Source organism: Pleurodeles waltl, chromosome 3_1 (assembly GCF_031143425.1).
Source record: "Pleurodeles waltl isolate 20211129_DDA chromosome 3_1, aPleWal1.hap1.20221129, whole genome shotgun sequence".
Taxonomy (NCBI): domain Eukaryota; kingdom Metazoa; phylum Chordata; class Amphibia; order Caudata; family Salamandridae; genus Pleurodeles; species Pleurodeles waltl.
Window position 1 is genome coordinate 553181431 of NC_090440.1, and position 561145 is coordinate 553742575.

General features: G+C 46.0%; 1 protein-coding gene across 1 annotated transcript; it reads left to right on the forward strand.

Annotated features, from left to right (window-relative positions):
• The first annotated feature begins 174524 nt into the window (after positions 1–174524).
• On the forward strand, positions 174525–421149 carry NOX5 (NADPH oxidase 5). The gene is made up of 15 exons (XM_069221267.1): positions 174525–174650; positions 224373–224523; positions 246490–246700; positions 255150–255384; positions 271075–271228; positions 282291–282466; positions 322691–322873; positions 323729–323861; positions 346243–346385; positions 411373–411417; positions 413833–413957; positions 414054–414138; positions 416365–416464; positions 418771–418937; positions 421018–421149. The coding sequence occupies exons 1-15, from the start codon at positions 174531–174533 to the stop codon at positions 421147–421149; spliced, it is 2160 nt and encodes a 719-aa protein (XP_069077368.1). The 5' UTR covers positions 174525–174530.
• The last annotated feature ends 139996 nt before the right edge of the window (positions 421150–561145 follow it).

Genomic DNA, 561145 nt, shown 5'->3' on the forward strand with positions numbered 1-561145 from the left:
GCATACCAGTGAAAAACATAACCACTCATTCTAATAGCATATGCATCAGGAGAGTCAATAGGCAAAAAAAAGAAAACTCATATACATATATCTTACCTAGTGGTGGTCGCCTATATCTTTGGCACAGGTTGATAAATCTTCAAAAAATATTCCCAAAAAAGTTGACGGTCACTTGAGCTGCTGTCTGGAAAGTTTCGGGGTGATCCGTCAAGCAGGGGCCGAGAAAATAGGGGGGGGGAATAAAAAAAGGTGTGTTTCCAATGTTAATTCCCAGAGGGATTTTAAACAGATCTACAACCTGAACCACTGGACAGAATTACACCAAATTTGGCAGAAAGGTAGCTTTCGGTCCAGAAAGTAACCTTTTTGTTATTTGGGGTAAATCCTATCAGTAGTTTTCGAATTGTTAAAGAAAAAACAAATTTGTATATATGGGGATACAAATGCTCAGCAAACCCCTCTGATTTCGTGATGAGATCTGATTTGTTGCCAACACTTCAGCAAGTGTTGGTAGCCATGGTGGGCCAGGTCCTGGGGCACTATAATTTTGAATGCGTGGGGCCGCCTGGCCCCCCTGCAACCTTGGGGCCGCCACCTCCCTGGGGCACAACTAAAGAGAATGCAGGGGTGAACCAGCCACCCCCCCCCACAGCCCTGTGGACTGCCACCTCCCCATGGCTTCAAGTAAATGTAATGAGGAGGGGGGACTCAGCCCACCACAGCCCTGGGAAACACCACCCCCCTGGGGCTGAAACTGAAGAAAAAGCAGGGGAGGGCCTTCTGCCTCCCTCCCGCAACCCCAGGGACCACCACCTCACTGGGGCTATCCGTTGGAGTGAGGGCTGCATGTTCTGCCTCGAGGAACCACTGATTGCCCTGGGGATCACCACCCCCCCGGGCCGGCTCCTGTTATGTTCCAGGTTGCCCACCCCCGTGGACATAGCTGTTTGCTGTGACTTGGCGGGAGCTTTGACAGCTCCCACCATGTCACAGTAAACACTCTGCTTGCAGTGAGGGAGAGCTGTCCCTCACTTCAAGTGGAGGTTTCCTCTTTCCCTGCCCATGAGATGCAGGCAGGGAAACAGAGGAAAATGCTCTCACAGAGAGGGAGCTGCTCAGATCCCCCCCCCCCCCCCCACAAAAAAATGTTTTTGAAGTCCGGGCCCTGGGTAATGGGGTCACCTGGGCAATATTGACTGGGTGAGGAGGGGCCAAGCTGATCTGCGGCCAACTTCTGTTATGCATGGCCAAAGGCCGTGCGCAGTGTGGGGTTGGGTGGTTAGGGGTTTTGGCCGCAGGCCAGGTCCTGCTGCCAACCCAACTGTGCATGGCCTTTAACCATGCGTGGTGCAAGGTTGGGTGGTGATAGGGTCTTGGCAGCAGGGTCCGGCCTTTGACTTGGACCTTCAGCCAACTCCTGCTTGCGTGGGGTTGACTGGTTACAGGAGTTGGCCGTGTGCAACGCGGGGTAGGGTTGTTATAGGGGATGGCCTAAGGCCATGCACAGTGGTGGTTGGATTAACGTATAGTAATGAAAATGACTTTACATTAAAAAAAAGTAGCAATTCCCTGAAAAAACAAAAGGTTACAGGGACGTTCTAGTTAGGCTCACATTTTAAACGTTAAAAAAACCCATAGAAATTCAGGTCATAGTTAGAATTATCCCAAGTAACTCTAGCTTGTGCCCTAAGGTAACTATAACTTGTGCCCTCGCCATGCACTGCTGATTACCCCACAAATTACAGCACTCATGACATCTTTGATAACATTGTGGATGACATCACTGTAATATTTGCAATAAAAAAAATTACGCAAAAACTGATGGTTCGACCCTGAGGCCTGCCAACGGAGCAACCCAGTCACCAGCATGTATGTATGTAAAAAAGACCCTTTGTGTCCTGTGATCTCCAGCTTCTCACCAACTCCCCCTATTCCCAAAAGAGGGCTGACACTCTAAAGATAGTCTGAGATTCTGACCACCTTCTGACTTCATGTGGTGCTCTGTATCTGCTTCTAAGTTAGGAACAGAGAGCTGACATACATGGGCGTTTTCCCTGAGTAGAAGTAGGATATGGACTAAAGCATGCTGAGGCTAAACCATAGTCTGCCATGAGGACTTGCTTTCATGAGAAAACACTGAGGGAACACTTTTTCTGCGGAGGAAAGATGAGGAAGCATTATCAAGTGCTTAAGACCTATACCAGACTTAGGGGGTCATTCTGACCATGGCGGTAATTACCGCCATGGCGGAGGTCGGCAGTAGCACCACCAACAGGCTGGCGGTGCACCGCTGGGCATTCTGACCGCGGCGGTTCAGCCGCGGCCAGAAACGGAAAGTCGGCGGTGTACCGCCGACTTTCCGCTGCCCGTCTGAATCCTCCATGGCGGCGGAGCGCGCTCCGCCGCCATGGGGATTCTGACACCCCCTACCGCCATCCTGTTCATGGCGGCTCTCCCGCCATGAACAGAATGGCGGTAGGGGGTGCCGCGGGGCCCCTGGGGGCCCCTGCCGTGCCCATGCACGAGGGCCCCAAAAAGTATTTCAGTGTCTGCCCAGCAGACACTGAAATACGCGACGGGTGCAACTGCACCCGTCGCACCTTCCCACTCCGCCGGCTCAATTCTGAGCCGGCATCCTAGTGGGAAGGTTGATTTGCCCTGTGCTGGCGGGCGGTCTTTTGGCGGCCGCCCGCCAGCACAGGGCAAATGTCAGAATCACCGCCGCGGTCTTTCGACCGCGGTGCGGTGTTCTGACGGCGGTCAGAATGACCCCCTTAATGTATCCTTAAGTAGAAGGAGAGGTGAGCATTGTGGGTACCCAAGCCCTGTAGTGTGTGGTATTGCTTTTTAAAGTGTATTAAAGTACTTTCTTTTTATAAAACAGAAGCACTGGGCTGGACAATCACTTATTATACTGTTGAATATTTGTTGAGTGCTGAGCTGCTTGTACCCCCACACTAACCACTGAGAGTCAAGTGCTAAAGGCATTTTGCCAGGTTTGCAGAATAGTAGTAGGATTATCTTGAACACATCAGAGACAAACCACAGCCCTCATGTCTGAGGCCCAGTAGCCCCTACTTACCCAATGCCTGCCCTTCCTGAATGGGGTCTGACAATGTAGTCACAGTAACTGAAATCTTAAGACATGTGTTGTGTCACATGTAGTTGGCCATATGAATACACAAAAATAAAAACATAAAGCAACACACAAAATAACACTACTAAACACATACGCAGAAAACAGAAATGCTGCAGAAAACTAACATTCATAAATACTTAAACACCATGACTAATCCAGAATTTGCAGGAGCAGGGGAGACCTTGCCAAAGCCTGCAATTCATTTCCCAGACTACCCTGCGGCTGGACTCACGCTGCGAGGGCCACGAGGATTATGTGCCAGGAGGCGCATGATAATAAGAGGCAGTGGGGCCCTGCTCATGGGACAAGTTTGCAGGAGTGGAGGAGGCCTTGACAAAGGATCCACTTCATTTCCCAGGCTAGCCTGCGGCTGGACGCACGCCGCGAGGGCCATGAGGACCACGCGCCAGGAGGCAAATAATAATAATGGGCAGTCGGTAGAGGCTGGACCACCCCTCCATAGTTTTTTAACACCAACAGCTTCCTGGTATATACAGTAAATGGAGTTTTGCAAGTCGGCTGTCTTGCTGCCCCTAGTTGATGATGGGAAGCCGCGCCACCTAGTGGAGACTATGATCTGTTCTGTTGTTTCCAGTGTTACCCTGATAAAAGATGGGCAAACAGAAATTAGCTGTAGCACATGATAATTACAAGGGAAACAGCACACTGGATGGGTTCCTACAGAAGGCGGTTGGAGTTTTAGAAAGGGAGATAGAGTCGGGCAAATGATGGCTGTCCAATGTAGCACCCTTGGTCGCCCACTTATCGTCTCCTTTGACTTCGCCAATGCCCTAACTCAATCTGAGGTCCAGCCAGCAGGGGGCTGTGCTGGGTGACTGCCAGGAGAGGCCGGCTACCAGCCTCATAGACTTTCTTACAGCTGACCCTCCGTTGCCTAAAATTGGTCCTGTACATCTGGGAACTCGGCCTCCAAAGGAAAATGGAAACGTAGAGAAAAACCCTAAGGAGTAAGCGTGCATGTACTGTAGGACTTACAAACCGTGGAACAGAAAGTAGGAGGGTTGAAGGGGCTCAGTGGGGTCCAGCTGGCTTAGTTGGTTTTCCATTGGAGCAGTATGTGGAGGCGATAGTTAAGAGACTGCGCCCAATTGAAAACCACTTAACAGCCAATAAAGAGAACTTGAGGAAAGTTGTACAATTGCTCACTAATGACTTTTTGCCTAAAATTCATCTCCTCCAGCTGCAGTTCTTTAATAGTTCAATAACGACTGGGGTCCCCCCCTTCAAATGGGCCCCCAGCAAGTCCGGAGCCCCAACACAGAACTGATCACAATATTATTATACCCGGACCCACCGCGAAGGTGCATGAGGTAGCACCCTCTGGGCTAGACCCGGAGCAGTGCCAACTGAACAAAGTAGCCCCCAATAAGATGGGTGGTAATGGGGCAAATTTAGGGAATAGAGGTGGGTGGGAGGCCATCAACTGTCAGGAAGTAAAGAATAGCAAGGAGGTAGGTGGCAGTGAAAGGTGGCTTAGGGTTATTCATCTTCCACCTGAGGCTAGTCCACTGGTGGCAGTCATTACTAATGTTCCTAGCCTTCAGTTAAATAGCTTGGAATCCTTCACTGAGCTGAAAAATAAGGTTTTACAATGGCTACATGTTAAGGATAATTTTTCATACTCCCTAGCATCTTCAGTATATTAATAGTGAGAAGGGCGGCATGTGTGGGCTCGCTGCACAAGTATTGCGAGGGGGATTGTATTGTGATACATTTTAATTCTCCCTCGATTGTCAACCAGTTTTTTTTTAATTACTGCAAGATTGGTCTTATGCACAGGAGTCTCTCTCTGTGTAGACTTGTAGCTTTCTATCCTCGTCCAGGTTCTTTTCTTCCCAAGGGACTTCAGTCTGGCCGAGGAGAATCTACAAGTACCTGCGGCCAAGACAGTGGTCTATTCCCCCACATGAATGTTCACTGGTGGGCTCGATCCCCATTGTCTGATGTGGACTGACTTAAAGGTCTGGACAACCCCCCGGACTTGACAAAATACCGGGTGATCTTTATAAGTCTAATCCTGACATTTGGGTACCTTACATCAACAGGGTCTGTGATGCAGTTGCTGGTGGAGCGCCTATTCCCCAAACTTGGAAGGAGCAGAAATAGTCCAGCTTTTTAAGAGGGAAAATCCTAGCAACCCAGCCAATTTCTGGCCTATAAGTTTGATTGATAACCTCCAAAAGATTTTAGCTAAACAGATTTTGGAGTGCCTGGATGAGTAGTTTGAGGAGAGCGGGGCAATTTCAAGTTTGCAGGCTGGATTTAGACCAGCGGTTCGCACAGTAGATCAAGTTTTGAGGTTCATGGCAATCAGATGGAAGACTGTGGATATCAGTGGAGGGAATTTATAAGTTGCCTTCATCGACCTCTGTGCAGCTTTTGACCTGGTCCCAAGGGGCAAGTTGAACAATGGGTTCAATTGGGAATGGGCATCCCAATTGAACTTTTAAACTTGATTATCTGCCTACATGAAGGCGCATACGCCCGAATTAGATGCGGCAGCAATGGTGTAGTGTCAGACCCAGTTATACCTAAGAGGGGGGGTGGCAAGGTTGTGTTCTGACCCCCACCCTCTTTCTTATATATATCAACAAATGTATTGAGTATTTAACCAATTGTCTGAATTATTCTCCCTGCCTGGCTGATAGGAAAATACCGGGTTTGTTTTATGTGGATGATACTCTCATCCTGGCAAAATCGCCCAGGGGCCTCCAGAATCTAGTTGATAATTTTTGTTTGTTCTGCAAAGACTATGGGCTTGGGGTTAATGCCGGGAAAACAAAACTGATGGTCTTTAGCCATGGGAAGAAAAATGTGAATGTCAGAATATTGATGAATTCTGTTAATTTAGAAAGAGTTACTGAGATAGACTACCTGGGGGTAAGATTAATGGATTCTGGAAGATGGGATGCACATATTAGTAAAAGTTCACATACAATATGTCATGGGGGGAGCCTTAGGCCGAAAGGTCAAGGTCAGTGAAAGTCCTCTGTTAAAATTTGTAATGGGAATATATAAGGCCCAGGTTAAGGGAGCTGCCTTGTACAGTGCAGAAGTGTGGGGTTTTAGTAACCGGAATATCCTTTTAGTTAAAGAAAATAACTTCTTAAGAAACATCACGGGGATGGGGAAGGGCACCCCACTGGTGCCTTTAAGGCTAGACCTTGGGCTGCACATTGTTTCAGATTACGCAGCCCTGAATCCCCCACTTTATTGGATCCGCCTCTGGAAGACGGCATAATTGGAACCCTATAGAGAGGGTATTAGAGATACATTATGATGCTCACATTGTTTGGGCAAGGTTAGCTGGTTGCGGTAAATGAAATCAGCTTGGGAAGAACTAGGGGCCATATGTACGAACGCATTTTCCCATTGACACAGAATGGGAAAAACCCTTTGCTACATTTGGCCCTAGGTTTGCCCCACTTCTGGGATAATCCTGAAGCGATTCCAGCCAATACATCTCCACTTGTTAAGCAGAAATTCTGGGAGAAGGTCAATACTGAGTTTCTCAGACGAGTACAACGGGCTGTTTTGACAAGCTTGTTAAGAAGAAACCACTTGCTGGATCCTTCATAGATTTGAATCTACCTGCTCGTTCTTTGTTCCTACAGTTTAGGTATGGCACTCTACCTGTGGATGTCTACACCACCCGGTGGCTGCCGAACGGTCTTGGTGATAGTAAATGCGAGGAAACAATTGAACACCTTCTCTTCTTAGCTTCAAGGAGAAAATTGATTGTGCCCCTATGCTAAAACCTTTCACTTTACAACTGTGTCAATGCCTTCAGGCTTTGAAAAAGGGTAAAAGGGTTCCAACATTGGTGATAGTAACTTCCATTTCTAAATAAATTTCGGCTGCCTGGCTTATCTGCCGCAGAGCACTTAAGGCTCTTGGTAGCGATGACCCTAAGTGGTCGACCACTACAGTGCTATTTACATATGGCTAATGGTTTAGTCAGGAGCCTGAAAGTCCCCTATTCATGCTGCTGTAGTTTTAGACCTCCTCTATTTATTGATTGATGATTTTATTGAATTTTAGATATATTTCAATGAGATGATCTGTATCATTTTGGGTTTAATTGCTGTTGACTCCTCGACTTGCCTGCATTACAAACTATAGGAACTATTGAACGGTTTTAATGATTGTTTTCATTTATTAAACTTAAAATGTATAGTTTTGTATTATTTTAATTTTTAACTGTTTTGCTGATCATTTTTATGCTTGACGATGAGATTATATATTTCAGTATGTCAATAAAATTTGAATTTGACTAATCCAGAGAAGCTCTGCATCAATTCATCCCAGTTACTATTTATCAACCAGCCACACAAAGGTCAGCACTATATTCCAGCCACAGATAAACAACTTTACTACGATTTCGGTTTTAGTGTTTTTTGCATTGTTGCTGAGCCTAAAACACAACTACCTGAAGATGATATTCAGACAGAGGATCACTCTCTTTGCTATGTCTGAGGAAGATGAATTGGAGTAATAGCACTTCTGTAGAGATACTGAAATGGTTACAGAATAGAAGCCGACCATATTACTTTTATCAATCACCCATTTCCATGACATCAGTGACCATGTAAAAGGACTAGCTACATTGCATTTGAGGGATATCATTTTAGATGATCAGCAAGGTCATGGCTGACATCTCGCAAACAGCACGCCAATCTTGATTTTGTTCCAGTTATTGAGCTTCATTCCAATTTGAGTAGATCAGTATATCACCATGCTGAAGTCGCTGCAGACATTACAGTGCTGTTGGTCATTTCCTCTGGGTACTTGGAGCTGGCCTCATGTGTCACTTCTGTAACATTACAGATTACACATCATTAACACAATCAGCACAGCTGTGACTCTATCAGTGAAAGGCACATTGTTTGAATACTGGGGATTATGGAGACATGGCTGCTTGTTGAGTACAGCAAACACACAGTATTTTCATTGGTCACTTGGGGCATAAAATTAGGGTGATTGGCACACATCACTAACATGTTCCCTGTGTAGCCTCATGAGCCTGGATATATATTTTGAAGGCAAGCTTTAAGGAGTGGATCCACGCACTTCATATTGGCGATGAGCGGAAATCAGCTGAGCATCCACCGACTCATGGAACATCCTTTAGGAGCATTGGGTCCCGTGTACTTAAGAGTAACATTTAGGCGCATGCGGTGTTCCAGAGGAGATCATAGCCTGGCATGAGTAGTTCCCGTGTGATTTGGTTTGCCACGGAGACCACAACGAGTGTCTAGAACTTGGCATGAACATTTAGGAAATACAGCTGTGTTTATGCATGTTCAGAGCTGTACGCACACCCTTGCTCTTCTCCTTCCTGTGTCGGCATCCGTGAGCCTGGCCTGCGTCACAGAGCACTCCGCATCTGGGAGAGTGCACTGCAGCTTAGGAGGTGCACTGCATTATAAGAAGCGCGCCATGTCATCACACTGGTGACACCTCAGCGGCCATCAATCAGGGATGGTGATGGTAAATAGGTTCTGTTGAAGGAAGCAGTGAAAAGGTTACAGAAGCATTATTCCAATGGTCCCAGCGTTATGCTCGAGAAGCACAATTTTTTTAAGAGAATGCAGCACATGGAGTAGAGCATGGAGGAGTATGTTTCAGCATTAAGGATATTCACAGCCATGTGCAAATTTGGAGCAAACATTGATACATACGTCTGTGAACAATTTGTATTTAACTATTATTCACAAATGATTCAGTAGAGGTTGTTGAGATGTAGGAACCCAAACCTCAATTAAGTCATTGATTTAGTGAAGGGAATAGAGCGGTCTATGATTTCTTCAAACATTTTGAGTACTGATGTCCCTGTAAACCTATTAAGTACCAATAATGATGACACTGAAGAGTGTTGGGACACTATGGCCCTCATTCTGACCTTGGCGGTCTTTTCGCGAGACCGCCGAGTTACCGCCGCGGTGAAGACCGCCGACCGCGGCGGTATGCCGCTGTGCGCATTCCGACCGCTGGGAGCGTTCCGCCGGGAAACCGCCAGCAGCCACACTGGCGGTCGGCGGGAAAGTGGAGACTGGTCAACCTCCACCGCCACGCCAGCAGAACACCGCCCACAGAATTACGACCCACATATCTGTGTGGCGGTCTTCTGTTGGCGGTGTTCTGTTGGCGGTCACCTCCTCATGGCTCCCGTCGCCTCCCGGAGGACCAACGCACAAGGTAAGTTGACCGTCCGTGAGGGGAGGGGAGGGGGGGTGTTGTGTGATGAGGGCGTGCATGGGGGTGTGCGTGTGAGTGTGTAGAGGGGGTGTGTGAGTGCGTGTATGCGGGCGGGGGTGCTGCTGTGTCTATGGGTAATGTGTGCTGTTCGGCAGGTGCGCATGTCTGCATGTATGTGTGCGGGTATGTGTCCCCGTTGTGTATGTGTGTGTAGGGGGTGTGTATATGTGCATGTTGGGGGTGTGTGCATGTCGGGGTGCATGTATGTGCATGTCGGGGTGGGGGTGGGGAGGGGGTTCGTACCACCTCTGGGGGGTGGCAGGGGGGTGGAGGGTGTGGGGGGAGGACTCGGGTGGGTAGTGGGGGGTGGGGGAGACCCCTATCAGTGCCAGGGAAGGAATTCCCTGGCCCCGATAGTGCTTACCGCCATGGTTCGCATGGCGGTTCCCGACCGCCAGAAACCGCGGCGGTAGGCAGGGTCATGATACCGTTGGCGGTCTTGGGACGACCGCCGGGCCGGAGTGCGCAAACTCCAGCCCGGCGGTCATGACCGCCGTGGCGGTCGGAGTGGGGAAGTGGCGGTCGATCGCGGCGGTGACCGCCACGGTCAGAATGCCATTTTTCTGACCGCCGGTCTGTTCGCGGTCCGACCGCCGCCTCTCCGCCGACCGCCAAGGTCAGAATGAGGGCCTTTATGTGTAGTCAGTATGCGTAGGAGGGAAGAGACAAATATTTGCAAAGAAACAAAATGTTCACTGTTATGGGTGTAGTTCTAAAACTCATATTGGAGACACTCCAATTTGTCCTGCAATTGGAGACATTGCATGTCTTGTAAAGAAGTTGGTCACATCCAGGCAGAGTGCAGATGTAGCGAAGCACCAATAAAAAAAGTTATGTAGATTTTGTGGACAATGCAATTATGGAGAGACTAAGCAATGTAATTTCAACAATCAAATGCAATTCTAATAAGGTTTGAGAGTCGGTGAAAGGTCCTTCGGTAGAGGCTAATATTGGGGGTACTCTCCTGCGAGTTATGGCAGACTCAGGGTTTTCCATAACAATCTTGAAGGATTGTATTTTATATGATGTGTGGAGTAATTAAATAAGTCTTGCTCCAACAGATGTGAACCATAAGGCCTTCGGAGAGAAGGATATTGAAATAATTGGCTATTTTAAAACCAAAGTGAAGTGCTTAGGAAGGGTTACATTCTCTAAGGTTTATGTTGCTGTCAAAGGAAAGAACATCATTGGGTGGGAAGACTTAGCCAGGATGGGTTTGGATTTGGTACCTGGTGCAGAAAATCCTGTAAGAATAGGTGAATTGCTCAGGTGTTACGTAGTTGAGACCACTGACAAGCAACTACAGGTAACTTGCGTTAAAGTAGAGTCTCAAGATATCAAATACATTTTTCAGATGTTTGAAGATGTGTGTTTCAGGGGAAGGTTGGTGTGGTCAAAGGTTTCGAGCACCACATAAGCTTAAACCAGATTCTTGTCTTGTGGTCCAAAAGGTATGCAAAGTGCTCCTTAGCATATAGGGGGATTTGAAGAAAATGTTAAAAGAGCTGGGTTCACAAGGCATCATCGAGTCCAATGAATCCTCTCAATAGGTTTCTCCCATAGTTGTAGCTAGGACACAATCGGGGGAGTTGTGATTATGTGCTGACTTGCGCACATTAAACAGAAATATAATGACTGTTTGCCACCCCATACCTAAAATTCAGGATTTACTAGCTATTTGAGTGAGGCTAAAACTTTCTCGTCAATCAACCTACTGCATGTTACCAAATTGCACTGACGCCAGCTTCACAGGAGCTCATAAGGTTAGTTACATTGCTTGGATTATATACCTATCATAGGCTTCCATTGAGGTTGGCGTCGGCGGAAAACATTTTTCAAAAATTAATGGATACGCTGTTTGGTGATATGCAGGGTGTGCAACCTGATCAGGGTGTTATCCTGATATTTGCTGAAGATAGGCAGATTCACAGTCATATTTTAGGCAATTTGTTAAGAGTGTTGTCTGAAACTGGCATGACAAACAGATGTAACAAATGTCAATTTGGTGTTCAGAGGTTAGAGTATTTAGGTCACAACATATCATCATCAGGTATAACATCGAAATTTTACTCTAGTAAAAGCTATTGACAAAGCAAAGGCACCTAAATATAGGGATAGCAACAAGTCATGTCTTGGTCTGCCAGACTCACGGTGGCGCTCGGACCGCCGCCGAAAGGGGCGGTCTGACCACCCTATTATGACCATGGCATGGCCATCACGGTCAGACCGCCGGTACTGTCAGGTTGCCGCCAGCCTGGCAGTGCAGACGGTCTCTATCCACCAGGGCAGTGATGCAAGCAGCGATGCCCTCCAGATTACTAGTCACTTTTCCGCCAGCTTTTGTATGGCGGTCCCACCGCCATGCAAAGGCTGGCAGAAAGTGGGTACCGGGGGCCCCCTCCACTGCCCATACAGTTTGCATAGGCAGTGGAGGGGTCCCCATGGACAGCTCTGTTGAGCTTTTCACTGCCTGATTTAGGGGCAGTGAAAAGCGTGACAGGTGCTGTCGCACCCAATGCACTTCAATATTGCCTCCGGCTCGATTACGATGTTGTGGCGATGTTTCTGCCCGCTGGCCCAGAGGAAACTCGTAATAGATACCGTGAAGGAACAGCCGCATATGTGGTAACCTGATGCAGGACTGTGGCGGGCGGCCTCTGCCTGAGTGTGTAGTGGCAATTTTGGATGCTTTTAACGAGTGTGGAAGCACAACATCAGAGGAAACGTGGTTGGAAAGTCAGTCTGATGCAAACTTAGGAAAAATAATGCAGTTTATTGTGCAGGGTTGGCTTGAAACCAGTTGTGTATCTCGTGGTCTCAAAACATTTGCTAAAATTTGAAGGGAGTTATCAAAATTCAATGGAATGAATATGCGTGAAGTGTTTGTACCACCTGAAGGTTTGAGACATGAACTGATTCGGTTAACTCATCAAGAAAATAGTCAGTAGGGATTTCCAAGACATGTAAAAGGCTAAAACAATTTCATTGGGGCTATCTTTAGATAGCAATGTAATATATATGATTGATAAATGCCCTGATTGTTTAATTTCAGATAAACATTGGAGGACAAAGGAGCGCCTTTGGAACCAGTGCCATTTCCTGCTGCTGCATGGGCAAAGTGAGTATGAATTTTTCAGGTCCATTTTCCTTGCTTCCTACTGACATGAGTGCTAAATAAGTGAGATTTATGACACTGACCACTTTTATTTCCAGAGTTAGGTTAGGATACAAGTAACTAGTAACGTTTGTCTTTTTCTTTTCTCCTTCGAGTTGTTGGGAAGTCGGGCCCACCAGACTGAAATACTCCCCTCAGAGGAATGAGAATGGTCACAGTTAAGTGTTTTTTTGGTAAGATCCTTGGTTACAGGGATTGTGATTTCTTTTAAATCATATGCATCCCCTTTTAGTCATTCAAGAAGTCTCAGTCTTGGTGGCATTTTTGATGCTAAAATCAACCCAGGGTTTCTTAGGGTGGTTATATGTTATGGGGGTGCATGGAAGTCGTTTGGCTATTGGATCTCAGCTACAGTGGGGTCAGCAGGGGAGGACGCTTAATGCCCTGTCCCATCCCTCTTCTTCTCCCACCTCCCGTATTTACCCAGGAATCGACCTGTACCTGAGAAACCTGTAGACACGTGGCGCAGCGCTGCATGCAAAGACCACGCACAGACCCTTTCGTGTTGCAGCCACACTCGGAACTGCGTCACCGCAGTTCCTTCTTTATTTATAGACTTGTATTGCGTGCCCCTCCTAGACACGGCGAGCACGTTATTTTAAGCACGGAGAGCCCGCCTGGCTCTACGCTCAACCTCTACATCCCCCCCATGTTTTACTCCACATGGATAGGGGTTAACAAAATGAACTTAAACAATCAATGAAAACCTGACCACACGAAAAGTTTCAAAACAAGATTGAAAGAAATATCAAAAACGAATAACTGAAAGAACACTCCAAACTTGTTTCTTAAACCCCTGAATCCTCGTGTCGCTCACAGAGTCCGCTGCAGACGGCTGGAGGTCATTTCCACACTGTCCACACCGTTCTTCCCACAGTGTGCTTGCAATAACAGATGACACCGACACTTACTTTTCTGAGCACTCTATTCGACAAACAAAGTCTTTCAGCTGACTGCTCGGTACCGGATTCGGGCGTAGATCATATCAGGCACTTCTAGTTCTCCCACTTCCATGTTCAAGAACGCAACTAGGGCGGGTTTGCTCGATCGTTGTTGGCTCAGCAACACCCTTCCTTTCCTCAGCTAATAGTGGGGAACCACAGGTTATGTCTTCTCCACAGGTTATGTCTTCTATTTCCCCTTCTTCACTGGTCGACTCACTTAGACCAGCCCTTCTAAAATGTGATACATTTCGTGTCACTCTTTGCCTCCCTTTTGCAGCAGTTATCATGGATCCCTTGATGCCAATTATTTCCCATACATCAGGCTCAAACGGCGTTCTAAACTTTCCTCCTCCTCGCCGACATCTCACAACCACCCGATCTCCTTCTTGAAACCCTCGATACTTAGCTCGCCGTTGGACACTCGCCCGCTGATTGGTAGCTTCTCGCCTGTTTTGAGTGGCTTTTACGTCCAATACAGGAGGTTTCCATCTAGGACCTGAGGGAATACAGTCACGTGGAGATACTTTGAACATCAGAGAGGAGGGAGCACAACCAGTGGTGCTGTGAGGTGTTTGACGGTAAGCACTCAAAAATTGATATAGACATCGTTCACTGTTTTCCTTTTGTTCCGACACAGAGCCGCTCATAAACAGAGCGCTCTGCTAGGAGAGCACGCGCGTGCACCTCAGCGCGTCAATTTCAGCTGCTCCGATAGCAGCGAGGACACGCCCGACGGCAGGGCGCTTCACGGAGCGATCCGCTCTCCGTGTTAATCCTCGTCTGGGGGCGGGGCAGGGCTCACCGTCTTGGGCTTCCCCGATCGGGAAGCTAAACCGCACCACCTTCGCCGACGTAGGACTCCACACAAGGCGATCGGGCACCACCAGCGGCCTTCGCCTCTTCCCAGCGGCCGACACCGCACCACGTGGTCTTCTTTGTTTTTCAGGGGCCGACACCACACGACGTTTCAGGTATGTCGTTACACCTCAACCACCTTATGATATTCGCTTAAATGTAACGCAATGTCTCAGATCCCACTCGTCGCCATTGTAGACACGTGGCGCAGCGCTGCATGCAAAGACCACGCACAGACCCTTTCGTGTTGCAGCCACACTCGGAACTGCGTCACCGCAGTTCCTTCTTTATTTATAGACTTGTATTGCGTGCCCCTCCTAGACACGGTGAGCACGTTATTTTAAGCACGGAGAGCCCGCCTGGCTCTCCGCTCAACCTCTACAAAACCCACATTCCTCTAGGAGTGTGGCCTGGCGCTTCACATTGCCAGTGGAATCCTGGCTTCTCTGCGGCATCTTTCTTCAATGTGAACAGCCTTCTCTGGACTGTCACCCGCGTGGGTGTCCAAAACTCCCAAGCTCACGCTGGAGGTTCTGCTCCTGTCTTATCCTGGTTTGCTTTGCATCTGGAATGCCTCCCCTGTCTCCTGCCTGCACGCTGTCTTGACTCGTCTCACTTTCAAATTTAAAGGGACATCGTCTCTTATACTGGGTGTCAACCTCCTCCCAGTTCCAATCATATGCAGTGTTAGTCCCTTCTCGTGTCCGGGTAAAAAGTGGAATGGAGGGACTTCCTGATGTCCCTTGCGTTGTTGCCTGACCTTTCTTAGAGGGCTGTGAATAAAGATAAGGAGGGTGAGTAATGGAGCCGTGGACTCCTATAACACGCCATGGGGGTTCGTCTGTTATCTATTCGTAGGTACGGTCGGAATCACTGTCTTCTTGACAATGAGGTATTTCATTGTTGTGATAGATTATTATTCGAAATTGATTTATTTTTCATCTATTGAGTCCCGACTACTAACTTTGCCATAATGCTTTTAGGGAATGTTTCCAAGTTAGAAGGGTCACTAAAGTAAATTATTACTGATAACGACACTCATCTTGTTTCTGAGAACATATGTTCATTTTTCAAAGGTCATGACATAAAACATCACAAAGTTGCCTTATTTTCCCCTACTTCCAACGGCTTAATAGAGAGGGCCTACATGATTATGAAAGAGGGAATACTAACTGCGGTAGCTTCATGGCAAGAGGTAGTTACGTTTCTGAAAAACAAAATATGGAATTATAACATCACTATTGTTGGAGTGTGACTTTTATAATCAATATTAACATGAAAAGCTTGCAATGTAATGTCTAATGAAACCACATAAAATGTGTTAATGTAATACTAATGCACGCGTTTGAAATGTGCCCACGGGGAGTGGCCACCAATGTATACGATGAATAATGAAACTGACTAATAATGAATCAATAATGCACTCATGTATAGTTTGTATTAACGTATCCTAATTAGAGTTATGTATTATTGTTATGCTAAATTACTCACTAGGCCTTAGTTAGCAAGGGTCTGGGCCTTGCTGCCTGGTCTCATATTAACTGTGTTTTCTAACGTGCAATGTGCTGCTTTTCCTGAAGGACACAAAGCTGTACTTTTGCAGAAACTAGAGATATGTGTGTAACCGTAGTAAATTCTTTCTCATGGGACCCGACTTTCTTAAGGAGACATTCTTGCCAAGGGCAACAGTGTAATTCGCAACAGGTGCAAGGTCGCCTATATTAGGAGAAGACAATGGAACTACTGACTGGAGGGACAAGTGTAACTTTTCTTACCTGACATTCTACCCGTTGAAGACGTCAATCACAGGAGCCAATAATCTGCATGAGAACTGTTTTAGGTGAAAATACTAGTAAGGTGTGTGACAGATTATTGGACAGAGATAACGATGCACCAAATATTGCCCAATGGGAAATTAGAGACTTGTTCGACAACTTCAATATAACGGCGTGACACAAGGAGAAATCAGCCATTATGGAGCCATTCTTCGTGAAGCCAATACCTGCCGTCCCTTTGCCATGCTGAGAGACTTTGGGGGTCATTCCGACCCTGGCGGTCCAAGACCGCCAGGGCCGGGGACCACGGAAGCACCGCCAACAGGCTGGCGGTGCTTCCCAGCCCATTCTGACCGCGGCGGTAAAGCCGCGGTCAGAAAAGGGAATCCGCCGGATTTCCCCTGCATGGGCTGAATCTCCATGGCGGTGCTGCAAGCAGCGCTGCCATGGAGATTCCGACCCCCTTCCCGCCACCCTGTTCTGGCGGTTTTTACCGCCAGGAACAGGATGGCGGGAACGGGCGTCGTGGGGCCCCTGGGGGCCCCTGCACTGCCCATGCCACTGGCATGGGCCGTGCAGGGGCCCCCTAACAGGGCCCCATAAAGATTTTCACTGTCTGCATTGCAGACAGTGAAAATTGCGACGGGTGCAACTGCACCCGTCGCACCCCTGCAACTCCGCCGCCTCCATTCGGAGCCGGCTTCATTGTTGCAGGGCCTTTCCCGCTGGGCCGGCGGGTGCTCCTTTGGTGGGCGCCAGCCGGCCCAGCGGGAAAGCCAGAATGGCCGCCGCGGTCTTTCGGCGGCCTGATTTCAGAATGAGGGCCTTTGTCTTTAGCTGTCTGATACTCTAAACATCCTCGCCTTACCCCTTGCCTGATATGCACTTCTCCTCCTTATGAGGGAAGAGTTTCTTGCTATGCCCTGCTGACACTTACATGTTTTATCCTGGCTGATGGCGAACCGACTGATGTCCAGAGAACGAAGACTGACACTGTATGCTGCCCTATTTGGATGGGTAACTATCTGATGATATGTTGTAATTGACTGTTTGCCTTTTCTTTCTAGGTACCAACTGCTCTTTTGATAGAGGCCATAGTTAGATGTTTTCCAAATTCATGTTGCTAAATCGTTTTGCATGAAGCCCAACATGCAGATGCTAATTAGAGGTTAGTTAAGGAGTTCACTAATATTGGGTGCAAATAGACCAATGACTGAATCTTTGCTTTGTTGAATAATGTACTAATGCTACTCTGCTAAAGTTGATTCATGTTGACGTCGTGTTTTGTTCTAATGTTCATGACCTTTGATAAAGTCTTATTCGAGTTGCCAAATTATAGTAGTATTGATGTGCTTATTGATGTTCCGACTAATGAATATGATACTAGAGTGTAACTAATAGGGAATAAATATCCTCACTCTTATTAGATTTGTGTGGTTATTCATGGATGAAAGGTCATGGTATGTTTTCATTAGTGAATGTTATTGATTAGTTTGATTGATTAGTTATGGTGAATATTGATTAGGTTATTGATCTATTGATTAACATGTTAGACAGATATCTCTTTCTGGGAAGTCCCCAAACCTGGTCAAAAGATTCATTGGCCTAAAACGAGTCCCCTTGTAAGTAAATTATTAAGGTTTGGACGCTTTATCAGTTCTGGTAGCAGAGGACGGTTTCGGCCCTTTGGGGCCCTAGGACGAGGCACCATTGTTTGGAAATTGTTTGAGATAATGCAAATGGGAGAGATGATGTGCCCCTAAGTCCCAAATGACTTTCCTGGAATCTCGGACCTTGCCGAAGTGAATTGGGTATGTTCTCGGCATTCTAGTGATAGTGTGAGTAATGTAGGGTTTGCGCTTGCACAGCTTATGCATACCGCAGGTGAATTGTGAGGTTTTTGAGACTTTTAGGGCAGGTAATGTTTTAGTAGGTGTGTGCGTACTCCGCAGTATGAGAGTAGGGAAGTGGGCGAACTTCATGTGAGTGTGGCGCTTTGTGCTCAAAAATTGTCCACGTGGTTGATGGTGATGTACGGACCCTGCGTGGTCTAAGACTCCAGAGTATATTGATGGTTTATGTTGTAATTTGTGCGGTTTAATCATCAATCGGGCGTGGTTGACGAGTCGAGTTTGAGTCAAAGTGAGTGTATGAAAACTTCGATGGAGATTTGGTGAGTTCTAAAGTGCACTAGGACAAACCATTGACAATTCGAGAGTAAAATTTGTCGGTCAAATTTTGGTTGCGAGTGCGGGATCTGAGAAGTAGAGAGAAGCGGCCGAGGCTAAAAGCAAAATCTCTGTAAAGTTCTGAAGCGATTGTGTTACCCTTCCTGTAGTAAACTGGCAAATATGAGTTTTTGTTATTGCTCGCAATATATTGCATTAGTTTTTGTGTGTGAATCGAGAGTGAGGAAGACAAGCCGCAAGACTTTGTCAGCCGCAGTGTGTGAGTGTGACGTCATTGGGGCCGCGCTGGGATAGGTCGGTTAGTGAGAAGGGTCGCGCACGGATAGGCAGCAGTCTGTGAGAGGCAATTGGTTGAGAAGGCATGTGAAGAGAGTTCTGGGAATTAAAGTCACTTCCTGATTCGATTGTAAACAAAATAAAAGACGTAAAAGATGAAGTTCTTCAAGGCTCTAAAGAGCGCTGTGAAAATTACCGCAAGTGTGGGGGAGCCTACACCGCCAGAGGACACTCCGGCTTATGCCGTTATGGAGGAGAGGGTAGTCGCGCCATGTCTTTGGCTAAAGCGATGGTGCAAAATAACAGAGGAAGACGGGTGTCTGGCGTTTCCGGAGCACGGATCGTTCAATATAATGATTTTGGAAAATTTGCGGAAGGCGTTAAATGAACAAAAGCCACCTCCAAGGCCGGCACGGTTTGAGGAGAATGAGGAAAGCAGAAAAGACACTAGCGGAGGCTAGGTGGGATAGTGAACACAGGATGTGGAGAAGGGAGATACTAGATGGAGTTAGGATGTTTCCGGCAATAACTCAAGAAGCCGGAACGCAAGGAAGAAAGGCCACTTGTAAAACGGATAAGGGATCTTTTAAAGAAAAGGAGACTAAAAAGTCCTGGGCAGAGGCAGACGGCTCAGATGATGGTGAGTTCCTTAATCAGTTGCTACATGATCGACCACCGCCATATGCCCTAGATGATAATAGACCAAGTACTAATGCAGGTCCTGTAAATTCAATGCAGAACCAGGGAACAACAAATACAGCACAGGTGAATACTGTTGCAACACCAGCTCTGGTACAGAATAGTGTCAGTGTGTCTACTGCCCTAGAGATGCAGACACGGTTACAGCCGCCACCAGTTCAGAGGCTCTACCCTGATGTTCCAATATTAGAGACAACTACGAGCTTGATGGTGCCGTCTGATCCGGCATATATAAGACCAAAGTTAGTGCAGATTGAGCCAACTCCACTTTTACTGCCTCAGGCACAGCAACAGATGGTTCCAAACTATACCTCAGTCACGGACCGCAGTTAGCTACCGCACCGATAATGAATCAGAATATGGGGGCTAATGCTCCACAGGGTTTGGGAAGCAGGCAATTGCCAGCCGCCATTGTATGCACAGGTGAAGTCTAGTGTATGCGTTCAGGGAGTAATGACCCAAGAGGTGACAAGAGGAGGGTTCACAGGAAGCCCTCAAGGGGTGACTCCAGTGGAACAGTCAATAGACAGATCCTTCAGTCCATTAGGGGTTCCTCCAGATACCATGAGACACTGAGGTTTGGGACAGCTGACTCCGCAGATCTCAAGTGCGAATGTACAGCAAACACCAATGATGCAGGCTGGAAATATCTCGTTGCAGGGTTTAACAGCGCAACAACAGAATGAATGGTTGGACAAGTTAAATTCACCACAGACCACTCCTGCGACAGCAGAGCGGTCGGAAAGAGAGGAATATCTGAATTTTGTGAGGTTGGGCATGGAAGCAGCTGAGTTAGTTGAAGGGAGTATGGGAGTGAACAGACTTGAATCATATACGGAAGCAGAGTTGAGATATCTGTGCCCGAAGATAACTAAAGAAGTGAGCAAAGTGCACCAGAGGTTGGTGAATTTAGCAGATAAATACGGTATAGACCTAGACAATACTAAACATTTGAAGAGGAGTTACCGGTTAGAATTTGAGCCTAAGGATTTTGATCACATGAGGTCTACTGGGATGAAGGCACACCTTAAAGAAATACTGCAGAGTGCACACGTTTGGGGAGCTTTAGAGAAGTGGGAAGGCAGATGGGCAAAGAAAAGAGATAAAAGGAAAAGTGACTGCTCGGAGCAGCAGCAGGCGAAATCAGCGCCTGATACCGGTACAATAAAAATGCTACCCCTGAGAGAGACAGCTGGAGGGGTTCTTGTCCATGTACCATGGTCCAGAGGTGACATTCTGTCATTCACAAATGGCTTTCCCAGGCTGAAGGAAAAGCCAATAGAGTGGTATCAGCAGACGGACAGGTTTGTGAAGCTTGCGAAGTGTCTTTGGGAAGACCTGAATACCCTGTTTGAGATTATAGTTCCAGCTGATTTGTGGATTGAATGCAAGAGAAGTGTTGATTGGCCAACAGCGGAACCGGCAAGGGACAGAGCTACAGAAGCACTGTCTCCTGATGTAATCAGGTACTACTATAAAGTGATTGAGTTTTTGAAGCAGAAGGTATCGCCGCAAAATATTGATTGGCAAAAGATTGATCGAACGGCACAGGAAGCCAAAGAGTCGATACATGCCTACTATGAGAGGTTGTTGAAAGCGTTTAAGCACTACATTGGTACAGAGGTCATAGAGGCTAAGGACATGAATCACCTTGTCTTCAGGTTTGTTGAAGGACTGAGGCCAGAGATTAGTCAGATGATTAAGAATCATTTGATCTGTTGGCAAGCGAAGCCGATTGATGAGGTATTGCAGTACGTGAAATACTGTAGTGACGAAATTGAGTTGAAGCAGAGAAAGTTGAAGGAGAAGGTGATGGTGATGCAAATTAAGGCAGCACAAGCAGGGATGCAGGGAAATGGTTTACAGCAGATGGTGCAACAGCCGCAAGGAAACAGGATGTTTCAGACGCAAGTGAGAGGCAGAGGTCGAGGAGGTTTTGTGAACCGTGGTCCAGATATGAATACCGTAGTGGTTTAAAATGATGTGCAGGGGATAAAGAAGGTGTTACCTTGTCATGTTTGCGGAGGCGTTGGACACTGGAAGCGGGAGTGCCCAGGAGGTGCAGGAGGGTGTTGTTCAACAAAGCAATGATGTCAATGCATTCCAAAATGTTAAAGGACCAAGAATGAGGGGTCCAAATCCGAACTTCCAGAATAATATGGTTCAGATGCAGGGTCTTCAACCCATGCAACAAGTGCAGATGCCACGTGTACAACCAGTGCAGATGCAGCAAGTGCAACAGCAGATTCCTGTGGTACCTAGACAGCAAATGCAGTTGCCCTTAGCACCAATGGGACAGCAACAGGTTATGCTTCCTTAACAGGTCGCAGGTCAAGGAATGAGCCAAAATAACGATTTGGAGTTGATCAGTATAGGGAAAGGTGCGGAAGACATTGTGACGCGAAGGGTTAATTAGCTTGAGCAGTGTAGATGAGTGTGATGCCTGCTGAAACCCCTGAACAACGTGGAAAAGTTCATGATGTTATTTTCAAGCTTGTTTGTGTAGGAAACTCCGTCTCAACCTTGAGAACGAGAGTGCAGGGAGAAGATGGAATGAAAAGAAAGGCTGGGGAAGGGCTGAGCAGCCAAGAGACAAGTGCTGATAACATAGCTAGAAAATGCCAGAAAGAGATAGAATCCAAGCTTCGAGTTATTTAAGCACTGAAGTGCGGGTGAGGGATATGAAGCTCGCAGATGGGGTTGTGAAAGCTGCCATGGCCCAGCGCTGCCTCCCTGTTTTGCTGTTCAGAGACCGTGACGCTTGAGGGGGAGAGAGGTCCAAGCAAGCGGTAGAGGGCTTCCCAGCATTTTGTGGACTAAATTAAGCTCCACACAGGGATTAAAGGCCTTTGTTCCTCTGCTCTATTATTATGATTGATTATTATGCTTGCACTGTGTTTATAATCTGAAGTATTCAGCTTGTTTATATTTTGCTTTCTGAACATCATTGTGTGAGCTTGCTGCAGTAATTGAAACATGCATTTTGGTATGCAGTTAATCAAAGCTAATCTGAAGTATTCAGCTCGTTTATATTTTGCTTTCTGAACATCGTAGTGTGATGCATTTTGGTATACAGTTAATCAGGGCTTATATCTGTCAATGGACTCTTTGCTTATATATATATATATATATATATATATATATATATATATATATATATATATACATAGATGCTCTTTGTAGTGTACTCATATATAAATAGATGCTTTTCATTGCTATTCTTATTCTACCATTGTTGACGTGCTAAATGCATACATTTACCAGAAATTCTAGTAAAGCTAAATTGTATTCATAATTGGCGTGTGGTCCTTCATTGAGCGTCCTTATTGACTTATACCGAACAGGTGTCAACCAGTCACCTGGATAAGACAGGAGTCATTGGAATTGCCTTTTCAATCGACTCTAGTGCAGTACATTGACGATTTGTTGATTGCATCCAAAACAAGAGATGATTGCAAATACAATACTATTGCCTTACTGAACCACTTGGGAAAGAATGGGCATAAGGTGTCCCCAAAGAAGCTGCAGTATTGTCAGAAAGAAGTGAAGTATTTAGGTCATCTGATTGAGAAAGGGTCGAGGAAAATATCCCAGGAAAGAGTGACCGCCATATTGCAGATGAGTCCCACAACGACACAGAGAGACATTAGGATGTTTCTGGGAATGGTGGGCTACTGTCGCCAGTGGATCCCGAACTTCTCAGTCATCTCCAAGCCATTGGTAAGACTGACGGTTAAGGAGGTTAAGGATGGGCCAGATGTCATAACTTTGTCCGAGAAGGAAGTGAAGGCATTTATCAAGCTGAGGGAGTGTATGTGCAGGGCTCCAGCTTTAAGTATGTCTGATTACACTAAGCCTTTTGTCCTGTTTTGTCATGAACGAGATGCATGTTCTTTGTCTGTCCTGGCACAGGTCCATGGCAGTGCAAACCAACCTGTAGCATATTTTTCAGCTACTTTGGACCCAGTTGCAGCAGCCTTACCAGGTTGTCTGCGTGCAGTAGCAGCAGTTGGTCTAAGCCTCACAGTGTGAAGGCATAGTGATGGGACATCCTTTAACAGTTATGGTCCCACACTCAGTTGAGATTTTGTTAACCCGTACCAAAACGCAGCACATGACAAATGCGAGATTGGCGAAATATGAAACAATTATATTGAGGTCACCAAACGTAACTTTGAAAAGATGTACAGTGCTGAACCCGGCAACTTTGCTTCCCAATGAAAATACAGAGGTTGAAGATGCTGATGATGTAGAACATGATTGTCTTGAGGTAACAGAAATGTGCACCAAACCGAGGCCTGATATTAAAGATACCCAATTGGAAGAAAATGACCACATTATCTTTGTTGATGGCTCATGCTTGATAGACTCAGTAGGAGTGCTGAGAGCCGGATACACTGTGTGTACAATCACTGGTATCCTGGAATCTTCCTGGCTTGAAAGAGTGTATTCTGGTCAAGTGGCTGAGCTGGTTGCTCTTACTAGAGCATGCCATGCTGCTGCCGAATTGAAAGTAACTATCTATACTGATAGCAGATACGGATTTGGAATTGTTCATGATTTTGGCCAACTATGGTCATAGAGGGATTTCCTGAACTCTTCTGGTTCTCCAGTGAAAAATGGTGAAAGAATTAAGGAGCTGTTGCACGCGATTCAGTTACCTCATGAAATTGCCGTGGTAAAATGCAGCGCTCCTTTGAAATCACAAGACTTTGTTCCAATGGGAAATGGATATGCGGATCAAGTCGCAAGGTTTTGCGCATTGAACTGTATATGGTTCAAGGATCAGTGGGAATTGTTACCTGAGACAGAAAATAAGACATGCACAGGTTACGCTTTAAGGGTGGTTGACACATTGGAGGAATTGAAATTGTTGCAGGGTCGTGCTAGCAGAGATGAGAAACTCACCTGGCTTAAGATGCAATGTGTACAAAGACCAGATGATTTGTGGGTTTCAGATGAGGGGAAAATGGTTTTGCCGAACAGTCTTCTGTCACAGTTTGCAAGGTTTTACCATGGGCAAGCACATATTGGGAGAGATGCCATGATCAGGATGCTCAAAATTGACTGGTTTAAGCCAAAGTTCAGACAAGCCGCTGAAGTGATTTGTCACAGGTGCATCATCTGTCAGCAGATGAATGCGGGGAAAGGTACAGTGGTGAATTTGAGCCACATTGGGAGAGCAGGAGGTCCATTTAGCAGAATGCAATTGGATTTTATTGAGATGCATGTTGGTGATTTTGTGTATCTTTCATCACTGGATTGAAGCTTACCCTACACGCAGAACTGACAGTCACACAGTAGCGAAGCTGCTGCTTAGGGAATTGATTTCACGTTTCGGGTTTCTGATCTCTTTACAATCTGATAGAGGAAGTCACTTCAGCAACGAGGTGGTTAAGCTATTGTGTGCAGCATTGACCATTGAACAGAAGTTACATTGTAGTTACCGCCCTGAAGCCTCAGGACTAGTGGAGCAGATGAATGGTACCCTGAAGTCGAGAATGGCAAAAATGTGTGCAGCTACAAATTTGAAATGGCCTGATGCGTTGCCCTTAGTGCTAATGTCGATGAGAAACACGCCCAACAAGAAAACAGGACTGTCTCCTCATCAAATTCTCATGGGCCGAGCTATGAGACTGCCCGCAGTGCCTGCAAATGCTCTTGTGAATATCACGGATGATATGGTGTTGGACTACTGCAAGGGTCTGGCTGACGTGGTCCGCTCTTTCTCTCACCAGGTGGAGGCTACCACACTGCCACTGATAAATGATCCAGATCACAATCTGAAAGCGGGTGACTGGGTTGTCATCAAGAACCACGTGAAGAAGTTGTATTTGGAGCCATGTTGGAAGAGGCCATACCAAGTAATATTGACAACTACTACTGCTGTGAAGTGTGCAGGAATTCCAAACTGGATCCATGCCAGTCACACAAAAAAGGTGACGTGTCCAACTGATGAGGAAATTGAATTGGTGAAAATAACAGCTACAGAAAAGGAAGTCTCAGGGCTGGAGAGTAATCAAAGGGGAACTGAGACAGAAGGAGAGCCCGTTGAGGACGGCTTGGTCACTCCAATAAGGGACGAAACCCAGACGGGTGACAGTGAGCCTATCTCAACTGAGGCGCCAGGAGGACTGACCCAGAGAGAGGTTTCCCCAGAAGCAGACGGATGCGGTATTGAAGTAGAGCCCCTGACAGATCCAGAATGCGAAGGAGCTGAGGTAGAAGAGAGTCAGAGTGTTCAGACTCCTCCTGAGGAAATTGCAGGTCCATCAAGAGAAAACACCATAGAGCCAGAGGAGGGCAACGAGCTGCCACAAGGATGATCGAAGACCAGAGAGACGCTGAAAGGAGATAAGTGGCCAGAATCGCAAGTAGCAAAAGGAAAAGTGGTGATTGACGATACGATTGAGGAAGAAGTTGATACAACAAGGAAAGAAGACCTGAGTGAAGGAGAGTTGCAAGGTGATTGCAAGTCGAAAAGAAAGAGAGTAGCAAACAGAAGGTACACAGGTCCTGAATGGGCCTACGCAACGTCAGCTGAGTGGTAGCAAGAGTTCATGGCGTTCTGTTTTGATCGAGAAGTCCTAGGCCAATACTATGGTACCTGAGCCTGCCCACAGAAAGAGACTGTGCTAATGTGAGAATTGAGTTAAAGAGAACTGAGAAAAGAGACTGATAAATTACCGGATGTGACATTATTATCCTGAATTGACGTTTGAAAACTGATTTTGACAAGCTGCTAACCGGAATTGACAAGGATCCTGGGAGTGAATGTGAAAGATGTAAATAGTTGCTGCAGAAAGACTTTCGCTTGCTTTAACTTGCTGAAAAAAGAAAAGAAGAAGAAAAAAAAAAGGCTTTAACCATCCTCAGTTGGTTGTTGTTTGCATAGCACTTTACTTTCTGATTCTTTACAGATCATGGCTAACACTAGAGATGATAATAAGGGAAGTAGGCGTTGTAAATGTTTGGGTGTTGCTTTGGGTGTCATGTGTGTGATATTCATTATAGTTCTGATTGTGGGAATGCCTTTGGTGGATAAGAGTGAAACTAACAATGCTACAATTCCTGAGACCGCTGCTTCACTAACAGCTTGGGAGAGGTTTGAGCAGGACACAAGATATTTGCACAAGGGAACTAACACAAAAGGGGAACTATCTACTAATGTTTTCTATCGCTTGCTGAGTGAGTATGTTGACACTATGGATGCGAAAGATTGTTATGTGTGTACTCAAATTCCTGTTTCAGTGCAAGAGGGAGTTACCTACCATAGTTTGCCTTTAACTTATGGGATAAGCTGTAGTTTGTTACTAACACGATTCTATAATCAGGAAGAGATTCAGTACTTTTATTCTAACAATGATCTTGTGTTTTCTTATGTGCTCATCATAGAGGATTTGAACAGTGTAGCGAAATACTATAACATAAAACTAGTTAAGGGGTTCTTTGAAGGGACATTAACAATTAGTACATCTTATGCACACCGCAATAATCTGACATGTTTGCTTACACCTGTAGAGAAAAGCTTTCTAGATCACACGGAAGATAGAAGAAGGGCATTGAAAGAGAAATTGGAGAAAGGATTGCAGCAGCGAGCTTTTGTAAATAGTGAGAGCTATAGTGCAATTAGGGAACAAGGGAAATTAGCTTTAGATGTACTACACATAGGTAAGCTTTGCATAACGCGACCAAAGTCATATTATGATAATGTGTTTGTGGGAACGAGTGAATGTAAGCATGTGTTTTTGTTTCAGAGTATGTGGACGTTCATGTTAAATGGACAGAATCCAGCGATCCCTGGGATCTATTACATATGTGGACGTAATGCTTATTATCGTCTTCCAAAGGGACGGTATGGGACATTTTATTTGGGGATGGTTTTCCCAAAGATATATCAGTTAGAGGATTTGAAAAAGTTTCCGAAATTGTCTGAATTACATCGTACTAGACAAAGGAGAGAAACTGCTGCTGGTGTAGTAGGAGACATATTTGGGGCAATAATTCCTTCAGTGGGAGTTATCTTGAACTCCATAAAGATTTGAAAGTTGTCTAATATTGTGGATAACATGCTGACAAATTTTACAGGAGCTATACTCCTGATGGATACTGAACTTGCTGTGGAGAGGGCTATGACTCTTCAAAACAGGCTTGCTTTAGACATTCTTTTAGCGAAAAATGGCGGAGTCTTTAAGATGCTTAATGAGCGACATTGTTGTGCCTACATACCTGATAATAGTAATGAGATTAGAAGTATGTTTACTAACCTAACAAGAGATAGTGCAGATTTGAAGGAACTGAAAGAACCAGGTGTTTGGGAAAAGGTTGGAAAGGGACTTGCTAAAGTGGGAAGCTGGTTTAGTAATATTTGGCATGGGATACTGGGAAAAATAATACAGGGAATATTGGTTGTTTTGGCTTGCTTTTTTGGATTATGGTTGTCATGCAAAAATTAGCAAAAGAATAACATTGAAAAGGGCAAAGAATAATCAGAGGAGGGAAGAAAAGAAAAGGGAGAAATTGTTCAGAGCAAAATTAGACGGGGCACGAGTGGGGGAAGAAATTGAGATGAGGGAATTCAGAAGATGAATAAATTGTGAAGGAAAGGTTTGTGTGATGACAAGAGTCATCAGAGTCATCAGAGTAGGGATTGTTGGAGTGTGACTTTTATAATCAATATTAACATGAAAGCTTGCAATGTAATGTCTAATGAAACCACATAAAATTTGTTAAGGTAATACTAATGCACACGTTTGAAATGTGCCCACGGGGAGTGGCCACCAATGTAAACGATGATTAATGAAACTGACTAATAATGAATCAATAATGCAATCATGTATGGTTTGTATTAACGTATCCTAATCAGAGTTATGTATTAGGGTTATGCTAAATTACTCACTAGGCCTTAGTTAGCAAGGGTCTGGGCCTAGGTGCCTGGTTTCAAATTAACTGTGTTTTCTAACGTGCAATGTGTTGCTTTTCCTGAAGGACACGAAGCTGTACTTTTCCAGAAGCTAGAGATATGTGTGTAACCGTAGGAGAAGACAATAGAACTACTGACTGGAGCGACAAGTGTAACTTTTCTTACCTGACATTCTACCCGTTGAAGACGTCAATCACAGGAGCCAATAATCTGCATGAGAACTGTCTTAGGTGAAAATTCTAGTAAGGTGTGTGACGGATTATTGGACAGAGATAACGATGCACCAAATATTGCCCAATGGGAAATTAGAGACTTGTTCGACAACTTCAATATAACGGCGTGACACAAGGAGAAATCAGCCATTACAGAGCCATTCTTCCTGAAGCCATTACCTGCCGTCCCTTTGCCATTCTGAGAGACTTTGTCTTTAGCTGTTTGATACTCTAAACCATCCTCGCCTTACCCCTTGCCTGATATGCACTTCTCCTCCTTATGAGCAAAGAGTTTCTTGCTATGCCCTGCTGAGACTTACCTGTTTTATCCTGGCTGATGGCGAACCGACTGATGTCCTGAGGACAAAGACTGACACTGTATGCTGCCCCATTTGGATGGGTAACTATCTGATGATATATTGTAATTGTCTGTTTGCCTTTTCTTTCTAGGTACCAACTGCTCTTTTGATAGAGGCCATAGTTAGATGTTTTCCAAATTCATGTTGCTAAATCGTTTTGCATGAAGCCCAACATGCTGATGCTAATTAGAGGTTAGTTAAGAAGTTCACTAATATCGGGTGCAAATAGACAAATGACTGAATCTTTGCTTTGTTGAATAATGTACTAATGCTACTCTGCTAAAGTTGATTCATGTTGACGTCGTGTTTTGTTCTAATGTTCATGACCTATGCTTTGATAAAGTCTTATTCGAGTTGCCAAATAATTGTAGTATTGATGTGCTTATTGATGTTGCGACTAATAAATATGATACTAGAGTGTAACTAATAGGGAATAAATATCCTAACTCTTATTAGATTTGTGTGGTTATTCATGGCTGAAAGGTCATGGTATGTTTTCATTTGCTGAATGTTATTGATTAGTTTGATTGATTAGTTATGGTGAATATTGATTAGGTTATTGATCTATTGATTGACATGTTAGACAGATATCTCGTTCTGGGAAGTCCCCAAACGTGGTCAAAAGATTCATTGGCCTAAAACGAGTCCCATTGTAAGTAAATTATCAAGATTTGGACGTGTTATCACTATCAATAGCACCACGGAAGAAGCTCCTTTTACATTGTTGAGGGGACATAAAGTGCATACCAATTTTTTTCCTTGGTTAGAGAGCAGAGAAAGAAAAAGTGGGACAATCTAATGAGAATGTTTCTCGTACTTTTTCACTGAAACACGGTAATATGAGTTTGATCAGAGACACCATTCCCATGACAAAGATTTTAGTATTGGAGATTCCCTTTACGAATTTGAATTGGGAAAGTCACCAACTGCTTCATTTTATTAGAAGGGAAAGGTTGGTGTAACTGAAGGCAACTGATTAAAATTTCACTCACACAACCTAATATTATCAATGGTCGGAGAAGTATGGATACTGACTTTCATTGGCAGTCTTGGTTGCAGCCGGAAGAAGTGGCAAGCAGTCAGGATGTTGAAGTTCAATTACCTATGGCAGATAGGAGTGACATTCCTAATTTAAGTAGGAATGTAGCATCTCGTTCACGGATAATAAAGGTACCAAGCAAATGTAAAGATTATATGATGTATTAAACTACATATATATATAAATAACTTAAAAAATGCTCGAAAGAAGATCTCAATCAGCCCAAAGGGGTGGTGCGAGAGCCGGTACGAGCAAGCCGGTAATTAATTAAGCAAAAGAAAAATAGATATAATACTCGCACACTCGGGTTTCAGGAACAAAAAAGATCAGTTTAATCTACACACAACGCGTTTCGACTGACACAGCAGCCTTGGTCACGTGATAAACATCACCCATAAATTACCCTTTAAATACCCTGTTGACATAAACATAGAAATAGGACAATTAGAATGTGCAACCAATAACAACACACACTACTTTGCAAATATTATCATAATAATACTATTAGTACTTAGATCAGTTCATGCCCCTATATGATACTAGATATAATTTAGATATAATTGTTAAATTATAAAACACTTCCCCCAATATTATTAATAAAATTAATAAATTAATATTATCAGTTTTTAATAAAAATTCATTAATAAATTTGAAAGGGAAATAACCAAATTAAATAACAGTGCTCTATTTATTAAAATTCATATTTCTTCGTTCTAGACCATAATGTCTGTAAAAATATTATCATTTAAAAAAAATAGAGAATTAACCAGATAGTAAAACATATACACTGCAAATATATCATCATAAACTTATTCAGGGCTAAAAATCATCCACATTATTAATTTTAATAATCAAATCTGAAAATCTGCAAAGTAAACCACCCAATAATAACGTGAAAGTACTGGAGAATGAATATAAGCAAGCGGATAAGGGTTGATAGTTCTTCGTTCGACCAGAGTATCTAGAAGGGATATCCAAAATAGAATCAAAATTAAATCAATAACTGAAAGCTTAGACATCAGATTAATGTTTGAATATAAAATTAACACTCATAGCACATAGCACATAGTTAACCAAAGTACCTGATCTATATCCCATAAATTAATTCTATACACAATAAAATAAAATTAATTCTCTGTGTAGTTAACTCATTGTATATACTGGTAAAAAGAATTTCCTCAATCGGTTAAAAAGTCTCATCAAGATAAGTTAATAGTTATCGTATAGGTGAGTATTTAGTTCCTCCCCCATGTTCAAACCTATCGGAGTCTTAGTCTCTAATTCTAAGATATATACTGACTCTTTTTTCCTTAACACTAATTCTCTGTTCCCTCCCCTATGGTGAGGAGGAACATGTTCAATACCAAAATAGGATAATTTGGTACAGTCAGAATTGTGTTTTTCTTTGAAGTGCCTTGCTACCGGATAATGTTCGTCATTTGATGTGATTGCACGCAAGTGTTCTAAAATCCGTTTCGTAACACCATGTTTGGTACTACCAATGTACCATTGCGGGCAAGGACATTCCAATACAAAGATCACAAAGGGGGTACTGCATGTTATAAATTGATTAATCTGTCTAACTTTCCCAGGTTTGCATGTGGCATATTGCTTCCGCATAATGCTGTTACGACATGCTTTACAATGGCCACATGGAAAGAAGCCTTGCAAGTTATGTTGTCTCAGTTGTGGAATAGAGGTGATATCATTAGACCTCAAAATGTCATGTAAACTCCGTCCTCTTCTATAAGTAATCTGAGGTCTCTTTTGTATATTACCTCCAATAACGGGATCACTTTTCAGGATATTCCAATTTTTTGAAATGATGTTATTGATCTGTCTTGTATCCTCATTATATGTCATAATGAGTCTAGTCCCATCATTATCATCTGCCTCTTGTTTGGTAATGTTATCAAAGAGGGTATCCGATCTTTTTATCCCCTTAGTCTTATCAATTGCTCTCTTAATTACCCATTCTGGATATCCTCGCTGTTTAAATCTCATAGTCATCTCCTTTTGCTCAACCTCAAAAGCTTCATCGGTGCTACTAATTCTTTTTGCTCTTAGTAGTTCACCAAAGGGAATACTCCATTTTAAACTATCTGGATGACCACTTGAGGCATGTAATAAACTATTGCCCGCCGTGTGTTTCCGGAACAATTCGGTAGTAATATTCTGTTCCCTAATCTTTATCACAGTATCTAAAAATTCAATGGAGGAGCTGCTCACATTACATGTCAAACCAATATTCAAATCATTTCTGTTCAACTTATCTACAAACTGTATGGCCTCTTCTTTGGTTCTTTTCCAAATAATGAAAAGGTCATCGATATATCTTAGCCAAAGAATTGCCTGATTCGCTTCTGGGTATAGTTCTTCATCTTTGAAAATAGTCTCTTCCCACCACCCAAGAAAAAGACAAGCAAAACTTGGAGCAAAACATGTGCCCATAGCAGTCCCGAGGGTCTGTTGGTAAAGTACCCCATTGAACAAGAAAAAATTATTGGTTAAACAATACCTTATCATATCAATTATCATCTCAGTATGGGCCAGGTATTTCAATGACCTTGTACATAAAAAGTGTTTACATGCAGTAATACCCTTATCGTGATCTATAATGGTGTAAAGGGAGTTGACATCCAATGTCACCAACAAGAAATCATCTTCCCATACAATACCCTCCAATTTACCGAGAAAATCCTTTGTATCACGGACATATGAGGGTAGATTCACAACAAATTCTCTCAGAAAATGATCCACATATTTGGAAACATTTTCAAGTACACTGCCACAAGAAGATACAATAGGACGTCCCGGGGGATTGGTTTCATTTTTGTGGATTTTGGGTAGGATATACAGAACAGGCAATTTGGGAAAATCTCTCTTCAGAAAGCAATACTCCTCCCATACCAATAGACCTTTGTCTTTCCATTCCATTAATAACTGCCAAATACCGGTAACACTGTTGACATATGCCTCTTTGGTAGTAACCTTATAAAAATGTGTATTATAAAGTTGACGCATAGCCTCCTCAATATACTTATGTTTATCCATGAGTACTATATTACCGCCTTTATCGGCGGGACAAACAACTGTGTCCTTATCATCAACCAATTTAATAATAAAAGATCTCTGTGTTGATGTAAAATTCTGATTACATCTAGGTTTAAACCAAGTTTTATGACGAAATTTGATTAGATCCTTCACCACCATATCATAGAATGTATCAATGTTATCGTGATTCATGGTAGGGAAGAATGTAGACTTAGGTTTAAAGCCGGTTGGAACCGATAAATCATAGGTAATGTTCAGTTCATCAAGAATTTGATAAACATTGTTGGTTACATTAGGATCTGCGTCATTCCTTTCTAATTCATACAGTGTTATTAAGGAATCTACATCACTGATACTCAACACATCCTTATGTTCAGATATCTGGGAACTAATATCCCCTCCCTCAGATGGATTCTTTGATTTAAACCATTTTTTCAATTTCAATTTTCTGATGAATTTATAGAAGTCAATCCTTGTCACACGCGTTGTGTGTAGATTAAACTGATCTTTTTTGTTCCTGAAACCCGAGTGTGCGAGTATTATATCTATTTTACTTTTGCTTATATATATATATATATATATATATATATATATATATATATATATATGTAAATATTAACCATTTTATGTTTTTGTCAGTTGTGTAGAGGGGAAGGTGTTGTAAGTGTGATCCTGTGATGCCATGTTAGAATAGAAATGTACAGTGTTAGACTAAGAATGTTAGAATGGTAATGTTCACATGGTCCTAAGATTCTAGCAGTGACCAGTATATCAGTTGCTGCTAGGATCTTATACGTGTAAATGTTGTGTCATGGGCACTTTGCACTACAATAAAGCCTACTTTTCACACCCTTTAATGAGTCGGTCCACTCACTTCAGCAGCAATACCTCCATAGTGAACATGTATACGGCAGCCCTCAAGGTTTTTTTCTGCCTTGCAGGTGGCTGTGCCACACTAGGCCAAAGAAGATGGGTCCACTGACACTCCCTGCTCTCTCACCAAAAAGAGGTTCTGATTAAGGGACTGATTTTGGACTTGGTGGGTGGGTTACTCCATCACAACAGTGATTGATATCCTGTCAGCCGAAATCTAAATACCATTATATCCAATGGGATTTAGTTTTCAGCAGCCAGGACTTCCTTCACTGTTGTGACAGAGTAACCCATCCATCAAGTTCGAAATCAGGCTCCAAGTCATAAAATGCAAAGGAAAAAGCAGGATGGTGGAATCCTTTAAAATATTTACTTTTTTTCAAATATGGGATGCTTCAGAAATCTACTTATCGTATAAAAAATCAATTTGTCCCTTTTGGTGCTAAGAAATAAGGTGACATACAATGGCAGCGTTCTCATTATACCAGAGTTCTGATAATAGCCTCTGTGATTTTCTTAGGGCTCATGTTACATCAGGGTTTGTATTCTAGCAAGGCTCCTATTTTACCACCTTTCTGCTAATCTGCAAGCAGTGGGCAATTTGAAAATTGTAAATCTTCACCAATGCAATGACTTTTACCTGGGCTTCACTTTTATGACTTTCTTTAATTTCACATTGCCTATAGTGCTTTTGTACTGATTCTCCATCATTAATCTCTTCAAATATTGAGTTGCTTGAAACACATTTTGTGAAATGAGTCAGAGAAATGATTGATAGCAAGCCATCTTTTCTTCAAATAGATTTTTTCCAAGTACTTTTATGTACATTTTATTTCGAAAGTAAATATTCACCAATGTTGATTTCATACTTATGCACATATTTGCACATAATCAGGGAACATTATAGGAGCAGTTGAAATATTGTCATCTTGTTATATTTTTCAATTGTGTCCACATTTTTATAATGGAACTAGACTGTAATTTAAGATGACTTCATGCCATTTCATTAGAGCGCTCGCCTGAATAGTGAAGGAGTTCCACTAATGAATCAGAAGTACAGGTTTGAGCAACTTAAAGACATGGATGCATATTTGGCCTCCACATCTATACTGTGGTACTGTAAATTGTGCTAGAGGAAGTAGGTAGTTTTGTCCAGTGGACAAAATAAACAAGAAAATGTGTTGCCCTTGAGCACAAACAATACATCCTGGGTGTCTGGTGTCTGGCAATAGGAATTACACAACCCTGGAAAATGTAGAAAGGAAGGAGACTTAGGAGCCGGTTTGTCTGAATAAGCAGGTTTTGTCACAGGGTCTTCATACACATGATCTTTCGAACTATGGGTAGCCCAGTAAGAAAACATGCACCACAATTGTAAGGATGGATACTGATGTCTTAATGTATATTATGCATGAGATAGATTTAATCACTTAGCAAACTCCAGAATGGATGTAGCTTTGATGACTCTTGCACAAACTAGGAACTGGCAAAGAACCTCACGATGTCAAGGAGGAGTGAGGTCAAGCCAAGGTTAAGTTAGCAGGAACCACAAACAAACACAAAAATAAAAAATAAGTACACTCATTCTATAACTAGAGGACCCGAGGCTGGGTGACTAACTAAAAGGCAGGTAATAATCCATACAGTTAACCAAAACTTTCCAGATACCTTCCCAAAGGCTGAAGGGTTTACTTACTAGCTCTGTCCATGTAATAAAAAACACCCAATACAGAGTAATTTTCTGGACAGCCAGTCTCACGGTGGTGGTCGGACCGCTGCCAAAGCTGTGGTCCGGCAACCACATTATGACTATGGCGATATACCGCCAACACCGCCACTTTTGCAGACGGTCTAAAACTATCAAGGCAGCGCTGCAAGCAGCACTCCTTTGGGGATTACAACTCCCATGTCCCAGGGGGCAGAAATGCTGTTTCCAGCCACTGGCCCAACGGCAAACTCATAATAGGGCCAGCGGGCCGAAGACCAGAGTGGCGGTCTTCCGACCTAACGAGTTTGGCAGGCATCCTCCGCCGTTAGACAAACTCGGAATGAGGCCCTGAGTGTCTTATAGTTCTGATCCAAAGTAACATCTTGGAAACTCATGATACTTAAAAGGGTGCAGCATGAAAATGCAACATGGTAGGATGAAATCCAAGGTTACAAAAGAAGTGGAAGGTACCCATTGAACAACATAAAGAGTTGTAATCAAACTCAGCCAGAGAAATTCATTTAATCTATTGTATGGGATGATTCATTAGGAAACATAGGAGATGTTGTTCTAAAGATTGATTCAACCTCTGTGTTCAGCCACCTGTCGGAGGTTTATAACTGGTATACTTGGAGCTTGAAGTGCCAAGCTTTTTCAGCAGTTCTTTTGTAAACTTGGCCACCAACTGAGATCTCCAATCTGTAATGATGTTATCAAGTAGCCCTTGGAGACGGAAAATGTTTTCCAAGAAGATGTAAGTTCTGTATCTGTTGCTAATTTCTTTAGACAAATAAAATAGTCCAACTTGCTAAATAGTCCATCACTACCAAGACAGTAGTGTATATATATATATATATATATATTTATATATATATATATATATATATAGCATCTAATGTTTGGGTATTTGGGATTACAGTGTCCATGTGCTATCTTTTTCCTACTGAGTCAGTATTCCATCTAACGCATAAGTTGAAGATCAGTCACTTCAAAAGTGCAGGGAGCTAATTTCCAACAACTCATTAGTCAATACATCAAAAAAATAATCTTTGAAATTATATTCAAAAGATGGATGTGCATAAAAATATCAAAAGCAGCCTCTTACGAGATCTCTATTTTCTCATTCAAATCCCTGGCATGTGACTTCTGAAGGCCAGGATCCATGCACCACTACATATATTTTTACATCATGTGCGCAATGTGCAATTTCATGGGCCATTCACCAACCCAACACCATCCCTAACAGGTAGCATGCAAGGGGGGCACACATAAGGTAGGGGCTTTCAAGAAATGGAGGTTCAGGAATGTCAGAACTTAACACTGTCACTACTCTGTGTGAGAGTAGCTTTGCCTGCACCATAGATATGTGTCAAAGGGGGGGGGCATCATAGATAACGTTGCTTCTTCAGTAATTGCCCAAGGAATGTAGTCAGTGTTGGAAGCTGAACCTGCACAGTGTGTCAATGAGAATATGTACTGGCACTGCAATAGGCCACATCCCTGACACATGGAGGACTGTAAATCATGTATGGCACATGCACATTGGCTTGGGAATAGTGAATGGCTTGGCAGTGACATAAAGCAGCTAGGGGTGTTGAATCCATATATAAACACATAACAGATTGTATTGGTCTATGATTTTCAATGGGAAAATGCATCTGCCAAATGATATTCTGGCTGGAATGTAGGCAGAGTGTGTAACACACCCTATCTACATAGGATGAATACCTGTCACACAAATGATTCACACATGCCTACTGCTAATAATGAGAAATACATGAATACGTATGTATTGGTGTCCATCCTAGCTAGCAAAGGGTATGCCATTATCCATAATGATTGACCTGTGTCTGCATGTCTTCACAGTATTTCCCATATAACAACATTACACAGTACATAGCAATACAAACCACTCATTGTCACTTTCATGACAAATTCATTGCATGGTCCCAAATGTAACTAAATAACTCATACATGTACTGGCCTACAATATCACAATCATGTGTGGCATGTGCGAACATGTGCAACATTGTCCTATACTGTCAGAGACCCACATCACACTGAGTGGGAGTAGAGACAGCCATATCGTTAACATCTGGCAAAGGATAAATACAGAACTAAGAGATAATACACCTCAACATCAGTCAGTCCTGGTAAGAGTCAGCTAGGTTGTGGCATGCTGGGAGAATTGTATTGCCATGTTCAGCGGTGGATGTGGATAGACAACTCTGAGATACCCACAAATTCTTGCTCATACAACACGCCATGTCACGTGAAGGCTACTCAAGTGCTGTGGCATATGTAATGTCATGTGTGTCTGGCACTCATTACATCTCACTAAAATCGCCAATGGGACATTGACTACTAAGTTGACAGTTGTAGGAGAGGGGAATATCTCCAATTACATAAGTCACATGTTGTATCCTATCCCAATATCACCTGGCAGTGTTGCTGTAGACGATTTGTGCAAGGTGCTAGTAGACAAAAGATTGGGAGAAATGGAGGACACAAACTTAACTCACCAGTAATGGCAGATAAAAGGGATAATGACCAGACAAACACCAAAACAGACACTGTAAGACACCAATGTCTACATGTCAAACTTTTACTGATGCACAGAGAGGGTGGGCACATTAGTACATGACCCAGACATGTTTGCCACTACCATACCATGGTATTTGCCCTTCACATGGTACCAGAATAGGAGACAGTCACATACAACTCCATCTGTACCATGTCATTTGTCCAACCTTTACGTCACAACAGTTATGCAACCCCTAAGCAGGCTGAACATGGACATAACTTTGGACTCCAAAACATCCATACATGCCCTACATGTGTAAGCACACAACCTCTGTACCTGAGAGGGGAAGGCTGACATCTAGTACTGCATTGGAATGCATTACAACCAGGTCTGTATGACCACATTTGTGCATGCCTCCATCTACTAGGGAGTGTGCACAGGCCGGAAATTAGCTATCATCAATGGTAGTTGTTAGACCTAGCAGCTTTTTTGTGTGTCTTCCCTTTCTTTTTGCCTTCTGACCTCTTGTTTTATGGTATACTGGACTCTGTATTTGCTGGTTTATTGTTTCTGCACACTTTATCACTACTGATCAGTGCTAAAGTGCAAATACTACCTTTGTAAATTGTATTGGTAATTGGTTTATTCATGATTGGCACATTTGATTTACTGGTTAGTCCCTAATAAAGTGCATTAGAGGTGCCCAGGGCCTGTAAATCAAATGTTACTAGTGCATTACTGGTTGTGCCACCTACATTAGTAGCCCTGTAAACATGGCTCTGACCTGCTACTGCAGTGTTTGTGTGCAGTTTTAAACTGCCAATTCCACTTGGCAAGTGTACCCACTTGCCAGGCCTAAATCTTCCCTTTTACTACATTTAAGGCACCCCTAAGTTAGACCCTAGGTAGTCCCATGGGCAGGGTGCAGAGCATTTCAAAGGTAGGACAGGTACTGGGGTGTTTTACATGTCCTAATTGTGAAATACTGCCAAATTCAGCTTTCATTGTTGCAAGGCCTATCTCCCTCACAGAGGCCTCCCCCCTCAAGGGGGCTACCTTTAAATAACTTTAAAGCGCAGGTTCCCTTTGAGGGCAGATAGAAATATGGAGTTTAGGGTCTCTGAACTCACAATTTAAAAATACATCTTTTAGTGAAGTTGGTTTTTGGACTGTGAGTTTGAAAATGGCACTTTTAGAAAATAGACATTTCTTGCTTAAACCATTCTGTGACCCTGCCTGTTTGTGGATTCCCTGTCTGGGTCAGTTTCACAGTTGGGCTGCTTATTCCTCTCCTCTAGACACTGACACAAAGGGAGCTGGGGTGTAGCCTGCATATCCTGATGAGCCATCTGTTCTGAGAGGGAGGGGAGGAGTGGTCACTCATACCTGAAAGGGCTGTGCCCGCCCTCACACAATCCAGTCCCCAACCCCCTGGTGTGTGTCTGGGGCCTGGCCATGACAAGGAAGGATCTTGCAAACATGTGAGACTTTGCTTTGACGTTTGCCAACTTCAAAGGCAGAAAGAGGTATAAGTAGTAGACCCAAAACCCCAGACTTTTAGTATCTTTCTGGAATCAAGAGGAACCTCTGCCCAGGAAAAGAGCTGAAGGAGGAGTACTGTCCCTTTGCTGTGTTGCTTAGTTGGACTGGCCTGAAGTTGCTGCTTCTGCTTGAAAAGAGTGCAAAAGGGTGAACTTTGCTGTGTGTCCTACTTGAGAGAGTTCTCCAAGGGCTTGGAGTAGAGCTTGCCTCCTGTTGGAAGTCTCAGGGACACCAAAGACTTATGTTTCCTCGACCTGCAGCACTGGGGACTGTGTTTTGTGCTGTTCAAGAGGAGAAACCACTGTGATGATGCCAACGACACTGCTGGCCTGCACCGTGACCTACAGATGTCGCACAGAGCCGCACTGACCCGCTTTGCACCGCCACCCTGGTCTTACCAATGCCGTCATCAGATGATTTCACCAAGCCACTGTCCGCACTGCGACCTACGGTCCCCAAGCTCCGACATTGCCTGCTCACACTGCAGCCTGGGCATCCCTGATGCTGCCACTCCTGCTGACACCGGCGCCACTGCCTGCACCGTGGCCTGTGGACACCGCTCGTGAGGTGCACAAAGGAAAGTCCCGTCCCGCACTGCAGCCCCGCTCCACCAACGCCAGCATCACCGACCGCAGTGTTGTCACCAGGCATCCCTGCCTGCACCGTGGCCTGTGGACACCGCTCGTGAGGGCCAAGAAGCACCGTCCCGTCCCACACCGCTGGCTTGGGCCTACCGACAACAGCGCTTCAGCAACAACAACGCCCCTGCCTGCACCGTGACCTGGTGACACTGCACATTGCACCGCCCCACCCCGCTTCCCACCGCAGCCCTAGTCTCACCGATGGTGCTGGACGCCATCACCAAGGCGCTGCCTGTACCGTGACCTGTGGGCACTGCACGTCGCATCATCCTGCTTCGCACCGCAGCCCTGACGACATCCACGCCAGCGCTCCTAACTTCATTAGCCCGGAGTTTGATCTGCAACACATGTGACTTCAAGGGCCCGATGGCTCCCGCACAACTTCAAAACCGACACCGCAGCACCAGCGACGCCTCTCTCCAGAGCTCTCGCAAGGATCACGATGGCCTGCATTTCCAAAGGTACTGTTTGTCAGTCTTCCTGACAGCGTAGCTGGCAGTGACGCCGCAGCTGGCCTTAACTGCTGGTTTTGTTGATCACGACACCATGATAGCCCCAGGTGAAACTATCAACTTCAAGGAGCTGTATTTTTGAGTAAATCTTGCAGAATTCATTTTTTTATTATTGTATGTTAGATTTGTATTGTATTTGGTCTTGTTTTATATAGATAAATATTTGCTATTTTTCTAAAACTGGTGTGGTCTCATTTTATAGTGTTTTCATTTATTGCTGTGCGTTATGTGCAAATGCATTACACATTGCTTCTGAGATAAGCCTGGCTGCTCGTGCCAAGCAACCAAGGGGGTGAGCAGGGGTTATCTGAGTGGGTATCTCCCTTATCCTGACTTGAGTGAGGGTCCCTACTTGGACAGGTTACAAACCGACTGCCAACTAGTGACCCAATTTCTAACACTGGTTATCAGCAGTGAGGATAGGACTTGTATTTGCACTTGACCTACAGTGACTGTGTACATTACTACCATATCGCAGACCACTATGTGCCACGTACAGGTTTTTATTTTTGATTGTTCTTTTTTTTTTCTTTGAACTATTTTTGATCTTGAGTTGAAGTGAACTCCAAAGACATCATGTCTCAGTCAAGAGCATCGTCAGTTGCATCCCAGGATTTGATCTTTGAGGAGGATAGGTTGCAAACCTATACCATGAAGGAACTGACTGCAGTTTGTTAAAACCTCAAAGTCCAGGTCAGAGGCTTCACCAAAAAGGAGGAGCTACAAAAGGCACTGAGGGCCTGTGTAGCAACTAGAACTGCCAGTGGACAGTCCGTGGATCCAATGGGGGAGTCTGTGGACCCAAATCCAGTAGAAGATGTGCTGAGGGTGCAGGAGCTGCTGGGGATGGAGGTGGTACCCCCTGGGTCAAGCAGCAGTGGTGGTTGTAAGAGCCTGACTCCAGAGGAGCTGGAGGACAGGAGAGAAGCCAGGAGGCGCCAGATTGAGTTGGAGAGATTACAAATGGAGGAGAAGAAAATGCTCTTGGAGCATGAGCTTAGAGCAAAAGAACTGGATGTGAGGAGCAGGTCCAGCAATGATGGTAGCAGTATCTCAGTGCAGTGCAGTGCAGTCAGACAGAATTGTACACATTTCAATAACGTAGGGAGAGAGTACAAGAAGGGAGACAACAAAATAGAGGTTGTTTCAGGGATATTAGGCATCCATCCACATGACTGGGGTTCCTGAGAGGAACTGGGGGGGAAGGTTTGTGGAACCACTTCACAGAGGAGGGGAGGGACACTTTGCTAGCTTTGAGTAAGGGGTACAACCTCAACTATGCTGAAATGAAGGAGGCCCTTCTCACTAGGTATGGTCTTACTCCTGACAAGGACAGGGATCAGTTTAGGCAGAGAAAGAAAACTGATTCCCAGTCATGGTTAGAATGTGTAGATTCCTTTTGCAGGGCACTGGAGGGTTAAGTGAAGGGCTGTAATGTGACAGATTTTCAGGGGCACAACTTAATTGTGTGGGAACACTTATCTAGTCTGTGTTTTGCAGAACTGTGCAGCACTTGACTGATAGTAAGCTGACTGACCCCAGGAAGCTTCCTATGGAGGTGGACCACTGGGTGAGTACCAGAGTCCACAAAAAGATATATGGGGGAGATTCTACCAAAGGTGGATAGGGTTCCTAGCAGCAGAGTGGGGGGGACAATGGTAATCAAAAGGATTCTTCCAAAGGGCCCCAATCTAGTAAGCCGGGTAAGAAATCCCATCCCCGGGGAGATAAGAAACCATGGACCTCCTCAGGAAAGCCTGCAGAGGCAGGGCACCATAAGTGCTTTGCATGTGACCAGGAGGGTCACACGAAGAGAGATCCCAAGTGTCCCGAGTGGACGCTGCTATCCAGCGGTGGGCAGGCCAAGGGGTTGGCCAGTGTAGCGCTTGGGGAGGAGATGGTCTCAGGTGGGTGTGAGGATCCCACAGAGATGACCCTTGTCTCATTAGGGGACGGTGAGATGGTCCAGAGAAACCTAATGCCTGATAACACTAAGAAATACAAGCAGTGGGTGACCATCAATGGGCAGAGGCTCTCAGAGATACTGGAGCCAGTGACTACAGTCCGGTGTCACCTGGTGTCTGAATAACAGATTGTTCCCGATGCATTCTACCAAGTAGTTGCGGTGGGCAACCGTGAGCACCATTGCAGAGTGGCTAAGGTTCCCTTTGAGTAGGGTGGAGTCTCAGGTTCCCTGAGGGTAGCTGTGAGTACTGTCATGCCTGCTGACTGTCTGTTGGGCAACGACCTGGATACTTCCGCCCGAACAGAGGTGGAGCTCAGTGTTGGAGGCTGCCCCTCTATGTAGTGTACAAAAACCAAGTACACTATGCAGAGTGTCCGGACAACCACATGTTTGTTTTCAGGGGTAAAAATCAGACCAACTAATGCTCTAATTTTTAAGGTAGCTGGTCGAGCAGTTAGGCTAATCCAGGAGATGTGCTAAGTATTTGCTGTACTCACAAATCCAATCATGCACCACACACACTCAATGAAAAACTCCAGACCAGAATTTATAAAAATACTTCCGACTTTTATATAATTTGTAAGACCAAAATCTTTAGGATAGGTTAAGTACTTTTCTTGTTATGACTTTTTAAAGTTTTAGCAAAGTTAGGGCCAGATGTATCAAAAAACTGAATTGCGTTTCTTAAAGTAGTGAATTTTAAGAAATTACTATTTATGAAATGCAAAATGGTATGTATGAATTTTGTGATTCGGTAGTAGCGATTTCTTAAAGTTCGCAAATGCTATTACTGAATCGCAAATAGAGAGTCTGACCCCATTCGCACCTATGGGCCTGTATGCCCATAGTTGCGAATGTTTTTACATTTCCCAAATTGCGAATTCCATTTAGGAATTTGCAAATTAGGAAATGCAAATTGCAGGGAGCTGGGGGCCTAAGGCCTCCTCTGCTGCACCCTAAAAAAATTCTTAGGACATGTGAAGCACACACATGCCTTAGGGGCATGTGCGCGCTACATGTCAATTTTAAAAATGCATTTATAATACATTTTTAAAATTTGCACATGGTTGCCACCAAACTTTAATTTGTGGTAATTGCATTTCCTAAATGCCCAATTCACATTTAGGAAACGCTTGATACATGTGCTTTGGAAATTGCAAATAGGAATGCTCTATCTGTGAATTCCAATTTAGAGAATCGCAATTTGCGATTCTCTAAATGGGGTCGCAATTTTAAGGAATCGCTATTCTAGCGATTTCTTAAAATTGCACAGCGAATGCCTTTCATACATTGTGAAAGGCATTTTTGCATTCTCAAACGGCCGAATTTTGCAATTCGCACTGTTTGCGAATGCAAAAAAAGCTTGATACATCTGGCCCTTAGTCTTTTTGTGCGTAATTACGCACCATTGGAATCAATAGGCAGTCACTGTTAAAAATGCAGTAAAAATCGCACAGTTGAGTTACCGGTCTCTTCTTTTGCAGGGTGGTCTCCGGGGTCGGTGGGCACCTTGTGCCAGCTGGAGAGCTTCAGGCAGCTCCCAGTTCCGGCGGGAGCAGCGTTGGAAAAGTTATTGGCACAGGGCCACCTGGATGGGCCACTTGGAAAAGGAGCTGGTTTGCAAATTCAAAGTGGTGCTGGGGGTCCCCTTTGGCTGTTGAGGTCACAAGGGGTTGGGGACACAGGGCACACAGCAGATCCTGCGATGCAAGGCCCAGGGAGGCCAGATGCAGGGTGTTTTGGAGGTCTTGGATGCTGTGCGCAAGGAAGTCCACTGGAGCTGAAGGTAAGTCTCTTTGAGGTTCACTTGCAGGACAACGGGAGCACTCTGGACGGAGGTCCAGGGTGTTCCTGAAGTCCCTCGACTGGGGCTTCCTCCTGATCCTTTGTCAGCTCAGGGGGAGCTGGTTTTCTCCTGGTCCGACGTCAGCTGACCAGGACCCAGGGTATTGCCCTATCTCACCCACTGGCAGTGGCAGTGTCACCAAACTGGGTCATCTTTGTGTTGTTGGGTCCGGCTGTGACTTCTGGTCGCGGAGATATCGGTGATTCAGTGAAGTGTCCCTCACTGGTTTCTAGGTCTTTTGCAGTTTTCTTGCTTTTCTGGAGAGGTGCCTCCACTCAGGAGGGAGGTCTGGGGTGATCCTTGAAGCCTGGAGGTCCCCGTGGGTTTCTTGGGGTCGGTCCAGTGTTCAGTTTCTCCGCTGTCTCGATTGTCGGGATTCTGGTGCAGCAAGCAGGGGTCTTGGCATCTCTTCTGGTGCAGCAGGTCCTCAGTTCTCGTCCTGGTGGTTTCTTTGGTGCTGGTCTTCTTCTCTTCTTGGGATCCTTTTCAAATCTAAAATCTTGGTCTAGGGGAGCCCACTAAATACTAAGTTTAGTGGGCATTTTAAGGGGGAACCTGGCAGTGTCCAATGGGGCACTCACTATAGTGACCACTTTCTGTGGGAAGGGTCATTTCCCTAAACCTCATTGGCTGTTTTTCTCCATCCCAAGATGGAGAAAACTGACTCAGAGGGACCACTTCGCATGCAAGCCCTTAGGGGTGGTGAATGCCCAGTGAGGCCACTCTTCCTACCCTTTGTCTGGTTTCCTGCCTTTCCTCCCGCCAAAAGTGGAGGTTTGCACAGGGGGAAGCCCTCTGCTGCCAGCAGCAGGCCTGGAGGCTTGAGTTTTAGGCGCTGTAGCCCTTTGAAGCTCACTGCCAGGGTGTTGCACATTCTTGAGGGAGGGGGTGTTAGCTCCTCCACCCAGGAAGGGCATTGTCTTACATACCAGAGAGCCAGGACTCTCCCCCAGGTTTGAAGTGGCAGCTGGATGGAACCAGCCAGCAACTCTGATGTAGGGTTAGCTTTTGCAGGGGGCACCTCTAAGGTGGCCCCTGGGTACATTTAAGGTTAAATCCAATACTGGTATCAGTTTGGATGTAATATTCTGAGTTGTTTGATACTAAACAACCCAGCGGGCAGAGTGGCCATTATATAGCTGGAGAACTCGTGTTTGACCAGTGCCCAGTACATACATTAAAATGGCTACTCTGTTCACTCACTGTGGCCCTCATAATGAACATGGCGGCAATCACCGCCGACCACCGTGGTGATGGTGAATAGAAGTCCGCCAGTGGCGGTGAACAGCACACCACCGTATAATGATGCCAAAAACGAAAACCTCCAAAAATCCAGCAACCGCAAGGGCCCATGATGGTAGAAAGGCTGAACACTCCACCCCACCACCGTCATGCAGACATATCCTCCGCCCACCAAATAATAATGCACAAAGCACCACGGCAGATAGTGGATGTGGAACAACCATTGATGGTACGGACCGCCACAGCCAGCAATGGGACCCAATAACAAGAAATGCACACATTGGCAAGTTTGAAACCCGCACACCTGACACACATCTACAACACTATAAAACACACACATACACACCCCAACAATCCTTTGCAACGCCAATTGCACGAATGAGACTGACAACATAACACGCATTCACTTAACACAACATAACAAAATTCACATGCACAAATACACAACCACACCCATAACACACACAATGGCACCCCCTAAACACCCACCTTCACAGATAGGGAGCTAAGGACCATGGTGGATGAAATACTCAAGGTCGAGCCACAACTTTTCGGGTCACAGGTGCAGCAGACAACCATCGCCAGGAAGATGGAGTTATGGCAGACGATTGTCAACAAGGTCAACGCAGTGGGAAACCATCCACGCACAAGGGACGACATCCGCAAGAGATGGAACGACCTGCAAGGGAAGGTTCAGTCAATGGCTTCCAGGCACAACATTGCGGTACAGAAGACTGGAGGAGGACCCCTACCTACACCCCCTGACTATAGCGACTGGGAGGAGAATGTACTGGCTATCCTGCACCCGGAGGGCCTCACTGGACTCACTGCAGGACTGGACTCGGGTAAGTCAAATACAATTACTACATATCCATTACACCTGTAATGCATGTACCATTCCAACCCTCCCAACACCACCAGGACCACATCCCCACCGGGCCCACAACATCACATCCAGTCACCCATCATGCCCACAAACCCACTAACCACTAACAGGGCCACATCCCTCCCCCTGTGCACAGCCACCTACCCCTGCAATGATTCACAATGGCACTACTGCACCACAATGCACCTCCAACCACCTGGCAAAATGAAAGTATAATTCAACAGTGCATGGCCCAACTGGGGAATAAAAGCACAAAATGGGGCAGAGCTGTGCATCCATTTCAGAATTAGTACATGTAACATACATTTCCATCCCCCCCCAGGCATCACGACCCATGCCACCCGGATGGAAAGGCCAAGGAGTGCTAGCGCCCCACATGGTGACAGAGTCCCCACTCAGGAGACTGGAGAGGGATGTATGGACAGTGAGGAATACCCTGGCCCGTCACACAGTCCTAGACTGTCTCCCTCCAGCAGCCCCACCCAGGATACCACTGACAGCCCTACCACCCAGCCCACACCATCAGCTCAAGCCAAACGACCCAACACCAATGTCTCCAGGCCATAGACTGGCGGACCACATGTACAGAGGCCACAGTCTCCACCCACCAACAGGCAGGACAATGATGGCCCCAGTGCAAGTGGGACTGCCAGACCTGTGCAGGGGACACAGGTACAGGGGGCAAGGGCCAGTGGGAGGGCATCTGTGTGCCAGGGGGAGGCCAAAGGATGGATGCTGCAGCCCAGGAGGTGATCTCTGAGGTCCTGGAAGCATACCACCATACCCAGGACAGGATGGGCCGTATCCTGGTCACCCTGGAGAAGAATCAAAGGCTGCAGATAGCACAACACCAAGAGACCATGGAGCAATGGAAACAACTCAGTGCCACCATGCCACCATTGCAGGGGTGCTGCAGCACCACTACCCTAGCCAGCCTGAGACCGCACCCACCTGCAAGCCCCTACCACTAGCCAGGACACTGCCCTGCCATCTACATCTGCAGCAGCTACTGGACTGGAGGCACTGCCAGAGGACACACAGGAGACCAGCACCACTAGCCCTGCAGCCCAGCACCAGTCACTCAAACGTGCCCTCAGAACCAGACATGGCACTGGAACATCTGCCATGACCAAGGCCCCCGCTAAGAAGTGACTCTGCCATGAACTGTCTCCCAAGTGTGCCACTGTGCCACCATGTTGACCCGCCAATACCAATACACCATCTACCAATGGACCAATGGACCAATACCCACTGCCACCAACAGCTGAGCCCATGCACCAGAGTATGGCTATACACCATGAGCCCACTCCATATCACTGTACAGCGAAATTACAAATTTGTGACACTTAATAAAACACATCTATACCAAATCGTATGTCCTCTGTCATTATGAGTATACAATTGTGAGTGTGTATGCATTAGGCATCATACCTTTATTGCAGGAAGGAAATCTCACGCACTGTAGTGTCTGAAGTAAGTTAGAATGTACACCATTTCGATTTCCCTGGCACATGCCATTTCAGTCTTCAGTTAACATTGTCAATGACTACAGACACCACATCACCAATCTCATGAGTCAGACCTACACTATGCAGTGGAGACAACAGCATCAGTGAACAGTACCTCATAGTCACTGGAAGTATAGGTGATTCAGCTGGTTCCTGGAGTTTACATCTGCCCCATCTTCATCCTCACCATTACTCTCATCCCCTCTCAGAGGTTGCATGTCCGTTTGTACAGCACCCTCCTTCTCTAGAAGGGGGATAGCCTTCCTCACAGCCAAGTTGTGCAGAATGAAGCAGGCCACCCCTAATCTACACACCTTCTCAGGGCCAGAGCACAGGGATCCCCCAGAGAGATGGAGGCAACGAAATCTAGCCTTCAGGAGACCTATAGTGCGCTCAATCACCCTCCTAGTACGTCCATGGGCCTCATTATAATTCTAACTCTGCATCTGTCCTGGAATTCCCCACTGGTGTCAGAAGCCATTGCAAGTTGGGGTAGCCACAATCACCTGCAAAAGTGGGCAAAAGAGGACTTTAACAAACTGCCATAACATGCATACAGCCTGGCTGTCAGCTATACACTGATCCAGTATCATACACACTCACCTATGAGCCAACCTCTGTCACCTTGTAGTTGTTCCATCATGTGTTGCACACTGCTGTTCCTCAGGACAAAAGAATCATGGACTGATCTTGGAAACCTGGCATTTACATGTGATATGTACTGGTCAGCAGTACACACCAATTGTATGTTCATGGAGTGGAAGTCCTCTCGATTCCTGTACACCTGTTCATTATCTCTTGGGGAGATGAGAGCTATGTGTGTTCCATCAATGGCACCTATCACATGGGGGATGTTAGCAAAGACATAAAATCCAGACTTGATAGCAGGTAGTTCAGCTCTTTGGGGAAACTGGGCATTTGTCTGCAGGTGTTGGACGAATGCATCCAGGAATTTCGACAAGATGAGGCTGAACATTGGCTGTGAGAACCCTGCACCCATGCCCACTGTCACCTGAAATGACCCTGTAGCCAAAAAATGGAGTACAGATAGCACTTGCACTTCAGTAGGGATGGCATGCTGATTCCGATTAGATGGTCTAAGTACAGGATCCAGTAAGGCACATAGGTCATGGATTGTAGCACGATTCAGTCTGTAGGTGACAATGATGTGACGTTCATCCATGGTTTCCAAATCAACAAGAGGTCTGTACACAGATGGGGCACTCCTTCGTCACATGGGCCTGTACCTATGGGGGAGGAAAGAACACATATGAGGGTCACACATACACATCCCAAACAGGTTGTAAATGGATTGATGCATGTGCAATACGTAGGTTGCACAGACAGACGCTATGGATTATGTACAACGTTAGGCACATGTGCAGGGTCAAGTCTGTTGTAATGGCATCCCAGTGTGGACACATTTCATAAGATGGGTGCATGTGAGGATCAGTCACTCATGTGAGCAAGCGACTAGGGCTGAGATTTGGATGCCCTGAATGGGGCTCCTGGTCAGGATATATGCACGTGGTGCCAGCAAGATGGCAGCCTCTGCCAACCAGGTCTGAGGGAGTGGAGGTGACATCATTCCGCTGGCGGAAGTCGTCATGGCAGAAGGCGGTGTTCACCGCCGTGCACCCACTCATTGGATTATATGGTTGTCAATGGGGAACCTGGGCCTATCATGATCGCCGCCGGCGGTGGTTGTGCACACCGCCGCAGAACGTATGCCATGTCGTCACACCCATGACACTTGACTCCTGATTCCCGTGCAAGCAAGTACTCCACTGCGTGTGCTGCTGTGTCCTGACTCTGGTCACTCCAATGGTGTGAATCACAGGGGAACGGGCCTCAGCCTTCACCACGGAGGAGCTCGAGAAGCTGGTGGACGGGGTCCTACTCCTGTATGCCAATTTATATGGGCGACCAGAGGAGCAGGTGAGTTGGAGGATGTCTTGCTTGGATGTGTGTGTTGGGGGCGGATGACTGTATGCATCTGTATTTGATTTGTAACTGCACAGCCCTAGATTGTGTGGCATGTACTGTTTGTGAGTTGGTTACATGTATTTTAGAAATGTCCGTTCCATAGGGGACGGTATGCCATCTGTATAAGATGCCCATATCCTGATGTCTGATTTTCTGCTCTGTGTCCCATACAGGCCAGTGCCCATCAGAAGAGAGGACTGTGGCACGCCATCGCCAAGGAGGTTTGGACCCTGGGGTCTACAACCGGCAGAGCCCCCACTGCAGGAAGCAGTGGGAGGACCTGAGGCGCTGGGCCAGGAAGATCTGCGTTGCCCAGCTGGGGAAGGCCTCTCAACTATGAAGGGGTGCCTGTCGGACCCTCACCCCCCTAATGGCCCACATTCTGGTGGTGACCTATCCGGATTTGGATGAGCGCTTGAAAGCAGCACAGCAGACACATGGGGGTGAGTACCAACACTGCTAATACTACTTTGATGGATGTGTTTGGGTGCTGTGGTATGTATGCTGTCTATTGCCAGGCACTCTGACAGGTGTGTTTTGCAGTCCTAGCCCCCATAGACACTGAAATGGTATGGGACAGGTGTGGAAGGTCCAAATAGGCCCATTTGGGTTCACCTTCCTGTACTCTTGGAAGCTTTGTGGGCCCATGGACTAATGGGTGCATTGTCTGGGCATGGTCCCCCATGTGTGTAGTCCACACAGTTTCTCAGGTCTGTGTCTCATGTGGGTAATGGGGTGTATTCTGGGGTAGTGGCCACTAGTCAGGGGCACAGTTATGACTATTGTAGGTGCTGCGTTTAGGTGTGTGAGCTGGATGGGAGTGTGTGGGAACCAGAAATGTACATTCATTCAGGTATTTACAGATTTCACCCATGATTTGTCTCCCCACCCCTGTGCCATTGTGTCTGTGTACATCACCATCATCTGGCGAGGGAGCAGTGGCACCGGCAAGTGGGGATGCAGCAGCCCATGGTTCCAAGGAGGCGGAGTCGACGGAGACCAAGGGGACCAGTGGGTTGGAGGGCGAGGGGAGTACCACGGGGGAGGCAACTACCACTGGCGGTAGTGACTCTGATACCTCCTCCGATGGCAGCTCCCTGGTGGTGGCGGACCCTAGGGGGCCCAACCACTCTGTGTTATCTTCCACCACCCCCATGCCATATCCGCCCTCCTAGTTGCTCCCCACCCAGTTGCTCGTGCCCACTCACCCATGAGGGTGGGAGTCTCCTTCGCCCCAGGCACCTCATTCCCTGCCCCAGTCAGCCCTGCTGCCCTCACGGAGGAGGCTATTGATCTCCAGAGGACCATCTCTGTAGGGCAGACAACCATTGTGAATGCCATCCAGGGGCTAGCATACCAGATGCAGCAATGCAATGCATACCTGGAAGGCATTCACCGTGACATGTCTGGCCTACAGAGATCTTTTCAGGCTCTGGCCTCCTCTTTGACGGCAGCCAGTGTCCCTGGTCTTTCCATCCCCCCTCCAACCACCTCTACCCCTTCCAGTACCCCACTCTCTTCACCCATCCCAAGCACACGTCCAGACAGCCATGCACACACATCAACACACAAGAAGCACACAGACAAACACTAGCACCACACTTCCCACCACAGACATACACACACCCAACATACAAAGGCACACACAACATCCACTTCTCCCAGTGTGTCCACCTCTCCCGTCTCCCTGTCTGTCACCTCACCATGCACACCCACAAGCACTTCACCCTCAGTCACTGCTGCTGCTCCCATTCTTGCAGTCACCACAACAGCTGACATCCAGTCATCTTCCCCAGACACCACATCTGCACTCACCACAACTACATTGATTGACACATGTAGCACACTCACCGGACCTGCAGACACCCAGACAACAAGCATGTACAATGGCAGCCTGTCTTGTCCCATTGTGTCCACCCCCTCCTCCCAAAACACTCAAACGTCACAGACATCTACACAACACACATCCACCACACATAAGCATTCTGTTCAATCACCTGCATCCACGTCTGGCACACCTACACCTGGTACAAGCACTCCCTCTACCTCCACTCCCACACCTTCCTCCAAATCCACCCCAACTGCCCCAAATAAACTTTTCCTCTCCCGTGTTGACCTGTTTGAACCCACTGACCCACCCCGTCTCATCCCTAAACGTGCCCATCTCCTTGCCCAGTCCACTCCTTCCACGCCCAAGTCTGCCCCAATCCCCCCTTCCCATTCCTGTGCCCCTTCCCGAGAGAGGAAGTAGCCCTGTGTTGTCCCAGGTCCCTCTGCCACCCCCCTCCAAGCGCACTCCCCCACCTTCCAAGGGCAACCCCAAACCCCCCACCTCCCAAACGTAAATCCCCACCTCGCCCCCCTTTGCCCCTGTTCCCTGAGGTGCCTGGCTGCCCCATTGATGTCCCTTTACACTGGACTACCCTGTGCACATGTGGGAGTCAAGTCCGGCCTATTTGGGCCCTTCAAGGTATTCGTTTTGGACTGGTCAATGGCCTTATTCGGACATTACATTGTTCTACTTCTATTAAAGTTCGAGTGCCCAGTGGTGCTGTTGGCACAATATGGTGACGTTGTTCATCGTTTCATTGTTCGGGTGTGGTGTGCACATGTGTGTACTTTGGTGCCGGTATTTGTTGTCTTGTGTCGGGTAAGTACATCTTGTTCTGGTGTGTATGGTGTTGGGTGGTGTGAGGGGTTGGGATTGCATTGCGTTGTGCAACTGTGCCCTTTCTTCCCATGTGTACTAGGTTGCGGTACTTACCATCGTCGTCGTCTTCGTCAGCGGTCATGGTCGTGGAGTTAGTTCGTTTGCGGTGGTTCCCGCCCGGAACTGACGGCGGGCTTGTGCTTCATTATTTAGTGGGCGGGTAGGACCTTTCCACCGGCCTGTGGGCGGCCTCCTCCGTCCTCGTCGCCACTCCAATGCTGGCGGTTTGTAGCTTGACCGATACTTGGTTCTCATGTGCTTCATTATTTGGCGGTCTGGACCGCCAGCCTGTTGGCGGTAGTTACCACCACCTCCGGCGGTGTGGTGATTCCCACCATGTTACTAATGACCACCTATGTCCTAGGTTTAGCAAGGACACAGTGGGGGCATATTGCTCATGCAGCTATGCCCTCACATATAGTATGGTGCACCCTGCCTTAGGGCTGAAAGGCCTGCTTGAGGGGTGACTTACCCATAACATATGCAGTGCATGGTGGACAGGGCACACAGAGAGTGTGCCATGTCAAGTTTATCCTTTTAGGGTTGCCCCAGTGCACTCAGCCTAAAATGGCAATGTTGGGTGCATCTGGGTGCAGGGCCCTTAGGGGTGGCACAATTAGTGCTGCTGCCCCCAGGTGCCTACTCTTAATACCTCTTGCCTTGTGTATTGGGGCACCGATTTACTATGGACTTATACGGGTATTTAAGAGTATAACCAATTGTGCCAAGCATCACAACAGTTTTAGGGAAAGAGCTCTGGCACATGGAACCTGTTTAGCAGGGGCCCTGGGCACTACCAACATCTAGAACACATCAACATCAGGCAAAAAGTGGGGGCTAACCATGCAAAAAGAGGCCTCCTCTCACACTCAGGTCACACTTGGGAATGTTAGGATTGCCAGAGTGGGCATGCGTGACCACTCGGTCCATGGCAGCCAGACAGGGTGATCAGACAGACCTGGAGCCTGAAACAGTGGCCCAGGTGACTGCCAAGAGAAGGTGCAAGGGGCGTGGGTAACTCGCCCCAAAAGTTCCCACAGTCCGTGGGAGGCTGACCTTGAGGAGGACACCCCTGCACCTACAGGGGAACAAGTGGCCGAACTGGGAGACCTACTTGAACTGACCCATTGGCAGCAAGAGGGGGATCCCACCAGAGAGGAGTTCTGCGCAGAGCAGAAGGTGTGCCCTAATCATGGGTCTTAGGCAGCAGGCTGACGAACAGGCAGCTGGCGCTGAGCCCAAGGATCACCTGATATACTGGGAGAATGATCTCCTGTATAGCGAGCCTAAGGCTGCTGAGCCTGGGCAGCCCATGTGCTGGTGGTACCCCAGCGCTTCCTACTATGTTTGGCTTATGATGTGCCTCTGGCAGGACACTTGGGGCAGGGCAAGACCTTTGACAGGCCTGTCACTCACTTCTATTGGCCCCAAATGAGAAAGCATTCAGATGTGTTCTGTAGATCCTGTCAGACTTGCCAAGCGAGTGGCAAAAGTGGAGGGAAATGTAAAGCCCCCCTCCAACCCTTTCCCATCTTGAGCACCCCTTTTGAGTGGGTGGGCATTGACATAGTGGGGCCTCTGGACCCCAAGACAGCCCTAGGCAACAGGTTCATCCTGGTCTAGGTGGACCATGCCACCCTGTACCCGGATGCCATCCCTCTAAGGACAGTGTGGCACATGTTGTGGCCCAGGCACTGATGGGGATCTTTATCTGAGTGTGTTTCCACAAGGAGGTGGTATCTGACAGGGGTACCAACTTTATGTCCATGTACCTAAAGGCCATATGGAAGGAATGTGAGGTGAACTACAAATTCACCACTCCTTACCACCCCGAAGTAACGGGTTGGTTGAGAGATTCAACTGAACCATGAAAGGCATGATTGGGGGTCTGTCAGACTCCATGAGGTGTACGTTGGACATCCTCTTACCATGCCTTCTCTTTGCCTACTGAAAAGTACCACAGAAGGGGGGGGGCTTTAGGCCCTTTGAGCTGTTGTATGGGCACCTGGTCAAAGGACCTCTGAGTCTGGTGAAAGAGGGCTGGGAGCAAGCTCCTAGAAAGCCACCCCGGGGTGTATTTAGCTACATGCTGGCCTTCAGAAACCAGACAGCATGCTTCAGGAAGCTCGCTCAAGAGAACATAGAGGCAAGCCAGGAGGACATGAAACGCTGGTACGACCAGAATACCACTCTGGTTGAGTTTCAGCCTGGCCAGAAAGTGTGGGTCATGACCCCTGTAGAGCCTTGTGCTCTGCAGGACAGGTGATCGGGGCCATTTGAGGTGAAGGAGCGCAAGAGTGACGTAACCTGCTTGGTGGACTTGCAGATTCCAAGGAACCCCTTGAGGGTTCTACATGTGAACCGCCTCAAACCCCACTTTGAGAGGTCTAAGTTAATCATGCTTCTGGCTACAGATGATGGGGCAAAAGAGGAGAGTGAACCTCTCCCTGATCTCCTGTCTGCCAAGGAGCAGGATGGGTCAGTAGAAGGCGTAGTCCTCTCCCCTTCTCTTACTCTAGAACAGCAGAGTGAGTGCCGTCAGTTACTGGGACACTTTGCCACTCCATTCTCACTCACTCCAGGTGTCACCCATTTATGCATGCATGATGTGGACACTGGGAACAGCCTGCTGTGAAAAACAAGGTTTACAGGTTGGCTGACAGAGTGAAAGCCAGCATCAAGGAGAAGGTCTCCAAGATGTTGGCTTTCAGGGTGATTGAGCACTCCAGCAGCCCTTGGTCCAGCCCAGTGGTTTTGGTACCCAGGCCTGATGCACCTGGTGCCCCACCAGAACTTCAGTTCTGTGTGGACTACCAGGGGATCAATGCCGCCACCAAACGGACGTTGACCACATCCCCAGAGCTGATGAGCTTATAGATCGGTTGTGGGCAGCCAAGTTACTCAGTACGTTTGATTTAATGTCTGGGTACTGGCAGATTGCCTTAACCGAGGGGGCCAAGGAAGGTCAGTGTTCTCAAAACCAGTTCCGCATCATGCCCTTTGGGTTGAAGAATGCCCCTGCCACCTTCCAGAGGTTGGGCTTGAAAACTTCAGTGCCGCCTACCTTGACGACATTGCTGTGTTCAGCTCCAGTTGGGAGGACCACTTGTAACACCTCTGGGAAGTGTTGAAGGCACTGCAAGCCGCAGGCCTCACTATCAAGGCCAGTAAGTGCCAGATAGGGCATTAGTCAGTGGTGTACTTTGGACACCAGGTAGGGAGCTGCCAGGTGGCGTCCCTACATATCAAAATTGATGCTATCCGGGCCCCAAGACCCAGACAGAGGTGGGGGCCTTCTTAGGTCCCACCGGGTACTATATGAGATTTGTCAGGGGGTATGGCAACATCGTAGCCCCTTGACAGAGCTGTCTTCTAAGAAGCAGCATAGACAGGTGATCTGGACTGAGGCATGCCAGATTGCATTTGACACCCTAAAGGAGGCCATATGCACGGCGCCCGTGCTGCTAGCCCCTGACTTCTCCAAGGAGTTTGTGTTACAGACAGATGCTTCAGAGCATGATGTGGGAGCCGCACTTTCACAGCTGATCAAAGAGGGCCTAGACCAGCCCATAGTCTTCCTTAGCAGGAGACTACTCCCCAGGGAACAGAGGTGAAGTGCAATTGAAAGGGAAACTGAAGAAGCTAAGACCCTACTTGTTTGGGTCTCACTTCCGGGTTCAGACCGACCACAGGCTCCTCAGGTTGTTAATGCAGAAGAGGGGTGAGAACCCAAAACTGTTGAGGTGGTCCATTTCCCTACAGGGGATGGACTTTACTGTGGAACACCATCCTGGCAAAGAACACACCAACGCTGATGGTCTGTCCAGATTCTTCCGCCTTAGTGAGGAGGACTCCCCAGGGGTTGGGTAGTTCCCCCTACTCTCAGCTGGAGGGGACATGTGTTAGACCTAGCAGCTTTTTGGCGTGTCTCCCCTTTCTTTTTGCCTTCTACCCTCCTGTTTTATGGTATATTGTACTCTGTTTTTGTTGGTTTATTGTCTCTGCACACTTTACCACTGCTGATCAGTGCTAAAGTGCAAGTGATCCCTATGTAAATTGTACTGGTGATTGGTTTAACCATGATTGGCATATTTGATTTACTGGTAAGTCCCTAATAAAGCGCACTCGAGGTGCCCAGGGCCTGTAAATCAAATGCTAATAGTAGGCCTGCATTACTGGTTGTGCCACCCACATTAGTAGCCCTGTAAACATGGCTCCGACCTGCCATTGCAGTGTCTGTGTGTGCACTTTTAAACTGCCAATTCGACTTGGCAAGTGTACCCTCTTGCCAGGCCTAAACCTTCCATTTTACTATATGTAAGGCACCTAGATAGCCTCATGGGCAGGGTGCAGTGCATTTAAAAGGTAAGACATGTACTGGTGTGTTTTACATGTCCTAAGTGAAATACTGCCAAATTCGGCTTTTAATGTTGCAAGGACTATCTCCCTCATATGTTAACATGGGGGCTGCCTTTAAATAACTTTAAAACGCAGATTCCCTTAGAGGGCAGATAGAAATATGGAGTTTAGGGTCTCTGAACTCACAATTTAAAAATACATCTTTTAGTGAAGTTGGCTTTTGATTTGTGAGTTTGATAATGCCACTTTTAGAAAGTAGACATTTCTTGCTTAAACCATTCTGTGACTCTGCCTGGTTTTGGATTCCCCGTCTGGGACAGTTTGACAGTTAGGCTGTTTACACCTCTCCTCTAGACAGCGACACAAAGGGAGCTGGGGTGTTGCCTGCATATCCTGATGAGCCATCTGTGCTGAGAAGGAGGGGAGGAGTGGTCACTCACACCTGAAAGGGCTGTGCCTGCCCTCACACAATGCAGTCTCCAACCCCATGGTGTGTGTCTGGGGCCTGGCCTGGACAAGGAAGGATCTTGCAAACACGTGAGACTTTGCTTGGAACTTCAAAGGCAGATAGGGGTATAAGTAGTAGACCCAAAACCCCAGACGTTTAGAATCTTTCTGGAATCAAGATGAACCTCTGCCCAGGAGAAGAGCTGAAGGAGGAGTACTGTCCCTTTGCTGTGTTGCATTGCTGGATTGGCCTGCAGTTGCTGCTTCTGCCTGAAAAGAGTGCAAAGGGTGAACTTTGCTGTGGGTCCTGCTTGAGAGAGTTCTCCAAGGGCTTGGAGTAGAGCTTGCCTCCTGTTAGAAGTCTCAGGGACACGAAAGACTTCAGTTTCCTTGACCTGCAGCACTGGGGACCGTGCATTTTGTGCTGTTCAAGAGGTGAAACCACTGCGACGCCGCAAACAGCGCCGCTGGCCTGCACCGTGACCTGCCGATGCCGCACGGAGCTGCACTACCCCACTTCGCACCGCCACCCTGGCCTCAGACGCCATCATCATACGACTTCACCGAGCCGCTGCTCGCACCGTAACCTGTGGGCCCAGCACTCCGGTATAGCATGCTCACACTGCAGCCTGGGCATCCCTGATGCCGCCGCTCCTGCTGACACTGATGCTGCTGCCTGCACTGTGGCCTGTGGACACTGCTCGTGAGCTATACGAAGCAACACCCTTTCCCACACTGCAGCCCTGGTCCACCGACGCCAGCATCAGCAACTCCAGTGTCATCACCAGGCATCCCTGCCTGCACTGTGGCCTGTGGACACCACTTGTGAGGGTCACGAAGCACCGTCCCGTCCTGCACCACTGGCTTGGGCCTACCAATGACAGCGCTTCAGCAACAGCGCCGCCGCTGCCTGCACTGTGACCTGGTAACACTGCACGTCGCACCGCCCTGCTTCACACCGCAGCCCTGGTCTCACCTACGCCTCTGGATGCCGTCACCGAGCCGCTACCTGCACCGTGACCTATGTACACCGCACATCACATTGTCCCGCTTTGCACCACAGTCCCGATGGCATCCACGCCAGGGCTCCTGACTTTATCACCCCAGAGTTCGATCCGCAATGCGTGTGACTTCAAGGGCCCGATGAGTCCCGCACCGACTCCGGAACCTACACCACGACACCAGCGACGCTTCTCTCTCCGGAGCTCACTGCAAGAAGTACGACACCCTGCAATTCCAAAGGTACTTTTTGCAGGTTTTCCCGACACTGTAGCTGCCTGCGACACTGCAGCTGGCCTGAACTGTTGGTTTTGTTGATCACGACGCCGTGTTAGCCTCAGGTGGAGCTATCGACTTCGAGAAACTCTATTTTTGAGTAAATCTTGCATAATTCATATTTTTCTTATTGTATGTTCGATTTCTATTGTATTTGGTCTTGTTTTAGATAAATAAATATTGGCTATTTTTCTAAAACTGGTGTGGTGTCCTTTTATATTGTTTTCATTTATTACTGTGAGTTATGTGCAAATGCTTTACACATTGCTTCTGAGATAAGCCTGACTGCTCGTGCCAAACTACCAAGGGGGTGAGCCGGGGCTATCTGAGCGGGTATCTCCCTTATCCTGACTAGAGTGAGGGTCCCTACGTGGACAGGGTGCAAACCGACTGCCAACTAGAGACCCCATTTTTAACAGTTGAGATCCCAGCTCAATAAACCCACGCACCGCTGCTCTGACATCAACGTATGATAATGTCAAATACTTGATGCACGTGCACCACTATTAACCTGCACCTTCACATGCAACCAGATGCAACCATGGGTTTGTGTTGCCACACAAACTCACACATTGATGAAAATGGGTAGGCCAGCCATCTATGCCACACTGCAACACAGTGGTACAGCATTGTATGTGACAGTCATGACTGACATGATGTTGACAGATCTGAAAATAAATTTGGAGGCAGGCACACATATCCAAAGATCTCTGCACACATGTACCACCATAATGGGCCATCCATGGTATTGTGAATGGATCCAGTACAAAAGCTAACCTATCAGGAACATAATGGCATAGGTGCCACAGAACCTGTGAGAGTATAAATGTACCCATCAATTGTGTACTGTCATACAGAACATAAGTGCCAGTGATGTGACTACACAGGCAATAGTAAATAAGACAACTTCTGTCTATGCAAGAAGATGTCAATGTGAGCTTGCACATCCCCTTGACACAGCACTGTTGTGATGTATGACATGAACGACACAACATGTCCATACAGACACGTGGCATACATCATTGTTCACCAATACATGTGTCCATAACATCTGCAGCAACTAAGATGCATGGTAAAATCCATGGCACATGTGTAGCTGTCCTTTAACTAGTTAATTATGATAAGTAACCAGTGAGTAGACACACATGCACACTCAACTTGACAGGTGATACGTGATATCAATGCAGTTCCAGTCCACTGCATACTGTGAGTACAAAATTTAATGGTTGACACATGCCTTAGCATGTGTTTGACACAGGGCCTAAATACAAATATGTTTATAGGTATGTAGACATGTATTGCCCACAGGCATAACTATGTACTCCACTTGCTACTCACTAGTCATACATATATGCTAATACATAGCACACATGTGCCAACATACATGTGGAAGCATTGTAGGACACATATACATCTGTACAACATATGAGTGAGTGCCTACAGCCGAGTCATGACTACACATATTAGTTGAAAATACCAATGACACTGCAATGAGATTCATGCATAGGCGTGCACATGTAGCCAAAAACATATATACCATATAGTATAACAGCCCATGTAACATATGAAATGAATCAGGGTACATTCAAGAGCTACAATGAAAATTATTTCGCAATTACGTTATGCGTAAAAGTAAACGATGCAACAATCGAAAACGACGCCTGGGCCCTGAGCGGCAATTCAACATTACCACTACTCTCAATGCACCATGGAGAAAAATCGACGCATGACTCTCATGCATCAAAAAAAACACACACTATGCTAAAAACGTGACACACACACACAGGAAGTGATGTACAAGGATAACCTGCCTTCAAGCATGGTACAGTAAGTGTAGTTTCACTTTCACTTCACAGTCTGTTCCCCTGTGACTGTGTGTGTTTGTGTTTTGGAGGTGCTGGTGGATTTTTGGTGTGTTTGGAGGTCTTGTTGTGTCCCTTGTGCTGTGTCATGTGTTTTTGGTGTCTAAATTGTCTATTTACTTGTTATTTGTATTGACAGTGTACTGTTTTTATCATTGTATTGTGGGGTGTCTGTCTGGGGTAGTTAGGTGTTGGGGTAGTTTGGGGAGTTTGGGGTAGGTGTTGGGTTTAAGTTTCCTTTTTATATTATTTTGGGTGACGTCCTGTACCCATTTGTAAGGTCTGGGAAGGGTAGGATGGGGAGAATTTTGCCTGATGAACTGGGGGGGTTCATATGGTTGGTGGCCCATTACCTGCAACGGGGTGGCTGGGTGACCCTGGGCTACCTCACCGAGGTAAGGCAGCTGCGGTGGGGTAAGGTGGTTTATCATCTGGCAAAAATATTCAAGGCCGGGGGCAATGAGCACCAGCTCAAGCATCGGTGGGCATATATGGTGCCAAGGGAGCAGGATCTGCAGGATCATTTGGGAATAGAAATCAGCTGAACTGTTGGTAAGTCTCCCATTGCCATACAATTGGCTACATTTAGCATTTGACTGACAGATGCAGGTAAGTCTGAGTGCTGCTTGTAATGGTTGTGAACATGTCGTATACAACCTGTATGAGGAGTCTCTGCCCCACTTGAGGCCTGCAGTTCAAATGTTGTACAATTTAGCCAATGCAGGAGACATGTATGATGAACCCTGTATAACCATCACAAAGGGGCATATGTAAGTGCCCCTAGTGCATCCTTTGAGCTGCCATAGTGTCATATGATTGACAGCAAGGCAGCACTAACCTGCCATTTACCCTGTGTAGTCTTTACAAAGTGGTGCAATGCATGCATTGCACCACTTTGGTAAGGCTTGGCACACATCATGGCTGTGCCAACCACAATGTATGCAAGGGGCTGTTCAGGCGCAAAGGGGTCCTCTATATTAGCACAAAAAAGTAAATGAGACTGCTGCACCCCATTTGTGGTGGATTTCTTAACTCCTGCTCTTTGCAGGTGTTTAAAATATGATCCCATCATGATCAATGGGCCCCTGGATGCTTAGCAGGACTCGGGGAAAAAAATGATGATGCTAATCCTGCAAAGTTCAAGACTACTTCCAAACAATTTTGTCCCTACTTCCCCTAACTACCACCATGGTGCGCAGTCTATTGGAGCCGGTGCACACATGGTGGTATCAGGAGTGCGCTAGGGCAATTCAACAGGCCCAGCACAAGGTGCTACGCCACTTCCATACATATGGCCCCAAGTAGAATATGTGACGGAAAAACTAGGTCCTAAACAAGGATAGCCTAAACCACTACTGCTAAACAAACTAAAAAGTCTCTACAACGAAGTACTGAACAACATTTTTGTTTTTTTGGTTTATTGGTTGTTTCGAATTTATATATATATATATATATATATATATATATATATATATATATATATATATATATATATATATATATATATATATATATATATATATGAGCAATATATATATATAGATAGATATGAACAATATATATATATATATATATATATATATATAGAGAGAGAGAGAGAGAGAGAAAATTCGAAACAACTAATAACCCATAAACAAAAAGAAAAACATTTTAAAATTAGTTGCTCAGGCAGTCGTATTCAGGCAAAATCATTGTTTAGACAGTAGTTGTTCAGTACTTTGTTGTAGAGACTTTTTAGTTGTTTAGCAGTAGTGGTTCAGACAAGTAGTGGTTTAATTTTTAAATACACAGCTAGGAATGATGCCCGTGCCATGAAACAGGCATGAAAGGGTGTGAAAAAATTAGTTAGGGAGGGCAAAATCCAGACCTCAGTGTCACGGCAAATGTTACAAAGTATGAATCCCAACACTCTGTAGGGCTGCTGAGTGAAGGTGTGAAATTTGTGCATAGAAATGTTTGAGAAGGACCCATATGTACTCAGCAGAAGTTTCTGTGAACTGTAGCATCTACTGTTGAGTACATCATTGGCCTATACATGATGTTGGCCCACACTGCCATCATGCTGTGACTTAATAATGACTATGCACACATATGGATGTGAGTAAGGGATGCACTAACGCCCAGAAGGACAGTATAGATGCAATAGGTGCTGCAATACTGTAGTTATATTGGCCTCTTGGTGTCAATATGCAAGGCCATGTTAGGGAGCCTGACCATGCACTGGGTACATACTACTGGCAGTTCCATTGACCTGTGCATTGTGTATCAGTGTCAGCCTATACAGTCTCCATTACCAGACACATGTGCTGAGTCTGTTTCAATGGCCTGCTGCTCCTCACTGACAGTATGGGGCTGCAATGCTTCTGCTCCATCACTGGCACATTACTCACTAACCTGCAAAACCAGATGCATCCTCTGACCACTGAGCAAGTGTCTGTGTTGAGCCATATTCCTATTCCCATGTACTCATCCTCACTAGTTCAACAATAGTATACCATGGCAACAATGACAGGACCCACATCAATGGCAATACATTCATGTTTCAGATCAGTCAATGAGCAGGTAGTTACAACTGCCTTCACATGAGTCCACTCCATTTGCAATTTTCATTGTGTGACTGCCTTGTGATGGCACACACATTTCACTTACTTCACTGAAGGGTGTATGATGTCAATCCTCAACACTTTGGAAACCCACACAGCCCTAGGGTAGCAGTTCATCAGTTTGCAATGATCTTGATATAGATATATACTACATCTTATGTAGACTGACACACTATGGTCCTCATTATGAACGCGGCGGTATATCCCGCCGTGTTCATGCTGGCTGTCTAAACACAGGCCGCCAGCCCATTGAGGACCCTGCTGGCCCAATAAAGAACATTCCGCCAGCCGGCCCAGCGGAATGCTGGGCCTAGACATTGCCGCCGGCTCCACATCGTCGTCAATGTCAATGTCGCAGTGCGGCGGATGCAGCAGCACCCGTCGCACATATCACTGCCCGTAAATTGACAGGGCCCCCATTCTGTCAGCCTTTTCCTGGCGGGGGACACTGCCAGGGAAAGGCTGGTGGACAGAGGTTTTTTATCCGGCGGGCAGCGCTGCCCTGTCGGATAAGGAACTCTGCCATCGCCAGGCTGCCTGGCGGCAGTAGCCTGGCAGTGGCGGATTTCCGCCTGTGGAGGTCACACCATGAACATTATATGGCGGTCCGGACCGCCAATGTTCATAATGACCGCCTATATGCGTGATAATGGGCCAGCCACTGCAACAAACATAGCATGGCCCTCAGGTGGGATATACATGTACAAGCTGTCCCAAATGATAGTGGAGGTGTTGTGCTAACAAACAGCTGCATGATAATGCCATGCAGACATGGTGCTGTAAAATGCACCACAAGAGTGTCATGGACAGTGATGGCTTGTAGATGTGTGGGTCTACCTCATCAGAGAGTACGTGTGATTGAGTGAACATAGTTGTCTGTCAGATTCACTGATCTTCCATTAAGACTTCTTCACACAGCCTAACACTTTACACTAAACTATGTTGTCCATTTGCATTAACTAGGATTTACACTAAGCAATGTTCAACATTCATGTCTTACAGGTGGACCTGCCCCTTACACCACTGGCGAGGTTTCGAAGACCCCGATGCATCCAGTAAGTGTTAAATTGTGGCTCCTGTTAGCTACTCCAGGGTTTGGTGTGAGTCAGTCAGAAGTGTGAAATGCAATGAGTGATATAGTTTTCTGGGCCAATGATTAGAAATCATGGGAGGATGGGTGGTGACATCATGGGGCATGTGTAAGAGGCCCAAGCACCATCAGAGCTTCAATATTTGTGAGGCTCCGGGGACGCTATGCCCTGCACCGTGTATACAAGGTGGGCTTAGAACACATGTCAATATGGCCCCTTCACATGCAGTACATTGCGTGGAAGGAGCATGCAATGGGTGTTGCTGTGGCTGTGCCATAGCAACACCCATAGCAATTAGACGGTGTCCCAGATCTACACATTTTCTTAAACTATAGACTTTAGCAAATCCAGAAAACACACCAAGGTGTGGCTTTAGCAGACTACAATGAGCTAACAAATATGTTGTTGTACCATCCGTATTTTGCTCTTTCAATGAGTGCTGCATTTGGCAGCACACATTGATAGTGCACAGTTCCTTTGAAGATTTTGTTTGTGTAGAAAGGTGTCCCTCCATGCACAATGACTATCTCCCCCTCTACACAGCCAGCTATGCACCATGGGGTAAGGGTGGCTGGGTCAAGTACTGGAAGAAAGATTAGCACCAGCGTAGGTCATAACAATGACGCGCCCTCTCCTATTCAGTACGGCGCATCCCTGCATTGTGAATATGGTGGAGTGCTGCTCTGCCATTTACCTTCAACATGGTGCCCCCTCACATTCCCATCATGTATGTTGTGGGGTTGTGCAATGAGATTGGCTTGCATGTAGTTCTAAGGGCAACGTGTGCAGGCATGCAATTGTGTGTAAAAGGAATATTTATGGCTGCCACATATTTATGGATGTCTGCCATCATAGGTCACAGGCCAGCTGTATATGTACATAGCATGCCTGTTGTGAACAACCTTGTCACAGCTCCATAATCAGCAATGTGTGCCACACATACCTCACACTTGTTGACAAGATAGCACAGATGTAGGGTTCCAAACACATTACACTCTATGGGGATTATGTAGGAGACATACACACACAACAGGTGCCACAGTACCCTCCAGAGATGATGAGGTAGTGGTACAGCAAGGAGCCATAATGTCCAGAACTACAGTAATAGGTGAACACAGTGTGTGGACAACTCCACTCAAGATGTTTCAGATCAAAGTCTATTCATCCTCTAACACTAGACGTCAGCAGTGTAACCAATAAGGTGCAGCCACCATGTAAATTGTGACTGATGTAGGTCACATCATAGATGCATAAGAAGGCAATGCTGTGTGTGTAGCTGGTGCTGTAAGGGTATCTGACATGCATCTACTGATGATGTGAGTCGCTCCTAGATACAGTTGCAGCACCCAAAGCTGTAACACAATTATTGTGGCCTACAGGGCATCAATACAGCCACCATGTGTGTGCTACTGAACACACATAGGACTACATGGCACAGGGTATGGGGCTCCAGTGCTGTCATGTCTTGACAACAGTGATGTGCAGGTCAGGGTTAGCCCAACCTTTTTTATGGCAAGATATCATCAGTTGTCCATGTAGCCACAGCATGGGAAATGGAGCTGGACCCTAGTAAAGTAGGCTCAGGCCAGGTTTTTACACCTCAACACATGAATGTAGATGTACCATAACATAGAATACCAGCTTTGTAGTTAGCAGCCCACCTTACAATTGGCCCACTCCTACACTCCATGATGAGTGCTCAGGCCTTGGGACATCACCAGGGGTGTTGAGATGATGGATTGCATGCTCAACCCCCCCTTCTGCTCAGTGAGACAAGAAATCCAAACTTGATGAGACACATGATTCTCAAAGTGTAGATGTGAGTGATGTTGAGCAGTCCATTGTTAGTTCCTATCAGCTGTGGACCCTCTTGATTTACAATGGATTGACAAACTCCCACTGACGTACAGAATACTGGTTATGTATTATTAGATATAGAAGTAGATGAGGAGCAATTCATTTTTTTTTAGGAATGTGTGTAGGACTGTGTGTGCAATCAGCTGTAGCAGTCCAAGTTACAAATCTGTACATACTCCACCCAGTGCTGATATTGGTGGTTGCTTGTCCTCATTTTACAGCTGCCAACATGACAAATTATGAAAGGCGCCAGTTCAACTGGAGGTCAGAACACTACTGCCACATCCTGGAGGTGCACGCAGTATACCGCCGCATGGCACGCAGTTTCCGTTCTGAAAAAGCATCTGGGGAATGGTGTGCATTCCCACACGGGGGATGCACTCGCCTACCCAAGACAAGGGATGGAGCAGGCACATCAACGATGCAGGAGCCCCCAGCTGCACTCACCCCATCCACATCTGCAGCCCAAGTAGACATACCTGTACCAGTTTTGCCACCAACACCTGCCGAGCCATCACAGTTCAAATAGGACTTACATGTGGATATCAACCTGATACTCCAGCATGTGGACAAGTTGGATGAGGCTCTGTCAGAGGACCGCAAACTCCTTAAGTATATCAAGAAGAAGGTGATGAAGTCACGGAAATGAACTTGGACTGTGATTGATTACCTCCCAGTTGCTTCCCCTCCCTTTTAAAGTTGTAGCATATTTTGGGTTGGGTTTTATGAAGTTAGTGGTAGGTTAGTGTAGTGTAGCCATTAGTTAGGTTAAGTGTAGTTTGGGGGTGGGTTTCTATTCTTAGGTTTTTATTGGTGGGTTGTTGGGTGTGGGGTCATGTTGTGGTTTATATGTGTTTCTATAAAAAATATATATACATATATTTGTTTAGGCTATAGGATTAGTTAGTATGTGCAGTTATAGTAATTGTTGTCCTACTTGTTTCTTGTTTCTTAACGGGTAGGGGCCAATGTTTAGAGTGTGGTGTTTTTTGTGTTAGTTAAGTTTAGCATAGGTTAGATAGATTTAGTTGTATAATATGTATAGTTTGTAGAGGTTAGTTTAGGATAGGGTAGGTTTTATCTGTTTTTAAGTAATTCATTTTAATAATAAATATCTTGTCATGATTGCAAACAGTTTGTGTAATTGGTGTGAGTCTCAGGATTCTCCCCATGAGTGCACTAGTCAAATTGGGGAAATGGCTTAGGGAATCCATCCTGCCTTTAAAAGCCTCATTCACCATGTGCTGCCCCTATTGACAACAGAGCTGTCACATTGACTGCAACATCACATCTACTAGTCCATGCATCTGCCATCCAGTGTACCGACCATTCATGATGACTATGTATACTTTGTATTGGACAGGTAAGTCTGGTAGTTCAGCTGTCAGTGTTGGAGTTCTGTAGTAGCAATGTTGGGAACTGTGAAACATCCGACAACAGCCACAATTGGAACTCTATCCTTCAAGACTCACCGCTGGCCAACATTAATGAGGTTAGCTAACTCTGTACAATGAGTTCTACTGGCACTCCCAGCTGATGATATTGCCCTAGACTTGCATTTCAGCCATACCTGCTGTATATGATGAGGGAATAATATATGTGTCCTTCATTTGTAACATACTCAGTAAATTGCTTGTAGGTGATGAGACCAGCATACACATTTGTCATGTTAGGATCTTTGTGCCCCCACAGTCCAGCACTCATGTACTGATATTCTGTGACCAATGGCATGGATTCACACATTACAATCATTTTGCTGAGTCGATGGATCACAATAAATGTAAACATGCTAAATGTGTACAAGGTGTTTATTTACAAGTGGAAGTGTGGTAGTGAGATATTTACAATATTCAGGTCATTGACCCCATTTGATATTTGTGACACAATACAAGTTCAGGGTTGAGGGACATGTCATGAGACATGCTTCGGAGTAGTGTTAATAAGTGTGGAGGAACAGAAATTGTCAGTTGATAAGTGAAAGACAATGAAAGTCCATAGCAGACAGGTCAACAGTGGGTGAGTATCCTACTGTGACAATACTGGCATGATCTTCAGCCGAAAACATAGGAGAAAAATGCCCACGTGGCATGGACTGGTGCTACCGGGTACTTTTCTGAGTAAAAGTTATTTGTTCCACATCTTCATCCTCTGATGTGTGTGGTGGCTCCTGTGCCATTGGTGGTGGTGGTGGGGAGGTACAGGGGGCCACACACACACTTCAATAGTTAAAGATGTGGAGTTCCAAGTCCCAGCAGCTGCCATTTGTGGTATAACAAATGGCATCACTGCAGCAAGGAGGAACTGCTGATTTTTCAAAATGGCTGCAACATCCCGGTGGTAGGCAGCTGTGTCTTTCCTGAGGGAGGCCACTTCACGCTGAATGGAGTCCAGCTTGTTCTCTATCATGCTGCTGCCAATTTGGGACGGCAGTTGTTGTGGCCTCTCCCTCATGGCAGCAGCTATGTCCACCAGACACTTCTGGACTCCACACAGTGGGGAGTGTGTGCCTCAGATGGCAGCTGTGTGTTCATTGGCTGTCACAAGGCACATGCGCACTCCCTCTAGGCTGCTTACCAAGGCCTCCATCCCAACACGCACCTGCTTGGCCAGCCCCCACTGGACTTCTACCACTGCCCTCTGGAAGCTTGTCTCTGAGTCCTCAGAGTCCTGAGCTGTCTTTGTACTGGCAGGTAGTATATTTTAGGTGTTGGGTGGGGTATCTGGGGTGGCTGCAACATTGATTGTTCTCCTTGCAACTGGAGGTGGTGTCTGGCGGGATCCCAGGACATCCTTTAGAGTCTGTTGGCTGATGGTTGTCAGATGGTCATCCACGTCATCGGAAAACTCCAGGATAGGCAGATCAGCCATCATCCTCTGCAATGAGATGGTGTAAAATCAACCTTTCTATGTTGTGGCAGTTGACATGGCACATCATTGAATTGCTATTGGAGGCTCAGTGACAATGTACAGCCCAAACATTGTTCTTGTACATTATAGTTCAAATTTATCAGCCCTTTGCCCCACTTGAGTGTCACGTAAAGGGAAGCTCAGGTGGCGCAATAGGCTGCGTCATATTTACAAGGTGTGATGTATTCCCTTATGGTGGCTTGACACCACCTTGGTATCATGGCCCCTTCCCATGCATGAATTTGCATGTGAGGGCCTTGCAATGGCTGTTGCGGTGGTCAAGCCACATCAACACACATTGCATTTTGTCCCTGTCCCAGTTTTATGTGTTTTCATACACCTGAGGCGGCACCAAAATCTTACACCACCCCAGGGATGGCATTGCCAAGGCGCAATGATGACGTTTACTTTGATTGCTTTTCATGTTAATGTTTGTGTATGTGTACTGCATTCCACAGCACACATGGACCTAGCAGATTGCCATTTCAGTTTCTGGTTGTGCTGGATGGTGCTCCTCCTACACAACTATGGTCTCCCACTCAACGCATCCAAACTTGCACTATGGTGCAAGGGATGCAACATTGTGGCAGGGTAGATAATTTACCACTGGCAAAGGGGTAGACCCAGGGATGGCTGGCATGGGTGTAATTTATTGATGTGGACAGCATTTTGTACATGACAGTGCCTGATGCCACAAATTTATGGACATAGCCAGTTGACGTGTTTTCAACTTTGATCAGGGCCTCTAGCTAGTTTGATGGAGATATTGCAGCTAATTGTACTAGTGCACACATGGACCATCATTACATGTCTGGCAGTCATATGACCATCAGACTGCCATTGGCAATATGACCACTGCCAACAGCGCAGGTGGCACTGGCACATTTTGACCATGGGGAAAACCCCATGGGCCAATGGCCTGGCACTGGTAGGTTGCCGTCAGCTTATGGACTGGCAATGCCACCTGACTTGTGACACCAGCCCAGCATTACGATCAGCGCTTCCCTCCAGATTATGTTCCCGCTTTTCCACCACCTTTGCATGGCAGTCCAACCGCAAGTATTACCGGTGGTAATATGGTGTGGTGTGCCCCTGGGTGCCCTGGCCCTTTGCGCTTTCCACTGCCTGATTTGCAGTGACAATTGCAGTATGTGCTGTCACCCTAAAGCACCCCAAGATTGGTGCTGTCTCTATTTGATCTGGCAACAATGTTGTGGTAACTTCCCCACAAAGCTGACATGAGGGGACAGATTTCCACCCGCCATCCCAGCGTAAAACTTGTAATACAAACAGTGGAGGGAAGACCGCACTGGCAGTCTTACCAACACCAGACTTGCCCATGTGGCATCCTCTGCCCGTCATTGTGATAATGTGCACCATGATGTTCACAGACATACACCATATGTTGTGTTTGTGTGATTGTTTCCCCATTCCTATGTGACTCACATGGTTGTGTCAGAGTTGTTGTGGGTTCACCCTGTATGTGTTGTGTTCTACAGATTCCAATCTGTAGTGCAAATTTTTCTCTAGTGGCACAGTTCTGATCAGCGTCAATATGTGTGGCTGAACACTGCACCAGGTTAGTTACGCAGGGAAGTTCCATGATTACAGTGATATGGGACCACTGTGCAATTCCCCCAGCAGCTGCACAGATTAGTTCTCCCTGCACCCAGACAGGCATTGTTGCAGCATGATGAAGTGGCTGCCTTGTGGGGATGTCTTGTTTATGTGCGGGGTGGTGTTCTTTCCTGCACAAGTATAAGTAAGTAGCTAAGGTACCATTTTAATGTGTGCTGTAAGATGCAGTACACGTGTTTCGGCAATGGGACATGGTAGTAGCAAAGTGTTTCTGCAAGAGACACCACCGTGACATAACCCCAGGAATGGTATTGACTTTCTTCATCATCTCTGATGTCTCAGTTGTGTAGGTAGGGTAGGTTTGACTATCTGCAAGGGGTGCTGTGATGACACAGCCACATGCACTATAATTAGACATACCTTCCACCCAATGTGCTGCATATGTACATGTTGGTCTATAGCTCTGGTGATTGACGTATGTCCAGGTTGTGTATGTTTTGGGGTGCATGGCACAACCAAGGCATGTGTACATGTGTTGCTTATGTTTGAATAGTGTATCTTGATACATGGGCAATGTGTCCCACTGCACTCCTTTAGCATGCATTGAGTGTGTCCTATGTGCCCTCCCCTTACTGGCATTAGTAAAAACAGGCAGTTGTTTCCCCCATGCAACTTACCCTGCATTTGTGGTGATTGTTAGAAGTCTGCACTGTCCTGTCCTTGTATTCCTGTGACCAGCTCTTCCGGGATGACCACTGCAACCATCTCCTCCATCTCATCCAGGTCCTCCTGTGGTGCAGAGCTGCCCTTCAGTTCCTGGCTATTTTCTCCTTAGTTCGACGCTTACAATCATGTCAGCATTTCTTGCATTTCATGACAGTTCGCTTCACCTCTTCCACACTGTTTATTTTGTCCACTATTTGCTGCTATATCGCCTCTCTCTTACCAATTGGCAATTTGGAAGTGACGAATAGCTAGTGTTGATGCTCCGTCACCTCTCTGACATGGATCTCATACTCCTCCTCACTGTACCGACACTTGTGTTTTTTTCTTTTCCTTCTCCTGGGACTTCTGTGTATCCTCCTAGCTGGTTACTGGGTGTATGGGGTCACCCTGGGGTCTCTCCTGGCCTGCTGCTTCCATCTTCCATTTTAATTGCACTCTTTCCTGTTTGTGCGTTTAAAGTTGACGCAAATGTGGTGTTAAAATGGGGCAAATCAGTTTGAAACATGTTTACGTGCCGCAAAACAGGTTAGAGTCAGTTTTGCAGCATTAACGTCAGTTTACCTTATGACAGGGCGCAAGGGTTAATGTAAAAATTTTGCACAGTTTTGCGTCAAAAAGTATAAATATGGGCCTAAGTTTTGTGCATGACTGGAAACTTAAGGCTTGATTTAGAACTTGGCGGAGGGGAATACTCTGTCACAAATGTGACGGATATCCCGTTTGCTGTATTACGATCCCATTATATCCTCTGGAGATCGTAATAAGCTGGAAGGGATATCCGTCATGTTTGTAACAATATTCCATCCGCCAAGTTCTAAATCAGGCCCAAAATACCAAGGGCCATATTTATACTTTTTGACGCAAAACTGCGCTAACGCAGTTTTGCGTCAAAAAAATTAGCGCCAGCTAACGCCATTCTGAAGCGCCATGCAGGCGCCGTATATATTCAATGACGTTAGCCGGCGCTGCCTGGTGTGCGTGAAAAAAAACGACGTACACCAGGCAGCGCCGGCGTAGGGGGATATGGAGCTTGGGCGCCAAAAAATGGGGCAAGTCAGGCTGAGGCAAATTTTTCGCCTCAACCCGATTTGCGCCATTTTTTCCGACTCCCAACCCCCATTGAAATGACTCCTGTCTTAGCAAAGACAGGAGTCATGCCCCCTTGCCCAATGGCCATGCCCAGGGGACTTCTGTCCCCTGGGCATGGTCATTGGGCATAGTGGCATGTAGGGGGGCACAAATCAGGCCCCCCTATGCCACAACAAATAAAAATAAAAAAAATTACCTGAACTTATCTTAATGTCCCTGGGATGGGTCCCTCCAGCCTTGGGTGTCCTCCTGGGGTGGGCAAGGGTGGCAGGGGGTGTCCCTGGGGGCTTGGGAGGGCACCTCTGGGCTCCTTCCGAGCCCACAGGTCCCTTAACGCCTGCCCTGACCAGGCGCTAAAAAACGGCGCAAAAGCGTCCGTATGTCATTTTTTTTGACCCGCCCACTCCCGGGCGTGAATTTTGCCCGGGAGTGTAAATACGGCGCACATGCCTCGGAGTAATTTTTTTAGACGGGAACGCCTACCTTGCATATCATTAACGCAAAGTAGGTGTCCACGCTAAAAAATGACGCAAACTCCATGGACTTTGGCGCTAGACGCGTCTAACGCCAAAGTATAAATATGGAGTTAGTTTTGCGTCGGAATTGCGTAAAAAAAAAACGCCGCAATTCCGGCGCAAACAGAGTATAAATATGCCCCTAAATTCACTGTCGAGCCAACCCCACCACACAAGGTCTTAATTAGTAGCAGTCTCTTATGGAACTGAAGACTAGCTTAGGTAGGGTTTCCTTTTTAAAAAACTGATAAAACACCCCAAAGGGAATATTTGTTTTTCACAAGAAAAATGACAACAAATGAGTCTGCTGTACTTTTACTGCTTCTGCACCCTCTAGTGTCAAACAGCATAAATGCAGTTTCAACCTCTAAGCAGTTTTCTTTGATGGATGCCTCTAGAGGCAACGCTAATTAATATACCCGTGTGACTATCCAGTAAGCCCCTGAACTCCTAGGACCTACTATGTTCATGTTTTGAAAGCACTGTTTACGTCATATTGCTTCCGTTCACTGTTCACTGCATATTACTGCATAGTGGCCAGCAGGTTCCCAGCTCATCTTTTGACAGGGTCTCAATCCAGAGTAAGTGGCACCACAGTGATGTCACTTCCTTCACTGAGGGAGGGAGAAAGCTTTGCTTTCTAAAAGCTCAGATATATGGATTGTGGCAACAAAAATCATTGTGCATACAGATGTCTACTTGCAATGTAGTTTCCTTACTACCTTCACTTTTGAAGCTTTGAAGTCAGCAAACTGTGCTGCTGTCTGGAGAAACACTAAAGTATACAGTACCAAGCATGATGAAGGAGCTAGGAGGATGCATATTAATTTCTTAGCAAACATCTCCCCTGTGACCAACTAGTGCAGAAACAGGCCCGGATCATATAGTAAAAATACATTAATTAGCCCAGTTCTTTCTTTTGATCTCAAGGCAAAGAACACGACAGAGTGATGCTTGCTTCCAATAGATGAATACTCAACTATAAGAAAGAATTAGGAACATTTGACAACAGGAATGAGCGAAGGAAGAAAATAAAAGGAAATATCGATACAGGCACTATAAATCACCATCCCTATGATCGTGTATGGAGCAAAAAAGAATAAGCACTGATAACCACAGATTTTTACAATTTTTGAAAACATAAAACCCCACCACAATCTACAACAAATAGAAAGTGAAAACAGAAAAACAGAAGAGCCCAATATATGCTTCCCCTGTGGCTGGTTTGAAAATTGCTGGTGGGGAAGCACATGATGGCCCTCTTTTGTGTGATTATCCTTGCCCTACCCCTGATATAGGAGACATGCATTGGTGATTACAGGACAGAGGACAGTAATCCCTTTCTTCTTGTGTCTGTTAAGGAATGGAGGCATTTGTGAATCCAGCAGAAAGGAAACTTTCAATTCTATTAAGGGCACGGAGGCGAGGATTATGATCTGTCTTTCTTTCCTTTTATTGATCAGCAGCTACTTTCTGCAGTGGCAACGCAGGTCTACTCAAGAACATGCTGCAAAAGATCAGAATCAATAGGGCACACTTCCCCCCCTACAAAACTGTCAACTATTCCACAACTGCCACAGTATGTCATAATTAACTATTTGAATGGAAAGAAAAATGGCTTCCCACAAATGGTTTGTACAGATGTTACTGCCATGCAAACATGAGTATTATTTGTTGAAACGTTATAGGTATACCCAGCAAAAATTGCAACCAACACTTAGAGGTTAGAGCTGGGGAAATTCTGTCAGGACCAGAGGCGAGGATTATGCTCTATTCTTCTTTCCTTTAATTGATAGCAGCGTTCTAAGAGAATAATCACCTTTCCCATAACACCACGGGAAAGAACTACAGACATAACAGCCAATAAACACTCCTGCCGAATGTTCTTAAATTCTATGTCGAGACAGGAGGCTCCGATTATGCTATCTCTTTCATTATTGGAACCAAACAGCAGCCAATCACAAAGTATTAAACAAAAAACTACACATCTCAAGATGCACATAACCCTTTATCACATGCTCCAATCACCGAGCATAACCTCTGTCCTTAACCCGAACAACTCTCGACGTCACCTCCTTTTTCTTTGCTGCTTCGCAGCAGATAAGTACCTTTTTATTGTTGCTCTCCTGATTTTGCTAAATGTTTTGGTGTTTATTGACATATGGTGAATGTGTTTGCCTTTGTATTGTAGTGATGCGATTCTGCTCACTTATTTGCCTTCGGGCATTTTGTTTACGGCGTCTTGCCGATCGTTTAAATCCTGGTGCTCAGTCAGTGGAGCGGGAGCGGTAGCACTACGCGCGGAGTCTGCTTTCTATTTTTAGCACGTCTTTGCCATGCACGCGATTTCAGGAGCTGGATCTCCTTTGCCGTGGGTTTTTTTTTCTGGAGTTCGGCTCGTGATTTCTATTGTGTTGGCATAATTCAGTGTCTGATTTAGAGTTCTAAAAGTGCTTCCCTGACGCCCAGATCTTTTATTATCTGGGTTGTAAAATCGATACAGGCTGTGCCTAGAGTGTCCTACAGGCAGCTCCCTCCACATTTTACTTTACTGCCTTGAATCATTATTGTGCCTGTAAGGGGTCATACACTCCCCCTTTGTAGTTTTTTCCTACATATCATTTACTTTATTTCATTAGCTATTATGGCTCAATGGAGTGACCAGGATGCAGGATAATATCCTGAAGACAAGGATAACCAGTTGGAGGTAAACCTGGTAGAAGCACTGGACTCAAGGGTTCAGCAGTCGGTGAATGATGCCTTCGTGAGTGCGTTAGGTCCCTTTTCGGGTCAACTGTTTGAATATGCGCACTCCCAAGGCTGGTTGTCGGATAAAACTCCATCCGGCTCCGAAGGGGCTAAGCCTAAGGTCACCTCAAAATCCAAAGCTAAAGCAAAGAATCTGGAAAGTCCAGATGCCCCTGCTTGGGATTTGCATGCGGACATGTTTGCAAAACTGCACAAGAAGAGAATAGCTGAGCATAACTATGGTACTAAAGACGACTCTTCCTCTTCAGACAAGGACTCTATGGATGGAGACTCAGATGAGATAGATACCCCAGGTCCTGCAAGAAATCAAAAAGACAATCTCCCGCCCTTCAGCTGTTAGATTTTGACCCATCAGATATTTTACACCCCAGATCATCAAACTGGCTTCCGTCCCCGGAGGTGGCGCAATATGTCCATGCTAATCTGAGAAGGGGTTTTGATAAAGAGGTTAGTTCACGTCTTAGAGCAGAATGCCCTAGACCAGATTTAGATAACAAAGTAACTGACACTCCGGAAATCGACCCTACTGTGGTTACCTTCCGAAAGAAGTTTGCTAAAGACCCTAAAAAAGGGCTGGATAGATCTTGGCGCCTTTGCCAGGACAAGCTTCTTGATCTGACCGGCCCCTTAACTAAAATTCTGGACTTGGCCGTCACTTCTAAAGAATCGGGCGCGCCCGTGGACACAGATGTATTGATGGGTTGGGCTCAGAGAGCTGTTTGTCAGTTAGGTAACTCCAACTGTGCGATATCGGCTGAGCGTAGGAAATCCATCCTTATGCGTATGGATCCTAAGTTGGTTGACTTAGCTTCTTCGGAGGCAGGCCCAGCAGCAGAAGGACTCCTATTTGGTTCCTCCTTCATCAAGGAGCTGGCTAAATTCTGCTCCACCTTTTCCACTCTGGACAGAGCGTAGATGTCCCTTAAAAAAGTTTTTAAGAGAGGCCTTTTTGCCAGGGCCGGACGTTATGGTGGACGAATGCCCAGCCGAGGATCTTTTGCTAGTCCCCAACACTATTACCCCAGAGGAAGAGGTTATGGATAGGGAGATCAAGCCGACCCCACTTTCTACCCCACTCGCCCCAGAGGAGGTAGGGGTCAACAAGGAGTGATACAAGAATCAGCCTATTCTGTTAAGAATTATTCCCCATTCTCAGGTTATTCTTGGGGGCAGAGTGGGTTTGTTTTTAGACAGTTGGAGAAAAATCTCTGGGGATCCATGGATTCTTCGGACGGTTTCAGGTTTTCACCTAGAGTTTATCAGTACTCCAGTTCAGCTGTCTCCTCCTGCTCAAATGAATTTTTCCCAAGCAAGTCAGATGTTTATAGATACAGAAGTAGAGGCCCTATTAGACAAAGGAGCCGTAGATTTTTCGGTTCTTCATCCCCCAGGATTTTGGAATCCTATTTTTGTAGTGGACAAGAAATGCGGGGGTCATCGACTAGTCTTAAATCTAAAAGATTTCAATTCTTGGAATGTATACAGACACTTCAAGATGGAGGAGATTTACATGTTAAGGGACATTCTCTTAGACGGAGACTGGATGGTCCGTCTAGACCTAAAAGATGCTTACCTCTCAATTCCGGTCTATCCCCCTCACAGGAGGTTTCTCCAATTTCTTTGGAACGGTCATTGCTTGGAATTCAAAGCCTTGCCGTTCGGCCTATCATCGGCCCTGTGGTGCTTCACGAAACTGTTGAGACCAGTTGTGGAGTGGTTGAGAACCAAGGGTGTCAGATTAATCATTTATTTGGACGACATCCTAGTGATGGCACAGGATCCCCAGTCTCTACGGTTGCACTTGAATTGGACAATCAGTCTATTGCAGGATTTGGGTTTCTTGATCAATGTGCAGAAGTCATCATTGAATCCGACTCAAGTGATCAAGTTTTTGGGTTTCAAGATTGACTCAGTACACTCACAACTTATTCTTCCCTCGTTAAAGATTCGCAATATCAAGAGGGAGTTAAGAGTGACCTTAGCCAGCCCAACCATTTCTTTAAGGAACATTGCCCGAACAGTGGGTCTATGGGCCTCTTCTATTCAGGCAATCTTCCCAGCCCCTCTACACTACCGAGCTCTACAGAGATTGAAAATCAGACACTTACGACAGGGCCTGAGTTACTCGAAATTGATTCCTTTAACATGAGAGGTCAGGGAGGAAATTCAGTGGTGGCTCCATCACATGGAGGCATGGAATGGCAGGGCCATCTTCAGGTCTCACCCAGAGGTGGTGATAGAATCAGACGCCAGTCAGTGGGGATGGGGAGCCCGCTGTGGGTCACTAGTGACTGGAGGTCGGTGGTCAATGACGGAGCAGCTTCTCCACATCAATTGCTCAGAACTCCTGGCAGGGTCTTTTGCCATAAAGGGCCTCTCTCCAGTGAAGACAGACTGCTGCATTCTTCTGAGAATGGACACATTTCAGCAGTACGTTATGTCAACAAGCTTGGGGGGACGAAGTCCAGAGTCCTAGCGGAGATAGCCAAAGAGTTTTGGCACTATTGTTTGAATCATCAGTTGATTGTAATAGCAGAATATCTGCCGGGAGCCCAGAACACTATTGCAGACTGGAACTCCAGATACCTGATGGATCCCAGCGATTGGAAACTGGATCCGATTATATTTCAACAAATAGTCCGGGAATGGGGCACTTGCGAGATGGATATTTTTGCTTTACGCCTCAATGCTCAAATTCCGAAATTCTTCAGCTGGCGCCCGGACCCTCTAGCTCTAGCGACAGATGCATTTCTGCAGGATTGGTCCCCCTTTTGGGGTTATGCCTTTCCACCATTTCTGCTGATTCCCAGGGTCCTTTCTCAGGTGCGGAGACAGAAAGCAGACCTGTTTTTGGTGACTCCGTTGTGGAGGTCTCAACCCTGGTTCCGTATCGCTCTCCAACTAGCATGCGCTCACCCGATGCTCATTCCTCCTCGTCTGAATCTCTTATTGAGTCCGGAGGGCCTTCAACATCCTATGATTTTATCAGGGAAACTGACATTGATGGCATGGATGGTTTCAGGGCAAGATGGAAAACCCCAGGTATTTCGCGAGAAGCTGCGAACTTCATCAAGCAGGCTTGGGCCTTGGGCACTCACAAGAGATATGCTTCAGCATGGCGCAGATGGGATAGTTGGTGCATTGGAAGGGGTAGTAATCCCTTGGAGTCTAGTATTGAAATGATTGTTAATTTTTTTGCTGAACTGGCTTCATCTGTCTTGGCTTATAGAACCATTAACAATTTCAGGTCAGCCATTTCGGCTGGGCACGTTCATATTGACAATAAGCCAGTGGGAGAACATCCTTTAATTTGTAAATTATTGAGAGGTATACGTCTCTCCAATCCTCCTCAAGCTAAATATTCAATACTATGGGATGTGAACATTATTTTAAATTTTTTTGATTCTTGGCCCAGGAACAAGTACTTATCCCGTAAACAGCTTTCAGCTAAATTAACCATGTTACTATATCTGATTTCATGTAAGAGGGTCTCTGATGTCAAGGCTTTGGATTTGTCTGGTAGAGTATACTCTCCCGAGGGTGTTACTTTCAACATTACCAGAAGAACTAAAACTATCTGCAGGCTAGTAACATATCCTATGTATCCAGATAATTCTAAACTTTGTGTTGTGCAATGTTTAAAAGATTATGAGATGGTTACTGAAGAATTTAGACAAGATTCTGAGGGACAATTATTAATTTCTTTACAGAAACCTTTTAAGTCAGTTTCCTCAGCCACTCTCTCGAGATGGATAAAATGGTTAATGAGTGAAGCAGGTATTGATACCAGTCATTTTGGATCACATTCTGCTAGAGGAGCTATGGCCTCTAAGACTTATGCCTTAGGTTCGAGATTGGAGGAAATTATGAAGGCGGCAGACTGGTCATCTGAATGTACATTTAGACGGTTTTATCATAAACCTGTGGTAGATGTTGCCTATGTTGTAATTGATCAAGCTTTGAACTAGCATAATCGGAGCCTCCGGTCCTGACATAGAATAAAAAAAAATCTAGCTTGCGCGTCAAGAATTTTCAATTCTATTAAGGACACAGAGGCGAGTATTATCCCTCCCTTAAATGCATAATGGTGATATATTAAAATGCATAGAATTTTATAGATTTGATATGGTTATTATGCCCTCCCTTGATTCTCTGTGGGAAATTGTAAAACATTTTACTGGCTATTCTAGCATTATTAGATATTACCTTTTTTTTCATTGTTTGCTTTAGGTTCTGATCAGAAGAATACATGATTTTATGACCTGTTGGACATTGGGGAAGCCGTTCTTTTGTTCCAGTTCACAGAAAGTTGGGCACGACTTCCAGTTCCGGTCGAGTTGCCTTTTAGGACTATTGGATTCGAAAAGTCATGGATCAGCATCTTCGATAGAAGTTCGAGAAGGAAGTTGCAGGGTTATCTGTTTGAACAAAGAAAGAAGAGGTGACGTCGAGAGTTGTTCCGGTTAAGGACAGAGGTTATGCTCGGTGATTGGAGCATGTGATACAGGGTCATGTGCATCTTGGGATGTGTAGTTTTTTGTTTAATACTTTGTGAATGGCTGCTGTTTGGTTCCAGTAAAGAAAGAGATAGCATAATTCTCGCCTCCGTGTCCTTAATAGAATTGAAATTCTTGACGTGTAAGCTAGAAATTTTTTTATTCCGTCTTCCTATCAGGCACTCTTTCTTTCCTACTATGGAACAGATAAATGTTTTCCATTATTTTCTTTTTTGTTTCTCTTCATAAGTAGCCGAGTTGGTATAGTTGTTAATTGCTTTTTTTTCACATTCATTAGATAACTTAATTGCCGTGGGAGCGCTATCACTGCTCCACTCACGGCCACGGCTAGTCGGAGCCGCAAGAGTGCTATGAGGCTTTTTCACCTGCAGAGGGCATGGTGTTGTAACTGACCCACATCGCGTGTCGCTCTCGGGAATCGGGCACCTCCTTTAAAGGAGATCCGGACGCTCTTCCTGGCTAGTGCATTTTGCAGCGGAGAGATGCCCTCAAGAGTCTGTATCCTTAAAGCCTCTTTTGAGGCAGACTACTTCATCTGTGCAGTCGCACTTCGCCCACGTGGACGCTGAAGGGGCCGGGCCCGGGTGTACAGTGTTTTTCCCACAGAAAACAGAGAGGTCCCTGGACCAGGGCTAAGGGTGGCCCATACGGCTCCGCTGGCCCTACCTTACCCAGCCTTACCCGCTTCACCTGAGCCCTGAGCATGTCTCTCCTGACTACTGTTTGGAGGCTGCTCAATGCCTTATTTCTGGCCACATGCTCCCTGAATGTGTCATGAGCCAAGACTGCCTCCTTTAAGGCCTAGACCCCTGAGTTGCCATCAACAGGGCACTCTACGATCCTTATCTCACTGGGTGTGCAGATCCATGACTCTGAAAGATACATCCGGAGGAGCTGCTGGGTAGTGGAGCCGCTGCACTGGCGCCTTGCCAGCCTGGAGTGTCTCTGGATGTCAGAGCATGAGCTGCTTGACGCTAATTCCAATCTCTGACCTCCTGGAAGGCAGGGCAATAGTGGATACCAGGAACCTATCGTAACCCCTCATTCTCCATTGATAGCCTCCAGAACACCACCCAGAGACCACCTTCCTTTCACTACAGACTCACAAATACTAATCAGTTACCATCTGCCCTTTCAATGACACCTGGCATTGATGCCGAATCTGACCTGACAGATGTCTTCTGCTCTAATGCTGCACTTGCTACTGGAGGCGAACATGGGTCTGTGCTGAAATCTACTTCACAGCCCAACTGCTCGTGCTGCCGCACTCTAGCAGTAAGCGGGCTGGGCCCTCCTGGAGACTAAACACCACACTTGGCAATGCCACTGACATGGGCAGGGCAGACCCACCAGTCCAACTACTTCCCAGACCCGCATAGACCAATACATGACAGACCAAGGCTGTACTGGGAATAGCACAATCGACAAACTAACCCCACCAGAAGTAGACGTAGCCACAATTCTTCAAGACATCTGTGCTTCCCAATCTGCTGTTGAAGTCAAGATAGGAGATGTTTGTGAGGACTTTGACCTCCCACGTCAGGACTTACGCAATGCCACCACCAGGATTACTGCGGCCGAAACACGGCTGTCCACGGTGGAAGATGATGTCACCAATTCTGAAAACACAGGTCACCCACATCCTCCTGTGTACGTTGCTTTGTGGGATTCCCAGAGGGTGTAGAGGCCAAACAGGTCGCTGACTTTTCGTAGGCATGGATCAGAAAATGGATGCTGCCAGAAAAGCTGTCTCTGTGGTTCGCAATTGAACAAGCTCACCGGACCTTGACCCCCAAGCCACCGCGCACTCCACACAGGCCCATGATTACCCAAATTCTTAATTGTAAAGACAGGGACATCATTCTGAGAGACGCCTGCTCTCATTCTGACCTCTGCTATCAAGACATCAAGGTGCTCATTTTTCCTGACTGTACCAGAGAAGTGCGGTCAAGCAAAAGCGCCTAACAATGAATATCTCCTATAGACTCCTGTTCCCAGCCCGGCTCAGAGTTGTGTTTGCAATTTCCCACTTCTTCAACAGCCCGGAAGCAGCTTGGAGATGGCACACCGAGGAGTGCCCAATTTGCCGATTGAGCAGCTTTCCTCCTCTGACAGTCAGACATCCTGAACTGATCTTGCAGGCCACAACTCCAAAACTAAAGCGACACCGCACTCGCTCCTGTAGAGGCAGAGGGCCAATGACATCAGCATCATCCTCTCCACTACCTCATCTCTGTGACCCACTGCCATCTATGACACACTCTTCCCTGCCATCCATCATGGCAGAGCTGCAAATAACGCAAGCGGATCCCGAAGAGGCGACATCTTTGCCTCTTACTGACCGAACGGAGAACACTGACTTATCGCAGAGTTCCAAGATATAACCTGTCGGTGACAGGACTCCTGCACTAATGTGACAACACCCAACGATAAGTGCAATATGATTTGATTCTTAATGGCTATTACCGATCCTTCATGATGAAGGGGTCCACCACTCTATGCCTGGCTCCAAGTTGTGTTGTACGTTTGTTACTGGATTTGGGTGACAGATCTTTCTAGGGTAGAAGAATTGGGTGAAGGGGTTGTTGGGGAAAGGGGTTGAGTTTAATTAGGTTTTTAGATAACGATTTTGGTTTATTTGTATATGATTTGCTCTACAGTGCACACAGGCACACCACAGCTGCACCTATTATGCACACTCCAGATTTGCAGTTACCACTTACACACATTGAACAAACGTCCAGGGAGATCATCCTCACAGCGACACCAGCCTTGGACCCTCCCTGGCTTACCAAGTTGACTCAACACCATCATGGGTCGCATTGAGACGATATCCTGGAATGTTAACAGTTTCCTGAACAACGTGAAGTGTACCGCGGTCTTGAAATACGCACACTCTGTTGCTCCAAGAGACATTTGCTGGGGAACTCCTGTCCCTTCCTAGCGCACCAAGGATACGTCTGGGTCTTTCACTCAGGTAGCGATTCTACTATGCTACTCCTTCCCTACATTAATCACCCACAAGACAAGGGACCCCCAGGGTCATTTCCTCTCACTTACCGGAATGCTTTAGGGATACACTGTCAAACTTGTTGGAGCATAGGCGCCCCTTTCAGCTCTCAAAGATCCTTCTAACTCTTCTGGAAGGGCTCAAAGCAATAGGGGGTGACTTCAACATGTTCCCGGCCCCTGAAATCGATGCTGCAGGCCCTCCCTCTACCTCCAGTGGAGCAGCTGCTCATCACCTCCTGGACTGGACCTATGCTCTTGGGCTTTGAGATGTCTGGAGGAACTGGCACCCTCGCAGCTGCCAGTACTCTCGCACCCCTGCGGCCCAACATACCCAATCCCACATAGACCTCCTGTTCATGCCGACCCCGGACTGTTGGAAAGTGGCTCAAATTCAAATTCTTCCCTGGGGCATTTTGGACCACACTCCTCTTCTCATATGCTTTGGCACCCCTGTGAGCGACTCCCGCCCCATGTGGCATGTTAATGCCTGGTACCTTCAAGACGAGTCCTATGCACAAGCTCTTGAAGAGGATTTAAAAGTCACTTCTAACACAATGAAGGCTTGGACTGCTCTGCTGGTACCGTCTGGGCAGCTGGCAAAGTCGTCATCAGGCGCCTTGTCAAGGGTCGGATCCATGAACAAGAGCGATCTCATTCTCACCAAATTACCCACCTAGAGGCCTGTGCTCTCTGCTTGGAAGCAAACATTGCTACAGACTCAAGGGGGGAGAAATCAGTTTCCTGTCGATGAAGGCTGCAAAACAAATGCGGCATTCCACGAAGGCCTGGGTCTATGGATGGGGTGATAAAAATGGTAAGCTCCTGTACTGGTTGGCCTCACGCCTGCAAATAAGTAGAATTGTCCCTGAAACTACAGATGAACATGGCTGCATTCATCACACTCTTAGTGCAGCTGATTGTATGCAGCCCCTGATAAAACAAGACCAGACCCTTACCTTTTGCGTGAAGTACCCTTTCCTCAACTAACCTCCTTGGAGGTCCTGTTGCCAGACCAGCCAATAACCACAGGGGAGGTAGGAGCAGCCGTCTCACTGGTGGGCTCATGGAAAACCCCAGGCCCTGTCAGGTTTCCCACAGAGTACCACTCAAAATCCATAGAGACCCTGATACCCGGCTTCTGGCTCTTGATAACAAGGTACTCAAGAAGGGCATGTTCCCCCGGAGATAGACACTGCTACTATTGGATATACCTAAAACACAGCCCCTGTCATCCTCCTGTTCTGATTATCATCCAATCTCACTTATCAATCGGGAGGTCAAGATCTATGCCACTATCCTGGCTACCTGTCTCAAATGGGTATTGCAGATGCTTATACATCCCGATCAGTGTGGTTTTATGCCGACCTGAAGCATGCAGCACTGACTCAGATGGCTCCATGTGGCCCTGGCCAACCGTCATTGGTTCCGACCCCAATTGGCACTGCTTCTTGTTGATTTCGAGAAAGCTTTTGATAAAGGGGGTTGGACTTACTTGGAGCGCATATTGGTGAAAAAAGGTTTTGGACCCCGTTTTCAAGGACTCGCCTGCATGCTCTATGCCAGCTCTACTGCAAGAGTCTAGATTAATGTTGTGATCTCCCATGTCTTTCCCATCAGGAGAGGGACGCGGCAAGGCTGCCCTTCTACCCTCTCCTTTTTATCTTGACGATTGAGCCACTCGCATGCCTGATCCGTAGCAATGCCAAATGCACGGCTGGAAATGGGATGTGGGGCATGAGGAACACATCGCACTCAATGCAGCTGACGTTCTTCTGAATTTGGAGGAACTCGCATTGAGTGGACCTTGACTCCTTCAGATCTTTAGGGAGGCCTCAGGCCTCCATGTTAATCCATCCAAGTTGGTGCTGGTCCCTCTTGACAGTACCCGAGATTCCATTGTTTGGCATACAGACCCTCTCGCACGTCGCCTCAGCTTCCCCTACTTAGGGATTTAGGTGGCGTTCCACCCAGAACTCCCCTGGTCTCTTAATCTTGGACCTCTAACAAAGAAGGCTAGGGAGGACCTCCATAGATGGCAGTCCCTGCCGTTAAACGTGATGGGCAGGTTTGCACTGCATAAAAAGATGATTCCACCCAGATTCCTTTACGTTGTTCAAAACCTACAAATTCTCTTACCTCATTGCTGGGTCAGGGATCTAGATAGACAGGTGTTCTCCCTCCTATGGCATGAATCCAGGCCCTATCTTGCCCTCCATCTCTGCCAACGGGCCCCCTATGAGGGTGGGCTGGGGATGACTAAACTCCATCTTTACTAGCTGGCCTTCTGGTGATTAACAATTGGCTTACTGGGGGATGGTCTGACCCTGCATACCGCTTGAAATGGCAACCATGGGGTTTCCTCAGATAATGGCCATGCTCTACAAATCCCCAATCTCTGTCAATATCCCTGTATTGACTAAAGCGGTTTTCCTCACGTGGAGGGCTGCCCTCCAACATACGAAGTGGGACACCAGACTCACACACCAGACCCCCCTCTGACATAGTACATGATTGAGAGAGGTGACGAAGCAGGAAGGGTTTGGGAGATGGGATCTCATCTAAATAACTCTGTTGGGAGATATATTGTCTGGTACTCACATGGGTTACTTTCAGGAGCTCCAGCTCAACTACGCCTTTACCTCCTCACAATTTTACAAGTATTTACGACTGAGACATGCACTCTCCACCCACACAGCACATGTTACCTCTCTCCCTGAATTCAGCCCACTAGAGGCCAAAGTGCTCATGGGACCACTTGGGAAGGGAGGCATTTCCCAAATTTACCGGACCCTAATCCTCAGCGCCCCGTAAACTCTGGATCCTCTGAGGACCCGCTGGGAGAGCTGGATAGGGCCTCATGAAGATGATGACTGGGGGGATGCAATGATCTTCATGACTGGGATGAATGTTTGCATTGGTCAGCATTCCATCCATAATCTGTTTTTTCCTTCTTCGCCCTAAGAGGGAAGGCTATGCCCAGACGTGTGCCCCGTGCTCACTGCGCCACTGGATTCTCCCCAAAATCAGTCCCAGGATGCTTGTTTCTGGTCCAAGGAGGACCTGACCTGGCAGTTTGGGCTGGACTGTTCCCATGGGGAGCAGGGCCAAAACTGATTTGAATGTGGCTGGGTCCAAACTGGGGTGGTGGGTAAAAAAAAACAATGGATTATACCCTGATCTTTGTGACTGGGGTGCATGTTTGCACTGTTCAGTATTCCGTCCATCATCTGTTCTTTTTGCCTTTTTCGCCCTAAGTGGGGAGGGTATGCCCAGATGTGGGCCCCATATTGACTGTGCCACTGGATTCAAGCTAGCCTGGCTGATGAAGAGGTGTTACCCTGAAACCGGTCCCAGGTTGCTTGCTTCCAGTCCACGGAGGACCTGGCCTGACAGTTCGGGCTGAACTGTTCCCATGCGGAGCAGGATCAAGACTGATTTGCATATGGCTGGATCCAAACTGGGATGTCACGGTGGGCAAAAAAACAATGGATTAAATCCAGATCTTTGTGACTGGGGGTGAATATTTGCATTGTTCTGCATTCCATCCATCATCTGTTCTTTTTGCCAACTTTGTGATAAGGGATGACATTGAGAAGCGGTTATCTGCTTATGAGGTAGCCCTAAAGATGCACAGGCTCCCAGAAGAGTTTTGGGGGTATCACTGTGGAAGCACATGCCTACAGTGGGGAGTCACACCTTGCTTACACAAGAGGTCGGAGACCAGGTGAAGTGCACTCTAATGAAAAACATCCTTGTAACCATGTTTGGGCTCACCCCAGAGAAATACTGCATCAGATTTAGGGATAGCCAAAAGATGCAGAAGAAGCATTGGTTGGATTTTCTTGTTTACGCCAGCAAGGCAATCAATAGTTGGGTGAGGGGCAGCAAAGTTGATCAGTTTTATGGTTTGCCTAATCTGATGCTGGGAGAGCATATGCTCAATATCTGTTTTACAGAGCGACACCAGCACCTGATTGTTAATAAGCTCACTGACCCTAGGTAGCTTACAAAGGAGACAGACCTCTGGGTGAGCACCAGAGTGTCTAAAAAGGTATCTGGGGGGGGTCGCCAGAAGAGTAGGGAGAAAAACTTAAAAATAAGGAGTTCTCTAAAGACCCAAAAAATAATTCCCAAGCAAACAGTAAACAGTCCCAATCTGAACCAAAGAAGAGGGGGTTCTTTGACAAATAGATAGGGTGGTTTGACCCCCAGTGTACAGAGTGTTACAAATATGGGCATTCTAAAGAGGACACCAACTGTCTCAAGCAGGCACAGCCCCCTCTGGTGGGAAGCCACCTGGGTTGGGCAGTGTAGCATTTGGGGAGGAGCAGATAGCATAGGGAGAGAACAGAGGCTACCTTAGTGCTCCTAGGGGATAGAGAGAGAGTGCCAAAAGCCCATATGTCTTCCAGTACTTCTATGTACAGGCAGTAGGTCACCATCAATGGGTGAAGGGTGGAGGCTCTGAAAGATATAGGAACCAGTATGACTGCTGTTAGGTTGAGGTGCAATCTGGTGTCCTCAGAGCAGGTCATCCATAGTACATTCTACCCACTCATAGTCGCAGACAACACACTCATAGTTGCAGGCAACACTGAGAGTCACTACCCAGTGGTTCTGGTTCCCTTTGAGTGGGGGTGGGGGGTCTCAGATTCTCTAAAGGTAAATGTGAGCTCTGCTATGCCTGTAGATTATCTGTTTGGCAATGATCTAGTGAACACTGCCTGAAAGGAAGTGGAGCTCATGTCACACCTGTAGATGTTCGGCTTGCCTGAATGGGTCTGCATGACCAAAAGGTCAGTGGCTGCCCAAGAGGGGAGTCAAGGAAGTGTAGAACCTTGAAGAATGGCCCAGGCAGCTGTCAAGTAATGGAAGGGCAGGAAGTGCGGGAAAACAGCCCATGACTCTCCCACGGTACTGGTTGATGGGACTCCTGAGGAAGTCGCCTCTCAGCCTACCAGGGAGGATATTGCCATGATGGGAGACCTGCCTGAGCTTGCTGGACAGCAAGATGAGGGTGGGCCCCCACCGGTGAGGAATTCTGCAAGGCCCAGAAAGAGTGCCCAACTCTGGAGGGTATGAGCCGGCACGTTTGAGGTGGGCCTGCGGCAACCTGTGTGCTGGTGGTCCCCTAGTGTTACAGGGCCTTCCTACTAGGGCTGGCTCTTGACATGCGCCTGGCAGGACATCTGCGGCAGGAGTAGACCTTTGCTAGGCTTGTCCCCCACTTCTATTTGCCCTGAATAAATACAGCCTCAGTTGTGTTTTGTAGGTTACTTCCCGTCTGCCAGGCCATCAGGAAAACGGGAACAAACTGAAGGCTCCTCTGGTTACCTTGCTTGTTGTTGGCACTCCCTTTGCGAGGGTAGGCATCAACATTGTTGGACCACTGGACCCCAAAACTGTCATAGACAACAGGTTCCTAATTTTGGTGGACCACGCCACTAGGTGCCCAGAGGCTATCCCTCTGAGGACTATGACCGCACCTGCAGTGGCCAGGCCCTGATGGGGATTTTTACCTGAGTGTGGTTCCCCGAAGACGTGGTGTCTGACAGAGGCAACAGCTTCCTGTCTGTGCACATAAAATCCATGTGGGATAAGTGTGGGGTAACCTACGAGTTCTTCACCCCATCACCTCCAAAATAAATTGGCTTGTTGAGAGATTCAACAAGACCATCAAATGCATGATTATGGGCCTGCCTGAGCCCATGAGGCAGAAGTGGGATGTCCTCTTACCATGCCAGCTATTTGTCTACAGGGAGTTACTGCAGATTGGATGGGGACCTATCAGCCTAACGAGAGAGGGGTGGGAGCGAGCTCCCTGGAAACCTCCCCGGGATGTAGTCAGTTACATACTGACTCTCCACAGTCAGATGCAATGCTTCTGGAAGAATGCTAAGGAGAATCTTGTGGCCAGCCAGGAGATAATGAAACTCTGGTACCACCAGGCTTACACACTTGTATAGCCACAACATTGATACTGGAGGCAGAATACCTGTTAAAAACAGAATTTTCATTTTGTAGGACAAGGTGACAGCGAGTATCAAGGAGGAAGTCTCCACGATGCGAGCACTAGGGATAGTTGAGCCCTCAAACAGTCCCTAGTCCAACCCAGTTGTGCTGATGCCCAAGGCTGCCCCACCGGCCACCACCCCAGAACTTTGGATCTGTGTGGAATACCAAGGACTCATTTTCATCACTAATACTGGCGCTCACCCCATCCGCTGAGCTAATGAGCTCATGGATATGGTGGGTGCTATTAAGTTCATCTGTACCTTTGATCTTACGTTAGTGTCCTGGCAGATTGCTCTGACTGAGAAGGCGATGAGAGGTCACCATTCTTGACCATGCAGGGCCACTGCTGGTTTTGGATAATGTGCTTTTGTCTAAAGAATGCCCCTGCTACCTTCCAGAGGTTGGTGAACAGGGTTCTTGCTGGGAAGGAGGCATTCTGTGCCTCCTACCTTGATGACATAACTGTCTTCAGTTCTAGCTGGGAGGAACACCTGTACCACATCCAGGAGGTGCTTTAGATCCTGCAGCAGGCCAGCCTGGCTGTCAACACAAGTAAGTGCTAGATAGGGCAAGGTACTGTGGTATACCTGGGCCATAAGGTGGGAGTGGGCAAGGTGCAGCTCCTCCGAGGCAAGATTGGGCTATCCTTGCTTGGCACTATCCCTAAACTTAGACTGAAGTGAGGACCTTCCTTGGCATCACAGGTTACAACAGGAGGTTTGTTAAGGAATAGGGCACCATTTTTGCACCCTTAACTAAGCTGACTCCCAAGAAGCAACCCAAAAATGTTATCCGCACAGAGGCCTGTTAGAAAGCCTTCGACAGCCTCAAGGAAGCCATGTGTACAGGACCTATACTAAAGGCTCCTGACCTCTCCAAGGAGATTATTGTTCAGATGGGTGCTTTAGAGCATAGCATAGTCATATGAGGAGGCCCAAGACCAACCTATCCTTCTTCAGTAGGAGGTTACATTCCCAGGAACTTCAGAGAATGCTATTGAGAGGGAGGACTTCGCGGTATTGGCACGGAAGAAGCTGAGACCATACTTGTTTGGTACTTCATTCCGGGTTCAGACAGACCAGAGACCCCTTAGAAGGCTCATGCAATTGAGGGATGAACACACCAAACTGTTGAGGTGGTTCATCTCTTTAGAGGGAATTAACTTTACAGTGGAACACTGTCCTAGGTCAGGCCATGCCAATGCGGATTGTCTATTCAGGTTCTTCCACCTTAGTGATAAGAACTCAAAGGGGGTTTGGTAGTTCTCCCCCCTATCAGCTAATAGGGACACATATTAGACCTATCAGCCTTAGAGTAGTCTTCTCCCAAACGTGTTGCCTTACTCCTCCATTTTTTGCTGATCTTGTTGCTGGCTTGGGGGCTCTCTGCACCTTACAACTGCTAACCATAGCTAAAGTGTGCGTGCTTTACTCCCTAAAGATGGTGACATTGGCTTACACCCATTGGCGCAATTAATTTACTCATAAGTCCCTAATAACCTAGTGCCCTGGGTCTGTAAATTAAATGTTACTTGTAGGCCTGCAGCACTGATTGTACCACCCAATTAAGTAGCTATTTAAACATGTATCAGGCCTGCCATTGCAACCTTTTTGTGCAGTTTAAACTTCCATTTTCACCTTGCAAAATAAGATTGTTGCCAGTCCTAACCTTCCTTTTAAATTCATATATGTCACCCCTATGATAGGCCCCAACATGTCCTGGTAATGAAAAACTCTTACATTCATTTTTTTAATACAGCAAGGTTTACCTCTCCAATAGAATAACATTGTGCTACCTTATTACATTTAGTAAGTGATAACTTCCAATAAGGAGCAGATTGGAATATTGAGTTTGGTATCTAAAGAATTGTAATTTAAAAGCCTCATTAATGGTAAAGTTAGATTTTAAGTCACAACTCTGAAAATGCCACTTTTGGAAAGTTGGATTTTGTTTTTGTCCCAACCATTTGATGCCTGCAGCCTGTATCCTGGGTCACAGGACTAGGACTAGCTGGTAGTTGGTCCTTGTGTACTGCTCCCAGACAATGAGACAAAGAGGAATACATGTTGGCAGGTTAGGCCATCTCTGACTTTATGGGGGAGGGGCGGAGCTGTCACCTACAGCGCTTGCACATCACAAACTCTCTACCTCAGCACACCCACCAAGGGTTTTTCACCTGTCTTTTGTGTCCCCAGACAAGCTAGGGCCAGGGCAGAGAGGCAGCAAATTCAGAACACCTCCAGAGGTGGAAACCTGCAGAACCGTCTCTTACTTCAAAGCTGGCACCAAGTATACTTATTGGACCCTCAGACCCAACTGTTCACTACACCTCTGGATTTGTGGAAGACTCAGGACCACTGTTCTGTTCTGCTGCAAGAAGGACTGTGTAGGAAGTTGGCTCTGTATATACTATCTCAAAGTAAGAGATAGTGTGCACAGAGCCCAAGGGTTCCCCTTAGAGGTTGATAGCGGCAAAATTAGTTAATACTAATGCTCTATTTTGTGGTAGTGTGGTCGAGCAGTAGGCTTATCAGAGGGTAGTGTTAAGCATTTGTTGTACACACATAGGAAATAAATGAGGAACACACACTCAAAGACGTAACTCCAGGTCAATAGTTTTTATATAGAAAAATATATTTTCTTAATTTATTTTAGAACCTCAAGATTCAAGATTTGATGTAAGTACATAAAATGCAAGGTGCTTCACACAGGTAAGTATAGAACTTTGATTCAAAGCAGTAGTACACACAGTTTTAGTTAAAATGGCAATAAGCCTTTTTTAAAGTGGACACTGCAAAAATCAACAGTTCCTGGGGAGGTAAGTTTGGTTAGGTTTCTCAGGTAAGTAAAGCACTTACACAGTCAGTCTCCTGGGCATAGGCAGCCCACCACTGGGGGTTCAAGACCAACCCAAAGTCACCGCATCAGCAACACAGGGCCGGTCAGGTGCAGAGGTCAAAGGAGGGCCCAAAACACATAGGCGCCTATGAAGAACAGGGCTGCTCCGGTTCCAGTCTGCTGGGAGGTAAGTACCTGCGTCCTCGGGGAGCAGACCAGGGAGGTTTTGTAGAGCACTAGACGGGACACAAACAGTGTAGGAGGCTGGACTGGCTTGTAGTGAGTACCAAGGGGTACTTGCACCTTGCACCAGGCCCAGTTATCCCTTATTAGTGCATAGGGTGTCTAGCAGCTTAGGCTGATAGATAATGGTAGCTTAGCAGAGCAGCTTAGGCTGAACTAGGAGACGTGTGAAGCTACTACAGTACCACTTAGTGTCATATGCACAATATCATAAGAAAACACAATGCACAGTTATACTAAAAATAAAGGTACTTTATTTTTATGACAATATGCCAAAGTATCTTAGAGTGTACCCTCAGTGAGAGGATAGGAAATATACACAAGATATATATACACAATAGCAAAAATATGCAGTATAGTCTTAGAAAACAGTGCAAACAATGTATAGTTACAATAGGATGCAATGGGGAAACATAGGGATAGGGGCAACACAAACCATATACTCCAAAAGTGGAATGCGAACCACGAATGGACCCCAAACCTATGTGACCTTGTAGAGGGTCGCTGGGACTATTAGAAAATAGTGAGAGTTAGAAAAATAACCCTCCCCAAGACCCTGAAAAGTGAGTGCAAAGTGCACTAAAGTTCCCCTAAGGACAAAGAAGTCGTGTTAGAGGAATAATGCAGGAAAGACACAAACCAACAATGCAACAACTGTGGATTTCCAATCTAGGGTACCTGTGGAACAAGGGGACCAAGTCCAAAAGTCACAAGCAAGTCGGAGATGGGCAAATGCCCAGGAAATGCCAGCTGCGGGTGCAAAGAAGCTTCTACTGGACAGAAGAAGCTGAGGTTTCTGCAGGAACGAAAAGGGCTAGAGACTTCCCCTTTGGTGGACGGATCCCTCTCGCCGTGGAGAGTCGTGCAGAAGTGTTTTCCCGCCGAAAGAACGCCAACAAGCCTTGTTACCTGCAAATCGTGCGGTTAGCGTTTTTAGATGCTGCTGTGGCACTGGAGGGACCAGGAGGTCGCAAATTGGACCAAGAGAGAGAGGGGACGTCGAGCAAGACAAGGAGCCCTCTCAGCAGCAGGTAGCACCCGGAGAAGTGCCAGAAACAGGCACTACGAGGATGCGTGAAACAGTGCTCACCCGAAGTCGCACAAAGAAGTCCCACGTCGCCGGAGACCAACTTAGAAAGTCGTGCAATGCAGGTTAGAGTGCCGTGGACCCAGGCTTGGCTGTGCACAAAGGATTTCCACCGGAAGTGCACAGGGGCCGGAGTAGCTGCAAAAGTCGCGGTTCCCAGCAATGCAGCCCAGCGAGGTGAGGCAAGGACTTACCTCCACCAAACTTGGACTGAAGAGTCACTGGACTATGGGGGTCACTTGGACAGAGTCGCTGGATTCGAGGGACCTCGCTCGTCGTGCTGAGAGGAGACCCAAGGGACCGGTAATGCAGCTTTTTGGTGCCTGCGGTTGCAGGGGGAAGATTCCGTCGACCCACGGGAGATTTCTTCGGAGCTTCTGGTGCAGAGAGGAGGCAGACTACCCCCACAGCGTGCACAAGCAGGAAAACAGTCGAGAAGGCGGCAGGATCAGCGTTACAGAGTTGCAGTAGTCGTCTTTGCTACTATGTTGCAGGTTTACAGGCTTCCAGCGCGGTCAGCAGTCGATTCCTTATCAGAAGGTGAAGAGAGAGATGCAGAGGAACTCGGCTGAGCTCTTGCATTCGTTATCTAAAGTTTCCCCAGAGACAGAGACCCTAAATAGCCAGAAAAGAGGGTTTGGCTACCTAGGAGGGAGGATAGGCTACTAACACCTGAAGGAGCCTATCAGAAGGAGTCTCTGATGTCACCTGGTGGCACTGGCCACTCAGAGCAGTCCAGTGTGCCAGCAGCACCTCTGTTTCCAAGATGGCAGAGGTCTGGAGCACACTGGAGGAGCTCTGGACACCTCCCAGGGGAGGTGCAGGTCAGGGGAGTGGTCACTCCCCTTTCCTTTGTCCAGTTTCGCACCAGAGCAGGGCTAAGGGGTCCCCTGAACCGGTGTAGACTGGCTTATGCAGAATTGGGCACATCTGTGCCCAACAAAGCATTTCCAGAGGCTGGGGGAGGCTACTCCTCCCCTGCCTTCACACCATTTTCCAAAGGGAGAGGGTGTCACACCCTCTCTCAGAGGAAGTTCTTTGTTCTGCCATCCAGGGCCAGGCCTGGCTGGACCCCAGGAGGGCAGATGCCTGTCTGAGGGGTTGGCAGCAGCAGCAGCTGCAGTGAAACCCCAGGAAGGGCAGTTTGGCAGTACCAGGGTCTGTGCTACAGACCACTGGGATCATGGGATTGTGCCAACTATGCCAGGATGGCATAGAGGGGGCAATTCCATGATCATAGACATGTTACATGGCCATATTCGGAGTTACCATTGTGAAGCCACATATAGGTAGTGACCTATATGTAGTGCACGCGTGTTATGGTGTCCCCGCACTCACAAAGTTCAGGGAATTGGCTCTGAACAATGTGGGGGCACCTTGGCTAGTGCCAGGGTGCCCTCACACTAAGTAACTTTGCACCTAACCTTTACCAGGTAAAGGTTAGACATATAGGTGACTTATAAGTTACTTAAGTGCAGTGTAAAATGGCTGTGAAATAACGTGGACGTTATTTCACTCGGGCTGCAGTGGCAGGCCTGTGTAAGAATTGTCAGAGCTCCCTATGGGTGGCAAAAGAAATGCTGCAGCCCATAGGGATCTCCTGGAACCCCAATACCCTGGGTACCTCAGTACCATATACTAGGGAATTATAAGGGTGTTCCAGTAAACCAATGTAAATTGGTAAAAATGGTCACTAGCCTGTTAGTGACAATTTGGAAAGAAATGAGAGAGCATAACCACTGAGGTTCTGATTAGCAGAGCCTCAGTGAGACAGTTAGTCACTACACAGGTAACACATTCAGGCACACTTATGAGCACTGGGGCCCTGGGTTACCAGGGTCCCAGTGACACATACAACTAAAACAACATATATACAGTGAAAAATGGGGGTAACATGCCAGGCAAGATGGTACTTTCCTACAAACAGGCACACAAAACACACCCTCAGTGGCACAGGGGCGGCCGGGTGCAGTGTGCAAAGTAGGCGGTGGGTTTGCTATTGAAAGCAATGGAGGGACCCGGGGGTCACTTAGGCGATGCAGGCAGGGCATAGGGGGGCTTCTCGGGCCAGCCACCAACTGGGCTAGGAAGAGGGCCGCCTGCTGGTCACTCCTGCACTGGAAGGTGGTTCCTCTCGGTCCTGGGGGCTGCGGGTGCAGTGCTTGGTCCAGGTGTCGGGTTCCTTGTTACCAGGCAGTCGCGGTCAGGGGGAGCCTCTGGATCCTCTCTGCAGGTGTCGCTGTGGAGGTGCAGGGGGGTTGACTCAGGTTACCCATGTCATCCTAGTTGCCTGGGAGTCCTCTCTGAGGTGTTAGTTCTCTGGAGCTCGAGCCGGGGGTGTCGGGTGCAGAGTGTGAAGTCTCACACTTCTGGCGGGAAGAGAGAGTTCTTTGAAAGTTGCTTTAAAGTTGCAGTTTTTGAACAGTGCCGCTGTTCTCTGGAGTTTCTTGGTCCTTCGGGTTCAGGGTAGTCCTCTGAGTCCTCAGAGGTAGCTGGTCCCTGTCGGATACGTCGTTGTGCAGGTTCTTTTAGTCTGGATACAGGCCGATAGGGCTGGGGCCAAGTCAGTTGTCATCTCCGTCGTCTCTGTGGGGCTTTCAGGTCAGCTGTACTTCTTCTTGTTGTAGATTGCAGGAATCTGATTTCCTGGGTTCATGGTCGCCCCTAAATACTAAATTTAGGGGTGTGTTTAGGTCTCGGGGGCAGTAGCCAATGGCTACTGTCCTGGAGGGTGGCTACACCCTCTTTGTGCCTCCTCCCTGACAGGAGGGGGCACATCCCTATTCCTATTGGGGGAATCCTCCAATCTCAAGATGGAGGATTTCGAAAGGCAGGAGTCACCTTAGCTCAGGGCACCTTAGGGGCTGTCCTGACTGGTGGGTGGCTCCTCTTTGTTTTCCTCATTATCTACTCCAGCCTTGCCGCCAAAAGTTGGGAAAGTGGCCAGAGGGGCGGGCATCTCCACTAGCTGGGATGCCCTGGGGTGCTGTAACAAAAGGCATGAACCTTTGAGGCTCACCGCCAGGTGTTACAGTTCCTGAAGGGGGAGGTGAGAAGCACCTCCTCCCAGTACAGGCTTTGTTCCTGGCCACAGAGTGACAAAGGCACTCACCCCATGTGGTCAGAAACTCGTCTGGTTGTGGCAGGCTGGCAGAAACTGGTCAGCCTAGCACTAGGAGTTGGACTGGTATTCAGGGGGCATCTCTAAGATGCCCTCTGAGTGTATTTTACAATACATCCCACACTGGCATCAGTGTGCATTTATTGTGCTGAGAAGTTTAATACCAAAATTCCCAGATTTCAGTGTAGCCATTATGAAACTGTGGAGTTTGTGTTTGACAAACTCCCAGACCATATACTCTTTATGGCTACCCTGCACAATGTCTAAGATTTTGCTTAGACACTGTAGGGACATAGGGGGTCATTCTGACCCTGGCGGTCATGGACCGCCAGGGCCAACGACCGCGGAAGCACCGCCAACAGGCTGGCGGTGCTTCCATGGGCATTCTGACCGCGGCGGTACAGCCGCGGTCAGAAACGGGAAACCGGCGGTGTCCCACCGGTTTCCCGCTGCCCCTGGGAATCCTCCACGGCGGCGCTGCAAGCAGCGCCGCCATGGGGATTCCGACCCCCTTCCCGCCAGCCTGGTTCTGGCGGGAACGGGTGTCGTGGGGCCCCTGGGGGCCCCTGCAGTGCCCATGCCATTGGCATGGGCACTGCAGGGGCCCCCTAACAGGGCCCCACATAGATTTTCAGTGTCTACGTGGCAGACACTGAAAATCGCGACGGGTGCAACTGCACCCGTCGCACCCCTTCCACTCCGCCGGCTCCATTCGGAGCCGGCATCCTCGTGGAAGGGGGTTTCCCGCTGAGCGGGCGGCCGGCCTTCTGGCGGTCGCCCTCCAGCCCAGCGGGAAACTCAGAATGACCGACGCGGTCTTTCGACCGCGGTACGGTCTTCTGGCGGTTCCCGCCAGGCCGGCGGCATCCGCCGCCGGCGGGGGTCAGAAGACCCCCATAGTGCTCATGCAACCATGCCCTCACCTGTGGTATAGTGCACCCTGCCTTAGGGCTGTAAGGCCTGCTAGAGGGGTGACTTACCTATGCCACAGGCAGTGAGAGGTGAGCATGGCACTCTGAGGGGAGTGCCATGTTGACTTAGTCATTTTCTCCCCACCAGCAGTGGGCTGTGAGGCAGTGAGGCAGTGTGCATGTACTGTGTGAGGAGTCCCGAGGGTGGCAAAAGTCTTGCTGCAGCCCTTAGAGACCTTCCCTGGCAACAGGGCCCTTGGTACCAGGGGTACTATTTACAAGGGACTTATCTGTGTGCCAGGGCTGTGCCAATTTTGGGAACAAAGGTACAGTTTAGGGAAAACACACTGGTGCTGGGGCCTGGTTAGCAGGGTCCCAGCACACTTTCAATCATAACTGGCATCAACAAAAGGCAAAAAGTCAGGGGGTAACCATGCCAAGGAAGGCATTTCCTTAAAGACTGCTACACTGCTGCCCTGTTACTATACTACCCTGCTACTCCACTGCCGTGCTGCCTGAGTGAGAAGGACTGGGCATGCATCTTGAACCCAGGACCACTAGAGAGGCTCCAAGGGCTAGTTGGCTGACCTCCTGATCAGAGCCTCAGGGACAGAAAAGGCTCCAGCCAGCTTGAACTCTGTACCTTGACTCGGCCTGCTTTGAATCTTGCATCCCAAGTGGTGCCACCCCAGTCCTAAACCCTTGAAAGTGGCCCTGAAGGATTTGTGCAAAACTGCCGAAGTACAATGTATCACCTTGGGGCTTCACACTGGGACCACCGCTCCGCGATACATCCTTGATGCAAGACTTTACGTTGCAGCTCCTCAAAACTGCTACTCTGCAAGGCATCCTTGACACAGGATTTTGCATCGTAACCGTGCAGCTCCTCCAAATCGCCGCTGTGTGACACATCTCAACACAGAAGTCTGCATTGCACCTCGCAGCTCCTGAGAACCACTGCTGTATAACGCATCCTCAATCCGTGATTTTGCAATGCTCCACAACCATAATTTAAGGTAGTTTGCTCTGTGGGCCTAACTTGGTCCCTGTATCCGGCCCACACTCCAACATGATCAGCTTAAACCTGTGACTTTGTCCCGGTCTTGCGCTACCGGATAACCGGATAACTTTGTACTTCTAGGTAATATTTTTACATAAATCTTTAAAGTTACCTATCTCTGGTCCTATTACCTGGATTTTTGTTGTTTTGGTGTCAAATAGTTTATTACATTTTACTCTATTTTGCTAAATTGGTGTGAGATATTTCTTGTGTTGTGTCTGCACTTTATTATTGCTTGAAGTGCTGCATAAATACTTCATACATTGCCTCTAAGTTAAGCCTGACTGCTTTGTGCCAAGTTACCAGACGGTTGAACACAAGTTAATTTGGGGTTTGCTTGTGTTTCACTCTGACAAGAATTGTGGTTGCTGCTTGAGTAGGGTTTCATCCCCTCAGCTGGTGAGCTATTTTCCTTCCCATTGTTAGTGCAATGTTCCCACTGTAAGAGTCTGTTGATTGCATGAAAGCCAATGTTATGTTATATTGATTTGTATCACCCAATCACCCAAGAGGGTATCCAGGTGCTTCAGCATTGTTTAGTTGCACAATGCAGTGCAGCCGATCTGGTTGCTGGGCTGCATTGCGGGAAAAATGAGTACATCTGGCCCTTTTGAGTTCTTCTCCTGCACAATGTCATGGCCATTATTAAAGCTCAGAAAAAAGTAAACTTGCAGAGAAAATTCTGCATAAATTTTCCTACTTGCCTAGGCTTGATTAAAATCAGCATTATCTAGCTATCTATTCAAAATTATCAATGCGGATGTCCCCATAAAGTGAAATATTATGTTTGTATTGTATAGCTTTTTTTACTGCATTGCATTGACTGCGTGTGGTTTTGGTGCCAAAAATACCTACCTCTTGATAATGTGTTGCTCTTGCCTCCGATCTGTTTACATTTTGAATCTCATGCAGTCCCTTATCAGCAGTCGTCTTGCAGTCTGTTACTGACACTTTGTGGAAGGAGGATTGCATAAATGCTGTCCTCAAAGCTGCTGAAATGTTGCAGTGGTGAATTTGCTTTCATTGTTGGGTTAGATGTTAGTCCTTATTTGTATGGAATATAATTTATAAACCAAAAATGTGGTTCCTATCAGCAAGTTTGGTATACATTTTAAAGTGAACCCAAAAGAATGCGAAACAATAAAAAGTTTGTTAAATACACAAAATAAGAATTCAACTTCTCATTACTTCAAATCATATTTTGTATAATTGGAATGTTATTTTAAGGTAAAGGAATGCAATCTGCTTCATTCACAAAATGATTTACAATACCTTGGGGCTAGGTAGGTACCCATATATAGATGTTTGTTACTTGTGAATTAATAAGGGCCATGTGTGAAGGTAGTGCTTTCCCTGTGATTAGTGACACCTGATCAAAGAAAGGGCAATGCCTACTTTAAAGGAGGTTGGAGGTTCTTTTGTGTCCCTCACTACGCAATACAGATCCTGTATTTGGACTAGGATCCAGTTCTTCCCCAGCAGGAGGGAAATTATGGAAGTAGGAGGTCACAGAATGTACCTGGAGAATGATGCTATTCTGCAGTTGTGACTAAAGGCGTATTGGCCTAAGCCGAATACCTAATTTTGCCTCCTGCTGTTAACACACCTCACCATTACTAGATGTTCCTTTAGTACCTTCAGGGCTCCTCCCCCCCGTCGCTAGACACAAAGGGAGGAAATACACATTGGCTAAGTACTTGAGAGGGGGCCCCATGTCACAGTAATTTTTTGATTTACTGTGACATGCACATGTCAGGGACATGTGTGGGTCAATCACCGCTGGAAACTCACTGGTACACAACACATATAGCACATATACACAACTATCATTATGGTGCCAGTATTCATTACCAAATGAATGCTAGCGCCACAATAATGATACATTCACACTCAAATGAGCCTATGAGTGCAGATTGCAAGGGGACCTGCACCTGTCATGTTGTGCATTGAGCTGTGTGTGTAACTCACTACGTGCATGTGCGAGTGTAATGCGATTGGCTGGGTAAGGTGGAGGGAGATGTAGTGGGTGATGTGGTTGTGTTGGTATGTATGCCACTTGCATATGGCTTGGACATTACTGTGTGTGTTGTGGTGCTGCATGCACCATTCATGTGCATGTTGTGTGGTGGTTGTTGTCATGATGTGTGTGGTTGTGCTTGTGTGTGTAGATGTATGTGTAGATGTGGTTGTGTTGTGTGTAGGTGCAGGGTTACTAGTGTGTGTATTGAAATAGAATTAAAAATAACAGAAATTCACTTAAATAAACCAAAGGTTACAAAGATGTTATAGTTAGGCTCACATTTTAAACGTACAAAACCATTGAAATTCAACAGTTAAAGTGAGAGTTATCTCAAGTAAATATAACTTGTGCCCTAAGGTAACTATAACTCGCACCCTCACCATGCACTTCTAATACCCCCCCCAAATTACAGCACTCATGAGATTTTTGATAACATAATTGATAATATCAATGTAATATTTGCAGTATAATGTTTGACAAAAAAACTGTGCATGCCGGGGGCATGGACCTTAGTTACCTTAGGGCACAAGTTATAGTTACTTGAGATAACTCTAACTATAACAGGTGAATTTCTATGGTTTGGTACATTTAAAATGTGAGCCTAACTATAATGTCCCTCTAACCTTTGGTTGGATATATATATATATATATATATATATATATATATATATATATAGAGTAATCATTTTACCTAATTGCTGTCCATTAAGATTTATCAATTAATAATTATCATTCAGTTATTAATTAATTGACTTCCTATCATTTAGCCTTACAAACCCAACAGCCAACACTTAAAATATAACTTTAACAATATGTATTCTATAGTTTTCATATTTAAAATCAATTAAATTATTAACAATTAGCCCCTACAAACCTGGCAGTCCCCATCTAAAATATAAATAAAATAACTAAATAGTCCATTATGTTAATATTTCAAATTAAAATTCAATTAAATAATTACATTACAAATATTACTTAATAATTAATGAATTATGAATTAAATATCTTCCCACCCTATATCCCTAAAAACCTAGCATTCCACAATTACAATATTAGTACAGTAATTCACTATTTGATAATTTACCTAATTAATTTATTATTAAAAACTATTATAAATATATAAAATATAAATAAAACAAATATATATTTCCATAAAATACATAATTTAAATCACCTAAATAATTAATTAATAATGAATAATTAATTGTTAATTAATACTTAATTTACTTCCCACTCTACAAACCCAAGCACCCTCTACGACATTAGAAATTACTATAAAAATTAAATAAAAAATTTGAAATCACCTAAAATGATAAGCTATATTTAAAACAAAATAACCTTTATATAAAAAATAGCAACACATAAAATTAATGTATCAACTAAAAGACATGCAGATAATTAGAAAACAATATTTTGACCACTATATTATTAAAAACGATATTAAAATCATCAGTAGTATTAAAGACAATGGGCCTGATTACAACTTTGGAGGACGGTGTTAATCCGTCCCAAATGTGACAGATATACCACCTACCGTATTACGAGTCCATTATATCCTATGGAACTCGTAATACGGTAGGTGGTATATCCGTCACATTTGGGACGGATTAACACCGTCCTCCAAAGTTGTAATCAGGCCCAATATTACCTAAAAACAATATTCTTGTCAATGATATTTCTGCATCACGATATTTTGGTATGACGATATTTATTTTGCGATATTTCTGGCTCCCTGTATTTTTAATCCGATATAATGTCCAGCTACCTCCAAATAGATTAGTACAAAATGATTTAGTACATCAGAAAAAACAACTGCATAAATCATTGCAGAATAGTAGGAGTATGTGATGGATTATGCTTTCCACCAAGATATAAATCAGGCTCTTATTGCTCTATATTCATCTCAGTAGTAGGTAGATGTGATGGGAATCTTTTGGGGTATTTATGGAAGACACACAAATAGATATTAGTGGTTCTTATTGGATTTTATTTGAAGTTCTGTGTGTACAGGTAAGTGGTCTTAATCTATTTTTGTTCTTATCTCTTTTATAGTCCTTCTTCCTCTTGTTCTTATTGGGACTTGGGTTTTCCCTGGTTGTCGTGTCTGATATCCTTTTATTTCCTTTTCTTCTTTTATGTTTATCTCTTCCTGAGTCACCTCCAACGTTGGCGGGGCCATGCAGGAAAACAGAACCAGGACAAAGAGGTAAGTGGAGCGGACAAATGGTGTGGGGGGAAAGTCCTGTGTGGGAATTGGTAAAATACAGTGTAATTCACCTTGTGGTGCGTGTGAACATAATACACTTTCAAGTCATAGCAGTGTTATAGTGAAAACCCAAGTGTACAGGGATCTAGTCCCTCTTTAAATGTGCTTTTTCTTGTTTTTCAGGTTGTCCTTCCCGCCTCCCCACTTCTACCAATACCCCTTGGGGTTCTGTAAGCATGCACATACCTGCATGAGGCATGTCCCTCCAGGGACGTGGCTAGGGTTTTTGTCTTGCCCGGCGTTGGAGTTTTTGTTATTCTCACTCATGCCGGTCTTCTCGTTCCAAGTCGCCTCGGCGTCCCCGCTCTTCAGTCCTTCTCCTCCCCTCTGTATGGCGTCTTTCTCTCTCTTCACCTCTTCTGGCACTCCGGCGTCCTCCGTCTCCGTCTCCTCTCTCAGCACTCCGCCATCCTCCGTCTCCTCTCTCAGCACTCCAGCGTCCTCCTTCTCCATCTCATTTCTCAGGCGTCCTCCTTATTAGTCTCCTCTCTCGGCCCTCCGGCATCCTCCTTCTCCGTCTCCTCTCTCCGCCCTCCTTTAACCCGGATATCCGGGTTTTTACCATGAGTCCGACCCTCTTGTCTCTCGTCAGGACCCCTGTAGTACAATGATATCGGCCCCATTTCCTCATTCCGTGACAGGGTTACCTCAACCCTGTTACAGTAAATTTAGTTTGAGCAAGAGTAGGAGCCTTTCGAGATGAGATGGGTATGATCAACTCATCCTGTAATTTCTCTCTTTGGGCCTTATTATGAGTTTGGTGGGCCGACCGCCGGCCTGCCAGACCCGTGGGGAGGAGACCACTGCGAAGCTGGAGGTCTCTCCCCCGTCCCTATTACAAAGTTTGCACAGGGCTGACTGGTGGAAACCTCCATATTAGGAGGGTTCCACCGGTCAGCCTGGTTGAAACGGTGCAGTGGAATTGGCCTCGGCCCCTCAAGGAGTTGAGGCCAATGCCATAGCACAGAGGATGCCCCAGCACTCTCAGAATGCGCACTGTCTGCCATAGCAAACAGTGCGCATTCCAAGAGTGCTGGGCAAGAGTGCCCCCAGCACTGGTTTTCCAGCATCTTTTCATGTTGGGGACCCTGCCATGAAAGGCTGGCAGAAAGGGAAGTCATAATCAGCATGGCAATGCTGAACTCAGCACTGCCATGAATGAGCAGGACTTCGACCGGCGGCCATCCATTGGGATCCATGATTCAGGTGGTGTTGGTGTTCTCCTGGCCATCCTACCACCAGGGTCATAATCTGGCGGTTGGACCGGCAAGAATGCAGCAGTCAGACCGCCACCGCGTAATGAGGCCCTTAGTCTCCAAAAAAATTATGTTATTTGGGTCTTTACAAAATCAAGAGCTTTCTGCTGCCATGTGAAGAAAAATGGTCGCATTTGTCAATACAGCCATTCTAACTTGCAGAAAAATTGTCAGAAAGTACTAACTTTGAAGATCCAGTGGGTGCAATGCACTCTTCCATCCCTCACCATATTCACCACTGACCACACACAATTTAAATATGATAGGGGAATGGGATAAGAGAGAAAACAGCGAAAATGGCTTGCCACTCTGCTGGGCACTGGTCTGTAGGTTCAATTGGAAAGCTACAAGCAAGATTATGGTGGTCATTACAACCCTGGCGGTCGGTGTTAAAGCGGCGGTAAAACCGCCAACAGACCGGCGGGAAACAAAATTGAATTACGACCATGGCGGAAACTGCCAACATAGACAGCCACTTTAACACTCCGACCGCCAAGGCGGTACAAACAAACACTGCAGCAGTAACTGCCAACAGACAGGCGGAGGACAATGTACCGCCCACAGAATTACAAAAGGCCAATCCGCCACCTTTTCTGGGGCGGATTCACCGCAAACAAAAACACGGCGGAAACAGGACTTGGAAGGGGAAACGCTCACCTCTACACATCCCACAAATAACCAGGACGCCATGGAACCGGAACTTCAGATTCTTCTAGCCTTTATCTTCCTGCTCCTCTACCAGGAGCACGAATGCCGGTGGCGAAGACCACGGTGAGTACTGCACCTACGACACAGGGGAGTGGGTAGGGAAAAACAGTGACACACACAGGCAACACGCAAAACCCCCACCCCCACCCTCACCCACGACAACACACACACTAATATATCATGATACATTACAGTTACACCCCCTAACCCCCCTGGAAGAATGCAAGGACAAAAGAAAATGAGTTGAATGATTGTAATATATCCAAATACAGTAATCAAAAATATATACATATATAAAGATATGTACACTATAAACAAATATATACACCAAGAATACAAGTCCAAGGGATTCCACTATCATAGTCTGTGGACAACTGGGCCCAAAAGGCATGGACGAGGCCCACACAAGATACCCGAACAAGACGGAGAGATCACTGCTGGTGCATCAGATAGAAATAAAACAGGCACCTCAGGGGGAAGGGAAAGGGGGGGCACCTCAGCCGGATGAGTGCACGACGCCAGATCCACGAGGGGGCTCCATGCCCACTGTTCAATACTGGGGAGTGCAAAGCCACAGTCTCTCAAGTCTCTCCAGTGGGTGGTTTGCCCACTGTTCAATCCTGGGGAGTGCAAAGCCACAGTCTCTCAAGTCTCTACAGTGGGTTGTTTGCCCACTGTTCAGTCCTGGGGAGTGCAAAGCCACAGTCTCTCAAGTCTCTCCAGTGGGTGGTTTGCCCACTGTTCAATCCTGGGGAGTGCAAAGCCACAGTCTCTCAAGTCTCTCCAGTGGATGGTTTGCCCACTGTTCAATCCTGGGGAGTGCAAAGCCACAGTCACTCAAGTCTCTACAGTGGGTGGTTTGCCCACTGTTGCATCCTGGGGAGTGCAAAGCCACAGTCTCTCAATTGGATAACATTCTCCACTGGTTCTGGAGGGGGTTTTGTGCCCAGAGTGCTTCAGCCTGCCAAGGACAGAGGTAGTGGATGCCTTTCTCCACTGGTTCTGGAGGGGGCTTTGTGCCCAGAGTGCTTCATCCTGCCAAGGACTGAGGTAGCGGATGTGAATCTCCAATGGTTCTGGAGGGGGCTTTGTGCCCAGAGTGCTTCATCCTGCCAAGGACTGTGTGAGTGGATGTGAATCTCCACTGGTTCTGGAGGGGGCTCTGTGCCCAGAGTGCTTCATCCTGCCAAGGACAGAGGTAGTGGATGCCTTTCTCCACTGGTTCTGGAGGGGGCATTGTGCCCAGAGTGCTTCATCCTGCCAAGGACAGAGGTAGTGGATGCCTTTCTCCACTGGTTCTGGAGGGGGCTTTGTGCCCAGAGTGCTTCATCCTGCCAAGGACAGAGGTAGTAGCTGTGAATCTCCACTGGTTCTGGAGGGGGCCTTGTGCCCAGAGTGCTTCATCCTGCCAAGGACTGAGGTAGTGGATGTGAATCTCCACTGGTTCTGGAGGGGGCTTTGTGCCCAGAGTGCTTCATCCTGCCAAGGACTGTGTGAGTGGATGTGAATCTCCACTGGTTCTGGAGGGGGCTTTGTGCCCAGAGTGCTTCATTCTGCCAAGGACTGAGGTAGTGGATGTGAATCTCCACTGGTTCTGGAGGGGGCTTTGTGCCCAGAGTGCTTCATCCTGCCAAGGACTGTGTGAGTGGATGTGAATCTCTACTGGTTCTGGATGGGGCTTTGTGCCCAGAGTGCTTTATCCTGCCAAGGACAGAGGTAGTGGATGCCTTTCTCCACTGGTTCTGGAGGGGGCTTTTTGCCCAGAGTGCTTCATACTGCTCGTGGCAGCCTCAGTAGCGTCGGAATCTTTGGCGCTCACTGGCCTGCGGTGCTTGTTGTGGCGGTGTCCTGGGCAGCGGTGCTGGTGGCGGCGGTGTCCTGGGCAGCGGTGCTGGTGGAGGCGGTGTCCTGGGCAGTGGTGCTGGTGGCGGGGGTGTCCTGGGCAGCGGGGCTGGTGGCGGTCTTGTCCGCCGTGCAGATTTTCCCAGACTAGCCGGTTTTACTGTGCCCCTTCCCCACCTTGGATGGTGGCGCAGCTGTCTCCACACTCCCGACTGTACCTATGGGAGCGGCTTTGGTGGCTGATTTCTTTCCTCTCTCCCGCCGGGCACTGGCCAACTTTTTGTGCTTTACAAGTGGAGGACTGTCCGTGCTCTGGCTCCTTGCCACACTGGCTGCCCTGCTGCCTGGCGCACTCCAGAAGCCGGTTACTACTGGCACCACTGGTCCCGCAGATGTTGTGGCTGAGGTGCTGGGTTGGGACCTGGAGAGGCGGGCTTAGGAGACTGAAGGGGTGGGGGAGGTGAGGGGAAGAGGTCAATGTTGGACAGGAAAAGTTTTTTTGGCACACACTCAGACAGGTAGATGGAGGGGGCTTGGGAGTGGAGGAAGAGGTAGTGGTTGTAGGAGGTGAACGTTTGCTAACTTTGGGTGAAGGTGCATGGGCTGGAGGCTGCCGTGAGGTGGACGGCTGTTGGGTGGGTGTGTGGCTGCGTTTGTGTAGTTTGGGAGGAGGGCTCACAGACACACTGGTAGAGGACACAGGGGATGTGTGAATGGTAGTGGGGGTGGGGACTGCACATGAGCGGGGTGTGGTGGTGGGTGTGCTGGTGATGGACGTAGTGGCTGAGGATGTAGTGCATGCAGGTGTGAGTAGAGACGAGACAGGTAGGGAGGAGGGAGACGTGGAGGAGGGGGACACAGTGGAGGCAGTGGATGTTGGTGTGTCTGCATGTGTATAATGCTTGCGTGAGTGCCTGTGGGATGTGTGATGCTTATGTTTGCCAGAGCTTCCCTTGTGTGTTGAGGTGTGTGCATGCTGGTCTGATGGTGTGCTTGGGATGGGCTGAGGTACAGGGGTTTGGGTCTGGGTGGAAGAAGTTGGAGGTGGGAGGCTAGAGACAGGGACAATGGCTGCCATCAGTGCTGAGGCCAGAGTCTGAAAAGCTCGCTGATGGGCTGCCTGACCAGAATGAATGCCCTCCAGGTATGCATTGGTTTGTTGCAACTGCCTCTCTACACCCTGGATGGCATTCGCGGGCCACACGCTGAGGGGCTGCTGGGAGGGCGGTGCTGGTAAGGGGGGTGGCAGCTGTACCTGTAGATGCGGGGGGCACAGATGGGCCCGCCACCGCAAGGGAGCTCCCATCAGAGGAGGAGTCCGTATCGCTGGTCTCAGCTCCTGTCCCCATCGTGGAGCTCCCCTCACCCTCCGTCCCACTGGTGAATTCAGACTCTGTTGTGTCGCCCTCCAGGGCCATGTGGGATGCAGCTCCCTCCTGCTCCGGTGCCACTGCTCCTCCGCCTGATGATGCTAATGCACACAAGAACAGGGAGACCACAAAAAGGGGGGGAAGACAGAAGAAAGACATGTTGAGTGCATGCAATACCGCTACCGTTGGCAGACACTACAGACACAGAAGCCCCCTGCACTACGCCATGCACTTGGAGTTCCCTAATCAATCACAGGGACATGGGTTACAAGGCGATGCCCGATTGCTGCACACATGCATGTCACAGGAGCCTGACCATGTGTAGTTTGCACTGTACACAGGTGGGGTGGAGTGGGGTGCCACAGGGCCTGCCTTAAGAAGGGACCTTGCCTACTAAACTCGCCCTGGCCTAGGGGAACCCACAGCGCACCTTTCCCACCCAGACACCTCCAATGCGCGCATGAATTAGCAGAATGAGAGTGTACTCACCCCCTTGTGGCTGCTGTGATGCCCTCAAGCGCCCATCCAACTCTGGATACACCACCGCCAGGATCCGGAACATCAGGGGCGTCATGGTGCGACGGGCACCCTTCCCACGTTGGGAGGCCATCCCCAGCTGGGCCTCCGCCGTCTTCTTGCTCCAGCGGCAAATGACCTCCCATCTTTTACGGCAGTGGGTGCTCCGTCTGTGGTAGACCCCCACGGTCCGGACTTCCTTGGCGATGGCATGCCAAATGTCCTTCTTCTGGTGGGTGCTGACCTACAGGAATAGTACAGGGGAAAAGGAGAAGATATTACCGTCCGCACCGTCACAGTCATTGGCCCGCATCCCTACCCTTGCCATGACGCACATGCACTGACCGTCGTTTCATGCACGCCTCATTCTCACCCCCCCATCTTTCATCCACACCACTCCACACAGGCATTGCCCATACAGAATGCTCACAGTGTACTTACCTGTTTGTCTGGAATACTGTGGAGTTGCTTCTACTGGGGGAGGACCCCATCCACTAGTTTCTCCAACTCCTCCGTGCTGAAGTCAGGGGCCCTTTCCCCAGACACACAAGCCATTGTCTCTTCCAGACTAAGGTCACAGCAGCACTTGCAGTGTAGGTCCTCTCCTGTCGAAGATCATGTATCAAGTGATTGAACAGAGAGAAAATGTCGGTCACGTCCGCGGCAGTGTGTACCGTCACCGCCGGCGTCCATCATCATTGGCTCCTGGGACCCATAGGGTCCAATGTTAACCAATGCAGGATTGTGCTGCGGTCTTCGACCGTCTACCGCGACGGTGTACAACGCCAGCGCAGTTACCTCATATCCCCTTGTCCCACTTTATAGGTCAGGCAGCCGCCATTTCAGGGGGCCACATGGCATTATTTTGGACTGCGTCACACATATCTAGGCTTTGCCTAAACACTAATACAGGCATATGTCGATTTGCTAATATTTTCCAATTAAGCTGTGTTTACTTACCTCAGAGTTGGTTGACTCTCTGCTTGCTGTTCTCCTCCATAGGCACCGTCCGCTGGGGCATGTGAGGAGATAGCGGCATCCTCCAGTGTACAGACCACTGGTGGACCTGTCGACAATCGAGGAGCAACATGTGATCATCACCTATAGACTTGATCGTACCACAATCCTGGAACTGTGTGCCCAGTTGGAGCCAGACCTGATGTCAGCTATCCGCCATCCCACAGGAATCCCCCCTTCAAGTGCAGGTGCTGTCAGTACTCCATTTCCTAGCAAGTGGGTCTTTTCAAACTACAGTAGCCATAGCATCAGGGATGTCCCAGCCTATGTTTTCCAACGTGTTGTCCAGAGTGTTGTCTGCTCTGCTGAAACACATGCGGAGCTACATCGTTTTCCCTCAGGTGGAGGATTTGCCTACAGTGAAAGGTGATTTCTATGCCCTGGGACATATCCCCAACTTCATAGGTGCTATTGATGGGACACATGTGGCCTTGGTACCCCCCCGCAGGAGTGAACAGGTGTACAGAAACCGGAAGAGTTACCATTCGATGAATGTGCAGATGGTGTATTTGGCAGACCAGTACATCTCCAATGTGAATGCCAAATTTCCTGGCTCAGTGCATATATTCTACGGAATAGCAGCATCCCTTATGTGATGGGGCAACTCCAGAGGCACCGTGTGTGGCTATTAGGTGAGGACATGGACCCAATACAGTGTGACTAGGTGTCTGGGTCTGGGGATGTCCCTATGAGTTAGTGTGTGTCTAACAGTTGTCCGTCGACATTTGCAGGTGACTCTGGTTACCCCAACCTGTCATGGCTACTGACCCCAGTGATGAATCCCAGGACAAAGGCAGAGGAACGCAACAATGAGGCCCATGGGCGAACTAGGAGGGTTATAGAGAGGACCTTCGGCCTCCTGAAGGCCAGGTTCCGGTGCCTTCATATGACAGTTGGCTCCCTATTCTACTCACCAAAGAAGGTGTGCCAGATCATCCTGGCCTGCTGTATGCTTCACAACTTGGCTTTGCGACGACAGATGCCTTTTCTGCAGGAGGATGGTCCAGATGGAGGTGTTGTGGCAGCTGTGGAGCCTGTGGACAGTGAAGACGAGGAAGCAGAAGAAGAGGCCATGGACAACAGGAACACAGTGATCCTGCAATACTTCCAGTGAGACACAGGTAAGAAGACAACACTGTCTGCTACATCTGATTTAATTCTACTACCTCTCATCTGTCTGTCATTTTCACCCAGTGTATGGTCACTGAGTTGTCACTTTCCCTTATGATTTCGCATGGACTAGAGCTGTCTGACATAGGTATGTCGACATTACATTTGATATAGCATTTTGCCACTGTTATTGCTAATACACATTTTCGAAAGCACAGACTGACTCCAGATTGTTTTGTGATTTAAGGGTGCTTATTTAAGTGCTAAATAGTGGAGGGGGTTGTAAAATGGTATGGGGTGATGGTGGAGGAATGTCCATGGCAGGGTCCAGTCTATTAGTCTCACAGGTGCATTGTCCAAACGGGCATAGGAAGTGGAGCTCGGGCAGTTTAAGTATGGACAGGGTGACAAAGTGGGACAGAAGGATGACAATCAGGGTGGTCTCATTTCTAGGCGGGGGTCTTGGCATTGTTCTCTGTCTTTGTCCTGGATCTCAGGGACCGCTTGCGGGGTGGTTCTCCATCTGCAGGGGGTGGATGCTGGCGTGGTGGTCCTGTGGCGGTGCCTCCTGTCCTGCACCGGCGGAGGTGGTGGGCAGTTCATCATCCAGGCTAGTGTCAGGGGCCCCTTGTTGTGCCACAGTGTCCCTCCTGGTGTTCACAAGTTCCTTCAGCACCCCTACAATGGTGCCCAGGGTGGAATTGATGGATTTGAGTTCCTCCCTGAAGCCCAAATACTGTTCCACCTGCAGCCGCTGGGTCTCCTGAAACTTGGTCAGTACCGTTGCCATCGTCTCCTGGGAATGGTGGTAGGCTCCCATGATGTTGGAGAGGGCCTCGTGGAGAGTGGGTTCCCTTGGCCTGTCCTCCCCCTGTCGCCCAGCAGCCCTCCCAGTTCCCCTGTGTTCCTGGGCCTCTGTCCCCTGAACCGTGTGCCCACTACCACTGCCCCCAGGTCCCTGGTGTTGTTGGGGTGGTGGGTTAGCTTGGGTTCCCTGTAGTGGTGGACACACTGCTGATTGACGTGTCCTGGGGACAGAGGTATGGGCCCGCTGGGTGGGTGCTGTGCTGGTGTTTCCAGAGGGGGTAAGCTCCGTAGTGGCCTCTGCCAGTGTGAGGGGAACCGACTGTCCCAAGGTCCCAGATGGGCCGGGCTGGTCATCTTGATCCAGTTGGACAGAGCTGCTGTCATCACTGTGCGCCTCTTCTGTGGGTGGAGTGGACGTATCTGGACCCTCCTGTCCGGTGACGTTGGGTAGGAGTCCTGCAGGGGTGTACCGGCATGATTATTGCATCTGTGTGTGCCATGGTGTGCAATGGGTGGGTGAACGTGTACCGCAGTGCTTGAATTCCTGTGTAGGACCTTGTGTGATAATGGTTTAGGGGGGTGTATGGGTATGTGCAGTGGCCCTGCTTTGGTGATGGGTGTCCATGCTTTACATGCAGGGCTTGGGTTTCGGATGTGTGGTTTGTGATATTGGGACATACGTGAGGAGTTGGAGTGATGGGGGTGAGGGCGAGAATGGGGGTATGTGATAGCATGCAGGTGGGTGGGGGATGAAGTAGTTGAAGGTTTGACTTACCAGAGTCCATTCCTCCTGCTACTCCTGCGAGGCCCTCAGGATGCAGTATAGCCAAGACCTGCTCCTCCCATGTTGTTATTTGTGGGGGAGGCGGTGGGGGTCCGCCGCCAGTCCTCTGAACTGCAAGGTGGTGTCTTGAGACCACGGAACGCACCTTCCCGCGTAGGTCGTTCCACCTCTTCCTCATGTCATCCCTAGTTCTTGGGTGGTGTCCCACTGCGTTGACTCTGTCCACGATTCTTCGCCATAGCTCCATCTTCCTAGCTATGGTGGTGTGCTGCACCTGTGATCCGAATAGCTGTGGTTCTACCCGGATGATTTCCTCCACCATGACCCTGAGCTCCTCCTCAGAGAACCTGGGGTGCCTTTGCGGAGCCATGGGGTGGGGTGGGTGATGTGTGGGGTGGTGTGTTGTGATATGTGGGGTGATATTTAGAGGTGTGTTGTGTGAGGTGCTTGGATGTTGTGTGAGTGATGGTGTTGAGTGCCTGTGGATGCTAGTTTGTAGATGGTGGTGTCTCTCTCTGGCCTTCAGTCGCAATTGTTGACGTAAGGATTTATGGGTGATGTGGGTGTGTGTTTTATATTGTATTGGATGTGTGGGAGTGGTGTGTTTATGTGTATCAGGTGTGTGTATTTGGAATTGTCCAATGTGGTAGTGTTTTGTAAATGTGTGTGTATTTTGAGCGCGGCGGTGTGTACCGCCAATGGAACACTGCGGTTGAAAGACCGCCGCGTGGATTCGTGGGTCGTGATAGTGTGGGCGTATTCCTGTTGGCGTGACGGTGTCGGTTTTGTTATCGCCAGTTTATCACTGACCTTTGGTGTGGCGGACTTGTGTGGGTGTCTGGATTTTGGCGGATTCCGAGCTGTGGGTCATAATGACCATAGCGGAATTCCACAGCTGCGGCGGTGTGTTGACATTCTTCTGCACGGCGGTAAGCGGCTTTTACCGCCAATGTTGTAATGACCCCCTATATATTATAATTATCTGTCATTAAGGAGTTGCATCTAACCTTGACAATGAAAAAGACATTCCTTAAAAATATCTGTGTTGTCCAGTTCTGCCCCTCCACATTCACTCAATTTCAAATTGTTGTGCACGTTGATGTGGGTGGGTAGACGTAACCAAGTGAAACTGGACACGTTGAAACTTCTGTGGCGGGAGAGCATCCTGGGGTTACCTGATCTCTTTTTTGTTATCATGCTGCTACACAGTTTCAACAGAACCAAACTGGGAGAAGGTATTGCTAGTGGGAAAAATATGATCCACATTCATTACTGGAGATATTTATGATGGGGAAGAAGATTCCTGACCATCTCTCATATTTACTGTGGCAGACAGCTAGAGTGTGACATAGAGTGGTCTCCATAGTCTTGTGGAGACTGCTTTATGCAGAGAAACATGCCCAGGTGGGCACTGAGGCCTATCTCCCCAATGTAGAAGAACATATCCTTTGCAAAGTAGGAGCGGGGCTGCACAAATGCAGGAGATCTCTATCTCAGTAATAGGTACATTTACTTTGAGCAGGAGTAGGAAACTTTCGGGGTGACATACAGGCAATTCCTGCAGTTATACTTGACTGGCCCAAACAGCCCAAGTCATTCATAAAACCAAATAGCAAGGTCATGGCTGCAGAAGAACTGTAGCACACTTACCTAGCAAGGAAGTGGTGAAACATGAGGAAACTTCCATCCAACATGAGATTTCAGAAATTCATGGGAAATGTAGTGTATTTGTTTTGTGCTAACATTCTGAAATCACTGCCAGTCTTTCCTTTCTTGAAATTAACTTGTCACTAGAAGATTTGGATTTTTGTGCCTCCACACCCACTATTCCTAAATGCTAAGCTATGCATCCTGACAGTATCACATAGAGCTTCCTCGGCTCTACAGGGCGTTCAAATACCTTCTTAAAAAACAATTCAAAGGTATCATAAACATCCATGCAAGGGTCTGAAATCATAACCAAAGAAGGAACCTGGGCCAAACCCGGTCCAGTAGGACAACTGATTAGATATGCCACCTTTAGTCAATAGTGTGTAAATAGTACACGGTGAAAGGCAAAATGCACTTTTAGGGAATTCAAACATTTCCTTAACCTTATGGTATTCCCCAAAAAGCAAGGGGCACCTAAAGGGGACTATTGACATATGTGTAGACCTCAGTAGGCTTTTGGGCATACAGCATGTCTGAGAAGGGCTTACGCTCCACAGAGGTGGCCGAATCTCAATTTTGTTTACATTTGCCTCAATTCATTTTTTAGTTTCTTATTATTGGCCATAACGCACTTATGATTTATGGCTTCCTTGCCCTTAGGATCTTATCAGCTAGATGGCGGAAACTGCCGGTGCCATTGCACGTTTTGTCTATACTTGGCCTGCTGCATCATGTATGACAGCATAACTTAATTTCTTAATGAGGGAGAGGGCTAACACCCTGTTCTCCCGCCATTAAATAAGCAGAACTATTCATTGTCTCAATTTTTTCTGGACTTTTACACAATACGTGTAGAGTGATGTTTATTAATCATTTATTAATTGGTCGTTATTACCACCATACCATGACCCTCTCTCCTCTTTCCCCTTTTCCTGCTGGCTCATTGTTTTCTTCTACATTTTAGACTTACCATGGTCTCTGGACTCTCATATCATCCATGCCACAATTTGTATATTTTCTTACATCCTTGAGAATTGGAGTCTGTTAATACATCTATAACTTCTATATCTTAAAAGGTATGTCAGTTTTTCTCTCCTTTTCTGCACCTTTTTAGGCACACACGATTTTTTCTCCACACAGAACGCGGGTGATAGTTACTATTCTTTGGGCACCAAGCATAACATCTCTTCTTTGGTTGTATGGCATTTTTATGGCTCTCTATCTTGTGACATTCTTGGTTTTACACCTGCCCTGGCATTCTTCCTTCCTTTTTGTCAACACTAAATGTTAACCATATCGTTGGTTGTTTCACCATACATGGGGAGTAGAATGAGGTATTCCCCTTCTCCTTTCATGGTAGGTCTATGGCATACTACCAACCTGCAGCACTGGGCTTCTCATTCCAACTCACCAATCTTGGGTATATTCACAGCTCACACTAGAATTCAATGTGCTATCAATTTATCAACAATTCTTGTGATTGATACATCCCATTTGTATATGTCCACAGCCTTGAAAAAGTCAATGGTGACGAAACACGTGTCAGCTGTTTTCTTACAACCATGAAAATTGTATTGGCTTTCAAACTGCTTACCTAGTGTGTTTCATTGGATCAGGGGACTTGTTTCCTGATACATCACAAAGGAATACATGGATTTCACTACGATCCTGCGATGTGCCGTGGTTTTCTTCATTTCATACATGGACTGTGACCTTTCCTAGGTGACAGCTTACACACCCTGTGGCTGGGTGTATTACCACTCGAGCACTTCCTTCTTCAAATAAGACTTTCTCATCATGAACTTTGTACATTGAAGGTAGCAGAAAATTTTGGAAGTGCGCACCACTCATACACAGCCACAATTGTCGATGCCACAATTAAATACAGATGGCAATAATGTCACAAAACATGACTGGAGCTAATCAGTCACATTGTATAAAATATACTGTATTGTCGTGGGTTTTGTTTTTCTACCTTTGTTATGGGTTTGCGACTGGAGCTTAGTAATCATTTACAGCAGAGTGAACTGTGCTGGCAGACAGAGCATTGATGAGATTTTGAAGCTGGTTAAATATAGTGGTGATTATTTTGATGAAAAGCAGACAAAAAAAGTAACAGAAGATTGCTGCCAAAGCAATTTGAGAATAGATCTCTGAACCAAATTGGTTAAAATGTGAATTTTGTCCAGTCTTGGTTGAATGGGATGAGTCAAATTCAGGATGCAGCAGTAGGAAATGGAATGATGCAAATGCAAGGTGGTGGAAGAGGAATGGTGAACAATGTTAGAATGAATGTGAGTGTTGAAATGATGAAAATAAATACTTCTTGTCACTTCTGTGGGAAAATCAGTCACTTGAAACAGGTGTGGCATCAGAATCCCAATAGAATTCAGAGTGATGGTGTTCCCCAGGTGCAGATGCAGAAGAATAAGATGGTCACAACTGTTTCAAATATCAAGCAGGGAATGCAGAATCAAAAGTAATTTCAAATGCCAACACTTTCAAGATGCGCTGTAGGATAAGGTACCAATAGAATTCATTGATTCTGAATGATGACTCACCAGGAAGCCTTTTACAATGACATTCCTGGGGTGGGGGAGGAGGATTGTTTACTTGGAGCAGTCTAAGAGGTAGACAAAAGTGGCCCATATGTTGACGGTGATGTCAATGGCCATCCTGTTTTCTTTTCATTCGATACATGGGCTACCCGTTCTACAGTTCGTTCTGTGGAAGTCCAAAACCAACTCATCTTTGTAAAAGAAGTCCACGTTTTAGGGATTAGAATCAACAATTCTTTTTAATCAGAATATAGTAAATGTTCCTGTCCAGTTGGAAAATAAACACTAAGTGGGTCATTCCAACCTTGGCGGTAAAAGGCGCTTACCGCCGTGCAGAAGACTGCCAGAACACCACTGCGGCCGCGGTAAACCGCCACGGTCATTCTGACCCACAACAGGCAAACCGCCAAAATACAGACGACATCCACAAAAGTCCGCCACACCAAAGGGCAGCGAGAAACTGGCGATGACCAAACCTCCACCGTCACGCCAACAGAAATACACCCATGCCATCACGACCCACGAATCCACGCGGCGGTCTTTCAACCGCGGTATTCTATTGGCGGTACACACCGTCGCGCTCAAAATACACACACTTCTACAAAACACCGCCACATTGGACAATTACAAATACACACACCTGATACACATACACACACTACTCCCACACACCCATTACAATATAAAACACACACCCACATCACCCACAAACCTCCACTCCAACAGAATCGTGAACACGCACAGAGAAAAGAGATCCGAGCACACAGACGCCCATTTTACTGTCACCCAGCAATAGTACCACGCACTTCACACAACACAACAATACACATCACCACACTTAGCACCACACAATCCACCCCACACATCACCCACACCACCCCATGGCACCGCAAAGACACCCCAGGTTTTCTGAGGATGAACTCAGGGTCACGGTGGAGGAAATTGTACGGGTAGAGCCACAGCTCTTCGGGACACAGGTGCAGCACACCACCATTGCCAGGAAGATGGAGCTATGGAGCAGAATAGTCGATAGGGTCAACGCTGTGGGACAGCACCCAAGAAATAGGGACGACATCAGGAAGAGGTGGAACGACCTACGGGGGAAGGTGCGTTCAATGGTATCCAGGCACAACATCGCGGTGCAGCGGACTGGCGGCGGACCCCCACCTCCTCCACCAGAATTTACAACATGGGAGGAGCAGGTCTTGGCGATCCTGCATCCTGAGGGCCTCGCAGGAGTATCTGGAGGAATGGACTCTGGTAAGTCTCATCTTCACTACTTCATCCCCCCCACCCCACCAGCATGCCAACTCATACCCCCACCCTCATTCTCACCCCATCACACTTACTCCTTGCAAATGTCTCACCATCACAACCCACCCATCCCAACCCCAAACCCAGCATGCGACCACAAAGCATGGACACCCATCACCAAAGCATGCCCACTGCACATACCCATCCCCCCCCCAAACCACCGTCACTAAAGCCCCCACAAGGGAATGCCAGCACTGGGGTACACGGGCACCCACCCATTGCACGCTATGGCACACACAGATGAAATAACCATACTTTTATACCCCTGCAGGACCCGAATGCCACGTCACTGTGCAGGAGGGTCCACAAATGTCCACTCCACCCCCAGAAGAGGCCCACAGTGATGACAGCACCTCTGTCCACCTGGATCTAGATGACCAGCCGGGCCCATCGGGGACCTCAGGACAGTCGGTTCCCCTCACCCAGTCACAGGCCTCCACAGACCTTCCCCCCTCTGGAAACACCAGCACAGCACCCACCCAGCGGGCCCATACCTCTGTCCCCAGGACACGTCAATCAGCGGTGTGTCCACCACTACAGGGCACCCAGGTTGACACAGATGCAATAATCATGCTTTTCCACCCCTGCAGGACCACTACCCAACGTCACCAGACAGGAGGGTCCAGACATCTCCACCCCACCCACAGAAGAGGCCCACAGTGATGACAGCTGCTCTGTCCAACTGGATCTAGATGACCAGCCCGGACCATCGTGGGCCTCGGGACAGTCAGTTCCCCTCACACAGGCACAGGCCACCACAGACCTTCCCCCCTCTGGTAACACCAGCACAGCACCAACCCAGCGGGCCCTTACCTCCGTCCCCAGGACATGTCAATCAGCTGTGTGTCCACCACTACAGATAACCCAGGATAACCCACCACCCCAACAACAACAGGGACCTGGGGGCAGTGGTAGTGGGCACACAGTCCAGGGGACAGAGGCCCAGGGAAATAGGGGAACTGGGAGGGCTGCTGTGCGACAGGGGGGGGACAGGCCCAGGGAACCCACTCTCCACGAGGCCCTCTCCTCCATCATGGGAGCCTACCATCATTCCCAGGAGACGATGGCAATGGTACTGGCCAGGTTTCAGGAGATCCAGCTCCTGCAGAAGGAACAGTATTTGGGCTTCAGGGAGGAACTACGAACCATCAGTTCCGTCCTGGGCACCATCGTAGGGGCTCTGAATCAGGTAGTCACCACATTGCGGGACACTGTGGCACCACAAAGGGCCCCTCACACTAGCATGGACGAAGAACTGCCTACCACCTCTGCCGGCGCTAGTGGACAGGAGGCCCCGCCACAGGACCAACAGGCCACCAGCACCCCACCCCCTGCAGAAGGAGAACCACCCTGCAAGTGGGCCCTGAGATCCAGGAAGAAGACAGAGTAAGATGCCAAGACCCCCGCCAGGAAAGGATACCTCCCTGATTGTCATCCCACTGTCCCACATTGTCACCCTGTCCATCCTTAAACTGCCCCTGCTCCACTTTCCACAGGCATCTGGACAATGCACCTGTGATATAAGTAGTCTGGACTCTGCCATGGACATTCCTCCACCATCACCCCTCACCGATTTGCAACAACCCACCAATATAGAGCACTATATTAAACACAGTTATTGCACAAAACAATCAGGAGTCTGGCTGTGATTTTGAACAAATGTATTAGACATGACCATGCCAAAATGCTCATTTACATTGTGATGACAAAATACCACTGTCACACAGCTGTAGTCCATGGGGAAACAAAGCAGATGTCACGCAGTGGGGCCCACAGCTCTGAAATCAGAAGGGAAAGTCACAACTCAGTTACCATACACTGGGGGAAAAGGTCAGACAGTAGAGAGGTAGTAGTCTTTAAGTAAATGTAATATGCCGGTGTGGATTCTTACCTGTGTGTCATTGAAAATACTGCTGTATCACCGTGTTCCTGTTCTCTATGTCGTCCTCTTCGGCTTCCTCGTCTTCACTCTCCACAGGCTCCACAGCTGCCACAACACCACCATCTGGACCATCCTCCTGCAGAAAAGGCACCTGGCGTCGCAAAGCCAGGTTGTGAAGCATACAGCAGGCCACGATGATCTGGCACACCTTCTTTGGTGAGTAGAATAGGGATCCACCTGTCATATGGAGGCACCTAAACCTGGCCTGCAGGAGGCCAAAGGTTCGCTCGATCACCCTCCTAGTACGCCCATGTGCCTCATTGTACCGTTCCTCTGCCCTTGTCCTGGGATTCCTCACTGGGGTCAGTAGCCATGACAGGTTGGGGTAACCAGAGTCACCAATTAGCCACACACGGTGCCTCTGGAGTTGACCCATCACGTAAGGGATGCTGCTATTCCGCATAATGTACGCGTCATGCACTGACCCAGGGAACTTGGCATTAACATGGGAGATGTACTGGTCAGCCAAACACACCATCTGTACATTCATCGAATGATAACTCTTCCTGTACACCTGTTCACTCCTGCTGGGGGGGACCAAAGCAACATGTGTCCCATCAATGGCACCTACGATGTTGGGGATATGTCCAAGGGCATAGAAATCACCCTTCACTGTAGGGAAATCCCCCACCTCAGGGAAAACGATGTAGCTCCCCATGTGTTTCAGCAGGGCAGACAACACTCTGGACAACACCTTGGAAAACATAGGCTGGGACATCCCTGATGCTATGGCCACAGTTGTTTGAAATTACCCACTTGCCAAGAAATGGAGTACTGACAGAACCTGCACTTGAGGGGGGATTCCTGTGGGTTGGCGAATTGGTGACATCAGGTCTGCCTCCAGCTGGGCACACAGTTCCTGAATAGTGGCTCGGTCAAGCCTGTATGTCAGTATGACATGTCTTTCCTCCATTGTCGACAGGTCCACCAGTGGTCTGTACACCGGAGGATGCCTCCATCTCCTCGCATGTCCCAGCGGACGCTGCCTATGAAGGACAACAGCGAGCACAGAGTCAATCAACACACAGGTACGTAACCACAGCTTGCACAGAACACGATTCCCAATGCATTGAATGGCTTGTATGAGTGTTGATGCAAGGCCTAGGTATGTGTGACACAGTAGAAAGTAAGCCATGTGGGCCCTTGAAATGGCGGCTGCCCGACCTGTGAAGTGCGACAATGGGATGTGAGGTAAATGCGCTGGCGTGGCACACCGTGGCGGTAGGCGGTCGAAGACCGCGGCGCAAAGCAGCATTAGTTAACATTGAACCCTATGGGTCTCAGGAGCCAATAACGATGTGCGCCGGTGGTCGCGGTACGCACCGCCGCAGTACGCACCACCGCGGGCGTGACCGCCATTTTCTATCTGCTTAATCACTCGATACCTGATCTTCGACAGGAGAGGACCTACACTGCAAGTGCTGCTGTGACCTCGGTCTGGAAGAGACAATGGCTCATGCGACTGGGGAATGGGCCCCTGCCTTCACTGCTCAGGAATTGGAGAAACTTGTGGATGGGGTCCTCCCCCAGTATGCGCTACTCTACGGTCCTCCAGACCAACAGGTAAGTACACTGGGACCATGCTTTGTGGGCAATGCCTGTGTTGAGTGGGGTGGATGAAAGATGGTGGGGAGGGGAGCGATTGAGGCATGCATCAAACGACGGATGAGAGCATGTGCCACATGCCAAGGGTGGGGATGGTGGGCCACTCACATCGAGCATGCAGAAGGTGATGAATATTTTTCTCCCCCTGTACATGTCACATAGGTCAGCGCTCACCAGAAAATCGATATTTGGTGTGCCATCGCCAAGGACGTCCGGACCCTGGGGGTCCACCACAGACGGGGCACCCACTGCCGGAAGAGATGGGAGGAATCCGCCGCTGGATCAGGAAGACGGCAGAGGCTCAGCTGGGGATGGCCTCCCAACGTGGGAGGGGTGCCAGTTGGACTTTGACCCCCCTGATGTCCCGGATCCTGGCGGTGGCCTACCCCGATTTGGATGGGCGCGTGAGGACATCACAGCAGACACAAGGGGGTGAGTACACTCTAATCCTGGTGACTTTGCGCGCAGTGGAGGTGTCTGGGTGGGGGAGGAGGGCTGTGGGTATCCCTAGGCCAGGGCAATTTCTGTAGGCTAGGCCCCTCCGTAAGGCATGGCCCTGTGCCCCCGCCCCCCACCTCTGTAGGGTGCCAAGTACAGCTATTCATGGCCCTGTGTCATCAATGTGTGCAGATGTCGCCCATAGGCTTGTAGGCCATGTCCCAGGGATTGAGTAGTCGACCCCAAGTGCGCGGCGTAGTGCAGGGGGCTTCTGTGTCTGTCCTGTCCGCTAACGGTGTTGCCAATGCATGCACTCAACATGTCTTTATTTCCCCCCCCCCTTTTTTGTGGTCTTCCTGTTCATGTGTGCATTAGCATCATCAGGCGGAGGAGAAGTGGCATCGGAGCACGAGGGAGCTGCATCCCACATGGCCATGGAGGGCCATGCAACGGACTCGGAGCTCACCAGTAGGACGGAGGGCGAGGGGAGCTCCACGGCGGGGACAGGAGCTGACACCAGTGACACAGACTTGTCCTCTGATGGGAGCTCCCTTGTGGTGGCGGCAACATCTGTGCCCCCTGCATCTACAGGTACAGCCGCCACCCCCCTACCAGCACCGCCCTCCCAGCAGCCCCTCAGCCTTTGCCCTGTGCCCGCTCACCCAGGAGGGTGAGCATCACCTTCGCCCCAGGCACCTCAGGCCCTGCCCCAGTCACCCCTGCTGCTCTCAGTGAGGAGGCCATTGACCTCCTCAGGTCCCTCACTGTCGGGCAGTCTACCATTTTGAATGCCATCCAGGGTGTAGAAAGGCAGTTGCAACAAACAAATGCATTCCTGGAGGGCAGGTCAGGCGGCCCTTCAGCGAGCTTTTTAGACTCTGGCCTCAGCACTGATGGCAGCCATTGTCTCTGTGTCTAGCCTCCCCCCTGCAACTTCCTCCACCCAGACCCAATCCCCTCTACCTCAGCCTATCCCAAGCACACCTTCAGACCAGCATGCACACACGTCAACACACAAGGGAAGCTCAGGCAAACATAAGCACCACACATCCCACAGGCACTCACGCAAGCATCACACACATGCAGACACACCAACATCCACTGCCTCCACTGTGTCCCCCTCCTCCTCGTATCCCTCCTCCCTCCCAGTCTCATCTACACTCACACCTGCATGCACTACATCTACAGCCACTACTGCCATCACCAGCACACACACCACCACACCCCGCTTACGTGCAGTCACCACCCCCACTGCCATTCACACGTCCCCTGTGTCCTCTCCCAGTGTGTCTGTGACGCCACCTCCCAAGATACACAAACGCAGGCACACACCCACCCAACAGCCATCCACCCCACAACAGCCTCCAGCGCATGCACCTTCACCCAAAGTCACCAAACGAACACCTCCTACAACCACAACCTCTTCCTCCACTCCCAAACCCCCTCCAGCTACCCGTCCCAGTGTTTCCCAAAAACATTTTGTGTCCAACCTTGGCCTCTTTCCCACACCTCCCCCACCCCGTCCGTCTCCTAGGGCCCGACTCTCCAGGTCCCAATCTAGCACCTCAGCCACAACATCTCCGGGACCATTGGTGCCTGTAGTCAAAGGAATCTGGAGTGCACCGGCCACCAGGGCAGCCAGTGTGGCACGGAGCCACAGCACGGACAGTCCCCCACCTGTGAAGCATCAAAAGTTGGCCAGTGCCCGGCGGGTAGAGGGGGAAGACTCCAGCCACCAAAGCCGCTCCCAGGGGTACAGGTGGGAGTGTGGAGTCAGCTGCGACACCTTCCAAGGTGGGGAAGGGCCACAAGAAAGTCAGCAGGTCTGGAAAGAGCAGCACGGTGGAGAAGACTGCCATGATTCCCGCTGCCCAGGAGGCCACCACCAGCACCTGCCCTGCTGTCCAAGAGGCCACCGCCATCATCCCCGCTGCCCAGGAGGCCACCGCCAGTACTTGCCCTGTTGCCCAAGAGGCCACCGCCATCATCCCTGCTGCCCAAGAGGCCACCGACATCATCCCCGCTGCCCAAGAGGCCACCGCCAGCACCTGCCCTGCTGCCCAAAAGGCCACCGCCACGAGCCCCGCTGGGCCAGAGAGGACCGCCAGCCCTGCTGGGCCTGAGAGGGCCACCAGCACCAGCACCACTGGGCCAGAGAGGACCGCCAACACCAGCCCCGCTGGGCCAGACACGACCGCCAGCACCAGCCCCGCTGGGCCAGACACGACCACCAGCACCAGCCCGCTGGGCCAGAGAGGACCGCCAGCACCAGCCCCGCTGGGCCAGAGAGGACCGCCAGCACCAGCCCCGCTGGGCCAAACACGACCACCAGCACCAGCCCCACTGGCCCAGAGAGGACCGCCAGTACCGGTTTCGCTGGGCCAGACACGACCGCCAGCCCCGCTGGGCCAGAGAGGACCGCCAGCACCAGCCCCGCTGGGCCATTAAGGACCGCCAGCAGCTGAGTCACTGCAAAGGACCCCGTCGCAACAAGCACCGTTGAACAGGGCACCGCCGCAACAAGCACCGATGAACAGGGCACCGCTGGCACAAGCACCGCTGAACAGGGCACCGCCGCAACAAGCACCACTGAACAGGGCACTGCCGCCACAAGCACCGTTGAACAGGGCACCGCCGCAACAAGCACCGCTGAACAGGGCACCGCTGCCACAAGCACCGCTGAACAGGGCACCGCCGCAACAAGCTCTGCTGAACAGGGCACTGCCGCCACATGCACCGCTGGCCCATGAGTGCCAAGGGCACTGCCGCTACTGAGTCCGTCACGAGCATGATGAAGCACTCTGGGCACCAAGCCCCCTCCAGAACCAGTGGAGAAAGACATCCACTGCCTCAGTCCTTGGCAGGATGAAACACTATGGGCACCAAGCCCCCTCCAGAACCAGTGGAGACTGTCATCCACTTGAGAGACTGTGGCTTTGCACTCCCCAGGAGAAAGCAGTGGGCAAACCACCCACTGTAGAGACTTGAGAGACTGTGGCTTTGCACTCCCCAGGATTGAACAGTGGGCAAACCACCCACTGTAGAGACTTGAGAGACTGTGGCTTTGCACTCCCCAGGATTGCACAGTGGGCAAACCACCCACTGTAGATACTTGAAAGACTGTGGCTTTGCACTCCCCAGGAGAACACAGTGGGCAAACCACCCACTGTAGAGAATTGAGAGATTGTGGCTTTACACTCCCCAGGATTGAACAGTGGGCATGTGGCCCCCTCGTGGATTTGGCGTTGTGCACTCAACCGGCTGAGGTGTCCCCCCTTTCCCTCCCTCTGAGGTGCCTGTTTTATTGCTATCTGATGCCCCTGCAGTGTTCTCTCCGTCATGGTCGGGGATCTTGTGTGGGCCTCGCCCATACCGTGTGGGTCCAATGTTCCACGGACTTCAATGGAGCACTACCTGGACTACTATTCTTGGTGTATATTTTGTTTATAGTGTATATATGTATATTTTTGCGTACTGGATTTTAATATATTACAATGGTTATACTCATTTTCTTTGGTCTTTGCAGGCTTCCAGGGGGTTGGGGGTGTAACTGTAATGTATCATGCTGTATTAGTGTGTGTGTTGTTGTGGGTGAGGGTGGGGGTGGGGGTGTTGCGTGTGTGTGACCCTGTTTTTGCCCCCCCCCTCCCCTGTGTCGTAGGTGCAGTACTCACTGTGGTCTTCGCCGCCGGCGTTCGTGCTCCTGGTAGAGGAGCAAGAAGATAAGGGCTGGCAGGATCTGCAGCTCTGGTTCCATGGCATCCTGGTTCCTCGTGGGGTGTGTAGAGGTGAGCGTTTTCCCTTCGAAATCCTGTTTCCGCCATGTTTTTGTCCGCGGTGAATCCGCCCCGGAAAAGGTGGCAGATTGGTAGGTTGTGATACTGTGGGCGGTACTTTGTGCTCCGCTTGTCTGTTGGTGGTGACCGCCAAGCTGTTTGTTCTTACCGCCGCTTTAACACCATCCGCCAGGGTTGTAATGACCACCTCAGTGTTTAAAATCAAATCACAGGAGACCAGAGTTAATATATTCCTGGCTTTAGGAAAAGATTACATACTGCTGAATGCCCTACCAAAGACATAGGGGGTCATTACGAGTTTGGTAGTCTTATGACCGCCATGATGGCGGTCGTACCGCCAACAGGCTGACGGAGAAGACTGCCAAATTATGACCATGGCGGTATTCCCAACAGAAGGCAGCCAATCCACTGCCAGCACCGCCAGTGTGGTCTGGCGGCCACGGACGGCAGCAGCCATCTTCAGGCCGACCAAGACCATGTTCCAGCTGGACAGATTACGAGGCTGCACACCGCCAAGATTTCCAGCGCGGTCGCATCACCACGGAAACTCTGGTGGAAACCAACTCAATAAAAGGAGACACTCACCTTCAGGAACACATACCCATCTTGAGTCGCCATGGAACCTGAGCTACACGTCTTCCCTCTGCTCCTGCTCGCCCAACGACCCGGAACCAGCGACAACAACAGCAACTGTGAGCACGCACACTTACGTGTCACTGTTGCACAGTGCCAATGTATCTAAACACACACAACATACATATCCTGAACGGGTCGTGATGGCGACACCCATACACACCCTCACACTGGCACACACACACAGCAACACACATAGTACACACACTACATCTAACATACACACACATTTCTAAAACACACACCAATCCACAGATGCACAGCACCGGCACAGTCAAACACAATACACAACACTACCAAATGACACAACTACACCGCAACACCTCAAAAGCACTGTTAAGCAACCTCAATACACATCTCCACTTGACAAATCATGCATACAACACTATGTAACAACACCAGATAACCAACACACACAATAACACATCCATACAAGGAGGCATACGTCATACCCCGCAAACACATTTCACAATGGATCAGACACACCAATCACCACACACTCACGTACAACCACACAAGGGTACACAACACTCCAAATAACACGTCAACACAATCACTGCATACAATTTCAACATAAATCCAGGTCCCAAACTCATACATGCCCATCACAAAATAAACAGCCATCTGTGACGCCGTGAAGACCGGCTGCGCCTCACTTACGGGCCGCAGTCAGATCGGCGGTCCGCGTCTCGGATGACCGTTTCTGCTGCGCTCCACTTTTTGGCTAAACTTTCCCTTTGGACGCTCTTTACCCTCTTAAATTGCTTACCTGTTCTTGCTGTTTTCCTCTTTTCTTCTTTTTTCTTCCTTTTTTCATTTCCTTGCCTTAGCCATGTTTCTTCTTCCCAAGGGTCTGTGTTCCTTTCCCTGCATGCTTTGCTCACTACCTTTCTATAATATGGCTATTTTTCCATTCACCTGAATGTGGTCTTTCCCAATCCAAGATGGTGTCTTCAATACTTCCTGCATGTCACTTCCTGTTTGTCAGTATATAAGCACAGTTGGTCTTCAGTTCCTTGCGTTGCAAACACTTCCATCGTGGTTGTGCTCCTTGCTCCCGAATCCTGTGATTTTTGATTTCTCCTGTTCTTTTTCTACCTGCAGCTTGTTCCAGTTCTTTTTTGTGCTTTTGTTCTTCTTTTTTCAGGAGTCTTTGATTCTGAGGTTTTTCACACGTTGGTTTTTTTCCTCTGGGACTGCTTCTGGAAGTTACGGCCTGCTTGGTGTTTTATTATCAGAAGAACTGTGGCTACTGGAAAGGGTCACCCTGCCTTGGTCAATCCAGAACAAGCAAGAAACCAAGTGGTGCCTAGAGACTTACTGATTATAGCAGTAAGAAGCACTCAAGTCATGACACCATCACTGCAGGAAAAATGTAATGCACTCACCCACACATGCTGCACAGACACAACTGGCAGCACAACCACCACACAAACAAAACATACTCACACACAAACTAAAGCAGCGAAGACCAAAATAACCATAAGGAATGAAAGGCAGGACAAAAATGTAACCTTGGACCCAACAACTGGTTTGTCTCGATGTATGTCAACAAATAAATAAATATATAAACAGAACTATGTACAAAAGAATAAGGCCATAGGCCGGTCCAAACATATGTGTTCATCATGCACATATGGCACTTCCAAGGGCCAACTTCTTGACTCCTGACTGCCATATAACCTCCACAGGTAGGGTCATCAAGGTGGCAGCCAGCCACTTCAGGGATTAGTGGGGGGGGGGGGTTAGGCTTCGGTTTGGTAGGGGGAGTTTTGGGTTTGGGCTTGGGAGGGGTGCTTAGAGGAGGGGGAAGGGCTGGGAACTCTTGGGAGAGGTTTACTTCTTGGTGGAGGGATGGGCATGGCTACCTGCAGTGGGGGCTAGGGGGGGACTGGGAGGTGGAGGGCCTGGACTTGGGGAGAGACACAGATCTTTTAGGGGTCACATGGGGTGGGAGAGGAGTAGAGAAAAGGGACATTTCCAAGAGGAAAAATTATTCGACACATGGGTACGGTTATGGCAAAAGGATTTGGGATTGGAGGGAGAGGGAGTGGTTGTAAGAAGTGTTTTGGTGGATGTCGTGGGTGCATGTTTGTAAGAGGTATACTTGCATGTGGTGGGTTTCTGTTGGGTGGATGAGTGTGGGTGTGGTGGATGGATGACTGTCTGTTGGGGTGGTGACTGGAGGTATGGTGGATATGCTGCATGTAGACGTGTCTGGTTGTGGTGTCTGCGGATGTGGTGACTGGGATGAATGTCTGTGGGTCTGCGATTGTGGTGACTGTGGGTAAGATAGGAGTTGTGGCTGTATCAGTGAATGTTGGTGTGGTGTCTGCAGTTGTGTCCAGTGTAGTGTCTGTGAAGGTAGGGGTTCTGGGGAGTCACTGCAGGTAGTGAGTGTTGGTGTGTCTGCAGGTGGGTGCTGTTTGTGTGTATGCCGGTTGTAGGTCTTGTGGTGCTTGTGTTTGTCAGCGTTACCCTTGAATGTTGAGGTGGATGCATGTTTGTCTGTTTGTGTGCTTTGGCTGGGATTGGGAAGAGGGGTCTGGAATTGGGAAGAGGAAGGTGTAGGGGGGACGGAAGACAATGGATGACTGGCTGCAGTCAGTGTGGAGGCCAGAGACTGAAAGGATCTCTGTAGGCCAGCCAGTGCACCGTGAATGCACTCCAGGAAGACATTGCTCTGTTGGACTTGAGTTGCTAGTTCCTGGATGGCATTCACGATGGTCAACGGACCCACAGAGATCGACCTCAGGCAATCAATAGCCTCCTCATTGAGGGCTAAAGGTGGCTGCAGCGAAGGAGATGCCTACCCTTCTAGGTGAGCGGGCACAGACAACTGGATGGGGAACTACAGGGAGGGTGGTGGTGGTAAGGTGGGGTGATGGACAAAGATGGTGTTGGGGTGGTCCCAGAAGGGTCCGTAACCGCGAGGGAGTGTCCACTGAAGGAAGATTCCGAGGATGATGATGTGGATCCTGTTTCCCCCGTGGCACTCCCCTCGCCCTCCAGGCCACTGGGTCCCTCGCTGTTGGTGGTATCAGAACCCTGGGTCCCATGCCAAGCAGCAACCCCACTCACCTGTCTCCCGTCTCCTTTGCCTGCTGATGCTGATGCACACAAATAGAGAGAGAGGGAGGGAGAGATAGAGTGGGTCATCACATTCTTCATATACACATATTACAACATGGACAATTGTAGGTATACATCCCCTGGTTAGGCTATTTCATATAGTAACCCACATATCCTACATCATGTCACAACATGTTACTTATAGTCACCCTTTTATGTCATCCCTCTCACCCACATCATAATCCAAGTAAGGTAGCACGACTGGAGCATTCCAAATAATCACCTGTTAAGCTATGTCAGCATGCTCATCATGCCCTGGCTGAAACGGAAATTCTGTCTGAATCCTGATTATAACTCTTAATACTCCTATCACCTATAAGAAAAGCAGTTGACTGATCACAACATACCATGCATGTTCTGATTCTACACCTGACCAGTCCATGTCCATAAGTAATGTCCCATGTTAGTAAAAGCAACTCTTTTCACAGACTACACAGCCCCTGCCTTTCAAATCACATGCCTGGCTGAACCCGCTGTACATATATGGCATAATGGATACAGTAACTGATGTACCCACAACAAGTGGCACTCCCATACAGGTGAGATCTGATGTGTAGAGTACATGTCTGGAGAATAGCCATGTCACTACATGTACCAAATTCCAGAGGAATAAACACAGATACGCTACATCACTTCATACATGCATGTGCAGCTATAATGGCCTACATAGCACACATGAGACATCCACTGGCAATCACTGAGTGCAGTGTAAGAATAACTAAACATTAACAAGTCACAAAATACATTATAGGGCACCTAACATTCCACCAGACATGCAGTTACAGTTCCACGACATGACAACATGAGTAAACCAACATCACTCACACCGTTCCTGACATGCAATTACCTGTACCTAAGCCCAGACAACACACATATCCCACTGAAAAGACATGTACACATGATGTACACATGGACCTACATGACTGCCATTGCACTGACAACATATCCCACAACAACAACACCTGTATTAGAAAAAGTAGTACAGCTAAACCATTACATCTTGACTTAAGAAATCAATCAATACCAATTCTTGGCCAAACTGCCCAGATCAGCTAGGCCAAGGGTAGCAATGATTGTCCTACTCTATAAGATGTGTCCCCAAGTAACCATTGAGACATGATGTAGGCAGCTAATAACATATGTTGCACTGTTATTGGTAGGGCATTGGCACACATAGCATGGAAATTGCATATTGTCAAAGGCTACCTCTGCCTAGCCACTTACCTCATCTGGAACAAAGCCATTGGGATAAAAGTGATTTGCCTACATGTCAATGACATGGAAATACATGAAAATGGCAAATAGGCAATTTCATACACCCAAAGTAGAACTGCCTTCCGTTACAACCTTCACATACTCCATAGCATGAAGATTAAGGAACAATGGGGATATATCTACAAACCCATGTGTACATTCCTATACTGGCCATATCTGGGGAGTGATTGAGATGCCTGCCTCACATTGTGTCAATACCTGTACCAGGACAAAAGTTAAATAGCCACTGTACCAAATATGTTAGGCACCTAGTTGCAAGTACAGGTGATCATCACAGATGGGAGTGGTCAGACATCTTATGGCTACTAAAGCACATATGCTGATGGATAGACCTGGAAATACTCTATAGGTAGGATGATACAGCAGCTTACATCCATATAAATGGCTGGGTGGAGTCACACATGTGGCATTGTTATTTGAGCATCTCCACATGCAGTCATAGATATCTCATAATCGAGCCCGGGGCAATGCTGTAGCCAGCAGGGTGCACCAGCACCGTAGCAGTATTCGCTGTCTGCAAAGCAGGCAGTGAATACTGCTAGGATGCTGGCCAGGGGGGCCCCGTGCACCCGTTCTCCACCAGCCTTTTAATGGCGGTGCTACTGCCATGAAAAGCCTGGCGGAGAACGGAGAACAAGGTCGCAATCCCCAGGTTAGCGCTGCCCTGGTGGATTAGGACCACCACAAACCTCTGGGATCTCTGATCCTTTCAGAGCTGGCAGTTCCCTGGCAGCCCGACCGCCAGGGTTGTAATGTGGCAGTCAGACTGCCGCATTGGTGGCGGGCCGACCGACAGTCATCCGTGAATCTGGCAGTCTACTGACCGCCAGACTGGTAATGAGGCCCTAAATGTTTGCTCCATGTGTAATAAGAGTCTAGCCCACATATAGGGGACATATTATCCATGACTTGCCTCTTAGTTTACTAATAGCATTGCCATCAGGGCAGGAGTGTTTCTCAGTTTATGTTTAAACACTCACTTTTAATAAATATATTACTAAAGCATGATGTGGCAGTACACTGGCATTTACAGACAATAAATTTCCAAGAAATGTCCCAAAAACATTCCACTAACTCGCAGATTTACTGATGAAAGTATATAGGCCCTCATTACAACTGTTTCGTCAGATTTCACCACCAACAGGCTGGCGGTGAAATCCAGGGTATTACGACCGTGGCGGAAGCGTTGCAATCGCACCGCCGGGACCAGCGGTTTTCCGCCACTTTTGTCCCGGCGGGAGTAATCCTCCAGCTGCCCAGGGGATTACGAGTCCCCCTCCCGCCAGCTTTTTCATGGCGGTTTGAACTGCCATGAAAAGGCTGGCAGAAAGGGGAGTCGCGGGCCCCCTGCCATGGCCCCGTGCAGCTTTTCACTGTCTGCTGAGCAGACAGTGAATAGTGCGACGGGTGCAACTGCACCCGTCGCACAGCCGCAACACCGCCGGCTCCATTTGGAGCCGGCTCCTGTGTTGCGGCCGTGATCCCCGCTGGTTTCCGCCCACCAGCCAAGCGGGAATCTCCTAATGGCCGCGGCGGGAGTGTGGTTGCATTGGGGGCCGCCCGGCGGTCCAACCTTGGCGGGCGGCTAAGGTTGTAATGACCCCCATAGTGTATTGACAATAAATTGTGAAAATTGGGTTTCAGAAAATATATTTATCATTTGAAAATCATCATGCAAAGTGTTGTCATTTGTTTTCATCCTTCGAAAATATTTTTTTCATCACACAAAAGTACATAAAATTGACTTTCACAAGTACTGAAATATATTTTGAAATGTTTTCACACACCACATTTAAATAACTCTTTGTAAAGCAAGTCAGAGAGTTCACCTTACAAAATCCTAAAACTCTGCAGTCAGAAGGAAAATTAATTGTTAGACAAACTGGCAACATTTTGACCTCTGTCTCTGAACACAGAGCTTGTGTGACAAGATCACAAGATTTAAAGACATCTTTATTGCTCCTGCACTTTCTTACTGAACAGAACACCTGTTGTTTGTCAGCTTGCCAGAAGGGGCGAGTAGGTCCTAAAAATAGCTTGATCCTAAAAAATATGACTTCCCACAGCAAGTGGGTGAGTAGAATTTTCAAGGTCTGAAAGTGTCCACAGAATCTACAATTTTGAAAATTAGCTCACCAACCACCTTGTTTCTTTGAATTGATGGTCACTGTTGTTAGTCGATTCCACATTTTTCCTTGATGGTGGAACCTTTAGTAAATGGTATGCAAAATCTATTAATATTTGACAAAGCATTTTCATTTTTGAAAGATAGTCTTTACCATGCACTAGCATTGAGAATGCCAGACTATAATTTAACATTTTTGTTGTACACTCATGAGGAGTGGATGTTCATTATCGGTTCCAGTAGCTATAAGTTTTCGAGGATGTGTGAAACTAGTTGTAGCTCTCTGTGTTGCCAGTGAACAAAGTAAAGGAATAGTAATGAGGCATACATTAATTGCATATGTTCCTCACTCAATTAAGATCATGTTGATGAGAACAAGAACACAACATTTGACCAATAGTAGTCTGACTGGTTGTGAGCAAGTCATTCTTGCAACTGAGATCTTTTCAGTTAGAAGGTGCAATTCACCGAACCCAGCAATACTGCTTCCTATTTCATACAGGCCCTGGGAAGGCACGGAGGGTGATGACATGATGAACCTTAGCATGACTGCATAGCAGTAACTGAGTTATGCACTAAATGAAGACCAGACATCAAAGAAACTCCTTTTGGAGAGGCTGATATGAAAATATTTGTTGATGGTTCTTTATTTAAGAGACCAATATGGAGCATTGAAAGCTGTCTATGAGGTTTGCTCCATATCTCAGACCACTGAAGCATCTTTCTGCCGAATATAATCTTAGCACAGGTGGCAGAATTAGTATCCTAGCCAAAAGTTTGCTGCTTATCAGAAGATTTGAAAGTGACAATCTATACAGACAGCTAATATGGTTCTGGTGTCCTGTTTGACTACAGGCTTTATGACATCTTCTGGAGCTCCAATTAAAATTAGTGCTTTTACTGGATTTGTTGGACACCATACAGCAGCCGAAGGAGATAGCTGTGGTCAGGTGTATTTTCCATAATGCAATCAAAAATCTAGTTACACTTGGCAATCGATATGTGGATTAGGTGGCAAAATCTTGTGCTTTACAAAATGAGACAGTGGTGCAAGAGAATGAGAATTATGAAACACAAATAATTACTAAACAAAATGCAGAAAATGTTAGTTGTATATTCATGAGTTCAATTTAAACAACTTTGAATGAGCTGAGGGATTTGCAGGAGAATGTTTCAGATGAAGAGAAAAAGAAATGAGAAAAACTGGGCTACAGGAAAAATTACCTGGATTTGTATGAAAATGCTGCGAACAAATGCATCCTGCTGGATGAGATGTTGTATCAATTGGGTAAATACCTGCATAATCAAAGCCATGCAGGTAGGGATAGTATGCTGCACATATTTAGAAAGTACTGGGAACATAATGGATTTACAAATGTAGCTGAAGAGGTATGTACTAACTGATTGGTGTGCCAGAGAAATAATCAAGGTAGACGGCCATTCACTGGGATGAACCACAATGGCAAATCAGAGGGACCATTTACGAGTCTCCAACAGATTTTGTAGAGATGCCACAATACAATGGTTTGAAGCATATATTGGTCATTGTCTGCTTGTTCTCATAATAGGTGAAGGCTTATCAAATTTGGAGATCAGATTGGCAACTTTTGTTGAGGGAGTTGATTCCAAGATATGGCCTTCCAACTTCGATTGAGATACATGGTGGTGCCCATTTTAAAAAGGAAGTTTTGGGAATCATCTGCACAGCATTTCAAATTAAGCAAAGGCTCCACTGTAGTTCTCAACCTCAATCTTCATGAATAGTCGAAAGAGCTAATAGCACTCTTAATAGAAAACTTGTAAAAGTGTGTGCTTCAACTAGTTAGTATTGGCCTGTTGCACTTCCTCCTGACCTGATGAGCATAAAAAGTACTCCTGACAATAAGAATGGTTTATCACCCTATGAGTTGATCATGAATAGAACAAAGAGTCTTGCTTACACTACTTCATCTGCACTAGTTTCAATAACTGGTGACACTATACTAACGTACTGCAAAGGTCTAGCTCATATGGTAAAATTTGTCTCTCACCAAGTGTGGAAAGAGAAGTGACAAAAGTCATTGCTTGTTACAACCTCAACCCAGGAGATTGGAGAGTGGTCAGGAAACACATCAGGAAAACTTATCTGGTGGAGAGGTTGTGTGGGCCCTTTCCAGGTGATTTTGATGAGAAACACTGCAGTGAAAATTCACTGGAGTGCTGCAGTAGATCCATGCTACTCACACAAAGAGAATATGAGTAGTAGAAGAAGTGGTAAATACAACCCCTAAAACAGCTTCAAGGCCACAAGGTCAAATACACACGGGTTGTGCTTGAGCTCAAGTTCAAAGTTTGCAGCATGGATCCATAGGGGGGCTAGAAACTTTTGAAGTGGTGAATAAAATGGTCATAAAGTTTCAGGTCAGTGAAAGCTCTGACGTAGAACCTGAAAAGCCTAACGTCCATTTTTCAAATGGAGATCAAAGTGAAAGGCTGTTACCATGCAAACGTCAAAAGCATGAGTGACAGGAAGAAGATGTAGTCTCTGATCTGAAGCATAAGAAATTGCAGTTGAAGATTCAAGTTACCTGAGCCCCAAGAGGAAGACAGGTTTACAGTAAATGTTCCTGACGAGGTTGTTCAAAGGTAAAGTTCAAGTGCAACTTCAAACTTAAGCTGAAGCTCTCAGAGAGCAAAGAAACTCTGACAAAGTCTGTTGGTGAACAAGATACATTGGAAGAAGATATCCCAAGAAAAAGAACTTGCAAAAGGAAGCATTGCGAAACAGTAGAAAAGTTTGAGAGACCAATTGATTCTGAAACAAGTGGGAGTGAATCGCCTGTTGACAAATGATTATTAGGGAGAATAATTTAAAGCAGAAAATATGCTTCACCTGAATGGGTATATTTAGCCACAGTCTCAGAAGAAGAAGAAAAAGAAATGGAGTTGGAAAGATACAAATCAGTGAACTAATACCGGTACAAGTTTGAGAGTGAATCTGAGAATGAAACTGACACAGAAGAAGAACAACCTTGAATCAGGGAAAAGAGACTGTTCGGAGAGAAAAACAGCTAAAGACAGTTGCGGAACAAAGTGAAAGATTGAATTGCAGAATTGAAATGAACTTTTGACTGAAATGACATCTTGAAAAGAAACAGAGAAGATTATTTTCAACTTTCTGTTTTGATTATTATTTTAAAGAAATAATAAGAAAAGAAGCTCTATTATTGTTTTAAAGAAATATTTGTTGCCTGTGAAATTTTGAAGTATTAAGATAATATTTTTGCCTTATTTTGAAGATGGAGTACAGTAAATACTGTAACATTGAAGGGTTAGTAATATTATTCAGATCAGAAACTCTTTATTCCGGCTTCTCGTCCTAAAAGATACATAAATAAAACCAAAATACAATAAATATGATAAAATATGCAATCATAAATAAAATAGCAATATAATAAGGCAGCAGTTTAAAAGGAGCTGCCTCCTGACCAACAAAATCTATCCCTACCCTTCCAGCAACATACGCTGAGTGTACATTACACTTTCAGAACTTTAAACTTAGCAATATTCCACAACAAAACACAATTCAAGGAAAAGAAAAAAAAGTCATATGACCCATCTGAGTGCTCATGGTCGTTATACAAGCAAAAAGTCACAAAACCATGCCAGAGTACTGTACTCAACAATTATGGTGGAATTGGGCTTATCTCGCACCATCCGGCAGTACAGGTTTATGCCATGTACACCACATTACAAATAAGTACCTACAGACTGCAAACACTATATATCCACTGGTATCTGTTTTAAGGATTCTATATGCCTCCATATGCTGTGCAGTCCCAAGGTTTCTGCACATGGGGATCAGCCATGTAACCTTAACTATGTTATACTTTGGGCAAAACAAAAGCACATGAACCTCACTTTCACTGGGCAGACCGCAGGCCGGACAGGCTTGCACCTTTTTGATGTTTGAATTAGACCATTTTTGGGTAAATGAGCACAGTAGAAGCGTCCTATTTCTAAACTGCACATAGAGTTTCCTGGCCAGACTGGATGTGATAACATCCAAGAACTCTTCTATCTTATAAGAGTCTTTAAGCTGCATGACTCTGTGTTGAGCTGGCTAGTAAAGAGCCCAGTTTGAAATTTGTATTACTTAACTTAAGTTCAGCTTTAGAAATGTGGCATCAAGCCACCCCAGGATTGTCCCAGAGCGCATTTTTCCTCATACTTCTCAGGACTTATCTAACGTATCCAATCCATGGGCGGTTACCTGCCCCCTGAATTCCAAGGATCTCTTCCCAACCTTATCGATAAGAGATCAATTCTGGAGTTACCCAGATTCTTCTCCAAAAGAGTAAGAGCCTAATTGTGATCCCTTCTGAAATGGGCCTGACCCCCATAGCTAGTCCTAGTGGTACTAACGGTGTGCTAGCTGGAAGATTCAGAAGCTGCCTTAGAAATTGATTCTCTGTCAGGACAAAAGCATTGATGACCTTATGGCCCCAGAGCTCCACCCCCTATAGAGTAGTACCCAGCACCTGATGCAAATATATTTGAATTATCTGGGAGATTGCTTTAAAAAAACGACCCCCGAAACACCTTTAATAATCCTCCAGTATGTCACTCTAGTTTAAGTCTACGTTTTGTAATGTGAGCTGCCTAATCCATCCGCTCGATAAGTGTAGTCCGAAGGTACTCATATGTGTGTACCTGCTCTAGTGCATTCCCATCTAAAGTTGTGTTCGGGTGAGTTGAACGCCAGGGATTGAAAACCATATATTTAGATTTATCCACATTTATCTCCAATCCCCTCTGAATACAGAAGTCCCTAAATTTATCGAAAATCTTCTGTACACCCGTAGGTGACTTGGAGAGGAGGAGAGTGTCATCCACATACATTAGGGCTGGGACTTTCTCGTTGTTTGATCTAGGGGCGTCATTATCGCACCCATCCACATAGGCAACAAGTGTTGGAGCAAACACATATCCTTGCCCTACTCCTTTGTTGACCAGAAAAGTTTCAGCCGTCTCTCCCACCCTACCACAGCAGACCTGTGCAAAATTCCCCTTATGGAGTCTTTCCAAGATTACAATGAGATAATGTGGCACACCCATGTTGGTCAGTACTTGCCATAAAGTTTTCTTGGGGACTGGATTGAAGGCAGTCCTTAAATCAACAAACATCAAATAGATTCTGCCCAGCTCAAGAACAGCAGTTTTCCAACAGAGAAGTTGCAGCTTAAATACTTGACCAATAGTAGATGTACATTGGCGAAAACCAGCTTGCATGGGGCTTAAGATCTCATTAGCCTCTAACCATTCCTGGAGTCTTCCAACAATGACTCTACAAAAGAGCTTTTACGTCGTGTCGACCAGCCTTCTCTACCTATAACTGGTTGACTGCAGGCTGCGTGGCCAACTGAAGAAGATGGTGGACAGCTCCTTCTAGAGCTCTGTCTGGGTGCATCAATAATGCAATTATGTAACCTGCTCCGAATTACAGCGATACTTCACTGCAACGCCTCATACTGCGAAGGCGAATGTAGGTGTTGACATCAGGCACTCATCGGACTGTGCCCAAACACTACATGCGGTGCTGAATCAGCCCAGGGATGCAGAGCGACTTGGCCTACCCGGATAGTGTGGCTGTGGCCGGAGAATTGGTCTAACATCATCCCGGTGTGATTGCTGAGAACCTGACCAGGCGGAACGGCTCCTACCCCCACCTCTCCTGCTCGCTGGGGAGTCTGGAGTGAGAGCTGCAGACTTCACTGGACTATGTGCGTGACCCTACATCACCACGCCCTCCGGGGCGACATGCGGTGCCTTAGGCCCACATCCCTGGTCCCCCAAGAGGCTAGAGACCACATCAGAGGGCTACCACCGGAGCGCAGGAGCATACCGAATGAGTGTGCCCTCCACTGCCGCACTTTTGGCCTGGCTGCAATCTCTGACGCGGCCTATCTGACTGCCATGCTGGTGGCCTGGCCATGCCTCCAGGACACGGCGCTGGTAAGTCTAGGGCATAATACCTACGTGCTAATGCAGACCAAGGGACTCAAAATTGTATACATCCGCACCGTGTTTGGGACCCACCCTGCCTTCTGGCCGTCTGAACCCAGTACCTAAGCGTTGCACACCTGGGCCTCATTCACAGGCACTAAGTTTAAAAGGTTCTGTTACCCTGACATCGGAAAAGGCTGCCTGACTTGAAGTTATAACATAACAGGCGTGAAGCCAACTTGTCGAAAAACAAATCTGGTTACTTCCTCTAGAGACAATCCAAGCACTACGGGCCCAACATATATATCTTACGCCTGGCTAGACCCTCCCTCTCTCCCATATAAAATGCAGCTTATCGATCAGAGGCCGCCTCACGCTCACTGACATGCTGCCTGGTTTGACCCTAATAAGTGCACTCCTGGCTTCACACAGTGCAACTGCAAATTGGTCCATGAGAAGGGATGCAACAACTCATATAGTCGGATGCCTTCTGTAACTTGGTACCTCACTGCCTTCCCAGATTACAATCTTGTGTACCACGAGGCTAAGGTTGTGCCCTACAATCTCCTAATACACAATGAGGCGCACTAAGATGAGTAAATCAACCTCAGTAATTCAGACACCTCCTCTTCTCACACTACTGAAGACTGGGTTCCACCCACAAGCATGGCCACACCGATGACAAGCTAGAGGTAATCCTACAGGAAATCGGTGACTCCATATCTGCAATAGAACAGCAAACTGACGCACTAGCCACCAACCTGGGCCTGCTATGAGATGACCACCGGAAGCTGTCAGAGAAGGTGCGCACTGCAGAATCCACATTAGCCTTAATGGCCCCACAACAAGCTTCACACACTAACCTGCTGGCAGATCTTCTGTAAAAGTGACTGCGCTGCAAGAGAGGGCGGACAATACAGAAGGCCGCACACGGCGCAACAATGTGCGAATAGTGGGCATACCAGAGGAGTCAGAGGGCAGTTTTTTGTTGAACGCTAGTTCCAGACGACCATAGCGCCTCAAGGACTTTTTGCCATGTTTGCTGTGGAATGTGCCTACAGGGTACCGACCAGATGGTGCCCCCCTGGGAACAACCCCACCCCCAATTCTTGCACGTATCCTCAACTATAGAGATTGTGATATGGTATTACAGAAGGGCAGAGAAAAAGCTCCCTCCCTGTCAAACTGTTCCCAGAGGAACTCATGGAACCTATCCCGATGTTCTGATCACAAGGAGGCCAGCGCGGAGCCCTCCAGATTGTTACCTCCTCCACAACAATCACTGGATACACAGAGGGCAGTCCTGGAAACTGTGGCCCTCATTATGACATTGGCGGTCAGCTGATTGCCACGCCGATGATAGCCGTAGTACCGCCGCCAGGCTGGCAGTAACGGCCGCCAAATTATGACAATGGCGGAGATACCTCACATAGACAGCCAATGTACCACCCCAACTGCCAGTGCGGTACGACTGCTGAACATGGTGGTAACAATCTCCAGGCAGGCGGAAGGCAAGGTTCCGCCCACCATATTATGACACAGCAGACCTCCAGTATTTCCGGGGCATTAGCAACACCACCAAAAAGCCTGGCGAAAACACATCTTATAAAAGGAGACACCCACCTCCAGGGACACAGAGGAGTCTGCGGCCGCCATGGAACCAGAACTGCAAGTCTTCCTGATGCTGTACCACGCCATGGCAGTCTAGGAGCACCAATGCCGGCAAAGACTACGGTGAGTGCAGCCGCCTAGCACACAAGGGAGGGAGGAGAGAGTGACACACACACATGCACAACACACATCACACACACATACACACCTGAACAATCTGCAGAGTAAAACAACAGCAACAGAACCCAGGAGCAAAGAAAGCCAGGGCACATACCTTTGGTGCAGCCACTGTAATTATGTGTGAACAGTGACCTCAATAGTAGAAAGAGCAACCTTGAAATATCAGTATGTACAGAAGGGGCCATTGGCCAGCCCAAAGTGTCAAAAGGCCACATGGCAACCTCCAAGGCCCAACTTGACTCCTGACAGCCAAGTCACTCCACTGGGCAGGGGCATCATGGAGAAGTTAGGCAGGTACCTCAGGGGGCCAGGGGCTTTGGGGGGGAGGGGTTTCTTCGCAGAGGTTCCTTGAGCTTGGTTTTTGGAGGGGGCTGGTCCTTGCCCTTTGTTTAGGTGGCAGAGGTGTGGGCTTGGGGCGGGAGGCCGGAGTGCCACTCTGGTGCCCCTTAATGGCAGCAGAAGTATCAGGGAGAGGAACAGGGCTTGATTTTGTGCTGGAGGTACTGGGCTGGGGGGCAGTGGCAGTCTCCCTGGACTTCGAAAAATAATTTGACACATTAAGTTGGTCATATTTAATGCAAGTTCTAGAGTAAATCGGTATGGGCCCCAATTTCTTACGCTGGGTAGAACTCCTGTACACTGCCCCACAGGCACAAGTTGGTACTGGCATCCAAATCTCTTGCCCATTTATCATCAACGTGTCAAGGATGCTCCCTTTCACCAGTACTTTATGTTTTGGTGATGGAATCCCTAGCGGCCCAGCCATTGGTCCTTTGACGCCTTCCGCTACCTTGGCATCAATGTCTACCGTACAGATGCTGACTTATTCAATGGTAGTCGTGGTAAAGCCTTAACCTCAATCCAAAAATCATTACCTTTCTGGACACGCCTTCTGCTTTCACCCCGTTGGGAAGGGCGTCAATAGCAAAGATGCTAATCCTGCCACGGCTCCTGTACTTCTTTGTGGCGCTACCTGTAATACTCACTAAGTCTTACTTCCAGACGATACAAAGCCTAGAAACCCAACTCATATGAGGTACGGGGTGAAAGAGGGTCTCTATCTCCACGTTCCAGAATCCCTTGATTGAGGGAGGACTAACGGTCCTAGATATGGAGCGATATTTTGCAGTGGCACAGCTACAATGGCCAAATGAGTTGGATAGCTGGCACAACTGAGGGGGCCATGATGCAAGTGGACATTGGCATCACAGACATACTGGAATGGTTCCTTTTGTCAGATTCTCCTCCCAGAGCCCTCGGCAAGCTTACGCGTATCACAAAACTTGTTTGGAATCAATTCATCCAACCCAGTATGACACTGATCCCATATTCTTCACAACTCCCCCTGTGGGGCACCCCCTCATTAGGGCACCTTCGACACTTACAGAACTACACCCCATGGAAGGAGGAGGGGCTCAGCCTGATGGGAGACCTTTACCGAGATGGCACTTTATTGTCCTTTCGAGAACTCACAGAATCATACAACTTGGGGATGGGGCATTTCCTCGCATATGGCGCTGTCAATACAGTTATTGGGGAGATATGGAAACCTGGCCCGACTGAACCACTGGCCCACAGATGTCTGCATTGTATACTTACATGTGGCTTGGGTAAGAGAGCAGTTTCAATGTTCTACACGGCCCTGCTGGAGGAACAGAATCAGCTTCAACCCCGTAGTGAAACCAGGTGGGATGACAGCCTGGGCATAGTCTTGACGGTCAAACAATGGTCCATGGCGCGGGTAAAATATATATCACATAATGCACAGTTGAAATTTACACAGTTTAACTACACACACCAAACCTATCTTACGCCACATCGTTTGCATAAAATATTCTCAGGGACATCCTCACTTTGCTCCAGAAGCGGCCAGGGGGACGCCACCTTTATTCACATGACATGGAAGTGCCCGCCGCTGCGGGTTGCTTGGTCCCAATTCCTGGAACATGTCTCTGAGATAATTGGCACCCCACTCCCTCAAGAGCCACTCCTCTGTCTCCTAGGGGTCATGACAACAACTAAACAAACTAAACACTACTCATTAATATTATTCAAACGCTTAATAGCCATGGCCTGGAAGGCTCCCCTGCCACCTGCGATTCACTGTTGGCTCTGAATAACTGCCCGCTGGGCCTTGACAGAGGCTGACGCTATTGTGCATGACCGTGGGTGCCAAGGGGGAGGTGGAGTGACCATGTTATGGGACACATACATGTTGAAGTCATCAGAAAAACTGAACCCTCGTTCCCCAAATGGAACAGCCACGGGCATGCCACCACCAGTCTCTGCAGCAATGGCTCCTGCCCGGACACTGCACTCTACCTGGTGACTGCACCTGGATACCTCCTCTCCACTGTGCCGTGTCTAAGAAGGACCCGCTCACTACCTCTTATGCTTCCCTCCCCCCGCCTGACCACCCTGCGCTCCCCGATGCCATCAATCGCACACTGACTCCATTCCAGCGGTATTATGGGACCCATTATTCACAGGTCCATCGTTATAGCTGATGACGATATAGCCAGCCAAGACAGTTTAGAGTCTCCGTTACCTTTGTTTTTCTCTTTGCATGTTTGGCAGGAACATCCCTAGGCATAGTGAGAGATATGTAAAGGTTCTGATTGCAAGTTCGCCCTTCACGATATTTCTGATTGGAGGATTACATCTCCTGGACTTCCTCTCTCATCACTTATGGTACTGGTGCTATCATTAACAAAAGTGGAGATGTATGTAAATGTATGTGATATCTACCTGAATTGCTTCAAGTATACTGCCATGTCGCCTGTTGTTCGTTCTTTATCATAAATGCAAATAAAAAATATCTTTAAAAAAAAGTGTATGATATATTCATCACTTTCGCTGAATACATTAAATTTGTTACAAAAAAGAAAATTGGTTGGCTGCATGCAGGAGCCTTTTTTGTAAATAAGTATTAGTCTGGCCGCAGGCCAGGACTGCGGGATGGACATCCCTTCCATAATAGCATTTAAAAGTAGTGTATAAAAGGGGCCCCAAACATCAATTTCTGCCAGAAAAAGATCCCCAGGGAGTTTATCAAGGCTGGGTGCTTTATGAGGGACAATGTGTTGTATGGCCATGCTTACTTCATGAATTGTGATGACTGGGTAACCACATAATAACAAGCCCCCTGTGTGCCTAATTTTGCATGGCTACTATTCTCAAATAGGGAACCAAAAACACCTTCCAACTCGGCATACAATCTCGCACAGTATATATTCCAACGATCGACTGGGATGTTATTTTTCTATAATGACTATACCCCCAGGGTTCCCTGTAAAAATATTAATAATTTTAGTGGGACTGTTGTACTTATTTGCTCCACTAGATAACATTTCTAATCACGACAAATGTACTGCTGTTAGGAATAAATTACTGTGAGGAATAAATTAACACATGGTGTACCAGAACATAAGGAGAATTCAGTTAGTGGTTTTAAGTATAATATTGTTACTAAAATAATTCAAGAATGCATAGTTATAATCAGGGCCCCTGGAATTATGCAGTTGTGCTGCTGCTACTTTTTAACACAATTATAGATTTGCAGCATTTGTCACACAATCCATCATCTGCTGCATAATCTGCAGACTTTAACAAAAAATAATTTTTGTTTCTAGCTCAGACGGTTCAAAGGTTACTAAAATGCCAAAACGAATGTTGCTGTGCAGTGTAGAGCCTTTTACAAAGGACTGGTCACCTTTCTGCTGCTTTCTGCTTTATTTGAGTGTTGAACTGGTACGAATGAGATGCAACCAATGTCCATACAGTGCTTTACTATGCCGCATAATTAGCTTTTTCTTTCTGCATAATTTACTCAACTCTTCTGCATAATTTGGCCCTCTCATACCACATAATTCCAGTGTCCCTGGATATAATGAAGATTAGAGGGCGTTTCAAAGGTGCTTACATTCCCAGTTCTGCTGGGGAGGGTATGGTGTATATACAACCGATTTAATATGGTATTTTCTGTAGTGTATGTGTAACTATATTTAATAATGATTAATTTATTTTGATTTACTTAAGTGATTTTAATGTGTCTTTAGGGGATCTACCTTTAAAGTTGGATAATGAAGTTGTTAAGTTCATACATGTTTAAGGGTGATTGTACATTTTGTGTAAAAAAACGCATACTTGCATACATATAATGAGACAGGAGTACAGATTGTGAGGAATTTGGAAGGCAGAAAGGCTGCATTAGAGCAGGCAAAGGTAGAGAAAGAATTTAGGTGGTCAACTTTGCCTCCCGGGTTGAGAATGGAGCAGGAACAAAGGGTTGAATTATGCATGGTAAGGCATAGTCCTTTAAAAAGGGGAAAGGCTGAGGTTGTAGGAGAAAGTGAGTATGACAGAACCTCACTGCCTTCCCAGATTACAATCTTGTGTACCACGAGGCTAAGGTTGTGCCCTACAATCTCCTAATACACAATGAGGCGCACTAAGATGAGTAAATCAACCTCAGTAATTCAGACACCTCCTCTTCTCACACTACTGAAGACTGGGTTCCACCCACAAGCATGGCCACACCGATGACAAGCTAGAGGTAATCCTACAGGAAATCGGTGACTCCAGATCTGCAATAGAACAGCAAACTGACGCACTAGCCACCAACCTGGGCCTGCTATGAGATGACCACCGGAAGCTGTCAGAGAAGGTGCGCACTGCAGAATCCACATTAGCCTTAATGGCCCCACAACAAGCTTCACACACTAACCTGCTGGCAGATCTTCTGTAAAAGTGACTGCGCTGCAAGAGAGGGCGGACAATACAGAAGGCCGCACACGGCGCAACAATGTGCGAATAGTGGGCATACCAGAGGAGTCAGAGGGCAGTTTTTTGTTGAACGCTAGTTCCAGACGACCATAGCGCCTCAAGGACTTTTTGCCATGTTTGCTGTGGAATGTGCCTACAGGGTACCGACCAGATGGTGCCCCCCTGGGAACAACCCCACCCCCAATTCTTGCACGTATCCTCAACTATAGAGATTGTGATATGGTATTACAGAAGGGCAGAGAAAAAGCTCCCTCCCTGTCAAACTGTTCCCAGAGGAACTCATGGAACCTATCCCGATGTTCTGATCACAAGGAGGCCAGCGCGGAGCCCTCCAGATTGTTACCTCCTCCACAACAATCACTGGATACACAGAGGGCAGTCCTGGAAACTGTGGCCCTCATTATGACATTGGCGGTCAGGTGATTGCCACGCCGATGATAGCGGTAGTACCGCCGCCAGGCTGGCAGTAAGGGCCGCCAAATTATGACAATGGCGGAGATGCCTCACATAGACAGCCAATGTACCACCCCAACTGCCAGTGCGGTACGACTGCTGAACATGGTGGTAACAATCTCCAGGCAGGCGGAAGGCAAGGTTCCGCCCACCATATTATGACACAGCAGACCTCCAGTATTTCCGGGGCATTAGCAACACCACCAAAAAGCCTGGCGAAAACACATCTTATAAAAGGAGACACCCACCTCCAGGGACACAGAGGAGTCTGCGGCCGCCATGGAACCAGAACTGCAAGTCTTCCTGATGCTGTACCACGCCATGGCAGTCTAGGAGCACCAATGCCGGCAAAGACTACGGTGAGTGCAGCCGCCTAGCACACAAGGGAGGGAGGAGAGAGTGACACACACACATGCACAACACACATCACACACACATACACACCTGAACAATCTGCAGAGTAAAACAACAGCAACAGAACCCAGGAGCAAAGAAAGCCAGGGCACATACCTTTGGTGCAGCCACTGTAATTATGTGTGAACAGTGACCTCAATAGTAGAAAGAGCAACCTTGAAATATCAGTATGTACAGAAGGGGCCATTGGCCAGCCCAAAGTGTCAAAAGGCCACATGGCAACCTCCAAGGCCCAACTTGACTCCTGACAGCCAAGTCACTCCACTGGGCAGGGGCATCATGGAGAAGTTAGGCAGGTACCTCAGGGGGCCAGGGGCTTTGGGGGGGAGGGGTTTCTTCGCAGAGGTTCCTTGAGCTTGGTTTTTGGATGGGGCTGGTCCTTGCCCTTTGTTTAGGTGGCAGAGGTGTGGGCTTGGGGCGGGAGGCCGGAGTGCCACTCTGGTGCCCCTTAATGGCAGCAGAAGTATCAGGGAGAGGAACAGGGCTTGATTTTGTGCTGGAGGTACTGGGCTGGGGGGCAGTGGCAGTCTCCCTGGACTTCGAAAAATAATTTGACACATTAAGTTGGTCATATTTAATGCAAGTTCTAGAGTAAATCGGTATGGGCCCCAATTTCTTACGCTGGGTAGAACTCCTGTACACTGCCCCACAGGCACAAGTTGGTACTGGCATCCAAATCTCTTGCCCATTTATCATCAACGTGTCAAGGAAGCTCCCTTTCACCAGTACTTTATGTTTTGGTGATGGAATCCCTAGCGGCCCAGCCATTGGTCCTTTGACGCTTTGGCATCAATGTCTACCGTACAGATGCTGACTTATTCAATGGTAGTCGTGGTAAAGCCTTAACCTCAATCCGAAAATCATTACCTTTCTGGACACGCCTTCTGCTTTCACCCCGTTGGGAAGGGCGTCAATAGCAAAGATGCTAATCCTGCCACGGCTCCTGTACTTCTTTGTGGCGCTACCTGTAATACTCACTAAGTCTTACTTCCAGACGATACAAAGCCTAGAAACCCAACTCATATGAGGTACAGGGTGAAAGAGGGTCTCTATCTCCACGTTCCAGAATCCCTTGATTGAGGGAGGACTAACGGTCCTAGATATGGAGCGATATTTTGCAGTGGCACAGCTACAATGGCCAAATGAGTTGGATAGCTGGCACAACTGAGGGGGCCATGATGCAAGTGGACATTGGCATCACAGACATACTGGAATGGTTCCTTTTGTCAGATTCTCCTCCCAGAGCCCTCGGCAAGCTTACGCGTATCACAAAACTTGTTTGGAATCAATTCATCCAACCCAGTATGACACTGATCCCATATTCTTCACAACTCCCCCTGTGGGGCACCCCCTCATTAGGGCACCTTCGACACTTACAGAACTACACCCCATGGAAGGAGGAGGGGCTCAGCCTGATGGGAGACCTTTACCGAGATGGCACTTTATTGTCCTTTCGAGAACTCACAGAATCATACAACTTGGGGATGGGGCATTTCCTCGCATATGGCGCTGTCAATACAGTTATTGGGGAGATATGGAAACCTGGCCCGACTGAACCACTGGCCCACAGATGTCTGCATTGTATACTTACATGTGGCTTGGGTAAGAGAGCAGTTTCAATGTTCTACACGGCCCTGCTGGAGGAACAGAATCAGCTTCAACCCCGTAGTGAAACCAGGTGGGATGACAGCCTGGGCATAGTCTTGACGGTCAAACAATGGTCCATGGCGCGGGTAAAATATATATCACATAATGCACAGTTGAAATTTACACAGTTTAACTACACACACCAAACCTATCTTACGCCACATCGTTTGCATAAAATATTCTCAGGGACATCCTCACTTTGCCCCAGAAGCGGCCAGGGGGACGCCACCTTTATTCACATGACATGGAAGTGCCCGCCGCTGCGGGTTGCTTGGTCCCAATTCCTGGAACATGTCTCTGAGATAATTGGCACCCCACTCCCTCAAGAGCCACTCCTCTGTCTCCTAGGGGTCATGACAACAACTAAACAAACTAAACACTACTCATTAATATTATTCAAACGCTTAATAGCCATGGCCTGGAAGGCTCCCCAGCCACCTGCGATTCACTGTTGGCTCTGAATAACTGCCCGCTGGGCCTTGACAGAGGCTGACGCTATTGTGCATGACCGTGGGTGCCAAGGGGGAGGTGGAGTGACCATGTTATGGGACACATACATGTTGAAGTCATCAGACAAACTGAACCCTCGTTCCCCAAATGGAACAGCCACGGGCATGCCACCACCAGTCTCTGCAGCAATGGCTCCTGCCCGGACACTGCACTCTACCTGGTGACTGCACCTGGATACTTCCTCTCCACTGTGCCGTGTCTAAGAAGGACCCGCTCACTACCTCTTATGCTTCCCTCCCCCCGCCTGACCACCCTGCGCTCCCCGATGCCATCAATCGCACACTGACTCCATTCCAGCGGTATTATGGGACCCATTATTCACAGGTCCATCGTTATAGCTGATGACGATATAGCCAGCCAAGACAGTTTAGAGTCTCCGTTACCTTTGTTTTTCTCTTTGCATGTTTGGCAGGAACATCCCTAGGCATAGTGAGAGATATGTAAAGGTTCTGATTGCAAGTTCGCCCTTCACGATATTTCTGATCGGAGGATTACATCTCCTGGACTTCCTCTCTCATCACTTATGGTACTGGTGCTATCATTAACAAAAGTGGAGATGTATGTAAATGTATGTGATATCTACCTGAATTGCTTCAAGTATACTGCCATGTCGCCTGTTGTTCGTTCTTTATCATAAATGCAAATAAAAAATATCTTTAAAAAAAAGTGTATGATATATTCATCACTTTCGCTGAATACATTAAATTTGTTACAAAAAAGAAAATTGGTTGGCTGCATGCAGGAGCCTTTTTTGTAAATAAGTATTAGTCTGGCCGCAGGCCAGGACTGCGGGATGGACATCCCTTCCATAATAGCATTTAAAAGTAGTGTATAAAAGGGGCCCCAAACATCAATTTCTGCCAGAAAAAGATCCCCAGGGAGTTTATCAAGGCTGGGTGCTTTATGAGGGACAATGTGTTGTATGGCCATGCTTACTTCATGAATTGTGATGACTGGGTAACCACATAATAACAAGCCCCCTGTGTGCCTAATTTTGCATGGCTACTATTCTCAAATAGGGAACCAAAAACACCTTCCAACTCGGCATACAATCTCGCACAGTATATATTCCAACGATCGACTGGGATGTTATTTTTCTATAATGACTATACCCCCAGGGTTCCCTGTAAAAATATTAATAATTTTAGTGGGACTGTTGTGCTTATTTGCTCCACTAGATAACATTTCTAATCACGACAAATGTACTGCTGTTAGGAATAAATTACTGTGAGGAATAAATTAACACATGGTGTACCAGAACATAAGGAGAATTCAGTTAGTGGTTTTAAGTATAATATTGTTACTAAAATAATTCAAGAATGCATAGTTATAATCAGGGCCCCTGGAATTATGCAGTTGTGCTGCTGCTACTTTTTAACACAATTATAGATTTGCAGCATTTGTCACACAATCCATCATCTGCTGCATAATCTGCAGACTTTAACAAAAAATAATTTTTGTTTCTAGCTCAGACGGTTCAAAGGTTACTAAAATGCCGAAACGAATGTTGCTGTGCAGTGTAGAGCCTTTTACAAAGGACTGGTCACCTTTCTGCTGCTTTCTGCTTTATTTGAGTGTTGAACTGGTACGAATGAGATGCAACCAATGTCCATACAGTGCTTTACTATGCCGCATAATTAGCTTTTTCTTTCTGCATAATTTACTCAACTCTTCCGCATAATTTGGCCCTCTCATACCACATAATTCCAGTGTCCCTGTATATAATGAAGATTAGAGGGCGTTTCAAAGGTGCTTACATTCCCAGTTCTGCTGGGGAGGGCATGGTGTATATACAACCGATTTAATATGGTATTTTCTGTAGTGTATATGTAACTATATTTAATAATGATTAATTTATTTTGATTTACTTAAGTGATTTTAATGTGTCTTTAGGGGATCTACCTTTAAAGTTGGATAATGAAGTTGTTAAGTTCATACATGTTTAAGGGTGATTGTACATTTTGTGTAAAAAAACGCATACTTGCATACATATAATGAGACAGGAGTACAGATTGTGAGGAATTTGGAAGGCAGAAAGGCTGCATTAGAGCAGGCAAAGGTAGAGAAAGAATTTAGGTGGTCAACTTTGCCTCCCGGGTTGAGAATGGAGCAGGAACAAAGGGTTGAATTATGCATGGTAAAGCATAGTCCTTTAAAAAGGGGAAAGGCTGAGGTTGTAGGAGAAAGTGAGTATGACAGAACCTATGGAGTAAGCGGAAATTATCCACCGGGTGGAGAGCCAGTTCTGAAAGGGATTTATTATGTTTGTAGGAAAGGTGATTATTTTAATTTGCCTTTGAATTGGGTTGGGTCTTGGTATTTAGGTTTAGTGTTTCCTAAAGGTTATCATATAAATGGTATAGAGAGTGAAATTGGCATGAAAGGAGTGAAACCAATCATTGAACAAGCAGTTGTAGCTATATTAGGTGCTATAATTAGATGTTTTTCTTCTCGTGTAGATAGGCTGGCAGCAGATACAGCAGGATCATTAAGGTAAGTAAAGGTATTCGAGCCATGGACATACAGAATCGCTTAGCATTAGACACCCTCCTAGCAAAAGAGGGCAGAGTTGTAAGGTAATAAAGCCAAGAGGTGTTATACATATGTCCCAGAAAACAGTAGGGTTATTAATTATTTAATTACTATTCTAACCAGTCTCTCACAAGAGGTTCAACCTTTTGAAGACCAAGGCTTATGGGAAGTTGTAGGCTCCTGGTTTAGTGAGATAGGAAAGGGTTTTGGTCACATTGGTGAATGGATAGATAGTGTAGGAAGCTGGCTCTGTATATTTTATACCAAAATGAGGTTTAGTGTGCACAGAGTCCAGGGGTTAACAGAGGTTAAAGTAGATAATACTAATACTCTCTTTTGTGTAGTAGTCTGGTCGAGCAGTTAGGCTTATCAGAGGGTAGTGCAAAACATTTGTTGTACACCCAGAGTCAAGAAATGAGGCACACACTCAATGACTGGTGCCTAGTGGTGCCTAGTGGTAGGCGTGTCTAGTATACTGTGTATTTCGTTTCTATATCTCGTATTTTGTTTCTTGTGTTTGGTTTTTCATTTTGCACACTGTTTTTGCCTTGAACTGTGCCCATTTTCTGCTCCGCTTTGTATTTGCCCTTTATAATTGTGCCCGTTATCTTTTCCGGTTCTCGCCGGTTCCTCTGACCCGGCCGCTGCGTTCACTGCGGCCCCGCCCCCTCGCGCCACCATTGGACACTCCCTCCCACCTCCCAGTTGCTCCTCCCTCCCACCTCCCCTTCTTAATGGTGGCCACTGTGTGGCACCTAGTGTGACCCCCTGACCTGCTTTGGGCCAGGAGTACACTCGCCTCCACCAGCCTGCCTCCGTACCCCTGACCCCGCCGTTGCTGCAAAAGAAGTTCGAGGCCCTCCTCCACCCACAGGCACCCGCCTGCACCTCATCCCTGGTGCCTAGTGGTAGGCGTGTCTAGTATACCGTGTATTTCGTTTCTATATCTCGTATTTCATTTCTTGTGTTTGGTTTTTCGTTTTACTGTTTTTGCCTTGAACTATGACCATTTTCTGCTTTGCTTTGTATTTGTGCTTTATAATTGTGCCCGTTATCTTTTCCGGCTCTCGCCGGGTACTCTGACCCAGCTGCTGCGGCCCCGCCCCCCTCATGGCCCCATTGGACACTCTCTCCCGCCTCCCAGCTGCTCCTCCCTCTCACTTCCCGTTCTTAACGGCGGCCGCTGTGCGGCGCCTAGTGTGACCCCGTGACCTGCTTTGGTCCAGGAGTACACTCGGCTCCACCAGCCTGTCTCCGTGCCCCTGACCCCGCCGTTGCTGCAAAAGAAGTTTGAGGCCCACCTCCACCCGCAGGCACCCGCCTGCGCCGCATCGCTGGTGCCTAGTGGTAGGCGTGTCTAGTATACCGTGTATTTCGTTTCTATATCTCGTATTTCGTTTCTTGTGTTTGGTTTTTCGTTTTGCACACTGTTATTGCCTTGAACTGTGCCCATTTTCTGCTCCGCTTTATATTTGCGCTTTATAATTGTGCCCATTATCTTTTCTGGCTCTCATTGGTTACTGTGACCCAGCTGCTGCGTCCCCTGCGGCCCTGCCCCCCTAATCCCCCCCTGGACACTCCCTCCCGCCTCCCAGCTGCTCCTCACTCCCACCTCCCCTTCTTAATGGTGGCCGCTGCGCGGCCGCGCCGGAAGCGCACCAGAGGCAAGCCCTTCCGCACCTGGACCGCGCCAAGCGCCCGTCTCCCTGGTCCACGCTCCTCCGGCCCCCCCAAGTGCCACTACTCCTCCATAGAGCTCCTCGCTTTCAACCCAGGCCAGAACCCTGCCTGCGCCCATTACCAACCCCAAACACACACAAGGACCTTTGCATGCCACTTATGCCACTTCTCCGGCACTCACTCCAACACCAGCAACACCAACAAGGTGTTTGTGTTAGCAATAGAACTGTTTGCTAGCATAAACAGGAGAGATGGTGAGGTAAAGGCTTTCCACTAAATGAAGCAGAACATCATATATCATTCTTTGCGGATGACATGCCTATTCCTCCGCAAAGTGAATACCGGTATTTCAAGGAGTGTTCAACTGTTAGATTTACTAGGAAAAATATCAGGCCTATATACAAAGTAGGAGTAATCCTGTATATTCCCAATTTCTAAGGTTCTTGACAGTGTGTTGAGGATAGTAGGGGAGCAAAGTATAGCATGGGAATTACAGATGTTTAAATGGCAATTTAGGTGGGGCTTGATCTTGCTGAAGGGTGTGTCTCTTTTTGGCATAAGCTGAAGATGCTTTAATGGTGTGGGCAGCCCTCTCCAAGATGATTGTTCTGCCCAGGGTCCTATAGTATTTTGCTAATCTTCTGAAATGGATCCCACCATCATGTTTCAGAGACGTGATTATTTTGCTAAGGCAATTGATATGGAATATGGGATGGCAGAGAGCCGCATTACGCATCATACATTGCCTGACACAAGAGGGATGCCTTGGAGCACCAGATTTTGAGCTTTATTATCTTGCCGCACAATTGCAGTGAGTGGCTAGAAGGTTGGAGGTTTTAAAATGTGAAGAATTCCATCCCACAGCACAGCCCTTAATCCGAGGCGTCTCACCCGTGCAATACTTGAGGCCTCTGGGTAGAACCAGAATATGGCACTTGTGTCACTAGACATTAAGGGGGTCATTCTAAGTCTGGCGGGCGGCAGAGGCCGCCCGCCAGACTTCCCCCACCAAAATACCGCTCCGCGGTCGAAAGACCGCTGAGGGTATTTTGGGATTTGCCCTGGGCTGGCGGGCGACCGCCAAAAGGCCGCCCGCCAGCCCAGGGCAAATCATCCTTCCCACGAGGACGCCGGCTCAGAATTGAGCCGGCGGAGTGGGAAGGTGCGACGGGTGCAGTGGCACCCGTCGCGTATTTCAGTGTCTGCATAGCAGACACTGAAATACAAAGTGGGGCCCTCTTACGGGGCCATTGGCATGGGCACTGCAGGGGCCCCCAGGGGCCCCGCGGCACCCCCTTCCGCCATCCTGTTCCTGGTGGGAGACCCGCCAGGAACAGGATGGCGGTAGGGGGTGTCAGAATCCCTATGGCGGCGAAGCGCGCTCCGCCGCCATGGAGGATTCACATGGGCAGCGGAAAACCGGCGGGAGACCGCCGGTTTTCCGCATCTGACCGCGGCCGAACCGCCGCGGTCAGAATGCCCTGCGGGGCACCGCCGGCCTGTCGGCGGTGCTCCCGCCGAACCTGGCCCCGGCGGTCTCTGACCGCCGGGGTCAGAATCACCCCCTAAGAACCTTCTTAAACAACACAGTTGGGTGGAGGTATCTCAGGACGGTGCTTTAGGTCCAGTCCTCTGGGAATGGGTGCAGTTGCTCTGCACAAGCCATATGGCCCGCGTCAGGGTGGGGGAGAGGTATTGGAGGACTGGAAGGTGGAGCCGGGCAGCGACAGGGATGCTCCCTCTCGCTGCTTCTATTTGCTCTGGTGATTGATCCCATTGACATCCTATTGGGTAGGGAGCTAGGGCCCTGGGGAATTTGGGTTGGCAAATCAACACATCATCTCACTAAATGCTGATGATGTTCTGGTGTATGTCCTCTCACCCACTGAGGTGATGTCTGTCCTATTATGGCACCTGGAAAACTTTGAATGTGTGTCTGGCCTATGTGTGAACATTCAGAAAACACTGCGGTACCCCTTCTGGAGACGGGCTATGTTGCTGCAAAACCAGCTTCCTGAGCTGCGTATCAGGTGAGAGCGGGAGAGCTTCCGGTACCTTGGCATTATGGTGACTAGGACGTCAGTGGATCATCAGCGCATCAATGTAGATAGGGTGGTCCGAGGGCTAGCTGAGTCGGTTGAATTCTGAAACATGTTGTCCCCGTCGGTCATGGGGAAAGCGGCAGTTGCTGAAATGCTTTTCCTCCCAAGGTGTCCTAGCTCTTTTTCCTATAGATTAATGTTTTTTTTTTAACCTGAAATAGTCGCTTCATCTCGCTGATATGGGCGGGGAAACACATCAGAGTGACTCTACCTGTTTTGAAAAGGAATATGGACGAAGGCGGCTTGTCCCTTCTGGACATACTTCTTTATTATTTTGCAGCACCCTGCAGCATGCTGCCAGATGACTGACAGATACCGACAACTGGAAAAAACGGCTCCTGCAGGGTATGATTGGGAATGACATGTTACCGCACATATTAATGAGGGGGTCGGGCAGACATCCTAATACCTTATCTGCTCCACCATACTGCACAGATGTGGGAAACGGTGGTGAAAAAGGTGTTATGCATGGCTCCCTTTGATAGGGAGTTATGCACAGGGGATCTGGAATCCTTTCACTCTTTTGAACTCGATATGTCCATGGAGAGGTGGATAGCGGGTGGGTGCCTCTTAGCTGTAGATTTATGCCCGGCCGGGGGAGGTCTTCCTTACTTTTCAGGATGCTCAAGGCATCTTTAATGTGGGACTAGGCCATTTCCTACAGTTTGCCAAACTAGAAAACACCCCAAAAGAACTCTGGAGCACGTACCTGGCAGCACCATCACCATCTCAGATACTGTAGAGACTCCTCCTTTGGGAGTAGGGCAGACACCTTATCTCCCTGCTCTATAAAGTGCTTCAGGGTGACCTGATGAAGAATGTGTACAAAGCGAAAACAGCATGGCAAATAGATCTTGGGGAAGCCATTCATGATTCAAATTGGAATCATGCATGCAGCCTGATAAAGACAGTGTCCTGTAGCAACCGATTTAACCACTCCACTTAACTACTTGCACTGCATATACTTAACACTGGCCCGCCTCAACTGTATTGACCCTGGCAGGGCGGGAGGTGCCAGAGTTGTGGGGAGGAGGGGGAGATATTGGTGCCCCGCACCCAGGAGGAGGTGGGAATCGCCATCCCTATGACACCCGGAGCTTGTCTTATGGGTATAGTGCTGAAACCCAGGGGTTGAAAAATCTCTGATAAACTCCTGCAGTTAGAACTGCTTCTTGCTAAACAAGGAATAGCTGTTGGTGGATGGGGTCCCGGATCCCAAATGAGGCCTTATGGGTTAAGGATGTTCTGGAGTGGGGAGCTGCAGAAGAGCAACACATGAGACTTTCTCGCACAGACGACAGGGTCGCAAAGGACTTGGCAGCTTGGGGGGCAATGCTAAACTCTTTCAGTGCACATGGAGACCTAAATATGGACTCATGGAGATCCGCAGACGCGTGATCCACAGAGCATTATTGAGTAAGAGAGTTGACATTGTCAAGTGGGTTTTTTGAGGGGGGTGGTTAGTGACTACGATTTGTATGCCAACTTGGTACATATGATGTTACTTACTCTGTGATGGTCCTGGCATTCCTAAATTGAGAAGCATAATATGGTACTTGCAATCACTAACATGTGCTAACCGTTGTATCGGTTGCTTATCTGCATTCAGATGCCTAAGTAAAGATTTAAAAACAATTTGTGACGAATTGTGATATATCAGTGAACCAAGTCAGCAGAGAGCACACATTGCACTTTTGCAGGAGTGTGCTTTACGTCTATCAAATTCCCCTTTTGCTATTTATTGAGGTGTGCTGCTGGAAAAAGCTAGTTGGGAAAATGCAGCAAATTCCACTGTATGCTCGAGTGCTACCATTGGTTGACCTTCCCACGACTAGAGTGGGTTTCTTTACATCACAAAGGATGGAGAAATGGACTAGTGGAAACATACTTATGGTCAGCAACTTTTTTGAGGACAGGAAAACAAAGGGCTTGATGCTGCGACAGAAGGCACTAGATTGCCAGAGTCCCAATTTCTGACATACAGGGGCATTGATCTGTGCAATACATAACTTATGGGGTGGGGGCCATCTGAAACCACAATCACATGAAGTGTTGTTACACATCCTTCTAATGTGTGGGATCCGGTGCAGGCTGTTAACTTAGTTTTATAAATCAGCACTCACACTGGCACAGATACCTTTGCCTCTCGTTAAGTGCATATGGGAAGAAGGAATAAGTCATGAATTCCTGTATAAAAAGTGGGATAGGGCCTTAGAAGATATACACACAGTGCATCGAAAGATGAGATTTTGATACACGCAACTCATCTATCTCCTTCGAACCTATCTCATCCCGCAGACTAAACAAAATACTGGGATGGGAAATAAAACATGCCCCCTATGCGCCCTGGCTGGTGGACAGACTTCCTACACATGACATGGTCCTGTCCGATCATTGGTCGCTTATGCTTGCAGGTGATCAAGGACCTGGAGCGCACATTTCATAGAGCTGGCCAGTGGTGTAACAAAACTTGAGCCCCTCCCCCCCTGCAAAGAACATAGAGGGGCCTCCCTCCGGAGCGCTCAGGTCTTGGTACTGCTCTGAGGGGGACTTCACGGAGTTCGCCCCCCCACCCTACAGCACTGCGGGGGCCTTTGCTACACCACTGGAGCTGACATGTCTATTGGGACTTTACCCTAGACTAAAAGTGGGCTCTGGATCCCTTGAGAGCCTTGTGTAACTCAACACTGCCATGTACTGGAATGGAGATCTTCAGAGGGTCGCCCCAATGCAAGTGGGTGAAAGATGTTGAAAAGTAGGGGATGGTGGAAGTTGTAGCTCCCCGGACAAACAAAGGAAAGGACTGCATAAGAAGTTCCTAGCAGACGACTGGACGGAAGTTTAAGCTTCACTGCTGAATCTGACACATCATAGTGTGTTCAAAGTGCATTCTTGAAAATGAGGGATCAGTGCATACGGATTTACTGGGATGTTTTAAAGGAGGACCCGACGACCGTGGCCACTAGCGGTCCCGGGATATACAGATTAAAAGCTGTAAAGAGGATGCACACTTTCTTTGTGAAAAAGCCAGCAAAATAAATAATGGAGGGAAATTCTACATTTGTAACATAAATAAAGAACATATGTTTTGTTGTCATTAATAAATCAGACACTATTTGTGAACAAAAAGAAAAAATATGCTATTGTGGTATTGAATTTTCCGTAGTTCTCTTTAAAATAGTGTATATATCCTCCTGGTGCTATGAGCCAAAAAATGTAATGGATCCATCTGCCACTTTAGCCAGAATTCCAATGACCGTGGGCTAATAGTAGGCATCAGTACTGACTTAGACCAGTTGGACCAGTTAATCATCAGTCCAGACTACCTGCTGAAGACTATAATTCCTCTAATAATATGATGTAAATTTGTTTCCAGGTTTTTGACCAACAGCAGGATTTCATTCAAGTCAGTTGACAGTAGGATGCTGTGTTCCCCGAATGTTATATCACATGCATGATGAAACGCCCTAAATATGCTAGGCAGTGGCCCAACCTCCAGAGCGAATAATAATGGAGAAAACTGATATCCATGTTGCTTCTCCTGCGATCACTGCAGGCACAGACGGACCAACTTTAGTTCCTCGTCTGTCTTCCTCAATTCAGTCCTCATAATTAAGATCTGTTCTTTTTGCCAAACTGAGCTATGCCCTAGCTGACAAACAAAATAATCCCCCTAAGATTGCTGCCAAAACCCACCAATCATCACAAAAGGGGGAACCTCACAGCAGCACTTGCTGTAATATTCCATGCATAGCCAAATAATTGGAATACATTAGTAACATCAAATAATCAGTCCCTTACTCCTGGGAGAGAGGCAGTGGCGTAGCAAAGCCCCCAGCGGGGAGGGGGGCGAGCTCCATGGCTCCCCTCAGCTCATTGCCCTGGCCTGACAGCTCCAAAGTGAGTTCGGATGGGGCCCCTTCATTCACTTTGTCCTGACCCCCCTCCCCCCCCCCCCCCCCCCCCCCCCCCCCCCCACACCTTCATGTTTCGGAGGGATACCTGGAATCGGAGTTCTGGCCGGGCGGTCATCAAACACGTGCAGTTTTGGTGATTTTCAGTTTTCCTGATCGACCTACAGCCTCCACTTTATTCCGTATATAATAGAAAAATAGATGAACAAATGCCCCCTGTCTTCCTTCTTTATCTGGCTGTCATCTCCAGATGCACATCGACGGTCCTCGTGAGGTGCACTTCACGTCAGCTTCCCTTCCAGTGCCTACATAAGTATCCATCCCGGAGCCGCCTCACAAATCAAGCTGGGGTAGGCGACTGGACGTGGTGTGAAAGTGGCTGAAAGGCGGACACGAAAGGGGCACTGATAAAGGTAACGTTTGAACTTCTTTGAAACGATTGAGGCTGTTCTGTTCTGATGGTAAAATGTTCTTGTCAATAAAATAGCGGGCCTGCGCTCGTTCGAATTATGGCGGGAAAAGTGCAGGCAGGTCGCTCAGTAGACCTCTTCAACCACAGCTGAGGGCCTTGCTAGTTCATGTCTTCTCGTGAAGTGGATGCACTACAACAGTGCCAATGCATATTGCCCCGAGTGTTTCAGCGCGAAGATGGCGAAGAAGGTCTACTGTTAACTTCCGAAATCAAAGCAAGGGTATGTTCTTTATAGTTCCATCTCCGGTCCGGAGGATATCTAGATTGTTCTGCAGTTGGCAAAAATACAGAAGGGCGTCTCAACCGTATCATAAGATTCTGTACCACATTTAATTCTATTCCCTAAAATGACAGTAAGTACACATTTAAGATCATAAATAATATATTTATTAGAACGTGTCAGTATTATTTGTGCGCCGGAGAACAATAAAATAGTGTATTTATTTGAATAGTATAGGTATAAAGAGACAAGCGCAGATTTACTTAGAGTAAATATAAGATGCATGATTTAGTTCTGCATTAGGTCAGTACACTTTTGAGAAATATGATTTCAGAGAAACAATTATCAAAAACATTTCAGTGAAAGCATGTTTTGCTGTAACTTGCACGGGGCAGGATATTTCAATCCATACTGTTGGCAGTGGCGTAAATAGCATGGAGCCCTCCCACCCCCCGTCCGGACTCAATTAGGCGAGGAGCTTTGCTGAGAGAGGCCCTGTAGCTTGTCTCCCATCCCCCGCGGGGGCCTTTGTTACGCCCCTGACTGTTGGTTAAAGCCTTGTTCAAAGAAACAAAGAAAACAGCTCTGATTTACAGTGGTTATCTCTGATGGACTTGGCCCTCCCTGCACAGTCACCCCTAGCGTTTCGCCTTCACCCATCATGTTTTCTGAGTTTTGTTGGCCTTAGGATTCCATGTACTTTACTACTGCTGACCAGTGCTAAAGTACTTGACCAGTGCTAAAGTACTTGTGCTCTCTCCTTTAATCACGGTAAAATTAGGGTACACAAAGTTGGCTCATTTTGTATATTAAACTTTATTTTTCTAAATTGGTTTGGGATTTTTCTTGTGTTGTGTTTTCACTTTATTTCCGTTTGTGTGCTTCATAAACACTTAACAAAGTGCCTCTAATTTAAATCTGACAGCTTTTGTGGCAAGCTACTAAAGGGTTAAGCACACTTTAACTTAGTGACTTTTGTGGTTCACTTTGGCAAGGATTGTGGTTGTTGCTTGAGAGGGGTCCACACCATCTTTCACCAATAAACCACATTTTTCTTGAAATATTTATTTTGTATAATTTTCTAAAATGTTTTAGAAATGCCTAAAAATCTAGCTTACATATAACCAGAACTCTTGTAATAACAGTTTAAATTCCACCTCCACTGATCACCTTGTTCCTACACTTATCAGATATTATCCCAAATCAAATCAAAATCAAATCATTAACATTTATAAAGCGCGCTACTCACCCGTGTGGGTCTCAAGGCGCTAGGGGGGAAAGGGGGGGTTATCGCTGCTCGAACAGCCAAGTCTTTAGGAGTCTCCGGAAAGCGGAGTGGTCCTGGGTGGTCCTGAGGCTGGTGGGGAGGGAGTTCCAGGTCTTGGCCGCCAGGAAGGAGAAAGATCTCCCACCCGCCGTGGAGCGGCGGGTGCGAGGGACGGCAGCAAGTGCGAGGCCAGCGGAGCGGAGGGGGCGGGTGGGGACGTAGAAGCTGAGGCGTCTGTTGAGGTATTCCGGTCCCTTGTTGTGGAGGGCTTTGTGTGCGTGGGTGAGAAGACGGAAGGTGATCCTTTTGCTGACTGGGAGCCAATGCAGGTGTCTCAGGTGTGCGGAGATGTGGCTGTTGCGGGGTACGTCGAGGATGAGGCGGGCCGAGGCGTTTTGGATGCGTTGCAGGCGGTTTTGGAGTTTGGCGGTGGTCCCGGCGTAGAGGGTGTTGCCGTAGTCCAGGCGACTCGTGACAAGGGCGTGGGTCACGGTTTTTCTGGTGTCGGCGGGGATCCAGCGGAAGATCTTGCGGAGCATGCGGAGAGTGAGGAAGCAGGCGGAGGACACGGCGTTGACTTGCTTGGTCATGGTGAGAAGAGGGTCCAAGATGAAGCCGAGGTTGCGGGCGTGGTCTGCGGGGGTCGGTGCGGTGCCGAGGGCCGTGGGCCACCAGGAGTCGTCCCAGGCGGACGGGGTGTTGCCGAGGATGAGGACTTCCGTTTTTTCAGAGTTCAGCTTTAGGCGGCTGAGCCTCATCCAATCTGCGACGTCCTTCATACCCTCTTGTAGGTTGGTCTTGGCGCTGGCGGGGTCCTTGGTGAGGGAGAGTACAAGTTGGGTGTCGTCGGCGTAGGAGGTGATGATGATGTCGTGCTTGCGTACGATGTCGGCGAGGGGGCTCATGTAGACATTGAAGAGTGTCGGGCTGAGCGATGAGCCTTGAGGTACGCCGCAGATGATCTTGGTGGGTTCTGAGCGAAACGGAGGGAGGTAAACTCTTTGGGAGCGGTTAGCGAGGAAGGAGGCGATCCAGTCCAGGGCCTGGCCTTGGATCCCGGTGGAGCGTAGGCGGGTGATTAGGGTGCGGTGACAGACGGTGTCAAAGGCAGCCGAGAGGTTGAGGAGAATGAGGGCGACTGTTTCACCGTTGTCCATCAGGGTTCTGATGTCGTCTGTGACTGAGATGAGGGCGGTTTCCGTGCTGTGGTTGGTTCGGAATCCGGTTTGTGAAGTGTCGAGCAGGTTGTTGTCTTCCAGGAAGGTGGTCAGCTGTTTGTTGACGGTCTTTTCTATTACCTTGGCTGGGAAAGGTAGAAGAGAGATGGGGCGGAAGTTTTTCCCAGCCTTGTTCCTACCCATTTCTCAAAACCTTGACTAGATATCTTAACCTGACTCTTCCTAAACCGTACCATTAACCAGAAACTGTCCAGGCTCTGATCTGGGCCCTAAGCCTCAATGCTACCCAATTGTTACCTTGCCCTTAGCCTAACCTTAATATTTACCCTTCTCCTCACACTATCCTGACCCACTACCCTTACATTAACCCTGATCTTAATTGAAACCAAGCTTTACCCTGCAACTAATTTAACCCTAACTTTGATCCGTGTGCTAAGACTGTCCATGTCATCATTTTTGAAAAAGTTGACACCCAGGAATAAACTAAAACTAGTAGACTTTCATCCACAAACCTTCAACAACCAGCATTTAACACTGGCAATGAAAATGTATGACAAAGTGGAACTTGCATATACACACACATACCAATAATCTGCCATTCACATGTGCGCATTTATACACACACCACACAAGCTATGGTGCCAAATTAACTTTTACTATAACGTTTAACCTGAACCTAAGTAGCTCCAGACCTGACCTTCTCATTCACTTTATTATCCAGATTTCGATTAGATTTATTTCTCTGATTTTAAGTGACTGAGCAAAAGGGAGTTACATTTATTTACTTAATATCCCACAACTTAATTCAAATGAAGACACTGGAACTAGAACTCAGACCTTTTGGTTACACAAATGGTAAATTAGTTACTTGCACACAACCAAACCTCTTCCAACCTAAAGTACAGAGGATCTTAACTGACTGGTTGGTTGCCATGTAGGTCGCTCTATGACAAACAAGTCTCTCTTATGGGAGTATATATCTTATAGTTTTGACGTGTTAGAGTTGCTGTAGATGTCTCATAAGGATTTTGAAACTCTATTCCACATTGGAAAGCTGTAGATTGCATTACAATATAAAGATAGGCAGACAAGCCTATGTTTCTAGCAAGCAGGGACATAGGCACATAGGCCTGGAGCACAGACATTCCCATCAGGCTTGCTGAAGCTGCACTAGCCCTATTGACATTTCACCTCTGTTCCCAACCCTCAGTGCCTTCAAGTAAAGTGCATGTCCTGGTAGCCAGGATATATATTTGTGTCTCATCAAAGCTTCAAAGCATTGGATGTTCAGAGAATTATATGGTCAGATCAAGCAAAGTCTTTATTGCTAAAATGGGAAAAGTTGAAGTTGACATATGGCACCTAGTAAAGCAAGCATTAGCAGAGCCAATAGATCCCGCCAATCGGTGGGGGTGGCTAACAGGGGGGCGGGTGCGGTACATCGCAGGATGATTTTTAAAAAGTGCTATAAAGTGGACAGCGCTGGCCTCTTCATAGCACCTGTTTCCTTCTATTACGAGGGGAGAAGAAGCAGAGATGCGGCTGGTTGGGTAAAGAAACCGGGATTAGGTCTGAAGAAACAGGGAGGGGAATTAGCCTCTCTCTCTCTCTCTCTCTCTCCTTCTCTCTCTCTTTCTCTCTCTCTCTCTCTCTCTCTCTCTCTTTCATCCGACAACAGAAGTAGCACTTACAAAGCCAAAGTCCACCAACAAACCAGGACTAGAAAACAAGCGCCCCTACCACATATTCGAAATTGTTCCAACCAAAACAGCTTCAGTATATACTGAATTCAGTAGTTGTGGAATAACTAAAGACAACTGCAAGTACAAACCAACGTGCATGAATAGGCAAAACTTTCTCGCTCCATTATTTATCTGTAATCTCTGTAAAAAGCAGGCCTCTGCACCGGAAATCAACCTCAAATACAAAGAGTATCGGGGTAAATGTCAAAGCTGCTGCCTATCGAACAGTGCTGCAAATAAATGGCCACATTAAAAATAACACAACGCAGGCACTAAAAATGTCACCACAAACTGGAAAGAGTCACGCCAGGAACAAACGAACTATTGGCTGGTAATCGGGTTGGAGTGGTTAAGGATTGGTTTGTGAATAACAGGATGATTTAAAAGAGCCCTAGGGCTTCCTTCTTTTTATCAGCAGGAGGAGCCCTTTATTCTGGTGACCGATGCCTGATCATATGTTATAGTAGTAATTCTATCACTAAAAGATCCAGAGCCTATTTTCTCAAACCCTCAGTGCCACAGAGAATATTTACACTTTTTATGATTGAGAACTATTGGCTATCAAAGACGCTTTGAACCATTGGAGACACTGGTTGGATGAGGCTCAGCATTTAATTACAATCTGGACCGTTCATAAGAATTTAGGATCTCTAAAATCTATTAAATAAATTAATACAAGGCATGCAAGGCTGTCTCTATATGTATTTTCAGACTTAACTATGAGAACACCTATCCACCAGGTTTCAGACACCGAAAAGCTGGTGTTTTGTCACATCAAGCAGAAGAGAAAAAATTACCATCAGTCCTCCATCAATCTTTCTGCAAACATGAAGAAGGAATGAAGATACAGAAGTTTTTTTGCACTACCTAAAATAATGATGTCCGTTTTTAAATATAGTAGAATAAGTTGATCAAAGTCCCACATGGCGAAGGCGTGAGAAAGCTTCTTTGGCTCAAGGGAAAGGCTTTCATTCCAGATCCTAAAGTCCAAAGACTTATCCTAAGATGGGATATGAGTCCCCTGTAGCAGGGCACCCAGCGATTCATAAAACACAGGAGTTGATAGTCTGTCAATTTTGGTGGCTTCAAAGGAGGAGAAAGATGACGAATTGTGCAAAACAATGTGCCATCTGTACACACATCAAGGTCATCTGAAGAAAACCAGTGGGATTGTTGCATCAATGCAACCCTTGCCAACAACTCAGGAACGCAAGGCAAAAATCTCAAGGGATTGTATAATTTACCCCCTTCTGGACAAAACATTGTATTGCTAGTTGTCATTGACTATCGCACTAAAATATGTCATTTTCATTTTATTTCGTTGGAAATGATTCCCACAGCTTCCAAACATGCATTACTATTCCTCAAAGACATTGTTGGCCTGTATGGACTTTCTCTTGTCTTCATTATAGATAGAGGGTCTCAATTCATAGCTTAGTTTTGGAGAACATTGGTGAAACAAATTGGAGTAGTACATTTTATACCCACAAGCTACCATCCCAAGAGAGACGGACAGACAGAAAAACTGAATCAAACAGTTGAACGATACTTAGAATGTTTTTAATGAATCACTGCAAACAATGAGTGGAATAGAGTCTTAGTGGTGTGGAATTTTCCAATAATAACACTTTGCACAGCTCTTGGGGATATTCCATGATCTCTCGTTCCACAAGGTTCCATCCCCAAATTTGACTGTAGGAAAGTACCCTCTTTGGCATAGTTACCCCCACTTTTTTCCTGATGTCAGTGTGTTTTGACTGTTTTGACTGGGATCCTGCTAACGAGACCCCAGAGAGTCCCTCTAAATTTAGTTGCTTAGGACTTTGCACACCCCACAATTGGCATACTGGTGCCCCCATGTAAGTCCCTAGTATGTGGTACTTGGGTACCCAGGGCACTGGGGTACCAGAGGTTCCCCATGGGCTGCAGCATGTATTATGCCACCCATGGGTGCCCATGCAAAATGTGTCTGCAGGCGTGCCATTGCAGCCTGCGTGAAAAGGTGCATGCACCCTTCCACTACAGGTCACTGCACCAGGTCACTGTAAGTCACTCATATGGAAGGCCCTCCTAGCACAGGGAGCAGGGTGCCAGTACCTCAGTGTGAGGGTACACCTGCATGAGCAGAGGTGCCCTTACGGACCCCAGCTCCATTGCCCTAGACTTTGTGAGTGAGGGGAAGCCATTTTACCCGTGTACTAGACACCTGTGTCCAGCTACATATGGTAAATCCGAACTTGGGCATGTTTGGTATCAAGCATGTCGGAAACATACCCCCATACTGTTGCCTGTATTGGGTGTATGATTCCATGTACTCTGGGTGCTCCTTAGACGACCCCCAGCATTGCGCCTATCAGTCTTCTCGGGTTTTCCGGGCAGCCTGCACTGCTGCCACCCCTCAGACAGGTTTCTGCTCTCCTGTTGCATGACCAGCTCAGGCAGAGGAAGGCAGAACAAAGGATTTCTTGTGCGAGAGGGAGGTAACACCCTCTTCCTTGGAATTTGGTGTTATATGGCTTAGGAGGGTTAGCCTCCCCAAGCCACCGGTATGCTTTGAAAGGCATATTTAGTGCCCTCCTTGCATAAACTGGTTTGCATCAGTCCAGGGACCCCCAGTACCTGTTCTGGTATGAAACTGGACAAAGAAAAGGGGAGTGACCACTCCCCTGTCCATCACCACCCCAGGGGTGGTGTCCAGAGCTCCTCCAAGTGGCCACTTGATTTTGCAATCATGACTCCAAGATGGGCAGAGGCCCCTGGGAGCATCTGAGTGGCTAGGACAGGTAGGTGACATCACAGTCCCCTCCAGATAGGTGGTCACCCTGCTAGGTGACCAATTCCCCTTCCTGGGCTATTTAGGGTCTCCCTCTTGGGCGGGTCTTCAGATTCAACGTGCAAGATTCCAGCAGGGCTCCTCTACATCGTTTACTTCATCTTCTGGCCACCGGGACTGCAACTGGACCCTCCAGGAACCGACAATCTGCAACTCCAGCAACGGCTCCGCTCTGCAACATTGTTTCCCCAGCTTCTTCTAGAAACTGCAACATTTCCTTGGCTATGCATCCTCTGAGGCCAACCAGTATTCAGTCTGCAAAAGAAGTAAGAGTGAATTTCCCTTGGAGTGAAGGAGTCACTCCCCTGCATCCGCAGGCACCAACTGCAACAGCGACTGGCTGCGTGGACCCTCTCTCCTCCGTAACTGCATTGATCCTGCATCACATGGAATGGTCCCCTTTGTCCTCTCTACCAGCTGTCCTCCAAGGGATATTCAGGCTCCGTGAAGCCCTGGCCTCCAGCACTCTTCCCGGCAAAGCACAGTCCCCTGCCTGATGCTCCAGTGACTTGGGACTCCCCTTCAGGTGTGCTTAGTGGGCCTCAGTGCGACTCCTGTGCCTGCTGCCTGTGGGCAGATGAGATCATAGATACACTGACTTCTGCCAAGTATCTGCGCACTTTTGACCTGACATCTGGCTATTGGCCGATTAGGTTTCCAGAATATGCTAAACCAAAAACTGCATTCTCCACTCTGAGGGGGGACTATCACTTCACAGTGATGCCCTTCAGATTGAAGAATGCACCTGACACATTCCAGAGGTTGGTGAACAAAGTTCTCCAAGGCCTGGAAAGCTTCAGTGCAGCTTATCCTGATGACATAGCTGTCTTTAGCTCCACCTGGGAGGATCACCTGGTCCACCTTGGGAATGTATTGGAGGGCTGCGAAAAGCAGCCTCACTATGAAGGCCACACAGTGCCAGATAGGGCAGGGAAAAGTGGTTTATCTGAGCCACCTGGTAGGTGGCGGCCAGATCCAACCAGTACAGGACAAAATACAGACCACTCTGGAGTGGACTGCCCCTACCACACAAACCCAAGTCAGAGCCTTTTTAAGTCTGACAGTGTACTACAGGTGGTTCATTACGAACTACGGCTCCATTGTAGCCCGTCTAAATGACCTCACCTCTAAAAGGATGCCCAAGAAAGATTTGTGGACAGCTAGCTGCCAAAAAGCTTTTGATGACCTTAAACAGGCCATGTGCTCTGCTCCTATATTAACAAGCCCTGACTACTCCAAGCAATTTAATGTGCAGACAGATACTTCTGAGGTAGGGATGGGGCAGGACTATCCCAACTGAATGAAGAGGGTCAGGACCAACCTGTAGCTTTCATTAGCAGAAATCTGACCCCCACAAAAACAAGTATAGGCTTCAGACTACGCAAAAGGACAAAACATGTACCTGAGACTGATTTTGCTTGTGTTTGAAACGTGAGACTGCAGTCCATCGAGACACCAAGGTTTTTTACTGTGGAAAGAGAAAGGTCACCAACTCCTATCATAAAGGGAGGGTTCTATACCAAGTCCCATGATTTTGGTTTTACTAGCATTCCGATGTAAACAATTGGTGACTAAACACTGAAAAAATGCATGACATATGCATGCCTTTCACAAATGGAATGAATCAATTTTTAAAAGGCAAGCCCACAAACTAATGAAAGTGATGGTTGTGACATGGACGTGGTTAGAAGACCACATAGAGATTACAACATGGTCCAGAGCGTTTGTGCGCGCTAGACCCTATAAAATCATAACATTTCATAAGATTCCAATCCTGTGTCAACATATATCAGACATTCTGCTGTACATTATAAAGGTTGGGATCCTTTCATCCCTTGTATTGCGCCAACGTGCATTTCGGTGGGACCGCTCAGTGGGAGCCACCTCCTTTTAGGTGCAAACATTTTTATTTTGACGTACAGCAGAGTCTGAGAGAACTGTAACCCAGCGTTGATCTAATAAACAAATATATAATGATAGCTCAGTAAAGAAGAATAACAACTGATAAGAACCTATACACTTGCCTCTAATTACTCCTATGAAAAGACAATCCAAATAGCAGAGGATAAAACACCTCAATCCAAAAGGGTCAGTATACTATATAGAGGAAAGAGTAGAGGAAACCATCACTTCATGCCCAATACCTGGCTAGTGTGCACAGTGGTACATAGATTTCATGCTTTAAAAGATGAAGTCACCTCCAGCCCAGGGCAATCCTACTTACCTCCAAGGCAAAGGGAACTTCTAAAGCTGTCCCAATTCAAAAGATACATAGTGAGACAAAGGTCTAAAAGGACTAAACTAGGGGAAGGACACTGAAACAATAAGGCCCTATAAGTATCATGAAGATAGCCAAAAATAAGAACTCCCTATAGGCCACATAAGGAGACCTGCCCTTATTTGTATTAAGAATGAATGCCAATGCCATATTCTTTACGTGATTTCTCCAGTAATGCTGTTGATATTCAAAAATGCATCAAAGATAAACAACCTGGGCATCAACGGGAGAGAATAAAATCCTTTGGAAAACAAGCATAAATATGTAATTAGGAGTAGGAAGGTCCACCCAACTACATAAAACATGTCAAAACATACAGGTGGGCGTGACTACCCTGACTGAATGTCCCCAGGAATAGGAATTAAAACTCCAATTCAACCAACTCTCCCCTAGTTTGGGGAACTGATATCTATGCATCCACACCACAGAAAAAAATGAGCCAGCAGATAGTATAAGCCCCAAAAGTCATAAGGTCCCTGCCTGGGGGCTAGAGGGATATATTACCCACTACACCTGATCACAACCAGTGAAGCAATCAAAATAGCAGGGTGGTATGAGGCGGGGAGCAAGAACCCAAAAAGAAACTATGGGGTATCCAGAGGCTCTTGGCCAGGGGGGCGACGCTCCTCTGCCATTGCAGAGGAGATGCCCCTGCCCACAACCCTTCTGCTCCTTTGAGAATCCGATGCTGTCTACTGCCTTGGTGTGTGATAAAGGGAGTGGACGCACCTATAACTGGAGAAGGCATTATTAACTCACTATCAGTGTTACCAGGGCCATTCTAGTAGTTTTGCTATGCATTTTTGGAAATATTCAGAAGAGAAGTTACCCTGAACAATTAAAGCAATGTGAGTGACTGATAACTGGTAGATGGCAGACAGGGTTTCCAACTTCGAAGACTGATAATTTAGTTCAGCAACTCATGTATCCAGGTGCTACCTTCACAGTTTAAAATGGAGACGTCTTATGTTTATTGGCTGCTGATTTCGCCCAGGCAGAGGAAAAGGAAAATGAAGACAAAGTCAACTTTATCTCTTGTTCATCTCATTTGTTACACTTGAGATACTCTTCAACAGACATATGGGATACAGCCTTCTACATTTGCTGGCATATCTCTGATGAAAAGCTTAATAAGTGCTTTGTTTCTAACGCAGAAGTAAATAGAGTGATATATATATAGACACTCACTGTGATTGGTTCTGAGATTCTTGACAGTGACTTTGAAATCAGTAGTATTAATTTTCCTTAGGGTCTTATCTAGGGTGCTTATGGCTACCATAGAGTGGTACACATGGGAGAAACACACTTTACCTCGTAAAGCAGCCGATGACATCTATATGTACTAAATGAAAGGATTGTGAGAGCTTACTAACCTAGAAAGCCAGATCAGACAGGTGTGGGGATGTTTTCAACACAGCCAAACCCACTGCCAAGTCCGCAATACTATTGTGAAATTATAGAGTAGGTCTGTCGAAAGGGGAATGAGACAAGAGAGGGGAAAAAAGACACGGTATAGAATCACACACCTGGCTGTACAGCTGACCTTCCTGTACACCACTGGTGCATTGATATGTAAAAAGCAGAGTAGAGCTTTAGTATAATTATAGTTTAAACATTGAAGCTGAAATTCATTTAAGTTTTGAGACAGTAACTGAATGACAATCAAGCTTAAAATAAGATTTTTTACCAACAACAACTTACTCCGATGTTAGGAAATCATTTTTCATGCTTGGTTTGCATTCAAGGTGACAAGTGGATAAATGTAACACGAAAGCATGTGTTAGTCCTACATGTGTAGATTCATCCCTTTGTCATATATGCATTCATATCAGAATGCTGTATTTCCATGCTAATAGTTTCTATTGAAATTCGCAGTAGTACATAACCCACATGGTTTATTCCCTGTGAAGTAAACAGTGCAATAGATGTCACAATCCTACCTGAAACCCAAAACTTTACGCTGTAATTGCATGTGCTTCCTGAGTGCATGTTTGTGCTGCGTGTGTACATATACAGTAGCAGGCCTTCGTGTGTAGTGCTAGTTTGAGCATTACCACCCTGGATGCCTTTGGCTTAACATAGCAGATGGAGGATGGACATAGCTTTCCCAAGCAGTGGCAGTGTATTGCATGCATTCTTGTGGCAGGTGAGTGGAGAACCAGACATTGAAGAGAGGAGAAGTGAGTGAATCCTACTTTTAGAAATTCAGTGCAGACCTTGTTAGCAAGGGCTGCTGATTACCTCCTCCTGAGCACTGACATTTGGGAGATGGTGGTGGTCAGGAGTGGGATTACAATTTTTATTGTTCAAGATGAGGACGTTTTTAGGCAAGGCCTTCCCTTTTGTCTGTCCCAGTAAGGCTAAGCAGAGTCAGGTTCAGAGATCTTACACTTTGCTGCACTCTTATTTTAGACACTCCTCCTTGCTGCCTGCTGAGAGAGTTATCACCTTGCAAAGGCTGTGCCTGTGTAAATTATGTGAAATTATAAAAGTGGGACTCAAACCGCCTCACTTGTTTTCAGCTCCAAGTCTTCATGAACAAGAAAGGGAGTGCTCAACATAGTACTCCAAGGACTACTGTGTGACCAGGGCTGGTGTCTGCAAGAGAGCCAGTCTCCCAGATGTGACAGGACATCACCTGAAGCCACAATGTCTGCTTGAGGAGCTAAGAGTCTACTTGGTGGCTAGAAGCATGGCTGTCTGTTGAGAGAGGGCCGGAGAGTGCCTGGCTCTGCAGGAGGAGGGGCTGTCTGGTAGAAGTCCAGCATTATCCAGGTGTGAGAAGCACCCAGAGGAAGCTGATTGTTCCTGAACCACAGCGTTGTTGAGGCAGTAACTTAATAGGCCAGAAAGGCTGCAACTGCTAGAAACATATTCCCACTTAAAAATCAGCCCTGATGCTTTCTTTGCCAAGAGCATGGAAGAGAGCTTCGCCCACTGCATCACTAGACCTGCAACAACTACTGAGTAGGTAAAGCAGGAGGACTACGCCTGTGAACAGAACAAGGGACTGAAAGTGACAGGGGAATTTTGTGCAAGGTCTTAAGACTCTTTGCCCAGGTCAGTGCCTGGCATGAGAAATGTTGAACTGTGGTGAACATCTAGCCAGTGTGGTAAATAGAAATGACCTGTGCCTAATAGATGCCTATACCTTATTAGCCAAGCTCTTGTGCCCCACAATCTGCCTGCAGGTCATCCCTATTCTGAAAGTCAATTGAGGAAAGGGTTGCACTTGGCCCAGTTGCAGAGCCCTAGTAGGACTGACTCCAGGGCATCAGGGGCAAGCCATGTAAACCACCATAGTTGGGGTCCAATAGCACCTGCCTGCCCTATGCTCCTTGACACCTACGAAGCCATCTATGTCCTTATACTTGTTTTACCATCAGGTGGCGCCACAGCTCAGCACCACAGAGAGCTCCAGCAATAGTCTTAGCTCCGTGTACCTCAAAAGTAGCAGATAATGAGTCGAATTTATGAAAAACGTATGTGTGGAAACTCACATCTGTGTCTGCATGTACTTTGAATTTTTTTCAGTTCACAAACTTTTGTAGAAGTATGCCTGAAAAGCTGCACAAGCTGCTGGTTTCCAGACACACAGCTAGGAAAGTCATGTTGCTGTGCATGTTCCTGTTTCCCACGTGCTTAAATCTGCCTTCTGTTGATTGAACACGGAGGGAATGGAGCCGGTAATGCAAACGCACACTTTTTTTCCCTCTTTTTTTTTCATCAGGAGAAAGACATTTGTCCACCCCCCCACCCCTTCCAACACCAAAAAAATATGGGTGATCCATTTCCCCTTCCCTCCTGGAATAGGAGTTACTCCAATCATTGTGAGTACGTTTGGACATTTTCAGGGAGGAAAGGGGAGACCTGAGTTTATAAATGGTCATAAACATACGTTTGTGGGCTTTCACAACTTATAAGGCTAACTACGCTTTGTAATGCCAACTTTCCACCTCTTTCATGAGATTTCCGACTGCAGAATGCTCAGATTTCCTTTGGAGGTATTTTCGACTGACTCGCCAAATACTTTTGTGATTCGGGATCCCAACTGGAAATTATGCTCTCAGAATCGAATTGCTTACAATAGCTTTGCACACTAAGCGGAAAGACAGACTCACAACTGGGCCATTGCTAACAATATCCTAAATCAAATCTTGATTTATTGGGAAAAGCTGCAAACAAAATCAGTTGCTAAGTCAAAAAACATGGAATGCATGGATTATGCATTCAACTGAGGTCCAAGTGGAATATGCTATTGATAGCGGTAAACTTTTCTTTGAATCCTCTTGATACCGAGAGGTGGTCACGAAGGACAAGGAAACTTTGTCAGTACTGATAGCCTTGGAATCACCCTGACTGTGCCGTCGTATGTCACAAATTTCCTTTAGCTACAGTAACAGACCATGTATTTTTACCAATATGCAGGACAGAATAGACGGCCTGTAGTAAGTCATTGAACTTAGTGACTTGGCTCTTGAATTCTTTCAGCATGCATGAACATTGTGAGGGAAGCTAAAAGGCATTCTATCAAGTTTTCATATAAATTTAAATGGAAGATGTTCTGCATCTGGTGCATCAAGAATAATTTTGACTCAATTATGAATCAGAAGATGGCAGTAGCCTGTGGCATGCACGTAGAAAAATGTGTTCTGCAGTTCTCTTCCATAACTGTTTATCTGTAGACTACTACAGTTTCTAGAAGCAGTTTGTCACTGACCTAATTCTCCACTGCACCATTAATTAAATACTTTTTAGAAGAGCTTAAAAAAGATCCCCCATTTTGCTCTCAAGAAGCCTGGAAATGTGTGTAATCTTACTGTTTAATCTAAACTTCATTTTAAACCATACACAACGTTTCTTTATAAGTCATGAATGTTAGTTTTCTTAGCATCTATTACACATGCATGAAGGATTAGCAAGATTCAAACCCGGCTCCAGCCCCCAGTGAATCATATAAAATGTGCTAAGAAATCATCCAACCTTACATCTAAATTATAGATTTGCCAGTTTTAAAAACTGTAGTAAAGACACACCAATATCTCCAAGAAATCCATGGAATAATGACTTGTTGGACAATATTAAATTGAGTCCTACATCTCTTTTACAGTTCTAAAATTAAATTTCAGCTGATAGATTTTTGCCACTGGTAAGTAATCTATCTGACTATTCTTTTTCGATCTACTTTTTTTTTTTTTTAAAGAAAATTAGTTTATATAGGCATTTGTAAACAATGTTTGGTCAAAATGAAATTATAATTGTATATTCTTTGTTCGTGTGTTCTATAAAGAGGAAAGTTATAGGACATTTTGACTACTAGGAGTAGAAGCAACTCTCATTTCCATCTATAAGGGAATAAAGAATGCAAAAGGTTCTGTGGTTACGAGAACCCTACAAAGATGAAAAATGCATTTTAATAGTATTGACAATGAGGAAACATTTATTATAATCAGAAGAATGTCTCCAATAATATTAACCCTAAATGTAATATGATCTTAACAACAACCATTACTTAAGTCTAACCTAAATCCAGATCAGCACCCTAAACTTAGATACAAACCTAGCCACTAGCCTTAGCTTAACCTCAAGGCTAACTCCTACCCTAGCACTAATGGTAGCCCTAACCATAGAATGCTTTATTTATTAATAATGAAAAGTATGATTCCAATGCTTAATAGGCTTTCTACATTGTAGTTCAAACTAAAAATTGTAATGATTTCTTTCCTTCTTCAATGGTTATTAGTTATTGAAGTCAACATAACCAGAGAGCAATTCAACTATATCATTCAGAGTCCATCTTTCTTCTCTTTCCAGCACCATGAGCGTGGACGATGACACCAAATGGTTGGAATGGGTCACCAAGCAGTTTGAGAGCATTGCAGGCGAAGGCAAAGAAATCAGTCTGGGAGAATTCAAATCTGCCCTTAAAGTGAAAGAGGCAAGATATTGTTTGCATGGAGCGTGCCAATGACTTCCTGTAAAATATTTTTTGTTTGGTGGGAACTGTGGCAACTTGTGTTATGTAGTTAGCTCATCAATTTCCATAATGTTGAATCCCTTATAGATTGCCAGCATAAGTTGCATATTAGGGCAGCAAGTTTAAGCCTGTTGATTAGTGAAAAGTATTAGGTGGGCTAAGTGTTGCACTTAGTCACACGTTATATGCGTCATGCTTGGCTAAATTTCCTCTTACTGCCTAAAGGTGGCTTACAGTACCTTGCATCTGAAGCAGATACAGGGTGAGTATTCAGTGTGTCTCACCCTTTGCTTAGATACCTGAACTATTTTTCAAATTGGCCAGTTCTACTAGCTAATGTCAGACTTGCCAGCTGTCTGGGCCAGCCCATTGATACACAAACTGTGTGAGCTATCTCTTTGATTCAGTATCTATTTGAATTACTTGACCTACTTGCTGGTGCTAGGTAGCAACCCATATCAGAAACTTGCCAAGTAACTGCAGATAGCACATACTTACTCTTATTATCCAGGTGGCAGAAAATGTCACAAATTGATATGTATATTCTATGTAACATCCATCATACTCCATGCTCGCTGCACAGTAGCTAGGTGTGATTATTAATTGCTAAAATGATGGCCCCACACATGAAGTAACCTATTTGGAGATCACATTATATAGGTGATATACTGGGGCCCAGAGCATCTCCGCAGGCCTCCTGGGCCAGATGGCTGCCTCAGGGAATGGGGACCAATCATGGACAGGGTCCAGAGGCCCTGGCGAGAGTGCCCCGAGGCTGGTGAGAGCGGGCCTTAGGACAAGACAAGATGGCAATGGGTGGGTGGACCGAGTGAAGATATGGTGGCCCGACAGCCCCGGAGACACTGGTGAGCACAGCAACCATCAGGACAGAGTGGGACTGCAGGGGCTGGGCACCTGGGGTGGCGGCAGCAGACTCTCATGTAAGACTCGCGGTATTTTGAGTATCCTTACCACCAGGGATTTCGTGGCGGCAGCACAACAGAACTCTACCCCCCCTTCATGTAGGAGCCGACCCCATCAGAAGCCCCCTCACTCCCCCAAGCAGCGACATCCCTAACTCCCCCCAGTCCCCATTCGGCATCCCCCATCCCCATTCTGAACCCCCGCCCCCTATCCACGCACGCACACACCACACTTGCATACATGCACGCACACATCCACGCTCACTCATTCACACACACATGCACACACGGCCACGACACCCTCCCCACCCCTGCATACACGCACACATACATCCCCCACCCCCACATACACGCATTCACACAAGCACACAGACACTTGCATGCACACAAACACACACTGAACCCCCCTCCATTCATACACACACATACACCCCCATTCACGCACACAACACTCAACACTCCCCCCCTGTCGGTTCATCACCTTACCTGGTGGTCGCTGTGGTCGTCCGGGAGGGACGGGGTCCATATCGCTTGTCCATGGCGCTTGCTCCACCACCAGTGCCCCACCAACATAACACCGCCACGCAGTCAACAATGTAGTAATACGGCAGGCGGTGTTGTGGTGGCGTGGCGGTGGTGACAGAGCAAGCTCCACAAGACCGCCGACCATCAGTATGGCTGCTGTTGGCTTGCCCGCAAAATAGTGGCAAAGAGCAGCCAGCAGCCATAATATGGCGGTCTGAAGATGTGTTGGCAGTTTTGTGGCGGGCGTGACTTCGACGGTCTGAGAAATAGCCCGCTGAAGTCATAATGAGGGCCCATGTATTATTCCACTGGGTTTGAAGGCCATCCTGGCACTAACATGGGGGGTTTGGTTAATATTGAATGAATGCTTGAACACATGCCTCTTACAGTTGGGATGGGTTGGTTTTCTTGTACGAAACAATAAAAATATATTTTTTAAAAGATTAACACAGAAGACAGCCGTAAGTATATGGATTTATTCATGAGCAGTTTCTTGACAACATACAAAACAAACATATTTTCTGTTTTTTCTCATCCCTTTGTGTCTAAGACCTGTTAACTGGCATGCATTTTCTGTGCCTCACACCCTAACTTTAGCCATGTCTCCTCTGTATACTCCTTTTGTTGTTTGTTATGATAGGTTATGCCTCATTTACATAGTGCACTATCTGCTATTTACATACTTTTGTATTGCTGTGGCCTGTTCTCAGTCAGACACTTGCCTGCTAGTTGGTGATTTCTCTACGCTGGAAGCCCTGTGGGAGTGTATGGTCACAAGACTGTCCCATGACCAGTTGCTGTGAAATTGCTAATATAAGTGCCACACCGTGATCCACATCTGCAACCTGTGAATGTATAGGAAGAAAGTAATGTGCCCATTAATGTTTGGGTTATCGTGCAGTGGAGCCTCTGGTAAGGGGAGTATTTAATGAGACCCACCAGCAATCTAATTTTGTGAATGTATGAATCTCTTCACAGAATGTTTCTTATGGTGAGTACTATGACTAAGTTGCAGGAATTCATTTTATTATTGGGTGCATGAGCAACTTTTGTACTTGCTTGTTTTGCCCCACCCTCCACCCCATGTTCCATCCACTGCTGAATAGGACTTAGTGAGATGGAAAACTGTATGATTCCTCTACCAACCTTATGGTTTGTGTGCCTGCATGTTTGCGCTTGCATGTGTATATGTATGCTTTCTCTGTATGTAAGCAGAGGTGAGTTTCCAAAGATCTACATTCGCTCTCATCCCTTCAAAAGGTGTTCCTTGTCATAGTGTGATCTACCTCAAAAAAAGAGTTTAACATACCTAAATGCACAGCTGACCCTTTTGAGGACAAAGGATGTCTTACCAGGATGGCTACAATCCGGGTGAGATAACTAAAATAATATTTGTTCACTGGGAGCACAGAACATAGGTTGCTGCAAGCTGTTGTTGCTGAGCCTCAAATAACCAGGGCCCACTTCTGTTGTGCCATACAGTTTGCACTAGCTGTAGTCTTATATTTGAGAAGTGAGAGCTAGGCCCTGTCTGCGGCTACCATTCCACTCCGGCAGACCACGAGGAGCATATGGGACTACATGATAACAGGGGATCTTCATCTGGTGTTCTGAGATTCTCTGAGGTTGGTTTCATAAATGGTTTAATCTGACAACCTTTGGCAACATCCAATGTGTGTAGGAAGACTGTCATGTGTTGTGCTCTAGGTGTATTTTATTGATTATTGTTTCCTGCAAACTTCGCCTGGATCTGCTACATCTTGCAACCTTTTGCCATACCCCCCAAAAGTATGCCAACATAGCTAAGTCTGAGAAATTCACACTCTCATTTGAGATGGATGCCCCGCACTCATAGCCATTAAAAAATAATATGAAGCTGCTACGACGGGGGCATTGCCCTGCCAGACACCTAGGGCCATATTTATACTTTTCGACGCACAACTGCGCCAACGCAGTTGTGCGTCAAAAAATCTAACGCCGGCTAACGCCATTCTGAAGCGCCATGGGGGCGCCGTATTTATTCAATGACGTTAGCCGGCGTTAGCCGGCAGAGCTGCCTGGTGTGCGTCAAAAAAAATGACGTACACCAGGCAGCGCCGGCGTAGGGGAATATGGAGCTTGGGCGCCAAAAAATGAGGCAAGTCAGGCTGAGGCAAAATTTTCGCCTCAACCCGATTTGTGCCATTTCTTTTGACTCCCAACCCCCATTGAAATGACTCCTGTCTTAGCAAAGACAGGAGTCATGCCCCCTTGCCCAATGGCCATGCCCAGGGGACGTCGGTCCCCTGGGCATGGTCATTGGGCATAGTGGCATGTAGGGGGGCACAAATCAGGCCCCCCTATGCCACAAAAAAAAATAAAAAAATTACTTACCTGAACTTACCTTATGTTCCCTGGGATGGGTCCCTCCATCCTTAGGCGTCCTCCTGGGGTGGGCAAGGGTGACAGGGAGGGTCCCTGGGGGCATGGGAGGGCACCTCTGAGCTCCTTCCGAGCCCACAGGTCCCTTAACGCCTGCCCTGACCAGGCGCTAAAAAACCACGCAAAAGCGGCTGGATGTCATTTTTTTTGCCCCGCCCACTCCCGGGCGTCATTTTTGCCCGGGAGTGTAAATACGGCGCACATGCCTCGGAGTCAATTTTTTAGATGGGAACGCCTACCTTGCATATCATTAACGCAAAGTAGGTGTCCATGCTAAAAAATGACGCAAACTCCATGGACTTTGGCGCTAGACGCGTCTAACGCCAGAGTATAAATATGGAGTTCGTTTTGCGTCGAATTTGCGTAAAAAAAAACTACGCTAATCCGGCGCAAACGGAGTATAAATATGGCCCCAAATTTCTACCGGGCAGCGCAATTTGTAACTATTAATCACGTGGTCCTCCTCTCTACATCGAAACCAGCTTACCATATACATCGCCATGCAATGTAGCCCTGGGGCTTCCTTGGAGCTATTTATGGGGGGGAAACCCCGAATTTACCCACTCCAACGGAAATTACCCTTACACTTTAGCTTGAAACATTTCATACACTGGGATGGAGAAACATGCTGAATCCTACCCTAAATGGTGTTTGTTTAACATCTGGGACAAAAATGAAATATTACCCGTAATGACCAAATCTGGGTGACAAAGGGGTTAATAGTGGCGAAACGTAATATTGCCGAACTTGGAAAACAGATCGAATACCAGAGCTGGCTGACTGCAAACTTGATCTAGATTGGTGTATGTTAGCGGAAAGGGTGTTATGCGAGGGAAGGGGCTGTCGGAGAAAATGGAGTAAAATCTGGGGGAAGTGGAATGAACACCGAGGTGGATTATGAACCCTGCCCAAGCTTGCAGAACCAGATGATCGTAACTGGATGTGAATTGATGTCACAGATATCTCCTGAGTTCCCTGTGGGTGCATTGGGACGAGGGATCAGGAGCCTACCAGGAGAAGTGGTATCGGCTGGCGGCAAATTGTTATTGTTAACTCTGTGGCTGCACTGTTTTGTTTGCGTTTTTTTTAACGCTAAAAAGAGTTTTAAAAAAACATAGCAAGGTCTGACTTTAGCGCTTAATTGAACAAATTTACCTAATCTTCAGGTAATGCTTCTAAAGTGAACTTTCAACCTGTGATAAAATATGGTAGGCATTTGTTTTATAACATTCAGAGACCTAAAGTAAAATACCAGGAAACTTGGTAGTATAGGCATCTGTTACCTATCTTTGAATTCTCTCCCTGGTGCCAGACTGGATCCAGAAATCTTTTCCCAGCAGTACCTCTGCATGGCGTAAGAGGACATCATGTGACTCAGTAGCGACGCCAACTACCAGGTGTGACGTTGACTGAGTCTATAAAATGCCCTCTCTGACGCGCGGACGTCAGTTCCTTCTTTTCCGTGCTACAATGCAGATCTGGAGTTTTCCTCAGGACTGGCCTATCTCGACAAAAGCGTTTCTTTCGTCAAGGGAACAGTGTGCATTTTTCTTTATGTACTCGGGGTTCAAACCTTAAGAGTCCTGTGGCAGGCAGATGTCAGCCACGGATCCTCATACTGTTTGCATGTGGTGACTCGAGGAACACCGCAACTCTGAGGATTGCGGCTCCTGTTGTCTCCTTTGTCTGAAGGCATTGAAAGAATGCCATATGAAGATCTTGGTGGCGCCTCTGGCAGAGGCCCTGTGCCATTGTTGGCCTCTCTCCAAGTCCAGAAAGCGGACACAAGTCGGTTCCAGGAGCTGTTCCTGCGATCATCCGTCGACGGCAATGGAGCAGACTGTGAAATGCCAGCGGTCGAAGTTGAGGCATCCGCCTGCGGTAGGTATGTCCTGCATTTCTGATTCCCGCTCCTAACCCCCGGTTGAGGAGCCAGTGCATGAGTATACCCCACGCCTCCCTGCTTTCCCCGGAGCTGGGGTGAATCTGGTACAGATGCGGGATTATTACAACTCCCTTCACGCCATCTTCGGGCCCATACCTCCCTCTGGCGCATTTCCTTGCTCCAAGGAGATGAAAGGTGTCCTACCTGACTCCATGCCGGCAGGTTCGCCCTCGGTGTTAGATAAGCCCTCTGGATCTATACTTGAATCTGTACCAGCTCCACTGCATAGCCTTTCGGGGTTCCCACCTGTGACGCCTGAGTTTGATCAGCCAACATCAGCGGCGTCGCTCAACGCAGAGCCAGTTACCCTATCTGATGCTGAAGCGCTGCCACCTCAACGCCGATGCCGTCGGGTGTGGCGCCAGTGGTTCCTGTAGACTCGGATACCTTCCCTCCTCCTTCTCATCAATCCTTTGTAGTTTTTCCTTCTGGAGAACAGGCTTTTAGAGGTGAAGGTGAGGGGCTGGGGTTTATCAACCCTGTGGATGAGATTGTCTAGCCTCCTATGGAGGGTAGTTGGCTGACAGAGTTGGGTGAGGCCAGTGGCCTTGAGTCCTCGCTGGCTTCGGACCTCCTTTCCCCCAGCCTTGCAATGGAGGCAAGTACCTCCTTCAAAGAGGTACTGAAGAGGTCAGCTGCGGTATTAGAATTGCAGCTCCCCTCTGTGGAGGTCTCCACTGACCCCTTGCTAACAGTGCTTCAAGAGGGTGAGATGGGAATAAAGCCTGTGCTCCCATATAGTGAGACACTCTATGACATTTTATACGGGACCTGGGCTAAACCCGATAGGGGGGCCCCTGTGGACAGATCCATAGCCCATAGACACCTGCCAGCCCAGGAGACCCCGCTTCTCTCATTGGGATTCCGAATACGAGACGTTTTGTGGTGCAGGAGTCCACCGCCTCTCCTGACCTCAGCATCCTTCCTAACGTTCACCTGGACAGGGAGTCCAAATGGCTGGATTTTTGTAGACAAAGTATTTTCTCCTCAACCAACCCTGCCCTGCGGTCAATCAATACCTCTTGTATTCTGGGTCATCTTTCCCATGCATTGTGGGATTCAGTGGCACGCCTACTCCCTTCGCTTCCCGAGGAGAACCAGAGCGAAGCTGCCCAAACTCTTCTGAATGGGCAAGAGGCAGCTAGATTTGTCATACGGTGTGGTATGGATACCACAGACTCAGTTGGCCACCCCAATGGCCTACTCTGTAGCACTGTACAGGCATGCCTGGCTATGTCTCTCTGGTTTTTCAGACGCTGTCCGATAAACATTGGTAGATATGCCTTTTGAAGGCACTCCTCTGTTTGGCACTCATGCCAATTCTGTGTTTCAACACTTTTGGGACATTCAGAGTATCAAAGATTCATAAACATGTCTATTCTTATGTTCACAGATGGACCCATCCCAGAGTGGAGTCCTATAGTTCCTGTCGAGCCCAGCTGCGGCTCCCTTATTTTGTTACAGCCTCTGAGGCCTTCCACATGTTGGCCTGGTAGGGTATTCCTGCCTTTACGGGTATTCCTATTTTTCCTTATGGCTATTGCTGATAGCTTTTTGTTGTTACTGTCTGAGCAGTATATATTCTTGTGACCATAAGTGGGTTTAGCACCTGTTACAACAGAGGTTTTTTTTTCTCTGAAGACAGGCTTCATGCTCAAGAGAAAGTTACCCTTATGGTACATAACCTGCTCTGTGTAGAGGATCCTCTGTTTGCCTCATAGGCTTTACTAATTATCTTGTGGTACTCCTTGTATCCCTTATAGAGAGCTGATCATTGGGGTCTTTTGTGCATGCGGATCGCTTGCACGAGTGTCTTTATGTGGAATATTAGTCTTCTTCCTTTACTTTTGAAGCATTACTTATGTTTATCCTTCTAGTGTTGCTCTTCTTATGAGCAGTCTTTTGTGTTCTGTTGGAGCAAATAGGCGAGTGGGTCTACTATTCTACATGTGTATCTTGCACTTTTCTAATGATGGTTCTTGGCACTGGCACCCTAGGCACCGGGGGTGCAAGAGGGTCCATTCCTTCCTGTGCCTGTACGCTAGTTATACTACACAGCATTCTTCCTTTGTGTTGCCTGTCTTGCTGCCTTTATACTTCTCCCTCATCACCAGTCGATGTGTATTACTTTCTTCTCACTTAGAGGTCAGGTTCTATGTCCTGCCTGCTGTAGGAGCCTTTTAGGCAAGGGACCTCACACCAATCACAGCCTCCAGATTTCTATATGTTCATTCTTAAGACGCCCAGAGCAATTGTTCTTTTTTAGGCTACAACTCCTTAGTTGTTTCAGTCTTTTCTACATTATTTTATGTTGGGATGTCCACTTGTGGGGTTTGGCCCCTGGAGTGCTCTGAATTTCCCATTTGTATCGTACTTTAGCCAGGTTTAATGTCTGTTGTCTTTTTCAGCTTTTACTATTAGTGACCTGATGAGGTCTGCTCAGTCGGCTGGCAATGTTTGCATGCTTTGATGGTTTTTAATTTTCTCGAGTGTATGGTGTCCTCCACAGATTCCAGTCTTTTATATTAGTATTATCTTGATATTACTTGACTGAGTACTTAAACATTTTATGACATCTTTGCCATGCCGCTTTTGTCTTGGCCGGGGTATGCATATATATATATATATATATATATATATATATATATATATATATATAAAATACATCTTTCCCCTGTCATTACAGTGGGAACCCTTTTTCTTTTCTTCTTCTGTGCAACGGTTGTTCTATACCAATAGTTGCTGCAGTGGTCTTCACCATGTTTCTCTTACAGCATTGTTCAATGCTTCTTATCTCTGCTTTTAACAGAGCAGCTTTGGCTGCAGCAATGGGTTTTTATGGTGATGAACTACTGCTCAGTGGCATTGCCTGTTGTTCTTCTTCACTTCAGACTGAGACAAGATAAAAGGAATGCCAAGAATGCAGAACACTTAAGCCCTCATTACAACCCTGGCGGTTGGTGATAAAGCAGCGGTAATACCGACAACAAGCTGGCGGTAAAAAAATGGAATTATGACCACAATGGAAACCGCCAACATAGACAGCCACTTCAACACACCGACCGCCATGGCGGTAGCAATAAGCACTGCGGCGGTAACCGCCAACAGCCAGGTGGAAGACAATGTACCTCCCACTCTATTATGACAGGCCTATCCGCCACCTTTTCCGGGGTGGTACCAACTACATCAAAAGCACGGCGGAAACAGAACACAGAAGGCAAAGGACTCACCTCTGGACACTCAGGGAAGAACCACGCCGCCATGGAGCCCGAACTGCAGATCTTCCCCATGCTGGTCTACCTCCTCCTACTCCAGGAATACCAACGCCGGCAACAACGACCACAGTAAGTACTGCCGCCTAGCACACAGGGGAGTGTGGAGGAAAAAGAGAGTGACACACACACGTAAAACCCCCACCCTAAGCACCATACACACAAACAGATGCAACAACATTACACATCCACCCCGTAACCCTCAGGAATAATGCAAGGACAAAATGATTTGAAGAAAGTGAGTGTAATAAGATAAAAATCAAGAAAAACGTCTTCTAAATTCAAAACAGTATTTACAGATATACAAATGGAGGGACACTGCCCAGTCCATAATGTCCATGGGCCACAGGGTCACATCACATGACTCCTGCATCAACAAGGAGAGAACACCGCTGGGGCATCAGATTGAAAATACACAGGCATCTCAGGAGGACGGGAAATGGGGGGCACCTCTGCCGGAAGATGGTACAATGCCACTTGTCCTGGAGGGGGAAACATGCCCTGTGCGATGTCCTGGGGAGTGCAAAGAGACAGTCTCTCTAGTGGGTGGTTTGCCCACTGCTTAGTCCTAGGAAGTGCAAAGCCACAGTCTCTCTAGTGGGTGGTTTGCCCACTGCTTGGACCTGGGGAGTGCAAAGCCACAGTCTCTCTAGTAGGTTGCTTGCCCACTGCTTGGTCCTGTGGAGTGCAAGGCCACAGTCTCGCAAGTGGGTGGTTTGCACACTGGTTCTGTAGGGGGCCTTGTGCCCTGTGTGCTTCATCCTGTCAAGGACGCGATGAGTGGACACCTTCTTCCACTGGTTCTCGAGGGGGCCTTGTGTCCTGTGTGCTTCATCCTGGCAAGGATGAGGTGAGTGGATGCCTTCTTCCACTGGTTCTGGAGGGGGCCTTGTGCCCTGTGTGCTTCATCTCGGCAAGGATGCGGTGAGTGGATGCCTTCTTGCACTTGTTCTGAAGGGGGCATTGTGTCCTGTGATGCAGATCTTTGGGAATGTAAGGTCACAGTCTCTCACCTGGGTTTCACACCCACAGGATTTGCAGGGGCCAGGACGTGCTACAGTCCATGGAGGCAGGACTACACACTTCCCACCGGCGGTGAAGGCTGCTCAGTGGTGGCAGTGGCGGGTCTGGTGTTGGTGATGGCAGTGGTGGGGGGGAGGCTCCTGTCTGTCCCCTGCAGCCTCGGACAGCTGCCCACTGGAGCTGCTGCTGCTAGCTGAGGTGCTGGTGGCGGTGCAGGTGGCGGTGCAGGTGGCGGTGCTGATGGTGGTGCTGGTGTTGTGCTAACAGTGGTGGGGGAGGCTCCTGCCCTTCCCCTGCAGCCTTGGATGGCTGCCCACTGGGGCTTCTGCTGGCAGTGGTGCTGGTGGCGGTACTAATGGCGGTGCTGATGGCGGTGCTGATGTCGGTGCTAGCAGTGGTGGGGGGAGGCTCCTGCCCTTCCCCTGCAGCCTCGGGCGGCTGCCCACTGGGGCTGCTGCTGCTGGCAGTTGTGCTGGTGGCGGTTCAGGTGGTGGTGCTGGTGGCAGTGCACGTGGCGGTGCTGATGGCGGTGCTGGTGTCGGTGCTGCCAGTGGTGGGGGGAGGTTCCTGCCCTTCCCCTGCAGCCGCGGAAGGCTGCCCACTGGGGCTGCTGCTGCCGGCAGTGGTGCTGTTGGCGGTGCAGGTGGCGGTGCTGGTGGGCTGTTGTTCCTGTGGCGGGGCCTCCTGCCCACTAGCGTCAGCGGAGGTGGAGGGCTGTTCATCGGTGTGGCTAGTGTCAGGATCCCGTTGGTGTTCCACTGCAGCCCTCATGGTGTTGGCCATGCCTGCCAGCACCCCTGCAATGGTGACCAGGGTTGCGTGGATGTCCCTCAGGTCCTCCCTGATCCCCAGGTACTGTCCCTCCTGCAGCCGCTGGGTCTCCTGTAACTTGGCCAATATCTGGCACATGGTCTCCTGGGAATGGTGGTATGCTCCCAGGATGTTGGTGAGTGCCTCGTGGAGAGTCGGTTCCCTGGGCCTGTCCTCCCCCTGTCGCACAGGAGTCCTCCCAGCTTCCCTGTTGTCCTGTGCCTCTGTCCCCGGAACCGTGTGCCCACTGCCACTGACCCCAGGTCACTGATCGTCCTGTGTTTGTGGGGTTGCCTGGGGTCCCTGTAGTGGTGAACACACTGCTGATTGACGTGTCCTGGGGACAGAAGTGTGGGCCTACTGGGTGGGTGCTGTGGTGGTGTTTCCTGAGGGGGAGGCTCTGTGGTGGTATGGGACTGTGCCTGGGTAACCGACTGTCCAGAGGTTCCTGATGGGCCAGGTTGGTCATCCTGATCCAGGCATGCAGAGCTGCTGTCATCGCTGTGGGCCTCTTCTGTGGGGGGACTGGATGTTGCTGGCACCTCCTCTCCGGTGACGGGTGTGGGACCTGTGGGGATGTAAATGCAGTGTTATTGTTTCTGCGTGTGACATGTGCATGGGTGTGTTGCCCTGTATGGTTGTGATTGCCCTGGCAGCTTTGCCTTGTGTGAGTAATTATTGTGTGGCCTAGGTGATTCTCTCTAATGTTCATGCTTTAGTGATGGGTGTCCATGCAGGGCTGTGAGTGATGTCCATGCATTAGTGGTGCATGCAGGGCTTGGTATTGGGATGGGTGGGGTGTGATGGTGGGGTGTATCTGAGGTGGTGGGGTGAGGGTGGGGGTTTGTGATGGCTTGCAGGTAGGGTGGATTATAGTAATAGAGATTTGACTTACCAGAGTCCAGTCTTCCTGCTACTTCTGCCAGGCCCTCAGAATGCACGATTGCCAAGACTTGCTCCTTCCATGTTGTTAGTTGTGGGGGAGGAGGTGGGGGTCCACCACCAGTCCTCTGTACTGCTATCTGGTGTCTTGCTACCACGGAACGCACCTTCCCCCGTAGGTCATTCTACCTCTTCCTGATGTCATCCTTTGTTCTTGGGTGCTGTCCCATGGAGTTGACCCTATCCACGATTCTCCGCCATAGCTCCATTTTCCTAGCGATGGATGTCTGCTGCACCTGTGATCCGAATAGCTGTAGCTCTACCTGGACGATTTCCTCCACTATGACCCTAGCTCCTCTTCTGAGAACCTGGGGTGTCTTTGTGGTGCCATGGGTGTAGTGTGTGTGAGGGTGTGTGGGGTGATGTGTTGGGGTGTGTGCTATGAGGTGCGTGGATGGTGTATGGGTGACTGTGTTCTGTGGCTCTGGTTCTGTGGGTGCTCTTGGTGTATCTCTCTCTCTGTTGTCAATTTTTTGGAGTCTTAAAGGGTTGTGGGTAGTGTGTGTGTTTTATTTTGGTGTGGGTGTGGTGTGTGTATGTGTGTCAGGTGTGTGTCGTTTGAATTGTCCAATGTGGCGTTGTTTTGTATGTGTGTGTGTATTTTGAGCGCAGCATATGTACCGCCAATGGTTTACCGCAGATTAATGTCTGCCGCAGTGATTCGTGGGTCATAATGCTGTGGGCGCAGTTCTGTTGGTGCAAGGGTGTGGGTTTTGATACCCCCCAGTTTATCACTGACGTTTGAGCTGGCGGACTTGTGTGTGTGGCTGTATAGTGACGGATTGCTTTGTGTGTGTCATAATATGGGTAGCGGTATACTGTCGCTGTATATTGGCGGAAGTTGGCATGGCGGTAAGCGGGACTTACCGCCAATGTCATAATGAGGGCCTTAGTCTAAATAATGAATTTATTAATAAGACGCCTCTCAAGTCTCATGCACAGACAGAACTAACGTGAGCTTTTATTTCAGATGCAGAAACACATATGCAACTTTGAAAATAATCACAGCGGTGAAATAATACTGAGCACAGAATTCAACAATGATTATAATATATATATATATTACACATTCACACATGCACAATACAAGGCTAAAAAATAAGAATTAAAAATGCATCACCATGGGGCGTGACATTGACATCATCTCTTTGCCATCTTCAAGTCGAGAACCCAGACGACTGCCGAAAGAGAAAAAAAAGGACCCTCAATGGGAATCAGGGCAAAGGCGTCCCCTTCCCGGAAGGAGTTCTGTCTAACCCCAGTCATCAAGCTTCCCTCTTTAATGCCTTAAACAACTGGAGAGGAGAATTCTAGAAACCACCCCTCCCATCAGGCAAGTTGTTGTTCAAACACTGGCCGCATCAGGTCAGTGTTGGAAAGGAGCACACGTTAGACTGGCCAACTCTCACAGTGTTTTTCCAAGACCGAGCTGTTCCCTACCTTACCATAAACATTCTCAGCCTGGTACATCTTATCATCAGTGCTCTTCACTCCTCCATGTCATGTATCCATCCTTCAGTGAGAAAGAGTGAAAACATGTTGCACAAGCTGTGCATGGAAAAATACCTGACAGTGTGTGAAGCTAAGCTATGCACAAAATGGAGTCAGTGGTGAAGATGGAGCTGGTGGTTAAATACAAATTGCATTACACTCCACCCTTTGACCAGTGACTCTCATAACATATTGGTGTGAAATTAATTATTTTTGGTTTTACCATTGTAAGTAAATTAGGTATACATTGTACACAGCAACACAGTACTACAACTATAGAAATTACCATGAGTATCCCACCCAAAACATTACATAATTTTCCATAATCGGGCAACCACTGCAATAACCAATCCTAGCACCCTTTATCCACATCTTGTTTTACTCCTTTCACCAATTCATGTAAAGTGTCAATATGGGACTGGATGGATTTAGAGTGGTCTGACAGATTAAAACAACATAGACCTTCAAATTCTGTGCAACCATGACCATGCTTTAGCAATAGATAATTAATAGGAGCTCTGTTTTGCAATGCAGCTTTCCTAGTACCTTGTATATCTAGCAATAATTCAGCTAAAGCAATCGAAGTATGATATTTTTAACCATCCAACAGGCTAGCATGTTGATAATTCGAGTATTGTAGACAGCTAGTCTGGGAACACCAACAACAGAAAGACTAAAGCTTATATATTCTGATTGGGATAATAATTGAATTTCGGAATCACAATCTTCACCTAATTGAACGGCGTCCCTTGAATAGCGAGTATATACAGAATGAAATGGAAACATGAGTCCTAATCGTGTAAAGGTACACAGTCCACCAGTAATATTAGCAGAATGTTTGTGAAATTGATGTTTCCACAGGGAAATAACCATCCCACTGGGAGTTTCACATGTTTGATGTGACTAGTGGCAGTCACAATGTGAAGGCAAGCCATTTTATTGGTCATGTTTTTGCAAAGTTTATCCGTTCGATGATAACATAAAGTTTGGTATTTCCATGGTATCTCTCAAGAAGAACTTGTTTTTCCCTCTAGGTGTAGTTGAATGCATTTTTCAACATCATAAGGATTACAAGTCATCCGATAACAAACATCACTAGTAGTGATATTCTAAGTAATTATTTGTGTAAGATTGTCCCATTTTTCGTCAGTTGTTTCTTGGCAAGACCTACGATACTCATAGGGGCTGAAATGGGATATCACATCATGTTCCTAAACATCTCCATCCTGGTTGGTGGAATAAAAAATGTCCAGTAGGGAACTTGCAGGTGTGGGCATTGTAATCAAACATGTAGATAGTACATCCACTGTACTTTGCATGGATCTCATGTAAAAGTCTGACCTGTTGAGCATGACTCGTGCCAGGTGGGTCCAAATACTTTCAGTCAAGTGCAGTAAAGGTGTCGCTCGACATGGTCAATCAATCAGGTTGAAGTTGTTTTTTTTTGGTCCCTCCTGACCCCACACGCATATGCCTGAAAGGAGACCACACAGCACAGTCAGCGCACAGACACCTTGTAGTTGATCTTTAAAAGAGATAAGTATGATCATTCTTGCAAATAACATTTGTCAGCTGGTACGTGTTCCCACCACTCCTTTCCCAGTTTCATGATTAGAAGAACATTATCTGGACCCTTACCTATAATTTCTGCTGGTTCTTGAGGGTGATTTGAGGATTCCAACCACACCTTAGCAAAAGGGTTTTGTCAGTTGAACCAAAACCTCCCTCCCCAAGCACTGTAAGAAAGACTGGGGCAGTCCCCTTTCTCACAATTCCTCCATATACAGGGATAATTATAAACTGCACAATTCTGTCTCCAGACTGTATTATCAAGTCAGTGTCTCCACTATTCTAGAGGATAATCTTGATTTCTCCTTGGTAGTCTGCATCATTCACACTCCCTAAGACCTGAATGCCTTTGAGTGCCAAACCAGATCTGGTAGCAATCAATCCGAAATGCTCAGGGGGAACCTGTATTCCAACACCTGTTTCACAGGGTGCTATGTCTCTTGGTTTCAATGTATCAGCTTTTAAAGCATGTAGGTCAAGACCTGAAAATTCTGGTGTGGCTCGATAAGGAGCTAAGGCTCCTGGTTTTATTTCCCAATACATGATGGTGTTAGTGGCCACATGGGGTTGTATCTGCCATGTGGGGGTTAACATCCTCATCAGGGAAGTCTCAGCATTTGTTAGTGGTCTGCTATTCAAAATTTGTAGAGCTTCATGTAAGAGCTCTCTCCAATTTTTCAAGGTTCAATCTGATAGTTTCCGTAATTGGGCTTTCAGCAATTCGTTCATTCTTTCAATCAGTCCTGCGGCTTGTGGACTAATAAGGAATGTAATATATCCACTCAATGTTGTGTTGTAAACAGTAACCTTGTACCAACTTTCCTTTGAAGTGTGACCCATTGTCACTCTGGTCCTGGAGTGGTACTCCATAATATAACATTAACAGGTCCAGAGTTTTGATGGTATTGTACTGAGTGGCACGTTTAAAAGGCAATCAGGTAGCCAGAATAGGTGTCCGCTACTGTGCAAGTGTATTGACACCCGCAACTAGTTGGTAGTGGCCCAATGCAATCAATTTGCCATACCTGCCCCATTAACGTCCCTCTCCCCAACTGACCTCTGACAGTTTGCGGGACAGATATTTGTTGTGTGTTTTGACAAATATGACATTGCATGATTACAGTTTTTATCAAGACTAGGGGAATGTGCATCCCTCTAATCTGTGCCCACCTGTAAGTGGCTTTCTCTTCCAGGTGTCCGCATTTTTGATGCACCTATTTAGCCATCCCCACCAAGTCAGAATTGTTGGTCTTGTCATCTGCAAGGGAATTGAACAAGCGTTCTAGTGAATCCGTGGGAGAGTGGGCATCTATATAATACACAGTAACTGTACTTTACTCTACCACGTCCCCTAATTTCCTGCCATAATTCTTTGCCCCACACCTCCTTTTAATGTAATTGCAAGTCATGTGGCGGTGGACCACGAATCAGTATAAATTGACAAGTTCCAGACAATTCCTGTTTTACTGCCTGATACACAGCATACAATTCTGCATATTGACTACTCTTCTCTTCTCCTGTAGTGGTTAACAGCTTTTTGGTGACTGGATTATATGAAACTGCTTTCCAATGTCTTTTGGCCCCAACACATTTGGCTGAACCTCTGGTAAATCATACATGCTTCCTATCCTCAGGGGGCAAGGATTCAAATGGCTCACCTCATCCCATTGGTGACTCTTTTATTTGAGGTACCTCCTGCACCCTCTCCTCATCCTGCATGGGGACTTGTGACACCTGTTCATTTAGAGCTGCTGTGCCTGCTGGTACCACTCGAGCCCTGTCCTGTATTTACCATTTCCAACATATGATACTAGCTTCTTGTGCATGTCCTATACGGTGCATTATAGGTGAGCTCATCACCCACTGCATTATTGGAATCTCAGATCTCAAAATCAGATTATGGTTTAGGGTGATTTGCTCAGTATCCACTAGAGCTCAGTAGCATGCAAGTAACTGTTTCTCAAAAGGAGTGTATCGCTCCCCAGTATCAGGTAACGTTTTAGTCCAAAAACCCAGGGGCACCCTCATTCTTCCCTGTTTTTGCCTCATGCTCCAATTTGCATACTGCCCCTGAACGGTTACATGCAACTCAATGTCTCCATCATGTACTGGCCATAAATCTAAAGCCTTTTGAATCTCTTACTTTGCCAAATCAAATGCACACTGCTGCTGTTCACCCCATTCAAACTCATGCTTCTTTCGTGTCACTTTGTACAAAGGGGCTAGAATCTGACTGAAATGAGGAATATTCTGTCTCCAGAAACCCAACAATCCGATGAATCGTGTGTCTCCTGCCTAGTGCGGGGAGTAGCAAATTCTAAAGTCTTTTGTTTTGCCTGTGGCAACACCTCTCTATGTCCCTGATTCCACTGCATCCCTAGAAACTTCACATTTTGAGAGGGCCCCTGTGTCTTTTCTTGATTAATTATCCACCCTTTACTCTGCAAGAGTTCCACAACCCGTTCCAACTGAGTCTGCACCTGTGCTTGTGTCTCTCCTTGAATCATCACATTATCAATGTAATGGTCAATGCACTCCTGGAATGACAGATACTTCATACAGGTGTTCTGCGACCAGCCGGTGACCGATGGTGGGGCTATGTACATACCCTTGGGGGAGGATTAACATTCGGAATTGTCTTCCAGAATGTGAAAAAGCAAATTGTTCTTGACACTCAGGGGCCAATTATATAGAAAAGAAAGCATTGGCAAAATCAAGGGTTGCATACCAGGCCCCTGCATGCTTCTGAATTCTTTGAATCAAAGTGATAGTGTCTGGGACTGAGGCTGTCAAACAGGGTGTATGTTTATTTAGCTCGTGGTAATCAACCATCATTCTATAGTGCCCATTAGGTTTCCGCACAGTCCACAAAGGATTGTTCCATTCAGTGGTGATTGGAGCTATCACACCAGCCTCAATAAATTCTTGTATGGTTTTACCTATTTCCTCATGCCCTCCTGGAATGCGGCATTGCTTCAGGTGGATTACCTTGGTTGCTGGGGGCACCTTCACTGGGGGTATCTTCAAATTGCCCACCCTCATGGCTGCCACTGAAATGTATCTCTTTGATCCAAACTGATAACAACCATCACCCAAATACAAAGGCATCCCCTTTAAAATGTCAATTCCCAGTATATATTCTAGAAGGGGCACACTCAAAACAGTGTATTCCCTTTTTGGTGTTCTCTCTGTTTCCATTAGAACAGTAGTCTGCACAGCAGGGGTTTGTTTTCCACCCAACTCTGTTATGTGTATTGCTGACCAGTGAACTTTTTTGGATTTCCATAAATTAAAGAGGCTCCGCTCCGGTGTCAACTAATGCTCGAACTCTTTGCATATATTTGTGTTTCCATTACTAAGACTTGTGACTTTAGCTGCCTGCAAGTTCCTTAGTAGAGGGATTGTTTTGAATTTCAAGCCCTAAATAAGTGTATTGGGACGCTTCCATGAACTGATCAGTAATCGTCCAACAATTAGCTCTAGATGAATGCCCAAAAACTATAGTCTTGCTTTTGGTGTTGGTTATTTCAAGACACAATTTTTTTTAATATCTTCAAAAGTCATTTATGTATTGGTGCGATCAAATACAACAATGTTGTCTGCATAAATTAGTAAGTTAATTTGTTTGGCACTCAAAGCAGGAGTGTTAGACTCTACTGAGTCTAGATGTTGTGGAAGATCAGCAATACACACTGAGAATAAGAGGGAGCCAGAATGCACCCCCTCCTTTAATCTGTTCTCTACAGATATCCTTTTTGAGTTTTCATTAGAAATACCCAGAAGGGCCATAATCAAGATGTAAGAGTGGAGATTAATCAACATGGCTAAAATAACTGGTGTAATGTACCATTTGAGAAGTTTGGACCATAATGTTGGTCAATCTACTCTATCAAAGGTGGAGGAAAGATCAATGAAAGCAACATATAGGTTAATTTTCTCATAAAGATTGTATTATATTATTATGTATATTAAGTGCTATAGTGTTATCGATCTCTAAGTTTGAGAATCCCGATTATCTAAGGAAATTATATTTTGTTTCCACCCACACAGATACATAGATACAGATAGAGATATGTGCATACAGTTTTCCAATAGAGTCATGCAAGGCTATGGATGATAATTCTCTCTTTCCCTTATTGTATATAGGGAGAATTAGAGAACTTCTCAAAGAGAGTGGAATGGTTAGAAATTCAGCACAAGACCTACGAGTAATATGATAGCCTTACTCATTCAGGAGCTTTTGCTTGAAATATTATAATAGTTCACCATCAGGACCTTCTGAAATGGATGGTCTGCTGGACTCGAGATGCTTAATAATGTATTCCTCAGTAAACCATAATTCTTCTACATGAAGATTCTGTCCACAAAAGAAGAATGGAATCTGTACAATGAAGCATATATAAATCTAGGAAGTATTTACTCACAACTGTTTCCCCTGAAGAGCACAATTTTTGAAGCAATGGCTCCAGTCATGGTGGCTACATGAAACGAAAACTGCTGTATATTGCCCTAAACTTAAAGTATATGTTGTCGTGCAGGCATGATTATGAGTTTGCCTGAGAAACTCAGAAGAAGATGGAATGTTCTCCTGCCATGCCTGCTGTTTCCAAACAGGGAGATTCCTCAGAGAAAAGTAGGTTTTAGTCCATTTGAACTACTATATGGACACCCTGTCAGAGTTTAGTGAGAGAATATTGGGGGAGTCCTCTCAGAGAGCCCAAACAAGACATCTTGGGCTACGTGCTAGGCCTTTCCTTCAGGATGACTGAGTACATGAAGAAAGCAAGAAGAAATGTGTAGGCCAGCAAGGTGCTTGCAAGCACTGGTATGACCGGAAGTCATCCATGGTTGAATACTAACCTGCACAGCTGGTGTGGGTCTTGAAGCCTTGAACTCCATGGCCCTCAGGACAAATGGACTGGGCCTTACACTATCTTGGAAAAGAAGGGTGAAGTCACATATGTGGTGGACCTAAGGGCCCCCGGAAACCCTGATAGGGTGATACAAGTGAATAGGCTCAAGCTCCATTATGAAGTCACAATGTTCATGGTGATAGATGGAAGGAACGAGGATTAAAAGTGAACCTGTTCTTGACCTCCTGTCCACCAATGTCAAAGATGGCTTAGTGGAGTGAATAGTTCTATTTTCCACTTTGGCAGAACCACAGCAAAAGGACTGCCATAAGCAGATCAATCAATTTGCAAGTTTTATCTCATTGGCCCCAGGTCTGACAACATGGTTTACCCATGGTGTTGACACCGATGACAGCTTGCCTGTCAAAAGTAAAATCAACAGATTATCAGACAAGGCCAAATCTAGCATCAAAGCTGGGGTTCACAGATGCTAGATTTGGGTGTGATTGAGCCCTCTAGTAGTGCATGGGCTAGCCTAATAGTTCTGGTGCCAAAGCCACACTCCAAGGGATGAAAAGCAGAGATGCAATTTTGCAGAGATTCAAATACAGTCACTAAGACTGATGGTCACCCCATACCAAGAGCTCATTGACTAGTTTGAGGCTGCAAATTATCTGAGCATCTGACTTCATGTTATTGGCAGATGGTCCTCACACCAGGATTCAAGGAGAGGTCTGCTTTATTAACCCCTGAAGGCCACTTTCAATTCAAAGTGATTCCCTTTGGGCTGTAAAATGCACTTGCCACTTTCCAGATGTTGGTGAATAAAGTGTTCGCAGGTTTGGAAGATTTAGTGCAACTTATCTGGATGAAATTGCTGTGGTTAGTTCCATCTCAAGGGATCCCCTGTTGCTCCCCAGCGAAGTGCTCCAAGCCCTACAACAGGCCAACAGTCTTATAAGTCCCTAGTATATGGTACCAAGGGTACCCAGGGCATGTAATACAGAGTGTCTTCCCAGGGATGCAGCACTCGTTGTGTGACCCTGTGTGGGGCAAAGTACAAAATGGCTCCTTGCCTGCCACTGCCGCCTGGAAGAGCAGTTTTAAACTGGTAGTTCAACTTTGCCATTCAAACCAATTGCAAACCCCTACATCCCTCAACAATATATGTAAGTCTCCCCTCAGGAAGGCCTATAGAGCCCTCAGGCAGGGGGCTATGTATTATTAAGCAGGACATATGCTTTTAATCTCTCCTGACAGCAACTCTTCCCAAATAGTTTTTTTGCTGTGGAAAACTAGTAGCACCATTGGCTAGCACTGTGTTACCAGCTGACCCTGCAGCCCAGCTAATGTCTGACTGGGACTACTAAAGTGGGTACTTCAAGATATCAAATTAATTGTGGCATTAAACTCGACTTGATTTAGCAGTCACATTTTTTGTCACTTTTAAGTAAAGCAACTTTTAGAAAGTTGCCAATCTGTAGTCCAGTTTGTTTAGTGGCCTCACACAGTTGCTGGCCACCAGGCAGCTATCTGATCTCTGGGGGAGAAGTGTGAACGACTCCCAGGCTTAGGAACAATATTATCCTGCTACAGAGGGAGTTGTTACCTCCCCCTTGCAGGAAGCCACTCAGGTTGTTGGCCCAAAAAGCAAGCTTCAAAGTCGAAGCCGCCTTTGGTGGGCAAATGGTGATCACACTCAGGAGGGGGTGCCCCTTTGGTCAGGTAGACAGGATGGCAGTGGGAAAAGAGAAGGGAGACCGGTGCGCATACCGGGTTACTGTGGGCTTGTAGACCTCAGATAGCCTTACTTCCAAGGTCTTAACAACCAGAGAAGGGTTCAGACATCTTGGGAGTGGGCAGAATAGTGTACCCTGAGATTGCTAGATGCCACACATAGCCGGAAGTCATCAGAGGGTGGGTGATATCCTGGTAGCTCATTGGCTAGTGACAGCATCATCCTCCCAGGGTACTTTCTGGCCATAAATATGGCACCCCCGGCACTCCGAACCTCAAATCACTACGGAACTGGAGAAAGGACCAAAAAAGGACTGCCCTGCTGTCCCCTGGCAAAGAGGGCCTACACCATCTGCTGGACTGCATGTGATGCACCATGAGCTAGCGAAGAAAGGACTGTGCATGTGTCTCCTGACTTGAGGAAAAGTCGCTGTCAAGTCCCAGACCAAAGTAGTGACTCCTTGGGTTCGTCGGATGACCCACTGGAGCCAGCAGCAGGGCCATCAAAGCTAAAGTAGCCCAACGGCAAGTCTGTAGCTAGTTCTGGAGAATCACTGCTGACTGCCGCTAGGCGCCCCAAGAGACCAATCCTCAATGGCCAAAAGTTGCACCCGAGTATGCGGACCCAAAGTGTCATATGAGTCCAGATCGGTTACCCAAGAGGGACACTAGCCTCCATCAAAGGATACTGCTCAACCTGCTGTGACCGGAGTCTAGTAGCCCAGCAGCAGCTGGCCTTCTACTGGCTCAATGAAGACTTCAAGGGACGCAAACTCTGTGGCCAAAGTCATTCCCACATGACCCGTGGGCTGAGGAGTAACTGCAAGGACTCCTCTGTTGGCTGCATAGCACGCAGAGCACCCTTCATCTCCTTTATCCTCAGCATTGGGACCGATCCATTAAAGTCTATGAGGGTTGTGGTGTAAAGTTCAGAACTGGACTGGAGGGCACTTTGGTGACACGGGAAACTGTCAAAATACTCCTTAGTGGCCTCCTTTACCTTCTCCCTGACGCATTTGATCACCCTAGTCAATGCGGGGTAGCCGAACACAACTCTTTCATACTTTTCTAAAGTTTCCAAACTTTACAGTTACCAATGCTTGTTTGCATTTGTTTCTAAAATAAGTGAGATTTATGTTTTCTTTAAAAATATCTATCTCCGGAACCCCGTGGCAGATTTTGCTCATCTTGGTCTCTAAAAATTCATAAAAATATAATTTATTTTGGCAAATGAGTGTCAGATTTCTTTCATGTTGTGTGACATTCTTATTTTGTTGTTTAATGCTTCCAAATGCGTTATACTAGTTCCTTTGTTTAATTCATGCTGCTCAAAGCCACATCTACCCAGGGTTGTGCAAAAGTTTTTTCAAACAAGCCTGACTGGACCCAAGACAGTTTTTGGGAGCGTATTACATTTATATACTACACCATAGTATATACACCCAGATCCTCACACTGACCTACAATTATCTAGCCTTGTTTAACATTTGGAATTTGAATCATGTTGGAGACTTTTGCAATTAAAGTAACAAATTCTTCGATTTCAAGGGCACACAGATTTACGTCGGAAAAGATAGTTAATAGATGAGTCAAATTTGTCATGTACCTTTGCCCCATTTTAATATACGATTTTCAGAGTGGAGATATTCTCTGTGCTAACTTCACTGTACAAGAAACATTTAGAGTAAAGCATACCTCAATGGAATGGAATTGTAATAACTTTATAGACTAATTTCTACAATAGAAGCGGGTCGTCAGGATGGCATACTCATACAAGAGCAAAATATAGGGACTCATTACGAGTGTGGCAGTCCAAGGACCTCCACACTCGCGTTGAGGGTCAGACCGCCACACACTGAAGGCTCTGACTGCCCAATTGCAACTCTGGCGAGCAGACCCACTGTCTCTGCCGGGAACATGGTTCCAGACGTCATGACGGCGGTCAGAGTTGTACTCAGCCAGGGCGGCGCTGAACTCAGCGCCACCTGGCTGATTACATCTCCCCTCACTGCCAGCCTTTCTGTGGCAGTTTCGCTGACATGGAAAGGCCAGTGGTGAGGGTGTGCTGGGAGCCACAAGGGGACAGACAGTGCGCATTCTGAGGGTGCTGGCTGGCCCCCTCTGTGCTATGAGATAGCACTCAGCTCCTTTAAGGGAGCCGAGTGCTATCTTGTAGCACTGTTCCTGCCGGTCTGACTGGCGAGAATGCTCTATTGCAATGTTTCCACTGGTCAGGCCGGCGAGAACATTTTAAGAGGTCAGGGGGGATGCCACTCCTATCGTGGTGGCGTCCTCCTTGCGAGTTTGGTGGTCCTGCGGTGGGACCGCCAAACTCGTAATAAGGCCAATAGTCTATAGTAGATTTAAAAGACCCTAGGTGAACTGTATATTGCTGCTGACACAACCACTTATTAGGACAATATTCAACTTCAGTGTCCAGTTTCTTAAGTTCTTATTGCTAGTATCCTAAAGGCTGTAATGATACCTTATATCTCATCCATTTCTTTTACTGGAGTCTGAGCATATACGGTAGTTGTAATATGAGCACTGAAAATTGCCAACCTATAGAACTGGTAATTTGATGTGATTATTTATTACATTTAAATTTGAAGCCATGGTATCATCAAAAATGGAATCAAAAGATGTACAGATGAACAACACCAAGAAACCCCTCTGGTTCTCTGACACCCTCAAAGAATCAAAGAAAACTTGTCGCGCACTTGAGAAAGCCTGGCGCAAGGACCGCACCGCTGACAACATGACCGCCCTCAAGAACGCTACCCGCAAACACCACCACCTGATCCGCACTGCCAAAAGGAATTTTTTCACCGACAGACTGGACAAAAACAGCCACAACAGCAGAGAACTCTTCAGCATCGTCAAGGAGTTCTCCAACCCCAGCGCCAACGCCAACGCCGTCACGCCCTCACAGGATCTATGCGAATCCCTCGCCACTTTCTTCCATCGCAAGATCAGCGACCTCCACGACAGCTTCGGACACCAGACCCAACCTAACACCACCGAACCCACATCCCCGACCATCACCCTCAACAACTGGACCCACATCAGCACGGAAGAAACCAAATCCATCATGAACTCTATCCACTCCGGCGCCCCTTCGGACCCCTGCCCGCACTTCATCTTTAACAAAGCCGACAACATCATCGCCCCGCACCTCCAGACCGTCATCAACTCTTCTTTTTCTTCTGCTACCTTCCCCGAATGCTGGAAACACGCCGAAGTCAACGCCCTACTAAAGAAACCTACGGCTGACCCGAGCGACCTGAAGAACTTCCGCCCCATCTCCCTTCTGCCTTTCCCAGCCAAAGTAATAGAGAAGACCGTCAACAAACAGCTGACCACCTTCCTGGAAGACAACAACCTGCTCGACCCCTCACAGACCGGATTCCGAACCAACCACAGCACTGAAACCGCCCTCATCTCAGTCACAGACGACATCAGAACCCTGATGGACAACGGTGAAACAGTCGCCCTCATTCTTCTCGACCTCTCGGCTGCCTTTGACACCGTCTGTCACCGCACCCTAATCACCCGCCTCCGCTCCACCGGGATCCAAGACCAGGCCCTGGACTGGATCGCCTCCTTCCTCGTAAACCGCTCCCAAAGAGTCTACCTCCCTCCGTTTCGCTCAGAACCCACTGAGATCATCTGCGGCGTACCTCAAGGCTCATCACTCAGCCCAACACTCTTCAATGTCTACATGAGCCCCCTCGCTAACATCGTACGCAAGCACGACATCATCATCACCTCCTACGCCGACGACACCCAACTTATACTCTCCCTCACCAAGGACCCCGCCAGCGCCAAGACCAACCTACAAGAGGGTATGAAGGACGTCGCAGATTGGATGAGGCTCAGCCGCCTAAAGCTGAACTCTGAAAAAACTGAAGTCCTCATCCTCGGCAACACCCCGTTCGCCTGGGACGACTCCTGGTGGCCCACGGCCCTCGGCACCGCACCGACCCCCGCAGACCACGCCCGCAACCTCGGCTTCATCTTGGACCCCCTTCTCACCATGACCAAGCAAGTCAACGCCGTGTCCTCCGCCTGCTTCCTCACCCTCCGCATGCTCCGCAAGATCTTCCGCTGGATCCCCGCCGACACCAGAAAAACCGTGACCCACGCCCTCGTCACGAGCCGCCTGGACTACGGCAACACCCTCTACGCTGGGACCACCGCCAAACTCCAAAATCGCCTGCAACGCATTCAAAACGCCTCAGCCCGCCTCATCCTCGACGTACCCCGCAACAGCCACATCTCCGCACACCTGAGACACCTGCATTGGCTCCCAGTCAGCAAAAGGATCACCTTCCGACTTCTCACCCACGCACACAAAGCCCTCCACGACAAGGGACCGGAATACCTCAACAGACGGCTCAACTTCTACGTCCCCACCCGCCCCCTCCGCTCCTCTGGCCTCGCACTCGCCGCCGTCCCTCGCATCCGACGCTCCGCGGCGGGTGGGAGATCTTTCTCCTTCCTGGCGGCCAAGACCTGGAACTCCCTCCCCACCAGCCTCAGGACCACCCAGGACCACTCCGCTTTCCGGAGACTCCTAAAGACCTGGCTGTTCGAGCAGCGATAACCACCCCCTTTGTCCCTAGCGCCTTGAGACCCGCACGGGTGAGTAGCGCGCTTTATAAATGCTAATGATTTGATTTGATTTGATTTACCTGGGGAACATATACATTAAACAACAGTAAAGCATTAAATTTAGATGAACTAAGTGAATTGTCTAATTTTAGTGCCTTTGGGGTATTTAAGTGGTTAGAAATATGGATACAACTCCTGTTAGTACTTTTAAAATCGCAAGATCCCCTGTTGCGCGACCCAACCAAGACAGAGTGGCGCGTTAACATTGTATTCACCAAAGGACTCTGTTTTATGTTTGTGAAGGTCAGCAGTGCTCTTCAAAATAAAATTTAAATCAATGTCAGGCATGTGACTCACAATCTGAGGGCCAGATTACGAGTTTGGAGGTCGGACCGCCAGACTGCCATGCTGCCGGTCCTGAAAAGACCACCACTTGGCAGTGGCCCAGCCTGCCGTATTAAGAGTTATACAGGCAGGACTGCCACGCAAAAAATGCAGACCGCTAGAGGCGCAGAGGCCTGGATATAGGCGGTTTGACCTCCAGTGCTGTCAGCGCCGCAGCAAACCACCAAGCATATTACAATCACACGGTCACCGTGGTGGTCAGCCAATGGCGGTCGACCACGGTAGTTCATGGTAAGCAAAGTAACAGTCAACTGCACATTGGATGAACAACACAGCTGGCACACATTGGCCAAGTAGACACACCTGAAAAGCACACTATAAAACACATCCCTTCACAGACAACAATCCTTTGCATTTCCACTGCAAAACAAAGAAACCCGAGCACTTATTTTTTGTAGAGTACATAAATAAGGCCCCCCTTTTTTCACCATCCCATAGAACACCCTGCACACACTTTTGTCCATTCACACCCTATTGCACCTGCCCTGTTAAGTAAGTCCCTGTCACCCTTATTTTTGTTTTTCCACTGTGTCACGTTCTAAAAATCCCTGTTTTTCAGAAGAAGAGTTGAGTCATGGTGGATGAAATCATAAGAGTAGAGCCACAATTGTTTGGAACACAAGTCCAGCACACTCCTCTCATTAAGAAAATTGAAACGCGGAACCGGATCGTTGAAAACCACCACCGTAGGCACAAAGGAGGTCATTAGGAAGAGGTGGAACGACATCAGGGGCAAGATCCGTTCTATGGTCTCCAGGCACCAGCTGCAGGCCAAGAAGACTGGCGGTGGCCCTCCCGGTACCCATTACAACTCTTTCCCTGAGAGGAGAAGGTCTTGGCCATTCTGCATCCTGAGGGCTTTACATGAATACCTGGGGGAGTGGAGTCTGGTAAGTTACAACACAAACAATAGCACAAAAATGCAATGTCAGGCATGCTCACAGCTCTCCATTGGCCACTGTGGTGTTTATGTACCTCACCAACAGTCAATACCCAGAGTATCAGAGTTTAAACATTGTCAGTGTGTATCATTGAACCCAACATCACCGTTTTGCACATCACATGCCATATGTCCAAATGGGGCCTGGAAATCTCACAATAACAAAAACACATTCCAGGATTCATGGTATATCATAAAATGTAAATGTATGCTCACATCTAACTGCAGCCTGCGTACAGATATGTAATAACAAACAGTTGTCAAGTGTTGGGGAGTAGAGAGAGTGATCTGACTGCAACTCTCAACAGACCTTGTTTTTGTAACTCTAAAGATCAGCCCAGTGGTCACATGCCCCAATACATCTGTAAGTGAACTCCCAAATGAAGTTTACTCACCTGGGGGGAGAACATTTGTCTATTGTGTGTAGTAAAGAAAGTGACCTGACTGCAACTCCCAGCAGGCCATGTTTTCGTTACTCCAAGCACCGGCCCAGTGTTCACTTGTCCAAATACCCCTGTTTGTCAACTCACAAATTATGCTTACTCACCTGGGGGATACCATTTATCAACCTGGTGGGAACCATTTGTCAACCATTTAGCAATTCCCAGCAAGCCCTGTTTTTGAAACTCCAACCCATCATCCCAGTGGTCACATGCCCCAATACATCTGTAGGTCAACTCACAAATGGAGCTTACTCACCTGGGAATGATCATGCACAGGTCATGCTCAAATCAGAAACATGTCTGTCTATCTAGCTCTGTCTTGACTTGAAATGCCAAGATGAAACTATTGAGGATAGGAAGGACACTTTACCCAGTGTGTACAGCAAGTATTCATAAGGCCTCAAGATGCCTCACCAGATTGGCAGCAGCTGCAGACACATTGACACAGCACTGTGCATATGATGACTCCAGTCACATATACAACAACGTCATGCTCAACTAAGCCTCTAAATGGTCAAAGCCATATCTTGACTCTCCACTGTGTTGGCTGCACTGGTGGCAAGATGTAATTTTCAGGCCATCCTCAAAAGTGCAATTGATCCCCACATCTCAGCAGCTGCTTGAGTCAAATTGGGCTGGCATGCTTCACACACGTCATGTCAAATCACTCAATGCCATGGATACTTGCCACAATCGTGTTAACTACAACCTAACATTGTCCAAGGTCTCTGCTTACTGTAACACTAAACTGTTTGCGGTAAATGTCACAATACAACCAGTAACAATGTACATCAACAGTCGGATCTGCCGCTGGGCACATAGAGGCCACGGAACAGACTGCCACTACCCCCTTAGATGAAGCCCTCAGTGACAAGGACGTTCCTGGACATCTAGATGTGGAGGATGGTTTTGGCCCATCTGTACAACCTAGACAGACGGCAACTGTGAGTCTCACTGTGCCCACAGAGTCACCTCCCAGCCCTGCTGCCTCAACATCACAGGCAATTTATCGCCCTCGAACCTGTGTCCCCAGCACAGAGTCCACCATTTTGTGCCCTCCAGTCCCAGATCCTGAGTTGCAGCTTAACACTTTGGACAATGAGGGTCCAGGACACAGTTGGAGAGGGCACCCTGTGGCAAGGACACAGGTCTGTGGGGGTAGGGTGCATATGAGAGATGCTGTGGGCCAGCAGGGTGAGACCACTGGGGCCGCTCTTGGCCAGGACACCATCAGCCACGTTTTTGGGGTCGATCAGGAGTCCCCACGCGTGATGGACCAAGTGTTGACCGAACTTCAGGAAATTAAGCAGCTACAGAGGGACATGTGGGAACAGATGGAGGCCCACAATACCAACACAGCCTTCCTAATAGGGGTGTTGAGGGACCTTGAGCAGGGCTTTTCAAAACCAGTCTACCCCTTCCTTTGGGTCATCAACAGCAAGCCCATCAATATCAGTGCCAGCCCCTGGAAGGGAGGTCCTACCAGAGGAACAAGAAGCCACAGATACCCCTGACTCAGTAGCAGCAGATCACTCCCGCCCCCGCAAGCAGGGACATCCAGCAAAGAATCCAGGTGGTGTGGATGGCAAGACACCCACCACTGCCAGAAATAACCTTCTTCCTTAAGGTCCTCCTTTGTGTGTTACACATTCACTCTGGACTGATCCTGAACCACCTCCCATTTCCAATGGGAGGAGTACTCTGGACTTGGAACTCCCAGTGGTGTGGCATCAACTTCATTGGTTTCATTCACCATGACTGACACCTTCACATTTGAAGTTTTTGTTGAGTAATGTCACATATATCTTCTGTAAGTCATAGCTGTACAATAAAATCACCCTTCACCTACTCATTGTCTGGTGATTTGTATTTCATATAGATATGTCAGACCATGTGAACCATTCCATGATGATCCGAGTTACTTGTTCAACACAGTGTTCAGCTCTGGATTACAACTGTCCCACACAAACACATACATACCATTGTCAGCTATAACTAAACCTATTATTACAGTGCACAGCACAAAGGCTGTCAATATCTCTCCCCTATTGGAAATCATGAATGTTTGACTCATACTGAGCAAATGTACATATTGACAGGTACAGATCCCCAGACCACAGAAGGAAGGGATTTGTTAGACATTGTCCTGTAGAATAGGCAAACACTGATGTGGTTGATGTCACCACCTTAAGCCTTATCACATACCACACCTAAGTAATACAACATCACATAATCCAAGATACCGACAGATGGCAGTACAATAGTCTCTGATTACAGAGCCATTATAATCTAATGCCCACGCATCTGGTGGTATAATACAAACATAAACCAGAAGGGAGCCCCCTGCCTCACACTCCAGCATGAGGTCAGGCCCTGTGCATCATGGTAAATGCAGTACAAGTTTGTTTTTTATCCATAAAGTAAACTAAAGTTTTTCACATTAGTAGGTACAGCAAGTGCTGTAAATCAATGGACTTGTGTTTCTGGGTAAGCCCTTCATCAGCAGAGAGCAGCTTTGTCTGTGGGGTTGCTGGAAATGCTTCCAAAATTCCTCTCAGGTTTGTGTACCGCTCACTGGCACGCAGGTGAGTCAACCAGAGCTCGTCAGCTCGTTCGCTCAAGGGAGCCTTCTTAAACAGAAAAAAGAAAAAAGGGAGCACCCTGCCTCACACTCCAGCATGTAGTCAGATGATAAAAACATATGTCAGCATTGTGGCACATGCACTGTGGCCTACAGTGATGGAACACATCTACAGCTACATACAGGTCATAAAAAGAGTGTTTAGCCAATGTAAACGGAAAATGACTTGGTCGTAAGCTAGGACTATGGCGGTCATTATGAACATGGCGGAAAAGACCGCCGATCGCCGTGTCGGCGGTGAACAGAATCCCGCTGTTGGCGGCGAATGGAAACCCACCATATAATGATTGGAAAATCCCAACCCCGCCAAAAATTCCCAGACCACCACTCCCCGCCAGGACCCTGTCGGCGGGAATCCCGGCCCACCCCACCCTGCAATCGCCACTGCCAAGCATACCCACATCCCACCCTCCAAATAGTGATGCACAAATCACCTCGGTGGACAGTGGAGGCCGGACGACCGTTAGCGGCTGCGACCACCACGGGCGGCAAGTGGACACAACAGCAACAAGTGCACACATTGGTTAGGCGTATCACCCACACACCTGACACACATCCAGAACCCCATAAAACACCCCCAGACACACCCCACAATCCCTTTCAACGAAACCAGGACCAGAAGACGGAGAGCACCAGAGCCAGACAGCGAACGCCAGCATACAGGACACGCTTATCGACCCACACAGGAGTACCCATACCCCGTCCCCAGTACCGACACCATCCACCACACTCACCATGTCCCCCACCAAACATCCATGCTTCAACGAAAGGGAGCTAAGGACCATGGTGGACGAGATCCTGAAGGTGGAGCCACAAATTTTCGGGTCCGAGGTGCAGCACACACCCATTGCGCGGAAATTGGAGCTGTGGCAGACCATTGTCAAGAGGGTGAATGCAGTGGGACACCATCCACGCACCAGGGACGACATCCGAAAGAGATTGAATGACCTACGGGAGAAGGTCAGGGCCATGGCATCTAGGCACCACATCGCAGAGCAGAGGACTGGGGGAGGACCGCCACCAACACCACCCGACTACACCGACTGGGAGGAGAAGGTACTCTCCATCCTGCACCCAGAGGGACTCACTGGACTCACTGGAGGAATGGACTTGTGTAAGTCATCTACAATTACCCCATATACAACACATCTGCAATGCATGCACCACCCCACCCACACCCACCTCGACCTACACCCCACCCAGCCATTACCCACCACATCCACCACCTGCCACCACCTAAAACCAATCACAGGCCCACATCACTCCCGCTGTGCACAGCCACCCACCCCTGCACGTACCCACAATGGAATAATACCCCCCACCACAATGCAACCCCACCACTGCCACTAAATGCAATGTCCACCCCACAAAGGCACCCTGGAAGGCCACTGAGAGTAACACCAGCACAATACAGCAGAGTTTTGTACACCTCAAACCTTCAGGCATATGTAACAGACATGTCTATGTCCCCCAACAGACACCACCACCCATGCAACCCTAATGGAGGGGACAAGGAGTGCCACAGCACTCCAGGGAGACAGAGGCACTTCACAAGACCTTGGCGAGGGATCCCTGGACACTGATGAGCAGGCAGGCCCCTCACACAGTCCTGGATTCTCACCATGCAGCAGCCCCACCCAGGAAACCACTGTCACCCCTAACACCCAGTCAAGACAAGCAGGCCAGGTGAGGCATACCCACACCAGTGTACCCAGGGCACAGACTGGTGGAACACAGCTACAGAAGCCACAGTCTCCCACTCCCAACATGCAGGAAGGCGAGGGCCCTAGTACAAGTGGCACATCAAGACATGCGCAGGGGACACAGTCACAGGGGGCTTGGGCAAGTTCAAGTGTCCCAGTGGGTCAGGGGGTAGGGCACCGGATGGATGCAGCAGCCGAGGACGTTATTGCAGAGGTATTGAGGGCCTACCAACATACCCAAGACAGGTTGGCACAGCCATCCTGGACACTGTCCATCCTGGAGCAAAGTCAGAGGATGCAGCTGGAACAACACCAAGAGGCCATGGAGCAGTGGAAAGAGCACAATGCCACAATGGCCACCATTGCTGGAGCACTGCTGCAGTTGGTAAACAAACAGTCTGACACCCACACTGGACAATCAGCAACAGATGACCCAAGCAGCAGAAACAGCACAGGAAATTTCCTCCCACAAGGGCCAACCATGCCACCCCAAGAAGCTCCACAGCAGGGGCCCAAACGTACTCTTAGGCCAAGGTATGGCACTGGAAACCCAGCTGAGAACAAGCCCCCCTCCAACAATTGACACTGCACCTAATGCAAAGCAACCATCCCACCCATTCACCAACAACACTTAGCTGAGGGCAAATTGAAGTACAATTCTACAAAATGGACCCATCTAAGACAACCAACAGGGCTGCCACCAAGTAGGTTTTGAGGACACCCAACCCTTACGACTCCCATCACTGTATATAGCACAATTAATTCTATTCTACCAATAAAACACAATTCACACCAGTAAAACTGTCCCCTGTCTTCAATGTTGAACAAAGTGGAGTATGGATGCAACTGGCAGAGAACAACTTTATTGTCAATTTGTGCTTGATGGTGGTACTGTGTGTTTTAAATTAAGCAAGGAGGGAATGCATATATTGTCAGTACCATGCAGAAATGGTCCCTGTATCGCCTATCATGACCAATCCCCCCTATATGAGAGAGCACACTGACAGTATCAGTCACTAACCCCAATGACAGGCTTAAGTCCCACACAGTTATTGGAAGTAGAGTTGTATCAGTTGGTTCCTGGAATTGACATTTTCCCCTTCCTCATCCTCACATCACTCTCCTCACCTCTCTGAGGTAGCTGATCAGGACCTATAGCACCCTCCACCTCCAAAAGGGAGATAGCATGTCTCATTGCGACGTTGTGCAGCATGCAGCAGGCCACCACTATTCTACACACCTTATAAGGCCCATAGGCCAGGGAACCCCCAGAGATATGTAGACACCGGATTCTAGCCTTCAGAAGACCTATAGTACGCTCTATCACCCTCCTAGTACGTCCATGGGCCTCATTGTATTTCCTCTCTGCATCCGTCCTGGGATTCCTCACTGGTGTCAGGAGCCAACGCAAGTTTGGATATCCAGAATCTCCTAGAAAATTGTTAAATACAGAGTCGTCATTGTTATGTCCCTTACTCGGAGAGGCTGGTTTTCTGCAATGTGTCAGTTAGTGACAGGCAACCTTACCTATGATCCAGCCTCTGTCCTCTTGTAGTTGTTCCATCTTCTGTGGCACGCTACTGTTCCTCAACAGAAAGAAATCATGGACTGAACCCGGAAACATGGCATTCACTTGGGAAATGTACTGGTCTGCAGTACACACCAATTGGATGTTCATGGAGTGAAAGTTCTTCCTATTTCTGTACATCTGTTCACTCACTCTTGGGGGGATGATGGGTATGTGTGTGCCATCGATGGCACCTATGACATGGGGAATGTTTGCAAAGGCATAGAAGTCAGACTTGATGGCAGGGAGGTCAGCACTTTGGGGGAATCGCACATAGGATTGCAGATGTTGTATAAAAGCATTCAGAAATCTTGTCAGTACCTGAGTGAACATCGGCTGTGAGAAACCAGCACCCATGCCCACTGTCACTTGAAAAGAGCCTGTGGCCAGGAAATGGAGTGCGGAGAGCACCTGCACCTCAGTTGGAATGGCATGCTGATTATGATTTCCGGGAGTCAGTGCAGGATCCAGTAATGCACATAGGTCCTTAATAGTTGCACGTGTGAGTCTGTAAGTGATAATGATCTGACGCTCCACCATGGTGCCCATATCCACAAGTGGTCTGTACACCGATGGTGCCCTTCCTCACCACAAGGGTCGGTACCTACGAGGGGTTACAAAAAGGAGTGATGTGCACACATACATAGGCAAAATTTGCTAAATACATGCACTGCATTGTTCATAGTAGTGTCTGTACAATAACTGCTACCTGACAGATGTACATGTACATCACTAGTAGGGAACAGAGTAATTCATGTGTGCTACTATACGGAATGGATAGAGACCTAGGTGCTTCTTGTGGCTAGTAGGTCCTGAATTGTGAGTAATATGAATTTCAAGATGCTTAGGTGATGGCAAAATGCCTGCCCACTGTAGTTCTGTCCCTTCGTTGTGGAAGTGACCTAATACCGCTAGCGGTTGACGTCACAGTGTACAGCGGTGTTGACCGCTGTTCGAACCCTCATTGGCTAACATGGATGCCAATGGGGAATCCTGGCATATCATGATCGCCGCCGGCGGTGACGGTGCATACTGATGCAGAACGTATGCGCGTTCGTCATCGTTTGATCACTTAACTCCCTGATCTTGTGCGGACAGGTACTCCACTCTGTGTACTGCTGTGGCCTGGCTCTGGCTATGGATGTTCCATGTGGTGCAGGGGAAAGGGGGCCGGCCTTCACCCAGGAAGAACTGGAGAAGCTAGTGGAAGGGGTCCTGCCCCTGTACGGCAGACTCTACGGATGGCCAGAGGTACAGGTGAGTCTGGGTTTGGGGGGCACTGTGTGAGTAATGGATGGTGTGGATTGCACCTATGTGTGCTCCTCTGAGCCTGGATGGGCCATGGTGCATGGAATGCTGCGTCCCACTGTCCTGCATGTCTGAAAGTACTGTCAGTCCTATGTTGGACATTCTGCCAGCTGTTCCTATCGTGCAAGTGCCTGACCTCTGTGTTCCATTTCTGTGTCACCCTTCTAGGTCAGCGCCCACCAGAAGAGGGCACATTGGCATGCCATTGCCGAGGAGGTACGGACCCTGGGGGTCTACAACCGGCGGAGCACCCACTGTCGAAAGAGGTGGGAGGACCTGCTGCTCTGGGCGCCAAAGATCACTGAGGCCCAGCTGGGGAAGTCCTCCCAATGTGGAAGGGGTGCCCGTCGGGCACTGACCCCCCTCATGCGACGGATCCTGGCGGTGGCGTACCTAGATCTGGATGGGCTCTTGAAGGCTGCACAGCAGTCACAAGGGAGTGAGTACTCACTGACCATACTTCAGTCTGGAAGGATGACTGTGTGTGCGATAGGGCTCATGCTGCTTAGAGCAGGGAATTTGACTGGTGTCCATCTACGGTATGTTCCCCAAAGGGTGTAGGGGTGTCCCTGTCAGGTTTCACCTACCTCAGCTCCAAAAGTAATTTATGGTATGGTTGTAGATCAGTTTTCTGGTCAGTAGTCAGGGGCATGGCCATGGGCATAGTGCACGGTTCTGCCTGTTGGGTGTGTTTGCTGGGTGGGTGTATGTCTGGCCATTGTGTATCAGCATTCAGCTATTTACAAGTATCTATCCTGTTTTGTCTCCCATCCCTGTTCTCTTGTGTTGGTTTGGTAAAGCATCAACATCAGGCAAGGGAGCTGAGGCATCGGCAAGTGGGGAGGCAGTGGCCCACGGATCCTCCGAGGCAGAAACAACGGACGCCCAGGGGACCAGTGGGTGGGAGGGCGAGGGGACTTCCAGGGGGAGGCTACTACCACAGAAGGTAGTGACTCTGAGACCTCCTCCAATGGGGTGTTCCTCCGGCGGTGGCAGACCCTATTGCACACACCACTACTGTGAGATCTTTTGCCACCACCCATACCATCACCGCCCTCCCTTCTGCTCCCCACCGAGTTGCCCATGCCCATCCACCCAGAAAGGTGGGCGTCTCCTTCGCCCCAGGCACCTCCTCCCCTGCCCCAGACAGCCATGCTGCCCTCATAGAGGAGGCTATTGACCTCCTGAGAACCATCTCTGTAGGGCAGACAACCATCATCAATGCCATCCAGGGTCTGGCATTAGAGGTGCATCAGACCAATGCCTATCTGGATGGCATTCACAGTGCTGTGTCTGCCCTACAGAGATCTTTTCAGGCTCTGGCCTCCTCTCGGCCGGCAGCCAGTTTCCCTGGCCATTCCATCCCCCTTCCGAACTCCTCTACCCCTTCCAGCACCCCACTCCCTTCACCCGTCCAAAGCACACAATCATACCCGCTTACAGGCACATCAACACACAAGAAGCACACTTCAAAACACAAGCACCACACCTCCCACTACAAGCATTCACACAGCCAACAGACACCTGCACACACAACAACGTCCACTTTCCCCAGTGTGCCCACCTCTTCCGCCTCCCTGTCTGTCCCCTCTACATCCACACCCTCATGCACTGCACCTTCACTCACTGTTGCTGCTCCTCTTCCTGCACTCACCACAATAGCAGACAGCGATACATGCACCCCATACACCACACCTGCACTCACCACCTATACTGTAGTTGACACATGCAGCACAGTCACCAGATTTGCAGACACCCACCCAACATACATCCACACTAGCTGTCTGTCTTCTCCCACTGTGTCCACACCCCACCTCCCAAGACACACAAACGCACCAAGACACCCACCCATCAGACATCCACCACACCACAGCATACTGAGCAGTCAACTGCACCCACTACACGCACACCTACACCCCATACATCAACTCCCTCAGCCTCCACTCGCACGCCCTCATCCACGCCCACCCCAATTGCTCCCCAAAAACTTTTCCTCTCCTGTGCTGACCTCTTCCAACCCACTGGCCCACTCCGTCTTGTCCCCAAACGTGGCCACCTCCTTGCCCTTTCCGCTCCTTCCACATTACAGCCCACCCCGGTCCAGCCTTCCCATTCCCGTGCACCTTCCCCGGTGAAGAAGAAGGCCCGGTCTGAGCCTAGGCCATCCAGCTCCACCCGAGCCAAACAGCCCCCACCCCCTTTAAAGGAGAAGCCCACACCCCCTCCTACCTCCACAAGGAAGTCAAAGTCCCACCCCCCTCGAAAATCCCCACCCTATCCTCCCATACCCCCCTTCCTTGAGGTGCCTGGATCCCCATATGGTGCCCCGTTCTGTGGAGTGCCCAGCACTTGTGGGAGTCAGGTGTGGCCATTTGTGGCCCGGGACAATGTACATTTTATGGACTGGCCATTGGCCCTGTTAGCACTGTTTGGCTCAGTGAGCTAAGAATTAAAGTTTCTGTGTGGCAGGTGTTTGGGCTGCACACAGTTACACTCTGGTGTTTGTTTTACTTTTTTATGGGTGTGGGGCTATTGTATGTACTATGGTCATGTTGTAGTGGCCTTCGGTCGGGCACGTACCTCTTGGTGTGGGGTGTCTGACTTGTGCTGCTGGGAAGGGTTGGGGGGGCGTTGCAGTGTGGGTGGGGTGGGTGGGCAATGTAACTGTGCCCTTTCCTCCCTTGTGTCGTAGGTTGCGGTACTTACCGCAGTCGTCTTCGTCGGCGGTCCCGGTCATGTAGCTATATGGCAAGGAGCAGGGCTGGCATGATCAGCAGCTCCCAGTCCATGGCTGCCGCTGTACGTTCTGTGGAACTCCGGTGAGTGTTTCCTTATATTTGGATAATTTCCGCCTGGCTTTGTGTGGCGATGGTTCCCGCCCCGGAACTGGCGGCGGAATGGTGGTTCATTGTTTGATGGGCAGGTTGGGCCTTTCCGACGGCCTGTGGGCGGACTCTGCCGTCGTCGGCGGGACTCCTTTCCTGGCGGTGGGTGGTTTGCAGGATGCGTGTCTTTCGTTTGGATCATTATTTGGCCACTCCTCTGTTGGCGTAGAAGAACGGACCGCCATGCTCATAATGAGGGCCTATATATTTTATGACCACATGATTACACAAATGATGTATCATGGTTCACCACAGCACACAAAATAAGTCCAATGGGAACTTCTGACCTTCCACCCAAATACTGTGCAAGCTGTCTTGGCACAGGTCTCATACACCCAAACTCTGTGACCTACATTACCTGGAACAATCCATGTCCACGTCATTTATCAATTCAGCATCACATAACTGCCAATGTCACAACTCTGAAATGCCCATATGAAGATGTTATGGTGAAGGTATACCTGTACAAAGAATAAAACAAGGAATATAGGCTTGAAACTATACATATGACACAAGTCACCTAGCAAGCATTTGGTAAACAAAATACATTGCAAGGAAACTGGCACAAAGAAAGCAACATCATTAAGGTGGGGATGTGTCAAAAGCTTTATTGGCAAGCAGCCTGTGTCTTATTATTGCAGAGTTTCAGCTCCCTAGCTGTAGCCAAAACACTCAACTTCACACATTATCACAACTATAGTTCATTGTGCAGTTACAGTCATGACATCACATGACATACTTACACTCATGAGAAGTAGCTGTGGATGAGATCTTCTTGCAAGTCAGCTCCTATCTTTTCATCACTGTCATCCTCAGTGGGCATTTCCAGATTCTCACCCGGTGGCACTGCAGGCTTTCCTTCCTCTGGGATGTATGGGATATTCCTCCGCAGGGCGAGGTTGTGGAGCATGCAGCATGCCACAGTGATCAGACACACTTTCCCGGGGGAGTAGAGGAGTGCTCCGCCAGTCCGGTCCAGGCAGCGGAATCTGGCCTCCAGGAGCCCAAACAACCGATCCACTGGCCTCTGTGTTTTTCCATGGGCCTCATTCCCCTTCCCCTGCGTAATTGGATTCCTCAGTGGCGTCAATAACCAGCGATGGTTTGGATATTCTGCGTCTTCCATTAAGGAATGGGATATAAGTGCAACAATGAGTCACTCACTTCATGATTATAGCACCTAACATTGCTTACACACAATCAGGACAGATGTGACTTACCAACTAGCCAGGCCCTCTTTGGGTGCAGTTGTCACATTAGCTGGGGTATGGTGCTGTTCCACATTATGAAGGAATTATGGGCTGATCCAGGATAACGGGCACATACATGTGCCAAACACACAACTTGCACGTTGATGGAAGGGAAGTTCTTTCTGTTCTGATAGACTTGTTCAGTGGCCTGCGGTGGCAGTAAGCCAGCATGTGTGCCATCAATGGCCCCCACCACATGTGGGAGGTGGGCAAAAGCATAAAAGTCAGCTTTCACATTGGCCAAATCCTCACAGTGAGGGAACCTGATGTAGCTGTCAATGTGTTTCAACATTGCTGAAAGGAAATCCTTCAACACCAGACTGAACATAGGCTGGGACATACCATCAGATAGGGTCACTGTATTTTGAAAGGACCCTGTGGCCAGGAAGTGCAGTACTGACATGACTTGTACAATGGGTGGGATACAGTATGAATTACTGTTAGCTGGCATCAGATCTGGCTTCAGCTGATTGCATAAGTCCACTATTGTTTGCCTATCCAGGCTGTATAACCAGATTATGTGGCATTCCTCCGTGGTCTGAAAGTCTGGCAGTGGACGGCAGACAGGAGGTTGTCGCATCCTCCATCTCCCACGTATGTGTGACAAGACATGATTTGTAACATTAGTCAGTGTGTCCACAGCAACATACATGATGCATGCCAACAATCTCATGTGATAATGCATTTCTGACTGGATAGACCTGACACACAGTACACATCCCAGCAGGCAAGTACACAAGAGTCACATGTGACCCCTCTGGTTGTCAACACATGTGTCCACAACATGTATTTGCGCGAAACCTAACTATATGATACACAATTGCACCTCAAAATGTGACTGTATTTTATGACTGCCAGAAATGCCGTCGGTGGTGGTGGAGCATGCACTGCCGTCATATGCCATCTGTGACCTTCAACACACTACACTGGTGGTTGTGTAGTAGGACCTACGTATTGAGACAGAATAAGGACGTTTTTGACTATCCAGCACATATATTGTAGGTGTGGCGCAGTTTATGAAGCCATATACAGTATTTCAGAGTGCCAAAATGGCAGATGCCTGACTTACTCCACTGGACATTAGGGACTGTCCGCAACCGCCATGGAAAGTCGTCTGCATGGTGGGCGGTTCCAACTTCGGCGGACCAAGCCATAGGCTAACATTGTTGCCTGTGGCGGTCGCCTTTCAATGGTTATGCCCGTCGGCCGCGATGATTGTGTACTTGGCGAACGTGACCGACAAGTTCTGCAAAATAATTCACTTGATGCCTGACACTGCTGCCAGAAACACCTCCACTACTTGAGCTGCTGTGTGCCACCTCTGGGAGCAATCATGCCACGTCCAGCAGATTGAAGGACAAAGGCCCTGCCTTCTCTCAAGAGGAGCTGGAGATGCCTGTGGATGAGGTCCTTCCACTGTATGGACATCTCTGCGGCTCACCAGAGGAGCAGGTAAGTACCTCATGTGAATAATTGACTCTGGTCCTTCCCCTCCTCACAGGCACAGGCTTCGCCAAGTACACAATCATCGCGGCCGACGGGCATAACCATTGAAAGGCAACAGCCACAGGCAACAATGTTAGCCTATGGCTTGGTCCGCCGTGTGGCCCTGTGTGCCAGCTAGACCTCTTGTGTGCCTGTTGTTGCAGTCTGTGTGGTATCAATGGGATATACATGGTGCAGGTACTGGTGACCAGTACTCTATGTTGTGTTCATTCACATTGGGTTGTGTGATGTTATTAAGAGTCCTAGGTCATCCCTGTGTTGGATGCGCATAACTACATAAGTAGACTTTACTGCCATCCAGTGACATTTCTTTGTTTATGATGGTTCTAAATGTCAGACAACATGTACATGCATGACAGAATGAGCTGTGTATGCATCTTGTCAGAGTCATTTGAGGATCTTGTAAGCAATGTGCATAGTGCCACAGATCTTTCAACCCACATTTGGCCTTGCCAAACTGTCATCTGGAATGCATATCATGACTCACTCTGCCCTTCAGGTTGCCACACAAACCATAAGCCACATTGATAATGGCCAAATGATGTACTGTGCATGCATGGAAGTGATGGAAATGTGAGCGACATGTAGAATCTATACGCTCTGCCTGCAGAGACCAGGGCTTGTCAAATGTATCCCCCAGTATGGGACATAGCCCAGGCTGTGGGAGAACCACTGTGGCTCATGATACAGTAGGCTGTGTATTTCTGATGTGGAGCTGCTGCTGGCAGCAGAGCCACCTTACCGCCGTCCGCTGCCATGACCTTCGATGGAATACCGCCAGCCTTCTGGCGGTATTCTGTCTATGGTCATAATGCGGTTGGCGGCTAGTAGCCACAGCGATGGTATGTTGGCGGCCGTCGCTGTGGCGGTAGGAGCCATTTACCGCCAATGTCATAAGGAGCCCCTTTGTCTGCCGCGTACATTTCCATACCGAATGGGTAGCATACCTGAGCAACATTAGTTCTACTTCCATGACTCCATTAGGACAAATTACGCATGGTGAGGTGTGCATTGTTGGTATGTTTCCAGTGTGACATGAGTATTTCCATGTCAGCTTTTCCAGGCTACTGTACTGCTGTTAGAAACATGGCAGGTTTTAGGAGCATCATTTCTTATTGTGTATCTGACAAATCAATGTCTGCATGACCTTGCGTGTGATCTGCAGAATGAACTTGGCATTGGCCTACTATTGTATGTAAACAGGTAACTGAGGTATGCACCATGAGGCAAAGCATTGAAGGTGATGTGGCCTCCTGCTTGTTCATTGGTTACTGTGATTGCACAACTTCAGCCATGAAATTGTAGTTGTCTGAGATCCTGATTTTTCCTGTGGGCAACTGTTCACAATTCAGATGGCATGCATGCATATGGTATGGCACATGTAGAGAGCACTTTGATTTAGTTTTTTGCTGGGGCCTACTTCACATCATGGTGATGTTTGCTAATCACAGCTGTTGTTCAAGTGTGATCAGGAACATGTGGTGACCCTTTTCATCTTTGTATTTGCAGCATCATCCCAGGCAAGTGAAGGAGGCAGGGCTCAACCAAGTAGGGAAGCATCTGCCACCGGTACCTCCAGTCATGACACCACCGACATTGAGGGACCCAGTGGCCTGAAGGGTGAGAGGAGTGCCACGGAAGAGACAGGATCAACGTCGTCATCATTGGATTCTTCCTCCATTGGCAACTCCCTAGTGGTGGCAGACCCATCAAGACCTGCTTCTGTGCCATCTTTGTCCGCCACCCAAGTTCTCTTGCCACCCTCCATGGTGCTTCCCACCCACTTGACCGTGCCCGCTCACCCAAGAGGGTGGGCGTCTCCTTTGCCATAGACTCCTCAGATCCAGGCCCTGTTACCCCGCTGCCCTGAGTGAGGAGGGTATTGACCTCCTGAGGAGTATCTCTGTGGGCAGACTGTCATTGTGAATGCCATCCAGGGGTTGGCCACCCAACAGGGATCTTTTTGGCTTTGGCCTCCTCACTGACAGCAGCCAGTCACCCCTCACATTTCTCCCCCCTCCACCTCCCTCTGGCCAATCCAAAACCCCTATTCCCCTACCTGTCCAAAGCACACAGACGCATCCGCACGCACCCAACTCAACACACACAAGCAGCACACATTGACACAAACACCACAAGACACACCGGCAGGCAGACACTCAGCAGTTACCCACAAACACAACATCAGCCACCATTTCATCAGACAACCCCACCACACCCACCGACCCACACACCACATGCAGCATACCCACAGAGACCACCACAACAGTAACCCACCATGCACCCAGACACCAGCACAACACACACCACCACATTCACCACATCCACCATACCTGCAGACACCACCACAACACCCACAGTCACATCCACCATATCCAGCATACCCGCAGACACCACCCCAACAGACATAAACATTCACCACATCCACATCCATGCAGACACAACCCCAACAGCCACACATATCCACCACTCCCACATCACCCAGTAGCTCCACTTCCCAGCCCCCCGTAGACATGCAAACGCCCACACTCACACACGCAACAGACACTACCAAAACGGAAGCATACATCACAGGCGCACACACCCAAGGTATCTACACCCACACAGAAGACAATCACTCCTTCAACCTCCAAATAACCAACCCCTTCTGCAGACCATCCCCGTGTTCCCAAGGAGAGTTTCCCTTTTCAGCTTGCCATTTTCCCTGTTCCCTCCACCCTCCTTCCCAAATCAAAGAGGCTCCCACCCACAGCCCAACCCATCCCTTCCACATCCAAGTCCTCTCCTGTCACACCTGCCCCCTTGCAAGCATCCATGCCCCTTCCCCCAAGAAGAAGCCCACCACTCCAAAGTGGAAGACACCCCCTCCCAAACCCACCCTCTCAAATCTGACCCAACACCACCCAAGGATGATCACTGAGGTTCCTGCCTGCCCACATGATGCCACTTCCTGTGGAGGTTTCCTTGCAGTGATTGGAGCCATGTGTGAGCACAGTAATGTGCATGGACATTATATTTGGACTGGCCAACGGCCTTTGCGCTAGATAATCTTGAAGTAATAAACCCAAGTTGTTTTTTGGGTACAAATTTGCACTGCAGTTCCTTTTTTTACATTTATGTTGTTCTTGAGTAACTTGTGTTGTGTGCGTACAGTTGTGTGTGTTCCAGCCTGCTTGCTGATCCATCTGCTGATGTTTGCAATATCTGACTTTGTAGGCAGTGCTGGTGTCCCCCAAGACAAAGGTAGATGTTCACTGTATGGATATATTGATGTTAATCCAAATGGGGTGTCATAGCATTGTGTTATGTTTTGTATGGAAATTATCTCATCTTGTGTTGTCCAATGTTAGCATGTGTGGTGTTAGACTTGTCCCCCTGATATGGATTGTACATTTGTCTCATGTGTGGTAGCTGGAGTTTAGTTTGTCCACACATGGAGGGTGTTCAATTGTGATAGCTTATTTTTCATTTGCTGAGCGTGTGTCCATTTTGATGTGTATACCTTCCAGCTACTTCATCTAGATGTATGGCCCATGATGTTGCTGTTTGTATGTGCTTTCTTGACTTGCACTTCCACATTTTGCAGATAGGCATCTCACGTGGCTCTATTATTGTTTGTCCCTGAATTACATGTAGGGCCAGCCAGTTCCTGTGCAAATGTTGTTTTAGAGGCATGTGCAAAGCATAATGTGTCCCAGGGCAGCATCCTTCCATGAGTCCTCCTGATGCCCCAATCCTTATTGTGCAGGTATTGTTTGCATTGTGAGCTTTGGATATTTGTCGCTCTCACTATTGTGCATCCCATTGACCTTCCATTGTGTTGCAATGTGGGTGATGTGTGGGCCCATTGCAGGACTGTGTCATGGGAGGGGTGTTTGTGTTCTATGAGACATCCATGGCATGTGTGCAATGTGAGGGTGTCATTTGAATTGTTAGATGTGATGTTGCGGTGGTGCTGATGTTGTATGACACGATGTTGTGTACACTTCACTGTCCCTGTGCCTGACATGGTCAGATGTGTGTTTTTGTGGAGTGTGGTGGTACAGTGTCAGTGACCTGCCCAAAAGGGGCATTTGGTGGCTATGCATGTGTCATTCTTTGTGAATGACTCCGACTGTGGACACAATGAAACGTGTACTTGTTGCACGTTTCATGACCCCCATATCATGAGGACAACATTGCGATGATCTGTTGTTGAGCTGGCTAACACAGGTATGTGTGTTCTTTCCATCGCTTGAGTCCACTGCAGCATGGATTATGGGGTTCATCAATGAGCAGCAGAAGCATCAAGATGTGTGTGATGGGCTCCATGGCGGCATAGGACGTGTAGAGCTGCCTCAAGTGAGTTGTTCCATTTATACTCTCCGTTTCGGCCTGCTGATACATGGTGGTTGTACCAGCCAGTGTTCCTGCCAGACACATTATGATGTAGCGTACCACCATTGTCACATTGACGGTGTGCAACATCATAATGTGTCTGGCAGAAACACTGGCTCCGCTGGCCTGTTTGCCCTGCCACATCACCGCAGTGGTCTGCGCTGCCTAGCGGTGCTGGCGGGACCGCAACATTCTTTGCTGTCTGGGACCGCCAATATTGTAATATTGCTGATAAGCCGATGGCAGTCAGGCCACTGCCATGGCAGTGCACGGACAGCCAAAATCAAGCCCTGAGTCTATTTCTGGAACCGGATTTATTTACTTTGTCCCTTGAGTGGCTACTACTCACCTACAGGTTGCTTTTGAAGAAATAGACTCAGGAAGAGCTGTGCTGTACTTATAGAATGGGAAAAATCAAATCTTGATGAACGAAGACGTATGTCAATGCCATAATATCGAAAGCCATAAATGTATGCCTAGATCATGGTACAGACTGCAGCTGAATGAAAATTGGTTCTAGCAAAATTTATTTTCACAGTAGAATGCTCTTGTGACTGAAATTCAGCATAAGCAATATAGGTGCACTGAATGGGATTTAATTTTGGTATATATAACATCGATGCTTTGATTGAGCATTACCCACATCAGGAAAAACCAACCAGCCTAAAACTTCACATGGCTGAGTTAAAGAGCTAGTTATAAAAGTCTCAGGATTAGGGACAGAAGGGTCTGCTGTGAGATTCAATTATGTAATTGTGTTAACAATTTAAAGATGGAGATAGAGATGAAAACTGTTCTTGACTGAAAGAGGGAAATCTGATTTTACATGCAGCCTTTTTCATCATCACCTCTTTTTAGACCACTTTGGATATTTAAAAGTCTCCTGATGTTGAGACAAAGGGCCTCATTATGACATTGGCGATAAATGGCGCCCACTGCCATGGCAACGGCTGGCAACATACCATCGCCGTGGCTACCAGCTGCCAACCGTATTATGACTGTAGACGGAATACCGCCTGAAGGCTGGCGGGATTCCGTCAACGGTCATGACGGTGGATGGCGGTAAGGTGGCACTGCTGCCAGCAGCAGGGCCACGCCAGAAAAACACCGCCTACCGTATTATGAGCCATGATTCGCCTGGCGGTGTTTTGCTGGCAGCCGTGTCCCGTCTCCTGCCGGAGGACCCCCTGCAAGCAGGTAAGTTGGGTTCTCCGAGCGGAGAGGGGGATGAGGGGTAGCGTGTGTGGGGGTGTTGTGTGTGGGTTTCTGTTTTTGTATGCATGCATGCGGGTGTGAATGAATGAATGTGAGTGTACGTGTATGTTGTGTGAATGCGTGCATGATGCAATGTATATTAGTGTGTGTTGTGGGGTGTGGGTATGCATGTGTGCGTGCGTGGGTGGATGTCTGTATGAGTGTGTATGTGTGCGCATGTGGGTGTGTGGTCTGGGGAGAGGGGGTTTTGGGAGGAGGGTCAGGGGAGACCCATATCAGTGCCAGGGAAGGAATTCCCTGACACTGATAGTGCCTACCGCCATGGTTTTCGTGGCGGTAAGATTGCCACGAAAACCATGGCGGTAGGCGGGGTCATAAACCCGAGGGTGGGATTGTGATGGCCGCCGGACTGGAGGCCGAAGTCTCCAGCCCGGCGGCTGTTACCGCCCTGGAGGATGGAGTGGTACATTGGCGATTTGGAATGTCATAATTTGGGAAAAGGGACCCCCAGCCTGTTGGCAGTACCTTTCCCCAAATTACCGCCACCCGCCAGGGTTGTAATGACCCCCAAAGACTTGTTATTTGTCCAGTTCAATTTAATTTTTGAGGGTTTAAATGGTTGTGAGGAGGAGTTAAGTATGGTCCTATCCCCTGGGTTCCATCCGAAGACATTTAGCGGGTTATCACGTAAACATAATGATATTTCAGATATTTTATTATTTTAAACAGGTGCATGATTACCCTAGAGAATTGTTTCGATTTGTGTAACTTTTTGTGAATGTAAGACTTGTACAATTGATGTTGACATCTCAGAATATTGAAAATTGGGGAAAAAGCATATCCTCAGTCATTTCTGTTAGCAAATACTTCAATGATGGCAAGTTGATACCAGAATTATCTCCGGATGTTAATTGTTCCCTATTTTTCACCTGACAGGAATATTTTCACACAAGTTATTTCAACATCTTTAGCACCATTCTCATTTCACAGAGGCTTACACTGAAAGGCTGTGCCTCTGGCTTGGGCACAGTAAAGTTTAAAGATTAGATGAAAACATACAGAGGCTGGTTACAGATATTGTATAGTATCACAGCCCCTTTCCACATTTTCTAAAACAACAAGGAAAATGAATGAAAGCCCAGAATTGGAATTTGACACCACAACCACTATTGAGAAAGAACACAAGAATTGAGAACCCACTTAGGTCATATTTATAAAATTGTACTGAAAATACAAGTCACAAGAAGGCAATAGTCCATCAAGTTCTGATGTTTTATTCAGATCTGTTTAAGTTGTAGAAAATCTGGGTTCGGGATACGGGAGTCCTATGACCTTAAACCGATGAGTAACCTAACGCCTTGAAAAAGCCCTAGGTGAATACACCACATGGGGCGAAACACGTGTCGGCTGTTCCTTTTTGTTTCTTCATGTTATCTTCAGAACAATTTCTAAGCTCAGAATCAATAAACAGATGTGAAAAAAACATCAGAACTTGATGGACTATTGCCTTCTTGTGACTTGTATTTAAAGTACAATTTTATAAAAATGACCTAAGTGGGTTCTCAATTCTTGTGTTCTTTGAGGACTATTTGCCCTCAGGAAAACTGGTCCAAACTCCCATTTGATTACCCAATGTCCAAATTCATAATTCTGGGCAACTATTAAGGAAGGGAGTATTGGACCTTGGTTACTTGTGCCTGAACTATTGAGAAATAATTTAACACATCCACAGATCCACTACCCCACATCCCTTCATTCTGCTCCACTATGTTGTTGAATGGCATAGCTGACCACTCCCACTCTCCCAATCCATTTTTACTACGACCCCTCCCTGCAGTTAGTCTGCGAGGGAACACATGAAGGCTAGCCTGTAAGTGCCAAAGGTCACTGTATTTGCATTGAAGGCAGCAAGAATTCTCACATACAACCTAGAACAAATGAGATAGGCCAAAACAGAACGATCAGCCTGTTGGTCATTGCGCACAGAGCAGCAGACATGGGTAGAGGGCCATGTAATGCTGCTCACTGATTTGTTTCGCAGTTTTATACACCACAAATTCAACCCAAAGGTACTGGAGTGTTTTGCATGAGCACCGGTTACATTACAAAAAGTCACATTTAGTTTTTGCCACAGCGAGATTAAGGGTCTCATTATGAGTTTGGCGGTCATGAGACTGCCAAACTCGCTGTGGCGGTTAGACCACCGTACTCCTGCCAGTCCGACTGCCAGATTACGACCCTGGTAGTCAGACCGCCAGGAAACCACCGCCAGGATGACAGATCCCGACGGGTTGGAGTCGTCCTCAGCCATAGCGTCACTGAGTTCACGACTTCCCTTTCCACCAGCCTTTTTATTGCAGGGTCCCCACCATGAAAATGCTGGTGGAAAGGCAGTGCTGGGGCCACTGGGAGGCTCCTGCACTGCCCACGACGATGCTGTGTGCAGTGCACGGCCCCCGTGCCCAGCACCCAGCACAGTACGCATTCTGGGGGTGTTGGTGGCACCTTTTCTGCGACGACATTGGCCTTGGCTCCCTGTGGAGCCAAGGCCAAAGCCACTGCACTGTTTCCACTGGGCTGACTGGCGGAAACCTCTCAATGCGGAGGTTTCTGCCAGTCAGCCCGGTGGAAACACTGTAATAGGGCCGGTGGGGAGGGGACCTCCAACTTTGTGGCTGTCTCCTCCCCATGGGCCTGGCAGGCCGATGGTCAGCCCGCCAAACTCGTAATGAGGCCCTAAATGATTTTCTCAGAAGCAAAGGACATTAAGCTGACTCCGAGACTTGAACCTGGTTCCCCAGCTACTAAGTCGACAGCTTTGGCCGGAACGACATATGCTCTGCCTTAACCACTGATTAACCTGGAAGAAGCATGGAGTGCTAAATAACAAATTGAGTCAGGTGTGGTGAACATAGGCAGGGGAAGCAAGTTTACACCATCTAGGACTAGGGTAACTTAACTATCAGTGATATCACTTACTGCAGCATCAGATGTAGGTACTGGCCTCTGTTTCCTCTACTAGGCTCTTAACAGCTACAAAATCATAACTAAATTGGTAAAGCATTTACAGAGACACTCCTGATTCCAAAATGTTTACTGCCTTCTCCCAGTGCTCTTTCAAAACCCATCATGTTAGTTTTATCTCCTCCCATGCTTGTAACTCACATATTTGTTATATCTTCTTCCTGTATCTTCAGTACTCTGGTTATCCCAGTGCTTGTTACATTATTTTAACCTTTCCACACGTGCTGTGTTGTTGCCCTGTGTTTTTTCATCTTAACTTTTACTCATTTTCTTTGTCTCCTGCTTGTGTTCTAGTCATTCTTTGCTGAACGTTTTTTTGCCCTCTTTGACTCCGATGGCAGTGGCGCTATCAGCCTGAATGAGTTGCTAAAAGCTTTAAACCTGCTTATACATGGAAATGAAACTGACAAACTTCGCTTCCTCTTCCAAGTCTATGATGTGGATGGTAAGTGACTCCAATACCCTATTACCCCTTTTTGTGTGTATATTCATAACATTCTCAAATGTTCTGCAGTCTGTGGTCTTCTAAAGAAATACTAACCACAGGTCTCCTTTCAGTCTATCCATGTACTGCAGTGTTCCCATCGTATTTCAAGCTTTCTAAAAAGTTGTATTTTCTCATCATACCCTCAGCATCTCCCAGTCAGGTCTTACCTTTGCCAAAAGTATACAAAACAGTTCTGTTTGTCACATGGAATGATACAGTTGCAAAGGCACACCATACTTATGGATTGTATTGCTGCACTTACAGGGGCAATTCATGACAAGTGATTCAACTCATTCTTCTCTGATCTCGAGGAAGTTAGCAGAATTGATGAATATGTTTCAGAAGCACCCCATCTCCCATGTTACCTTCTTAGGATCACATTTCAAAATGAATATGTGTAATGACCACACCACACCACCTCCACTGGCTGGGGGACCCATGGATCATTTTAAGCATTCTGATCAGGGCCTATGTATCATAGAGCTTCTTTACATATGTCTACCAAACAGATAGCTATGAGAGGTATGACACAAGCAGAAACATAACCTAGAATGGGAGGAACTGATAGATCATGATTTTGTGCAATCTGTAGTTGCTAATGGTTCCTGCTGTAAACCCATCAATTCATGCCTTACCTATTGATTGTCTCACATTTTTTGTGAGACATTGTTAAAAAGTGTTTACAAGTTATTTTATGACCCTTTCTCGTTGCTGAGATGAGAGTAACTTAGGTATCAATGCTGTTTACAAGCTAAGAGCCTGATTACGACTTTGGCGCTCAGACTGAGAAAAAATATTATGATACAAAAATATTGTGTCAAGAATATTGGGATTACTGAAATATTGTCGACGGGAATATCAAAAGTAAAAATATCATTTTTTGTGTTGTTTTTAATGTTGTTGTAAATAATATATCTGTAGAAAATGTAATTGTATGTAATATCGTTTATAAGTTTTAATTTGTATATCATTTATTGTAGTGTGTTTAATTGTACATGTTTGTTGTTTTTTTACTTGTGCTTTTAGTAAGATAATTTGTTAGTTATGAATTTGTTAAAACTTGTATTTTTAGTTGTATTAATTTATATAAAGAATTATTTCAAACTTATTTTTTTAGTTCTGGGAAATTGCTGTTGTAAGGGATAAGGTTAAGGAGATTTTAAAGAAGTATATATGTTAAATTAGCATTTATGGTAATCATTTTAATGATATGCAAATTAATATTTTACAATTTTGAAAATGTATTTTGTTACTTTAATGTTTTAAATATTTAAATGTAATATTTATAAAAAATATATTTTAATGGCATTAAGTGTAATATATGTTTCCCACTTATAATTTACAAATTAAAAATATGTAAATATTTTTTGTAATAAAGTAAAAAAAAGTTCTTTTTATGTAGATTGTTCAAAATGTAAAAATGTTCTGGAAAACAATGCTCATTTAACATTAAATAAAAGAAAATATAAATGAAATAATATAAATATACGTGAAGACATTCAATTTAAACCAATGTTTTATTATAAAAAAGTTTACATTATTAGATAAACTAAAAATAACAATATTTAAAACTATTTTTTTTAAATAAGATTATTTGAAAATATTTACACAATATTTAAAAAAAGAATCTGAAATAATAGTTATGACACAAATAATATTTATTTTGTTTTAAAATTGTAATTTTCTTTTTAAATTATATTTTTTAACTTTTGAAATAAAAAATTGTTTAAATAATGTTTTAACTATGATTGTTAATTTTGGACTATGATTGTATTTCTTTTATGTGGTATGAAAGTTTAGAAATGGTAGTCCTTTTTATATTTATATTAAACATTATTTTTCATACTTTTGTATATTTTGATGTTTAAATATGTTAATATAGGCCTATAGTTGTGGATAGTGTGTTTTTTGATTGCATATTATTGTATTTTATAGTGAAGAAAATGTGTGTGAGTATGAAGTGTGGATTGTGTACATAAAATATTTATTTTGTATTAGCATTCTTTAGAATGCTTTTGATTGATGTGTATATAGTAAATTCTAGCTCTTTAGTGTCTAACATCTTCTTCAAATAGCCCTAGATTATAGTGGAAATAGTAAATATAACCCCTTTAGTATCCAACACCTTCTCTCAATATAGTTAGACTGGAGGGGAAATAGTAAATGTCACCATTTTAGAGTCCAACACCTTCCTCCAAAATGGTTAGATTGCAGTGGGAATATAAATGTCGCCCCTTTAGTGTCCAACTTCGCCCCCAATGGGGTTTGACTGGAGTGGAATTAGTAAATGTCACTCCTTTAGTGTCCAACACCATCCCCAATATGGTTAGATTGGAGTGAGAATAGTAAATGTCGCCCTTTTAGTGCCTAACACTTTTTCAAAAATGGGTTATGTTGGGGTGTAATTGTTTAATTTCATTATTGTAGTCTAAAATTCTCTATATTAATTGTAGGTCTGTGTAGCTCATTACGACTTTGGCAGTCGAAAAACTCTGACTGCGAAAGCTGCAGGGAGGAGGCGGCCATCATACCGGCTGCCTGCCCCCGGTTGTATTATGATGTTCCCACCTGGCTGACGGATGGGAACCTCGTATGACGACGTTCCCGCCGGTCAGACCGGCGGGAACAGTGCTACAGTATTGGCCTCGGCTCCCTTAAGGCTCTCTTGAGGCCAATAATGTAGCACACCAGGACCATCAAAATGTGCACTGTCTGCAAAGCAGACAGTGCTCATTGCAAGGGTGCAGGGCCGGGGGGCAATGCACTTCCAAGGCCATGGGCATGGGCTGCACAGAGGCCTCCCTGTGGCCCCCTGTGCTGTGTTTCTACCAGCCTTTCCATGGCAGGATCACCGCCATGGAAAGGCTGGCGGAAACAGGAGTCATGATCAGCACAGTGGCGCTGAGTTTAGCGTCACTGTGGCTCACCACAAGTCTGCCTTCCATCAGCCCATCGGGAACCTTGTTCCCGGTTCTGACGGTGGTCCGACTGCCAGGGTCAAAATGTGGCATTCGGACCGCCTCAAGTGCAGTGGTCCGTCTCCGCTGGGCTGGCAGTGCCAAGACCACCAGCCTCTTAATGAGAGTCTTAGTTATTTGTATGTTTGTAGGTAATAATGTAATTAATTACAGTTTTGTATGATATAAATACATCTAACACATTTTTCACTTTTTATTTATGTTTCAAAGTTAATTTATTATATAATTTTACATTTGTAAAACCATTTATAAACTTTAAAATAATCATTTACATAAAATTAAGTAAATAAAAATTGTTTTTAATATTTTTTAAAAAGTACATTATATGTAATTGCTATTGCATGATGCATATTTTCCACTTTTATGTTCTATTTTTTACAACAGAATTTTTACATTTATTACATTGTTGTATATACATGTTTCTAACATTATTTTAACATATGGTTTTTCAGTATGTATTACATAATTGTATATATTTAATACTATTATTCAATGTATACTTTACAATGTGTAATATTTAAACAATGTTTTTGACATGTATTGCATTTGTAATATATTTTTAATTTGTTTTAAATACATTTATTTAACATTTTTACATTATTTCCTATTAATTTCTATGGGGAGATAGTTTCTTTTGCCTAATTTAGCGGCCAGTTTTACCGTTAGCTTCTATTTTGTGATCTGTTTCTGTTATTTTCAATACCATCAGGCAATAGTTGGTTAAGATTTCAGGGTTCTAAGAACGATCCTTTAAAAGAGGTGGAACAAATGCTGCCTTCCATTTTGTCTGGTACTATACTGAAGAGTAATGAAAAAGTCCAGTTTTGTGTAGGATATTGGACTGTGCAGACATCCATTGTTAACATTTTTGATGATATTGATTCACCAATGGGATTAAAAGTGTCACAGAGAGGCTCTGGGGTTTGTGGTGTGGTGGAGGGGGGAGGAATATGGTGGGGTGGGTAGAAAAAGAGGGGTTTTAAGCCCAACAGACTCTGCCTCCAGAGTCAGAGGGATGTTCTCCACCAGGTCAAGAATTTTGCTGTGGAAAAAGAAAGATAAACTGTTGCATAAAAACTTTGATAGTTTGGGAGAGTTTCTAACTGCTTCTGGGTGGGTGCGTTTAAAAACTTACCTTGTGGAGTTTTTAGATTATAAAATCTGTTTTTGAGTTCCTGATATTTTTTTAATAGGAATGTAAGTGCAGAGAGTATATTTTTTTCAAATGTAGTTTGTAGCCTTTCCGCAATAATCTTGCGAGTCTTTTTTCATTTACAGTTCTTTAGTGTACCAAAGGGCTGAGGGTGTAGCCATGTGAGGCTTGAATGCTTTTATTAGTATCACTTGATCCAGCAATGATAATATACATTCTCCGTGGCATCAGAATTCGGTTTTCTTCAGTGAGGATGGGACAGAAGGGATGTAGCACTTTAGTCCAACCTTCAGAGATCAGGTTTCTTCATACTCTCGGCAGGGCTGTCTAAGAGATTGAGGATTAGGGAGGGCCAGATGTAATGATCAGTTTAAAATAAATCAGGCTGTGATCAGTCCAAGTCAACTTGAAATGCTTCCAAATTGATGCCAAAGAAAAGGCGCATAAAATGGCATCACAAGTATGGTCGGCTTCATGCTGTTTTCTAGATTTAAAGAGAAGCAGTTATGGTCAGAATTAACAGTGTCCTTAACGGATTCTTCATCAAGATGAAGATTAAAATCACCCAGAAGAATTTCATTGGTATTATGAAGACATACTCCCACAGCTTTGAAAAATGAATCAATAAAATATCAGCAAGCCCCAGTAGTCTGTAAATGAGAATACATTCATAGGAGAGTTTACGCAATATTTTAAAAGTTAGGGCTCGAGCTTCTACTACTCTATTGGAGGAAAGTGATAATCCAAGACCTCAAGATATTCTTTATAGAAGCCCATAATTATATCTCCCCGCTTTGATGCTATATCAAAATATTTAGTAAGATAACCTGGCAGAGAAGCTTGGGATACTTCCGGTGTGGAGTCATTTTTTAGCCATGTCTCGGTTACGAAAAAGCAGTCTAAATTGGACTCTTTATTTATATTGTGGGCTTCAAGGCAGTGTTTAATTAAAGACCGTACATTGAGAAGTGTACATTTAAGAGATGGAGAGGGAACCTTGGGACACTAACATTCAAATTGTCACAGGCATTGAGCTCAGCATATTGGCCCTAGGACACTACATAGAGACACAAACTGGCAAATGGACACATGGATGTGAAGACATTGGCTCCTTTACATGGACATTGCTATTTGAACAGTGATGTGGGGACACTGATAAACGGACCTCGTGACTGATACCGACATTGGGAGACATACATCTACTCTGACATTGGAACATGGGGATACAGACGAACAGTGTAATTTACACAAGGTCACTGTCACTGGTACATGACGATATGGAGATACTAATACATGGACACAAAGACCATGCATGTGAGATAGACTGGGAGACCATAGGCACTTGGACCAAGGGCAAAGGGACAAACAAATCTATGGTCCCAACTAAACAACATTCTTCCTTAACAGCCTTTAGCACCAAAGCAGGATAACATTTGCAATTGCTGTTCATCAGCAATTCTTCCTAGGTTTTATTCTTGAGACAATAAAGCAGCCTATCATTGCCCAAACAAAATAATTTCTCAGCCATGCCAACATTAACTAGAACTTCGCCTCAGGCAATATATATTCCCAGAATGCACCTTTACAGTTTACAGCACTGCAAGGAGGTCATGTGTTTTCCGCTGTCATCGTAGAGAAGGAAGGGTTTCAATCAGACTGGGCCTTTATTGTTTGAACCTTCTTCATTATTTGAATTGCACTGCCTGCCACCGGCCCAGTCAGTGTAGAAGTACTCCTCAATTAGCCAGAGAAAGAGACCACTACAGAGTGAGAATCTGCCCAAAACACATGCCAGTGACACTCCCTGCTAGTACTTTAGGGTCCAAGCAGTGATTGATCTGTGAAGATATTAGAGCAGGGGGATGAAGTAGGTCTTGGCAGGCCATCAAAGCATTTTCTGAATACCCCTCCTCCAGAATACCAAAGCTGCCTAATTTGGATTCAGCATTGACTCTTTCTTCCACCACCTTGCATTTCCTGTCTGATTTGTTTTACTCTTGCAGGTTCTTGTTCATCCATGTTCTACCCTTACTGCTTCACTGTATTTCTCATCCACCTTGGGTATCCCTTCCATTCTTTAGGTCTGGATCAAAGCCTGATGATGAAAATTAAGTTTGGGGTCCCCATCTCGAATCACCCACACAAACCCCTGGCCCAGTGATGGGTGAGCACCTGCCTGGCCAGTTCTAGCTCCTTTTGAGTAGTGGAAGTGGGCACATTGCCACATTAACGTGCTGAGCTGTGCCCATGCTGCAACAATAACCTATGCTTACCTTGTCTTTACGTTCTGCTCACTGTTTCATTGAGGTCTGTCCTGCAAGGGCTTGATGCAGTTAGCGCAGTGCTAACTCACAGCGGGATCACATTGTTGTATGCATCGTGTCTGCGCACTCGTGAAAGGCTCTCACTGTTCCTTTCTCACTGGGGTTTTAAGGACATAATTTCAAATTATTTATCATATATAGCTGTCAAGGTAGAGTACTTTAAAAAATACCGCCAAATGTATTGCATTCTTCAAAATCTTAATCTACTGTGTTTTCTAAATTTATGGTAGGGGGTGCCACACCCTTGTCCACCTCGAGACCACTTTTATGTTATAGTTATCATTTGGTGCCAGGCTCTCTAAAACATCTATCCCTGGCTACGGGCCTGGATTTGTCTTTTAGGAAGTCGAAGAAAAGGAAGAACATTTTCAGAGTATTTTATTAATTATGTGATTTTTTATTTTTTAGGTTTATTAACAAGTACGTTTTAGTGCAAATGAAAGTTTTACTTATTTGGTTAGGTAGTTGTTCAGATATATATATTTCTTTAATTTTTTGGTTAGAGAGTCCGGCAGAGTTTCCTCGTCTACCAGCATTTGTCGTTTTTGAAGTATTTAATTGTTTCAATTACTGTGTCTTTTATATTGTTGGTTTAATTGTTTGCCTGATTGTATTGGTTAAAGTTGATTATACTTCTATTTTATTGGTTGGTTTAGTTTTAGTTTAATTTTATTCATCAGTTACTTCCTTTTATGTCAAACGCTAATTTATGTTTTATTTTTAATGTTTCATGTATAGTTTGATAGTTTTGTATATATCCATCTCTCTCTCTCTCTCTCTCTTTATATATATATCCACCTCTCTCTCTATATATATGGATATATATATATATATATATATATACATATTAATAAATATATATAGTTATATTTATTATTATATTTGGTTCTGGCTTTAAATGTTTGAGGTTAATCGTAATATTGGGGTGAAAGGAAACGATCTTGTTTATGTGATATATTTATATTTAATTTAACAATGCGTGTAAAATGTTTTAGGTTTATTTCCAATAATTATTTTATGTATAAAGCAACTCTTTTTATATTTATTAATGATAATGTAATTATTTCAGTAATGATATTATAGTTGATATTGTGTGAATCCATATTTTTGATGTATAATATGTTTATTTAAAGGTAACAATATTTTTGTTTTCAATAGTTCTGTTTTTGATATAGATTACAATCGATATTTTTAACAACAATATTTGTGTTCTCGATATTTGTGGGTTTAATAGTTAAGTATAGGAAGTCAATAGTTTGTTATCAATATTTAATTTCCGATATTTTTGTGTTTCAATATTGTATGCATTGATATTATGTCAGTGATCCCTTCTGCTTTTAATGCATGAGGAGCAGTCTTTTGGTGTACACCTGTGCGCTACCCTTGGCATACATTCACTGATCCCAAAAGAGACCCATCCTCCTAGCGAGGAAGGGAGGCTTCTCTACCAGGGACCAATGAACCTGTCTTTGAGACCTAGGGTGCTCTTCTCATAGATGGCATTATAATCCACATCAAGTCCTAGTACAATCATTCCACTTCTTCAATGGGCAGAGGTCCTAGTTCCCTCTGATGTTGCATTGGACAGCAGCCTTTCTGCTTGCCTCCCCCCAATACCACGGAATCCTGAAGATGAAAGATGGCCCAGTGAATTCTGTGATTCTTGTTGCTCTAGCCTGGCTGTTGGTTTGATACTCAGACATAGGCCCCTTTCTGCAAAGTGGCCAGGTCTGCCTCTACAAAGGGGATCTCATGTCTATGGAAGGAAAGTTCTGTAGCCCCTCCCTTAGATTGAGTATGTGGTTCCTGAGGAGCTGATCTATCCTCAGAGAACCTTGAGGTCCTGCCGGCTGGTACTAAACCTTCCACTAAAACCCAGAAAATGAGCAAATGGCTGCATTTCTGGGCATTAGAAAGCAACATCAGTACTTTTACCTGCTTGTGAGATGAGGTACTCTCTCTGATGGATACTTCTAAATGTAAGTTCCTCACCCTAGAATATTCCAGTGGCGCCAGACTGGATCCAGAACTGTCCTCAGCAGTGCTTCCACATGCTGCTAGCTGACACTGTGAAGATCCACATTGGGCTCCATACCATCCCATAAGTGACAGAATGGAGCCATGTCTGCGGGCTTATATCAGTTCCTTTCTGTACATGCCTCCCCACATGGATCTTGAGATCTGTTCTCACATTTGTCTGCCTTATTACGACTTTTGAAAAGTTCCATAACCAATGTGCCAAGGAACAATGTATCCCTTTAAAACAACAGGTTTCAAACCATCCAGTGAAAAGAGATGTCAGTCACAGATCTACATGAGTGTGTCTCAGGTGTTTGGGCTAAGGCATGACTTGAAGTTGTGCAATGGGCACGACCTTATGCACCCAAAAGGGGATCTGGGACCAGGAGGCAAAGCTGTCCATTGCCGAACATAGGCAGTAGGTACCATTGCATAAGTTCTGCTCCTGCTCCAGGTTGTGGGTGTGAACTCGGTCTTGCTCTTGAGGCCATTCTTGTGAGAGATCTATCTCGCTGCAAAGTCCTCCAGTAAGTCCAAAATGACGTCTAAGCGTAAGCATAAAAAGTGAGGGGGTACTCAATCCATTCCCACCAATCTCTGTCCAAGGAGAAGGTGAGAGGACATCAATGTGTTACTCAGTCTCTCCTGGGGTCCTTGAACATGAAACCAATCCCCCAGCTGCTCCTGGTGCACCCCAAGTTTCCAAGGCAGTTCGGGACACAGTAGCAAGTTGAGGCCTTGAAAGAAGCCTTGCAGATTTATGGATCCTTGCCTTTAGCAGCACTCACTCGTCCTGTAGGGTACATGATTTAGTGTTTCCTCCCAGATTGTTGATTCATCACGCCTGACAAAGGGGTTACACATATCTTTCAGCATGGCTATACCCTAGCTTTTTTCTTTGCGCCACCACATCTTTTCCCCACATCCGATCAACTTTCAGTGGAGCATCTCTCCATTCTGTTGCAGGAGGTGTAAGTGTTGATCTTCAGGGGTGCTATTGAGCGAGTTCTGGACTCAGAAAGAGGAGATTATTGTTGGAGATGATTATTACTGTTGTATTTCCTTGTGCTGAAAAGGACTGAATCCTCCAGCCTATACTGGACCTTCGTCCTCGGATACCGTCTTGTGGAAGGAAAAATTCAAAATGCTCATGTTAGCCCAGATTTTGGCCACTCTGGACCTATGAGAGCAGATGGTGTCCATGGGCTTGCAGGACACATATTATCATATACCCGTTTTGCAGACCCACAAGCATCAAATTGCTGTTCATAGTCTGCCAGGAGCTTTTCCAATTAGCAGTGCTCCCTTTTTACTTCACCAATGTTTCTCCGATGCTTACAAAAGAATGGTGGTGGTTGGGGATACCATTCTTCCTCTACAGGCATGACTGGCTATTTAAGGGGGGCTCATCGCACTCAGTCATAGATCTTCTCCAGGCAAAGGATAACCTCTTGACCTCATAGATGTTCACGATCATTGAACAGAAGATGCCCATGACCCTTTCCCAGAGGTTGCCATTCATTGGGGCTATTCTGGACACAGTGCAGTTCAAGGTCTTCCCTCCACCACAGCAAGTGTGGGACATTCAGGGTATGATCCTGATATTTCAGCCACAGTCCTATACCTCGGTGAGTGCATCTCTGAGACTTCTTGGCCTCCTAGCCTCTTGCATCTCCCAGGTCGACTAAACCAGGTGGCACATGTGAGCTCTGCAATGCAACTGAAAGTTACAGATGACCCAAAACCACTGCAAAATATGTTGGATGCCTCCTAGATTTCGAAAGTGACAGCTCACAATCTGCAGTGATGGCAGAACAGATATGATCTTCATTATTAGTTGATGCTGAGGAAATGGCCGGTTGTGCTGCCTCCGTATTATGTAAGTCTGAGGTGAGTAATCCTGGTACTGATGCACCTGTCTCCCTGGTGGGAAGAAACTCATACCAAGCATCTTGAAGCAAGCACAAGTTCATTGATAACTTAGGAAATGGGTATATATCAGACTCTTCAACCGATTTATGTCCATAGGAACAGGAGGTTGCAGAGCAAGGCAGCTATCCGGTGCCCATTCAAAGGGACACCACAGGCAGTGGAACATGGTTTGAACACAGGTAAACCAGGTTAGTCAGAATGACAGTGACCAGTTAAAGCCTAGTTCCTGGAGTAACAGGGCTCTAAGCCGCTGGATCATGCACCTACAGCACTGCTGGATTGTTGGCAGGCACATCCATTGCTGAGTAACAAAAGTAGGACCAAAATGCCACAGATCAGGAATAACACCAAGAGAATGCCTCAATAATATTGGAAAATAATGACTAAATAAAAGCCGGTATAATTTCAAAAATATACTGGAAGGTGTTGTGTAGCCATTTTAGTTATAGCTCCATGCACATTATATTAGCAAACTGGGCCTACCGCTGTGCACTTTAACGTAGATATATTTTATTCAGCTTTGTTTAATATTTTTGCAATAGCCACATTTGCGGTCTTGTTTTATTTTTCTCTATCTAGCTGTTCCTTGCCTAGGACAGCACTTCATTCTTAAACAAGACATTTCTTTCACTCTGTGCTTTCTCAAGGCTGCAGTTAGGTAGGTTGCCGGCAAACGTGGTAACGCTTTTTCTCTGGTATTCATAGAAACATACACAACCTTACATAGGGACATTTTCTCATAACATCAGCTGATTTATTATAAAAACACTTCTCTGTTCCATACACGTTAGAGGGAGATTCCAGCCAGATGACCATGACTGTATGCTGATTGCTGAACGCTTCGCTACAGCTGCTTATGCAGACTTCAGGCCTCTTGCTCAGGTGTGAGGGATGATGTCTTCCCAGGGGAACCTGAAGGGTAGAAATAGAGCTTAACATGCTGTGCTCTAGTATAGCCAAGGTAGGAATTATAGTAGTGACAGTAGTGATATAACAGCGTTATTTTTGTGCTTCACTTTCCTTGTCACAATTTTAATCCTGTCATGCTTCATCGTCCTGGTTATTGCAGTACATGCTTTATTATCTAAGATGGAGTTGCTTCATTAAAACCTTATTGAAACATATACTGCCTCTGACTGTCCTTGTATATGTGAGACAAATGTAACTGAGAGAAACGGATGCGATCTGAGTGACCACGATTTCCCTGAGGAGTCAATTGTGTCATGCGCTCGGCTGCCCAATCATCCCTACTTTAGGGTAGAGCGGAGGCACTGCTAGTTAGCCGGAGCAAAACCCGTATTAGGCCGACAGGTGTCACCTGTAGTGGGTTAGACTCAGTCCCCCACCCCAAAGGCGTTTCTGTAGCTCAAATCCAGTAGTCTCATTAGAATAATGAGAGCCTACGTGATAAAGGTACTGACCAAGCCGGTGCTCCCTTTGTGTGACTGTCTAGTGTTAATTTACAAACAGCCCAACTGCCAGTCCGACCCAGATGTGTATTCAGCAGCCAGGCAGAGAAGCAGAATGGTTAAGCAAGAAAATGTCCACTTTCTAAAAGTGCCAATCTAAAAACCAACTTTACCAAAAGTTCTATTTTTAAATTGTGAGTTCAGAGACCCCAAAACCCATATCTCTGTCTGCTCCCAAGATATTTCAAGGCAATTCCCAAGTTATCCTATGGGAGAGATAGGCCTTGCAATAGTGAAAAATGAATTTAGCAGTATTTCATTATCAGGACATGCAAAACACACCAGTACATGTCCACCTTTTAGATACACTACACCCTGCCCATGGGGCTGCCATGGACCTACCTTAGGGGTGCTTTACACGTACTAAAAGGGAAGGTTTGGGCCTAGCAAGTGAGTGCACTTGCCAGGTCGACATGACAGTTTAAAACGTCACACACAAACACTGCAATGGCAGGTCTGAGACATGTTTACAGGGCTACTATTGTGGGTGGCACAATCAGTGCTGGAGGCCCACTAGTAGCATTTGATTTACAGGCCCTGGGCACACATGGTGCCCTACACTAGGGACTTACTAGTATATCACATATGCCAATCATGGATAACCAATCATAATCACAATTTACACAGGGAGAACCTGCACTTTAGCATTGGTCAGTAGGGGTAAAGTGCCCAGAGTACCAAATCCAGCAAAAACGAATTCCAACACACAGTCAAAAATACAGGAGTCAGAGGCAAAAAGGCTGTGGAAACCATGCCAAGGATGCAAGGTCTAACACATGTCGCCCCCAGCTGAAAGTGGGGAGAACTACACAACCTCATGGGAGTTCTCCTCACTAAGGCGGAAGAACATGGACAGACCATCAGCCTTGGCGTGTTCTGTACCAGGGTGGTGTTCCTTCGTAAAGTCCATTCCCTGTAGGGAGATGGACCACCTCAATATTTAGGGTTTTCACCCCTCATCTGCATAAACCACCTGTGGGGCCTGTGGCCGGACTGAACCTGGAAGTGAGTCCCAAACAAGTAGAGTCTTAGCTTCTTCAATGCCCAGACCACATCAAAAGCTTCTCTCTCAATTGCGCTCTACCCCCTATTCCCTGGGGATTAACCTCCATCTACAAAAGGCTACAGGCTGGTCTAGGCCCTCTCCATTTAGCTATGCTAGAACTGCCCCCAAACCATGCTTTGAAGAGTCAGTCTGCACTACGAATTCCTTGGAGAAATCGGGTGCCGTGCACATGACTGCCTTCAGGGCATCAAAAGCAGTTTGACAAGCTTCAGTCCAGATCACTTTTTTGGGCTGCTTCTTGGAAGTTAGCCCTGTCAAGGGGGCAACAATGATGCCATAGCCCTTGACAAATCTCCTGTAAAAACTGATGAGACCTAAAAAGGCTCTCACCTCTGTTTGGGTCTTGGGGAGTTCCCAAGACAGAATGGTATCAATTTTGGGTTGTAGGGGTGCTACCGGGCCGCTCCCCACCTGGTGTCCCAGGTAAAACACAGATCCTTGACCTATTTGGCACTTACTGGCCTTGCTAGTGAGGCCTGTCTTCTGCACGGCCTTTAACACTTCCCTGAGGTGATGCAAGTGATTCTCCCAGATGGAGCTGAACACTGCAATGTCATCCAGGTAGGTGGCACTGAAATCTCCCAGCCCAGCTAAGCCCTAATTGACTAGCCTCTGAAAGGTGGCAGGGGCATTCTTCAACCCAAAGGGCATGACCCAGAACTGGTAGTACCCCTCTAGCATTGAAATTACTGATCTCTCTTTGGCCCCACCGGTCAATGCAATCTGCTGGTTCCCAGTTGTTAAGTCAAACATATTGAGGAACTTGGCAGCTCCTGGCCGATCTATAAGCTCATCAGCTCTGGGGATGGAGTGCGTGTCAGTCTTAGTGATGGTGTTAAGTATACAGTAGTCCACACAGAACCTTAGTTCAGGGGTGGCACCTGGGCCAGCAGCCTTTGGGAGCGAGACCACTGGGCTAGCCCAAGGACTGCTGGAGAACTCTATCACTCCTAATGCTAACATCTTGGAGACCTCATCCTTGATGCTGGCTGCGATCTTGTCAGTCACCCTGTAGATTTAATGTTGCACAGGTGGACTGTTCCCAGTGTCCAGATTGTGGGTACACAAATGAGTGACCCCTGGGGTCAAGGAAAATAGACAGGCAAACTGTCTCAGTAACTGGTGACTGTCCTTCTGCTGTTCCAGGGTCAGTGGTGGGGTGAGGTTCACTCCCTCTACAGACCCATCTTTTTCTTGGACAGACAGGAGTTGAGGAAGAGGTTCACTCTCCTCCTCCATTCCATCATCTGTTGCCAAGAGCATAGTCAGTTCAGACCTCTCAAAATGCGGTTTGAGGCAGTTCACATGTAGGACCCTCAAAGGGTTTCTGGGAGTCTGCAAGTTCACCAGATAGGTGACATTACTCTTGCGCTCCACCACTTCAAAGAGCCCAGTCCACTTGTCCTGGAGAGTGAGAGGCTCCACTGGGGCCATGACCCACACTTTCTGGCCAGGCTGAAACTCAACCAGAGTGGCATTCCTGGGGTGGCTTACCGGGAGCTTTCTCCCAGCCTTCTTTCACCAGACTCAAAGGTCCTCTCACAGGGTGCCCATACAGCAGCTCAAAGGGGCTAAAATGGAGTCCTGTCTGCGGTATCTCCTACTATGCAAAGAGAAGGCATGGCTGGTGGACTTCACACTTAAGCCTCATGGAGTCTGACAGACCCATAATCAGGCCTTTTAGGGTACAATTGAACCTGTTTCCTTGGGGGCGGTAAGGAGTGGTGAACTTGTAGGTCACCTCACACTACTCCCACAGAGACTTCATATAAGTGTGTATGAAGTTGGTACCCCGGTCAGATACCACCTCCTTGGAGAACCCCATGTGGGAAAAGATCCCCATCAATGCCCGGCCAACACCGGCGCCATCACTGAGGGCTAGCCTCAGGGTACCGAGTGGCATGGTCCACCCAGGCCAGGATGTACCTGTTGTCCATAGCTGTCTTGGGGTCCAGAGGCCCCACAATGTTGATCCCCACCCCCCTCAAAAGGGGTGCTCAGGACTGGGAATAGTTCGAGGGGAGCTTTGAATTTCCCCCCACTCTTGCCACTTTCCTGGCAAGTCTGGCAAGACCTATAATGTGCATCAGAGTGACTGCGCATTTGAGGCCAGCAAAAGTGGGTGACAAATGTTTTGTCCTGCCCCAAATGTCCTGCCAAAGGCACATCATGAGCCAGTCCCAGTAGGAAGGTTATGATGCTCTCGGGTATCACCAGCACACAGGCCACCCCAGGCTCAGCAACCTTAGGCTCATTATGCTGGAGACCATGCTCCCAATAGATCCAGTGTGATCTAGACTCCTTGCCAGCTGCCTGGCCTGCAGCCTGCGACAGCAGACCCTCAAGAAAAGGGCATGTCTTCTGTGCCTCGCAGAATTTCTCCCTGGTGGGACCCCCTTCTTGCTGCCAATGGGTCAGCTCAAGCACATCCCCAAGTTCAGCAACTTGCTCTCCTATAGGTTCAGCCTCCTCCCGGACTGTGGGAACTTCTGGAGCGTGTCCTGTGCCCCTTGCCCCTCCTGGCAGGCGCCTGACCCACTTTTTCAGGCTCCAGGTCCTCCTGATCACCCTTACTGGCTGCCATTGACTGAGTGGTCATGCATGCCCACTCAGGCAGACCCACCATCTCCAAATGTGATCTGCGTTCCACCTCACATCAAGGGGAATCCTCCAGGTTGTTACCTAGCAGACAATCAGCAGGCATGGTTGGACTCACAGCTACTCTCTAGGAACCTGAGACCTCCTCCCCCTATTCAAAGGGAACCTGTGCCACCTTGCACTGGTGCTCAGAGTTGTCTACAGCAACTGCATTGGGTACCACCTGCTATTCAGACACCAGGTGACACCTGACAGTAGTCACAATGGCTCCCGTGTCTCTCAGAGCCTCCACCCTCTGTCCATTGATGGTCACCCACTGCCAGTACTTCTTAGTGTTCTCAGGAACAAGGGTCCTCTGGACCATCTCACTGTCCACTACTGAGACAAGGGTCATCTCAGCTGGCTCCCACCCTTCTCCTGGAACCAACTCCTCTCCAAGAAGTACACTGTGCACCAGTTGGGGTCCCCCCTCGTGTGACCCTCCTGATCACATGCATAACACTTTTGAGGACCCTTCTCTGCAGGCTTCCCTGTAGATCCAAGGTTTCTTCTCACCTGGGGGATGGGAATTCTTACCCTGTGAACTAGGTTGGGTCCCTTTAGAGAACTCCACCTTTTTACCCTGGCCCCCCTACTTCTTCTTCTTATGGGGACCCTGCCCACCCCTGGGAGAGTCTCCCCCATACCTCTTATGGACCCTGGTACACTCCCAGTGGTCCACCTCATGGGCAAGCTTCCTGGGGTCAGTCAACTTGATGTCAATCAGATCTGGCACAGCGCAGTTCTGGAAAACAAATACTATACAAATACAAGTGCTCCCATGCAATCAAATTGGACAACCACTCATAATCCGTTACCTTGCTGCCCTCCACCCAAAAACCCAGTGCTCTGTAAAAAGAATCAACACTTTCTAGCCAAGTTTGGGAATCCACCTTCTTGTAGGACCTAAACATTTACTTGTACCATACCTGGTGAGTAGGTCATCCTTCATGGTAGGATAGGTGAGCCCCTGGGGATCCCCTAGGGCTGTCAAGGTGTCCCTACCCTCTACCTCAAAGTGGTTCCACAGACCTGCCCCCCAGTGTACCTCAGGGACCCTGTTCATGTGGAGAGCTGACTCATATCACTTAAACCACAAGTGTATGTTATCCTCCCTCTTATAATCCTTCACCAGATCTTTAGGAATATGCACCTTCCTCTCAGACTGCACTGGAAGTATGCTGCCACCATCTGTGCTGGGTCCGGCCTGCTTGGCCTTGAGGTCCAGCTCCCTCATACTCAACTCATGTGCCAAAAGTAATTTCTTTTCCTCCAAGGCAAGGGCCCTTGCCCTCCCTTTGTTGCTCCATTTCAAACGTTTTGCTCTCTGGATCCATATTGAGCTTCTCAAGTTACAAATGATGTCTGCTCTTTGCTTTTCTGTCTCTCAGTTCCTCTAGGGTCATTCCCTTGGAAGAGACACTGCTGCCCCGGAGGATGCCCTCCCTCCAGGCAGGCCCAGTGCTTTTCTCTTTTGCATCCACAACAACATTCTCCTCCTCTGTGGACCCATCATCCTCCTTTGTTGCCAACCAGGTCCTCAGCGCCTTTTGGAGCTCTTCCTTCCTATTGAGGCCTTTAACTGGACAATTGAACTCCATACAAAACCTTTTGAGCTGAGGTACCGTGTAGGTTTCCAACGTCTCCTGCTCAAACACTAGTTCTGCAGCTCCAACTGATGACTCACCAGACTGGACAGAAAGGATTGTAGATAAGATTCAAAAAGTTGCAAAGTTTAAGGAGAGCAGAAAAAAAGGAAAAAGCAGTATGTGGTCACGTAATGGTCTGCACTAAGACAGTAGTGTACACCAATCACTGCATGTCAAGTCCTATTCTCACCGCTGATCACCAATGCTAGAAATGGGATCTCTAGTTGGCAGTGGTTTGCACCCTGCCCAAATAAGGACCCTCACTCTAGTCAGGGTGAGGGAGTCACACCTATGATAACCCCTAATCATCCCATCGGTAGCTTGGGTTATTTCAGAGGCAATGTGTAAAGTATTTGTACACACACACAAACACACGCACACGCGCACGCACACAAGACACACACACACACACAGTAACATAGTATAAAAATGACAAAAGTACTCCACAACAGTTTAGACAAATAACCAATATTTATCTAAGAAAAACAGTACCAAAACAACAAAAATCCAACATACACAAGCAAAGATCTGAATTTTTAAAGATTAAATCCCAATAAAGAGCTTAGAAACACAACAGTTCCAACTGGGGCTATCACAATGTTGTTGGCGGAGTCGTTCCCAATAGTCCGACGCCACTTGCGAGGGAGTGCGGCACCGGTCACCGAGTCACATGGATCCCCAGGTACAGTACCTTTGAAAATTATGAAACAAAGACGTTGCACGGAGTCAGGGAGGTGACACGTTGCTAGAGCTGGTGCGGCGTCGGTTCCTTACTGCTTCTGAGGAGGTGAGGCATCAGTTCCTTACTGCGAGGCAGGGGAGGTGAGGTGTCAGTTTCTTACGGTTGCAAGGGAGGTGATGTAGCATCGGTTGTGAAATGTCGGTTCCGAATGCCACATTACAAGATTGGCAGGCGGACCTGCCTAAAGACTGCCGTTCACGCCAGGATTAAAGATCCCGACAGGGTGACGGTGGTTGGGCTTGATTACAATCACTCTTTCCGCTACCCATTTCATTGTGGGGAGTCTGTCACAAAAAGGATGGCGGAAAGCCAGTGCTGGGGCCACAGGGGGGCCCCTGCTCTGCCTATGGCATGGGCATTGCAGGGGCCCCTCTGCCCAGCACCGTTGGAATTACGGGGGTGCTGGAGTGTTAGGACATTGGCCCTAAGGGAGCCGAGGCCAATATCCTAACACTATTGCCTGGAAGGAACACATATTGCAATGTTCGCGCTGGTCAGCCCGGCGGGAACATTGTAATACGCTCGGGGGAACGTCACTGCCATGGCGGTGGCATCCTCCCTGTGAGTTTGGCGGTCCCATGGTGGGACCGCCAAACTCATATTGAGGCCCACTGTCTCCTTGTTCACCATCAGCCCCCTCCCCCTTTCCACCCTGTCCTATCTCCGTTGACAAACCACCAAAAACGTGGTGGTGTGTGGCATTTACTTCCGTTGACAAAATAAGGTGAGTAGAGGCATCCCCTTGATTTGTCAAGGGGGGTGGAAGATCCATCTCATTGTAACTTGTTTCTGCAGTGTTTAACTATGCTTGCGATGCTCCATATATGTGTAGATTAAGATCTGGAGCCCTGCCTTGCCTTTTGTCGACTGATCTCATTACAGTGCTGTACTGAATTCATGGAGCTTCCATTCAGGACCTGTCAAACATGCCACAGGTGGCACATATCTTAAAACAAACATAAGCAAAACCAATAGGTTTCGCCTATGCTAAATCTATTAGCTTTGTCATTTGTAAGTTGAGCATAACAGCGTGCAAGCACTGCTTTTCCAACGTGTTGGTATCTATGTGGGTTTTTAACCACACCCACCCCATGCCCATCACTATCACTCGTTCGTGGGCTTGCCTTTCAAAAAACCTTTGTTATCATTAGTAAATGCTTTATGTTTGTCCCTCCTTGGGGTGGTTTTGTTACCGCCTTGGTCATCGACCGTGTTACATGGATAATTGCAAGTTGCTGATATGTTTGACTGCGATCAAACTTCTTTTTCCTTTTGTGTGTCTCCTTCGCGAAGACGCTCATGGTCGCCGTGGCGCTTTGAATTTGCTTGCTTACGTCAACTGTTTTACTTTCCATTTTTCCTTTTGTATGTCTTTTAGAGTTGCCAGACTGTAAACATTGAGCTTTTTGTATGGTTCATTAAGTTATTCACATTTGATTGGCCAGCTAAAATGGTAAACACTACATATGTTTCATGTGCTTTGTGGAGTCAAGCAGGTTGTAAATAGTGCTCTGTCTATCTCATGGCTGGTAATGCAAGACAGCACGAGGGGAAACGTTGCCTGTTTGTACAGTGTATTTAGTGTGGGATGCCACATCACAGGCAAAGACACTGGACTATTGTATGGTGCTTGGTGTAGGCAGACAGAGACTGTAAACACTGGGAAGACACTGAACGGGAAAAGCACTGACCACAAGCTCTTCACTGCTTGTATTGTGTGTTTAGAAAAGGCAGACATGCAGAAACAGAGGAGGCACTGCACTGTTTGCACCATGTCCTTAACGTGGATAGGCGCAATGAAAGCAGCATAGGATGCACAGCTTGCACCGTATTGCTTAGTGTGGACAGGCACACAGGGAGGAAACACTGCCATATGCAAACTATGGAGGTCATTATGAACATTGCGGTTTGGCCCGCCATGCCGGCGTTGGCGGGTGAAACCGCCAGCCGGCATGGTGGGCCAAACTGCCACATAATAAACTCGGTGAGGGCCGCCATCGGCAGCCCTCACTCACCGCCAGGCTTCCTCCGTCAGGCAGCCTGGTAGCGGGCGGAAACATTATCTGACAAGGCAGTGGTGCTACCCCTCTGATAATGTTTCCTCAGCCTCCAGCCTTTCCCTGGTGGGGAAAGGCTGGCGGAAGGGGTGCACCGGGGCACCCCTGGGGGACCCTGCACTGCCCATGCACTTGGCATGGGCAGTGCAGGGGCCCAGGTGCAGTGTCCCATTGCACAGATCACTGCCTGATTTTCGGGCAGTGATCTGTGCGACAGGTGCAGCTGCACCCTCCGCACAGAGGCATTGTCCCAGCCAGGCCTTCCTGTGGGCCGGCAGGTGGAAACAATGTTTCCGCCAGCCAGTCCACAGGACGGTTCCTAATGCGGCCGGCGGGGATCTGGTGACGCTGGCAGTCAGTGTTTTGACCGCTAGCATGAACACAGCGGTTGTTACCGCCGTGTTCATAATGACCGCCTATGTTATTATTGGCAGGTAGAATGGACCGAAGGAGGCAGTGCACAGGTTACACCATGGGCTTAGTCAGACAGGCACCCAGGGAGGAGACACTGCACTGTGTGCACATAGCTGTTATCTACAGATATAATGGACCAAAGGAGGCAGTGCACAGGTTGCACCATGGACTTAGTCAGTAAAGTGTACTGTGCTGAGTGCTTTTGATTGGCATCTATAAGGGACTGATGTTTTTACCTTGTGCATAGTGTAGGCAAGCAGGAGAGATTGTACTGTTTGTAAAATGTGGGCAGACACTCATGCACTGCATGTGACAGGCATCTCTCACTGTTCTTACATTTTGGAGAAGTGCTGAATGTTATGTATCAAGCAGAGACTTGTATCATGCTCTTAGATTCTGTGCAGGTGGAGTACCTGCTTTGTAGAAAATAGACTGAACCAACTCTGTTTTCTCAGCCTCCCCACCACTCTCGCTCACCTCCCTCGGCTCTATCATTCTCTCTCATACTGAAATTCCACTACCAATAGTTCTCCATCTTTTTCCCCCATACCTTTCCCTTCTGGATCACCCCTTCAGCCTTTCTCTACCCCTTCCTCTGCTTAAACAGTTACTTTTCTTACTCTGCTGCACCTCACCTGCTATAATTAGCCTTTTCTTTCTGTGTCTCTGCCACTTCTCTCTGCCCCTTTCTCCGTCTGTCCTTTTCTGTCCCCTACGCCCTTGTTGCTCAAGTCTTTCTCCATTTTTAGGTTGAGCACTCAAGTGATTTGACCTGTTGTAAGTATTGTTGGCTTCTTAACCTCGCCCACCTCATGCCCATCACTTTCACTCATTTGTGGGCTTGTCTCTCAAAAATCCTTTATCATTGGTAAATGCTTTACGTTTGTCTCTCCTTGGTTTTGTTACTGCCTTGCAGACTGACCCTGTTACATGGATAATTGTACGATTGCCGATATGTTTGACTGTGAGCAAACTTCTTTTTCCTTTTGTGTCTCTCCTTCGCACTCATGGTGGCCATGGGGCTTTGAATCGGTTCGTTTTGTCAACTAATGTTTTACTTTTCATTTTCAATTTATTTGGCAAGAAATGTCCAGTTAGGAATTTACAACGACAATAGCTCTAACTAGAGCAAATGCGAGACTGGTAGCATTACACATGCTTGTTTTTACATCTTGCATAGCATTTGAGCTGTTGTGCAGCATGGCCTTAAGTAAAAAAAAGCACTTTGATGCAAGCCAGCATTGTCCACATCATAGTTTTTTTTTTTTTTACTTTAAGCCATGTTGCACAGTAGCTCAACTGCTGTGCAACATGTAAAAAACACATCGGCATTGCCAATAGAATTCACGTAGGTGAAATATATTGACTTTACTAATGCTTTTCCTTTAGGTCCAGGCAACCTATGATCTTCTCTGTCTCACTGGCTTAAACTGAAGTTTCTGACTTTGTTGTGCTCAGCTACACTAAAGTTTGCTTCCTTGCAGGGAGTGGTTCCATTGACCCAGACGAGTTGCGCACAGTCATCAAATCGTGTCTCAGTGAAAGTGCCATCTCATTGCCTGAAGAGAAGCTGGATGACTTGACCTTGGCCCTCTTTGAGTCAGCTGATAAAGACAGCAGTGGCTCAATCACTTTTGAAGAACTGAAAGAAGAACTTGAGAATTTTCCAGAGGTCATGGAGAACCTGACAATAAGGTGTGTTCTCAAAACTGTTTCTGAGCTACTGCCAATATAGTGAAAATCTCCTCCCATTCCAGAAAGCTACACAATTTGTTTGCTTTATTGTTCTAGATCATTATTACTAAAACTGTATCACTAACAACCTCTGCTCTCGAGCAATACATGGAGAGCATCATTACCAGTGAAGATGTGAATCCAGATACCGAGACCTGGATAATTTTCTATTCTGGGCATGACTTAGTGTGATCAACAAGTTCCAAAATCCCCGACCACTCATCCCTTGCTCCCCATATTCCACATTCTACATGTACTTGTATGTATGTATCTCATGTATTTACTTGCTGTACACACACTCCACGAACCGGCATTACCACACATGCAACACACAATGACACAACCCATACATACACGTACACACACACACCTACACACACATACACACCTCATTTCAAGATGCAACACTGCTGTTTTGTTGGCAGCAGGGGTTTCAGTTACACCACACACTAATGTTTACAATGCTAGATGCCGTTTGCAAATTAGAGCTTAAAATTACATGGTACTTCAATGTAGTTTTATAGTTGCCTCTTTGTCTTTGAATCATCTTCAGCTTTTCATATTCTCACTGGTACCAAACATGTATGTACTCAAATGGTTCAGTCTAGAGGTGCTGTAAGTTTAAGTGGAGGAAGACCTCGGGTTGAAAAAGACCTAAAAAAGGAAAGTTTAAGCTTCAATTGGGCAATTGGGCTTTGAAGAATAAATGAAAGAAGGGGACATAAGGCAGGAAGATCTAAGATTAAAGTATATTTAGAAGAATCTGAAAGAATTGCACAGGGGGCCGAATTATTCCTATTTATAATTAACAGAATTGCGAAAACCCTGTAGTGAATAGAAATTCACGTACAGTAGTAGAGTTGCTGCAAATTCATAACCATTTGTATTTGAACTTCCTCACCTGAAGAAGACCAGGGTGTCAAATTGCACTTTTACAGCTGAAACACATTGTAGACAGGTAAGCAAATCCAGCATTACGTTAATGACTACTCTTGCTTCATTAGCAGTAGACAGCCTACGACAATGTATACATGTTGCTGCATTTATATTTCTTAGTCACTATTGTCACTATTGCCACCACAGAATGAACAGTAATCATACTCATTGATACAGGCTTTTTAGATAGTTGCACTCTAATAATAATTACTCACTGTAATACTGTTCAGTGAAGATGAGCAAATGGATACCTTGTGTTCAACTAATTTCTTCACTCTTATTACAACTGCAGCATTTTCATTTTTTTGATACTATCCTTGAATGTACCTTTCTGAAATATCCCAAAAGTAACAAAAGTCCCTTGTGTTCATGCTCTCTGAAAGTTGCAATTAATAGAATCTGAAAGTTTGCAGCTAATCATGAGCCGGTATCTATTAGAAAAGTCAGCGACAACAGCATTATTCTATATGGATAGGATGTTCAAGATATGTGGACGGGTTACTAAGCTTTTGATTCTGTGCAACACCAGAGATGGAAAGGATTTAATCAAGTACTCCAAACAGCTAAAATGTGTAAAGTGTATTGATCAAATACGATGACTAGTGTAATTTACATAAACTTTACTCCTCAAAAGTAAACCAAGGCCTATGCAGACTAAGGAGTGGATTGACAAAAACAACTTAAACTGAAAAAGTTGAAATTGAGATTTCTCAGCTCAAATATATGATGTGATGAAAAAGCAAATTGACCCAGAAGTCTCAAAGCTACACATTTTATGTTTTGTAATCTTGTCAGCAGGATCATTGCTGGGAAAGACATTGTGAACAGAGAAATCAGGAAGGTACTCGAGTCTGCAGATATTAACCTGAACTCATGAATTGGAGACACTCGAGTACAACTCCTGGAGCAATTTATTTGGGGATTTGGGTTTCTGTAAGCCCTGCATTACAAATCTTACCAAACCACAAGCAGGATGTCTCTTTACCATCGCAGAAACATGTAGGAAGAAATCCCAAACCCATTATCCCTGACACAGTTAGTGAAAGGATGCTATCAGTCTGTTATTCTGCGACTCATACCAATACCTAAGACTTCTACTAATACTTCTGACTGTCGGGTGAAAGAAAAGGATCATGTCCCACAAAAAATGACAACCTTCTCTCACCTCCCCACCCCCATCCCTCGTTAGATTTGTATGGGGAAGTTAGAAATAAGACAATATATTTAACAAGGCTTGGAGACTCACAAGTTAAAAAAAAAGAAATAGTTTTAGAAGGAACTCATGAACATCTGTATGATGTTTCAGTTTCTCCCTTTGACCACTCACTCCCTTTTTATATGTTTTTTCATGTGCTTATTATTGATAATTATGATAGGATAATAAAAACATCTAAATCTTTAAACCACTGAGACTAAAGCCATCCGTGATGACAAGCTAGAAGAGCATCTGGCACAGGTGCTGATGTTTGAGGACATAAGCTCCTTACTTCTTGGTGTGGGGCAGATATGCACATTTACATTTTTCCACAGATTACGTCAGAAGCCATTGGAGTCTTGATCGCACTGCCATCACTTATTCCTTCCTTTTTATTCCAGCAGCAAAGCAGACCACTGCACCCAGTCTTGTAGTCTGACTTTGTTTGTCTTTGCCAGACTTAGACAAAGTGAATTGGGGCAGCCTTCTTTTAGTGAATTATCCCACAATTAGAGCCTGGCGAATGAACAGGTCAAGCACGCTTTTGACCTGTGAGAGTTTGAGCATAAAAACGTTGGTCATGAAGTGACATTGAGAACATCCAAGGTAGGTCACCTTCTGTGTGAATGAGAGTACCTGACCAAAATATTTTACTATTCACTGTAGGCAGGCAATGTTTTATAAGCTGATTGTGTCCTGAAGAAGATAACTTTGTCTTTGGTCTTTTCGGATGCAGTGAGAGAGTTTAGTTTTCTGACTCATAGTGATTTAAGTTGTGACATGCATATATTCTGTTTAGGATCAATACAATAAGTTATGCGCTCTGATGAAATCCTGTGATAATGTCATGTACGATACATGCAGTAGATGGGCAGCATAGGCTATGCCCAAATGGAACACTACCCATCAAAGGTATGGGAGAGGCGATATAAAATCCAATCCATCTAATTTATTTTTTGCTTACAGTACTGTATTAAACCAATTCAGTGTTAATACTGATACAACTGCAATCTCTTTGAGATGGTGGACCAGCAGCATATTGTCCCGCATGTCCAAGGCCACTGAGAGGCCTCCTAGTGGCTGCATGCCTCTTATTCACTCTCCTTAATCAGCTGTCAAAAATATCTTACAATGACAGGGAGAGAACCCAGATTGTGGTCAGAAATATACTAAAGAGTTACGTGGTTCTATAGTTGAGAATCACCTTTATATTTACCACGTGAGGGACTCGTCCAGGAGCCTGTAAATGCACAGAGTTAATGGATTGAGGTTTGTTTTTCAATAAAGCATGAAAAGGTTGTCTCTGGTTGGAACCTGCCCCTCTGCTCCTAAGGATTTAAAAACGGAGGTCTGGGGTGAAGAGGAAGGAAACTGACTCATGCATCTTGGATCAGGTTATATTCCCATTCTACTTGTCTCAACCACATCCCTTTATCCTTCCATGTGTGCAAAGGAGGCAGCACAAGACTCCTTTACACGGGAAACCCCTTCTGTATCCCTCTTTCTCTGCTCACTCCCCACTAATGTGCTTTCCCTCCTACTCCCGCTTCTCGCCTGGCCCCTAGTCCACTCTACTGTGTTTTAGTCTCCTCATTCCCTCTCATGTTCTTTCTCCATTTCTCTTCACCCCTTCATTACAGTTATCCTGTCTCCCATTTCCTATTACCTGCTCTATGCCTCAGACTCCCCGCATTCCAGTCTGCAAGATTAGTCGTAAACCTATGTTGTGTTTTCATGAAATACCCAGTGTGTAATGGGCATCAGGAAGCGCTCCAGTGCCTAGTGAAGCATCCACATCGGCATTTATACATCACAGCTTAAACATGGGGCAGTGCTTTGGCTGTAGCATCTAGCTATATATACTAACATGTGAAGGTCCTATTAAATGTTTGGACTACATAAAATAGTTGATCTTTCATTTATCAGATGGCATTTATATCTGGAGGAGAGATCTGGGTATGTATGATTTAGGGTGGTATGGATTGTCCGGTTGTGAGGTGTCTGCCCAATAATGGCCAAATTATTTACATTCCTGGTAAAAATTTACCTATTATACTTGGTTAGAACAAGAACCCAAGAGCAAAATAACCAGCCACGTCATCCCTTTACAAAGGCAATTGGTTGAATGTTTGAGCATTTTGCTGACTACCATCTTCTGCACAATATGCCCAATTATATCCCAAGTAGGAGAAATGTGATTTGCCGGACATGGCTCCAAATGCTTGGCCAGCATCCAAACAAGCCTAAACAAGTCAAAATATCTTACTCATAAAAACTGTACGCCTCTGTTGGGATTGTTGAGAGGCTGTGGCATTTTAGTCACCTCAAAAGCCCAGGACTGCCAGAGAAGCTGGGATGTTTAGATACCAACCTACCGATGGTGCATTGTCGTTTGTTTGGGGAAATATGTGAGGAATAAGGTACTTTGCAATTAATGTATTGATAGGGCACTTTGGGTAATTTGTTGTCAATTTGTATGTTTGAAAGAGCTTAATAAAATAATTTCAATATATGAAATACCCTAACAAGATAATAATTAGAATACATGAAATAGCCTGATAAAATCAAGTACATCGTAAAAGTGCATTTATGGTGACCAGATTTCATGAAAATTGTGATGAACAGAATTGGGAGAGGTTTGCTTTGAAAAGAATGGTTGGCAGCGCATGATGAGCAGAACTGTGAAACTTTGATGATCCATGATTGTGGGATATTCAACGAAGGCTGAAATGGTGGAGATGCGTGTTGTGGGCAATTCGTTGTGAGCTGAAATGTGGTAAAGACGTTGCTAGAAGAATTATAAAAGGAAATCCATTTTGTTCAGTATTGTGGAAACTATTCTTAAGCACAATTGTGAAAAATTCTGTGAGGATAATTGCAGTAAATTTGTGGCCATAAGAAATATGGGGCATATGTGGCGAGTATAAACATACAACATCGAGGACATTTCTAATAAGGAAATTCATTCTTCACTACCCACTCCTGTGCCACTGGAAAAAGGTTTATTGTAATCGATTTACAGAGATATTCTGAGGCAAATTCTCAGTTTTGAGGAATAGTGACAATCGCCTAGAATTTACATACCAAAAAAAGGGTCAGAACGCAAGCCCCTTCTGCAGAGATGGGGCGACCCTTCACAGGGACCCCATTTCAGGCCACACACATGAATAGCTGGGAGAAATGGGAGACTCAGAGGCCCCTCTTCACATTCTGCATTGTGAGCCCCATTATTTTTTGTTACCCCGCTGACCAAAAACTGCCTCAGTTAAAATACTGCATGCATTTTGCCTAAGAATGCCTCTGCATCTTGCTTGTAACAAAAATCAAAAGAATGCATGCACATTCGTTTGCATCCGTGTAAAAAACTGTCTGGTTAAAAAAAAAAAAAGATTTCAACCTAGCCGTATGTCTATCGTTTTCTAAAGTTAATGAACTTACCATGATTTTTTCTACTTTTTCTAATGCCTTTTCCATGGTTTGCTTCCTAGGTACATGATTTCAGCAATTATTGTCTCCCAACCTCACTGCATTAGAAAGCAAGCATTGGCAAAACCAATAGACAGGGCCTTGACGTGCTGATGCAATGGTCAATTTATATTTGCATTTTTTTTGTAAATATGCCACAAAAAAAGAAAAAATAGACTGCACCCTAAATGTAACATTTTAAACTATAACTCGCACCTCACCATGCACTGTGTTGTCATCAATGATTTAATTTCAGATGTCATCCGTGATGTTATCAATTATGTCAATGGACATGTCATGGGTGATGCAATATGTGAGGTCAAAAGCAATGCGAATTGAAGTTACCATAGCTGGTGAATTTTACTTTTTGTTTAGTTTAAAATGTTACATTCAAACTGACATATTCACCTAACTCTAATGTCACTTTGTTTTTTTCAGTGAATTTCTGAAGTAATATAGTAATACCTAACTATAACGTCATGTAAACCTTTATTTTTTTCAGTGAATTTCTAGTTTTTTTAAAGATTAAAGTAATATTTAATTACGGTACATAGCTATGCCAATCCACTGAAGGACTTGCACAGTGTGGGGAGTGCGTAGCCAACCCACCACAGACCCCTTTTTTAAAAGGTTTTCGAATCCTGCAGGACACTAATGGAAGAGCCGACATGGTCCTTGCACTCCTTTTTTTTTTTTAACATTGAACATTTAGGACTTCCCACAAGGTCCAAGTGGTCAGGGTACCCCTACCCTGCCTTTTGTACTTTCTTTTGTTTTTTAATTTCCAGGACACGGGTTCCGAATACATGTGTCCTGAAATGATGGCTGCAACATTTGTCCTCATGTTGCAGCCAGCCAATCAGAGCACACACTCTCTCGCCCAATGAGATTGCTATGTTATTTAAACTTGCATGCTCGTAGAACTTTGCGTACTCGCAAGAGTGCTGAGAGAGTCCAGCGAACCCATCCGTCCATGGACCTTAATTTCTCAAAACATGGAATGGATTTACACCATGAATGCTTTTTGGGTAAAGATCTAGTTTTCTGCCAATTTTGTTGTAATTCTGTTCAGCTATTTGGGCTTGCTCCATTCAAAAAATCCCACTGGAAATTTCAGGGTAAATTGCATTTTGGGACCCCCCCTTTTTATCGGTGCCTGGTGGATCACCCGGAATCTTGCAAGAAAGTAGCTGGGATGGATGAACTTTTTTTTAGGAAATGTTTGTCAATTTTTGTTAAACAACACAAACGTTATTAGCAAACCAAAAAGCCATTTTCCTTATTAGGTCCTAACTTTACACAGTGGTGACCTCCTCTATCTATCTATCTATTTGGGTAATTTTCGGATTTAGGGGTGGGTAGTGGTAAAGGATAACAGTAAATTAAAAAAAGAGGGTGTTGGGAGGGTTCCCCTCACGACAGAATTTTTTAAATATTACATTAAAAAAAAAAAAAATATATATATATATATATATATATATATATATATATATCTTAAAAAACGAAGGTTTAATGGATGTTATAGTTAGGTGAAAATGTCAGTTAAAACATACTGTTTTAAAGTAACAAAATCACATTATCGTTATCTCAAGTATCAATAAATTTGTGCCCTAAAGTAACTATAGCTCACGCAACCACCATGCACAATGTTGTTATCAATTATATATTTTCAGATGTCATTATGGATGTTATCAATGCAGTCATTGAACATGTCATGAGTGAGTTACTTTAGGGCACGAGTAGGAAGCAGCGTGGAAAGCAACATAGAGCTAAATCACAGAGGTTGTAAGTAACATGGGTACATAGGGAAGCAACATGGAGGATGCGTGGAAGGAAGCAAAAAGAGGCATTTCAACTTGATTGGCAGTGGAAGCAACCGAATAAAGGGGAGTGCAAAGTGGGGATAAAGCTCATGGGAGAGTGGCTCGATGGGCGAAGCTGTACGAAACGAAAGCTTATTTAAAAGCAGCTCAAAGGACAAAGTTTTGGAAAACTAATTTTTATAATGTTATGAAACAAATGTGCTGAGAGAAACAGTCAACATAGTGAATGATAAAAACACATGCATTCTCATGGAATGCTTATGAAAGTGGCTGGAGAAGTGATAAAACAGAGAGTATGGGGAAAATGCATGAATTCTCATGGAGTTCTTTTAAAAAAAGATAAAAAAGTCGCTGAAAAGAAAACACTTGTGGAGAGTTTAAAGGACCCAAACAGAGAGATGGCAAGTAGATCATGCTCTGCTGGAAGGATAAAGGCTATATGGACGGGCTAAAACAAAATCATCAAGTAGAATGCGAGAAAATAACAGCGACAAAGCAAAAATGCAAATGCAGGGAAAGGGGCAAAGTTGCATTCCAGGTGTCCTATCGACATGCCTTCAATAAATCCTTCGCAATCAGACAGCTATTCTATCTGGCAGGCTTCAACGTTATTACCTCCAATGCCTTTTGGGATCCTTTCATCTGCACACAACTTCTCTGCTGGATACAAGAGGTTGAAGTTGCTTCCTGACAGTTGCTTCCACGATAGCCTCTTCCAGTATGAACTGTTATGTTTGAGCATTAGTAGCGGTGTAACTTATTCCTTGGGCCACAGAAGCCTTGATCCCATCCCTAAATGTGATGAAAGGCAGCCCACAGTACAGCTTACTTATGCTGCTGAACATTAAGAATGCTTAGATCCTACATTAGGTAATATTGGGAGCCACAGTGACAGCGTACTATGACTGTGCATTCTTCCTAGGCTGAAGGCTCCATTATAACATCCCATCCTTTCCTGTTCTAATTCTTCTCAACTGTTTATTTTCCTTAGTGCCGCAAACTGGCTGAAACCACCCAGCAATGAGAAGAAGAGGCACACACCCCGCTATCTCACACCAGCCTATTGGCATAATAATCGCAGCAAGCTCCTATTCATGTGCTGTTACACCTGTGTGAATATCCTTCTCTTCACGCTACATGCCCTTAAACACACCAGCTTCGGACACTGGATTATGGTGGCCAAAGGGTGTGGGCAATGTCTCAACTTCAACTGCACGTTCATTGTGGTGAGTACAGGACGGGGGTTTTGCAGTAGCCAAGTGTCAAGTATTACCTTTCCAGTAAGCATCTTGGTTTTAGCTAATTTGATGGAACATTTCCATACGAATGGTGTCATGGTACTGCAAGATATCTCTAAGAGGTGAATTAGTTGGTTAAGTGCGGAGTTGGAAAAGTTTATGTATTGCAAAATGTTGTAAATTTGCACCCATACAGGGTCTTAGACCCAAATGACTCCAATATTCTGACTATCTTTTGTGAACTTTGACCGATTCTTCTTGTGACTGTTCATTGTGGTAAAGATACAACCTGGCTGATGAGAAATAAGCAAAAAATACATTGTATTTGAAAACAACTGGCATACAATGGCAAGGTCTCACTTCATTTGGAAATATAAGTGATAGCTTGAAGAATATCCAAGATAATTTCCACGATCATGTACAATGATGGCATCGGATTAACCACCTTTACATACTTCTTGCAATTTATGCAATACAGACTTACACTTCTTTCCACCATGAGGAAGCCAGGAATCGCCAAGAATCCTACAAACTAATCCAGTTACTATTCTCTCCAGGTGCAAGATGCAAATGAATATAACTCAGTGCTACTATAATTTTTCAAATGGCATGTTACATGCCAATCCTAATAAAATATCACACCCTTCATGTTCAGTTTTAAATTACATATACATTACACAGTTGCAGCCTCCACCGTGTTGTTAAAGTTCGGTCAGAGTTTCCACAAAAAGAGCATTTTTTGTAATGCTAATAACTTAGGCTATGTTTGACGAATCTGCATAAAACGTTCTAAAAAAAGTCCATCTACCTTGGTTCATGTATGGAAAGTTTCATGCTGATCTGACAAGTGGGGATAAAAAAAGGGGGGGAGCCCAAAATGCTGAATTCCCATGTTAATTCCAAAGGAAACTTTGCTCTCTAATACTGAGTTCTGAGTCCTAAAATGGCAGCCAATCAAATTTCTTGGGTCCACTGAGCCTCCGCGGAGTGAAATGCACAGTTTTTTAGCATTAATTGCATAAAAATTACTAGACGGATTTACAACAAATCACAAAAAGCACCCTTTCTGGACCAAGATCTGGGGCCAGATGTAGGAAATGATTTGCGACTCGCAAACGGCAAAAATTGCCGTTTGCGAGTCGCAAATGTGAGTTTCCTATGCAGAAATGCATTTTGCGAGTCGGGACCGACTCGCAAAATGCATTTCCGACTCGCATATAGGAAGGGGTGTTCCCTTCCTATTTGCGACTCGCAGTGGGATGCAATTCCATTTGCGACCTGGTACGCGGTCGCAAATGGAGTCGCAGTTACCATCCACTTGAAGTGGATGGTAACCCACTCGCAAATTGGAAGGGGTCCCCATGGGACCCCTTCCACTTTGTGAATGGACCCAAAAATATTTTTTCAGGGCAGGGAGTGGTCCAAGGGACCACTCCCTGCCCTGAAAAAATACCGAAACTAAAGGTTTCGTTTTTTTTTTAAGTGCAGCTCGTTTTCCTTTAAGGCAGCAATTTGCGACCCACCTCATGAATATTCATGAGGTGGGTCATTGCGACCCCATAGCGAGTTGCAGTCGGTGTCTGAGACACCGTACTGCATACCAATTTGCGAGGTGCAAATTGCGAGTCGCATGGACTCGCACTTTGCACCTCGCAAATTTTTACGTTGCTACATCTGGCCCCAGGTCTTCTACCAAATTAGATGTAAATCTGTTCAGCAGTTTGGACGACTGCTGTGTTTAAAGTTCCTATAGAAAAATGAATGGGGAAAACGTGTTTTGGGACCCTCACTCTACAATTTTTCTCAGGCCCCTGCTTGACAAATACCCCCCCTCAAAGCTTTCCGGGAAGGAAATATCTATAAATATATATATGTAGATAGAAATATGACTTTGCTCACTCCTACCGTTAAAACCACCAAAAGGATTAACACCAAACTTGGAATGACAGTAGAACTTTACTCAAAAAGCTTGATTTGTTGGTTTCTTGTACATCCGTTCAGTTGTTTTTGGAAAACAAAATTTAAATAGGGTACTGTGTAGGCTTGAAAAGGTTAACACTTTTGTAAATCTTTGCTTTTTTTAGTCCAGGGATGGTCTCCAAGACAGTCTAAATTTCAAACAAAAAAGGCATTCCTTTAGATGAGTGAGGTTTTTGCACCTGTAGTGCACTTCTAGTCTGCGAACCAAAAATAGAAGCCAAGGACATGATGGCTCTGATTGGCTGTCCGCAAGAGAAAACACACACTTTCAGAAAATGAATTTTTGGGAGAGGTTGAGGGTTATCTGTGTATAGCCGAGTTAAGACTCCAGTGCTCACATGAAGAGATCTTACCAACCCTTGTTAATGTACACAAAAATTAGGCACTAAACAAAGATGTGGAATCCACACCAAACGTACCAGGAGCAGATTAAATAGTGTAAAAAACAGTGGAGCAAAACAGTTACTGCTAAGGGATCATTTACTTTGTCCTGTTGTCACTGGTGCCTCTTGTCTTGTCTCCCTGCTCTTGTATCCCTGCTTTTCTTGCCACACCTCTGTGGCAGCTCTGTCTTCCTGTTGCTTTGTTTCCCAGTTTCTGCCAGCTTTTATGGTGCCACCTCCCCTAACACTGCCCTTTTCAGTCCCCCTTTTCACCTGTCTCCCATTCATCAGTTCTACATGGTATAGTGTTGTTCTATCACGTGTATCTTCTATCTCGCCACTTTAATTGGTCTCCTGTCTATTGCTCCAGACTGCCATCTCCTCTTTTCACAAGTCTCTTTCACAAGTCTCTTCCTGAAGTCCACCAGCGAGGGTGATGTTCGGGGTGGAGGATGAGGCTGTTCCAGGACGTGGTGGCGAGGTAGGAGAACAAATGGCCTCCACTGTGGCTTCAGGAAGGCGGAGTGCAAGTCTCTTGATGGTTGGTGAAAATTCAGGCTGTGGTTCATGTGTGCTGGTCCTTTCTCATGGATGGCTTTGATGGCGTCGTGCTTCACCATCTTGAATTGGCATTTTTTCTGGATGGGGAGCCAGTGGAAGTTCCTAAGGTGTGGGGTGATGTTGGACTGTTTAGGCAGGTTGAGAATGAGTCTGGCCGCAGGGATCTGTATCATCTGGAGTCTTCTCATGAGTTCGGTGGTGGTTCCTGCGTACAAAGTGTTGCTGTAATCCAGCCAACTGGTACTTAGGGCTTGAAAGATGGTTTTTCTTGCTTCAAGGAGGAGCCATTTGATGATTCTTCAGAGCTTGCGGAGTGTGTGGAAGCAGGTGAAGGAGACTGTGTTGATCTGTTCTTTCATGGTGAGTTTGCTGTTCACGATGATGCTGAGATTGTGAGCATGGTCTGTTGGTGTGGAGGTAGGTCAGAGTTCAACAGGCCACCAGGTTTCGTTCCAAGGGGAGACATTGTTGCCAAAGATCAGCACTTCGGTCTTGTCAGTGTAGAGCTTTAAACAATTTGCCTTCTTCCAGTTGGTGACATTCTTCATGCAGTTGTGTAAGTTGTTCTTGGTGGTGGTGGGGTGTGCTGAGAGCGAGAGGATGGGCTGGGTATCATCTGTGTAAGATATAATGTTGAGATCGTGGATACTGAAGATGTCGACTAGAGGTGTCATGTAGACGTTGAAGAGGATGTGGGGAAGGGATGAACTCTTGGGTTCTGAGGAGAAGGGAGGTAGGCAGATTCTTTGAGTTTGTTCAATGAGGAACAAAGCAATCCATTTGAGTGCTTCTCCCTGGATCCTGATGTGGTCCAGTCTCTTGATGAGTGTGTGGTGGAATACAGTGTTGAATGCTGCTGAGAGATCGAAGAAGATCTGGGTCCAGATTCTCCTCTTTCCAGTAGGGTACAGATGTCACTGGCGTTGATCAGGGCAGTTTTGGTGCTGTGGTTGGCACAGAAACGGACTGGGAGGAATTGAGCTGGTTTTTTCTCTCCTAGGTTTTTTGTTAGCTTCTGGTTGATGGCTTTCTCAAGAACTCTGGTGGGGAAAGGGAGTAACGAGATGGGATAGTAGTTCTGGAGTTCGCACAGGTCGACAGAGGGTTTCTTGAGGAGAGGTCTGACTTCTGCGTGTCTCCATGCATCCGGAAGGGTGGTTGTGGTGATGAATGTGTTGAGGATGATGGTGAGTTAACAACAGAAATCCGTGCTTCTAGGTTGAGGAAGGAAATGGGGCAGGGAACCATAGGTGTTCCTACGTGGATAGAGTTCATGATGGCTGTGGTGTTCTGTGTGGTCATCTGTTCCCATGCAGTGAGTGGTTGGTCGTGGGAGACATCCGTTGGGATGAGGAGGCTGAGGATGTCAGTGGGTTGAGGATCAAATTTCCCGTAGATGGTGGGTATTTTGTTGTGGAAATGGTTAGCTAGAGCGTTACAGAGTTCCTGTGAAGGGGGATCGTGTTCTCGGTGGCTGTTGGGCAGGAGAACTCTGACAATGCTGAAGAGTTCCTTCTTGTGGTTGGTGCTTGCTTCAATGCGGTCTGCAAGGTCCTCTTTTTTCATGTCTTTGATTCGTTGGTTGTATTTGTTGAGGGCTGACTTGAAATTGGTTTGGTCTGTGGTGTCTCTGCTGGTGCGTCATCTTCTCTCCAGTTGTTTGCAGCTGTGTTTCATTGTTCTGAGTTTAGGTGTGTACCAGCAGGCTTGTTTGATAGGTCTTGACTCTCTCTCTCACCACCTGCTTTTGTCTCAGTTCTACACTATCTCCCTTGGTGCTGTTGTATATCTCTTCACCATTCTCACCATTATTGCCCTTTTGTTGCTCTTGTCACATTTGTCGAGCTGGTGAAGTTAAACACCAGTGTAGGAATGGGGCTATAAACTAGCAATGGCAAAGCCAGGTCTCGGCTCTAAAAGACTGAACTGTTTACTTTGCCAAGTTTTTTGCCATACAAACATTGCTTGAAATCTTACCCTGGGTTTTCTATCAAAAGAAAACCCACACTAAGATGGCTACTGATTCGCATGCGAGTGTTGTGATGTATGCATGCACGTGTTGTGATGCAATCTTGAGCATGCCGCATCGTGCTGGGCAGCAATGTTTAATACACTATACTAAAATGTGCAATAGAATAGTAGAGAGTGTTTGCAAAGTGCAAAAATGGATACAAGCAACTCAGCATTAATTTACAGCTTCCAGGCCCTCGTGAAAGAACAAAAACATAAATACATAAATGTGAAAGTGTGACTCAAATAAACCAAATGTATATAAGATAGGATCATATGTTTATTCAAACACATGCCAGCCGCAGCCTAACAACAACTGCTGCTCCCAGAATGTTCATAATAGGTGTTCCTTGATGGAAGATTACAGTGGAACACAGGCATGTAGTGAAGGGAGGGAGCGGGAGCAGGATACCAAGCACCTTTTTTCTACAAACAACAAAACAGAAAGAAATAAACCAAATAGTGAAAGCTTAACATGTGAGCTGAGGTGACGGTAATAATCGGTGGATTAAATAAACTGGACACTTCCATATTTGGAAACTAACCCACAGGGAAGGCATTTATGACAATGCGAAGAATTACAGTGGAAATGTAAGGCAAGGATACATATACTATAAGGAAAACACCAATATGTCACATAGGGGCTCATTCTTACTTTGGCGGGCGGCGGAAGCCGCCCGCCAAAGTAAACCCGTCAGAACACCGCACTGCGGTCGAAAGACCGCTGCGGTGATTCTGAGATTTGCCTTGGGCTGGCGGGCGGCCGCCAAAAGGCCGCCCGCCAGCCCAGGGCAAATCAACCTTCCCACGAGGACGCCGGCTCAGAATTGAGCCGGCGTAGTGGGAAGGTGCGACGGGTGCAGTGGCACCCGTCGCGTATTTCAGTGTCTGCATAGCAGACACTGAAATACTTTGCGGGGCCCTCTTACGGGGGCCCCTGCAGTGCCCATGCGATTGGCATGGGCACTGCAGGGGCCCCCAGGGGCCCCGCGGCACCCCCTACCGCCATCCTGTTCATGGCGGGTTTCCCGCCATGAACAGGATGGCGGTAGGGGGTGTCTGAATCCTCATGGCGGCGAGGATTCCCCCGAGCTGCGGAAAGTCGGTGGGAGACCGCCGACTTTCCGCTTCTGACCGCGGCTGAACCGCCGCGGTCAGAATGCTCGAGGGAGCACCGCCAGCCTGTCGGCGGTGCTCCTGTGGTCGGTGACCCTGGCGGTCACCGGCCGCCAGGGTCAGAATGACCCCCATAATCTTTTAGGTAGGATTTTCTCTTCAAAGTCATTCTCTGCTGAACACTTATGCCACATTGCCCTCTTCTGCCACCAATGTCCTTATCTCTCACACAGCTAGAACAATGTGGTAAAGGTTGACTGCAACCGATAACCACACCGTCACCCCCACACAAAGACACTTTGTTCACATTCCATACCCTTCCATCCGAGGTCTTCATGCTCCACATTCCTGAACAGGTTAGTGATCTTCATGTGTTTGGTGAACTTCAATGCTTTCTCTCTGTTCATGGGCATCCTTATGCACACCCTATTGCCCTCCTTGAAATGACCTTCCTTTGTGGCTTTTCTCACATCAAAACATATTTCTTCCAATGCTAAGCCAACTTTTCTCCCTGAGCTCATCCTCAAACAGCAGCCTAATTCACCCCTCCCTCCAGTCCATCCAACCTGAAGTCAATATCTTATGGAGCAGTTCAAAGGATGTATTCCTGTAGGCTTGTAGAGGGTGGGTGGGCAATCTGTAAGATATCATTTTTGTAAGTATTTCTTTCTTCCAGTTCAACCCACACACCTTACAGTTGGATCTCTTCCTTGATTCTCTGTACCATGCCATTGTTTTCAGATGATAGAGTGTCCCCTTATTGTGAACTAAACAAAACCCACTGAAGTAATCTTCAGTCGTACAAGTACAAAATTGTACCCCAATGCCTTTTAGGATTTTCTTGGGATACCTCTCTCTCCCTGCATAATCTCCTCTAGATAGTTCATCACACCCTTGAACTGACATCATTCACCCAACATCCCTCAGGCCACCTTAGCAACAGATCAACTAGTACCAGGACAAAGGGGAAGGCAAGCTTTCCAATCAATGAGTTCAGTAGATTTAAGCCTGCTTCTTCCCATGGTATACACAACGGGAAATGTCCGGAACAACGACTCAGTAACCACGCTTCCGTGAACAATGACTCCCTTTTTCTCTGCCTTAACCACACATGTGCTGGACAACGGATATGCGTGGTTAAGGCAGAGAAAAAGAAAGTGCATCAGGGGAGGACGTGGTCAGGTAAGTGGGGTTGGGGCAGGGTTGGGGGATAGTTTTTAGGGGTGGTCGAGGTTGGGTTATTTTTTGGGGGGCGGCAGGGGTGGGGGTCGGGGCAGTTTTGTTTTTAGGGCAGGGTAGTTTGGTTTTTAGGGGTGGGGTCCGGATAATTTTGTTTTGAGGGGCAGGGTAGTTTTATTTGTGGGGGTGGGGTTGGGGAAGGTTTTAGGGCTCAGGGTGGGTGGGGGGTATTGGGGTAGTTGTTTTTAGGGGCAAAGGTGAAGGGGGTTGGGGTAGTTTTGTTTTTAGGGATGGGGCCGGGGTAGTTTGTTTTTTAGGGCAGGGGTTGGGGTAGTTTGGTTTTTAGGGACAGGGTTGGGGTTCATGGTAGTTTTTGTTTTTAGGGGTGGTGGGTCGGGGTAGTTTGGTTTTTAGGGTGCGGTGAGGTAGTTTGGTTGTGAGGGGTGGGGTAGTTTTTTTTAGGGGCTGGGGTGGGGTAATTTTGTTTTTAGGGTGGGGTGGGGTGGTTTGGCTTTAAGGGGTTGGGGGTCGGGGTAATTTTGTTTTTAGTGATGGGGTAGTTTGGTTTTTAGGGGCAGGGTGGGGGGCTGTAGTCCTATTTTTAGGGGCAGGGTTTGGGGTCAGGGTAGTTTTGCTTTTAGAGGTTGAGGATTGGGGTAATTTTGTTTTTATGGTGGGGTGGGGGCTCGAGGTAGTTTGGTTTTTAGGGGTGGGGGTCGGAGTAATTTTGTTTTTAGGGGTAGGGTGGCGGGCTTGGCTAGTTTTATTTTTGGGGATGGGGTCAGTTGTTTTTAGGGCAAGTGGGGGTAGGGGAAGGTTTTAGGGCTCAGTGTGGGTGGCGGTATCAGGGTAGTTGATTTTAGTGCAGAGGTAGGGGGGTCGGGTAGTTTTGATTTTAGGGCAGGTGGGGGTGGTTGTTTTTAGGGTTGGTGGGGGGTCGGGGAAGGTTTTAGGGCTCAGGGTGGGTGGGGGTGTTGGGGTACTTTTGTTTTTAGGGTCGGGGATGGGGTTTCAGGGTAGGATTGTTTTTAGGGTAGGTGGGGGGCTCGGGGTAGTTATGTTTTTAGGGCAGATGGGGGCGGTGACATGTTAGGACCATGCATACCATTCCCACACATGCCTTTACTAGGCATGCTTTTACAATGAAAAATCGTTGTGAAGGTATGCTTGATAAAGACATTTGTGGTAACAATGCGGTAATTGTTCCAACCGCGTTGTTCAGGCATGCGTGGTTCTCACATTAGTTGTTCCATGATACACTCATACACAACACCTTACTACAATTCATAGATGGTGTGAACGTTTTCAGAACCATGTCACTCTCAACATTCTCTCACTATAAAATCACTGCAGAGCTCAGTCATTCCTATGAAAGACAAATGTTTCTTGTTCTTTGGTGTCTCCATTTTGTAATTGCTTCTCCCAGTTCAGTTTTGGATTTTGCACCAGAACAATACTCACAATGCGCCAAATAGCAAATTTCTTCCTTTGCAAAGAAGCATTATTTGCCTACAGGGCTAAGCAATGACCCTCAAACTACTTGAGTACCTCCTTAACGCTAAATGTATGCTTTACAGACGAAATACCAAAAATCAAAACATCAGTTTGGGATTACTTTACCCCTAACAATGAGATCATGGCCCTTTTGAAAACTGATATTGCCAACAGTGGTACAAAGGGCATGCAAGCAAGCTTATAGGCCCCAAAGGGTGTTGTAAAATATGTTGAGTTCTGTCTCGCATCGAAAAGACTAATCTGATGATATGCAGAGGTGACATCCATAGACATAAAGTACTTGCCCCCCTGCTAACAAAGACACAACTCAGTAACTCTGCCCCCCCCCCTTTATTGAGCATACGCAGGTCGACACTCAGCCTAATTTCACTTGACACCTTCATGGCAATGACAACCAGTGCAAATTATTCAGAATCTTCAACAGGCACAATGACCACTTTCTCAGACAGTCTTCCAAGTTCTTTCTTTACCGCTTCATGAATCCCTTTCAGTAACCTTCTCATCCTGCCAGACACCAGCTTGGCGCCTACCTTCATCTTTATGTTGTGAATGTAATTTTCCACCAAATTCTCTGGGGATCAAACTTCCAAAGTCAGAGCAATTGTCTTACACCTGTGAACACATTCCTTCCTTCGAGTTTCATAGGGATCCTAATATGTCTCCAGCTTCTTCTGCTGTGGCCATCCACTGATGAAGTCCCATTTGACAGACACATGCATCATGCACAATGTGATCTCCCCATGCTTCTCAACTCACGTCTGGAAAATACCTTACATTTTGATGATTTGCCTACTATACTCCTGGCTGTATGTCCATCCTGTTCAACTTGACTTTCTATTGAAGTACCTGGAGTATCTTCTAGGATAATGGTAATTCAAGAGCAACATCATACTTACAATCTTTCCTTCTAGCTCAACAGCATCAGAGGAATTACTATTATCCTTGCACATCAACTGGAGCACAACCACATCACAAACTTCTCTCAATGGCCTCTTCTGGATAACCTCCAAAACATGTTTGCAGCATTTCAAGAAGTGGCCCATCTTCCAGAACTATTGCGTACAGCTCTGCTTGCCGGGCAGGATTTACTATTTGTTATCTGCCCAACCATGTGAAATCCGATGCATCGTTTCACAAACTTGTTGCTAGACACTTTGGCATTATCTGTATTTTTCCTTGTCTCTCTTCGTATTATGTTGGTCTTTGCATACACACTCTACTTTGACACCATCACACTTAATTATTTTGACACACTTAAATATGTGTTCTACCCACTTGGCAATCATGATCACCTCACTTAAAGGTGGCTCGTCTTTTAGCCTTAACTCTACTCTTATCTTTTCACAATTAAAATTAAGCACATGTTGGTCCCTAATAAGCTAATCGGTTAACTGGCCAAATATGCAGCTTCCAGCTCATTTCCTGGGGGCTTATAGAAACTCCTCTGCTGTCTTGTTTTCCCCTTTAACTCTCGTGCGAAGTTATTACCTATCCATTTTAGTACATGAAAAAAAGCAAGTCTAGTTTTGTGAGACACACTTCAAATTTATAGAGGCCTTTTTTTCGGTGTACGAGAGACCAGTCCTTGGGCTCCCAAGAAATGTAGAAATAAAGACCACTCCCTTTTCTCCCCAAATTAGTTCCACACCTTCTGGAATATTATAAAAACACTTTTCCACTTCACTGTATTGACGGTTACCTGGTATGAGGAGTTGCATTCTACATTTTTAGACCAATATAATAGAATACCTCAAATTGTGGACACTGTATTACTCACATAATGAATTACTTGTTGAAGAATGTTTAGAATGAACCATGTTAAAGGTCAAGACAAATATATAGAGCTGTAACTACATACTCCTTGATATAAAAGAAAAACAAACAACACACACGTTGGAATTGCTGAGCCCGTCCCAGCCCTGCAGGTGAATCCAGTCAGAGGTGAAAGGCCAAGTCATGTACCACCCATATGGCTTCCTACAAATAAATGACTGTCGATGTGAGTAGCAGGCTTTTAGAGTAAAAACGCACAGGTATGCCTGCCTCCGTTGGTAGTAGCCCGGTTTGTAGCAGATACAGAGAGTAATTATATCAGTTGTGCATGTCACCGATCACCTTCTCGGTGGTGGCTAAATGTAAAACGGTTTTCTGATGTACTCAAAAACCGGGTCCCAATTTAAAGGCGCGGTGCATATCATTGTACATCCTTGCCTTCACCCGGGCACATAAGTGCTCTACGGGCTATCAACAGCTGTTAGTGCTAACTGCACTACTTAATTAGAGGCAAGGTCATGGGTCTGCACACTTGTAGAGGAACGATAAAACACCCATTATTTGGACAACAGCCTGTAGCATATGCACATATGTAAATGTGCGTATTCTTTTGTTTCCTCGCTGCCACATTTTCTCTTTTTTTCTTTTATTCATCCAGAATTATAGCTACTCTTCGGTTAACTACCAATTAATTTCCCACACCACGCAGGCTAAAATATTCAATTTGTATTGCATGAAGTGTTCTTGAATAGCATTAAATATGCAACACAACAAGGTCTTGTGAACTGCTTCCATTCAGGTATTAGGACAGCGAAATGCTATTAAAAACACCCCACGTCAGAAGTTTCTGGCACCTTGCTTGATCCATCAGCACATATCTAAGTAAGCTCATAACTGGCTGAAAATGCCTGTAACCAGCGAGCGTTCGTGGGCTGCTGCTAAAGAAACGCTTACAAATGTACAGATGCCTGTGACACGCAGTGAGATTTAATGTTACCAGCCACATAAAGCAGTGATACACAAAGTGCATATGAAGGAGACCTGACAGCTAAATATCACTGTGTGGTTCTCCAGAAGGTGAACGGCTTCGAGGGTATATTGTTTGTACAACTGGACCCAAACCGTGATATTTACACCTGTTTGAATTCACACGTCCAGATTTCAAGGGACCCTCCAGTGAAAAGTAAAAAGCTTAAGCTCTTACCCAGTCTTACATCATCACCAACCGCCAACAACAGGTGTTATAGATTGTCCCTTTGATGACATCTGGTTGGTAAGTAAAACATATTGCAACATCATCATTTATTGCCCACCTGATAAAGTCACATATAAAGGTTCATACAGCTATGCACAGATTTATCACCTCGTTCTCTCACCGTCGCCTCACTCACATTACAATGTGGTTCAATCATAGATCCCATGTATGGGTCTATAGGGTCCAACCAGGATGTACAGGATCAGATTTTATATGTAAATATTAAGTACCAAGCAATCATATCTAATATGTGTATTTGACCTATGATGTTAGGATATGATCAAGTACATAAGTTTATGAACCTGTTCCAAAATTGTTTGTGAAATTTTCCATTAGCTTCTCTCATCCCCTCTTTCCTGTCTTCTATCCAATTTTTCCATATTGTCCCTCTCCTCTGTAATGTAATGTAATGTAACATAAGGGGATTTGTAGAGCACTGCTTGTTTCCTGTGAGGGTATCCAGGCACTGAGTAGGTGAGTGTAAATACGTGGTGAGGCTCAGTCTGAGTACAAGCAGTCTCGATGTTCTCTCAGGAAGACTAATTGAAAAACCAGGTCTTCAACTTCTCGTGAAATTCAAGAAGTAAGGAGGAGGTCCTGACGTTTTAGAGGAGGTCGTCCAGTATTTGGTGGCTTGGTAGGAGAATGATCGACCTCCCATTCGTCTTCTGTGGATGTGGTGTTTGTGCAAGTGAGAGTGATGCTGAGCAAAGTTGTTTGGTGGGTTGGTGGAAGTGAAGCAGGTGATTAAAGTATGCAGGCCCCATGTTCTATACTGATTTGCATGCATGTGTGAGAAGTTTGAACTGGCAGCACTTGTGAAAGGGGTGCCAGTGGAGCGCTCTGCGGAGTAGTGTGGATTTAGTGTAGGAGATCGAGAACGAGGCTGGTGACAGCATTTTGGATGGTTTGTAGTCTGTGAAGAAGATGGGTTGGGATACTGGTGTAGTATGCGTTGCCGTAGTCCAATCTGCTTGCGAGTAGGGCCTACGTGATGGTACAATGTGGTGTCCAGTGGGAGTCTCTTGAAAATGTTATGCAGCATGTGGAGGATGTAGAAGCATGGGGAAGTGACAGCGTTGACCTCATGACTTTATGGTGAGGTTGGTGTTCAGGATAAGGCCCAGGTTCGTAGCATGGTTTGTTCAGGTGGGTGTGAGTTCAAGTTCGGCGGTCCAACAGGTGGAGTCCCAAGGTGAGCCCCCTCAACATCTAAATAGCCCTGGATAGGTGGTGGTCCCCGGAGCCCGTGGGTCCACAAACGGACCCCCATCTCTTTTTAAATTAGCCCCAGGTAGGTGGCGGTCTCCAGGGCTGAGGGGGTGCAGGGCTGCCCCCACGTTTACTTTTAAAGAAGTTCCCCAGGGAGGTGGCAGTTCCCGGGGCTGCGGGGGCCCCTGTAATTCTATCTTTGTTAGTCCCCCGGGGAGGTGGCGGTTGCAAGGGCTGCAGGGGTGGCAGGTGGCCCTCCCACATTACATTTAAAAAAGTGCCATGGGGGATGGTGGTCCCCAGGGCTGTAGGGGGGGGGCAGGCATCCCCCCACATTCAATCTTACTTTTGTGCCTGTGGAGGTGACAGTCTCCGAGCACAGGGGGGCTGGGGGCGGTCCCCCTCCCACATTACATTTCAAGAAGTGCCCCGAGGAGATGGCAGTCCCGGTGGCTGCGGGGGGATGCAGATGGTCCCCCTGCATCAATCCTTGTTAGTGCCCTGAGGAGGTGGCGGTCCCTGTGGCTGCCGGGGGCCAAGCGCCCCTGCATAGAAAACTTAAATTCTCCCAGTACTTGGCCCACCCAGGGGCTTGTAAAAAAACAAGCATGGGAACCCACACTTGTTTTTAAAAAATATTTACAGAATTTGCGAAATTCCACAGGAAAACTTTTAAAAAAATGTATTTTTTGCTCTGGGGTGGGGGTCCCTCTGAGGGGTTCCTTTGGGGCCCCAACACCAGAGCTAAGGGGTCAGGGTGGCTCTACTCTGCCTCCATGTATTTTATTTGTATTTGTTTGTGGGAGTTGGCTGAAGCCGAGTCCCAAGATGGCTGCCAACACTTTCTGGTTCAAGTGTTGGCAGCCAATCAGAGCTGTGCGTTTCTCTGCACGAGCCCGTTATTATTCACAAATCCTTTGCACCTCTAGATATCTATATTTCTTTTTCTTTTAATATTGGAAAAACTATGGAATCAATTTACAGCAAAGAAGTAAAAGGCTTCTTTCTGGACCAAAAGCTACCTTTCTGTCAAATTTGGTGTAATTCCGTTCAGCAGTTCGGGCTGTAGTTGTGTTCAAAATCCCAATGGGAGTTAACATGGGAAACACAACTTTTTTGCCCCCCCCCTTTTTCTCTGCCCTCGCTTGACGGATCACCCCGAAACTTCCTATTTACAACAAGATTCTCTGGAACACTTTTGTTTGGAAAATTTCCTGAAAATTCGTCAAAGATAAAGATAAAATAAAGACATAAGCAAGTAAAAAAACACTTTTTCTATGGAAACATGGTCCTAAATAGCTACCTAGTGGTGACCACCAATAAGTAATGTGTGTATATATATTTCCACAAAAAATATAAGTATTTTACAAGTAAAAATAAACCCATTATATATAAATATATATATATGTACACATATCTTTATATAAATAAATAAAATAATCTATATGTGTATACAGTATGTATATATATATACATATATATATATATATATATATATATATAAATATATAAAGGGTTTAAACTTACTTGTTAAATACTTACATTTTGGGGTAAAGGCTTTTGTTCTGAAGGCATATTCATTGTAAAAAATCTTGTTGTAAAAGCCTTTTGTTGTAAAGGCATTTTTCTTACAGTGCTTGAGTTATAAAGCCGTTCATTCTAATTGCATTCAGTATTCCATCATACATTCCCGCAGATGACATCCCTGGGTTGTAGCTTTGCCTAGTGGTAGTTTTGACTCATCTAAAGTAGGGCAGAGGGTTAACAGGTCTGCTGCAAAGAATGTGCACCATGCAGATCACAATACTGTATTTATGAAGATAGCTCAGTTACTGCTTTTGTCATAGAGATCCTTTTGTTACTTGTAGTTCATAAGTTACAATGTGCCTAACGAAAAAAGCAGTACCTAAAAACATTAGCAGTGGAAGGACATAAGTAATGTATGCATGCTCCAGGGGAGGGACAAACACAAAGTGGAAGGCAGCCTACAGCAGCTGACCAATAAAAAGAAAAAAAGAAAGCAAACAAGAGTGACAATGAAGGCAACCAATTGTAAACAATTTGCGGTCTCTAAACTGGCTGACAGAAAACAAAAGATCTTGAAGAGACAATGCATGCGCTGTCTAAGCGACAGCTAACAAACTTGTTAAGCCATTTTTTTTACAATGCCATGATATTCATTAGATTCAAGATCTGCTATATTGTTAAAGATAATTCAAGTGCCATGGAAGATATGCGCAGACAGCAACATGGTAAACCTTAAACTGAGAACGGTTAGGACATCTTTTACAATGGCCATGCAAGATTAACACAAAGAATGAAAGGTAATATAATTTTGTGCAACAGGTGCATCGACCCTAGTTGGTGTGTTGCTTACATTATTTCGTTTCCTCCTAAGCATCTGCCAAATGCATCTTCACATAATGATTAGCAGAGTAAAGTTTAAAATCTTTTTAGCATACAACCACACTTAAAAATACTCTGTCCAGTAAGATAGCTCAGGCAGTAAATGTTCTTCTTGTTGATATATTTGTAGCCTCTTATTTGTGGTTTTACTGAGGTCAGGATCAACACAGCCTTCGTATTGGGCAATAGTAATTCTTGTAAGGAGAGTGCATAGAAGTCCAGGAGTATTTAATGGTATATAAGCACAGGTTATTAATATTGATGTTTCAATATCTTCTGTTTGTGAAGGTGTTGATGCTGCGGAGATGCCTGACTTGGTTGCGAACTACATGGGTTGTCCGAGTTCTTCCACTGGATCAGAATGTTGTTCTGCATGAACTAGTGGGCTACGCTGTCTTCATCTTCACAGTGGTACACACTGCAGCACATGTGGTGAACTTTGGTAAGGCACGTACTCTGTCAGTAGTTAATGGTCTGAGCTAGAATCACCTTAAGTAGGGGTTCTTATCCTGTGGTCCGGGGGACCCCTGGGGGTCAGCAAGGCTTATTCAGGGGGCCCACAACTGCTTAGAAAATTAAATATTCACAGATTAAAGTGTATATAAATAATGTACAATTGAATAATTTTAAGTGTTCTGTAGATGAGAAGGAATTTGAAATTGATGGTTTAAAGCTAAGTTAGTATCCTCAGATTGATTCATGGGAGCAGTGCAAGTTCATCAAACAGAATACAGCATGTACGATGAGTGGCCACAATTGAATTTAGACAAGCTCCAACATTCAGATTACATTTTTAAGTACATATTTGTTTTTTAATTAAATAAAATATTTAATGATTTTGTGTTTTTGATGAATGCTTGTTTCTGTATTATTTGTGTATTGTTTTAAATCACTGAAAACTCTTAGGCTGGGTCGCCAGCTTCCAGTAAGGATTCAACAGGGATCCCCGTATTCCAATAAGGATTCAGTGGGGGTCCTCAAGTTCCAGTAATGATATAGTGGGAGTTCCAAAAAAGTCAAGAGGTTAACAACTGACCTAAAGCATCTGAATCCGGCCACAAACCTGGGCGCACCAGATCAGAATTATGCTATTAAAGAGCTTCTGAAAATATTGTGCTTTTGTTTGCCACACATGGTCATCTCCTAAACAATGATTCAGAGTGCTCCAAAGAGACTTCATGCTTAGTGCAGAAATAATCCACTGCTCTTTGGACATTATTTAGGGGTAGAAGAAAAATGTTAATGACTGTGGAACAGACCATTGTAGGAAGAGTGATGACCTAAGTCCTTTTATGTATTTATATATTTGTGGTTTTTTTTCAGGATTTTCGTTTCATTAAATCATTAAATGAGGATAGCGAAACAGCTAAAGCTGTCTCAAGGCGACACCTACTGATTTGTTTGAACACTTCGATGCTTTACAAGTGTTTATCAATTAAAACATGTTAACAATGAAAATTAGTAAATGAAGCCAGTAACATAGATCCTATTCAACATATGGTCAATACTGATAAATACTGGAGGGCATGACCACTATTGTTTTTTAAACTTCTTTTTTGTAAATCTTCCTGAGATTTATTTTTTCCCTTTGAATTATACAGTAGGTTTCAATGAGATCAACTACTGTGATGTTATCAGAATTAAAGTCATGTGGCATCACTTCCTGGGGTTCTGGGTTATAGGTGATGTCATTGATGTCAAAGTGTGTGTGATATCAGTCGATCTACCACTGGCATTGTGATTACTTGATATCCACCGACTCCTCTAAATTGTTTGACTCAGGATTGAGATCCCTGGTTCACCAAAACTACATATGTTAAAAAAAATCTATTCTCCTAAAACAACCTGCTCTCTCTACACAGATTTCGAATTTCTTCAAGTTACCACTTCAAGGGTCTTTCAAGCTTCTCAAACATACCTTATCCCTTTTCACACAAATTCCATGATGACTGCAGAGGCCCTGTGTTTCTACTGATGAAAATTGATTTGATTACCAGTTCCATACAGCGTCATACATCATCTTTTGGCCACACACAGGCAGAGGCACTGAGACCACTCTCACATTTGGTTTGGATAAACTAAAATCCTTTGTGGACCAGGGAGACTTTTTGCTTGATTATCTGCAGCTTTCAGTAGTGTGGCCCATGAGATCACTTTGAAATGCCTCACACAGTCAGGTGTGAAGGGACCTGTTTTGGCATGTTTCACGTCCATTTTAAAAGACTGTGGGGGTCATTCCGACCTTGGCGGAAACCGCCATGCGGCCGCAATCACGCGGCCCCCATTCCGACATTCCCGCTGGGCCGGCGGGCGCAAACCAAGTTTGCGCCCGCCGGCCCAGCGGGAATGAGGCCGCAACACAGAAGCCGGCTCCGAATGGAGCGGGCGGTGTTGCGGCCGTGCGACGGGTGCAGTTGCACCCGTCGCGCTTTTCACTGTCTGCTAGGCAGACAGTGAAAAGCTGGCCGGGGCCCTGTTAGGGGGCCCCTGGACACCCCTTACCGCCAGCCTCTTCCTGGCGGTGAAAACCGCCAGAAACAGGCTGGCGGTAAGGGGGTCATAATCCCCAGGGCAGCGCTGCAAGCAGCGCTGCCCTGCCGGATTATCGCCGCCGGGGCAGAAATGGCAGAAATGGCAGAAAACCGCCGGCCCCGGCGGTCCGACTGCGGCTTTACCGCCGCGGTCAGAATGGGGAAGAAAGCACCGGCAGCCTGTTGGCGGTGCTTTCAGTCATACTAGCCCTGGCGGTCTCGGACCGCCAGGGTCAGAATGACCCCCTGTATTCAGTTGATAGCACTCCATCTGTTCTGTTCTGCTGCTCAGAAAGTGACCTGTGAGGTTCCCCAGGGTCCTACTCTTTACTCCAGGCTGTGTAATAATTATGTTTTCTCTCTTATATGGTTCATTAACTCTTCAGGTTGTATGGTGATTTCATAGGCAACAGACAGTTAATCAGATGCCTGCCCCACGAAGCTCCCAGCTGAGAGGCCAGTCTGAAATCTTGTCTTTTCACAGTCCAACATTGGATGTTGCATAATTGTCTTCAGCTTAAAGCCAACAACATTAAAATCTTGCTAGTTGGCAACAACAGTAGAAGGTGGCATGATGCCCTCTCCACTACTCCACTTGGTTCTGCTCCTTCCCCCATCGTCACTATTAAATTATTGAGTGTCTATTTGGATTCTCATTTAACCATGCAAAGGCAGTTCAGAGCAGTTTCTTAAGCTTGCCTTTTCCGTCTTAAAGTGATGAGAAAAGTTCTTCCTTTTCTGTCTAAATAGTTTCACGCACAAATTGTCACACCTTGTATCCTTTCCAGGATAGACTGCTATGACTGTTATAACATTCTTTATTTGGGGACTTTCAGACTATTCCCTGAATTACCTACAGTAAATTCAAAATTTTGCTGTACCTGCAGGTTGTGAATTTAGGAAATCTGATCATGTTGCCCACGCATGAATCAGATTAAATTGGGGCTGTCGGTGAAACACAGAATTGTGTTCAAGGTTCTTTGTGTTATGTGTAGAATTTGCTATGGTACGAAGAAATCTCCGCTTGCACTACACTTTGGTTCCACAATCCAAGGAGATGCCTAATTCTCAGTTTCTGTTTGCTACACCTTCAGTCAGGAGAGACAGGGCTGGTGGGCATACTCTTTCTTAGCTTGCTACCTTACTTTGGAATAGTCTTTCCCTGTGGATCAATTCCATTATACCCTATCTATCTTTTAGGGAGACACTGAATTCATTTTTATTCTGCTAATGGCTCTCTGGCCTCTTCCATTATTCTCTGCAAGTTTGTATTGTTCTTTGCACAAAGAGGCCCAGGTTGATGATGTTGTACTTAATACATGTTTTACATTATTTTCAACAACCAATATTGTGAGAGATTGGTTCTAACATCATATCTTGTGGAAATAAAATTGTCCATAATATAATTGTAATTAGTATTCATAAACTCTAGAAATACTGTTCCAATGTCCGGATTACAAGAACACTGGTATAAAAGTATGTATGAGTTTCCTAAGTATGTATGATTTTCCCATTATATGTTTTGTCCACCTGAAACAATGTATGCTTTGTGTTAAATAAGCCAGAAATACAGGCAGCCTAAACATGCAACAGGCCTGTTTGAGACCTTCTTTTATTAAATTTTTAAAAAGGAAATAAAATGAATTGTAAAAATAAAGTTATTATTCTATTTTTAAAGAGTCAGTCTGTTCCAGCCTGCCAAAGTTATCTTCTCTTCCGAGCAAAAATCCCCGATAATCGATCTGCTCTGTTTTAATTGTTATTTTATTTAAAAAATCAGCTGTAATATCCATATTGTAAACGTAAGATACCCATGGTTTCTGCAGAACTTGAGAATCACACTGTGCACAAGTGTCCGCATTGTCAATAAATGCCACAAAGGAAGCTGATTTAGAGTTTGGCTGATGGGGTTACTCCATCACAAATGTGACGGGTATCCCGTCTGCCATATTACGAATCCATTATGTTCTATAGACATTGTAAAATGGTGGATGGGAAATCTGTCACATTTGTGATGGAGTAACCTGTCCGCCAAAGTCTAAATCAGACCCTGAATGATAAGAATAGAAAATGTTACGGGAATAACTGTGTTTGATGAATAAAACCTCAAGATCTCTCACACAGAAGACTGATCCTGAAACGAGTTTCCACAATAGGAAAAGGCTTAAGGAATCCTTGCTAGGTCTCAGTCTGCCACCCTTTTTTTGCTCTGTCTGCTACAACCATTCTCTGTCAATGTTGTAGGGCTCACAAGCTCATCATTGAAGAGACATTTGTTGTTGCACTCCTTCTAGGGTTTTAGGGCACTGACACTGATTCACCTATTAATAAAAACTCAATGTCACCAATAATATCATGGTTCTACGTGCTGTCACCTAAGCACTTACATTGAGAAGATAAAAAGAAAGGCTAAGGTCACAGGTAGCCTCAATCCATAAACTCTAGCCTAATCCTATCATGTATGCTACCTACATATGACCATGACACTTTCAATGCAGTACTGAATGAAGAAGCTGAATAATCTTCATGTAGCATGATATTAAGATTAATATTAAACTCAACAATAATATTCATCTCATGTTTAGTAACTGAAAATTCTTACATCCATTTTCAGTGTGTCATTTTTAAGGCATAGTAGAAATTTAAGGGTCTGAATAAGACTTTGACGGTCCCACCACAGGCCTGCCAAAGCTGCGGGGAGGTGCCATATTACAATGTTCTTGCCGGGCTGACCGTCGGGAACCATGCATTACACGTTCCCGTCAGGCTGACCGACAGGAACATTGCAATACATGTTCCCTCTGGTCAACCCGGTGGGAACAGTGCCAGGATAATGGCCTCGGCTCTTTTAAGTGAGCCGAGGCCAATATCCTAGCACTCCAGCACCATCTGAATGCGCACTGTCTGCAAAGCAGACTGTGCCCATTCTGACGTTGCTGGGGAGGGGGGCCCTGCACTGCCCATGCCATGGACCCCCCTGTGGCCTCCGCCGCTGGCTTTCTGCAACCATTTTCATGGCAGGGTCCCCACTAGGAAAAGGCTGGCGGAAAGTGGGGATGTGATCAGCCAGGCAGTGCTGAGTTCAGTGCCGCCATGGCTTGGGTCAAGCCCAACCACCGTCTCCTCGTTGGAATCTATGATCCTGGTGGGGAAAGTGGCCTTTAGGTGAGTCCACCCGCCTAAGTCGTAATTGGGCAGTCAGTCCGCCCGGAGTGCGGTGGTCCGACGGTCAACGTGAGTGGGGCGGTCCCTGCCACACTCGTAATGAGGCCCTAAGTGCTCTGAGTCCCTTTTAGAACTGCCAGAGAAAATTATAACTCCGCTTAGTAGCTATGGTGCCAAGCTGCGCAGAATAAATATACATAAAAGGCATGGGTGTCCCCTTTAGAGAATCACAGCTACTGGGAAAACCCCTCAAGAAAAAACCTCTTTAGACAATTTGTGTAGGTCCCAATTGATGCTGTAGACTGCACTGGTGATACGTAACAAGGTACCAAAGTCTCCCTGACATCAGGTGGCTGAACAAAGATAAATAGGATAATAGGGCCAGTGTCCGACGATCCACAAGGAATATAATCAAAAAATTGCATAAACTGCAATAACTCCAAAATAGCAATAGTTGCACGAATCAGGAAACAAAATGCTTTGCAATGCATCTACCCATTCCAAATAATGCTTTTTTATATGCAAACACAGTTGCTGACCTCAGAGAAAGACACATCTTGCATTGGGAAGTTTATGTGATTCCCAAAGGAGAGACCACCATCTTGGACTCGATACTTTATACGGTCAAGTTCCACCTACACCTGGAACTCATTGTGTTTGTGGTCTTAGGAAGAAGCCCAAGGATGGCTTTCTGCATGCTGTGTGATAATCAGGGGCATAGCTTGGTCAGTATGAATGGGGGGATGCAAGCTTCAGATTTCCCAACAATCTTGCTGGGACATCTTGTTAAAACATTTTATGAGAGGCAGGACAAGAAGGGGGCTTAAGGGTCGGTGGAAAGAGAGAGGGCTGTAGATTGTTAGGGACACCTAAAACGCTATAGTTTTCAAACCAATCAACATTTTTAAGGCCTTCAAAACATAGATGAGAGAGTGTGTGTGTTTTTGTCAGTGTGGGCATGGAAACATGCCAGGTGAAATCCAACAGACACTTCATAATACCCGACTGAAAGCACTTGTACCCAATTATTTACTACAGAATATTTTTTTAGGGGGGCGTAACACCTCAAACACCCACCAAGGAGCAACGTCCTTGTTGATAATATGGTAGCCTGCTGACTCTGGCCTCTCTCCTCACTGTGCACTGTGCTAAGACCTTTAGAGTCCACCAGAGGCACTGAAACAACTCCGACAAACAGAAAGCCCCACTCTGAAAATGGTGGCGCAAACAACAATGTACAGAACAGGAGCATGTTCAAGACTACTTCTCTGAAAGGTGTATGAACGTAAGTAAGTTCTAGTTCTTTGGTGAACTCTGGGAACAAATGTGACTGTCATGCTTGAAACTCTGCATCCAAAATGCTTTGGAAGCTGCTTATTCACTTGGTACTGGGCTTGGTAGACTGAAAGGGACATGTTTTAATACCAGCTTCAACTGAACCATGCAGCCAAGCCAAGAGAAAAATAAAGACCTTTGGAATAATATTTTCACAGCTTCCACAGACGTAATCCACCCTGCCAGACGCAGTAGCAGTCATGGAAGTATGTAGGAAATACTCATCATCACCTTTCTCAGCTACCTCATGCAAAGGGGAAAGTAGGCCTTTTGATGTAATGGCAAGTTTGTAAGTACTCAGACAGGATAAATAGTTGTTACCATTGTAAGAAAATGCCTCCTTGGCATGGTTACCCCCTGACCTTTTGCCTTTGCTGATGCCAAGTTATGATTTGAAAGTGTGCTGAGGCCTGCTAACCAAGCCCCAGCACCAGTGTTCTTTCCCTAAAACTGTACCTTTGTTTTCACAATTGGCACACCCTGGCATCCAGGTAAGTCCCTTGTAACTGGTACCCCTGGTACCAAGGGCCCTGATGCCAGGGAAGGTCTCTAAGGGCTGCAGTATGTCTTATGCCACCCTGGGGACCCCTCACTCAGCACAGACACACTGCTTGCCAGCTTGTGTGTGCTGGCGGGGAGAAAATAACTAAATCAACATGGCACTCCCCTCAGGGTGCCATGCCAACCCCACACTGCCCATGGCATACATAAGTCACCCCTCTAGCAGGCCTTACAGCCCTAAGGCAGGGTGCACTATACCATAGGTGAGGGCATAGGTGCATGAGCACTATGCCCCTACAGTGTCTAAGCAAAACCGTAGACATTGTAAGTGCAGGGTAGCCATAAGAGTATATGGTCTGGGAGACTGTCATACACAAACTCCACAACACCATAATGGCTACACTGAAAACTGGGAAGTTTGGTATCAAACTTCTCAGCACAATAAATGCACACTGATGCCAGTGTACATTTTATTGTGAACTACACCCCAGAGGGCATCTTAGAGATGCCCCCTGAAAACATACCCGACTACCAGTGTGGGCTGACTAGTTTTGCCAGCCTGCCACACACCAGACATGTTGCTGGCCACATGGGGAGAGTGCCTTTGTCACTCTGTGGCCAGGAACAAAGCCTGTACTGGGTGGAGGTGCTTCTCACCTCCCCCTGCAGGAACTGTAACACCTGCGGTGAGCCTCAAAGGCTCACCCCCTTTGTTACAGCGCCACAGGGCATCCCAGCTAGTGGAGATGCCTGCCCCCTCCGGCCACGGCCCCACTTTTGGCGGCAAGGTCGGAGGAGATAATGAGAAAAACAAGGAGGAGTCACTGGCCAGTCAGGACAACCCCTAAGGTGTCCTGAGCTGAGGTGACTCTGACTTTTAGAAATCCTCCATCTTGCAGATGGAGGATTCCCCCAATAGGATTAGGGATGTGCCCCCCTCCCCACAGGGAGGAGGCACAAAAAGGGTGTAGCCACCCTCAAGGACAGTAGCCATTAGCTACTGCCCTCCCAGATCCAAACACACCCCTAAAATCAGTATTTAGGGGCTCCCAGAACCGAGGAAGAGAGATTCCTGCAACCTAAAGAAGAAGGACTGCTGACCTGAAGCCCTGCAGTAAAGACGGAGACGACAACTGATTTGGCCCCAGCCCCACCCGCCTGTCTCCCTACTTCAACGAAAACTGCACCAGAGACGCATCCAACAGGGACCAGCGACCTCCGAAATCTCAGAGGACTGCCCTGCATCTAAAGGACCAAGAAGCTCCCGAGAACAGCAGCCCTGTTCAAGAAACTGCAACTTTCTGCAACAAAGAAGCAACTTTAAAGACCCCACGTTTCCCTCAGGGAGGAGGCACAAAGAGGGTGTAGCCACCCTCAGGGCTAGTAGCCATTGGCTACTAACCCCCCCAGACCTAAACACACCTCTAAATTGAGTATTTAGGGGCCCCCAGAACCTAGGAAAAGAGATTCCTGCAACCTGAAGACGAAGAAGGACTGCTGACCTGAAAGCCCTGCAGAGAAGACGGAGACACCAACTGCTTTGGCCCCAGCCCTACCGGCCTGTTTTCCCACTTCAAGAAAAACGGCAACAGTGACGCGTCCCCCAGGGTCCAGCGACCTCTGAAGCCTCAGAGGACTACCCTGCATCTAAAAGGACCAAGAACTCCTGAGGACAGCGGCTCTGCTCCAAAGAAGATACAACTTTGCAACAAAGAAACAACTTTTAAAGGACTGCACGTTTTTCCGCCGGATGCGTGAGACATTCCACTCTGCACCCGACGCCCCCGGCTCGACCTGCAGAGAAACAACACTACAGGGAGGACTCCCCGGCGACTGCGACCCTGTGAGTAGCCAGAGTTGACCCCCCCTTAGCCCCCCCGCCTGCAGAGGGAATCCAGAGGCTCCCCCTGACCGCGACTGCCTGCTTCTAAGAACCCGACGCCTGGTAAAGACACTGCACCCGCAGCCCCCAGGACCTGAAGGATCTGACCTCCAGTGCAGAAGCGACCCCCAGGTGGCCCTCTCCCTTGCCCAGGTGGTGGCTACCCCGAGGAGCCCCCCTTGCCTGCCTGCTTCGCTGAAGAGACCCCTGGGTCTCCCATTGAACTCCATTACAAACCCAACGCCTGTTTGCACTCTGCACCCGGCCGCCCCGTGCCGCTGAGGGTGTACTTTTTGTGCTGACTTGTGTCCTCCCCGGTGCCCTACAAAACTCCCCTGGTCTGCCCTCTGAAGTCGCGGGTACTTACCTGCTGGCAGACTGGAACCGGGGCACCCCCTTCTCCATTGAAGCCTATGCGTTTTGGGCACCACTTTGACCTCTGCACCTGACCGGCCCTGAGCTGCTGGTGTGGTAACTTTGGGGTTGCCCTGAACCCCCAACGGTGGGCTACCTTGGACCCAACCTTGAACCCTGTAGGTGGTTTACTTACCTACAAAACTAACAAATACTTACCTCCCCCAAAATTGCACTGTCTAGTTTTAAATAGCTTATTGCCATTTTTGCCAAAACTGTACATGCTATTTTGCTGATTCAAAGTTCCTATGATACCTAAGTGAAGTACCTTTCATTTGAAGTATTGATTGTAAATCTTGAACCTGTGGTTCTTAAAATAAACTAAGAAAATATATTTTTCTATATAAAAACCTATTGGCCTGGAATTGTCTTTGAGTGTGTGTTCCTCATTTATTGCCTGTGTGTGTACAACAAATGCTACCCTCTGATAAGTCTACTGCTCAACCACACTACCACAAAATAGAGCATTAGAATTATCTCTTTTTGCCACTATCTTACCTCTAAGGGGAACCCTTGGACTCTGTGCATGCTATTTCTTACTTTGAAATAGTACATACAGAGCCAACTTCCTACAACCATCCTTAACACATTTATTATTTTTATAATGGTTAGTTGTGGTAGTAGAGAATATATAGCTGTGCATGCATCTGAAAATCAGACAAAGGATCTTCAAAAATACTTTTTGGAACCCTTCTATGAGCAAAATTCAAATCTGTTACTGTTGTGGGTAATTGCCATTGACAGACCATATGGAAAAGAAATCTCAAATATGTAAAAGAAAAACTATCAATTCCTCTCAGTATATTTATTACACAAATGAACTCAAGAACTCCTGAGGACAGCGGCTCTGCTCCAAAGAAGATACAACTTTGCAACAAAGAAACAACTTTTAAAGGACTGCACGTTTTTCCGCCGGATGCGTGAGACATTCCACTCTGCACCCGACGCCCCCGGCTCGACCTGCAGAGAAACAACACTACAGGGAGGACTCCCCGGCGACTGCGACCCTGTGAGTAGCCAGAGTTGACCCCCCCTTAGCCCCCCCAGCGACGCCTGCAGAGGGAATCCAGAGGCTCCCCCTGACCGCGACTGCCTGCTTCTAAGAACCCGACGTAGTAGAGAATATATAGCTGTGCATGCATCTGAAAATCAGACAAAGGATCTTCAAAAATACTTTTTGGAACCCTTCTATGAGCAAAATTCAAATCTGTTACTGTTGTGGGTAATTGCCATTGACAGACCATATGGAAAAGAAATCTCAAATATGTAAAAGAAAAACTATCAATTCCTCTCAGTATATTTATTACACAAATGCCCCTTTTATAAATTTACTATGAACCAGCATCGTGTAGTAAAGAGGAGGATCTTAATAATGTAAGGCAGTGTTGCGGACTAAAACATACATCTGCCAAAACCAACCACCCAACCACCCATCCAAATCCAAATTACTTTTCATGTCCCCACACATACATGTATAAACCCATTCACAGGCACAATTAGCAATAAACACATACTTTAACTTATCAAAAGGCCAAATCTGTTGACTATGCCAATGTCTGTTTTAAAAATTGAGAGCGAAATACTTCAGATAGCATGTGGATCACTGGGAAGGAGAGGGCAGAATTGTTATTTGTACTTGTTGTAATGATATATGTTTGTGTTTGTCTGTCTCATAGTAAACCTAACACAGAAACCAGGTAGTTACTTGCTGTGGGAATACCTGCTGACCACAAGGCCTGACATTGGTTGGATTTACGGATTGGCCTCTATCACTGGTGTAGTGCTGCAGGTCCTCATATGCCTCACTCTTGTCTGTTCCAGCACTTTCGTCCGCAAGGGTGGACATTTTGAGGTACGTTTGACCATACCTACCATTCCATAAATTGAATTCATAAATACTTACATTTGTTTAGATTATCAAATCAACATCTTACTACAGAGTCAAGGGAACTGTAAAGTAAAATCCATAATGAAATGTTTTATGTTTTTCTCTCTCTGTTATGGTCATGCACCTTATGCAATGCCTGCTTCCATTGCTCCAGCACTGTATCTCCTACTCCCTATAACTCCAAGAGCAACTTAGTTGTTACTGTCTGCCATTTAATATTCTCGAGAATTGTCCAGTTAGATACTGACTTTTTCCTACTCAGTCCTGATAAATTCCATAAGACTTGAAAGAGGGATTGAAAATCATTCATTGCCAAAGGTATGTACTAAATAGAGCTATGATAATAAAGCAGAACCTTTGTGTGATTCTGCTGATGATATGCCATGTCTTGTGTGACACTCCCCTTGTGTGTTCGATTTGTGTTCCGTAAACTGACCTTTGAACCTGCTTTGATTTGTGTTCTGTAAACTAATCTTTGGACCCGCTCCCCTCATCATTCTGAGATTCTGTCTCATTCTATCCAACGTACACCCATGGTAAGTCCTCCTGTGCCTCACTTGATTGCTTGCTTGTTCCTCAAATTGTCACTGCCATCAATTGATTTGTAACATGCAATCCTATCCAGTAAATTGATGCCCCATTGCTTGGCTGAAACCCATATTCTGGTGTTACCCTCCATGGCTCTGACAGCAGACGTCCTCTCATTAGGCACTATCTTGGCAACATCATATTCGTGATTAACATCTCATACCAACTCTTTGGTGATTACTATCAAATTATTTAATCATTCTTCTCTTTCTCCCATCTTCTTGGCAGCACATATCGCTGCCTCTTTGCCATCTGGCATTGGACGGTTTTGTTCACCCTCATGATCACCCCAGCTACATCTGGAATTTGCCCTTTGACCTCCACCAGAGAATCCGAAAACCTTTCTCTATCTCAAGCAACTTCACATAATTGTTCCTTCCCTCACAAACTTCACATACATTTCAAAACAGTATCAAACTCACTTTCACCCCCATGACAATCAATGCTGTTCACCTAAAACTACAAGTCCTCCCTCATGTCGACTTAACCTCAGCAAAAGCTGTGATCAATGCACTGATCATTAACAAGCTTATTTGCTGTAGTGTAATTCTAAAACTTCCCCAGTACTTCTCTTCTTCGTCAAACTAGTCTGCAACTTCACCACCTGCATGCTTTTCAACCTCCAATTACCTACTCCCACTTCATACTCTCATACTATCCATGTTCTCAATAGACTTGGGTCCTCCTCCCACCTTGCTTAAGCCTCCTCCTTCTGCTACTTTCTCTCCACCCCAGTCACAATGTACATTGACCTAATTAGGATCCAATGCATTCCTTCAACGTCTTCACTGAACAACTTTACTCCTTTGCATAAAAGCCAACTCCTCCATCAACAGTTTCAAACCTGCAATCATATATAACCTGCTCCAAATATAATTCTCTGACAGCCGCCATCCAGGGATGCATTAAAAATCAAGACTCAAGCATCCTAGTGAGGCAACCTCATGAACATTTGTGCTTCATTTAATGTCCACTTTTCAAACCATTTTTTTTTTTTTGTTAGACACAGGCACTTGTCAGCAACCAAGTGTCGGTGTACATATCTCTCTAAATACAAAGGAATACCAGCCTTTTCAGTTCACACTGGTCTCACATTTCCCCCTTGTTACCCAATCCATTCTAACCTAAACCAACTCCCTGAGTGCATTTCTCATGCGTACCACCTTATCCTAATATTCTCTCCTTCATCCCTCTTCAGATCTTACTTCTGTACTCTCTTAGGGTCCTCCAGACCTTTTCAAATGATCTGGGTCAGTCTCAGTAGACAATTTTCAAAGCTATCATACACCAATCTATGTGTCTGCCATACATCTATTGTGGGTGGTGCACATCCACGTGCAAAATCGATTCTGGCCACCATCCTGACCATATTGTATATAATGCAAGTATATTTTGGTACTCCACTATCGCTGCTAGTAGCGGTATATCAAACACCATCCCAATTGTTCTAGTGATCTATTCTCTGACCTTGTGCAACAAGATTTGGGGGTGGGAGGGAGGCTCCCACAGTATGGAGAAACAATTCCTATTTTGATGACATCCCCTAGGGCAAGTATTATCTTCAACTATACTGAACCTTGCCAGCTGGGTGCCTGTGCATAATTTTACTACAGAATTCTAATTGGACTAATCTGAATCCTGCCATTGTGGCAACTTCTTGTGGATGCATACATATATGCTAACTCCCTGTTGTGACTATTTAGTGGATCGACATCCTTTCCCATTTCATTTTAAGTGCCATTAGTGTCACCAATTACGTATTTATAAGTATTCTTTGTACTATGGATGGGACATGCTGATGTAGTGGGGAAGGGAGTACTCATTACTCCAGTGGGAATTCCTCTTTTGTCACCTGCAAGTTTAATGAGTATTTCAATAGTGCATCTATAGTACAGAGAGTCTGATGATTCACATTGCCCCTGAATTCCTTCAAATGTTTTTAGTCCTTCTGGATCAGAATTCAGATAACTTTAAATTACCTAGTATGCCCCATCTGTGTAATTCCTCCAGGTTCCTCAAATTGCCCAGTTCTGCTGAACAGCATAGGGGTGTCTGTAAAATGCACACCCCGCTCCCATCCCCAGCCCAGCAGTTGATTTCTTGCCTGCCTGTTCTTTATTAATGTTTTTGTGTGATCCGTTCTCGTGGGTCTCTCCACTATTTAGTGAATCCTCTAGGTCCCATTGCTCATGGGTCTGCTGTCACAGATGGCTCCTGCTTGCACTAAATATCCAGTCATTTATTATGTCTAACTGAGATACCCTATAATAAATGTTGAGATTAAATAGGGTGACTGCCCCATCATAGATTTCCCTGCATAGGATGAACAACACAGTTTTGGCTTTTCACTTAGCACATAATATAGTGTGTCACATTTACTATCTTTTTTAAAGTATATTTCCAGAAAAGGGTATGGGGTATTTTGGAGCACATTTAAACATTTGGGAATGGCTGTCATTTTGTAGGATGTCGCCCTACACCTGCAAACAGAATGGGAGCTTCATTTAGTGCAAAACATTGGAAGTATATTCTTCGAGCATTTCATCAAGTTTTTATCCACAAAGCTTTCCCTCTCACTGGTTACATATATTCCCAGGTCTTGAAAGCCTTCCATTGAGATCTAGAATGTGCAGTCAGTTCTTCCCGGAGAATCAGGGGCCTTCTGCAAGGGGAAATAGCATGGATTTTGATCAATTAATGCAGAGGACAGAATACTTCCTATTTACTGTTTTATTTTGTACAAACAACCCCCCCCCCGACACACACACCCCACACCCTTCCTGTATGCATTCTGGTATCGTAGTGAGACTGCTGCATTGTTCAATGCACTATGTTCTAGAGCACATGTGTAGCATTTCTGAAAAATGTGTAAGACAATTAAATAATCTGTCTATACATCTGTCTATCTTTCTCACGTTTCCCTCTCCACACATAAGGCCACAACATTCCTGGTGCCTTGGATACTTATAATGACATGATTATAATCACGGTTCAGACCACCATTGTGCCCAATGACTATATCTGATACCCCCTGGGAAACATTCTGTATGGATATTTTGGGTCCTGTAGGAGCTAGAGTTACGCAATATGATTTGGACATGTCACTACACACACTGTAACTGGATTTTTCCTTTTAAAATATTGAGGAGTCAAGAACCTTATGCTCAAGACAATTTGTGTTGGATATTGACTCGGCGACTTAGAGATTGGTCCCCAAACAGAGTTACATTGAAGATAAGAAGTGCTCAAGAAGCTCAAGAAATTATATGATCACAAACATGGAGTCCCTGAAGTCAAATTAAATGTTGGGGATTTTGTAAAGGTTAAAATTACAAGAAAAAGGACTAAAGGTAGCAACAAATATACTGAACCCTTAAAGGTTTGGAACAAATTTAGTCAAGTAGAGTGGTGGAAAGATGTGGCATTTTAGTAAATTGTTGAAGATTAGATTGGGTGATTGTGGTTTTTGTAGAAGATAGTATATTCTCCAACCAATTGGTCAAGCTATGGCAACTTTATGATTTTGGAATTCCTGAAAATGTGAACCTAGAGCAGAACACACTTTTTCTTCTAGAAGGTGTAGAACAAAATCCTACCAGAAGTGATAGTGTGATGATTGATGATAGAATTGGAGAAAGGTATGAGGATCGTGATATGAGTTTGGAGAGAGGAGAGAGAATGGAAGATGAGATCTGATAGCAAGACAAACAATGGATGCTCAGTTTTATGTCCCAATAATTTGGAAGATTATGGGGGTCATTAGGACTTTGGCAGATGGAAAAGCCCATCTGCTGAAATCCCAATAGGTAGGTTGCCGCTAGTGCAGCCACCTCTCCGTCAGCCCCATTACGAGTTTCCGCCCGCTGGCCCAGCGGGAAACAGCCTACAGTATTGTCCCCGGCTCATAATAGGCCGGCAGCAATGCTGTAGTGCGTAGGGTGCACCAGCACCTGTCACAATTTTCACTGTCTGATGATCAGACAGTGAACATTGCAAGAGGGGGGGCCCTGCACTACCCATGCCAAGTGCATGGCCCCCCCCCTGGTCACCCTGCACCCTGTCTCTGCCACTGCCATGAAACCGCTGGCAGAGAAGGGACTCGTAATCCCCAAGGCAGGATTGCCACACCGTCATGTCAACGAAAACTGGCGGTCCGACTGCTGCGCTTCATGACATCACACCAAAAGGATTAGCTCCATATTTGTAGCATTGTCTAACCATGCCTGCATCTTGAGAAATATGGAGTCTTGAGCCAAGCAGAACCCCACGTATGTCATCCATATTTCCCTTCTATCGTCCTTGCCCAGATCACCACCCTTCAGACTCATCGTTCCATGCAAGCTGTGGAACACCACCTAGAGCAATGTGACTGGGGAAACACTGATGCGGTCTGAACTGCAAAGGGAGAGATACCTTCCCATGCGTTGAGAATGTGAACTAAAGATGTGTCTTCTCAGCTGGCATTAAGTGGGGATACCAGGGATGTGTTACTTTCTCTTAATTTCACACTGCTCCTTCTGGTAAAATCTTACAAGAGGGAGTACAGGACATCTGTTTTGTAGGAGATTTGGACATTACCATTGATGGTTCTGTTGAATTGTTCCACACTCCCATTTCCCACCGTATGATACACAGACGTAAGATTATGTTTCACTCTATTTCTACTTCAAAAAATCTCTGAATTCTATAGAGCAAAACTGTGTACCATTGTCAGTAATACACTTTTTTGGGCAATTGTTCCCTTAAAAACACCTCATCCATTAATTGCACCAGTATAACAGCATCAACCTTGGGCACTATTTTGATTTCCAGCCATTTAGACAAAATATCTAGTAAACAAATACATACTTGAAATTCTCGTTTTGATCATGTATAGGACCCAAAATACCAATACACACAGGTTTCCAGTGTTCCAGATATAGTCATTGGGCACAATAGTGGTCTGAATGTGACTTGTGATTTATCTGCATTTGAACAAGCACCACTAGAACGACCAAATCTCTCAATCTTTGACGTCCAGACCCAGCCATCGTACATTCCCTTGAACTTCTGTTTAGTTTTCACAATGCCCAGTGCCCTCCGTGATTAATGTTAAGAATCTTTTCTCTCAGTGTAACAGAAGGAACAATTTGATAACCATGTAGCAAAAATCCCGTATAGTAATTGATGGACAATTTATGTCTAACAATCTCCCAAAAACTCCTCAATTCTTGGGCTAAAATGTATTTTCTTTCCCAAGAGGACAGGATTTTGTTCTTAATGATATGCAATAGGTTATCTTTACTATAAGTCATTCCCCATTCATAGCCAGAAATGAAATTGGCCCTAGACACATCTGCTACACAACATTCATTCCATTCATCATTCTGATCATCAGTAGAAGTCAAAGGAACTCTGATCAAAAAATCTGCCACACAGTTTTTGACACAGATACATATTCTATTTCATAATTATATTCTAGTAAACACAAAGACTATCTAGAAATGTGTAGTGTAGCCTTAGTCATTCCACTAGTAGTGAGAGGTTTTATTAGAGGTTTGTGGTCGGTCCTCAAGATAAACTCAGCATCCCAAACACATACCAATATTTCTTTTTCAATAACAGATTTAGTGAGGGCTCTAGATGCACACACTATAGTAACTTCTTTGCCTCCAACCTCAATTTGGGAAAGTACTGCACCTAAACCTTTATTGCTGACATCAGTAGTGATCATCACCTCTCCAGCTAGTTTCCCTTCCAATGACGACTGGAGAGCGATACAATACAGGGTTGTGCATTGTGTTGCGTTTATTTCTGATTCATGTCTATGTATTGCTCTTCAAATCACAGTAAAGAGTGGTGTTGGACATGCATTTTTTTCTACTGCCAAGTGCGGAAGTATGGTTGGGCATTATACCAATAGTAGACGACCTGCGCTTGAGCACATAGGTAGTGCAATTCAATGTTGCAGCAATGCCTCGAGACTAAACGGCAATGTCAGTGTCTTCCATATAATACGGGGGTCTCTTCTCGTCCATACCAGTCTAATCAGGTGAGAACACAAATTGTGGAAGAATGCTTTTGTTAGGGGAGGGGTATATTAGTAAAATAATACAGCAATTGACAGAACACCACCATTTTGCATATTCCAATGCACCCTGCAAGGGATGGCAGGAATCTGATCTAGGACCCTTGTCCTGTCTTCTAATTTAGAGATTGTCAAACCATAGTTTTCTCTGATGATAGTTCCTACGTCCAGGTGAACCCATATTCCTAAGTACTTAATCGAGCCTTTATCCAACACCAGGGGAAGTCTGATGAGTATCTGGTGGTGTTTGAAGGAAAAATGACAAATTTACTCCAATTTATGGTAAAATCAGATATGCCTCCAGACAAAATACCTTCCCTCAGTATCTGTTTTAAACCTGACTCTGGGTCGTGGAGGTATAAAGTCATATCTCCAGCATATATTGACCTAATCACAGGATGTGACAAGTATCTGAGGGAGTATCTACTGTAACGTTGATGTAATTTGGCAGTGATGAGCACGAATAGTACAGGGGATAAGGGACAACCCTGCCTTGTTCCTCTTCAGATCGGGAATGTGTTAGATACCATACTGTTCACCTTGATGCAAGTGGATGTGTATGTGGAGAGTAAACATATCCGATTGACAAATTGGAAAGTAGGCCCATCTGGTGAAGTATGTAGGAAAGGTATGACCATTTCACCGAATCAAATGCCTTTGAGGAGTCCAAAAAGACTGCTGCTGCATGATTTCCAGGATTAATTTGGTGCGTGAAAGCAAATAGCATGGGTATAATATGCATATTGAGCGATCGGGCAAACTCTACTTGTCCGGGAAAGCCAGCTCTGAGATCAAGTCTATTGGTGATAAGCTTGGCCAGTAGTTCCTTATTGCAATCAGTGAGTGAAAGGGTCCATATTAATCTAACTGTTCCGATGGTTCCTTGGATTTGAGGAGAGTAATAATTTGGGCTTTGCAAATTGACAGGGATCACTTTCTACTGTACACTTCCTCATAAAGAGTGAGCAGATAAGATGCCAATATCTTGCAATATTAATTACAGAACTCTGCTGGCAAACTGTCAGGCCCTGAAGCTTTAGCAGTAGTGAGTCCTTTATTCACTGCAGGTTTTTCTTCAACTGGAAATGGTTGACGTACGTATTTGTGTCTTGAACTACTTAGCCATGCAAGAGCTGTCTTGCAGGTAGCCCTTAACCTGATCTGAGATGCTGAGAGTAGTAGGAGCAAAACTCCTGCAATATCCCTTTCAGTTTGAGGTGCTGGGTGCTTGCTTCGTCTCTTAAACATGTTCAGTTTCCCTCTGCCCAGGGCTTCCTAAACAGATTGGCCAGTGATCTGCCAGGGTTCTCACCCTCTCTGTATCTGCAAACATCTGCATATTTTCCTAGAAAGGTAACCTCTCTCAATGCCACCTCAATATATTTGGTTATCGTTGATGTAATCTCTGCAAGAACTTGGGGTCAAATGTAATTTACCAGCTGTGCTCCAGTTCCTTAATGTTACTCTCTAGTTTAGTCATATTTGATCTGAGGGAGCAGAGCATGCCATTATATTCACAGCTGTGGAACTTATGAATAATCATTTTAAATTCCTTCCTGACTCAATATTAATTTTAAAATATTCTATAAATTCTTTATGCAGTTCATTACAAAATGTGCTATCTTTTATCAAATCTGGGGCCATTTTTCAATATGCGCCTGCTGCAGGCAAGATTGACATGGACAGCTGCACCTTAGCTGGGGCAAGATGCTGTACCACTTGCAAGATGGCAGGAAGCCATGACCCATATGTTTATGCCTGCAGTCGTCAACCATCAATCCAACCTTGACCAGATAATATAAACCAAGGATGTAATCATGCCCTTGCATGTTGTCTTGTGTCTCAATTTCCATAAATCTATCAAAGCACGACCTCTTATTTTTTTTAGTATTGCAGTCGCCCTTGGTGAATATTTGGTGTGTCGGTATGACCTATCCAAATCGACATCTAGTGCAAGATTGAAATCCGCCCACCCAGAGAAGTGAGTTTGGGGTAACCCCTTATACTGCAGACCATAGAGACTGAATGAAATGTGGATTATCAGTATTAGGGCATATACATTGACCAGAGTCATGTGCCTGCCCTTCAATATACCTTATTACATAATACAGTGAGCATGTGTATCTGACATAGTGTGTAAATGATAGAAGATTGCCCCCTTTCTTATCAGAACCATCACCACTTCCTGGTATAAGAATATGATGGAGTAAACAAGGGTGATGTCCATCCCTCTTGCAGATACCTTTGCATAAATTTCATGAGATGAGCTTCATGGAGCAGCATCCCTAAGATATTCTGCCTAGTGAGGTATGCAAAGACTTGTCTGATTTTCTAGAGGTCTTTCATCTCCTGACATTCTATATAAGGAACTTAAGAGATGGTGCCATTAAGACAGATTATGCTAACCATACACATGGCAACCCAGTATAGTCCTGAAGGGCTTATTCACATATTTATTTCAAGTTGGTGGACAGTTCCAACAATATTATCAAAAGAGTGCAAGAAATTCATATTAAAAGCGTGCTGTTATATATAGATTGTATTAGATCAAACCACATATATCAATAAATGTTGATCAAATCAACAAAGACTTCACTGATGCCCCTCATGAGTAAGATCCCACATAGACATAGTTCATACAGTGATAGTCCAAGGATCTCCGAGAGGCGTAGACTCCTTTTAACTTGCAGAGGTTCACAATAGCAATCAGACGTCCATATTATTACAATTCTATGGACTTAGCTACAACTAATGACATCAATACAGTTAAGGAGGAGGAACTATTGACATTTCGGTCTCAAAGTTTCATGACATCAGCAAGGCCATCATCAGGACTAAGTATTGAGCATAAAGCAAACCTAAATCAACACAAATAAAAATACGTTTAAATAAGTACACCTAGAAACCATACAATTTTACAATGTGCATCGCTTGCCAGCAACCAAAGACGTCAAGTGTATTGTCACATAGAACACAGGCACTCAAAAACAAACTCCTAGGTGCTTCACCTAAGCCCCCAAAAAGAAGTGCTTATGACCATTGCTAAGTGCACAGACCAAACGAAACATAAAGCTAATTAAAACATTTAAAAAGGTAACCCTGCTGATGAGGGAATGTAACATCCTCCAGAACTCTAGAACCAAGAAGCGGTGGCAAAGTATTAAACACTACAGAAGCAAAAGTTGCCCATTCACCAATAAACAAGGATCAATGAATGGAGTATCTAGAAGAGACATCATGAATCCTGCTCAGTCACTCATAATACAGATTATATGCAGCCATAACTACTGATGAGTATGCAAAAGTTATACTCACAAAGGATGCTGCAGTCAGCTCCCAGCGGCAACAAACACTTGTTGTCAGACACTACAATCAAAATGCTGAACACGGTTAGATGGAGTAATATTAAGCCATGTCATCGTGGATCACGTGATCCTGCCAGGAGACATTGTGTCCATCTTAGAATGGATGGAAAACCATCTAGTATAATGAAGTGCTCTGAAACACATTGAACAACTGCCTCATCATGCAACATATAAGGACCACAGAGCACACCCACCTTAGGGCCATGTACGTACACGTGTGAGCTTACACAATTTACAATAACCAATATGCAGGGTTTAAAGCTCAATTGAAAGTGGAAGACAGGGAGTGGAAGAGGCACATGAGGAGAAGATAACACAAGAGATAATGCAATCCATACCTCCATACCCAACATATATATATATATATATATATATATATATATATATATATATATATATATATATAAATATATATATAATATGGGACGCTGTTCACGGTTAGATGTGTGAATAATAAATCGTGTCATCACCGGTCATGTGATCCCCCCAAGAATCATGGCAACAATCTTAGAGTGGAAGAAAAATTCATCAAGTATCACTAACGTCTCTGAAATACATTAAATAACTGCCTCATCATGCAACATATAATGACCACAAAACATGCCCTCCTTGGGTCATGTATGCAAATGTATGGGCCTACACAGTTTACCATAACCACTATGCAGGGTGTAAACCTCAATTGTAAGTGCAAGACAGGGAGCGGAGGTGAAAGTTCTAACGGGAGACAATGCAATCCATACACTATGAAATCCAAACAATATATATCATATGATTATGGAAAAGGATCTCCTGAATGTAGGAATTAAACCCTCATTACAAAATTTAATGGAAAGTAACCATCATGTACCGTAGCAGAGGTTACAGCCAACAGAGAGGACAGCACGGAGGATTAATAATCATAGAGTGGCCAACAAGTGCCATTCAACTTGCTGCCAGCCATATCCATCAGTTTTATTTTATCATTAGCAGGTGATCCACATTGGGTCTCCTCCTGGAGCATTTAACCACTTCCAAAACAAACTGTTTCATAGCATTGGGGGCATGTTCCATGGTTTTATAGTGATCAACTAATGGAGCATTTACAACCTTACAACGTACCCGAGACTGGTGTTGTATAATCAGTTTGTGCACTTCCTGAGTGTTTTTGCCAATGTAGTATAACGTTCAAGGACATTCAATACAATATATCACTCTTTTAGTTTATCAATTCAACAGATGTTTCAGGTACCACATTTTATCATTAAAAACACATGATTTAACCAATTTAGTAGTGAAACAAGCTGTACAATTCCCATATGGAAAATGACCATATACGGGGCCAGACCCCAAGCATTGCTTGTAGTCATTGGTTCTGGTTCAAAATAAGCTCAGACCATATGGTCCCTCACATTTTTCCCTCTTTTAAATTCAAAAAGAGGTTTCTCACATTGTTTCAATGACGGTTCTAACAAGTGCCAGTTTTTGAGAATAATCCTTTTGATCCCGTTAGATTCTGTGCCATACATTATGACACAGGCCATTTGGGTAAGGGCATGTCTATCCCTCACCTGTAAGGTCATAATGCGGTCATAATGTGAAGCCCATTTGAGAGATCTTTTATCTAATCTATATGGGTAACCACTGGTCACCAGTTTAGACATCAAGATTCTCGCTTCAGAAAAAAAATCCCCTCTTTTGGTAAAACTGCACCTGATTCTTAAAAATTGTCCAAAAGAAAGGTTATCCCACAGATTTCTAGGGTGGTGACTAGTATATTTCAACAAAGTATTCCTATCCTTTTATTTTCTATGTACGCTGTGGATCCCTCCCACACACACAAGACATCATCTATATAATGAAGCTAGATTTCTAGGGTGGTGACTAGTATATTTCAACAAAGTATTCCTATCCTTTTATTTTCTATGTACGCTGTGGATCCCTCCCACACACACAAGACATCATCTATATAATGAAGCTATGTTTTTATATTATTGGCAAATAGATTGTGATCACTGTAGACAGTCTTGGCTTCAAGTGCAGCCACAAACAGATTTGCATTGCCAGGAGCAAAAATTGTCTCCATCGCAACTCCCTGGATCGGGGCATAAAAGTCCCCGTTAAACATGAAATAGTTGCGTTCCAGTGCTATTTTGGCACATTTCCTAATTAAATCTGTAGGAACTTTTAGAGGCCTAGGCTAGGGTGAGATTCTAACACTCCCTCAATGATATCAAGAACCTCAAATTTAGAAATGCTTGTGTAAAGACTTTCAATGTCCATTGTGACAAGGAGTCCACAATGGGCATCGAAAGACATCCTTTTTATTTGTGTAATGACAGACAAACTATCCCTCGTGTTGTACCTTGTTTGTGCAACAAAAGTGTTAATGGAAAGTCTACATACTGAGCTAAGGGCTAAAGAATAGACTAGCACCCTGTCATGATTTATGAATTTTCAGTAATGTATAAAAAACTGGTGTAGTGTAATCATCTTTGTTTAAGTAGTCATATTTTTTCTTACTGACCCACCCCCCATTGAGACCCAGCTCCACCAGTGAGGAGATTTCCTTCCTAATGGACGAGGTAGGGTATTTTGTAAGTTTTTTTTTAATGTAAAGGATTCTGTAGTTGTCTCATTACTTCACTGTTATAAGCCCGTACGTCCTGAACTATAATTCCCCTGCCCTTATCCGCAGGCTTGATTAGGCTATCTCTGTGGTTGGCTAGTGAGGTTATGGCGTCAATCTGTGTTTTTGAAAAATTATATTTCACATATTTAGGATGTTTAAATAGCCCTTCAACTTCAGTGAAGACTCCATTTTCAAAAGTTAAAATCTCTTTCGCCATGTTCCTAATTGGTGAAAAAAAAGTAGATGGTTGATTAAGACCTGCACTAAGTACTTCAATATCCTTATAACTAAATTGGTGTGAGGACACATTAAAAATCGTTACCGCTTCAAGATTAGGGTTAGCTGCTGAGACATTCAGCATTTGTAATACTAGTTCTTGGTTTGGTGGAACCCTGGTGTGTACTGGTTCCTGAACCATCTTCATCTGGTATTCCTCACTCGGTCACATTGGGATCTCTGGTTTCGAGGTAAAAAAGACTGTTTAGAAGTAGAATGTTCAGACCCAACGCCAAAGCTGCTACTCCCTCCTGCCGAGTTATCACTGTCTGAACCAGATGCAGTATCAGAAAATGTCAAAATACGCCTTTGAAACCCCCCTGGATTCATGGGACCTTGTTGGTAGAAATCTTTCTGCAGATACGGATAAGTACATTCTTTGCTATCCTTTCTGATATCCTTTTGGAACTTATCTGTTTTATCGTCTTCTGGAAATCGGATATAGTTGCTTCTAGATTCTTTAGGGTTTCTTTGGAGTTGGTTATAGTCTGATCCTCCAAAAGTCTCTTCTCCAGTTCCGCAGTTTCTTTCTTAACCTTTTCAATTTGTCTCAGAGCCGTCTCAATATTCAAGACCATTCAACTACGTGAGCATTTATTAGATAGGGGACCAACTACAACAGCCCTTTGAGTCCTGAGATGGCCTCTAAATAACCATGCTGGAGCTGGAACTCTAAAGATAAAGGAGCATTACAAATGACTTCACATTTTGTTTTTATCTTGTCACATTTGCTGTGGCTGGTTCAAAGATAGGGATCAAATGTCAGTCTAGTCTTCTGCCAAATTGTTGCCTATTTTTTTAAACATAGAGATTGGTGTTTACACAAGAAACCATAAATACTTCTAAATGGAGCATACAGCTATTTCAAAATAAGTAAACTGAAAAACACAAATAAAGCTCTTTCTTCTAATGTTAAAGTGTGATGGAAACAAAGATTTTAATAAGGCCAAAACAAATCAAGTCACCTTACTTGGTGAGGCGCAAATGACAAGTCTTCGCTGAAACTTAGTTTCCACACATTATTCTTTGTGGGTTACATAGTTTTATCAGTAAACTTGACTGTCTGTGCAAATGTAGTGGTCATTTCAATAGAAAATGTGATGTCTGTAAATGACAGTTGTTACCATAGCACGCTTTAGGAATATATATGTGACTGTGTGCTCCTAAATGTAACACTAGCTACATACTACACCCTTATCGCCTCTCCTGCTGAATGTGTTGGGCTAATTTGTGGCACTTGTTGTTTATGTAATGCTTGGATTTTTCATAATCTCTAAGAGTTCAGTGAAGAAACATTGATGGTAGCACCACCAGTGTAAAATTTGTTTCACCACCACTGCCTGCTAAAGCCTAAGGAGCTCCTGCAGTACTGGGAGCTTGTTGTTAGCGCCGTCCATTTCTCTCAGCTACAGAAGTCAAACTCTGAGCAGCAGAATCTACTGAAGCACCTGCAGGGGCACTGCAAAGGCCTCATTGAATGGCTGAGCCGTGTGCATGCTCTCTTTTATGAATGCAGAGGGCACCATTCCTACCTGATACTAGCCACGGTTAAAGAAGTAGTTATGCTCATGCTGCTGTGTGGTTTCTGATGACAAGACAGTCACACTGATCACTGTGTTTAGCCTGATGGGTGGAGGGCAGACAATTGCAGTAAAAGAACATAGACATACTTAGTACAGAGTGCTGGAATTGGGTAACTTAATGATTTGAGCATTGCTTGTTTCATATTTGTGCTACAAAAATGAGCAAGTACCTTTAAACAAATTCTTGGGGTTGCAAATGTAAAATTCTTCCTTATTAAAACTAGAATTAGGAATTTAAACCTGTCAGATTCTTGGAAAACAAGATGTTGCTTTCCAGAGGGAGATACTGAGAGATACTGAGAGAGGAGGCAACTCGAGTAAATGTTATACACATTATGCCTAGAAGTAGGTGAGCCAACAAATTGACAGGGAGAGCTGAGTCTTGGCTCTAAGAGCCCAGGCATAAGATGAGCCATTGGAATACTTGGTATGGAAACAGTGCAAAAATACTATGTAAAAATATAATAAAGTTTCTTCAGAATTGAAAAAAGTATAATTCTTTACTAAGCATTTCACCTTGTTACTTTAGATTACATCACTGCATTGACAGACATTTATTAAAAGTGATAGTTCTTAAACATGATCTCAGAAACATTCATGCCCCCCACACCGTATATGCATAAAAAATCTGAAGAACTGGTGCTTGTGCAAGACTTCCTTTTTACAAGAAATTGGTAGTTCGAATGATGAGCCGGGAAATTCGTTTCTTACGGTTGTCTGAGTAGAGGGTTACCTGACTTGCTTAGGTGCATAGGACTTCTAATCATAAACACTGAATATCTCTCTCAAGGTGTGGATTCCCTTGAACAGTATTTAAAAAAAAACAAATTCAGAATTAAGCCAAAGAAAGTTGTCTGTCTTCAAATATTTTCATTTTTTTATAAATACAAGTAGAATTTATCACTAGCCATACACCTGGGTGAAACTCTTTTAGTTTTCTTCTTCTAAATGGAACAAAGCTGGAAATACAGGGGGAGAGGCAGAAGTCTCACCGAAGAGAAATTTGGGGCCAGATGCAGGAAACGATTTGCGAGTCGCAAACGGCAAAAATTGCCGTTTGCGACTCGCAAATCGCATTTTCCTATGCAGAAATGCATATTGCGAGTCGGGACCGACTCGCAATATGCATTTCAGAATCGCAAATAGGAAGGGGTGTTCCCTTCCTATTTGCGATTCGGAGTGGAATGCAATACCATTTGCGACCGCATATGCGGTCGCAAATGGTGTCGCAGTTACCATCCACTTCAAGTGGATGGTAACCCACTCGCAAATTGGAAGGGTTCCCCATGGGACCCCTTCCACTTTGTTAATGGACCCAAAACTATTTTTTCAGGGCAGGTAGTGGTCAAAGGGACCACTGCCTGCCGTGAAAAAATACCGAAACTAAAGGTTTCGTTTTTTTTTTTAAGTGCAGCTCGTTTTCCTTTAAGGAAAACGGGCTACACTTAAAAAAAAAAATGCTTTATTTAAAAGCAGTCACGAACATGGAGGTCTGCTGACTACAGCAGGCCTCCATGTTTGCGAGTGCCCATAGTCGGTATGGGGCCGCAATTTGCGACCCACCTCATTAATATTAATGAGGTGGGTCTCTGCGACCCCATACCGACTCGCAGACGGTGTCTGAGACACCGTTCTGCATTGGAAATTGCGACTTGCAATTTGCAAGTCTCTCCGACTCGCAAATTGCAAGTCGCAATTTCCAAGTTTGCTACATCTGGCCCTTGGTGTTGTCACTTTAGGTCAACATAGTGATATGGCAGCAACATTATTTTTTCAATGGTGTGCTTTAATAATAAATAATTGCTTCTTCAATTTTGTGTCACGCCTCACGATGTCCCCTGCCCTTAGATGTAAGGCAATACTTTGTTAAGTCATGTAACATATATATTGTATCTGCTCTTTCAGACACCAGTGCCTTTATCGGTAGTTGTTAGGTGCAATGGAAAATTAAATGTCGTGTATACTTTTCCCCGGATTGTTGAAGCATTGGGTACATATTTTGTGCCAAAATGGATATTTTATTGGGCTGGGCTTCGGTTAAGTCAAATGGTAAGTGCTGCTGGTGGGTTTATTTAGTTTCTAATCGAACTGGGGCTTCTATGTTCACGTCGAACTGCCATAGGGCCTCAACAGCAAATAGACATTGAAGAGATTTGCTTTTTCACTTATCCTTAATGTTTCCCCTCTCACACAGATGCCTTATTTGCTCATTGATCTTGCAGAATCCAGTAAGGGTCATACTATATACAGAAGGCAAAAAAAGTGAATAAAACAATGGTTCTTTGTTTTGTATCACATTTCTATCCCGTTAGCTAGCATTTGTGTATTGTCGAACTTTACATCACAAACTTGCGTATGGTTAGAATGAACTAAATTTTAACTTTTCCCATTATTGCACAGCACAAGGGATCTCTTTATTATATGGCCCTATTTTCTTTGTCTGTGCATATATTCTGAAAAGTCTTCCTTACTTTGTCAGCCTCCGGTACTTCCAACTCCCTCCCTGTTACATGTCTTCAGTTCCCTCCCATGGGTGCAAGATAATAATCTTTAAACCTATACCCTTCATATATCCAGTTGTCAAAGTGCAGTTCAAGTTTTAATTGAGTCTGTGGTTTGGTATTTCATAGAACTACGACCTTTCCTTGTCCTATTTCCAGACCAATACTCCACCTCTCAGGGGCACGCAGCAAAGCCTTAAAGTCCTACCAGTAATAAGTCTCCATGTTTCGCAAAAATTATCAATTTGATCATTAGGACTGGCTAATATTCATTCATAGGAGGTTACTCTGTACATTTCCTGTATCCGTGTGTCATTTAAAGGATATTACTCATTCTGCTTAGTAGAATAATGCACATTTTTATTGTGACCAATGACTTGGATAGCCACCGCCGCTTCTGATATATCTAGGGACTGTTCAAAGTCGTGGAGCAGAATTGTGTGTGCCATCAAGCATCCTCTCATCTGTAGGATATCTTTACAACCATCCATATCTGGGTTGTGAAAATGGCTAGTGGTGAGCTTTCCCACAGCAAATTAACTATGGTGGTCATTATGACATTGGCGGTGAGTGATAAAGTGGCGGAAATACCACCAACAGGCCGGCGGTAATTATTGCCAAACTATGACCATGGCAGTGAGAACTCCCCTAGACAGCCAATGTACCACACCATCTGCCAGGGCATTAACACCACGCACGCCGGGGGTCGCCATCAACAGCCAGGCGGAAGACAAAATACTGCCCACCATATCACGACACACCACACCACCACGATTTCCAGGGCAGAGCCAACGCCATCAAAAGTCTGGCGGAAACACCACACAGAAGACGGAAGACTCACCATCAGAGACACAGAGGAGGACAAAGCCGCCATGGAACCGGAACTGCAAGTCTTCCTGATGCTCTTCTATGCTATGCTCCAGTAGGAACACCAACACCGATGACGACGGTGAGTACAGCCACCTAGCACACAAGGGAGGGAGGGAGGAAACGGATAGTGACACACACACCAGACACACACAAGATACGCACAACCAGCTGCAGAGGAAAACCAGTCTCACAGGACACACCTCATAATAATGCAAGGACAACATTTATCCAGAACTGATGGTGTAATTTGATGCTAACAGCCACCATATTGTCCATTTCACAAGAAATACATGAGTCACTGTTCAGAAAGGGCCAATGGCCAGTCCAAAGTACAGAGGGCCCACATGGTCAAAGGGCACAGTCCAAGGCCCAACTTGTTTCCTGACATCATCCGCACAGAACTCTGCAGGGGCATCAGTTTTCAAGTGGGCAGGCACCTCAGTGGGATGGGGGGGGGGGGGGTGGGGGGCACCTCAGCCGATTTCTCTGTGCTGGGTAGTGCAAGGTCACAGTCTCTCATGTGGTTGACTTGCCCACTGGTTCTTGAGGTGGCTACATGTCCATATCTCTGTGCTGGGGAGTGCAAGATCACAGTCTCTCATGTAGGTGACTTGCCCACTGGTTCTGGAGGGGGTTCCATGTCCATTTCTCTGTGCTGGGGAGGGGCTCTTTGTACAGCAGTCCCAGGAGGGTGTCCTACATGCCCTCTGCTGGAGGTGAGGGCTGCACTGTGTCAGCAGGTGAAGGTGCAGCCTCTGCTGGCGGTGAGGGCTGCACTGGCTTAGCTGGAGGTGGCTACATGTCCATATCTCTGTGCTGGGGAGTGCAAGATCACAGTCTCTCATGTAGGTGACTTGCCCACTGGTTCTGGAGGGGGTTCCATGTCCATTTCTCTGTGCTGGGGAGGGGCTCTTTGTACAGCAGTCCCAGGAGGGTGTCCTACATGCCCTCTGCTGGAGGTGAGGGCTGCACTGTGTCAGCAGGTGAAGGTGCAGCCTCTGCTGGCGGTGAGGGCTGCACTGGCTTAGCTGGAGGTGAAGGCTCCGTGACCACTTGTGGTGGTGGTGGCAGTGTCATCCTGCCAGCCTCTGCTCAAGTTGAGGACTTCTTCCCCTTCATGGCAGGAGTCGAGGGCTTCTTCCCCTTCATGGCAGGAGGCGAGGGCTTCTTCCCCTTCATGGCAGGAATCAAGGGCTTCTTCCCCTTCATGGCAGGAGGTGTGGTATTCTTACCCTTCCTGGCTGGTGGAGGGGGATCCTTCACTGTCTTGCCTCCACGACTAGGAGGTGCAGCCACTGTCCGGGTGGACTGTTTGGCTGAGGTGCTGTGCTGAGTCATTGGGACCCTGCTCTTACGGGCAGGATGGGGGGGAGGGAAGAGGTCAAGGTGAGCAAGGAAAAGCTTCTTAGGGACAGTGGGGCGGGAAGAGGGAGGAGGGATGGGAGTGGGGTTGAGGGAGTGGTTGGAAGTGTATATCTGCTGGACGTGGGTGCAGGTGCATGGCAGTGTGCGTGTGTGAGGTGCATGGCTGTTGGGTGTCTGAGTGCTTGCGTTTGTGTCCTTTAGGAGGGGGGGCAGACAGGGTGGGAGAGGACACAGGGGACGCGTGGATGGATGTTGTGGAAGTGTCTGCTAGTGAGGTGTGTGTACTGTTTGGTGTGGTGATGCTGGTGGTGGGTGTTGATGCAGTGCATACAGGTGTGAGTGTGGACGTGACTGTGAGGGAGGTGGAGGAGGAGAAGGGGTAGACAGTGGAGGCAGTGGATGTGGTTGTGTCTGCAACTGTCTGGTATTTGCATGAGTGCTTGTGGGCTGAAGTGTTGTGCCTGTGTTTGACTGTGCCACTCCTGTGTGATGTATTGTGTGCATGCTCGTCTGTATGTGTGCATGGGATGGGCAGGGGTTCAGGAGACTGGGATTGGGAAGTGGTAGTTGGAGGGGGGACGGTAGGTACAGGGACAATGGCTGCCATCAGAGAGGAAGCCAGAGCCTGAATTGATCTCTGCTGGGCCGCCAATCCACAGTGGATGCCCTCCAGGAATGTATTGCATTGCTGCATCTGGGATGCCAGCCCCTGGATGGCATTCACAATGGTTGACTGCCCTACAGAGATGGGTCTCAGGAGGTCAATAGCCTCCTCACTCAGGGCAGCATGGCTCACTGGGGAAGGGCCTGAGGTGCTGGGGCGAAAGAGATGCCCACCTTCCTTGGTGAGCAGGCACAGGCAACTCGCTGGGGGGTTACTGGGAGGGCAGTGGTGGTACAGGGGGTGGCGGCTGTACCTGCAGCTGGGGTGGTCACAGAGACGTCCGCCACCACCAGGGATCGGAGGAGGTATCTGATTCAGTGTTGTCACCTCCTATCTCTGCCGTGGTGCTCCCCTCGCCTTCCGTCCCTCTGGTTCCCTCGGCGTCGGTGGACTCTGCCTCCTGGGTCCTGTGGGATGCAGCTCCCTCTGTCGCTGGTGGCCCTGATCCTCTGCCAAATGATGCTAATGCACAGATGGACAGGATGACAGAAGAAAAAAGGGGGGAGAGAGAAAGGAAGCACTAGGTCAATTACTGCACCAACACCACAGAAGGCATACACAGTATTGTCACACACAGGGATCAGGATTGATCACTATGCATTGCACTGCCAAACAATTGGCTAGATGCCACACCTAGATGAGGGCCAACCACCGCCGACTGCACCCCTCCTGGGACCCACTAAGCCCTACCTGATATGGAATGCAACCTAGCTAGGTTACTGTGTTTTCCCTTTCAACCATTACCCTTGAGCTGGATTACACTACAATGTCTGGCCTGGCATTAAGGGACACTCACTAACTGACACCCACCACCCAGATCCCATGCCACCTACAACTTATTGTTGTAACGGCCACTGTACTCACCCCCTTGTGGCTGCTGTGATGCCCCCAAGCGCCCATCCAGCTCTGGGTAGGCCACCGCCATTTTGCGGGCCATCAGGGGGGTCAGGTTCCGACGTGCACACCTTATTTGTTGGGAGGCCATCCCCAGCTGGGCCTCTGCGGTTTTCCGTGCCCAGGGTCTCAGGTCTTCCCACTGTTTCTGACAATGGGTGCTCCACCTGCCATAGACTGCCAGGGTCCGCACGTCCTTGGCGATGGCACGCCATAATCCCTTCTTTTGATGGGCGCTGACCTGCAGAGGCGATACAGATGGGAGGACACCATTACACATACAATCCAGCCTGTCACACATATGGCCCACCAATCCTGTTTCTATCACCATTGGCACACACATCGCCCGGTGCACACCATGTACACCACCACAAGACATTCCCACCCACCCCTATTGACACGATGCTTGCGCCTACATCTCCGTGCATCCTTCCCACATGTATCATGCCCAAGGTGTACTCACCTGTTGGTCTGGAGGCCCATATAACAGTCCGTCCTGAAGTAGGACCCCGTCCACCAATCGCTCCAACTCCTCCGCAGTGAAGGTAGAGGCCCTTTTATCCGGTCACACGTGCCATGGTAGATTCCAGATGCAGGTCACAGCAGCACATGCAGTGTAGGTGTTCTCCTGTAGAAGGTCAGGAAACAAGTGAGGAATCAGATAGACAATGGCGGTCATGTCCGCGGCGGTGTACACCATCACTGCCGGCGCTGTTCCCTATTGGCCACTGTATTCCATAGAGCCCCATATTATCCAATGAGGAATTGCACGGCAGTGAAAGCGTGCCTTCCGCCACGACACCCAACGTTGGCGGTGTTACCTCACTTCCACCTGTCCCTACATACAGGACAGGCGGTCACCGTTTCATGGTGGTGGACAACAATCAGATTAACCTTATCTGCATCACTGCCTAGATTTGCACATACCTTGCCATTCCCACTGTCCCATCACATAAATGGACTATGCACACTGGGGTGGGGGTTCCATTGTCCAAATTGTGACAGCCTACTCACTCTTATGTCCCTTAGATACGTACCGCTGTGGATGAATGGGAGAAGAAGACAAACCCCGATGTATAGACCCCTTGTGGACTAGGCTACACTGAAGGACAGGCACATTATACTGACTTATAGACTGGACAGGGCCACAATCACAGAGCTGTGTGCCCAATTGGAGCCTGACCTGATATCAGCTATCCGTCATCCCACTGAGATCCCCCTCTTGTGCAAGTGCTATCAGTGCTCCATTTCCTGGCAACTGGTTCTTTCCAAGTGACACTGGGCTTGGCAGGAGGAATGTCACAGCCAATGTTGTCAATCGTACTGGCAAGGGTTTTGTCTGCCCTGGTGAAACACATGTGCAGCTACATTGCTTTTCCTTAGGTGGAAGATTTGGCCACTGTGGCGACAGGATTCTAAGCAATGGGACATATCCACAGTATTTTTGGGAAGATTGATGGTACACATATTACGTTTGTCCCCCCCGTCAGAATGAACAGGTGTTCAGGAAACAGAAGAGTTTCCACTCACTGAATGTGCAAATGGTTTGCCTGGCGGACCAATACATCTCCCCCGTCACTGTCAAGTATCCCGGGTCAGTGCATGACGCCTTTGTTGTGAGGAATAGCAGCATCCCAAATGTGATGGCCCAACTACAGAGGCACAGTGTGTGGCTAATAGGTGAGCCAGAGTCCCCAACCACTGTATGTAAGTGTATGCCTTCAGGTGTTATCCCCATAGCATTGTGTAAGGCTAAATGTTGTCCCTCAACAGTTGCAGGTGATTCTGGCTACCCAAACCTATTGTGGCTCCTGACCCCCTGTGAGGAATGCCAGGACAGAGGCTGAGGACCATTATAATGAGGCACATGGGCGAACCAGAAGATTAATTGAGAGGACCTTCGGCCTCCTGAAGGCCAGGTTCAGGTGCCTCCATCTGCCAGGTGGATCCCTGTGCTACTCACCCGGAAAGGTCTGCTGGATAGTAGTGGAATGCTGCATGTTGCACAACCTGGCCCTCAGACGACATGTGCCTTTTCTGCAAGAGGAGGAGATTGGAGATGTCCCTATGGCAGCTGTGGACCCTGATGAAAATGAGGATGAGGAGGCAGAGGATGAGGATGAGGACACCAGAACATCAGTTATACGTCAATACTTCCAATGACACACAGGTGAGACAGTGGAACTGACCATTACTCAGACTATTTATGTTTTCTGTGTGGGTGTAGCATGATGGCATTCACTCCCTTTGCATCTCAACTTACTGTCACCTATGGCTTCTCATTTTCCATATGTTGGTGATATGACAATAAGGTCCTGATTTGATCACTACAGACAGTTACAGGTCATTATTTGTGTGCTATCACAGTGTTCAAATCATTTGCACTAGATGTGACTGTTCCCACAAATGCACATTTTCAACACATAAAACAGTGTCACTTAAATTGTGTTCAAGGGTGTTTATTGTAGTACAAATAAGTGACTGAAAAGTGCAATGGAATGGGGTGATGGTGGAGGAAAGGCCAGGGTATTGTTCCAGTCTGTTTGTAGCACAGGTCCAGTATCCAAAGGGTCATAGGAAGGGGAGCCAATGCAGTTCAAAGTGGACACGGTGACAGGGTGGGACACAAGGGGGGCAATCAGAAGAGAGTCTCATTTCCTGGCGATGTTCTTGGTTTTAACAAGTGTCTCTGGCTTCTGTCTGGCTCGCAGGGAACATTTGCAGGGTGGTTCACCTTCTGCAGGGCGAGAGGTGCTGGTGGCCTGTGGGACTTGTGGCAGGGTCTCCTGTCCACTAGCTGCAGTGGAAGTGGTGGGCTGGTCAATAGACTGGCTAGTGGTAGGGGCCAGCTGCTGTCCAGTCCATTCCCTCATGATGTTGGCCATGTCTGCCAGCAACTCTGCTATGGAGATCATGGTGGTGTTGAGGGCCTGTAAGTCCTCCTTGATGTCCTGATGGTGTTCCTCCTGCAGCCGCTTGTTCTCCTGCATGTTGTTCAGGATCTGGCCCATCGTGTCCTGGGATTGTTAATAAGCCCCCAGGACATTAGTGAGTGCCTCGTGGAGAGTCAGTTCCCTGGGCCTGTCCTCCTGCTGGCGCACAGCGGTCCTCCCAGTGTCCCTGTTGCCCTGTGCCCTATCCCCTGAACGGTGTGCCCACTGCCACTGACCCCAGGTCCCTGATTGTCTTGGGGGCGAGGTGTGGACTGGGGTCCCTGTACAGGTGCACACACTGCTGATTGATGTGTCCTGGGAACTGAGGTGTGGGTACGCTGGGTGGGTGCTGTGGTGTTGGATACTGATGGGGAAGGCTCTGTGTTGGACTGGGAGTAGGCTGGGATGACCGACTGACCCGTGGTCCCTGATGGGCCAGGTTGTTGAGCTAGATCCTGAAGTCCAGAGTTACTGTCATCACTGGGGGCATCTTCTGTTGGGGGACTTGATTGTCGTGGCACGTCCTCTCTGCTGAGATTCGCCTGAGCACCTATGTGGATGTAAGTGATGTATTATGCTTCATGCCTGTGACATATTGTACATCCCTATCTTCCCCTCTATTGTTGCTGTTGCCCTGCCACCTTTGAATGGGTATGGTGATGTATTGTGAGATTGTTAGTACCCCTGTGCTGTGCATGCTTTGGTGATGGGTGTCCATGCAGGGCCTGGAGGGCTGGACATGCATTGGTATGGATGCAGGGCTTGGCACTGGGGTTAGTCATCTGCGTTGGTGCAGTGTGTGGGATGGAGTGGAGTGATGGGAGTGAGGGTGTGAGATGGCATGCAGGTATGGGGGTGATAAGTGGTAAATGTTGACTTACCAGTGTCCAGTCCTCCGGCTATTCCAGTGAGTCCCTCAGGATGCAGTAATGCCAAGGCTTGCTCCTCCCATGCTGTGAGCTGTGAGGGGGGAGTTGGGGGTCCACCGCCAGTCCTCTGTATGGCGAGCTGTTGCCTTGCTGCCACAGAATGTACCTTCTCCCATAGGTCGTTCCACCTCTTACTGATGTCATCCCTTGTTCTTGGATGCTGTCCCCCGGCGTTCACCCTGTCCACGATTCAACGCCATAGCTCCATCTTCCTTGCAATGGATAGCTGCTGGACCTGTGCTCCAAAGAGCTGTGGCTCTACCCTGACTATGTCCTCCACCATGACCTGCAACTCTTCATCTGTGAAATGGGGATGCCTTTGTGGGGCCATGGGTGTTGTGTGGTGTGTGTAAGTGTGTGGGTGTTGGGTAGTGTGATTAGGTGTGTGTAGTGGAGTGCGTGAGGGATGTATGGGTGTGTGTGTGTGTAGTTGTCACAGTGGTCTTGATGTCTGTCTGGTGGCAATGATTTGTATTCGTAAGGGGTTGTGGATAATGTGGGTGTGTGTTATATAGTGGTGTGAGGGAGTGGGTGTGATGTGTGTATGGGTGTCAGGTGTGTGTTTTTTTAATTGGCCAATGTTGTGAAGTTTAGTATTAAGGTGTCCATTCTGAGCGCATCGGTGTGCACCGCCAATGGTTTACTGCCATTGAATGTCCGCTGTGGTGATTCGAGGGTCATGATGTGGTGGGCGTTGTTTTGTTGGTGTAACGGTGTGGGTGTTGGTACCAACAGTTTACCACTGACCTTTAGGCTGGCGGATTTGTGGTTGTGGCTGTATTCTATTAGATTGGTGTGTGTGTCATAATATGGCTAACAGATATCCACCACTGTGGCGGTATGTTGGCAGCGCTCACAGTGGCAGTAAGCAGGATTTACTGCCAATGTCATAATGGGGTCCTATGTCTCTTTCCTGTGAGTCACATCTTTAAAATGTGGACTGTTTAATCTCTTGGAAGACCAGTGCCTTCTGTGTAGTTCTTTGATGTAACACAGTTTAAGATGGGTTTTCCTTAGTGGTTTATCGTGCATGGACAACAGCTCCACCCAGTCTACACCGGAGTACTGGATGAGCAGTCTCTGTGACCACCACTCTTTCAGGGAGCAAGAACTCGGATTTAAGAATTAGTGGTCCATCATAATTTTAATTCAGATTTGAGAGCACCCCTTTGAATGTTGCCACCGTAGGATGTAGTGTAGGATTGAGGATGTCACAAGGGCATGGGGGGTTTGGTCTGAAGTGTGATGCAGGCATTGGGTAAGCCTCTGGTAGACCCAGAAGGGGTGTGGTTGCAAGTGAAACTGTGTCCTAGTTTTTGCAAATGATGTGAGGTCTTCTTTCAGGAGGAGGTTTGAGATAGATAAGATTCCTCAGGATTCCATATTTCCAGAGCAGATCCTATTTAATTGAGGTGTTGTGCCACACCAGGGCAGGGTCACGGAGCCTGTCATGTTCTCCCATTAGCTCTTCTTCAGGTGGGAAGCTAATGATTTATCTCTGTCTTCTGGGTAAAGCATCTTGACTCTTCCTCAACTGCCAAAGAGGGCTTTCTCCAGTAATACCCATCTAGGCATGTCCAGTGTGTCATGTATGATGTATCTGATATGTGACAGTTGGGAGGCCAGCCAATAGGTGTTCATAAGGGGTAGGCTCAAGCACTCGTTTTTTCTTGAGATGTGCAACTCCTAGCTTCAAGTATAGCTTTCCATTTCTCCAGAGAAAGATTTCAGAGATTTATCTATGGCTGATATTAATCAGGATGGGATGTGTAAAGGTATCATTGGAAAATTATATGTGAACCTTGGTGTGACCTTCATTTAAATCAGTTGTGTCTTCCTCCCTAATTGATGCATTCAGATATGACCATCTGTTTAAATTAATTTGAAATTTAGTAAGTAGCAGGGCAATGTTGTGTTTGACCATGCATGTCAAGCCTGGTGTGACCTCAGTCTGTACGTATCTCATTTTATCAGCTATCCATCTAAACAGCTGACCTCCAAGGGCAGCCACTGTAATGTGGCCCATGTGTGGCATCATTATGACCTGACAAATGCGAGAAGCGGGAAATCAGTCAATGAGGACACTAAGGGGGTCATTATCCCTGGAGGAAGGCGTAGAAGCGGCGGTAAGACCGCCAACAGGCTGGCGGTCTTTTTTACGGAATTATGACCATGGCGGTTACCGCCATGGTCATCCGCAGCTTCTCCGTTCCGCCCGCTGGGCTGGAGACCTGGGTCTCCAGCCCGGCGGCCGTCACTATACCGCCGGTGGTATTTGGACCCGGCTGACCGCCATGGTTTTCATGGGGTTTGGAACCGCCATGAAATCCATGGCGGTAAGCACTATCAGTGCCAGGGAATTCCTTCCCTGGTACTGATAGGGGTCTCCCCCACCCCCCACTCCCACCCGACTCCCTCCCCCACACCCCCCACCACCCCTGCCACCCCCAAAGGTGGCAGGACCCCCCTCCCAACCCCGACCCCCAACATCAGACATCACTCTCTCACACACGACACGCACGAAGGCACCACCAACACACACATACACGCACTAACACCAACATACATGCCAACATCCACACACACAGTCAGACACGCACACCCACATTCAAACATACACGTACACATCCATACAGACATACCCGCAGACATACACGCACTCATTCCCAAACACACAACACCCCTGCAAACATACACGCACTCACACACCCCCTCTACATACACAAATGCACACCCCCATGCACGCACACAACACCCCCCCACCCCCCTCCCCTAACGGATGATCGAATTACCTGGTCCGTCGAACCTCCAGGAGGGGATGGGATCCATGGGGGCTGCTCCGCCGACACCACACCGTCAACAGAACACCGCCATGCCGAATCACAAGACGTGATTCCGTGGGCGGTGTTCTGTTGACGTGGCGGTGGAGGTGGAGCAACTTCCCCGCCGCTCGCCAGTATGGCTGTTGGTGGCTCTCCGTCTGAAAAAGGACAAAGAGCTGCCAACAGTCATAATACGCCGAGAGGAAAACCGCCACCACTGGCGGTCTTCAGCACGGCGGTCCCTCAGCGGTCTTTCAAAAAGACCGCCGAGGTCAAAATGACCCCCTAAGTGAGAATGTGTGTTTTGAAAGCATGCCCTGTATGTCATCTGCATACAGCAACACTTTTTGCATTCCTCCTATCATCAGTATCCCTTAGATGTCCGATATTTCCCTGGTAGCTGTCTGCAGCTGCTCTAGACCAGGATGAATAGTAGTGGTGATAATGGGCATCTGTGTTTGGTGCCCCTCCTAAGCTCGAACAGCGAATCTATATAACCATTACAGGTGACCCTTTCTGTGATTTGCCTACAAAGCTGCCTGCAAAGCTGTCGAATTCTGGAGATTAATACCGGTCTCATGCCCATTTTCTGTAAAACGGAGAACAGGTACTCCCACTCAAACCTATGAAAACTGTTTTCAGCATCTAGGGATGCCGCCAACCTTTTAATCTTGGTTTTCCCACACATCTAACAAAACGTGTGTTAGAAATGGGGTCTTTGGTTGGCAGTCAGGTTACCCCCTGTCCAAGCAAGGACCCTCACTCTAGTCAGAGTAGAATCACACTCAGTTAAACCCTCGCTCACCCCCTAGGTAGCTTGACACGAGCAGGCAGGCTTAACTTCAGAAGCACTGAGTAAGTATTTGTACCAACACACACAGTAATACAGTGAAAACACTGCAAAATGAACACCACACCAGTTCAGAAAAATAGGTAATATCTATTTAAATCAAACAAGACCAAAATGACAAAAATCCAACATACAGAAGTCAAGATATTAATTTTCAAAAGAATAAGAGTCTTAATCCTTAGAAAACAGTGAGAATGCTGTTGTTACACAAAGTACCTGGTTAGTGTAAAAAATAAAGCCGCACAGGCGAGCGTGCATCGGAAAAGGGTAGCAATGTGTCGATTCCTTACTCGCAAGTGAGGCCATGCATCGTTTCCTTCTCTGGTCAGGTCAGTGATGCGTCGTTTTTCCCCCTCGCAAGAGAGCGATGTATCGATTTCTGGTTGGGTCCTTTGGATCCAAGCAGAGTTGGGTTGACTTGGACGCCACGGGAAAATCTGATCACACGGTATCAGAAAACCTCGCTGCGTGGGGTTTGGGTCGTTATCAGTCTCCGTAAGCAGGTGTTGCGTGTCGTTTCCCCAGCTGCAATGCGTCAATCTCCCAGGTAGAGCATCGATTTCAGCCGTGCAGCCGGCGGCGTGTCATTTATCAGCCACGTTGCGGAAGATGCGTCGAACATTTCCCTGCACGGTGTTCTGTGCATGGATTTTCAGTTCTTGTCTGCCAACTTCACCTTTCAAGGGCCCAGGGACTGGATAGGGCACCATTTGGCAGGGCAGGAGTCTCAGCAGAGAGTCCAGGTGCTGGCAGGGGGAGCCTTTGATGACCCTGAGACTTCAACAGCATGAAGCAAGCTCAGTACAAGCCCTTGGAGATTCTTCTCAAGCAGGAATGCACACCAAAGTCCAGTCTTTGTCCCCTTTCACTGGCAGACGCAGCAACTGCAGGATAGCCCAACAAAGCACCATCACATCCAGAAGCAGCATTTCTCCTCAGTGCTTCAGCTCTTCTCCTTGGCAGAAGTTCCTCTTGAATCCAGAAAGTGATCTAATTTTCAGAGGTTTTGAATCCACTACTTATACCCCTTTCTGCCTTTGAAGTAGGCAAACTTCAAAGGAAAGTCTCTCTTGTTTGTAAGATCATTCCTTGCCTAGGCCAGGCCCCAGACGCACCAGGGGGTAAGAGACTGCGTTGTGTGAGGGCAGACACAGTCCTTTCAGGTGTGAGTTACCACTCCTCCCTTCCCCTCCAAGTCAGATGGCTCATCAGGATATGTGCCACTTTGTGTCACTGTCTAGAGGAGAGGTGCAAACAGTCCTACTGTCAAACTAACCCAGACAGGGAATCCACAAACAGGCAGAGTCACAGAATGGTTTAAGCAAGAAAATACCTTCTTTCCAAAGGTGGCATTATCAAACACACAATCTAAAAACCAACTTCACTAAAAGATGTATTTTTTAATTGTGAGCTCAAAGGCCCTAAACTCCACATTTCTACCTGCTCCCAAAGGGATTCTGCACTTTAATAATATTTAAAGGCAGCTCCCATGTTAACCTATGTGAGAGATAGGTCTTGCACATGATTGGCATATTTGATTTACTAGTAAGTCCCTAGTATAGTGCACCATGTGTGCCCAGGCTCTGTAAACCAAATGCTACTAGTGGGCCTGCAGCACTGATCTTGCGACCCACAGGGGTAGCCCTATAACCATGTCTCAACCCTGCCACTGCAGTGTCTGTGTGTACGGTTTTAACTTCCAGTTCGATCTGGCAACTGCACCCACTTGCCAGGTCCAAACCTTCCCTTTTACTACATGTAAGTCAAACGTAAGGTAGGCCCAAAGCACCCCCATGGGCAGGGTGCAGTGTATTTGAAATGTAGGCCGTGGTGTGTTATACATGTCATCTTTGTTTTTGATGCATCCCACATATTGTGTGTTAAAAAGAGACAACCATTGATTGCTCTGGATTAAGACTCTTGGCAACTTTATAAAAGTGATATCTTTGCTTGTGTGTGTTGGATTTTTATCATTTTGGTCTTCTTTTCTTCAGGTAAATATTTGCTATTTTTCTAAACTGGTGAGTCCTTTTGTAGCATTTTCGCTGTGTTACTGTGTGTGCGTACAGATACTTTACACATTGCCTCTGAGCTAAGCCTGACTGCTTGTGCCAAGCTACCAAGGGGGTGGCCAGGTGTTACCTTAGCTGTGTGGCTCATTTGCCATGACTAGAATGAGGGTCCATACTTAGACGTGACGTAAACCACTGCCAACTAGAGACTCCAGTTCTAACTGTACCCATTTAAGCTGGTGCTTTGCTGTAAATTAGGTGATTTTCTTTTTCGTTATGTCTTCCTCAAGCCCTTGCCTGTGTTCATGGGAGAGCACTGAAAGTGTGTAATTGGATTGTAACTTGTTTGTTATGAGATTTGTGTGTCAATGCAGTCAGAGGAGTAAAGAGAGGAATAAAAGTCTAAAAAGGTGTCTAAAATGCCTGTTGGGTGTGTTATAGTAATGTTTTGTGGGAGAAGGATGCCACGATAGTATGGTAGGCCTTTTGTTGTTTCATTGGAAGTGCCAGGAGTCTCATGCTTCACCTCAATCAGCCTCTTCAGGGTGTCTGTGGAGTGTTGGGAGGAGTAATTGTCTGTTAGTGTTTCCAATTGTTACTCTACAGATACCCTATGTTGGGTCTCTTCTTTCTTTTTACTTGCTGCATCTCCCCTGATCTCCCCAAATGTGGTGGCCTTGCTCCCGGTCCACAGGACATCGGACAGGATACTGTCCCATTATTGTCCTTCAGGAAATCTTGAAGGAAGGATGTTAAGCTTTTTTTGTTGTCAGTTATTTTAAAGTTGGAAAGGTTCAGACACCACTGACTGGCCACAGGTCTTTGCAGACCCATGTCTAGCCAGATCTGGATGGTATTATGATCAGAGATCCCAGTTGGTTAGATGATGGTGTCTATGAGTTGTTCTAGTTGACCTCAGAAAGTAATCTATATGTATCCGCATGCCATGGGCGCACAGGTTAAAGGTGTAGTCTTCAGTTGTAGTGTGGTGAAGCCAACATGGGTCTAGCAGGAAAAAGTCAATCACACATTGTGACCTACCTTTGTCTGTGCTGATGCGAAGCAATGGGTGGTCAGATTTGTTCATAAATTGATCGAGAACTGTGTTCCAATCGCCACCTAGGATGACCTTAGTTGACTAATGTAGAAATCTGCATATTTTATCCAGGGTGGATGTCTTTGTCTGTACAGGGCCATATAATGACTCTATCAGGAGTACCTCTTTGTGTATGGAGGCCCCTCTGACGATATAATGGTCATATGGATCTTTCACTACCTTGTGGAACCTCATTGGTAATTTCTTGGCAAATATTATGGCCACACCTCCTTTGCGATGTAATTTCAAGGAGAGGATCTCATCTTATCCCAGTTCCAGGTTACTGGTATGATAGTCCCTATCTACCCAGTCTATCCTGAGGTTTTTGACTTTCTGAATCGAAAATATGAGTCTCCTGAAGCAGGGCTTCACCTGGCCATAGAAAGTGTATATAATTCAGTATTTTCTTCGGCTTTACGTAATGGGCGAGGTCATTTATGGTCAGAGAAATCAATGAGAGGTGTATCAGGGCTATCAATTGTGTGTTTTCAAGGGTGAGTGGTAGGAATTGTTTTTGGAAAGGGAATGGCTCCAATGCATACTTGACCTGCCCAATGGGTTGGGGAGAACTGGCCACAGGAGAGGCTCTGGGTGTCTATATGTGCTGCAGTTGAGAGGAGGGGAAGGGAGTGTGAGTCCACTTGTTACGTGACTCTGGGGTAAAGGATTGAGTGTGAAGCAGGAGTTCTACAATGCTTCTCTATGTCAATCATATAGGAGTTTGTCATTATACTATGAGATGACTTGGTATTTGTGCCCCAGGAATTAAGCCAGATGATGTGGTTGAAATGCGGGTCTTGACCCATCTGATGTAAAGGAAAAAACATTCTTCTATCAGGTGGATAATCGTGCACCCAAGCAATTGGCCATGCGACATCACACCAACATGTTACCTAGGACTCATAATGCTCTCCCATTTCGGCCCAAGGTAATCTGTTTAGGAAGAGAAACAGAGAGAGGAGGATGGGAAATGTGGGAAAGGAAAAGAGGAAGGAGAGTGTAGGCTATGAGCAAGAAAGGGGGGATGAAGAGTGGGGAACATATGTAAGTCTTATGGTAGAGGGATGTTGGTCGGTATATTTGTCTTGACATACCTTCCCTAGTTGTGTGACTTGGTCATGAAGCTGCCAACAAGCAGGTTCTAGTTTGATTGAGGTGGTTTTAGCAGGGAGCGGGATTTGTCCAATGATGAGCTTGTTGGCATTGAGGTTTATGTGGCTGTGCTGAAGTCCAGCACTAGGTAACTTCTTCAAACTCTTGCTTTATTTTTCAGGGGTGATGTTCACTGTTTCTCCTTTGTCTGTGGTGTCAGGGAATAGGGTGTAGATCCTTGTTCTCAGTGACCATTGAAACATCCATAATTGTGTCCTTGATGGTATCTAGGAATCCTCTCAATGTGCTCGGCTTCGGTATTCCATAGTTTTCTTGATGTGCATGATGAGCATTATGGTGGATCTTGGATCCCCTAGCATATCCACAGCTGCTTGAGACCAGGGTGCATCAGGATATATCGTTTTCTGGCGATCATGGTTTCCTGTGAAAAGTTTTATGAGATAATTATCTTGTGTTCATTGTACAACAAAGGCCCATTTTTTGGTTCTGTTATGGTTTACCTCACCCGTTGATGATGTAAAAAGCATGCTAAAATCTCTATAGATCTTTCTTTGAGCAGTATACATCTGGACTGCATTCTGTGTACCCTCTGGAACTCTGAGGGGTGATGAGGGGTTGGGTTTGGAAGCTAATTTTGTGATGGTAAGAATGAAATGAGATTAGAAAGACATCATATCGTCCCCTTCAAGTGTCTCTGGCAGTCCCGAGAATCTGAAATTGTCTTTCCGGTTTCTGACTTACAGTCCTACTAGTTTCTGTTGGAGGTACCAGTGGACCTGTTCTCGGTCTATCAGGAGGCTATCTTTTTTATGTCTGGTCAAGTCTGTTTTCTGCAGCTTGCATCCTACCATTGAAGGAGGCAATGTCCTTTCAGAATGATTGGACATCTGCCGATGTCTAGGAGATGTTGCCAGCCACCTCCATCATGGTCAATCTGAGCACCGTTAGCTCCTTCATGATAATGTTGAATGTCTTGTCATGTAGTGGTTAGTCTGATTCCAGAGAATTTTTTGCAGATTTGCATGTGACCACCTCTCAGACATCAGCAGATGTCCAATCCTTCTACACAGAAGGATCATGAAGAGGACCTGCTTTACTAGTTTTGACATGATGATTGGCATTAGTAGGAGGGGAGAATAGTGTCTACCTCCACTGTCACTTAGTACATATGATACCAGCCCCTCTACGCTCCTCAGAGTGCTTAGTCTGAGGTAAGAAGGTGTTCAAAGACACTACCTGTACATATGTCGTAGAAGGAATGCTCCCAGGTGTTGGCTTTTAATACCCAAGTTCCAGGCCCTGTGGCATGAGGGTGGACTTACCTCTCCCCAATATATGGAAGCAGTATTTAGTCGGCATTTGGTCTAGAGGTAGGAGGGGGAACACACCCCACTAACCTTGAGGTTTATGTGTAATGAATCTCATTTGGGGTCCTTCTCTTCTGAATAGTGTCCCTTTTCTGCAATTTTGCCAAAGGTTGGTGAATTGGCGTTTTTCAACAAGATTTCACTCTTGAAAATCATTACATTTCGTCCAGCTTTCAATAAATGAAGAGTGCATGTGGGTCTTGGAAGGCTGCTGCGTGTCTTTAAGCCCCTTTGTGGCTGCCGGGCCTCAGCAATGCAGCATTGTGTCTCAGTCTCCATGTTCATGCCCCCCTACTCCAGCACTATGTCGGTGGAATTCAGGTGGTGAGTGCCTAAAGTTCAACCTCCCCGCATTTGCGGCTAATAGAGTCCTTCGTCCCTCACAGGGAGTCAGGGTCATGATGCGTTTGCGAAGTGGCTGACTGTCGAGTTGCTCTGCAGGTAAGGTGCCTCTCTCACGCCTCTGCCACAATGTTTCGATGGGTGTCTGGAGTGCTGATAGTGGTTGTATAAATCTTCCCTGGGTCACAGGGGGTTACCAACTCTAGCCCTCCTGTTTGGGTACCTTGTGGGTTAGGAGGATGATTATTTTGCAAACCAACATGTTGCTGATAGCGGAGCTTTTGAGGTGTGCTGCCACATTCCTCAAGCACTTGACTCCACCCCTTTAGCAGTTTCATGAAATGCAGAGGAAATTGATACTGAATGGGGGCTTGATAGTGAGAACTCGTTGACATTAAGACAGCCTTAAAGTCGAATGAGAAGGTTAAGGTCTCTACTTTCATGAATTTCCTTGAAGAATGATGGAAAAGCTGACCAATTCTACAGAGATGATTTCTACAGTGAGAGATACTCATCTGAGGTATGGCCTCAGAACTCTGAATGCAGAAATTTTAATTGTAGCACTTCTTGATTATTAGTTACATATATGTAACTTAACCTACAATCAGTTTGTGGAATATTTTTCACTACCACTGAAGTAAAGGAATGTCTAACCACCTTAATGGATTGTTAAAAACGGCCATTCTCATCATGAGGCAAAATCTGAAAACCGCAACAGAATCCAAAACACTCTGAATTGAAAGTATAATCTAGTATAGTGAATGACAATGTGGAGAGAGTTGTTGGAACAGTCAGGATATAACTACTTAAATGCCAATTTAAATGGCATTTATTATTTTAGAAATACCTTTTCACCTGAGAACATAAGGAGTTCTTTAGGTTTTGCATGCATGTGCACACTTGCAAAATCTTTTGTTGATGAAAAGAAATCTTAAAAGGGGCTTTGAACCCGCCCCTTACTTACCTGAATTTACCATTGTCTTAGTCCAACATCACTCTAATTTACGTGCTTCGGAATGGCCGGCACGTCATCTGCTTTCACTTCATGCACTCTGCTTTGCAGTCCTGCCGTCCATGCCATTGGGTGGATTCGGGACCAAGTACTCCTTCCGGTCACTGGCCAATGGCTACTAACCAGTGTCCTTCCACTGACCATATGCCTCCCAAGACACTATTTTTTTTATTTTCACAGTATACGTGGCTGCGTGAAGTATATACTGGAGGTGCTCGGACCCTCCACCAGGCTTGCTTGTTTTTATTTCATGTTGCTGTAGTTTACTTTTTATGTCTTTGACATCGCCACTTTGGATATGTCACATTGTGAGGCGATGTTAAGTTACGTCATAACAACTGTTTAAAAATTGATTACTGGTTTCATGTCGCTGAAGTCTGCTTTTTATGTCTACGGCATCCGGCACTTTGGTTATGTCACAATGTGCAGCGGTGTTAAGTTACATCATGCCAACTTTTTTTTTTATTAATTACTGGGTTGTATTTGCACCATTGGCTGTCTGCTTGAGCTTGTCTGCTCCACCTCTACGCTTCACCAGCTTCCCAGGACAGCAAAGGTAGTGGGTGCTGGAGCAGGGGGCAAGGAGCTGAAAGACTTGTTTGAGAGTAACAGCTCATTATTTCATGTCACTGCAGTTTGCTTTTTATGTCAATGACGTTGCCACTTTGGATATGTCACAATGTGAGGCGGCGTTAAGTTATGCCATAATGACTTTTTTTTATTGATTACTGGGTTGTATTTGTACCACTGGCTGTCTGCCTGGTGGGATGTCATGGCTCTGTAGAAGCAGCTCCGTCCCCATGCCTCACGGGGACGGTAGAGCAGGTGGGTGCTGGGGCAGAGGACAAGGAGCTGAAAGACTTGCTTGACAGTAGGGTCTAAAATGGATTTGGGGATGAATGTGGGGTCGGAAGCAGAGTTGCAGCACTCACCGCGTAAGAACCATGAACTGTGGGCCATCCCCTATTAAAATTCATTTAGTATTAGCCTAGCCGTCCTTCAAAATCACTCCATCTGGTTTCTGATATAGACTGCCAATCGTAGGACAGAGGGGCCTTAATGAGGCAGGTCCTGTCAAGTCTCAGGACCATCTGTAATTTAAAACAGACTGTGAAACTGCTACTTACAGGACAGATATTCATCTCCCTAACTTAAGAGGCAATAACACTGATCTAATCTTCAACAGTCTTAAGGCAAGCAATGTCAGTGATGATGTCCCTTGGTACTTTTCCGGTTTAACTTCGTCTTGCATTCCCTCGGAGTATGTGATTGTTTTCGAGATGTGTTTCTTTAGGTTTTTTTGTGCAAGATAGTTTTCCTGTTGCCCTTGACTCCTGCAAACTGAGTTGCGTATGTTCGTCTGAGTGAGTTGAGACTGGGGGTCTGTGTGCATGATTGAGAGCTCTGAATATGAGGTTGAAGAACATCCACACAAATCTATGGCCCCTAAGAAATAATGCAGCTCATGAATAATAATGTGAAAGGATGTAAAACAAGCAATGGCACAGCCAGTAGGTTTCTCCTCTACGAAATCTATTGATTTTGTCAATGTTTATTTAGACATGTGACACAGCGGCGATAGCTGCTGCGCAGCATGTTTTAAAGTTTTTAAAAAACACTATGACGTGGTCACTGTTAAAGTTAAATGAAAGTTAAATGCAGTCAATGCTGGCTGCGTCATAGCATTTCCTTTTTTAAACTTTAAGACACGTTGCACAGCCTCTTTTGCGGCTGTGTCACATGTCTAAACAAACATTGACAAAACCAATAGATTTCATAGAGAAGAAACCTATTGGCTTTGCAAATGCTTCTTTCTTCTTCCATCTGACGTGTCCTTCCTTTAAAAGCAAGCGTTTTTAGTTCGAGCGCGTAAGCTCTCTGACCTGACATAAATATTGTGGGCTTTTAACCACGTCCATCTCGTGCCCATCACTTTCACTCGTTCGTAGGCTTGCCTTTCAGAACTCACTTGATGTCATTGGTATGTCCCATCTGGAGACTGTTTTTGTCACGCTTTGAAAACTGCCCCTGTTACATAGATAATTGCACAATTGCTGATATACTTTAGCGTGGGCAAACATTTTTTTTTTTTTGTCTTGCCGCTTCTCACTGCATGACGGCCATGGTGCTCACAGCGTGAACAGGCACAACAGCATGAACTTGTTGTACAAATCCTACCTGTTTATTCAGAATATTTTGTACGGAGACAATGCACTTTTAACTTTCCTTACACCCTCATGAAAATAAGATAAGCCTCCTTATTAGGTATATTTTTATGCTGTTGTGCCCCTTGTATACTACCCTCGAGCGTATTATAGAGGTTCACAAAATAAACAAAAAATAAAGTGCCTGCGGCCTAGCAGCCTGGTCTTTATTCTGTCCTCGCTTGGCAGATTGCATTTTCTCTCCTTTTAGCTGACACAAAGCAGAGCATAACATAACACAATATAATCCAACATTGTATAGCATAACATAACACAACATGGCATAGCCTAACACAACACAATACAACATAGCATAACATAACACAACATAACACAACATAGCATAACATAACACAGCATCACACAACATGCATAACAACACAACATAGCATAGCATAACATAACACAATATAACACAACTTCACATAGTATAACACTGCATAGTATAGAATAACAACACAACATAGCGTTGCATAAGATAATACATGACATAATTCAGCATAACATAGCATAACATAATGTAACGTAGCATAATATAACACAACGTAACACAACATAGCATAGCATAACATAACACAACATTGCACAACATAACGTAGCATAACATAAAACATAGTATAGCATAACACAACATAACTCAACACAACATAGCATAACATAACACAACATAACACAGCATAGCATAACATAACACATCATAGCATAACCCAGCATAGCATAACATAACACAACATAGCATAACACATCACAATTTAGCATAGAATAACATAACACGAAATAACCCACATAATTCCACGCCACACCACATAAATCCACTCCATTCCAAACCAAAACACATGGGTAAAAAATATTGTCATTTACAACGCCAATAAATCTAACCGATTGCATTGCAAATACTTGTCAGCATAGTTTTGCTCCACCAGAAGCATTTCCCTTGTCGCGCCACGCCAATGGCATGGGCAGTGCAGGGGGCCCCCTAACAGGGCCCCAGCATGCTTTTCACAAGCGCGACGGGTGCAACTGCACCCGTCGCACACCTGCAACACCGCCGGCTCCATTCGGAGCCGGCTTCAGTGTTGCAGGCCACTTTCCCGCTGGGCCGGTGGGCGCTACCTTAGGTAGCGCCCGCCGGCCCAGCGGGAAAGTTGGAATGGCCCCAGCGGTCTTTTGACCGCGGGGCGGCCAAATGGCGGTTCCCTCCAGGCGGGCGGCAACCGCCGCCCGCCGGGGTCAGAATGACCCCCATAGTGTGCATGATGGCCATTATCCAGAGAAAGGCCAGCGAATTACGCTTCAAGTACTAGGAATAGTCATGTACTAGGAACAGTGCTTATCAGTGTAATGGTGTTCTAGGTCTGTAGACCTCATTTCTGGTTCACAGTTCACAAATGATCAAAATTCTGTTTTTATTGTAAAAGAGTCTGCCTTTTCGTATGTGCAAAACTGTGAACCTTGTAGCCGCTCTCATTCTACGTTTTGGGGGTATTAAGGCATTTCCATAATCCAGAAGCGTGTGTCCTCTTTGACCGAGCAGCTCATGTATTCCCTGAATGGCCCTGCAGTGCCTTGGTCAGGCTTTGTATTACGGTAGAGTCCGCGGTTCTTTCATGAACACTGTACTGGTGGTCAAATCAGAAAAAAATCACAAAATTCTGTCTGCCACCTTCCCAGACTTGAAAGTGGATCCGCAAATTGGAAAGTGCATCAATTAATCCTGTTTGTTCAAAAATCGAAGTTGTGGTTTGTTAGTCTGCCCCTGGATCGAAACGGTAACAATATACAAAATATTAACCCTTTAAGCCTGTTTGGTCGACTTTTAGTTGGAAGTATCTGAGACTACTGAAAAAATGTAAATTACATGACAACATCGTTTCTGGCACAAGCTCTGTCTTCATGGCAACATTGTGTACATGTGCCCACTGCTTACTGCAGGTGTGAGTTCTAAGAACAAGGCTTGAGCAAAGGCAAAGACCTTGAACAAAGTGTTTGATATGTGTGTATTAATCAAGAACCTGTTAACCTAAGAACTGCAACCTCTCCACCCCTTTGAAGAGGCAATTATTTTGTTGTGATACTGCTTTCAAGTGTCAGTAGGCCGGAGAGTGGAATAAAGTCATCGCGCAGCCAGATTTCAGTTGTAAAAATTAGATCAAGTGTCTTCTTCTCAGTAAAAACACTTTAGCTTAGTTTGTGTTGTCCACGTCAAAACAGATGTTGATCAGCAAGCCTACGATGGTTGTATCACTAAACAAATCACATTCATTGTCAGCGATGCGTAGGATTAGTCTACTGACATAATTTGAGACTGAAAAATGTCACAGGGTGTTGCTTCTGTCACTCATGTGTCGTAAATGTGTGGCTCTGCAGTGCATTGCATTATATGATGTCATGGTCCAACCCCTTCGGCTGCAGTTTGCAGTGCATGGTCGGGGCGGTACAATTTCTGTGGCACACGGGTGCACAAAATGGACCAGCAACCCTTCTATTTCAGTTTGTGTGTAGGTTACCTGTGCACCACTTACATACACCGAACAGAGCTAATAGCCTTCAGATGGACACTGCCGTCACTGTTGCCCTCTGTTGCTTGGATACCTGCAAGGATCCAATGCCACCTCCGTCGTGTGGCTTCTTATGCTTATCTTTTTGCCAGGCTCATAAATCTTACTCAGTATTGCTGGAAACTGGCAGTAGGAAAAGATACAACTACTTCCCTGTTGTTATTTGCAGGTTTTCTATTGGACCCACCTCTCCTATATCTGGATCTGGATTCTACTTGTTCTTCACGGGCCTCAGTTTTGGAAATGGTTTTTGGTGCCTGGGCTTATTTTCCTGCTGGAGAAGGTGATTGGCATTGCTGTGTCCCGCATCGGGGGACTATACATTGTGGAGGCCAATCTTCTGCCGTCTAAGGTATACTGAACATAATCAATTGGCACTGCCCTGTTACACAAATCACCAACACGAGTCATCCTTTCTGTTGGAGTGGGGATGGGACAGAAAAGTTAATATTGTCTAATAACAGCCTGCTTATAGAAGCCAGATTTCCCATTCACTGCCGCCTGGGCAGACTTCACTGCCAATGAAGAGTCCTTTAACATTATTCCAAGCTTTCTTTACTGACCTCAAGCAACATCAATACGATAAAGGAATTTTCGTTTATTGCATTGTTGATACATGAAGTCAATGAAGGAAGTCTGACGTAAAATCATGGGGCCCTTTCAAAAATTAAAATTCAGGCAGGGGGTTATATTTGGACTTGAGCATACTTAATTTTTTTTTGCTATTAACCAACATCCCCCATGGTACACCTGGAAAATTGTGCCAGATCCAGATTTCCAGGCCCATTACAGGAAATGTCATGTGAATGTCATGTGAAAGTTCCAGCACACTCTTATTCCCGCTATGAAGTTCTAAATAATGTAGGTCTCTGCAAAGGGAGAAATACCTCCTCATAGGCAAATGCACATTTGTTTTCATTACAATTAAAAAAAAATCCCCAGGAGAAAGCCCTTTTTGCACACCCCACGAGCGTGTGAGTGATCCTTCACCCAACCCATTCAAGTCTTGTCCTCAAGAAAAACTCTGATCATTTCCGGAGTGGAAAGGGGATGGGGGACTTTGAGAGTCCCCACAAACACAATGTTTACAGCCAAATATACATTTGTGAATAAGTCCATAATTGTCTACCCACCATGCAGTGGAAAATATGCATTATCGCACATAATTATTTTCTTCCCATGTCTCCTATGTTTCATTTGATTTCAGGTCACCCATCTTGTGATCAAGAGGCCGCAGTTCTTCCAGTACAAGCCTGGTGACTATGTTTATGTGAATATCCCAGTCATAGCCAAGTACGAGTGGCACCCGTTTACCATCAGCAGCGCTCCAGAACAACCAGGTTATGTTATGCCAGCTCTGGCAGTTACCTATAACGGTGTGGGCAAGTGGATGGAAATGGTTATGTTGGTACAGATTATTGATGCTGGAGGGGGCAGACTTGAGAACTAGTAGAGTGTTAGGTTTTGTTGAGAGGATCAATGAATGTCACCTTGTAGCTCTTTGCCTAGGGCTGAACCTGAGTTTTGCAATGGCCTACAACAAGGGAGAAGGTGTTTAATAGCTGCAATTACCAGAGGCAGAAGGGCTATTTGGCTACTAGACCAATCCAATCACCAAGCGTAGAATGTTCTAAATTGTAAAGGGGAAAACAGAAAGATAAACATTGGAATGTTGGAGCAGAAGGCTCTTACAAGCCATTAGTGACCTTGAGCCACTCCATTGTCTTCAATGGAGCACTCAATCTTCCAGTGTTTTTATATAGCCTTATAACCCGCTACCAAGGGCTATACCGGCTGTTAAAGGCCCTGAACCCAAGTTATAGGCCCGAAACGCATAACGAGGGAGCAGGCTTTTAATAACCGGTATAGCCCTGGGCAGAAGGGATATGAGGCTACTAGAATAATCCACCAAATAAGGGTGTAATGTTTTAAATTAAAATTGGAGAAACAGAAAGACAAACATTGAAATGTTGGAGCAGAAGGCTTTTGCCAGCTATTATAAGCCTGAAGCTACTCCATTGTCTTCAATGGAGCGCTCAACATTCCATTGTTCTAATATGTATTTATTAGTTAATGTATTTTTATAAGGGACATCAATTGTTATGTTGTTGTCATTCTATCATTCTGGTTGCCCAGGAATAAGTTGGTTCTCTTTGGAATATAAAGGGCTTACTCTTTAATATGTTGGTCATTGCATGAGCTGGCTCTCTTTGGCATGCAAAGGGTCTTTTAAGCATTATGGATGCCCTGGCATAACATTGCCCTCTTAGCATAATATATCTGTTCTAGGCATTAAGATGGCCCTGGCAAGATGTGCTCCTTATCATATTGTAACAAACAACATGGTAATGGATGAATGAATCTCAGCCAATGGTGATTGTTTGGGACTCATCTCAGTCAATTGCTTTTCCCCTACCATGCCACTCAGGACACCCACCATTAACAAATCAGTAGTGACCCTGCTTCCTATGGGTTCACTTCATCCCCTACTACAGGGCGAGGCCCCCACTAGGAGGGAATACAGGTAACCACAGACAGGTTTCAGCCCATTTGGGCCAGGTCCATAGGGTGCAGCTTGGGTCCTAGGAGCAGTGAGCATGGGACCTACGTCAGAGCATACCTGCCACACGTAGGATGTCAACGGCAACAAGATCATGTATCGAATGCCTGAACTAATCACAACCACTGATGATTGCTTGAGATACATTACAGTCCTTTATTTTTCCCACCATGCCAATATATACAGAGACCCGCCTAGTGCAAATCAGTACTGACCCTGCTACTCATGGGGACAATCCATCTTGAACTGCAAGGCCCCCTCTAGAAGGAAACACAAGCAACCCCAGAAACCAGTTTCAACCTTTTTAGGTCTCACCAATAGGGTGTCAATTGAGTTCTAGGCACAGTACGAGACCTACATCTGGGCTTATCTGTCGTACTTAGTGTGTCAACTGCAACAAGGTGATGAATGGAATGCTTGAATTATTCTCAACCACTGACGATCACTCTGGACACATTCCAGTCCACTGTATTTTCCCACCATGCCAATTGTAGTGATAAGCTTATAAGTGGGAAATGGAATGTGGAAGAAGGGGCCTTCTAGGTGGAGTGTTGGAAAAGGGACAGTCTGGAGGAGGCAGGAGAAGGAAGAGGCTGGAGCTGTGTGCTGGGAGTTGCTGTATTACCATTACTACTAGTACCCCTGTACAGGAATAAAGGATTATTCACTACAATGACTGCTTGGATCATTACATAAATGGCGACGAGTGGATTCTGTACAGAAGCCAAGGAAAACCAAGCAACTCCCTACTCATAACAACGTGAGCAACAAAAGAAATCCGGAAAAGAAAATACGGAAGGCTTTGGAATGTGAACTGAATAACTGTAAGTGCCAAGTTGCGTATGTTTTCAAAGGAGCGCTATTGTTTTGATAGACTTATGCTTCAGCGTGTATGCTAAATAATGTGGCAAGGATACCAATGGTAATCCAACGTTAACGCTTGAAGGAACTTGAAATCATTTACTTTGAGAATATTGATGGTGAATTGATATAAAAGTTTAACATCCAATATTATACCAATCGGCACTTTAACGGAAAGAGCACACGACGCCTTTTCAGATGTAAACAATTCTACACACGCGCTAAGAACAGAACACTCAACGCGTGCTACAAATAAAACTAAGACGCGCATGGCACGACGAAATATTATTCCTGACACGCGCTAAAAATAGAATACCAGCGTGAGGAACAACAAATGAACAACGGCGCGAGGAATGCAAGCAGATTAAATCAAGGATTACTCACGTTTTGTCGAAGCCATCCAACTCCGACTCCTGTCTGTACTTTTCACATTGATCTCACGAACAGTTAAAATAGAAGAAGGACTTTTGCAAACAAGCTAGAAAAAGGACTATTCCAGAAGTACCACATCAGAGACTGAAAGAGACTGTAATTTTAGATTGTTCATTTATTTTAATTTCTATTCATTTTAAATTCAGTTGCAGCTATGGCTGAACAAAGCATCTCGGCACCTACATGTTTTTTACCTTTACCAGGGGAACCAATAATTCCTTGGAAAAGGTGGAAGAACATTTTTTCTACCTACTTATTAGCAATAGGGGGGGACAGGTACAGTCCTCTTAGGAGACAAGCAATCCTATTGCATCATTTAGAAACAGAAGGTCGTAGGATATATGATGATTTGCCTGAGGTGTCTTTGGGTATGGGGGATGGACAACCTACAAACCCATATGAAATGTCCCTGCAAATGCTGGAGCCACACTTCACACCTAAAATAAGTATAGTGTTTGAACGACATAAATTATTTTCTAGAGTTCAGGGTTCTGATGAGGATGTGTTAATTTATGTCGCAGCATTAAGGGGATTAGCAGTAACGTGTGATTTCCAGAATCTGAGTGACTCCTTGATACGTGATCAGATTGTACGCTGTACTAACAGCAAGAAAGTGAAGGAGAGATTGTTATCCATTGACCCCTCATTGGAAGAGTGCATACAAATAGTGCGAAGTATGGAGCGTACTGAAACGTGGATGAAAGAAATTGAAGTTAAGATTCATATAAGGGACTCAGACAAAGAAAATACAGTTGAGGTGAAAGAGTTTAAGGTAAAGAAACAAGACAAGAATCCTGGAAACAAGGGAATTAAGGTCACGGAAAAGAAGAATCCTAACATTTTATGTTACAGGTGTGGTGGTCTGGGACATATTGCCTCTAATCCTCTATGTATAGCGCGTACCCTAACGTGCAGGGTGTGTGGAATAAGAGGTCATTTGGCCAAAGTGTGTAAGTCGAAAGGAAAAGCATTAAATAATAGTGTCAAATCTTTGGATGATGCACGAGAAGAGCAGGAGGAGATTGTCCTAACTGTTAATAGTGCTTTGGAAGTTAACCAACGGAATATAGAATTTAAAACTGGAAGGAATTTGAAGAAGGAGAGCACTATCAAATTGGAAAAAACCTCATTGTGACATAGTATTGGAATCCAAATCTGTAAGAGTGCTAGTAGATTCTGGTAGCCTATTTACTTTGATATCCAAGGATGTGTATGTGGAGTGTTTGGAAAGGAAAATTGAGGATTTGCAAAGTGCAGATGTCAAAGCAGTTGGATATGGGGGAAACAGAATCAATATTTTAGGAATGAGGTGGATGGACATTTTGTTCAAGGGCAACGGAGTACACGGGAAGGTGTACGTAACATCTGAAGGGTCCAATCTTTTAGGATGGCGACACCAGAAAGACTTAGAGATAGTACTAGACCCTAACGCAGTTGAACCTGTCATGACTGTGGAAAAAGCATATATCGAACATATGGATACTCAAGAAATGGGAACAGAATGGCCTGAAAAATTCATGGAAAAATTTCCTAATGTGTTTACTGACAGCCTAGGTAAATTGAAGAAATTTACACATCGCATAATTTTAAAAGAAAATGCGATACCAGTGGTTCACAAGGTAAGGTCAATACCATTCTTGATGAGGGAACCACTCCAGCAGGAACTCAACAAATTATTAGAAGAAAAGATTATCGAACCAATAGAGTCCTCGGAATGGTTGGCGCCTATAGTCGTGGCACCTAAGGAGGGAAACAAGATTCGTTTATGCATTGACTTGAGGGATTTGAACAAGAACATTTGGGTGGATAGGCAGCCTTTGCCGAACATCACAGAAATGTTGAGTATGATGGGGGGTGGTAAGGTGTTTAGTGTATTGGTAATGTCTGCAACTTATCATCAAGTTAACTTGCATCCGTATTCACGACCTTTAACATCTTTTGTTACTCCTTTGGGTGCATACCGTTACTGTAGAATGCCTTTTGGGCTAGACTCAGCATCAGCTGTATTTCAACGGATCATGCAAAATGTTTTTAATGGACTACAAAATGTATTGTGTTTCCAGGATGACATCATAATTGTGGGAAAATCTTTGAATGATCATGTTGAGTTGATTGAGAAAGTCTTAGGGAGGATTGAGGCTCATGGTCTGACTGTAAAGAGAGAAAAATGCCAGTTGAGAAAAGATTGAGTGAATTATTTAGGTCATGAAGTATCTGCTGAAGGGATAAAACTAAAAAGAAGTATTGTAAGAGCGATTAGTGAAGCACCGAGACCACAGAACAAAGATCAACTAAAATAATTTCTGGGATTAGCAGAATACTGTTCAAAGTTTGTACATGATTTTACTGTGGTTGTGGAGCCTATGAGATTGCTGTTAAGAAAGGGGACAGTGTTTGAGTGGGGAGAGGAGTGTGAAACAGCATTTGTGAAGATTAAGAGTTCTATTATTAGTGCTCCTACACTGGGACATTTTGATGTGTGCAAGAAAACAATCTTAATGACGGATGCTAGTAGTGTGGGGTTAGGAGCAGTTCTCATACAGATGGTGGAGAATGAAGAGAAAATCATTGGATTTGCATCTCGTAGACTTCAGGGGGCAGAACGCTCATACTCTGCCATTGAGAAAGAGGCGTTGCCCTGTTGCTGGGGTGTAAACCATTACAGATACTATCTATGGGGATTGCCTTTTATACTTCGGACGGACCACAAACCGTTATTGCAGGTTTTCAAATGTGGTCGGGGTTTGGAGGGAAGCATAACACCCCGAATATCTAGATGGTTGCTCAACATTATAGATTTCAATTTTGTTGTGGAATTTGTAAAGGGTAAGAAAAATATTGTGGCCGACTGTCTGTCACGTTTGCTGGTTGATGAGAGTTCTGAAGAGGTGTTGTTAATGTGTGAGATGGAAGTGGAGGCGTCTCCAATAGATGAAGAATTGGCATTAGGACAGGAGGAGTGGGAGGAAGCTGTAGTGGAAGATGAAGAATACCGTGAGTTAAAAAGGCTTATATGTGATCCAGATGGTAGTGGCAGTCACTCACATGAAGGTTTGAGACAATATTTGGAAGTAAGGAATGAATTGAGTATTCAAGGAGAGAAAATATTAAGACACGGGAAAGTTGTTCCTTCAAGGAAACTGAGAGTGAGGTTGATAAAATTGGTGCATGAGGGTCATCTAGGAAGGAGTTTAACCAAGAGAAGACTAAGACAATTTTATTGGTGGCCTGGAATGGATAGGGAGGTGGAGCGGATGGTGAGTGAATGTGTAGCATGTGGTAACAGTGACAAGACCAGAGTTCTCAGGCAGCCACCTTTAGGATGTGTACAGTTCCCAACACAACCGTGGGAGAAGTAAGCTTTGGACTTTATAGGCCCGGTGGATAAATTGGGTAGGAGGAATCGGTTTCTTGCTGTTTTGGTAGATTACCATAGTAAGTGGTTTGTAGTAAAGAATTTGGAACGAATCACAACTAGTAATGTTATAGAATTTCTTAAGAAAGTGTTTTTGGAAGAAGGTGTGCCGAGAGTTCTGATCACTGACAATGGCGTGCAATTGGTGTCGGGAAGTATGAAAGAGTTCCTGACTGGATTAGGAATTAAACATGAGAAAGTTGCGCTGTTCCATCCGCAAGCCAACGGATTAGTGGAGAGGGTGAATCTAATGATTATGGAGAATATTCAAATCTCTTTGGCGAATGGACTAGATTGGAGAATGGAATTGAACAAAATGTTGTGGGTACATAGAGTGACGCCCCATTCGGTAACAGGGGAGTCGCCATTTGTTGCTCTTAAAGGTAGGGAACCAGCAACAAAGGAATTTCCTTGGTGGTTATGTGAAAAGAAACAAGTATGGGTTGATCGGGGAAGGATGAGAATGAAAGTATTGGATCAGCAGGAGCGTAACAAATTAAGATATGACATTAGGAGAAGGGTGAAGAAGATTGATGTGGAAGTTGGTGATTGGGTGGCAGTGAAAAGGTTTGGTGTAGTGAAGAAGGGTGAGAGCAAGTTTTCTAAACCACAAAAGGTGGTAAAGGTGTATAACAATGTAGTTAAGTTGGAAGATGGAAAGGAGTGCAGTATGGGAAACTTATGCAAAATTAGGAACGGTTAATAGTATTTTTAACTGTAAATAGGTATTATTTAGTTTTGTGTGTGTATTTGTGTAGGATGTGTAAGGGGGAGATGTGTAATAGGTATTATTTAGTTTTGTGTGTGTGTGTAATTTTTGTAGGATGTGTAAGGGGGAAGATGTGTAGTGATAAGCTTATAAGTGGGAAATGGAATGTGGAAGAAGGGGCATTCTAGGTGGAGTGTTGGAAAAGGGACAGTCTGGAGGAGGCAGGAGAAGGAAGAGGCTGGAGCTGTGTGCTGGGAGTTGCTGTATTACCATTACTACTAGTACCCCTGTACAGGAACCTACTATTGGAATAAAGGATTATTCACTACAATGACTGCTTGGATCATTACACCAATCTATACAGATACCCACCTAATGGAAATCAGTACAGACCCTGTTCCTCATGGACACAGTCCATTGTGAGCTATCACACAAAGCCCCCTCTAGAGAGAACAGAAGCAAATCCAGATTAATTTCAGCACATTTGGTTCTCATCATTAGGGTGCAGCTTCAGTCCTGTGGCTGAGTGAGTGCACAGCTCATGTTTGAGCACATTTGTCACGTCGCACGTAGAGCATCAACTGTAACAAAAGTTTAAAGCTGTTGAAAAGCACCTGACACTATTTGTTGGGGTGGATGTAAAATAGCAATAAAAGGCTTGTACTAAAAATGAATGACTCAGTTGGGTCTGTGTCCCACAGCTTGGATGATTAAGGCGTACAGCATTTGTTCTCTATTACTTAATTAAAACTCCCAGTTTCGGAGGAGAGCATCTTCTATTTCAGATGTGAACCAGTCTACAGGGGAATATGGAGCTACCAAGACAGGTAGCTATCTCTGGAAGGATGAAAAAAGTGTAATGTTGTGGAGAAGTGTGGCACAATGGCTAGAGCAGCAGACCCTGAAGCAGAGATCTGGCTCAAGACCAGGGTTCAAGTCCTGCTTTGGCAGGTCTTGGGCTCAATTCCCTTGGACCAGATAATTCTCGCCTCAGTGCTTAATCTAATTAATGGGTCCCACTCTGCAACTCTGGGCAATAGCTTACTTAATCTCCACAACGGCCCCAACAGCGCTTGGATGCCTGGCTTCACCCTTGGGGTGCCCAGGAGTGGGTGCCTCCCAGGGAAACGCCAGGAGGGGTTCCATAGCGGTATGAGTACAGCGCCTTGAGACCCTAACGGGTGAGTAGTGCGCTATACAAGTGTAAAGTTTACGTTTTAATGTCGAGTCAGTTACTGGCAAGGCAAAAGGTTGATCAGATTGACATAAAGGCAGAAACTTGTTGATGATATTTTCCAGTTTCCTTCCCCTGCCTCTCAAGATTATACCCTTAGCAATGTTATGTTAGTTTATTTGGAACACACACAACTCACCCGAAGATGTCCTGGCTCTCGGAGAACATTGGCCACAGTACAGTAGGAAAACTATTAAAAGGACAAAAGGTAGGTCTTACGTTTTTAGCAAAATTTGAGTATATTGAATAGACAGTGCAAATTAAAAGGAAGACTGTTTCACAAGGAAGCTGTGACTGTGGGACATAGGGCTCGTCTCCCATGCAATATTTTTTTAAAACAGGGTTAATGAGAGAGGATCTGAGATTAGGTATGGTTTCATAAAAAGCAAATAAAGAAGTCGTGAAAGAATTGGGGCATGACGACAATAAGGCTTTATGACAAAAGCAAAATGCTTTCAATATGATGCGTTTAGGAATTGGTAACTTGTGTAAGGAGAACGGTAGCAAGGAAATTGAAGCAGATTTAGGCACCTTGTAAAGCAGTCGTGATGAAGCATTTTATACAAGTTGCAATTTGCAAACCATTGTATTAGGAAGACCAATATACACGGAGTTGCAATAGTCCGGTCCACTTAATATTAAGGATTGGGCTAATATCCTTTGAGAGGGTGATCTTCCTTAGTACTTTCAGCATGAAATAACAAGTTGATATGAGCTTTGAAATTTGCTTTTTGACAATTTGACAAATCTACCATGAATGCCACTTGGGTCTGCAACAGTGGTGGCTGCTGACAACAGAAAGTGGGGGGGCAGCGCAGGGGGAAATAATAATTAAATTAAAAAAATTACCTGCCATTCCCGATCCTGCTGCCAGCCACCTTGTGCTCCACTGCTCCCAGCAGCCACACAGCACAGGCTCCCAGACTCCCCACCCAATCCAGATGTTGCTCTCAAGCTACTACCCAGCATGAGACCAGTGGTGTGATTGGCCTGAGCAGGCTGGTTTAACGCTCGTTCAGGGACTAGGAGCCAGTGCCTTTTCTCCACCCGCTGTATAACACAGCCGGGTTGGAGAAATGTAAATGGGCATGTCAGTTTGGCCATCCTACGACGGCTGGCCAAACCGACACGCGCACTTACAGTGCCCACCATTCCTCCTCCCTGCCATGGGCTGGCCCTGCCCTCCCTACACTTGAATGGCTCAGTCAGGGAAGTAAAAATAAAATGATAATAAAACTGAATGCTGCTCTTTCCGTGAATGGAGCTGTGCTTTTTATTTTTTACAATTTTATATAGTGCAAACGTGACCTAAGCGCTTTAGAGTGATTTACAAGAAAACCAGAGTATGCTGCACATTTTTAGGCACAGGGAGATTAAGTGATTTCCCTACAATCACAGGATGCTGAGCCGAGGTCAGGGTACTAAAGCGGCTCCCCAGTTGGCAGCAATAGCCATAAGGTCGCAACTCCTCCCTAATAAAAGGTCAGAGAACAATGATTGACCTCTTTGATGATACTCTCCTATGCTGTTATGTTACATTTTATGTCTAATTCATACATGCACCAAAGCTTCATGGCGGGAAGAAAAATTAACGAAACACAACACAGATTGATTGAAAAGCAAGGGTTTCCTTTGTTGTTATAACTTGAGGCAACTTGTTTCTAGATGTAAGATGAAAAGGAGGGAATTCCAAGTCTTGACTACCTTCTCATTTTTACCAGTCTCATCTGAGGAATGATTAGGCAATTTTTATGAGGAGACCTAAAGGTTAAGTAGGCCTAAGGTGCTTAAAATTGGCTGTCGTGGTGTTCTTGCTGATAGCAAGTTGCCATTGCCGTAAAGTACCCGCCCCGTGCAGATTAAGCAAGGAGGCAAAAAGTATAGTTACATGTTTTCAGTCCAAAAATTAGTTGTGCTGAATTCTGGAACACTTGGAGCTTGTTCATCACTTCTTCAGTTGCTGACACAAAATGTGTTTGCCCCTGCCCAGTCATGATTGGAATAGGATAGTCACCACTCTAGTGTGCATAGGTGTTCAAGAAAAGGTAGAAAACGTCTTAAGTGTGATGGATTCAGGCACCTGGGACTCAGTAAAGGAAACTGAACCCCATAATTGCGAGTCTTGATTTATAAGCAGTATCTCTTTCTTATAGGGATTCAATTACAAGAAATTTGTCAATGAATAAATGAAATGTAGGAAGTGAAAGTCACCAACTTCAACTCAGACAGCAGATGGCTGTCTTGAGTTGCAAGTTTTATTTACAAAGTCCCCCACATGAATTGTGAAGAGGGACCAATGACCCTTCACATCTTGGTCAGCACCTGTTGCTCTCCCAGTAATAGTCAGCCACACACTATCAAAAACGACTCAGTTTCTCCTCCTGGACAGTCTCTTCTCCTGCAAGGCCAGACACACTCCTTGCCTGTCTGAGCAGACAGTCCGGCTTCTAAGTGCTAGGCAATCCCTCAGCTTCTCCAACAAGTTGCAGAGACTTCTGGGGACTTCCCCTGACCTCTGGGAGTCTGGCTATCATGCAGAGACCAGTCCTAGTTTCCCAGCAGTGCTTTGAGTACTCTGCAAAGCATTCCCTTTTGTGGTCAGTGAGGCGGCTTGGAACTGGAACAAAGTGTGGTGGTTTGGGTACAGATGATTATACTCATTTCCAGATGGGTGATGTTGATCGTCTCTTTAAGGTTCTGGAACTAGTTTGTGATGGTTTTCTTTCAAAAGTCATTTTCTGGCTGTAGCGCAGATGGAGACTTTGTTCAAGGTGATGCCTAGTTTCAAGTAGGAGCATTCAAAACATGGGCACAATATAGTGTCTGTACCTGACTGTCATCAGCCTGCCTGAAGTAACAGTCAAAGACAGAAAAAAGGGCAGGCAATGTTGTGAGAAAGTAGCCTCTTTCTAGCCTTGTTACCCCCACTTTTGGCCTGTTTGTGGGTGTATGTCAGGGTGTTTTCACTGTCTCACTGGGATCCTGCTAGCCAGGGCCCAGTGCTCATAGTGAAAACCCTATGTTTTCAGTATGTTTGTTATGTGTCACTGGAACCCTGCTAGCCAGGACCCCAGTGCTCATAAGTTTGTGACCTATATGTATGTGTTCCCTGTGTGATGCCTAACTGTCTCACTGAGGCTCTGCTAACCAGAACCTCAGTGGTTATGCTCTCTCTGTCCAAATTGTCACTAACAGGCTAGTGACCAATTTTACCAATTTACATTGGCATACTGGAACACCCTTATAATTCCCTAGTATAAGGTACTGAGGTACCCAGGGTATTGGGGTTCCAGGAGATCCCTAGGGGCTGCAGCATTTCTTTTGCCACCCATAGGGAGCTCTGACAATTCTTACACAGGCCTGCCACTGCAGCCTGAGTGAAATAACGTCCACGTTATTTCACAGCCATTTTACACTGCACTTAAGTAACTTATAAGTCACCTATATGTCTAACCTTTACCTGGTAAAGGTTGGGTGCTAAGTTACTTAGTGTGTGGGCACCCTGGCACTAGCCAAGGTGCCCCCACATTGTTCAGGGCAAATTTCCCGGACTTTGTGAGTGCGGGGACACCATTACACGCGTGCACTACACATAGGTCACTACCTATGTGTAGCTTCACAATGGTAACTCCGAATATGGCCATGTAACATGTCTATGATCATGGAATTGCCCCCTCTATGCCATCCTGGCATTGTTGGCACAATCCCATGATCCCACGGGTCTCTAGCACAGACCCGGGTACTGCCAAACTGCCTTTTCAGGGGTTTCACTGCAGCTGCTGCTGCTGCCAACCCCTCAGACAGGTTTCTGCCCCCCTGGGGTCCAGACAGGCTTGGCCCAGGAAGGCAGAACAAAGGACTTCCTCAGAGAGAGGGTGTTACACCCTCTCCCTTTGGAAAAAGGTGTTAAGGCAGGGGAGGAGTAGCCTCCCCCAGCCTCTGGAAATGCTTTCATGGGCACAGATGGTGCCCATTTGTGCATAAGCCAGTCTACACCGGTTCAGGGACCCCTCAGCCCTGCTCTGGCGTGAAACTGGACAAAGGGAAGGGGAGTGACCACTCTCCTGACCTGCACCTCCCCTGGGAGGTGCCCAGAGCTCCTCCAGTGTGCTTCAGACCTCTGCCATCTTGGAAACAGAGGTGCTGCTGGCACACTGGACTGCTCTGAGTGGCCAGGGCCAGCAGGTGACGTCAGACACTCCTTCTGATAGGCTCCTTCAGGTGTTGCTAGCCTATCCTCTCTCCTAAGTAGCCAAACCCTCTTTCTGGCTATTTAGGGTCTCTGCTTTGGGGATTTCTTTAGATAACGAATGCAAGAGCTCATCAGAGTTCCTCTGCATCTCTCTCTTCACCTTCTGCCAAGGAATCGATTGCTGACCGCGCTGGAAGCCTGCAAAACTGCAACAAAGTAGCAACGACGACTACTGCGACACTGTAATGCTGATCCAGCCGCCTTCTCGACTGTTTTCCTGGTGGTGCATGCTGTGGGGGTAGTCTGCCTCCTCTCTGCACTAGAAGCTCCGAAGAAATCTCCAGTGGGTCGACGGAATCTTCCCCCTGCAACCGCAGGCACCAAAGAACTGCATCACCGGTCCTCTGGGTCTCCTCTCAGCACGACGAGCGAGGTCCCTTGAACTCAGCAACTCTGTCCAAGTGACTCCCACAGTCCAGTGACTCTTCAGTCCAAGTTTGGTGGAGGTAAGTCCTTGCCTCCCCACGCCAGACTGCATTGCTGGGAACTACGTGTTTTGCAGCTACTCCGGCTCCTGTGCACTCCACGAAGATTTCCTTTCTGCACAGCCAAGCCTGGGTCCACGGCACTCTAACCTGCATTGCACGACCTCCTGAGTTGTCCACCGGCGGCGTGGGACTCTCTTGTGCAACTTCGGGTGAACACCGTTTCACTCCACTTCGTAGTGCCTGTTCTGGCACTTCTGCGGGTGCTGCCTGCTTCTGAGAGGGCTCCTTGTCTTGCTGGACGCCCCCTCTGTCCCTCACGCAATTGGCGACATCCTCGTCCCTCCTGGGCCACAGCAGCATCCAAAAACCCTAACCGCGAGCTTTGCAGCTAGCAAGGCTTGTTTACGGTCTTTCTGCAGGGAAACACTTCTGCACGACTCTTCACGACGTGGGACATCCCTCCTCCAAAGGGGAAGTTTCTAGCCCTTGTCGTTCTTGCAGAATCCTCAGCTTCTACTGTTCAGTAGCAGCTTCTTTGCACCCACAGCTGGCATTTCCTGGGCATCTGCCCACTCTCGACTTGATCGTGACTTTTGGACTTGGTCCCCTTGTTCCACAGGTACCCTCGTCTGGAAATCCATTGTTGTTGCATTGCTGGTTTTGGTCTTTCCTGCAGAATTCCCCTATCACGACTTCTGTGCTCTTTGGGGAACTTTAGTGCACTTTGCACTCACTTTTCAGGGTCTTGGGGTGGGCTATTTTTCTAACCCTCACTGTTTTCTTACAGTCCCAGCGACCCACTACAAGGTCACATAGGTTTGGGGTCCATTTGTGGTTCGCATTCCACTTTTGGAGTATATAGTTTGTGTTGCCCCTATCCCTATGTGTCCCCATTGCATCCTATTGTAACTATACATTGTTTGCACTGTTTTCTATTGCTATACTGCATATTTTTGGTATTGTGTACATATATCTTGTGTATATTTTCTATCCTCATACTGAGGGTACTCACTGAGATACTTTGGCATATTGTCATAAAAATAAAGTACCTTTATTTTTAGTATATCTGTGTATTGTGTTTTCTTATGATATTGTGCATATGACACTAGTGGTACCTTAGGAGCTTCACTCGTCTCCTAGTTCAGCCTAAGCTGCTCTGCTAAGCTACCTTTTCTATCAGCCTAAGCTGCTAGACACCCCTATACACTAATAAGGGATACCTGGGCCTGGTGCAAGGTGTAAGTACCCCTTGGTACTCACTACAAGCCAGTCCAGCCTCCTACATTGGTTGTGCAGCGGTGGGATAAGTACTTTGCAACTACTTACCACTTTTGTCATTGTACTTTTCATAAGAGAAAAATATACAAAACAAGTTCAGTGTATGTACACCTAACCAAAAAGTTTTGCTTTTCTTCTCTCACTTCTTTACTAAGTGCTGAAAAGTACCTCTAAACTTTCTAAAAAGTTCTTAAAAAGTTTAAAAAGTTAGTTTTCTGTCTTTCAAAAAGTTCTGAAAAACGTTTTTCTCACTTTTTCTATCCCTTAAACACTTTCTAAAATGTCTGGCACAGGCCAAACTGTTGATCTGTCCAAACTTGCTTATGATCACCTTAGCTGGAAAGGAGCAAGGAGTCTCTGCATTGAAAGAGGTTTAGGGGTAGAGAAGAATCCCTGTAGAGAACTGTTGGTTAATATGCTCATTGAACAAGATAAGACCAGAGTTGGCACTTCTGTTGAGAAATTAGCTGATGGTTCCGAATCTGACCCTGGGGCACCCCTAGCAAAAGATTTAGAAGGGAAACGTCCTAGCCTGCCCATTAGCAGACCACCTAGCATAGCTGGTACTGATGTAGAGTCACATCACAGTAATAGTGTTGCCTCACATCACAGTAAGAGTATTCCTTCTCATCATAGTAGAAGTGCTGTTAGCCAGGCTGTTAGAGTGCCATCTGTTAGGGACAGGTCTCCTTCTGTTCATTCTCACCATACTTCTGTTTCAAGGCATGCCCCACCCACCCACCCTGATGACAGAGTGTTAGAAAGGGAGCTCAATAGATTGAGAGTGGAACAATCCAGACTGAAGCTCAAGAAGCAACAGCTGGATTTAGATAGGCAGTCCTTAGAGATAGAAAGAGAAAGACAGAAATTGGGTTTAGAAACCCATGGTGGTAGCAGCAGTATTCCCAATAGTCATCCTGCAAAAGAGCATGATTCTAGGAATCTGCACAAGATAGTTCCCCCTTATAAGGAGGGGGATGACATTAACAAGTGGTTTGCTGCACTTGAGAGGGCCTGTGTTCTACAGGATGTCCCTCAAAGGCAGTGGGCTGCTATCCTATGGCTATCATTTAGTGGAAAGGGTAGGGATAGGCTCCTTACTGTGAAAGAAAGTGAAGCCAATGATTTCAAAGTTCTTAAGAATGCACTCCTAGATGGTTATGGCTTAACCACTGAACAGTACAGGATGAAGTTCAGAGAAACCAAAAAGGAGTCTTCACAAGACTGGGTAGACTTTGTTGATCATTCAGTGAAGGCCTTGGAGGGGTGGTTACATGGCAGTAAAGTTTCTGACTATGAAAGCCTGTATAACTTAATCCTGAGAGAGCATATTCTTAATAATTGTGTGTCTGATTTGTTGCACCAGTACTTGGTGGACTCTGATCTGACCTCTCCCCAAGAATTGGGAAAGAAGGCAGACAAATGGGTCAGAACAAGAGTGAACAGAAAAGTTCATACAGGTGGTGACAAGGATGGCAAGAAGAAAGATGGTGAGAAATCTCAAGATAAGCATGGGGATAAGGGTAAAACCAAAGATCCTTCTTCAAATCTTAAACACTCTTCAGGGGGTGGGGATAAAACAAATTCTTCCTCTTCTTCTCAACCCACACACATTAAAAAGCCTTGGTGCTTTGTGTGTAAAAACAGAGGCCATAGGCCAGGGGATAAGTCCTGTCCAGGTAAACCCCCTGAGCCTACCACCACTAATACATCAAGCTCTAGTGCCCCTAGCAGTAGTGGTACTAGTGGTGGGACTGCTGGCAACAGTCAAGTTAAGGGTGTAGTTGGGTTCACTTATGGGTCCATAATAGAAACTGGGGTAGTCAGTCCCAAGACAGTTTCTGTCACAACTAGTGGCATTGGCCTTGCCACACTGGCTGCTTGTCCCCTTACAATGGATAAGTACAGGCAGACAGTTTCAATAAATGGTGTTGAGGCCTTGGCCTAAAGGGACACAGGTGCCAGTATCACTTTGGTGACTGAAAACCTAGTGCATCCTGAACAACACATCATTGGACAACAGTATACGATTATTGATGTCCATAACTCCACTAAGTTTCTTCCCTTAGCTATAATTCAGTTTAGTTGGGGTGGAGTTACTGGCCCTAAGCAGGTGGTGGTATCACCTAGCTTACCTGTAGACTGTCTCTTAGGTAATGACCTAGAGGCCTCAGGTTGGGCTGATGTAGAGTTTTATGCCCATGCAGCCATGCTGGGCATCCCAGAAGAATTGTTCCCTCTCATTTCTACTGAAATGAAAAAGCAAAGGAGAGAAGGCCTGAAAACTCAGGATCCCTCTCCAACAACAGGTAAAAAGGGTATCACAGTATCCCCTAACCACCCTGCCAATCAGGATATCATTCCTGTGGTGGGAGAAACCTCTCCTGGGGTGGCACCTGTTCCAAGGGAATCATCAGCTGGCAAAGCTGTACTCCCTGAGGTAGAAGTACCTCTCTGTGGGATAACTAACATTGGTGAGGAAAAGAGCACCATTTTAGTTAACATGGAGCATCCCTCCAACCCTCCCAGAGAAACTTTAGTGCAGAAACCCTGCACTGCCTCACAACACTTAGGATAGCATCCCTGCCCTAGTGTGGAGCTCATAGGACAGCATCCCTGCCCTGCTCCAAATCAAGAGAAACAGCATCCCTGTTCTCTCTTCCAGCCATATGGACAAAGTTGTTGCCCAGCTATGGCTTTACTGAGACAGCATCCCTGTCTGGCATTCTCATCACTACAAATAGGTTCAGTGGATAATTCCCACTGCTCTAAACTAAAACTTACTGATAGAAACTCTGAAAATATATCTTCACATTGTTGCTTAGCTAAAAAACTTCAAACAGGGTGGTTTACATCCCCACAGGGAAGTAACCATATAGTGGATGATAAAGGGAGTAACCAGTCTATTGCAGAGCTACTCTCTACTTATCACCACTTAGACAATAAAGTCTCAACTGGCCAAGGTTAGCCTTAGTGTCCTTCGTTGGGGGGGGGGGGTTGTGTGAGAAAGTAGCCTCTTTCTAGCCTTGTTACCCCCACTTTTGGCCTGTTTGTGAGTGTATGTCAGGGTGTTTTCACTGTCTCACTGGGATCCTGCTAGCCAGGGCCCAGTGCTCATAGTGAAAACCCTATGTTTTCAGTATGTTTGTTATGTGTCACTGGAACCCTGCTAGCCAGGACCCCAGTGCTCATAAGTTTGTGACCTATATGTATGTGTTCCCTGTGTGATGCCTAACTGTCTCACTGAGGCTCTGCTAACCAGAACCTCAGTGGTTATGCTCTCTCTGTCCAAATTGTCACTAACAGGCTAGTGACCAATTTTACCAATTTACATTGGCATACTGGAACACCCTTATAATTCCCTAGTATATGGTACTGAGGTACCCAGGGTATTGGGGTTCCAGGAGATCCCTAGGGGCTGCAGCATTTCTTTTGCCACCCATAGGGAGCTCTGACAATTCTTACACAGGCCTGCCACTGCAGCCTGAGTGAAATAACGTCCACGTTATTTCACAGCCATTTTACACTGCACTTAAGTAACTTATAAGTCACCTATATGTCTAACCTTTACCTGGTAAAGGTTGGGTGCTAAGTTACTTAGTGTGTGGGCACCCAGGCACTAGCCAAGGTGCCCCCACATTGTTCAGGGCAAATTCCCCGGACTTTGTGAGTGCGGGGACACCATTACACGCGTGCACTACACATAGGTCACTACCTATGTGTAGCTTCACAATGGTAACTCCGAATATGGCCATGTAACATGTCTATGATCATGGAATTGCCCCCTCTATGCCATCCTGGCATTGTTGGCACAATCCCATGATCCCACGGGTCTCTAGCCCAGACCCGGGTACTGCCAAACTGCCTTTTCAGGGGTTTCACTGCAGCTGCTGCTGCTGCCAACCCCTCAGACAGGTTTCTGCCCTCCCGGGGTCCAGCCAGGCTTGGCCCAGGAAGGCAGAACAAAGGACTTCCTCAGAGAGAGGGTGTTACACCCTCTCCCTTTGGAAAAAGGTGTTAAGGCAGGGGAGGAGTAGCCTCCCCCAGCCTCTGGAAATGCTTTCATGGGCACAGATGGTGCCCATTTCTGCATAAGCCAGTCTACACCGGTTCAGGGACCCCTCAGCCCTGCTCTGGCGCGAAACTGGACAAAGGAAAGGGGAGTGACCACTCCCCTGACCTGCACCTCCCCTGGGAGGTGCCCAGAGCTCCTCCAGTGTGCTCCAGACCTCTGCCATCTTGGAAACAGAGGTGCTGCTGGCACACTGGACTGCTCTGAGTGGCCAGGGCCAGGAGGTGACGTCAGAGACTCCTTCTGATAGGCTCCTTCAGGTGTTGCTAGCCTATCCTCTCTCCTAAGTAGCCAAACCCTCTTTCTGGCTATTTAGGGTCTCTGCTTTGGGGATTTCTTTAGATAACGAATGCAAGAGCTCATCAGAGTTCCTCTGCATCTCTCTCTTCACCTTCTGCCAAGGAATCGACTGCTGACCGCGCTGGAAGCCTGCAAAACTGCAACAAAGTAGCAACGACGACTACTGAGACACTGTAACGCTGATCCAGCCGCCTTCTCGACTGTTTTCCTGGTGGTGCATGCTGTGGGGGTAGTCTGCCTCCTCTCTGCACTAGAAGCTCCGAAGAAATCTCCAGTGGGTCGACGGAATCTTCCCCCTGCAACCGCAGGCACCAAAGAACTGCATCACTGGTCCTCTGGGTCTCCTCTCAGCACGACGAGCGAGGTCCCTTGAACTCAGCAACTCTGTCCAAGTGACTCCCACAGTCCAGTGACTCTTCAGTCCAAGTTTGGTGGAGGTAAGTCCTTGCCTCCCCACGCCAGACTGCATTGCTGGGAACTACGTGTTTTGCAGCTACTCTGGCTCCTGTGCACTCCACGAAGATTTCCTTTGTGCACAGCCAAGCCTGGGTCCACGGCACTCTAACCTGCATTGCACGACCTCCTGAGTTGTCCTCCGGCGGCGTGGGACTCTCTTGTGCAACTTCGGGTGAGCACCGTTTCACTCCACTTTGTAGTGCCTGTTCCGGCACTTCTGCGGGTGCTGCCTGCTTCTGAGAGGGCTCCTTGTCTTGCTCGACGCCCCTTCTGTCCCCTCACGCAATTGGCGACATCCTCGTCCCTCCTGGGCCACAGCAGCATCCAAAAACCCTAACCGCAAGCTTTGCAGCTAGCAAGGCTTGTTTACAATCTTTCTGCAGGGAAACACTTCTGCACGACTCTTCACGACGTGGGACATCCCTCCTCTAAAGGGGAAGTTTCTAGCCCTTGTCGTTCTTTCAGAATCCTCAGCTTCTACTGTCCAGTAGCAGCTTCTTTGCACCCACAGCTGGCATTCCCTGGGCATCTGCCCACTCTCGACTTGATCGTGACTTTTGGACTTGGTCCCCTTGTTCCACAGGTACCCTCGTCTGGAAATCCATTGTTGTTGCATTGCTGGTTTTGGTCTTTCCTGCAGAATTCCCCTATCACGACTTCTGTGCTCTTTGGGGAACTTTAGTGCACTTTGCACTCACTTTTCAGGGTCTTGGGGTTGGCTATTTTTCTAACCCTCACTGTTTTCTTACAGTCCCAGCGACCCACTACAAGGTCACATAGGTTTGGGGTCCATTCGTGGTTCGCATTCCACTTTTGGAGTATATGGTTTGTGTTGCCCCTATCCCTATGTGTCCCCATTGCATCCTATTGTAACTATACATTGTTTGCACTGTTTTCTATTGCTATACTGCATATTTTTGGTATTGTGTACATATATCTTGTGTATATTTGCTATCCTCATACTGAGGGTACTCACTGAGATACTTTGGCATGTTGTCATAAAAATAAAGTACCTTTATTTTTAGTATATCTGTGTATTGTGTTTTCTTATGATATTGTGCATATGACACTAGTGGTACTGTAGGATCTTCACTCGTCTCCTAGTTCAGCCTAAGCTGCTCTGCTGAGCTACCTTTTCTATCAGCCTAAGCTGCTAGACACCCCTATACACTAATAAGGGATACCTGGGCCTGGTGCAAGGTGTAAGTACCCCTTGGTACTCACTACAAGCCAGTCCAGCCTCCTACAAATGTCTACAAACTCCCCCATGTTTACCAACGGAATCTGCTGACTTACCCGCTTTCCCCTAATATCCACCAAATGGCAGTGCTCAGGAAAGTCTAATTAGCAATTGCTTGCTTAAAGGTCCTCATAGAATAAATAAGGGTAGCCCTGTATCCATACTCGGTAACTTCAGTGGCTGGGTCTCCAGCTTCATAAATGCAGTCTGTACATTTCTACTGTTAGGGGAAGCTGTATCCACCCTCCATCTTCTTTCATGCTAAACCGGGGGCCATACAGAATGGATCCAAACATTGTACAGAATCTCACTGTCATATGTCCCACACATACACAATGTATACACACACTTGACATGCACAGAGGATGTCAATAGAAAGCACTGTATCTTACCCTAAAGTGTTACATGAGTGTGACCAGTAGGTGGCACTCCCTTCTAGAACAGAAAAAAGGATTTCTGAGGACTGTTTATCTTCATAAATCAGTACTTTGCCAACACTGCTTCATGTCGACAACCCAGGACATAGACATTTGACCTGTGTCAATAAAGAAGATATGGTTTATGCACCCCTCCAGGTCATAGTATAGGTACTCAGCGCACAAACTGGATTAGCCTACTTGCTGGATCAACAAAAAATCTGGATACTACATTTATATGCAGGCAGTTCTCTCAGAGCAGGTGTGCACATCTGTACACCATGCAAGGGACAATGCCATCCAACAAAAGAGGTTACTCTTCCAGCATTTACACCCAGAAGAGAAGAACTGAGTTGTGACTTCAATGCTTACTTCACAATAATGTCTGCAAGAAAATCAGCAAATTGAAAACTCTCCCACAAAGGCAGCTAAAGAAGGCTAAATGTAAAGCAACAAAGAAAAAATGTCTGGCTTGAAGGTATGCTAAAGGTCTAAAAACACGATTTGTTTAGCAAACAATCAGGCTGATATTATTGAGAATTCCTTACAAATCATGAAATCCAAATTACACAATCATGAATTAAACATACTTCTAAACCGAAATAGAACATTGGAATTTTGTGAGCTCCATTAAAGACAAGGGAGCAGCAGAGGGTTATAAACTGGTGTAGGCCCGCTAATCACAACACTTCGGGGTCCTCTGCCTTTCTCTTCCCCTGCTTCTCCACAATGTATGGATTGGGCATGGGGAAAGTGAAAGGCGGGGACTGTGCAGCAGGACACATTGAGTATTCATCCCTCCCTCCTTCTGTAGCTCACTGTCACTGGGGCTTCAGGAGGAGCGAGGGGTGGATGCTGCTCAGCTCCTGGATCTTCCTGGCTTTCTGAACTATGAAAAGCAGTTTAGATGAGCACTGGAGGACCAGGGGCTGACGACTGAGAGCCTGCTTCCATAGCTCATGCTGTGAATGGTCAGCAGTTAGCAGCCGTGGCCCTGCACGTGGCTAACAGTTGAACATTCACTGCTAGAGCTGTTCAACAAACGCTTCGGAGCCGTGGGGGGTTTCGACCCCCTTGGTCTCCAATGCTTTTTTTCTCAGCTAGGATATTCCGCCCTCATGAGAAGGCATGTTCTAATGGTTTTATAGCACACTGTAGCTGGGCTATACCGGCCGTTAGAGGTCTAGTCCCTTGTTAAAGACCCTCTCCTCCGAGTCGGGGTTTTAACTCTGGAGCAGGCCTTTAATGGCCGGTATGGCCCGCTACAGTGGGCTATAAGGCTATAACCATGCTATCTCAGTAAGCAGAAAAGAGGGTGAAGTTGCTCTGCCGTGTTTCTGCTAATACGTCAAGCAGGCAGCAGCCAGGGACCCTCTATACTAACACTTGCAATCATAGGTAAGGCATATACCAGCCGGGGTGCCTCTCTTCTAACAGTGCTGCACGTCTGAGGTCAAGCAAAGACCTAAGTGACCTTTTTTTGGTGGCTAGTAGGCAGTCTTCTTCAATAACGTTGCTCTTAACAATAGATTAGACATAGCTCTGGAAGTTGTTCTCTTGACTAACTTCTGGTAAGAGGTCGTGCAGTGACCATCACACTCTGATAGCGCTGCTGCACTTCTGAGGTCAAGAAGAATATTCGGAGAGATCCTCTATGTAAACTCTGCTTTGTTTCTGATAGCCAGGCAGACGCGTGGTCCTGTCCACTAACAGTGGTTAGTTACTGATGATAAACAAAAGTCGGCAAGGGATTGTCCTCTCCAGTACTTCTGTACTTCTGACAGTGGTTCAGTCAGAAGCAAGTACATGGGTTTCTGTGCTACACTGCTTTGCATTTGACAGGAGGTCAGGAAAAAACAGTGATTGTGTCTTCCTGTCTCTCTACTTACACTGCTGCCCTCGTGATAAGAGATCAGACAGATACCAGAAGTCATTTAATGCAGATGTATATCTGATAATTGATCAGACAAAGCCCCAATAGCGATCTTCTCTGCCAACATTGTTGAGATTCTGAGATTAGACAGAGACAGCACTTTTCAGTAACTGTGCTATACTTTTGATCCCACAGATTTCATCTGGTTACATATAAGATCACTTGGACAGTGGACTAACAGACTGTACGAGTACTTCAGGCATCTCGAACCGATGATCGAAGAGCCAAAGCCATTAACCCGAAACCTGAGAGCGAAGAGATGTCAGCGTTGGATGCAGGTCTGGAACAGGCAGCTTTTTGTGTGAACAATTTCTCGGCGTCCTAAATGATGGCGCTGTCACCCAGCCGTTGTAATATGTGACAACAACCATCTTTGATATGAGTTTTCTCTCTGATTGCAGGGCTCAAGTTCATGTGTTGGGTGATTCTAAAGCCTGCTTTGATAGTGGTGTGAATAAATAATTTAGCAGATAATTCTTTTGGCCTGAACCCTGCCTGACTAACATCCATTCACATAATTTAACAGAAGAGTAATTGAAAACGCCCAGAGTCTCACACATCTTAAAATAGCACAACTTTCCGTTTAACCCCTTCGCTGCCAGGCCTTTTCCCCCTCCTGTGCCAGGCCTTTTTTTGCCTATTTGGGGCAGTTCGTGCTTAGGCCCTCATAACTTTTTGTCCACATAAGCTAACCAAGCCAAATTTGCGTCCTTTTTTTCCAACATCCTAGGGATTCTAGAGGTACCCAGACTTTGTGGGTTCCCTTGAAGGAGGCCAAGAAATTGGCCAAAATACAGTGAAAATTTCGTTTTTTAAAAAAAAAAATGGAAAAAGTGGCTGCAGAAGAAGGCTTGTGGATTTCCCCCTGAAAATGACATCAACAAAGGGTTTGTAGTGCTAAACTCAGCAGCTTCCTAGCTTTCAGGAACAGGCAGACTTGAATCAGAAAACCCAATTTTTCACCACAATTTTGGCATTTTACTGGGGCATACCCCATTTTTGCAATTTTTTGTGCTTTCAGCCTCCTTCCAGTCAGTGACAGGAATGGGCATGAAACCAATGCTGGATCCGAGAAACCTAACCATTTCTGAAAAGTAGACAGAATTCTGAATTCAGCAAGGGGTCATTTGTGTGTATATCCTACAAGGGTTTCCTACAGAAAATAACAGCTGAAAAAGAAAAATATTGAAATTGAGGTGAAAAAAACATCAATTTTTCTCTACGTTTTACTCTGTAACTTTTCCCTGCAATGTCAGATTATGGAAAGCAATATACCGTTACGTCTGCTGGACTCCTCTGGTTGCAGGGATATATAGGGCTTGTAGGTTCATCAAGAACCCGAGGAACCCAGAGCCAATAAATGAGCTGCACCCTGCAGTGCGTTTTCATTCTATACCGGGTATACAGCAATTCATTTGCTGAAATATAAAGAGTAAAAAATTGCTATCAAGAAAACCTTTGCATTTCCAAAAAGGGCACAAGATAAGGTGCTGAGGAGCAGTGGTTATTTGCACATCTCTGAATTCCGGGGTGACCATTCAAGCATGTGAATTATAGGGAATTTCTCAAATAGATGTCTTTTTTACACACTCTCCTATATTTGGAAGGAAAAAATGTAGAGAAAGACAAGGGGCAATAGCACTTGTTTTGCTAATCTATGTTCCCCCAAGTCTCCCGATAAAAATGATACCTCACTTGTGTGGGTAGGCCTAGCGCCCGCGACAGGAAACGCCCCAAAGCGCAACGTGGACACATCCAAAATTTTAGGAGAAAACAGAGGTGTTTTTTGCGAAGTGCCTACCTGTAGATTTTGGCCTCTAGCTCAGCCGGCACCTAGGGAAACCTACCAAACCTGTGCATTTCTGAAAACTAGAGACCTAGGGGAATCCAAGGAGGGGTGACTTGCGGGGCTCGGACCAGGTTCTGTTACCCAGAATCCTTTGCAAACCTCAAAATTTGGCTAAAAAAACACATGTTCCTCACATTTCTGTGGCAGAAAGTTCTGGAATCTGAGAGGAGCTACAAATTTCCTTCCACCCAGCGTTCCCCCAAGTCTCCCGATAAAAATGATACCTCACTTGCGTGGGTAGGCCTAGCGCCAGCGACAGGAAACACCCCAAAGCGCAACGTGGACACATCCTAAATTTTGGAAAAAAACAGAGGTGTTTTTTGCGAAGTGCCTACCTGTAGATTTTGGCCTCTAGCTCAGCCGGCACCTAGGGAAACCTACCAAACCTGTGCATTTCTGAAAACTAGAGACCTAGGGGAATCCAAGGAGGGGTGACTTGCGGGGCTCGGACCAGGTTCTGTTACCCAGAATCCTTTGCAAACCTCAAAATTTGGCTAAAAAAACACATGTTCCTCACATTTCTGTGGCAGAAAGTTCTGGAATCTGAGAGGAGCTACAAATTTCCTTCCACCCAGCGTTCCCCCAAGTCTCCCGATAAAAATGATACCTCACTTGCGTGGGTAGGCCTAGCGCCGGCAACAGGAAACACCCCAAAGCGCAACGTGGACACATCCTAAATTTGGGAAAAAAACAGAGGTGTTTTTTGCGAAGTGCCTACCTGTAGATTTTGGCCTCTAGCTCTGCCGGCACCTAGGGAAACCTACGAAACCTGTGCATTTCTGAAAACTAGAGACCTGGGGGAATCCAAGGAGGGGTGACTTGCGGGGCTCGGACCAGGTTCTGTTACCCAGAATCCTTTGCAAACCTCAAAATTTGACTAAAAAAACACACGTCCCTCACATTTTTGTGGCAGAAAGTTCTAGAATCTGAGAGGAGCTACAAATTTCCTTCCACCCAGCGTTCCCCCAAGTCTCCCGATAAAAATGATACCTCACTTGCGTGGGTAGGCCTAGCGCCGGCGACAGGAAACACCCCAAAGCGCAACGTGGACACATCCTAAATTTTGGAAAAAAACAGAGGTGTTTTTTACGAAGTGCCTACCTGTAGATTTTGGCCTCTAGCTCAGCCGGCACCTAGGGAAACCTACAAAACCTGTGCATTTCTGAAAACTAGAGACCTAGGGGAATCCAAGGAGGGGTGACTTGCGGGGCTCGGACCAGGTTCTGTTACCCAGAATCCTTTGCAAACCTCAAAATTTGGCTAAAAAAACACATGTCCCTCACATTTCTGTGGCAGAAAGTTCTGGAATCTGAGAGGAGCTACAAATTTCCTTCCACCCAGCGTTCCCCCAAGTCTCCCGATAAAAATGATACCTCACTTGCGTGGGTAGGCCTAGCGCCGGCGACAGGAAACACCCCAAAGCGCAACGTGGACACATCCTAAATTTTGGAAAAAAACAGAGGTGTTTTTTGCGAAGTGCCTACCTGTAGATTTTGGCCTCTAGCTCAGCCGGCACCTAGGGAAACCTACCAAACCTGTGCATTTCTGAAAACTAGAGACCTGGGGGAATCCAAGGAGGGGTGACTTGCGGGGCTCGGACCAGGTTCTGTTACCCAGAATCCTTTGCAAACCTCAAAATTTGGCAAAAAAAACACATGTCCCTCACATTTTTGTGGCAGAAAGTTCTGGAATCTGAGAGGAGCTACAAATTTCCTTCCACCCAGCGTTCCCCCAAGTCTCCCGATAAAAATGATACCTCACTTGCGTGGGTAGGCCTAGCGCTGGCGACAGGAAACACCCCAAAGCGCAACGTGGACACATCCTAAATTTTGGAAAAAAACATAGGTGTTTTTTGCGAAGTGCCTACCTGTAGGTTTTGGCCTCTAGCTTAGCCGGCACCTAAGGAAACCTACCAAACCTGTGCATTTCTGAAAACTAGAGACCTAGGGGAATCCAAGGAGGGGTGACTTGCGGGGCTCGGACCAGGTTCTGTTACCCAGAATCCTTTGCAAACCTCAAAATTTGGCAAAAAAAACACATGTCCCTCACATTTTTGTGGCAGAAAGTTCTGGAATCTGAGAGGAGCTCCAAATTTCCTTCCACCCAGCGTTCCCCCAAGTCTCCCGATAAAAATGATACCTCACTTGCGTGGGTAGGCCTAGCGCTGGCGACAGGAAGCGCAACGTGGACACATCCTAAATTTTGGAAAAAAACAGAGGTGTTTTTTGCGAAGTGCCTACCTGTAGGTTTTGGCCTCTAGCTTAGCCGGCACCTAGGGAAACCTACCAAACCTGTGCATTTCTGAAAACTAGAGACCTAGGGGAATCCAAGGAGGGGTGACTTGCGGGGCTCGGACCAGGTTCTGTTACCCAGAATCCTTGGCAAACATCAAAATTTGGCTAAAAAAACACATGTCCCTCACATTTTTGTGGCAGAAAGTTCTGGAATCTGAGAGGAGCTACAAATTTCCTTACACCCAGCGTTCCCCCAAGTCTCCCGATAAAAATGATACCTCACTTGCGTGGGTAGGCCTAGCGCCGGCGACAGGAAACACCCCAAAGCGCAACGTGGACACATCCTAAATTTTGGAAAACAACAGAGGTGTTTTTTGCGAAGTGCCTACCTGTAGATTTTGGCCTCTAGCTCAGCCGGCACCTAGGGAAACCTACCAAACCTGTGCATTTCTGAAAACTAGAGACCTAGGGGAATCCAAGGAGGGGTGACTTGCGGGGCTCGGACCAGGTTCTGTTACCCAGAATCCTTTGCAAACCTCAAAATTTGGCTAAAAAAAAAAATGTTCCTCACATTTCTGTGGCAGAAAGTTCTGGAATCTGAGAGGAGCTACGAATTTCCTTCCACCCAGCGTTCCCCCAAGTCTCCCGATAAAAATGATACCTCACTTGCGTGGGTAGGCCTAGCGCCGGCGACAGGAAACACCCCAAAGCGCAACGTGGACACATCCTAAATTTTGGAAAAAAACAGAGGTGTTTTTTGCGAAGTGCCTACCTGTAGTTTTGGCCTCTAGCTCAGCCGGCACCTAGGGAAACCTACCAAACCTGTGCATTTCTGAAAACTAGAGACCTAGGGGAATCCAAGGAGGGGTGACTTGCTGGGCTCGGACCAGGTTCTGTTACCCAGAATCCTTTGCAAACCTCAAAATTTGGCTAAAAAAAACACATGTTCCTCACATTTCTGTGGCAGAAAGTTCTGGAATCTGAGAGGAGCTACAAAGTTCCTTCCACCCAGCGTTCCCCCAAGTCTCCCGATAAAAATGATACCTCACTTGCGTGGGTAGGCCTAGCGCCGGCGACAGGAAACACCCCAAAGCGCAACGTGGACACATCCTAAATTTTGGGAGAAAACAGAGGTGTTTTTTGCGAAGTGCCTACCTGTAGATTTTGGCCTCTAGCTCAGCCGGCACCTAGGGAAACCTACCAAACCTGTGCATTTCTGAAAACTAGAGACCTAGGGGAATCCAAGGAGGGGTGACTTGCGGGGCTCGGACCAGGTTCTGTTACCCAGAATCCTTTGCAAACCTCAAAATTTGGCTAAAAAAACACATGCTCCTCACATTTTTGTGGCAGAAAGTTCTGGAATCTGAGAGGAGCTACAAATTTCCTTCCACCCAGCGTTCCCCCAAGTCTCCCGATAAAAATGATACCTCACTTGCGTGGGTAGGCCTAGCGCCCGCAACAGGAAACGCCCCAAAACGCAACGTGGACACATCCCCTTTTTTGAAAGAAAACAGTGCCTACCTGTGGATTTTGGCCTGTAGCTCACCCGGCACATAGGGAAACCTACCAAACCTGTGCATTTCTGAAAACTAGAGACCTAGGGGAATCCAAAATGGGGTGACTTGCGGGGCTCGGACCAGGTTCTGTTACCCAGAATCCTTTGCAAACCTCAAAATGTGGCTAAAAAAACACATGTTCCTCACATTTCTGTGGCAGAAAGTTCTGGAATCTGAGAGGAGCCACAAATTTCCTTCCACCCAGCGTTCCCCCAAGTCTCCCGATAAAAATGATACCTCACTTGTGTGGGTGGGCCAGGTGCCTGCAACAGAATAAGGCCCAAAACCTGAAGGGATAGAAGGGATAGTTGGGGGAGCCACGCAAGCCACACCTCCCTGGACTCCTTGGGGTGCCTATTTTTAAAATGTTTCTGGGTTTTGTAGGTTTCCCTACATGACAGCCGCACCCTGGACCAAAAACATAGGTGGGCCCTCCCCCCCCAAAAACAGGCATTTTTGGAATATATCACTTTGATGTGTGCACATACGTCCGTGATGTGCCAAACACTAAAATTGTGAAAAGAAACACACTTAGGTTATGTGAAGAAGACCCCTCACCCACCAACCAAGTTGGTGGCATGCTTCATCATCGGGGTCCCACCCGAGGCACCTAGCGTGTCACAGGTGTGCTGCGACGCCTGATTACAGCGGAGCAGGTTTTGTCTTTTTTTACAACACATACTGATTTGGCACGAGGGTGAGTGATGGTTCAGTGGATCAAATTTTATTAACAAGAGATTTCACAAAAATGAAATGCACTGCTAATAACTGAAAGGCAAAAAAGTGAACCAATGACTCACAGCTCGTGAGCTGTAAAGCCGCGACAAGGCACCAACCGCTTTACAGGCCATTCACACACCTTTCATACATGACACGCACAAGACCATTCACACCGCCAGCCACGGGCCCAGCACATTACAACACTCACATCGACAGACCGCGCCACTCAAGGGCCCATCACTTACATACGCCCACATGCCTGATACAAGAATCACACCAGCTGATGGGAGTGTGGACTGCCGTTCGGCTGGCACCGCCAGCCAAGCGCCACCCCACGCACACCGCCAGCCAAGCGCCACCCCACGCACACCGCCAGCCAAGCGCCACCCCACGCACACCGCAATCACTTTTTTTTATTTATAAACAACAAAGAAACTACTAATTATAAAATAAGCACAAAACTACAAACACAAAAGCTCTAACTAAATACACAACAGATGCCAACCGTGAAACATCTGAAAATATAAAACAGACAGCTGACGCTCAAGGTATTTCCCAGAATTTTTTTTGGGTATGGTAACTTCTGTAACAGCCGGGAACACACAGCCCAGGCTTTGAAGGGCATTCGGGGCAGTACATCCGGCTCTCCCTCCGGATTAATCTCCGGGCACATACTCTACATTTCTTTGTGGGCATGTCTTTTTTGGGAGTGGGAGGAATGTGATCTGGAAAGTGCCGATCTTTCAATCTAGCCACATCCTCCACCACTTCTACTCTAGGAACTCTTGCCGGTTCCACCACAATAAGGCTTTCTATCACCGACTCCTGAAATTTAACAAATGTCATCCTTGACTCGGTGAACAATCCTTGTATACAATAAAGGCATTAAAAGTTGCCAAATGAAATAAATGTAGGGCCAACTTTTTATACCACACATATGACTTACGAAGAGCAGTGTAAGGTTCTAACCTCTGATCTACTCTATCAACACCACCCATGTGCCTATTGTAGTCCAAAATGCACGCAGGTTTGCGCACTTCCGCAACCTGACCCCAAACAGCCACAGGGGAAGTACTCTCATCATGGATGGTCGATAGCATGTACACATCCCTCCTGTCTGAAAATTTCAGAGCTAGCAGCTCATTATTCCGCAAGGCACTGCACTGTCCCCTCTCAAGTTTTTTACAGACAAGCTCCCTTGGATAGCCTTTCCGGTTAGAACGGATTGTGCCACAAGCAACAGTGTCCACCCTAAACAACTCCTTGAACAACTGCACTCCAGTGTAGAAATTATCTACGTACAAATGGTGACCTTTGTTAAACAGCCGTCTAGCAAGTTCCCACACAATTTTTTCACTAACTCCAAAAGTGGCCGGACAAACAGGAGGGTCAATAGTGGAATCCCTACCAGTGTAGACCCGGAAATTATACACATATCCTGTACTGCTTTCTGACAGCAGATACAATTTAATCCCATACCGTGCCCTCTTACTAGGAATGTACTGCTTAAAAACTAAACGCCCCTTGAAAAGGACCAAAGACTCGTCCACACTTATCTCTTTGCCTGGGACATAGACCTCTGAAAACCGATCCACAAAATGATCAAGGACAGGCCTAATCTTAAAAAGGCGGTCACAATCAGGGTGATCTCGTGGCAAGGCTAAAGCATTGTCTACAAAATGCAGCATACGAAGAAGAAGCAAATACCGATTACGTGTCATAGTTGCAGGAAATATAGCAGTTGCCATCAAGGGACTAGTAGACCAATAAGAAGCCAGTGACGGCTTCCTGATCAACCCCATCAAAAAAGACAAACCTAAAAACCTTTTCATCTCTTCCAGATATGTGGGAACCCAATGAGTAGCTCTAGACTGAGGCTTAAGTCTGGCAGCGTTGTCCCGCAAATATTGCTCTGCATACACATTTGTCTGCTCCACAATCTCTTCCAAAAATACATCGTCCATAAACAAGTGAAAGAAATGGACAGGCAGAAAGTTTTCCGTATTAACTCTACACCCTGGGAGACCAGTAAATGCAGGTAACTGTGGCTGCTCCATGTTTGGGGCAATCCAGGTGTCAGGTCTTCCAATGGGAAACCCTGCAGCCCCAGGCTGCTGCACTCTTGGCACATCAGTGTCCTCCTCTAACACAGGCCCTTCATCTGCACTGAGAGTAGCTTCCTCATCAGAAGAATACTCTCGGACAGAAAACTCACTTCCAGAATCTCCTGCTTCCTCCTCTGCCTCAGATGCAGAGTCAGTGTCGTAATCATGGTCTGAAGACGACTCAAAGAGCATGCGAACAACCTGCTGAGCGGTCACTTTGCGGCTAGCCATGATCCTAACAACAAATGGATTGCCAACAACAACTAGCACTAAAATAAGTAATAAACAAAGTGTAGCTTTATCACAAAGAGTTATGTACTACAAAAAACTATACCACACAGTTGCCTGAAATAGCTACTCACCAAGCAACTACTCTGCACAGACAGCAATCACCAATGATATCCCACTAAAAAGAAAAAAGAAAAAAGCAATTTAGACATATGACAACACAAACACCACTGTGCTCAAATCTAAGGACAATGTCAAACACACAATACTGCATTTAGTACACCACCTACAAACATGTCAACAATACTCCTTTGGAGTAAATTGCGTTCACTTACCTAAAACATGCAACTATGCAAACCACAGGACAACTACTGCCAAAACCGCAAAGATCCACAGCAAAGGAAGCAAAAGCGTTGAACTAGAAGAAAAAGAAGAAATAAATTGTTATAATATCAAATACAAATACTTTGCCAGTTGACAAACACCCCACCACCAAGAACTTGTCCCTGGTACCTAAGTGGATCCTGCCCCCCTCGGGGTAGATGGGCGTAAAAGAATTGGCCAATCTGACCCCAAGGGGGGCAGAAATGGGCAACACCTCTGTGCCCCCTTTCAGGGGGCGACCCTTCCCCAAGGGGGCACCCCCAGCACAACACAAAACAAAAAAATCCCTGCCGTATTGGTGGTCTCTGCCCTCCTTGGGGGCAGATGGCCCTACAAAATTACGGGCAGAGATGGGCAATACAAATTTTCCCCAACTTAGGGGGGCGACCGTTGCCCAAGGGGTGCCCCCAAACACACACCAAACACAATCCCTGGCACCTAGTGTGCTTCCACCCCCCCCCCCCCCGGGGCCAGATCGTCCAAAAAATGGCTGGTCTGCCATCGGGGGGGCCGAAACAGGAAAAAAAAAGCTCCCCAGGGGAGCGACCCTTGCCACAGGAGTTGCCCCCAAAATAAACAATAAAAACAAAATCCCTGGTGTCTAGTGGTTTTCGCCCCCCCCCCCCCCCCCGGGGGCAGATCCGCCGAAAAAACGGCGGATCTGCCCCCGGGGGGGGGGGCGAAATACAAATAAAAATTGCCCAGGGGGGGGGCGACCCTTGCCCAAGGGGTCGCCCCCAAAAACACACATAAACAAAGATATCCCTGGTGTCTAGTGGTTTTGCCCCCCCCGGGGGCAGATCCGCCGAAAAAACGGCGGATCTGCCCTCGGGGGGGGCGAAATACAAATAAAAATTGCCCCCGGGGGGGGCGACCCTTGCCCAAGGGGTCGCCCCCAAAAACAAACATAAAAAAAGATATCCCTGGTGTCTAGTGGTTTTTGCCCCCCCCTGGGGGCAGATCCGCCGAAAAATCTGCGGATCTGCCCCCAGGGGGGGGCGAAATACAAATAAAAATTGCCCCTGGGGGGGGGGGCGACCCTTGCCCAAGGGGTCGCCCCCAAAAACACACATAAACAAAGATATCCCTGGTGTCTAGTGGTTTTCGCCCCCCCCCTGGGGGCAGATCCGCCGAAAAAACGGCGGATCTGCCCCCAGGGGGGGGCGAAATACAAATAAAAATTGCTCCCGGGGGGGCGACCATTGCCCAAGGGGTCGCCCCCAAAAACAAACATAAAAAAAGATATCCCTGGTGTCTAGTGGTTTTCGCCCCCCCCTGGGGGCAGATCCGCCGAAAAATCGGCGGATCTGCCCCCAGGGGGGGGCGAAATACAAATAAAAATTGCCCCCGGGGGGGCCACCCTTGCCCAAGGGGTCGCCCCCAAATTTAGGCAAAAAGAAAATCCTTGGTGGCTAGTGGAGATTCCTGCTCCACGATCGCGGGCCCTGCCCGCGATCGTGGAGCAGGAATCTTGAGAAAACAGACACAGGGGGAAAGGAAAAACCCTTTCCTTTCCCACCGTGTCTGTTTTCTCAACCCCCCCGCCCCCCAAAAACGGAGAGGACTCACCTTTGAGCTCCTGCTCCGAAGACGCGCTGGAAGCAAATGGCTTCCAGCGCGCCGGCAACACTAGATGACGTCAGCGCGCTGTGCGCGCGCTGACGTCATCGGATTGCCGTGGGGGGGAGCGGGGGTGGAAGGGGAAGGTCTTCCCCTTCCATCCCCGCCTGGGGGGGGAAGGGGGTGCACGGGGGGGCGCGCTAGCGCGCCCCCAAGTTCCCCTGTGCCTAGGACGAGATGATCTCGTCCAAGGCACAGGGGAACTGTAGCCTTGGACGAGATCATCTCGTCCAAGGCACAGAACCGGTTAAACCCCTCCATACATACACAGAAGTATACCTAACTGCATCCAAACCCAATAGTGCAAGAATCAGAATACATACTGATAATACATTGGTAATTTACCCCTAAAAGATTAAAGCAGATATACCTAAATACTACCGGCCTATGTTTGAGGTGTGTACAGGGAGTGCAATTGGGGGTTCACATATCGTAGGAATGTGACCTAATAGAACATATGAGAAAGAAGTACTTAGCCATATGGACTGAGTAGTGGGACGGGACTTCCAAAGTCATTCTACTTTAAACTGGGGGCTGGTCCTGCTCTGGGAGAAGACAATGCAGAAGATTCCACTACACCACATGTTGGGGACAACTAAGGCACTTATAGCTGCTCGCTGGGAGAGGAAATAAGCCCCACAGTAGTCCGCTGGATACACTCTGTTTCGCAAACCAGGGACCTCAAAAACTCATACATGCCATACACAAGCAAGACTTTTGATAAGTTATGGAGCCCTGCAGTCTTGTATTGCAAGTCCAGCAATAGCTTAGGGTCTCAACCCAGGCATGCGCTTCTGAGTTTTTACTCACACCTCCGAGTGCAAACCTTTCAGAAGCCTTCTTTAGCAGCACCTGTAGCAGATGCAACAATGGGTTAGCTTGGCCCATTGTGCTGTCTTCCTTGCTAACTTTCTGCGTGAAAACCTCAAAAGGAAGTAGCATCTGTGTTAGGCATTTGACTATGCCCCATTTATCCACATCCATGGTCATAGCTTTCCCAATTGCATCCCCTCCTCTTAAAATGACATATTCACTGATCTGTCAGTACTGCTCAGACATTGCAACATGTAATAGGTTGAGTTCCAATGTGTTGGCACGTCCTGTGTCGGGCTTTAACTGGTACTTTGTTACCATGCTGAATAATCCACATCTGCTTCAGGGCTTTAAAAGAATGCCTGAAGAGAGTGCAGATTCATCTGCAGGTGGTCAGTATGTTGCTGACTGTCTTCTTTTTTTGAGAAAGTCTTGCACAACCAGGTGGAAATAGTGCCAAACACAGGACACTGAAATAACCACCATCTGCCATGACTATGTTACTGCCATTGTCCGTGGCAACAAATCCAATTCTGAGACCTCTGGGTCACAGCCATTCAGACACCTTCTTATTAAATTTGTTCAAGATGTTTGCAGCTGTATGTGATTTCTCCATGGCGAACATGGCTACTGTTGCATGTCACCAAACACTCTTAACAATTTCTTCATGGCCAAGACCTGTAGATAGCTGTTGCTTTTCTCCCACAAAAGAGGTCCAGTGTGCAGTGATGCACATGTAATCAGTAGTCTGACAACTGCTTCACATGTCTGTTGCCATGTGTCTGTCGTCAGTTGGATAGTGTGCACAACACTTTGCCCCAAACCTTGTCCAACCAATTGCAGCACATCGTGATGCAGCAACTCTGGCAAAATAGGTCCGACTTGGAAACCCTCCATTTTGGGCAGATCTGGGAGCCATTGATTCCAAAAGAGGAGGCTCTTACTCGACAGGAAGCTCGACCTCCTGTTCTGCTCCAACTTCGGTAAGATCTACTATAGCTGGCTGGTGCTGCTTTACACTTTGTTCTGTTTCCTGAAACGATTGGGAAGTGCTTTGTGAAAGGGACAAATCCAATTGAACGTCACTGCTCATCAGCATTGCCAAGGCTGCAGTGGCTGCCTCACTGACAGACATGGTCTTGATCTTAGGTTGGGTGGTGCTGTAGATACAGGAGTGCTGCTCCCAGGTTCCTCGTCGGAGGCCTGTGTGGCAGGCACATGTCTCCCGAAAAAGGTTGCAGTTGGCACACCACTGGTGGAAAGCTGCTTCTTTTCACTGACCACTTTCTTGGGAGCAACTTTCTTTGAGGCCATCCTAAAGCTCTCAGTTGGCAGTGGCACTAAGCTGCATGAGTGGAAGAAATTGGAGGACTAACTGTACCGGCCTTCTCTTTGGCAGAACTGCGGGTGATGTGACGACTCTTGTGCACCTAAAAGCATTCAAGCAATAAAACATGTAGCTAGTGAAATGTGGCATTGTTGCATTTTGGAATAATATAGACAAATGCAATATTAGTGTGGTTGGTTACTTATGTAATAAATACCAATTTAATCAAACATTTTAGTCAACCCACACCACCACACCATAAAATTTCATTTCAAATCAGGCAGCACAACATGCATATGTAGCTCTTTGCTTTATTTTCATCTGTTTTAAAGGAGGCACCTGTGGTTATCAGAGGGAGGTGCATGGGTAAATGAAATAATCCTTAAAAAACTCTGGCGGCAAGATGGTCCAGGGGAAATGGAATAATCATTAAAAAATGCAGCAGGTTTGTCTGCAGTGCACCGCAGCCAGGGTGTCCAGGATGGAATTGAATTATTATACACCTAAAGAAACCAAATGCTATAGCACAGCTGTTAGCCTTTAGTAGATGGATGGATAGATGGATGGAGGAATGGCTGTAGATGTGGATGGATAGCTAGAGCAAAGCAAAATGCTGAATTAAATAAAATGAAATAAAAAATGTAAACAATTAAATTACAAATTGAAATAAAAAAAAAATACAAAAATAAAAAATAAACTAACAAATTAATTAATTACATTAAAATTTAAAATAAAAAATAAAATAAGTAATTAGAATAAAAATAAAACAGAATAAAAAATTCAAATTAAAAATGAAAATACAAAATTAAATTAAACAATTAAAATATAAGCTTAAAATAAACAAATTATCAATAAATGCTGATGTCTGTGTGCAAGCCTATGGCAAAGGCACACTGCCTGCATGCACAAAACGGCTGCCAGCCACATGGTAAAACAACAACAAGCAGCAAGGAGGCATGGCAAACAAAGAACATATGCAAACCTATTGCAAAGACACAGTGGCTGGATGCAAAAAATGGCTGCCAACAGCATGGTAAAACAACAACAAAGAGGCCTGGCAAACAAAGAACACATGCAAGCCTATGGCAAAGGGACACTGGCTGCATGCAGAAGATTGACGCCAGCCACATGGTCAAACAACAACTGCGATTAAGGAGGCCTGGGGAACAAAGAAAACATGCAAACATATGGACATAGATTACACAAAATGACTCCTGGCCAAATGGCACGGAGAACAAAGACAAATGGTGGGCGATGACAAACACACACCCATACACACACAGTGGACATAAAGAGGTATGGTGGTAACAGTGAAGAAAACACTAACATTAATTAGTAATGCAAAACCCGAAAATGAACTGAGCTATAAAAATGACACAACAGTACACATCCTGCTATGCCATCAAATATTACCCCACAATGTATACATTTTTAATGTAATCCAATGTCATCCTTATCCTAAATGACGTTTTAAAAACATATACCACTGAAACATTTATTTCATGCACTGATGACTACTAGTACTGGGCCTACTGGCTAGATGACCCTTTGGAAATCTAGGCTACATAGTAAAATAAAATTGGAAATGTTGCAAACATGTAGAAAGGGTACTGAGCTGTGCAACAATTTACCTTTACAAAAGATAAAACAACAATGAAATGCAAAATAAGTAATAACCAGGCCCTTTCTTAAACTCCAGGCCACCACCACTATAAATTTATAAAATTACATTAAAGTACAAATAAGTACAAACAAACAGCACCCTTATTCAATAGATTTGGAGCTTACTTTTGTGATTTCACAAAAACAAAGGGCCAGATTTGCAAGGAACTGACGCAGCTCGGCGCTGTGCCAAAATTGGCAGAACCGCACTGCGTCAGTTCTGAAACTCAGGGATGCACCACGGTGCACCCCTGTGTTTCCCCTAGCACTGCGGCTAAATTTAGCTTCCTGGCACCAACACAGGCATCCTTGCACCAAAGTGCAAGGGTGTCGGAGCTGAAGGAAATTATTGTTTATGTGCAGGAAGGTGCTCCTTCCTGCACATAAAGAATCTACAATGGCGATTTAGCAGAATGCAGCACACATAGAAGGAGCAAATCATCAATATTGAATGATTATGTGCAGGAAGGGCCACCATCATGATATAAATAATCATTCATGGCATTTTGCTCTTTCTATGTATGCTGCAGAATGCAGCACACATGGAAAAAGCAAAAACAAGGAGAAACAAAAGTATTTCTCCTTGTTGTGCCCTGGGCTTGCGTTTGTTTTTGGCACTGCCTCAGATTTATGATTCCTTGTAAATCCAGGGCAGTGCAAAGGGTGTTGCGTTGGAATACCCACAGCAACACCCATTGCACGCCCCTCTCCTGCAGAAAACTACGTCAGAGGGGCCCATATTTACAAGGCGGCATTAAGCCACAAAAAGTGGCTGAGCACCACCTTGTAAATATGGTGCAGTGCACAGCACCATCGAACCGTCACAAAAAGTGCTAGGGCCTGTAAATATGCCCCAAAGTCCTTAAATCCAAAGGTATATCAAGGAGACAAAGAGAGTGATCATTCCACCTCGAAATCCAAGTGAAAAGTGACCAGGAGATGGACAAAGCTATGGGAGGAGCCTGATGGACAGGAACAGGAAGTTGAGGTCTCTGGGGCACTTCCTTCCTGTTTGAAAAAAAAGAACAAAGGCTTCTCACACTTTAAAACAACTTGAAGGGTTCTTTGAAGAAGAAAATCCACTCAAAACCTCTTTCTGACTATATTTAGAGGTATCCTGAGTAGAAAATCTACTCCAGGTGCATTTGTGCTTGCCAGAGGGACTGTTTTGATGGCCGTTTCAGCTGGAAGCAGCGCAAATAAACACAAAGTCTCCCATGCGACCAGAAACAGAGCAAGCTGACACAAAGGCGGTCATTACGACCTCGGTGGTCTTTTCGCAAGACCGCCGAAGTACAGCCGTGCTGAAGTCCGCGCCACGTATTATGACCGCTGGCAGGCCGCCGTCCTTTTTCGTACAGAAAGCCGCCAGCAGCCATACTGGCGTACGGCGGGAAAGTGGAGGTTGCTCAACCTCCACCGCCACGTCAACAGAACAACGGCCACTGAATCACGTCCCATGATTCGGTGTGACGGTGTTCTGGTGGCGGAGCTGCCCCCATGGATCCCGTCCACTCCCGGAGGATCAACGGACAAGGTAAGTTGATCGTCCGTTAGGGAAGGGGGTGGGGGGGTGTTGTGTGTGTGTGCATGGTGGTGTGCGTGTGAGAGTGTAGAGGGGGTGAGTGAGTGAGTGTATGCGTGCGGGGGTGCTGTGTGTATGGGAAACGTGTGTGGGTCGGACGGTGTGCATGTCTGTTTGTATGTGTGCGGGTATGTGTTGTCGGGGTGTATGTGTGCGTGTAGGGGTGTGTATATGTGCATGTTCGGGGTGTGTGCGTGTAGGGGTGTGTATATGTGCATGTTCGGGGTCGGGGTGGGGAGGGGTGTTGTGCCACCTTTGGGGGGTGGCAGGGGGGTGGGGGGAGGATTCATGGGGGGTGGCAGGGTGTGGGGGAGACCCCTATCAGTGCCAGGGAAGAAATTCCCTGGAACTGATAGTGCCTACCGACATGGATCTCATGGCGGTTTCCAACCACCCGAGATCCATAGCGGCATACAGGATCCTGATACCGTCGGCTGGAGCCCGCAATCTCCAGCCCAGCGGTCTTCACTGCCATGGCGGTCGGAATGTGAAGTGGCACCGCCGCGGTCATAATTCAATTTTTTTTCCCACCGGCCTGTTTGCGGTCTTACCGCCGCTTTACCACTGACCGCCAGGGTCATAATGACCCCCAAAGTCTCCACGAGCTCGCTAGTGGCCCATAAGTATTGTGGCTCTTGCAAGAGAGTGCCAAACCTAAAATCTCGTGTGCTCGAACGAACTCTGCTCTGTGCTGGATTGAGGAATTCAGGAACTCTACGCGACTGCATAGCATGGATTGCCCAAATTCTGCAAACTCCACTGGCGGAACAGGAAGTCTACATCCGAGCCTAGTCTTTAAGCTTGTTTGACTCTGTGTCTGAGACAATGGTAATGGTGTTATGTGGTGTGGTGCTGTGTTTCAAGTTTTAGAGTTATTTATACTTTTTGTTGTGGAGTATACTTTTAAATGCTTTTGCATTTTATGGGAAGAGTGATGTCATCAATAATAACATTACTATATTTATAATTGCTGTCATGGCTGATATTACTTATGATGCCTTCAATGAAGTCAACAAATGTTGTCACATGTTGTCATCATATGTGATGCAGTTAACAACGTGAGATGAAGGGTTAAGTTATGGATTGTGGCACAAATCATAACTGTAGAATTTCTAATGTTTTATAAATTTGCACCAGAACTATACCTCAGTTTTTATTCTTGTCTTTTTTCAGTGACTTTCACTGTTTTTAACAGAGTTTTGAATTTAAAATAGGTTTTTACTAAAAGAGTGTGATTTTTCTAATGATACAATATAGAAACATTAATTTCTTCCCTCTTTCACAGTCATTTTACATGTTTTCTTTTGCTAAGCCCTGGACCTTGGTTAGACACCTACTGCCTCAAAATACCTTTCCCTCTGCCAGAGCCTTCATATACCTGAACATAGCCTTGACTATGTATTTGAGTGAAGGATAGGGTTCATAAAGCTGGACCAGTGTTGGGTGCCCTATCCCTCACTTTGCCTTTGCCTCATCAAAGTGTTCATATCCCTGAATATAGCCCATAGTAGTAATGTGAGTGAGTGGTGGTATGAGTAAACCTAGACCTGTGTTGGAAACCCACTGCCTCATTGTACCTTTACCTCCACTAGAGAGTTCACATCCCTGAGTGTAGCCCTGAGTGCATATGTGAGTGAGTGGCGGTGTGTGTGCTCAAACCTGGACCTGTGTTGGATGCCTCACTGTACCTTTGGCTCCATCTGAGGATTCATATCTCCTTACCTTCATTGGAGCATTATATCTATGATTGTAGCCCAGAGTGCGCATCTCAGTGAGTGGTGGTGTGCATAAACCTGGACCTGTGCTTTACACCCACCACCTTACCCCACTTTTGGTCCATTAGAGTGTTCATATCTCTGAGTATAGCTCTGAGTGTGTATCTGAGTGAGTGGCAGTGTGCTTAAACCTGAACAGTCACCACCTCACTATACTTTTGCCTCCAATGGAGTGTCCATATACCTGAATGTAGCCCAAAGTGTGTATGTAAGTGAGTGGCAGCATGTGTAAACCTGCACCCATGCTGGACACCCACTACCTCATTGTACCCTTTCCTTTATCAGAGTGTTTATATCCCTGAATATAACTGAAGTTGTGTATATGAGTGAGAGGCAGCATGCTTAAACTTGTGCTTGTGCCATATTGTGCCCTTTACACCATCAGAACATTGACATCCCAAAACATAAACCAAAATGTCTGTGTGAGTGAGTGGTAGTATGTGTAAACATGGACCTTTGTGAGGCACCTTCTGCCTCTTTGTACCTTGGCCTTCATCAGTGTGTTCATATCCTAACGTGTAACCCAAAGTGTGTATGTAAGTGACAGTATTGGTAAACTTGTGTCTGTGATGAATGCCATCCACTTCACTGCACCTTTGGCTGCATCAGTGTTCATATGTCTGAATGTAGCCGAGTGTGTATCTGTCCTTAGTGGTGTATGTAAATCTAGACCTGTGTTGGATGCCCACCACTTCAATCTAGCTGTGCCTCTATCAGAGTGTTCTTCATATCCCTGAATGCCCATATGAGTGGGTTGTGTTTTGCATAAACCTGGATCTGCATTGGAAACTCATTGTCCCCCTGTACCTTTTCCTCCATCAGACTGTTCGTTTTCAACAGTGTAGCCTAGAGCATGCATTTCAGTGAATGGTGGTGTGCATAAAACTGGACCTGTGTTGGGCACCCACCACTTCACTTCCTTTGCGCCATTGGAGAATTCATATTTCTGAGAATCTCTAATTGTGTATCTTAGTGAGTGGCTTGTTTGTAAACATATACAAACAAGCCATAACATGTGTTTGTGTGTGATACTCACTGCTGCATTGTACCTTTACCCCCATCAGAGGGCTCTTATCCCTAAATGTAGCCTTGAGTGTAAATCTTACTAAGTGACAAAGTATCCCTAAGTATCCCTAAGTATATCCGTGAGTGCCTATCTGAGTAAGTGGCTGTGTGCTCAAACCTGGACCTTTGTTAGACCCTTACCACTTCATTGTACCCTTTCCTCCGTCAGAGTGGTTATATCCCTGAAAGTAGCCAAAAGTGGGTATGTGAGTGAGAGGTAGTATGCATAAACTTGTGGGTGCATTGGATGCCCTCAGCCCAATTATACCTTTTCGTCAGATTGTTTATATCCCAAAGTGTAGCACAAAGTATGAGGGTGTGGTGATATGCCTAAAACTGGACCTGTGTTGGATGCCACACCCTACCTTTGGCTCCATCAGAGCATTTTTATCTCTGAATGGAGCCCTGGGTGCTTATCTGAGTAGCAGTGTGCTCAAAGGTGTGCGTAAACCTGAACCTGTGTTGGAAACCCACCGCTCAACAGCACCTTTTGCTTGCTCCATCGGAGAGATCATATCTCTAAATGCCTATTTAAGTGAGTGGCAGTGTGCGTAATCCTGGACCTGTACTGGATATCCATCACTTCACTGTACCTTTGGCTCCATTGGAGCATTGATATTCCTGTATGTAGCCATGGGTGTGCATCTGAGTGAGTGGCACTCTTCTCAAGCCTGGGCTGTGTGGAATAGCCATCACCTCAATATACTTTTGCTTGCATTAAAGTGTTAATATTCCTGAGTGTAGTCTGTGTGTTTGGGAGTGAGTGGCAGTATGCATAAAGCTGGACATGAGTTGGTTGCCCCCTCCTTATGGTACCTTTGGTTCAGCAAAGGCCTTCATATCCTTGAGTGCAGCAAATATTTAGTACCTGTATAAGTGGCAGTATACTACACAAGGACCTGTTTTGGACATCCACTGACTCACACACTTCCTTTGTCAACATCAGAGTGTTTATATCGCTGAGTGTAGCATAGAGTGTGTATGTGAGTGAGTAGCAATGTGCATGAACTTTGGCCCGTGCTGGACAACCACCACCACACTGTATGTTTTCCTCCACAAAAAAACATTCATGTCCCTGAATGTTGCTCTGAGTGCATACCTGAGTGTGTGGCAGAGTGTATAAACCTGGACCTGTATTGGACACTCACTGTCTCATTGTACCTTAGCCTGCACTGGACGTTCATATCCCGAAATGTATTCCAGAGTGAGTGGCGGTATGGGTAAACGTGTCTCTTTTGGACTTTCTCGACCTCATTGTGCCTTTGCCTCCATCGGAGTGTTCATATCCTTGATTGTAGTTCTGCGTGCGATATGCCTAACCTATACCTTTGCCACCATCAGAGCATTCATATCCATGAGCATAGCCTTAAGTCCATATCTGAGATTGTGGTATGTTTGAAAACCTAGACCTGCGTTGGATACTCACTGCCAAATTGTATCTTTATTTCCACCAGAGGGTAGCCCTGAGTGAGTATCTGAGTAAATGGTGGTGTTCATCAATCTGGACTGTGTTGAACACCCACTGTCTCAGTGTACTTTTCCCCACATTAGAGTGTTCATATCCCTGAGTGTAGCCCAGAGTGTGTTGGTGAGTGAGTAGCAGTGGGTGTAAACTAGACATCATTTGAATGCCCTCCGCCTCACTGTATCTTTGCCTCCATAAAGGCCTTAATGTCCTTGAGTGTACCTGAGAATGTGTATCGGAGTGAGTGATGCCTGCATAAACCTAGCCTGTGTTGCACACTCACCGCCTCATTGTACCTTTTCCTTCATTGGAGTGTTCATATCCCTGAGTGTAACCCTGAATGTATATCTGAGTGAGTGGCAAACGTGGCCTGTGTTGGATGCCCCTAGCCTTAATGTACCTTTGGCTCCATCAGAGTGTTGATAACCCTGAGTGGCGTGAACATATCAGGGTCTTTGTTGGATGCCCACTGCCTCATTGTACCTTTTCATTCTTCAAAGTTTTCAAAAATAGAGATATATAGTGCTGTAGGACAAAAGGGTAATATAAAGTATTCTGAGTAACTGGACCGCGCTGGACCGAGGACATTGATTGACTGGCCACAACATCATCCAATCACAAGACATCATCGTCATCTCCTACGCATATAACTCATCCTCTCCCTGACGGACAAGACAACCACCACCAGGACCAACTTCACCAACTGCATGATCATAGTAGCAGGCTGGATGCAAGCCAACTGCCTGCAGCTCAACTCCGACAAGATAGATGTACTCGTCTTTCGCAAAAAGGCATTCTCATGGGACTGGTGGCTGTTGGAGGTAGGGCCAACACCTACAGACCACACAAGAAATGTAGAAATCATCCTGCATGACAAGCTCAACATGACTGTTTAAGTCAACGCAATGTGCACCTCCTTCTTTTACATCCTATGCATGCTATGAAAGATCTTCAAATGCTTGCCTCAGAACACCAGGACTGTCACACAAGCACTCATCTCTACCAGGCTGGACTACGGCAACACTCTCTGCACCGGATCTCCAAACCACTCCTTCTCAGACTCTACACCATCTAGAACACCTCTGCAAGACCCATACTTGACCTCCCACGCAGCATCCACATCCCACTGCACCTCAAGAAGCTTCACTGGCTCCCCAATCAGAAGCGCAGGCAATTCAAAATTCTCAGGTACACATAGAAAGCTCTACACAACACAGGACCAGAATACCTGAACAGCCGCATACACTTTCACCAACCCACCAGACACCTACGCTCTTCCTCATTCTCACTCGCACACATTCCCCGCATCCACTAAAGCGAAACTGAAGGCCACTCATTCTCCTTCTTTGCACACAAGACATGGAAAGACCTCCCTCAACACATCAAAGCCTCCTCCTCACTTCTTCAGTTCCACAAGAAGCTGAAGACCTGGCTCTTCGTATAAGCAACTTGGGCCCCTCATACCTACACACCTGCTCTCGCACCTGGACACCCTCTCGGGTGGTTAGTGCACTATATAAATCATTACAACTTAACATAACATGAAAAGAAATGTTGCAGCTGCCATTACAGGACCCCAAGTCCTCAGTTCACATTAAAAATAAGGTATAAGGATGCAGGGCAGAGATACCCTGACCCTCTAGGCCTTGTGGGTAGGGGGGGAGGTATTCCAGGGATATCTTCCCTAGGGAGAAAGTATTTAAAAACAACTTCTTTTGGCTTGTAAAAATTCCAAGTGCTTCCTTGGGAGTCTCTTGGGAATCCTGCATAACAAGAAAAGAAATTAAACAAAAAGATAATGTTGATTAGGTATCTGTGGTTCCATTTTGATTTTTGTGGCCTCCGGGGTGGACCAGGGCCTGTGGGGTCGGTGCATTAACATTTTAAGGGGAGGGGATGTATGGCCTCCACCCTGAGCCTTTTCCAGGCCCAGAGACACGATTACTGGGGCAGATTACTTTAATATGTGGTGGGGGATATGCGCCCACCTTCCAGACCCTCTGGAAAGCCCTAGGGATCCCATTTCCCAGTGCAGATTAATTTATTATAGTTAGGGAGCATGAGGCCCCCTCCCCAAACCTCTGTAAGGCCTTGGGGACCCCAGCTCCTGGGTCTGAATTAAACATTTTGGGGGAGAGGGCATTCGACCGCCTATCCCAGAGCCTCAGTGCTATTGTTTTTATAGGGTGGCATTGCATTAAGCACCCCCTTGCCTAGCCCTACAACAGCCTCAGTGGCCCCATCCACCTGGGCCCGTAGAGAGCATTGTCCTTGGTACCCCATTCCCCTGGACCATGCTGTTCCCTGCTACGAAGAGTGCAGGCAGAAAATGCTAATTTAATTCTCTGCCTGCATTCTTTTGGGCAGGGAACACAACTGTGCTGCCTCTCAGCAGGAGCAGACAAAAAAAGTTGCTCACGTCCGGGCAGGAGCAGAGAAACCGAGCCGGCTCCCGCTGCACCAAGGATGGGTGCTGGTTGAGGAGCTAGCAGAGTCCCAACAATTGGTGTGTTGTGAGAGCCATGTTTAAACATCAGGGCACCAACTGAAAAATATTGGCACCTTCTGCTGGCACCCTATATGGGTGCCAGCTGGGGATTTGGCAGGGGCCCTGGGGTCTCGGGGCTCTCCCCGTAGCTCCAAAGTTAATATAAAGGGTGGGTGTCTCTGGTGGGGTTGGACACCTATAAAAATTCAAATAATAAATGAGCGTTAGGAGCCGCTCATTTATTATTCACTGCTCCAAGCAAGGAACACCTTCATAATGCCGTGCAAGGACTTTTTACCTATATAATTGGATTTTGGTGGTGCTCTAAAGTAACTATAACCCGCTCCATCGCCATGCACTGCTGATTACCTCCCATGTTACATCACTCAAGACGTGTTCTATGACATTATTATTGATAACATTACTGCAAGATCTGAAATGGCATAATTGATGACAACCCTGTGCATGGCACTGGAACAAGTTCTAGTTACTTTAGAGCATGAGAGAACTATAACTGGTAAATTTCAGTGGCTTTGTTAGCTTAAAACACTCTTTTAACTGGCATTTTCACCTAACTATAATATTGCTTTAACCTTTTTCCAATATATTTTTTATAATGATATATTATATTCACTGAATAAGGCACATTAAAACGGCGATGGTTCTGGGTCCAATGCATAAAGCACTGAAATTCACCAGTCATGGTTACAAACACATACAACACATGCCATAACTCAGGGTTTCGGCCCCATTGTTCTCCTAGTAACTGCTTTTGTGTATCTATGCAATTGGCAAATAGGTGTTTTGTGTTGGGAGACAGAGTGAGTTATGGCATGGGATGTGTCCTCCGTTCATAATTATGACAGACAAGTTTAAGTGGCTTTACACATTTACGCCAGAAAAAAAACGAAATTTTTAACTGTGTATTTTTTCAGTTAATTACATTCTTTTTTGTGATGCAGTTAATTTCCAACCCTAGCTGCTCATTGCTTTAGACAACATGCAGGTGGGTGGAGCGCAGGGCCTGTGGGTAAACCACCATGTCTGCATAATCTCTTCTCTCATGATCTTCAGCCTTCAGCCATGCACATTGGGGGATGGGTGCAGTATATTTCTTATTCAAGTTGCAAAAGTAATTTTGTTGCCCACTAAAATAAAATCTGCTGAAGGGGATACAGCATATATGGCACATGGCATGAAAGAAGAACTTTACCCTGAAAGTCTACTTTTATGGTTTGGTGTTATTCTGTTGAGTAGTTGGCTGCATTTATTTTGTTTAAATAAACCATTGCTATTGTTCTTAAGAGGACTCTCATTTTCTTACGTGGATCTCTCATTTTCATTGCCTTCACTGTTTGTACAACTCTTTTAACCTGGATAATAAAGTTATGTTTTTACTTCAGATGGAACAACCTCATCTACTCACATAACTGACCTGGATGAATATGCGAACAGCAGGGGTTAAAGAACCTCACTGCTACATATATAATGCATAGTTTATGCCACACATAACATGTAATAGTTTCCGAGGGAAAAATGTGTATAATAATACTAACAATGAAGGAGGACAGATTCACAGTACGATTAATAATGTAACCGGGGAATTAATAAGTACATGAAATATTCATATGTATATTATTTGTTTTTTTTAAACTATATTAATATACAAAAATTGGTGCAGTGAACAACTGCAGGGTGCAAAAGTGAAATAATACAAATACATATAAATGAAAACACTGAATCACATTGATGTAGAGGTCACAGTTGTATGTAGGTAATCTGATTGATTGATCTGACCTGCTTTTGAGCAGGTCTTCCTCAGGCTGCATACATTAGTCAATAGGCACCAACATACGTACGGAGGGGGGAACCCCCAAAACGTGAGTGCTGCCCCACAGAGGATGTACTGTCATCCTTTGGGATGCCAGCTCTCCTTAAGATTTGGAATTTCAGCTCTACTACTGTTGGAATTTTTTACCCTGGCTAAATCTTTTTAGTTGGGCCAGTAAATCAAGTAAAGGATAAATGACTACATAGTAATATGGGAATCAAAACTGGGACAGCCCTATATTATTACTTGTTTACTTCATTTACTTACCCAATTGATTAACTCTGAATTATCATCAGCTCTCCCTAGTTTGGGACTTCTTCCCCCGCCTGAACCTTCTGGGCCAAACATATTTTGGACGGAGGCACTGTGTGTGATCGAATTTCAGCTCTTTCATTCCCTCTTTGCCCAGATCACTGACAGTGCATAGGCTCACTCGTCCAAATTCTAAATGTGGTATTACCTTGTAATATTCAGGGATAGTGAAGTGAGTTTTCAATATTGTAGCACAGCAGCAGCTCACTAATATCCCTGCAACTAATTTCTGTGACACCCTCCCATTTCTCATATGTGAGCTACTGTTTTGATCTCAAAGAAACTTTTTTTATTGATGTTGCATGAAACATAAACACAACATTTCTCTGCAAAATGTCTGTAAAAGACTCTCACACCTCACCCACTTTAAAAATAAATTAAAGGAAAACGGTATTTAAAACGATCTGTTTAAGAATTATTCAAGGCCATCAGGGCAAGACTCTGCAGAACAGAGCTCTCTATAAAAGGGGGGGGGGGAGTCTGGGGGCCTGGGCCAGAGCCCACTTTGCCCATGCCTTATAATGTCTCTGCCGTGGAGTTTTCTCACGCCCTTATATTATTTTAGGCGTGGCCTTGTGGTGGTGATGTGTACGATTTTCAGCAGCAGGTCTTAGTTCTGTTCAGTGCTACTAACCTCTTTCTTAGATTCATTATATGTAAAATAATCCCAATAATGTTAGCGTTCATCAAAGTCACAAATTCCTTAAAAAATGAAAAGTAATCATATGTTAGTGTTTCTAAAGAATCAATACGTTACATGTGTGGGAGTATTTCAAATTTGGAGAATGTTACATTTTGTCCTGGTCATTGATAGTATGTTCACTAAGTGTAAATGCAAGGGCTGCTTCAAAGTTTGCAAGTCGTGTAGGAACAGAATGTGGAAGCTGATTAATTCTATAAAGATTGCATAAACATTCCGTGCTGAATCAAGTACGAGTGATGAAGATGCCATTTTGTCTATAAAATAGTTAGAAGGGGAAGCAGTAAACCACGTGTGAATTATAAAATAGTGGGATCCAACAAAGTTTGGAATACTACGGCACATTAAATGCTTGATGTGTCTGGAGTATCTGTCAAAATGATGGCCGATTCGAGGTCTTCATTCGCTAAGTGGGCAAGAAGTAGGGAAGGAGTTTAATGGTATCACATTAGGAGAGACCAATGTAAACCCGTTGTTGCGATGGGGGAATTCGACCAATTAACGTTTAAGATAAATTCTTTAGAAGGTGTAGCTAAGGATGAGCCACATTTACTTGGATGGCTGGAACAAAAAATGTGGATATAATTTTGGACCCCAACAATCCGGAACAAGTGTTACTGAGGAAATGGTGCATGCAGGTGTGTGCTGTGGGGGAAACGGAATGGACAAGAGAGTTTTCCAAATTGTTTTCTGATACACTGGAGAAGCTTAAGTGATTTTTTTACATCACATCCAATTGAAAAGTGATATGGTCTCCATAGTACACAAAGTCAGAACAGTTTTGTTGGCTTTAAGAATAGAATTGAGGGAGTAACTAAGAAAGGCCCTTCAGGCCTCCTGTTTTGCTGACCTTTTTGCTGGCTTTCTTGCACTTTAGCCCTGATAACCAGTGCTGATGTGCATGTGCTCTCTGCTTAAAACACAGTAACATTAGCCTATCCACAATTGGCACATTTAATTTCCTTATAGGTCACTAGTAAAAGGCACTACCTGTGCCCTGGGCCTGTTCATTAAATGCTACTGGTGGACCTGCAGCACTCATTGTGCCACCCACTTCAGTAGCCTTTGAAGCATGGCTCAGTCCTGCCATTTCAGAGCCTCTGTGTGCACTGCCATGTCGACCTAGTAAGTTAAGTCTCTTGCCAGGCTCTAACCTTCCTTTTTAATATATATGTCACCCCTAATGTAGACCGTAGACAGCCCAGGGGCAGGCTGCAGAGTATTTAAAAAGTAGGACATGTATTTTTATGTTTTACATGTCCTAGTAGTGAAAACTTCTTAAATTCATTTTTCACTACTGCAAGGCCTACCTCGCCCATAGGAGAACATCGAGTTTACCTTATTACATTTTATAAATGTAATTTCCAATTGGGAAGAGATGAGGCCCCCAAGTTTGGTATCTCTGTAGTCACAATTTAAAATCCCAATGTACGGTGAAGTCAAATTTTAAATTGTAATTCTGAAAATGTCACTTTTAGAAAGTTGCCATTTTCTTACTTTATCCATCTGGTGCATTTTACTTGTCCCTGAATACACGTCTGGGTTGGGTGACAGCTGAGCTTTGTACATTTCCTCCAGACATCCACACACAAAGGTGTGACTGATGGGCCATCCACATCCTGATGTGCCATCCGGGGCAGGATGGGAGGGAGGAGCTGACACACCTGAACAGGCTGTGTTCTGTCCTCACACAAAGGGCTGCATACACCCCTGTAGTCAGTCTGGAGCCAGAGCAGGAAGGACAGGGACTCGGTGCACTTCAAAGGGATCTCTTTGAAGTCTCCCCCACTTCAAAGGCACAACTGGGTATAAGTACCTGACCTCAGACACCACCAAGTCAGTACACATCTGGGCATGTGGATACTCTACCAGGAAGTAGGACTGCAGTGTTGCTACAAGCAATGTCACTCTGTTGGACTGCTACTCTGCTGGTCTCCTGCTCTGCTGTGCTGACCTGCTGCCCGCCTTACCTGGTAGTGAAAAGGACTGGACCGGCATCTCTTCAACCCAGAACAAAAAGTGGCTCCAAGGGCTTGCTGGCTTGCTTCAAGTTTTTGAAGCCTCAAGGGGGCACAAAATACTTCCAACTCACCTGGTACAGCACCTGGACTCTACCAACTGTGAGTCTTGCACTGCCAAGTAGTGACAGTCCAGTCCAGTCCTGGGCCCTTGGAAATGGATATAAATTGCTGCTCCAGGAAGATTTGATGCATTGCAACTGTTGAGAGGAACAGAAGCGATGCATCACCCCCGTTGCATGGATCAAAATTGGCACATTGCCTTTAATACAGGGATCAACTCCGACGACCGCTGCCTTTTGCAAGGCCCGAATTGGTGCATCGTCTTTGGAACCAAAGTATCGCCACTGCTGCATGGAGAAGCTCGGCGCAGCTCCTCTAGTGCGGGTAAAATTGATGCATCTCCACTGCTGCGGGGATGGACTCTGGCACATCGCCTTTTGAACCATTGAACCCTGGTATTGCCGCATCACTGCTGCTGCGTGGGGAAAATAGAAGCATCTCCTCTACCGCAGCGACCGACACCGGCGCATCGCCTCCTCTACTCCCCACATCTCCATCGACGCAACCAGGATAAAGGTACTTTTGTTCAGCAGGCCTCACTAGGTCCCTGTATCTGACCCCCACTCCATCGTGGCCAACCTGAACTCCTGACTTTGCCCTAGTCCAGGGTGACCAGATATCCCAAGTAAGCGCCTATTTCTTCTAAGCTATTTTACTGTTTATTCTTAAAAAAATCATATTTCAAATTCTACTTACTGGATTATTTTTGTTTTGGTCATGTTTTATTTATTAAATTAAGCTCTATGTTTCAAACCAGGTGTGGTATCTTTTTGTGTAGTGTTTTCACAGTTTTACTGTTTGAAGTGTTGCACAAATACTTAACACATTGCCTCTTAAGTTAAGCCTGACTGTTCTATGATAAACTACCAAAGGGTGAGCACATGCTAACCTAGGGTGTGTCTGTGACTTACCCTGACTAGGATTGTGGTTCCTACTTGGACAGAGTGCATACTTCTGCCAACCAGAAACCAAATAGTTAAGTGCACAGGATGATCTAGAGACAACAGAATGGGCTGTCTCCTCTGGCATTTGCATGTAAAACCAGTAGGCCTTTAAGCATGTGCGTTGATCTCAGGTACTTAAATGACATTAGTTGGATGGATTGGCACATATTGCCCAACATTTCGGAAAGGTTGACCACTTTCGGAAATTGAAGGACTGTTTCCACTTAGTTTTGGCATTACATAAGATTGAATTACATAGTGATTCAAGGCATTAACGTCTTTTGTGACTCCATATGGTGCTTTTTGATTCAGACATATGCCACACGGCTGGTCATCAGCATCTACAGTTTTCTAAAGTCTTAGGCGAATTTGTTCAGGGATGTAGCTAGAGTGGTATGTTTCCAAATGTGGAGTGTTTAGGTTTTTGGCTGTCTGTCAATGGGGTGGTAGAACCTAAGGAAAGTTTAGCTAGGATTATTTCTGGCACCGGATGGCAAAGATCAGTTATGCAAAATGTATATGCAACTGTGCTGTAAAAATGTATAATATGCAGAAGCTTTTCATAATGGATGAGAGGTTTATATGAGATGATAATTGTGATGAGGAGTTCCAAAAGGTCAAACACAAAGTGGCTTATGTGGTTTTTCCTAACTTTTTGATGCATGTGATCCACAAGTAGTCATAAATTATGCTAGCCAGCAGGGTTTAGAAGTGATATTGTTACAACAAAGGTATAGGAAGGATGAAGTAGTACCCTTTGCTTCTCAGAATTTGAAAGGAGCCAAAGCTATATATTCTGTTAAACAATGAGAAGCATTGGCATGTTGTTGAAGAGTCAATAGTTTTAGGAGCTTTTTGTAGGATTCGGAATTCACCATCAGAGTTGATCATTAACCTTTCAACAACTTATTCACTACCAAACGTGTTGGGAAGCTACACCTAGGATAGCAAAGGGACAGAACAGAAGAGTTTTGTATAAGCTGGAGTACATTCCAGGAGTACGGAATGTGCCAACATATTATATGTCTGATATACCAATGAGCGAATCTAAGAGTCTTGTAGAAGATGAGGATCAAGAGCAGGTTATTTTGTGTTCCTTGTTTGAGTCAATAGGTAGAGTCATAACCAAGGTGGAATGGGATAGTGCCATGGAGAATGTTGTGATAAAAAAAGTTATGTAATATGAATGTGAAAGGCGGCCTGTGTCCAAGGCAATAGGTGATGGTATGAGAGCTTCTTTACAGGATGGATATCTTAGATGTGCAGAACTATTAAGAGTACCAAAGAAGTTGTGAGATAAAGTTGTGGAGCTAGCTCATGAGGGACATATAGGGATGAGAACCATGGAAAGGAGATTGAGAGAACATTTTTGGTGGCCAGGGTTAGATAACAAAGGTGAGCACTTTTTGAGGGATTGTATGTTTTGTGCAGTTAGTGATAAATCTCAAGTACCTGTTCCAAATCTGATTAAGTTGGTTCTGACTCCAAATTAGGTGTGGTTGAAACTAGGCTTGGACATCATTGGTCCAAATTTGTGAGAAAAGAAATATCAACATTTAGTGGTGTAATCATGGACTATTTTTCAAGTTGACTGGTAGACAAGTTTGTGATCTCAATTATGAGTAGATGTGATTGAATTCCTGGAGAACATGCTTTCTAAGTAAGGGGTGCCAGAGAAGGTGGTGACAGATGATGGAACACAATTGACTTAGACTTAGAGTTCTATTTGAAAACATTGGTGATAAAATGTGCTAAAACCTATTTGTACCATCCTAGGAGTAATGATCTGTTGAAGAGGTGCAAAAGAATAATCAAAGACAATTTACAATTGTCAATGAGAAATCACCAGAATTGTGAGGTGGAGCTGCAAAGGTTGATGCGGGCTATATGTACCACCAGTAACACCGATACAGATGTGTCACCTTTTATATTGAGGAGAGATTGTGTTACCACATTCAAGTTAGTAAGACCTTGGATGGCTAGATCTGATATACCTGTTGAAAAACTGAAAAGCGAGCCAGAGAAAAGAAGGTATGCACAAATCAAATATGCTAATTTGAGTGGTAAAACCTTTGTGGTGAGAACAGGTGCTTAGGTGAGAGTGAAACTGCCTGGTATTCTACCGATAGGAAGTTCATAGTTGTCAAGGCTTAAAAGAGTTGTGTCAGTCAAACAATCAGTGGTAAAACTGGAGGACGGAAAGTGGTGGAATAAAGAAAAATAGTTTTTCACTTTCTGGCTGAGATTTGATAGTGTCGAGAAGTCGAAAGAAAGGTTTATTTGGAAAGAAAGAGGTCCCAATGTTCCAATATTTTGTGTTGATTTGATTATAACAATAAAATGTAATAGCGATATATGTTTGTGTGTGTGTGTGTGTGTATATATATATATATATATATATATATATATATATACTAAAAAACAAAGGTTAAAGGGACGTTATAGTTAGATAACCCTGCATCCACTCCATGGGCAGTCAACAACAAGGCACACGTACCCTTTGTCTATACTGTCTATGCACGACGTGGGGTTGGATGCAGGGCCTGGCCACAACCAACTGCAAAAGACCGTGGGGAGAGCCCCAGGGCACTGTAACCCCACTGGTTTCCCTGCAAGCATCCATACTAATTGTCAGTGGGAGTTGGCAATTTTTTATTTTATTTTGGGAGTGGGGGTTGTGGCCGCTGCTCCCCAAGCCTTTACAGGCCCAGAGGAGCCCATCCCAGAGTTGTAATTTTTTGGTGGAAAGAGGGGCATGTGCCCCTCTCCTCAAGCCTTTTCAGGTCCCGTGGACCCCATCCCCAGGGCCTTTTTGTTTTTAAGGTGAGGGGGGCACACCGAACCCTCCCCGAGCCCTTAAGGTCATGGGAAACCCATAACCGAGGTCTTTTTTTTAAAGGGGAGAAAGGCACATTGCCCCCTCTTTGAGCCTTTAGGGCCCTGGGGACCCCATGCCAAAGTGCCGTTTCCTGTAATTAATGGGAGAGGGTCCCCGGGCACCCCATTCTCTGGGGTCATTTGCTTTTATTAAGGGGAGGGTGGTGCGCTGCCTCACCTCACTTACCATTTAAGGCTGCAGAGACCCTAACCCCTGGGACCATTCGTTTTAGTAAGTGGAGGGGGTGTGGCCTCCCTCCCTGAGCCACTACAGGCCCCTGTCATCCTGGACCTTCCCTTTTTTAAGGGGAGGGGGCATGTCTTCTACTCCCTGAGCAGATAGTGGCCCCAGGGACCCCCTCAAGGGGTATTTATTTTTTTGTTGCACAGGAGCCAGCAGTTTATTTTTATAACATTGCTGTAGATTTGCGGATCACCCATAAATTTGCAGCAAAATATATTTTTTTTAATGCATTTGGCATTGGGGTGTGGGGGTTACTCTGGGACGCCCTACCAGGCATAGGGAGCAAAGGGAGGCAGGGTACCCCACCCCCTTATATCTATCTTTATGTGTTTTGCAGGACTAGGGAGTAAGGCCCATATTTATACTTTTTTTGCGCTGCATCTGTGTCATTTTTTGACGCAAAAGCGGCGCAACCTTACAAAATACAATTGTATTTTGTAAGTTTGCGCTGCTTTCGCGCCAAAAGTGGCACAAATACGGCGCTAAAAAAGTATATATATGGCCTAAGTCCTGAGTTCTAAGAAGGCGGCCGCCACATTCTAGTTGTGGCAGCCAGTTCAGATCTTCTCTATGGCTCTGTCAGGTCTGCAGATCCTCCAGGGCATGAAATACACAGTTTTTTTTAGCCTTAATTGCTCAAAAACTACTGCACAGATTTCCCAAAAGCAGTCTTTCTGGACCAAGATTTAGCTTTCTGCCAAATTTGGTGTCATTCCATTCAGGGGTTTTTATGGTATCGCTGTTCAATTTTCCTATGAAAAAATGAATGGTGGAAAATGTGCTTTCGGACCCTCTCCACCCCGCTTGACAGATGGCCTTGAAAATTTCAAGGGAAAAGTTGAGGTGGATGAGATTTTTTGGGAAAGTTTTGTGAAGATTCGTCAAACGACGCCAAAGTTACTAGGAAAACAAAAAAATGCTTCCCTATGGAAACATAGTCCTAACTAACTATAACTACCTTGTGGCAGCCACCAGTGGGTAATATATATATATATATATACATAAATATATATATATATCCACTTGTAAATACTGTGATGCTGGACTGCACCTAACCTCTGGTGGTGCTTGATGTGGTGCTTCCCCACTTCCTCCTCTTCAGTAATGAGAAGACAAGCACTCCATATGCATGCATGGGCCTTTATTTAGCGTTTAGCAAAACAGAACGCGTATCGACAACCTGTACCTTTGTCAACCTGTGAGGCGGCATCTTGCCTCCACATTTAACGTTATAGAATGGAGGTGACATGAGCATTTCCCATGCCCACTGGGGCTGTATATACATCATTAGATTAGCTGCTTGAGTTTACTCTAACTATAACTGGTGAATTTCTATTGTTTGGTACATTTAAAATGTGAGCCTAACTATAATGTCCCTGTAACCTTTGTTTTTTTAAGTGAATTTCTATGTTTAAAAAAAATTCTATTTCCTAACTATGCCGCCTCTATAACCTTTGTTTTGTTTCAGTGAATTTTATGTTTTCTTTTATGTATAGTAATTTTCATTATTATACGTTAATCCAACCACCGCTGCGCACGGCATTTGGCCGTGCAAGGCGTTGGTTGGCCACAGTGAGTGGGTACATGAGGATGTCAGTGGGTCTGTGAGTGGGTATGTGAGAGGCTGAGGGGGTCTGTGAGTGGGTGCGTGAGGGTCTCACTGGGGCTGTGAGTGGGTGCGTGAGAGTCTGATGGGCTGTGTCTGTGTTTGCATGAGGGTCTGAGTGGGTCTGTAAGAGGGTGCGTGAGTGTCTGAGTAGGTCCGTGAGTGGGTGCGTAAGGGTCTCAGTGCATGTGTGAGTGGGAGAAAAAGATTGAGAGGGAGAGAAAGAGAGAGGGAGAGAACTAGATAGTTCTTTTAGGCTTTGATGTATGATATACTTAGAATGAGATACTTCTGCACAAATTGAAAAGAAAAATGTATTTGTCAATTCAAAACAGTAAGATCATCTTACAGTATGAGCCTTAAACATTTGTATTTGAAACAAAAAAAGGAGGGAAATGACCAGGGATATACCTGTGCTGGAACCCTCACTGCTCATATTTTTTTTATCCCTTTATGGGCTATCTGGGTCCGAGGGGGGGGAGCCTCAAGGCCTCCCCTGTGGTCCTTGATGATTTTTTAAAATTGATTTTATTAGAAGACCTTTACGGGTTATCTGGAACCGTAGGGGGAGCCTCAAGGCCTCCCCTCGGTCCCACTGCTCCAGAAAGCAGGCAGCTGCTTTTAACAGCAGCTCCCTGATTGCAGGAGCAATGCTTTCAAGTCTGTTCCCCGCACGCATATCTACATGCGGGGAACAGAGTTGAAAGCTCTGCTTTTTGACATTGGGACCTGTTTAGAAAAGCAGAGTGTTTGCTGTAACTTCACTGCAACTGTCAAAGCTGCAGCCAAGCCACAGCAAACAGATATGTACCAGGAGTGGGCACCCCGGGACATAGCAGGAAGTGGCTCCTCGAGGGGCCTTGGGAGTCAGAAACGGCCCCCTTTCCTTTTTTTTACTATTTGCCCCAGGAAGGTGTTGGTCCCCAGGGCAGCGGGGGCGCGCGGCCCAGGGAGGTGACAATCCCTAGGGCAGCGGCCAGGCTATGCAGCCCTTCCCCCCCCGCATTATGATGAGAATGCCCCCGGTACTTGGCCCACGCGGGAGCTTAAAAGAGATGCAGTCCATGACTCCCGCCATAAATTAATCTGGGACCCTACCACCAGAGCTAAGGAGTCAGGGTGACTCAACCCTGGCCCTTTTCTTTATTTTTAAACTTTTTTGTGGGACTCGGCCGAGTCCCAACATGGCTGCCAACACTTTCTTGTTGAAGTGTTGTCAGCCAATCAGATCTCAGCACGAGATTGGGAGGGGTCGCAAATCATTCCCATCCATATATATATAAATTTAAATTTCCTTTAATTTCTCTAAAACTACTGAATGGATTTACACCAAATAACAAAAAGGCTTACTTCTGGATCAAGAGCTAACTTTCAGACGAATTTGGTGTAATTCCATCAAATGGTTTTGGCGCTATCTCTGTTCAAAGTCCCTATGGAAACATGAATGGGGAAAACGTTTTTTCGGACCCCCCTTTTTCTCAGCCTCCGCTTGACGGATAACCCCAAAACTTTCCAGACAGCAACAGAAGTGATGTTTGTTGTTGTTTTTGGAAACTTTAGTGGAGATTAATCAAATGACGCCAAATTCATTAGCAAAACAAAAAACTCTTTATATAATAACTAGGTCCCAACAATAACTACCTAGTGGCGACCGCAACGGATCACATTCTTTAACGTTTATACTGCACTTGCTGCCTTGTACGTTTACTGGGTAGCCCTGTATATGTTTAGTTCTATATATACCAAAGGCCCGCTCTCAAACTGGCCCTCTTGCAGATCGCAGCCATAGTAAAGGATATTGAAAAGCATCCACAATGAACACTTATCTTGTCTTGCGAAATCATGATGTGACAATTTCTCTACCAAAATCCATACCGCTTGTTGTATAGACTTCTGTGGCTCAACTTGTGACTGTCCAACACAGACTGTCTCTGCCTCCCCGGAGGCTTGGTGCTACTGTTTTCCTTGCAACACCACCAACAGTAAGATGTATAAGCCTTTGCACAGTGCACTGATTTGCTTTAAAAAATAAAATAAAGATTCCCTAATTATCCATGCTCATTTGTCAAGCTAATTGTAAACACAAAATCCAAAACCCATTCCGAGGCTAAAGCATTAACTTACAAAACAAAATTTCATTTTATGATAAAGAGGAGCTATCTCCAATTACCTAAATTCTTAAGAAATAAAAAAACCTAATACATCTAACATCATTGTAACTTATCCGAAAGTGTAAGTCTATAAATACACACTAAACTTACAAAGCACAGAGTAAGATAAAGTGTGACTAATAGGTGAGAATTTAGCAATAAATGAGGCATAATTATAAATGTGTGAGGGTTATTTAGCTATTGTAGGTTTTGCCTGAGACAGCGCATGCGATGATCCATTGTTTATAAAAACAAAACTCTATAAAGGGACGCTTTAACCCACCCATTACTGACCATTGGTTGGCATCATTGTCAATCATATTTTTGTCCTTTTCATTGGTGAGCGCATGTCACTGACTGTCGGCTGCACTTTGTTTGATTTATTTCATGGAATATACACCAAACACTGACTTGCGCACAGACTTTGGTACTTTTATTATTATTATTTTTTTGCTTTTGCTTGCGTGTGAACATGAAACGATCAGAGCTGAAGCTTGTGTTTCCTAATATTTCTTATAGATGAAGGCAAACAACGAGCAATTACAAAACTTTATGGCATGGGACTGAATTTCAAATCATATATCTTAGCTGCTTATTACGTGTATTGATGATGAAGCAATAAAGGTACCCTCATCGTTTAAACTGTTGCCATGCAGCAGTGTTTTTATGAATTAAAGCTTGCTGCTCTGTCACATTTCTTTAGTTACTGCTTGTATAATTTAGAGGATGTTTTATTCATCATTAAACATGCAGTGATTTCAAAAGGTATATGTTTCACATTTACCTCTATCTCTTAACCCCTAAAATCACCCTTAATTGCCTTTACCTCTACCTACCTCTAAACCATAATATCACCCTTAAATCCCTTTACCCACTGAACCCTAAATCCACCGCTACCTGCATTTACCTTTTACCTCTACCCACCCATGAATCCTAAAGTCACCCTTACCTCCGTTTACCTCTTCCCACCCGACCCATAAAATGACCCTTAACTCCCTTTATCGATACCCATTCCCAAAACCTAAATTCACCCTTACATCCCTTTACCTTTTTTTTACCGCTACCGACACCGAACCCTAGTCACCCTTACCTCCCTTTACCTCTACTTACCCCAAACCTTAAATTCATCCTTACATCCTTTTACCTCTACCCACCACGGAACCGTAAAACCATCCTCACCTCCCTTTACCTCTCTCCATGCAAACCCAAAAATCATCCTTATCTCCCTTTACCTCTACCCATCCCCAAACCCTCAAGTCACCATCACCTTCCTTTACACCAACCCACCCCTCAACCCTCAAGTCACCCTCGCCTCCCTTTACACTACTCACCCTGTAGCACTTAAGTCATCCTCATCTCCTTTTACCTCTACCCATACCTGAGCCCTTGTCACCTTCCCCTGCCTTTACCTCTACCCAACCCATAGCCCTCAAACCACCCTCACCTTCCTTTACCTCTACCCACCCTAGAGCCATTGTCATCCTCACCTTCCTTTACCGCTTCCTACCCCATAACCCTCAAGGCACCCTCACCACCTTTTACCTCTACGTACCCCTGAGCCCTTCAGTCACCCTCTTCTCCCTTTACCTCTACCTTCCTCAGAGTCCACAGGTCACCCTCATCTCCTTCCACTTCCACCCACTGCCTGAGTTCTCAAGTCATCCTCACTTTCCTTTGCCCTACCCACCTTTGAGCACTCTAGTCACCCTCCGACAGACATCCTAGAGCCCCTAAATGTTTTGAGGATACTGTAGTTTGCTTTACGCCCTTCAGTATGTTTGGTGTCGCTTGCAAGACATTTTGCTTACTTACATAGGACTTAGAGCCTGCCCATTGCTTACCATTGGATGGCTTTATTGTCACTCTAATTTAGGTGCTATTCTTTGGTCACTGAGTGCCGGCTTCACTTCCTTTTTCATGTGTTTGCAGCAACCCTGGAGTATGGCTTAAGTACTGCTGGCCTTGCCCAGTTTCCTTCCAATGCGTGGTGCTTTCAGAGGTACTTTGTTTTTGCTTTTAGCAGCACGATCTTCCTCCTCCCCCCATCCCAGTTTGTTGCTCCCCTTCCCCAGTGCTTAATTTGTAAATAAAAATGTGCCGGTGCCCAAAGCCCTCCTCTTAAACACGCGGCTGCTGTATTTAAATGTGCAAACACCGAATACTGAGGAGGCGTAATCCTGAAGCCACCTTCAATCCATTTACAGCCACTTGCTGCCCCTTCAGCTCACTCTGGCAGCTTTCCACTTTTGCCGTTTGTGACGCTTTTTTGTTTTTTTCCTTTCCTCCATCTTTCCCATAGGTGTCTTTTGCTCGCAGAAATGCTTGAGAATGAAGAATAAGCCCCCGGCCCCCAAAAATAAGTGCAGGTGCTCAGCACCGGAAACAACAAGCACAAATTAAGCACTGCCCTTCCCACACCCTCCTTTTGTGTTGTTGCTTGTCCAGTCTGCCCTGCCCCCTGGGTTACTTGTGCCTTCCTTTCTCCACCCCCACCCCCCCCCCCCCGTCCTGCTAGAAATAAAAGCACCCACAAGTCACACCAATGGGTTTCAAGATGCAGATGGTGCTGCACTCAGTGCTCTGCATGACTTTTTTTGGCGTGGTCTTCATTTGCAGGCAAACATGACAAACTTCAGTTCTGACAAAGGTAATTAATTTTCTTTGTGAAGACAAAGAATAATCCCATACTAAGAAAATGGTTGACTAGTCCTCGCTGTTAGCTCTATCTGTGTCATAGCGCTTTTTTCCCTTTCAGCTCCTACACTGCTCTACAACACAGGTAAAAGAAATTCACAAAAACAATAGCTCTCCCATGGCCTAATCCTACAGTCTATGCCTATCAAAGACTACTAGTAGGCACATCTCTTCCTCTCCTTTAATGGTTTCTTTGGTCAGTGAGGGCGACCTCATTTGCTCTCGGTGTTTGTTTTGTGTGGCAAGTGAGACATTATGTTATGTTACCAGTTTTAGTATAGCACGATAAAGGCATTCTGGCACTGAGGAACTAGCTCGGAAAATTGGAACAGAAAGGGCAAGTTAGTTGAATAGCCATGTGTTAAGCTTCTTTCTGAACAGAGTATTATTTTGAATAGAGCTGATCCACTCAGGAAGGAAATTCGAGAGTCTAGCTGCCAGGATGATAAAAGAACAGCCTCCCTTATGGGATACTTTGATTTGGGGAGCCCACAAAAAGGACGCATATGTGTAGTGTGAGATGGTTGATAATTGTGCAGCTTATGCTGAAGATCAACAGGTCTAGTGTAACACACAGGAGAACCTATAAAATATAACTAATCCAAATAGCAAACAAAATTAATAGAAGGCAATTGCCATTTCAACAGCCCTGAGCTTCCATCTTCAATTAGGTGCCGCGTGTAACGTTAAAATCCATACATTCGTTTGTTATATGTATACAATGTTTTCCCACTGCAAGTGAATGGAAGTGGGGCAGAGAATGAAACTAACTGATAGTTACTCATCAGCAGGTGCCAAGATCTTCCCATAAGAAAGAACGTGAGAAGACTGTGACAAAATGATAGGGAAGGCACAGACAGAAGTTGACCACTACTTTCTAAAATCCTCACTTCACTGTGACAATCCTCAGAAAAAGGCCACGTTTACCACACAGTACAGTACATGCGCAATTGTTCAACATTAAATTAAATGGCTGCAGAGCTTTGGAAATGCTTGTAACTCATCATTTCCGGTATAAAAACTGCATAGCAATTCAATAATAAAATGTAACAGTACATGTTAAGGCAACGCATTGGCATTTTCATAGTACACAAATATGTATGTATTAAGGCAAAGATAAAGGTAAATCAATTTTTTCAGTGTGGCTGCTGTGTTCTGCCCTAACTGTAGGCGATATATATTAGACACACAGGAATGGCAAGATATATGAGTTGCCGAAGTCAAACCTAGATGTGACCAAGGTTTGGATCATGGTCTTACTCCCTGAGTCCTGAAGGAAGGGAAGATTTTTTACTGAGTATCCAGAGAAGGGCAAACCATGTATCAACTAGCAGATTGGCTTTTTTAGAGAAAATAATTTTGTGGTATGTTTAAAGGTTTATGAAAGAGTATGTAGGTATTGAGATAAGATCAAGTTCTGAAGGCCAACATTATGGAGACCAAGTTATTGACGAACTGCAGAAGATGATAATTTCAGTTTTTAGTTCGCGCCTAGGCAGCATGCCTATTCTGTCTGTGAGACATGTTGTATTCAGTAAAAAGACTTTGATCTTGCCTGCTGCACACCATAAGTTGACTGCAGTGTTGCCCTCCTTTACTGCCTCCTAACTCGTTCACGCAGTCGATACCTCACTTCCGTTCTTGACTGTGGAGCACCGACCAAGAACACTTTCCTTACACTTGTTTTTCTGTTGTTTGGGGGCACTCTTTTTTAAATTATTTCCTGCCTCGGCTCGTGTTCTGATGTACGTATTTCTGCCTGTTTTCAAAACCACTTTGTCAGTAAGCGCTCATGTTCACAACCTTGGTGCTTTCTGGATGGGTAGGCTTCTCACGTGTGGTTCATTTGCCTTGTTTGCCGTTCACTTGTTCTTTAATTTACCTAATCAGAAAATGCGTGTAGTTGTGTCTTGCGTATATATGATATTATTGTTTTGTTTTTGATTTTATATAGCGTGAAATCGACCCAAAGGTATATGAGTGCTTCAAATGAGACAAGAAAAACATAACAGCTTTTCCGCCCCTATCCGCCTCATCTTTCAGCAGCTAATCTTCCTGGGAACCGGCTGATGTTTGCTCGTCTTTTGGGAGATCTGCGGCCTTGTAAAGCATTCCAAAGATACCCAGGGCGCGGTTTACAATGTAGTGTTGGTCCTCCTTTCTTCCCATGCACGCTTAACATGAACACTGGTTACAGCCTCATTCCTAAATTCTTCCCAAGTTTAGCAGTTGAAAAGTATAAAAACTGGCACCATTTAAATAGAAAAAACACAAGGGAAACCCTCAATGTGGCTCTCCCCAGCACAGTGGGAGAGCCAACACTACAATAATCATTGCACTCGGGAAACTTGCCCCATAATGCTTTGTGGGGTATTCCTTTTACAACATAACCCATCCTGTGATGGTCATCGGACAATGTGACCACTACCAAAACGTTCAGCACAACGTGCATTTTCTGTCCAGCTCATCTTCTGGGTCCCCACACTAGGTGGGGGGATCCCTAAATTATTACCTCTCCCACCATTCAATGTCTTTTTGAGCTCTCTCGTGGTTGGAGTCTTTGCTTTACAGCTGGGAGTAGTTTGTGTTCTAGGGGCCCTATTTGTAATAATATAAAATTTTGCCTCGATATTACCCATCCGTTCCTTCACAGCTTCATGGAAACGTGACGATTTCAACTCCAACAGGGTCTTCCCATTTTGCCAGCATGTGGTAGAAATGCGTGAGCATGTTGTACTCTTTTGTCCAGCCTATCATGGTTTTAGAAGGAAGTGGATCTTGACAGTCTTCCATAATTTGTGGTTTAGGAATTATAGGACTGCGTTTAAAATATTAAGGAGTGACACCAGACAATGTATCATTTTCGCTGTTTCTCTGTATTTGATGCACATGTGGGGGCTTAGACAGACGAGGCTGCTCATCTGATGGACTCAGTTTTATTCTTGTTGTTACTTTTTAAAATTTGAAAATCCAATTTATCTTGCTCCATTTTATCTGCATCAATTGGAACATTTTGACATGTGTTATGTTAGATTTGCATTGAAGTCCATTTGATTTGGAAAATGATCTCGAATGTTTCTACTGTTTTATTTATTTTATGTATTGTGTTTTAATTTGCTCTTTAATGGCCATTGAGCCCAAGAAAAGGTTTAGAGGAGGATGATGATAGAAAATTTACAAAAGTCCAAATGTGATTTTTAATGAGAAGATGAACACTTATAAAAATGCAGTTTTGTGTTAAAAAAAAACTAAATGAGATGCCAGACTCCATCATATTACTGTATTTTTCTGCTCCTAGTGCATTCTGTTTTTTTCGGTGCATACCTGTGCTTCAGTTAACATCACCAATTGTCCACACTAAATTCTCTTGCTATACTTGTGCTCCTCCAATAATGAATCTAGGTAAGGATACCAACTTAATTATTAGCCTTCAGTGTGACATTTTTTGACATTTACAGAGCATTTTAACATGTCAGATGGAGCATGTTGACCATCATGATGTATGTTTAATATGCTAATATTATTGGTCTAAATAGTGCCAATGGTTAATACGCACTGGTCTAAGGAGTGCATTTAGAGTGAAACATTCGCCAAAAGACGTAGATATCTCTTCTGTCCTAATTAGAGTGTATTGATGTCTATGCAATTAATAGACTGCAGAAGTGACACCCGCAACTTTTAGCGAATATCCCACGTCCACAGCACTCTAAATCAGACCTTAAATGTTGAATGTACAACTTCAGGGTCCCTGGACCATAGGACAAAGTTATTCTGTACATTGTTTCTTATGCAATCTAGTTTTCATCCAGTTTTTCTCTGATTCTTCAGGACAAGCTTTTGGATTCGGTTGCCTACGATGGCTTGGTTGCCACCAATGCAGATGATCAAATCGAGCTGACATCATACAAGCCGCGCAGGTTTACAGACTGTGAACTGGCAGAGACATCCCGCATCACGGAGGCCCAAGAGATGCCGCATGTGAGAGCAATGGAAGCTAATTTACATTCTGCAGGTTCTCGCGAGGTCTGCGCTGTGTGCGCTGAATATCAGTGCTGACCTGGCGCAACATTGCAATGTGTGTGCTAAACTTTGAGCCCGCTCTATAGTTGCAATTACATATCCTTGTTGCAGCCAGATTACAGCCGTGCACAAAATATGCATATCCTTAAATAGATTAAAAGGAATATTTTGCAACCAAAAACATATTTAAACGTTGTGTTTTTAGCTCTTAATTGCATGTTTTGGGCGCTATTTATAAAATATTCAAACTTTAGTATAAGGACAGGGGCGCAACTAGACCCGGCCTTCGGTGGGGGGGCTAACTCATCCTGCAAGTGGTGCAGATCACACATTTCAAGCAATGTGGGCAGAGCTATCTTTGTAGCCAATATGAAGGAAAGAAGTGACTAACTCTGCAGTTTTAACATATTGAGAAACTGGATCTGAATAGGATTGAAAGATTGGAGTCTGTGGTTACTTGTGTTTCTTACTTAGCTGAGTTGTTTGGTGGCGGGCCTGGTTGCTGAGGTCATCCATTTGCTGCATAGGAGTATTTCGATTTGTTACATGTTTATTTTCCTGTGATTAGAAATCTTCCTTTATTTGACCAATTGAGGTGTGGTCCTCTTAAGTATGAGTCAAAGTCAGATGAGGCTTCATACTTAAATATGGTTTGTGTGTTTTATGCATAACAGTAATTGTTGAGATTGAAGAAGGAGATTAGGTCCATAGAGAGTGAAGGCAAGTGTTATAGAGGAAGTAGAACTGTTAGGTATTTTAGTTGTGAATTGAATGGAGTTAATATGAAAGGTTAAAGTGAGAATCGTGATCTGTCTGATAGAAAAGAAGCAAGCTGCTTCAGTTTGCTCCCTGTTTGTTTTCAAGTCTCTGTAAAAGACTGGGATGGTATCAAAGGCAAGGAAGAGTTCAAGTTATAAGCATGCTGGTACTCCAAAGCAGATATTTGTCTTTTTTTTTTTTTAAAGATGTTTTTTATTGAGTCAAATACAAGAACATTAACTTAACATTGCCAGGACAGAGATATGCAGTTGTGAATATATATGCATAAGGAATATTGTATTTATAAATGCATATTAGACATGTACATGAATTAGGCATGTACAGCAATATAGTATCAAAGACTCCAAGTTTGAATAAAGAAAGAAGAAAGAGAGAGGGAGAGGGAGAAGAGCTATAGGGATAGAAAAGGGAATCAAGTGATAGCCATGTGGAGAGAGAGGTAATAGACATTAGTTACAGCGAACGTAAGATGAAATAAGTATATATAAGAAGAAAAACAGGAAATATATTGACATTTTTTAAAAAGGAGGAGAAAAATCCATTTCATTTGCAGTGCGTGAGAGATAGTTACTTAATGGCAACCATAACTGATGACGTTTGAAGAAAGTTCCTGTTGAATCAAGTTTGTAGCTGTCAAGTCTATTATGATAATATACAGAATTCCACCACTGTCTGAGAGTAATGTTCTCCGAAGAGTTCCAGTTAGAAGTAATAATAGAGATTGCAATAGAAAGCAAAAGGTCCACCAATTTTCCAAGAGGCTTGAATAAACTCCAGATATCGTGTATGCCACCCAGAAACAGTGATTCATATGACATTGGTAAGGAGATCTGAGCTATTGCTGAAATATGAGACCATATTGAGGACCGAAAAGTAGATAGGGATGACAGGAAAAAAACATGTGAAAGTCAGTACCCTGCTGAGTGTGGCAGCGCCAACAATTGTCATTTTGTACAAGCTTGAGTTTGTAAAGGCGTACAGGAGTGTAGAAAAGTCTATTATAAAAAAAATATAGGGTCTGTGTGAGGCTTGCAGTGCATGCAGTGGAATGTATCTTATACCATATTCTATCCCATAAAGAAGTTGGCCAAACAACACTAAGATCTGATTCCCACAATGTCTCAATAGGTGATTTGAGTCTAGGTGAAACAGACGTTCTTAAAAGTTTATAAATTCCAGCTGCCCTAGGATAATTAGACGTTACAATCGGGTGTGGAGATGATGCAAGAGAAGAATGATTATGATGTATAAGTTTATTGAGGGCCTCTTGGACTACAGTAGAAAGAATGATATCTTGGGATTTCATGCGAATAGGGAGATTATAAATTGCTGAGAGAGTAGTAAAACGGATGATAGAGTCTTTATGATATAATTGGGAAATGAGAAGAATACCTTTAGTCATCCAAGCCTTCCAACACAAGGTTTTACCTTGTTTCCTAAGCGAACTATTGTGACAAATAGGACTGTTAAAGAATTGATTAATGGGAGTAAGATGCGAAATAAAAAAAGGTTTCAGTAAGTTGACTAAATGGGAGATAGTGCTGGGCAACCAGAATTTGGGGGGGTTAGACATAAATATAATGTGTTTATGGGAAAAGAGAGAAATAAATGTTTCTTCCAAAGAGAACCATAGCTTTTTAGGGGCATCATTGAGTGTAGATAAATAGGGATGTATTTGCTTAATGCCAAAAGATTTGTGATAAGTTATAAAGTCAGGGAAATTAACTCCACCTTGTACTTTAGGAAGTTTTAATTTCAAAAGAGAGATTCAGGATTGTTTACCGTTCCACAGGAACTTGGATAGAATTTTATCAATTTAACTAAAAAATAGTTTAGGTATCTTAATAGGAAGCATCATAAGGAAGAAGTTAATGATAGGGAGAAGCATCATCTTAATGGTGTCCAAGCGGCCCCACCACGTGAGATATAACGGAGACCATTTCTGTGTGAGATCTACAAGCTTTGCAGATAAGATTTCTAAATTAGTCCTTAGTGTATCCTTTAGAGTAGTGCAGTACCATACCCCCAGGCATTTAATCTTAGAAGAATTCCAATATAATCCTGCATCAAGGAATACAGAGCCAGTGCAATGAGCATTAAGTGGTAAGACCACTGTTTTTTCTATATTAAGTTTATAGCCAGATACGTCAGAATATAAGTTGAGCTCATGCAGGAATGCAGGAAGAGAAGTGTCAGGGTGAGACATGAACAAAAGAATATCATCAGCATATACCATAAATTTGATGTGTGCATTATTAATTGGTATAGAAAAGGTTCGAGAGCCAAAATAAATAGTAAAGGAGATAATGGGTATCCCTGACGAGTACTCCTTTTAAGAGGGAAAAAAGGAGATTGGATATCGTTTGTTATAACCGAGGAACATGGTGAGGAATAAAGAATGGATATAAAATTTCAGAATTTAGTACCTAGTCCATTGCATTCCAATGCTTTCGACAAGAAACCCCAGTAGACCCTATCAAAGACCTTTTCCACATTCAATGATAAAGCTGCCAGAGGAATCTTAAGTTTAGATGCCTTGTTAATAATATTTTTAAAAGTACAGGAATTATCTGCTACATTTCTATTAGGGATAAAACCAGATTGATGAGAATCAATAAGGTCAGGTATATATGGGAGTAAACGGAGAGCGAAAACTTTGGCATAGAGTTTACAATCAGTATTAATTAAAGATATGGGTCTATAATTTTTACAATCAGTCACATCCTGATCTTTTTTGGGAATAAGACAAATCATGGCCTACGTAAATGAGCCAGATGCAGAACCTGACATTATAAAATGATTAAGTAATTGAAAGAGTTTGGAAAAGAGACTTAGCAAACTGAATAAAGAATTCTACTGTGAAGCCATCTGGGCCTGGAGCCTACCCTTGGGGAGAGATTGTAAAGCTGTAAATAGTTTGGTAAGTTGTAGGGGTTGGTCTAAAGATGAGAGGTCAATCTGCAATGGGTCTCTTGGTTTGAGATTAGAGAAATATTGGTTGAGAGATTCAACTGTTGGTATGTGTTCTGGAGTGTACAGGTCCTTATAGTAAGAAGCGAAATACAATGCTATATCTTTATCTCTAAAGTGTTTAACATCATTGTTATCTGTGATAGATTTAATATTTGTTTTTTCTTTTCTTTGTTTCAAATATCGAGCTAGAAGAGAACCAGCTTTATTGTTACCACCATAATATCTGGCATTTATTTTCAGGAGGGTGCTTCATGCTTGTTTAGTGGTATTTTGGTTAAACTCCATTTTAGCTGAGACTAGTGCTTCAAGATGTGATTTACTAGTTTTGTGAGTATAGTATTCATGTTCTAGGGACTTTATATTTTCAAGGATGGAAGTCGATTTTTGTTGAGCAGACTTTTCTTTTGAGTGAGCGTAACTTATGATGAAACTCCTAGAGGCTGCTTTGAATGCATCCCACACAAAATGAAATGATAGTTGATCACTATCGTTGATGTGAAAGTATTCTTCTATAAACTTACTGTAGGAAGCGATAAAAGTAGCATCTGAAAGTAGAGAGTTATTAAACCTCCATGAAGATGTTTTGGAACCATTAAGAAAAAGATCAAGGTCAGTAATCACAGGTGCGTGATCTGAGATCAAAATAGCACCAATTTCAGAGTTTACCAGATGTGGCAATAAACCTTTACTAGGAAAGATATAATCAAGCCTAGAATGGGAATGGTGGGTAGGAGAATAAAAAGAGTATTCCAAGAGGTTGGGATTGCATACTCTCCAGGAATCAGAGAGAGAATGCTGTAAAATAAAGTTTTTAAAAGCTTTGTGGGAGGCATGTGGAATGAAACTTGACGTGGAACGTCTGTCTAAAAATGGATCGAGAATTTGGTTGCAGTCACCACCTATTAGTAAATTGTTTGAGGAATGTTCAGAGACAATATGTGAAAGATTCTTCCAAAAATTTGGATCTGGATGTGTGGGGCCGTATATATTTAGGATAGTAAGAGAAATATTGTCAATTGTAAATGTAACAAGTACCCAGCGACCTTCTGTATCTTGATGCTGTGAAATTATGGTAGGTTTGAGAGATATATGACAGAGTATATTTACCCCATTTTTGTTTGTGATGGAAGGGGAGTAGAAAATGTCACCCACCCATTGTTTTTTAGGCTTAATTGCCTCAGAGTCGTTGAGGTGAGTGTCTTGCAACAAAGCAATGTGGCAATTCAAACGAGCTAGGTGAGTTAAGACACGCTGACGTTTAATGGGGTGTTTAAGCCCCTTAACATTCCAAGTAACAGTTCTAAGTTGCATAACAAGAAGTATTAATAAGCAACTGCTGTAACAAGGAAAAAACTAGGCATATAAATTTTGAAAAAGCAAAGAAATGGGAAAGAAACAAGATAGTAAAGAAAAAGAAAAGGAGGAAGATGACCTCCAGGAGTTGTATATGCATGGATGTGGCAATACAGGGACTAAAGTCCACGAAAGCTAAAGAAAACAAGATCGAAAGTGAATACCCCGAAAGGTAGAGGGACAGCGGAGAACCTGAAAAGACAGGCAAGAGTGGCTTCAGCACAAGAAAAGTGATATTAGATATTAAAACATATGAAGGTGAGTTTCATGGAAGAAAAAAAAAACATACAAACGAAAAATGTACCATTCAGGAGACCAAATTACATAATAGCTACATTAAAGGACTGTGACATGAAAAACAATAAAAATCAAAGCTTACCAGTGGAACGTGTAGGAGAACAGTTTGGATGGTGAGAAAGGGATATGGTTGGGAAAGGAACATGAGGATTGCACAAAGAACACTATCTAAAAAAATATATATTTATATATAAGAAAATAGGAAGATGCAGAGAAGGAAAGCCATGGATATAAATATTAAACATAACCATTACTATTAAACTGTCCAGAAAAAAAAAAAGAAAGGACATTAAAGGCAAATTAAATTATATCTTCAAGTGATTGCAGATGCTCCTAGTTCCATTGTTTCTGTTTTGTGTTGGTTAATAAACGTTTGTAGTGCTGACGGTTCCTCAAACGAGTAAGATTTGTCCTTGAATGTAATTTTGAAAAGGCATGAATGAAGAAGACCATTTCGAATATTCAAGGATTTGACGTGCAGCTGTAGCAGGAGAGAAGTCTTGTGTGAAAAACACTTTATGACCTGACCATAGCAAAGAGCCCATCTTTTTGACTTCCGAGAGTATTTGCATCAAGTCAGTAAATTGGAGAAAGAGAATAATAATTCCTCTAGGATGTGCACGAGGGCCAGTTGAAGTCTGTGGACCTAAACGATGTGCCCGTTGGATAGAGAGGGGAGAGGTAGAAGGCAAGCGAAGAATTGAAGGTATTGCTTTTTGAAGGAATGTAATCATGTTAGAGCCTTCCAAACCTTCTGGAATCCCAAAAAGGTGGAGATTATTTCTCCTATTTCTGTTTTCTAAGTTTTCAGTAAGCCTTTTCAGTTGAGCTATGTCTTTAGAGATCTGAGGATTGACAGTGTTACAATCTTCAAGGTTACTGACTCTCTGTTCCAGAGTACAATTTTTTTTGTTCGTGTTGGGACCACTGCTCCTCAATACTTTGCAAAGAGGAATTAGTGTCCATCATAAAGGGCTTTAGTGCACGCAATTCCTCCATGACATCATCTAGAGAAAGATGTGTAGGTGATTTTGAGGGAGAATCAAGATCTTTTTTTGGGCACTTGACGGAGGAGGTGTTAGATGTTTTTTTCGCAATTGCGCCAGCAGCATGAGATGATGAGGCGCTATCCTTTAAAAGGACTGCAGCACTATCCATTGTTAAAGCTGATGGTAGAGAAGATTTCGTTATATGTGTGCGCACCACTCAAAGAGGATTATTAGACTTGGAGAAAGATGATGACTGGCAACTCTGAGAATTATGTGGTCTCCCCATAAAAGCCAGCAGCAATTTGGTAATAGGAAGCCAGACATGTGAGGTGTTGATGAAATTATATTACGATGAGAAGCTGCTGCCAGAGGTTTCCAACAACAGAGCAAAATATAATAAAAAATATATAAATAGAAAATCCTAAATTATTCTCTCATAACAGGCATGACAGAATACCACAAGAGCAAGGCACTTTACGGCACATAGTCAAACAATTGGTGACTAGTTTTAAGGGAACCTTCTGAAAAGGAAAAAATCCCCTCCGTCAAAGGAAAGCATTTACCATGTTATGAAGAGCAATTTGAAAGAGCTCCTTGACAAGAGCTGCCAGTGAATACTTAAAGTTGAAAACCTCAGCTAAATGTGTTTGAAGAGAGAGGTCAAAAGTTCATCTGGCTGTCAGAAGGTAATAAATATTCCATTGCAGAGGAAACTAGATTTGTAGAATCACATCCAGGCAAGCAGTTAAAAGTCAAATAGAAACATCTCTGTGAAAGTTTAGGTTTGTGCAAAGGTTTAAGGAGTGAAATGCAAATGAACCAGATAAATAATTGCCTCAGGCCTTCACATGAAGTCTCTGAAATAACTTCAAAACTCAATGTCTCTGTAAGATAAAGGCATATTTATGCAGCTGCAGTGCTCCCGTGCTAAAAAATGCTGAAGAAATTAACCATGTTGATGTGAAAACATCTCCTTCTTACCAGGAAGTGCTGAAGCCTCACAGAGCTCTAAAGAGCAGCGGCCATCTTGCGTGACCTCCAGCCACGCCCCCCAGATATTTGTCTTAAAGCAGATCTTTCTATCGTTTTGGCTAAAATAGTCGGTTACTGGCCAGAAGTGAGAAGGATCTCTTTAAAGGCATGTGTATCTTAGGGATGGTTTATGTAAGACATTTAGAGTTCCTTTAGGTAGAAACGTGTTTGTTTTAGGGAGGCTTTATGTAAGACAGTTAAGAGTTCCTCTGGATAGATATCTGTATTCAAGGAATTGTTGACAGTGCTGACTGGATTGGCTACAGCGCTCTTCAAGAGGACACAGGTCTGCTGTTGATTCTGCTGACCTTTAAGTGTTTGCAGCATTGAGGAAGACTCCTGTGGTCAAGTGGTTGAAGGAAACTAACTGTAGTTGTTTTAGTGTTTTGTTATCTGGTGAACTGAGCCGTGCTGCTAGAATTGTGGTTGAACAGTCAAAAGGCAAGGAGGGAGACTGACTCTGGTGGGTAGGAAGTAATTCAGGTGTGACGAAATCAGCAAGAGTAAGTGATGAGTAGACATTTAGCTGTGTTGCCAATGAACCAAGATGCTCCTAGGGTACTACTACTTCAAGTATTGCAGTTGAATGACTTCTTCCCCTGAACTCTTCCAAAGGTGTTATTGTTTGTGATGTTTAGGCCTCTCATCAGATTTAAAGGTCGCTCAACAGCTCTCCCTATTCAGAGCTCCTTTCCTGTGGTACCGACTCCTGGCCACTGTCAGCTCGCAAGGATATAGGACATGTCTCCCTGGAGCAAGGCAGACATCTGGTATTGTGGTTTGTTAACTTTACTAACCACAGTCAGCTTTCCTTGCTACCCTCTCATGGAGAAAATAAAATTTAACATCCACATTGCTCACCATATAAATGCTGTTAAGTGACTATTATTGCATGTGTGCATGAAAATAAATATATATTTACACCAATGACTATAAATTGAGATGTGCATATGAACTTGTTTAGTATCCACAAAACATCAGATGTATAGAAATCAACTAAGCATGTACAGATTGAAAAAACATAATATTGCCTGAAAATGCTGTTGGGATTGGAATGTCCCCTGCTACGTATGCAGTCATGTTGCCCTATCTTGAATGCAAGACTAAGGGGGTTATTACAACTTTGGAGGAGGTGTTAATCCGTCCCAAAAGTGACAGTAAAGTGACGGATATACCACCAGCCGTATTACGAGTCCATTATATCCTATGGAACTCGTAATACGGCTGGTGGTATATCCGTCACATTTGGGACGGATTAACACCTCCTCCAAAGTTGTAATAACCCCCTAAGTCTCTGATTTCCCTGATTTTGGCTCAAGCCTCATGCTAGTCTAGTGTATAGAAGCCTATACTGTCCCTTGCCGTGGCTGAGATCCTGGATCTATCCTGTGACCTGGTGGGCACTCCTAGCATGCCCTCATTTTGCTGACAGTGGACTACTGGTTTGACACAGGTTCAGGGGTGGACGGGGACAGAAAATAAGAATGGGTATCAAAATAAAAGTGGCCCCCATTATTGAATTTGGTACTTAAAAAAGTGGCCCATATTTGCAAATTGGGGTAGTTTTGAACTTGTAAAGACACGCTGTATAAGTATTTTTAAAGATATGGAAGTTTTCATGAGCTTGCCGCAAGCAATGTTTGTTTGAATATCATTCAAATGAATAGTAAAAAATTGGCCCAGCAGACCACAAAACAGGCCCACAAACAGACATAAACCAGCCCACAAAATGACCTGTCATAGCAGCCCATCGGGCACTGCTTGATTGCCCTGTGGGTCAATCCGACACTGCACAAGTTTAGCATGTAGATCGATGGTGCAGCATACCATGTTTTGTGAATCTATAGTCATGGGCAGAACTTTCTATCATGTCACAGGATTGGAGGCCCCATTTGTATTAAGCTCTTCGTCAATGAGCCAACCTAATCCTTGTGTTAACACTCCATAAATATGTTGTGCACATGGCTTCTGTGGTACATGCAATATGTGCATGAGTTTGTCAGTGGAATGGAGGCCTGCTGGGTCCATTTTGGAATCACATAACCTGCTCCTGTGAATGGATGTGACATTGTTGTCCCAGATGGTGGAAGTGTTTTTTTTTATTTGCCTGTTTTTTTAGTCCTCATAATGTCATCATTGAGCTTCTACTGGAATACTGCCATCCTCTTAAGTTCATGGAAGACGTCCTTCTAGGTCATGGGATGCAATAGATTCCCCGCCTAGCCAAGTCAAGGGACGACTAATCATCGAACAAGAAAACATATTAAGCACATCAAAACTTTAGCAAGTCCCAGAACCCTTTCCTGTTCCTCTTTACTTATCTTTTTTCTACTTCTCTAAAAAAAGGGCAGATCTTTTCCATGCATGTCAACTAGGCGCAGAGGTTTGAATCCAACGCCTGCAAATTTCTCTCCTTGCAAGTAATATCAAGTAAAACACCAGGGGCCAGATGTACCAAAGGGTTTTACCCATTCTGTGTCTACGGGAAAATGTGTTGGTACATATGGCCCCAGGCCTCTACAGTGTAGATTGGTGGGGGGGGGGGGGTACCTATTTCCTGAGGCCATATCCCAAACATAATCAAATGAGGGTTTACCTCAATTACAGAGCCCAAGGAGTCAGAAATTGTCTTACCCACCGCAGTAAAAAATTCCATATGGACGTCATCCGCCTCACTGCTACTACACCGGTTACATTCAGAGGTTGAACTGCCTCTTATCTTTGCCAATTTTAGGGGCGTCCAATACGCTCTATGAAGGGTAAAAAAGTGATTTCTTTTTAAGGCAGCAGACTTAAGCACTTAATATAAAGTAGCAAAGGATACTTGCCATAACTCCTCCAGCTCCTCATCTGGCAAGTATCCACTCCACCCAGCACACAATGGTTGAATCGAGTCCTCCACTGCTGGTAAAATATGCTGGTACTGTTGTTCGACTTCCTTCTTTGTGGCCCCAAATGTCTGAAGATCTAGTTCCATTTGGGTTGGTTTAGGGCCCACACCCCCTGGCTCTTAAGCCACCCATTCACCTGCTAAATCTTGAATCTGGATATAGTCCCCTCCGTCCTACATCTCCAAAACTCTCATGTTGAACTTTGTCCATCGTTGACTAGCTGACCCCATTTAGTATCTCCACTTTGTTTTAGAGGCAAAGCTAAACTATCCAGTAAACACTCCCAGGTCCATGGTGAATTCTAGATGGGAGATAACTTACTATAATATCCAATACCTAGGAGAGATCTAATCTCATACCAAGTGGTGCAGCTGCCCGTAGGTACTTCAACCCAGTGCTTAATTTGTAAATAAAAACGTGCTGGTGCCCAAAGCCATTCTCTGAAACTTAACAGCTGATGCAATTGAATGTGGGAGCATGAAATACTGAGGTAGCATAATCCTGAAGCCATCTCTGGCCTCTTTAATCCATTTACAGCCACTCCCTGCCCCTTTAGCTCACGCTTGCAACTTTCTGCTTTCTCCTTGTGTGTCGCTTTTTCGTTTTTCTCTTCCTCCGTCATCCCATATGTGTCTTTTGCTCACAGTAAATGCTTGAGGCACGAAGATCAGTGCCTCCCTCAAAAATAAGAGACGGTGCTCTGCACCGGAAGCAGCAAGCGCAAATTAAGCACTGCTTCAACCTAACTTTCTTGAAGAATTTTGGCACCCCAAGTTTATAGGCGAAACCTTCCATTGGTAAAGCTACAAGCATTGCTCTACACACAACCCCAATATTGACTTGTCTGGGGTCATTAACATCACCATATTATTCTTTAGCTGGTAAGGCTAAGAATAAGGCTGCAAATCAGAAAGGGCCAATCCTCCGACGCCAACCCTCCTCCTCAGTTTTTTCCAAGATAGGTGAATACCTTTGCTTGCCTAGATAAATGAGGATATCTTCTCGTGCTGATTAGAAATAGCCTTTGTATCAAAAATTAGGGGGATATTATTAAATAGAAAAGTAATTTTCGGCAAGATAGACATCTTCACTAAATTAATTTGCCCATATATAGTAAGTGGCAGAGTACCCAATTTTTTTTAGCATAATCCCAACCTCACTGGCCACCTTCTCCAAATTTATATCTGTTAATTTTCCCAAATCCTGCATTATTTTTTTGCCCAAATACCTCATTTCTGAAACCCTTCTAGAATCCTCACTATTTTGATTCCAGATCATTATGCCTGTTTTTTCTTCATTTGCTCGTAGCCAGCAAGCTTTGAGAAGACCATGGCTTCCCTCATAAGGTTCGGGTGGGCAGAAGTAACATCAAAGCTATATACCATCAAACTGTATAAAAATTACCTACCACAAAAAGTTTTATCTGTTCATTTCCCCTCAGGTTTTCTGCAAAAGGCTTGATGTAAAGATCAAAAAGGACCAGTGAGATGGGGCAGCCTTGTCTAGTCCCTCTTTCTATCTTCACTTCAGAAGAATGGCTACCGTTTAAGTAGATTTTTGCAATTGGTACACTATAAATCCTTGCCAACACATTAATTAAAGATTTCCCTATTCCAAAGTGGGCTAATACCATCATAAGATATTGCCAATTCACACAGTCAAATGCCTTGGTAGCATCCGCTGTCACAATTGCTAGTGGTATATCCAGGCTTGTGGCCAGATCAAGGAAGCCAATTAAAGTGCGATTAAAATCTCTCATATTCCTACCGAGCAAGAACCCCTTCTGATCTTGATGTACTAGATGGATCGCAACTTTATTTAGGCACCCTGCTAAAATACTGGCTGGCCTGCCTGGCTTCAATATCAATGAGATTATTGCATCAATCCAAGATCTCGGCATAGGATCACCCTCCGGCAATATGGCATTGAACAACTGTACCCAAACTGGAACAATAACCTCCTCCATGGCCAAATAAAGTTCAATGGGGATCCCATCAGGACCCCGCCACTTTCACTTTCTTTGCATTTCTAATTGCTGCTAAAACCTCACTACCAGAGATCTCCTGACACAATAATTAATCCTGCTCACGAGACAGTATCGGAAGATGCTTCTTTATGTCTGGCTCCAGATGTTCTCTATATAATTCCTGAAAGAAGGTTTTAAAAGCAGCTTTTATCTTAGAGTTATCTTCAACAACCAACCATGTATCACCACCCATAATCTTCTTGATGTTATTCTGGCGCATTTCCAATCACAACTTCCTGCAGCTTTCCCCATGTATAATATTCCGTGCTCTGCTAACTTCCCACTGCTGTGATACTTTTTCCTCCATCATAACCCTGAATTTTAACGGCAAATCTTGTAGATCTTCTAACATTTTCACCCTTCCTGCCTCGTTTAATGTGTTGGTTTTTAGCACCTCTTCCATTCTTGTGATCTTCCCCTCCATTTGGGCCTGTTGTGATTTCTCCTGCCTTACCCAGATTGTTGTAATATCTTATCAGCTAGCTCTGGCTGTACCAACATCCTTCTATCGATTGCCCATCTCCTTTCTTCCCATACATTCTTCTGCTCAGTTTTTAACAACAAAAGCCCAAATGATCTGATAGATGGATAGGCAGATTGTCGAATCTAATAACTCTCTCCATCTCCTTTCTTTCCATGAAGAAATAATCTAGCCTTGAGTAATGTCAGTTCTTTTTACTATGGCAAGTATATTCCATGCAATTCCCTTTCAATCTCAGTAGAACATCACATAAATCAACATTTTCCATCATGTTCAGCAAATAAGCTCTCATCTTTGGGGAACTAATTTGTATCCTCTCTGAGGACCTGTCTAGAGCATTATGCAGTAAGACATTGAAGTCCCCTCTTAGGATAATAGAAGCTTTAAAATGGAGAAGGTTTGCAAAGAGCTGAGATAACGAGGTGGTGTCATCCATATTTGGGCCATAATAGGTTACTAGTGTATGCACAGAGTCATAGACCTTTATCTCTGTGATTATCCATCACCCTCCTTCATCCGTCTCATACAAACTAGACTCACCTCTGAATTTAGTTTTAATACCAGGGCAATTCCTTTGGTACAATGTGCTTGGTCTGTTGCTACTATGGTCTCCACCCATATTTGCTTCGAGAAAAGATCCTTACACTCCTGTCTCAAGAGATGTGTCTCTTGAAGCAAAAGTATGTGGGCATTGCTTTCTTTTAAATATTGTAAAACTATTTGCCACCTTTTAGCTACCCGAAGCCCATTTACATTCCAGCAGAGAATCGCCCAGATTTTAATCGTGTTTCTCTTACCCAAACCCATTCCTTCCATTCCAGTTCCTGCTGTACCCAGAGCCAATATATCTAATTGGTGCTTCAATCTGACTACTAATCACCTGACTGAAATTGAGGACGTCAATTTATTTTTCTTTTCTCCCAATGCTCCCCACCACAAGTGTCTCCCTGTGGGAACCCTAAGGAAAACCATCACCACACCTTCACACTTAATTTCCACTTGAGTGCCCCCCCCTTCTTTATCTGAGCAATAAAATCATCCAAATTTGCTGGTTCATAAAAGTTGTGCATCTTATTTTGCCGTATAACCTTCATGATAGCTGGGAACCTCAGTTGTGCCGTGACACCCAGCTTCTTCAGATCCTCCAGTCTTTTTCCCAGCTCCCACTGTCTGTCGGCCGTCTCTTTAGAGATGTCAGATCTAATTCTGAAAGTTACCCCTAGTGCTTACAGCGAGCCTGATTTCAGGGCTAGCCCCAATATTTTCTCTTTCACAGAATATGAAAGAAAATTTACCAAGATCTTCTGAGGATTTTTCCACCCGGTGTGTTATTTAAAAGGGTCTCTGTGAAGTCGCTGAATTTCTGCTTCAGGACTGTCCATCCAACAGTCTTGCGGGAAAGAATTCCTCAACAAATTGACTACAAATGTTTTAATATCTGCCCCTTCCATCCCTTCTTTAACCCCCAGGATTCTGACATTATTTCTTCTAGCATTATTTTCTATTCTTTCGAGTCTTGTGTTTAGGCATGTCACCTCCCGGGCATTTTCTTGCACCTCAGTTTGAAGGACCTGAAACCCCAATTCTAAGTCCTGAGTACGCTGGGTTAAGTTCTCAATTTTGGCTTCTAGGCTGGAGCAGGTGGCCTGAATCCCTTTATGGTTTACCTCCGAGATTGAAAAGCGCTCTTTAATCTTGTGTGATAATTGAGCAAGGGTCTGCTGAACCAGATCCCACCCGTTGGGCCTACCATTCCGTGTACCTAAGTCTTCCGTCTCTTGGGCCTTAGACTGCGTCCTGCTCCCTCCCATGAGAATCCCTTCAGATGGATCAGAAGTGTCCACCAAAAAACCTGCAAATCTATTGTGCGCTGTTAGCATTGTTATCACTGGAAGGTCCGCAGTGGAAGATGACTCCGCAGAGTCAGTTCTCTCAACATCCATGCCTCTCGCTTCGTACCAGTGCTCTTTTACTTCCTTCTGCTTCGCCTTAGCCTCTCTAATGCAGCCACTTGTATTAATTCCAATTTTAAAGTACGGTTCTAAAGAAGGAGTAATTCTCCGGGGGTTTTTGACTGAACACGCCTTTTTCTCAATTGGGAGACCCCCTACTACTGTTTTCGCCAAGGGGTTTTTGGAAATAGGAGCTCTCACTAGAGAGATCTTCGACCGTGGTCTAGTTGCTCTAACAGGGGCCCTTACTTTCATCTGTTCTAGGCCGGTACTGTCTTTTCGGCCAACCTCCTGTAAGTTACGAGGTCTAAAAGACCTTAATGAGTGTCTCTCAGCACAACCCTGCTTCATGTAAGGTACATTTCTATTGTATTGGACCCCAAGGTCTGCCCCTGCCCCTAGGCCCAGCTCACCGACTAGGTGTTGATCATCATTCTCCATTAAAAAAGGAGCTGCCCGTTCACTTCGTCTGCTACTTTGACTACTCTATCCCAGCACTTATCTCTCTTTCGAGACGAAAGTTCTATTTTGTTCTGACTCTGCCGCCATCTCCCCTGACGTGACCACCTAATCGACAGCTGTCCCTGCCACTAGCAGCCCTTGTAATGCACTACCATTATTCATGGCAAAAGGGCACATGTGTTGGTCTACATTGTGGCTTCGGAAGCAGCAATAGGGGTATGGTCACCAGTGACACACCACCTCTGTCATTCACAGTGGCCAGTATGAAGGCCAACAGGGTGAAAGTGCAGGACCAGCAAGTAGATCTACAGCCTGTTCCCACACACCCTTAGCCTGCAGTCCCCACTCAATTCTCACAGCAGCCCACAGCCGCAGATACAATGCTTCACCCTTAACTTGTCGTGCTTGCTCCCCCTTTAGCAGATTTCTTGCATTCCCCTCTTGTACCACAGCACCACTTTCTCCCAGCCCGTCCCCACAGAATAAGACTGATCTCAACCCCCACACCAGCTCACTCAGCGTGAGCCCAATCACCCTTCCCGTTCCATCCCACATCCTCATTATACTCTTCTCTCTTGGATCTGAATAGGCGTCTAGCACTACATGAAGAACAGATATTCTGTGAATGCATTTGTAGACCTATGTGCAAGTTTATGAGTGTTGGGTAATTCAATGTGTGCTGTGTGAGAGTATGTATAAGTGCTGAGTGACGGTGAGTGCTGTGAATGCATATTTAGCGTTGTGAGCGCTGAGTGGGAGGTGTGCCTATATGCGTGCTGGGTGAGTGATGTGCCTATATGATAGCTCACTCTCCCCTTACATGGACACATGGTCTTTCAGCTGTGTGAATAATAGTTGAGGGGAGGACGATGCCTTTTGAGGCGCTGTAAGGAACTCATCATGTCATTGACAAGTAGGGTTTCAGGTGTAACATAAACTAGGATTATAGTGGTGTCAATTAGGGACTTAGGGTGGAGAAAATAAGTTATCAGCTGATCCTGCATCAAAATGTCTTCATTGGGAGCAAATTTACTTTTTTAGAGATGTGTAAGCCACTGAAGTCCAGCGCCAAATCCAGAACTCAGAAAGATGTATTTTCTGGAACCTCGAGCCAAGACTTCATGTGGCTTCTCCCACCCCCCTCCCCTTTTGTCAATAGCAAAACCCACTGCCTCTTCATCTAGTGGTTAAATTGTGCAATGTGAAACCAGGATCCTAGGATTAAATGGTTTACCTGCTTGACTAAATTGTGTGACCCTAGGCAATTACCGTATTTCATTGTGCCTCCTTTTTCTTTGTCCTCTCATTTGAGTGTACCTTTAAAAAAAACTAAATGTAGGATGTATGTTCTACAGAAACCTCACTTGTATATGTTTGATAGATTTTAGGATCAAATCTGTTTATTATTTTGAAAGTATAAACATACAAAGTACAACACATCTCAGGGCAGTACCTGAAATATATCGCTCCAGCAAAGACCACAACTCTGTCAACAGAAGTCCTCCCATTAAGCTCTTAATCTCTGGACCGCACCACAGGCAGCCTCCCCGCCATCCCCCATTTCGCAATCCAGAGAGTAGGCTGGAAACGTCCAATAGTCTTCCAGGTTGCGAGTCCTGCTAATGTGAACCACCCATACATATAAGTAAAACATTCTAACAATGCTTCCCCTCCAGAGTCCGTCATCTCCCTATCTCTCCAGGCCCCTACTGCCTCTCCACCTCCAACTCCAGTCCTCCGAAGTCCCCCTCACAGCATCCTGCACACAGTTCAAGTCAATCTCAAAACTCTCAGATAGGCCGGGCATGTCAGTTCCGTAAACTCTGAGGCTAGTATCTGAAGGAATGGCTTCCATAATACACTCAAATCACCCATTCGCTGCTGGGAGGCCAGAGTGAGTTTCTCCATAGCCAGGATAAACCACAGCTTCTGGAGCCATACTCTGTCCGTACCCCAGAGAGCTAGAATCTGCTGTAACGCAGCATTAAGCGCCAGAGCCATCTGCCTCCCCTTTAGCGATCTTAAGGGAAAAGTAAGGGGATTGGGTAACCCTAGCACAGTATACGATGGGAACCTTGGGATCTCAGTGTGAAATGCTGCATCTATATCATCTAGTATACTTTCCCAATAGCAATGTAACTTGGGACAGTGCCAGAGTAAGTGCACCAATGTACCTGTGGCTCCACAACCCCTCCAGTACAGGTCCGACTTACCAGAACTCCATGCGTGGATGTGCGCTGGAGTGTAATACCAGTAGGAGGCCACTTTATATGATGTCTCTGTCCCTGCTGCATTTTAGGCTGTGTGGTGCGTTCTATAGAATATACAATCCCACTCCTCGTCCGTAAATTCCCTCTCCAGTTCTCTCTCCCATCTCAGTTGCCCCCTTGACTTGGGCAGGCGCTTCTGCCCCTGCAGGAGTCGATAGATTTCAGAGATGGCAACCTTATCGTCCTTCTTTAGCAACAGCCATTTCTCGAATGGTGTAAGAGGCCTATCTATTAATGCTCTATTAGCCAGCAGAAGGGCCCAGTGCCGGACCTGATAATACATCAGCCTATCCGCCTCCAGTAAGCCATACATCTCCTTCTTCTGGTCAAAGGACAGTACCCCATGTTCATCAAAGAGGCTTCCCACTCTCTTACAGCCCCCCTCGTACCAGCGTCTCAGTCCTTCTAGATTGAGTCCAGGCTCAAAGTCAGGATTCGCTCCAATGGGGGTCATCAGGGACAGAAAAGACGTCAACCCCGAACGACAGGCCACAGTGTCCCATATTCGCAATGTTGCTCCTGTGACCGGAGAAGAATAAAGTCCCCCAGCCCTATGCCGACGTAAGAGCCAAGGCTCCTTCCATATATGGGAGCCCGCTACTGCTTGGTCCATAAAGCAACAATGTTTCTCCGTGAGCGGGCGATTCCACTCTAAAAGAAAACGCAGCTGCGTTGCCTGGAAATAACACAAAAGACATGGAATCCCCAATCCCCCCCCCCACTCTTAGGGCGATACAAAACCTGTCACGGCAGACACGCCGGTTGACCCTCCCAGATAAACCTCAGGACCGCCGATTGAAGAGTAGCGATTGTCCGAGGAGGTGGGGTCAGTGGAAGCACTTGAAACACATAAAGTATGCCCGGTAAAACAGTCATCTTGACCGCCGCCACTCTGCCCAGCCAGGACAACTTGTGCCTCCCCCACAACTCCAGATCTCGCTGTACCTCGCGGATCAACTTCGTATAATTCAAGCTCGCTGTCTTCGCGGCAGACGACGTCAGTTCAACCCCCAAGTAGGAAAGGCGCGAAGAGGACCACTGTAAGGGGTATCTAGCTCTCAAGTCTTCCTCGTGATCCGAATTCACCAACAAGCTCAGGATCTGGGATTTCTGCATGTTCACCTTAAATCCCGAAACCTGACTAAACTCAGCTAGTATCCCCATAAGCGCAGGTAATGAGGTCATAGGCTCTGCAACAGTAAGGATCACATCATCCGCATAAAGAGTAATGAGATGATGGTCTCCACCAAATTTCACACCGGAGACCAGAGGACTGTCCCGCAAACGCTGCACGATGGGCTCCATATATAGCGCAAACAAGAGGGGGGAGAACGGGCATCCCTGTCTAGTCCCAAGCCTAACTGGGAACGGTAGGGAAAGCACGCCATTAACTCGAACTGCCGCCCTAGGAGACTGATAGGCACACCGTATCCAAGACCTAAACCCAGGACCCAGATCAAAACGCTTCAATACCTGGAAGAGGTATGGCCAGTGAACCCTGTCAAACACCTTTTCGGAGTCTTTAGATAAAAAAAGCGCAGCCCTACGAGATTGATTTATTTTATCTAACAAATGCAGAAGCCGCTTCGTGTTATCACCACATTGTCGGTTTGCGATAAAACCTGACTGATCCGGATCGATAAGACCCGGCATATAAGGATTGAGGCGACATGCAGGACTCCCGGTGAACAGCTTGGCATCAATGTTCATGAGCAAAATCGGCCTGTATGAAGCACACTCTTCTGGGTCTTTACCCGGCTTATGTATAACAGCAATGGTAGCGTCTAACATGCTAGGCGTCAGGGCTCCCGTCGTCTGGAAGGAATTAAAAAGACGCACAAGGAGCGGGACGAGCTCCGCACAGAAGGTCTTATAGAATAACGCCGTGAACCCGTCGGAACCAGGGGACTTCCTGGCCTTTAGGTGCGAGATAGCCGACATAACCTCATCTGCTCTTATCGGCTGGTCCAGCAAGGACGCCTCCCTCTCCCCAAGAGGGGTGACTGCTATGCCCTCTAAATAAGACTCCAGGGCCGCATCGTCCCGCTCATCCGCCGCATACAGCCCCCGGTAGAAGTCCGCAAAAACTTCTGCAATCTGGTCGCTCGAGTGGGCCTCCCCCCCAGAAGGGGAACGGATTCGTTTTATCACCGACGCAGCCCGTTGCGCTTGTAGCCGGTGCGCCAAGAGCTTTCCGCACCTGTTGCTCCCAATATAGTATTTATGCCTAAGTCGCACTACTGCATACTCCGCTCTATCCCAATCCAGCCGTTTCAGCTGTTGCCTCACCTTCTCTAGCTCCCGCCAAATTCTGGGTGCCCCAGTGGATTTATGGGAACGCTCCAGTATAGCCACCCTCTGCTCCAACTTCTCCCTTATCTCCCTCGGTGCCTTATTGTCTCTCGCGAACAGTGCCATTACCTCGCCCCTCACCACACCCTTCAGGGCCTCCCAGACAGTCTCCACAGAAGTGCTGCCATCGTCATTGAAGCTAATGTAGTGCGAGATCGTGCGCCGGAGCGACACTACCACTGTCCCGCTCTGCAACAAGGAATCCCTAAAGCGCCAGGTCGGGGCGCCCACTCGGCCCAGCTCCATGGTAAGCTCTACAGTAACGGGAGCATGATCGGTCAAGGCCCTAGGTTCAATCGTGGCCTCCCTGACTCGGGCATAAACTTGTGTGAGGCCAGGAAAAGATCGAGCCATGCATAGTGCTCCTCAGTCCTCTCCGACGTCTCTAGGCCCCTCTCCAATAGGCCCAGCAAGGCGGGTACCTCTGCTCACCAGTTTCAGCAACCTGCGTAGCGCTGAGCCCTCGACTCGAGCCTTCCTTACCAGAAGCTCTCTGCCCTCTCCATGTGCGCCGCCGCTCCCCCGCGGCCGAACTGCAGGCCGCCGGGCCCCATGTCACATCGCAGCAGGGACGGCGGCCCTCCTCTCACGCCGGCCGCAGGCACCAGCCCAGGATGCGCCGTTCCTCGCGCACGACACTGTAGCTGCCGGCGCTCTCAATTCTTTGGGGTGCCTCGGGTACCCCCACGTCAGGCACCATGGCCGGGCCCCGCGGCCTTCCAGGCCGGGAGTCCTGAGGTGAATTCAGAGGCCTGGGCGGCGGAGATAGGACCAGCACGTCCACTCAGGCCGCCATCTTGGCCACGCCCCCTGATAGATTTTAATGTTTCTCTATATGTTATTTAAATACTTCCACGGTTCCCATAATAATTTACTTGTATCTTGGTGCACTAATAGCATCATCATTGCAGACATTGATATATCTAGGTTTTTGTTTAGAAACTATGCAGTAGATTTGCTAAAAAACAATGCAACGCAGAGGAGCAACTAAAGTTGCTGCACTGCATTGTGTGTGAGGAGAGAGTAGGACAGCGCCGTATCTGTTAAGCTAGCTCTGATGGACAATCAGGCTACCTAGCGCCAACATGCATGTTTGCATCATAGTGCAAAACTGTGTGCATGATGTCTAGCATAGGTTATGCACTATAAGGGTACTATTCAATTGCAAAATACTATAGCTAGGAAAACTTTAAAACTTTTCCCACTTTGGATACATGCTGTACACTGTAGCACAAATGCAAGGTTCGAAACATTTGGAGAAATAAAAATATTTTCTCCTTTTTAACACCTGCCTCAAAGAGGCGTTATTTTGGGGGCACGAAGACTTTTCTACAATTGTTAGTAAATAGGACTTTGCATTAAAAACCATGGAAACATAGAACATTCATGCACTGCCCACGGAACAGCCTCCTGATGCAAAGTAAAGTAAAGCAGAACAAAGCGCTGCTTTGCGTAACTTTCAGGCAATTTGCAGTGCAAAACAAGTTTTACGCTTAAAGGTAAATTCTAAATGAAGATTTGCAAGCCCAGTGCATTAAGTTTGTAAATCTGCTGCAAGACGTGAAAAATGGCACTTAATGCAGCAAGCAGTTCATTCTAGTCTTCTGAAGTGAAAGACTTTTACACTAATTAAATACACTTTTTGAAGAATCCGTATCACATTTTTTACTGGACTATTCACATCCCATCCAGAGGGCGCTCTTTGTGTTAATGCTCTTAAAGTCGAGCCAGATAATTTACTGAGCTCCGGTTTGGCTCTCCCCATTAATAATCTGCCGGCCAACACAGTAAAAATACTCCCCGGCTGGCAGCAACAATTCTTACAAGAGTGGAGACGGTAGGGGGCGCAGGAGGACGAGAAAGCAGACGAAAGACTCATTATCTGTTAAATTGTGTTTTAAAGACCTGCAAAGTACTTCCAACGCATCTCAGGCGTCAGCCCCAACTCAAAAACTGCCTATGTCCACGAGATGGGGCTGCACAGTCCAGGCTATAGCGGACAAGGCGGGGTGGGGGGTGTTAAGCCGTTTCAGTTCGAACGGGCGTTGCGCGTCTGCATAAGGTTTATTATTTTCATTGCGGTGTCGTATGTAAGCATATTAATGATTCCTACATAGGACACTATTTTGAGGGAGGGCGGAACAGCCACTCGTCTCCATTTTGCACCTCCTACCCCGGAAAAGACTTGCTATGTTAGTGTGCTCATTTTTCTCAAGGTAACTTAATTTGGTTTACTTGGCAACTGAATTCATTGCTGTTTGGACTTAGCATGGGCATACAAGATAAAGTTTAGGAGTAATGAGACAGCCATTAAAAGCTATCGTAAGTGGTTCAACAGGCAGAATTAAATTTTTAGTGCTGCATGTACCATACAGGCTCTGGTGACCAACGGCCAGATGGAATAAAAATTGCTCACAAAAATTTGGGTCCAGTTTGTGACCAGTATTTTTGTGACATATTGAATGTTCTGCTGCCTAATAAACGTTTTTACATTCCCAAACGGGCAAGGGGTCCTAACAAGATTTTGCGAATGGATTACTACCCCAAATCAGTAGTCCGTAACTTTGCAATGGGATGCAATCAGATTATAGTCACAGAACATAGAAGGGACACCCACAACACGCCCCTTCCAAATTCTAAATCGGTAAGGAGTCGCAGCCCATTTTAGGAGTCAGTAAAAGTCTGTTAAAAAATCACTGGGACACAGCCGTCTGATGTCCAGCTCTGCCTTGACTGCGCCTATGAGTTTTCTTATTTCCAGTCTATACCCACCTCTTCACACCCCACGAGTGACCTTCTTTCTGAGGAAAACTATTTCCCCCTTTCTCTAAATGACATCTACTCAATCTTTCAAAGGGGCAGTATAGTTCCATTACCACGGTTCACAAGCAGGGATAAGTATGTGAAATCACTAGCTCACTGCCAATTGTAGCCCTGAAATCATTTAAATGGATTAATATTAGAAGGGTCGAGGGGCGTAATTATCGAGGATGGATATATTCCGAGCTATCAGAGAAAAAAGATGTTAGTCTCCCAAAAACTCATGTTTTTACTTGATTATGTCTTTGACAGGTGTCTGCCAAAATCAATGAGAACCACAGATTTTGCAACATTAAGGTATGCTTCTGACTTTGTTCGTAGGAGTGGAGGTAATGTTTGCAACATGTATTGCTTATATGTTATGATATATTAAGTTCAAAAGTGATGTGCAAAGCTTTTTACCAAGTGAGTAAATGTTGCAATCCACATCAGATACCTATGCTGATTAGGGAACATGCACAGCTTGCTAAAATTAATTTAGGATGAACTTTGCAATAGATCAAGGGTCCTCAATGTTAGGCCCGCGGGATGCTGGGGATCCAGCAGGCCTTTCCTTGCAGCCCAGCGACCTTCCTTTAGGGCCCCTGGTAAACAGCAGCCAAGAAATAAAGCAATTCGAGTTCTATTTTTTGTCATTGCTGCAAGCCAAGCAGAATAGTTTTGTGATTCTGGGCATTTTTTTAAATTCATTTCAGTTTGCTCATAAAATGTCCCATAGAACAAGTGAAATGACTGAACAAACAAAGCCCAGCACCAGCAAAAAAAAAAAAATGATGTTGCAACGGCATATTTTGTGACCTTCTGGTAATAGGCTTTGTTTCTACAGCTAGTTCAGCTTTTACTGTTAGCCTAGCAGCGCTGCTCGTAGGTGAAATCTTAGCTGAGTAGACTGTGCAAGTGGATAAAACGTATGGGAACTGTGGTCATGAGTATAACATGACAGGGTTAGTGAGTGTAGGGAGGGGGCCAGCAGGTGGCTAAAAAGAACATAATAATTTGTAAGTATTTTGATGATCTTTAACCTGTATGTAACTGCATATAAAATGTAATGCACAAACCGTAACTGAAAAATGAGTGGAAATGTAACTAAGGTGGAATTGCACTGTTTTGGTAAGAATGCTCAGTTTGATCGCGTGTAACGGGAGGGTAACTCACTTGAATCACAATGCGGGAAAGTGACGTGTATTCATAGTGTTATTGTGTCCCATCCTGTGACAATAGGCACTGTGAATATGCACATCATTAGTTTAAGCATAGCATAGGTTACACTTTTTAAAACATGTATAGGCTACACACAGTGGGCAGCTGCAAAATGTGCAAAAACGATTTGAAAAAACATTTTCTAGTTTTGAAAGGTGTTTTTCTTTTCTCACCCCACCACATCTCCCAGGAGATGCCCCAGCATCAATACCACCCTCTGGCACACCCCATACTGTACTTTTTGCCCCCAAGAAAATGTGTATTTAAGAACTAATGCACTGCACCTATTTGACCTCTCTCTGGCACTGGTAAATCCGCTTTACTTCTGACTGACAGCAGGTGACTTCGGGAGTAAATATAAAAGGGCTTTCCTATTGCCATAGGAACCTGGTTAATATATAAACCGATTGAGCCCTTCAAGTGATTTCATCACTTGAAGGGCTCAATAAAATATCCCAATGGACCTGCAGTATAATTCAGTGATACAGCAGTATATGTTTTTTTCAAATGAAACTGAAGGAAACCCAGATCAACTGCTGAGAATTGTCAGCGTTTTATAACAAAAAATAGAATATTGTAAAGTTGCTACATACGTTTAAAGTTAGAGTGAATTGACAGCGATGTGCTCATTGTATCAAACTGCTTTCACGCTGACAAAGAAACGTAAAAAACAACTAAGAGAGAAAATGCACTTCTAACTGTCATGTAAATTCAATTGGCTATGACCAGTAGAAAATTAGAGAACGATGCCTTTACGTTTCCGCATGAGAGCCAAAACAACAGCCCAGATGTTTAAGAATGTTGATATTTCGATCCTGGGAACATTTTGGAAGATCCTTCATCAGGAGGAAAACTGATGTACACTTCAGATAGCACCCTTACTCATCAAATGATGAGGAATCTAGAGAGCTGTGTTCTGACTTAAATGGGCATTGCTCCTGCTGTAATGTGCATAAAACATCACAAACAGGAGGGAGAAACAACGGCAAGCATTTTGGATGGAGTGAAAAGAACCACAGTGAATCATCATTGTCTGTGTCACAGTGACGATCTACTGTGGTTCTTTTACACAAAATAACCACAATGCTTCATTATTGGCTGGTTTGCACAAGATTGGCATAATTGAGTATTTGGGATGTGGGTTTGGGATTGTACATGCACAGAATAAACTCAGCAGACATCTTTGAAAAAGATCTTCATAACAGTGATAAAATGCCTCTTGGAAAAACCATTACCACTACCAAGTCTTCAGAGAAACAGACTCAATCTCAATTTAACACCATAACATAATTGTTTGCCAAAAGTAAGTTACACATTCTGCGACACAAAGAAATTAAAAACAAATACTAACAACATACAGCCAGATCTTTTGTTTTTGTCAGTGCCAGTTGCATAAGGTTGTGGCAAATACGAATCTGTGAAGGAGTCTCTGATTGCAGTACCCTGTTAAGAAAATTGGAACAAGATCCCTTGAGTAGTTTACAAGTGTGTGTTTACTCTTGCCCCTTGCAGTGTTACGTTGATGGGCCTTTCGGCACCCCAACTAGAAGGATCTTTACTTCGGAGCATGCAGTGTTGATTGGAGCAGGCATAGGAATTACCCCCTTTGCTTCCATTCTTCAGAGTATCATGTACAGGTCTGTAGATGTGTGCTTAATGGTTACTGTTGTTTAAGAGAGCTGATGCCAAATGCATTATCATCGTCCATCTTTAATCCTTGTATGTTTCCCCAGGTATCGTATGAGGAAACAGAACTGTCCGAACTGCCATTACTCCTGGTGTGAACTCATGAAAGACAATGAGATGAAGTTGAGGAAGGTGAGGGGCAGCAATATGATACATCATTGCTCATCCTTACTTTAGTAAACCTTACCCAGCTCCTAAACTGTCTAATGTCCTCTTCTAAGATTACCTATTCTTGTGTTTTTTTCAGCATGGCTCATTCTCTCTGATCTAGTGTCCTTTGTTCTCTAGAGTACTTCAATCTAAGAGTCTAAAGATCAGCATTGAAACACAGAGCCTGCTTTAGGTATTAAGTATATCAATAATCAATTCCAATTTAAGAAGGGTGCTCATGATTGCCATAGTAACAGGCAACATTCTGGCCAACAAGGTGCTTGCCTCAAAACCTCAAGGCCGTCATCAGTTATTGGATTAGAAGCTCCTTGGTGGAACTTGTATATGTTGCATATTTTGGAGCAATCTTAAGAAAGCGTTCGAAGAATGTGGTATTAGAGCAATAATAATGTAGCAATTTGTAGTTCACAACACTTCCAGAGACTGATTAGCATGATGTCTCTTTTGCTATCAAAACCAGAAATGCTGCAGTACTTAAAATGCAGGAACTGTAGGCCTCATTTACAAGCTTTTGGCTCAAGGCAGTACTCCAAGCCTTCTTGCCGCCCTGCATCAAAAGAAAAAGGGCAGGAATGCGCTGTATCTACAAGATACGGTGCATTCTTGTCCTTGTCCCCTGTGCTGGCACACAAATTGCTGCCATGTGCCAATGCAGGCACCCTTGCACCATGGTGCAAGGATGCCTGTGTTGTGGGGATGATTCTTTTTGTGGAGGAAGTGGTACCTTCCTGCACAAAAACAATCAGAAGAGGCAATTTCCGCCTTCTATGTCTTCTACAGAATGCAGCACACATAGAACAAGAAAATACGGGAAAAAATAATATTATTTCCCGCCGCAGCGCAACCCTTACGCCACCCTTGGGGAGGCGTAGGCTTTTGATGCTTTCCCAGGTTTACAAAACCATGTAAATCTGGGAATGCTTCAAAATCCATGGGTGTTGCGTGGGGACATCCATTGCAACACCCATGGAACTCCTCCACTGCGCAAAGTAAGGCAATGCAGCGACTTGCGCTGCGTTGCCTTACTCCATATCTACAAGGCCATGTAAAGTCACTCAAAGTGGCGTTCCTTGTGCTTGTATATATGAGTCAGTAGCCTGCGCCGCCAGTGCGTCACAAGAAGTGATGCACTGGCGGCGCAAGTCTCTTGTAAACAAGCCCCTGGTTCCTTTCGTATCCTGTCACATACTGTTTGCAGCCTCGGAGTCCCAAGGATCCTTGACACTGTTACTGACAGTCGTACATTCGACTCTACACCTACAAACCTTTCCCCACTCCCCTCAGTCGCTAAGCCAGGACACAACAAACTGCCAGACTGCTTTGGGATGGCCGGCTGGACCATACTGGGAATTCTGGAAAGAGAAGATATTGGCCCACCTATGAAGAACCTGCATTGACTACCAGAATTGCATTGGCAGCTTCAGAGGGAGTAGGCAGTGGTCCAGGAAACCACTTCATGATCTCCCTGTTTTCCCAAACGGCACACCTATATTTTTTATTTAAAGAATAACTGGTTCCTTTACGAACAAACTCGAGCTGCTTTTAGAAAAGTTTCCCATTTGGGAATTTGAGCACAGGGATGGTGGTCTGCTGTCCTTTGCAGATCAACATTTATATGTTTTGTAGCCAATCAGACTGGTCGCAAATTGCTGCCTGCATAATTATAATTCTTATGCAGGTCAAGCAGCTGGCCCTTACAAATGGTGATTTTGTGAACTGACCTAAAAGTACATAGGTTAGTTTGCAAAATCAAGTCAATAGGTAGGAATCGGAGTTAACAAAGAAATGAGAAGTCCCAAAGAAAAATAAATATTTCCTTTGCCACTGTGGCTAGACTACTGCCTACGTATTTTGAGATCTCTGCTGGCCCAAGGTGTGAGTCTATTTTTCAAAAAGAAAAATGTAATGACCCCACATCCTGTCCATTTCATACAACCGAGTTACAAGTTGGCTTCTGCAATGTTGATCTCAATGGCACATTTTTAATGTGATTAAAAGTAAGTTCACTATATGTCGAGAAGTGTCAAAGAAGATTTTACAAGATGGTACTTGCAACATTTCTCATTACGAGGCAATAAATGCTTTATCAAAATGTATATTTCGCTATCAGAATTTTACCAGACATGCTTATAATCTTGCATGAGTGTTGAGTAATAAGCACACTAAAATCACAGTTATTTATTGCAGGTTGACTTCATCTGGATTAATCGGGACCAGAAGTTCTTTGAGTGGTTTGTGAGTCTTCTAACCAAACTTGAGCTGGATCAGGCAGATGAAGAACCAGATGGTGAGGCTTAGAGTCTGACACAACTAACGGTCTCCTCTTTTTTTCATCAGCAGTACTTCTAGCCCAGGGTCTTGTTAAAAGAATTCTCACTGCATATTGAAGTCAAATTATTTGTAGATTGGTGGTGACTAAGTTTCAAAACGTGCATGCAAAGGTATAAATCCATTAATTCAAGTAAACTCTCACTACAAAAACATATGGGCACGTTAACATGGATTTAGGCTATTTTCAAGCTGGCCCCACTGACATTGTTGTCTACTGCACCCAATCTTGAGGCCTCCTTGTGAAGGACAAACTGTATTGCCACAATTGGTGTCTCTCCCAATTAAGCTGATGACATCATCCTGGACCTTGAAGAGTTTAAGCAACTCTTCCAATACAACAGCATGTGCTTCATGTCTTCTTTAAATGGAGAATTCCTTGATGTGGTGTTAAACAAAAGCCTCTTCCACATACAGTAATTTGAAACCTTTACAAGGCAAGCCTGACAGATGACCTGCTTGGCACCAGTTCTTCTGAGCATCTCACGTCTAGAGTGCTCCCAGCTTCCTTAAAGGCTAATCACCTCTTCTCAATGAGAAAGCATGTCAGGTTGTTCTAGTCAGTGTAGCACCATATCTACTACCTCATTGATTCCAAAGTGAATTCAGTAAGATTTTGAATTTGAAATGTCAGCTTCCCCACTGCTGCTATTGCCCAGTTGAGTTTATTCAAGGCATTGTAGAGACAGTTCAACTGTTATCTGAAAGGCTTGTACAAGACAGTTAAACCCAGTTTGGATCTCAGACGAAGCCCATACTTCTGGCATTTCAGCTCCTCAAGAGAGAAATAAAAGGAAGCGAGTGTTAACTCAAAAACAAAAGGCCCAACTAATGGAATTCCCCAACACCACGCTGCGGTCACAAAAGTACATCATACAAATGTTTTAAGACAGGGCATATTACTTAGTGATTCCTTCTTCCTGTGCTCTCTGGGTGCCATTTTGTGTCGCTAGTGTTATACCTAAGACTTTTCCCCCGATTGTTCTCTTTTATACCATTATCTCAGTGCCCCACTGCTTCCCATAGAGGATCCAAACTTTGAGTCTAGTTGTGGCCCCCCTACGTGTATCTTTGGCACTAGGGGACTCAGATCTCACCTCCTTCAGGTCTCAGGATATGAGTGTAGTGCTTTGGTTTAATTTTTTCTACTTTCATCTCCATCCTTTCTCTCTTTTGGTGTCTATGGATGATATGCGCTGCAGCACGTAGAATACCCTTAAGAGGTGTCAGTGTGGAGTGTAGGAGGTCATGTAGCAGGGCGTTACCACCCTCCAGATTAGAGAGTAAGAAGTCCTGAACAGCAGTTCTGAAGTTGCTTTCTGGGAGAAACAGTTTCACTTTCATTAGAAGAGAGAGCTGGTACTAAGTTGCCTTTGTTTTGCTTGGCAATGTGTTCCTCAAGGGTGAGGTTGGTGTCCTGGGTGAATCAAAGTAGCTTGACATTCATTGAAAGCAGGGGTTCGAAGCCATCAGAATCATCAAGGTTCACATCATTGAGACAGGTTTGTACTGTTTCTTCCTTGTTGGTCTTGGCTAATAAGAGGAATCCTGTCTAGGGTGGGTTGAACGTCAGGTAGGTGTGGACCTCCAGGTGTGGATTATATACAGGCAGTGTTTGAGTCATTGGGCGTCTGAAGCATAGGAGACTTTCAAATAGAGTTGTGTGTCATCAGTATTTTGGTGAATCTTGGACTGTTATCTGTGAGTAGAGCACTAAGCGGCTGCTTGAAGAGGTTGAAGATGAAAGGGGACAGTGCAGAACCCTGGGGAACTCCACAGGTGATAAGGTACTTTGGGACCTAGAGGTGTCAATGTGAAAAAACTGGTGTTGGTTGGATACTGGGTAGCACTCAACCAAATACTCCTTCTAGGAGACTTGCCATTCCTCTTCTGCTGCCAGTGTTACCTTGGAAGTGAACTCTACGTCTGATGCCGAAAACACATTGTTGGTATTGCTGACTTCAGGTATCCTTTCACACTTACAATGTATATACCTAGGGCAATAATAAATGAGTTCCTTTTAATATGGCCATAACATTTGCACGTACCAGAGTACTCCTCAGAGTATTACGAATTAAGTTCTGATACAGTCTCCATTTGTCGGTTCAATCAAAAGCTGTTGGTGCATGGGAATCTTTGTTTGGACAGTGGTGGTCAAGTAGCAGGGTGAAGAGGGTGTGGCATGACTTTGCACTGAGTATTCCTAATTAGAAGAGGCTCACTGCCTGTTTAACTCAAACCAGTTTGCACTTTGACCCGCAATAGGTCGTTTCCTGGAGATGCACATGTACATGACCTCAGCGTTGAGCATGAATGACATGAAGGCAATTGGTCTGCAGATGGCACTCGACCTCTTGGCAAAGAAGGAGAAGAGAGACTCCATCACTGGCCTCCGGACAAGGACACAACCAGGCCGCCCTGACTGGGGCAAGGTAAGCACATTGGTCATAATGTGTATTTTAAACAATCTCCACTTCCCCGAAACTCAGCCTTTCATGAATAAGTTAACTTGCCATGTGTTGGCTAACCTCCGCATCGCCATATTGAAGCAAAATCTGCCCAGAGTTTAATATAGTCCACCATGATATCTGATGCAAAACTCATAAGCTCCTTCGAGACATCTGTCTATCCATGAAATTCTTCATTAAAAACGCCATTAAAACGCCCTGGCCCAAAGTCACTGATCTGAAAAAGTTTGCATACTCAGTCCCAGCTCTGCATTGTGTGTCGCTGTCCCTCCTAGAATATGGCACTGCTATCTTAGTAGACCTCTTCCCTCCCAAATCACTCACCTATAAGTCGAACAAACCCTGTTAATCAAACCTGCAGAGGCTGGCTCGGCCAGGCAACCTCCTCTCGCCTCAGCCCCCTGCCCGAAATGCTACTGGCAGCTGAGGTCGAATTTAAGTACTTTCATCACCCCCAAAGCAGTGCTTTTATCACCCCAAAGCACTGCATAGCGGGAGGCAGCCTGCCCTGGAAAAAGACGGTTGTGCTGTTGAAGAGATGCATTTCTGTGTAAAATATTACTAGGTGCCAAATCAAATTAATGCGTTTGCTCACAGAATACAAAACTATTAATAAACCTGATGTTCGAGGTAATAGTCGACAGGGGTAGAAATGGTCTGAGGTCTAATGTGCATTGACTAGCCTCCTGGGCCTCCTCCTTTGGGCTTCTGCTAAGGCCTCAGTGGCAATCTTGTGCCTCACTTTTGGCATGGTTAAGATAAGATCCATGGCCCTGTTGGTGGTGGGCTCAGTGAGATACAGTGCACATACCCTTTAAAATAAAAAAAATACCAGTCGAGCGGGTGGTAATCAAAATTACTGAAAAACAAAGCTTCCCACTCTAAACGGGATTCTAACAACCCTAAACTATAAACAAATATAAATGAATAAATAAAAAACAATAGAGGAGCGACTTTTTTGCAAGATTGAAAAAATCATTGTCCATCTACAAAAAGCTCCAAAAAACGAATAAAAAATGTAGTATATAAAAAGGGAATGCAGTTAAGAACGTGTCTTATAACTAGGTTTTGTCTGCAGCTGATGCATGTTTAGAGCTAGGAAAGGATTTGGGGTTTTTAGTATGCTCTAGAAGCTTGTTCTGTTGTGTCTAAAACACCGAGAGCCAGCACAACCATCAATTTTATCAGGGCATTTTGTGCGTGATTCCAAAAGTGAGGTGTACATATGTCCTAATTAATGACCTCTGATGTTTTGGGGTTCTAACACTCTCTTGTGGTGTTGGACTCTTGGAGTCACTGGTGTCTGACCAGGAGAGAGGATGAGATTTTCCCAGCAGATTTAAGTCTGTTTCTCTTCTGGTCCAGCTTCAGAAGAAAGCGTCCTCTTACTAATTCAATGGATCCAACTCCACGGGAAGGAGGCTTCTCTCTCTGCCCTAGGACAGGAAAGTATACAAAGTTAGCCATTACAGAACAACAGCTAACAAGGTCCTCAAATATTAGTTGGTATCAATTGTCCGGTAGCCCATAGATGCCAAAGGATTTGGAGAAAAGGCTTGACACTACCCTTGTTCTCAGAACTTACCCTTTACGAAATCTTTTCAAGATACTTCTTCCATCTTAAGAAGTTCCCTTGAAACTCTTCCTAGAAAGCCCACCTTTCACAGACCCTTTTTTATGACGCTCTCACAGAAGACAAAAGCCACTTTGCCACTTTAGTATCTCTTCTTAGCAACCTTGTAGGAATCTACCCCAGGGACTACTGTTAGGAATATCTCCCCATTAGCACCCAACTCATTGTGGTGTTCACATTTTTCATGGTCATGACCTTGTGCTTAAGAGCCAGCTCATCCACTCATGTAGATTTATTTTAGATCCTCTTACTTAACCACTTAGCCTCAACTGTGCATTTGTACCACTTAATGACAGAAGACACCATAAATATGAAATGGCTGCTTATCCATAAAAAAATATCAGCAGTTGAAATGCCTCTGAAAACATGTAAAAGGACATACCCCACTCTTTTTTTAAATCTTCATTTTAGGTGTTTAAAAAAATCAGCAGCGAAAAGAAAGGTAAAGTGCAAGTGTTCTTCTGTGGCTCCCCATCACTTTCGAAGATCATCAAGTCACACTGTGAGCAGTTCAACTTCAAGTTTTTCAAAGAAAATTTCTGATGTGCTGTTTGCAGGAGTATGCAATTGTATGGATTAGTGTCCTAGTGGTAGTGCTTTTGTATTTTTATGATGTGGAAAGTGAATTACTTTTTGCTGTAGCCATAAGTGTGGGGAACCATTACCTTCCCAGGTGTCAAGATGTTAAGAACTGTGTATCTAATAGGGCCCGGGACGGAGAGACACCGTCCTGTATGAGGAAGAGATTTAAGCCAACGATTATCATCAACTTTGCTGGCATAACTTGTCTCCTGTCAAAGAACTTTAGCAGGTTACAGAAAGAATGTTTAGAAAGTGGCAAACTAAAATCAAATATATAAAAAAGTGAATTGTTTTATAAATGCTTGGTGTAAAGTGACGCTTCTATAATTGGCTACAAGTCAACTAATGAATTGAATGAAAGCTTTTTTCAGCACTGCCCATGGGACAGTTTTCTGTAGCTCACTGCTGTTTCGTAACCCCTGCACATAAGCAACTTTGCTACCTGCTCAGCTGCAGTCACTTGTGCTGTGGGCAACTGATGTCACTTGTGCTACCTGCTCAACTAGTCACTTGTGCTATGCTCAACTGGAATCACTTGTGCAACCTGTTCAACTGGAGTCACTTCTGCTAGCTGCTCAACTGGAGTCACTTGTGTTATGCTCAACTGGAGTCACTTCTGCTAGCTTCTCAACTGGAGTCACTTGTGTTATGCTCAATTGGAGTCACTTGTGCTATGCTCAACTGGAGTCACTTGTGCTACCTGCTCAACTGGAGTCACTTGTGCTAGCTGCTCAACTGAAGTCACTTCTGCTAGCTGCTCAACTGGAGTCACTTGTGCTATGCTCAACTGGAATCACTTGTACTATGCTCAACTGGAGGCACTTCTGCTAGCTGCTCAACTGGAGTCACTTGTGCTATGCTCAACTGGAGTCACTTCTGCTAGCTGCTCAACTGGAGTCACTTGTGCTATGCTTAACTGGAGTCACTTGTGCTACCTGCTCAACTGGAGTCACTTCGGCTAGCTGCTCAACTGGAGTCACTTGTGCTATGCTCAACTGAAGTCACTTCTGCTAGCTGCTCAACTGGAGTCACTTGTGCTACCTGCTCAACTGGAGTCACTTCTGCTAGCTGCTCAACTGGAGTCACTTCTGCTACCTGCTCAACTGGAGTCACTTCTGCTACCTGCTGAACTCGAGTCACTTGTGCTATGCTCAACTGGAGTCACTTGTGCTACCTGCTCAACTGGAGTCACTTCTGCTAGCTGCTCAACTGGAATCACGTGCTATGCTCAACTGGAGTCACTTGTGCTACCTGCTCAACTGGAGTCACTTGTGCTACCTGCTCAAGTCGAGTCACTTCTGCTACCTGCTCAACTTGAGTCACTTGTGCTATGCTCAACTGGAATCACTTGTGCTAGCTGCTCAACTGGAGTCACTTGTGCTATGCTCAACTCGTCACTTGTGCTACCTGCTCAACTGGAGTCACTTGTGCTACCTGCTCAACTGGAGTCACTTGTGCTACCTGCTCAACTGGAGTCACTTGTGCTAGATGCTCAACTGGAGTCACTTGTGCTAGATGCTCAACTGGAGTCACTTGTGCTACCTGCTCAACTGGAGTCACTTGTGCTACCTGCTCAACTGGAGTCACTTGTGCTACCTGCTCAACTGGAGTCACTTGTGCTAGCTGCTCAAGTGGAGTCTCTTGTTGGACGGTTTGTAATGGCTGCCCTGCTTTTTATTTTAAAAGTGATGATTATTACATACCTAGGTGAGTTATAATGTGCACCAGTAGTTGGTGATACATATATGAAGCCAACTGGTCGCAGAAAATATAATTTTCTTGTAGTAGTCACACACAGTTGAAAGAATGAGGGAATAATCTGTGCATCTGTGATACATTATCTGACCAGCTATTCAATATAAAGCATCAAAGTGCCTAGCACTCAATTCAGGGACAGCATGGATTGCAAAGGGGGACTTTTTAAACTAAATAATATACCTGGCTCTGCAGGGTCAGTCATAGGTCAAACATGATTGACATGTCAATGAATTGTCTTGTGAGTGTCAGTATCTGTCGCGATTTGACACATAAAAGGCTCTTCCCAGCCCTTCTTTTTGTCACAGCACCAGCTTGCTATGGAGAGCTCCACATTTCTCTACAGACCCTTCCATACTGAGCTAGATTCAGAAGTGCAACCACTTAAAACACACACTCTGTATAGGACCTGAATTTAGTAGTAGAGACTCTGGTAATTTGCTGACTTGACTACTACTCAGCCCTCCTCATTGGCCTCCTCAAAAATAGACTGGCTGCCTGGCTGCACTTAGAGCTGTCATACGTGCTGCTAAGAGATTTCTGACCAACACCAAAAATGTGAGCATGAGACACCAGCTCTTGCTTTCCTTAAATAGTTCCCAGTGGATAATGATGCACTATGGCGACAGCTGCTAACCCACAAATCTTTAAATTTCAACACTCTACATACCCCGCTCATATGTTATTTATTTCTGGAGATTCAGGAAATTTGCATCCAAAACACAAAAGACCTCTCTGTCCCACACTTTTTTTTAAAGAAGATCCTCTTGAGGAATGTAGAACACCCCTTTCTCTGCTTTCATATCACTTCTAAAGAAACCTGAGCAAGAAGCATCAAGACATGACCACAAAATTCCCTTTTCTTCTTGTATCTGTTGTTGCTTCTGTTATCACGTCCTCATACTCATGCATTACACTACCAAATCTTGAAGGGTTGCATCACATTTATATCTAATTCTGCTGTCCTTGAGCTTAGTTTAGTCAGTTTTGTGGACTGCACCATTCTCCACTCCTCCTCTCAAGCAGATCCTATTCTCTACCTTGCTTAGAATGGATTGCACAATTGTGTAGCATTAACTTTTACTTGAACTAATTGCTCATGGGTGATGTTCAGCTTTATGCTCTGAAATATTACAATGAAAGCCATCTCATTAATGCAGTCGTTCTTATATCCTTCTTATGCTTGTGGTTATGACTTACCCATTTCATTCTGGGTCCTTGTTCTTTATTAATACAAATGCTAGTTGCCCTGACTCCCATATTAACTACTTCTGTTTCTCACCTTTACGTATGGCTTTGCAATGTATTAAATATTCACTATTATCTCTTCTCTACGTATACTTAGACACGTCTTCACTGACCTGCATCAGAAAGTAACCTTATATTATCTATTTACTCTCTTTGTGTCCTTCTCTAACTCACTTAATTATGGTTAATGTTTCCCTAGCAGCGTGTTTTGTAATAAGAGTTATTAGTGCTTTGGACAGAAAGCATTCAGTGTACGCCTCAAACTAATTATACAGATGTCAGTCTATGCTTAGCAAATAATTGTTAAATAAATCAATTTTCTCATTCTTGACCATCTGTATATGCATCTCTGTTGACATGTTATCCTCTATTACAACAGCATTTACTCCTAATATGTTAATTTTATCTTTCAACGTATTTCACTTAGCACTGATTTTAGTTCAGTTATTACAACGCATTGCACAGTGCTGTGAAACCTGGATGTTTGGAGCCTGCCCTTTAGGGGCCAATATATGAAGAAAAAAAAAAAACTCACATTTCCGGTGGATGTACTGTAATATGTCATAACTCAACATTCTGAAAGGTTCTTTGGTGATTCGGGCATCCCCTCTGTATTGCCTTGTTCAAGAGATGCATGCGTTCTACTAACTGTTATGTTGTTCATTTACCTTACCCCAGAGCACATTACATACCCGTGAAGTTAAACCTTACCTCGTGTGATTTGCGTGAAGGGGTTGTGTTGCAATCCTTTTCATTGTATTTTATGGTCAGTCTACTCTTCTATGTATGGAAAGTGTGCCATAAGCTAAATTGCTAAATATTGAGTTTTGCAGTATGTGAAGCTTTGATGGCAGCAATAGTAGAGTGATCCACAGAAAACATGTTTGATGCCTTCCATCTTGGAGCTGCCTTCCTCAAAGAGAAGTTTTCCGAGCTCTGGAGACAGAGCTACGGCCATAGATGGGTCCTCTGAGTGTAACCTCACTAGCATCTTGTGATCTGCTTGGAGTGGCTTGTGCATGTCCTGAATGATCGACCCATAAGAAGAGAGTTTGTAAAAAGGTCGCAGTCTGATTTTATTTGGGTGCAACCATTTTCCACAGATTACAAATCTCATCTTCTTTCACGGGCTACCTTCGAAACATACAAGGACCACAGTGTGCTTCTCTATGTCCCTTTCCCCCCAGAGTGATCAAAGCCGTCTTCTACCTGCTCCTGTCTCCAGTCAACTCTAATTGCCAGTCTTTCCCCCAAACCCTATTTCGTAGTTTATTTAATTTTTGACTCATTATGACTGCCTGAGATTTGTTAAGTCAGCAGCAAGCACTTACAATTACTGTGGTTACCAGTAACTTGTGGGTACAGAGTTAATAGGCATTGTACGTGGGATTCTAAAGATCCCCTGAGAGTCCCCAGTTAAGGCAGAAGGTGGTAATTCCATATGTTTGCCCCAGAATTGTGCTCAGAGATTTTGGCAGATTTCCACTGCCAGAGTCCCCAGGTGAAACCTGCCAGGCCTGCGGATTTAGTACAGACCTCATATTACTGGCCATATTGTATGTACAAGCAGGGACGGCTTTTGGGCGGTGCGAGGGGTGCAGTCGCACCAGGCACTGACCTCAGGGGAACGCTGTGTTTAGAAATAACTTCCGAAACTTGCGATTTAAAAGCACCTGCTGAAATGTTCCTTGTGCGTCCAGCCTTCAGGAAACAATAAAAATGTCAAGATACCTCTTGTGATTAATGTTCCTGCTAGGGAGAGAGATGGGAGTTTTGCCTAGTGGCAGCTTTGACTCCACATGAGGTAGCATAGAGGGTTAATATGCCTGTTGCAAAAAACAGAACTATGGGGCATATTTAAGAAAAGTGGTGCTGCACATAGTGCAGCACCACTTTTCTTGCATCCCTTAGTGCCCCCTAACGCCACCATGTGTGCATCATATTTAAAATACGGCGCACCATGGCGGTAGTTAGGGGACTAGAGTCAGAATTTTTACGCTAGTCTGGCGCTTTGCAGGATTAGCGTAAAAAATGTTGACACTAATCCTGCAAAGCACCCAGAGGCCCATTTTAATCAATGGAAGCCTCCTTTTAACGCCTGCTCTTAGCAGGCGTTAAAAGTGCCGGAAAAAAATAACATAATGAAATCTGTCAGATTTATTTGCGCCATTTTTTTGCCCCCCCCCCCTAACGGGGGAATGCCACCTTTACATACATTATGCCTGGTGCAGGCATAATGTAGCGCAAAGGGTTACAAAGTGGAGCAATGCATGCATTGTGCCACTTTGTAAATATGGCACAGTGTTTTTTGCCTTCTATCGCCACATTAGCATAAAAAAATGACGCTAATGTGGCGTTAGAATGGTGCTAGGGGCTCTTAAATATGCCCCTATATTTTTTATGTGTATAGCTGAGTGGATTAGTAAAGCCATCCTTTACAAGTGCTTTAAAACAAATGGGTGCATGTGAAAGGGAAGCGATGGAGAGATGAGGGGCACATTTGCCAGGTGGTAGTGAGTGAAACCGAGGAGGAGGTCATGGAGTGGGAGGCGCCACAATAAACTGTTGCACCGGGCGCCACCAGCCGTTTACAAGGTCAGTGATAAACACATTTGTGCTGTAAATTTCATTAGGGGACACTTGCTGCAAAACGCAGCTGAAATCTCAGAGTGAAATTCTGGGAAGAAATTACCAGGAGCAGCAGTCCCAGAAGTACCTATTCTTCTGCTAATTCTTCATCAGAAATACTTATGAATTTATAATTGCCCCCTAATAGTCACATAACAGAATGACTGAAATATGGCACAACTTGTGACAGCTTTAAACAAAAGTGGGATGAATAAGAAAGTCCTTTAAACAAATAGGAATGTGAGTCAAATCAATGAATCACACGGAGGTGAACAGAACAGTATTTGAAATGAATGAGTATGAATCACACTTGAGTGCACAGCACACTGTTTAAAATAAGTATGACAGTGAATAAAAATGATATGAATCGCACTGAGGTGAATAAGAGGCTCTCTGAAGTGGATAAGAATATGACTGAAATGGCTATGGATATGGTGAACTATGTGTGTATGGCACACGATGAAAAGCAGGTGACCCCGGCAGCCAATCACAAGGTTGTTTAATGAAACTGTAGAGGCACACTTTAGAGTGACTCTTTGGAAGGGGGTGAGTGAAGAAGGTCTCAGTCTGATTCTATTTGGGTGTAACCATTTTCCACAGATCACAAATTCTGGCCACAGGTGAGAAAGGGTCTGCAGTGCAAGCAATACTTTGTGAAAATAAGGCTGCTAGAGGAAACAAGAGAAATATCGGCTGCACCTGGCTCACTATTTTACAGACTGCTGTTTGCAAAGTAAATATGTATATTTTGTGAAGGACATGCTTACATTTCATTTTGTATAGTATGCATAAATATAATATAACATAACCTATTAAAGTGCAGACGTTTATTATTTCCTGTGTGTTCATACTCCCAAACACCTGAATGGTGTCTGGTTGTCCATCTTTGATTTAGAGTTTGTGTTTCAAATGTTATTGTTTTCCCTGTAAAAATATAATTATTTTCATGATTGTAAAGGACTAGATTAGCAAGTCCACCTGATACAGGTCTGCAATGTTGCTGGCTAAAATTGTGAAAAGATTACACGTTTAGCCTCTTTTAGGGCATGGAATGTAATGCTAACACACTCACAATTATTCTAATAGCATTCCAACTGTTATTTTTGAATTCAGACTATGTTAAAACTCTAAACTGTGCATACCTGACTGATCGTTATATACAGTTTCCTTGACTTTTCATTTTTGAAGCAATTTCTTTTTCAGGTCAAGCCTACCAGACAGCACAAGCTGTCTAGTTATGAAAAACCTATTGTGATCTTACACTGCCCACCAATTGCATTACATCAGTTGACTTTACTGTCACTCTCATTAGCTTGCTTTGTATTTGTTGCCTTGTGTGGGCTTGCCTTCTTTTTTCTGTGTTGTCCCTCCACTGGATCTTAGCCTATTTACTTGTGTTCTCCCACTGCTTACTTTTCAGGAACCACTTATTTTCCTCTTTTGGTTAAGCACTCCAAAAGAGTGCATGTGTTTACCAGCTGTCTCTCTCGAGTACTTCTCTTCCAACACTGTGCTCTGTGCTGCTTTCTCTCACCTGCGTGCTTCTCCCCTACCACGTTTGTGTTTCACTCACCCTCGAGTGCTGCTTTGCCACCCCTTGCCCTGATCCCTGTTGCACCCCTGCAAGCTCCCTGTTGCGACCCCTTTGACCTGCCCCTTGCAGACCCCTCCCCCTCCTTTGCTGCCACCTCCTCACACCCACGGATTGTTTCTTTAATTTCCCCTGTTTTTTTCAGAGGTTCAGACAGTAAATTGCAGCTAGCCTGCACCCCGTAAAAGCACATTTACACTACTTCTATTTCTTTTTGTCCTATTTACAGATCCATCTTGGATCAGTAAATTACAAAAATGGGGCCCGCTTTATTTTGTAGTCATGAATTCATTATAGACCATGTGTGCACCACTGCGTCTTCCAGCCTTTTCTTCCTTTATTTTTTAGCTTTTCGACAATGTGGCACTTCATCTTGTTCCTGATGAACAGTATGGCTAAAAGTCATTAGCAAAGCCAAAAGGTCCCAAAAGCGGGATCTGTTTGCTTTGCCAATTTTCATTTGAAATGCAGTTTAGTATGATGACCACAGCCTTCGATATTCCGATAGAATAGCAGTAGGAGCAAAGAGAAACTGAACTGACAGCTGTTATTATTTCTTTTTCCCTATGAGGTTGGAGTGAGACCTCTGTGGACACCCATAGACACTGGGGCCTACTCACAAGATCAGTTTGTTATTTCTCCTGCAGGACCCTTGTCCTATTATATGTCTTTGTGGATTGCCCCTCAAAATAGTTAAAATGGGACTCAGACAGCAATTTTAAGGTAATAGGCATAGACAGTGCAAACAGAAAACAAGGCGTCATCTATACACGTTTACTTATAGGGAGGTGGACATTTCAAGGCCCATTTACCAACGCATATAACGCTACATAAAACAATACCTTTGTGCTACTACTTCCCGTGCTCATAAATGATTTTGTAAATTGCCCCTTAGTATGTAAATTTAAATTTTTGCAAAAGATGGGTGGGGCACATGCATTTTTCACCATTCTTAGATTGGTAATAGAGAATGTAGTTACATTATTTTACTCCACTCTGCATCACAATACGGTTTTTGCAAACTGAATGAACCTCAAGTGACTCACGCTTAGTTCAAGTTAAGAGTCTGAAATGTGGAGAGAAAAAATATTTCAGATCTTATGCAAATACAGGAAATACAGTGCACAACAAATATGCTTCACTTTTGGAACTAGTGCCAAATTATATGAGGTCATAGCATTCAACAGTTGCAGCACTAGAAAAGACGGGCCAAATGTATTTTCCCACTTTGGTGATATGAACAGCGCAAAATAAGTTCACTTCAGTGTGTATTAAGTAAAGATTTGTGCAAAATGAAATACATACATTTAAAATTTCATATAATAAAAATCTGGTTGTTGACTAATATATTTTTTAATAAAACAAGTTTTGGATTATTTTAGTTGCTAACTGTGATGTTTACAAAATGTCCAGTTCTGAAATAGCATCACGCAGGCCGTACAATGGCAAATTGTGAGCTATAAAGTGACTTTGATATAAGACAACATTGAAATTAAGTAAATTAAACTAATTTTGGTTTAAACCGTTTAATCTGTCAGATTTGAAATGTGAAGAAAAATGTTTTTACACCAATTTGTATGCCAGCAGAGAACAATAGTGCAGAACAAGTGTGCTGCAATTTTTGCTAAAGGTGCATATCTTGCAATATCAGCTCTATCTATTTCACAAAAATATGTCTACATTGCAAAATACTGTTCGTAAAATAATGAGCCACCTATCTTCAATATAATTATTGTTTCCTCTTGCACCAACGTTTTCACAATATACGGCTTGCACTGGAAATACTTCCTTGCCTGTGGCCAGCTCAAGACTGAGCCACTTCCAGATGTGAGCTCTGCAGCTTCATTGCACTATCATGATTTGTGGATATTGCACTGCTGGACATACCCTGGCTCTTGTTTTGGTTGCCCTCTGGGTGCTGAAAAAGCTTCAGCGGATTCAAAATGCTGCCGCCAGATTAGCCCTGGGACTGCCTATTGTTTCTCTGCCTCCACTGCTCTAGATAGGTTTTACCTTCTCCCAGTGGCAAAAAGTATGGCTTATAAATTCCTTTGTCATGTACATATAGTCATCCACCTCATCGGTCCCTCTTTCGTGAGGAAACATTTGAGCATCTATGTTCCTAGTCATTCACTCAGCTCGAAGAAAGCTCTCCTTCAGTCCTTGGTTTCATTTGGGTTTGGACTGGTGACAAGGCTTTCTTGACTAAACTCTGGAGCATCCTTCCTATAATGCTGTGTAAAATGCATAAGCATTTACACTTTAGAAAAGCCTTCAAGACCTGGCTGTACAGACCGTAGTTGAGGTGGTCTACATTGATCAGATGGGCTAAAGCTGCCTCTTGCCAGCATTTTCCCTCAGTTTCTCAGCGCCAGGGCACCTCTGTAGGTATTAGCACTTTCAATAGATTTTATACCATAACAAGAGTAGCATGTGTTTGCAGACTGCAGCTTAGATGTGAATGCAGGCTTCTATGGCCCTCCTAGACAACTTTAGCATTTCCTACTAGCCTCATGTTTTTCAAAACAAAATATATCATGCAAAAGCACATACATATAGAGAGGCTTTCAATCAACACTCTTTTGGCATTGGTCTGTTCAAATGTCACACAAATAATACTCCCTCCTATCACAGCACAAAGTATAAGCCAGTGGACCAGCTCATCTCAGCAACTGGATTACTTTGAGTGACTCCATTTGCCTTTGCACATGTATACATACCCCTAAAAATAGTTTCTCAAGAACAGAACTTTCAAGGCACTTACACCTCCCAGTGAATGATAATCCCTATGTATAGTATGTTATCATCCACTATTACCATAACATTAAAGACATTTATTGTAAGTTGCAATGTTGACTCATCACAAGCAACCACCTTTGGTATATGTATTTAATTTGTAGGGAAATAAGTACCAGACATTAGAGTGACAAGTGTGTATGAAAATGTCTTTGTTAATGCCACACCCGCTCTACTTTGTGATTGTCATTTCAAGCAATTGTATCTGACTTGCATGGGACGCCTTGTAATCCCTTGAGGAAATGCAGCAGCTTTGCAGCCTTTGCACTTTTTTCTGATACAATTGTGGTCAGTTATATGTATTCATTGTGTGCCAAAATCTCAGTCTGTTAAGAGTCATCCTGGGGTAGTTTTGCAGTTGCCATTCTCCATTCCCCATTTCTAAACAGAAAGCAAGGGTTTAGTGGTGGAAGTCAGTCCATAGAAAATACAATCTTGCAGAAAGTAATGTTTCTTTATAGCACTTGTTTGAGGAAAAACTTGGTGCAAAGCAGTGCATATGTATTTTCTCAAGCTGTCAATGTTGTGTGCCTTTCGCACAACTGGCTTTTCCAAACTGTAAGTATACACTCAAGAAGGGCTGTGACAACGCTGTACTCATTTGAGAGGACCTCAGTTAGTAGTATAGTGCGACATGCTTTCCACATCCATTGCATTCTTCCATGAGGACCTCTCTCAGTAGCAGAGTGCAACATATTTTCCATCGACATTGTACTCCTTTGTTGGTAGTGTTGTGAGGTTATTTTAGCATTCACATGGGCACATTATTTACTCCTGGGCCTGAGGCCTGTGCTCTCTCACCTAGTTACATTTTGTTTTTACTCCTTTTATTATTTTAGCAAAGTTTCATTTTAGTGGAAATGTTTTTCATTCTTTTATCAGTTGCCCTTCCACGCAGAATTTGTTGCTAATTTATTTGCATGACATTTTCATCCTGTGCTCAACCCAAGGCTGTACAGGATATTTACCTGGGATTGCCGGTCCAAAGAGTACATTGTCTACTCTCCACAGAAAAATATGTGTTGTCACATAAGGGCAGTTCTGAGAATAACATATATGTTATTATAAAACATCACACTACCCACACGAGGGTAGAGAGATAATTCCAGCCAGCTTGCCATCTCATGCTGCACGTCGTTGCAGTTTCTGTAGAAACCTTTTGGTTCCTCTTCATCTATGTGGGAGGACTCCCTGTAGGCTAACATACCTCTTATTCACCTCTGAACGGAGGTATGGGGGTTGGGATTCCTTCCCAGACCAGAAGGGTGGATTAGGGCTACCACTGCTATTTGCTCTCATGTAGAATCTTAGTAGTGTAGGTAGGGTTATTAGGGACACTATTGTAACAATATGGTGAGACTTTGCTTGCATTTCACTTTCCTTATCACTGCTGTGAGAATGCTGTGTTTCATTATCCTCATAATCGCCATTCATGCCTTTTTACATAGAACGCAGTTGCTTCGATAAAACTGAACCAAGAACCTGCTGTTGTTTGCTTTTGCATGTTTGAGACTTATATAACTGAGAGAAAGGGATATGATCTGTTCCACCACAACTTCCCTGAGGAGTCTGAGTGTCATGCATTAGGATGCCTAAATCACTCTTACCTTTGGTATTGGTGAGGTGCTGCTAGCTAGCCAGAAGGGTTAGGCTGACAGCTGTCACTGTCTGTGGGATCACACTCAGTCCCCCATACTCAGTGGTGCAGCCGCCAAAAATCCAGAAGTCTTTTTACTATAACAGGAGTCTACGACAATAGTAGAGTGTAACTGTATCTTTCCATCTCCATTGCATTCTTCTGTGAGGACCTCTGTTGGTAGGATTGAGTTACTACAGCTTTCCATCTCCATCTCCATGGTACTCGTCAGTGAGGACCTTTGGTGGTAGTTGAGTACAACAAGTTTTCCATCTAATAATTAACAAATATGATGGGAGGGCAAGGTTATGTCCTTTAACTTGTAAAACCATGGAGTAAATGCAATTAATCAGTACTCATGGAAGGTCCAAGTACAATGTGGTGATTAAATCCAGTCATCACAACTCCGAGCTTCTCAGAGTTCTTTACTGGCAACAAATATCCATACATAAAAAGACCAAGCCAATGTGTTTTGTCTTCAGTACAAGGACTTCATCAGAGCCTGCAAAATATATATACACATATTCAAAAGTAAAACTTTCAAATATAAACATACATAGAAATGTAGAAGTATGTACATTTTAGCATGCAGCTTGTTCCAAAATATACATTTTTATAAAAAATGTTTATAAAATGTTACTATTTTTCATTATTTTTTTAATTAAAGTAAAAGTCATCCCTTTTACCCATCGTCTCCAAAGATGTGATTACCATCAACAAAATTCACTTGTAAAAATTCCTTAGAAAATAGCCCAAGAGCTCAGTGATTTCCACTAAAAGCCATCCTCAAGATCTGATGAATAAAAAGATGCCACTTATAAACTCCATGACATTTAAAATATGCAACATCTATATAATGTGCAACACAGTACTTACTAGTACTTACTTAGTTCCCATTATTTCAATTCTCTGTTGAAAAAAGATAAATATACAACATCTTACTTGTTCCATGAATGCTAATTCCCAACATCACTATTAATTCAATTACCGTCAAAATCATAGCCCCACTGGCACTTATATCATAGAAACTAATTTATTTCCATTTCACTACCTCATTGTTTACTCCAACAAACTCTTATAAGGTGTCACAACCCGCTCATAAATTGAGGACCAGCGGATTCCTCCCATAAATATGAGAACAGTTCACTTAAATCAACCCCTGAGAAAACACCCAACCCAGCATCACTATATGTGCTCTAGGTTGGACGGCAAAGGCATTTAACAGAACAATGCAAATATGTCAAGGCCCTAATGGATAGAAACATTTTTTCTTATTGCCTCCACTTCATACACATGATTGCCTCAAACAAACACTGAGAGCCACTTGTCGACACACTTAAAAAATCTTCAACCAATGCCTTGCTTGTCAATTGCCATACAAACACCGCTATCACAATTCATCTGTTCCTTAATTACGACAAAAGTTAAGATATTAAACACTCATGTTCAACAAGGAAACTTTATCGAAACTCCAATGGAAGACAGCAGAAGGTCCGCATATAATCACTTACTTCATGGACGTTCCGCATAGCATTCCATTTGGAAATGGTAGTGTCTTCTTTAGTACCAAAGAATTTCACAATACCCCTGCCTGACCTTTTAAAGGACGTTCAAACCTTATGTTAATCACGTCCACCTGACTTCATCCTGTAACCCACTCATAAACAAATTTCCTCCAGCACCAACTTGGAGTGTTCATCACAGCAGTCTCCAAACTGTAGCTCCACTAAATATCCATCAAGTATCAAACATTCATTTTGCTTTCTCAAAACACAACCACATAAATCTCCACTCATGATTAAACTCCATATAAATACGTATTATAACAGTCATTATCTACATCACATTGAAACTTGTTTAATATCTTTTCACATTTTATTGTAGTGTTTTAAAAAAACATTAATTGTGCTCATTCTGCAAATATCCATCTTTCTTGCAGTGCCAGGGTATATTTTGAAAAAGGTAAATGAAAGTCAAGTGACTGAACAAAATCTAACACTCAAAAGCAAGAACTAAAGTAACAATCCACCACAGCTCTTAACAATCGACTATCAGCACACCATCAAACTGCACCTTTATCAGGCGCCATCTTTAAATGACCAACCCATATTTAATAAAACCCAAATTTCTCTCTACTCATACAGTTTCAATCATACATTCTTGTTGTTTTCGAAACATGACCAATAGATACTCAGCACGTTTTGCCCATCATTCAGTTCATTTAATCCAGCCGTTACCTCCATCACATCAACACTTTTTTTATTTGTACAATAATTACGCACCACCTGCAACTGTCCAACATTATTACAATGCAAGAGTATATTTTAAGTGAGGTGAATATAAGTCCAAAACAAAACACACAAACTCAAGACCTAGAATGCCACTGCACTGCAGCTCTTATCACTCAGCTGTTGGAACGCCATCAAATCTCACATTTATTGGGTGCCATTTTTGAGTGACCAACTCCTATATCATGAAACGCATTCTTCTCTGTAAACATACAATTTAAGAAAATCTCCAACAGCTTACCCTGTATACTCAACTTAACTTCAGAAACCCTATTAAACATCAATATTCAAATATTGTTGATCATTAGAGTAACTGCTTATCAAATCAGTTTGCTATTTGCTCTTAAACCATCCTCTTTAATCTAGGAAAACTCAATCTCCTGTCATCATTTAGCACCACCACTCTCCAACAGCAAGGCAGAAAATGTGATTCCCCCATTATATATCTCAAGCAAATGGCATGGTGCTAGATCAAGCCAAATACCCGGTCAGGCTGAGACGAATAAGTTACTTACCTTCGGTAACGCTTTTTCTGGTGGATACAGTAACTACCTGTGGATTCCTCACCAAAAGAATTCTCCCCTCGCGCCAGCCTTTGACAGAAATTTCTTCTAGCTCTGCACGTCGACGATGAGGTCACAATCGCCCGACTCCACGCGACGCCACATGACGTCATCTAGGCAATAAGAAGCCAACGTCGACGTGCAGACGTCAGTTATCACCATTTTTTTACATGCCATAGAGGCGAACAGGTTAAACCTAAAGAGCACACACTAATCCAGAATAGACGAAAATAAAACATTTAATATAGTAAAATATATATATCACAGTTATGAATGCTCAATTCGAGATAGAAATAAATAAATATATATATGTACAGGGCCAAAGCCGATGAAGCTGCTTTGGCCCTGGTGGAATGGGCACGAAGCCCCACAGGTGGATCTCTCTTCGCCAAAGAATAGCAGATCTTAATACATAGAATGACCCACCTGGATAGCGTTCTCTTGTGGACCGCTCTATCTTTCCTCTTCCCCACGTATCCAACGAAGAGCTGTTCATCCTGTCTGAACTCTTTCGTCCTGGCGACGTAGAAGCTCAGTGCTCTTCGCGGATCCAGCCGGTGGAGCCTCTCTTCCTCCTTGGATGGGTGAGGTGGAGGGTAAAAGGAAGAGAGAGTAATTGACTGCCCCAGGTGAAAGGGTGTAACAACCATCGGTAGGAAAGCCGCCTTGGTCCTCAACACCACTTTGTCCTTGATGAAGGAAAGGAATGGGGTTTCTACAGTTAGAGCCTGAAGCTCACTAACCCTTCTGGCAGATGTTATTGCCACCAGGAAAACAGTTTTAAATACTAGAAACCGTAAAGAACAAGAGTGCATGGGTTCAAACGGGGCCCCCATAAGAAAAGTTAAAACCATGTTAAGGTCCCACTGAGGCATTACGAATGGCGTGGGCGGATACTTATTAGTGAGTCCCTTTAGAAACTTTAAAACAATTGGTGATTTAAAGAAGGATGGTTGATCAGGAAGGCAAAGAAAAGCAGATAGTGCAGACAGATAACCCTTAACAGTGGCAACTGAAAAACCTTTCTGTGCCTAGATGACGTAATCTGGCGTCGCGTGGAGTCGGGCGATTGTGACGTCATCGTCGACGTGCAGAGCTAGAAGAAATTTCCGTTGAAGGCTGGCGCGAGGGGAGAATTCTTTTGGTGAGGAATCCACAGGTAGGTGTATCCATCAGAAAAATCTTTACTCCCAGCCACAGTTACAGATCCCAACCGAGTCCAGTCCTACAAACAATAATGCAAATCATTATCTGTGTCAAGACCCTTCTCCACCAGTCTCAATCTGCAAATCCATTTAGCCTCACTTTGCCATAAGCTCAGTTCTCGATCTCCCCCTCTAGGGCCAATATCAATTTTATCAATGCCATGAAAAGTAAATGACAAATTTTCAGGATGCATGGCTTTCATATGCTGGAAGATCAGACTTTCAATGTCCCCCCTTATCGCACTCTGATGTTCCTGTATTCTTGTTTTCAGCATCCTAATACTACTCCCCACATAGATTCACATAGCAATTTAGAACAAGGACAGAAAACAACTAAAATACTACAAAAGGGTATCATACACCCAAAAGAAATATGAAACAATTGCATAGAAAAATATGCTCACATCAGAACAAACCTATAAAATAAAACCACATATAAGAGAGCAATTGTTTGTGTCTTCCTATATGAAATTTAAACACATTCTTAATTTCCCAGTGTTGATCATTTGGAATTGATCAAAACATATTTAATTTACCTTTTCTAATTCTTACTCTTTTGGTATAACCCATATAGGCCCTGATTCTGACCTTGGCGGACGGCGGAGGCCGTCCGCCAAGGTACCGCCGCCAAATGACCGCACCACGGTCAGAAGACCGCGGCGGCCATTCGAACATTTCCTCTGGGCCGGCGGGCGCTCTCCAAAAGAGCGCCCGCCGGCCCAGAGGAAATGCCCCTGCAACGAGGACGCCGGCTCAGAATTGAGCCGGCGTAGTTGCAGGGGTGCGACGGGTGCAGTTGCACCCGTCACGTATTTCAGTGTCTGCAAAGCAGACACTGAAATACTTTGCGGGGCCCTCTTACGGGGGCCCCTGCAGTGCCCATGCCATTGGCATGGGCGCTGCAGGGGCCCCCAGGGGCCCCGCGGCACCCCCTTCCGCCATCCTGTTCATGGCGGGTTTCCCGCCATGAACAGGACGGCGGTAGGGGGTGTCAGAATCCCCATGGCGGCAGAGCGCGCTCCGCCGCCATGGAGGATTCCCCCGAGCAGCGGAAAGTCGGCGGGGGACCGCCGACTTTCCGCTTCTGACCGCGGCTGAACCGCCGCGGTCAGAATGCTTGTGGGAGCACCGCCAGCCTGTTGGCGGTGCTCCCGTGGTCGGTGGCCCTGGCGGCCACCGGCCGCCAGGGTCAGAATGACCCCCATAGTATCAAGAAATCCTCATGTATTCGTAACCTCTTCATTGAGAGAGAGACCATATAAGTCCGTTAGGAAAAAGAAAAAAACTTAAAGGTTTATCAGCTGGAGTTTACTATATTTATGTTTATCATATACCATTCAAAAAATCCTCGAAATGCCCGGTTTTCACTCAATGAAAAACATGAGAGTGTAATGTAGCTAGATGGCAAGGGTAAGTAAAACCGTGGCTCATTGCAGGGGATGTCAGAACAAGGGATTGGGGTGCATCTTGCACACAATCATAGTTGCAGGTTATGCATCTCATCAGAGAGAAACCACATAATAATAGCAGTAGTCATAGCTCCTTCAAGTATTAGCGAGCATGAGAAGCATCCTATAATCCAGCGAATATCACACAATGTTATTTACCTCAAAGGTGTCTGTGATAAAACATATGATCAATAATATATACAAAACTAAAGAAAGACAGCCTCTCCAATCCAATTTTATAGAATACATCAAATGAGAATTCTCAAGCAGTTCCCTTCAGGACGTAATCCGCACACATCCCGGTTACTACATGAAGATATAATGAGACCTTCAAATACCCATAGTCCACACTAATGACCAAGTAAGTCATAATAATTATAACAATATCTAAAAAACAGTCGGTCCCCCTTTATGCTAATAATTATACACCTTATATCTGCCTTCACTTACAACTAATAAATGTCAGTAACCCAAAAGGTATCGAAAGTAATTGTCCCAATGTCATAAGATAATCAGTGTGCTAATACTCTGTTCCTAAGTGTACATACAGAATAGACATTCCTTTCAAATTCAGTGAGTTCATAGTAATAACAGCAAGTTTCCATTTGTTGCATATGGGTCAGTTATCCGATTTTGGCACCTGATTATGTATAAATAAAAAACACAATTTAAGACATTAATATGCCCACACTTCAATTTGATCCATTGTGCATAATTTATCACAGCAAAAAGCCCTCACCTATTCACCATCGGGAAAATAAAAGAGGCTTAAATGGTAAAACCCTCCTCATGCACTTCAAAATTCACATTATTATAAAACCCATAATTAAGAAACCAAATGTCAATGGTGGATATTACAATAAGGCAGCATACCGTAAGTCGTCTCTTGGCATTCCTGTTGCACATATTATATTTGCGAGTTATCAGTCACATGGAAATTCGCCATCAGTGCCAAAAAGGCCCAACAGCCATGTGGATCCCGACATATTAGTTAGCAGAAAGTGCAATGCTGTCCCAGATCAAGTAGTAAACTATGTGGAAAAGCAGATCACACACCAAAAACATTTCCAATTCATATACACAATGGCCGGAAGAGAAACCAAAGTATATTATTTTACATTTCGATATATATTGGTCAATGAAACTTATTAGAATGAACCTGAAACATACTAAAATTGATGCCAGAAGCCACCTGCACCTGGCACGGGGAGCAAGAAAACAAAGAAACAGCAACAATGAGGATCCCAGGATTTTAAACCCACCCTCATTCTACCACTCATTACTGTGCACCTGAGTATGATCTGTTGACGTGATCCCATAGACCGCAAAAGACACGCCCACCTGGTGATTAGGTTTTGACCATCTTAACACTGAGAAAGTAACAGTCCAAACCATGTACCCTTTCCATAACTAAAAGGCAAGAACACACTCCCAAAAACGGTAATATATCTAAAAGGACACCAAATCTTCACCATGGACACCCGTGTATCAAAGAAACACCCTGAAACACCACTTTCCGCCAAATAGTAAATTACAGCGTCATCAACGTCAGTATATCCTAAGGTGAAATGAATCATATACGCTGTCTCCAAATATCCAGTGGTACAGGCTATTGCAAGGACCAGCATCAACAATCATTAAATGAACAAATATACAATCTACATATCATACTTCATATACTACTCAATTTATCACTGCACTGCATTCATATCCATTTAAGTGGTCCTCTCTTATCCACGGCATATACATCCCCCAAAAATACCATACGAATAAAATGAGCCGTGAAAACATGGCGCGGAAACATCACGCACCTTCCAAAGAGGGGCAGATGTATTATATGTATGTTGATTTCCCACATGTCCTCCAATTTACACTTTCACCACATTTATGTTAAGAAACTAATGCAATTGTCAACAACTCCCTCAACTCACCAACAATATTTATCCCCTGTGTATCTTACACATATGATCGAGGGTGCGACCACGGCCTAACATCATCATCCACCATATCAAACTAGACTCATAACTGATGAGAGATATAACTACTGTGATACACCAGTTTGCAGTTTACAATTTCACCCTGCATATGTAAAAATAATTATATGAATATCAATTATTACATGCAGTTCATCAATGTAAACACATTGCGGTAACAACATCTATCATCCTCCACTGGACCAAAATGCCATCTAAGTATTATAAATGCCTCATCTTAGAATCAATGAAATATAAATCACTACATCCTCAGGTCAGTCCTCACTATCATTCAATATTGGGATTCAAGTTATCTACAATGGCCTGATAACAATCCCAAATGCCAGTTAGCAAATTAAAAAAATTAATATACGAGCGCATACCCCCACAGAAATAAGGTATTAACAATTCTGACTGGCCTAAGGAGACAATCCTATCCATGGTACGTGATCCATTCTTCACATTAAAAAGCATACTGACCCCCTCTGTCCTGGGGTACCACAGGATACATCAGAAACCCATGTCTGGAAGTGCCCAAGAAGAAAACTCATAGGAAATATTGAAATTCTTAATCGGTATTGTGGCCCATCTCCATACTGCGCAAATTACAAATCCAGGCAGCCTCCCTGCACTGCAAAGCCAATTCTCTATTACTCCGTCTTGGGTCTAGGGGTACATAATCAATCCTATGAAACCAGATTTCACTATTAATAATGTGATGTTCCATCATGTGCGATGTAATTGGATATATCATATCCTTGTTTTTATGGTACAAGCCTGTCCTGAATTCTAAGTTTTAGAGATCTAATTGCACTGCCCACGTATATTCCATTGCAGCCACAGCAAATTAAATAGATATCATTTTTTTTCTTGCAGTTAATGAGGTGGTGAATTTCATATGTCCTAGCCATGTTGTAACAAAAAATCTTAACCTTATCTCTTCCAAATTTATACATGCTATATTCCCAACATGTGTAAAAAAAAACTGGTCATTGTGGATAGCCATGTTGATTTTTTAGAAGTGGTGATGTAGCTGGGACAAAGCCAATTCCTTACGGTCCTGCCCCTGCCCCTGGGGTAGGTCACTTTGGGTTTATTGGGCACATGATCACTAAGCCCAGGAACCTCTGTTAATAGGTGCTAGTGTTTTCTTAAAATTATATAGATGTCATCACTTCTCAAATTAAATTGAGTGACAAATGCTAAGTAGTTAGGTTTTCTTTTTTTACTTACATGGTTTACAGTATTTCTAAGTGTATCGTTCCCTTCCATTCTATATCTTGTATTTATGTTTACACTGACCTTGTTATAGGTTGGCACTATGGCAGCAGGTGTGTGTAGTGTGTGCACACAATTTAATTTGTAATCCTTGGCAGCCCAAGGATTTACGACTTTTGAAACAAGGGTCAGGTGCAGTTAAAATAAGGCTTGCTGCCTCCTCTGTTGAGTATATCCAATCTCTATAGCAGTGGTTTTCAAACGTTTTAATGCTGCGCCCCCAGTGAAAAAATAAACCTCATCGGGCCTCCCTCAGAATTTTTCACATTTATTCTATTAAGATGGCAATGTTTAAACATGTCTAGACTTATTTAAACATTGCACTCCATATGGTTACCCTTAACAAACCTAAAACATTCAATATCACTGAGTTGTCTTTCAATCTCAATATCATAATCTGATAGATTCATGATAACAATATTTCCGCCCTTGTCAGCCTCTCTGATGACCATATTCTTATAATTTCTCAAATCCTTCATGACCTCCAGTTCTCCTTGCGAGATGTTATTGTACATATTACATCTGCTATGGTCCTCTTTTAGACCCTTGTCTTCTAGTCTATGTAAATCAGCACCAACTCTCTAGTCAAATAGATTCAATCCCTGTGGATTATGTTCCTTGGGGAGTGAAAGTTGAAACTGGCCTAAGCCCTTTGTCATTTTGTCACATATGTCACAATATGTAATTCCTCACACACATCTTGAATTTCCAAAGCCTCTTCATTATTAATAGTTAACAAAGTGTGCAAATCATGAACATCAGCAGTTGTCATCTTACTACAACTGCTACCAATTATCTTTGCACTTACATCGTTATTTTCCAGTGTTGCAAAAAACTCTTCAATTTAAGTTGTATTGTAAATTTTAAAAGATCAATCCTAAGTTCGGCAAAATCACAGTAAATCATTTATTTTCATCTTTGTTCAAAATCCTGTCAGATAAATTAATCACTTGTAAGTTATCCTCCAATACATCATTGGTTGTGGTAACCCCCTGTTTCAACCCATCTACATATGATTCTTTGATTGATTCCTTGTTCGAACTTGTGTATTAACGTTCCTTTTCCTCCCTTGACTTGTTTTCCTCCTTTTTTCTGAGTACCAATTTTCATCCTTTGTACCTCCTTGGAAAAAGAAGAGCTATGTGCCACCGCAACCAAAACAGGTGCACTACTCGAACCAGCTTCATCGAATGATACATCTGAACTGCTAATGGAAATGGTATCCTGTTCTTTCCTGACATCAGATCTAGCTTTGTCTTTTTCTGATGTTATGTCATCAAACCTTTTTCCAAATGTAGAGACCCTGCCACTATCATAGTCTCTCTCATCTCTTCTGATTTTGTTGAGTTTTCTCTCTTTCAATGACTCCTGCTTGAATAACCCTATTTAATATCTCATACTTCTTTTCGGTTAGTTCTTTCTAATTCATCTGTTTTATCTCCTTCTCCAATTTGTCTCTTTAACTCTTCAATAGTGCCACCTTGCAGTCAGAATTTTTAATCAAAATTTTCATCATATTGATTGATGATTCATAAAGATTTTCTTGTTTTTCTCCCAACAGATCACCATCCAAATTTCTCGGAATTCGTTTGTTATCCAAATAGCTTTTAAGTGCCACCCCATCCCACCATTTTGAAAGTTCATTCTTTTTAAGTCTCTCCAAATGTATAAACCTGTTCTTCAAGCTGTCCTTAGATGAATCCATGTTTGTCTGTGCTCCCACATTCGTTTTGGCACACTTAAATAAGTCCTCAGCCATTTTCTCTCTATTATCATTCACTGATGACATCCTTATCTTATCAGTATGTGGTGACTGCACATATATACCCAAACAATTTTTTTTTTCTATCAGCAGGCGGCTATGATACTTGAATACCGCACAGGTCAATAACCAGACTTCAGTTTAAACTGCATGCCCACTTCTAAGGGTCCAAGCACCTAACAACGCATATTGTACACAAATTTACCAATATGATGTGAGGGCAAAGTTATGTCCTTTACATTCAATGCAAACCCATGGAGTAAATGCATTTTTTTATTAGCAACAAATATCCATACATGAAAAGACCCAGCCACCGCGTTTTGACCTCAGTAAAAGGGCTTCATCGGGGCCTAGAAAATATATATATACATATATATATATATATATATATATATATATATATATATATATATATATATATATATATATGTATATATATATATATACACACACACACATGTTCACATATAAAACCTTCACATATACAAATACATAGAGATGGAAGTATGTACATTTTAGCATGCAGTGTCACGCACAGCTTGTTCCAAAATATAATTTTTTATTAAAATGTTTTGTAATTTTTTATTTTTCATTCTTTTTCAATTAAAATAAGTCATTCCTTTTACACATCACCTCCAAAGACATGATCACTATCAAAATAATACACTTGTAAAAATTCCTTAGAAAACAGCCCAAAAGCCCAGTGATTTCCACAAAAAGCCATCCCGAGGATCTGATGAATAAAAAGATGCCACTTATAAACTCCATGGAATTTAAAATATGCAAAGTCTATATAATGTGCAACACAGTACTTACTATCACACTGGCATTCAGCTTAAGTGTGCCATACGTGTATCTACAATGAATATGGTGCATGGGCTATGGAGTTTTTCCTGAACTCCAGCTAGTTTTTAGAACATTCTAAGATTTAGGTGGTCATTACAACCCTAGCGGACGGTGTTAAAGCGGCGGTAAGACCGTCAACAGGCCGGCGGTAAAAAATTTGGAATTACGACCGTGGCGGAAACCGCTAACAAAGACAGCCACTTTAACACTCCGACGGCAGTACAAACAAACAGCGTGGCGGTCACCGCCAACAGACAGGCGGAGGACAATATACCACCCACACTATTATGACAGGCCAATCCGCCACCTTTTCCGGGGCGGATTCACCGCGGATAAAAACACGGCGGAAACAGGCATTTCGAAGGGAAAACGCTCACCTCTACACATTCCACGAGGAACGACGACACCATCGAGCCGGAACTCCATATTCTTCCTGCACTAGTCTTCCTGCTCCTGTACCAGGAGCACCAACGCCGGCGGCGAAGACCACGGTGAGTACTGCACCTACGACATAGGAGAGGGGGAGGGATAAAAAAGGGGGACACACACGCAACACCCCAACCCCCACCCTCACCTACTACAACACACACACCAATGCATATCCAAACATTACAGTAACACCCCTCAACCCCCCCGGAAGAATGCAAAGACAAAAGGAAATGAGTGTAACCATTGTAATATATCAAAATAGAGTAAGCAAATATATACATATATACACTATTAACAAAATATACACCACGAATAGTAGTCCAGGTATTGCACCATTTATAGTCCGTGGACCACTGGGCCCAAAATGCATGGGCGAGGCCCACACAAGATACCCGAACATGACGGAGAGAACACTGCAGGGGCATCAGATAGAAATACAAGAGGCACCTCAGGGGGAAAGGAAGGGGGGGCACCTCAGCCGGATGAGTGCACGACGCCAGATCCACAAGGGGGCTCCATGCCCATTGATGTGTCCTGGGGAGTGCAAAGCCACAGTCTCTCAAGTCTCTCCAGTGGGTGGGTTGCCCACTGCTGTATCCTGGGGAGTGCAAAGCCACAGTCTCTCAAGTCTCTCCAGTGGGTGGGTTGCCCACTGTACCATCCTGGGGAGTGCAAAGCCACAGTCTCTCAAGTCTCTCCAGTGGGTGGGTTGCCCACTACTGTACCCTGGGGAGTGCAAAGCCACAGTCTCTCAAGTCTCTCCAGTGGGTGGGTTGCCCACTGTACCATCCTGGGAAGTGCAAAGCCACAGTCTCTCAAGTCTCTACAGTAGGTGGGTTGCCCACTGCTGTATCCTGGGGAGTGCAAAGCCACAGTCTCTTAAGTCTCTCCAGTGGGTTTTTTGCCCACTGCTGTATCCTGGGGAGTGGAAAAGCCACAGTTTCTCAAGTCTCTCCAGTTGGTGGTTTGCCCACTGTACCATCCTGGGGAGTGCAAAGCCACAGTCTCTCAAGTGGTTCTGGAGGGGGACTGGTGCCCAGAGTGCTTCATCCTGCCAAGGACAGACGGAGTGGATGCAGGTCTCCACTGGTTCTGGAGGGGAACTGGTGCCCAGAGTGCTTCATCCTGTGCAGGACAGACGGAGTGGATGCAGGTCTCCACTGGTTCTGGAGGGGGACTGGTGCCCAGAGTGCTTCATCTTGCCAAGGACAGACGGAGTGGATGCAAGTCTCCACTGGTTCTGGAGGGGGACTGGTGCCCAGAGTGCTTCATCCTGTGCAGGACAGACGGAGTGGATGCATGTCTCCACTGGTTCTGGAGGGGGACTGGTGCCCAGAGTGCTTCATCCTGCCAAGGACAGACGGAGTGTATGCAAGTCTCCACTGGTTCTGGAGGGGGACTGGTGCCCAGAGTGCTTCATCCTGTGCAGGACAGACGGAGTGGATGCAGGTCTCCACTGGTTCTGGAGGGGGACTGGTGCCCAGAGTGCTTCATCCTGCCAAGGACAGATGGAGTGGATGCAAGTCTCCACTGGTTCTGGAGGGGGACTGGTGCCCAGAGTGCATCACTCACCCCGTGACGGTCCCTGTTGCGTCACTGCCCCTGCCGCTCATGGGCTAGCGGTGCTTGAGTTGGCGGGGCTTGCCCTGTTCAGCGGTGCTTGCCTTGGCGGTCCTTGCACTGTTCAGCAGTGCTTGCCCTGTTCAGCGGTGCTTTACTTGGCGGTCCTTGCCCTGTTCAGCAGTGCTTTACTTGGCGGTCCTTGCCCTGTTCAGCGGTGCTTGCCTTGGCGGTCCTTGCCCTGTTCAGCGGTGCTTGCCCTGTTCAGCGGTGCTTGAGTTGGCGGTCCTTGCCCTGTTCAGCAGTGCTTGCCCTGTTCAGCGGTGCTTGACTTGGCGGTCCTTGCCCTGTTCAGCGGTGCTTGCCCTGTTCAGCAGTGCTTTACTTGGCGGTCCTTGCCCTGTTCAGCAGTGCTTTACTTGGCGGTCCTTGCCCTGTTCAGCGGTGCTTTACTTGACGGTCCTTGCCCTGTTCAGCGGTGCTTGCCTTGGCGGTCCTTGCCCTGTTCAGCGGTGCTTGCCTTGGCGGTCCTTGCCCTGTTCAGCGGTGCTTGCCCTGTTCAGCGGTGCTTGAGTTGGCGGTCCTTGCCCTGTTCAGCAGTGCTTGCCCTGTTCAGCGGTGCTTGACTTGGCGGTCCTTGCCCTGTTCAGCGGTGCTTGCCCTGTTCAGCGGTGCTTGAGTTGGCGGTCCTTGCCCTGTTCAGCGGTCCTTGCCCTGTTCAGTGGTGCTTGCCTTGGCTGTCCTTGCCCTGTTCAGCGGAGCTTGCCCTGTTCAGCGGTGCTTGAGTTGGCGATCCTTGCCCTGTTCAGCGGTCCTTTCCCTGTTCAGCGGTGCTTGCCCTGTTCAGCGGTGCTTGAGTTGGCGGTCCTTCATTGCCCAGCTGGGCTGGGGCTGGCGGTCCTTCATTGCCCAGCTGGGCTGTGGCTGGCGGGGCCCTCCTGGGCAGCTGGGCTGTGGCTGGCGGGGCCCTCCTGGGCAGCTGGGCTGTGGCTGGCGGGGCCCTCCTGAGCAGCGACGATGGGGCTGGCGGTGGCGTCCTGTGCAGCGACGATGGGGCTGGCGGTGGCGTCCTGGGCAGCGACGATGGAGCTTGCGGTGGCGTCCTGGGCAGCAACGATGGGGCTGGCGGTGGCCTCCTGCCCAGCGGGGATGATGGCGGTCTTCTCCGCCGTGCTGCTCCTCCCAGACTTTGCGGGTTTCTTCTGCCCCTTCCCCACCTTGGGAGGAGTCACAGCTGAGTCCACACTCCCCCCGGGACCCCTGTGAGCGGCTTGGGTGGCTGGAGTCTTCCCCCTCTCCCGCCGGGCACTGGCCAACTTCTGGTGCTTCACAGGGTGGGGACTGGCTGTGCTCTGGCTCCGTGATACACTGGCTGACCTGGTGGCCGGTGCACTCCACATACCTGTGACAACAGGCACCACTGGTCCCGGTGATTTTGTGTCTGAGGTGCTAGTACGGGACCTATGAGTTGGACGGGGGGTGGGAAATAGGTTAAGGGTGGACAGGAAAAGTTGTTTGGAGACACTGGGACGGGTAGCTGGGGGGGTTTGGGAGTGGAGGAAGAGGAGGTGGTTGTAGGAGGTGTAACTTTTGTGGCTTTGGGTGCAGGTGCATGCGCTGGAGGCTGTCGTGAGGTGGATGTATGTTGGGTGGGTGTGTGCCTGCGTTTGTGTATCTTGGGAGGGGGCGTCACAGACACACTGGGAGAGGACACAGGGGACGTGTGTATGGTAGTGGGGGTGGTGACTGCACGTGAGCGGGGTGTGCTGGTGTGGGACGTAGTGGCTGTAGTGGTAGTGCATGCAGGTGTGAGTGTAGACTGGGAGGGAGGAGGGAGACGAGGAGGAGGGGGACACAGTGGAGGCAGTGGATGTTGGTGTGTCTGTATGTGTGTGATGCTTGCGTGAGTGCCTGTGGGATGTGTGATGCTTATGTTTGCCTGAGCTTCCCTTGTGTGGTGAGGTGTGTGCAGGCTGGTCTGATGGTGTGCTTGGGATAGGCAGAGGTACAGGGGATTGGGTCTGGGTGGAGGAAGTTGGAGGGGGGAGGCTAGACACAGGGACAATGGCTGCCATAAGTGCTGAGGCCAGAGTTTGAACGGTTCGATGAAGGGTAGCCTGACAAGAATGAATGCCCTCCAGGAATGCATTTGTGTGTTGCAACTCCCTTTCTACACCCTGGATGGCATTCAAAATGGTAGACTGCCCAACAGTGAGGGACCTGAGGAGGTCAATGGCCTCCTCACTGAGGGAAGCAGAGGTGACAGGGGCTGAGGTGCCTGGGGCGAAGGTGATGCCCACCCTCCTGGGTGAGCGGGCACGGGGCGAAGGCTGAGGGGCTGCTGGGAGGGCGGTGCTGGTAGGGGGGGTGGCGGCTGTACCTGTTGAAGTGGGGGGCACAGATGTTGCCACCACCACTAGGGAGCTCCCATCGGAGGACGAGTCCGTGTCGCTGGTTGCAGATCCTGTGACCGCCGTGGTGCTCCCCTCGCCCTCCGTCCCACTGGTGTATTCAGAGTCCGTAGTGTGGGCCTCCATGCCCATGTGGGATGCAGCTCCCTCGTGCTCCGGTGCCACTGCACCTCCGCCTGATGATGCTAATGCACACAAGAACAGGGAGACCGCAAAAAATGGGGGGGGAAACAGAAGAAAGACATGTTGAGTGCATGCATTACTGCTACCGTTGGTGCACAAGACAGACACAGCAGCCCCCTGCACTACGTCGCGCTGTTGGGCTCTACAGTGCAATTCCTGGGAAATGGCCTACAAGGCTATGGACAACATCTGCACACATAGATGACACAGGTGCATGAAGAGCTGTACTTGGCACTCTACAGAGGTGGGGTGGGGGGCCACAGGGCCATGCCTTACGAAGGGGCCTAGCCTACGGAACTCGCCCTGGCCTAGGGTAACCCACAGCCCTCCTCCCCCACCCAGACCCCTCCACTGCGCGCAAAGTCAGCAGAATGAGAGTGTACTCACCCCCTTGTGTCTGCTGTGATGCCCTCAAGCTCCCATCCAACTCAGGGTACGCCAACGCCAGGATCCGAACATCAGGGGGGTCATGGTTCGACAGGCACCCCTCCCACGTTGGGAGGCCATCCCCAGCTGAGCCTCCGCCGTCTTCTTGCTCCAGCGGCGAATGTCCTCCCATCTCTTCTGGCAGTGGGTGCTCCGTCTGTGGTGGACCCCCAGGGTCCGGACGTCCTTGGCGATGGCACGCCAAATATCCTTCTTCTGGTGGGCGCTGACCTACATGAAATGTACAGGGGAAGAAGAGAAGTCATTACCAACTGCACCGTCAAAGTGAGTGGCCCCCATCTCTACCCTTGTCATGTGGCACATGCACCCACCGTCTTTCATGCACGCAGAACTCTGCCCCCTTCCTTCTTACAACCCGCCCTCTCCACACAGGCATAGCCCATAAAGCATGCTCCCTGTGTACTTACCTGTTGGTCTGGAGGACCGTAGAGTAACGTGTACTGGGGGAGGACCCCGTCGACGAGCTTCTCCAACTCCTTCGATGTGAAGGCAGGGGCCCTTTCCCCAGACGCATGAGCCATTGTCTCTTCCAGACCGAGGTCACAGCAGCACTTGCAGTGTAGGTCCTCTCCTGTCGAAGATCAGGTATCGAGTGATTCAACAGCTAGAAAATGGCGGTCACGTCCGCGGCGGTGCGTACCATCACCGCCGGCGTACATCGTCATTGGCTCCTGGGACCCATAGGGTCCAATGTTAACCAATGCAGCATTGCGCCGCGGTCTTCGCCTACCGCAACGGTGCACAACGCCAGCGCAGTTACCTCACATCCCATTGTCCCGCTTTAGAGGTCAGGCAGTCACCATTTCAGGGGCCCACATGGCATAATTACCAACTGCGTCACACATACCTAGGCCTACTCTCAACACACATACAGGCCAGATTTTGTGTATGAATCGTGTTCTGTCTACACTTTGGGTACATACCTCTAAGTTGTTTGACTCTGTGTTCGCTGTTGTCCTTCATAGGCACCGTCCGCTGGGACATGTGAGGAGATGGCGGAGTCCTCCGGTGTACCGACCGCTGGTGGACCTGTCGACAATGGAGGAAAGACATTTGATAATCACCTACAGGTTTGACCGTGCCACAATCCAGGAACTGTGTACCCAGTTGGAGCCAGACCTGATGTCAGCAATCCGCCATCCCACAGGAATCCCCCCTCAAGTGCAGGTGCTATCAGTGCTCCATTTCCTTGCAAGTTGGTCTTTTCAAACAATTGTGGCCATTGCATCAGGGATATCCCAGCCTATGTTTTCCAACGTATTGTCCAGAGTGTTGTCTGCCCTGCTGAAACACATGCGGAGCTACATCGTTTTCCCTCAGGTGGAGGACTTGCCTACAGTGAAAGGTGACTTCTATGGCCTTGGACATATCCCCAACATCATAGGTGCCATTGATGGGACCCATGTGGCTTTGGTCCCCCCCCACAGGAGTGAACATGTGTACAGGAACCGGAAGAGTTATCATTCCTTGAATGTACAGATGGTATGTTTGGCAGACCAGTACATCTCCCATGTGAATGCCATGTTCCCTGGCTCAGTGCATGACGCCTACATCATGCGGAATAGCAGCATCCCTTATGTGATGGGTCAACTCCAGAGGCACCGGGTGTGGCTATTAGGTGACTCTGGTTACCCCAACCTGTCATGGCTACTGACCCCAGTGAGGAATCCCAGGACCAGGGCAGAGGAACGCTACAATGAGGCCCATGGGCGTACTAGGAGGGTGATCGAGCTGACCTTCGGCCTCCTGAAGGCCAGGTTTAGATGCCTCCATATGACAGGTGGATCCCTATTCTACTCACCTAAGAAGGTGTGCCAGATCATCGTGGCCTGCTGTATGCTTCATAACGTGGCTTTGCGACGCCAGGTGCCTTTTCTGCAGGAGGATGGTCCAGATGGCGGTGTTGTGGCAGCTGTGGAGCCTGTGGACAGTGATGAGGAGGAAGCAGAGGAAGAAGACATTGACAACAGGGACTCAGTCATCCAGCAATATTTCCAGTGAAACACAGGTGAGAATACATTCCTGCCTACTACAAGTACTTTTACACTTCTACCTCTATCATGTCTGTCGATTTCACCCAGTGTATGGTCACTGAGTTGTCACTTTCCCTTACGGTTTCACAGGTGTGGGTTCCAATGTGTGTCATCTGCTTAGATTCCTCAGGGACTAGAGCTGTGTGACATAGGTATGTTGACATTACTATTTCCTGGAAATGTTGTCACAGTAAATTGCAAATACACTATTTCAAAATCACAGACTGACTCAAGATCTTTTGGTGCTTTAGGTGTGTTTATTTACATACAAAATATCGGAGGGGGAAGTTAAATGGTGAGGGGTGATGGCGGAGGAGTGTCCATGGCAGAGTCCAGTCTATTTGTCTCATAGGTGCATTGCCCATATGGGCATAGGAAGCGGAGCTGGGGCAGTTTCAATATGGACAGGGTGACAAAGTGGGACAGTGGGTTGACAATCAGGGTGGTCTCATTTCTTGGCGGGGGTCTTGGTATCGTGCTCTGTCTTGTTCCTGGATCTCAGGGACCGCTTGTGGGGTGGTTCTCCATCTGCAGGGGGTGGGGTGCTGGTGTGGTGGTCCTGTGGCAGTGCCTCCTGTCCACTAGCGCCGGCGGAGCTGGTGGGCAGTTCATCGTCCAGGCTAGTGTCAGGGGCCCCTTGGATCGCCACAGTGTCCCTCCTGGTGTTGAGTATTTCCTTCAGCACCCCTACGATGGTGCCCAGGGCGGAGCTGATGGTTCTGAGTTCCTCCCTGAACCCCAAATACTGTTCCTCCTGCATGCGCTGGGTCTCCTGAAACTTGGCCAGGACCGTTGTCATCGTCTCCTAGGAGTGGTGGTATGCTCCCATGATGGAGGAGAGGGCCTCGTGGAGAGTGGGTTCCCTTGGCCTGTCCGCCCCCCTGTCGCACAGCTGCCCTCCCAGTTCCCCTGTGTTCCTGGGCCTCCGTCCCCTGGACCGTGTGCCCACTACCACTGCCCCCAGGTCCCTGTTGTTGTTGGGGTGGTGGGTTATCCTGGGTTCCCTGTAGTGGTGGACACACAGCTGATTGATGTGTCCTGGGGACGGAGGTATGGCCCCGCTGGGTGGGTGCTGTGCTGGTGTTACCAGAGGGTGGAAGGTCTATGGTGGCCTGTGTGAGGGGAACCGACTGTCCCGAGGCCCACGATGGTCCGGGCTGGTCATCTAGACCCAGTTGGACAGAGCTGCTGTCATAACTGTGGGCCTCTTCTGTGGGTGGGGTGGAGATGTCTGGACCCTCCTGTCTGGTGACGTTGGGTAGTGGACCTGCAGGGGTGTAAAAGCATGATTATTGCATCTGTGTGTGTCATGGTGTGCAATGGGTGGGTGAGCGTGTACCCCAGTGCTTGCATTCCTGTGTGGGGGCTTGTGTGATGATGGTTTAGGGGGGTGTATGGGTATGTGCAGTGGGCATGCTTTAGTGATGTGTGTCCATGCGTTGGTGTTGCATGCAGGGCTTGGTGTTGGGATGTGTGGTTTGTGATATTGGTACATTTGTGAGGAGTTGGAGTGATAGGGGAGGGGGCGAGGGTGGGGGTATGTGATAGCATGCAGGTAGGGTGGGGGATATGGTAGTTAAAGGTTTGACTTACCGGAGTCCATTCCTCCACCGACTCCTGCGAGGCCCTCAGGATGCAGAATCGCCAAGACCTGCTCCTCCCATGTTGTTAGTTGTGGGGGAGGAGGTGGGGGTCCGCCGCCAGTCCGCTGAACCGCCTGGTGGTGTCTTGAGACCACGGAACGCACCTTCCCCCGTAAGTCGTTCCACCTCTTCCTGATGTCGTCCCGATTTCTTGGGTGTTGTCCCACTGCGTTGACCCTGTCGACTATTCTTCGCCATAGCTCCATCTTCCTTTCAATGGAGATGTGCTGCACCTGTGCTCCAAATAGCTGTGGCTCTACCCAGACGATTTCCTCCACCATGACCCTGAGCTCCTCCTCCGAGAACCTGGGGTGTCTTTGCTGTGCCATGGGGTGGTGTAGGTGATGTGTGGGGTGGTGTGTGTGGTGATAAGTGTGGTGATATGTAGTGGTGTGTGGTGTTTTGTGCGTGGAAGTTGTGTGGGTGATGGTGTTGAGTGCCTGTGGATGCTAGTTTGTGGATGGTGGTGTCTCTCTCTGGCCTTCTTTCGGAATTTTGGTCGTAGGGGTTTGTGGGTGATGTGGGTGTGTGTTTTAAATTGTATTGGGTGTGTGGGAGTGGTGTGTGTATGTGTATCAGGTGTGTGTATTTTGAATTGTCCAATGTGGCGGTGTTTTGTAGAAATGTGTGTATTTTGAGCGCGGTGGTGTGTACCGCCAATGGAATACCGCGGTTGAAAGAACGCTGCGTGGATTCGTGTGTCGTGATAGTGTGGGCGTATTTCTGTTGGCGTGACGGTGGAGGTTTTGTTTTCGCCAGTTTATCACTGACCTTTGGTGTAGCAGACTTGTGTGGGTGTCTGAATTTTGTCGGATTTCGAGATGTGGGTCATAATAGCTGTGGCGGAATTCCACGGTCGCGGCGGTGTGTTGGCGGTCTTCTGCACGGCGGTAAATGCCTTTTACTGCCAATGTTGTAATGACCCCCTAAGTCACAGATGGCCTTGTTTATACCTCTGAATTTTTTTTTTCTCTTTGGTGGAGAATGGTACCAACAACTCCAAGGTATGGCGATGGGGTACAGATCTGTGCCCTCTTATGTCAACCTCTTTATGGGTTAAGGATAGGAGTCCTCACATATTTTTTTTAGGACATTTTATACACAATGTCCTCCTTATTTCGAAAGGCTCTTCGGCACAATGGAATGACTATTTTGCTTATCTTAATAACAATCCTTATTATGTAAAATTCACATTGAATTATAATAATAGGGTCATTTCTTTCCTAGATATGGGACTCTTTGTTCCGAATTACAAGAAAACTACAGCAACTAATAGTATTTTGAGAGCGGATAGTGGTCATCCCAGGTATGTACTCAATAGCATCACCTATGGGGAAATGGTTAGACTGAGACAAAACTGCAGTGAGGGCATAGATTTTAGAAATTAGATCAAAGGTTTGAAAAGAGTGTTGAGAATGCAGGGCTATGATTAGAAGGTTTTGAATGAGGCAGAGAGAAGGGTTATGAAATTGGATAGAAATACAACCCCGAGTAAGAATATGAGACAAACCAAAGATAGCGGAGTGGTGTTTGTTTTGACCTTTCGTAGGGTACACAATGAGATTTATAAGATACTACAACATCTCTGGGGCTACTCTTGGGGTTGCCTGGCTTAGACAATTACAACTTTGACAAACCTCATTTGACATTCAGAAGAGGAATCACTATTAGAAATTTGGTATCTAGTAATCACATACCACCTAAAATTTAACATGACTTTTGTTGGTTATCGAAACCACCCAATGGGAACTATGTGTGTGCAGAATGCAATGTTTGCAAATTTGGGATCAACAGGCTGAAGATGCTTAGCTACAATTGTACCAGAAAGTATTCTCTGAATAGCTATATTAATTGGAATACCACTCATGTAGTTTATGCCGTCATATGTAACTATCAACAAATCTATTTGGGGAGTACAATAATATAGGCACATCAGAGTGTGATAACAGGGTGGGCACATTAAAAGGCCCATCTTCCAGCATATTAAGGCCACGCATCCCAAACATTTGTCATTTACTTTTGGTGGCATATATACAATTGTTATTAGCCCTAGAGGGGGAGCTTGAGAACTGAGCTTACGGCAAAGTGAGGCTAAATGGATTTCCAGACTGAGAAAGGTGGAGAAAGGTCTTAACATGGATAATGAGTTGCATTATTGTTTGTAGGTCTGGACTCCAGTTGGAACTGTAGCTGTGGCTGCCGGTAAGGATTTGTCTCAGCCTGACCGGCTTGGCATGGGCTTGATCTAGCACCATACCATTGTTTTAAGACACATAATGGGGCAATCACATTTTCTGCCTTTCTTTTGGTGAGAGGTGGTGACAGGACATTGAGTTTTCTTAGAGTAGAGAGGTTGGTTTAAAGGAAAATAGCAAACTGTTTTGATAAGCAGTTACTCCAATAATCAATAACATTTGAATATTGATGTGTAATAGGCTTTCTGAAGTCAAGCTGAGTATACAGGGAAAGCTGTTTCAGATTTTGTTAAATTGTATCTGTACAGAGAAGTGTGGATTTTATGATTTAGGAGTTGATCACTCAATGATGCCGTGCGATAAATGAGCAATTTGATGGTGTGCTGAGAACTGTGTGATTAGAGCTACGGTGGAGTGCCATTCTAGGCCTTGCATTTGCATTTTTTGTTTTTGTTCAAATGCTTGACTTATATCCACCTCATTTAAAATATACTCTCACTTTGCAATAATGTTGGACAGTTGCAGATGGTGCGAAATTATTGTATCAATAAAAAAGTGTTGATATGATGAAAGCAAAGCTGTTTTAATTAATTGAATGATGGGCATACTGTGTTGAGTATCTATTGGTCGTGTTTAGAAAACAACAAGAATATATGGTTGAAATTGTATGAGTAGAGAGAAGTATGGGTTTTATGAAATATGGGTTGGCCATTTCAAGGTGGCGCCCGATAAAGGTGCAGTTCGATAGTACGCCAATAGCTGATTGTTAAGAGCTGCAGTAGATTGTTACTGTAGACCTTGGTTTTGTCAGTTATGCTTTGTTAAGCCACTTTGCTTTCATTCACCTTTCTTCAAAATATACCCTAGAGCTGCACGGAAGATGTATATTTGCAGAATGAGCGGAATTTATGCTTTTTAAAACTCTACAATAAAATATGAAAATAATATTAAACAAGTTTCGATGTGATGTAGATAATAACTGTTATAATGGGTATTGATATGGAGTTTGATCATAAGTGGAAATGTATGCGGTTGTGTTTTGGGAAAGCAATATGAATGTACAATACCCAATAGATATTTAGTAGAGTTACAGTTTGGAGACTGCCATAATAGACATTCCAAGATGGTGCTGGAAGAAATTTGTGTATAGGTGGGTTACAGGCTGAAGTCAGGTGGCTGTGATTAACACACGTTTGGAACGTCCTTTAAAAGGCCAGGCAGGGACATTGTGAAATCCTTTGACACTTAAGGCGACTCCACCATTACCAAATCCAAAGCCATGAAGTAAGTGATTAAATGCGGACCTCTGCTGTCTTCCATAAGAGTTTTGATAAAGTTTCCCTGTCAAATGTGAGTGTTTAATATCTTAACTTTCGTCGTAACTGAGGAGCTGATGTATTGTTATAGTGGTGTTTGTATGGCGATTGACATGTAAGGCATTGGTTGAAGATTTTTTAAATGTGTAGACAACGAGTGGCTTCCCATGTTCCTTTTGAGTTTTTGTGTGTATGAAGTAGAGTGAAAGAGAAAGAATTTTGTCACCCACTAGGGGCATGACATATTTGCACTGCTGTGTTATATGCCTTTAGAGCACATATATATTGTTGGGTTTTTTCGCGGGTGTTGCCTTGAGTGTACTGTTCTCATGATTACTAAAGGGAATCAGGTGGTACTCAGTTTATTAGTAGGGTGTGACGTTATATAAGAGATTGATGGTGTAAATAATGAGGTAGTGAAATGGAAAATAACTTGTTTCGCTGACCTGAGAGCCAGTGGGGCTATGATTTTGATGGTAATCGAATTAATAGTGGTGTTGGGAGTTAGCATTCATAGAAACAATTAAGATGCTAGAATTTTTTTTTAACAGCGAATTGGAAGTATAATGAGAATTGACCCTTGTCACACTTAATCTCAATACACGTGTGATAGTGAGTACTGTGTAGCACATTATATAGACTTTGCATATTTAAAATTCAAAGAGTTTATAAGTGGCATCTTTTATTCATCAGATGATGGCTTTTGGTGGAACTTACTGGGCCCTTGGGCTGTTTTCTAAGGAATTTTTACACGTGTATTGTGTTGATGGTGATCACATCTTTTGAGGTGATGGCAAGAAGGGATGGTTTGTATTTCAGTTGATAAAGAATGAAAAATGGAAACATTTCATAAAAATATTTATAAAGGATTATATTTTAGAACAAGCTGTGCATGATACTGCATGATAAAATGTACATATTTCCACATTTCGATGTGTATTATATTTGAGGGTTTTATATTTGAACGTGTGTATATATATTTTCTTGGCGCGGATGAAGTTCTTGCACTGAGGACAAAACGCTTTGGCTGGGTCTTTTTATGTACGGATATTTGTTGCCAATAAAGAACTCCGAAAAGCCCAGAGTTGTGGTGACTGGATTTCTGCACCACAATGTACTGGGACTTTCCATGGGGCCTGATTAATTGCATTTAGTCCATGGTTTTGCATTGAACTTAAAGGACATAACTTTGCCCTCCCATCAGATTGATTAATTTGTGTAAAATTTGGGTTGTTGGGTGCTTGAACCCTTGGGAGTGGCCAAAAGGCTTAAACTGAAGTCTGGTTATTGACCTGTGCTGTAGTCAAGTACCATAGCCACCTGTTGACAGAAAATGTTTTCCATCTCCATTGTACTCTTCAGTGAGGACATCTGTTTGTAGTATAGTGAAACCAGCATTCCATCTCCATAGCAGTCTTCTGTGAGGACCTCTGTTAATAGTATAGTGCAGCTTCAGCTTTCAAGTGCCCTTCTCTTCTTCTCTGAGGACAACTATTCACAGTACAATGCAACATGCGTTCCGTTTCCATTGTACTTCTATGTGAGGACATTTGCAGGCTGCATAGTGACACTTTAGCTTTCCAGCACGTCTGTGGCTGTGGAAAACATGAACATAGATACAGGGAAGTACTTTATGTATTTTCTCAAGATGTCAGCTTTGACAGCGCACACTCATCCCTTTGTTTTGTGTGGGGCAAGTATGATTTCACATTTATACAGAAGAAATGTGGAGGTTGCATAACTCACTCTTTCAAAGCATATGTATGTATTGTGCAAGAAGGACAGACGTATATTATTTTTTTCCTGTGAATAGTTATTAATAAAAGATTGCAAATAACAGAATGCCAGGAAAACGGGAAAAGGATGAACTGGATGAACCATAAGTGTTCACCCCACAAGACCTCTGACATTCATAAAGTGCTGCCGTCCTCTGAAGTTTATGTCCTCTGCTGCCCTCCTTCAGCATTAATCTTTTATAAGAGACTGTTTAGCGCAGCTGGATTTTTGTATCTTCCCTACTTTATAATTTTACATGAACATACCTGTTTTAACTTTAGTACAACTGCTGTCCTCCATCTTCTGTGAAGACATCTATCTGTAGTATTGAATAACTGCAGCCTTCCACCTCCACTGTATTCTTCAGCAAGGGTATCTTTTAGCTGCATAGTGCAACTTCAGCTTTTAAGCAATTCCTATGAAGATATCTGTTGGCTGCATAGTAAAACTGCAGCTTCCTTGCTGCTAGATTGGTTGCCAGTAGCAATGTCATGGTGCTGCAGTTAAAGGGAGGACTGCCATTTTACATCATTGGGTTGGGCGGCGACTCATGCCTCCTAGTCAGCTGATAATAAAAACAAAAAAACAAACACTGCTGCAGTGCAAAACAAAAAAATGCATTGTATATATAGTCCATGGATGAGATAAAAAAATTAAATGTGTGGTGATAGCATCTCTCGTCCTTCCTCCCTCACTACTCATTCTTCATCCCTCGCTCCTCATGCCTTATCTCTTTCACTAATCCAGAAGCTTTGGGGAGATCTCAAATAGCACACCCAGGTTATGCCTATTTTTGCCTCCCAAAAGGATGAAGGTCTTCCACATGTGAAATCGAACTCATAAGGCTGAATCTTTTTTCTTGGACCGGGAACGTCGAGAATCGCCTTGATCATAAGTGTAAGGAGGAAGACTTACTTAATGTTGGGGAGCTACAATGGGGGGCTCCTGGAACAGGTCTGGTGGGGAAGCTGGAAACAGAAAAAAGACAAAACAGTCAGAACAGGATAGGCAATATAGAAAGACTGAAGGGGAAGAAAGAGACTGCAGGGGTAAAAAGGGTGAAAGGGCATAAGAAAGAAACTTTCCCTAAGCAGGGAAGGAAAACACAGAGGAGTCGCGAAACGGAAGAGGAGAGGAGATAGATACAGATGAGGAGGGGGGAATCAGAGTGGAAAAAAAACCTCTAATTGTCAGAGTGAAATAACGCTTTAAGCAAGTTACTCTAGTGAAATTCCATGTAGAAAGGATAACACTGAAAAAACATTTAGGCAGTCATTATGACAATGGCGGTGACTGTTAAAGTGGTGTTAACACCACCACAGACTGGAGGTAATTACCGCCAAATTATGACCATGGCGGTGATAGCTCCCAAAGACAGTCAATGTACCACACCAACCGCCAGGGTGTAAACACCACTGACCATGGCGGTAGCCATCAACAGCCAGGCTGAAAATAAGGTACCGCCCACCATATTATGATGTTACAAACTGCCACAATTTCTGGGGCGGTACCAATGCCATCAAAAGCCTGTCAGAAATAGAACACAGAAGACGAAAGACTCACCATCAGAGACACAGAGAAGATCAACGCCGCCATGGAACCGGAACCTCAAGTTTTCCCGATGCGCATCTACGCCATGCTCCACCTGGAACACAAACGCCGACAAAGGCGACGATGGTGAGTACAGCCACCTAGCACACAAGGGAGGGAGGGAGGAAAAGGAGAGTGACACACACATGCACAACACACACACACCATACACACAGCCAGCTGCAGAAGAAAACCAGTCTCACAGGACACACGTCATAATAATGGAAGGACAACATTTAGCCAGAACTGATAGTGTAATTCGATGCCAACAGCCACTGTATTGTCCATGTGGCAAGAAATATTTGAGTCACTGTTCAGAAAGGGCTAAAGGCCAGTCCAAAGTACAAAAGTCCCACATGGCCACAGGGCACAGTCCAAGGCCAAACTTGTTCCCTGACGAAATCCACACTACACTGTGCAGGGGCATCATGTTGGGAATGGCCAGGCACCTCAGGGGAAAATGGGTTTGGGGGAACCTCAGCTGAAGTGGGGAACTTGCCCACTGGTTCTGGAGGGGGCTCCATGCCCATTTCTCTGTGCTGGGTAGTGCAAGGTCACAGTCTCTGAGGTGGGGAACTTGCCCATTGGTTCTGGAGGGGGCTTCATGCCCAATTCTCTGTGCTGGAGAGTGCAAGGTCACAGTCTCTGAGGTGGGGAACATGCCCACTGGTTCTGGAGGGAGCTCCATTCCCATGTCTCTGGGCTGGGGAGTGCAAAGTCACAGTCTTTGAGGTGGGGAACTTGCCCACTGGTTCTGGAGGGGATTCCTTATACATGAGTGCCTGGAGGGTGGCCTACATGCCCTCTGCTGGAGGTGAGGGCTGCTGTGTCCCAGCTGGAGGTGAGGGCTCCTTGCCTATTGCTCTTGGAGGGGAAAACCAGCCAGCCTCTGCTGGAGGTGAGGGATCCTTGCCCACTGCTCTTGGCGGAGAAACCCTGCCAGCCTCTGCTGGAGGTGAGGGCTGCTGTGTCCCAGCTGGAGGTGAGGGCTCCTTGGCCGCTGCTGTTGAAGGGAAAACCCTGCCAGCCTCTGCTGGAGGTGAGGCCCCCTTGCCCACTGCTGTTGGAGGGGGCCTCTTGCCTCTCTTAGTTGGTGGAGTGGGAACCTTCCCTTTCTTGGTTGGTGGAGTGGGTTCCTTCCCTCTCTTGGGTTGTGGAGTGGGATCCTTCCCTCTCTTGGGTGGTGGAGTGGGATCCTTCCCTCTCTTGTTGGGGGTGTGGGATCCTTCCCTCTCTTGGGTGGTGGAGTGGGATCCTTCCCTTTCTTGCCTCCACGACTAGGAGGTGCCTCTACTGTCCCCGTGGACTGTTTGGCTGAGGTGCTGGGCTGGGTCGTTGTGACCCTGCTCTTACCGGCAGGGCGGGGGGATGGAGGAGGGAGACGAGGTCAAGTATGGCAAGTAAAAGCATCTTAAGGATGGTGAGGTGGGATGAGGGAGGAGGGATGGGAGTGGAGGTTGAGAAAGTGGTTGTTGGAGGTGTATGTCTGCTGGACTTGGGTGCAGGTGCATGGGCAGTGTGCTGATGTGAGGTGGATGGCTGTTGGGTGTCTGAGTGTGTGCATTTGTGTCTCTTAGGAGGGGGGCAGACAGGGTGGGAGAGGACACAGGGGACGCGTGGATGGATGTTGTGGAGGTGTCTGCAAGTGAGGTGTGTGTGCTGCTTGGTATGGTGGTGGTGGCTGTTGAGCAGTGCATGCAAGTGTGAGTGCAGATGTGACAGTGAGGGAGGAGGAGGGGCGACAGTGGAGGCAGTGGATGTTGTTGTGTGTGCAACTGTCTGTTGTTGTCTGAGTGCTTGTGGCTGAAAGAGTGCTGCCTGTGCCACTCTTGTGTGATGTTTTGTGTGCATGCTTGTCTGTATGTGTGCATGGGATGGGTTGGGGTTGAGGAGATTGGGACTGGGAAGTGGTAGTTGGAGGGGAAATGGGAGGAACAGGGAGAATGGCTGCCAACAGAGAGGAGGCCAGAGCGTGGAACGATCTCTGTTGGACCGTCAATCCACTGTGAATGCCCTCCAGGAATGCATTGCATTGCTGCATCTGGGATGCCAGCTCCTGGATGGCATTCACACTGGTTGACTGCCCTACAGAGATGGATCTCAGGAGGTCAATAGCCTCCTCACTGAGGGCAGCAGGGCTGACTGGGGCAGGGCCCGAGGTGCCTGGGGTGAAGGATGCCCACCCTCCTGGTTGAGCGGGCATGGGCAACTCAGTGAGGGGCTACTTAGGAGTGGAGGCAGACAGGGTGGGAGAGGACACAGGGGACGCGTGGATGGATGTTGTGGAGGTGTCTGCAAGTGAGGTGTGTGTGCTGCTTGGTATGGTGGTGGTGGCTGTTGAGCAGTGCATGCAAGTGTGAGTGCAGATGTGACAGTGAGGGAGGAGGAGGGGCGACAGTGGAGGCAGTGGATGTTGTTGTGTGTGCAACTGTCTGTTGTTGTCTGAGTGCTTGTGGCTGAAAGAGTGCTGCGTGTGCCACTCTTGTGTGCATGCTTGTCTGTATGTGTGCATGGGATGGGTTGGGGTTGAGGAGATTGGGACTGGGAAGTGGTAGTTGGAGGGGGAATGGGAGGAACAGGGAGAATGGCTGCCAACAGAGAGGAGGCCAGAGCGTGGAACGATCTCTGTTGGACCGTCAATCCACTGTGAATGCCCTCCAGGAATGCATTGCATTGCTGCATCTGGGATGCCAGCTCCTGGATGGCATTCACACTGGTTGACTGCCCTACAGAGATGGATCTCAGGAGGTCAATAGCCTCCTCACTGAGGGCAGCAGGGCTGACTGGGGCAGGGCCCGAGGTGCCTGGGGCGAAGGATGCCCACCCTCCTGGTTGAGCGGGCATGGGCAACTCAGTGAGGGGCTACTGGGAGGGCGGTGCTGGTACTAGGGTGGTGGCTGTACCTGTAGCTGGGGTGGTCCCAGAGGTGTCCGCCACCAACAGGGAGCTTCCATCAGAGGAGAAATCAAAGTCAGTGTTGTCACCTCCTGTCTCCGCCGTGGTGCTCCCCTCGCCCTCAGTCCCACTGGTCCCCTCGGCGTCGGTCGACTCTGCCTCCTGGGTCCTGTGGGATGCAGCTCTCTCTGTCACTGGTGCCCCTGCTCCTCCGCCAGATGATGCTAATGCACACATGGACAGGATGACAGAAGAAAAAAGGGGGAAGAGAGAGGAAGGGAGCACTGGGTCAATTACAGCACCCACACCACAGATGGCATACACATTACTGTCATACACATGGATCAGGATTGAGCACCCTACATTGCACTGGCATTCCATTGGCTAGATACCACAGCAAGATGTGCGCCAACCCCCGCCAACTACACCCCTCCTGGGAGTCACTAAGCCCTGTCTGACATGGAATGCAACCTAGCTAAGTTACCAGATTTTGCAGTGCAACCATTACCCTTGAGCTGGCGTTAGGGGGCACCCACTAACTGACACCCACCACCAGAATCCCATGCCACCTACAAATTATAGTTGTACCGCCCACTGTACTCACCCCCTTGTGGCAGCTGTGATGCCCTCGAGCACCCATCCAGCCCGGGGTTGGCCACCGCCAGTATGCAGACCATCAGGGGGGTCAGGTTCCAATGGGCACCCCACCTTCATTGGGAGGCCATCCCCAGTGTGGCCTCCACGGTCTTCCGGGCCCAGCGTCTCACGTCCTCCCACCTTTTCCTACAGTGGGTGCTCAGTCTGCTGTAGACCCCCAGGGTCTGCAAGTCCTTGGCGATGGTACTCCACAATACTTTCTTCTGATGGGCGTTGACCTGCAGAGGAAACACAGACAGGAGGACACCATTACACATACAATCCAGCCTGTCACACATATGGCCCACAAATCCTATTTCCAGCTCCATTGGCACACACATCACCCAGCGCCCACCATGTACACTACCACCAGACATACCACCTCCCCAAATCACACGATGCTTGCACACACATCTCCATGCAACATTGTCACATGCATTGTGCCCAAGGTGTACTCACCTGTTGGTCTGGAGGCCCATACAGCTGTCCATAGTAGGGTAGGACCCCATTCACCAAGCGCTCCAACTCCTCCGAAGTGAAGGCAGGGGCCCTTTCCCCGGTCACATGGACCATGGCAGAATCCAGACACAGGTCACAGCAGTACACGCAGTGTTGGTGTTGTCCTGTGGAAAGTCAGGAATCAAGTGAGGATTTAGATAGAAAATGGCAGTCACGTCCGCAGCGGTGTACACCGTCACCGCCACCGCTGATCCCCATTGGCCACTGTACTCCGTAGAGCCCCTTATTAGCCATTGAGGATTTGCACAGTGGTGCAAGACAACCTTCCGTCATGACACCCAACGTCGGCGGAGTTACCTCACTTCCACCTGTCCCTAGATACAGGAAAGGCGCCATTTCATGGTGATGGATTACATTCAGATCCATAACTGCGTCATTGCTACAATTTGCACATACATTGACATTCCCATTGTCCCATTACATCAATGCTCAATGTGCACTAAGGAGGTGGCCCCATTGTTCAAATTGTGACACCCTACTCACTCTTGTGTCCCTTAAATACCTACCACTGTGGATGAATAGGAGGAGGAGGCAAGACCCTGTGTACAGACCGCTTGTAGACTTGGCTACACTGGAGGACAGGCACATAATACTGACCTATAGACTGGACAGGGCCACAATCACAGAGCTGTGTGCTCAATTGGAGCCTGATCTGATATCAGCTATCTATCATCCCACTGGGATCCCCCCTCTTATGCAGGTTCTATCAATGCTCCATTTCCTGGCAACTGGTTCTTTCCAAGTGACAGTGGGCTTGGCAGCAGGAATGTCACAGCCAATGTTCTCAATCGTGCTGGCAAGGCTTTTGTCTGCCTTGGTGAAACAAATGTGCAGCTACTTTGCTTTCCCCCAAATGCAAGATTTGGCCACTGTGAAGACAGGATTCTATGCAATGGGACATGTACCCAATATTATTAGGGTGATTGATGGTAAACATGTTGCGTTCCCCCCAACCCCGTGCCAGAATGAACAGGTGTTCAGGAATCGGAAGAGTTTCCACTTATTCAATGTGCAAATGGCGTGCCTGGCGGACCAGTACTTCTCCTACATCACTGCCAAGTATTCTGGGTCGGTGCATGACACCTTCGTCCTAATAAATAGCAGCATCCCAAATGTGATGGCACAACTACAGAGGCACAGGGTGTGGCTAATTGGTGAGCCTGACTCCCCACCCAATGTATGTCAGTGTATGCCTTCTGGTGTTAACCCCATACCATTGTGTAAGGCTAATGTTTGTCCCTCAATACTTGCAGGTGACTCTGGCTACCTAAACCTATTGTGGCTCCTGACCCCTGTGGGGAATGCCAGGACAGGGGCTGAGAATCGTTATAATGATGCACATGGGCGAACCAGGAGAATTATTGAAAGGACCTTCAGCCTCCTGAAGGGCAGGTTCAGATACCTCCATCTAACAGGTGCTACTCACCCGAGAAGGTCTGCCAGATAGAAGTGGCATGCTGCATGTTGCACAACCTGGCCCTCGGACGACATGTGCCTTATCTGCGGGAGGAGGAGACTGAAAATGCCCCTGTGGCAGCAGTGGACCCTGAGGACAGTGAGGATGAGGAGGCAGAGGATGAGGATGTGGACAATAGAACATCAGTTATATGTCAATACTTCCAATGACACACAGATGAGACAGTGAAACTGACCATTCTTCTGATTATTTATGTTTTCAGTATGGCTGTAGCATCTCTACTTACTGTCACCTATGGCTTCTCATTTTGCAGATGTTGGTGATATAACAACTGTGAACTGATGTGATGACTACAAACAGCTACAGGTCATTAAATGAATTATATCACCGTGTTCAGATCATTTGCACATGATGTGACTGTTTCCATAAATGCACATTTTCATCATATAAAACACTTTCACTCAAGTTGTGTTCAAGGGTGTTTACTGTAGTGCAAATAATTGACTGAAAAGTGCAATGGAATGGGGTGATGGTTGAGGAACGTCCAGGGTATTATTCCAGTCTGTTTGTAGCACAGGCCCAGTGTCCAAGGGGCCATAGGAAGGGGAGCAAAGACAGTTCAAAGTGGACAAGGTGACAGGGTGGGACACCAGGGGGACATTCAGGAGGGTCTCATTTCCTGGCGGTGGTCTTGGTCTTGGCAAGTGTCTATGGCTTCTGTCTGGGTCGCAGGGAATGTTTGCGGGGTGGTTTACCTTCTGCAGGAGGAGGGGTGTTGGTGGCCTGTGGGTCTTAAGGCAGAGCCTCCTGCCCACTAGCTGCAGCGGAGGTGGTGAGCTGGTCAGTAGACTGGCTAGTGGTAGGGGCCCGCTGGTGTGCTGTCCATTCCCTCATGATGTTGGCCATATTTGCCAGCACCCCTGTTATGGAGACCATGGTGGTGTTGAGGGCCTGCAAATCCTCCCTGATCTCCTGATGGTGTTCCTCCTGCAACCGCTTGTTCTCCTGCATGTTGGTAAGGATCTGGCCCATCTTGTCCTGGGATTGTTGGTAAGCACCCAGGACATTAGTGAGTACCTCCTGGAGAGTCGATTCCCTAGGTCTGTCCTCCGCCTGGCGCACAGCGGTCCTCCCAGTGTCCCTGTTCCCCTGGCCTGTGTCCCCTGAACGATGTGCCCACTGACCGCAGGTCCCTGATTATCTTTGGACTGGGGTCCCTGTACAGGTGGGCACACTACTGATTGACTTGTCCTAGGGACAGAGGTGTGAGGACATTGGGTGGGTGCTGTGGTGTTGGATACCAATGGGGGAGGCTCTGTGGTGGACTCTGAGTGGGCTGGGGTGGCCGACTGACCAGTGGTCCCTGATGGGCCAGGTAGTTCATCCAGATCCTGAAGTCCAGAGTTACTGTCATCACTGGGGGCATCTTCTGTTGGGGGACTGGTTAGTTGTGGCACCTCCTCACTACTGAAATTGGCTGGGGCACCTGTGGGGATGTAAGTGATGTATTATGCTTCATGTCTATGACATATTGTACATCCCTAGCTTCCCCTCTGTTATGTTGCCCTGCCACCTTTGTTTGTGTATAGTGATGTATTGTGGGATTGTTAATTCTCCATGCTGTGCTTGCTTTGGTGATGGGTATACATGCAGGGCTGGGAGGAGGGCTGTCCATGCATTGGTATAGCATACAGGGCTTGGCATTGGGGTTAGTCAGATGTGTAGGTGCAGTGTGTGGGATGGAGTGGAGTGATGGGAGTGAGGGTGAGGGTGAAGGTATGGAGGGTGATGGAGGTATGGGGGTGATGAGTAGTAAATATTGACTCACCAGTGTCCAATCCTCTGGCTACTCCAGTGAGCCCCTCAGGATGCACTATTGCCAAGACTTGCTCCTCCCATGCTGTGAGCTGTGGGGAAGGAGGTGGAGGTCCACAGCCAGTCCTCTGGATGGCGAGCTGGTGCCTTGGTGCCATGTAAAGGACCTTCCACCGTAGTTGGTTCCACCTCCAGATGTCGGCCCTTGTTCTTGGATGCTGTCCCACAGCGTTCAACTTGTCCACGATTCTCTGCCATAGCTCCATCTTCCTGGCAATGGATAACTGCTGTACCTGTGCTCCAAACAGCTGTGGCTCTACCCTGACTAATTCTTCCACCATGACCCGCAACTCCTCATCAGTGAAACGGGGGTGCCTTAGTGGGGACATGAGTGTTGTGTGGTGTGTGTTGTGCAGAGGGTGTTAAGTGATGTGGTGGGTGTGGGATGTGTGCTGCATGACGTGTGGATAAGTGTTTGTGGTGTGTGTGTAGTTTTCTCAGTGGTCTTCGTATTAGTCTTGTGGTGATTATTTGTATTCATAAAGGGTGTGTGTTATGTGGGTGTGTGTTTTATAGTGCTATAGTGCTATGGGTGGGTGTGTATGAGTGTCAGGTGCGTGATTTTCTTCTAGGCCAATGTTGTGTTGTTTTATATTTAGGTGGCCATTCTGAGCGCTCCGGTGTGTATCGCCAATGATTTACCACCATTGAATGTCCGCCATGGTGATTCGTGGGTCATAATGTGGTGGCCGTTGTTTTGTTGGCGTAACGGTATGGGTGTTCGTACCGATAATTTACCACTGACCTTTGGGCTGGTGGATTTGTATATGTGGCAGTATTCTGTGGGTTTTGTGTGTGTGTGTCATAATATGGCGAACATATATTCGCCACCCCGGCGGTATGTTGGCAGCCGTCACCGCGGCGGTAAGCGGCATTTACCGCCATTGTAATAATGAGGGCCTTTATCTTTTCTTAAACGGTGTCTGCAGCCAAATCATCAATGTTACAAGGTATTTACAAGTGAATTAATTGATCCATTGTAAAAAGTGTTATGTAAAGAAATGATTAATCTTTCATGTTAGTTCTAAGAATTGTTTGTTCTTTTGACAGAGCTTCTTGCAAGAGAGAAAGTCTATTAGAGAAAAAGGTTCAGGTATATGGAAAGACTACATTATATACCATTTGAACTCATTTACATTGGCCCTGAAATCCTATTCCCCCTACCTCTATGAGGCCCCACTTTGCTCACATGTGGTCAATATTGTGAGATGCTGTGTGATCAGGTAAAACTCCAATACCAATCTGCAGGTCTTCCATGTCAAAAGGTTACTGGAAACATGTAAAATTTCAAGTAATTGGTCGGGCACCTGGAACATGTCACCAAGAAATTACGTCAAAAATAGGAAATATGTAATCTTTGCTTGCCAGCCTAATTTCCAGTGTGCAGGTACTCCATTTGACTTTATCCCTGACAACTGTAATGGACGCACCCATCATTCCTGACCATTTTTAGGATTTCCAGTCCATTTTAATCCTTTGATTTAAAAAAAACACCTAGTCTAAAGCAAAGGAATTGAAGATGACTGAGACTACCTAACATATCTTCACTACACCTGCACTTGCGTCAACTTACACTTCAGGTGAATATAGCATGTGAAGTATTGAACACTAATATCATGGAACACTTACCCACATAGGATAAATTAGTGTTGTGAGAGTGCTCAGTGCTAGACATATAGTTTAATTTAGCAGGCATACACAAATATGATAACTGCATTAAAACAAATGCTGTACTTCAATGGAATGCATGTGAAGCCGCATATCGGATGTTCCCTTGAGGTGCAAGGGATGGGATTATAAGGCAACACAGTACAGCCCGGGAAGACATTACCCATGACAAAAATGGGAGACAGGGTCTGCAGATGACAGTCCATTGATAATTTAGTCATTGTATCTGAAGCTGAAGCAGAGAAAACATTGCTTGGATGGAGGCCTCCAGTCAGATATCATTCATGGCATAATGTCACAGTTATTGCATGTCCTGAATAGGTAGTGTCATGACATTAAACAATCACTACCATTGTTGTCTCAAGGCCTGCCCTACCTAGCCCTCTGTGTGCTATCACTGCACAATTGGCCCATACCACACCTGGCCTTCCTGACTGTGGACTTATAAGTACTGCACGAACGTGCATCATCGCCTCACTTTCCATTCCACAACTTCCAGTAGATGTCATTATGCCAGTAGAGGAAATTCAATGCCCTCACATTACTGCTAGCTAAGCGGTAGGTGATGTGTCACTAGGAACGTAGAAAGGCTCTGACATGTAAATAATGGCTATTAGACTTGGTGCACTGCAACAAACACCTGGAGCTATACATGGAGTTGCTACAAACGCATCTTGCTCTAAAGACATTTGGGTGCCTCTGAATCACTTCTTGGTGAATAAAGCTGCCTAATGTCGAAAGAAGAGCAATAAACCAAATACTGGTGAAGATGCACTGGCTATGGCCTAATTGGGATTGTATGTATAGGGTAAATTAGAAATTCTGTCTGTACACAGCATGTCAGATTTAACTGGCACACCTTTGTATATGTTGGCTGATGAGAAAAATTGCATGAATCAAATATTTAAAAAAATAAAAATAAAATGCTATTATGCCGGAAGGGTGGGAGTGGGAGGAAGTGGCCAACATCAGATTAATACGTAGCCATAGGGCTTGAAAGCCCCAAGTGAGGATACTTATTTATGCAGACTACCCCACCTGGGGTATAGGCCATCAACCAAGATTCTCCAGCCATCTATGTCCTGGCCTTTTCTTTCAATCTGACTCCAGGTACAATCCATCTCCTTGCAGTCAGCCTCAAGGCCATGATACCAGGTGTTTCTTGGCCTTCCACTTTTCTTCTATCATTGAGAGTTCCAGGTAAAAGCTTGCCTGGTGATGTTTGATGCAGTCTCGCAGAGGGTATGACCTCTCCAGGCCCAGTGTCTTTACATGATTTCTTCATGAGCAGGGAGTTGGAAAGTCTTCTTCCATAGTTTGTTGTTGCTGATTGTGTTAGACCAGTGGATTTGGACGATTATTCTCAGACAGGTGTTGATGAAGGTCTGGACTTTGTTTGTAGTGGTAACTGTTTTCCAATTTTCTGCTCCATACAGAAGGACCGATTTTACGTTGGTGTTAAAAAGTCTGATCTTGAACTAAAGCCCTCCCAGACATATCACCTCACACACTAGGATGGGTTCAAAGCTACCATCAGGGGCGTGATCTCGACCATTGCCATTGCTAGAGCGAGGGAGTTCCGGTTGGTGGAGACATGCCTGGTGGCAAAGATTGAAGCCCTTGAGTGGCTCAACAAGATGGCCACCACCAGATGCAACAAGAGGCAGCTTGCAATTCTATAGGGGACAGTTGAGAGCCTATGGGGCCAATAAGGTTGAACTCTCCTTTCTGGCTTTGAAATAGAAATACTATAAAGGGGGATAAGGTTGGCACCTTACTTGTCCGTAAACTATACCAACATCAAGCTAAGGCCCATATTGCTAAAATTCAGTTAGAAGACATGGGTGGTCATTCTGACCCTGGCGGTCTTTGACCGCCAGGGCGGAGGACCGCGGGAGCACCGCCGACAGGCCGGCGGTGCTCCAATGGGGATTCCGACCGCGGCGGTAAAGCCGCGGTCGGACCGGCACCACTGGCGGGGTCCCGCCAGTGTACCGCGGCCCCATTGAATCCTCCGCGGCGGCGCAGCTTGCTGCACCGCCGCGGGGATTCCGACCCCCCCTACCGCCATCCAGATCCCGGCGGTCGGACCGCCGAGATCCGGATGGCGGTAGGGGGGGTCGCGGGGCCCCTGGGGGCCCCTGCAGTGCCCATGCCACTGGCATGGGCATTGCAGGGGCCCCCGTAAGAGGGCCCCTACATGTATTTCACTGTCTGCTGTGCAGACAGTGAAATACGCGACGGGTGCAACTGCACCCGTCGCACAGCTTCCACTCCGCCGGCTCGATTCCGAGCCGGCTTCATCGTGGAAGCCTCTTTCCCGCTGGGCTGGCTGGCGGTCTGAAGGCGACCGCCCGCCAGCCCAGCGGGAAAGTCAGAATTACCGCCGCGGTCTTTCGACCGCGGAACGGTAACCTGACGGCGGGACTTTGGCGGGCGGCCTCCGCCGCCCGTCAAGGTCAGAATGAGGGCCATGATCTGGGCGGCAACCGTAAGACCAAACAACAGGAATTTCACAGATACTACCAAACCCTCTGCACACAAAATTATATCCCTCAGTCCTTCATAGACGCTTACTTATGCATCTTGGATCTCCTCAACAAGCCGAACTTCTAGATGTAAAGTACACAAACATCAAGCTAAGGCCCATATTGTAAAAAATTCAGATGGAAGCCACGACCTGGGTGACTACTGAAAGAGCAAAGCAACAGGCATTTCACGGATACTACCAAACCCTCTACACACAAGATAATATCCCTCAGGCCTTGATAGAGGCCTACTCACACAACTGAGATCTCCTAGACCCTTGACAAGCCAAACTTCTAGATGTCCCCATTACACCCACAAAGCTTCACCGGGATCTATGGAAGCTCCAAGTCTGGAAAACACCAGGCCCGACAGTCTCCCCATCACCTTTTACAGGGCATTCCTCCTCAGCCCCCAAGATCGACTACTGACACTCTTTAATTCCTTCAACCAGGATACAGGCCTCACCCCTACTATGGCTGCTGCCGAGATCACCCTCATTCCCAAACCAGGTAAGAACCACATACTGTGTCCATTCTATCACCCTAGTGCTCTTCTGAACACAGATGATAAGATCTTTACAAAGATCCTGGCTAACAAATTAGAACAATACCTCCCCGTTTTTAGAGACCCTGACCAGGTTGGTTTCATTCGCAATAGACATGGTGAGGGTAATATTCGCGGGATTGCACACCTGGTCGAAAAATCTCATTGTCACTTTACGTTGGTCTGCCTTCTCTCACTTGACAGGGAAAAGGCTTTCAATAGGATTAGCTGAACCATTCTCAGTGCGGTCTTCATTAAGATTGGACTAGGGCCAGGTATGATTGCCAAGATCATGGCGTCCTATGAATGCCCGACTGCCTAAATTCGTATTAACGGACAGCACACAGAACCGATCCATCTTAGCAGAGGCACCCACCAGTGGTGTCTGTTATCGCCTATGCTCTTTGCCTTAGCAGTCGAGCCCCTAACCATTACTATTCCACAGACTGTGGCTGTAACGGGCATTCTTTTTGGTGGTTGGTCCCACAAAATAAGTCTCTTTGAAGATGACCTACTACTTACTCTAACTCAGTCCAATACCTCATTGTTTGCAGTTGTGCACTTCCTTTCCACCTTTAAAGTGGTATTGGCCTTTAAAGTAATATGACCAAATCTTATGCCCTGAACCTCACCATACCCAAACAGGCTCTCCCCGCCATTCAACTACTAGCCCCATTTCAGTGGGCCTCTCACACAATTTGATACCTGGGCCTTAACTTAACATCCACACTGACCTCTTGGACACAAGCTAATGGACCAGAATATCGAAGGTCCATCCTGGAAGACCTCCGTTGCTGGAAGACATTGCATGTATCGTGGCTGGGCTGACTCAGTGTTATAAAAATGAATGTCCTCCCCAGGATTCTCCATCTTTTTCAATCCTTACCTACCTCTATCCCCCACAATGACATGTTGTGCTTAATAAGAGACACATGCTCCTTTATCTGGGGTAGTAAAGGCCCCAGTCTATATAATTCTTTGTTAATGCTGCCTAGAGAAAGGGGTGGTCTAGCTTGTCCTAACCTCCTTGAATACTATTACGTGGCCTATCTATGATATATCTCTCATTGGGTTGTCTCATTTGTTCCACATGGACCGAGCAATGACTTGTCACCCCCAAGGGACTTAGCCTGGCTCCCCAAACAAGCCAGACCACTGAGTGCATATATTGCTACCCCCACAAGGACTGTCCTTGAGATCTGGGACAAACTGGTGCTTAGGAGGAGTCTTACTTCCCCCAACACACTAACTGTCCATAATCCAGACTTCACCCTGGCCCTCAACCCCCCCATACATTCCCCATCTGGGAGGCGGGTAAGTGTAGAATCTTGTGTGACCTCTTTGTGGGAGGCACTAGCAAGCCAGATTGATGTGGTTGCAATATTATCAACGAAGTCACTAGGTGCTCCTCCCCTCTAACGCTCAGGGAGCCATGCAGGCTTACACCCCCTTCGAGAAATTGGTCAGCTCATATCATGGCTCCAGGGGGCCGATATCTAGAACTTACGAAGTACTTCAGCACTCTATGCCTTCCAGCACACACATAAGAGTGCATCAAAAAGAAATAATAAATAGAATATATAAAATAGAATAGAAATACACAATTCACCCCACATAATAATTAAATAACAAGCTCCTCACCTCAGATACTCATAAGTAATGTGGACAGCAATGACCTCTTGAGAAGCCTACAAATGATTATAAAAGGTCCACTATGCTATACAAAAATGTCCTGCCTCCGGGAGATGCAGGCACCCCAAATCCAGATATCCTTACCAAGAACTTTTTGATACTCATAAAAAATCAATTACCACCACAAAGGTTACTCTGTTAATCATAAGAATCAAAATCTATACAATCATCATAATTCCTGGATTGTAGTTTCGCTTAGGGCACCCCTTCCGTCTAATCCGCCAAGCTTGCTCTATGTATTTTGCTACTGCAAATACTATTGATGCCTTTGGATCATATTTAAGGATTCTCAGAGCCTCCCAGTAGTGCCTTAAACCCACAAGCTTACATACAGCAATTATCCATTTCCTGTGTGGCTGTGAGTACTGGGGACAAAGAAATGTAAAATGATCTTCAGTTTCTTTTTACAATGGGCAGTAGTGACAAAACATTAAGGAACCGCCTTGCTTGTCCCATTTACCCATTAACGATCTTAATGACAGGGATCCATACATAAATTAGAGATACAACCGTGTAGCAATAAGCGCATAAATATCATCCATAAAATCTTCGTAAATTGGGGAACATTGAACATTTAAAAACTGCCCCGTCTGGCTCTCATTGTCATAATTCGACCAGTTCTGTTCCAAAACATAGTTCGATCAAGCTCTTTTCACTTTCTGTCTGGCACCCGTAGCAGCTACTGCTGGTGAATTCCAGAGATCTGCAATTCTCAAATTCTCGCACCGCAATTAACTTTTTTCAGCCAGGGAGAAACCACCTGTGAATCACAGGAAATTAGATCAATTAAAAAATCCCTGTAGGGATTCGGGCGGACAGGCGACTTCAGAGCCACAGGCATTTCTCATTCCTGGAAGTGCCACGAGCGCAATGGGACTGCATTGTGAACAACAAAGGGCCCTTTTGGAACATCCTTAATAATCCTTACATCAAACTTAATTCCTACAGAATATTCTTTGATATCATTATTAGACTGAGATGCAGCACTATTTCAGGTCGCGCCAGTGAATGCAATACCATTTAATGCAACCATTCCCCAGGTCACTGTTTGTCCTGATGAGACCCTAATATCCCTTACAAGGGTCAAAATGTAGTCAACAACCAACTAGACAGACCTTCTGTTTCTTTTATTCCATGGATGAACTGCTCCATTGATATATTTTTTTGTAAAAAATTATATGGAGGCTGTCTGGATGATTATATATCAACCCACCAATGAATGTTAAAACAACAGTAATTTTATTCTAGTTTATGGTTTTTGTGGTGTCTTTTTTCACTTGGGCAGCACTTTCTTCATTATGTACTAATTGTCAGTGTTTTTTCTAAACAATTTTGTTTGATTCTCATGGTTATTTGCAATAAATGTCTTTGGTGCATTTACGTACTGGTTACATAATATATCATTATGATAATCTTGACAGAATTACAACTGTCCAGATGAAAGAGTTGATTTGTTGAGTAATTCACTTGCAGGAATTTTAAAATGTTTTTTTAATGAGTTTCACATGAATGTGTGCTCCTTCAGATATTAAACCCAGATTCACGTGAACATTTGGGTTGCTCTTGTAGCTATTTAGACAGACCAGCAATTAGGCACAAAACACAGCAGAGAATGGAAATTAGGGCTGCAAAGTAGCAAAGGGTCTATTTGAAGGAGACAGGGGAAACTTGCATGTTATGGGATGCAGGGCACCTGTGAGTTGAACTTCAGGCAATAAATGGCCCTGGGACAGGTGGGTCAGAAAATCATAACATAAATCACCACAGGAGATCTTGCCATGACATGCCCACTTGACACACACACATGAGTTGGAGAGGCTGGTTGGGGTGCAGATGTTATCTAGATCTCAGCCGTCCACGGTTGGGACTGGACCAGCACTTCCTATGCCCTGCACCTCTTTGCCTTCACACACCTCCCAACAAGTATCGCCCATCAGGCCTCACTGAAACTGTGCGGCTTTCCAGGTTTAGTTAGATCCCAAGTGAAAAAGTGATCCTCATTCATCACTTGCTTTGTCGGATAGGGTTAGAGTGTCAGTTAGAAATGAGCTAAATAGGGGTATAGGTCAAGCACCTTTAAGTTTCCCTCCTTGGGTTGGTTAGGGTGCATGTGGAGGTAGGATGGTACGGTCCTGAGTGGTAGTTTGGATTAAGGTGGGATGTAGAATGAGGCTGACAGAAGCCCAGTTGTTGATTTACTTTTTTGGTTGGTTGGTGGAGGGTTTATTCCTAAATGTATGACTGTATGTCCAAACATTTTTTTATCAAAACATATTTCACATTTGTGCTGTACCATGTTAAAATTATGTGTATGATGTTGATGTTCTTAATTAATAGCCATTTTCTGTGGGTATGGTCTCCCTCCACTGTAGATGGAACCCTGCTTTTCCCAGGGACCATTGAGTCCTGATTGGATCCAGGGAAAAGGGCACAGCAATAAGTAATGTCTAGGCCCAAATTACACACTATCTACAGGTTGATTATGGAATCTATTTTCCTATTGTGTTAAACGTCCTCAATGGCTATTAGAGGTGCAGTGCCACATTGGTACTGTCTAACAGCCCAGTGACATATGGGAGCCCCGCAATTGAATAGCACTCAACCTTGATAGTATTTTCTGTCTTGAAATCTGGGTGGAAGACAATGTACTGTGACACTAACATGAGAAGGAGTGTTAAGACCTGAATCATGACTTCCAAAAACTAGTCAGAACCATTGGATGCCCACTGGTGTCTGAAATCCCCCTGTGGCAAGGATGTGCATCACAGCCAGTTGTTTAATGAGGGGAGACGCAGTCTGGACCTCTAGATTGGGCTCCATTGCATCCTTAATGGCAGTCAGCAAGTGCTGGAAACTCCCCATATCCAGCCAATATGTTGTCACCATGCAGACTGTTAACATTTTGAGAGAGTATAGGTATATCGTGGTGAACCTAGGCTGCCTTCTGCACCTGAGAGGAGGCATGCCCCTTGGTGCTGGTGCTTCCTCTAGTTTCTACCACTCTAGGAGTAGCTGGACGTGGAATTGGATATTACATTTAATATGGTGACATGGTTGATGTGTGCCTTTCTCCTTTGTTGTGCTTGTGAATGTGTGTGAGACAAGGTCTGATTAGCATTGTCGTTCTTTTGAGTGGTACCTGGGGATTTTTGAACTCCCTGTTGCTCACTGAAGTTCAGATGTTCTGTTATAGCATATACCACTGCAGCCATGAAGAGTAGGTTTTGTAGTTTACATAATTTTCCTGTCAGGGTAGTAGTTGTTTGTGTGGCGAACATGCAGTTCTTGCAATAAAACCCCCTCATGCTGGGTGTACATGTGTTGCGTTTTTAAAAGATTTCTTGTCTTTTAACAGTGTTATATTAATTTCAGTGCATATCATATTCAGTTTAGCACATGTAATGTCAATTTCAACATGTCACATTAATTGCAAAGAATTTCATCATCATTTTAATGCATGTCATGTTCATTTAAACATGGGTCATATTTTTTACAACTTGTGCCTTTTTCATTTCATTGCATGCCATATTTATCTCACTAGGGGCCAGATGTAGCAAAAATAAAAATTGCGACTCGCATTTTGCGAGTTGATGCGACTCGCAAAATGCGAGTCGCAAATTGGAATGTCAGAAAAAAAAGCGATCCGATTTTGCGACTCGCAGCCGGACTCGCAACGCTGTGTGCGAGTCCGCAGTTTGCGAGGTCGCTGTTTGCGAGTGTGCAAAAAACGAACTCGCAATTAGCGAGTGGGTGTCGCAAATTGCGATTACCTTCAAAATTGCTTGCAGGTGCAGCAGAACACTCCAGAAAGCATACCAAAACACTCTGGAAATGTTGCCAGGGGCCTGGGACGTCTCACCCACATAGTTGAACTTATGGAGACACGGGAGATGTCGAGGGCCACCGGGGAAACACCCCAAGACAGTGAGGAGGGCTCAACAGTGAGCAGTGTCTCTGCCACTGACAGTAGGGTGCTGAGGAGTGGTAGGCACAGCACCATGGACGCAGCAGGGACCAGCCAGGCTGGCAGGAGGGGCAGGAGATCATAGACAACAGCCAGGACAGATTAATGTGGCACATGGCGTTAATGTGCCACATGACTGGTTGGCATTTTCCTGCCCATGGACAATTTCAACTTGTATATAGTTTCTTCATGACATTAATAAAACAGTTATTTTTGTTCCACTTAACAAATGGAGTTTTTGGTTAATAGGTGAGTATGGTGGGAGTTGACACGTACCGTCCAAAATATTGCGTTGCAATGTGGTCCCGTCTCAGTCTGCCTTGATTAGCTAGACTCCTATCCCCATGATGGTGATGTGGTTGTTCTTGCTCTTCATCATCAGGATCTGGGTCTGCAGGGGTGAGAGGTAGCCCACGTCGGGTGGCTATGTTGTAGAGGATGGCGCATGCGACCACAATTTTGAAAGCGGTAATGGGGGTGTATTGGAGGGCGCCTCCACTGCGGTGGAGGCATCTGAATCTTGCCTTCAGCAGTCCGAAGGTGCGCTCGATCAGGTTCCTGGTCCTCTTATGCGCACTGTTGTATTGCCTCTCTGATTCAGTTCTGGGTGTTAAAAACTGAGTCATGATCCAAGGCCTGAGAGCATATGCACTGTCACCTGTTGGGCACAAAAGTACACTGTTAGGAAGTCCAGATAGTCGTGCACAGTGACCTGTGTGTATGTCTGCAAGTGTCTGTGGCTCTACCTAGGAGGTAACCGTCTCCAAATTCCCCACGTTCCAGGCGTTGATGTATCCCACTATGCCTAAAAATGTATGAGTCATGGGTACTGCCGGGAAACTTAGCTACGATGTCCGTGATGACATAATGGGCATCACAAACAACCTGTATGTTGAGGGAGTGGGTACACTTCCTGTTGCGGAAAATGTGTTCCAGATTAGCAGGGGGGCATATTTGAATGTGTGTCCCATCTACACACCCTATGACATGAGGAAAGTGGGCAATGCGGTAAAAGTCCAGCTTGGTGCTGTTAATTTCTGCCTCATTCCTTGGTAAGTATATGAAGTGAGACATGTGCGTGACTAAGGCATCTAGGAATGCCCTGAGGAACCTTGACACTGCACTTTGGGATACCCCACCTGCCACGGCAATGACCCCCTGATAGCTCCCTGAGGCCAAGAGGTGCAGTGCACATAGTACTTGCACATGCGTAGGGATGGCGCAGCCACTCAGAGTCTTGTGTTCTAGCTGTGGTTTCAGTAAATCTATCAATTCTAGAATGGCTGCGCTGCTAAGGCGGTATTTGTCATAGATCTCCTCTTCAGTTTGCTGAAAAAGAGTCTGCCTGGTTCTATATATCTTCTCCTGTCTGTGGCCCCTCCTCCTCCTCTGCTGGGCTGCGTAGACTCTCCTCCTCACTGCTATCAGGTATATCTCCGCCATCTTGAGTAAGCCAGATGCCTTCTGGGTCCCCTTTTATACTTTGGTAATGGTTACCACCTGCTCTGAGTTAGTGGTAAATGGGACATGCAAACTGGGCTTTTTGCGACTAGTCGCAATTTGCGAGTTGCAATTGCATATGGGTTGCGACTCGCAAATTGCGACTTGCAATTTGCGGGTCGCAAAATGGGGTCGCACCGGATGCGACTCGCAAACGGGTCCCATCGCTTTTTGCGAGTCGGAAATGGGCTTTTTGCATCCCATTTCCGATTTTGCACTGTCGCAAATTGCGATTCGGCCCGTTTGCGAGTCGCAATCGTTTGCTACATCTGGCCCCAGGTTTCTTATTATCCCCAACAAGTGTCATATTAATTTTATAGAATATCATATTCATTGTGAAAAAGAACACATTCATTTCAGCAAGTGCCATATTCATTTAATAGATTATTTTTAATGGTGTCCTATGATCCTATATTTATTGTAATGCACGTCACATTGCTTTGAAGGTCATATTAATTTCAAAACAAATCATAATCATTTCAGTGTATTTCATATTCATTTCAATGTGGTCCATAATCCTTTCAATACATGCCATATATATTGAAGCACAGATTGATTTCAGCAATTGTCATAATCATTTTGAAGTGTTTCATATATTTTCAATACATGTCTTGGAATTTACCGGATAATTCCCCCTCCTACACATCAGCAGGTTTGACCTGCCAAAATTTAGCAAGGCTGTGTTTTTTATTGCACTCAGTATGTACCTTGTGCGATAAACACAGCGAAACTTTGATATGTGCAGTCACAGAAGGTCCCGTCACATCGGAAGTTAATGGGGCCACTCTTAATGAGCAGATCAGAGTAAATTGAAGGCGATGCCATAGTCAGTTTATAGGGAGACTTTCAAGGGGTTCCAGTGGCAGAGATCTGTCAGTCTTTCACGTGTTCAGCCTCTCAGGTGTGTGCAGCATAACAGGTTCATGATGGGTGGCCAGGGCCCATCAATGCATGCAGGGGCACCCCGATTGTATCAACAATGGTTTTCAATGACTGGTGTCATGAGTAGCTGTACTGCGGCAGTGTGTTTTGACCAAACTCCTGCTAAATTTGGTACGCAACATAAACATGGACAAGGACTTCGGCTACATACCTGCAAAGAAGATGACCAGTTAGATACAAAATCATTCTCTGTCCTGTAAGATCACTTGATAGTAAATGCACTGAACAGTGATAACATTTCACTGTTTGATGTACCAGAGAGCATTGTGATTGTAGAAATATTACGTATTATGCCCTTACATCATAAGTAAACAAGGGATCAAATTGTCATTTGAATAAAGGAAGGAAATTAATTAAAACAAAAACTTGATTATGTTAAAGACAGGGCCTGATTTAGAGTTTGGCGGATGGCTTACTTCCAGTAGCGGCTGCCACTGACTGGGGGTGGCGGGGTGGGGTGGCGGTAGGATGAAATAAAAAAAAGAAAGGAAAAAAACCACTTACCTATGGATAAAGATGTGTTCGTTTCCTCCGTCCTCTTCTCGAAAGCACCGTGCTTCCAGACTTCCCTCCAATCACAACGCTGCTATCAATGACAGCAGTGCCGTGATTGGTGTGAGAACCCTGCTTCGGCGCTCACAGAGGGAGTGGCACCCTGTGCACCTTCTCCTCCCTGCTGTTCAATACACCCAGGTAGAGAAATGCAAAGTGCGCATGACTGTTTGTCTGGCCAAACGCAGCCAGCCAAAGTGTCATGCCTACTTCTTTACACTAACCACTGCTCACTCCAGCCCCCTCCCCACCCTAACTTAGCCCCGTGAAAAATAAAATGATAATAACGCTTTGTTGTTATAATTATTTTTTTCATTCCCCTTCTGCTGAAAGCAAGGGGGCGATGGAAGAGCCGCCCCCTGGTACCTTAGACACAAAGGTGGCGGATTTCCCGTCCTCCCCCTTACGATCCTATGGGGGGGCCCGCGGAGAGAGAGACTCGCTCTAGTCTCTCCGCGGGTCTTTTCGGGACGGCAGGAAGTGGCGCGGGTGCGCCAGGATTGGCGGACAGGTAAGTGGGGGTGGGCGTTAGGGATGGGTTAAAAGGGGGTAGAGGGGTGGGGTCGGCCTCTTTCCAGGCCGACCATTAGAGGGAGGAAGGTTTTGCCAGGGAGGACTCCGTGGCGTAGAACCTAGGCAGGGCCTAGGCCAGGTTAGTCAGGCGAGTTGGGGGGAACCTGGGAGGGCGCAAGGGTGTTTTTCTTTTTAATTTTCCCCTTAGGGTGGGCCTATGTTCGGGACGGGAGCGCGTGCACGCCAGGGGCTCCCCTGGCCGCACAAGGGAAGGCGCGGAGGCGGCGTCCCGGGAGTTAGCTGTCGGCGCGGGCTTCAGCCGCGCCCCGGGGTGCGCCCTCTGCGGACGCAGGGGCGTTACCAGCCTCGGCAAGAAGGCAGGTAAATTTATAGTTACGGCACGAAGGCCTGTTTTCAAGTGGATCGCGGGCACAACGCGGCGCCCGAGTGGAGGCATACAAGGCCGTGAGACGGACTCGTGCAGCGCCGGGGGTTTTAAGACACCCCCACCCCCCCACCCCACCAGGCCAGATTAATTAGAATTGCCGGCATTTAGACGCCGGGGGCAACACACGCGCGTTTCAGAAATGCGGCGCAACAGTTCATCAACAGGGCCAGGCCACTAGGGCCACCATAGAGCACAGCGCCTGGGCGGGCCCTGTAACTTTTTCTGGGAGCCTGAAACGCGGCGGCCCACAGTAGAGATACACGGGCAGCGGGCGCACGGGCCACAACACAGGGTATGGGGCCACAGCATTAGGGCCCCCCCCAAAAAAAATAAAAAAAATAAAAAATCTTTAGGATTCCCCAAATATGGAAGGGTCGAGGGCAGGGTAGTGGGGACATGGCTGCCAGTCATAAGGCGGAGGCCGTCAGGGCAGCGCTCCGAGTACTGGGCGAAGCGGGACGGGCGGATTTGCTTAGACCCGGTGTATTAGACCAGGCCTGGGTGGGCATGACACGTCCAACACGGGCCGCTTCAAGCAGTGTGGCGGCAGCGATCGCAGCATGCGACTCGCAAGATTCCGAGGGAGATAAAGACGAGGTCCCAGGGAGACAAGAACAGGCCCCAGAGGTGCGGCCAGAGACCCCTATCGCGTTTAGCCCGTTAATGTTTGGAGGGGGGACGCAAGGCACACAGGACCCGGGCGCTGGCGATGCAGGAATGGGCGGCGCAGGCCCGTCAAGCGGGGGGTTTTCAGGCGGTAATGGGGATAACATGGCAGGGCAAGCCCGTGGGCAACAAGAAGACGGGACCGAGCAGCCAGTGCCGGGGCCCAGTGGGATACAGACCCCATTGGATTTGTCATGCCCCAGGAACGGAAATAACTTACCCATGGGCCACGGGCCACCTGCCAAGAAAAGAGGCAAATACATGGGTAGACCCAGAGGTGGGGCAGTCAAGGCTAAAACCACACCGCGCCAGGCGAAGTTACCTAAACAGACAAGTGAGGAGGCATTCGCGGGGGGAGCCTCGGAACCGCAGAGCAGGCAACACGGGAACAGTCAGAATCATGGGACCTGGAAGCCAGAATCAGGGAGCAGCGCAGGGCCGTGGCGGAAACGGAGGCCAGGTGGGCGCAATTATGCCAGGACAGGGAAGAGCTGGGGAGGAGGCGGGAGGATAACAGGAAGGGCAGAGAAGTTTTAGAAATGAAGGGGGTACAGGCAGCAGGGGCCAGAGCAGGAAGCTGGGTCTGGATACCGCAGACAGGAGAGGGTAGTTTTCAAGAGGCTGGTGCGGCTGAAGGGCAGGTTGGCTTGGGAAGCCCCAGTGGTTCAAGCGGCCACGTGGGAAGAGGCAGGGCAATGTCAACATCAGAGGTTGGCAAGAAAAAAGGGGCTCCAACGGGGCGCAATACGGCCCAAGCGCGTTGGAACGAAGCAATAGAGGGGTCTGCGGCGGCCTTCTCTACACCGCGGGAACGGGGACATCATCAAGATGGCGGACGCCATGTGGGGCACAATACAACAGAACCACCGGCAACCAAATGTCAAGGGTATATGGAAAACAAAGGAGTTTGGGTAGGCGACGATGATTTGGAGTTGGGCTATGATGAAGAGGAGGGAGATTGGGAAGATGGCGAAATACGCGATGAGGAAGGGAACGGGGTGAAGAAGGGGGGGGCGGGGGCGCAAGTGTGGCGCAACCCCTGCCTCTGCTTTTGTTTTTCAGGACGACGTCACGGCCGAAGGGCCGTCAGGTTTAAGGCCAACAAGGCCACGCGGCGGAATGTCGAGGCGAACACCGCGTTATGTGGAGGAACCAATTGGAGGTACGGGGAGATGGTGGTCAGTCTGGGGTGATGGGGGATTGGCTAGCAAGGTGGCACCCGCGAGCAAATCCATAGGAGTGGGAGATGGTTCAGTGTTAGATAATCCGGGGGAGGTCGCAGCGCAGAAGGGTGACACGAACAAGGACAAGGAGACGGCATCCACCAGTGTCACAGCGACGGTTAGCCCGCCAGCAGGGGAGGGCAAGAACGCAGAGGACAAAGAAGGGGGAGCTCACAAGAAGCATCTTCCGTACATGGGTTTGGCCATGCCTTTAGGGTCACATGTTGCAGAAAAAACCAAGGCAAGAATATGGAAACACGAATATGTGGATGTTTTCAAACTATTACATAGGGACATACAGGCCAAAGAAGGCTCCAAGGAAGAGGAGTGGGAGTTAGCATGCAGGCCTAGGGTTCCCATTACCATGGACAATTGGACGTCCGCATTTTTGATTTTCGCCAGTATATACTGCGAAAAATACCCAGACCGGGCCATAGCACTTTTCAAATACATGGATATCATTAGAAAGGCTCAGATGCATTTTGGGGGTTTTGCATGGCTAAGTTATGACGAGGAGTTTAGGGCACGGGTGAGCATCAACCCTGAGAAACCATGGGGGGACGTAGATCCGGAGCTATGGATGCAATGGATGGCATCAGCACAGGCAACGGCATCCACCCATACGGCGAGCGGGTTGCCGGTAACATATAAGCCCTTTCAGGTGCGCCCCGCCTTGGGAGGGGCGGAAAATACTACAAAAACGCAGGCGGGTAACACAGGGGCTTGTTGGAATTTCAACAAGGGTTTCTGTTCAAGGGCTCAGTGCAAGTTCAAACATGACTGCTCCAAGTGCGGGGGTCGTCATCCAGTCATACAATGTTTCTCCCTCAACAGCCCAGCAGAACAATGGAGGGCGACAAGAGGAAGAGGCTCACAAGGTGCTCCTGCGCCAAAAGGGGCCTACGCCAGTTAGATTAGAAGTTTTGTTGCCATGGCTGCACATGTACCCGGACAAGAATAGGGCCAGACACTTGGAATGGGGTTTTCGAGAAGGTTTTAGGGTAGGTTATCAAGGTCCTCGGCCTTTCAGAGACTAATGCAGCAGACAGGAGTGCCATTGGCACCGGAAAAGACAGAGGGCCCGCTGTCAATCATGACCTTCTTGGGCATAGAGCTAGATGCAGAGCTAATGGTGGCAAAATTGCCAGCATCAAAAGTGAAGGAAATTCTAGAATGCCTAGCAGCCGTGCGAACTCTGCACAAAATGGAGTTACGGACGGCACAAAAACTACTAGGCTATTTCAATTTTGCGTGTAGAGTAGTGAGGGGAGGATGTACTTTTTGTAGAAGACTCGGACTGTCCATGTCAGGGGCGGTGTTACCTCACCATAGGATAAGAGTTTCTGTGGCCCTGAGGGAGGACATCAAGGTATGGGAGGTTTTTCTGAAGAAGTTTAATGGGGTACCAACGTGTTTTGGAGATGCGGACACAGTATGGCAGGTTCAAATATTTTCAGATGCAGCAGGCGTGTCTGGTTTTGGCATTTACTGGGACGGGAGGTGGTGCGCGGAGAGATGGCCCCGGCAATGGTTGCAAAAGGGAGGAGTATTGCGTTCCTAGAGTTCTTTCCTTTGTCGGTGGCACTGGCAGTCTGGGGACGGGAACTGGCCAACAGGACGGTGGTTTTCAGGTGGACAATATGACAGTAGTGGAATTGGTGAACAGACAGAGAGCCAGAGATCTAAGAGTTTTGCGTTTGTTGCGTCAATTTATGCTGCAATGTTTATCTCTCAATGTTATCTTTAAAGCTGCACACATACCAGGGGTATACAACGAGATTGCAGACTCACTATCTCGTTCACAGTGGCGGCGTTTTCGCGACCTGGCGCCAGGAGCGGAGCAGACCAAGACTACGGTCCCGGCAGATATTTGGGAGTGGGGGGCATGATGATCTCAGGGCTGGTGGAGATGTCTTTAGCAGTATCTAAGTCTACGTGTGGAAGGGCTATCCCCGGCCACGATAGGCGGAAAATTAGCAGGTGTTTCATTTTATGGGAAGCTTTTCTTTGGTACGGATCCGGCACGGAACGATTTATTGGGAAAAATGTTGAAAGGATGGGGCAGGGTTAGGGCCGGGGAGGGAAGTAAGGATAGAGAGCCCATTACCTTTGGGATACTGAAAGAACTTTGGCATGTGTTGCCAGTATGTTGCACAGATGAACACGAAGTAGGACTCTTCAGGTTGTGCATGATCTGGACGTTTTTCGGGGCATTTAGGGTATCTTAATTGTTGGGCATAGGCAAGGAGTACGGTGTGAAGGAGAGGGAGATCTGCATGCATCAAGGGAGATTGGGCATATGGCTCAGGAAGTCCAAGACGGACCAGCTAGGAAAAAGGAAGTGGGTATGGTTGAAGAAAGGAGGTGACGATCTTGCATGCCCAGTGAAAGAGTGGATGGTTTTCAAACAGAAGTTGGGGCAGGAGGGGGAAAGAGGGGTGTTTGTGCATGCTTCAGGCAAGAAACTCACTAGCTATCAGTTGCTGCAGGTTTTGAGGATGGCTTTGGGCCGGACTGGTCGGCAAGCAGGGGATTTTGGAATGCATTCCTTTAGGATAGGGGCAGCAACAGCAGTAGCTCATTTAGGTTGGGTTTGGGCTAAGATTAAAGCAATAGGTAGATGGAAATCCAGATGCTGCGAGCGCTATGTTAGGCCCTAACGAAACCCAGTTTGGGGGGAAAGGGGGTTAGAAGTGTATCACAGTTGTTATAGTGTTTTTTCTTTACAGGGTGCGTGGCCGGACCGAGGAACGATAAGACAGTGACTTGGCTGGTCGGCCATTCATTCGTACATTGGGCGGCAAAATTCGCTGAAAAACAGATCTACGGCAGATCAATGGGACTGCCCAGCAGACACCACGAAGTGCGTTGGTGGGGAAAGAGCGGAATGAGGTGGGGGAGTTTAGTCCCATTTATCACAGGGAATTTGCTGCAGTGGGGATGCCCGGATTTGTTGCTAATACACTTGGGAGAAAATGATTTGGTAAAGCAATCAGGGCTCACATTGATACAATTTATGCAGAAAGATTTGGAGCTATTGAAGCGGAAACTGTGCGAGACATGTCTGGTATGGACAGAGTTTATACCCAGGCGGGTATGGAGAGGGGCAATCAATCACGGAGCCATTGAACGGGCTCGGAAAAAGTTGAATAGGGCAATGAGGGTATTTTGCTGGGCCCAAGGGATTAAGGTGCTGAGGCACGAGGATATTAAGGAGCAAGAAGGGACATTGTTTAGAGATGATGGAGTACATTTATCGCAATTGGGAAATGCGTACTATTTGATGGGTTTGAGGCTGATGCTAGAGAACTTATGGGGGGAGGACCTGTGGATTAAGAAATGAGAAGGAATCAGGGTGGCAAACGAGGGTTTGCCGGGTGGGGCAGAAAAACGCCACATGGGTTTTTCTGGGTGGCAGGAAATGGGGGAGGGGGGAGAGCCAGATGCGGGCTTGTTCCCCCCTTCCAAGGGGAAAAATTAGGTGAAGGATCAGAATGGGGGGGAGGATTGTTTACAAACAAGGAGGGCATGGAAGGAATAGGGGAGTGTCTAGGGGAGGGGATTTGAAGAGAGCTATTAGAAGAGAAGGAAGGGCATAAGGAAGCTTTTAAGTTGAAAGTTGGGCGAGAGGGATTTCATACAGTTCAAAGTTGTTGTTGTTTATGTTAAATCCTGTCCTAAATAAATGACCTTTTGCACTAGAAATGAGTGTCAATGTATGTTTTCCCCGATGGGGGGGCCCGCGGAGAGAGAGACTCGCTCTAGTCTCTCCGCGGGTCTTTTCGGGACGACAGGAAGTGCGCGGGTGCGCCAGGATTGGCGGACAGGTAAGTGGGGGTGGGCGTTAGGGATGGGTTAAAAGGGGGTAGAGGGGTGGGGTCAGCCTCTTTCCAGGCCGACCATTAGAGGGAGGAAGGTTTTGACCACCCACCCGCCCTGCACAGAAGGTAGGCAGCAAGGAGAGGGTTGTTAAGAGTAAGGTGGGATTAGGTAGGTAGGTTTAGGTTTTGACGTCAGTTAGGACAGGTGCGGTGCACAAGGGTTGGCAGGAAATGGGGGAGGGGGGAGAGCCAGATGCGGGCTTGTTCCCCCCTTCCAAGGGGAAAAATGAGGTGAAGGATCAGAATGGGGGGGAGGATTGTTTACAAACAAGGAGGGCATGGAAGGAATAGGGGAGTGTCTAGGGGTGGGGATTTGAAGAGAGCTATTAGAAGAGAAGGAAGGGCATAAGGAAGCTTTTAAGTTGAAAGTTGGGCGAGAGGGATTTCATACAGTTCAAAGTTGTTGTTGTTTATGTTAAATCCTGTCCTAAATAAATGACCTTTTGCACTAGAAATGAGTGTCAATGTATGTTTGTCCCGATGATATCCTATGGGGATTGTAATATTGCGGACGGGATAGCCGACACGTCAGGCTCGTAGTATGTAATATTGAAGTTCGTGTGGTTCATGCACTGTTTATAGACAAACACTAGATGGGGGTGCTGCGCTAGAAATGTTTAATACTCCGACGGCGGAGTTCATATGAGCACTAGAAAATGCATCCAGATATTTTTCACGTAAAATCTCCCGCTTCCACTGTGATACAAATTTAATTAGGGCCTGGAGTGTTACGCAAATGTTCCTTGGTGGTTCATACTCGGTTTGAGTTTGGTTTGAGTTGTTTCTATGATTTAGAAGTGAGCCCAGTTCGCCCTTTTATTTCCCGTGTTACACATTAAAAAACGTTTAGCAAAATCAACAGTGTTTGGGAGTTACATGCCCCAGAATTCAATGTTTGGTTCCTGCCTGGATGCAAACACTGAAGTGAAGTAAAGCTATTTACCCATCTGATAAGCGGGGGCTGTTGAGGGACTGGACTATGTGGTGTTCGGGGGCAGGTGATGTGTTTTTCAGATTTTCTCGCTGTGCGTTCTCATACAAACTCATTTCTATCACTTGTGCACGTGGAACTGCATTTTTCTTGCGTGTGCCATAGCATCGATTTCATTTGTAGTTTTAATTTCCAATCCTCAGCTCAGCGTGCCTTGTGCCCAGCATCCCTGGTTTCACTGGGTGCGGTCACTGCCTCCTTTGCTCAGTATCACCTTCCCCTCTGCTTGCGAACCACCTACAGTGGAGACGTTCTCCAGTAATGTTGAATTGTGATTTGCCAAGCATTAGTGGCTTCGCGGTGCCTCATTTTTCCCCTTTGCATCCTAGTATTTAGTTCTGCCCAGAATCCCCCCCCCCCTTCCGAAATCTAACTACAAATGCTAAAATGAACAAGCACTGGCAAAGCCAATTGTTCAAATTCACAGAAACACAGACTTGCACTAAAGCAGGTTGCAAGCCTTCGTAGATTAACACTAAACACGCTGGCTTTGCCAATGCTTGATGAATTCAACGGCTGATTATACTTTGATCTTCATCTGAAAGTATGACTGACTATTCGGTGGTTCTCTTTCTCTTCTGTCCTAGAGGGTGTAAGAAACCACCACCTAATGTATTTAAACTATTTAAAACACAGTGAAATATAAGGCTACAGCTCTGTCCCCAACACATACATAAACTCCTACTAACAAGCAGATGTGTACATAAATACTCACACCAAACATAAGAACAAGCTAGCGGAAAGGTCCATAGGCTTCTACACACGTGGGTTCCTACACCCAAAAATAAACACAAGGACGCATCCGCTTATAAAAAATATACACAACCAACATACCTAGCCATAGACACGTGCCCTCACTTGTATACATACAGAAACCTTAGCATAAACAGAATACGAAACACTTTACCAAGGAGATCATTATAAACAATCCCCAATCACAAATTATTCCTGGTTCCTGTTTTTTCTCTGAAGTATCACTGTGGTGTACCTCAGACCTTTTAGACTTGATTGCTAATGTATCTCCTGTACTTACAAATTCACAAAATGTTTCACAGCTTCGAAATGCGCGTTTTATTGAATATTTTACTCATGCTTTGCCAATGTAAACAACACAACTTTTTTCAAAAAAAGTGTAACACAGCTATGGAACAAAGATAGGAGATATTACTATTATTCAAGTCAGGTAGTCTGTACTCAGGCACCACCTTCAGAAGCAATAAAAGAAGAGTCTGTACAGGGGTGGTTCCTCCTGAAGAGCAGAGAAGTGTCGTCCGTCTGTTGCGAGCGCAGTAAACAAACACAAATAAAAAAAATGGCATAATAATACAATTTTACTTAAAACAGCATAATAATACCATTTTATTTAAAACAGCATAATAATACCATTTTATTTTGATGCCAGCTCGCTGTACAGCGTGAGGGCAGGGGGCGGGCTGAATCCCGACAATGCAGGATGACTGCTGCCCCTTTCAGTGCACCGGCTGTCTTGCTACGGCTGGCCCCACATGCACACTGTAGACCCAACACACCCAGGTCTGTCAAACTGCCAGAGGATTGCTGGCACAGGCCCCCAGCCTCAAAATGAGCACTGTGTTAGCCTGTTTCCACCAATTCTGGAGCTGCTCTAATGCTGAAAATAGTATCAGAGCAGTTCTAGTTTGGTTGGATTCCATGGAACATGAAGGAAGCCCTTCCATTTCTGCTCATGGATGCCAGAGGAAAAGTGCTGCACCGGGGGAGTCGCATATATGATGAGTTTGGTGCCATCACGCCCGACCATATTTTAGTGCTACAAGCTGCCACTGCACACTGCCAACAGTATTCGAACCCCTGTCCTTCCGGAAGCACAAAGACCATTTTAGTAGAACCATTTAGCTAGTGAGGTATCAAATCAATTCCATCTATCACTAATGGAAATGGAAAAAAGAAAAGATCATGTACACTGACACAATCTAAAGATACTGTTCAAGATAATATATTTATTGGAGAATTTTCTATTTAGTCTTAAACTCTGCTTCAGTCTTGGTTTCTCAATGTCAACAGCCAAGCTTTTTAAATATGTATCTAACATAACTACGAGAGTGAATTATTTTATAGCAGGACAAACATTGATGCACATGTATTAAGAGGTTTTGCCATTGGCTTTGCAATAGACCCAGATGAAAACTGTTATGAAGAGATCAAAGGAAATAATTGGCTAAAATGGAAAACTCCATCGCATGCAGCTATAACCTGAACGGCACAGGGTGCAGGGTTCACAATTGAATCGAATAAATCATGGAGGTATCCAGAAAATTGAAATACTCCCCACTTCGAACCAAAGTTCTTATGGCACCGAGCAAACGAAGTACGTCATCACAATCCTCCCCAGAATAGCTCTCTTCCTTCCAAGCATCTATACATTAATCCTTTCACCCTTCCATCTACCTGTTGATTTATACCATTTTACATTCTGTCATCCATTCATTCTTTCATCCATCATTCAGTCTTTTCTCATTGCGTCTATCCACCTATCCATATCCAAACATATCCATCTACAGCCAAACCTACCCATTAAATCAATCCATCCATCCATCATCTCTCCATCCACCCTTTGATTCATCCATCCATCCTTTCAGTTATTCATCCATCTATCATTTCGCTCATCCATCTACACTTTCACACCATCCATCCTTTCTCTCCATATATCCGTCCTCCCTTTCACTTATGCATCCATGCACCCATCCACCCACTCATCCATTTACACTTTCACTCATCCATCCGTCTTTTCACTCACTCATCCATCCACACTTTCACTCATCTGTCATCCATTCACCCTCCCTTTCACTCATCCATCTATTCTTTCACTCATCCTTCCAGCCACCCTTTTCTCCATCCTTCCATCCACCCCTTTTTACGTATCCATCCATTTTTTCACTCATCTATCATTCTATCCACCCTCTTTTCTAACATTATATTCACCCTTTGATTCATCCATCCATTCTTTCACTCATCCATTCTTTCTCTCATCCATCCTATCTCTCAGCCATCCATCCCTCCTTTCATGCATCTATCATGCATCCATCCACCCTTTCACTCAGCCATCCATACTTTCACTCACTCATGCATCCATGCTTTCTCTCATCATCCATTCATCCTTTCACTCATCCACCCATCCACCCGTCCACCCTTTCATCGATCCATCCACCCTCATTCATTCATCCATCCTTTCACTTAGCCATCCATCTACCCTTTTATTCATCCTTCCATCCACCCACTCTTTCACTCATCCATCCATTCTTTCACTCATCCATACTTACATCCATTCATCCATCCATCTACCCATTCACCCTATCACTCACCCATCCACACTTTCACTTACTTGAGTACCAACCCTTTCACGTTATTTATGAGCCTTTGTCTGCCAAGTTGCAGACAGAAGAGGCCCATCAAGAACGCCACCCCCGTTGTAGGTGCAAAAGCAGGGAGTTCAAGACGCCCCTGGAATAAGTGCATGTCACAAATGGTGCCTGCACTTAAAGCTTATAAATCCCAGCCTTTCCCATGTACTGCAGTTTTTTGACTCACATGGAAAGTTTAAAAGGACTTATAACCGTAAATTGGAGTTCTAATTTAATTATTTGGCGTATGAAGAATAATAACTGGGAAGCGCTGTTCTGCTGCCGGGAGGTGTGTCACAGGGGCAGGAGCCCTTTAAAACTATCTTCGCGCTCCTGCCGTCGCGGGAAGCGCTGTTCTGCTGCCGGGAGGTGTGTCACAGGGGCAGGAGCCCTTTAAAACTATCTTCGCGCTCCCGCAGTCGCGGGAAGCGCTGTTCTGCTGCCGGGAGGTGTGTCACAGGGGCAGGAGCCCTTTAAAACTATCTTCGCACTCCCGCCGCGCGGGACGCGCGCGGGCGGCGCCCGGGCAAAACCCGGGCCAAGGGCGGGCCCGTCCTTGCCCGTCATTGCCAGGAAGAGGCAGGGGAGGGCCACCCCCCTGACATCTACCCAAAGACGTGGACCATACAGCAAACTTGTCTATGGCTGCCTGAAGGAGATCTCAAGTTCCTCTGCTCGGTGCGTGGGCAGTCCTCCCATAGAGCCCCAGGCCCCATCAAGCAAGTGGAAAACTATTAACCTAAACCGGATACTTGCAGGTTTTTCCGTGTACTCAGCTGAATTTATCTCAGTTCATCTTATAACTGCTTATTGAATCACGTTTCTTGGAGGGTGGAAGGAGGCGGCACCATTCTTCTTCTCCCAAGGGCAGGAGCCCATAATTCATTACCCGCTCTGCGCCTGTCTGTGCCCGATAAGTGGTTGGGCCAGGCTTTATATATATACGCTTGGGCGTCTTACTGTGGTCTTGTCTTTGGGATTTGTTAACAGTAGGGTCTGAGAAGCTTATTAATCACACTATAGTGTCAGTGGCTGGGTCCCAAAGGCCTACACACCCCTATAAGCCGGGGGCTTACTAAAGGCCCCTGATTTAAAGAATAATGGGCCGTCGACGTGGGGGTGGGTTGGAAGGAAAGCAGCACTCTAACAGAACCTTAGATGGTTTTCTGCAAAAGGCTGTTGGGGAACTTGAAAAAGAAATAGAGTTAGTGCAGCGACGCTTAGCTGCCCCCCCTTCTTCAACCAACAGCCTAGTTCATGATAGCTCAGCCCCACAGCCCTCCCCGCGACCAGAATTACAGTCTGTACTGACTACCCCTTTCCCCTCCCCCTCTAAAAACTCCCAGGAGAATCAGGACAAAACCCCAATTGTAATTACCACCCGTGCTGCACCTATTCCGCTGGCCCAGAGTCCCCCAAACGAAGGCCCCCTCACCTTAGCAGATTCCAATACCAAAGGAAAAAGGAAATGAAGGGAACCCGCTTTTAAAAACAAACGATCTAGGACTTTGAGCCCCTCTAACATGGCCCAACCTTCTAATAAGGATACGGTATCAATCCCCTTACACAACACAAACGAGTGTCATACAAATGAGTACACCAGGGATTTCATAAGAGATGAGCTTTCCAAACTATTTCTTCCAATTTTAACCCGCCTCCAATCGATTGAGGACAAATTGGAAAGCCTTATCAATAGTCAGCCACCAAAAATTGCTCCACCCGTAGATATTCATTCCCATCCCCTTGCCAACCATGACCTCATCACTGCCAACAGACCCACTGGCCAAATAGCAAAAATCCATTTTTCCTCTTTAAACCAAGATTGGTCCAGCTCCGTCAAAACAGCTAGTATTTTAATGAATAAGCCCCATATGGTTTCAGTTCCCCTTTTAAAAGGAACCGCCCCATGGAATAACCCAGTAACTAATCCGGGAGATGGCAACCCCACTTGGGAGCACCTGCAAACAGAACACCAGAAGAACGACAAGATCAGGGGTCTGCCAGATCCAAAAGTGCTCCATTTGCCACCAGAATCATGTCATTATGTACTCATTATATCGAATGTTCCTGAACTCAAACCTCATTCCACTGAATCTTTTACCGAACTTAAAAACAAGGTTATTCATTGGTTGCACGTGAATGCAGGGTTTGCTTTTTCCATGACACCCTCAATACTGATGGTGAGAAGGGTAGGGTGGGTGGGTTCCGTAGCGAAGATCGGTTCAGGGGACTGCATAGTTATCAACTTCAATTCTCCAGACCTTGTCCAACGGCTCTTTTTAAACGCTAATAGACCTTATCCTATAACTGGAAAAGCCTCCCTTTGCAGGTTACAAGTGTTTTATCCACCTCCCACACCAGCTTGGAGTAGACAACTGCCAACGTTATATGGGGCTCCCCCGGCTACCCACACACAGTCTATCCCTCTACTCGGCCCCAGATGTCTCTGAGACAGACTGACTAGGAGATGACCTTTCGGAAGTGGCTCCGAGCAATGGTGAGGCTGAGGACATTCACCCCACTGCCCTCAGCATCTCTAACTCTGTTGCCCCTTCGACCTTGGCAGATCCTGTTAACCAGGGATCACCCACAAGCATCACGAGCCAAGTCAGCGAGGAATGTATTCCGTCCCTGTCAATTGTTCCATACATTCTGGGGTCCACCCGTATGCCCAACCTACCTAATTCATATATAGCTGGGGCCACATCCAGCGAGGTTCACATGGCACATAGCGAGAAAGCCACTGGTCCTAATATACCTGAGGGAATCAGTATGGTTCCTAGCAGTTCCTCCCTCTGTAGGAAATATCCTCAGAATAAAGCTGGGTCCATAAAAAAAGAGGATCTCGATAAGGTACTCAGCTGGAATATAGCAGGGTTGGAAAGCAAATTACAAAGTCCAGGATGGGGCAGTCTTATTGATGATCACCTGATCTGCCTCTTCCAAGAAACGTGGGCATTAGAACCCAAATATAGACTAGGCTTTAAAAGCTATTGGGTTCCAGCACGTAAGTCATCTTCTGGGAGACCATCGGGAGGGCTGCTTGTGTGGATCAACACTTCTCTTAGGTGCAAGATAGAAGAAATAGATATGGGTTGCCCTGACTTGCAAGTCCTATTAATAATGATTTCTGAAGAGAGACCTTTACTTTTAATTAATATCTATAACAGGAATGTGAGCTCCCACACTGATTCTGATGTCCTGTCCATTTTGGACAGTTTTCTTAAAAACAATCCCTCCTTCTTTGTTTTGATTGGAGGGGATTTTAATGTCACTTTTGAACCTAATCCTCTAGTCCAAGGAATATGTAAAGAAGAGGATGCCCATTGGGGCATCCCTCAGCTAGTCTCCAACAAAAGACCAAGGCTGAATAAATCTGCGCGCTTACTGGCCGACATCACACTAGCCCATGGCCTCCGAGCCTGCAACGGTCGCTCGCGCTCGGATGTAAATTTACAAGCTACCTTTAGGCGCGGAAGGCTCAGCAGCCGTATTGATTATATACTTCTTGACATCCGACTGTGGAGCCACATGTTTGATATGAGGGTCCAAAAGCAAATTGAGAGCGATCATGACCCGTTGATTTTATCGACCAGAGGACTTTTTCCTTCGTTTAATGTGCCCTACTCCAAGAGCCATGCCTCCCAGCTGGCTCTAACTAATAACAGACGCAACCTAAAATGGGAATCTGTTAATTCTTCCCCTAAACACCTGGCATCTATTTACAACCTGCTTGCCAACCAGATGGAGTGTATGATCCGGCTAAATGAGAATGGGGAGGGTGACAGAGTCTTAGCAGCCCACACTGACTTGTTCCAATCTTTAAAGCATCTTTTTACAAAAAAGTTTCTTAATAATCCTAACAAAAAGCACTGCGCTCCTTGGTTTGACAATTGTTGCAGAGAAGCACAACTGTCTCTCCTGGAAGCAATAAAAGATGGCCATGTTGGGCTGTTAAGAACAGCCAGAAAAGTTTATAAGAATGAATGTTCTAAGGCACGCAGAAGTTGGGAAGAGGCCAGATGGGTTATTATTTTGGAGACTGCTAAATCTAATGACACATCTAGGTTCTGGAAACTAATAACTGATGACTGTAGCAATTCCCCTGCCGCACCTGGCTCCTCAATTCTCTCAGCATCATGGGTAGAGCACTTTGGGCAACTATACGAAGGGCCTTCTGAAGCATCTTTGTGGGCCCCTGATGCCCCAGTAAACCATGAGACCACCCCGATCACATTCTCTCTAACCGAAACAAGAGCAGCAATAGACTCATTGAAATGGGGAAAGGCCCCTGGCCCAGATAAGATTCCAGGCGATCTATACAAATCAAGACCAGATATATGGGCACCATATCTCAACCTTATCTGCAATGCTATTGCAGCAGGGGCCCCCGCTCCACCCACTTGGAAAGGGGCCGAAATAGTACCCATTTTAAAAAAAGGAAATCCGAACATCCCTGCCAATTATCGTCCGATTAGTCTCCTTGATAACTCACCAAAAATCTATGCAAAGCATCTTTTGCTCCATCTCGAGGAATGGATTATGGAGTCCGAAGCTCTTTCTGACCTACAAGCAGGATTTAGACCTGCAGTGAGTACAGTTGACCAAGCCCTAAGATTCATGTCAATAAAATGGAAGAATGTTGACCTGGGGAGGGGTAATCTCTATGTGGTCTTCATAGACCTCAGAGCCGCATTTGATTTGATCCCCAGGAACCTGCTGTGGTCAACATTATCAAACATGGGAGTGCCATCTGGTCTCCTGAAACTCATTGCTCAACTGCATGAAAATACTTTCGCTCAAATTAGATGTGGCCAGGGGGGCGAGTTGACTGACCCCGTAGCTATTAAAAAAGGAGTTGGACAGGGATGTGTTCTGGCACCCACTCTTTTTTTGCTATATATCAATAATTGCATCCACTACTTAGAGAACTGTATAAATGATTCACCTAAATTGGTTGGGAAAAAAATCCTGTGTCTGCTATATGCAGATGACACAATTTTGATATCTAAATCGCCAATGGGAATCCAAAACCTGATCAACCAATTCTGTGTTTTTTGTAGCGACTATGGTCTGGACGTAAACATTAAGAAAACAAAACTCATGATATATAGTACCTCCAAAAAACGCTCGCGCGTTAGTATAGAAATGAACTCGATTCCATTGGAGAAAGTAGAAGAGTTCGACTACTTGGGTTTCAGACTATCGACCACAGGCAAATGGATGGCAGCCATTGACAAAGGGGCTCTCATTATAAGCCAGAGAGGTGGGGCCCTTGTCCGTAGATCGAGAAAGGCTCCGAGTCCCCCCTTGAACATACTTGCAGAGATTTACAATGTCCAAATCAGAGCAGCGGCCCTCTATGGAGCGGAACTTTGGGGGTCCCACAAAAACCTCGATACTCTGCAAACCAAAGAAAACCATTTCCTTAGACAGATTGCCCGGCTAGGTATGGGCTCACCAATGACCCCTCTAAGGCTAGACCTAGGTCTAAACATTATTAAAACCACAGCAGCCCTAAGGCCTCTCTCCTATTGGATTCGTTTATGGAAATCTGTTGAACTCGAACCATATAGGCTGGCTATAAGAGAGCTCATAGCCACCCCCCAGGCACTGGAGAAAATCCCATGGCTGAAGGAAATGAAATCTGCCTGGGTCAAAATAGGTTTTCCTTCCTACTGGAAATATCCGGATCAAATCCCCGATAATGCAAGGAAACTTGTCACAAAAAGATATTGGGAGAAAGTTAATGAAGACTCCTTGCACCAAAAAGGGGCGGGCAGGCTAACAATGGAATTTCTCCAACTCAAGCATGAGCCCTGGCCTGAGAACTTCTTGAACCTTCCCATGCCTCCGTACGCCCGTGCTTTATATCTCCAACTAAGATATGGTACACTGCCTATTAATGGTTTTACGGCTCATTGGTCATCTAACATCGCTTCAAATGATAGATGTATCTCTTGCCAAAATTGCAAAGAAACAATAGAGCATATACTATTTTTCTGCCCTCTGTATAAAAGTCCCAGAGGGAGGTGGATCATTCCCCTCTGCAAAAATATGTCATTACATGATAGAGCAAACGCCACCAGAATCTGTACATAGGACTCATCCTCCGTGGTAGTTATTACAGTTACCAAATTTTTAGCGGAGGCCTGGTACATCCGGCGTAGGCTTATTGTTTCAAAGGGCATGTGAGCCATCCTGACATTAGTCGACAGAAGAAGTCTCAACTGTTATTTTTTGCCTCTATATGAGGATTGACGAGGGCCAGTTCTTACGGGAAAACAATTGCACACATTGGTATGTTAGACAGAATTTTATATCCTAGCTTTTATCTTTTTTATTCTTAACATTTTAGCCTTGTCTTATTTATTGTACTTTTTATCTACAATCAAATACTTAGGGGGTTATTCCAACTTTGGAGGAAGTGGTAATCCGTCCCAAAAGTGACGGTAAAGTGGCGGATATACCACCAGCCGTATTACGAGTCCATTATATCCTATGGAACTCGTAATACGGCTGGTGGTAAATCCGTCACATTTGGGACGGATTACCACCTCCTCCAAAGTTGGAATAACCCCCTTAGTCTTGTTGATCTTATTGTTATACTGTCCTGATTATTACTGTTTTTATATTGTTATCTTGTTTTTTTTAACAAATACTATTTATCATGTATGATTGTTATCTTTGTTACTCAAAATGGTCTAGATCTCTAGACCGAATGAACTCAAATAAATAAATACTGGGTTAATTTCATAGCCACTGGTAAAACATAGAATTCTAGCATACATTAATCCTTCTGAAATGAGCATAGCATATGAGAATCTGAAGACTATTCATGATGTGATGATTCATGTTTAGAAAATTGTTGAATGGTATTTTTGGCCCCTTGGTGTGTGAACCGTGCATTGCAGGTGACTCATCCTTATTTAGACACTGGCCAGGGGAATGGATGACGTTTTTTGCTGCCCTGGCGGACTACAGTCCACCATATTTCAAGCTGGCTGCCTGCCTTTCAGAAAAGTCTGTGCCTTCAGAGTCGCCACCTCAACCATGGCTCTTCTGAAGGCATTGTAGTTTTGCTGTGAGGGTGTCATGTGCAAAGCACCAAAGTTTTGCAAAACAAAAATCAAGGTGGTCATTACAACCCTGGCAGTCGGTGTTAAAGCGGCAGTAAGACTGCCAAAAGGCCGGCGGTAAAAAAATTGGAATTACGACCATGGCGGAAAACGCCAACAAAGACAGCCACTTTAACACTCCGACCGCCACAGCGGTACAAACAAACAGCTTGGCGGTCACCGCCAACAGACAGGCGGAGGACAATGTACCGCCCACAGTATCACAACCTACCAATCCTCCACCTTTTCCAGGGCGGATTCACCGCAAACAAAAACACGGCGGAAACAGGACTTCGAAGGGAAAATGCTCACCTCAACACACCCCACGAGGAATCCGGACGTCATGGAACCCGAGCTCCAGATCCTCCCAGTCCTCATCTTCTTGCTCCTCTACCAGGAGCACGAACGCCGGCGGCGAAGACCACGGTGAGTACTGCACCTACGACACAGGGGAGGGGGGAGGGAAAAAAACAGGGACACACACACGCAACACCCCCACCCCCACCCTCACCCACTACAACACACACACAAATACAACATGATACATTACAGTTACACCCCAAAAATCCCCTGGAAGAATGCAAAGACAAAAGGAAATGAGTGTAACCATTGTAATATATTAAAATCCAGTACGCTAAAATATATATGCACTATAAACAAATAGATACACCAAAAATAGTAGTCCAGGTAGTGCTCCATTGAAGTCCGTGGAGCACTGGGCCCACACGGCATGGGCGAGGCCCACACTCAATACCCGAACATGACGGAGAGAACACTGCAGGGGCATCAGATAGCAATAAAACAGGCACCTCAGGGGGAAGGGAAATGGGGCGCACTTCAGCCGGTTGAGTGCATGATGCCAAATCCACGAGGGGGCCACATGCCCACTGTTCAATCCTGGGGAGTGCAAAGCCACAGTCTCTCAAGTCTCTACAGTGGGTGGGTTGCCCACTGTACCAGCCTGGGGAGTGAAAAGCCACAGTCTCTCAAGTCTCTACAGTGGATGGGTTGGCCACTGTTCAATCCTGGGGAGTGCAAAGCCACAGTCTCTCAAGTCTCTACAGTGGGTGGGTTGCCCACTGTACCAGCCTGGGGAGTGAAAAGCCACAGTCTCTCAAGTCTCTACAGTGGATGGGTTGCCCACTGTTCAATCCTGGGGAGTGCAAAGCCACAGTCTCTCAAGTCTCTACAGTGGGTGGGTTGCCCACTGTACCATCCTGGGATGTGAAAAGCCACAGTCTCTCAAGTGGATAACAGTCTCCACTTGTTCTGCAGGGGGCCTTGTGCCCAGAGTGCTTCATCCTGCCAAGGACTGAGGTAGTGGATGTATCTCTCCACTGGTTCTGGAGGGGGCCTTGTGCCAAGAGTGCTTTATCCTGCCAAGGACTGAGGTAGTAGATGCCTTACTCCACTGGTTCTGGAGGGGGCCTTGTGCCCAGAGTGCTTCATCCTGCCAAGGACTGAGGTAGTGGATGTATCTCTCCACTGGTTCTGGAGGGGGCCTTGTGCCCAGAGTGCTTCATCCTGCCAAGGACTGAGGTAGTGGATGTATCTCTCCAGTGGTTCTGGAGGGGGCCTTGTGCCCAGAGTGCTTCATCCTTGGCGCTCATAGGCCAGCGGTGCTTGTTGCAGCGGTGTCCTAGGCAGCGGTGCTTGTGGCGGCAGTGTCCTGTTCAGCGGTGCTTGTTGCGGCGGTGTCCTTGGCAGCGGTGTCCTTGGCAGCGGTGCTTGTGGCGGTAGTGTCCTGTTCAGCGGTGCTTGTGGCGGCGGTGTCCTGTTCAGCGGTGCTTGTGGCGGCAGTGTCCTGTTCAGCGGTGCTTGTGGCGGCGGGGTCCTTGGCAGTGACTCAGCTGCTGGCGGTCCTGTCTGGCCCAGCGGGGCTGGTGCTGGCGGTCCTTCATGGTGCAGCGGGGCTGGTGCTGGAGGTCCCTTAAGGCCCAGCGGGGCTGGTGCTGGAGGTCCTGTCCTGGGCAGCTGGGCTGGTGCTGGCGGTCCTGTCCTGGGCAGCTGGGCTGGTGCTGGCGGTGGCCTCCTGGGCAGCTGGGCTGGTGCTGGCGGTGGCCTCCTGGGCAGCAGGGCTGGTGCTGGCGGTGGCCTCCTGGGCATCGGGGATGATGGCGGTGGCCTCCTGGGCAGCTGGGCTGGTACTGGCCTCCTGGGCAGCTGGGCTGGTGCTGGCGGTCCTGTCCTGGGCAGCTGGGCTGGTGCTGGCGGTGGCCTCCTGGGCAGCGGGGATGATGGCAGTGGCCTCCTGGGCAGCAGGGCTGGTGCTGACCTCCTGGGCAGCGGGGATGATGGCGGTGGCCTCCTGGGCAGCGGGGATGATGGCGGTGGCCTCCTGGGCAGCGGGGATGATGGCGGTGGCCTCCTGGGCAGCGGGGATCATGGCGGTGGTCTCCTGGGCAGCGGGGATGATGGCGGACTTCTCCGCCGTGCTGCTCTTCTGAGACTTGCTGAGTTTCTTGTGCCCCTTCCCCACCTTGGAAGGTGTCGCAGCTGACTCCACACTCCCAACTGTACCCCTGGGAGCGGCTTTGGTGGCTGGAGTCTTCCCCCTCTCCCGCCGTGCACTGGCCAACTTTTGATGCTTGACAGGTGGGGGACTGTCCATGCTGTGGATCCGTGCCACGCTGAGTGCCCTGCTTCCCGGTGCACTCCAGATTCCGGTGACTACAGGCACCACTGGTCCCGGAGATGTTGTGGCTGAGGTGCTAGGTTGGGACCTGGAGAGTCGGGCCCTTGGAGACTGACGGGGTGGAGGAGGTGAGGGAAAGAGGTCAAGGGTGGACAGGAAAAGTTTCTTGGGAACACTGGGACGGGTAGCTGGAGGGGATTTAGGAGTGGAGGAAGAGGTTGTGGTTGTAGGAGGTGTTCGTTTGGTGACTTTGGGTGAAGGTGCATGCGCTGTAGGCTGTCGTGAGGTGGTTGGCTGTTGGGTGGGTGTGTGGCTGCGTTTGTGTATCTTGGGAGGTGGCGTCACAGACACACTGGGAGAGGACACAGGGGACATGTGAATGGTAGTGGGGGTGGTGACTGCACGTGAGCGGTGGGTGTGCTGGTGATGGAAGTAGTGGCTGTAGATGTAATGCATGCAGGTGTGAGTGTAGACGAGACTGGGAGGGAGGAGGGAGACGAGGAGGAGGGGGACACAGTGGAGGCAGTGTTGGTGTGTCTGCATGTGTGTGATGCTTGCGTGAGTGCCTGTGGGATTTGTGGTGCTTATGTTTGCCAGAGCTTCCCTTGTGTGTTGACGTGTGTGCATGCTGGTCTGAAGGTGTGCTTGGGATAGGCTGAGGTAGAGGGGATTGGGTCTGGGTGGAGGAAGTTGGAGGGGGGAGGCTAGAGACAGGGACAATAGCTGCCATCAGTGCTGAGGCCAGAGTCTGAAAAGCTCGCTCAAGGGCCGCCTGACCAGAATGAATGCCCACCAGGAATGCATTTGTTTTTTGCAACTGCCTTTCTACACCCTGGATGGCATTCAAAATGGTAGACTGCCCAACAGTGAGGGACCTGAGGAGGTCAATGGTCTCCTCACTGAGGGCAGCAGGGGTGACTGGGGCAGGGCCTGAGGTGCCTGGGGCGAAGGTAATGCCCACCCTCCTGGGTGAGCAGGCACGGGGCAAAGGCTGAGGGGCTGCTGGTAGGGTGGTGCTGGTAGGGGGGGTGGCGGCTGTACCTGTAGATGCGGGGGCACAGATGTGGCCGCCACCACAAGGGAGCTCCCATCAGTGGGCGAGTCTGTATCACTGGTGTCAGCTCCTGTCCCCGTCGTGGAGCTCCCCTCGCCCTCCGTCCCACTGGTGAATTCTGAGTCCGTAGTCTCGCCCTCCAGGGCCATGTGGGATGCAGCTCCCTCCTGCTCTGGTGCCACTGCTCCTCCACCTGATGATGCTAATGCACACAAGAACAGGGAGACCACAAAAAGGGGGGGAACGACAGAAGAAAGACATGTTGAGTGCATGCATTACCGCTACCGTTGGCGGACACGACAGACACAGAAGCCCCCTGCACTACGCCGCGCACTTGGGGTCCACTGTTCAATCCCTGGGACATGGCCTACAAGGCTATGGCTGACATCTGCACACATGGATGTCACAGGAGCCTAACTAGGTGTAGTTGGCACTGTACACAGGTGGGGGTGGGGTGCCACAGGGTCTGCCGGAACAAGGGGACCTAACTAGCACACTCACCCTGGCCTAGGGAAACCCACAGCCCACCTCCCCCACCCAGACACCACCACTGCGCGCAAAATCAGCAGAATGAGAGTGTACTCACCCCCTTGTGGCTGCTGTGATGCCCTCAAGCGCCCATCCAACTCCGGGTACGCCACCGCCAGGATCCTGAACATCAGGGGGGTCATGGTACGAGGGGCACCCCTCCCACGTTGGGAGGCCATCCCCAGCTGGGCCTCTGCTGTCTTCTTGCTCCAGCGGCGAATGTCCTCCCATCTTTTCCGGCAGTGGGTGCTCCGTCTGTGGTAGACCCCCAGGGTCCAGACTTCCTTGTCGATGGCACGCCAAATATCCTTCTTCTGGTGGGTGCTGACCTACAGGAATTGTACAGGGGAAAAGGAGAAGATATAACCGTCCGCACCGTCACAGTCATTGGCCCCCTTCCCTACCCTTGCCATGTGGCACATGCACTCACCGTCGTTTCATGCACGCCTCAATCTCCCCCCCATCTTTCATCAACCCCACTCCACACAGGCATAGCCCATACAGCATTCTCCCAGTGTACTTACCTGTTTGTCTGGAGGACCGTAGAGTAGCGTGTACAGGGGGAGGACCCCATCCACGACTTTCTCCAACTCCTCTGATGTGAAGGCAGGGGCCCTTTCCCCAGACGCACAAGCCATTGTCTCTTCCAGACCGAAGTCACAGCAGCACTTGCAGTGTAGGTCCTCTCCTGTCGAAGATCAGGTATCGAGTGATTGAACAGATAGAAAATGGCGGTCACGTCTGCGGCGGTGCGTATCGTCACCACCGGCGTACACCATCATTGGCTCCTGGGACCCATAGGGTCCAATGTTAACCAATGCAGATTTGCGCCGCGGTCTTCGACCGCCTACCGCGACGGTGTACAACGCCAGCGCAGTTACCTCACATCCCATTGGCCCACTTTACAGGTCAGGCAGCCGCCATTTCAGGGGCCCACATGGCTTAATTTTTCACTGCGTCACACATACCTAGGCCTTACCTCGACACTCATACAGGCTAAATTTCCGATTATGATTCGTGTTCTGTGTAAGCTGTGGGTACGTACCTCTGAGTTGGTTGACTCTGTGCTCGCTGTTGTCCTTCATAGGCACCGTCCGCTGGGACATGAGAGGAGATGGCGGCATCCTCCCGTGTACAGACCGCTGGTGGACCTGTCGACAATGGAGGAAAGACATGTGATCATCACCTACAGGCTTGATCGTGCCACAATCCTGGAACTGTGTGCCCAGTTGGAGCCAGACCAGATGTCAGATATCCGCCATCCCACAAGTGCAGGTGCTGTCAGTACTCCATTTCCTTGCAAGTGGGTCATTTCAAACAAAAGTGGCCATAGCATCAGGGATGTCCCAGCCTATGTTTTCCAACGTGTTGTCCAGAGTGTTGTCTGCCCTGCTGAAACACATGCGGAGCTACATCGTTTTCCCTCAAGTGGAGGATTTGTCTGCAGTGAAAGGTGACTTCTATGCCCTGGGACATATCCCCAACATCATAGGTGCCATTGATGGGACACATGTGGCTTTGGTACCCCCCGCAGGAGTGAACAGGTGTACAGAATCCGGAAGAGTTATCATTCCATGAATGTGCAGATGGTGTGTTTGGCAGACCAGTTCATGTCCCATGTGAATGCCAAATTCCCTCGCTCAGTTCATGACGCTTACATCCTGCGGAATAGCAGCATCCCTTATGTGATGGGTCAACTCCAGAGGCACCGTGTGTGGCTATTAGGTGAGCACCTGGAAGCAAGTCAGTGGGACTGGTTGTCTGGGTCTGGGGATATCCCAACAGGTTAGTTTGTGTCTAACAGTTGTCCGTCACCATTTGCAAGTGACTCTGGTTACCCCAACCTGTCATGGCTACTGAGCCCAGTGAGGAATCCCAGGACAAGGGTAGAGGAACGCTACAATGAGCCCCATGGGCGAACTCGGCGGATTATAGAGCGGACCTTCGGCCTCCTGAAGGCCAGGTTCAGGTGCCTCCATATGACAGGTGGATCCCTATTCTACTCACCAAAGAAGGTGTGCCAGATCATCGTGGCCTGCTGTATGCTTCACAACTTAGCTTTGCGACGACAGGTGCCTTTTCTGCAGGAGGATGGTCCAGATGGCGGTGTTGTGGCAGCTGTGGAGCCTGTGGACAGTGAACACGAGGAAGCAGAAGAAGAGGACATCGACAACAGGAACTCGGTTATCCTGCAATATTTCCAGTGAGACACAGGTAAGAATACAAACCTGCCTACTACATGTACTTTAACACTACTACCTCTCTACTGTCTGTCGTTTTCACCCAGTGTATGGTCACTGAGTTTTCACTTTCCTTTACGATTTCACAGATGTGAGTCCCACTGTGTGACATTTGCTTTGTTTCCTCATGGACTATGTAGGAAGTTGGCTCTGTATGTGCTATTTCAAAGTAAGGAATAGCATGCACAGAGTCCAAGGGTTCCCCTTAGAGGTAAAATAGTGGTAAAAATAGATAATACTAATGCTCTATTTTGTGGTAGTGTGGTCGAGCAGTAGGCTTATCCAAGGAGTAGTGTTAAGCATTTGTTGTACATACACATAGACAATAAATGAGGTACACACACTCAGAGACAAATCCAGCCAATAGGTTTTGTTATAGAAAAATATATTTTCTTAGTTTATTTTAAGAACCACAGGTTCAAATTTAACATGTAATATCTTGTTTGAAAGGTATTGCAGGTAAGTACATTAGGAACTTTGAATCATTTCAATTGCATGTATACTTTTCAAGTTATTCACAAATAGCTGTTTTAAAAGTGGACACAGTGCAATTTTCACAGTTCCTGGGGGAGGTAAGTTTTTGTTAGTTTTACCAGGTAAGTAAGACACTTACAGGGTTCAGTTCTTGGTCCAAGGTAGCCCACCGTTGGGGGTTCAGAGCAACCCCAAAGTCACCACACCCGCAGCTCAGGGCCGGTCAGGTGCAGAGTTCAAAGTGGTGCCCAAAACTCATAGGCTAGAATGGAGAGAAGGGGGTGCCCCGGTTCCGGTCTGCTTGCAGGTAAGTACCCGCGTCTTCGGAGGGCAGACCAGGGGGGGTTTTGTAGGGCACCGGGGGGGACACAAGCCCACACAGAAATTTCACCCTCAGCAGCGCGGGGGCGGCCGGGTGCAGTGTAGAAACAAGCGTCGGGTTTGCAATGTTAGTCTATGAGAGATCAAGGGATCTCTTCAGCGCTGCAGGCAGGCAAGGGGGGGCTTCCTCGGGGAAACCTCCACTTGGACAAGGGAGAGGGACTCCTGGGGGTCACTTCTGCAGTGAAAGTCCGGTCCTTCAGGTCCTGGGGGCTGCGGGTGCAGGGTCTTTTCCAGGCGTCGGGACTTAGGTTTCAGAGAGTCGCGGTCAGGGGAAGCCTCGGGATTCCCTCTGCAGGCGGCGCTGTGGGGGCTCAGGGGGGACAGGTTTTGGTACTCACAGTCGTAGAGTAGTCCGGGGGTCCTCCCTGAGGTGTTGGTTCTCCACCAGCCGAGTCGGGGTCGCCGGGTGCAGTGTTGCAAGTCTCACGCTTCTTGCGGGGAGATTGCAGGGTTCTTTAAAGCTGCTTCTTGAAACAACGTTGCAGTCTTTTTGGAGCAGGTCCGCTGTCCTCGGGAGTTTCTTGTCGTCGTCGAAGCAGGGCAGTCCTCAGAGGATTCAGAGGTCGCTGGTCCCTTTGGAAGGCGTCGCTGGAGCAGAGTTCTTTGGAAGGCAGGAGACAGGCCGGTGAGTTTCTGGAGCCAAGGCAGTTGTGGTCTTCTGGTCTTCCTCTGCAGGGGTTTTCAGCTGGGCAGTCCTTCTTCTTGTTGTTGCAGGAATCTAATTTTCTAGGGTTCAGGGTAGTCCTTAAATACTAAATTTAAGGGCGTGTTTAGGTCTGGGGGGTTAGTAGCCAATGGCTACTAGCCCTGAGGGTGGGTACACCCTCTTTGTGCCTCCTCCCAAGGGGAGGGGGTCACAATCCTAACCCTATTGGGGGAATCCTCCATCTGCAAGATGGAGGATTTCTAAAAGTTAGAGTCACCTCAGCTCAGGACACCTTAGGGGCTGTCCTGACTGGCCAGTGACTCCTCCTTGTTGCTTTCTTTGTTCCCTCCAGCCTTGCCGCCAAAAGTGGGGGCCGTGGCCGGAGGGGGCGGGCAACTCCACTAAGCTGGAGTGCCCTGCTGGGCTGTGACAAAGGGGTGAGCCTTTGAGGCTCACCGCCAGGTGTTACAGTTCCTGCCTGGGGGAGGTGTTAGCATCTCCACCCAGTGCAGGCTTTGTTACTGGCCTCAGAGTGACAAAGGCACTCTCCCCATGGGGCCAGCAACATGTCTCTAGTGTGGCAGGCTGCTGGAACTAGTCAGCCCACACAGACAGTCGGTTACGTTTCAGGGGGCACCTCTAAGGTGCCCTCTGGGGTGCATTTTGCAATAAAATGTACACTGGCATCAGTGTGCATTTATTGTGCTGAGAAGTTTGATACCAAACTTCCCAGTTTTCAGTGTAGCCATTATGGTGCTGTGGAGTTCGTGTTTGACAAACTCCCAGACCATATACTCTTATGGCTACCCTGCACTTACAATGTCTAGGGTTTGGTTTAGACACTGTAGGGGTACCATGCTCATGCACTGGTACCCTCACCTATGGTATAGTGCACCCTGCCTTAGGGCTGTAAGGCCTGCTAGAGGGGTGTCTTACCTATACTGCACTGCAGGCAGTGAGAGGCTGGCATGGCACCCTGAGGGGAGTGCCATGTCGACTTACTCGTTTTGTCCTCACTAGCACACACAAGCTGGCAAGCAGGGTGTCTGTGCTGAGTGAGAGGTCTCCAGGGTGGCATAAGACATGCTGCAGCCCTTAGAGACCTTCCCTGGCATCAGAGCCCTTGGTACTAGAAGCACCAGTTACAAGGGACTTATCTGGATGCCAGGGTCTGCCAATTGTGGATACAAAAGTACAGGTTAGGGAAAGAACACTGGTGCTGGGGCCTGGTTAGCAGGCCTCAGCACACTTTCAATTGTAAACATAGCATCAGCAAAGGCAAAAAGTCAGGGGGCAACCATGCCAAGGAGGCATTTCCTTACACAACCCCCCCCCCAAACGAAAGAGGATGAGACTAACCTTTCCCAAGAGAGTCTTCATTTTCTAAGTGGAAGAACCTGGAAAGGCCATCTGCATTGGCATGGGCAGTCCCAGGTCTGTGTTCCACTATAAAGTCCATTCCCTGTAGGGAGATGGACCACCTCAACAGTTTAGGATTTTCACCTTTCATTTGCATCAGCCATTTGAGAGGTCTGTGGTCAGTTTGAACTAGGAAGTGAGTCCCAAAGAGGTATGGTCTCAGCTTCTTCAGGGACCAAACCACAGCAAAGGCCTCCCTCTCAATGGCACTCCAACGCTGCTCCCTGGGGAGTAACCTCCTGCTAATGAAAGCAACAGGCTGGTCAAGGCCATCATCATTTGTTTGGGACAAAACTGCCCCTATCCCATGTTCAGAGGCATCTGTCTGCACAATGAACTGCTTAGAATAATCTGGAGCTTTTAGAACTGGTGCTGAGCACATTGCTTGTTTCAGGGTGTCAAAGGCCTGTTGGCATTCCACAGTCCAGTTCACTTTCTTGGGCATTTTCTTGGAGGTGAGTTCAGTGAGGGCTGTCACAATGGATCCATATCCCTTCACAAACCTCCTGTAATACCCAGTCAAGCCAAGGAATGCCCTGACTTGAGTCTGGGTTTTTGGAGCTACACAGTCCAGAATAGTCTGGATCTTGGGTTGGAGTGGCTGAACTTGGCCTACACCTACAAGGTGGCCCAAGTAAACCACAGTTCCCTGCCCTATCTGGCATTTGGATGCCTTGATAGAGAGGCCTGCAGATTGCAGAGCCTTCAAAACCTTCTTCAGGTGGACCAGGTGATCCTGCCAGGTGGAGCTAAAGACAGCAATATCATCAAGATAAGCTGTGCTAAAGGACTCCAAACCAGCAAGGACTTGATTCACCAACCTTTGGAAGGTGGCAGGGGCATTCTTTAAACCAAAGGGCATAACAGTAAACTGATAATGCCCATCAGGTGTGGAGAATGCTGTTTTCTCTTTTGCTCCAGGTGCCATTTTTATTTGCCAGTACCCTGCTGTCAAGTCAAAGGTACTTAGGAATTTGGCAGCACCTAATTTATCTATGAGCTCATCAGCTCTAGGAATTGGATGAGCATCTGTCTTGGTGACAGAATTGAGCCCTCTGTAATCCACACAAAACCTCATCTCTTTCTTTCCATCTTTGGTGTGAGATTTGGGGACTAAGACCACTGGGCTAGCCCAGGGGCTGTCAGAGCGCTCAATTACTCCCAATTCCAGCATCTTGTGGACTTCCACCTTGATGCTTTCCTTAACATGGTCAGACTGTCTAAAGATTTTGTTTTTGACAGGCATGCTGTCTCCTGTGTCCACATCATGGGTACACAGGTGTGTCTGACCAGGGGTTAAGGAGAAGAGTTCAGGAAACTGTTGTAGGACTCTCCTACAATCCGCTTGCTGTTGGCCAGAGAGGGTGTCTGAGTAGATCACTCCATCTACTGAGCCATCTTTTGGGTCTGATGACAGAAGATCAGGGAGAGGTTCACTCTCTGCCTCCTGATCCTCATCTGTTACCATCAACAGATTCACATCAGCCCTGTCATGGAAGAGCTTAAGGCGGTTCACATGGATCACCCTCTTGGGGCTCCTGCTTGTGCCCAGGTCCACCAGGTAGGTGACCTGACTCTTCCTCTCTAGCACTGGGTAAGGGCCACTCCATTTGTCCTGGAGTGCCCTGGGAGCCACAGGCTCCAGAACCCAGACTTTCTGCCCTGGTTGGAACTCAACCAGTGCAGCCTTTTGGTCATACCAAAACTTCTGGAGCTGTTGGCTGGCCTCAAGGTTTTTGGTTGCCTTTTCCATGTACTCTGCCATCCTAGAGCGAAGGCCAAGTACATAGTCCACTATGTCTTGTTTAGGCTCATGAAGAGGTCTCTCCCAGCCTTCTTTAACAAGAGCAAGTGGTCCCCTTACAGGGTGGCCAAACAGAAGTTCAAAGGGTGAGAATCCTACTCCCTTCTGTGGCACCTCTCTGTAAGCAAAAAGCAGACATGGCAAGAGGACATCCCATCTCCTTTTGAGTTTTTCTGGGAGCCCCATGATCATGCCTTTTAATGTCTTGTTGAATCTCTCAACTAAGCCATTAGTTTGTGGATGGTATGGTGTAGTGAATTTGTAAGTCACTCCACACTCATTCCACATGTGTTTTAGGTATGCTGACATGAAGTTGGTACCTCTGTCAGACACCACCTCCTTAGGGAAACCCACTCTGGTAAAGATACCAATGAGGGCCTTGGCTACTGCAGGGGCAGTAGTCGACCTAAGGGGAATAGCTTCAGGATACCTAGTAGCATGATCCACTACTACTAGGATGTACATATTTCCTGAGGCTGTGGGAGGTTCCAGTGGACCAACTATGTCCACACCCACTCTTTCAAAGGGGACCCCCACCACTGGAAGTGGAATGAGGGGGGCCTTTGGGTGCCCACCTGTCTTACCACTGGATTGACAGGTGGGGCAGGAGAGGCAAAACTCCTTAACCTTCTGGGACATATTGGGCCAGTAGAAGTGGTTGACTAACCTCTCCCACGTCTTGGTTTGTCCCAAATGCCCAGCAAGGGGAATATCATGGGCTAAGGTCAGAATAAACTCTCTGAACGACTGAGGCACTACCACTCTCCTAGTGGCACCAGGTTTGGGGTCTCTGGCCTCAGTGTACAGGAGTCCATCTTCCCAATAGACCCTATGTGTTCCATTTTTCTTGCCCTTGGACTCTTCAGCAGCTTGCTGCCTAAGGCCTTCAAGAGAGGGACAGGTTTCTTGTCCCTTACACAGCTCCTCCCTTGAGGGTCCCCCTGGGCCTAAGAGCTCAACCTGATAAGGTTCAAGCTCCAAAGGCTCAGTTCCCTCAGAGGGCAGAACTTCTTCCTGAGAAGAGAGGTTCCCTTTTTCTGACTGTGTTGCAGTTGGTTTCCCAACTGACTTTCCTTTTCTCTTGGTAGGCTGGGCCATTTTTCCAGACTCCAGCTCTACTTTTTCACCCTGTGCCTTGCATTGTGCTCTTGTTTTTACACACACCAGTTCAGGGATACCCAGCATGGCTGCATGGGTTTTTAGTTCTACCTCAGCCCATGCTGAGGACTCCAGGTCATTTCCAAGCAGACAGTCTACTGGGATGTTTGAGGAGACCACCACCTGTTTCAGGCCATTGACCCCTCCCCATTCTAAAGTTACCGCCATGGGATGTGCTTTAGTTTGATTGTCAGCATTGGTGACTGTATAAGTTTTTCCAGTCAGGTATTGGCCAGGGGAAACCAGTTTCTCTGTCACCATGGTGACACTGGCACCTGTATCCCTCAGGCCCTCTACACTTGTCCCATTAATAAAGAGCTGCTGCCTGTATTTTTGCATGTTAGGAGGCCAGGCAGCTAGTGTGGCTAAATCCACCCCACCCTCAGAGACTAGAGTAGCTTCAGTGTGGACCCTGATTTGCTCTGGGCACACTGTTGATCCCACTTGGAGACTAGCCATTCCAGTGTTACCTGGATTGGAGTTTGGAGTGGAACTTTTCTTGGGACAGGCCTTGTCTCCAGTTTGGTGTCCAGACTGACTACAGCTTCGACACCAGGCCTTTTTGGGATCAAAGTTTTTACCCTTGTACCCAGGATTGTTTTGTGAAGAGGCTCTGGGCCCACCCTCCTGTGCAGGTTTTTGGGGGCCTGTAGAAGACTCTTGACTATTTTTATTTTTGGCTGTCTCACCACCCTTCCCCTGGGGAGGTTTTGTGACCCCTTTCTTTTGGTCACCCCCTGTGGAAGTTTTGGACACCCTAGTCTTGACCCAATGGTCCGCCTTCTTTCCCAATTCTTGGGGAGAAATTGGTCCTAGGTCTACCAGATGCTGATGCAGTTTATCATTGAAACAATTACTTAACAGGTGTTCTTTCACAAATAAATTGTACAGCCCATCATAATTACTTACACCACTGCCTTGAATCCAACCATCTAGTGTTTTTACTGAGTAGTCTACAAAGTCAACCCAGGTCTGGCTCGAGGATTTTTGAGCCCCCCTGAATCTAATCCTATACTCCTCAGTGGAGAATCCAAAGCCCTCAATCAGGGTACCCTTCATGAGGTCATAAGATTCTGCATCTTTTCCAGAGAGTGTGAGGAGTCTATCCCTACACTTTCCTGTGAACATTTCCCAAAGGAGAGCACCCCAGTGAGATCTGTTCACTTTTCTGGTTACACAAGCCCTCTCAAAAGCTGTGAACCATTTGGTGATGTCATCACCATCTTCATATTTAGTTACAATCCCTTTAGGGATTTTCAACATGTCAGGAGAATCTCTGACCCTATTTATGTTGCTGCCACCATTGATGGGTCCTAGGCCCATCTCTTGTCTTTCCCTCTCTATGGCTAGGATCTGTCTTTCCAAAGCCAATCTTTTGGCCATCCCGGCTAACTGGATGTCCTCTTCACTGGAGTTATCCTCAGTGATTTCAGAGGTGTTGGTCTCTCCTGTGAGGGAACCAGCATCTCTGACTATTATTTTTGGAGTCAGGGTTTGAGAGACCCTGTTCTCCCTAGATAGGACTGGTAGGGGGAAATTTTCCTCCAAGTCACTATCCTCTTCCTCTGAGTTGCCACCCTCAGAGGGGTTGGCCTTTTCAAACTCTGCCAAAAGCTCCTGGAGCTGTATTTTGGTAGGTTTGGGGCCCATTGTTATTTTCTTTATTTTACAGAGTGACCTTAGCTCCCTCATCTTAAGATGGAGGTAAGGTGTGGTGTCGAGTTCCACCACAGTCACATCTGTGCTAGACATTTTGCTTCTAAAAGTTGGAATACTTTTTAAGAATCTACAACTGGTTCTAGAATCTAATTCAAACTTTTACAAACTTTAAAACTCTAAAAGAAATGCTAAACAGGATCTAACACAAGGCCCTAGCAGGACTTTTAAGAATTTAGAAAACTTTTCAAATTGCAAAAATCAATTTCTAATGACAATTTTGGAATTTGTCGTGTGATCAGGTATTGGCTGAGTAGTCCAGCAAATGCAAAGTCTTGTATCCCACCGCTGCCACCAATGTAGGAAGTTGGCTCTGTATGTGCTATTTCAAAGTAAGGAATAGCATGCACAGAGTCCAAGGGTTCCCCTTAGAGGTAAAATAGTGGTAAAAATAGATAATACTAATGCTCTATTTTGTGGTAGTGTGGTCGAGCAGTAGGCTTATCCAAGGAGTAGTGTTAAGCATTTGTTGTACATACACATAGACAATAAATGAGGTACACACACTCAGAGACAAATCCAGCCAATAGGTTTTGTTATAGAAAAATATCTTTTCTTAGTTTATTTTAAGAACCACAGGTTCAAATTTAACATGTAATATCTTGTTTGAAAGGTATTGCAGGTAAGTACATTAGGAACTTTGAATCATTTCAATTGCATGTATACTTTTCAAGTTATTCACAAATAGCTGTTTTAAAAGTGGACACTGCAATTTTCACAGTTCCTGGGGGAGGTAAGTTTTTGTTAGTTTTACCAGGTAAGTAAGACACTTACAGGGTTCAGTTCTTGGTCCAAGGTAGCCCACCGTTGGGGGTTCAGAGCAACCCCAAAGTCACCACACCCGCAGCTCAGGGCCGGTCAGGTGCAGAGTTCAAAGTGGTGCCCAAAACGCATAGGCTAGAATGGAGAGAAGGGGGTGCCCCGGTTCCGGTCTGCTTGCAGGTAAGTACCCGCGTCTTCGGAGGGCAGACCGGGGGGGTTTTGTAGGGCACCGGGGGGGACACAAGCCCACACAGAAATTTCACCCTCAGCAGCGCGGGGGCGGCCGGGTGCAGTGTAGAAACAAGCGTTGGGTTTGCAATGTTAGTCTATGAGAGATCAAGGGATCTCTTCAGCGCTGCAGGCAGGCAAGGGGGGGCTTCCTCGGGGAAACCTCCACTTGGACAAGGGAGAGGGACTCCTGGGGGTCACTTCTGCAGTGAAAGTCCGGTCCTTCAGGTCCTGGGGGCTGCGGGTGCAGGGTCTTTTCCAGGCGTCGGGACTTAGGTTTCAGAGAGTCGCGGTCAGGGGAAGCCTCGGGATTCCCTCTGCAGGCGGCGCTGTGGGGGCTCAGGGGGGACAGGTTTTGGTACTCACAGTCGTAGAGTAGTCCGGGGGTCCTCCCTGAGGTGTTGGTTCTCCACCAGCCGAGTCGGGGTCGCCGGGTGCAGTGTTGCAAGTCTCACGCTTCTTGCGGGGAGATTGCAGGGTTCTTTAAAGCTGCTTCTTGAAACAACGTTGCAGTCTTTTTGGAGCAGGTCCGCTGTCCTCGGGAGTTTCTTGTCGTCGTCGAAGCAGGGCAGTCCTCAGAGGATTCAGAGGTCGCTGGTCCCTTTGGAAGGCGTCGCTGGAGCAGAGTTCTTTGGAAGGCAGGAGACAGGCCGGTGAGTTTCTGGAGCCAAGGCAGTTGTGGTCTTCTGGTCTTCCTCTGCAGGGGTTTTCAGCTGGGCAGTCCTTCTTCTTGTTGTTGCAGGAATCTAATTTTCTAGGGTTCAGGGTAGTCCTTAAATACTAAATTTAAGGGCGTGTTTAGGTCTGGGGGGTTAGTAGCCAATGGCTACTAGCCCTGAGGGTGGGTACACCCTCTTTGTGCCTCCTCCCAAGGGGAGGGGGTCACAATCCTAACCCTATTGGGGGAATCCTCCATCTGCAAGATGGAGGATTTCTAAAAGTTAGAGTCACCTCAGCTCAGGACACCTTAGGGGCTGTCCTGACTGGCCAGTGACTCCTCCTTGTTGCTTTCTTTGTTCCCTCCAGCCTTGCCGCCAAAAGTGGGGGCCGTGGCCGGAGGGGGCGGGCAACTCCACTAAGCTGGAGTGCCCTGCTGGGCTGTGACAAAGGGGTGAGCCTTTGAGGCTCACCGCCAGGTGTTACAGTTCCTGCCTGGGGGAGGTGTTAGCATCTCCACCCAGTGCAGGCTTTGTTACTGGCCTCAGAGTGACAAAGGCACTCTCCCCATGGGGCCAGCAACATGTCTCTAGTGTGGCAGGCTGCTGGAACTAGTCAGCCCACACAGACAGTCGGTTAAGTTTCAGGGGGCACCTCTAAGGTGCCCTCTGGGGTGCATTTTGCAATAAAATGTACACTGGCATCAGTGTGCATTTATTGTGCTGAGAAGTTTGATACCAAACTTCCCAGTTTTCAGTGTAGCCATTATGGTGCTGTGGAGTTCGTGTTTGACAAACTCCCAGACCATATACTCTTATGGCTACCCTGCACTTACAATGTCTAGGGTTTGGTTTAGACACTGTAGGGGTACCATGCTCATGCACTGGTACCCTCACCTATGGTATAGTGCACCCTGCCTTAGGGCTGTAAGGCCTGCTAGAGGGGTGTCTTACCTATACTGCATAGGCAGTGAGAGGCTGGCATGGCACCCTGAGGGGAGTGCCATGTCGACTTACTCGTTTTGTCCTCACTAGCACACACAAGCTGGCAAGCAGGGTGTCTGTGCTGAGTGAGAGGTCTCCAGGGTGGCATAAGACATGCTGCAGCCCTTAGAGACCTTCCCTGGCATCAGAGCCCTTGGTACTAGAAGCACCAGTTACAAGGGACTTATCTGGATGCCAGGGTCTGCCAATTGTGGATACAAAAGTACAGGTTAGGGAAAGAACACTGGTGCTGGGGCCTGGTTAGCAGGCCTCAGCACACTTTCAATTGTAAACATAGCATCAGCAAAGGCAAAAAGTCAGGGGGCAACCATGCCAAGGAGGCATTTCCTTACAGACTAGAGCTGTGTGACATAGGTATGTTGACATTACTTTTGAAAGAGCATTTTGTCACTGTAATTGCTAATACACTATTTTGAAATCAAAAACAGACTCCAGATTGTTTTGTGCTTTAAGCGTGTTTATTTATGTGCTCAAGATTGGAGGGGGTTGTAAAATGGTGAAGGCTAATGGTGGAGGAATGTCCATGGCAGAGTCCAGTCTTAGTCTCACAGGTGCATTGCCCAAATGGGCATAGGAAGTGGAGCTGGGGCAGTTTGAGGATGGACAGGGTGACAAAGTGGGACAGAAGGATGACATTCAGGGTGGTCTCATTTCTTGGCGGGGGTCTTGGCATCGTTCTCTGTCTTTGTCCTGGATCTCAGGGACAGTTTGTGGGGTGGTTCTCCCTCTGCAGGGGGTGGGGTGCTGGTGTGGTGGTCCTGTGGCGGTGCCTCCTGCCCACTAGCGCCGGCGGAGGTGGTCGGCAGTTCATCGTCCAAGCTAGTGTCAGGGGCCCCTTGTTGTGCCACAGTATCCCTCCTGGTGTTGAGGACTTCCTTCAGCACCCCTACGATGGTGCCCAGGGTGGAATTGATGGATCTGCGTTCCTCCCTGAAGCTCGAATACTGTTCCTCCTGCAGGCGCTGGGTCTCCTGAAATGTGGCCAGTACCGTTGCCATCGTCTCCTGGGAATCGTGGTAGGCTCCCATGATGTTGGAGAGGGCCTCGTGGAGAGTGGGTTCCCTTGACCTGTCCTCCCCCTGTCGCACAGTAGCCCTCCCAGTTCCCCTGTGTTTCTGGGCCTCCGTCCCTTGGACCGTGTGCCCACTGCCACTGCCCCCAGGTCCCTGTTGTTGTTGGGGTGGTGGGTTAGCCTGGGTTCCCTGTAGTGGTGGACACACTGCTGATTGACGTGTCCTGGGGACAGAGGTATGGGCCTGCTGGGTGGGTGCTGTGCTGGTGTTTCCAGAGGGGGGAAGCTCTGTGGTGGCCTGTGACTGTGTCAGGGGAGCCGACTGTCCAGAGGTCCCCGATGGGCCGGGTTGGTCATCTAGATCCAGTTGGACAGAGCTGCTGTCATCGCTGTGGGCTTCCTCTGTTGGTGGTGTGGACATGTGTGGATCCTCCTGTCCGGTGACGTTGGGTAGGGGTCCTGCAGGGGTATAAAAGGATGTTTATTACATCTGTGTGTGCCATGGTGTGCAATGGGTGGATGACCGTGTACCCCAGTGCTTGCATTCCTGTGTGGGTCCTTGTGTGATGGTGGTTTAGGGGGTTGTATGGGTATGTGCAGTGGCCATGCTTTGGTGATGGGTGTCCATGCTTTGTTCTTGCATGCAGGGCTTGGTGTTAGGATGTGTGGTTTTAAATGTTGGGACATTTGTGAGGAGTTGGAGTGATGGGGGTGAGGGTGAGGGTAGGGGTATGTGATAGCATGCAAGTAGGGTGGAGGATGTAATAGTGAAGATTTGACTTACCAGAGTCCATTCCTCCATCTACTCCTGCGAGGCCCTCAGGATGCAGAATCTCCAAGACTTGCTCCTCCCATGTTGTTAGTTGTGGGGGAAGAGGTGGGGGTCCGCCGCCAGTCCGCTGAACCGCAAGGTGGTGTCTTGAAACCACGGAACGTACCTTCCCCCGTAGATCTTCCACCTCTTCCTGATGTCATCCCTATTTCTTGGGTGCTGTCCCACTGCATTAACCCTGTCCACTATTCTGCGCCATAGCTCCATCTTCCTAGCTATGGAGGTATGCTTCACCTGTGATCCAAATAGCTGTGGCTCTACCCGGACGATTTCCTCCACCATGACCCTGAGCTCCTCCTCAGAGAACCTGGGATGTCTTTGCCGTGCCATGGGGTGGTGTGGGTGATGTGTGGGGTGGTGTGTGTAGTGATAAGTGGGGTGATATTTATTGGTGTGTTTTGTGAGGTGCGTGGAAGTTATGTGGGTGATGGTATTGTGTGCCTGTGGATGCTTGGTAGTTGTTTGTAGTGTGTCTCTCTGGCCTTCTCTCTGTAATTTTGTCGTAGGGGTTTGTGAGTGATGTGGGTGTGTGTTTTATATTGTAATGGGTGTGTGGGAGTGGTGTGTGTATGTGTATCAGGTGTGTGTATTTTGAATTGTCCAATGTTGTTGTGTTTTGTAAATGTGTGTGTATTTTGAGCGCAGCGGTGTGTACCACCAATAGAATACCGCGGTTGAAAGACCGCCACGTGGATTCATGTTTCGTGATAATGTGGGTGTATTTCTGTTGGCGTGACGGTGGAGGTTTTGTTATCGCCAGTTTATCACTGACCTTTGGTGTGGCGGACTTGTGTTGGTGTCTGAATTTTGGCGGATTCCGAGCAGTGGGTCATAATGACCGTGGCGGAATTCCGCTGCCGCGGCAGTGTGTTGGCGGTCTCCTGCACGGCGGTAAGTGGCTTTTACCGCCAATGTTGTAATGACCCCCCAAATGTCTTGAAATACTGGAAGTTTTCTCAGAGTGCTTATGTGTGTGTGTTGGGGGAAGTAGGGGCGTTTAGATCACTTCTGTGCTGTCCTGTTCTGAACTGCCATGCTTTCCCTGGCGCTCCTGAACAGTGAAAACGTATGTTGGAATATCTGCCCTAAATACGGCAGTCAGTCTGAGTCTCCCCTGGTAAAAACATGATGGTTTTGTCCAACTCTAGAGATGTCAAACTGTGATTTTTGCATACAGCGTACTCTGTCACACGTTAGGGAGACCTTGTCTGCCAAACTCTAAATAAGGACCTTCGACTTTCAAGGTGAGATCTCAATTCACCTATTGATCACTAGTTACTGTGTGTGTTGTTTCCTTGGTGAACGAATGGTTTAATCAGAGCCATCCTACACTATGCTTTTACCAATGTCAATCATTGCCCATTATCTCAGAACACTATTGAGCCACTGGTGGGGAGGCTTGAAGAGTATGTACGGTCCTAGTAAATGTTAAAAAAGTTTGTCTTGGAAGCTGTTGGACTTGGCCCTTTCTGCATGGTCATCTCCAAACGTTTTGTCTTCACCTTCCTTTTTTCTGAACCTTTTTTTGTTGGCCTTTAGGACTCTGCACACTTTACCACTGCTAACCAGTGCTACAGGCTTTTGCTCTCTCCTTAAAACATGACTTGCAGCACTTATTGTGCCACCCACTTAAGCATCCCTCTAAACACGTTTCAAGCCTGCCCTTGCAGCCTGTGTGTGCAGTTTTAAATTGCCATGTCATCCTGGCAAAATAAACCTTTTGCCAGACCCAACCCTACATTTTTAATACACATAAGTCACCCCTAGGGTAGGCCCTAGACTGCGGAAAGGGCAGAGTAAAGTGTATTTAAAAAGTTGTGCATGTACTTTTAAGTGTTATATGTCTTAGCAGTGAAAAACTCAGAAATTCGTTCTTCATACTTCAAGACCTACCTATCCCCTAGGCTAACACTGCAGTTACCTTATTACATTTAATAAGCTGTATCTTCCAAATGGAAAGGTCACCAGTTCGCGTTTGGTATCTTTGGGATTGTAATGAAAAATCCTCTCTTACGGTGATTGTCGAATTTTAAATTACAATTTTGAAAATGGTACTTTTAGAAAGTTGGCATTTTCCTGCCTTAGCCATTTAGTGCCTCCAGCCTTTTTGTGGCTCACATGAATGGGTGTAGCTGACAGATGGGCTTAATGTATTCTTCATAGACGGGCACTCACAATTGAGAGCTTAAGTGTGCCTGGATGAGCAATTATTAGCAGGATGGGAGGACGGAGCTGGGCAAAGCCCTACTTACACTTGAATAGGCTACCTCCACACAAAGGACTGCAAACTCCTTGTAGTTAGTTTGACACCAGGGTGGGGGAAGCAGGCAGGAATCCTGTACACTTCAAAGGTAAACCTCTAAAAGCTTCTCCCACTTCAAAGGATGCACCTGTTATAAATATTGGACTTCAGACACCAACTTTTCAGTATGCTTCTGGACCTGTGGAGGCTCTGGCCAGAACAAGGACTGCTACGCTGCTGAAAGAACTGCTACTCTACTGAACTGCTGCCCTGCTGAACTACTCCCTTGCTGGAGTGCTGCCTCGCTAGATTGCTACTTTGTTGACATGCTGCCCTCCTGCCTGACTCAAAGGTATTTGGACCTGCACCTGAAGCCCGGAGTTCCAGAGTGACGCGAAGGTCTAGTCTGCTGGACTCCTGTTCAGAGCCACAGGGACATACAAGCTTGTAACCACCTGCATCATCTCCCAGATCCCACAGGAGGAAGCCTATGTCCCGAAGGTGGTGCACCTCTGGTCCTGGACCCTTGGTGTGGCCTCAGAGGAACTGAATTGAAGTTTTGGGACTCTTTGTAAACTGCTAACATGCCTGTTGGCTCCAAAACCTTGTCACTCGGACAGGCTCACCAATGCAAAGTTCCATCAGCCCGACCTTCGTTCTACAGTGTCAACCGCTTTCAGGGAGCACCACACAAAGCTCAGGCCTGCCCACTCGCGAAAACAACATCTTAATGCTGCAGTGATGACCATCCGTGAGACGAGGTCTGCTCTTCACGCCACATCGACGATCATCCACAGTGCAATGCTTCTCTGCTTCTTGCTCTTCCCCTCCATCGCAAACGGGACTCTTTGCGCTGGACTGAAAGAGTAACTTTTAAACTGGTCCCTGTAAATGGCATGCTTTGTTGCAGTTAGATTGAACTTCTGACTTTTTCCCAGTCCCGCACCACCCAATAGCGACTTTGGGCTTTTTGGTGGCCATTTTCTCTTAAAGCTTTAAAATTGCAAATCTTTGGTTTTACTGTTTGGATTTTTGTCATTTTGATCTTCATTTATTTATTAAATGTTGCTCTATTTATCTAGATACGTGCAATAAATTTCTTGTGTTGTGATTTTAGTTTATTACAGTTTGAAGTGCTCCCTCCATACTTTACACATTGCCTCAAAGTTAAGCCTGATTGCTCTTTGCCAAGCTACCAGAGGGTTCAGCACAGGTTTATTTGGAGTTTGCTTGTGCCTCACCCTGATAAGGATTGTGGTTGCTGCTTGAGTAGGGTTTCAGCCCCCACACCTAACAACCAGTAACCCAATTTCTCACAGAAGCTCTGAAAAATATAGCTAACTGGATGTCAATTTTATTTCATTTGTATACATATTTTTTTCTTTAACATTCTGGAGTGTCCAAAGCCAAGACAAACAGTAGAGGACTGCACAATGGATAATGTTTCCTTTGTGGCAATCCTGTAATGTGTTGCTTTTGGCATACTACTCTCCTCTGCACCTCCCAGAAACAAAATATAGGTTAAGCAACAGACTGTGCAAAAGAAAAAAAAAATCATGACCAAGCCTACTCCAAATAATAAAACAGTGCTAATAAACCTATTTTTACCTAATTTAAAGAATAGCAACAGGATGGCTCACTGTCCCTGCCCTATGGGGTTGTTTCCTGCATCCATTGCTTCTCGTCCACATAAGTTTTCCTTTTTTCCTTCTTCTCTTTGTCAGTGGCTTTAAGGCTGGCAGTGTCTACGGTGCGAGTCGCAGTCCATTGGGGGAGTTTGGTTCTGACAGATTATTCAACTATGAGGGTGATGGGGCTCTCTCCTGTCATGGTCCGTTATGCACACAGGACTTGGCACAGTGTTTTCTCAATCATTACACCTTATTCAGTGGCTTGCAGCACAGTTCTTTTTAGGGTGCCCATGAACCATTCAGGTACTACATTAGCATGAGGCAATAGTGGTGTTATTCTGTTGTGTTTAATGGCTAGGTGTTTTAGGAAGTATTTAAATTCTCTGCTGATGACTGGTGGACAGTTGTATGATTTTAAGGTTTTTGGGAATCCCCAAGTTGCAAGATGTCATATCTTATTTGAATCATCTTCATTGCTCCAATGGACAAGAGCATCTTGACCAGAGCGAACCGGGAATATTCATACACTAATAATAGGATTTTCCAGTGGAAAGCAGGTCGAAGAAGTAGACTGCCACGTGCTCCCATGTGTTCCCTGATTGTTCCGACATTGTTAGTGGTAGTTTCCTCATTGCCAGAGACAGACAGGTGCACATGTGACATGCCTCTACCATGTCATCCAGTTTTGGGAACCACAATCTCTCTCGTAGAGCTCTAAGGCGGCGACTATTTCTCTATGTCCGTCATGCAACAGCTCCATGGCCAGCTATCATAGGCTCTTGGGGATCACAATTTGTGACCCCCCTCCGTATGATTCCTTATTTTGCCACCACAAACTCTTCCTGGATGCTGTGTAGCTCTTTGATTTCCTCTGAGTCACCTCCCCACTGTTTGCTGTGTTTCCACTTTTGCATCTTAATTAGATGTTTAACTAGTTGCAGATCTCCATCTTCCTTTGTTGAGGTGGCTACCTGGGGGACTGACAGCACCTGAGGTGTGCTTGTGCTGACTATGAAGTGGAGGTATTCCTCTGTGATGGATGGGTTTGGTCTTTGCAACTGTAGGGGGTTACTTGAGAAGTAGTAAGCTGGATCTTGTCCTTTCCCTGGAGGTTGTTGTATTCTTGTAAGTATATCACCCATATTTCATTCCTTGGAGGCATTTTAGCTTTGGGTTTGCTGAAAATTGTTAGTAGGGCCTGATAGCCTACTACAATGGTGAATTACTTGCAGTATAAAGGAATTTGTGGACATTTTTGCAGGTTCAGATGACTGCCAGGCTCTCTTTTTCAAGCTGTGAGTCTGCTCTTTCTGTGTCTGAGAGGCTCCTGCTGACATTTGCCAGTACCTGTTGCTAGGCTTCTGAGTCACTTGTCCATTGTGCTAGTATGGGCCACAGCCCTAACCTGCTAGCATCTACTCCCACCTCTGTGTGTAGTTTTAGGTCAAAGTATGCCATGATAGCTGCTTTTTCTGTTGCATTCTTGATTCTTTGAAAGCTTTGTTTGAAGTCTATGTTTTGTTCTGTCAGGTGGCAGAGTGGTGCATTAACAGTGGTGTACTCTCTGATGTACCTGGTGCAATAGCTCACCATTCCCAGGGAGGATCTTAGCATGTTCACATCTAGTGGACGGCTGGTGGCAGAGAGGGCCCTCACTTTTTCCTAGCCTGGCATCATTCCTTTCTCCAAGAATATGTGGCCAAAGAATTTCAGTTTGGTTTTGTGGAACTAGCATTTCTCTGCATTAAGGGTGAGTCCTACCTCCACAAGAGTTGACATAAGTTATGGAGAGCCAAGTCACGTGCTTCATACATGGCTCCAAATCCCAGCATAGCTCTGTAGTTGAATGTGTTTAGTACTGGCTTTATAACATCTTAGAAGATCTTGTCTGCTGAGGAGATGTCAAAGTTTATGCACTTATATCAAAAAAGTCTGAGGTGCATGGAGATTGTAGTGGTGTACCGGCATCTTTCATTGTGTTCCATTGTTCAGGTCAAGCTTGGAAAAATGTTTTGCTCCATTTAATTGTGTGATCATACCTACAATGTGTAGGCCGGGGTGTCGTTCTCGCTCTATTGCATTGTTTGATCGATAAATGTCGACACAGATCCGTACATCTGTCTTAATTGTCTTTTTTTGGTACCACTGCTATTGGCAAAGCCACCAGGGTGGGGCCTTTGGAGTTTTCAATGATGTCTAGTTTCAAAAGGTTTTTTATTTATTTTCCTAGTGCTTCCTGCAATAAATCAGTGTCTTTGTGCAACAGGGTGGATGTCCTTGTTGATGTATGCTGGACGCGTACATATTTCAACTTTCCCTAGTCCGTCAAATAGTGTGGGGAACTTTTGGGTTATTCCTTTATCGGCCTCTTTGTGGTAGTTGATTGAGATCTGTCCTATTTCTGCTGCTGTAGTGAAGCTGAGGAGGCACATGCCTGAAATTGAGGATTGTTTTGAATTTTCCTAAACATTTCAGGACTTCCTTGCTGCCCATGTTCAAATTGTTCATCCGGTCTCTGCTATTTGCAGTTTATGTGGCAGGTGTGCTAATTCTTGTGTTCCTCTTACATTTACAGACGTGCCGCTGTCCACTACAAATTCTATTGCCTCGTCTCCCATCCCCAGGTTGATGGTAGCCAGATGAGTCCCTGTTTTATCTATAGACATCATCAGGAGACATCCTTCTTCATCACTGACACTGGATCCTGACACGGTTTACCAGATGGGTGATGAGGTGGAGGGTCGTCGTCTGGACTTTAACTCGATTTTGTGCACATGGTGTCTGACTTTGTCTTTCAACCTGTGGTGATGTCTGTGTGTGTTTTCTGTGTTCTCTTTTGTCATGTGTCGTCAGACTTCCTTCACCTGCCCTGTGCTCGACAGATAGACTTAAAGTGATTCTTTTTCCCATATCCTTCACACTTGTCCTATGGCTGAGCACTTCCCTTTGTGTGGGTATGACTACCCACATCTGTATTATGCTTGTGTTGGTCCGTTGGATGTGGACCTATGTTTGTCTTTCCTTGTCTTGTTGTTGCTCTTCATGGCGAGTAACATCCCTTTGTGGTTGGTTCCTGCTTCCATTACGGACACTTGTCTTTCGGCTCACTCTTCAGCTCTTTCCATCACTAGCACCTTGTCCAGTGTGCTTATCTGTGAACATTTGTCTTCGGAATGAGTCGGATTGGCATCTATCAATTATCCTGAGTCACTTTGCCTCCTCGTTGAATTCACTGAATCTGCAGTGCTTGGAGTGGACTTCTAGCCACTCCTCAAATTTGTCCATTGTTTCTCCCAGTTGCTGCTGTGCTTTTTTGAATGTATAACTCTTGTAGTCCCTATTGATAGCCAGGTCAAATTGTGCCCTTCTCTTTCTGATATGTAGTTACTTCTTCCTTCAGGAGTTTTTTAAGACTTCTTTGACACCATCATCTACTAGATTCTTGAGGTCTAGTTGGCTTATCTGGTGCAAATGTTTTTTTTTTAATAGTGTCAAATGGTTGTAACGGCTTCAGGAAGGCTGCCGCATCATTTTGGTTTTCCTGTCCCGAGATATACTGGTAGTTGGGCCTGCTTCACTTCTTCTGTGATTGCTTGCTTGGATGCATTGCAAGTTCCGTTTGTGGGTGTATGTCGCTTTTGGGAGGATTGTGGTGCATTCACTCTTTGATGGTTGTTGCTTTCTATGGCTGCTGTATGAGCTTTCTGCCAAATTGAAATGGCTGCCTGAGAGCTTATATACTTAGATCTTCCCAATCCAAATGGTCACCTCTAATGGGCTTTTCTACCAAATCCAAAATGGCCGCCTGTGGGCCTCTGTGAATAGGAGTGTTCTGGGTCCAATTCAAGATGGCCATCTATAATATACTGTTTAAACTTATTACAAATGGCAAAAGTGTGCTACAATGTGAGGAATTGGTGATAATGCATGTCATAGGGCATAATGCCACCCCTTAGTGGCTGGCCCACACAAAGAAAAAGAGGCTTCAAATATTATCCCTAGTATTGCTGACACTCAAGTCCACTCAGGAGACCAGATTTTAATATTAAAAGCAACAACAGGAAAATAAGAAACAAACTTTTATGTAGAGCGCGGAAGAAGGATAGTATGTAAATACAGAATGTGTTGTGTTATACGGATAAGCCTTCTTTTCAATATATTTCTGTGTTCACTAAAAAGACCCTGCACACATTCTGAAAACAATGTAACTCATGCATTGCAATGAAATCTACCAGAGGTTCTGGTTTCGCTACTTGACTTACAACAAGGCTTAACAACACTTGTTGCATCCCCTTTTTTTTAATTGATTCTGATATTGAATGTGAATTGAGTGATGAGTTCCCTCAGCTCTCCCAAGATTACAACTGATACTAGGACTAGCGTCCTTGATACCTCCCCTGAGACAGGACTTTTTTCTCTCCCTGAACCAGCCAACAGAGGAATCTGCTTTCTACATAAAATCATAAAGACGAGGGAGTGAGAAACAACTGGAAGGGATTCCCATGCATAATGAGAAAACATAAAAAAATAGTGAATCCACACCATACTTGGAGTCCAAAGACTCCTCAATGTTGTTTAAAAATTAATATTGAACCCTCAATAGCTAGTTTCCGCCAGTGGTCATCTTACCCATTCATGTACTCGTAGCCTTAGCATCATCATCGGGTCTTAACTCCACTGGGAGGTAGAGTCTGTTTAATGGGAGATATGCAGGGATACCTGTCCCATTTGCCACATATTTTGCCCTATGTGATGTTCAAATCTTCTTATTTAGTTGAGTACACCGTGGTGATTGTTAGGAAATCACAGACTCCTACAGCACACATTACCCCAACGTTTTCATTAACCTATGATTTGTTTCTGCACAGGAAAAGCTATGCTGGCTTTTTTTGACCCACATGAAATAACAAACCTGTGTATGAAGACTTTCTGATGCTTACAAATGCTTATGAAAAGATACATACATACCAAGCCAATCAAAGAAACAGGCATATTGGCCCACATTATGAACTTGGTGGGATGGAAGAGCGCCAGTGGCCGTGGTCGGCATCCCGCCAAATAATGAAGTCTGTAGCCTCACCGCCATTAATGGCGGTGAGGGCCGCCAGGTGCCATGCTGGTCATCACTGGCGGGATTGGATGCTGCTCCACCCTTACCGCCACGTCAGTCCAGACTCCGGCACACCTATAATGATGCATTCATAGGTGTGGCGGTGTCTGGAGAGGCGGCGATGGTGGCAGAGCAGCATCCAGGGAGCCCGTTCCCTGTCAGAGCAGCGCAGCGGAAGAGGTAAGTGCTGTACAAGAGGGAAGGGGGGAAGGGTGTGTGTGTGTGTGCGTGTGCATGGGGGTGTGCTTGAGTGTATGTGGGGGGGATGTGTGTCTGTGTGTATGTATGCGTGTGTGAATGTAGGTGAATGGGTGCATGAAGATGTGGGGGTTTGGGGGGCCTGTATGTACGGGTGGGGGTGGGGATGGTGAGGGTTGAGCTGGCAAGCCTACATGCGGTTTTAGGGGTGGAGGGTTGGGGGGGGTCGGTTTTCAGGGTTCGGGTGGATCTAGGGGCTTGGGGGTGGGTGGGTGTAGTGGCAAGCAGGGGGGCCTGGCATGTCACACACAGGTTACAGGAATGGTTATTTCTGTCACCCATGTGCTTTCCGCCAGGGATTACCTGGCAGTGTATATCACTAGGAAATCCCTGGTGGAAATGGGATCAAAATCCCACCACTGGTCGGCCTCCACCGCCGGGTCGAATGTGCCTACAGTCGGCCCGGCGGTCCAATCTGGCCTGGCGGTGGGTGGTAGTGAACTGGCTGTTTTTCGGCCAGTTCACTACTGTGTTCAGAATATGGCGGTCTGGACCGCCATGCCGTTGGCAGTAATGACCGCCACCGCCGACGTGGCGGTCCAGACCGCCTTGTTCATAATGACCACCATTGTGTCAAATGGGTTCTGCGCATTTAGTCCACCAGAAATGTTCACTTTTGCCTACCCAGTTTTTTACTTTTAATGTGAGTGTTTCTCACTACCCAAGTTTCACTAGTGATAAATTGACAGTAATTGGGCTGAGCGTGCAACTGTCAGTGTCCACCTTTTAAGATAAGGTCACTGTTGCGCAACTAACATAAGAGGCAGTGGGCTGGTTATACATGAACATGTGTGCAGATGAGTGCGCACACGTGTGCTGGCTGCATGTGCGAGACTTCAGTCAAGCACAGCATGGTTCCTTGGAACATGTAACCTGTTGAAAAGAGGGAGTCTGCAATGATCGGGTTGGCCTTATAATATGAATGGGCATTAATAGTGTAGGTCTTTAATGCTTGCGGAATAAACTGTTGTGTTTTACCTGTATTATAAATACAGGCAAAATCGCATAAAGTACAGTTTTGGGCTAATTAGGCTTACGAAGGTATCAAACTGGGGTAAAATATGCATACTGAGTTTAAATCTGCAGTTCTCAATAACCTACAGGCACATCTTACAGGCCTTCCATTGTCCTCCCTAGTGGGTCAAGTTAGTTACTCTGCTCCCCAACAGAGGGACCAAAGGCCTCCCTCAAAAAAGGACAATCAACAATGATTTGTGATTGACTTTGTGGTACAGTAAGGGGTGTGGAGAAAATCTGCATGTGATAAGTAGGTGGGACTGCCCAAAACTGGAACAAAACAGGAAGCCCTACCTACTGGAGTCAACACAAGAGGGGCTCACCTTTGATATTTTGGTGGGAAGGAATCAGGTAGTGGTGTCAGCTACAGGTAGAGCTGAGGCCCCCAGAGGAGCTCTGACCCGCGAAAATTTGAAGTCGCCATTTTGGATTGTCCCAGAAAGCTGTGCAGGAGGAATAGGAGAGGGGTGAAGGGGTAGTGTGGCATCCTAGAATTGGCCTGGTGTGCTGGCACCTAAAAGTTCCCATTCCCCTCTTAAAAGCCCCTACACAAGGGAGAGGCAATTGAGAAGACCTTGGATCTGGCAGCAACAATAGCAAAAGGACGCCGAGCTGGAAAGAGAAGCCACATGATGCATTACAATGGTTGACTACGAATTTCGACTCCAGGTGAACTGCAAGGCTAGAAGAGGTCTTTCCAGAGTTAGTGACGCTGGCCCCTTTATGCCCCCTGAGGCCGAATTAGAGGAAATAAGTCAGAACGCCACTGTCATGTGGGGGCCCCTCACTAAGTCAGGAGGCTCTAGGGCCTGGAGAATGGGGCAAGGAGGGTGCCCTGCTGGCTGGTTGCAGAGGGACTGTTCTGACCCAGGGCCTCCATCTCCCCCGGGCTGGCGAACAAACGAACAAAGAGGACAAGGAAAGCAGGCTGTTTGACCCCCGTTGCACTCTTTGTTACACTCGCAGAGAGGACAGAGCCCTGGGAGCAATGCAGAGGGCCTCCTCCGTGCCCCCAGCTAGTGGCTGGCAGGACAAATGTTTGAGGGAACAGCACCCTGTCCACACTCCATGTGGGTAGGGGAGAGTGCACAACTGGTGTTTTTCCCACCTGCTCAAGCAGGAGTGTGGACAGACAGGCTAAGCAGCAGAACGCAAGTGGGATCCCTGTGCTGCCATCAAACAAAAAAATGTAAAAAAGCCAAAGGCTGTGAGTGCTCCGGGATGGAAAGGAGCACCCAAAAACAGAAGACAAGCAGCGTATACTTTAACAATGCATTTCTAATTGGCGCATCGATTCATGCAAGACCACAGGAGAAGGAGGAAGATCATCTGAAAAAAATCTTCATGAGAAGGTCAACGATCTGTGGCTACATCGATTGGGAAGGCCAAAAGAGGTTCAGACTCACCAAAGACACGATCACTAACCAGCTAAATCTGCTCATGCTACACGTTATCCTTTGAAGGACCAATGACACCCACCATAACACTCACCCAGGGAATAGAGTAAGAATAATTAGGCAGATGTCCAGACGTGATGCACAATTAAGCACGCCGTTGGGGTGCTGCAAAAGAATTAATGTGCATCCACCAAGGACTTTGGCTACATCACGTCGGCCTACTAGAAGGCAGGGGAAGTGCTACAGGTCTGCCTCATTCTCCACAACATGGATGTCAACAGACAACCACGCAGCTAGGACATCTATGAACGGTCCTGCACCGGGAGCCAATGTCACAAGTGCTCAGGCAAGGAGGGTTGATCAAGCAATTGCCACCACAAGAGTGCCAGAGGCAGGCACTAAGCACATGGTACATCACTTAAACCTTTTCAGATATTGCACAGGGCCCTGAAACAAGTGAATTGAATGCATGTAATAATGTAAACTATTTGAACCTCTTGGCTGCTGCTACCAGATGCCTAACCAAGGCATTGGGATGTGCCTATTTATATAGTCCCTACACTGCCCAGCCAACCACACGGGAAACAGCACTAATAACGCGGTCAATGCAACGATATGCATTGAGCACACGGTTGTTACCACACATATGCGTTTACTACGCATGCGTTTACCATATCTGTGGTAACGGTAGAGAGAGCAGTCGCAGAAGGAAGGAAGGAAGCAGGAAGGAGCAGCGACCAGAGGAGAGAGGTAAGTGGGGCCTGGGTTGGGGAGGGTTGGGGTAGTTTTTAGGTCAGGGTGGGGGATCGGGGTAGGTTTTAGGAGAGGGCAGGGTAGGTTTTAGGGTTTAGGGCGGATTGGTGGGATGGGGTAGTTTTTAGGACAGGGTAGGGTAGGTTTTAGGACAGGAGTAGGGTAGGTTTTAGGGTGAAGGCAGGGGTCAGGGTAGTTTTTAGGACATGTTGGGATTGGTTTTAGGACAGGGTAGGTTTTAGGGTTTAGAACGGGGGTTGGGTAGTTTTTAGGACAATGCGGGGTTTTAGGACATGGGGAAGTTTAGGTTTTAGGATTTCGGTGGGGCAGTGGGATGGGGTAGTTTTTAGGACAGGGTAGGGTAGGTTTTAGGACAGGGTGGGTAGGTTTTAGGACAGGGTAGGGTTTAGGGTTTAGAGCAGGGCTCAGGTAGTTTCTAGGACAGAACGGGGTAGGTTTTAGGACAGGGCAGGGTAGGTTTTAGGGTGAAGGTGGGGGTTGGGGTAGTTTTTAGGACAGGGTGGTGTAGGTTTTAAGACAGGGTAGGTTTTAGGGTTTAGAGCAGGGGTTGGGTAGTTTTTAGGACAGAGTGGATAGGTTTTAGGACATGGGGAAGTTTAGGTTTTAGGATTTTGGGCGGGGCGGTGGGATGGGGTAGTTTTTATGACAGGGAGGGGTAGGTTTTATGACAGGGTAGGTTTTAGGATTTAGGGTGAAAGCGGGGGTTGGGTAGTTTTTAGGACAGGGTGGGGTAGGTTTTAGGGTTTAGAGCGGGGTCAGGTAGTTTTGTAGGACAGAACGGGGTAGGTTTTAGGGCAGTTTAGCTTTTAGGGTTTATGGTGAAGGTAGTGTTCTGGGTAGTTTTTAGGACAGAGTGGAGTATGTTTTAGGACAGGAATATGGTAGGTTTTAGGGTGAAGGGGGGTCGGGTAGTTTTTAGGACAGGGTGGGGTAGGTTTTAGGGTTTAGAGCAGGGGTCGGGTAGTTTTTAGGACTGAGCGGGGTAGGTTTTAAGAAAGGGCAGGGTAGGTTTTAGGATGGGGCATGGGGTCGCAGTAGTTTTCAGGACAGGACAGTGTAAATTTTAGGGTTTAGGTCAGGGGGTCGGCTAGTTTTTAGGACAGGGTGGGGTAGGTTTTTTGGACAGAGTAAGTTTTAGGGTTTAGGGTGGGTGGTCAGGGTAGTTTTTAGGAAAGGTTGGGACAGGTTTTAGGACAGGGCAGGGTAGGTCGGGGTTAGGGCACTGGGCAGGGGTTGGAAGGGATAGTTTTAAGGGCTTGGGCAGGTGGAGTATTATGTCAGGTTTAGGGAGCAGGGCGGGGGAGAATTTACCATGCATGTTACTTTACCAAACATGCTTTTACAACTAAATTTGTTATAAAGGCATGCGTGGTAAAGACACAGTCATTGTAAAGACAGCGTTGTAAAGGCATGCGTTGTAAAGGCATGCGTTGTAAATGTATTTGTTGTTCCATCATACATCCCACCACACTAGCCCCAATCACAAGTGACAAAGCATACCTCAGACCATTAGGAATAAACACTATCATGCATGGTGGGAAGGAGGGTTGCTGCTAGCAGCCTATTTGTCCTGCACGCTGCACACTGAGACCCTCATTTATGAGTTTTTGCCACAGGGCAGCGCAGCAAGTCACTTTGCTGCACTGCCCTACGTCAAAAGGAAAGGGTAGGAATGTGCCGTAATAATGCCTGCACCGGAGCACAAATTTTTGTCTAGTGCCAACACAGGCATCCTTGCACCATGGTGCAAGGGCGTCTACGTTGTTGCCATGATTGTTTTTCTGCAAGAAAGAACACCTTCCTGCACAAAAACAATCAATGGAGGTGTTTTCCTCTTTCTATGCGTGCTGCAGAATGCAGTACGCATAGAAAGAGGAAAGAACGAGGAGCAATACAGTTATTTCTCCTTGTTACGCCTCCCATGGGGAGGTACACAGTTTTGATGTATTCCCAGGCTTACAGATCCCTGTAAATCTAAGAATGTGTCAAAACCCATGGGTGTTGCGTGGGAAAACCCACTTCAACGACCATGAAACGCCTCCTTGACAAAGAAAAAGGCAATGCAGCACTTTGTGTTGCCTTGCCTTACTCCATGTGCTGCATTGCCTTACTCTATATTAATAATGCCATGCAAAGCCACACAGGGTGGCTTTGAGTCGCCTCATAGATATGATTGAGAGGCCTACACCACCAGCGCATCATAGAAAGCTTCGGCGGCACAGACCTCTTGTAAAGAGGCCCTGAGTACAGACACATGGCCAAGTAGCTAGGCCAGAAATAAACACAAGCAATGTTTCTCCCATAGCCCCATGCGGCCCGTACTTAGTAGGTCCCCGTTGATAGTCCAAGTGCCCAAACAGACAGTGCAACACATCATGTGTAAAGGATGTAAAAATTATCATAGCAATACACACGTATACTCTGTATGCACTGTGTACCTTTAGTAAGGCTAGGCATCTACGAAATCCTCAAGGCATAGACTTTGCTGGAATGGCTCCAGACTCCCCTCCAGGCATCAATGCCATGGATAGTACTAAAATGATACCATTAGGGAAGCATGTATTTTATCCCTTTACAGCATTTATTAATATATTTGTTGTGCTGATTAGGGATATGGAGCCATAGGCAGTCAGACTGGTCAGTAAGACTGGAGGGGTGTAAGCTTCAGACTTCCCAACAATCAGGCTTTGCACATAATGTTAAAATTCACTATACGACAAGCAGGGCGCATGAGAGGGGCTTAAGGAGCAGTGGAAAGGGAGAGGAATGCAGGTTGTTAGGGTAATAAATGAGAGAGAGAACATTATTTTATGAAATAACCAACATTTCTGAAGTATTTCCACACAGAGTGGGTGAGAGTGTGCGTGCATTGTTGTCTGTGTGTAAAAACCTCTGGTGATATACTACAGACACCTCACTATACCCGACAAAAAGCACCTGCGCCCAACTATTTATTACAAAATACATTTATTAGGGGGAGTTAACACCCCAGAAACTCCCCTGAAGTTACACCCTGTATACAAGGAAGATGGTGGAACCCACTAGGACCATTCATCTCCATCATCCACCCTCTAAGGAGACATGTTGATCAGTTACTAGTGGGTATATTACCATTCTGGCAGTTTGTTCCCTTGTGACTGAGAAGTTCACAGTCTTTTTATTCTGTTGTCTCGCTGGGTATTCATGGTAATCCTGATATTTGAACTACTCTTTTTTGGAAGAGATTTGCATTTGCCTCCTGGTTCATGGAACCGTGGACCACTACTTGCAAGTGACATCATTTGTTGCTTTCTGGAGGGCTCTCTGGGTTTAGCTACAGCTTCTTATGAGGCTGTCTATTATGTATGAATGTGTAATTCACACTTCGAGACCCTTTTACACTGCACCTCACAGTCTTAGGCCCTGATTACGAGTTTGGCACACAGGAACACCCACCCGCCACATGCCCGACAGGTTGGCCGCCACTGTAGTGGCAACCTCCCCACCAGCCCCAATATGACTTTCCCGCTAGGATGATGGGTGGAAACCAAGGTTTCTGCCGGTCAGCCAAGTGGCTGGGGCATTGTCTCTGGCTTGTAATTGAGCACCCTCATAATACCCTCTGTCTGTACAGCAGACAGTGCGCATTACGAGGGTGCAGCGCAAGGGGACCTCCTGGGGCCCCCTGCACCTGTTCACCACCAGCTTTTTCATGGCAGTTGTAATCAGCAGGGCGGCACTGGTCTGGCTGATTGCAGCCTGCACCCGCCGTCAGCCCAAAGAGATAATCGATCGCAGAGAAAATGGCGGTCGAACCACCAGGCTGGTAATGTGGCAGTTGGACGACCACAGCAGCGGCAGTCCGACCACCACCATGGGTCTGGCAGCCTTAGGACTGCCAGACTCATAATTAGGCCCTTAGTCGTCTGAAACATTGCACGATTATTGTGCATTCGCTTTTAGACATGTTTCTCCATCTTTCGAAGATCATTTTTGCAAATGCCAAATGATCCTAGCTGCAAAATATTCGCTTGCTCAAGCAGGGGTCTTTATAAATGTGTATCTTTGTCTGGTACTAGACAGGTATCCACATGGCTAACACTTATTACCTACTTTAAAATCCAATCTGGATGAAAGGCTTTTTTGGCTTTCCGTGGCTTGACGTTGTCTTTTTTTCCATAGGAAGAGCGTTATCAGATGGTGTTTGATTGTATGTTTGTTTTCATCTCTTGTTTGTGGTTTTCAATTTTATTCAAAGTCATACTCGATTACAAGCAATAGTATGCATGAGCATATGATGAGTTTTTTTTTCTCATATACCAGAAATCATTCTCAACGACATCCCCGATTTCACTTATTCTCTTGTTCAGTGACCTATTTTCCGAGTGTTCTGCTAGGTGTTATGGACGTCAGTTGTTGTCTGTTCTTCGTTGTCTATGCTCTACTTGTTATCTTACAATTTTGTAGTGACAGGTTGTTCCGTGTCTTTCATTTCTTCCATTGTTTTAGAGTTGTGTTGACTGATTTGAGCACCAGCAGATGCCTTGTATCATAAGCGTCAATGTGGAACCATTCACTGTGAGATATAATGTGGCAGTTACACTTTACGAGGTATAATACCCACTAGATGGTAATTCTAAACAAGGCAGCTTTTAGATATGAATATTAACGACTGTGTTTACCAATGTGATATGTTGTGGCTTTCACTGTATTCGTTCTGTAATGTTATATAAAACTACCAGCCTTAGTATACCACACACCTGTTGTTGGTGTGGTCTGGTCCTGCTGTGTAACATATGGAAAGTGCCGCTCCACACTGATCTGGGCTTAGTGGCAGGTTCAAATCTCAGTGAGTGCCGTGTCTGTTTTTTTGTTTGGATGTAGATGGATGCATGGGTTGAGAAGCTCTTGGTTGTATATTGTGACCTTTGTTTTGGTGCTTGTTGAGTTATAACTCCCTTGGTGTGACTTGACTCATTAACTGGTTGCATAATGCCTGGTGTTAGTAGTGAAGCTGGACATTTGCAGGCTGTTTTTCAAGTTAAGGAGCTGAATGTAGAGTTTTGCTGTTCGAATTGGATTGTGTTGGTGTATTTGTAACAGAGAGTATTAATATTGTAGTCTGGATCCAAAAGGAACGGTAAAAGTTTCTGTACTTCTTCGAATCCACAGTCAACCATACACAGCAACATATTGCTAAACTGTATGTCCAGGAAATAGAATGAGAGATAAAACCGATACAATGGATTCATTCTGCTGGACACTGATGTCTGAGGGTCACAGTGAATATCTAAATAAATGCAAGATGAATATCTTTAGTACTTGATCACTTTATTGAATCATCTTTTGCTTTCTAAAGAAATGATATACCTTTAGAATATCTCTATATCTTAGACTCACTGTGTTGAAATGAAAAGACTGGTATCCTTGAAAACTGGAAAACAATATTTCTATGTAATCAATGTTAGTCAACCCCTACCATCATCTGACTCACTTCTCTGATAAGGTGCCTACCTTCTAGTTTTGTCCCTCCCCATACCACCAACCGCTACCATAAGTAAATGTGTGCATTGCCAATATTTCAACAGTATTTTAGAGTGGACTCTTTCCATTTCTTCAATTAAAATAGATTCTGAAAATGTGCAGCAAATAGTAATGAATACTACTGAGAGAGCGTAGCTTATATAAATCTATATTAACATGAAATGTCTATGAATTAATGTATGATAATGCCACATAGAAACTGCAATAGTAATTTTGCTTAAACGTGCACCTGAAATATGACCACGGGGAGTGGCCGCCAATGTATACGTGGACTAATAATGATGACTAAAATGTTTATGCATTATTATATTGACTAAGTTATACTAATCATTAATAATTGTATTGTTGAATTTGTGCTAAAATCCTTGTAGACCTTAAGTTAGCATGAGCCGAAGCTTAGCTGCTTGGCTCTCATATTAAATGTATTTTTCCTATCTTGCAGAGTGCTGACTCACAAAAGGACACAACCTTTTATTTTTCTTCAAACTAGAAGACAAATGTAACCATGCTAGATCTGTTCCCATGTGATTTTTCATTGCTTGTAGGGTGATGTTAAAACAAAATGAAACAGTGTAGATTAATGTAATGTACAAGGTCATTCAAACCGGTGAAGACAATGGAGCTACTGACCAAAAGATGTGCAAAGAATTACAGAAAGATGAAATCATACCGGACGTGCCACCTCTGAAGACATCGAATAGGAGAACCAATCAAAGACTTGTAAAATAATATGGGGTGAAAAGATGGGTGACCTAATGGGTTTTCTGATAGGTTAAAGATAGTGGGGTATAACAAATGTCCAATAGAATTTTGGGGGAATGTACAACGAAAAAGGGATAAAAACCCATGACACAGGGAGCCATTTAGGTGGGTTAGGGAATGCTATTGATTTTATCCAGAAACTTTGTCACTCTGTTTAGTTACTTGTTGGCTTACTTAAACCATCCTCGCCCTTAGATTTGTCCATATTACACTTTACCTCCTTATGAGGGAAGTGCCCCTTTTTGCCCCGGAGCTGAGTTCTGACAGATGGCGGTTTGACTGATGTCCTGAAGACGAAGACTGAACCTGTGCACTGACCTAAAACTTTGGAGGGTAATTATGACAATGCATATGTGATTTGTCTGTTTGCTTTTCCTTTCTAGGTACCAACTGCTTACTTTTGACAGAGACCATAGTTAGATGTTTTCCAAATTGGTGTTCTAAATCGTTTTGCATGAAGCCCAATATGCTAATGCTAATTAGTGGTTAGGATAGGTGTTCACTAAACTGACGCAAATAGACAAACGACCAAAACTATGCTTTGTTGAACTGACGCTTTATTGACACTCTGCTAAATTGATCTATGTTCACGCCGTGTGATGTTCTGATGTTTGTGATTCTCGCCTTAATGAAATCTTATCAAAGTTGCCATATCGTGACTATGCTATTATGTTTCCTGGTTTTGAGATTGACGCACCTGCTTTTAGAGTTGTAATCAATAGGGAATAAAACTCATAAAAATTCTACTAAACTGGTGTGGTTATTCATGACTGCAAGGTCATGGGAGAGTTTTGAATTTATTAATGACTTTAACTAAAGTAAAATGTATTGTTGTAATAAATATTGATGACATTATTGATATATTGATTAGCTATCTCGTCCTAAGGTGTCTCTCAACTGGGTCAAAAGATTCATTGGCCTGAAGCGAGTCCTGATGTGTAATAAATTATCATAAAGGGATGCGTTATCAGTTCTGGTAGCAGAGCGACGGTTTGGCCCTTTGGGGCCCTAGGACGGAGAATTATTGTTTAAATTGTTTTTCTGAGATAATGCAAATTGAAGGTATGATCCGTTTCTAAATTCACCATGACTTTCCTGGGCTCTCGGAGCCTGCCTAAGTGAGTTGGGAATGTTCTCGGCGTCATAGCATGTGTGGTGTAGGATTTGCGCTTGGTCAGCTTATGCATTTTGCAGGTGATTTGTGAAGTTTGTGTGTATTTAGGTCAGGTAAAATGTTGTTTCAGTAGGACTGGGCGTACTCCACAGTATGAGAGTAGGGAAGTCGGTGTACTTCATATGAGTGTGGCGCTTTGTGCTCAAAATTATCCATGTGGTTGGTTGTTCATGTACGGACCCATCGTGGTCTAAGACTCCGGAGTATATTGACAAATGTAGGAGACACTTGGGTTTATGTTGTAATTTGTACGGTTTAATTAGGTCAATCGGGCGTGGTTGACAAGTCGAGTTGGAGTCAAAATTGTATGTGTGAAAACCTTCGATGGAGATTTGGCAAGTTCTAAGGTGCACTAGAACAAACCATTGACAAGTCGAGAGTAGGATTTGCGGGTCGAATTCTGCTTGCGGGTGCGGGAACCAAGAAGGAGAGAGTAGCGGCCGAGGCTTCAAGTGAAATCTCTGTAAAGTTCTGAAGCAAATGTGTTACCCTTCCTGTAGTAAACCGGCAAATTTGTGTTGTTGTTAAGGTGCTCGCAGTAATTTTTGTATTAGTTTGGTGTGAATTCAGTGAGGGGCGGATGAGCCGCAAGACTTGGTCAGCTGCAGTGTATGAGTGTGACGTCAGTGGTGCCGCGCTGAGATAGGTCAGTTGTCGAGAGGAGTCGCGCACGGATTGGCTGCCGTCCGTGGGAGGCAATAGGTTGAGAAAGGTGGGTGAAGAGTGTCCTGGGAATTAAAGTCACTTCTTGATTAAATACAAACAAAAGAAAAGACGCAAAAATGAACTTTATCAAAGCTTTTAAGAGTGCTCTGAAAGGAGACGCATACATTATGGCAAGTGAAGGGGAGCCTACACCGCCTGAGGGTACTCCATCTTATATAGTCATGGAGGAAAAAGGTGTTGCGCCTTGTTTATGGATGAAACAGTGGCACAAATTGACGGAAAAGGGGGGGATGTTTAGCGTTTCCATAACACAGAACGTTCAATACAAGAGTTCTAGAGAATTTAAGGTGGATGTTAAGTGTGCAGAAGCCACCTCCGAGTCCAGCTCAGTATGAGGCTTTAGCAATTTGGGATTTAATGGCTATTAAACAGAGATGAGAAAAATTCCAAAGAAGAATAAAAAGGGCAGAAAAGACTTTAGCAGAAGCTAGGTGGGATAATGAGAGTAAAATGTGGAGACGGGGAATAGTTGACGGACTCAAATTGTTCCCAGCAATAACACAGGGAGATGAGACGCAGGGGAAGAAAGCCACATGTAAAACAGACAAAGACTCTAGTAAGCCTAAGGAGACTAAGAGATCTTGGGAAGAAGAAGAGGATTCAGATAACGAAGAATTTCTAAATCAGTTATTGCATGATCGCCCGCCACCTTATGCGGTAAGCGACAATGTCCCAAGCACTAGTGCGGGTCCTGGGAACCAGACGCAGGAGAAGGGAGTTACTGATACAGCACAGACTAGTGATACAGGTTCGATACAGAATGGTGCCAGTGTACCCACTGCACCAGACATGCAGATACAGTTGCAACCTCCACCGCAGATACAGAGAATCTATCCAGACGTCCCAGTACTAGAGACTACTACAAATCTGATAGTGCCGCCAGACCCGATATATACAAAATCAAGGTTAGTGCAGATTGAGCCAACTCCACAATTGCTGCCCCAGCCACAACTGATACCAGGGTATAATCCAGCAGCAGGACCTCCATTAATACCTGCCCCGGCTTCAGAGAATCAGACCTTTGGAGTCGCTGCTCCACGAAGTTTTGGACCAGGTCAGACACCTGCGGCCAGATCATTGGCAATTACTGTTGGTCCACCGGTGCCATTGTATGTACAAGGTAAGCCTGGTATATGTGATGAGGGAGTAATGACCCAAGATGTAATAAGAGGAGGGTCCATAGGAACTCCCCAGTTAATGGCCCCAGGAGAGCAATTGGTCGAAAAACCGAGGTCTTTGCTAGACCTTAACCCGGCTGAAGCACCGTTGGAGGCAATGAGACAGGCAGGGCTAGGAGTGCTAACCCCGCAGACAATAAGTACGAATGCTTCACAGTCGCCAATGATGCATGCAGGGAATATTTCACTGCAAGGTTTTACGGTACAACAGTTAAATGAGTGCTTAGAGAAGACCTATGCTTCACAAAAGACTACAGTAACTGCAGTGGAACCGGAAAGGTTGGGGAGAGATGAGTACCTGAACTTTGTGAGACTGGGCGTGGAAGCTGCTGAATTAGTGGAAGGAACAATGGGGGTAAACAGATTACAGTCATACACAGAAGCAGAATTGAGGTATCTCTGCCCTAAAATCACTAAAGAAGTAGGTAAGGTACATCAGAGATTAGCGAACCTGGCAGACAAGTACAATATTGATATTGAGAATACTAAACATTTGAAAAGAAGCTACAGATTAGACTTTGATTCAAAGGAGTTCGAGCATATGAGGTCTGCCGGAATGAAAGCGCATTTAAAGGAAATACTGCAAAGTGCGCAAATTTGGGGGGCTTTAGAAAAGTGGGAAGGCATATGGGCAAAGAAAAGAGACAAGGAGAAAAGTGACAGTCCGGGATCGAGTAAAGCTAAAGCTTCACCAGATACGGAATCAGTAAAGATGTTACCCATGAGAGAAACAGCTGGTGGGGTTCTAATCCATGTACCGTGGTCCAGGGGAGACATCTTATCTTTCACAAATGATTATCCCAGGTTGAGGGAGAAGCTGATCGAGTGGTATCAACAAACAGATAGGTTTGTGAAGCTTGCGAAGTGTCTCTGGGAAGACTTGAATACCTTGTTCGAGATCATTGTTACGCCCAACTTATGGCTTGAGTGCAAGAGAGGGGTAGACTGGCTGACACAGGAGCGGGCAAGGAATAAGGTGACTGGAGCACCATCCGAGGAGGTGATGAAGTACTATCATAAAGTGTTTGAGTTTTTGAAACAGAAAGTATAACCAAAAGTGACTGATTGGCAGAAAATCGACCGGACCTCACAGGAGGTTAAGGAATCAATACATGCTTACTATGAGAGGTTGTTGAAGGCATTCAAACATTACAGTGGTACTGAAACTATTGAGCCGAAAGACGTGAACCATCTCGTGTTCATTTGAAGGGCTGAGACCAGAGGTTAGCCAGATGATTAAGAATCATTTGATCTGTTGGCAAGCGAAGTGTTGCAGTACGCGAAGTACTGTAGTGACGAGATTGAGCTGAAGCAGAGAAAGTTGAAGGAGAAAGTGATGGTAATGCAGATAAGGGCAGCACAGGCAGGTATGCAGGGAAATAGAATTCAGCAGATGATACAGCAGCAACCGCAAAGGAATGGTGTGTTTCAGGCACAACCAAGAGGTCGAGGTCGAGGTTTTGTGAATCGCGGTCCAGATTTGAATACTGTGGTGATTCAAAATGATGCGCAAGGGATGAAAAAGATGTCTCCATGTCAAGGGTGCGGGGGCATTGGAAGCGGGAATGCCCAAATGTGGTACAGGATGGTGTCGTTCAACAAAGCACTAATGTCGGTACATTACAAAATGTGAGAGGTCCAAAATTGAGAAGTCAAAATCCGAACTTCCAAAATAACATGGTTCAGATGCGAGGGCTACAGCCCATGCAGCAAATGCAAATGCCGCGTGTTCAACCAGCGCAAATGCAGCAAGTACAACAGCAGGTTCCCATGGTACCTAGGCAGCAAATGCAACTACCATTGGCTCCAATGGGACAGCAACAGGTGATGCTTCCTCAGCAGGTCACAGGTCAAGTGATGAGCCAAAATAATACAGTACAGCAATTCCCATTGCGTGATGAAGATGGAATGAATGAGGAATGGCCAGATGACAGTTCAGACAGTGAAGAGTGCAGACTTGCAGCGTCCCTAGAAGTAGATCGAAGGGGACCCTATGTAGAGGGAAAGGTAATGGGTCACAAGGTTTCATTCTTGGTTGATACTGGAGCTACACGCTCTACAGTCAGAAGTGCAGAAGTTCCAAAATTACCACTTTCAGGGCATACCATAAGAGTGGTTGGAGTAGCAAACCAGTACTTGACAAATCCAATTACAGATCCAGTGCAAGTTGAGATTGGCAACTTCCAGGGACTGCATAAGTTTGTAGTTTGTGATTCAAGTCCTGTGTCCCTACTGGTAAGAGACTTACTGTGCAAAACGAAATGCTCGATTACCTGTTCCAATGATGGAATAGAGGTGCAGACAAATAGTGATGATGAAGGGGATGATGGTCAGTTCTCAGAGTTAGAGACAGAGACCGCGAATGAAGATTACCCTTTGATAACCTTATTCCCGATGCTTACAGTGACTGACTTACCAGCTGAGTTACAGGGAACGGTGACAGAGAAAGTGTGGGATTTGACAGGAAAGGAAGTGGGATTGATAAAAGGAGTGGAACCAGTTAAAATACAAGTGAAGCCAAATGCAGTGTTTCCCCAGGTGCCACCATATCACATGGCACAGGATGTCCTTATTCAGGTGTCGCAAATAATTGCAGATTTTGTAAAACAAGGAGTTCTGAAAGAGGTATTGAGCAGCCCATGTAACTCACCAATAATGGGTCTGAAAAAGCCTTGTGGGAAGGTTCAAATTGTGCAGGACTTGAGGAAAATAAATGAGATTGTGGTAAAATGTTGCCCCATAGTGCCAAACCCAGCAGTGATCATGTTTCAGGTTCCATGTGATGCTGAATGGTTCACTGTTGTAGACTTGTTACAAGCTTTCTTTTCGGTGCCGCTTCATGAGGACAGCCAGTTTTTATTCAGTTTCAAGTTCCTGGACAAGGTGTACAGTTGGTGCAGAATTCCTCAAGGGTTTTCTGAGTCACCGTTCATCTTCAATCAGATATTGAAAAAGGACTTCGAATCCTTAGTACTGCCTTTCAGTTCGACTCTAGTACAGTAAATTGACGACTTGCTGATTGCGTCCAAGACAAAAGATGACTGCAGGTATGACACAATTGCCTTACTGAATCATTTGGGAAAGAACGGACATAAAGTGTCCCCAAAGAAGTTGCAGTACTGTCAAAAAGAGGTGAAGTACTTAGGACACTTGATTGAGAGAGGGTCCAGGAGAATATCGAAGGAAAGGGTGACAGCTATTTTGCAAATGAACCCCCTGACATCAAAGAGAGATGTCAGGATGTTTTTGGGAATGGTGGGCTACTGTCGCCAGTGGATACCCAACTTTTCGATTATCTCTAAACCATTGATAAGGCTGACAGGCAAAGAGACTAAGGATGAACCGTATACCATAACCCTATCCAAGGAAGAGCTTGAGTCATTCATGGAATTGAGGGAGTGCATGTGCAGGGCACCAGCTTTGGGTATGCCTGATTACACAAAACCTTTTCTATTGTTTTGTTATGAACGTGATGCTTGTTCTTTGTCTGTCTTGACACAGGTCCATGGAGGTGCAAACCGCCCTGTAGCATATTTTTCAGCTACCTTGGACCCCGTCGCAGCAGCCTTACCGAGTTGTTTGCGCGCAGTTGCAGCAGTTGGTCAAAGCCTCCCGCAGTGTGAAGGCATAGTGATGGGACATCCCTTGACAGTAATGGTTCCACATTCAGTTGAAATTCTGTTGACTCGAACTAAAACCCAGCACATGACAAATGCTCGACTTACACGATATGAGACAATCATTTTGGGGTCGCCTAATGTCTCACTGAAACGATGTACTGTATTAAACTCGGCAACTCTACTTCCTGTTGAAAGTACTGAGATTAATAATGAAGAGGAAGTGGAGCATGATTGTCTTGAGGTAACAGAACTATGTACCAAGCCCTGACCTGTTATTCAAGATACGTAGTTAAAGGAAAATGACTGCATTATGTTTGTTGACTGATCCTGTTTGAGAGACTCGGTCGGAATGCTGAGAGCTGGTTATGCTGTGTGTACCATAGCTGGTATTATTGAAGCTTCCTGGCTCGAGAGAGTGTATTCCGCACAAGTGGCAGAATTAATTGCCCTTACTAAGGCATGCCACGCAGCTGAAAATCTGAGAGTCACTATCTATACTGACAGCAGATACGGATTCGGAATTGTACATGATTTTGGTCAATTCTGGTCACAGAGGGGTTTCATGACCTCTTCTGGTTCTCCAGTGAAAAATGGTGAACAAATTAAGGATTTGTTACATGCAATTCAGTTACCTCTTGAAATTGCCGTGGTGAAATGCAATGCTCATGATAAGTCACAAGACTTTGTATCCATGGGAAACAGCTATGCAGATCAAGTCGCAAGGTTTTGCGCATTGAACTGTATATCGTACAAGGATCAGTGGGAATTGTTGCCGCAAACTGAAAATGACACATGCTTGAACTTTGCATTAAGGGTGGTTGATACACTAGATGAGCTAAAAACACTACAGGGTCGTGCTAGCAGAGAGGAGAAACGTTCCTGGCAGAGAATGCAATGTGTACAAAGAGCTGATGACTTATGGGTCTCAGAGGAGGGGAAACTGGTTTTGCCAAATAGTCTTCTGTCACAATTTGCAAGGCTTAATCATGGACAGGCACATCTTGGGAGGGATGCTATGATCAGGTCATTCAAGATTGACTGGTTTAACCCAAAATTCAGACAAGCCGCAGAGGTTACTTGTCACAGGTGCATCATCTGTCAACAGATGAATGCAGGAAAAGGGACTGTGGCAACTTTGAGCCACATAGGGAGAGCTGGAGGTCCATTTAGCAGGATGCAAATGGATTTCATTGGGATGCCTGTTTGTGGAGGATTGAAGTACGTGTCGGTGATTGTGTGTGTTTTCAGCCACTGGATTGAAGCTTACCCCACATGTAGAAATGACAGTCTCACAGTTGCAAAGCTGTTGCTTAGAGAGCTAATACCCAGGTTCGGTTTTCCGTTCTCTTTAGAATCAGATAGGGGCAGACATTTCGACAATGAGGTGATTAAGCTCTTGTGTGCCACATTAGACATTGAACAGAAGCTGCATTGTAGCTACCGCCCTGAAGCATCAGGACTAGTAGAACAAATGAATGGTACCTTGAAGTCGAGAATGGCAAAGATGTGCGCAGCTACCAATATGAAATGGCCAGATGCATTGCCCTTAGTGCTGATGTCGATGAGGAACACCCCTGATAAGAAGACAGAACTATCACCCCATGAGATCCTTATGGGCAGAGCTAGGAGGCTACCCGCAGTACCTGCAAATGCTCTTGTGAATATCACGGATGATATGGTGTTGGACTACTGCAAAGGTTTGGCTGATGTGGTTCACTCTTTTTCTCACCAGGTGGAAGCCAATACATTGCCACCGATCAGTGATCCAGGCCACACCCTGCAAACCGGTGACTGGGTGGTTGTCAAGAAGCACGTGAGAAAGTTGTGTTTGGAGCCACGCTGGAAGGGGCCATATCAAGTAATACTGACAACAACAACTGCTGTGAAATGTGCAGGCATTCCAAACTGGATACATGCCAGTCACACAAAGAAGGTAACCTGATGAGGAACTTGAAGTATCTGACTCAGCAAGTCCAGAGAAGGAAGTTTCAGGGCCTGAAAATAGCCTAGGGGGAACTGAGACTGTAGGAGAGCCCGCTGAGAACAGCCTAGTCCTTCAAACAGAAAACGAGTTTGAGAGAGGTGACAGTGTGCCTATCTCAGTAGAGGCAGCAGGAGAACTAAATCATGGAGAGGTTCTCCCAAAAGCAGACGGATACGGGTTAGAGCTTGAACCTGTCACAGATCCAGAAGAAGAAGGGGAAATAGTAGAGAGAGATCAAAGCACACCGGCATCCCCTGAGACAGTTGCAGGTCCATCAAGAGAAAACACCATAGCACAAGAGGAGGGTGCTGTTCAGCGTCCTGAAAGGGCAAGCAAGAAGAAGACGCATAAGGGAGATAATTGGCCAGAGAAGCAGGCTGTGAAAGAAAAGATCGTACCAGGTGAAACAATAACAGAAGAAACCGATACCACAAGAACAGAAGATCTATGTGAAGGAGAATTACAAAGTGAACGCAGGTTGAAAAGAAAATGAACTGCAAATAGACGGTACGCAGGTCCTGAATGGGCATATGCAACAACATCTGAATGGCAACAAGAATTCTTAGCGTTCTGTTTTGATCGAGAAGTACCAGGCCAATACTACGGTACCTGAAATCAATCAGAGAAAGAGACTGTGTTAAAACTGAAATTGAAAAGGAAAACAGAAAACTGGAAAACTGAGAAAGAGACTTATGAATTACCGGATGTGACACTGATAATCTGAACTGACTTTGAAAACCTGATTATGACAAGCTGCTAACCTGATTTGACAAAAGGGTCCTGGAGTGAGTGAAACGCTGTAAATACATGCAGAGAGAAAGAGACTTTGCATCAAGAAAAAAAAAAAGAAAAAAAGAGAGAAAGGCTTTTATATCGTCCTCAAGTTGATTGTTGTTCTACTATCTGATTCTTTACAGACATGGCTTATAATAGAGGTAGTAGCAAAAGGGTTTAAGTGTGTGGTTGGTTAAGTCTTATATTAGGCATTGTGTGTGCAGTAATAATTGTAGGTGTGATTGTGGGAATGCAATGGTTGGATAAGAAAGCAACTAACAATGCTTCAAAACCTGAGACTACAACACTAACACCATGGGAAAAGTTTGAGCAGGATACAAAACACTTGCATGAGGGAACTAACTCAAAAGGGGAACTTTCCACTAATGTCTTCTATCGCTTGCTGAATGAGTATGTTGAGACCATGGATGCGAAAAACTGTTATGTGTGCACAAAGATTCCTTCATCAGTACAAGAAGGGGTCACCTATCATAGTCTTCCATTAACCTACGGGATAAGTTGTAGTTTGCTACTAACAAGATTCTATAATCAAGAGCATGTGCAATACTTCTATTCAAATTTGGATGCAGTGTTTTCTTTTGTGCCTGTGATTGTATTTCTGAACAAGTTAGCTAAGGAGCATAGTATAAAATTAGTTAGAGGTTTCTTTGAACCAACACTTACATTTGGGACAGCTTATGCACACTGCAATAATCTGACTTGCTTATTGACACCTGTAGAGAAAAGCTTTTTAGATCACACTGATGATAGACGCAAAGCATTGAAGGAAAGATTAGAAAAGGGGTTAGAAAAACGCACATATGCAAATGATTATGCTTACACTGCAATAAAGACTCAAGGCAAACTAGCTATAGATGCATTACATGTAGGAAGGCTTTGTATATATAGGCAGAAATCTGAACATGATACTTTATTTGTGGGAACGAGTGAATGCAGGCATGTGTTTTGGTTTCAGAGTAAATGGACATTCATGTTAAATGGACAGGACCCAGCGATTCCTGGAATCTATTATATCTGTGGACTTAATGCTTATTACCGTCTCCCTAAGGGTTGGTATGGGACATGTTATTTGGGAATAGTTTTCCCAAAGATTTACCAGATTGATGACTTAAAACAAATACCTAAAATGTCTGAATTACATCATGCTAGACAAAAACGAGAGACAGCGGCTGCTGTCGTTGGTGACATATTTGGAGCCATAATTCCTTCAGTAGGGGTTATCCTAAACTCCATGAAGATTCGAAAGTTGTCTACTATTGTGGATAACATGCTGACAAATTTTACAGGGGCTATACTCCTGATGGATACTGAACTTGCTGCGGAAAGAGCTATGACTCTTCAAAATCGGCTTGCTTTAGACATTCTTTTAGCAAAGAGCGGCGGAGTCTGCAAGATGCTCAACGAGCGTCATTGTTGCTCATATATACCTGATAATAGTAAAAAGATTAGAGGTATGCTTACTAACCTAACTAAGAGATAGTGCAGATTTGAAGGAACCTGGAGTGTGGGAGAAAGTGGGAAAAGGAATTGCCAGAGTAGGGAGCTGGTTTAGCAACATTTGGAATGGGGTACTTGCAAAAATACTAGGGGGTCTATTAATTGTTCTGGCCTGTTTATTAGGTTTATGGGGAGCATGCAAAATGAATGATAAAATTAAAAAGAAATTGGACGAAGAGGAATAAGAAGAATGAAGAAAGTGAAAGGGAGATAATGTTTAATGAAATTTGGGAGAGTTCGCACAAAGGACAAGATGTTGAAATGCACATTATGTGCAAGGTTAAAAATTAAGTGAAAGGTTTGTGTGATGATGAACGTCATCAGAGGAGGGACGGAGAGAGCGTAGCTTTTATAAATCTATATTAACATGAAATGTCTATGAATTAATGTGTGATAATGCCACATAGAAACTGCAATAGTAATTTTGCTTAAACGTGCACCTGAAATATGACCACGGGGAGTGGCCGCCAATGTATACGTGGACTAATAATGATGACTAAAATGTTTATGCATTATTATATTGACTAAGTTATACTAATCATTAATAATTGTATTATTGAATTTGTGCTAAAATGCTTGTAGGCCTTAAGTTAGCATGAGCCGAAGCTTAGCTGCTTGGCTCTCATATTAAATGTATTTTTCCTATCTTGCAGAGTGCTGACTCACAAAAGGACACAACCTTTTATTTTTCTTCAAACTAGAAGACAAATGTAACCATGCTAGATCCGTTCCCATGCGATTTTTCTTTGCCTGTAGGGTGATGTTAAAACAAAATGAAACAGTGTAGATTAATGTAATGTACAAGGTCATTCAAACCGGTGAAGACAATGGAGCTACTGACCCAAAGATGTGCAAAGAATTACAGAAAGATGAAATCATACCGGACGTGCCACCTCTGAAGACATCGATAGGAGAACCAATCAAAGACTTGTAAAATAATATGGGGTGAAAAGATGGGTGACCTAATGGGTTTTCTGATAGGTTAAAGATAGTGGGGTATAACAAATGTCCAATAGAATTTTGGGGGGAATGTACAACGAAAAAGGGATAAAAACCCATGACACAGGGAGCCATTTAGGTGGGTTAGGGAATGCTATTGATTTTATCCAGAAACTTTGTCACTCTGTTTGGTGACTTGTTGGTTTACTTAAACCATCCTCGCCCTTAGATTTGTCCATATTACACTTTACCTCCTTATTAGGGAAGTGCCCCTTTTTGCCCCGGAGCTGAGTTCTGACAGATGGTGGTTTGACTGATGTCCTGAAGACGAAGACTGAACCTGTGCGCTGACCTAAAACTTTGGAGGTTAATTATGACAATGCATATGTGATTTGTCTGTTTGCTTTTCCTTTCTAGGTACCAACTGCTTACTTTTGACAGAGACCATAGTTAGATGTTTTCCAAATTGGTGTTCTAAATCGTTTTGCATGAAGCCCATCATGCTAATGCTAATTAGTGGTTAGGATAGGTGTTCACTAAACTGACGCAAATAGACAAGCAACCGAAACTATGCTTTGTTGAACTGACGCGTTATTGACACTCTGCTAAATTGATCTATGTTCACGCTGTGTTATGTTCTGATGTTTGTGATTCTAGCCTTAATGAAATCTTATCAAAGTTGCCATATCGTGACTATGCTATTATGTTTCCTGGTTTTGAGATTGACGCACCTGCTTTTAGAGTGGTAAGCAATAGGGAATAAAACTCATAAAAATTCTACTAAACTGGTGTGGTTATTCATGACTGCAAGGTCATGGATGGAAGAGTTTTGAATGTATTAATGACTTTAACTAAAGTAAAATGTATTGTTGTAATAAATATTGATGACATTATTGACGTATTGATTGACATATTGATTAGCTCTCTCGTCCTAAGGTGTCTCTCAACTGGGTCAAAAGATTCATTGGCCTGAAACGAGTCCTGATGTGTAATAAATTATCATAAAGAGACGCGTTATCACTACAATGTACTTCAGAATCAGAACTTCAACTTATCCAAGTTCGCTTGAAATGTGGGTTAAATCCCTAGAATTCTTCTCTGGGTTCAGCTTCAGTTTCCAAACACACTTTCAAAGGAAAAGAAAACAAACAAGCTTCAAAGTTTTTTTGCAAGTTCGGAAATCATGGGCCTGGCTGGCTGCAAAGTATCTCGGTTACCTAGCAAGGACACTGTAAATCACAACAAAGCTTATACACGGCAATTCAAAATGGCTGTCGCCATTTCAAAACAATGTGAGTTCATCAGAATTACTGGAAATGTAAATTGTATTAGATTCCAAAGAAAAGTGCATCCTCAGGAGATGTGAAGCCTTCCTCCAAACTGTAGCAGTGGGACAACTGCCAGCTTTTCCTTCCAGGGAATAATGTTAGCTTGTGTGAGTTCAGAGCATAGTGGTTGCATGAATGTTAGATCCTGGAAGATAAAACACTGATCACGACAATTTGTTATTGGCTTGATAGCGTTAGAGGTTGGTGTTTTCACTTGCATGGACTGGGCGTGAATGTTACTGACTGTGGGATGAGTGATTGTAGAGTTTTTGGTTGTGGTGGTGTTGATGTGTTTTGAGATGACAGGCTGAGGAGTTGGTATATTGCTGTGTTTCTTGCTGTATGGTTCCAGTACTGTGGTTGTTCATGTCTAGTGCTTGGAGACCAATTCACTCTTATCCATATGGTGTTGAGATGTTCATTGGTTCTGGTTTCCCTGTGGTTCTCAGCTCTCATCAGTGTGGCACTGCTTCCCATGGTCTGCTTATTTGAAGTTTGTGGTTCAGGTTTCTCTATGGTACCTTTCCATAGGCCCAGAGTTACTGGTCTGACTATGCCCTTGGACCCTGGGCCAAGTGGTCTAATTAGGTCATTAGGCCTTGCGGTGGAAACTATCAGGTTCTCCTTCCTGAATTTTCATGACCACAGTATAAACAATTCTTGGTTGTATCTATGGTTATGCATCTGCTTCTTTGTGACTTGAGTTATGGGTCATTAGCTTGAGCCTCACGAGGTGTAATCCGATTTCTCTGGAAGTGATTGTGCTCTATGAATCACTATATTTTCGCTACCATTCATCACATATAGTAAGCTTTGTTATTGGAGTGATGGGTCTCTTTCTCTGTCTGGTCACCCGGTGCCTGTGGATTTGACTATCATGTTGTTTTGACTCAATCTTTCTGTCTTCTGCTTATGGCTCCCCATTGTATTTGCTATAGTGCATATATTCATGTATTTGAGTGCAAACATCTAATTTATAAACATGTGTTGCAGTTAGTACTGTTTGCACAAATAAAACATTTGTTTTATTATAGTTTGATAGCACATGAATTATTCAAATGTAGGTGTATTCATATGATGTATAACACCCTATAGGATTAAGTGAAAGTGTAACATGATTAATATGGTAATTTTTGCATTTCTCATTATGTAACACGAGACATTCTCAAAATAATAAAAACAAATATTTAGGTTGGGCACAGACACGTATTAGACAGAGAAGAGAGACTTCAGCTTCCTGGGAGACGTGGTTCGCACAAGCAGAGATGTAAAGATTCTTCATAAAGGCCTCAAGCAGGCTTCTTGTAGTCCGCTTGACATTATCACATTGCTGGGAATGCCACAACTCACTTGAGTGCAGCGAAAGAGTGTTGTGGCACAGTACAAAACAGCATGACTGTTGCCCAGCTAAGGTATGCGGGTGAGAGGCCACCCTAGAACTCATACAGGCCCTTAGTACTGAGACAGCTTAGCTAGGGGAAAGAAGGGAGGGGGCAGGACAACATAGACTGGTCCCATCATGTCAGGTAAAGAAATTCTGAGACAATGTTAAAAATATTTTAAATATCTTGTCTATTAATCAATTTCATTGCCACTATTTTGTTTATTTTCATAGTTACAACCATACACTTTAATGCATTATTTACACTAGATTAAGCGCGAGGGGGAGGCTTGGATGTGTAGTGTCAGGTAATTCCACCCTCTAGAAGAGGTGAAGCAGAAGGCTCGACCCTGGATCTAGTGTTCTGAATGTGTGGGATGTGTGCAAGCAGGAGTTCGGCCATGAAAAGATGTCTGGATGATTTATGAAAGCAGATGTGTTTGTTGAGGTATGCTGGGCAGAATTAGGTAGTGCTTTGAAAATGTGGGTGGAATTTGAACTGTGCTTCTTTGTTTGTGTATGGATAATTAGAGAAGTTCCTTTAGAATAGGTGAGATGTGTGTCAGGTGGGAGGATGAATGTCATTCTGGCTGCTGAGTTCTAAATGGTCAGAAGCTTCCTGGTGAATTATTTGTTGATCCTGGCATAAAGGGCATTTCCTTAGTCCATTTTGTTGGTGACAAGGGCGTGAAGGACAGTTTTCTGAGTGTTGGTTGGAAGCTGTTTGATAATCTTTCTTAGCATTTTCAGGGTGCGGAAGCATGAGACAATGATGGCGTTGACTCGGCTGGTCAAGCCGAGTTTGCAGTTGATGAGGATCCTGAGGTTCTTGGTGTGGGTGGTGACAGTTGGTGTTAGCTCTGATGGCTACTGGGTGAAGTCCCACGGTGAGGCACTCTTCATGAAGATCATGACTTTAGTCTTGTCTGTGTTCAGCTTTAGACAGTTGCACTTCATGCAGTCAGTTATTTTGGTCATGCATTCTGTGAACTTGTTCTGGGTGCTGGGAGTCTTGTCCTTTAAGGAGAGGATAATTGTGTGTCATCGGCAAGGACGTTGATTTCATGACAACTTATGACTTTGGCAAGAGGGATCCTGTAAGTGTTTAAGAGACCCGGGCTCACAGACGATCCTTGCAGGACTGCACAGATGAAGTCACAGGCATCTGAGGTGAAGGATGCCAGGCTGACTGACTGGGTCCCGACAGTCAGAAAGTAGCAGATCCAGTGGAGCATGGAAGCAGAGCACGGGATCTTGTATTCCGATGTTGTGTAGGCGTTATATGAGGATGTGGTATGAGACTGTGTCAAACACTGCAGAGAGATCCAGACAGCAGGCTGCTGTCTCTCCTCTGTTCAGGATCATGCAGATGTCATCTCTGATAAAGATGAGGGCAGTTTTGGTATTGTGGTCAAGACTGAATCCAGACTGGGAGTTGATGATCACTTAGGTACTCAGTGAGGCATTTATTGATGATTTTCTCCAATACCCTGGCTGGGTATGGAAGCAGGAAGTTAGGTCTGTAGTTGTCAGAAGTAGAGGGGTCCGCAGTTGGTTTCTTCAAAAATAGTAAGACTGTTGTATATTTCCAGTCATCTCGGAAGGTTTCTGAGGAGATGGAGGTGCACAGGATGGGTGTTAGGATGACGCTGGTAGGTAGAAGTCCTCTGGAGTAGGCGTGGTAGGGCAAAAGTCCGACACGACCCCAGAGTGGATGGACTTCATAGTGCTGGCAGTTATGGAGCAGTTGATGTCAGGCAATGAGGTAAGTATTGGCTCTTTGGTTGAGGTTGGGAGTTGATTGGTGAGGTCTTTTTGGTCGAGTTGCAGGTTAAATTGTTGTATATGGAGGTGATTTTGTTGCTCAAGGACAGGGAGAGGTCATTGTAGAGGTCCTGTGAGTGGGTGATTGAGTTGGAGGTGAGGTGAAATCTTCCACGATGGTGAAGATTTTATTGCTTCAGTTGGTACTGGCGACAAGGCAGCGTGCTTAGTGGCCCGGGTTAGTTGGTGCTAGAGTCCCAAAGCGGACTTGAATGGGCTGCTATCATAGTGGTGTCTCAAGGCAGACTTGAATGTGCTCCTGTCTTCATTGTCTTTGCTCATTCTCCATCTGCGCTCCATTTGCTTGCAGTGGCACTACATTATCCAGAGTTCTTCAGTGTACCAACTGGCTTGGGGTCTAGATCTTGTCATGTTGTTATACTTGAAGAGGGAAAGGGATACAGCGCAGGAGGTAATCGAATAGTTAACATTTTTGCTGGCTTCGTGGAGACTGTTGCTGTGTTCAGGTCATTGGGTGTTGACAGTGGTGGTCTAGTCTGTGTCCAGAATGTTGTTCCAGCTGCAGCAGGCTGTGTTGGCAGTCCTTTGTGTGTACTGGAATGGGACAGGAATGCTGAACTTGATGAGGGCATGGTTGCTCCAGTGTGGGCTCTAGACCTGGATGTTGTGTAAAGTGAAAATGGGGAAAGGGAGTAGTCCAGCAGTGTTGGGTGAGGCCCAGGTTTCCAAGGTCATCAAAAAGTATTTTCAAGTTTGGGGCAGCAAAGTCTTCAAGATGGGAGTTTACATCTCTTAGGAGGATATTATTACTTGCATCGAGGACAAGTGGCGAAACAAAGTTTAGAATGGTGATAGAGACATTGGTTCACAGTCACAGTGGTCTGTAGATGAGAGTGCCTCTCTGGGTGAAGTTTACAATGTGCAGCTTGAAGGATAGGTGTTCCATGTTAGTGGATGGTTCAGTTCATGGACTTCTTGTGGATGATGGCGATTCCGCCCCCAAGATTGTACAGTCTCTCTTGCCTGATAATCTTGAGACCTTGCAAGGATGTGCAGGCAAATGCTGCCTTTGTGTTGTGACCAGAGGACAGAGGGTTGTGGTGGGGTATTGGCCACTGGGCGTAGGGCCAGGGTTCCTGACACTGAGTGTAGAGGGGCTTGCCTTTGGCACCCCTTTTGCACACCATCCGCACACCCACTGCAGCTACTAATTAGTATGTCCTGGGAGAGGGGAGGAGAGTGGGTGGTGGGCGGGACTGTGAGCATTGTGTGAAGTGGGAGAATAGGAAGCAGGACAGCGGGAGAAGGTAACGAGAGCTGGGATAGAAAAAAAGGCAGGAAAAACGAAGGGCAGTACCAAACAGAAATGGCATAAACAAGGTGCAGTGACAGAGAGAAATGCACAAATAAAGGGCAATGGCAAACAGCAAAGGCACAAAACAGACCAAGATGAGAAGCTAGTGAGTGAAGAAAAACGTAATGGCAAAACACAAAGGCTGGAAAAAGGCTGAGGAGGAGCGAAAGAGAGAGAGAGCTGGTGAACAGGGGAGAAGCAAAGAAGGAGCCTCCACATACTTGAACTATACTGTGATACACACTCGAACTAACTAATACACACACAATTTCAGCAAGACAGAATGTAGTGTGCCTCGACCTGCTACTTATCTCAGGTCCACTCCCTGCGCTTCTGTTCCAGGCGATTATCTAGAAGGACAACGCTATAGTCAGTGGCAGCTAGCAGGACTAAAATGTGGTGGGGGCGCGATGGAAAAAAAATCATTATATATGCGGCTCCCCGGTGTGGCACTTTTTCCCTGGCATCCACAAGCAGGAATGGAAGGACTTCCTTCCTACTCAGTGGAAGGCGAATCCAACAAATCCTGGGGCTGCTCTCATGCTGTTTTCAGCATGAGAGCAGCTCCAGGATTGGTGGGAGCAGACTAACCCAGTGCTCATTTTGAGGCTGAGGGCCTGTGCCAGCAATCCCCCAGCTGTTTTACAGCCCTGAATTGCTGGTTCTACAGTGCGCATGTCGGGCAAGCTGTAGCAAGGCAGCCGGCCAACCCAACATGTGCACTGAAAGGGGCAGCAGTCATCCTGAAAAGGTAGGATTCAGCCCGCCCCCTGCCCTCACATTCACACTGTACACAGCACGATCTGGTGACAAAATAAAATGGCACTATTATGCCATTTCATTTATTTGTGTTTGTCTGTTGCACTCGCAGCAGGTGGGGCAATGCTCATCCGCTCTTTAGGGGTAGCTGCCCCTGGGTATAGTGTGATTATACTCCGATCTGGATTATCCCCTGCTGTTTCCTGTTACATTGAACATGTGTTCGGTCTCTCACAGTTGTGAAGAACCCCAGACTGGCAGTCATTCAAACAAGTCCCAGAAGATTAAATTGGCATCTAATTAAAAAATACCTGCAATGGATCAGTCACTTACCTTGTCTGAAAACACCAACAAAGAACTCTTAAATGGATTGCCATAAGAGAGAAAATAATGTGAATAGCGCTTTTCCAATATGGTGGTCGCCATATTTGGAACATCAAAGTCAGCGCTCTAGTCTTATGTTTATTGTGAGCGCTCAGAGTTCCCAATGCGCTAGTGTGCTGCAGAAGACGCACACTTCAGCTGAATCCTTGAAGACAGAGCAGCGTCTCTTCATCGCGCCTTCTCTGACAAGTTTCCAAAGTAGAAATTCCTTGTTTTTGGTCCGCCCCTGGTTATTGCCAGGTGTGCACACCAGGGCTTTCTAATCTGGAGTATTGTTCAAGGAATGAACCCTTTGTTGAGAATTTAGCGACTATCTCATAAATAGAGAAACAGCAAGCATAATCTTCTAAATCAGAAGGTGTAATATAGTTTAAAGGGAAATATTATTTCTTGGTGAAAGAACTATTGGAAAGAATGCTTTTGAGAAGTTCTTGAAGCATAAGAGAACATTTAAAGTGAGTTTAAAGAGAATCTTCACAAGAAGGAACCACAATATTTTTATACCCTTATTCCAATGTGATATTAATCTTGTGAAAAGAAATAATAGAAGTGAATTCCTCAGGAGTCATAGGTAAAAAGGGGGTACATAATAACAAAGTTTTGAAGTGAAAGAAAGAGCGAATGTAGTGTGATGTTGAGAATTAAGTAATTGTAGATATCTTGTAGTGTGGCAGAAAACTAAAACTGTTCTATTATCAGGTCAAGGGAGCTAAAATATACACCAAGTTTGATCTTTGAGTTGATTATCACCTTATCAGAGTCGCAGAAGGGGACAAATGAAAGAAGGCTTTTATACTTGTTTTGGTCTCTTTGAATACCAGGTCATGCCGTATGGCCTCTGTAATGCACCGGCAGCTTTTCAGCACTTCCTCAATTATGTACTTCGAGAGTACCTATATAGGTTTGCAGTATTCTGCATCAACAATATTCTGATATTTTTCAAGAATCAGGAAGAACATGTACAGTATGAACAAACTGTTCTACAAACGTTACTGGAACATCAAGTATATGTGAAATTGGAAAAGTGTGCATTTCCTGGTAAAGAGGTATGGTCTCTAGGAATCATCCTTTCCCCACAAGGAGTTTCAATGGACCCAACCAAGGTAAGTACCATTCAAGACTGGCTCTCTCTACGCTCAGTAAAGGAGAGGCAGAGTCTTATTGGGTGCGCTACTTTTTATCATAGATTTATTGACGAAATTTCCCAGAAGATTGTTCCAGTTACCCACCTTTTAAAGAAAGGAGTGAAACTTTCTTGCTTGCCAGAAGCAGAGAGAGCTTAAGTTTTTAGGTCCTTTCGAAATCATTAACGCCCAGACTTCCATGTTTCACTCATTAAGAGAAGCCCACAAAATTTAAGAGTAAAATCCCTTCTCACCCACATCCTGATTGATTCTGAGAATGAGTTTGAAGACAGTAGAATGCTAGATTCAAAAGTTGTGAAAAAACGTCTTGAGGAAAGGTCATGGGAACCCTCCTAAAATGTTCATACCCCTCATTTAGTCAAGGAATTTCATCAAGCATTTTCATTGAAACCAAGATTGTTAAGCTGCCAATTTGGTTGGCGGGGGGTACAGCCAAGAACCCCAGACTGGCAGTCATTACAACAAGTCCCAGAAGATCAAACTGGCAGCTAATTAAAAAATGACCCAATGAATCCGTCGCTTATCTTGCCTGAAAGAACCAACAAAGAATTCTTAAGTTGGTGTCTATAAAAGAGACGATAATGCGAACAATGCTTTTCCAGTATGGCGACTGCCATAGTTGGAACATCAATGTCAGCACTCTAGTCTTTTGTTAGTCGCTCATAGTTCTCAACGCGCTTGCATGCTGCGGAAGACATGACCTCAGCTGAATTCTTGACATGAGAGCAGTGTCTCTTCATTGCACCTTCTCTGACAGGAATTTTAAGAAAGAACTATTGCAAATAATGTTTTTGAGAAGTTATTGAAGCAAAAGAGAACATTTAAAGTGAGTTAAAAGAGAATCTTGACAAGAAGGCACCAAGTTATTTCTATACCCTTAATCCAATGTGATATTAATCTTGTGAAAAGAAATAATAGAGAGAAGCGAAATCCTCATGAGTAGTAGGTAAAAGAATACGTATGAGAGTTTTGAAGTGAATGTAGTGTGAGGTTAAGAATGAAGTAATTATAGATACCTTGTAGTGTGGCAGAAAACTAAAACTGTTAGATTATTATTTATAGATGCTATGTCATTTGAACATCCAGTTCATTCAAAAACACAATAACAGGTGGTGACTGATGACGTATTGAAGAAGACCAGACTCCCAGGCATTCTCTCTTATCTCCCCAATCTCCCTGCTTCCTTCCCCCCATGTTGATTTGCATTGTGAATGAACTATTATTTTGCAAATGAGCATAGAAGGGCATTGTGGAACGTGCATCTGCTCCTGTGGATCTGGCACAAGATTAGTGGTTCCGACAATAGTTCAAGGTATGCTCTCACAGAGTGAGAACTGGCTGCTCAATGTGTGGTGCTTCTAGCACAGTGAGGTGCCTGCCTGCTTTCCTCTTCATGCGGCGACTCTCCTGCTTCTAGCAGGAAGAGTGAACCAGTGTTTCTGGTAAAGCATCTTCCTACCTCTGAGTGCCCACACTGGAGCTTCGACAAAATTGCTGCTGGTAGGCAGTGGCCTCGCTACCAGGAGTTGTGGCTTTCACAGATGTCAGAACATCCTCAGAACAGGGAGGCGGGGGTTCTGTGTTGGCGGCAGCTCCGTTAATTTCTGGGGTAGCAAGGTCACCCACAAGCCTCTCTTCTCTGTGCCAAGTGGCTCAAGCTGTGCTGCATTTTTCTGTTAGGCAAAAAGGCGTAATCCAGCCGCAGTCATCTTCTGGTCACAGAGTTGTAGGTCAAGCTTGATATTTTTTCAGATTACAATGGTACAGGACAGACTACTACGTGTCCTATACATGCACAAGCACACACACACACACATATAAAAGCACATAAACACACACATGCACATGTAGAATCTAAAGTGGTGTCTTACCCTGTGTAGATGGGCAATTTGCCCAATGCAGAGAAGATGTAATCACACACTATTAACAGAGAAGGTCAAATAATAATGACAACATGTTAGAGGCATTGACAAGGCAAACAGCAAATAAGCAAGTTTAGAAAGTCAGTAAATTATCACTTACAAATGTGATAAGAAAAAGCATACTTCTGATAGTTCTTTTGCGTTGCTTATATTTTTTGTAACTATATATAAGTAGAATAATGAAAGCAGTAGGGATACTAGGTCTTGACAAAGGCCAATGACCTAATGGCCAAAACATGTTGACACTATCAGATATGGAAATGATTATGTTAACACTGCAATTTGATAATAACCTTATCAGTGGTCCACAAAATAAAAAGGTCAGGGTATGCCATTAGACAATTTTAATGCCATTTTTATGTATTAGGGATCCCATCTTCGAGGCCCCTCCACGAGTTGTGCTCCTGGAACAGGTTCAGCCCATCTTGGGACATTCCTCAACCTAGGGTTTTGGTATCCTATGACGAAGCACGTGACAAATGGTGGGTGATGATTCCAGGTCCTGAACTAGTACCTTGGTACAGCAAAGCATTAAAAAAATGAATGGGGTTAGAGCTATATGGCTTCGCACCTTTACTGCCAAACCAGCCCCACTGGCACAAAGATACACCCAGCCAATGCGTTTTGAGGGATACACCCTCTTCCTAAGGGCTTATAGTTTACTGGTAGTGATTTCTCTATGATAATTCCCGTCCCTGTGGACTGATGCATAATTAAAACATCCAATTTTTCATGTTTCCCTGTGAATGAATTTCAGGAAAAGTTCAGAGATAGGTTGTAGGGCGCAGATTGTTCATGCTACACACAAGCAGCCCCTTGCTTCTACTGTCCTGGCATTGTGATGTTGCCCAAGCATTTTAGTATTTCTTGTTTGCATCCACACTTCGAACACTCATGCTTCTACTGCACAGGTTCATTGTGCAGAAACCTCTGTTGAATACTTAACAAGCACCTGCATTAATGCGCTGTCTCTGCTTCAATTCACCACTCCTCCTGGACAAAAAACATACAAGACCTTTGTAACCCACCTGGTGTATGGAATGCTAGCACTTGTCTAGTTGGCGCCACCCACTGCAGCCAGAGTTCACTGTTCACTTCTCCCTGTGGTTTCTCAGGGTTTGCCAAGTACTTAGCGCTGAGCTCCTCGTCATACTTTAGTCAGGCAAGCCCACCAAATTCATTCTGTACCTTCCTAATAAGAGCCATGGATTTGAAAATGGTTACCTATCTCTCTGGGAACTTTTCACAACACCTGGTGTGTATAAGGAAGGATAACGCCCCTACCTCTATATTAAACGGTACTCTATGGCCCTCATTCTGACCTTGGCGGGCGGCGGAGGCCGCCCGCCAAAGTCCCGCCGTCAGGTTACCGTTCCGCGGTCGAAAGACCGCGGCGGTAATTCTGACTTTCCCGCTGGGCTGGCGGGCGGTCGCCTTCAGACCGCCAGCCAGCCCAGCGGGAAAGAGGCTTCCACGATGAAGCCGGCTCGGAATCGAGCCGGCGGAGTGGAAGCTGTGCGACGGGTGCAGTTGCACCCGTCGCGTATTTCACTGTCTGCGCAGCAGACAGTGAAATACATGTAGGGGCCCTCTTACGGGGGCCCCTGCAATGCCCATGCCAGTGGCATGGGCACTGCAGGGGCCCCCAGGGGCCCCGCGACCCCCCCTACCGCCATCCGGATCTCGGCGGTCCGACCGCCGGGATCTGGATGGCGGTAGGGGGGGTCGGAATCCCCGCGGCGGTGCAGCAAGCTGCGCCGCCGCGGAGGATTCAATGGGGCCGCGGTACACTGGCGGGACCCCGCCAGTGGTGCCGGTCCGACCGCGGCTTTACCGCCGCGGTCGGAATCCCCATTGGAGCACCGCCGGCCTGTCGGCGGTGCTCCCGCGGTCCTCCGCCCTGGCGGTCAAAGACCGCCAGGGTCAGAATGACCCCCTATGTCTCCTTTCAATTTCCCATTTGTTATCTTTGGAACCCTCCCCTTTGCTTGTATTTTCCCTGATAAGTAACTTATACACAGCTGTTAATTTGCCTCCCACATTTTCTCTTTTACCATCACGAACAAGTATGCCCCAAGTGGCCTGCACAACTCCATGCAAGGCAACTTCTTCTTTACATCTTTATTGCCCTTCTGCTCCACTCCTCCTGCTTTCTCACCTTTGTTTTATAACCCATCCCCGTCCTTAGGTACTCCCTCCACATTGCCCTTCACCTCATCCTGCTGTTTTTGTCCGAGCTTCCGTACATACTGCTTTCTCAACTTTTTTAACTTCTTCCCTCACTTCTTCCGGCCCAACCCTAATCAACCTCCCTTTTTTCCAACCCTGAGCCCCATCCCCTCTATCAGCCCAAAAAGGCCCACCAATTCACCTTACCTGGCTGCAATCTTGCACCACACCAAGCCACCCCATTTCACCCCACAACAATCCTCCCACTCAATACAATTCGCCCCAGACCAATCCAATCCACCCACTCAAATCCAAATTATTCCAATTCAAACCACTCACCCCAATCCAATCCACCACAATCCAGTACTCCGAACCCACTCTACTCCAATCCACAACAATCTGACCCACTCGAATCCACAATCTGCCCCACTGTAATACAAAACAACCTTCCCACTCCTTTCTGCCCACTCCAATCCAAAAACAGTCTGCCCCTCTCCATCAGAAAATAATCTGCCTCACTACAATCCACAGCAATCTGCCCCCACTCCAAATTGCCCCCACTCCAATCCAAAACAGTCTGCCCACTCCAATCTGCCCCACTCCAATACAAAATAATCTGCCCAACTTCAATCCAAAACTATCTACCCCACTCTAATCTTCCCCTCTTCTGTCAAAAAAAGATGCCCCACTCCAATCTGCCCCTCCAATGCGCCCTTCTCCAATCTGCCCCACTCCTATTCAAAGCTTTCTGCCCCACTCCAATCCAAAACAGTCTGCCCAATCCAATCAGCCCTACTCCAATCCAGTCCACCTCTCGCCAGTGTAATCCACTCCACTCACCCGAATTCACCCCACTCCAACCCACCATAATCCATCCCACTCCAATCTGATAAAATCCACCCCACACCAATCCAATTTCACCCCAATTCAGCCCAATCCAATCCACGCTACGACACCCCAATCCACCCCACTCCAATCCACCACAATCCACCCTATCC

What these genes read in the sequence shown, in the direction of transcription:
- NOX5 (XM_069221267.1), top strand. Translation starts at nt 174,531, where the DNA reads ATGAGCGTGGACGATGACACCAAATGGTTGGAATGGGTCACCAAGCAG. An exon ending in CTGCCCTTAAAGTGAAAGAG is followed by an intron (nt 174,651 to 224,372) that starts GCAAGATATTGT and finishes CTTGTGTTCTAG; the next exon opens with TCATTCTTTGCTGAACGTTT. An exon ending in ATGAGATGAAGTTGAGGAAG is followed by an intron (nt 414,139 to 416,364) that starts GTGAGGGGCAGC and finishes TATTTATTGCAG; the next exon opens with GTTGACTTCATCTGGATTAA.